At 39.9% G+C, this 487,587-nt stretch overlaps 11 protein-coding genes across 13 annotated transcripts in view; 7 read left to right on the forward strand and 4 right to left on the reverse strand.

Annotated features, from left to right (window-relative positions):
• SLC30A5 (solute carrier family 30 member 5) overlaps nucleotides 1-5,107 on the forward strand; it is a 20,552-nt gene extending 15,445 nt beyond the window's left edge. The window contains exons 15-17 of one of the 2 annotated variants that reach the window (XM_036403253.2): nucleotides 1,762-1,890; nucleotides 2,479-2,632; nucleotides 4,631-5,107. In XM_036403253.2, coding sequence (XP_036259146.1) covers nucleotides 1,762-1,890; nucleotides 2,479-2,632; nucleotides 4,631-4,896 — 549 coding nt within the window. In that variant the 3' untranslated portion in view covers nucleotides 4,897-5,107. Of the gene's footprint in view, nucleotides 1-1,761; nucleotides 1,891-2,478; nucleotides 3,912-4,630 lie in introns of those variants that run through there. The other variant, XM_036403254.2, reaches the window with a different exon arrangement.
• An 11,970-nt stretch (nucleotides 5,108-17,077) lies between these two features.
• On the forward strand, nucleotides 17,078-24,283 carry CENPH (centromere protein H). The gene is made up of 9 exons (XM_036403339.2): nucleotides 17,078-17,513; nucleotides 17,606-17,661; nucleotides 18,876-18,924; nucleotides 19,298-19,372; nucleotides 20,056-20,112; nucleotides 21,004-21,067; nucleotides 21,350-21,401; nucleotides 22,560-22,720; nucleotides 23,448-24,283. Exons 1-9 carry the CDS (start codon nucleotides 17,086-17,088, stop codon nucleotides 23,538-23,540), a joined length of 1,035 nt encoding a protein of 344 aa, XP_036259232.2. The 5' UTR covers nucleotides 17,078-17,085; the 3' UTR covers nucleotides 23,541-24,283.
• A 129-nt stretch (nucleotides 24,284-24,412) lies between these two features.
• On the forward strand, nucleotides 24,413-31,737 carry MRPS36 (mitochondrial ribosomal protein S36). The gene is made up of 4 exons (XM_036403799.2): nucleotides 24,413-24,494; nucleotides 25,531-25,594; nucleotides 30,038-30,240; nucleotides 31,467-31,737. Exons 1-4 carry the CDS (start codon nucleotides 24,456-24,458, stop codon nucleotides 31,482-31,484), a joined length of 324 nt encoding a protein of 107 aa, XP_036259692.1. The 5' UTR covers nucleotides 24,413-24,455; the 3' UTR covers nucleotides 31,485-31,737.
• A 90-nt stretch (nucleotides 31,738-31,827) lies between these two features.
• On the forward strand, nucleotides 31,828-56,415 carry CDK7 (cyclin dependent kinase 7). Its single transcript, XM_036403484.2, has 12 exons — nucleotides 31,828-33,877; nucleotides 34,084-34,143; nucleotides 37,206-37,239; nucleotides 39,029-39,096; nucleotides 40,903-40,971; nucleotides 42,291-42,401; nucleotides 43,563-43,681; nucleotides 44,698-44,797; nucleotides 46,548-46,634; nucleotides 48,365-48,514; nucleotides 50,073-50,220; nucleotides 52,928-56,415. Exons 1-12 carry the CDS (start codon nucleotides 33,521-33,523, stop codon nucleotides 52,951-52,953), a joined length of 1,329 nt encoding a protein of 442 aa, XP_036259377.2. The 5' UTR covers nucleotides 31,828-33,520; the 3' UTR covers nucleotides 52,954-56,415.
• Nucleotides 56,416-63,827: 7,412 nt separating this feature from the next.
• Nucleotides 63,828-104,611, forward strand: SERINC5 (serine incorporator 5). Its single transcript, XM_036403112.1, has 12 exons — nucleotides 63,828-63,956; nucleotides 76,775-76,942; nucleotides 83,145-83,323; nucleotides 83,649-83,731; nucleotides 86,611-86,704; nucleotides 88,291-88,502; nucleotides 89,261-89,356; nucleotides 91,977-92,103; nucleotides 93,689-93,755; nucleotides 96,850-96,889; nucleotides 97,593-97,740; nucleotides 98,009-104,611. The coding sequence occupies exons 1-12, from the start codon at nucleotides 63,903-63,905 to the stop codon at nucleotides 98,154-98,156; spliced, it is 1,416 nt and encodes a 471-aa protein (XP_036259005.1). The 5' UTR covers nucleotides 63,828-63,902; the 3' UTR covers nucleotides 98,157-104,611.
• Nucleotides 104,612-107,679: 3,068 nt separating this feature from the next.
• THBS4 (thrombospondin 4) lies at nucleotides 107,680-146,316 on the reverse strand. Its single transcript, XM_036403882.1, has 22 exons — nucleotides 146,229-146,316; nucleotides 141,972-142,175; nucleotides 137,846-138,093; nucleotides 136,657-136,762; nucleotides 131,144-131,226; nucleotides 130,503-130,554; nucleotides 129,590-129,762; nucleotides 126,317-126,454; nucleotides 125,643-125,720; nucleotides 122,235-122,387; nucleotides 120,795-120,899; nucleotides 120,468-120,575; nucleotides 118,848-119,007; nucleotides 118,031-118,149; nucleotides 117,146-117,198; nucleotides 114,925-115,118; nucleotides 114,448-114,626; nucleotides 112,986-113,034; nucleotides 112,692-112,888; nucleotides 111,999-112,171; nucleotides 109,759-109,898; nucleotides 107,680-107,908 (listed from the first exon to the last, which is right to left on the reverse strand). The coding sequence occupies exons 1-22, from the start codon at nucleotides 146,314-146,316 to the stop codon at nucleotides 107,847-107,849; spliced, it is 2,862 nt and encodes a 953-aa protein (XP_036259775.1). The 3' UTR covers nucleotides 107,680-107,846.
• Nucleotides 146,317-153,040: 6,724 nt separating this feature from the next.
• MTX3 (metaxin 3) lies at nucleotides 153,041-162,946 on the forward strand. Of its 2 annotated transcripts, none has more exons than XM_036403521.2 (9): nucleotides 153,041-153,133; nucleotides 153,574-153,643; nucleotides 155,092-155,168; nucleotides 156,681-156,773; nucleotides 157,802-157,984; nucleotides 158,123-158,199; nucleotides 159,082-159,239; nucleotides 159,635-159,723; nucleotides 161,048-162,946. In XM_036403521.2, exons 1-9 carry the CDS (start codon nucleotides 153,053-153,055, stop codon nucleotides 161,165-161,167), a joined length of 948 nt encoding a protein of 315 aa, XP_036259414.1. In that variant the 5' UTR covers nucleotides 153,041-153,052; the 3' UTR covers nucleotides 161,168-162,946. The 2 variants fall into 2 exon arrangements, with proteins under 2 accessions (XP_036259414.1, XP_036259415.1); XM_036403522.2 differs by having other exon boundaries at nucleotides 153,047-153,133; nucleotides 161,074-162,946.
• A 56,146-nt stretch (nucleotides 162,947-219,092) lies between these two features.
• Nucleotides 219,093-264,941, reverse strand: CMYA5 (cardiomyopathy associated 5). Its single transcript, XM_036403208.2, has 13 exons — nucleotides 264,725-264,941; nucleotides 246,811-257,047; nucleotides 244,042-244,137; nucleotides 243,161-243,394; nucleotides 241,394-241,416; nucleotides 239,342-239,463; nucleotides 235,223-235,372; nucleotides 234,154-234,300; nucleotides 230,634-230,778; nucleotides 222,509-222,642; nucleotides 221,654-221,747; nucleotides 220,524-220,700; nucleotides 219,093-219,679 (listed from the first exon to the last, which is right to left on the reverse strand). Exons 1-13 carry the CDS (start codon nucleotides 264,880-264,882, stop codon nucleotides 219,427-219,429), a joined length of 11,970 nt encoding a protein of 3,989 aa, XP_036259101.1. The 5' UTR covers nucleotides 264,883-264,941; the 3' UTR covers nucleotides 219,093-219,426.
• A 626-nt stretch (nucleotides 264,942-265,567) lies between these two features.
• On the reverse strand, nucleotides 265,568-310,340 carry TENT2 (terminal nucleotidyltransferase 2). The gene is made up of 15 exons (XM_036403238.1): nucleotides 310,245-310,340; nucleotides 308,501-308,692; nucleotides 307,756-307,881; nucleotides 306,249-306,504; nucleotides 305,176-305,290; nucleotides 304,963-305,054; nucleotides 304,119-304,185; nucleotides 298,945-299,014; nucleotides 296,327-296,403; nucleotides 293,064-293,192; nucleotides 290,855-290,898; nucleotides 284,924-285,060; nucleotides 276,898-276,989; nucleotides 271,573-271,652; nucleotides 265,568-269,731 (listed from the first exon to the last, which is right to left on the reverse strand). Exons 2-15 carry the CDS (start codon nucleotides 308,653-308,655, stop codon nucleotides 269,657-269,659), a joined length of 1,515 nt encoding a protein of 504 aa, XP_036259131.1. The 5' UTR covers nucleotides 308,656-308,692; nucleotides 310,245-310,340; the 3' UTR covers nucleotides 265,568-269,656.
• A 12,660-nt stretch (nucleotides 310,341-323,000) lies between these two features.
• On the forward strand, nucleotides 323,001-414,661 carry HOMER1 (homer scaffold protein 1). Its single transcript, XM_036404034.2, has 9 exons — nucleotides 323,001-324,140; nucleotides 347,403-347,559; nucleotides 353,815-353,946; nucleotides 358,399-358,491; nucleotides 364,571-364,713; nucleotides 388,321-388,477; nucleotides 401,307-401,417; nucleotides 403,093-403,173; nucleotides 408,816-414,661. The coding sequence occupies exons 1-9, from the start codon at nucleotides 324,136-324,138 to the stop codon at nucleotides 409,002-409,004; spliced, it is 1,068 nt and encodes a 355-aa protein (XP_036259927.1). The 5' UTR covers nucleotides 323,001-324,135; the 3' UTR covers nucleotides 409,005-414,661.
• Nucleotides 414,662-420,399: 5,738 nt separating this feature from the next.
• JMY (junction mediating and regulatory protein, p53 cofactor) lies at nucleotides 420,400-487,286 on the reverse strand. Its single transcript, XM_036404033.1, has 11 exons — nucleotides 486,206-487,286; nucleotides 469,369-469,542; nucleotides 454,121-454,271; nucleotides 452,139-452,308; nucleotides 446,583-446,748; nucleotides 443,086-443,273; nucleotides 435,264-435,350; nucleotides 432,671-432,766; nucleotides 430,897-431,437; nucleotides 428,987-429,297; nucleotides 420,400-425,751 (listed from the first exon to the last, which is right to left on the reverse strand). Exons 1-10 carry the CDS (start codon nucleotides 487,043-487,045, stop codon nucleotides 428,990-428,992), a joined length of 2,721 nt encoding a protein of 906 aa, XP_036259926.1. The 5' UTR covers nucleotides 487,046-487,286; the 3' UTR covers nucleotides 420,400-425,751; nucleotides 428,987-428,989.
• Between the last annotated feature and the right edge of the window lie 301 nt (nucleotides 487,287-487,587).

Raw genomic sequence — 487,587 nt, forward strand, 5'->3', positions numbered from 1 at the left:
TTCATGTCTCAAGTTGTTTAAAATCTATTTTTCAGAGAAGTGACAGGATGACTAGTTCTAACTATAAAAGTTGGTTTGCAGCTAAAAAGACTTCCACTGTTTTTTGGTTTTATGGATAGCCGATAATTTCAGACAAGCATGGTAACAGTTTGGTAAATGTACCACACTGTACTACTGAGAAAGTAATATACAGTTCCTAAACCTGCATCCTTTTCAAACTTGTTGCAAACATTCAGGGTACAGGATTATATCACAAGCTTGTAATTTCAAGTTTTCTGATTTATCCATATCATGAAGGATATACTGGTTCACAGTAGGTGGGATTGCAAAACTTAAGCTGTTTTTTCTAATTATTTTCTCATTCTAGACTGTTCTCTTCCTGTCTGGTGTAGTATGGCATCTCCTTTGAGGCTGTACCTAGTCTTTGCTGTTGCCTCATTTTAAGTTCCTGCCCAGAATAGTAATGTGAACCTCAGTGTGGAGAATTCCTCTCTTTAAAAGAATGAGTTAAAAGTTCTTCGAAGATACCATCAACTAGAGGCTTCAAGGAGGACTATCCTTATGGTGTCCCATCAGTTACTAGATAGGAAAATGTGTTCTTGTCTGCATGAGAAAAAGAAAAAAGAAAAGAACAAATGGGAATTGTCTGGGAGAGATTCATGTAGTGAAAGGACAGTGACATGAAAAGTGTGGTTTCACTTTTTGATGAGGGAGGACAGTAATTCTGAGAGACTGGGAAAAAATAAAGTACTTCTTGATCAATCAAAGACCAGTTTCTTAAAAGATAATAGGAAAAGCATTTTAAAAATTACATCACAGTAAAACAGTGTGTTTGCTGTAGGTTGACCCTGTCCAGCAGCCAGGCATCCATACAGCCACTTGCTCACTCCCGTCCTTTACCAACACCACCACCAGTGGGATGGGAGCATAAGCAAAAAACCCTGGGAGCAATATAACAGGTGAAGGAAGAGCAGTGGAAAAAAGAAAAAAAAAGCAGTCCCCAAACAACAGCCACCTTGGAAGCCATAATCCTTCCTTCATCCTCTAACCCAGTTTTTACTGCTGAGCAAGGTGTTACATGGTGTGCAGTAACCCACCGTGGACAGCTTGGGTCAGCTGCCCTGGCTGTGTCACCTCCCTGCTTCTTGCCCATCCCCAGCCTATCCGCCAGGGCAAGGGCAAAGTGGGAAAAATAGAAAGCCTTGAAACTGCCTGATGGAAAAGAAATAGCCTGAACAGTTCAGCAATAGCCAAATCACTGGTGTGTTACCAAAATGGTTTTAAGCAGGAATCCAAAATACAGCACCCTATCAGCTGCTCTGAAAAACCATCACAGCCAACCCAGAACAAAGATCAATTTGAAAAAATTAATGTATTATGGAAAAGAAGTTATGTCTCTGAATAAAGTTCAGCTGTGATAACTAAATATAGCTGCTAAACAGTGAGGTAACCAGTGCCCTAGTAGATGCTGACCAGTATTCTGATTAGTCTATCCATTTGTGTTCCTGTGATCTGTTCCTAAATCAAGGGATTTTTTTCCTCATCCTCTTTAGCATTGCTCTTCTGGAGTTTTGATTTGACTTTTACCTTCTAGAATTTTACAGTAGTAGCAAAGTAACCTTTCAATACAAGATATTTCTGAATATAGCTTAGTTGGAAAGCTGCTGTGCTACAGTTTTGTTTCCTTGTGAAATATTATCCACCAATAGCCATGTACAAGTTTAAAATTACTTAATTTTTGCTAATGAAATTTCTTCGCAGATTCAAAAAATAGAGGGAGTTATATCCTACAGAGATCCTCATTTTTGGTGTCACTCTGCAACTGTTGTGGCAGGCACAATACATGTGCAAGTGGTATCAGATGTGATGGAACAGAGAATTGTACAGCAGGTACAGTGCAAGGTTTTTAGACTCTTAATTCCTTAACTTCCTACTCGGCATCTCCCTTTTGGTCACAGACTGAAGTTTCAATCTGACACGTAGATTTTCTTGTAGCTCTCCTTTATTGTCTCAGAGCTGGTCTCTAATGCTGTACTGCCCCTTTCCTGCTAGCTTGAAATTAGTCGTGTAAAGAGTTATTTGCTAGAACATCTGCCAAAACACTGACTGACAGTGGCACTGCATCTGCTCTGAGAAAAGAAGGGGAAGTGTTAAAACAGGCCTGCCAAACAGGGAATAAACAGTAGAGATACCTGGATGCTAATCACATGTCTAAAACTGGATACCACTACATATCTGCCTGGGTTTTTCTTTTCCTTAAAAAGATATATATTTCCTATGCACAACACTGAGAGTCTCCCAGTGTGCAGAACTTGCAAAGCCATACCTTCTAAAGCTAGTCTTTGCTTTCCAGAGAATTGAATTCTTCACAATGATATATGGGGGTTTATTTTCTGCATTGCAGAGCTAGTATACTGCGAGTTACTGTGAGATACACGTGAAGTGTGATACTAATGTTAACTGTACTATTCTGTTCAGGTCACAGCAATTCTGAAAGATGCTGGCGTAAACAACTTAACTGTCCAAGTGGAGAAAGAAGCTTATTTTCAACACATGTCTGGACTCAGTACAGGATTTCAGGATGTCCTTGCAATGACTCAGCAGCTAGAATCCATGAAATACTACAAAGATGGTACTTACATCATGTGATAGAAATTTGTATTTGCCAAAGGAGATGTAAATGGTCAAGCTAATTGAGTCCATATTTGTATTTTTGCAGGGAGATCTTGCACATACATGTACAGAAACAAATGTACTATATATTTGAATTTTTGTAAGTGTACTATCTTTGTTAATTGGATTGAGATGCTTTTATAAAGGAAATAAGAAGGACTTGAGTACTTGCTGTGAATGTGAAAATAGTTGAAATCTTATATACTATACTTGGTGTTTATTAAACAGAAGTCTTGAAACTTGCAGATGAGCACAGATATATTCCATACTTTCTCCTAAGTGTGGAACATCGGTATTTTAATTTCTTGTTAGCAGTGGGAAATAGAAGTAGTTTATATTGGAATGCAAACAATCAACAGGGCACTACTTTTCTTTCTTTCAAAGATAGCTTGAAGACTCTTGGAATGAAAAAACGCTTTATTATGGGGATTAAAAACATCAACTTCTGTGTTTTGCATATTTTGTTAGATAATAGAAATATACAGTTTTTATATTATGTCTCAGCATACAAATATGATTTCTATACTTAATGCACCAGAGCAAATATATGTTACCATTTTACATTTGTATGGAACTATTTTTTTTAGAAGAAATCCACAGATTTAACAACGAGAAATAGGGAAGAAAAATGAAAACATCTTCTCCTGAGAAGACTCAAAATCACAACTCAAACCACTTAAAATAAAACTTTTTGTACTTTTTATATGAATAACTGCAAATGCAATATTTGAAGTCTAGAAGTAATAAATCAGTGAGCATCCTAGCACTCTGCTAAACTTCATCTTTTCAAGATATGTTATCCTGTACTTTACTCAATTTTTTTTAATAATACCATTACAGCTGCAGGTGTACTGTAGCCAACTGTACCTCCATGTATTACCTAGGGAAGAAGTTCAGGTTTAGAATGCTAAACTATGAAAGTAGTCTTGGACTTGACAAGTTGCTGAAATGAACAGTAAATTGAGACTTCTTGACTGGAAAGTGAAAGAGAGTGCCTTTAAGAAAGAATTATGGATGTTGAGGACTTAAACACTGCAAAGAAAACAAATCCATGTGTTTAATGAAAACGTGTCAATGGGATAATAAAATACATCTTCAGAGGTAGTTGTGCTTACATCTGTTCACAGGCTTCTTGTGCCCCCCTCTTCTTGTCTGTAGCACATTAATATTTTCCTTGAAATTTAAGAAAATAATTCCGTGGTTAACAAGAACAAATACATCTTTCACCATCCCATGTATCATGGCAGTATTGTTTTGTTGTACTGTTTTCTTGTTTCTAGTATTCAGTGGTTCTTGAATACTATAATAATAAGAATAGACTTGATGTTAGTGAGTTGAAGGACAGAACAGAGTGATAAAGGAATGATATAACTGGGAGAGATTTACCAGGACTGCAGTTGGGGATATCCTTGAGCCGTTCTGCTTGTCTTGTTATCAGATTGTTATACAACTTCTGTGGTTTGGTTTGTTACTCTTGAAGGAGTTCCTCCTGACCTAAAACAGTCTGCAGTACAAGACTGACTTGGAAAACTGTGGTCAGAAAACTTCTAGAAGTTGCATCGCATTTGTGTAGAGTGATGAAGATAAAGTGCATAAATTGCAGTCCCTCATATCTTGGGACAGCACTGGAGAGTTAGCCACCTCCTCAAAGCTGGATCCTGTTTTCTGCCCATTTAACAGTGTTTTTCTTACTTTGTCTCCTCCAGAAGGCTTATCAGTTGATGAGCTACAGTTATGCTCAGTCTAGAACTAGGGTGATGTTTTGCTTTAGAAACCAATCTCAAAGTTTCACTTAATGTTTACATATGCCACTCCTGTTTTGAGATGGTTGTACGAGATTTGATAATATTTTAGTAAACCCTATTGTGACATGAAATGAAGATGATGAAAAGGAGTGTGAATATGTCTTTTAAATAATTATCTTAGCATAATTGTAAAGCTTTTGTGCTTGTCACAGCTTCTTCTGAGCAAATGGCCATTTCCTACTTCAGTAGCGGCAGAACACAACAAATCAAGGTGGCTGCCCCTGTGATCGTGGCAGTGAAGATGAGCCCGTACCTGTATACTTCACAGGCAAGTGCAGACCTGCATGTTGGCTTGCATTTGGCAGGGTTTAGTAAGTTACCCAGCATGCAGGCACAGTGTTCTTCCTGGCTGTCCTGGCAGGAAGATGATGGCCACAAGCATTGTCTATCTTACACTGTCCATCTTAAATTTGTTTAGTCTGGCAATAATCCACAAAGGAAGGGTTCAGGATTCCCCATAAGATCTATTGGAATTGCGCTGTGTGGGCAGGTTTTGAAACCACAGGTGGAGGCCAGTTGGTTAATATCTTAGTACTAGGAAGGCATGGGGAGGTTCAATCGAGTCAGCTGATCTGTATGCAGAGAGTTGCAACAAAACACTTTGAAAGATTAAACAGGTTTAAAAGGAACTCCGAGCGAGCAGTACGTGTGTGTATAAAGAGGAAAACGTTCGTGTTTTCCAGTAAGGCTTTATTCCCTGGTGCAGAAGCCACGCGGCCGTCAGCAGGGCGCGAGTTGCGGAGGCGCGGCGGGCGATGGGCGGGCGCCTGGGCGCTTGAAATGAGCGGTGCCGGCAGCGCGGCCCGTGCCGCTGCGCTCTCCTGCCCGGCGGGCTCACCTCGGTACGTGCGTGGAGGGGCCGGCTCGGCTCGGCGCGGGCGGGGGAGCGGAGCGAGAGTGGGCTGTTGCCGTGGCTCTTGGGGAGGCACCTGCGCCGCCCTTCGTGTCCTGCTCGTTCCTTCCCTTCCCCTCCCTTCAGCCTGGCAGGCAGTGCGGGGGTACAGCCCGGGGGCGGCCTGATCTGTGCTTGGCCAGGAGGGCGGTGGGTGTTTCTCTTTCTTTCTCTGGGACAGCCCGTTCGTTCCCTCACTCTGCTCTCCTTCAGCCCTCTAGTGCGAAGGGAAGCAGCCGCGAAGCCCCGCAGCTTTGCATCTACGTCCCTTCGGCTCCGAAGCCGTGCAGAGCTCTTGCCCCGGCTCCGTTCCTCCAGCCCGCCGGCGCTGCCCGCAGCGCTGCCCCGACTGCCCCGTTCCCGCGGCCCGGGGTTGCGGCGGTGCAGCGCACACCCCTCCCCGCGCCGTTCCGCTGACCGCCCTTCTCTCTGCAGTCCCGCTCCGCTGCCGATCCCTCGAAAGAGAAGAGCGCGCCGCCGGTGCCCAAGAATGGAACGGCGACCGCCCCTACGATGGGGTGGCAATCAGCACTGCATGGCTAAGCCGAAAGTGCGCCCAGCCGCCAAGTTGAAGGGAACCACGGGCAGCCGAGTGTCAAGTAGGTCGCCACCCCGGGGCGGATGGTTACCAGGAGGCTTTCGCCACGGAAAACGTGCCATGCCAACCCCGGAGTCCCAGCCTAAGTCCCAGTCCCACCGCCAATACCAGTCCCGGCCTCTCTGTAATGTGTGCCCCATCCCCAGCCCAGTGCTTGGCTACCGCTGCCGCAGAGCTGTGCCTTCCCTCTGGTGCCCTGAAAGAGGAGTCATGAACCCCTGCAGTGCTCCATGCTGCAGGATTGCACTGGGCTGTAGAGGGAAGTGCTGTCAGCAGTGATTTTCTGAATGTCCTTATAGTCAGAGCATCAGTCTCCAAACCCCATGGAAATACATGAATGTCATCCAGCAGAAGACACATACCATGTCAGGCTTTTTCTAATGTCTTGCTTGAGTCTGAAGACCCAGACATGGATGATAGTAATGACCCAAACCTGTGTAGCAACTATGTGAAGGACATCTACAACTATCTGAGACACCTGGAGATTGGTAGGCAGCTAAGGACATTTGCAGTAAACTGTCCTTGTAGGTGTGGCTTGCCTTAGAGTTGCGATTCACTTTCACTGATGATTTCTCCGGAGGCATTAGTAAGCCTCCTTCAACTTTGAAATACAGGATTGAACTCAGCTGACAATATGAAGAGATGCTGGTTGTTAGACCAATCAACTACTACTAGTACTGTGCTCTTTCTAGTCCATGTCTTGTGAGCAAGGAAACCTTGCAGCCTGTGGTCTACACCCATGGGTTATGTCTGTACCAAACTTCTGAATAAGGACAGGAGAAGAGGAAATGGCCACAAGTTGTGCCAGGGGAGGTTCAGGTTGGACATGAAGAATTTCTTTACTGAAAGGGTGGTCAGATACTGGAATGGGCTGCTCAGGGAAGTGGGAAAGTCACTCTCCAGAAGTGTTCAAGAAGTGACTGATGTGTCAGTTGACAAAGGGCTTTCACCCTAGGCAAAAGCATGAATGCTGGTCAGTGACGCCTACATGGTTGGGTGTCAATACCCTTAACAATACAGATGACCAACAAAGGACATTCAATTCTCAATTGTATGTACCACAAAAAGCTCTTGGCTATGAACAGTGAGTTGATGTATCAAAACTGCTTATTCCTCTCCCTGATTTGAACTCAAAGCCTTTTAACACCCCTGCACGTGCCAATAGAGGTAACAGAAGATGTGTAGTTATTCTGTGCAAGTGGGTGTGGTAAATAGGTATGATTTGTGCTGACAAAATTGAAACAGTAATCAATATAGATACAGTAATTAATATTTGGAAATAATAAAACCGTTAAAAGGTGTAATGCCAAGAAAGAAAGGGAGAGGAGGGGTTCCATCCCCCTTTTCCTGTAGATGTTCAAGGCAGAAAAAAGCAAGAGATAACAGTCACTAAAAATTAACAGAAAGAAAGGAAAATCTGGTTGGGTCCCAGGAAAATGCTAATTATATGAGATTTATGGCTTTGATACCTAAATATAATATTATGTTAGGTTTGGCTTACATTATACTAGCTTGCTGCGCATGCATAACCCAAAGGTGAATTAAAGGACATTGAGGAAGAGGAGAGACCTTCATCAGTGACGACCCCCAAAGAGTGGTGAAACCACATAAAAGAGTGGTGGAGCATGTGCAGTAAAGATGGTGATGATGGCAGAGGTAGAAGTGTGATGAATCAAAAATGGGAGGAGATGGCATTGACATATGGCATAAAAGGGGGAATTTTCACTTGACAAGCTTGTACATGAGGTGGCAGGGGTCCAAGGACCCTGCACTCCGTACCCCGCGCGGTTATTTTTTGCTTATGCGCTATTATTGGAACCAAATTATCCCTTATTTTAACCAAATTATATCGTCAATATTTTAAGTGTATCCGATTTTATATATTCTTAGCTATTCAATTAAAATTACTGCTACCTTTAATATTGTTTGGTTTTTTTGATGATGGGATAACTGGGCAAATATAACATGGGTATGAATATCCTGCCATATAACAAACCTTACACTGACTAACTTGAAAACCTGTGTTCTGAACAAAGTAATTTATATAAATCTTTACTGCTTCTTTCTACAGAACAATGCTGTTTCCAAGATGAAGTTGCTGCTGGTTGGTGTCATAGCTATGTACATTGCCACCAAATATGAAGAGATTCTTCACCCATATATTGGAGACTTTAGCTATGCAGCTGACCACACACTTGCTCAAAGGTCCATGTCCACCACATGGAGATGAAGATCCTGAAAGCCCTGGACTTCTCTCTGGGTTGCCCTCTCAGCACTGCCCAAGAAGAGCGTCAAAGATTGCAGAAGTGTTGAGAAGAGGTGTTACTGTAAATTGAATCTGGAAAAGGCAATACTTAACTGTGGCAACTTGTTAAAATGGCTCAACATTTTTGAGTACTGCAATTGAGCCTGGCTGAGACCTGTCTTCCATATAGAAATTAGTTTTATTTATCTGTTCCTGTGACATGAGCCTAACTTACCAAAATTCCGTGCTAAAATGCATACCTGATTGTGAGGAGCCAATTTAGTTTTGATTTCCCTCAACAATGGCTGTCAAAGGCATGTGGAGGAGGGGTGCACATAGGCAACGTGTAGGAGGCAACTAGAAGAAGCCTTGTCTCTGAAGGACTTCACCTGGCAACATCTCCCATGGGATAGGTAGTAGGAGACACTGAACTCCCCAGAGGGACTTCTCCAACCAGATGGTGAAAGGTTGGACTGGGCCAATGGTCTCCTGCCAAGCAGACAGGCTTTGGGAGAAGCCAGGGGCATAAAAAGTAACTGTGCCACAATTGCTCCAGGGTTTTTGAAACTTGCTCTTTAAGTATGGGTTTTGGGCTTGGGGCTTTTTTGAGACTCTGGTTTTGTATTTGAGGCTTGGTAATTAGAGGGGCTTTTTGAATCTTGTATTTGTCCTTTGGCTCCAGCCTGCGGAGGTCTGTTTCTTCCCTGGCCCTAGCCTGTTTTTGCCCTTCTTTTTTTTTTTTTTTTTTTTTTTTTTTTTTTTACTGAGTGAACTAGGTTGGAAAAGACCTTAGAGATCAATTAGTCTAACCTATGACCCAACCTAGCACCTCCTCATCAACTAAACCATGGCACTGAGTCTACATCCAGTCTTTTTTTAAACATGTCCAGGGACAGTGACTCTACCACCTCCCTGGGCAGCCAATTTCAGTGCTCAATCACTCTTCCAGTAAAGAATTTTTTTCTGTCATCTAATCTAAACTTTCCCTGGCACAGTTTAAGGCTATGTCCTCTAGTTCTGTCAATGCTTGCCTGGAGAAGAGACTGACTCCCACCTGGCTGCAACTAGGTAGTTGTAGAGAGTGATAAGGTTTCCCCTAAGCTTCCTTTTCCCAGGCTAAACAACCCCAGCTGCCTCAGCTGTTCTTCATAGGGCTTGTGTTCCAAGCCCATCATAGCCTTCTTGCCCTTCTCTGGACGTGTTCAAGTGTCCCAAAATCCTTCCTAAATTGAGGGGCCCAGAAAGGGACCTGGGGGTACCCAAGGTGCAGATGTTCAGTTGGCTGTTAACCAGTACCCCCAAGTATCTTTCTGCCTGGCCCCTGTCCAGCCACTCTGTCCCCAGCCTGTAGGACTGTAGGGGATTGCTGTGGCCAAAATGTAAGACTCAGCACTTGGTCTTGATAAACTTCATGGTTTTGGACTTGGCTCATTGATCCAGCCTGTCCAGGTCCCTTTGCAGAGCTCTCCTACCTTCCAACAGATTGACACATGCTCTCAGCTTCTGTCACCTGTAGATTTACTGCTGGTGGACTCAATCCCCTCATCCAGATCATCAATAAAGATATTGAACAGGACTGGCCCCAGCCCAGACCCCTGAGGGACACCCAGCTGGATGAGCACCATTCACCACCACCCTCTGGGCCCGGCCATCCAGCCAGTTCCTAACCCAGCACAGAGTGCTCCTGTCCAAGCCGTGGGCTGCAGCTTTTCCAGGAGTGTGCTGTGGGAGACAGTGCCAAGGCCTTGCTGAAGTCCAGGTACAGCCTTTCCTGCATCCACCAGGCAGATCACCTGGTCATAAAAGGAGACCAGGTTGGTTAAGCACAACCTGCCCCTCCTAAACCTGTATTGTGAACAGCACTCAAGATGATCTGTTCCATAATCTTGCCAGACACTGAGGTCAGGCTGACTGGCCTGGAGTTACCTAGATCCTCCTTCCCACCCTTTTTATGGGAAGGGGCACCACACTGGCCAGCTTCTGGTAAATGATGGAGAGTGCCTTCTCAAGCTCATCTGCCAGCCCCCTCATCACCCTGGGATGGATCCCATCTAGTCCCATGGATTTGTGAGCACCTAGGTGGCTCAGCAGGTCTGCTTCCTTCTGGATTACACAGGGGCTGTTCTGTTCCCTGACAGCATCTCCCAGCCCAGGAGGACAGTTGTCCTGAGGACAACCTGTCTTTCAGTTGAAAACTGAGGCAAAGAAGCTGCTAAGCACCTCTGCCTTTTCTTCATCTCTAGTTACTAAATTCACTCCCTCATCTAATAGAGAATGGAGGTTGTCCTCGCTCTCCTTTTGCCATTAATGTATTTATAAAAATAATTTTATTGTCCTTTACAGAAGTGGCCAGATTGAGTTCTAACTGGGCTTTTGCCTCTATAATTTTTTTTTCCTACATGACTTTGCAACTCCCTTAACCATTTCTTGAGATACCTGACCCTCCTTCCAAGAGTGATACACCCTCATTTTTTTCTTTTTTTTTCAAAAAAAGAAAAGCTCCCTCAAAAGCTCCTTGCCCATCCAGGCCAGTCATTTTCCTCATCGGCTCATCTTTTGGCACATAGGGACATCCTGCTCCTATGCCTTCAAGATTTCTGTTTTGAAGCACACCCATCCTTCCTGGACTCCTTTGTTTTTAAGGGCTGCTTCCAAGGTACTATTTGAATAAGTCTCTTGAATAGGCCAAAGTCTGCCCTCCAGAAGTCCAACATGGAAGTTTTATTGATGCCCCTCCTTGTTTCAGCAAATATTGAAAACTCTACAATTTCATGATCACTGTGCCCCAGATGGACTCCTACCACCACATCTCCCACCTGCCCTTCTCTGTTTGCAAACTGCAGATCTAGCATTGTCCCTCCCCTGGTGGGCTCACTCACCAGCTGTGACAAGAAGTTGTCCTCCATGCACTCTAAGAACCTCCTAGACTTCCTCTTCTCCACTATGTTGAGTTCCCAGCAGAAGTCTGGCAGGTTAAAGTCACCTACAAGAACAAGGCCTGCTGATCCTGAAACATCCTCCAGCTGCTTGTAGAATAAGTTATCTACCTCTTCATCCTGGTTGGGTGCTCTATAACAGACTCCCACCAGCCTGGTTGTCATCCTTGATGTCAGCCTTGTTGGCCATCCCCTGATTCTTTGCCCTGGCCCCAGCCTGCCTTTTGGCTCTCATTTCCTCACTGGCTCTTGTCACCTTTGTGTCTTTTCTGCCTCCCTGTGTCCCTGTGATAGTGGAGCCCTGGAAAATGTTAAAAATAGTCTTTGAAAATATTGGGCTTTGTGTTTTCTCAGATCACTGCACCTGCGAAAGCAGTATGATAAAAGATATAATTGTTAGATGTGATGATTGTTTAGTAATGAAATATAATTATTATATAACCATAAGAAGAATAGTGAGAAACTATGTTGGAAATTTAAAGGGGGCTATGTTTAGCTGAAATCTGTGTCTACAGTAGAACAATATAAGTTTAATAATTAACATGAAAGTTATGTAATGATAGAGTATAAAACACGTTCACCTCGAATGTATGGTCAGAATCAGATTTGGGTGGAAACTACCCCGATTCCCAGAGCTCTTAAATAAAAAGCACCGCACATAATCACTTATGTGATTATGTGTTTTTGAACGCTAACACCTGCCTAAGCCAGCTGCATCCAACCCTGCTGGCCTCTGAGCCAGCCCACTGCTGTGATCCTCACTGCGACCCTGTCCAGGCTTCTGAGCCCGTGCCCCCTCACCTCGTGCCCAGTCGCCCATGAAGCAGCGTGCACACCCCCCACCTCGTGGATGCACTCCCCGACCTCCAGTGGCAACTCACTCACTCACTCACTCACTCACTCACTCACTCACTCACTCACTGACTCTTCCCCACCTCCCATTTCTTTCCCATTTTTCTTTCTCTTGCTCTGTCTTGTCTGACCCTCTTTAGTAGAGTAACTCCCTTTCATTTTGTTTTTCATTAGGAATAAGCAGTTCTTAGATGCAATGTTTGTCTCGTTTGACTTAACTTTGTTCCTGACCATTTAATTTTAAAATAACTCCTTGCAGTTTCCCACAGTGAAACATGACACTGATATTGCAGGTGACTGCTAGACTGCCATTGAAAGGGGCGGTCCTAGACTATGAGCAGCCAAAAATAACACAGAAGTGTTCTGTGATTAAGGCACTTGAATTTCAACCCTGTACTCTCTAAGGAAGTATTTCTTCCTATTTAACTGAACCAAGATGACAGGATGCTCATGCTCTGGAGATAGCCAATATTCAACTCTGACTTACTGCAGATAAACTGAACATTCTGGCCAAGTACCTGATGGAGCTGTGCATTGTGAATTATGACATGGTTCACATCCCTCCATCCATGATTCCAGCAGCTGCCTTCTGTTTGTCTCTGAAACTCTTTGATAGATGCATGTTTGTAAGTTGTGCTTGTCAGGCCACCTCCTACTTTGTGACTCAGTATGCCTGTGCAGCAGCTTAAAAGCCACTCTTACAAGGCGCACACTTCCTCCATTCCTCATGGTATTTCACCATGTTCTTGTCTCTCTGTGGACCACTAAAAGGAGACAGCAGTAGGGCAGTAGCTTTTAAAACCTCCCACTGTGAGACAAGAGACCATAACTGTCCAAGCAAAACTGAAGACAAAGAACCCAGTGTACTTGGATTATTCTAATAGGCTTATCTAATGGATTCCCTTCCTTTCAGTTACCACTTCTGCAATGCTACACATCTTACACTGCGAGTGACATTCTCTCAGTTATACGGCATATGTCAAAGAATGTAATCAATGTGAATAAGTGTGCTGCCAAGCAAAAGGTAAGAATCTTAGGGTGCAGGGGTGTGGGGGGAATATGTGTGGTTATGTGTCGATACATGGCACACAGAGGCTGGTTCAGTTGAGTCACTGCAGACAGACTTAAATAAGATCTGCTCGCTTCTGAGCTGAAGATCTTTATCTTGCTTAGGTGGCATGGACCATCCATGAACAGGGTTTGTGTACTAGGATGGGCCTGGCTTGATCACTGAGCATTAAGTGAGCTGAAATACTGAACAGGGTAAACATAATCAACCCTATTTCTCTGTAGACAGTTACAAAGAAATATGCCACTGATGCCAGAATGATTTTTGCTGTTACACTTCCTTCACATATATTCATAGCTCTGTAGATTATTGTTGTACATAGTTCCTTTGCTGTTATACTCCTTTCATATTGTGTTGGTTTGACAGGAAATGTGTTTTTTGGGATGCTGTGGTTTTGGCCAATGGATATTCAGACTTTAATATTGGCATTTAACCTGGCCATTGGGACATGGACGCGCCTCTGAGAACACGGGGTTAAAAGCAGAGCTCTCCCCTGGGAGCCTCCTCTTGGGTTTCCGGCGGGAAAGAGTTCGGGTCTCTCCCCCGGCCCAGCTGCTGGCTGGGCAATGGGAGGGGAAAAGCCATGTGGCCGGGAGAGGTAGGCCTGAGCTCCGGGGTGGAAGGGTGGAAGAGAGAAAGAGAGAGAGAGAGACCAGGAGCCATCGGGCAGCCCCCCCTGAGAGACACAGAGAGAGAGAGAGAGAGAGAGAGAGAGAGAGAGAGAGAGAGAGAGAGACGCTGCCTGGGACTGTAACCTTGAGACTTGATAAACACGGGCCTGCGCCGGCAGCACGGCTGGGACGGAGAAGAGGGGGGGGTTCAGCCGGCCGCTTGTAGGAGCTTTTAACCCCTTTTTGGAAAATGAGAACTTTACAGAACATTGACCTTTCCTAGAAGATAGAGTGGAAGATGAGGAAGGAAATGGGCCAGTGTGAGAGAGGTCTGGGCGAGTGAGAGATAGTAGAAGAATAGAGAAGAATCCTAGTGGGAAGAGATGATGGAGTAGCTTTTGCTGGACTCTTTTTGTACAGCCATGGACAGAACCATGTTCCTTGTGACACAGAGACTGCATTCTAGGGGGAGGCAATGGCCTCAGAACCAAGAGGGTTCAGTGTTGATGCCCCTCGGCCCCAGGGGGTGAAAAAATATGGGGGGGACAGGTGTCCCAAAGGAGAGATTGTGGGGACAGGCGTCCCAAAAGAGAGATGGACAGACCCATGTTCCTTGTGATACAGAGACTGCTCAGTGTTGATGCCCCTCGGCCCCAGGGGGTGAAAAAATATGGGGGGGACAGGTGTCCCAAAGGAGAGATTGTGGGGACAGGTGTCCCAAAGGAGAGACTGTGCCTTTTTTGGATCGGGACAGAGCATCCTTAAAAGACAACCCTAGAAGCAGCTCTGGTCTGTGTTCAGTGGTGAGAGCACTGGACATGAAAAGGAAGAGGTCACAATGGCAGATGTACTCCGGGCAGTGCCACGAGTGACACAGAAACACACGAGGCTTCAGCTGTGTTTCCAGGGGAAGCCCATGGTACAAGAAGGACTCCTCTCCTCTTGATGAACTGAGGATTGATTGTCTAAAAGGTGGTGCTGGACCGAGAGTTGGTGATTTGAGGAACCAAATGTATTGTGTTGGAAATTTGGTGGGGGGAGGAGGAAATGCACTTGTGAAGTTTTCATTTTCCCTGTGTGTGTGTTCCTTTTTATCTGTAGTTGTAGAGTAGTTAATAAAGTTCTGGTTCTTTTTCCCTAAGTAGGAGCCTGCTTTGCTTATTCCTGGTCACATCTCACAGCAGAAACCAGGGTGAAGGTATCTTCATGGGGGCACTGGCATTGTGCCAGTGTCAAACCATGACACATATATATTCATAGCTCTGTAGATTATTGTTGTACATAGTTCCTAGCTAGCCCCCATACTTCCCCTCAGCTTTTCCCTACCCTGATAGGCAGAAAGATAAAACACATTCCAGAGGCTCCAAACCCCAGGGGTTCAAGGCCCCTATCCTATCTTGGTTCTTCCTGGGAGCCAAGATTGAAAGCAGCTCTTTGAGACACATTTTCAAAAGCAAAGTTTAGCTCCTATTCTTAGATAGCAGGGGGTGAGAGAGGATTCAGAGATGGTTGAACAGGTGAATGATGAATTACTTCATCACTTGTGCATCTAATTGACAATTCTTGGCAGCTATGTTAATTTGCTAAACTTATAAAACTGTATTCACCCGATGTGGGAGGAGGGGCATTTTTCCAGATCTTCCCCTAGAGGCCTCCAATAAAGACCAGCCTTTATATTATCTCCCACACTAATATTGGCTCAAAAGTGTGTTGTTTCATTTCTAGGCCTTTAAGGTATCACCAGCACTGCCAACACCAAGATAAGCACCATTGAACAGTTGTAGTCCCCCATTATATGGGATCTGGCTAAAAATTTTAAACTTCTATATGAATTTAAGCAGAATGCTGCTCACTGTATATACAAAGTACCTTATTTGTATTAAACTTATTAAAGCTGTTATAATTTTTGTTTGGTTGGGTTTTGCCGGTGGGGAGGGCAGCACAGTTACCTTCCTCCTGCAGCTGAGGCATCTCCCTGGAGCCTGTGAGCAGTGCTGAGAGCTTGGCTGAGCTCGGGCCAGCTCAGGTGCCGTGGCTGGTCACACAGGGTGGTGCATGGACAGCAGCACTGCCATGAGCTCTGCTATTTGGTGGGGGAGTGTTTGCCACATTAGACTTGGGGGCAGCAGAGAAAATAGCTGCATGAGGTGGTGATCTGCTCAGCCTGGTGGCAGAGCTCAAAGAGGAAGGAGAAATTGTTGAGGACTCTTGGAGACTGGCTGGTGGAGCTGTAATGTACCCTTCCTTAAACAATTACAGAGGCTGTCCAAGGTAGTCAGACATTGGAACAAGGTGCCCAGAGCTGTACAGGAGTCAGCATCCCTAGGTGTGAAAAATGCGTATTTTATGATTGGCTTTTCACAAATATTAAAATGAATATTTTATGTGTTGTGTTAGACAGTAATGCTGTATCAATTCTCTTAACAAAGTGTGTTAAATATAGTTTTAGGTTATAAAAAATGTTAAAATAGAAACTATGCTATGTAGGATACCTTTTTTTAAAAGAAATTACTTGCAGCGAGATAGCAGCCACAGGACACCTGAATCTTTCAGAGAAAAAGAATTTATGGCCCTCTTATCAGAAGAAACTTTTTCCCGCCTCGAAGGAAAGGATTCAGAGGAAGAAACTGACGATGATCAGACATAATCCTGTGTTTAAATGGAATTTATGCATCATGTATGAGGTGTATGAATATGCAACAGGCTATTGTTTTTAAGGGTTAATCCTTTGTTAACATGTGTCCTTTTTCGGGCTTGTACTGCACTGAAAAAGGTACCCGGACGTCCGTAACTCTTTGGTTCTATTGTCTCATATTGTCCTAATTCAAATTGTCCAAATTATTATTACTCTTAATTGTATTACTATTTTTATAACCATTTTATTACTATTAAACTTTTAAAATTTTAAAAACAAGTGACTGACGTTTTTCACACTGGGCATGTTCAATAATGTGTGAATATGATACATTTCACATTTCAGGTCATGGTTTAACGGTGAACAGGATCATTGTGCGGGGTTGACAGCTGTACTTGCTCTTAAACCCAATTAAGTCTGGTTCTATGCAGCAGCTCTCTTCACTTAGTGCTTATTTTTTGCAGTCAATTTTTTACTTCTTTTAGTAGCTTGCACCTATTGCTTCTATCTCCATGTGAGAACTAGGTCAGAGGGAAGAACTATTGCGCTTTACCTAGTGCGCTGCCAATGTTATTTTCTTGTTTCCCTTGCGCGTAGGGGACCAGGCCACTGAGGGCAGCACCGCCCCGCCGCTACTCTGCGCAGGCGCAGGGCGCGCGGGGCGCGCGGGCCGCCGGGAGCCGCGCGTTTTGAAGGTGTTGTCGTGGCGGCGCCGAGTCGGGACTCGGACTCGGACTCGGACTCGGACTCGGACTCGGACTCGGCCCCGATGCCGGCCCCGGCCCCGATGCCGGCCCCGATGCCGGCCCCGATGCCGGCTCCATCCCTGGCCCCGGCCCCGGCCCCAACCCTGGCCCCGGCCCCGGCCCCAACCCTGGCCCCGGCCCCAACCCTGGCCCCGGCCCCGGCCCCAACCCTGGCCCCGGCCCCGGCCCCGGCCCCAACCCTGGCCCCGGCCCCAACCCTGGCCCCGGCCCCAACCCTGGCCCCGGCCCCAACCCCGGCCCCGGCTCCAACCCCGGCCCCGGCTCCAACCCGAGAGCTGGAGCCGACTCCGGCCCCGACCCCGGCCCCGGCTCCAACCCCGGCCCCGGCTCCAACCCGAGAGCTGGAGCCGACTCCGGCCCCGGCGTTGTCCCAGGGCAGCGGCAGAGGCTACGGCGACGTGGATGTCGGACCACTAACCACTCTGGTCCGGTTAGTGCCGGCGGGACGGGACGGGGAGCAGCCCCGGGGTGGGATGAAGGGATGCGCAGGCTCTGACCGTTGTCGCTTTACTCCCGCCGCAGCCTGAGGGACCGAATGAAGGGGCAGCTCATGGAGTGCAACACGGCTATCCTTGCCGGTAAGTATATCCCTCCTCACAGTGGGATGTTGCACTAACAAAGAATGGGATGTGGCATTTATATTTATATTTTAATATATAAAGATATATTTACATAGTTTGTTAATATTTTCTTTAATTATTTATTAAAAGTGTTCCTTATGATAATGATGGGGTTTTTTTTCCTGGCTGTACATTTTAACACATTTTCTAGGCAGCTTTTGAGACATATTTAAATGTTTGCAAAGATGCCATATAGCTGCTGCCCACTGCCCTCTCCTTCCTTTTCTGGGTTTGAACTTTAGGCTCCTCTGATATGTAGTGATGGTTTTCAGAAATTTGGTCACTGGGGCTGAAGTCTTGCCAAAAGTTTGCCAAAGTGTTTGGCAGCAATACTGATTTAAGGTGTTTCCATAACCTGTAGAGTCACGAGATGATTTGGGTTGGAAGGGACATTAAACACATCTGGTTCCTAACCCCCCACCATGCACAGCCACTTCCACATCTTACTCAGAGCCCTATTCAACCTGACAACCTGATCTTGAACACTCCCAGAGATGAGGCATCCACAGCTTCTCTGGGCAATCTCTCTACCAGTGCCTCATCACCCCACAGTACATCTAATTTAAACCTACCATCTTTCAAATACAAACTACATACCTTAGTAAAAAGTTCTTCTCCATCTCTCTTGTAAGCTCCATTCAGGGACTGTAAGGACTCAGCAAAGTCCCTGTGCTCCTTCTCCAAGCTGAACAACCACTCTCTCACCCTTTTCCTCACAGGAGAGGTGCTCCAGCCCTCTGATCATTGCCCTCCTCTGGATCTTCTCTAAGAGATCCATGTCCTTCTTATGCTGGGAATCCCAGGGCTGGATGCAGCACACCAATCTGCCAAGAGTTGAGTAGAGGGGCAGAGTCACCTCTCTTGACCAGCTGGACACATTTCTGATACAGCCCAGGGTGCAGTTGGGTACATGCTCTTCCACTGAACGATCCAGTGGCATACATAGAGCAATGGCAAGAACCAGCTCTAGCTTATCTAAAAAATGCTAAATTAATTATTTCTCTGATACAGCTCGTTGATAGCATAGCCTCATTAACAGTAAAATATAATAAAGCTTTGAGGTAGAAGTAAGAAATAACTTGTTCACACAAAAAAATGCTAATCCTTTATGCTCTATAGATTGTATTTAAAAGTCTCTGTTGTACTTGTTTTAGCAGCATTGTCTTTTGCAGGTCAGGAAAATTTCCTTAATCATGAAATTGAAGAAAACTTTAGCCAGAGGTATGTCACTGGATAACTTCAAAATTCTCTTCTAGTTATTCCTTCTTAGTGAATTGCTGGATTTACAATCAGTACATCAGAAAAGAATGGTGAAAATAATGGAAACTAAGAGGAATTGTGGGGAAGAAATGCTGTATTCATCCTCCCAATGTACTTCTGTATCTGATGTGGGTTTTAAATTTGCAGTCCTTTACATGATGGCTAGAATTCACTAATATAGTTCCACATGCTAAATTACTCCTGGCCCTAATGATTTGTAGCTCACATGAAAAATTCTTACATTAGATATGTAGAAAGCAAGTTAAAATGTGACTCTATTTTTAAACTCTGTTATCTTCACACTCAGATTGTCTAATTGCTTTTTGTCTTTCAGTGCCACACAAGATTTGGAAAGAGATGTAGAGGATGTAAAAGTCTCTTTTCAGAACAAGACCCTGGCCTTGCACAGGTAGAATTTCCTTCACCCTTTATTTGGAGCTTTTCTCTGTGTGTGTGCATACATAGATGCATAGATGCACATAGGTACAGGATATTAAAGTGATGTGGGAGACTGGGGAGATTTTAAGTACCATTGAACAATAGGAATGCAGATGGATATGCTGTAGAAAACAAAGCAAAAAAAAGCCCACCAAAACATAAAACTTAAAGGTTGAAATGTGTACACCCATAAGCTCCTTTACAGTTGGGAAAGAGTGACTGTACAGATCAGTAAGCATATTTCTTGGCAGTATTTTCCAAATGCCTATGAGAAGATGGAAGTTAATAATGTTAGGCATGTGTTTCATGGCTGTTTATTTGAATTCACACTTTTGCCCAGCTTCCTTTCTGCAGACTCTGGGATTAATGGTGTCCAAATATGTTGGTCAAGAGAAAAAGGAGTTGTCATTCTCACAAATAATCATTGATGTATCTTTCCTGTCCTGAGAGTTAAGCCCCATTATTTAAGAAGTGTGGTATTTAAAAGGTACTGAGTATTTTGTTTATATAATTCCAATGTGAAAGTGGATGAAAGTGGAATCCTGGAAATTATGTTCTTATATTAGTTATTTAAATCTGCTTCTCTCTGTTTCCTGCTTTTCTCAGTTTCTTATGAGTTCTCATCAGTCATATGCTATTTCTTGCAATATGCAGGACCCAAATTATGGATGCCCTGAAAAACAAATTGAAACGAGATGATGAGGACTCACGGTAAGGTCTTCTTAGGAGTCAGGCAGCTAGAAAGCAATGGACTTTGCACAGTTTATTGTGTCACATTTCTAGATTATTTCATTTTACCTCTTGTGAAAGCAAGCTTCCTTTTTCTAGATTTGACAGAATGATATAGTGTCTACCTTCTCGCTAGAATCAGCATGATCAAACTTCATACACCCATGGTAGATTTGCAGTTGGGCTTTGAATTTACCCACCTTTGATTACAGAGATCATAACTCTTGATTCACTAGTAAGAACTGCTCATAGCCAAGAGAGCTTTTTGTCTTTAGTTCCTAAATTACCTGCATTTATGATAGCCGAGCACATTACAGGCTTGTAACAGGGCCTTGCTTCTGCTTTGCTGCCTTTATTAATTAACTATGTAGGAGCAAAATGTCTTTGAAATAGAACTGAAAGCTTGAACATTTTTCAAAGTAGCTTTTTGTTGCCTGCCCATTATTATCAGGTGGATGCATATGAAGTGTAATATGAGAAATTTAATTTCTGTCAGAAATACCAGTAAGAGATTGCAAGATTGCATCTCCTTGAATTAGGAGCTTTAATTCATAGCCATTTCCAGATGGCTAGGCTTTCTTGATGCCATCCAAACTCTGTGATGTAAAATGTTGGGCAGACTTAAATGAAATCTTAAGAGAAATTGAGAGGGAAGTAACGGAACTCTTTGGCCTGTACAGTGACACTGAATATATTAACTGTAAAAAGAAGGGATATTGTAAGTGTAAGTGCAAAAAGAAGTGACACTTATTACTAATTTGCTATTAGGAGAAATCAGAAATTCTTTACTTAAACTAAATAAAGTTGATTTAAACATTTATGATACTGACTTATATTAGTGGTCTTAAGCTATGCAATTGTTTCCTTCCTTAGTCTGATCCTGGAAACAATGAAACACATAGTATTGCTCAGCCGGACAATAATTGACTATCAGCAGGTGAGTGGCAGTTGTAGCTTCTGTTACTGTTGTGCAGGTAAACCAACCTCAGTATGGGCAGGAGTGCACTTTGAAAGCAGCATGACTGCGCAAGTCATTCAAAGCTAAATATGTGGCAACATGGGTGCAGTTCCTACTGCTGTCAAAATTAAGGATTACTTCAAGTGATCATGTAAGTAAGTCTGGTTTAGAGTTATCCTTACCTGTTTTTGGGGATTGAGTTAGCATCTTTCAGTATTTTTGAAGACAAGAGTCTGGAAAATACTTTTTTTTTTCTTTCAGCAAGTACATCAGAAGGAACAGCAGCTGATTGACATTAAAAGGGAAAGACTCTGTAAGTGTGTTACCTGTATTGGCTTTGGTTTGTATTTTAATGTAGAGTTCATATAGTTCATATTTTAAAGTTATTCTTGTAGCAATATTAATTTACATGGGAAGCGGCAAAACTCAACACAGTTCTAAAACTTGTTAAAAGAATAGAAAGTACTGTAGAAATGAGCTGGTGTGTTCCCTACTTGTGAGACTGACACATTAGTGTGAGAGATGCAAGACAATACTCAAAAACAACGTGGCAGCATTTTATTATTTCAGGTAAGCTCCTCAGAAGGTTACACATTGTTTAGTCATTTAAATCAGCCCTACAGCACCTAAAAGATACTTTTTTGTCCTACGGCACATTTATGAGGTATTTGCAGAATAGAGAGGGAATTTGCTTAGAAAGAAGTATATATATATTGGTTTTCAGTAGTCTTGTTAGAGTGGGTCAAATTTAGACGTGACATCAATATTCAGAACTTCATATGGTAAATGTGTTCTTTGAATGTTCTTTCTTTCGTGACCAGGTTTGCCACCAATTCTAACAGCTATTGTTTGATTCACATGCAGGGAGTTGTGTATATGTAGACAGTAATGAACAAAAACTGTTCACATGGGGAAAATGAACATACTGATATCTCTGCAGATAAAGGAAGGAATGCCCTGCCAGCATTCTTTCAACACATGAACTGCCCCTAAGCACTTTTAATCAGTCTAGTTTTTAACCTGGTTTCCTATAAAAATAGTAATATTTGCTGGTCATGTACATATTCTCCTTGTATGACTTTGGAATTTGGTTTCAGTGAAATCTGAAAAAGGAGGAAGGGTCTTCAAAAAGTATAAAAAAGACCTATAAAAGTTGTGGCACTCAAAAACAGGGTATAGGACAGAGATGCAAATTACTCCCTGTGTGAGGGAAATGCAGGCAGCATACAATGTACTTTCTGTTTTGCAGTTGGCCAGGGAACCAATTGATGTAGTTTGATAACCAAGTAGCCACAGCATGTGTTGCTTCTTTCATAAAAGAAATATATGGAGGAATATATGAGGAAAGGAGTGGAGTGTGAAATAAGGATTATGCACTGGAAGTGCTTTAGGTGGCTCTGAGGAAAAGAGTATCTTCAATTCTACTGTACACGTAACTACTTAATGCTTAATTTTCCTAATAATGTAACAGCACTGAAAAAATATGGAGGAGAGAAACTACAGCAAATTAATACCATGATGAAAAGGCAAAAGGAGAAACAAGCCCATGTGAATGTATCTGAAACAGAGAAGATGCTTCATAAATTAGAAAAAGAAAGACAGATGACTGCAATAATTCAAAATGTGTTCCAGGTAATGTTGTGTGGCTTTTAGAACCAAGTTTACAATTTTTGATTACACTCAAGATAATATACTGTATGGCAAATATAACTTAGAAAACAATTTTGTGTTGTTAAAACCTTTAAGTTTAACAGTGGAAGAACTGTGTATAGAAGGAAGACTTCTGCTTTAAAGGCTAAGAGAATGAAATTGTCACAAGCATCTTTGCATTATTTTTTTGCAGAGTTTAGAGACAGTCTTACATCTCAAATTCAGAACGAGAAATTTAACATTGTACTGGCATTTAGATTAGAGTCTAAAACTATCTCTTGGCTTTGTATTCCTGTGAAATTTTCTCAGCCCTAAGTAGAGCAAATCCTCTTTGGTTAAATTTAAATTCTCCTTTTCAATCCAGAGTGGCAGGGTGAGAATGTTAACTGTTATTTTTGTTGAGGCAAACTTTATTTCATATTGTTAAAAATGTTCTCTAGGTTTCTGTGTTTAACATAGAGGTGGTAAGCAAGGACCTCTAGAAAATAAAAAAGCATGGATTTGGGGTTTTTTTGCCTGTGTATCAACAACAGGATCTAAAGTAATACTTCCCTTTCTCCTTTTCCCCTCCATCCTGCCTACTTCAAACACTTGTGAAATTCAAGGGCTTTCAAATTAAAATTATAAAGCCGACTTTCTTTAAGATATTTTACTAGGAATTGTCCTTTTCAAGGGTTTGTTTTAACCTGTAAATCTTCCTCATTTACAGAACGTCATAATTGGAAGCAGAGTTAACTGGGCAGAAGATCCATCTTTAAAGGAAGTTGTTCTACGGCTTGAAAAAAATGTGCATTTTCAGTGAGTCAGGAGATGTGGTGCTTATTTTATACATTGTGTGCATTTTAACTAAACTTGATAAATTTTATGTATCTTAAATTTTAAAATTTGACCTTTCTGGAAGATGTTGTTCTCTCCAGAGAAATAGAATGTGTCAAAGCGGGTAGTAGAGCGGATGAAATGAAACTAGCTGAAGACTCATTTCTCAAGCTGTCCTGTCTCAAGCACTTATTTTCCTCTGAGAGGCAGCAAGAACACAAGAAAAGTTTCAAGGTTTCATGTAGAAGTGGACTTAAACTGAGGATTTGCTGTACCCCGTCCCTGGGGACCAGCAGCCATAGAGCTCAAGCAGGGTGCACAGTCCTGCTCAATCCCAGTCAAAAGCTCAGTCAGGAAAATTTATTAGCAAGTCTGGAGTAGGGATTATTTTTGGTTTTAAGGCAAATGTATAATTTTAAACACCAGAAATTTTTGCTCCTGTTAGCACTGACTCTTGTCTGCAGAGGTGACTTCATACATGTCGACTGTGCAGCTAAGCAATGTTTTAATTGTATGTCTTCACTAGCATTTGCGCTTTTTTTACTTGGTCTTTGTTTGATGTTTGAAGGAAATTGACTCCTGGGGTTTAGCGCAGTTTCGGAACGTGTAGTGTCCCTTGTTATCTTGGTGTGTAGCTTCACTTTTAACTTGGTGAGTGATCACCAGCTGTTTTTTGTAGGTGGATGCCTTGATCTAATAATAAAAATAAAACGTTGATTTTCCTGAAAATGTTTTGCTTGGTTTGGAGTTTTTTTTAACTCACGGTAAAGCGGCTGCTTTGGCATGCCTGGCCTCTGCCGCGGCCCCGCCCACAGGCAGGCCCCGCCCATAGACAGGCCCCGCCCATGCTGGCGTTGGTGGCTGTGGGCGGGGCCCCGAGCTGCCCCTCAGGCTCCTCACCATGGGCAGCAAGATGGCGGCCGCTACCAGGGCGGTGCAGGTAAGGGCGGCCCCGGGACGGCGTGTCTGAGACAGCCGGAGCCCTGGCTCGGGCGGCGGGGCTCGGTTCTGCTGCCGCCGCCGAGCAGCAGGTCCAGGCGGCCGCAGCTTGAGGAGACGCCGCCGGGGCGGCCGATGTCCTTGGGGAGAGCTGTGCAGCCGCGCGCACACGGTGTCGCAGGTGCCGGACGCTGTGATAGCAGCGGGTGCGGAGCTGGCTGGCAGCTCCTTCCTAAGATGGGCCTCCGCAAGGTGAAAGTGCTTTGTACAGGCAGAGCACAGCTCGCAAATCCGTGTGCTAAAGCACTGTGGAACCACGGCATGGTTTGGATCGGAAGGGACCTTAAAGGTCACCTAGTTACAGCACCCCCCCGCCGTGGGCAGGGACACCTTTATTAGACCAGGTTGCTCAGCGATCCGTCCAACCTGGTCTTAGGCACTTCCAGGGATGGGACAGCCACAGATGCTGTGGGTATCTTGTGCCAGTGCTTCAGCACCCTCAAAATAAAGAATTTCTTCCTAATCTTCCTAATCTTTTTAATCCAAACCTGCCCTTTGGGTTGTAAGGTCTCCCCAGTGCATTCTTCAGGCTGAACAACCCCAGCTCTCAGCCTGTCCTCACAGGAGAGGTGCTTCAGCCCTCTGAAGATCTTAACGGCCCTGCTCTGGACTCACTCCAGACCATGGTTTTTTGTTTTATTTTTTGCTTTGGGGACCCCAGAGCTGGACACAGCACTCTGGATGGGTTCTCACCAGAGGAGATTGCATTGTGATTGCATTTATGCAATAGCAGTAGCTGTTTCTGCACACACAGACTGATAAGAAAAGGAAGACAAAGCCTGTACCTGCTCTGGACCTCAGGGTGCAGGACTACTTTTTAAAGTAGACTTCTTCCTGGGGTAAACTTAGGACTTCAAGAAGCAGTAAGTGTATCAGAGTAGTGGTGCAGAGAGCCGCTGTTTAGAGTGGTTGGTTGATACATTTTATTATTCACGGTAACCTGTGTCTGTTTCTCCCACTACCTGGTCTCTTTCTAGGTAGTCAAGCCACACACTCCATTAATAAAGTTCCCAGACAGAAAAAGTGGTCCCAGACCTAAAAGTAAGTATTTTGGGTATGGATACAGCTTGCGCCACGTTTCTTTACATGGACTGTTCTATTTAAGAACCAGGACCCAATTTCTCTCTTTCAGCTATACAGCTGAACTGAGTTGGAGTGAGGTTTTTGAAACATGCTTGGTTTAGTTTGAAGGCAACTCTTGAACTTTCTCCACAACTTCTTTTCTGTGCAGCTGTGTGTAGACACATAATGCATGCCGATCTATATTTTTTTTGTCAAGAAAGATTCACAAGGATTCCCAGTGTTTGTGTTCTACTTTATATAAAGTCACATTTTCCCAAATATTAATATTTACTGAAGTTACTGTGCCCAAGTCAGTTTGAAGCAGCTTTAGTTATTCAGTGATATTTGCATAAATGATGGTGCATTTTCCTCATTTTTTCTTAGTTGAAGTGTGTGATGTATTTCTGCTGTTTTTTCAAAACATGATTATAGCTGAGAGATCCAGCCCTCTGTACATTTTAAGAAGTATTTTCTTGTGTTACTAACTAATGCTAAGGGAAAAAAATATTTCATTGCAATCTTTGACATTAACTTTTTTACCTGTGTTGATATTTATGGTATTCCTAATACTATTATATTTAAACAACAAATTTAGATAAGCAATATGTTGATTTAGAAGTCCTTTTGGGTCAAAAAGCATCTGAAAGAAAAGTAGAAGTTGTCTTTAAAAGCTCTGTTACATTATTCTCACTTCTTTTGATATTATACTATGCCTAGTTATTTCTCACAGGATTATCAAGCCCACAGTTTAGCTTTAAGTTTAGTTTAACATTTGAAAGCCTCCACAGTGCATATAAATGCCTCTTCTGACTTGTCTGTGAACTCTTCAGGAACTATTTTCTACAATAACTTTCTGTAAAAATTCTGCACATTTTGCACAGTTCAGCCAAATGCACCACCTCTCATGCCAGTGAACTACTTTCTCAAAAGCTTGAAAATGTGTTTCTGACCTCTTGTTTATCTCTGTGTCAGAAGATTCTTGTGACTGTATCTTTTAAGTATGTTAGACTTTTCTACCTTCATCAGGATCTGTCATCTTGTTAGTAAACTGCAACCTACTTTGTCTTGCTTGAATGCTGTAGCAAAATCTGCATTTAATTGTACCAGATTGTTGCTCCTACATCGCTTAATGGCTCCTCAGAGCAACTAGGGATGTGAAAGGCCAGCCAAATTCCAGTGGGCCTATTAATGCTGCAACATTATGGTCTCAAACAGGGAAGGGAGAGATGTAGTAGACACTGTAATAGAAATAAAGTAGTTCTATTACAGTAAAATTTCTGATTACTGCAGTTCTCATGTTTTTAATTCACTAATGAGTCTACTCCAACTACACTTCAGACTGAAACATTCAGTAGAGGAAAATCCTTGACAAATCTCTAGACTTTTGTGGTCAGTGAAACAAACTTGGAGAAACTGCTTTTTTTTTTCCTTTTTTTCTTGCCTTTTTCCCCCCTTTTCTTTCTCTCTTTTTTTTTTTTTTTTTTGTATGTAAGGTGTATTATTTTTTGAAACAAAAATACTTTGCCCCCTGTTCACAATAAATACGCTGTTCCTGATGGGCTCACTTCTGCCTCGCTCTATTTGGGATCCTCCGTTATTTCTGACACCTTGGGACTTTCAGACCCAGTCTTATGACTGAGAGCTTCTTAATGCCTCTCAATGGTAGTTTCATCACAGTGCTGCAGGTGTTTGATTGTTTGTCCCAATCCTGCAACTGCATCAGTGCTGCAGGTGTTTGATTGTTTGTCCCAATCCTGCAACTGCATCAGTGCTGCAGGTGTTTGATTGTTTGTCCCAATCCTGCAACTGCAGCAGACTCATTAAGGCTAAAACTGGCTCTCTCTCCTTTGTGGTCATTGGTCTTGCTGGAGCCAGGAAGGGCAAAGGCAGTGAAAACTGTGCTGTTGTAGCTGCTCATATGCTTTTGTACATGCCGTTTTCATGCTGCTTATTTTATAGTTATATAGAGCTTCTGTCCAGCTGTTAGATGTTGCACTTGTCTTGCTCAATTTTCTGGAGCATTGGGAAGGACTTTTGTGGAAGCATTCAGCTTTGTCAGGTCTCGTATCACAGAATGACTAGAAGGTTGGAAGAGAACTCCAAGATCATCGAGTCCAACCCATGCCCTGACACCTCAGCTAAATGATGGCAGCGAGTGCCAACTCCAGTCTTTTCTTCAACACATCCAGGGATGGTGACTGCACCACCTCCCCAGGCAGACCACTCCAGTACTTTATCACTCCTTAAGTGAAAAACTTTTTCCTGATATCCAACCTGTATTTCTCTTGATGCAGCTTAAGACTGTGTCCTCTGATTCTGTCAGATTTTGCCTGGACAAAGAGACTAACCTCCACCTGACTACAGCCACCTTTCAGGGAGTTGCAGAGAGTGATAAGGTCACCCCTGAGTCTCCTTTTCTCCAGGCTAAACACCCTCAGCTCCCTCAGTCGTTCCTCACAGGATTTGTGTTCCAAGCCCCTCACCAGCCTTGTTGCCTCCTCTGGACCTGCTCAGGTGTCTCAAGGTCCTTCCCAAACTGAGGGGCCAGAACTGGACACAGCACTCAGGGTGCTGCCTCACCAGTGCCAAGTACAGGGAAGGGTGACCTCCCTGCTCCTGCTGGCCACACTGTTCCTGACACAGGCCAGGATGCCACTGGCCTGTATGGCCACCAGGGCACACTGCTGGCTCATGTTCAGCCGGCTGTTGAGCAGTACCCCCAGGTCCCTTTCTGCCTGGGCACTGTCCAGCCACACCATCCCCAGCCTGTAACGTTACTGGGGGTTATTGTGGCCAAAATGCAGGACTTGACAAGTGGACTTGTTAAACCTCATCCTGTTGGACTCTGCCCACCCATTCAATCATTCCAGGTCTCTCTGCAGAGCCCTCCAACCTTCCAATAGATCAACACATGATCCCACCTCAGTGTCATCTGCAAATTCACTAATGAAAGCCTCAATCCCCTCATCCATGTCATCAATAAAGATATTGAAGAGGAATGGCCCCAGCCCAGACCCCTGAGGGACACCCCAGTGAGCAGCCCCCAGCTGGATGTGGCACCATTCACCTCCACCCTCTGGGCCCGGCCATCCAGCCAGTTCCTAACCCAGCACAGAGTGCTCCTGTCCAAGCCGTGGGCTGCAGCTTTTCCAGGAGTGTGCTGTGGGAGACAGTGCCAAGGCCTTGCTGAAGTCCAGGTACGCAACATCCACAGCCTTTCCTGCATCCACCAGGCAGTCACCTGGTCATAAAAGGAGTTCAGGTTGGTCAAACACAACCTACCCTTCCTAAACCCATGCTGGCTGGGTCTGACACTCTGGCCATCCTGTGAGTGCTGTGTGCTGACACTCAGTATAAACTGTTCCATAACCTTACCTGGTACAATCTGGCTAACTGGCCTATAATTGCCAGGATCCTCCTTCCTCATTCACCCTTTTTATGAATGGGCATCACACCGGCCAGCTTCCAGTCCTCTGGAACCTCACCAGTGAGCCAGGACTACTGGTAAATGATCGAGAGCAGCTTTGCAAGCTCATCTGCCAGTTCCCTCATCACCTGGGATGGATCCTATCCCATATATAGGACTGAGTCCTGAAATGAACATATTGCTATGATCTCTGTCCTGCCTAGTGGGGCAATTGCATATTTCCATTGTAAAATCAGCTATGGTGGGACAGACCTAAGGTTTGGAACACTGACTGTGACGTTGCCCTTTTGTCATCTCTTCTATCTGCACAATCAAGGCAACTTTTCTGATATGAATTCCTGAAGCTTAGCTCCTGATCCTCACCTGTGAAGAACTTCATGCACTCCTCAGTCTTTACATTTCATTAACATTGATTGCTGATGCCTGATACTTGGTGGTCATTCTGCACATCATTAACAAAATGTGATAGGATGCCATTTTGTAATATTAAAAATGGGTGCAGCACTGCATTGCATGTTGCGGCCTGTTGTGGCTGTGAGCTTTATCTTTCTGTAAGCCTCTAGATCTTTTTCACTTATCTGTCTTTTCAGTTGCAGTAAACAAAAAGCATCATCTCAATTATCTTCTACATAATTGCCCACACACAAACATTTACATAACTTTATGCTTTTTTTCCAAGTACAGCTTCCCAGTGAAAAGCCATTGTTAGGGTGTATGTTGATAAATCTTTCATTTCTTTCAAATAAATCTTTCATTTCTTTCAAATCTTTCCACATCAGCCTTTCTGCCATTCATACTACTGTCAGCATTTTTAGAGTCTGCACTTGATACATTTAACAACAATAAAAACAGGTTGTGAGAAGTAGAGTGATAAATTCTTTTAGGTGTTTGTTGTAGTGAATAAGATTTTCAGGCAATGGTACATTTTATTGGCTGCTTATTAATTTTACAGTCTAGTAATATTTCTGTAAATTGTTTTGAAATCTGGGTTTCAGTACAGGAGTCTCTACAAGCAAGTATGCCATCTCTCCTTGCTTCAAAAGCACAGGAATCTGTAGGAGGCACATCATCGGCCTTTCAAAATATTTCACCTGTTAGTAGAGTACAAGGCACACCAGACACTTCTGAATTAACAAGAAGTTTACCTCAGAAATACAGAAGGAAACAAATGTCAGATGAAGAGATTGAGTATATTCAAGTAAGTTTTCTTCTTTAATTTCTACATCTTCTGGTATGATATTATATAGTAATTCTTTATAAGAGTGTGCCCTGGGCTTCCATGGTTTTCATATGCAGTACCCAACGTACCAATTCTTAATACAGAAGGTACCAAATCTCACTGCATAGTAGCTTGTGGTACCGCTGAGTAGAGAGATTTGGACTTAGAACAGATATGCAGGTAAGCTGGTGATAGTCATAGCCTGCATTAATTGGCACCACTACCTATTTTATAACAGCTGTTTAATGTGTAATTTGACTTTGCTGAGCAGGATCACAGAAGTTCTTAGACCCTAAAAGGCTATTACCAGGTGATCAAAGTACAAAATATTTCTCAAATTAGTTTTATAAGTTATTTATTAGTAAATTAACTCTTGTATTTCTAGTAGTGGAAACATTTTATTAAACTTGATACAAGTATTTTCTGCAATACTTGTAAATATGGCATTGTACATAAAAGGCAAGAAAAACCTGCTTCTATTCTGCAACAATTCTCAGTTGTAAAAACTGATGGTTGAAAAGGGAGAATGCACAAAATTTGAAGAATTTGTGAGGTGATGGTGAGTTTGAAATTAAAAGATGCTTGCAAAGTTTTGTTAAACGGTAAGGACATAAATAGCATAGCCATGTTAGTAGAGGAAATCTAGAAATCTTCATGTATGCAAGTAGGCTGCATCTATACAGTAGAAGTAAAATCAGTTATTTCCCACAGTAATACACTTTTTGACTTTTTGCATGTTTGTTTAGCAGTGAGGTAAGTTGTAAAATAATTTTGTTGGGAAAATAATTAACTGAATGCCTTTCTGATTTCTCATTAAGATTGTAATGACTCTGCTTGGCTTTGTTTTTACTTTGCACTTCGGAATGTAGGCAGTGAAAGTTATTTTAAAACTTGTGTCTGTTAGCATTGTGTTTGTCAGACCTTTTGCAGCTTAAGAGTCAGGTTTCTTCAGAGAAAGAGCCATGGAAGCAGCTGTAACTGTAGGTAGCATGTGTTGATTTTTTTGTACTTTCCCTTGAAAAAAATGTAGCCATGACTGGTGGATGCTGATATCCACGCTATCTGTTCTTATACAGGTCAATATTTAAATCAGAAATTAAAACTAGAACTGTGTCTCTTAGTCTATCACAGTGTAAAAGATAATTTGATCTCAGTTTTAAGTTCTATTAGTGGAATATATTTAACTGTATGCTTTTCTTTTACAGCGTGGAGGTCCAGAATAAATGTAAAGATAGTTTCTTGGCTACTGTTGAAGAATGAGGTATTATATTCACAATAAAGGCGTTAAATTAAAATGCCTTAATAATAAAAATTATTGTATACTAATAGCTTTAATAAAATCCCATATGATGGGTGAGAAGATTGACACAACACACAAGATACTGATTTGTTTGTGACTGAGAAGGATTTTATGTTGATGGCTAATAGCAATTGAATATATATGATGTCTGCACCATTAAAATATTTTTCTAATTAGCCATTTGAAAAGTCAACAATCTAACAGAGTCATTTTATTTTTCCACTGGTTGAGATCACAAAGTCACAGAATGGATCAGGTTGGAAGGAACCGCAGTGGGTCATTTTTATTGACCTTCCTGCTTAAGCAGGGTCATCCCAGAGCACATGGCACAGGATTGTGTCCAGAAGGTGCTTGAATATTTCCAGTGAGGGAGAGACTCCACACCCTCTCTGAGCAATCTGTTCCAGTGCATGGTCATCTGCACAGTAAAGTTCTTCCTCATGTCCAGGCAGAACTTCCAATTTCTGCCCATTGCCTCTTGCTCTACTGCTTGGCACCACTAGGAAGAGCCTGGTCCATCTTGGCAATTTCCCTTCAAGTACTAATAAACATTGATGAGGTCTCCTCTCAGTTCTATTTCCTTGAGGCTGAACAGCCTCAGCTCTCCCTGTCTTTCCTCACAAGAAAGATGCTCCAGCCCCCTAATAAAATTTTTTGCCCTTTGCTGGACCCACTCCAGGAGCTCCGTGTCTCTGTTGTCCTGAGGAGCCCAGAACTGGACACAGCACTCAGGTGAGGCCTCACCAGGGCTGAGTACCAGGGGCAGGATCACCTCCCTCCACCTGCTGGCAATGCTCTTCCCAATGCCCCCAGGATACCATTGCCATTCTTGGCCACCAGGACACACTCTGGCTCATGGAAGCTTTTTGTCCACCAGGACCCCCAGGTCCTTCTCCACAGAGCTGCTCCCCAGCAGGGCAGCCCCAGCCTGTGCTGGTGCCTGGGGCTGTTCCTCCCCAGGTGCAGGACCCTGCACTTGCCCTTGCTGAATTTCAGATGGTTCTTTGTCCACCTTTCCAACCTGCTGATGTCCTTTGGAAGGGCTGCACAGCACTCCGGGGTATGAGCCACTCTGCCCAGCTTTGTGTCCTTCGTGAATTTGCTGAGGAGGCATCTGCCCCTTCATCCAAGTCATGGATGAATAAATTGAACAGTACAGCATTGAACATCACTAGGGGTGACACTAGAGGGACACCACTAGGGACAGGCCTCCAACTAGACCCTGTGACACTGATTGTAACCCTCTGAATCTGTTGTTCAGCCAGTCCTTGATCCACCTCACTGCCCACTCATCCAGCCCACATTCCTGAGTTTGTCTATGAGGATGTTAATAGACAGCATTGAAATCCCTACTGACATGAAGTAGTCAATATCCACAGCCCTCCCCTTACCCATGCAGGTAGTTATTTCCTTGTAGAAGGCAATCAGGTTGGTCAAGATTTACTTCTAGTGAAGCCGTGTTGGTATTCCTGATCACCTTCTTGTCATCCACATAGGGAGAGATGGCCTCCAGGATGAGGGACACCACCACTTTTCCAGGGATTGAGGTTAAGACTGTTTCACCTGGATGTGTCACTGAGAATGATTTTACAGGCAGGAAAAAAGACGCTGAAGTGCTCTCTGACATGTTGGCTATTCTTCATAGTTACACAACTCTGTTGGTCTTACAGACTAATCTAGTAAACAATAGCAAAGCTTGGGCATGTAGGGAAATTAATTTTCAAGTGAGAATTTCTCCTGTATGAGAAATACTGTACTACTCTTACAGTAGTAGTATTGATGGTATTGACGGTAGTTTTAAGTACTATATTGTAGGTAATTATTCATAATGAAGAAACTACAGAAGTACAATTAAGAATTTCCACTAGAACCTAACAAAGTGCCTGAGAGCACCCTTTCTATAGAATAATAATTTTTTTTAATTAAAAAACTATCTCTCTAAGCACAGAAATTACAGAAATGTCCCTGAATGTCAGACGTGAGATCAGGATGAAAACAGAAGCAGCCTCTGGGACGAACTGCTGCCCGCTGCAGAACACAGCCTCAGCGCGGACTCCGCCGCGCACCCGAGCCGGGGCCGATCCGTCAGGGAACGGCGCCTGCGCCTCGCCGAGGGCCGCTGCGCGCGCAGGGGCCGGGCCGGGCCGGGGCGGAAGCGGCGGGGCCGCGGGGTTAAAGCGCCGAGCAGCGCCGCCGCCGCTCCGGGCATCCCTGCCGCCGCTCCCGCCGCACATCCCGCCGCACAGCGCGCCGGCCATGGATGCGCGGGCCCGCGCCAAGCGCTACGAGAAGCTCGACTTCCTTGGGGAAGGGCAGGTGAGCGACCGCGGCGGGGGCCGCCCTCGGCCCTGAGGCTGCGGCAGCCCAGTTGGGCCCGGCCTGTGTCGCTGCCCGCCCGCGGCGGGAGGGAGACGCGGGGGGCACGGGGCGGTGCCCACCCCGGGCACGAGGAGGGCTCGGCGGCCTCTCCCTCGCGCAGTCTGTCAGGCCCTGCTCACGGCAGCATCTCTCTCTGTCCCCAGTTCGCCACCGTTTTTAAAGCCAAGGACAAGACGAACAACCGAATCGTTGCTATTAAGAAGGTAAGTGTCAGAATGTCTTCTCAGCGTGTCACAAAGTGTCTGGTTACTCTTGACCTACCTAACGACTTTTGGTTTTTTAACCAACTTGATGGGAAATGGCATGATACGCATTTTTATTTATAGAGAAGTTTGTTTAAATGATCTGGTTAACCTGTCTGTAATGCCCACCCACCCCAGAAGAGGGAGTGTCTTTGCTGTGTTTCTGAGTTTCTGAAGGGTTGCATGGTCTGTGAATTGAATTTCTAGTTATTTGTTAGGTTCATTCAACAAACAAACAAACCAACACACACATTACTAAACTGCAGACTTTACTGTACCTTGATAGTTTTTTGTTTTATTTTAAATCGTTTCTGTGGCAGTGTCCAATTTCCTTCATTCCAGAATGTTATCCTTTATAAAGTTCCTTAAAATTTATAGAATCATAGAACTTGCTGAGTTGGAAGGGACCCATCAACATCATCAAGTCCAGCTCTCATCGCTGTGCGGGACAATGCAAGAATCACGCCATGTGCCTGAGGCAGTTGTCGAAACACCACTTGGTGCCATGGCTGCTTCCCTGGGAGGCTTGTTCCAGTGCCGAGCCCCTCTGGATGAGGAATCTTATCCTAGTATCCATCCTAAACTCCCCTGAATCAGCTTTGCGCTGTTACCTCAAGTCTTGTCATTTTTAGACAAATGTTTCCTGAATAATTGAATTAGCAGAGCCTTGTTTCTTGCAGCTTTGTCCGTTGAGGTTGGCCATCATCACATGTTGATTCCCTTTCTCATAATAAGTGTGAAGCAGCCTCTCTATATTCTTTCCATGTCACCTGACCCTGCTTCCATTGAGCATATGCCTTCCTTCTTTACCTTATATTCAAGAGGACATCCCTGTTCAGCCAAGTTGTCCTTCTGCCTCATCTGCTTGACTTGTGACATTTGGGAATTACATGCTCCAGTGCCCTTAGGAGGTGATGCTTAAAAAGTAGCCAGCACTGATGGACCCAGCACCTGCAAAAATGTTTTTCCAGGGGACTTTACTTACCAATTCCCTGAGTAGCCTGAAGTCTGCTCTCCTCATGTCCAGGGTTGAAGTTTTGCTGGCACTTTCCTACTGTTAACAGAGATTTTAAACTCAATGGCTTCATGATTGCTGTGGCCAGGATGGCCTCAGTTTCCACTTTGCTCATGAGATTCTCTCTGTTGACAAGCAGCAGATCCAAGAAGGCATCTTTTTGAGTTGGCTCCCGTAGGACCTTTTCCACAAAGTTGTCCAGGTTTTCAGGAATCTTCTGTCCCAGGCTGTATCTGTTGTGTGATGCTTCCAGTTGCTTTCTGGCAAGTTGAAGTCCCCCATAAGAGCAAGGGCAGTTGATTTGGAAGCATCCCTTAGTTCCTCAAAGCATAATCCATCAACTTCATCATCCTGGCTGGGAGGTGTGTAGCAAACTCCCACAATGACATCCACGTTATTTGTCCCTTGTTTCCTACCCAGAGCCTCCCAACTGCACCATTGCCAGCTGTAAGCTTGGTACATTCCAGCCCTTCCATTACATATGATGCCACCCCTCTGCCTCTTTTGTCCTGTATGCATCTCCTGAGGAGCCTGCAGCTGCCCAACAGGGCACTCCAGTCTCAGGACTGATCCCACCAGGTTTCATTTAAGTCAATGATATCAAATCTGTGGGACTGAATCAAAGCTTTGAGCTCCTCTTGTTTGCTCCTCATGTATTGATAGAGAAACATTTCAGGTGTTGTACTTTGTAGCCAACACCTCATGAAGCAGATCGAGGTAGCCCATTAGTGTTCATTTCCTCAAGTTTTGACACACTGTCCCACTGATTATCACTGGTGAGCCGGGTGTTTTCCTTTTCTCCCTTCCAAGCCAGTGTAAAGCTCTGCCAATGAGCCCTGCTAGCTTCTGTGCCAGAGCTCTTTTTCCACTCTGAGAAAGGTGGAACCCATCAAGTGTCAGTAGAACAGGAGTTCAAAAGTTCAACTGTCAAAGAACCCAAAGTTTTTCTTGTGACACCAACCTCAGAGCCACATGGCAACCTGATGGATCTTCCTATTCCTATCAGTATTATTTCTTGATACCAGAAGGATCACTATTTGTGCTCCATATCCTTTTATTAATTGTCCTGGGGCCCTCAAGTCTCTTTTGAGTACCCTCAGTCCTTTATTTTTTACTGTGTTGCTGCCAACTTCAACAAACAATAATGAATAGTAGTCAGAGGGCCTTACTAGACTTCAGAGTTTTCCAGTTATGTCCCTTATCCAGTATGATTGTTTTTTGATTAAATATGACAAAAATGATCTTGGCTCTCCAACATGCTTGTTTTCATACCAATGATGAAAATGCTTACATTGTCATAAAGTGTTTCACTTGTTACTATCTGAAGGAATTGCAGGAAGTTTTTATATTAAAAATGGGTCTTCAGCTGTTCTTTGTAAGGGATGAAAAATGCATGTTACAGTGGTTTCTTTATTTGAAGACTCAACAGCTTGAATTGTGTCAATAGTAAGCAATCTTGTTTAATGCACTAATTCCTTTAGCATTTCAATATTTGTCTTATATGGTTGCTGCTGGTAGAGGCTGTGGTGGAGAGCACTCTTTGTTTTATCAGAATATTTTCTTAACTTTTATCATCTGGAAATATCAATGGTAGGACTCTGGACTTAAAATTTCAAGTCATTAGATGATTGAGACAAAAGGACCTAGAGTCTGCCTGAGTTTACAGCCTATGCTAATTTTACTAGAATCACTCTAAGATAACTGTCAATTACTTAGCTCTCATTTCTCCCTAAGGAGAAGCTCATTTAGTGATGCAATAAATCTTTGTGGCTACAAAGTAGTTTATACTTGCATTATGTCTCTTTTTAGTGCCCTCATTGCTATTTTTTGTAAAAACAAATGCTGTAGAGATAGTTATTTTTTAAAGGGGAAATAACCTCCAGTTAAAACTAACCCAGCTGTAAAGTGCTTCGTTACTCTAAAACTAATTCTGTCTTAGAGGAGCAACATTAAAAAAATGTATTCCCCACCATCTTAATCTTGCTTAACATGAAATATTTATTTTCAGATTAAACTGGGGCATAGATCAGAAGCTAAAGATGGTGAGTTTTAAAACCAATTCATACTGTAGAAGCTGTGCTTTGTTTGCTTTGTTTTTCTGAATTGATACATTCATTTCCCATACCATTGGCTGAGAACATTGAGCTCAGTAAGGCTTAGTAGAGGTTTGCTTCACAAGCTGCAGGGACAACCAAAACCAGCCTAGATACCTGCATGCATGGTATATGTTTACATATGAGTATATAACTTCTCAATTTTAATGGAATTCAAACATGAATATAGCATAGAATATTAGTAATAATAACAACAGCACTGAGTTTAAAATACCTTTTTGTATCAATACATCTCTGTTCCTTAAGTATTTAAGATGAGTGAGAGTTTTTGTGTGTTTTCAGATGTTTCCTTTGTTCTATTTTTGTGATATGTTCAGAGGCAAAAGTGGATAAAAACAAGATCAAAACTCTTGTCTCTGTGTCCTGTTTTTTTCATGTTCAGCCCTATGGAGCATGTGCTCTGACCAGCCCTGTGCCTGTAGGTGTGGATATGGCAAATTGAAACTAAGTAATCTTGGTCTTATTGCCTGCCAGGTGCAGAATTTTATTTGTGTGCAGGCTGCTGTCCTTCAGGACTCTTTCATCCGGTTACCAGCTTTCCAGTGAAGAGTCTTTGCTATCAAATCTCCAGTTCTTTTCTTTTAAAGAGAAACTGATCACTCATCCCAGAGTCTCACAATTTGGCCAGCTACCTGAGAGTTGTGATCCACTTGGCCCTCAGTGGCCTCATGGCCCTTAGGGACAGTCATTACTTTTGGCCTCTACAGTGTCTAGCTGTAGATGAAAGATGTTATTCAAAATAATGATCATATCTGCTTTCCCTGTGTTATCTGATAACATGGCATGCTTTTTTGTTTTCATCTAAGACTGTGCCTACCCAAAGGCAGCCTTTGTTAATTTGATTCCAAAACATGTAATTAAAACAGGCAAAGCAGGAATGTAAAGTAATCCATGTAGCTTGACCCAAAACTTTGCTAGTCTTACCATTGAATCATATGACAGGTTTTAGAAGAGCACTGGTTTTCAGCTCATGTGCAGCTGCAAGTTCCTGCATGATACACCACAGGAGTATTTGCTTGCGAGTTTTCATACAAGCCACACATTCTCGCATTTTTGAAGGAGGAATTGGTACCCTGCAGGAACCATGGTTTGATACAGTGCCATCAGTGTGACTGCTGAAGGGCACCATTTGCTCCCTGTTGGACCCTGATTTTAACTCGATCAAATCTGCTTATGAGAAGATTCAAGCAAGAGTAAGCAGGTTTTGGTCACTCTCTCTTTTATGCCTTATATATGCTACAGCATGAATGTAGAAAAATGTGTGCCTTGCATAATTAGATAATGATATGTCAAAAAGAAAAGAGGTTTATTAATGAGTGTTGACAGTATGCCTCCCTCTGGAAGCGAGACGTGTTGAGGGACTGATTGCAAAATGAAACTTTTCTTTAGAATTAAAGGAAGTCTTCCAATACCCTGAAAAAGGTGATTTTTTTTTTCCTACAACTTTCCCTTTTTGCCAAAATGTAGATGTGTTGCTTCATAATCTAAGCCTGATTACTATGGTGTGAAATGGAAGAAAGTGTATGCCCATTTTTATTTTGCAGCAATTTAGTTAGTTATGGCAATGTCCGTGTTACTTAGCAAATTGACTAGTGTTAAGAATGTAATTTGTAGTAGTAAATAGTCTGTGAGTAGCAGAACAACAGGTTTATTTGGAGCTTAATCCAGAGTTTTTATTTTGTTCTTTCATCTTCTTTTCTTCTTTCCATCAATGTAGGAATCAACAGGACTGCCCTCAGGGAGATAAAACTGTTACAGGAGCTAAGCCATCCAAATATTATTGGTGTAAGTAAAATAAATGCTAGTTCTAGAATCAGTCTACAAATACTTTCAGTAATTCAACAATTATTATGTCAATTATTTTGTGCCTATTTCAGTAACAAAGGCAAAGGTGTTTTTTTTTTAAATCCTTTCAGTTTTTTGCCTGGGCCTACATAGATGCTAATGGTGGAACAATTGTGAAAATGTAGATTGCTTGGTTTTGCAGCTCTGATAGAATTACTAATGAACACAGCGCTGAATTTACTTGATTGATTGCTTCATATGGAACTGGTGACAGTCAAAAAGCAGGCTTTTTAAAGCAATGGTAATGGGGAAGTCATGTGGCTTATTAGCGTGTATAAAATAGCAGGCTTATTTCAGCACATAGATATGATGTTTAAAATCTCTTTTGGAAGGAGTGAGACTGGTATCTTTTTAGTTTCAGTTACATTTTGGTATACTTACACCTACAGATACCCAACTGGAGGTAAAGACACTATAAAGTTAGATCATAGTGATAATTAGAAAGTGTCAATATGATCAAGTACATGAAATATGAATTTTCCATATACTTTTCAAACCATATTTCAAAAGTGGAAATATGGTTCTCCTCTGGATTGTGACCCTACTTTCAAAGTGGTGGCTTTAGCTATCAAGGTTAGAGAATATGCCGGGGGTGACAACTAAAATGGCAGAGGGATGGAGCATATTCTTTATGAAAAAATGAGGAATTCATCACTTTGGAGAGGGAAAAGCTGGTAATGGGGAGATCTGCAAAACCAAGGTGATAGGTGCTGTCCATGCAGGAATTATATTTCCAAACACCATTGTCCTAGAAATAAGAGATGTATTTAAAACCTATTGGAGCAGGAGTGGAGATGGTACCACTTCACTCAGTGTGTAATGAACTCATAGGATGTGTTGCCATGGGCCGTGTAGAAGCAAACTGCATCAACAGTTCAAAAAAGAGTTAGACAAATTTATGTTCAGGAGTTCCAGAAGCAGGTTCTAAAAACAAGAGATGGTGTTGTGCCCCTCTTAGTAGTCCCTACAAAACTTTTGCGGGTTTTAGGAGTGTAAGGGGCACAGTCACTGCTATTCTGAACTATTCAAACAAATACCGTGCAATTTGCCAATTTGTGTGGTTACCACACTGAGACTGAGGAATGAGCTGCACCAGTTGCACACATACCTTCCTCATCTTGAAGGAAGAACACCAGGCTAAATGATCTCTTGCTTTTGCTCAGTATCATGCTTGTGTTATCTCAAATTAGAAATTGATCGTATCATTACACAGCTTCATCCTAAGAAAGGGCTGTTTGGATGTCCTGAAAAGAGTTTTAGTTACCTCGGAAAGCTAGCTACAAAAATGAATACACATGTAAAAATGTCTGAAGTTTCTAAGCCTAACACTTAAAATTTCTAAATACTGTATGCTTACAGGAAGGAGATACACAAAGCTGAATCCATGGGCAAACTTAGTCTTGTCTCAATAAAGGGTAGTTAGAACAGGAAAGTTTGGAAGACAAGGTTTGCATTACATTATCTGTTGTAGTTAACATGAAAAAGTTAATTCTTGCTCTTTTTTCCTATCTTCAGGAAGGAAGGGCAATCATGTGAAACGTTATTGCCATATTTAATGGGATTTTTTTTCTAGTTTGGAAACTGAGTTAAGAAGCTAAACTGAGTAAGAATTTTTGTGTTACAAGTCAAAGAACTTAAGCAAATTCTCAATAAGCTGAAAATCCACGTGCAGACTACAGTGGTGATGAATTTCAGAAAACTGGAAGAATCAGAGCCTGCTTAATCATAATGTATTTTGTTTTGCAGCTTATTGATGCTTTTGGACACAAGTCGAATATTAGTCTGGTGTTTGATTTTATGGAAACAGATTTAGAGGTAAGATTTTTAAAGACTTTATTTCAGTATCTTAAGATGGTTTATGAAAGTGCTGCTTTAACAGGTTTATATTTGCCCATATTTGAAAGGTGACTTTTATTATGTCAGTTGATTAAGATCACGTCTTAAAAGTAGCTTCAGTAATTTCAGTTTTTATGAGTTCTCATTTGATTAATTCCTTCTAAATACTTGTCTGCATGATCTTAAAGGAAGAAATTGTGTTTACTGTGTTAGTTTTCTGGAACTCCAGTCAGACCTCTGGATCATGGCTTCTGGAATGCAGTTGATAAGCATAACACCAAACATGTTCACATAAGTGTGACACCAAAATATAGTAAGAGACAAGTTGGTAGTAAAATCACATGCACTTTAAACATGTTTTCAAATGAAACAATGCTAGGTAATTGCAAATTGGTGCCTTCTAGAGATAGGCTTGCTGAAATTTAGGTGAATGCAAGTCTTGAAAAGGTTAGATCAGATTTTTGCTAATAGAGGTTAGTAATGAGTAGGCTTTTAGAGGATTCATTCTGTTTACATAGTAGTTATGCAAAGTTTAGAGATGGAGATTGGTGTACAAAGAAAAATTAAGTACTCTTGAACTGCGTGATGTACATGTGTGCAGTCTTTAAATTGTACTGTGGTATCACTCAGGCTGCCACTGAGACTGCTGCATGTTGTGATTAAGCATATGCTGCATATATGAAATTTGTGCAGTCTTAGCTCTTCTGTAACTCAGCTTATGGAAGGCTATTACTGAGCAGGACGGTAGTATTAACAAACAAGCTTTGGGGTCTTTGCATAGAATTTTAATGTTAAAAATCAAAGAATGTAGAAAACTGAAGTAGATTTTTTTTTTTTTAAATACAATCAAGTGGCCACACCCTCTGGTCTTTTTGGAAATAGAAGACGAAGAGGAAACCACTGTATTTACAAAGATTAGTTACTTAGATTTCAAAGAGAAAGAAGGAATAAGTGGAAACATAATTTCTAGTATACTGTCACTTTTATAATTTGTATGTGTACATCTTTGTCCTGAAGTTTGGGTATCAACATGGAACTGAGATTAAATGCTGAACTTCTGTTTCCCACACATTTTTTCATTGTTGGGTTATGCAAAGTTCACATAAGCTATCTGGACTCCCCATTTCAATTCTGATCTCCAGAACTGACCTATTTTTCTGGAAAAGGGCTGAAATGGTAGAGAATATATGACTGCCAATCTGAAGCCTGTCTTAAAGGTGGAAATAACTTTTGAGCTCAAGAATGGAGATAAGGTTGTCTTGTGTGCTGAGCTTTACCATGACTTCAACACTTTGCAGGTTATTATAAAGGATACAAGTATTGTGTTGACACAGTCTCACATCAAGGCATATATGCTGATGACACTTCAAGGATTAGAATATTTGCATCAGCATTGGATTCTACACAGGGTAAGCATGTACTAAATTGACAGCCTTCATCCTGCAACAGAAATCACATTGGGTGAATTTAGAGTCTAAAGCCTAATGAAGGTAGTTTTGGAATTTAGACAGTCTCATTCCATAAGCATTCATATTTGCTGTTTTGGAGAGATAATAGCAGCACCAGAAATGTTAAGATTTACTGATGTGGGTTATGACTTTGATACCTTTACAAAAGGTTCACCAGTTAGATGTGACTTTAATTATCAGTGTGAACTGGGTCTGCCTGGGATGGATTGGACTTTTTTCACAGCAGCTGAACTCTTGAGGCTTTCTCCTTTCTATCAGGCAGTGTCAAGGCTTTCTCTTTTTCTCACTCTGCCCTTGCCCTGATAAGTAGGCTTGGGGCAAGAAGTAAGGAGGAGACGCAGCTGGGGCAGCTGACGCAAGTTGTCCGTAGAGATGCTGCATGGCATATAATGTCTTGGTCAGTGGTAAAAACTGGGGTAGAGGAAAAAGGAGGAATTTTGGTTTCCAAGCTGGCTGCTGTTTGGAGACTATGTATCACTCTCCTTTTGGCGGGTGGTGAAGGATTTCCATGACCTTGCTTGTTTGCTTTGATTTTTAGTTCTTTCCTATTAAACAGCCTTTATACTGCTCCTAGAGTTTTCCTGCTTTTGATCTTCTCTCCTCTGTGCTGCTGAGGGTGGTGGGTGGGATGAGAATAAAAAGAGCAAATGGCTGTGTGGATACTTTTGGGTTGGGTACTGTTGGATTTACCTCTCTTGGCCTGAGGTCGGCCCACAGTATACTGTATTGAACGATGTGATTTCTGCGATTTCTGCCGTTATTTGAAGCATTGGCCAAGTCTTTTTATTATTCATTTGGCAGCTGTGCAGATAACAAAACTGCTGTACTTGCAGAAAATGTAAAACCTATCAGGAGGCTTTTTTAAACTCTGCAAGTTAAATGTGTTAATATTAAATTGGCCTGTCTCACTATGGTTTTCATATATGATGAAATACTTATATCCTGGGGGGGTTTAAATTTTTTTGCTCACAAGGTAGGTTTTAGGATAGAATCATATCTTTCATTTTACAACACTGTTATGACATGTCTGCCAGGAGATTCATTATATGTCTGTTTTTATCAATATTGGCAAATCTCATTATTTGTTTTCTATACTGACAGGATCTTAAACCAAATAACTTGTTGCTAGATGAAAATGGTGTTTTAAAATTGGCTGACTTTGGCTTGGCAAAATCTTTTGGAAGCCCAAACAGAGTTTATACACACCAGGTAGTCACAAGGTAAGACACTCTATTTTGTTTCTTACACAGAGATTGTTTAGTTACTTTATAGGTGTTTCTTGAAATATGTCAAATCAACATATTCAGAGTGGCATCTGCTCACGTGATGTGGCAAGAGCTGCATAAAAATACCACAAGGAAGCATTGTTTAACAAAGTCTCCATAAGAGCTGCTTGAGTATGCATCTGTGGGGGTGGTTCTTGTTATCTGTCAAAATTATACTCTTTTAAAATGTCTGGAAATAGTACATATCTGCTTAGAAGCCTGGATTTTGGAGCAAGACAGCTGCTACTTTCTGCTAATCACAAGAACCTAAAACCATTTTTGGAGCTATTCACATTACCTATTTTGAGACAAACACTTGAACCAATTTAAATATTTATAAGTGGTTTTTCTGGCATGCTTATTTAAGGTATGCTATAAAAAGTGGGGCTGCAAAATACGCAACATTTTGCTTTCTGACTGCTAGCGTGCTAAAACTATTCAGGCAAAGCTGGTTTAACACCTTTATTCAAAAGACAGAAATTCTACAATGTCAAATGCAGTGTCATTTCATTGAACTTGATTGTTCTTAGGCAGTGTGAATAGTTTTTTCAAAACAACAAGGCTCATTTTACATAAAAGTAGTCTCTGTACTTAGGTCTGTTGATACAGAAATTCTTTGGAGATGGGAGGAATTCTGTCTTGCTGTGATTCATTCAACATAAAATTTTAAAAAAATTTCAATTTACCTGCATGTTAAGAATTTTCTTCCTTGTGTGTCTGCTGTTCAATACTTGTAATCACGTCAGTTGAAACTGCAATTAATCTGTGGTTGTACAAGACCCTAGGGTGCCATGTGCACAAATTTATTCTTTTTTTTTTAAACAAAACAGTTTGTAGAATACAGCTCTTCAATGTCTGAAAAGTATATAGGTAGAAGTTAAATCGTTTTTTTAGCTTTTGCATTGCTACAGTATGTAGCATTTGACATGAGCAAAGCCAGGTTATTCTTCCAAAATGTGTTTTCTTTTCAGGTGGTACCGAGCCCCAGAACTATTGTTTGGGGCTAGAATGTATGGTGTTGGTGTTGATATGTGGGCTGTTGGTTGTATTTTAGCTGAATTGCTCCTCAGAGTAAGTATTCAAATGTAAGCATTTTGTATTTGTCCTTCTGTTCGCTATGGCTCTCTATGGGTTTTTTCTTCCCTGCTAAAATCAGGTGAACACAGGCCAGAAGAGATTTTCCAAAATCTTATTAACTGTAATGAAAGTGGCTTTTGGGATTGACTGAGGCTTCATAAACATCACAAGCACTGGAAGTCTTTAAACATCTGGGTTAAAAAGTTGCAACAAACTGTCCCAGTTTTGCTTTGGGAGAGGTCAAGTAGGTAACTTGCAGTCCACAAACATCTATTTCAGTTCACTACTGTTCTAGGAATGTAACATCACATGCATATACGTGCTTGGGCTGTCCCTTATACACTGTTCCTCAGTTATAATCACCAGTACCTTAATTGTGGTTTTATTGAAAATGAGTGGAGGAATAATGTTCTTCTAAAATGCAGTTAGTTTACAATACTGGAATGAAGCTGAGAAGGTTAACATCGGGATAATCCTATGGCAGTCCTCAGTGTGGTACACAAATGTAATGGTCCTTGAATATTTTCCACTGAAGTGGAATGTTTATTTTACAGCTCTTTGGAGAAGACATTAAAGTGTGAGGGGAGCAGTGGAGGGCTGGGCTACACAGCTGAAGGCATGAAGTAGCCTGCAGTACAATTTATCTTCCATGACTAAGTGACTTCTGTTTGGTTTCTGCACCTTTGAATGCTTTTGTGACCATATCATAAAGAGACTTGTGTGTGAAAACACTTTGAAAGAAACCTTTTGCTTTGATTGGTCACACCAAATAGGTGTGCTGGTTGAATTTGACTGGCAGGTCAAATATGGAAATGTACAGTGGCTCTTCAAGCAGCACTGGTGATGGATACATAAATATGCATTAGACCTGCTAAATCTGAATGCATTTAAGCAAAGTTAGTAAGCCAATAATTTTTGAATTCAGTTGATTCTTTGTTTTGTCACAAAACACAAAGTGTATTATGGTTCAGTTTTTATCACTGTGATATTTTGAAATGTATGTGTCCTTTTTCAGAACAATGCAACTTCTGAGAGCTTTTTATGAAAGCAGTTTATATTCCAAGGGGCTTTAATGATGCCACAATATAGTATGCTGTCTACTAGGGATATCCATTATGGTTTTTCTGTCCTAATTAATTAAACACGGCCCCTAATTCTTCATACATTTGCTTTGGTCACCAAATTTCTTTTTCCTTACATTGTGTGCCTGATATATGAGCTAGAAGTTGGACTGGGCAGATAGCCCCTTTTCAGTTTTTTGCTTTATTTAAATGACATGGGACACTGATCAGAGACAGTTTTCCATCCTAGTGGGTCTCTACTCTCCCTCATGTTTTCATTTAATTTCATAAGGCAAACTTGTGATTCACTTTAAATATATATAAAAGCTACCTTCTGAGAACAAGTGGTGAAAAGATCACCATGACCAACTGACTTTAGGCTGACAACTGAGATATAAAATCTTTTCTGTGTTTAGTAAATTTTACATTCATATGGTTGTGATTAAACATAGTCTTATGTTTAAGCTGTCTGCTGTCAAGTCAAGGATACCAAGCCTAGGTTCAGGAAACTTTCAGAATCTATTTGAGCATAAATAGAATGCCTCAAATATCGAGTGTACCTCTTTGTGGGGAGGTGGTATACAGGGGACTTTTGCCTTGCAATTATGCAGTATCACTCAAAGCTTCTTTCTAAAATTGAAGTTCAGAAGCTAATTCAATCAAATGCCATGTACTTTTTCCAGGTTCCTTTTTTGCCTGGAGACTCTGATCTTGACCAGCTGACAAGGATATTTGAAACACTGGGCACTCCAACAGAAGAACAATGGCCTGTGAGTCATTTTGTTTAACAGACCGATACTGGTTTTACTTGATACTCTCTATTTTAGCTCTTGAAATTAAATGATTATACCAGAATACTTGAGTAGATTTTTCAGAAGGTAGCTAGCTGCTTCATCTCATGAAGCAGCTGAGATTTGTTGTTTCTCTCAGACCAAACCTCTGGTTAACAGTAACAGTATCAACGCTTCTTGATTCCCTTTCTATATGCGCCGTTTCAGATGGCTACTAGTGTGAGATTATTGTTGCTGCTTAACGTTTTTGAGGTGCTTGTTTAATTAGCATGCTTTAACCTGGAAGGCTTTAATCACTTTCAGAAGTAGGAACCATTTGCAGGGACCTAAGTTGGCCTTGGTAAATTATAGTTTGGGGATAGTACAAAACACAGACCAACAGCTTTAAGGATAAACAATTTGCCTCAATAATGATCCTGAAACAAATACAACCAGTACAATTTTCTCTGAGATGACAGCAAGTTAAGTAACACCAGGCCAAACTTACTGTCACATCACACAATGACCTACCTAACCATGATTATTAAACAGAGTGACAGGAAGCAGGACATAATGTCTGATGAGCTACTTGTACCAGTTCTGGACACAGGGAGTCCAGAATTCCCTGATCAGGATGTTGTCTTTTGTTACTGAGTTGTGGAAGTGGTCACTGGACTTGTTCACCTCTGCCTTCTCTCCATGCAGCTTTTCTTTATTGTAAGTGGTGCTGGAATGCTTTGGTATGTGATCATGAAATTGAGCCGTAGCCAAATGGAGAACTGCCCTGTGAGGCACTGCTAGGCCCCCACAATTCTGATATTTCTCGAGGGTTCTAAATGGAATGCATGAAGGTTTTTGCAATGACATTTCTGCTTCCTGTGGAGAGGAAAATTTAAGATACTAGTGGGGAAAAGAGGGAATAGGAGATTGGTTAACGCAACAAAGATGACATAATTCCCAAGTTCATTTCCAAATGTGTACATTTTAATAATTGCAGCCTTTACTATCAAGATTATAACTGATTGAACACATATTTGACTTTGTTTTAATATTTTACTTTACTTGGACAAACTTGAAGTGTGACAGCTAAGGCTTTAAATACTTAAGACACTATAAAATCATTATGTTTGTGTAATTGTCTGTTACAATTGTCTGTGTAATTTTTATGCTAGAATGTGAACACAATGGGGTTGATTTCATACCTAGAGGACAAAAAAGTATGCAGTTAATTTTTTGTCTAACTGCTTGGTGCATATTTTCCTTCCCTCCTCCCATTGTCCATATAAAGTTTCAATTGTGCTTTTAAAATCAAAATGCACACGATGTTCAGATAATGTTTATTAATGTAGATAAGGTGAAGACTGACTCTTTTGTAAATATTTTCCCTCTTGCCATGTCAGCTCACTAAAGGAGGTTTTATTTCATTTGTCTGACCCAGTCCAAAATTCTTTCCTACTTCCTTTAGCAGTTTTTCCTTTTGGACTGGTCACAACTAAGGCAAGGGAAGGACAGATCATGTGGGATAGCTGTTTCACACTGTAACAATTACTTAAAAAAGAGCTTTTATGACCTTCTATACCTCTAGTTATTTTATTTCAGTGACCAAGTATTAGCAATGTGTTTTGAAAGATAAGTTGCTTCTGGTGAAAAAGCCATATGCAGTTCACTTTCTGTGAAAAGCTGAACTCTTTCTAGGGGAAAAACATATATTCCATTTTTGGTCTTTGTAGGGGATGACAAGTCTTCCAGATTATGTCACATTTAAGCCATTCCCTGGAATGCCACTTCAGCATATCTTCAGTGCAGCTGGTGATGATCTGCTCAGTCTTCTTCAAGGCTTATTCACATTTAATCCTTCCACTAGAGTAACAGCTACTCAGGTATAGTACACTTGGGTTATCTCCTAATGTTCATTAAACCACTGTTAATATCAGGTAAATGTTTTTTTAAGCCAGTTAGCCATGTTTGAAATGAAGCATGATATGAATTACAAGAAACATAATCCCAGTGTTTTATAGAAAGAACTGTGAAAGGCATGGATAGTACTAAGTGGTCATCTCCATTCCCAGTGTGGAGTCAAGGTAGAGAACTAAAATGTGTATGAGCCATGACCTTCCAACAGTCATATTTGACATGCTGAATTCAGTCACCTAAAACTTAACCTTTAAGTCTTAACATAGCATATCTTATTCCCTGGGTTTGGAAGATTTTTCTCCTCACTTCATCCTGTCTCTTCTGCAATGTATTTTAAACTTTTATGGTACTTCTTAAACATAAAATTCTGTGGTGATCAAACCATCATTCTTATCTAATTATCCTTTTGTGTGTAACTTTAAATTTTACTACTTCGTGATAGGGAGAAATGGAGGACTTGGAAGAAAAATCTTGCAGAATGTTCTAGTTTGCAATACTAATTTCTGTGATGAGGCGCATACACCAGTTGGCAGTTAAAAGTGTATCTCTATCACTTTACACTGATAGGGAAGCATGCAAGAAACCACTTTCCCCTTTGAGCCAGGACTCCCTCACTGCTGCTTAGATTTGAATCCATGAGATCAGCGCATGTGTTATGTATCTTTTTACTAGAAGACTTTTCCAGAGCACATTCAGGCTGTTTTGGCCACCATTTTAAGAACATTCACTGTAAGTTTCCAGATAATTAGTTCTGCTATGCTTGAGACATTTCTGTGATAGTTCAAAAGTATGTAGTCATTTTTCAGGTCATATTATAAGATAGTGACTTGAATATGTTACTTTTCTAGTCTAAACTTTATAGCTGACATTGAATATCAGGTAACTGGCACAAGAAATGATTACCTAAGAGACAGCTACTTTTTTTTAATCACACTTCATGGTTCCAAAAATTTAAAGTAAGGTATGTAATTCTGCTACATGAACCCAATCTTGCTAACTAGTGTTTGTCTTCTGCTCTAATACAAGTGATTTCTTTCTCACAATTTACAGGGTAGAAACAGCACAGTTAGAGAAGTATGGGGGAAAGACCCATCTTAAAAACTAACAAAACAGCTAGTGTCTAGATTGTGAATCTAATGAAGACTTCAAAAATGTTCCCTTAATTTTTCATTATTCCTACTTAGTTTTATATTGTCATCTTATCTGATCTGTCTATTCAGAATGTAAGCTCTTCAGAGCTAGAAGCCACTTATACAAGACTTCTTACAAAATAATCTAGTTTTGTCAGGATGTCTGAATACTGGTTAAAAATAGGAGTGTACAATTATCTCTTGCTTTACAGATCCATGTGGGGTGGATAGTAATTGCAAACAAAACCTTTATTTGCCCTGAGGCCACTCTGTAGTATAAAAGTGTTCAAGTAGTTTTTAAGGCCCAATTAAAAGTGCTTGGTTTCACTATAACCTCTTTATAAATTACACTTCATACTAATTACTTGTTTATTTTTCTTCGATTATCATTAAGGCATTGAAACAGAAGTATTTCAGTAACCGACCAGGACCCACTCCAGGAAATCAGCTTCCAAGACCCAACTGTCCTGCTGAAGCGGCAAAGGAGCCACAAAATGCACTTTTAAATTTAAAAAGGAAAAGAACAGATGGAATAGATCAAGGTAACTTTGTAATATGTCACCAATTTTAAATAGGAGCTACATGTTCAGAGAGAATGGGATGCTTCCAGTGTTTTAGAAAAAAAACTCTCTAAATGAACTAATTCCCTGAGCACTGGCTGAAGCCCTTTAATGATATATGGTTTGAGGTCAGAATTACTTAGCCCTGTGTTCTAACAGAATTAGCACAAAAAAGGCTCTTCAATAATGCTTAGGAATCTATTAGAAGAAATAACCCTATTCCATTAATTCTGAAATGGAGAGTGGTACTCCCCAGTAAATTATAGGCTATTATGATGAACCTTTTTTTTTTCCCTGAGACCTCTTACTCAGGTGGAAGTAATTTAACTTCACACCACTTAAGAAAAGAGAGAGAGTCTGAAACATAGCATGATATTCTGTGAAATGACAGGCTGGAGAGGGTAGATCGATTCAGAGGAGAGATTTTTGCTCACTCTGTTTTAAGGTAAGGAGGTTAACTTTTAAGACCACTCTGGGTCAGGAACATTAAGCTCACCTTCAGTCTTCTCCGGACAGTAGGATGTATTTAATACCTTTGTGGCAACACAAGTTCTCAGGACTCAAGACTGTATCTGACACTAAATTACTCAGGCCTTCTATTAGGGAGGCAAATACTATTTTTAAACTTGAGTTGGTCTTCTTAGCATCTGGAATATGCTAGATAGCAGCTGTCAGGTTATCATCAGCTTTTTGTTATTGCCAGTATGAGACTCAGTTTTAATATGAGTGATTTTTTTTTTGAATGGAGCTACTTTGATAAAAGTGTATTTCCTCTTGAGTTCAGAGAGAAATCTCCCTTATTAGGGTTCAGCTTGCTTTTTAGGCACTTTGAATTGTTGTTTCTATGTCTTCATCAAATTAGAAGTAAAATACATTAGGTTCACTACTTTGAGTTTTCAATCTCAAAAAAAAAGTTATCAGCTGACTACTTGCACATTGTTTGCAAAACCATGGATGTTCTGGCATGTGGGGACTTGTCAAGTTACAATAGCATAGACAATTAATTCAAGCATTTTAGGTCATTTTCCAAAGATCATGTGAGGGTTTGTGATAAGTGTTTGGGGGTATACACCCTAAAATACACCTGTTAACTAAAGGACAGGAAAAAGAGAGAAATGCTTGCTTGATTTCTGTGACTTAATGATTTGAATTTGTGCATTTGACAATGAGCAGAGTTTCCAGAGCTCTATCAAGCTAGAACAATTGTTGCTTTAACATGTTTCCATGCTTCTGTGTAAATGCTAGGAGTTTTGAGATTGGCTAGAAATGAGACGGTAAAGAAGTTAGCATTACTTATTGAGACCTTTGAGTATTGGTATAAAAAGCAATTATAATTTCTACCAACTGGAAATGGAGACATGATGTATTTTCTAATGTGGATTTTCATTCATGTTACTGCCTTAGATGGGCTGACAGATCCAGAAGGTTTCAAAAGTAGTTCCTCTAGTGCCAACAAATCTTAAAGGAGACAGCCAATGATAGAGCTAGCAAATCTGCTGCCCTGGATTCCATTTGCTCTTCCTACATAGCATTACCATCTAAATTTAAAATCTGAATAGTAATTTGGAAGAATAATCCTCCAGTCTTGGTTTAAATAAAAATTTGAAGGACAACATTGCTGTCAGGGGTGGAAATGTGCAAATGTAATTTCCAAGAAAAATAAGTTGCATTCCATGAAATTCTTAGAATGGCCTTGCATCCTACAGAGCACATTTCTTTCCCCTAGCCCTGTTGAGTTAGTACTCCAGAACATGGCAGAATAAACGGAGTGCTTGCTGATCGGTATCCTCTTTGAAATTACTGGCACTAGGAGCTGACTCTTGGGATAAAGATTCATGCCATTGCCATATGTGCTGCTTTTCCACAAGAACAAACCCCTGTAGCCTGTGGGGTGTGTTCACCAAATCTAAATACTTCTCAGAAAACAGCCTCTATTCTCAGAGGAAAACTACCACTAGATGGATGACTGCCTGAGAAAAGTGTGAAACATACGTGCTTTGTATCTGCTGCTATCACTTACTTCTGATCAGTGAGGTTTTGGGAGACACTGATTCTATGATGACATAACTGCCCATCTCCTCTCTGTCACTTAACCAGAAGCAGCACTGCTTCCCCAGAACACCTATTTCTAGTCCTATTAATATGCAATACTACAGAGCTGTAGCTACACAAAACAGGGATTATAAAGGATGATGCACTGAAGTTTTTCTATGTAGATTAAGCATAAGGAATCTGATATCAAAGCTATTGGTTTTGAAAAAAAAACAAAAACACTCCATATATAAGATTAAGAATTTGTCCTAGATTTGACAGCACATAAGAAAAATCCTTTAGAGTATGTGTGTGGTGGGACAAGTTTAAGCCTTAGAACAGCTTGCTTTTCTTGGGTTTCAAAGTAGAATTAAGTGGTTAGCTTTGAATATCAACAGTTAGATTTTTATATGAACAAAGAGAAATATTTACATGTATCCTAAATGCAATTAAAACTTATTTACAGAATTTATGACTTTTGGAATATACATACTGCTTCAAGTGAACTTTGATTCTGGCACTCTCTCATGGATTTGTTAGAAAATGTCATCATGTCATCACTGTCATAAGCAGCATTCAACAGTTAAGAGTAGGAGGGGGACTTGAGGAGGAGGCTGGACCGCTATACTTTGTTAACAATGTGATTTACACTTTTCAGGATTACCAAAAAAACTGATTTTTTGATTGCTGTGGATGATGAGTTGAAAATGCCCTGAGTCCCAGCCATTGATAAAACACTGTAATCGTCGCTGGATGGTTATTTTTCAGTATTTTAATATATAAAATATGAACTTATTATTTCCTTATGGACAGAGAACTTTTATTAACCCTTCATTTTACAATAAAATCATTATTGAGAAAAAAAAGATTATCTGGTTTGCTGTCTTGTCCTTCTAGAGTCATGCTCTGAGACAATAACTGTCAAAACTGCTTGCAGGCTCCAGGTGTACAAAGAGTAATTTTGCAGAACCTCTGTGCTGAATCACGTGCTGTTCTGCACACATATGTATCCTAAGGGGGAAAACTACAAATAACATTTTCTTCTCACATGCAGCTTAGATGAACATATGACTGTCTTCTAGACCTATAATAAAAGTGTATCCCTGTGAGGAAAGGGTAGGATATGTTTTTGTTTCAGTTAGTAGGCTCAAGTATTAACAAATGAGTTTGCATACGCTCTCTCAGCAGTCACGCATTCAGACTTCTGCAAAGACACATCCACTGACTTGAAAACAGTGTGAAGTGCAGATTTAATGTGAATTGTTTGGAGGGTTTTTTTTTTCCTATTCCATTGTTGCAGGAGAAGTTATGTGAGGAAAATATACAAATACTGTTTCCTTCAAAGCATTGAAGATTGCAGTGAGAGACAGAGGAGGGAGATCCAGCTGGGGAAATTGCACTACACTAGTTCTCGTGTCAGCCTGTGTCTGTAGGACAATCTGTAGTGCAGACACTGGACTCAGCTTTGCCTGAATTCAAGAGGTAGCAAAGTTTCTATTAGGTAACTAGACTTCTGCAGTGGAGAGAACCAAGCTTACACACGCTGGTGCTGCATCTTAACTGTGTTCCCGCCTGCTGTTGTACAGTGGATCTCAGGGATACCTGCTGAGCCATTGTCATCTTTCTGCCTTGGAACCACATTCAGCATTCTCTTTTCTAATTTTGTGGTGAGTATACTAGTGCAAGACTTTGAGGCTTGTAGAGGAACAGCAACCATCATCTTGCTTATGTGTTCCTTCATTTTGCTGCTACTTGAGCTGCTAATGTAAAGTATTAGGCCTTGTAAGGAAGAAGAGTTGGTATTTTCCGTAGCCTACTGTGTTCTCTATTGGTTGTTGGCAGTTGAAAAGTAAACAGATTTCCTAGGATGGGTAATTGAGAGTGTAGAGAAAAGCTTATCCATTAACATTAGTTGTATAAGTTTTTATTGCCCGTTTAATCAAACATCATCCTCTTCATTGCAGGCTAGAGGATTAAGATAACTACAGTCCTACTTCTCACTGGCACAGGTTCAAAAATATGTTAATCAGAATAGGGAAGAGGGATTTAGGAGTACTGTAAACTTCTTGCATTAACTTATCTAGCATATCTTTTAACTGGTCTTAAAAGCTTGGACACCTTCAGCCCCTAGAACAGATAGTCACTGAAAAATGCAGTATCCCTTCTAACAGATAAGGTTTGCCTGACAGTGACAATCTTAAGTATTCTGTCAGTTTTGCTTTGGGAAAGAAAGACCGATTCCTTCTTGTGAAAAAGCTGTATCTGTCTAGACAATACCCTTCCCTGAAGGAAACCTTTTCCACTAGAACAAGTACCAAATCTCTAAGCTCCTACTGGCAAGAGTTGTAGAGTAGGTACCAAATTATATAGGCAGTTTGTATATTAATGTACAGAGCATGGTTACTATACTCTGTAAGAGTGGGCTGGAAGTGTGAGGTGCTAAGGGCTGAGCAGCAGCCCTCAGCCAGAGCTGACTTAGGGCATGAATCCTGGGCATTATGTGACTAACAGTATTGTTTAGCTAAAAACAAATGACTGAGATGCTAGCTGTTTATTGCCAAACTGGCTGCTTTAGAATCTTTCGCATCTTGTGCAACTATCTGCAAGAATTGTATCGTTTTAAGGAACTTTCCCACTGGCATTAATAGAGGCTTGTTTGTAGGGTGTTTTAGGGAAAATACTCCCAGCCAAGACCTGGCCCCAGGCCATGCCCTGCCCCCAACTGGGAGGGAAGTATGCCATCAGATACAGGTGCTTCTGCTCTAAAAATATAATCAAGTCACTTTGACTTGCTGATTTGGACCTATAAAAGCTGGATCCTCTTTCAGGGTGAATTTAGAGACCTCATCTACGAGTGGATGCACCAATTGCCAGGATTCTCCCAACTTCCAGGAAGGGTTCTCCAGGTCATCACTGTAAAATGGGGCTCCCCAGCAATTTCTTATTCTGGATGATGGTAAAGTATTTAGGCAGTTGGTGATATGTCTTTCTAAATCACTGTCCTTTCTCTTGTGTAGTAATGATGAGGTGCATTACCTTGCTTATTTTTGCATGTTGCTAACACTGAGCATGTAGTAAGCTTATTAATACTTAATTAATACTCATAGTAAAATAAGATCTTTCTTTCCACTGATGTCTGTGTTCTTTAAATTGCCCCCATCAATTGGCAAAACAAAGTAGAATGATATTTTGTGGCCAAGATTATTGTCTTGTATGCATGTATGCCACAGCAGATGATCACAAAGTGCTGTTTTTTATATAATACAAGTTCAGGAGCTGTTTCCCTCCAGATCCCACGCAGCAATTTGGACTGTGCTCTGTGTGTACAGTTGAGCCCTGTTCTATACCATGGGTGTGTGCAGTAAGTCTTGTTTCCAGTTGAGTTCAGCTGAATTGTTTCAGCTGAGTGGAGCTGAGTGAAGCTACCTGTGTCAGGGACTAAAACTGCCTTGCTCTTAGTGACGGTGTGCACAGATAAAATGTAAGTGCATCACAAAGTAATATAAGATGAGAGAAAGGATCAGCACAACATTTTTTCCTTAATCTCAGGCTTTTGGATGGTTTGATTTAATTTTTGTGACAGGTCAGAACTCTAGAAGAAATATTTGGGACTTGTGGTAAATATAATATGCAGTCACACAATTAGTCATCTATATACTGTTTAATTTGTGACTTGATTAGTTTGTAAGCTTTATATCATGGTAATCACGCTTCAGCATTGACAGTCTGTCTCTAATCACACCAACTGACTGAATATGCAGCTGCTGCAATCTATTTAGCTTCTGTTCAGAACCACAACAATCAAGCAGGGTTTGTCTGGAACATGCAATGTGTTTGCATGTGCAAAACTCTCTGTTGTACACCTGAGCAAACAGGAATGTAATGTAAATGCCTTGCAATGTGTCTTCTGCTTTTACCATCTTTTTATCATGAGTTACTGCTGTTTCTTCCTAAAAGGTTAATTCTCCTTTTTGCAAACGTGACAGCTTTTACCTCGAGACTTGATGGAATTTGAGTGTCTTCTATGCATTGTACTGATATTGTTTGTAATTGAGCAAGAATGTTGTAATTATAATTGAACTAGAATGTTTTCTTCTTCTACTTTGTTGCCACAATAAATGTAGCAAAACACATTGTATGACCACACCATACAGAAAGATGCTCTCCTTTTTAAACAAAACTGATTTCCTTTTCTTGTAGATGCCAGGATTGCTTGTGGTGGCATGGAGAACAAGGACTGCTAGCTATCACATCCTCCTCTGTTTCTATGGTTCTTGATAAATGACAATGCTGGTCCCAGAAGCCTTTATGTTTTGGCAAAGAAGGTTCAGAGTTGAGTTGTTACACAGAATTACTGTTTTGCATTTTTGGTATTTTTCTATACACAGTGTGGCCTTGATGTGCTCCAGGCAGCACTGCCAATTCTTTGTTTTTACCAGTCATTCTTGGCTTTTGTTACTGTTCTTGTTCTCTTGAATTACTGCATGTGCACTGCTCACTTAGCCGTTTCTTCTGCTGCACAAATGTTTATGCCCCATGTGCTCCGGTGTAATGATTCTTTTACAGAGCAGGTTTCACCTGTGGCCTTTTAATACTGCAAGAGAAGGGGTCATTACAAAAGAGGCTATAATTTGGTCTGGTTTTCTTTTAATCCCTCTTCTCCCCCTTGCATTTTATACTCAGATACGTCAACTTTGTCTCTGAGTTGAGCTATTCTCCACAAGCCTGTAATAAAATTACAGGATAAACCACAGATAGATCTGCATATGGTTTATCAAGTTGAGACAGAAAAACTTCTCAGAGAACTAAACTGAGTGCTTTGAACACTTTTGGCAGGCTGTATTTTGACATACACCTTGCTGGTATCCAGTAGTGTGAGTGGCTCTGCAAAAGACATGCATGGCTGCAGTCTCTTTTGGCTCCAAAACAGCACTGCCTAGGAAAACCTTTGTTGATCCAAATCTTCCACAAGACCTTCTGGGAATTAGACTGACTCCTCCTGTAGCTCAACACTACCAGGAAGATTCCTGAAGCAGCTCTGGTCTTGCTAGTGAGTGAACTCTATTTGGCCAAACTTTTTCCATCACATAATGCAAACTTCTCATTTTCAGGTTTTCCTAAATAGAATTTTGATGATACATGAACTAGACTCATATCATCTCTGTGTTCCGTTCTGGTGTTTCCAATATTTTTTCCTTTTTGTTGGCAATTTATTCAGAAAATTTCTAATTATTTCTTTTTAAAAACTAATTTCAAATAAAAGGACAGGGTGAGGGAGAGAGTTCTGTCTTTTCCTTCCAAAGTATCAAATCCATGGGCTATAGATCATGCACAACGATTTTTTTGAGAGTCTTTCTGTGTCGATAGCACAGAGACTATTAGCATTGTAACTGTTTCTTCTTGTTCTGCCCGCCCAGATTGTGCCCAGAAAGCTTCATAGTAACAGTACTCATTACTGTGATAGAGCAGGATGATCTGCAGAGACGGAAGGAGGAGATGAGGCACTTTACTCTTAATTAGAAGACATTACTGCTGTGTAGTTTATTGCCCACCACGTAAGATTTGTACCTTTGGCACTGATAGTTATGCTGAGCTCATTTACACAACAGGTATGTATCAAAGCTATGTGCTTTGACTCGGGGAAATCTCCACTTTGGGCCAAGGCGGTAGGCAGGCGCACTCAAAGAATATTTATGCTGTCCTGCATGGACTTGTCATCTGTGATTTTTTTTTTTTTAAGGAAAACATTCACTGTCAAAATTAACATATAATTAATGGTTATTGCAATCTGCCAGTCCTGAAGAAGTCTGCTACAGAGCTGACAATATAAAACTGTCCTTTTCTTGCTACTCTAAATTTACCTGTAGGTTCAGGAAGTTCCTCTGGTGTTGCCACATCAGCATCCTGAAGGAGTCAGCAGTCCAGAAAATGCCACCATGTTTTTCAGCTTTATACTTCATGGTAGAAACTGATTTTAGTCTATTAGACTTAACTGCAGGAGTTGAATTTCTGATTTACAACCTGCTCAGTTTTTCCTGCTGCTTTAATAAGACCCTTTATATTGACCTTATCTGGTGACCCAGGGATATCAGTCTTCTCTTCTTCCATCTATCAGGAAGTCCAGTAAGACTCAGTGCCCCCCAGTCAGCACCAGACTCCCTGTGGGTTACCTGAGTGTCTGAAATGTGAAATATGCTGGGGTACACTGCAATCTCCTTTTCTCCCAGCAACACTGTTTCCCCAGCATCACCTAAGTTAAATGTCCATGTCACTTGTTTCTGAGGTAAAGGTTGTGATTAAAAATCTGAGACGTCATGTAATGAAATGCTGAGTAGGAAGGAAATGTTGTACTGCGTCCAAGTGGCAGGGGGCTTAGAAAGAATAACATTTGTAAGTGGCATTTCATGGCATTGTGCTAAAAAGGGGCAATGAAGAGCATGCAAATGCAACACTGGGGAGTTCAGTGCAAACCTTGTAATGCCCCACTTCTGTGCTTCCCTTACAAACATTAAGTTCCTCAGAAAGGGGTAATTTATGCATTTCCTTAATAGAAAATGCAGATCTTAATCCATTCTAAACTAACACTGGAGTGGAAAAACAGCTAACCAACCAGTTCATTAAACTATCATTCTCAAAAAAACAAGGTTCTTTAAGCAATTTTGCCTGGAAATACCAGCTTTGTTGGTTTTTAAAACTAAATTCTTCAAATGCTATGCAATACTTTCTTTCAAGTCCAGCAAGTTTCATTTGACCAGAATCTAACCAAATTTGAATACTTAAATGCATGTATAATTTTTTTAGAAATCAATAACTGCTACCAGCCAGAATATATTTTTTGGGTGAATTACAAAACACTAATAAAGACACAGAGGAAGATACCACCATTTAGCATTATGACCAACTCATTGTTCTGAAAGGGGAAGTTACATTTGTGTGTCAGGCTCCACGTACACTGATAGTGTCTGTGATCACTCCCCCTCAGGGATTTATAGTTGCAGGCTGCTCTTACCTTGTGCTGGCAGATCTTTGGGTTACTGTGGTGGTTGCTCACTCTGCCTCCCCAGCCTCCACACACAGTCATAAGGGTGATCATCCAGCCACAGAAGTAACAAGTACTGGGATAATCCAACTTTCTTTTTCTCAGGCCCACAGCTTGGACATACTGTGCTGTTCCAGCTGCTCCTGGCATGATTCCTGGTGTGAAAAACACCATTCACTTTTGTTAAAATTTTAGAACCTTAATAGTAATGAATATAGTAATGAAAATAGTAATAAAAATTAGGACAATAAGAGACAATAAAAAGCAAAGAATTATGGATGTCTGGGTGCCTGGCACTCCACCAAAAAGCACCCCTTGCTATCAAAAGATAACCCTTAAAAGCAATAGCCTATTGCATATTCATGTGTCTCATACATGATTCAAACATTCCTTTCAAACTAGGGTGTTTCTGCTTAATTTCAGCTTCCCCCCACCATCTTGTAAATCAACCTTCTTGGTTCCTCGGAGTCTGAGCTTTCCTGATAAGGAGACAATAATTCTTCTCTTGGGATCTCGGTGTCTGTTGCTGTTATCTTTACCCAGATAGAATAATCCAAAGAATTTCTTGATTATCTTTTCCATTCCTTGAGCTAGTTACAAAAAGTATTTTACATCACATAGTTTATATTTTAATATTATGCTATAGCCTAAAAACTATATTTACCACACTCCTTAAAATAGATTAACACAGCACTCCTTAAAATAGATTAACACAGCATAACTTTCCAACATAACACATATAGTGTTCATTTTAATATTTGCGAAGAGCCAATCACATAATATGCATTTTTCACACTAGGGTATGCTGGTTTTTGGAAGGTGTCCAAAGGACAGGGCTTCTGGAAACCTTTGGCTACCTACAAGAATGTGAGGAGATGTGATCCATAATTCAGATACTGGTGCACACTTAGGAACAAATGGAGAAAGATGTGACTTTATTATGGTATTTAGCCACCTAGACTGCATGACACAAACAGTCTTGCAATGACACACAAGTAAAACTACAGGTGATAAGTAAGTTATTTCTGCTGTCTAATCACACCTGTGGAGTGCTTCCCCACACTAGAATCTCTTTTCCACAGGAAACAACTGTAGCAAACAGTGAGGCTGTTGTTCGCGTCAGAATTCCCACTGGTAATCTGTTGTGGTTCCCAGAACATGTGTGTGCACATGTGTAGACATTTCTTTTCCTTCCCATACCATGTTTTTGTCTGGTTTCTTAACTACCAGGCTCAAGCAAAATACACACTTTCTTAAAAAGCAATTTCAAGCCTTTTTTGTTTTAACAGGCATAGAAATTCTAAATTTACAGAAGTGACCACCACAACATGTAAGAATGTGGTTTTGTTTTCCTTCTGCTTGCATACACATTTGGAAGAAAATTGCCATATTTAATTTCACCTGAAAAACAGCCAAGTGGTGTATTTCTCCTTCTTATTGGATGCAGACATTTTGTGCTCTTCATTTTGCCAATTGACACAACCCAAAACTGTTTAATTACTGAGAAAAATTGAAATTACATAATACTGAAAACATCATTCTGAGTTGTAGCTTTATTTCAGAAGATGAGAACAATGCAATTCCTAATATTCTTATCCTAAAATACACGGAGCTGGTTCATACTGAGGAAGCAGAGAGTCTTTGAGCATTCCTGGTAAGTTATGATTTCCCTGTGCTATGCCAAAAAGCTTTCTGCTTCACCGTAAACATCTTCTGAGTTCTCTGCAGAGGCAATGCATTCCACTCACAGTGAAGGAGGATGATGAGTACCTGTGCTTCTGCAACAATAGTGCATGTAGCAATGAGTGGGGCAAGAGTAAAGCAGATATGTGTAGAGGTGCAACACCTGTAGGTGAAACTGTGGTTGGCCTCTGAGGGCAATAAGGCCTCTCCCAGTGACCTGAGCAAAGCTGATGTGCCAGAGGTGACCAGTATGTCTAAAAATGGGTTGGCTATATTGTGGGCTGCCTAAAAGTGACATCTTCAAGGGCTTCAGGTGCTGCTGCTCCACTGTGCACGTTCTGGTGAGGAGAATGGTTTGCTCCCAGGGCACAACTGGCTTCTAACCAGGGGTTTTCCTGAGAATTGCCCCATGGTTACAGCTTCTAACCCAGTGCTTTCCTTCCTTCTTTGCTCCCTGGCACCTGAATGGAGATCAGAGTTTTAAGTCAGTTCTTGGGTACTCCTTGGCTGTCTTTTGTCCTGTGGGGACACTCCATGCCTCCTTTCTTTCTGACTTACTAGAACTCTGTAAGTCTGTGTGCATAAAATTCCCCATACAAAGCTAGACCAAGGCATCTTGCATTTCCCCAGTGATGCAGTGAATTTCCTGCCACTTGAAAGCCCTAAATCAGAATTAGCATCTCCTCAAAGAGACCCCCTGCCCAAAGGAAGATTTTGAGGCAGGAATTACTACTGGTTGAAGATTTCTGCCCAGTAAATCAGATCACCCTTCTCTGATTTTAGAATGTGTATTTGATGGATAAACCTTATTCTAAATGCACTGATAGTTTGAGAATGACAGTTCTTTCCATGTAATAACATCTGCACACTGCTTTGCTATTAGTCGGCGAAATGTTTGCCAGCAACACAGCAGGGAAGTCCAAGCCTTTCTGGTGATGAATTTTTACTGAAAAAGCCAAGGCACACATCCCAGAGCTCTAGGGTGCTCTAACTGATTGGAAAGCCATTACAGAGCTCTGCTGTTTTCTCCAGTGCAGAGGCTGGATTTGTTCATAACAGCACTGTCTGACATTAACAGATCTGCACAGAGCAGTGAATTAATGGTGCTCCCCATGCAGTGAATGCTTGTTGCTATTGCAGACATGCTGATGTGTGGTACAGCCCCTCAAAGTCTTCCACCATGCCCATACATCACCTTCACCAGTCTCTCTTTGTAAGACAGCTTCATTTTTAAATTAAACCTCAGATTCTCCTTCATGTTTTGAGTTGATTTTGCAGATGTGGAAATTTAACAAAGCCTGACCAGACAGCTTCTTGCAATTGTATAAGAAGTCTGGAACAGAAATAGAAGATGATTGCAGTTTTGCAGTTTTTCACTAGTCTGTGATCCTTGTGTTCCCATGTCTTAACCACATTCTTTGGGAAGCTGACTGTGTTTCAAAGTTAAACACACCAGTGGTTTTCCACTGCCTGTTGGCCGGTCATGCTGCTTTCCTGATCGTCATTCAATTCTTGAGTCTATCTCTGCAGCTTCTGGGGAAAGGAGCTACAAATCAAAGAAGGTGTACTGAGTCCCCAGCTCCAGGAGTCCTCACCTGAGGCTGGGACTTTTGCTGCTGCTACAAAGCACAAGCATCAGCTACATCAAACAAACTGTATAGGTGCTGAGGTCCTCTCAGATGCCCACTGATGTCCTTTGCAGTTTAACAACCATCTGGTTGACAGAATTAATCTTGTAAGACTGGTAAATACCTTGTCTCTGGCTGAGTATATGCAGTTTTTGGAGCACCACTAAAAACAAAGTACATATCTGGTTTTTATTAACTGTACCGCTATGGTAACGGGTCTCCTCAGTCCGTAGTATAACACCAAATTATGTAATGCTGATTCATCATGTGATCCACTTCCTGAAGCATAAACTCTGTTTGTTTGCATACATGAGGAAAGAGGAAGGGGTTTTACATCCTGCAATCCATCCCAGTTTCCTTGCTAAGTGTTGCTACATTATCTACACGTACATACTCCTATTCAGGATAATAGCTTTTAGTTGCACTGAATTCCTAAAATAAGAGCAGTTAGGACTAGAAATAGAGTTTAAAATAGTTATATTAAATATTACAGCACGCACACACAGTTACACACAGAGCAGTCAAGACCAGGGTCTTTCCAGAGAGTCCTTAATTTCTACTTTTTATAGCATTACAGTAGTAATTCCTATCTGTGTGTAAAATTCCTGTCACTACAGTTTAGTGTCCACAAAGGAGACAGAGGAGTCCTGTGGAAGTACAGACTTTCCCATATCCATCTACAACACATCTCCTTAATATGTAGCCCTCCTTTAGAACATACATGATCATTAAAATTAGTTTTAAGTCTGCCCTGGGCAGAGAAGGTAATATTCATACCTCTATCAAGTCTTTGTTCTTCACAAAGTTCAGGAGCTTAGCGTAACCTTGGCTGAGCAGCTGTCTGCATCAATTAGTAAAGCTTTCTAAAATTAATGGGTTTTCTCGTTACTTCCTTATCTACCTTATCTCTGGCCTTCTCTACAAGCAGTGTGTTTGTAAAGACACATTAATTTGATACGATGACGCCTGTCATATCTGAATTTGGCTTTGCAAGTTCCTGTCATCACATGGGAAGCTGAGAAATCCTTGACTACTGCCTAGTACTGCCCATGATTCTTAGGTGGAGACTGAAGGAAGTATTTTGGAAACATCGGGGAAAGGTCTCAGCTCCTGTTAGGAAAGCACGGCCTCACAGCTGTCCTTGGAACAAACATGGCTTTTCCACGTAGAAACGGGCGTGTGTGCCGGCCGTGCGACGCGCCAAAGCGGCTTGCACCGGGGCTGGTGCACTACAGCGTTATACCTCAATTCCCTGCCCGGCCTCGTAAGACCCGCACGTCTAAATGCCCTACTCACTGAATTTATTGGATCCCAGCTACTCAAAACCAGGTGTTTTAGTAAGTATATTAGCAGGCAAGCGGTCTCAGCAGTGTCCTTGCGAGCAGGACAGCCTGCCGAGGCTGGCCCCGCTCGTAGCGCAGCACGGCGGCTGCGGCGGGCCCCGGCAGCGCGGCGGCGGAGCTCACAGGCGGCTGACGACAGCGGAAGCCGGGTGGCGGGGCCGGGCCGGCAGCGGGGCAGAGGCGGTGCCGGGCTGCCCTGCCCATCCCAGGACATCCCAGCCCTGCCCAGCGCAGGACACCCAAGCCCTGCGCGCTCCTGCGTGCGGCAGCGGCGGGGGAGCCGCGTTGGCCCGCTCTGCCAGCATGTCTGCCCGCTGCTGCGCCGGCCAGGTAGGCTCGGGGCGCGGGGAGCGGGGCAGGTGTGGGGCGGGCGGGCGTTCCCGGGCATTCCCGCGGCCGCGGCGGGGAGCGAGGTCCCGCGGAGCCAGGCGGTGGGCGCTCCCCGCGGCAGCGGGGCCGGGGTGGGCAGGGGCCGTCCCTGCGCTGCCCTGCTAACCTGCGGCCGCGGCTCGGCGGGCGCCGGGTCGGGCTGCGCGCCGGGCTCCCCGGGCCGCCGGCGTGGTAGAGGAAAAGCAGCCCTGCAGCGAGCCGAGGTGCCTGTCCAGGCTCTCCGAGTGCCCACGGGGGTGTTTCTGCCAGTTTCCTGGGCGGGCTCCGCTCGTCTTTCGGGAGGGAGCTGTCCTGAGGGCGCGGGTTGTGCCGAGGTGCGTGCGGACGGGCGGGAGCCGGGAGCGGGCAGCGGCATGCGGGTGGAGGCGCTGACAGGGAGAGAGGCATTCCTAAAGCCCTGCGCCGCAAAGAGCAATTCCCAAAGGGCTACGGATCCTTTGAGCTGCTGCGGGAGGCGGTTGGGTGGTAGCCACTGGCTGCAGGTGGTGCGGAGTTCTTAAACCACATGGTATAACAAGTGGAATGCACTTAACTAATCTCATAGCCCCTGAATGCCTATCAGTGCTCAGATCCTTCCACAAACTCCTTTAAATTCGGCTTGTGGAAGGTTTCAGCATATTCAGGTGCTGGCAGAGGAAGTGAGAGATGAGAGCAAGTGGTGATGTAGGGCGGTGCAGGACCTACACTGTTCTCCTCGTCTTACCATGGTACACCTGTTTTCCCATTTAAATCAATTCCATAGATGAGGGATCATGACTTGGAGGAGATAGGCAGTAGTGAGGCCCTTTCCAGATCTCCTTCTTGGTTGCACTGAAGGGAAGGACTCCGTTCCTAATGGTTGTCTCTCTGGTATGATGTTAGACATCTTCCCCAGGCACTTTATTTTGTGGTTAATTTTCATAAATCTCTGTTTCTGCAGTAGAAACCCATTACTACTTCTGTCTGCAGCAGACTAGCCAGCGAGCTTATTCCTATTGTTTTACATATTTAAGTACCTTATGGTCCTAATTCTATTGATATTTCTTTTCCTTTGCTCACCCTGCTCACCCTTAGATTCTGATTATTCTCTTGCTCCTTTATGAGCCACCTGGGAAAAATGTGTATTTTCTGTAGTTTGAAATCCTGGTGTAGATTTGTTCTTTTGTCTGTGGTTCTTTCAGTCTTCAGCGGGACAGGAGGATTGCTGAGCATGCATCCACTTGCTTACCCTCTGGGAGCTGCTCTGAGCCTCTCCACACAGTCCTGTGGACCTGCAGGACAGCACTAACCACATTTGCTAATACTCTTCTTAATGCAGGGGCCTCCCTGACTGCTGCTTCATAACCATTCTGGCAGGGTGTGAAACAAGTTGTGGAGCAGCTCGACAGAGTGAAGTTAGTAGGTGCTGCTACTACAGTGGCTCGTGGCTTTTTGCATTTTCATTGTGCATTTTCTTTTTTTTTGCGTGTAGCTCCCGGAGAAATAACTTAAATTACCAAGAGGATGAAACTGTTGAGATGCTCAGTGGTGAATGGCATGGCTTTAGCATGACCAACCTACCCTGTTTAGTAATCCCTGATAGTAATGTGTTTCCCTGTCAGGTAATCCCTGATAGTAATGTGTTTCATTGACACTGAAATGTCACTTTGGAGTCTGTAAAAAAACTGAACTCCTTAGTGTTGTTGAAGATAAAGCAAAAACCCTTAGGTGGATGTAGTCATAGTGCCAGAAATCTCTGGGGACATTTATTCTGCTGGCTCAAGCACTACTTTTGATGTAAGAATTATCTATGCTAAATAGGACGTATTGCTGGAGTTACACCAGCAAACAGCGTGGATAACTTTTTTACAGGCTATGGTAATAAACAGAATAAACCACGTTTCATTAGCATGCAGTGTCACATTTTTAAAATGAAAAATGGTCCTTGCCTTTTTTACTTGATGTATTCCAACCTTGATGAGGGCATGTTTGTATAACATGATTAATGCACAAAAAAACCCAAATGGGATAGAAGTTCTTCATTCTGTCTCATCCAAGCATCCTCAGCCGTTTTGTGGGTACTGTTAATCAAGCTGGAAAATCAAGAAGGAATTTGGCCTCTCCTTCAATGTTTCCCTGAAGATGAAGTTAACCCTGTGTCCAGAAAGAGAGATTAAGTGCTTGAGGAAAGATGAAACTTTTGTAAAAGTTATACAAAACAACTCTCATGTTAGGTCCCCTCATTTTTTCCTAAAATACAGTAGTTTAATGTGCTTGATGTCCTCTAGTGTGAGGAGTTTTTTGTGGTATTTTTGCCTTGTTGATATCTTATGCATGCCTCTGTCTTTGGATCTGCTTTCCTAGAGCTGAATGAGAACTTTAGTATTGTCTTTCTGAGCTATTTAAGTGCAGTTGTCATTTGTGTGTAATTGCCATTTGTCTGTTGCTGATATGAAAATTTTATTGTAAGTTAACATGACAATTAATTTTCACTCAAAAAAATTTCCCTGGTGCGAAGTGGATGATGTGTGATTGGTACTTTCTTAAGTCAGACCATGCTAAATGTCTGGTTGATGGTTCCTGTCAGAATGAATGCATCCAGGTTTTGCAGCCCAGATTCCTGTTGTTACAGGATATAGCAGAGAGCTGACAGACTGCAGTGTGCATCGGTTATGCTGATTTTGCATTTGCAAAATTGTTTAAAATTATCTTACCGGACCTTACTCTGTGACTTGCATCCTTGCCAGGCAGACCCTGGAAACTTACTTTGAAGGAATTTGGCCATTTATAAACTTTTATTTCTGCAGTTGTTTTTTACTGAGCAGTGTACAACCTTGCTTTGAAGATAATTGTGATATTTAGATTTCTGAGCTGTAATAAGCTTAAATGTTTCTTCTTTTGCTTGTGTCTCATTGATAGACCTATTTTTAGAATGCAGTGAGAATACAGTTTGGCTAGGGCCTTCACAATGCTTTTGATTACATAAAAACTCCGCTTAAATTGACAGGAAACTGGATTTTCTATTTGGCTTTTCTTCACTAGTGATTCTCAAGAGAATAAAGTTGAGATCATGGTTAAAGAAAGCAGCTGTTGCAGAAAGTCTTTATTACAACGAATATGTTTTTTCCAGAGTTAAATAAATGTAATTTAGATCGTTAACATTCATTTTGGGTGGATGGTATCTTGTAGCTGGGTTGTTCAAGTAGATGAATTTTCCAGTTAGAACTGATAGCTATTCAAGTTTAGGTAGCTCTTTTTGTAGGTCTGTTAAATCTTGAGAGATGTCCTTAATAGTGTTCTGCACTTAGAAATCATATCAGGTAGTAAATAAAAGATGTGCCAAAAGTAAGAATATCAAGTTTTCATTTTCTACCCAGAATTCTAATTATGATGTTTTTTTTTAAAAAAAAAGGGGGGGTAAAAACAGTGCTGCTATATTTTTAAGGTTGACATTGGCCCATCTTTTGACTTCTGTGACTCATAGCTTCTGGGGAAAGGAGGGATATGCCTGTGCGCTCCAGGACTGCCTGCCTCTCTGGTGCTGCCTGTTTGCATCTGCAGGTTGAGAACGGGGCTTGCACTCCTGTCCCCCATGGTCTCCCCTTTTCATTACATGGTGGAAAGGGTGGTTCTGTCACCATCATCCAGATTTGTGTCCTCTGAGGTCACAGGAGCATTGCAGGACGTATGTGTAGTGTGGTGTACCACAGTGCTGAGGGATGGTGCCGTGCTGTTCCTGGCTTCACTCCACATGGTGCTCCCAAAAATGCTATCTCTTGTTCTGCAAATGGTCTTCCTAGGTGCCAGGGGTTTGTTTAGTGTGTTTGACCTGAACTTTTAGCTGCAGGTTTCCACACCTCTGCCACTGCTGTTATTAATTGTGATAGAAGGTGAAACTAGCTGTCTGAGGTCAGATGTAGGGTATTGCAGTGTACTCCAATAAGTTAGGAAAAAAAGCCTGGTGAAGGACTATTTTCCCTGTTTGCAGAAACATGGAGTTGTTGCTTTAAATAAATGGTTTCCTGAATAATTGAATTAGCAAAGCCTGATTTCCTGCAGCTTTGTCCATTGAGGTTGGTCTCTCAGGCTGATTCCCTTTCTAATAATTATAAAGTTGCGTTACAACTTTTTCCTTGGTTAGGGTTGAGAGATCATTTTTTCCTCTACTAAAATTTTAGCCTCTTTTCCAGGAAACTTTAAAAACTTATCTTGGAGGTTTCATCTGTCTGCCATAGCAGGATAAAATTTACTGCTGGATTCAAAAGTGATCAAAATGGGAAGGAAAAGTGACCAAAAGATGGGGAGATCCTGTTAGTGTTGTATAATTTGACATTGCATTTCTAGGTTGGAATCCTTTCCCTGTCACTGCATAAGAGGGAAAAGACGGTCTGTCTCATTTCTGCCTGATTTCCAATGGCTTCCTATTTTATTAGACTTTATCTCTTGCATCCCATGAGTTGTTGTATTGTGGGCTTAAAGAAATGCCTTAAATACCCATAGCTCTAGAGCTGTGGAGTGAAGGCAGTATAAGAGCAGGGCCTTCACTTTTAAGGGCAAGGGGGTATTTTTTCTATTTTTCTGCCAAAGGATCTAAACACTACTGCCAGTTTTATTTTAGTTTTTGCAAGTGTGGTTGTTCCAGGATATGTTTTTCCTGTTACTGGAGCTTTCATTGCAATGGAAGCACTTGCAGTTTTAGGTACAAGACCTAGTTAATTCAGGGATGAAAGGCTGAGCTGTGACTACGGTGGAAGCTGTAGGTCTCGTTGGAGCTAGTGGCTGCTCTCATCCCAGACACATGCTGAGGTTGCATGGTGTTCTCAAGTTAGCCATGTGAAGATGCTTGGACCTTAGGTTGCTTCCTGTGTCCTTCTCAAGGACCTCAGTCAGTGGTGCTTCCATTTCTTTCTCCACCATTAGGGTGCAGGCCCTAATAGGTCTTAGCATGTTGAATGCCTGCCCTCCAAGATGTTTAGTCTGCAGCTGACCATTCTGTTGATGGGATTTGACCTGCTGCCTTGTTAAGTTATCCAGGAAATAAGCTTCAGCATCAGCGTGTTACAGCATGAGGGAGTGAGGCACTGGGCCAGCCAGAGCTGGGGGGGACTGTAGGGTGTGCCTGTGATGGAATGTGGGGGAGGTGGCTCTGTACCCATTTTGAAGGGAGACCTACACACCAGCCATCTCATCATCATTTTAATTAGTGGTAGCTACGCAGGAACTAGTCTTTGCAGTTTAGTAATTGGATAATCCAGCAATTAAAGATGGTGTGTGCTCAAGTACTTAAGCATATAAATGTTAACAGTCTGAGCGAATAAAATTTTACTCTTCTTTCTGCCCAGTAGCACTGATCTAAAATACATCAACCTGAGTTTTAACAGGAACTGTTCTTCATGTTTTCTGGAAAGACCTGTCTCAAGGGTTTTTCTCTTGGCTTATTACCGTCACTGGCAAAACAGTGGTTCAGGAATACTTCCTATATCAGGAAGATGTAGGCATTATATTTAAAAATGCTCATCAAGAAGCAATGTCAGGATGTGAGCAGGCTCCACTTTGAATCTGCCGCTCAGGAATAGTGTGTATTGATGTAAACTGAAACACCTTTAGCAATGCTTTGAACAAGTAGGATTTTTTTTTAATATGAAGGGATGAGCAAGAGTTAGGGCTTTTCACCAGTTTATTGGCTTTTGTCTCTTTGTACAAAGTGTTAATGTCTTTTTTGTCTTTTTTTACTCCCCAAAGTCCTCTTGGACTCAGTACTGAAACCATCTTTTAAAGACTCAGCATGTTTGTGAAACATCTCAAAGCTGTCTGTTCATTCAAAAGCAAAGCAGCTGTTCCAGCTATGTGCTTTTAAGCCAACGCATATGAAAATTTCATTTTTAACTGCTTCTTCACTCCAGTGGTACATGGACTTGGGCAGATACTGCCCTGCATTTTGTTCTCTGTACCTGGTGATGTGGCATGTTATACCATGTGCCATCCTACCTCTAGAGTTTGGGTCTAAAACGTCAGAGCTAACCTGGAGAAAATCTGCTCTCTGTATGAAGTGATGGCCCCAGCTGTGAGGCATTGCCACTGCTCACTTCTCTTTCATCTTTCAGTTGCTCAGTTACTATCTCCTCTGCTGTGAAAGTCTGAGAAGTGGCGGCAGCATGAGCTTAAACTACCCGCAGATGAGAAAACTGTGAAATGTGTAATTATAGGAAAGGACAGCTGAACCTGTCACCCAACAGAGGTTGCTCTCAGTGAAAAATGTCCAGGGATCAATGCAAAGGAAATTCAGGATCAGGTCTAACTTGAGAGGATCTTTAAAATTGCTCCCAGAAACAATGGGCGGATAAAAGGACTGGTGAAGCTGAGACTGCTATTGAAGTAGATGTAACCTGAATGGCAAAAATACAGCTTTTTAAGTGCAGCCATGTAGCTGGTTGCCCACCTTGTTTGTGGAGTGCTGCAAGGCTGGATCCCACCCCTTTGTGGCTGTATGCTGGAGAGAGGAGTCAGGTGACTTGATGGACTCTTTGCTGCTGGACAGCCATGGTTTTGTAGGAGAGACTGGGTAAAATTGAAATTTTTGGGGAGGAAAAAGACTCTGCAAAACTTAGCTGCTGGGAGGAGAAGTCTTAAAGTCTTCAAATGAGACTGAGGGTAAATGTTTTGGTTTCCTTCTCTGATGAGCCTGGAGAAAAGACCAGGAAATTAAAAGGTTGTCTAAGCTAGTAAAGAAAGCCTCACCAGGAGCCAGTGCTTGGGAAACTGTAGCAGACAAATTAGAAGGTAGGGTTTTTTTCACTTTGCAGTGTCAGATTTAAGTAACCACAGGGATGGACAGTTTTCCTCATACTGCTCTCAAATCCAGATGGTCTGTGCTAATGGAAAATAGCTCAGTGGAGGAGATGGGTGATACGATACCCTGTGAGACTTAGATCAGACTAAACAATCGACTTGATTTTTCCAAAATCATCAGGACAAGAGCAGTTGAGCAGACTTGAATTTGGGCATTTTGCAGTGATGTTATTTTCTAATGCTGAGCTGAGTCACCACTCAGGAATGTTTGTGCAGAGCGACAGAAGCGAATCATCCTCAGCCCAGTGTAGCTTTCTTGCCTAGGTTTAGAGCTGCTTGTTGCTGCACGGCAGTTCTGCCCCGTCCGTGGTGGCTGAGGGCAGGAAAGCCTCACCAGAAAGCACGTCTCAGGCAGCGTCTGGGCTGGCGTGGCTTTTCTCTGAAATCTGTTTCAATTTTGCACAGTTCGCAGTGTGACATGCGCTCCTCAAAATAGGTCGTCAGTTGATTAACTGGTGTGTTGGTTCACAAAGCCTCTTGGCTTAAGTCACATGGTGAGTCTGAATATTAAATAACAAGCAGTGGAAAGCCAGTTATGTCAGACAAAAGACAAAATAAGGCCTCCTTTTTGGTGAATTTAGTTACTTCAGAGGGACAAACAGCTGCGTAATCATGTGACCCATTGAAGAAGCTTTTGGAAAATGCATATCAGCAGTCGATTTTCAGTAATAGTCTGAGACCAGCTCCTAACACTCAGGACACCTGGCATCAGACCTCTTGTTTTCATGAACCACTAATGCACTAATGAAATATTTGCGTGTAGATGCTCTTTCCTGAAACCAAGAGTCCAAGCAAAGGTGGATGTGTGGTCACTTCAGGATCTTTTTCATGCAGGGCTGGCTGCTTTGCCTGCCCAGCCTGTTTGGATGTTGCCTGCAGCTGAGAGAGTAGATGTTTGGGTGTTTTCGATAGACACTGCTGTTAACAGCTTGGTGACTGCATTATCTGCAAATCTTATGGCCCAGATAATGCTGGTAGTCAAGTAACCGGGCAATGCATGAAAAACTAAGCTGCTGTAGGCTCCCATGAAAAGAAGCTTCGGCAAGGCACATTCCTGTGCTCCATGGACAGGCTGGAAGGCACGCATTTTCCCGTCTCCCCCGTTGCTCTCGCCAGGCTGTCAGTTAGGAAGGAAGAAATGAAAAGCTGCTAAGTCTTCATTTCATTAAAGAATGCAGTTTTTTTCCCCATTGTGGTCTTATCCCCTTTGATTTTTACCATTTCTGCTGAAGTCTCCCAAAAGGAAATTCTTTGTTGTGATAAGCTTGATACTTGCCTAATGGTTTGTATAATTTTGAAATACCATAGGCTATTTTGGGCAGTGATCCTGAAACTCTTCACTTTAATAACTACACAAAGTATTTTCTAAAGCCTTTGAAATATTTTTGGAAACGTATGTGGAAAATACAGTCTTAAAATCTCACTGTCTCTATAAAAGCAGCAGGCAAGATAGGTTCTCTTACTTTCAGTCTTGTATGTAAACAGTTACATGTGCTTAACATTACTCTCATAGCCCATTCCACTGATTTATCAGATCGCATCACAACTTGGAAAAATCAAGACTTGAGTGTGTGGCAGATGTTAAGTGTGTGTTGGCAGAGTACTTACTGTAGGGAACCGATAGCTGGCTCGCAAGGTGGTAAGCCTGCTTTTACCCTGTTTTATTAACCTGTCTAACTCTTGTTAACCACAGGTGCTCCCCAGGCACCTTACCTGGGGTTCTTACGTGTCTGCTTACTTCTGCTCTTTACTGGGTGAATGTCAAAATTATTGTTCCTTGCATTGGCAGGTACCTACAGCACTCAAATTGAATGAGTGCTGTAGGAAAGCGCCCCTGGAAACATCTGCTCAGAGAAGGGAGAAGGTGTGTAGGACAGCTGCAAAGCATTCACCTCTGCTTTCCCCTCCGCCTGTGCACTGTGCCCTCACATGAAGTGGTAGAACTGTTGCTGCTGATGTGTAGTAAATCAGCAGCTCAGAAGGGTTGATATGTGACTTCCACAACTTGCCACTAGGTTGCTTGATTTGGTCACCCGCAGCAGAAGAAAGAACTGTCAGGGCTCATGAGTGCTGGAGCAGGGGTAAGAGTGGGCGAGCGGCTGGCAGAGGAGTCACACATCAGTGTCAGTTGGAAGGGACCCACCAGGATCATTGAGTCCAGCTCTTACGTGAATGGCCTATGTGGGGATCATACCCACAGCTCTGGTGTCATTGGAACAACGGCTGGTTGAGCCTGGGGTTGTTAAGCCAGCCTGGCTACCAGAAGAAAAGGCTGTGAAACTGTTTGAATATATTTTAACAGAAATATTTCCCACACAGCTTTCCACAGCTGCTGTTGTGAAACCAGTCAAGTCAGCCATCATCCAGGCAGTTCAAATCTGTTTTCAAGTATGTTAGGCTTTCAGATTCTGGGGTCTCACGCAAGTTGGCACTGTACTCTCTGCGTTCTGAATGAGTAGCATGGAGCAAAGCAGGCAGCTAGTCCACGCTGTTGTGTCCTGGTGGGTTAGTGTGAGCGAGCTGGCTGATGGTAACTGTTTGTGGAAAGCATAAATATTTGCCCACTGTTTGTAATTATTGTCGGACTGCGGTGTTCACCCTGGTGAGGAGATGTAAAGCTAGAGCGAGATGAGCTGGGCTGGCTGTGCTTGCTGCCTAACTTGTGGGAGCCTTTGGATAGAGAGGGACTTGAAACCAGGATAACAAACTCCTGGTGGAGCAGCCTGGCTTTCAGGTGCTGTTGTGCTGGGCTTTTGGAGAACCTGGGCTTGGGGTGCTGGTGAGACTCTGAGGGAGTACATACATACAGACCTGTGCATACAAGGCCTGCCTGCTGGTAGTGTTCACAGACCATCATTGTTGGGTTGTCTCTGTCCTAAAAACTGCACAGCATCTTCCTCCTGCAGAGCCCCATTCTTTGGAGCAGCTTTTATTTATAAGTGTAATCTGTAAAAGATTTTTGACGTTACTTTCTTTTTTTCCCAGTCTGTTTTTTATAACATGACAAAAATTTGTTGCTGGCTTGCAGTGAGTTTTGAGCCCTTGTGCAGACCATTGCTGCAGTCAAAAGGCAAAGGAGAAGTGAGATGGGCCATGCCTGCAGTAAAGGATGTGGCATCAGTGTGTCTGTGCAGCTTAGCTCCAAATTGACCAAAACCTTAACAGAGAACTCTTTGTATATGTGGGCTTTGAAGTCTTGTCACTCAAAGATAATATCTTTGAAACCTCTTGGGTCAGTAGGTTGTGGTCAGCATCTTAATCTTTAGAACAGAGACTGTTCTCATTTATTTTTGGATAACACCTATTTCATTGTGGCCTACTCTGGAATGTTAGAGGTACAGTTTAAAAAAGAAAAAAAAAAAAAAAAACCCTCACAAAAAAACCCCAAACCACCAAATTTGAGGCTGTGGCTGAATAGTCTAACCAACTTTCTATGGTTTCCATGGCTTTTCAGAGTGCTTGAAGAGGTGCATGTGGAACAAGATGGAAATCGTGCTATTTTTCACAAATATTTCCTATTTTTAGGGTACGTGCTCAGTAATAGAAACTATCATTAAGGTCTAAGTAATGTGGAAAAGTACATAAATGACTTACATATTCTGTTTAAGCATTTGTTGCTTTAAGTAGCAGCTGCAGTGACCCAGGAGTAGAGTAGTAGACATTGCTGGATGTAGATGAGGTTTTACTGGCAGAGCTCTCTAGCACCTGGTGTAGGAAAATGTTTTTCTCCTTACAAATGCCTAAGCTGCATACCTTTTTACTTCCATACTGTAGTTGTTATGCTAAGGCAAGCAGTTCAGGTTCCTTGTGGATACTTTGGATTGGGCTGATACCAAATCCTTTCATGTTAAAAGGTCCTTTTTTTAAAAAAAATACTACTTTTTTGTTGTTGCCGTTAAAATTCTGAAGTGGGTAAATTACACATTTCTGGTATGCATTTGTTTTGAAATGTTACCGCATTTGTTTGCTGAGTCAGTAACTTGCTGTAGCTTCCCTATATCCTGGACTTATATTCCTTATATCCTGGACCTGTGTTGATGCTCTAAAAGGCAATGTAATTTCACTACCTATAAAAAATAGAATTGCCATTCAGCCATTAGAGCCTTCTATTTTGAAAGCATACTTGCATGATGTGGTTTTGCACATAGTATTTTTAATTTCCAGCTTAGGTGCCAACATGAGCCCATTCTATTTATTCCCCATATCTGGAGCTCTGTGTTTTGGGCAGGATTTCTGTTCTGCAGTAGCAGCAGTTTTAGCAGCTGCATGCTTTGGGGCCCCATCTTCTCTGGCATGAGATCCAGTGGTGAAGTGAGAGAAGAGCAGCATGGGGGCTGGGTTGGACTGTGCCCATTTTATGTCTTCTGCAGCTCAAGAGCTGCTCTTGAGAAAGGGGAGGGCCTGTCTGCCACCCCCTTCCAGGGGGCTGGAGGCAGGTAGTACGACCTTGAATGTTGCAGAGATAGTCATAGCAAGGAAGTGATAAACTGGGAGTCTTTTCAAGAGACTTCTTCAGAATGATTTGAGGCTCTTTGAACAGCCAATCTGGTTGTGATATTCTGTGGAGTTAGATATAGTTGTCTGCCAATACACATGAAACCCCCTCCCCTTTATCAGACAAGTCCTTGATGCTGGAAGAGGAAGTGTCCTGGGAGGAAAACAGTGCATGATGCTTGGGTGCCTGAAGACACATACAACCAATGAAGTTTGCCTGGACTACTCAAATGTGGCACCTTGTGGATTTTCAGTCTTTGGCAAGCATCTACCTTATACAACTGCTTGCAGAAAGTAGAAGGTTCTCTGAGTGTTCCCGTGAGCCCTTCAAAAACGAGGAAGCACCAGTAAGAAGCAGCCTTGGTGTGCTGGAGTGCCATGCTCTGGCAGCTCACCATACCTAGCCTCAGGGAGTGCCTGGAAAATGGTAGTGTAGCAGGGTGAGGTTACTCTGGGTTGGCAGCAATGAGACCTGGGAGGGCGGCTCCCTGCTCCTGGCTGCCTGCTGATGTCCAAAAATCCCTCCTGTGGTCATGGTTGGTGGGTTAAGCACACACAGGAACCATATGGAGCAGCTGCCTGTTGCAAGGAAGGGCCTAGCCATGGACAGTGCTGCCTTATGTATATAAGTAAGGCTTACCTTTGTGTTTTATATATGGCTTTTCTAAAAGTAGAAGGCAGGGAAGGTGAATCCAGGTTCTTTGAAAGTCAATGATACTGCTGACAGCAAGAAAATAATGAACCTCAATCTAGATCCCTTTCAGGATTTATTCAGTACCTTTATCCTCGTTGAATAAAATAATTACATGGGTTTGCTATATTTTGTGGATTTTATCTTGGTGGACCCTCAGTTGCTGGTAGAAAACTAAAATACACAGGGAAATCTGTCTCTCATCTTTAGCAAATCTGGGAAAGCTGGACACTGATATGCTTCAAACTAGTGAGTTTTGATAATCAAGACAGACTGCTTCCACTTAAATGCTGCTCAGCTGGGAGGAGAGGACTTGAGAAATTCTGGAGTTTTTCAGGAAGTCTCCCAGCTGTCTAACTTTTGCAATAGAAACCTTAAGATGGAGGGTTTGGGTGGATTTTTGACTTGTGTTTTTTGCCTTACATTTCAGCTGGCCTGCTGCTGCGGTACTGCTGCTTGTTCCTTGTGCTGCAAATGCTGCCCCAAGATAAAGCAGTCAACCAGCACCCGCTTCATGTACGCGCTTTACTTCATCCTGGTGACCATCATCTGCTGTGTCATGATGTCCACAACAGTAGCTAACGAAATGAAAACTCACGTAAGTAGCAGAGATGGGGTGACTGCTGCCCCTGGAAGAAAACGGGACTCCTTCCACAGCTCTTTGTGTACAGGGGTGCTCCCTCAGAAGAGGTGGTCAACTTCCTCCACCCATCCACTTCAGAACACCGATGGGATGATTTTCCATGCTCAATCTCTTGATTTTTCCATGCTCACATCTTCCTGTCACCCACTGAGCATGTTTCACATCAGGAAGAGCCAAGGCCTAGCATCCTTCCTCTCAGGTGCAGAAATCTGCTGCAGTCAACCCACCCCAGGTTTGCTATGCAGGCACTGTCACAGGAGGGAAAAGTATTGGGGAACTTGTTTAAATAGAAAAGATCAGTTCAGTCTGACCTTGATTTTTGTCTCTGGCAACTTGTTTAGCAGCAGAAGCAGCAAATTAGAAAATAATTCTTCAAGTGTTGCAATTTTAATTCTGCCTTCCTGGTGTGACAGACTGCTGCAAAGCACAATGCTGCAGAGCCTCTACAAGGGGCTTTCTTCAGTGTGTGTTGTTGAGTCATTGTGTTCACATGACCTCTAACCACAGCAAATATTGTTCATCTCTAATTGTCTTTTTAATTAGAGAGCTTCAAAAGCATGAAAGGAGTTGTGGCTGAAGCTAGACTTTAAAACTCAGGTTTCTTTCAGAGTCTTAATATAACTTTCCTAAGCTAAATGCTCACCAGCCTGCTTGTGCTCACACACTGGTCCTGTTGTACCACATATTTGGTTTGGCTTCATAAGCCACCCAAGTAGCACAAATCCTCTCCCTCACCCACTACTAACTACAATAAAAAAACTCTGCTTTTAACTAGAGGGAACAAGGGCTGCATTGCTTAATTCTTAAAAATGAAGATGCATCAAATGCATCATTGGGCCTGCTCTGGCAGTTGTGTATGTGCTTGTCCTGGAGGCTCAGAAGGCTTCCATCAGTGGGAGCATCTTGTTGTTTGGTGCCCTTTTCCTAAGAGAGTGAGGTTGCACAGCGAGACCTCTTTCCTCATTGAGCCAGTTGCTGAACAAGCTGATGCCCTGGTTACGTTCTGCACTTGACTTCTGGTTGTCTCTGAAACAACCAGAGCATCCCAGATGAAGGAGCTGGTGGCAGCACCCCCTTCCTGCCACACAGATGAACCAGTGGGTTTATAACAGGCTAACTGGGGGCTTCTCTGCTCTGCTGCCTGTGACCTTTCTGTCTTCTGATTGTACCTTCTCTGTATGTTCTGTCCTAATTTTCTTTCATTTAATAGCACTTTGCATGAGTTATCCTAGTGCCCCATTTTACCCCAGGCCACCAGAAGCTGATGACCACCCTGTAGGAGCACCCGGGACAGATGTGATGCTTGCCTGTAAGCTGTGACTTAAAAACTGTTCAACATGTGCGTGCTGAAATTGCTTGCCAGGAATTGCTTTGACTTACTAGATGCTTAACTTGGCAATAAAGTGAATAACCCAAGGAACTTAAGTGTGTGGGAGACAAATTATGTGCTTATATCCAAATTTCATAAAGTTCTTTTCCATCAGTAGTGTGGTTTTAATGCAGCTTGTATCCCTAACAAAAAATACTCTTTATCCAACAGAGAAGTGATTCAAGAAGCCTTCAACAACATGCTTTTCAGTATTGCCAAATTTCTTTTCCAGTTTATAGTCCTGAAGCTCAGTGTGGGAAGAAATGGCACAAAGAGTAGCTGTTAGTTTGAAGTGGAAGGATAATCACTGTCTTAGTTTAGAGCATTTGATGTCTTTGAATGGGAAATGGACCATCTGAAAGTAGGCTTTCTTTATGTGCTTTCTAATTTAATAATTATGTTCAGGGCTGTTAAGAGTTCAAAGAACCCTGAAGCTAATTCAGCACAGTTTTGATAGAGTGCACCTTGAAAATACTTACTCATACTAACCAGTCTCAGCTTCTCAGTGATGAGCTGTGTTTTGGAAGTGCTGTGCACTTACTGATTCCTTTGCTTTTGGCCGGGTCATGGAACACTCCCAGCTCCTGAAGCCAGACTGTAAGCAAATGCTTTGCATGATACTTTTGGGACCTCACCCTCTCCTTTTTTTTTTTTTTTTTTTTTTTTTTTTTTTTTGAGAAAACAGATTTTGATTAATTTTAATCAAGATTTTTTTTTAATTGTATTTAGGTAAAGAATGTCAAATCTCAAATTGTAGTGCAGTCCTTTTTGGAGCTGTAATCTTGGCTAGGAACATGTGTCTCCTTTACCAGTTCAAATACTCATGCTGATCTTACATGGAAGGAATCTCTCGTTTGTCAGTGAGAGGTGTTTTTTTCTCTTTGGTTGGTTTGCTGTAAGTTCCCAAGTATACAGTAGTAGACCTCTGGGGAAAGAAGCAAGAGGCAGTGGAGGAACAGGGAAGAAGTTGATGGTTATTTGCAGAAAAATTTCAGATAGTAAAATGTGAAATATATTTTGCAAGAGCAATGTGGCATATCAAGGCAAAAGACTTGGTATTCATCAGTCAAGACATGTGAGCTCAGTGACAGGGACAGAAGTACAGAAAGGACCAATATGAAGTTACACTGCATATTGTGCTTGTATACCTTGATCCATATATTTTTTCTTTTTTCCAGTTATGCTGTTTTTTTAAAAAACCAGATACAGCTTTACTCACATGTGTTCTCTTGAAGCAAAAAATGGCATCTTACAGGCTTGGAAAGGATAATTTAGAGAAGAAAAGGGAAAAAATTGTTTTGGTCTCTCAAAACAATGTTTAGATTTTTTTTTAATTTAAATTTTTAATGTTAAAGCTCTTTCAAAACTAGTGGTTTCAGTCTGAAAACATCCATGTCCTACTTAATTAATGAAAAGAAAAATAAGAAATACATTTTGAGGAAAATGAACACCAGTAAAACTCAGTTTAGTTGTGTGAAAGCATTTCAGTACAAGGTGGTCACATGTCCCAGCAAAACTTACTTTCAGGCTTATTTCCCCTGCTAGGTTTATATCTTGGCCCTTAGCTGCATTATTGCATGTTAAACACCAAGTATGCTACCAAAAATAAGGGCTCTGAGTGCAGATGCCCATTGCATATTTCTGATAAAAATTTAGCCAAAGATTCATGATGGTGTGTTCCGATCTGATTGTTTCTCGGTTTATTTAATTTCTTAGCTGCACAAGACAGGTGATTTTACATGGGGATTTTTGCCCTTGCTTTCGCACCTACATAGATTTTCACTCATGCATCCTTAACAAAGTTTGCCTGCCATATTCTCCCTCCTTGGATGAGGACATCCAGATGGAAGCAGGTCCTCCAGGGCTGTTTCTGCACACTTCTCCCTTCCTGTTCCCCTGGGATGTGCTTTGCCACACTCCTGCACTCACACATTCGGGTGCTGACAGACCCCACCTGGGGCTGGCCAGGCACCACGATGGTTCTGTGTGCTTGCAGCTTGCACTGAGAGGAGAGCAAGTTCAGGACATCGTGTTTCTGTAGATGCTGCTCCGATGTTGATCATCTCTGAGGGCTGCAGTGCGTGCTGGAAGATGGCCAGCTTTGCTGTGATAACATCATTGCTTGCACAGCAGCTGAGGCATTCGTGTTATTGGAGCAGATACTGAGTTTCTGCAACAAGAATGCTTTGTCCTCTGCTTCGAGGCCAAAGAGTTTAACTACTGCTGCTTTTAAAGGTACAAAAGTAACTATTTCACTGTATCTTGGCAAATAACAAATATGTGACTTAATGGCTATTGAAAGTACCCAGCATGGTAAAGCACATAGGGTGGGCAGCCTTCTCAGCAGCTGAACATGTTTCAGAGATATAGATTGAAAAAACATTAGTCTTTTTTGTCTATCAATGAAGTCACGTAAGCCTTGATACATCGTTCCCAGCAGTAGACCATCCTTTTACAAAAACATAGTGTTTTTATTACACCAGTCCTGTTGTACCCAGCACTGTGCTTGTGTGTTGTACCTGTTAAGGTCTCCAAGAGTTTGGTTTTATTCTTGTTTTGTTCCTTCAGGACCGTAGATCTCCTAAAAGACCATTCAGTCTCATGGGACTGTTTCTGTGGCCATCACTTTTTACTGCTTAGTGTGATGAATACTACATGGTGGCTAAACTCTTTGTTGCTTATGTAGGGCAAACTGAGCTATTGTTCTTGTGAATCCATCCATTTTCTCTCAGCCAGACCTGTAATGAAGTTAATACTTACAGGAGGAAAGAATGTATAGGTTCAAAAATCCCATCAAGATTTCTATAGAAACCTATGCAATTAAAGAAGGTGCCTATTTATAGCTACCCATAGATCTGTTTCTAATTAGCTAGTCAGTTAATCAAGTTCTGAATATTTTTCTTTTGTTGTGTTTTGTTCTGAATGTCTTGTAAGTAAAGTGAACAGATCTTGTAAAAATCTGTCTCCTTGGTAAGTACTATCATCAATGTCAAACAAATAAGTAATTTTCCCAGAAATATTTTTAGTTCAATATTATGCCATTTTCTAACCTTTCCTGATTGATGGTTATTATAAGCAAAGAACAGGAAAGCATTAATTGATAGCCCAGTTGCTTTCCCTGGCATTGTTGTGGCCCCTTGGCTTGCCCTGGCATCACCGTAGCTTTGAGAGTTCTCATAATTATTCCATTCAATCCATTTGCTTGTTTTGAATGCTGGCATGTTTTCCCAGTCTGACATTTCATTGCTTTCCAAGACCTGGGAAAAGTGTTGCTGATGCTCCAGACAATTTCTCAGGAGCTTTCCAAAAACTCTTGGATGCAGGTTAGCCACAGCTACTTTAATGTCCAGCTTCTTTATGCAGTGGCTACTAATCTCTGAGTTACTGCTGAAGGAGCAGCTTGGAGTGGCCCAGCTTGAGTCCCTTCTTGTAACACCACAGAGCTGTGCTGTTGGTGATGAAACAGCAGATGAAACAGCAGTTTTCATCTCCTCAGTGGGTTCTAGCCCACTAAAAATCAGCTCCAGATTGTAGTTAGGTTTGCTACCCTCAGCTCAGCCACACAAGTGCTGCAGTGAGCTCCTCTTTTTGAGAAACTGCCAGGAGGGTCGTTGAGCCCCTGACTGGTTTGGAGTCCTGGAACATGGATTGGAGTTGCATACCCTGCTGAAAGAGGTAGGCTTTCAGAGCCTGGTGGCTGGAAGCTGGTAGTTTACTTGTTTATCACTTGTTTCCTGAATCTCAAGGACTTTCTACCTGGCTGGGAATGCTGTCTGATGGCTAGCATGCAGACCTTGTTATTCTTTCATTGTTATGGCTTTGTGTACTGACCTGCTTGCTGAATAAAGGGGTTTCTTTTGCCATAGCTGTTGATTTGTTCCTTCTGCACGTTGGCTTCTCTATCCTCCAGTCACCTGCACAGATAGCAGCAGTCAACTCCAGAGCGTTTAATAATGCTGTTCAACTGGTCTTACCAGCCTTAGCTGAAAGCTGTAAGCATACAGAGAGGCCCTTTTTTCTTTGAAATGGATAGTGGTTTTCTAATTAAATTCCTGTGTTTCTGTGCAGCTGAATGGTTCTCTGGCTGTGAGGAGCCGATGTCTACACAGAGGTGCCTCACAGCAGCGGGTCCTGGCCACACAGACCTGTTTCTCTGAGCACCCAGCATCATATTCATGTGGTGCAACTGAAGCCAGAATGTGCAGCTGTTTGTTTTCCCCTTTGCGGGGAAAGGCCTCAAAGGCAAATATTTAATGAGTCAAGAGAGGCAGGAATATTCCATCTTTCTGTTAATTTAAAACAAAATCAGGTCATCTGGCACAACTCCCTGTCAGAAGCTGTGATGGAGAGGAGGGTGGCTGCTGCCCCTGCGACACTTGGGTGTGTTTCAGTCTGCCTTTCCAGGGCAGCACAAGCCCCTGGTGTGTCTCATGTAAGCTGAATTACTGAAGCAATCAGAGTCTCTTGCTGTACAGCGTGGGAAGAAGGGAGAAGGTCCCTAGGGTGAGGGAATAAGCAGTAATGGCATGAACCAGGAGAGCTGAGGAAAGTGGACTTGTACTCCAAGGGATCTGTAAAGAATTGAGAGAAGGCTCTGGAAGAGTTCAGTCCCTTGTGTTTTAGATTTTATTATATCCCCTGAACCCTGAAATCCAGGCTGAAGGGGTATCAAAAGTCAAAGGTATTAAATGAAGCCAGTGAAAAGTCAGTGCTGCACAGACACAGACGTGCTTATGTGTGCTTTGTGTCCTTTCTAACAGTTTATATATAATGTGTTCTGCTTTTCAGATTCCCTTCTACAAGCAGATGTGCAAGGGTATTCAGGCGGGTGAGATGTGTGAGAAGTTGGTGGGATACTCTGCAGTGTACAAAGTCTGTTTTGGAATGGCCTGTTTCTTCTTTTTATTCTTCTTGTTCACCATCAAAATTAACAACAGCAAAAGTTGCCGAGCATACATTCATAATGGGTGAGTTTTTTATTTGATTGCCTAATTTTAACATCTAACATTTTAACATCTCCACTCTAATTTTAACATCTCTTCACAAATTTGTGCCACGAACTTTCTACTTAGGTGTAGTACTAGGCAGAAAAACCCCCAAAACTCAAAAATCTTCACTTTGCTCTTATTTTTAGAAATAATGTGGTCAAGTGAAAACTAAGTAAAGTGGTAATCAGTCATCAAAGGACAGGTTTTTTTTCCTCGTTACTCTTTAAATAAAGATTTCTTGAGGTACTAAAGCTGAACATGTCTAATTCCTATTACAACCAGATGGTTTCTTTCTCTCATACAGATTCTGGCTTATTAAACTTATAGTTCTGGCAGCAATGTGCTCAGGAGCCTTCTTCATTCCTGATCAGGACACTTTCCTCAATGGTATGTCCTCTTATTTTTGTTAGTCTGCTTCATTCTCTACTATCTTGTGACTGGTTAGAAATCTGAGAAGTCTGATCAACATGAATATTGCCTTGTTTCTTCAAGTAAAGCCTTACAGGCCAGATGCAAAACCAGTGTTTGGGGGGAACACTGTGTGTGCAAACTACATGGTCTTCATGTGAATGTGCAGGGAACAGCATTTTTTTTCTGACCAAGAGCAGGCCAAAGTAGTAGGTAACGATACCACTGCAGCAGTTCTTCAGGAATTCTTGCCAGTTCTTTAAGAAATATGGAACTATAATGGTGCAGAAGGAGCTGTTCACTCAAGAACACAGAGCTGCTTATTAGTTTGGCTTGTGCAGAGTAGCTGTGGCATAGTGCAGCAGTCAGGCTGCACAGTGCAGAAGTGCCAGTGCTCCAGGAGGCACAGTAACTTGCTGGGCACTGCTGGGCACTGGAAACTTGCAGTGCCCTAAAAGAATTTGGGATATTGTTAGTTTTCAGGTTGGGGGTGTACATGCAGTAAAGTAAAATTAGAGTTCTTGAGCCCTGGTACATGTGCTCTGCTGAGGATGCCATATCAGAAGCATTTCCAGTTTTGGAAGGAATGCTGGCACAGCACAGGCATGCTGGTGCTAGCCCAGTACTGAAGTGCCAGCTGGGAGGGGAGTTTATCACAGAAATCTTGTGGGCTAGGAGCAAAAATCCGGGTGATACCAAGATGAGTTTGTTCTCCTACATTTGCAGTAAGTACATCTTGCAGGTCCTTGTAAGCCCTTAAGCTGTTGGGTCTGAACAGGTGATGGGGAATGGGATGGGATCAGTAGAGCAAAGGAGCAGTTGTGTATGCTGCCTGCTTCCACAAAGACTTGCTTGGTTACCTTGTTCTCAACGCCCATCTGCTCTAGCCAGGATGTTTAAAAGGGCAGGAGGGAGGAGTAACATGGGGAAGAGAATAGAGTGGGCAGGCAGACTAAGAGCACAGTACTCTGGGAAACTAAAGTAAAAAACCACTACAAGTAAACCACTGACAGGTATAATTCAGCTTCTTGCTTTTGCTGTTTGGCCCTGGCTCAGTTTGAGGCTCTCTTCCATGTCCTCTCTGAAGCTGTGGCGTGGCTGTATGTGTTTGTCCTTAGGACCCATTCTGTTTGGATTAGAAGTAGATGCAGTACAATGCCTTGTACTCGTGAGCAGGTGAGACTGCCTGTCATCTTTGCAAATGACCCTTGTCATGGTGAAACGTCTTGAGGAACTGATGTGTTTGCAGAAAAGGAGAAACAGAATTTTTCTGTGCTGATTCTCAACAGCAGTCTAATGTAGTCTGGAGATACAGCATAACAAGCTTTCTTTCCCAAACTAGCTTTTGGACTTTTTGGACTTTTCACTCCATAGCTGTATTCTGCAACTCCTGCTAAACCAACCTCTAGTCTGCCCCTGAATTTGAAATTTACAGATGGTTTGGGTATGATATGTTTGTGGGATTTTCTCCCCCCTTTCAAGAAACTAACACTGTCTTTTGGTTGCTTGGTTTTGTTGTGGGTTATTTTTAGAGGGAGAGGGTCATTCTCCCAATTGCTTTTTTTCTTCTTGAAAAATAAAATCTCTTGCCATATTTCCCAAGGAGTTTGTTAATCATGGAGGAGGAAGATTATGTGCAAGCAGTAGGTTTTTGTGGGTTGTAGTGTTAAATCCACCCTGGCTATGCTGATCTTAATTTTGATTGATCCATAAATGTCTGCAGTTTACTGTGGCAGAGGGAGATCAGGAGAGTCTGTTTAATTATTCACTCCATTGGTGATCTGACCTTTCCTACTCTCCCTTTCCCAAATACACATGCCACTTTGTGCCCTGCCTGTTTGTATGTACTTTTTTACAGAATAACTTCATCTGTTTTTTTGTTTTGTATGTTTGAAGAAGCTTGTCAAGTGTATACAATATGTTTAGCAAACCAGACAATGACATTTTTGCTTGCTTTTAAATAATGAGCTTATGATGGAGTAAGAAAAAAAAATCTCTACATCTGCTGCTAATGGAAATGAGCCCTGACTCTTCCATTCTTCCACTTAACTTACACAGGCTTTTTTTCAAAAGGAAAGCACAATGGAAGGAAATGGCTGAATTTTGCTGATGCACTTCCTTGGTCTTTTCTTCACTGCAATCAGTTGCACACCTGGAGTAATTTGTAGGCTGTGTACTGCAGAGCAGCACAAGCTGTATATACAGCTAAAAATTAAAATAGGTATCTGTATTTCCTCAGACACTTCTGATGTTGCATGTAAGAAATCTGTTGTCTAAAACATCCAAGCAGCTACCCAAATGCAGTATATGTAGGTCAACAGTTAAGTACCCAAATAACCTGTCCTAAAACCAGTCAGTGAATATTAAGTGTTTCTTGGGAGTGGCTTGGAACAGCATTTTTGAATAGATAAACCCCACCTTTGTTTTTCTGTGGTACTGGAATCTAGTGGAGAAGAAATTGCCCGTTTTAGTAATGACTGGGTTCCAGTACCTTCAATTTCAGGGTTTAGATTCCTGTGGAAAGCCTTCACACCACCTCCTTTCTGTCAGTCACAAATAAAGGTTTCAGTATTTTCTGTCTTAACATAGCAACTCATAGGTTCCACAAAAATTTTCTAGGTTAGGGAAACCCAGTAGCTGTCCTGACATGATTATATTGAAAATGTAGCAGGTTGCAAGCTGAATTCTTAAGGGAGCTAATCTTGAGTTAACTGAGCTGGCCTTTCATCTGAAATCTCCTGCTATATTTGTGAGCTTGAGATTTTCAACCACATTAACAGCTTCACTGCATAGACAATAAATCCATTTTATCTCAAGGGAAAGGCGTTTGACCTATTTTCTGCCTCTCTGCCTTGCAGCCTGGCGCTATGTAGGAGCAACAGGAGGGTTCCTTTTCATTGCCATTCAGCTCATCCTGCTGGTTGAGTTCGCACACAAGTGGAATAAAAATTGGTATGTGTTGGGAAAGTAGTTATTTCATTAAAATTCTGGACTCCTGACCAATATTTTTCTTGTAACAAAGAATGTAGACGTGTCTTGGATGTAATTTTTGAAAGAAGACACTTGAATCAGAGCTGTTCATATTTGATTCATCTACCTTCTCCTTCTCCAACAGAAATGTTTCCTCATTGCTCACTTCTACTCTGCTGATTTATTCTTACCTGAACTGCTTGGCTTCCACTAAGTAGTAGTGTCTTGGGATGCAAAAATTTCTTACTTTTAAGTTATTATATGCTTTATATGAAAATGCATCTGCTAAGTGGAGTGGTGCAAGAGAATAAAACTGGAGTTGCAGAATGTAATAGTGAAACCGTGTGCAAAGTTGTGAACTGATAAATCCTGCTTTGTCTATGTCAGCTTAATGCACGTCAATTTTCTTTCTCAAATGAAGACTGCTAATTTGTGTTCAGCTTCTTTCTTGTCATATAAATAGGCAAGATTCCTTTATCAACCTGGATATACAATATTTAGGCATTGACTTCGTACATTTTTGGTTCAAGTATATTTTCTATTACTGTCCTAGCCCTTCGCCTCTCATCAAATTAAAATATTTAAATTTTGCTCTCACAGGTATTCTCCTGCCTCCACCTCCACCCTTTCTGTCTAACATTTCCTCCTCTACAAACTCTTGCAGCTCTTTCTTGTTCTAATTAAAATACCCATTTAGAAAGAGTTTTAGCAATCCTTCGGCTTTGATAAATTCCTGTTTCAGGGAGGAAGAGGTGAGAACTCCTTATACCACAGATATTTTTAGTGCTAATTACTGTAGCTGGTTTTTTGTGGATGAAAATATTCCAGCACCAGCATTTAACTTTAGCTCTCTTTACATTAGATATTCTTTTAAAATAAGTCCTGTTTCCACAAAACCACAGGAAAAAAACCCCACTGAAAAGACTTTCCACCTACAAAACAGCCCATTCTTTCAAAACAGCTGTTTTAGTTGCTCCTTTTAAACCCTGGTGGGCTTTGCAAGAGATGTTTGGAAGGTGAAGAAAGGAAAACAACACTTTAGCTGAGGTAGTCCAGTGGTTAGACTCAAATGGAGAGGAGGCTTTTTGAGTGAAAGAGTAGTAAAACTTTCAAGGTAGTACAATGAGCAGAAGAGGGGCTATGCCATGAGCAATAAACCTCTGGTTTCATTGTGTGGAGAGCACCACTCGCTAGCCCAGCCTGGAGTACTTGGAGCTGCTGCTGAGGAAGTATTGAGCTGAGATATGCTGATGGGCTGATCCCAGAGAACTCCTGGGAGTTCTGGGAGTCAGCACTGGGCTATAATTATTATAATTACTGGGCTAAAATTATAATCAGAAGGAACTGATTGAGATAGTACAGAAGATAAACACTGATGCTGAGGAATGTTTCCCTCTGTTTCATGCGTAGGAACCTCGCAAGAGTCTGTGCTGGTGTAGTGACGCACGCGTGCTTCGGGAAAGGAAACACTGTCTTTTGTCTTTGAGGATATGAACTCTTCAGCTGTTAGAATTTTATGTTCTGGGCAAGGGAAGACAAAGATAGGATGCTTGTCTCTCTCTCCGCAGGACTGCAGGTGCAAACCACAAGCAGGTGTGGAATGGCCTGCTTGCCCTGGTGACTCTCACGCTGTACTCCATTGCCGTGGCAGCCCTGGTGCTCATGGCTCTGTTCTACACGCGCCCGGAGGGCTGCCTGCACAACAAGGTGCTGATCGGGGTGAACGGCGGCCTGTGCCTCCTGGTGTCCCTGGTGGCCATTTCGCCCTGCGTCCAGAACCGTGAGTCCCCGCGCCTGCTCTCCTCCTGGGCTTTGGTGCTGCCCCGGTTGTGTGCCCGGAGGCATCAGCCATGTCTGGGCACAAAGTCTTATGATAGTTCAGAGCTGGTGCTGCTCTTGACTTTTTATCTACCTTGTGAAGTGCTGTCGCTCATTGTCAGCCTGACTGCTGAAACTACAGAGGTGTGCGACGTTCTGGGTGTGCCATCAGGCACATAGTGTAGAGAACACCCACCTGCTGATAGCTGCCACTGTGTTGCGAAATTTACCTAGGTCTGGCTGTGGTAGCTCCCAAACTCACTACTGTTTTACTATTTACTTTCAACTTCTTGGGATTTATTGTTTGTAAAGTGTGGGCCTGGTGGAGTCAACAGCAGTATTTTATACTTTGTGTACTCTTAGTATCTTGCATACATTGGGCCTGAAAATAGTAGAGTGACTCCAACAGATATTTTACAGGCAAATAAAATTATTGTGGCAGCTTTTGAAAAGCAGCTGTGTTTGGCAAAAGCACAGAGGTGATTCTTTACTTACACAGGAATCACTAATGCTTTCCTAAAACAGCCTGTAGAACTAAAGGATAGACTTTTCTCTTTATTGGACGGTGGAACTGTATCTAAACTGCCTCAAACACTTACTAACTGCCTTAAGTGAAAAAAAAAAAAGATACTGGTGTGCTGTTCCTTAAAGGATATAAATTTCTTTTTCACTTTGCTAAAGTGTCTACAAAAATAACTAATTTTCCTCACTCTTGTAAAGGCCAGCCCCATTCTGGCTTGCTGCAGTCAGGAGTCATCAGCTGCTATGTCATGTACCTCACTTTCTCAGCACTATCCAGCAAACCACCAGAAACAAGTAAGTTATCTAATGCTTTATGTATGTAAAAATGCCAGTTACTTGTTTTTAAAATTTTAAAAGTTTAGTGGTAATAAAATGGTTATAAAAATAGTAATAAAATTAGAGTAATAAAAATGTGGACAATTAGGATTAGGACAATATGAGACAATAAAAGCAAAGAGTTATGGACAGTCTGGGTATCTTTTTCTGGGCAGCACAAGCCCGAAAAAGGGCACACGTTAACAGATGATTAACCCTTAAAAACAATAATCTGTTGCATATTCATACATCTCATACATGATGCATAAATTCCATTCAAACAAAGGATTCTGTCTGGTCAGTGTCAACTTCTTCCTCTTAATCCTGACTCTTCAGGGCTGAATGAGGCAGGAAGAGGTTAGTTTCCTTCTGATAAGGAAGCAGTAAATTCTTTTTCTCTGAAAGATTTAGGTGTCATGTGGCCGCTATTTCAGTCAGAGTATCTCATTCCTCTCTTTAAAAAAAGTATCTTACATAGCATAGTTTCTATTTTAACATTATGTTATAGCTTAAGAAAATTAATACAGCATAACTTTCTAACATAACACATATAATATTAGTTTTAATAATTGCAAAAAGCCAATCATAAAATACACATTTTTCACAATGTAAATGCTTTTAAACATGTTGTGTATTAAAAGCAAGAATTTAGCAAACCTGGATTAATAGACTCAGGGATATTGAAGTGCTGGGTTTGGTCTTCACGGAAAAAATTGCAAACAGTACCAATAAATCTGTGCAGCCAAGAGACTGTGCAATTGGCACTCTCCCTGGATGTTGAATACTTTGGTCTAGGGGCACTTTACTTACCTTGGGTGAGTTGCATCTGTTGGACCATTTCCTGTGAACAAATTTCCCAAAGTCTTGTAGTCTATTCCTCCTGTGACAAGTACACGTTGTCTTAATACTGAATATGACAAAACACATAATGTGTTAGGTCACATGATAGAAGAGGGTTGGAACAAGTGGCTCTTGGATTCCTCTGGAAGAAGCTGGGTGATCAGCTCCAAAAGTTTACAAGGTCCAGTTAGCATGTGCTGGCCATCAAAGTGGATATTAATATCCACACTTTTTCCTCCTAGAATTAGTCTGCTGGGTAGGCAGCAGACTAATGAAGCAAAAACTTGAGTACCACTTGTGCTTAGTTTTGAGAGGAAATATTCAAAGAAAGGACTTGGAGTTGTGTCTCAGAGTTATGTTGCAGCTGAGATGATGCTGTTCTTCAGCAGAGCTCTTGAACTCCACTTGCCTTTCAGCCACTAGTATTGCAGTTCAGGAGTATGGAACTCACTAGAGTTTGAAGTTCTTGACACAGCAAAACCATATAGCAAGACATTACAGCTCAATTCAAACTTTCCTTTACCCAAATAAATGTCAGATTCCTATGTTAGCATTGGAAGCATTATTTTCACTTAGAGAAGATTTTTCTGGTTTGAGTTAGTACACTCATTCTTTATTATTGCCCAACTTTTAAGTGTTCAATAGCTGAAACAACAATAGCTAGAGGAAAATAAGTCCAATGACAGGAAGGAAAAGTTTATACAGAGACCTCTCAAGAAGAAAGGGGAGAGGTGGGGGAAAAAGTCTGTAATACTTGTGTAGGTACAGATATGCACGTGAGAGTATTCTAGAGTTAGGAAGTAAACCAGACAGTATTTAGGTGTAAAATTTACTTAGGGAACTTTAGCTGTGTTTTGAATTAATATAAAGTCTAATTTAGAAGACATCAAAAGTCTGTCCACAGTGTAAAAAGAAGAAGGTGAAGAAAGTAATTTGTGGAATTAAATCATATGCCTTGTGTTGCTTCATATAACTTGCCACAGACAAAGTCTTCAGCAGTTAAGTGAATGTTCTAATTCTTCTTGTATATATTGCAAGTGTGGTTATTGCATTTGTTAGAGTATGCATCAAGCACACTCTCAGACCTCCTTGTCTTCCCATGCCTGAGAATTTTCACAGTTGTCATCTGCTCTCAGAGGTGCTCCTTCTTTGCCTGTGTGTGTGATAAGGACTCCAGGTTTGCTTATCAGCTTTCACAGTGGCATGTGCCAGAGAATGTGTGAGGGGCTGGTACTTACGGTGGGGTCCCAGCCCTGTTACTCAGGTTTGCCATGAACTTACCTAACATTGATTTGACTGAGAACAGGGCAACTACAAACCACCTTTTTTTACTGTGTATGGATTTCATAGTTGTCCTCAAGGCACCCTTGCTGTCAAAGAGATTTTTGGTCTGAGGTCTGTACTGTCTTGGTCTTATATAGTTTTGTAGCCTTGGGTGAAGTGTTGGCAGACTTCCAACTTCCTATTTCTTAGGTCACAAAACAGTTGTTTTTTCCCTTGTTTGTCTGTTCTGGTCAGACAGGAAATTTTAGTACCCTACTAAGCTGCATTTTTTGTTTTGTCTGAAACACAGAGTCTGCTAGGCCAGATTTACCCATTTTTCCTTCGTGATCTTTCTAAGAACTAGACAGAAACAGCTGAAGTTTATCTACCTACTGTCAGATAATAAAAATTCAGTTAAAGCCTTCAGTCTGAAGACTGCTTTAAAATGGAATGAAATGAGCTCTGCAAACTAGTTTTATTTTGTTTGTTTGTGAAGTCCTGGACGAAAACAACCGGAATATCACAATCTGTGTACCTGAATTCAGTCAAGGCCTGCACAGAGATGAAAACCTGGTTACTGGCTTGGGTACTACGATTCTGTTTGGCTGCATTTTATATTCTTGGTAAGTCTGGGAGTTTGCAGTTACCTTTCTGTAAATTCAATGTTGTGGTCCAAAGAGTGAAGGCTTATAGCATGCCTTATAGCATGAAAAGTCACAGAGAAGTGTGGAATAAAGCTGAGCTGGAAGGTTTGTATTTTCCTCAGCTTCAGAATTTTAGGTGTTTTAGCTAAAAATCTTCAACAAGATAATACAACTTTTGAAATAAATATATTTCATTAAAATCAAATAGGGCAATTTATCTAGAGGCAAAGAAATTCCACCTGTCTGTGATCCCAAGTAATCTCATTGTTAAACTCTAAAACTCTATACAGTTACATTCACCTGAAAAATCTATCTGAAATTTTCGTAGCCTCCTGACAGAGGCTATGACTGTCCTTGAAGGTCTTTAAAACAAATAAACTGTTGGGAGGGTTTAAGGCGTCCTTTGAAAAAATGATGACCACAGTATTGCCATCAGGATTTGCCATTGATCTGCTCTAAAAAACCCCTGTGCTGCTCACCTTTGATGCTCATCTTATATTATTGCAGCTCAGTTCAATAAATTAAGTTATGCTCTGGGACAGGGAGTTGCTGGTAATTGAAAGGTGGTGTGTCGTTTATTTTGGCTGTGCAGCCTGCCAGGAGACAGCACCGCCTGTCTGCTGCAGATTTTTGAGCAGGTTCTGCTACTGAATCAGTCCACTTCAAAATTCACATTCAGAAACCCCTTCATATTTTTGTGAAGTGAAAACAAGAGACTTATTCTTCTCTTTATCAAATACACGTGTTCCATTTTGTTCTGATACAAAATAGATAAATATGGATATCATGGATCTAGTTCACATTAGAAGGGCACTTACAGTGCATCAGGGAGGTGTTTTAGCACACAGACAATATTAATGTAGCCTGCCACTGAACTGTACCATGTAGCTGGGGAGGTAAGAATACCTTCAAGGGGGGGTGTTTTGAAGCATTGCTTGCCAAGGCTCAGTGTGTACACCAAGGCCTTCCTGTGGGTAACAGGAAGTTTGCATTTCACATCCTAAAAGAGCAGGACAGGGGAGGAAGTGTTTTCTATCAGAAGAAATTAGAAAGGATTCCCCCACAGATAATAGCAGTCATGCAAGAAAGTAATTTCTAGGAACTGGTACACTGACAACAGTGGCTGGTAATTTACTTTTGAAAATTGACTGCCAGAGACCTGTGAGTTTGCTGGCAAAGCCTTTACAGAAATGTTGAGCCAAAGTGATGGCTGTGAACTGAGTATAAATGCACTGGTTGTGCACAGCAGGGGAGATCTGTTCTGGCTTGCAAACTGGAGCACTTAGATTTTGCTGCTGTCAGATGGTGAATTCATCACCTTTCTGGAGTGACCTACTTTTAAGTTCATGATTCAGTCTGAGCTGGCCAGTGGCCATCTGCTAGGTTGGTTTCTACCTAGTGCAGGACAAACTTCTCACACACTTAGTGCTTGATGATAGCATCCAGGCAAATGCTTGGCTGAGACATGGGAGTTGACTATTTATGTTTGCTGTGATGTTCAAGAGTTCCCCTGTTGGGGCTATAGTTATGCCCAGGGCTTTGACACTGTCTTCTTTCCTCCTAGTTTGACCTCAACAACACGTGCAAGCTCAGAGGCACTGAGAGGAATATATGCAACAGCTGAAACTGAAGTGAGTTCTTGCTTCTTCACACAGGCTTTTTGTGTAGACTTGTCCCCATGCTTTTATTGCTGTTGTTTTTGTGGCCAGTAATCTGAAAAGAGAAGCTGTTCTTGGTAGCATGTATGCTATGTGCCTCTGGGTATGGACTCATCAAAACATTTATCCACATTGGCCTTTCTGTAGGTCTCGTTGGTCATGGAGGTGCCTTTATGCACTGAAACTATTTTCTACTCTTGAAGTTTATTCAGCATCCTGCAGACTTCCTGTACGTCTTGTGTTCGACATGAGCTCATGTCCTCTCATTTAAGGGAAAAGTGTGCTGGAAAGCTACCAGAAGAAAAAGTGGAGGAGTTCTTGAACGTTTTCAGTCCTGTTTGCCTTTGTTCTCATAGCAACTAAGATCCCAAGTTCTTATCTCTTATTTTTATTTCCATATATAGGTAGTTCCTTTCTTTTTGCCTATAATTTAATCTCTGATTGTATTTCTTGTCCCTGTTTCAGCTCTACAAGTTTCTTTGTTCCACCTACCTGTTACTTTGACTTCCTTGTCCTGGGTACACTGAGAAAACTCTGGGAAATCAGTGGGGTTTTGCTAAGTAACAGTTTCCCCTTGCTTAGGCTTGCTAGTGATGCTCTTCAAATATATGTGTGTGTTTGGAAGATAAGTCTCCACCCCTAGCTCTCTCTGCACTGGTGTTACTTGCATCTGCAGTTTTAGCTTCTATTTCACAAGTCTTTAATCAGAGTGTGAGAGTTCAAAAACGCAGAGGTATCTGCTGAGGCCTTTGGTGTTTGCAGTAGCTGGGCATGGGGAATCACAAGGCATTCCAGTGTGGGAGTGCCAGGGTGCCGGGGCACTGCCCTGTGGCAGGATGCTGTGGCTGGACAGGGCTCCAGTGCCAGCCCAGCCCTTGCTGCCCACTGGGCATGGAGCACAGACCTGGCATGGCCTGCCTTAGGCGGGTCCTGGCAGGGCCTCTGCCTTCCCACCCCGTGCTGAGGGACAGGACAGGGAGCACTGCAGAGAAAACAGCCACCCTTTGTGCCCCTGCACCTCCTCTGCCAGCTGTAGGAGGCTCTGCCAGAGGTGTGGCTCTGTGCCCTGTTGAGTAGCAGTGGGAAGGCTGGGACCTGTGGCATGGATTTGGGATGTGGCCCCTCACTGGGAAGGTCCATCTCGTCAGCCAGAGTACTTGCCCACTGGATTAGTTCTGGATTTTTGGGTTTTAAATAGTGTAGAAGAGCCACTAAATGTAAATACAAAGAAAGGACTGCTGAAGAGCAAAGAGCTGCACTCTGATTGCCTCCAGCCCAGAGAGGGTTTGTCAACTCTGCTGGAGGCAGCTGTGTTAGGGGTTAGAGTGGGTGTGCCAGCATTGCTAATTCCAGTCTATACCAGGACTACATTACAACTGGCTAAAATGTTGAAGGGAACCCCCGTGCTTGCTTCAGAATGTGAGTACAGCCCCAGCATAAGGCAGGCTGGCACTGCAGGTGAGACCTGGCACAACAAGAGTAGAAAGAGGTAGAGAATAAGGAGTTTACATAAAGTCTCAGGCAGTCTTTTGAGAAAGAATAAACTTTTTGGCTTTTCCTGAGTTTGTGAACCCACTGAGTACAGGTAATCAGGGATATGTGGAGCAAACCTCGCAGTGAACCTCCCACTTGATGTTTCTGCTGGATATTTTACTTTAAAAACCTGTTGTCTGGGAAAGCACACAACCAGTCCCTGCAACAGGGAGTAAACTAAAACATAAAGTTTAGAAGTGCAAAGCATAAATATTTATTCAATGTGGTTTTATACAAGGGTCTTCTACCCTTCAGGCATTCAGGGGCAGCATGATTTGACTAATCAGTGGCACCCACAGCATCATTACTAATCCTGATAAAACTTTGCAAAGCAGCTATATTTCTGCAGCAGTCTTGCTGCTCGTCTGTTGATCCAGACATCCTTTAAGTCAGTCTTGAGACAGCTACTTATCTGTGATGCTGCTATGGTTTCAAAGGTGTTTTAGAGGCCCTAGGATGCTGGCCTTACCTTGGCTGTCCAGGGCCATGTTTTATCCTTCATGGACAGCTCTAAGTTTCCAAGAAGCAATGTCCTTATTTCCAGGGCTGGGCAGTCCTTTAGTTTGTTTTACTTAAGCATGAACAATACCAAAGTCTCCAGTAAAATTCCAGTGCCTCATTACATTGTACAGTATGCTGTGAACTAATACAAGTAAACAAGGTTAATACACTTTCATAGTATAAAGACTGATTAATGTAATAGGAAAGTGAATTTTCCTAACAGGGTTCATTGTCTTAATCAGACCACAAGCAAAAGAAATCCCAAAGAAGTATACTGTGAGTACAAATAATACTTGTAATGCACTACAGGAAGTGCTGACTTTTACCATAGTCTGGTGCAGGAAATACTCTTATATTTGTTTATTTCATGGTCAGTGCCTTTTCTCCATTTACATTACCATTCAACACAGTGTAAATTTCAGCTTTTCTTTCTCCATCAGGTTAAAAAAAAAGGAGATCTTCATTTAAATAAAATAGTAAAACCAGGTTTCTGCTTTTATTAATTCTTCTTGTGCTCATTCTGGCTCTATTTCAGCAAAATCTTGCAAAGAGAAGTAGGTACATTTCACACTGTGTGAATAATAAGTTGTAATTTCCAACTTATGTATAATGAACTTTAAAAGTTCATTATACTTTCATCTTAGTACAGAAATGTCCTAAAAAGCACTTGTATACACATCTAAATAGATAAGTCCTCTAAATATGAATGTGCTTTATTGTAGCTGTTCCACCATTTTGTCATAATTATTTGAATCTGTGTTGGACCTAGAGCTATGTAAAATGGGTAGAGTAATTTTTAAAGACTGGCTTGTTTCTTCAAATTTACTGAGCAGGTTTTTCTTTGGAATTGCTTGGCAATTGCTGTTCTGAGCTACTGAGCAAATCCTAATTTAAGTTTTGTCCCGGCTGGAAATACAAACCAGACTTTTCTAAATTAGTGTCTGTAGTTTAGACATAACAGACCTTCCTTCCCCAGCTGTTCTGCTTTGCTGTAGCACAGGTTCTTACCCCCTTCCTGTTGTCTGTTCCACAGGTAGCTCGTTGCTGCTTTTGCTGTGTACCTGACGGAGACGGTAATTATGTTTTCTCTGCACAATTTACCATATTTGTGGCTTGTGGACCAAAGCCACAAAGAGAGTAAGGACACAGCTGTGGATGGAGAGCTGCTCGTACCCTCATTCAATAGAGTACTGAATGCAAACTGAAGCAGATGAAGTGCTCCAAGTTAGGCTACAGAGAGAAAGAAGCAAGAGATGTCACAACACCATTTCAAAAATACTCGGACTACTAGGCTAGTTAATAATTCTTTAAAGTACTTTTCATTCCTGCAACATACAAAGAGTAATCTCTGTTTTTGGCATGCCTGTGAGTGTAACTGGCTGCTGGACTTCTGGCTCAGCAGCTCTGCAGGGACTGCAGTTGAAGAGTGAGATAGGAAGGGAGTGTCCTATTTGCAGACCTGGTACAATCAGGTTTATCAGCTTGGACTTGCCAGAAAAATATTGCACAGGTAGAGCAATTTAACTGCTCTCAATGGTCAAAATCTACTCAGTAAACCAGGAAGCTGTTACAAGGCAGAATTTCAGTTTTAGTCCAGTTTTTCACTCAGGGTTTAGGCCCATGCCCTGTGGATGAGAAAATGTTCAAGTGTTACTCTGTGTCAGTCACACTTTCCCAAATCACACTGTTGATGTTTTGCTGTGTTCTCTGTGAAGCCAGCGGCTGTTTTCAGTTCTCATTAAATTTGCAAAACTTTCTTGTTCCCGTCTCTTACAGCTGACGCTGAAGAGCATGTTGAGAAAAGGGGAGGCCAGACTGTGGTTTATGATGAGAAGAAGGGCACAGTGTACAGTTATGCCTACTTCCACTTTGTTTTCTTCCTGGCTTCTCTCTATGTGATGATGACAGTAACTCATTGGTTCCAGTAAGTGTATTTCTTTAATGTGTTTCTTTAATGCCAACAAATTAACATCTCTCTGTGCTGAGAGGGAAGATGTGAAGGGGAAGTTCTGCTGTGTGGGTGTGTGGGTGTTTCCAATCCTTGTGGTAGAAGTTTGAAGAGACATTACAAGTCTTTCTTGGGAATTCTCGAGCAAGATCTTGCTCTATAAAGGGCTGCTCTCCCTTGCTTCATCCATGGTTTAACTAGTTAAAGTCTTTTGTGTCATTATGTATTTTTTTTCCCTTAACAGTTATGAAAGTGCTCAGATTGAAAAATTCTTCACTGGAACCTGGTCTATCTTCTGGATTAAGATGGTCTCCTGTTGGGTTTGTGTCTGTCTGTACTTATGGACTCTTATTGCTCCACTCTGTTGCCCAACCAGAGAGTTCTCAGTGTGAACAGTCTAAAGGTCATTTAAAGTTTTTCTCTTTTTGGTTTTTTTTCTCTTTTTTTTTGGAATGAGGAAACACCAATTACCCACTTATCATAATGTAACAGTTATTACCTTTTTAGTCAGACTAAACAAATGATTGAAGACTTTTTTACCATTTTTTATTATCATGAACAAGCATTGCCTAAGGGAACAAATCTGTTTTGAAACTTTACAATGCTTATGTGTGGTGTGTAGAATACACAGTTATTGCATAAACTGGAATAAGTGAAGTACTCTTCAAATAACTGGCAATCTTTCTCTGGCTTCATTGACAAGAAAAGAAATACTCATGGTGCAGATGGTATCTTCTTACTTCCCAGGAATGTTTGGTATCTTCCAGCAAATATGCATTAATTCCTTTTTATACTCTTTCATTAACTATTTCTTTTACAGTTTGCAGTGATGATTTGGACTGCTGTTTTGTACAGCATATAATTCTTGTAAGTAGTATCCAGATATTTTTTTTTCCAAAACCATATCTAAAAACTTGTGTAGAAATAAGAGAATATATAAAATTTGACTGCCAAAGCATCTACTAAAAGTTGTTTATCTAAGTATTAAATATATTAAGTTATTTTATACCTAGATTGAGAAAGGAATGTACCAATGATAGTAAAGTATTTATTCTATTATTACTTTAAAGGCACTTCGATGCAATTCAGATTTAGCCCAATTAATAACTGAAGGGGAGTTCTACACACAAATTCTCAAACTGAATTTTGTCCAATTTTGCTTTGCCAGGTCACTCAAAAGTTGAGTGTACTGCATGGGGATGTAAGATAAGGTACATTCTTTATTTACATCGTTTGCTGTTGAGAAAATGATAGTTAGGGAGCACTGCCTGTTGCTGTTAAATTTAAAAGTGGGGTGCTCATTTACTTCTCTGCCCTGCTGTTTCCAACTTGTCTCTAAAGGTCTCCCAAGTCTTCAGTTATGTTTTCATGACTAGTTTTATAATATTTTAGATGCATTGATGGTCAGAAAAGGACTATAGTGTGTCATCATCTTTTCTGCTTGTGTGTTTGTTGGAAAGTATTTCTTCTAACTGCTATATTTTTATACTCCTCTGTTGGTACTGCTTTTGCTGTTGGTATGGGAGCCAGCCAATGTATTAATGGAGACAGAAATACTCTTGTAGATCTTCTATTCCAAACACTGGAGTAAGCAGTCAGAAAAGCAAAACCAGAAGACACAAATGCAACAAGCAGCTGCCTTAACACAAATGACTTGACAATATTAAACACTACCTTGTCACCTTTTTTTAAATTAATTTAAGCAGATGATTTGGTGGTAAAACAACAGCTCAAATGCCTTGAATGCTGAAAAAGGTTGAACCCCCATATTTATCTGCATTCTGGTGGGATGAATTTATGACTTGAGCTAGTCCTGGTGGTTTTTGTCTTCTCTCACCCAACATGAATATTCACACACATGTACAGTGTAAAATATCAACCAATTAGCAGCTCTCCTTTTTAAAAAAAATATGATTGAGCCTTAAATCTTCATCCACTGCTTTCTGCAAGTCAAAGAAAAGCACAACCTGGATGCCAATGGGTTGGCTGAAAGATTTGCATGCCTTAGTTGTTCTGTTGTAATAATTAATGGCTAATGCCCACCTGGTGAGTAATCTTAACATATTGGTTCTTGATTCTCGTCTTGTTTTCATTGCCATTTTTAGCTGCCTTGTTGTTATGGTATCCCAGGGCTTCTGTCATGTTTGGAGCTTCTAGGGATGTGATCTTCCCCACCCTGTGCACTCTTACCTGAAACAAAATCTTCAGGCCTGCAGTCCTGTCTACTTATGCCACCTATCCCAGTGATTAGAGCCTCAAAATACATGTCCTGAGATCTGAGGGAAGGAGGAGCCTGTCCAGCAGTGACTGCCTTGGTGTTCTTATTTGCACCAAGAATTAAAAATAGCAATTGAAGCTGGGCTTTGACACTGAGTTAGAAGAGCAACAAATAGCTCTGGACAGGGAGGCAGGTTTTCCTCTTTCCCTTTGCTTCTGTGGGGAGGTTCTGATCCTGCCAAGAGCACTGCTAGCAAGAACATTTCTGCCTGCATTTAGAGTCTTGCTACACAGATACTTCTGCAGCTGAAGTAGGCCTTTATTAATGCTTTTTCAATCCAGAAGCATTTATTTGTCCAATCTCTAAAAATGAGAGCTTGTAGGCTGTGCAGTGATGACTGATAGTTGTCCCAGCTAACTCACAGCAGCAATTCTGACAAACAGTTTGATCCAGTGCTGTAGTTGTGTGCTACAACTGAAATAGTCCAGGCTCATGCCTTGCCTGATCCTAAGAGACATGCAAGATTTGCCTTCTAGTGCCACAGATGTTGTACTATGAGAAACCAAGCTTGGTTGGGGTTTGTTTTTTTGCTTGTTTGTTTGTTTGGGGGTTTTGTTTAGAATTTTTTTTAATAAATTAGTCATGGTTTTTGTAACAGAACAATCAGGGAAAGGAACTTTATGGAGGGAGGCACACATTATGCCAAGTTACAGGCTGCAAAACCTTTCTGTTGTCTGGCTCTCGGGCATCCCAGTCACAACTGTGGATGATCTTAATACTGATCTTGGTCCTTGGATGCTCTTGTTTACGGAAACACTTATTTTATCTAGTATTTGCATCAGGGCTTTCTGCACCTCCTTATGCTGGTGTTTAGGGAAATAGCACAGAAGAAGCAAGGCTGTAAAAAGAAAGTCCACAGTGAGGCATGGGTCCATTCTTCTTACACAGCACTCACCTCACTGAGCTGCTCCTTCATCCTTCCCTACTACTAACTATTGACCTTAAATGTGTAGATCTGCAGGTGTACACAGAGTGGGAATAGGGCAGTGCCTGTTTACACAGTTTTGCCTACTTTGAGCAAATGCTTGGGGGGGAACCCCCAAAAATAAATAACTTTGAGGGCCTGTGTGTCCATGGTGCCCCAGATCCAGCTCTGGACTTCAGGCCTTTCTAAGGAATCAGTAACTAGTAGCACTTGGGTGTGCAAAGACTCTAGTTCCTCATCAACACAAGGCTTCCTGCTGGCCAGGCAAATGTTACAGCCTTAATGTTTGCTGTAAAATCTGTACTGTGAACTTCCATGTGCAACTACATAATAAAATCCTCGGCTCAGGTCAAGGAATCAGATTCCCAGCCCATAGATTCCAAACAGTTAATGCAAATGGGCTTAAAAAAAAAAAAAAGTTGTTAAGAAGTGCCTTCATACCTACTGCTGTGATAACTATTAATTCAGGTGGCACTAGAACTGGAAAACCTGGACTGAGCCTGTGACTGGGTGGTGCTGCCTTGTAGCTCACGCCAGTGTGTACAAGGCACAATCAGACCTGGAGTGCACATGGAAGACCAAACAATCTGTGCTTGACAAACCTTTGGGGATAAGACTGCTTCAGGTGTTACTGTGCAGTGGAAAATTAAATCGGAAAACTCACAAGTAGCCTGATGCTTTTGTAAATAAATATTTTTTTTACATTTAAGCTGTAAACAGTTAACTTTCTCTCCCCATACCTGAAAGTGCAGGTAACTGTCTGCTGAGGCAGTTCACGGCACAGTGTCTATCCTGCCTTGTATCATGTTTGTTCATTGAATTTGTTCCCAGACGTAAGCAGTGCAGCACTTCCAGCTCCTAGTGGATTTGGGCTGTGAGAAAGCTTACAAAGACAGCAAGACCAGAGAACATGTCCTGTACTAAATTTCCTCTATTTAAATTTGAACTAATGCTATCGTTAATAGACTTTTGAGGAACAGACAGTGTTGACAGAAGTCCTGCTGGGAAGGTGAAACAATTTTATTGGCTTTTTTCTGCTTTGTCAAATTTGCCATCATAAAGTCTACATGGGACTTCACTGCTGCACTATCATCTGAGACTGGAACAATTTTACTTTTCTTTGTGAAGGCAACCAAGAGCCGCAGTCATGACCAGTTCTTGTTTGGGGTAAAATAAGTGGGACAGACTCGGAGAGCAAGTGTCTGAATCCAAGTAACTGGACTCACAAATGAGATGGTAAAACTTTACTAGGCATGTGCGGAAAGCAGATGGGTATGCTCATTTGCTGTTGGCCACATAGTTCATCAAAGTGTACGGACAGCCCTTGCAGCTGAGCTCCACTGCAGTCGCACATTAAAGGTATTGCATGTTTGTGATACTCTCAGCTTTCTCCTTCCAGCATTTCCATGAGGTTCAAACAGCTTCTACATGCCCAGTTAATGTGGTAAATCCTGCCTGGGTTGGGCTGCTTTCCTCTGAAATGCAGAATTCAGTGTTGCTTCTATATGTGTAGTCCAGAGAGAGGGATTATCCCCTCACAGAATCATAAACACTGCATGTCTATTTATTTATTTATTTTGTGTTTTAGCACCTTTTTACAAGTCTATAAGTGCTTTGAGATTATAAATTACGCATGTGTAATAGCTTTGTCAGCTACTGCTGCAGCCATTTCTGGGCTAGAACATTGCTGTTAATGAAGCAACCATTGCACTTGTGAAAAAGCTGGTTTTTAACAGTTCTTTGGCTTTGAATGATGGCGTGAGTAAAATTTGGATACTTAAGATAGTGCTGCTTGAACTTTGGCTAGCAGCCCACAGTATCCTATGGGCATCTCTGAACAGATCAGCGACAGAGTAATCCATTGACTGTTTTTAAACTGCACTGTAAAGATTTTATAAACTACTAGGCTTTTCTCCTAAGTTGATGAAGCAAAATACCACAATACCATACCCTTGTGGCTAGATGAGTTGAGATTATCTACAGGTAAAATTCTGCTCTCATTTTCCTTCTGGGCTTTAGAAGCAATGTCTTTCACTTGGAGGCTATATCTCCTTGTTTTACTTGACTTTTTCTTCTTGGATATGTTTTTTAAAGGCACTGTTAACCTCCTTCATTCCCAGACAACCTGCTGCCTATCAAATGGGATGTCTTTGGTGCTAGAAACTAGCAAAGACCTCTTTGCCAAGTCTTACTGATCCTTTCCTTTTTCATAGCAGGACAGCCTGCAGCATTGAAGCAGAGTCAAGGATCATAGTTTATTACATGGATCAGTTTTTCTCTGTGACAACTGCTTCTTTGTTTTCTGAAGTGGCCTATGAGTTCTTGTGGGAGGGAAACACATAATGAGCACCCTGACATTTTACTTGTGTTTTCAGTTTTGTAAACAGTAGTTAAAATTCAGTGTTTCACATGACTGTACAAGTGAATGCCAGGGGTCAAGTGCTTAGAAAGCTTTAGCTTTTTTACTCAGAATGGGGATACATAGCTTGGGAACTGGTGTTTCTCTGCATTTTCTACATCCTCATGGCAGAGTGCCCAAGTGCCTAGGATGGGGATGTAGACATGCTGTACAGAGTTTGAAGCAGCAACTTTGAGAGACTGGCATGATGACTGCTTTCTAATGCCCAAGGAAATTCTGTAGGTTTCAAGTAGCCCTTAAATCCCATTTGTTCAGGGGTTTTTATCAAATCTGGATTTGATTCTTTCCTCACCTGTTCAATAATGTTGTTTTTAAAAAGTTAGAATTTATATCAGATATAAGCCATGTTGGCTTCCCCACTGCCTGCCAGTCCCTGATAGTTCCCAGTGTGTAGCATACAGACATTTTCACAGACTTGTTCAGAGCCACATTCGTCAGTTTTGAAACCACTCCAGCAGCCCAAAGCTTCCAGGGCTTTTGCTCACCAGAGCTGCAGGGTGCAGCACTGCAGCCATGCTTTTGCCAAAGAAGCCTCAGCATGAAGCCAAGAAGAAAGTGCAAAGCCAAGAATTTTGCAAAACTAAGGGGAAGTAATGGATCACTGGACATACCATAGCTTTAGTTTTCATCTTGCCGATACAAGTCCAGGTGCTTAGATGTCCTTTGGACATCCATGCAAACTTAAAGTGCGGAGAATTAACTTCCAGATGAAATCATTCTACTTGTAATATACAAGCTGGGAAAAGATTTACTGGGAACATATGGGTTCAGTGTCTGCTTTTTGTTCACCACTGATGCGTGGTGTTCAGTCTCATATATGCCGTGTTCAAAAACTGGATGCAAAATAGTTGTCAAAATATAAACACATTTTCTTAATGGTGAGGGGATTTTAATTAGTCTTTTTCAAGGTTCTTAATATCTCAAGGGAACTTTTTGGTGTGTACGTGTGGTTTTATTTTATTAAGCTGTAGCCCAGTGAAGTGGAATTTTGCTAGTTTATTTAACTTTTTTGCAAGTGTTGTGATCTTTAGTAACTGTAACAGTTTGACTTTTAAGGATTGGTAAAGATTCCAGAATTGTAAGATCTTGCTTGTAAAATAGTCAACAGCTTTGCCTTTTTAGCATGTTAATGGTTTTTATGGACACTTCCTTTTGTATACTGAGTGAATGTATTGTTTTAGATTTAATGTTTAATGGACCAATAAAATTTTTCTTACATTTGAAATGAATTGTTGTGATACATTAAATTTTCAAAGTCAGTTCATTCTAGAAGAAACTTATAAAATAATCTAAATAAAAAGTTATGCAGTTACTGAGCCAGTAAAAGTAAATTGGTTGATCTTTTATTTTCACTAAATTTCAGTGTTGTTTAACCAAAAACATGCTGCTCTGTGGAATATTAGAGGCCTTCAATGTCCATGTTGTTTCTGTATTTCTCTGATGTGTGATACTGGATGATGGCAGATTGCACAGATCTGTCTGTGGCATCTGTTCTGTACAATCCAGCTCCCTGAGATGTGTAAGATACCTTTGCAATGCAAACAAAAGATCTTCAAGGCTGTTGTATCACTGAAGCACTGTGCAGCTTTTTGAGATGCAGATCTCTGGAGCTCTGGTGCATGGAGCTGGGAGGGTGTGTGTTTGGGCCAAGGAGGAAGGCAGAGACAGGTTTCAAGGACTGGCACAGTCAAGTGCCTGTGCTCCATAGCCTCCTGCCAGCCTGCCCACCACTGCCCTCACCCAGCATCCTGGCAGGATGTTCCTTCCACACGATTCCAGCCAGAGGGTCTTCAGGAAACAGAAGCACTTGAAATGTATTTGCCATGGTGTTTGGAGCACACAGGAAAGAGTTAACCTTTGTTGAGAGGGTTGATCCTGGTGCAGAAGCTGCAGGATTCTGAACTCCAAAGTAATTACAGCTGCTGCTCCAGCTGAGTGCAGCCCTGCTGTGCAGGCGGTGGGGTCAAGAGTGAGCTACATGTTCAATTTTAAAGATGTGGGATTGCAGCATCTTCACCTACCAGAGACCACACATGGAGATATGTCTGCATTGCACAACAGTCCAGAAAGGAGTTGTGGTGCTAGAGAAGCTTGTTTAAACACTTCTAAATAGGGACTGCACAATCTCTGATGAGAATGTTAGAGGCAGAAGGTTTCCCAAGCCCAGACTGTGATCTTGGGACAAATGTTTGCTACAGCTGGCTTCACTCTTGAGCTTATAGGCTGCCCAGCATTTGGTGTATCCATGTAGCAGACACAGTAAGCTCCAGCATCCCATTGTAAGGTCCCAACAGCACCTTCTGAAATGAAAGTTCTGGCTGTCTGACTTGTGACTTTTATCTGTGGCTGCCAGCACTGCAAGCCCGAAGGTTTTCTGTCAGGGATGGTTAGAGGCTCACAGCTTCACACAGTTACCTTTGGCAACAGCTTGAGAGCCAGAGCCTGTATCTCCTTCCAGCCTCCAGTGCCCATGGACTGGAAGAGAGCCCTGAAACAGGCAAGCTCCATGGTGGTAAGCCAGCTGATAAGGCAAAGGGCCAGCCTTTGCAGCAGGAAAAGACAGGGGCTGAGCAGAGCTTTGAGCCTGGCAAGGGTTTGAAGGCCAAGTGCAGTCATGTTTTCTGATGGAGCTGCTGCCCGTGCTGCAGACACGTCAGGGTGGGCCAGGCCTGTTGCCTCCACTGCGAGGAGACCACTTGTGCAAAATGTGAGCACTGCAGGCCCCCCGTGTTCTGCAGTGGTGGCATGGGTGAGCGTAGTGACTGCCTTCTGCCCAGGCTGTGCCCACACCATTCAGAGAAGATTTCTGCCTGGAGAAGGGGCTGTTTTTGGTGAAATGCAAATGTTTTATAAGGAAGATGTAAATTTGTTTTACAGTGTGTGTTCTCCTTCATAAATGAACAATACTGCCGTTACAGCCCATGCTCAGCTAGAAAAACACATTTTTTGTCATCTATTGAGCATCATTTGACAATGCCCTCTGTGTTGCTCCAGAGTAAAGACCCTTTCAGTCCTCAGGCATCTGGTGAGTGGTTGGGTTTAGTGATGCCAAGGGGAAAGGAGGACTGAAGCTGGAGGACCTTTCATCATGAAGCACTGAACCAAATTAATGCTTTGGCATTGTGCTTTTTGTAGTGGGACTCTGGGATCCTCATGGGACAGTTCCTAGGGCCACCCTGCTTCCAGAAACTTTGGCAATGTTGAAGGAGCTCATGGCAAAGCCTCTGAAAGCTTGTAATATCCTTAAGGGTATTTTTATTGTACTGAGAACAAGAAATGTGTTTTTGTTGTTTGGTGCTCTCACCTGATAATTTAACTCAGCATTCCCCCTGTATCCTAGTGCTGGGAAAGAGCTAGGACTGTTCATTTTCCCAGGGTTACTTCAGATTTTAAAACTCTCACTATATTCCTTCCCCCTCCCTCCAGACTGAAATGCCATTTCCAACTGTCCTTTTTAAAGTCATTATCCTACAGTTATTTTAAAAGTATATAGTTATTTTTAAAGTAATTATCCTATCTATTCAACAGTCCTTGGAGCTTGTCCTCTCTCCCTTCCTAGCCCCATTTTGAAAGGCAATATAGTAAAAATGCACATTGTATTAACACCTTTCTTTCAAATTAGAGAGTGCATTGTGATACAGTTTCATTTGGCTGTTTTCAGTCCTTTCCTAATGGTTACTAGTGCTTAATGTGATGTTTTGGTGTTTTAGTTTGGTGACTTCTTTGCATAATATTGCACTACCTCCCTAGAGAGCTTGGTTCTGGTGACAGGTCAGGCTTTGTGTATGTGAAAGTTAGGATTGTTTTATCTAGGTGATTCTGTATTTATTATCTCTGTAGTCCTTTTGTTTGTTTTGGTCACATGCAGTCATAAGATGTGACTGCAGTGCTCTGCTGTCAGCTTTTTTGCTTTTCCACGATGTAGTGTGACTCACAATTTTTGGGAGTGGGAGGTCCAATACATTGCTTAATAGGAAGTCTGCCAAAGGTAACAGTCTCCCAAGGCCTTAAAATGTCCTAAAGGAGATATAACCTATTCCTAGGAGGACTGGAAAGGTACTACATGTCTCGGCCGAACAGCTCCGAACCACTTCATTACCAGATGCAACCTGTTGTTTATAACACATTCAAGGTGGAGAAAATTCCACTTTCTTCCCTACCCTGTTTAACAATACTGAATCCAAAAAAGCAATAGATACGAACTTTTCTTGAGTGTATTTTAAGCAATTTGTTACTCCATTTACATGCTGCTCTTTAGATTTTAGGGAAATTTGAAAAGACATGAGGCCCAAGTATATTTTGTCTCCTTTTTATTTTCACTTTTTTACAAAAAAAAGTCTGACATAGTCACATCAATGAGAACAAAGCTGCGGTGTGCATTCTGACAACAAAAATCATATAAGGATTTAAAATATATTGTTTTACTGTTTGCAATAGCAATGTTAGTTTGCTTTTACTTTTTAAATATCCCCAACACCAAATTGCTGCGCTTGAAATTCTTGAAAGTCCTCTGGGATGGTGTCTGAAAACAGGAAAATATGCAAAAGTTTAGTCTCTTCTGACAAAATTAAGGAGCACTTAAATTACCCACCTAGTCTCTTTTTAGGTAACATGCTTCTCTTTTGTTTCCACATTAATAATGAATAGGGAATATTTTCAATTTTATCTGTATACCACTGAGAAAGAGGCTAACAAGACAGTGAGTGCTACAGTCCACAAAAGAGTACTGTCAATCTTCAAATTACATATCTCTGAAGACTTTGTGGCTAGCACTCTTAAATTTTTATCAATAAACACTGACCAGAAAGGCAGGAGATGTGCTTGTCTTGCTCTGCATGCCAGACACATTTGTAGCATCAGCATCTCTATTTCTCATGTATCCTAATTCAACTTGGATGTGATGGTTTCCCAGGCCACAAGAAGGGACAAAAAGCATTAACCCCAGGACCAACAGCAACTGGCATAAAGACTTGAGACTTGGACAAGGGAGCTGGAGATGGATCAATGTCATAAGAGCAGCTACAGATCTATTTGAAGCATTATTTGCAGTCTGCCTTTGCCAGATCCCAAAACATTTTATCTGGAGAGCAACAGAGCAACCAGCAATGGAGCCACAGCAACAAAGCTCAATTGCATGACCTCAACTTCACTCTGATTATTTCCACCCTGATGCAGGAGAGGTAGCTCTAAACTCAAAAAAAGAACATGTATATAAACACATGTATATAAACACACTTGAAAGGAATTTCAAGCCTTTTCTGCATAATGTAGGAACTTCTCTGATATGAGAACAGAGATACTGTGGGACTTCAGAGTTCTTTTGAGTGGGTTTCATTGTATGTAGCTCTTGCAGCAATGCCACATGCCTGCTCACTGCCATGTAAGCGTGACACAGTGGCAGCTTTGATACATGCTTTCTGGGAAACTACAATACAGTTGAAAATACCAAGAAATTTTTATTTGTACGCACTACTGTCTAGAAGTTCCTTGTTTAACTGTGACCTCCAAGAGCCAGCCTAAGTGTGCTAAGTGTCCAAGTACCAGAGTCCATCAGCATAACATGCCACAGAGTGGCCATGTCCCCTGCAGTCCTGGACTGGGCTTCTCAGGTCCACAGAAAGAAGACAAGGAAACTATTCCAACTTGGCTGGTAGATTATTTTCCAAAGACGGGGTATGGATGATGAGAGGAAGAGGGGCAGCCCTTTCAGCCCTAGTTCAAGTTACCTGAACTGCTGCTGGGACAGAAATACTCTGAAATGATCAGACTCTATGTGAGTGATGAAAGTTTGAGTTATTTTGTATAGTGGATGATCAGGACTAAGCTAAAAGGCTCTTGCCCCGAGAGAACTGAGCCAGCACACTCCCACAAAAGCAAGAGCATTCCTACATGGGAGGAGAGGCATCTCATGACCTTGTCCCCCCCTCCCCCCACAGGACCAGCCAGCAAGTACACAAGTGACAGTGATGCCTGATGCCTGAGCTCACTTACTCTCCAGGTGTATTTCACCTTGTATTCAAAGCTCAAGGCATCTTCATACATTATGGCATCACTGTGTTTATTGTGTGTGTACAGCTCTCAGTCGGTTGGTTTTATGTAACATTCCTAATTCTCTGATGACAGCTGTGCCCCTCAGATGGCACATTCTCTGTAGCAGAGTGACTGCTCTGGGAGGAGCAGCTGTGAGGTGTTAGGTCCTGTCTGGCTGGGCTGCAGTGTGCTGCTGGTGTCAGGGGAGGCATTTCACAGCTGTGAATAACTTGTAAAAGGGCAAAGGAAAGAATGCTAAATGGCTTAATGCAACAGCCTTGCTACTGGTTCTTCATTGTCACTTGCTAGTTGTTAGCTAAAATGGCCTAAGAGCAACATTACCATTGCAGCGATATTTCAGGTTGGACCAAATAATGTTTTCCTGAGAGAAGCAGAAAACTCCAAGCCGTCCTCCACGCATCGTGGTGTCTATAGTTACACCAGAGTCTGCCACTAGCTCAGAGCCTTCATAAAATCTTGCCCTTAATGAAAGCAAACAGAAGCTCTATTAGGTCATTTCTAAGGCTGCAACATTCCTGAAAGTAATGTCGTTATCCTTGGAGACTCTATTGTTGGACATGCTATCCCTCCCATCCAGCCCAGGGGGAAGAAAGAGTTAAGGTAGCTCTTGTGTAGAGTGGGAACTGGAGCAATGCTGCATGCTGGCAAGAGCCAGACAAGGGAGGGTTTTTTGAGGGGTTTCTACATTACCTAAAAAAACTTTGGAATGTTTTTTTTTCCTGTAGTCAGTCCAGCTGAGCGCTTTAGCTCTTGAAATTTTCCACAGTCAATAGTGATAGGGGAACCAGACTAGACAGTTGAAGAAGGCTAGATGGATATTGTCTTGCATAGTTTGAAGTTGGAAGCTGAACTTTTTTTTTTTGTAATAGGAAAAGTTTCAAACAAACCATTGGGATCTTAAACTTGTCTGTGAGATTTCTTTAAAAATGTGGATATGATTAACTCCAGGAACTGTTTTGCTGATCTAGCACCTTCTTGTTAGGAAACGCATCAGCAAATTCCCAAACAGCCCTGTGAAAGCTGCCCCCACCAGTTTCCCAGTGTGCTCTGTACTGAGGGCTCGAGCAGGACCACAGTGGAGCCAGCTGGGCTTTAGTTGCAGCACTGCCCACATCAAGTCCTCAGCCTATGGGATACAGGGTAAATGACCTAGAAGACGATGAGCCTGGAGGGCCCTGTTCTGGATGAGGATACTGCTGATACATTTCTGCATACAAGAAAAGAGCAAACAGTGAAAGGAATGAAAGTTCCTGTGACTTTTCATAAAATAAGGAAAAAAGCCCAAATCCTGGTATGTTTCTGATTTTATTTACTCATTTGCTGAGTCAGTCCAAAAGTATCTGTACAATGAATAGAATTTGTAGTCTTGCAGATTTCCATGGGAGAGGCTGGCTCAAGTGACTTCTTTGAAGCCTCGGAAGACCTTTGCTAGAGACACAGTGGTTTGTGGCATCTGCCCTAACCAGAGCACAGCACGAGGAGACAGAGAGCTGACAGAGGCTCGCTTCAGGCCTGGCTGCCTTTAGTTTTAAAGGATTCTGTGACACAGACTGTGCTACCTTTCCCAGGTACAGGGAGCATTACTTAGGCTGGCCGGAGAGACTGCAGCCATAGGAGATGTTTCTTCATGCAGCAGCTTCACTCACGTCTTGGTCTAAATGTAAGTTGCCACTTGAGATGAATTCGCTACTGCCCTGTGGCTGGGGCACAATAATTGATGGTACAAATGTTCCTAATCCATTTTAGTGTAAAAGTCAATCATGCTCACTGCAATTGCCACTGAAGATGATGTTCTGCACTAGAAAAGTGGAATAATTACACCATCAAGTTACTGCATCTCAACTGCAGGGTGGTGATTTTCCTGAAGAAAAGCTGACTTGCCCATATTTCTGTTCTATTTTAGGGTTGAAAGACCTGAGCCCATCATGCCAGGGCAGTTAGTTTTTTGCATTTTAACATCAGCCTTGATGTAGAAATATAATTCCTGCTGATTTCTCTGCTGGATGTTGCAGAAAAAAATCACCTGAATGGTGATTTTTTAATATTATTAACTAAAAACCCCCAAAATAAGAATATAAAACACGCATTACAAAGCTTTTACAAACTTTCTGAGTAATGTCAAATCTATCACATGAGGATAATGACTTGTTAGTTAGAATCACAGCTTCTAAGTGGACAACTTTTATTCTGTTATCCTAGAATACATAAATGAACTATCCCAATTCCAACAAAAAAATTCTAATATATCAAAATTAAGAAAATTTGAAATATATTGCTTTTCAGATCAGTGGCCAGCAGTAGCTTGGAAAACAAGGTATTAAAGCCAAAAAGAGCTCATCAGGATAAGGCACAGTTAAAAGAGACAGGTGGTCCATACAAAGAGGTTTAACTTGGAATTGTCTAGGAAAAGAGCTGCAGGCTGAATTCCAGAAGTCTAATTTGTTATTAGGCTTCATCAGTAAAAAGCCCAGACATAATACAAATTCTCAGGTTATCATCTGAGTCGGGTGTTGAGAAATTACAGTATCTGTACTCACCTTATCTATCCTTTCCTCTCTTACCTGATATAACCAATCTGAGGTCTGTGCTGCAAGAACCAGCGATAGGAGACTTTGTCTTTCCACCCTACATTTCGGGGGTCCTTCCACAGCAGCCTGACCTGATCGTTGGTGTCCCCTGTGTGCCACAGCGAGTTGCGGAGGTGCTCGCCTGGACCTGTCTTGGATTTCACAGCCTGCAAAAATACAATTTTCCAACACTGACCACAGAGAAAAGTCACTTTCAGGAGCCAAGTTTTTTGTTTTTTTTTTTAGTGAGGAGCAGGTCTGTAGAAGCATTCTCTCTACTACTAACAGGCCCCTAACTTCTGTTCCACAGCCACAGCCACTGCCTACATGGACAAAGCAACCAGCTGGGTACCTGGACCAAAGGAAAACGAGGCAATCTGACCAGTCAGGATCAGAGCACAATCACTGCAGAGACTAAATGGTCCAGCTGATCAGAAAGGCAAGATTAAGTTCCTTAAAAACCAGTGCTCTTAAAAGGGCTGCGTGAGAGCTGCCTGACTTAGCTATTTGGACAGCAGTTGCCAACAACAGAGAACAGCAGTCAGGCAGCAGAGCTGATGTGCAGTGCAGTGCAGTGGCTTGGCTTATGCATGGCATGATGACCTAGCCCGTGGCCCGCACATGGCAGGATGGCACAGCCAGGCTGCAGCGAGCACTGTGTCCTTAGCCAGGAGCCACCACCAGTACCTTTAGCTGAATGCCGGGCTCTGCAACAGCTCGGAAGGGAGTCGCTTGCCAGTACGTTTGTTCCGTCTGTTTCCACATTACCACGTAAAAGCTAGAGCTGTCTTGATAACCAAAAATAAAGCCAGCATAGTCGTCATCTGTCACTGTGTTCACGTGAAAAGTGCCCTCAAAGTCAACGCCGTTAAAAGCTGTGTAACCTGAGAGTACACACAAGTTAAAAACAATTCTGCAGAACACATCTTCATATTCAGCATTTTCTGCTGGAAAACTTGAATCTCAGAAGAGGCTACATACCAACAGCAAGACCAGGATCGCTGTTCATAGTCTGCACAATTTCCATCCCCTGTAAGGGTAAATTCAGGGTGGTTAGCATGTGTGGTAAGCTGGATTGGCTAAGCCTTTTCTGGTCTCCCTCTAGCACCTCCTTCATCCCTCTCTTTTGTTTGCTCACAACATATCTGTGACACTTGTAGCTCTGAACTAAAATCAGTGAGAACTATAATCAAATAGTAATGTCTCAGCTGCTTGCACAGCCTGAGTCAGGAATGATTTGTTAGCTTTTCTAGTGCTGGTATTTTGATACTTTACATACTGGTATTTTGATACTTTCTTTCCCTATCACAGTCTTCTGGAAATCTGAATCTGGCCAAAACTGGGGTGCAGGGGAAGAGGGTTGTGAGAGGAAAGAGTGCTTTTCCTAGGCTTAGCTCATACAGTTGGATCACAGAGTTCAGGATTAAACTGACTGCCAGGACTGTGTTAAAGAAGATGTGTACATCCCAGCTGGCTTGGCAGAGAGTTTTGCATTGGGAAAAAAATGCATGTTCCCTGTGACTCATAACACATTAGCCTCCTGAAGGCTAAAATTTGTTAGTGTAAATAAATTACTGGACTCCATCTAGGAGTACTGGAGTGCTCCGGGGTCCAGCACAGGGACATGGACCTGTTGGAGCAAGTCCAGAGGGAGCCACAAAGATGATCAGGATGGAGCACCTATCTCCTATGAAGACAGGCTAAGAGAATTGGGGTTTTTCAGCCTGGAAAAGAGAAGGCTTTGGGGTGACTGAATTGTGGCCTTCCAGTACTTGAAGGGAGCCTACCAGAAAGATGGAGAAAGATCTTATTTTACCAAGAGCATGCAGTGAAAGGACAAGGGACAATGGATTCAAAGTAAGTGCAAGTAGGTTTAGATTAAGTATGAGAGAAAACATTTTTACTCTGAGGGTTGTGAGGCACTGGAACACATTGCCCAGAGATGCTCCAAACCTGTAAGTGTTCAAGGCTGGCTGGAGCTCTCAGAAACCTGGTTAAGTGATGTGTTTCCCTGCTCATGGCAGGTTGGGGTTGGGATGAGATGAGCTCTGAGGTCTCTTCCAACCCAAACCATTCTATCATTCTATGAAATGCTCTGTTATTTAGCACATCAGACTTTTAAATTATGGAAGGATTAATGAAACTTGTTTGTTACAGAAATTCTTTAACAGGGTAACACATGTCTGCCTTCTGGCAGCAGTGAAATCCACCCAGAATAAGCTGGCCAGCATGTAGCTGTTTTAGAGTATTAGGAGCATCAATTTTGATAGCTTGAAGGCTATCAAAAGGAAAATTCCTTTGTTATTACTCCTGAAAATATTCCACTAACCAACACCTTCTACTTTTCATGTCTGCCAGAGGTCCAGCAACTACAGAGCTAATTGTGTTGTGGTTTTCGAATGATCTTTCTCAGACACGTAACAAAGACCAAGTGTATTTTTACCTGGTTGAGAACCACCCAGTTGGGATCAATCTGTGCATCTCCCTCTGGGTCCAACACCACTGTCTGATAGGCCCTGAAGTCTGTCAAGGTGATCTCTGCATTCTCAGGGCACACATCAATCCGATCAATCACTGTATCCTGGTCAAAATCAGACTCACAGACATCACCAACTCCATCACCTGAATGCATCAGAGAGGCAAAAGGAGATTTGTGGTGCAGCAAGCAGCAAGTAGTCACATCTGCCCCAGCCACAGGATTAGGGTGTCCAAGAAGCAGGCAGAGCGTCAGCCCTGCTGGCTGTAGTGCCTGAGAGAGTGCCTCTGTTTTGGCTATAGGGCCAAATCAGCAGCCTGAGTGCTGCTGTTGTTCCTGGGATGAGTGTATGCATTGGTAATGACAATGTTGCATGCTGGTGCACATATCTGGAGATGAATGCAGTGCCTGAGAATCAAAGTTGCTCCTTAAGGCCCATCTTACCATTATCATCTTCCTGCCCCGGGTTGGGGACCAGCCTGCAGTTGTCAGGGCCCGGGGGCAAGAGATCAGGAATGCCATCATTATCATCATCCTCATCACACTCATCACCCAGCCCGTCCTTATCTGTGTCGAGCTGGGAGCTGTTGATAACAGTAGGGCAGTTGTCTGTGCTGTCCTGGTGTCCATCACCGTCGCTGCAAGCACAGAAACAAAAAAGAAATGGTATGCCAGCATCAGCTCCTGCCTCTGCAAAGGGAACAGCACGGACACCTGAGGGGGAAACACACCAGTGGCAGCTCTGGAGCTGGAAGCAGACCAATGGGCAACACAACCTGTTGTTGCTCAGGTGGCTGAACTGGAAGGAGAACAGGAACAAAGAGACTCAGATAAGATAAGATGGCAGGAAAGCAAAGGAGCCAGGAACTAAAAAAGATTCCAAGCCAGGACCTACAAAAATACTCAGGGAAAATAAAAATAAGCCTTACACGGTGTGGGAAACAGACTGGAGCCCAAGACCCCAATCAACATCCACTCCTGAAGGGTGTGTAAGGCGCATCCAACAAGTGCAGAGTCACCAATCAAGAGGCACTCAGGAGACAGCACGAGCTGGACACCTTGTGTCTCTTGTCTTATGTGGACATGTGCCTTGGTGCTCATGAATGTAAGTGTGAATGAAGCTTTATGAGAGACTACATGAGCACCTGAAATCAGACTTATTTAAATACAAGCACTGTTCTCACCCTCCTCCACAGCAAGTTTTTTGTGGTGGACTTGTCATCTCGTGGACTTGTCATGTGGTGGACTAACTGCCATGTTAGTGCTTGGACTCAATGGTCTTGAAGGTGTTTTCCAAACTAAATGATTGTATCCTGCAGGGGGGACATACAGTAAGAAACAGAGGAAAAGGTCTGTAGCTCCTTCCAGGCCATGGCTGCATCATCTGGTTACAGGGAAGGCACAGGGACATAGACTACAGAAGAGGGTTCAAGAAGTTATGGGGTGGCTACATAACTTTTCCATCCTAACTGTTAAATGCATCCCTGAAAAAAAAACTGCTTGAAGTATGTTGTATTTTGTATGCACACCAAAACCAAACTGCTTTCTAGCAATTAGCAGGCATGCTTTCCCTCAGTAGCTTCTTATTAGCACAGGTGGAGCAGAAATTACCTGCAGCCAAATTAAAATCATGCTATGGCTTATAGGTAGGAATATTCCCAAATGCCTCTCCCTGCTTAAGAAATGTGCTTTAGTTTTAGGTCAGAGTAATCAATGTTTGCACAATATTGAGATAAAATGCAATAAGCACCATACATGTGTCTGCAAGGTTAAGCATGTTTCACACAGGAAATGCTTCACACACATTAGTGAAGTTTATGGGGGCGGTAAAGTCCTTTTTTAAAACAGGAAAAAGAACAAAGACATATCAACTTAAGAGTAAAACGCTGATGGCCTTGGCAGCTACTGGCCCAAGACTGGGAATGATCCCTGCACAGGGATCCCTGCAGGTCCCTTCACAGAGAGCAGCACCCCCCAATGGCCCTGGGGTGAAACCCTGCAGCTGTCTGTGGCTGATGAAATGCTGTGACAGCACAGGATTTATCATTTTCCTTGCCTCTTGCTGTAAGTGAGGTGCACATGGGAGAACATGCCATCCCTTAAGGTGGTTATGCTGCTTCCAGAGAAGTGATGCAATTTTTCATGGGATGTGCTCCTGTGAATGCCCAAGGCATATGAAAGCCATAGACAGAGGATCCTTGCCAGTCTTGCTGTGCTAAAGCAAAGGGGCTGCTCTGCGAGTGTTTTACACTTGATAACAGAATTTTGTTTCTGCAACACTACGTTCTTAAGGAAATACATAGAGCCCTTAACTGTGAAATTTCTGCTAAGGAAGCAGAGAAATAAAAGAGGAATGAAAAACAAAGCAAAAAAGGAGAGACATTTTCTCACTAAGAAGCTCTGAGCAGTGCTCTGGGTTTTACAGCCAGAAAACTGCTTGAACATCACTTCCACAGGAACTCAGATAAAGCCTGTGAATGGCTATAAGGGTGACAGCTCTCTAAGGGTACTACCACAGGCGAGTGAACAAACAAGGCTAATAAATCCTAACACTGTTCTTGAAATAACATCCCTCGGAATTAAATCCAGGCTAGCCTGAGGGATTACAGCTCTCCAGGAATCAGCAGCATGCTTCAGCTCAGGACTAGCCTCCCTCACAGCATACCTGTCCTGATTGGTATCACAGGAATCTCCAACCAGGTCATTGTCGATGTCTGACTGCAAAAGGGAACAGAGAAAGTGCCAGTATCAGCTGTCAAAAGCATCTATTTGCACAATTAAATCAAAACACAACCAAACCAAATACAACTAAAATAAATGCATGAAAAGACATGCATTTTCTCTCTTGCATCATCCAGAATATATTTTCTCTCTTGCATCATCCATCTAACCAAAAATTCAGTTTTATTAAAGAAAAAAGACAATGAATAAACACAGATAAACTTAATTGAAGAGCTCAAGCAAGATTCCTCTGCTACTGAGAAGAAGTAATTCTCATTTCTAGCCAAGGTTTATATCTTAACCATCTTTAAAAATCTACTATGTTTCTCTGTAGTTTCCAACATTTTTCATTAGTCACAGGGGGTGAAATCAGAATTCCTACACATGAAAAGTTACAATGACTTCTCACCTAAGAGCACTAGGAGAAAGTTTTGATAAATAAGGACACCAGGATTTTTGTCCTGATTAAAGAAATATCAAGGGTAACTAAATCACAACCCTGTGTGGAGTCTGGCACTGAGCACTGTGAGACTGGAGCACATTTCAGAGCATTAGAGTAGAAGATAAATGCTGGACAGAGGTCCTAACAACATCCCAAACAGTGAGAGTACAACTGGTGGCTCCCTCTTTTCATCAGGAGAGTCAGCAGGTCTGTAAAACTCTCCTGAATACCTAAATATATACTATATATTATATTATCCAGGAAATACACTTTATTATTAAAATACAAACACTATGGTTGCATGGGTTGCTTCATTCTCTTGCACCTTTTTAGGCCTCAGCAGTCCCTGTCCCTAAACAAGAATAGCTTTTCCTTCTGTCTGCTAACCTGGTTTGGGTTGCTGATTGTAGGGCAGCTGTCACAGGCATCACCAACACCATCATTATCTGTGTCCACCTGGTCTTCGTTGGGGATCCTCTGACAATTATCCAAGAGGTTCTTAACACCTAGAGTAAAGTGGATTGTGTGTTAAAGACAATTTCCATATTTGCCCACACTGGACAATATAAACATTAAAACAGTACAGATACTATTCCTTTTGAGCAACGACTTAATGAAATGCAATTTTTAAAAAATATATAATTCCTGCAATGAAATTATAAGTCTGCACATAAATTAATCTTCCTTATGTGTGCATCACTCATTTAATAGTAGTTAGGAACATCTCACTAAAGCACAGCTGTCCACCCCATCACACCCTTTAATTACACACAATTAATTCTTATCCTGTTCCTGTATCACAACTTGCAGGACGGGACATTCCACTTTTTAAATTATATTTGAAGAGGTGTGAGTTTTTCACTTCTTTCAAGCCTCCTACAGCAATGAAAATACTATGTTATGCAGCTCTGGGTACCAGTGACTGGCAGGAGCTGGATGCCCTGGAACGTGTGTACTTTTAATGAAATGCTGAATGATCAACAACCTTAACTTCTACATGAAACATGGCTTGGCTTCTCTGTTACAGTGTACAGTGCTTCCAATGCAGGCTAAGATATGTATTAACTAAATTAAAAGGATTAAAGCCAAAAGTTTCATGAAGAAAGACTGTGTTACAGCTGGTGACATGAAATCTCCTAATGTGCAGAACACTCTGGGAAAATCTGAATGATATCAGAGAAGCTGAAAGTAAAAAATCACAAACCATCTCCATCCATGTCATCATCACATGCATCTCCTTTCCCATCACCATCTGTGTCCCTCTGGTCATTATTCAGGACATTACGGCAGTTGTCACAAGCATCTCCGAAGATATCTTGGTCACTGTTTCTCTGGTTAACATTAGGAACCAAGACACAGTTATCCTGCAAGAGACACAGAATAAGACATCAGTCCAGCCATAAATCTTTAATTTCTACTTCAGTTGATTAATAAAAAAACTCTTGTATTTATTTCTACTTCAAAAAAAAAATTGTGAGCAGTTTTGACATTTTATGTCAATATTAGCTCTGGATCAGATTTCACTTGCTCCCTCAAAGCTCTGCTTTGAACCACACTATGGGAACCCTAATGACAAACACCCAGCACCATAACGCTTTACTTATAACTTGATTTCTGATTCTCATTTTGCATGGGTACATGGTGAGGATCCTGAGTTTTGGTACCCGAGTTTTCTCACGCGGTCCTTCTCAAAAGCTGCAGTTCAGAGACTCTGACAAGCTTTGCAGATGCTCTAGTGAAAGGCCGTTGCCCCCTTCTGGTACAGACTAGCTGGAAAATGGGGAAAGAACTTCTTAATGCAAAAAGGCATCAGTTTTTGTTTGGTTTTGGTGGGTTTGTTTCAAGCAAGCTGCTATTAACTTTTAAAGTCCACCAGGAGGTATATGGAGAAAACTTTATTTCAAAGTGGTATAAAATTTCTACACCTATCCAGCACAATCATGACCTCATCCCCATTGCCCATAGAGAAGAACAATAGAAACAATATAAGAGTTACTTTATTATGAAGGTGCTGAACCTGCAAATAGACTTACGGTCATAGGAGGATTTAACTTTTTCATTTTAAAACATTAATAAAACTAGTTGATTTAAGCTAGCAGAATTTAACATGGAACTCTGTGGCAAAACAGCCTGAGAAAGACCCTCTGTGACGGCTAGTCTGTCCCAGACCCTCTATGACTGCTAGTGTGCCCTAGCTCCAGGTGGACATTTGTATTCTGGATAACACATTCTTGTTGGCTTGGGAGCACATTAAGCAGTATCAGTCAATGATCTCAATATAGAATAACAGTTGGCTTGTAAGAATACAGGGTGAAAACAAAACAGCTTTTCCAATCTGATGTATCCTCTATTATATTCTGCTGCGTGCACCCACATGGAAACCTCTTCTGCTTTGCGGACGTGATCCAAAGCTTTTCAAGTTATTGGCAAGGCACACATTCATTTATGTGAGTTTTGGATCCCTGATGAAATGTGTTGTCAGGTCAACCTGCTCTTTAAATAGAAAGATGTTAATGCAAGAATGTTCCTGAAGTCATGTTGTGGGAGAGTGTGGCAGAAGGACACAAGCTCTATACAAAAAGCTCTAGAATTAAATGACAAAAGGTAGTAACAGAGGATAAAAATGTGGGATTTAAGGCAGTGTGGTTTAAATCTTATAAGAATGAGCATTATATAAAAGAATTTAAGGGGCCACTGACAGTGACAGGTATGTAACAATCTCTGGCAAACAGTAGTGAGTCAGATTTCAGAATCACTTCCCATTGCAGCAGTAGGAAATCCTTCTGTTGGCACAGACCCCTGCATCCTGATCTATACACAGCACCTGCTCATTGGGAATGCCGTCTCCATCTGCATCGTCATCACAGGCATCTCCAATCCCATCACCGTCAGCATCTTCTTGTCCAGAGTTTGGGACAAATCTGCAATTGTCCTAGACAGAAAAGGAGACAATTCTGATGTTCTACAGGTAAACTGGATGCCTTCATAATTTGAATTTTTTCTATTTTTAATTATTAAAAATTAATCACCAAATTAAATAGAATTCAATCATCTGAATAAAAGATGAATACATTGAGTCATATTTCTTACAGTCTTCCTCTTTGTCCTTTCATGCTCTGAATTATTACAGAATTAAGAAAGCATTTCTTACCTTTCTGCAGTTTTCAGCAGAGCATGAGAGTTCTTCATTAGGGTAGCCATCAATGTCAACATCTTTTCCACAAATATAACCATCACCAGCCCAGCCAATGCCACACTATCAATAAAACATCATAGCAGTACTATCAAAAGGTTAATGAGAAACTGTAGAAATATTCAAGAAGGAAAACTCACACCAGTCTTGAAAACAGCAGTATATCGAAGTCATGGCCAGATACTGAAGTACAATGAGATACAGAAACCTTTGAACCAAAGGTTTTATTTCCACATTGAGAGATGCTACAATGTATCCAGACATAGCTAGAAAGAGCTACAACTTGATGTTAACTGGAATGTGTGCCTGTCACACCTAATGTTTTCAGTGGGAGCTGTAGATTTCTTATCGACACTGGCCAGGAACTAATTTTGGCTCCTCGCTGGTGGGTTGAGTAAAAGAGAAGAGCAACTAGGTAGAGTAAGCACCTAGTATCTGGGTATGGGACACATGGTTAGATGGGATGACTGTTTTGTTCATTATCTCAAGAACACATCTGCAACTAGAGGAAGTTTTAAGAGAAAACTCTATTGGCAATTACTAAGTTTGCATCTGCAAAACAAATGCATCTGCACACAACTTTCTCCTAGCCAATTTTAAATTATTTCTGTTTCAAACCAACACATCATTTGTGTCGAAGATGTATGCTAAGAATTGCATGTCAAAATCTGACCTTCCCTTAAAACCAGACTTGCCTACTACAAGTATCTAGGCATCTTCCCATTACAGCATGGACTTAAAATATCCTATTATTTATCTTTGAAACAGATGTACTTAAAAATGAGACCAAAGCAAGTGCCAGCAAAAGCATGCTCTGTACCCAAATTTAGGACACAGGATTAGTCTCTTGCTTTACGCTGCAAGATGGAAAAACTAAGTAATATACTTGAGTATACTCTTACAGTGGAAGTTCATAAGCTACTTGTGCTCCTCTGCCCCCTTAGCTGGTCAGCCTCATACAGCCTCCCTGTGCCTGGAGTCTGTCATCTCACTTTAAAAAACATCATCTCTACCAGCCAGCAAATACAGACACATTGGCTCTGCAGAGAAGATCCTTACTCACAGCTATGTAGCTGAGCACCAGGAGAGGAATTTGCCCTTGTGATGTCTTCTCTAGATGACACTTGACAGTCATTTCTGAGGGGACAGAAAGTCTACAAAAGTGATTCCTAAAGATCTAATTACACAGGCACAGTGAATATGATACATTAATATGGCTGCTTTACAGACATGTGGCAAGAACAAAACAATTGCAAGCCAGTTTTCACAGCTGGTCTTGGCCAGTGTGCCATAATTAGTAAAACATCCAACTGTATAAAATGACCACAAAGCCGTTCTCATTTCCAGCCTAAAAATGGTTGGATTTCACTGTAAAAATGCATGAATTAATGAACTCACAATACATGTCACCTCTCCTCTCCTCTCCTCAATACAACGGGCATGGATGCTGCATGGATTGAGGGCTCGATTCCTACAGCTCCGTTCAGCCTGGCATCCCCTGGTTTGGTCCCCTGTATATCCTGGTTTGCACTGGCCACAGTGGTAAGACCCCTGTAAGAACAAGAAGTCATTAGCCAGCCTTTTAATTGTACTTTTTTCCTTTTTAAAGCAAGCACAAGAGCAAGATTCAAGTCATACTGTTTATGCTGTGCAAGTGTAGTTTTTCATCCATTGAGGCCTCTTGTGAACAAACTTAATTTTCTACAGGAAAATGATATTTGGCTCCCAGAGTGCAAGCTGAAAAACATTCTCAACTCTTGCCTGTTTAGATCAGTGTTTTGTTAAGCCAGAGAGAACTCATGTAGCAGCAAAAGCTTCTTCATGATGCCTTGTCCTTGCCAGCATCACCCTGCGCTGCTTCCAAGTGGCTGAAACTTTGTGCAAAACTTGAAGCGTCAGCTGATTAATCATCAGGGCCGGATGATCTTATTTCACTGTAAAGCACACCTATCAGTCTATCAACTGGGCCCAAATTTTAATCAAAGAGTGATAAGAAAGTTCATCATGTCTTTGTCCTGTTTATTTTTAAGCTAAAATGTTTTTAAGCCAATTTGATCCAAATCTTCTTCTTCAGAAAATAATTCTGTATCTGAAGACGTAGCCATCCTCATTTACACTGCAATAAGAACATCCATGTAAGTTTTTGCTATGGTTTACCATGACACATGTATATGTATTTCATATGTATTACATATGTATTACACAAAGGAGCTAAGCCAAGGAATCTCACTATGTGCTGACTTAATCCCCATATGAGATATAAGCAGATAAATGCAGATAAGGTGAGATCTTCTTTAGGTATCCAAACCATTCCTGTCTCACATTCCTATAGACCTGTAACTTAAGACATAAAAGTTAATTGAGCACAATCTTTTTATCTTGTGGAGAATTATTATTTTTTGACATGTCAAGGGACAGAAATGGGTGGATCTCAGACAAACATGTGCGTCCAATCATTGGTGAAACTGAGCTGCTTCATACAACTTCACTCTTCGTGTACAAAGTCTGTTGGAAGAACTGTCAGGACTGTCGTAGTCCACCATTACAGAGAATCTACTTACTGCTCAGATGGGCATTTTTTATCCCCATTCTTAATTTTGTTACAAATTTAACTCTGTTCTGTCTGCATACTTTCAGGATGAAGATGAAAATAAACAGATGACTGAAGAGTAAAATAATCCTTGGGTGATGCAAATGGTATGGCTTATTTAAAACACACCAGCCTGTGCACTTTATCCTAATGGACGCCAGGGTAGTATATTCTGGAGTCTGCTGAATTTGCTTTGTATATTCTGTCCTATATCAAGCTCTGATATGCATTAAAATAGCCTCTTAGGTGGCATTTCCAGACCAGACTGTTTCTGAAGGGATACAGGATTAGGAACCACACATTGCTCTGTTTGGACAGATGGCAGGACACTTGGTGCCTGCCCTCTGCAGACAGGGCCCCATGGCTTCCCCAAGAAGCTCCATGTCTAGTCATGCAGCAAGATACAAAATGTGACAGTAAATGTTCTAGATATTAAAAAAAGATACAAACACACTGAACAGTGGAAGCAGCCCTAAGAAAACAAGCTTATTCTCAAGGAAAAATAACACTGAACACAAATGGCAGCCTCAACAATGCCTTGCTGCAGAAAGGACCACCCCTACACCTGAAGGATACTTTTAACCTTTCTCCTGCTATGAAGAAACCCTGTGGCATATCCAGGACAACCAGGGAATCAGGCCAAGCCAGCACAGATTTATGAAAGTTGGGTCCTGCTTGTTCTGTAACAGGGTGACCGGCTCAGTGGATGGGCCTCTGACACCATTTCCCACAGCAATCCCCCAGGGCAGCAGCTGATGGTTTGGGCAGGTGTACTATTCATGAGGTGAAAAATGTCTGGATGGCCAGGCCCAGAGAGTGGTGGTGAGCAGAGTTACATCCAGCTGTTCAGTCCAGTTTTCAGTCCAGTTCAGTGCTCATCCAGGTGTTCAGTCACCACTGCTGTTCCACAAGGCAGCTCCGCAGGCTGGGGCAGAGTGGCTGGAAAGCTGCCCACAGGAAAAGGACCTGGGAGTTCCAGTGACAGCAGCTGAACATGAGCCAGGCTGTGCCCAGGTGGCCAAGAAGGCCAATGGCATCCTGCCCTGGATCAGCAATGCTGTGGCCAGCAGGGCCAGGGCAGGAATTGGCCCCTATACTGGGCAATGGTGAGGCCATACCTAGAGGGCTGTGTTTAGTTTTGGGCTCTTCACTACAAGAAAGGCACTGAGGTGCTAGAATGAGTCCAGAGAAGGGCAATGGAGCTGGTGAAGGGTCTGGAGGACAAGTCCTCTGAGGAGAGGCTGAGGGAGCTGGGGGTATTTAGCCTGAGAAAAGGAGCCTCAGGGGGACCTTCCCACTCTACAAGTACCAGAAAGGACTCTAGAAATGGGTGAGTAGTGTTCAGGTTTTTTCTCCCAGGTAAGAAGTGATAGGACAAGAAGAATAATGGCCTCAGATCTTCAGGCCCTCTCAGGTCAGCGGAGATTAAGATTGAATAGTAGCAAGAATTTGTTTGCACAAAGAATTATCAAGCATTGAAACAGGTTGCCCAGCAAAGTGGTGGACTCACTATTCTTGAAAGTGTTCAAAATAGGTGCGGATGTAACACTTGTAGTGGCGGGATTATCAGTGCTGTGTTACAAGTTGGACTTGGCCTTAAGGGTCTTTTCTATCATAAATAATTATATGATCATGTAATTCTATGTCCAGCTTGCTTCATATCATTAAAGTGGTCGTATGTCCTTCTTATTGGATCCTAACATCTTTCAAACCATTTTTACTTCTCCTATACTTGCTCTCCTGGGTTGAATATATATGGGCATTAACCTTGTACCAATTGCAGCTCTCTTTGTTTCCATTTATTTAGAGGGATAGCTGTTATTCTACACGTAACTCCTATAAAGAGAGCACCCAGGGGAACAGCTTGTTGCCACAGTTCTCAGGAGGCAGGAGATAAGGGAAGCAAAGGTTTAATCTTTCAGAGGAGGTTTTTTGCAACAACATACCCACAACACACATCACTGGATGGTATGGAGGGAAGAGCTCCTGCTCTTCAGGGAAAGTGATAAGGATACAATTTAGATGAATGTGTTCATGACAAATCAAATATTGATTTTTTTATTATTAGCTTGGAAAACAGAAAAGGCGTCTTTGATTTATAAGAAAAAAAAATGCATTATTAATTCATCTTTCATCAGACCCATAAATCCAATCCTAGCCTCATGGTATTTTAAAGCAATTGATTTTTTTAAAGGCAAAAATGAAAAGACACTTACCAAAGTGTTTATGCAATGGGAATTCGGAACACAGAGTCCATGTCCTCCATTCTGACATTCATCAATATCTAAGCAGACCTAGCAATAAGCCAAATCCAGAAATAATAAAATTAAGTAAATTTATTGACATCAAAGACTGAAGAAATAACACCAAAGTTTAAGACTAAAAAAGAGATGTAGCCTCTGCTGAAACTGCTCTCAGAATGTCACAGACATTATCCATAGGCTAACTTTCTAAACCCTAAAGAAGTAGAAAATTTCAACTTTAGAATGTACTCTGGTTCATGCAGAAGAGTTTACACAAAAACTGTGTTCCCATTCTAGGGTGCTTACAGAAATACAAAAAAATATTACAGTAAAATAGGCCTTTTTAATAATTTTCTTTCTAGTTCAAAGCCAGTTTACAGAACCCCCTGAAGGTGATCAGAGATACTTACAAAGATTACGACATTTTTTCTTGTCTCTATGCCAGTCAAGAGTATTAGATTGTTAATACTCCCATTACAGCTATGCAAACACAATTCAGATCTCTAACTGAAACACTCTGAGCTCTGCCTAACAGCATAAGGCAATTGTGGAACAACTGAAACATAAATACCATTCAATACAGATGCACTTCTAATATAAAACCAGCACCTTGCAATGGAGGTTGTCATGGAGGTGCTACCACTCACCTGCTTATTGCTCTTGGCATAGCTGAGTCCTATCCCTTGCACAGTTTGTCCCGTGTATCCTGGAGGACAGGTCTCACACCGGAAACCTGGAGCAGTGTTCACACATCGCACACCAGGGAAGCAAGGGTTGTAACGACACTGCAAAGAAAAAATGAACCAAGCACATATTTGTGCTTCAGTAACATCCAAACTCTGACTGCGAGTACAGACCTCAAGGCAAAGGCAATGCTACATTCAACACCTGTATGTCCTCTGTTCAGAGAGGGCTTAGACAGGAAACCGTCTCTGCAGGTATCTCTGATCTCAGTAAGTCTTCAGCTATCTCTGTAATTTAAATATCATTTGCAACCTTCCATTACAGCCTATAGTTGATGTTCTAAACTCTCACCCTGAATCTTTCCTTTAACTAGGAAGATTCAGATCCCTTGGAGGCTGAAGACCACAATATTAGGAAAGCCACATAACTCCAAGCCTCCAAACACCCCTTCTAATGTGTTTTGTACACACAGAAGTGGCAGCAGCATTTTCCTTCATTTATATTTGGACAAATCTCATAGCCAAGGAAGGAATCCAAACATAAGCCAGATAAGCAGGAATGTGTCAGTGGCATCCACACATTTCTAGACTGGAGGCCCACAGACAATCCTTGGAACTTATCCCAAAATATCACATGTCCACAAAATCACCCTTGGCCTGAAGGCACCGTTCACTTCATTGCTTTATGCAGTTTTTCAAAACAGCTGTGACCGATTTCACTGGTCTTGTGGGTGCCAACGTGGGAAACAGATCCCACACTGCTGCCTTTCCAACATCAACAACTAGCTGCTAGGTAATGTTTATGAAAGTACCAAAACCATCAACATGCCATCCTGCTGCACAGGGCTCAAAGACAACAATGAATAAGTAACATGACAAAGGAATACTAGAAAGTTTTTAAAAATGCCTTTTTTTACTCCTTCCATCACTAACAGAAAAACTTATGCAAGATGGAGGGCGAGCAAACCAGACAATGCACACCTACAAGAGACCTGCAACTTGTAACCAAACACACACACACACACGGAAGCAAGAAAAGACATGTTTAATATCGCACTGTGTTTGACAGACAGATTTGTTAATAGTACATCAGTCAGTAATACGAGGAAAACGGCAAACCGAGGACAGACATTTTGTGCCTCCTTATTTTGTTGTGGATTCTTTGTTGTAGGCAGCAGAGGGCACCCAAATTACACAGCACAGAAAGCAGAGCTGCAGCTCCCAAGATAATGGGCACCAGAATACCAAAGTAATGTCTTCAAAATGGTAATGAATTAGGGAGGGTACTACACAGAAATTGACACCGACAGGGAAGATGATGGCAGCTCTTAGGGATCTTCCATATTTGTCTTTGCCAGAATTTGTACACTTTCTTTTTAAATGCCTATTATCAGGAAGTACGGAAATAGCTCGTTCATAAAAGGCTTTAAATAAATTTATAAAAACAAAACAAAACCAACCAACCAAACAAAAAAACTTTCCTGTGTATCAGGAAAACTTTCCTGCATATCAGGGAAACTTTCCTGTATATCAGCTAACTCAGGAAAACAGTACCATGACACATCCCTCTCATTAGACAATTCAAAATGATTGCTATTTATTGCTTCTTTATTTCTCCCTGTGCAACTCAGTAAAAATCCAGCTGATTAAGTAGGTATTTCCTGGTGAACAAAACTGCTCTTGACAAGGTGGCATTTTAATGGCAGTGTCCAAATAAAGATCTCATAATAAGCAAGACTTTATGATACAATTTTGACAAAAATTCCTTGCTGTTTCTAATGTGAAAGCAGGTCATCTTTCATGTGGAATGGTGGCAGGAAGATGAAGCTACATGAATCTCCAGTGATTAGAGCCTGACTACTAACAGACAACCACTATAATATCAAGCCATCATAAACCAGTCTCTGTTTCTTTTTCCACCACTGCTGTAATGGGTAGAGTTGCTCCTGAAAATGGCAGGGAGGAGATTATTGCCATGCTTTGCCTTAGTCTGAAAATAGCTCAGGAGGCAAAACCCATCCATACTGGCAGGCTCCACCTAGACTGGCTTGAGCCTCACACCATGGCTGTCTGTAGCATGAAATATGTACCACAGCTGTCTTGGATCCATCACTTGCATTCACATTTCAGAGCTTCACCTCCATTTTCTGTGCCTTCTGTTGCAGCAGACACAGTTCATGCCATGTAAGGCAAAACAAGAGACATTGCCAATGCCTCAGGAAACTGCCACCCTTAACTCACTTTCTCTCCCCAGTGCTTTTTGCAGACAGGTGTAAGGTACATCAAATCCTCTCCTGGTGGTCTACAGGAGGAAGTAAATCAAAAGAGCAGTCAAAGCACATTTCCTGTTGGCTAGGAAGGAGAAATAGGGAATTGCTTTTGCTGTTTTACATTATTAAACAGGTACACTGGTAGAACCGTGTTATCCACAGTTATGACCTAATTCTGCTGGTTCCTTGGTCTACTACATCCAGGTACTTTTTCACAGAAAAGACTAAAGAGTAATGGTGAAAATCATCCCACAGAAAAAATGCAGTGAACTTGTAAGTGGTTTTGTTGTTTCTGTTCTGAGTGTCACATTCCAATTAACACAGGTTTTCTTTGTTTAAGATAATGTAGATTTATTAATTCAGTCCTCAATACAAACAAGCTATGAATTTCTAACATATAGCACAAGAAAAAAGTAGATTTGAATCAACATGATCAGATTTCAACAAATACAAAGCAAAAGGAACAATGACAATGATTGTTTATCTTCTTTCACAGACTTCTAAGGTACGGATGCAAACGTGACTCCAGTCTGGGTTGAAGAGAAGAATTTGGTCTCCAAGGCTCCTTCAGGAGCACAAAAATTTAAAGAAACAAAGCCCATATTAAAAAAAAAAGTGCTTCCGCAGCCTATAACAGAAGCTATAGCATCTTCTTGTGAAACACACCTGACAATGTCAAAAGTGTGTTTTGGCTGGGTTTAGATTCTGGGTTTTTTTCCAAACATTACGCTTCTTTAAGTGACTTCTCAACTCACCAGAGTGGTTCAAGTTTTCACACACATAACCTCCATAAAGTTGAAGAAACAGCAAAACAGGGATATAAAATCAAATCAGAATGAATTAATATTCACTGTGCAAGCAGTCAGTAAATGCTGAAGACAGAAAGTATTAGCAACCCATTGATATGTATGAAACAGTTGCTTTTTAGCTTTTTTTTTGCAACATTCAGTGAAAGTAGCTATTTTACCTCATCAATATCTGAGCATGTAACTCCATTTCCTGTGAGTCCTTCAGGGCAGGGCCCACACTGAAATCCCTCTGCTGTCTCCATGCACCTCACTCCCCTGAAGCAGGAATTAACTTCACATTTCGGTTTAGTGCGCCTAGGAAGCTGAGTTGGAAAACTCACAGTGCCTAAACCTTTAATGCAGAGAGAACAAGAGTTTCAGTGGTTGAAAGAAATGCTCATCATGGCCCTCAGCTGGCAAGCATTCTGAAGAAATTCCCAAGACACTTCATGTCCCTGCACTGTGCTGCTGCTGCTGCCACCAGCTGTGCTGTGGCTGAAAGGCTCCATCCCAGGAATAGCTCAGGAACTTACTGTGTCCCCAGCAAAGGGAAATTGAGGCTATTCTTCTAGGTTCATGTGCTTCTCCTGGCTACATATGGGAGTCTTCCTTCTAGGTCTGTCCTAAAACAGACCTGGTCTGTCCTAAAACAGACCTGCTGCTGGCCAAGGCAGGGAACTCAGAAAGCAAAGGATCTTCCTCAGACTCATAATGCCAGCCAGAGCAGAATACGACTTCTCCCTTGTCCTTCTACTAAGATTGTGCATGAGATAGCTGGGAGACAATGCCTCCCTCCACTGGAACATGTGGCACAGCTTTGTGTCAGAGTGAGAACTGACAGTACAGCCTGAGTGGCACTGCTTGGTTTAGTGGCATTTTATCGCCCAATAGGTGGTGGTTGGGTCTGTGGAAGCTTTTCCTCTAATGAAAATCTATTTTAAGTTTGTGTCCAGATACAAATACACCCACAATTTTGGACACAGTATTTTTAAAAAGTACTTTTTAGAAACCACATAAAGCTAATGTGATCAATACTAGTTTTAAAACAACTCTAATATCTTCTAGATTATCAGCAATAACAGGAATACTCACCACATGCTTGGCACTCAGCTATGGTATTTCTCAGAAAAGTTGTTTCTTTGACCTTGAGAATTTAGAAAATCAATGTTATTTAGGTACAGATAGTTCCAGTTTGCACCTGGCTGAGAGAGGAACTATTAGTCCCCAAACCATGCAACATGCCACTCAAACCATGCAACACAGGTAATTGGTCTTAAATGAGATGCTCTTTGTACTCCATAAAATTAAGGATATGGATAATGGATGTACTTCAGTTCAGCCTTCAAGGTCCAAAGCTCCTTATTTGACCAAAGGAATGTGCCACCAGCAATTTCAGTTCTGTCACCCACCAGCAAGTGAAACAAATGCAATTTCACTCCATGCAACAGACTCACAATATCTAATAGTGGGCTAGGATGTCTACTCTACTTCCTCACCAGACACTAAATTTTCTGGATCTGAATAAGCAAGCCGCATACACTCCCACATTCAATGATTCTCCCTTGCAAGCAGAGGGTACCAGGACCTATATGGTTATTTCTTCTTGATTGTGTCATGCCTTCAGGGCAATAACTCTACACAGGAGTTTACTGCTTACCCTGCCCTGAAGTCTGTGCTGATTCTATCAAAGGAGCAAAACTGGGATATTTCACACCAAAGCCTCTAAACATTACCTGTTGTCTAAGAAGGTCTTTTACATCTCCCAGTAATTGGTTCATCTGCATCATTTGACCCATCAGCTGCCTATTAAAATCACCTGCAGGGAAACAGCAATGGAAAAGATCGCACAGCATAACTTTTCTTCATTTGTCATGGTAATTTCTGAGATATAAGATAGAAATGCCATGAAGAGCCATAGAGGGCAGACACTACTGTTATGCAAACCCTATAGAAATCATCACGGCAAACACAGTATTTACCTCAAATTTTATTGTCTGATTTTCATTAACTCAAGGCTTTTCTGGACTGAACTCCTCATATACCACAGAAATGGGCAAAGCAGAAAGCTCTCCACAGAGAGAAAAATAAGATCACAATTCTTCTACCATTACTTCAGTGTTAAGGCTCTCCTGGGCAACTAAGGCCACCAGTGCTAGTGGTTCCTCCCAAGGCCTGAGACCAGCAGCCCTGAGTAAAAACCTCAGGATTTCAGAACTGGATATTTGTGATAACCTATTTGGGGCAGGAGGGCAAGGTGAGGCCATGAAGCATGTGTGCATGCAATGGGAAGATACCCTGCGTAAATGTATTCCCTGTCATAGAATCAGAGTCATAGAATCATCAGTGTTGGAAGAGACCTTTAAGATCACACAGTCTAACCATCCACCCAACACTACCGCTGTGACCCCTAAACCACTAAACCATCAGCTTAGCACCAGATACAGCATACACCAGATACAACCATCCAAATTACCTCCAGGTAATTCCACCACCTCCCCGGGCAACTTATTCCAATGCCTGACCACCCTAATAATGAAAAAATATTTCTAATATCTAAGCTGAATCTCCCCTGCCTCAGTTTAAGGCCATTTCCTGATGTCCTCCTACTACAGGCATGGCAGAAGAGACCAGCACCCACCTGGCTGTACCCTCCTCTCAGGTGGTTGTAGAAAGCAATGAAGTCCCCCTGAGCCTCCTCCTGTTGAGACTGAACAAACCCAGCTGCCTCAGCTGTTTCTCATATGACACATTTTCTGGTCCTTTCACCAGTCCTGTTGCCCTTCACTGGACACACTCCAGCACCTCAATCTCATATTTAAAGTGAGGAGCCCAAAAGTGAACACAGGATTTGAGGCACAGCCTCACCAATTCTGAGTACAGGGGGTTGATAACTTCCCTAGTCCTGATGGCATAGCACAGTTGTAACCACTACTGATTCATACATATTTTTCAAAGTGAAGTTACCCAGCTTTCTGAGCAAGCTCACTGTGAAGCTCTGAGAACACATCAACAGTGCCTGGTCTGACAAAACAGTGTTTTTAGTAACTGCAATAGTCACTTTGCTTCTCTTCTCAAAGGCAGCTCATCACACTGCACAAATTTCATGGCTGCATTTGCTTCGGAGAGGTGCAGAATTTGTATGGACTCACAAAACATCTACTCAACACAGTGTGAACTCACACCAGAAGTCAGTCTTCAACACCAAGTAACCAATTAAAGACCTCTAAAACAAGACCAAAAGTTACATCTGTAATGAGCTATAGGGAAGGACCAGATCAAACCCAAGATCTTCACAGGAGATTTTAATATTTTAAATGAAACACTGGCTTTGAGACAGTGACAGAGAAGAAGCAGAAAGCGTGTTTAGCACAGTAGCTTGTAGTTGCTTCTCTTTGCAGCTTACTTATGAATTTGTACCTCTCAAGAAGAAGATATTTGTTTACTTCTCTAAGTCTCTATCTAAAAACAAACTTCAAAAATATATGCTCTTCCACAGTCTAGGCAGGCAGGATATTTTGATATTATGCCTGATAGCTTCAGGGAGGTTTATTCATATGTTATTTTTGTGAGTACTGAAAGCTTATATGAAAAATGCATCTCTTAATGTTTACCTCATTGTTTTGTACTTCAAAGCATGTCTAACTGTTTCCAAACATTCTAATGGGAACCATCCAAATCCTCACATACTGGGTTTTCTTCACTTTGTATTTTCTCATTCAAACACTGAACAAGTTTGAAGTCAGGAATCACCTGTTCCAGAGCCTGCTTCTGTTCCAGTCCTAACCTTGCCATATTTTTATTTGGGTGACAACAGCAGGACATAATATCATGGGTATTTCAGAATCCCATAGTGGAACCTGGCACAGGCTGTCAGGCCAGATGCTGGGGTCTGTTCTTATTTTATTTTTAAAACAAAGGCTAATTCAGGCATTACTGGTTGAAACCTGCAAAAAATTCTCAAGACTTCAGATGGTGTCTTTTGGTTAGCATCTAAATCAAAACCAGACCTATTCCGTAGTTAAGTTTTGCAGACTGCTGAACATTAAGGTGGACTAAACGGGTTAAACTGCCATGAACTACATGCCCTGTGTGCAAATTTAGACAGAGCAGAAACAGCTGAATACACCTGGTTTTGGTTTTTTTCTTCCATTAAAAGTAATTCCAACAGCAGGCCCCACTTGCAGCAGAATAACCAATGTTTAGGGATAAGTACTCAGAGAGGATTTTAAGGAAGCTGTCAGTCCACAATATTGTGGATCCAGGAGAAAGCAGGTAAGCAAAAGGTACCAGCATGAAGCTATACAGTTATCTAGCCCTTCCACGTAGCCTCTTTCATCCATACCCCTAATATCTTGTAAGGCAACTCCACAGTTCAGCTACTCCATAGCTCTATATTCTTGAATCATCAACAGTATGATTAACAGAGTAGCTTTCACAGTAATAACTAAGTTCAGAGACTGCTCTGAAGTATTACTGACCAACCGGGAACTGAAGTCCCCATCTTTCTCTTGCCAGGATATCCAGCTTCGTTCCACAGCCAACTGGCCCAGATGTGCACAAACAATAGCCACCGTAAAACACCTCATAGCTATTGCTTCTACCTCTCTTAGGAACAACAGCTCTCTGGCTCAAGCAACACATTTGCTCCTGTCTGTGTCATTCAAATCCTGAATCGTCATTCTAAGAGAATGACACCCATAGAATCATGGAACAGCCTGAGTTGGGAGGGACTTACCAGGATTATCAGGTCAAATCCTGGCCCCACATGGGACAATCCCAAGAATCACACCGTGTGTGTGAGAACATTGTCCAACTTCTTGAACTCTGGAAGATTGTGGTTTCTTGACCAGAGAGCGAACCAGGACTATAGTACAGATGATGACTAACAATAAGAAACGTTTCTGAACAGCCTATAATCTTTCACCAAAGAAGCTGTATGAACAAGTTTTATGTGGAATTAAGAAGAGGCAGGTTCCAAGTATACAGAAGGAAATATTCCTCAGATATGTGATAGATTTCTTGACCATGCATTTAAAACTGACTGGACAGATTCATGCACAAAAACATATATTGAATACAAAGCACAAAGACATCACGACTGAGTCAAGAGCTCTGAATACCATGAACTGGAGAACAGTGAAGCATTCAGAGAAAGCCACACTCTCCCTTCCATTAGTCTCTTGCCCGTGGGTCTATATTGACATACTGTCTCTAACAGCAACTTGTTTAAAGAACCTTTGGTCCAGTGCAATATAGCTTTTTTATTTTTAATACTTTGTCAGGTTCAGGTACCCTACATGAACTATACAACCTCCTAAGATCCCTTGGGACTAGAATGATCTTGTGATGATGATCACATGCAGCGTACTAATCTCAGCTACCAAACCCAGTGCACCTCGCATTCTAATTTCCTACCCAAACACAAAAACCCAAATATACATCTTCAGCCTGTGTCTGATCATCATAATCTCATCCCACTGCTTAGGTGTCTCAGCCTCACAGACTGAACATGGAGGTAATGCTTCTGTGAAAGCAATGAGCAAAAACCAGGCACACAGTCAAAGCCACGTACAGTTATTCAGGTCCAAAGCACTCCCCAGGATTTTCCAATTAATATGAAAGCACAGATTTTTACCAAGACATTAGGGCTTACCCCCCTATACAGCTGAACAGTTGCATTCCAGCTTTTCATGGAAGTAGGCACAATTGACATTATCTGATATACCACTGCCATAGAAGGGCATCATGATGCATACACAAAGTTCAAGGCAGAAAAGTTAAAATTGCCGTTGGAACACCCACCTTTTCTTTTGGTGGATTAGACTATGTAGACTTTGGATGTATTTATGTGAGTAGTTGGGTTATTATTATTATTATTATTGACACTAATTCCACTTGAAAGTTAAAAGCACTGAATTTGAGAGTCTAAGACACAGAAAGATAGTCTGCCTGTATATTACGATTTGCATTATTGATTAATGAGAAAAAGATAAAAATGAAAAAGCTGCAAAAGCTGCAAGTTTGTAATTTGGAAACTTGCCGTGGGAGAACTGACAGTTTTTGCAGAAGAAAACACTGAATTACCCTTCTGTTTCAAGTTTGAATACCTGTTGGTTTAGTGAAAAAGAGAGAGCGTGAAGAATAAAATTAATTTTTTATCTAAGTGTATATAAGTTAAGAAGCAAGGAAATAGAAGTATCTGGTACGAAGGATTTACATAGATAAAAGGCAGACCAGATTTTGTTAGCACTGCAATGGTGCCTACATTCATGTGGCATACCCAGGATGCCCTCATAAAATTTCTGCATCTTGCCTCTGTTCTTATCAAAATTATCAATGCTGCAGGGTTGGGGTTGGCAGGGGGACAGGAAAGGTTACAAGAGAAAACATATCATTAATCCTGTTTCAAACCTTGAACTGAATTTCCTTCCTATGGTTGTCATATATTAACATATTCCATGCACAGTGTGAACCCCTTCTTCTCCCTCACAGCAGAAAGGCAGATGAACGAACTAGAACGACTACAGATGGGATAGTCTAGCACAGGTTTTCTGTGTCCAGAGGTCAGGAAGCACCCTCACCTAACACAGGGGATTGCATGAAGCCTCTGAGGCCCTTCAGCAGGTGACAAAAGCCTTGGCTAAATTGTGGCAGGACTAGCGGCTACTGTGCAATGGTTTTTCCCACATAGACATACAGGCTCTCTAGCCATGGCACAAATGTTTTCTTTAGTCTCCTGCAAGCTTCTTTACACATTGCTCCTCCCCTCTGGATGACAGTCCAGTGCTCAACAAGAGATTGACACTGTGAGTGTGGGTAAGTACGTGGGTAGGTCTTGCTACTCCAGTGATCTTCCTTTCACACAACCTGTAGCAACGTACCCCATTTAGCGCTACTTTCCATCTGCAACTGTTTGCAATTTGAGTACTTAAAATATTATTAAGCTGACACAAGTAGATCATCATCACAAAAACTTGTCTTCCAAATTAGGCTAAAAAACCTCTTTTAATCATTACAGACTTGTCTTTCACTAAAACAACAGATCATTGTTTTATCACCAGCAACTGTTTTATCTCCAAAGAGAGCTATTTCTAAAACATTTACAGGAAATTTTCATAGCTATAATTTAATCAAATAATTGTTATTACTTGACTATAGGCTTTTTCACATTTTCAGTATTCATCACATTAATTTCCTTACACTGGTATCATTAAGAATAATTTTAACTCCCAGTTGCAGGCCTTACCAGTGTACTGAGGTACAGGCTCAATTTGTTGAAGAAAACAATCCTGCAGGTTTCCCACTTCAGCAAGGGTTCCTCCAGTTACCAGCTTCAGTTCATCTAGTGTATCCTGGGCTCACAAGAAAAACAGAGCTCACAATTCTGGTACAACAATGGGAAGAATATGAAATATCAGACAAAGTAAATTAATTTTTTAAAGAGCGGGAGTCCATTTCATATGCATGCAGGGGTCCTACACCATTCCCTTCAGGACCACCCATTACCATTTGAACTATATAAAATCTCTAGTCTTTGCCTTGCAGATTTTGACATTGGTGTGGTTTTATTTCAAACTCTTTTTTTTTACTGTTCTAATTAATAAAATCGCACATACTAGAAGTTCCCATATTTCTGTGGCATATGATTTTGTTTTAAGTGCATCCAAAGCTGTGGTTTTTTCCTCTCCTCTCAAACAGGTACATATATTCATGTCAGGAATATGGACACATCAGTCATTCTCTATAAAAATAGGCTCACTTTCAAGCCTGTAATGAAACAAAGTAAGTGGGAAACCTTGGGGGGCAGAATGCCTTTGTACCTTCTAATAAGTATTTTTGATTAATGATGATGGAAGATGCTCTGGAAGACACTGTTTATCTCAGACTGCTGATAGGGACATGACAGGAAGCTTTATCAACTCCTGCTTGGCAGACAGAGGAAGAAAAGCTATTGCAATCAAACAGATGAGGGTTTCACTCTGGCACCAAAAGAGTCCTCCTTTCTTTTGTCTTTTTTAGGCTTTTGGCATATCAAGAAGAGGAAAGCCACATACACAGACAAGCATTGCTCATACAGGATAGCTGGAAGAAGCCAGTGAAAAGCTGCTCTTACTGCACTAGCTGAGTCCTTACAAAAAGTCCACTCCCCAAAAAACAACTAGATTGAAGTGAAGGAGGTAGTAGGTTTTTAAGATTTTATTTAAAAAGCTAAAAATTATGTCTAAAACAAATAGCATAAATATTATAGGGTTCATGTGAGCTAAGATTTCACCTGCTCCATAGGAGCTTCTATTTACATTTATTTCACAACTTAATATTAAAGTATTACTGTAGAGAGCTTGGCTGCTGTGAGGACTGAGGTTTGAATTCAGTGATCCAGAGGTTCAGTGGTGATCCCTCTAAGTCCTCAGCCTGTTCCCAGTTTCTATGCTCACCTGTGGCTTCTCTTGGAGAATGCGCAACTCAGCTGCCACCACCTTCTGAGACAGTGCTGAAAATGGTTTTGGCAAGTCCTCAATTGCACCTACTTGCAGGCAGTCCAGATACAACTCTATAGTGCTCACTCCCTGCTGCAGACCACTCAGCCACAAGATGACAGCATGGGGTTTCCCATCAGCCAGCTGGATGTTGCTAAAGATCACGGAATTCAGCCTTCCATCACTCTTCAGATAGCGCAGAACCGCTAGGACAAAACACACAGAAGGACTATCAGAGGGTAGCAGACAGCCCACGGCTGATCAAGGAACATCCTGTGGAAATCTGCAATTGCTCTGGTATTTTTCCACATGTCTGCCTCTGTAAATGCATCCCATATGCAGACACAATGGTAATAATAAACGGGACATTGACTCTCGAAGCAGCACTAGCAGGATGCTTGCATGACATTTGTGAAGCTCTGTTGCCTGAGTTTTCCTCTGCTTTGTCCAGGCCTCCCTAAATGTCTTAACCAAAGTCACTTTACAGGCCATAATGTGCTAAAACGCAAGTGGTAAAGTTACAGGGCGTAGCAGGCAGCCTCCAGTCAGCACTTTGGTATGTACATATCTGACAGACCCAGAAATACTCTGCAGAAGTGTACAACTAGAAAATCAATTTTAGTGATGCGTACTGCATACAGTGGAGCTGTCTAAGAGTGCATCCAAATGCATAATTAAAAACCAAAGGAAGCATGTTTCCAAAGCAATAACCTGCACTTCTCTGTAACAAACACTCAGTAAAACCAAAATATAATGCAGAAAAGACATAGTCCACTCCTAGGGATGACTAAACCTTTTCTCACCTCTTTTTAAAAGCCTTAGTGACTGACCTACCTGACAAAAATTCTCATTTCATTAAGTAAAATGCACCATCAAAAAAAGCCCACAGCAGTCAAATACTCTTACAATAAATGCCTGCTGAGTAATATTGAAAAGAAAGTCTCTTTCCTAAGGAAATTGGATCAGTAAGCTAGAATCTGTGAGCCAGATCTCTAGGATCAGCTAGCTAGTTCTCTCCACAAAGTCTCTCCCTGGCTCTCCAACTGCATTATCTGCAGAAGCAATGAGCTGAATGCATCTGGACAGTGCATAACTACCCTGCAATATCAGACAGACCTTCAAAGATCCCACTGATCACCAGCTGACAGCCTCTTATTTCCTGATCATAATAGTTATGAGCATGAGGAACCAAGCTGCAGAGACATCAGGCATCTAAATATTTACGTGCTGGCTCTTGCTAAAGTCTGAAATTCACAGATGGCTGGTACAGCTGTGTCAAGTGAGACCTCACAAATGATCTGACACTAAGTCAACCAAAAATTGTGGATATAGTGGAGGTAAAAGCTCATACTAGCTTTGGACCTAATAACAGCTACTTACTGAAACCATCCAATTTCTATTCATTTAACAAACTACCTTGCCATCTTTCCACTACTAATAAAATTGCTAGGATACCTGTTTGTTGCTGACCTCCCAACTTACTGTGCACATGCTCCCTAAAATTTTTTTAATTCCTCAGTCTAATGATAAAAAACCCCCAGATTTATACCAGCATGAATGGGGCAGGGTATGTCTCCATCTTTGAAGTCTACACCAGTGCTAGAGCCTCAGCAGCTGTGATCAATACCAGGAATGTTTTCACTACTGTCTATGTTAAAACACTGCCAGAGCTGATATTTCTGCAAAGGTGCATGAGGTCACCAGTAACTCGCTAAAAGGTAGCATTTCTTGACAAACTCAAAGATATGGCAAGAGAGAGTACATTGCAGGCATTTTATTTATGTGAATATTATGCACGCCTGGCCATATAAAATTGGATCTGGGCCCTGCACTCAGAGTGACCAAACACAACAGTAGCCTAGAGAAAGAAAGAGGAGATGGAGACAGGGCCCAGAACAGACTCTGCCAGAATAGTTTCAGGACAAGGAGCAATCAGACTTGGAAAGAAGATCAAGTATTCTTTCCTCAGCCAAAGCCAAATATTCATCTGGTAAACTAGAGTAGGCTTTTGAAGAGAGATTTTCTTGGATCACAGCCTCCACCTCCAAGATTTAACTCATACAAGCCCCTGCAGTATGTTTGCTGATTGAATATTTTACAGAAAATCATAAGAGTGTCACGTAAACTGCTTAAGAAACAAATTTTCAATTAAAATAGGAGCTGCTTCACAGAATTGTTTAACTGCAACACTTCTATGCACTAACTGCTGTTTGCTCCATAAAAGAATAATTAAAAAAGGATAAGAAATCCATGGACGCTATCTATCCCTGAAAGACATAATTGTCTACAGTAAGTTTAGCTGTTAACTCCCTAAATCAGATTTGGGTGCTAACTAGAAGGAACATGCAGAGAAATACCACAGATATGAAGACCCTGCATTTTGCTGAGATGCCAGCATTGGTTCATCGCTTAAGCAATGCTGTTCCATCTTGAGAGGATCATACACAACTCACACACTCCATACTTGCAGCTGACATGACAATCTTGTGGATGCAGTTTAACTTATTGTATGAAGTAGCCATATGGGATCCCTAACACTTCAGAGAAATCACGTGTGAAAACACTGCCTACCACTTGCTCACTGCCATATGCCTTAACTAAGGTGCTCTAAAGTAGTAAGGAGACAAAGAAATCCAATGAACTGTCTTGCTGCAAAAAGCCTCTCTCTCTTAAGCCAATCTTTTACATCAACCTGATGGTCAATCCTTTAAATCAAACAGGTTACAGATGTCCTCCATCTACTCAACACTGGTCACTGACAGGACAAGTTGCTCCATGCTGCCTATGCATATGCCATTATTGCGTTTGTCCTGTCACAAAGATGTAACTCAAACACCAACCCACTGAGGACAAAACCAAAAGAAACCATGTAACCTTCCACCAGAAACACTCTAACAGGCTTAAAGGACTGTCATGCAGTCACACAGACAGTTTGGAAAATCAGTTCGATATGTTCAAACTTGTATGTAAATCGACACATTTGTGCATATACATGTGTTCCTATATATATGTACAACATTTGCACACATAGATGTGCATGTGCGAGAGGGAGAGGGACTATGTGTAATTTATCATTTATTTAGCAATTAAGTAAGTCCGTGTTGGGAATTGTATGGCACTTTTGATAAGGCTGTGTGACCATGTATTACCCATTCCCTACACACACACACAGTTCTTATTCCCTTACCTCAGAAGGATTTTGGCAGACCTGATAAAACTACCAATGTTTTATTGAACTCATTCCCCAACCATGTTTAACGAAAAGATATGCTTTTCTTCTTTTGCAACATATTGAATAATTTCCCTATGTAGAAACTGAAATTCCTCAGTAGAATTTCACAGTATATGCGATTTAGCTAATTACTCGGTAGCAAATTACTATAGCAGTGGTGAAGTCAATGCAGCAACAATAATGTACATAAATCAACAATCAACAATAAATCAATAAATCAACGATCTTTCACTGAACCTTAAAACTGTAGTATATCCCAGACCTGGTTTACAGATCAATCAGATCAATGAAACTATTATTATTATTTCTAAAAGTACGGCAGTTCCTACTTTGACTCCTGACTAACGCTTTATTTCACCCAACAGATCTAGTAAGTGCTGGGAATATTTGTCTTGCGTAGTCACATCTAACCTCCAGGGTCATTGGAACAAGAACCTGCCTTTCATATGCATGAGGCAGCATGTGCGTGTGTCCCTCGCATTCCTGAGTAATAAGAACCAGTGATTATCCCTAGGGAAAAAAGGAAAAAAAAAAAAAGACCAAACCACATTGTCTCCTTGCTCCATATTCCATGGTTTTTTCCTCCTTTCTCAGCATTGCTCAGAGTAAGCACTGCAGCCAAGTGAAGGTACCAGCTGATTGTCAGGTCAGTTTTCCCTGGCCAGGAGAGAGCAGCATCAAGGAGACGAAGGAAAGAGATGAAGGGGTGAGAGGGGATGTGAAAAGTGACAGTATGCAACAGGAATGACTCAAGCACAAAGGTTAATCACACAGTTGTCAACATTCATCTGTTACACACCAGTGACTATGGATCCAACACCAGTTATACCATACACATTCCAAGCAACTCACCTTTACTCATCCGTCCCATTACCGTAAATTCAAAATACTTGCTGTTGTCAGCTGATGAATATAGGCCAAAAACAGTGGCTGTGCTCTTTGGCTGTAATTTGAATGTTGAGAGCAAGTACACTTCATTCAGCATAGGATCCCCAAATGCTTGTTGCAAGAAGTTCAGTACCACTCGCTTGTTTGAATAAGGAAGAAGATCAAAAACTGAGGGGAAAAAAAAGCATATTTCAAAAGAAAATTAAATATAATAATGACCAAAGAAGAATGATATTTGAAGCCACATATTGGAGATTGTATACTCTTCCTACCAAGAAAAAAAAAGTTATTAATATGATGATCGTCTGTAAATATCATGAAGTTCAAATCCCTGGCACTGGAAGGGATATCTTAAGCAATCTGGTCTGGTGAAACATGTCCCCATAGATGCAGGCAGTTTGGACTAGATGGCGCCTGCCAGCTACAGCTATGATATTCTATCATTCTATCAAAATATCTATAATTTGTTGCAACTATTTTAACTATTTTTATTTTTCAAAGGAATTATTGATAAGTTACTAACATAGAAATAACTAGTTTTCAAATTGAGGTATGCAAATATTTTTAGGTAGATCTCAAAGGTGCTTCTCTTCTGAGGATTCACCTCAACAGAAAGCTTTTTAACCTACTTCTGCTTTCATAAATTCAGATGTTTGTGTTCACATTTCAATTACATAAGGATTCAGCATTAAAATTTTCAGACAGATTTCCAGAGTGCTCATCCTTTGATAGCTTTTGCAAAACACCAATTAAAATGCCAAAAAGCCAGGTAAGCAATATGATGTTCACAACCTTCTCACTTCACTGAGTTTTCAGAATATATATTATACAAATAAGACTCATCTTTCCTTTCTGGCAAACAAAACAAAGAAATACAGGCCTGACAAAAAACAAAACAAAACCCACAAACCCTGAAGGCATAGTGAAAGCTCTTTCAAATTTTTATTTTAGTTTTTCCATAATGCATAAGCAAAGAGTCTATGATTTTACATATATATAAGTCAGCTATGTCCTTTATGGCACTGAAACAATGAACTGGGGTTTTCCTCAATGTTCCTAAATCCACGACATCTCCTAACTCAATAAACGCTTCTATTAGGTTTTTTGATTATCTCCTATTCCAACCCACTGCAATTAAAGCAGTATATATATTATACCCTGTCAGTAAAGTCTGATAAATATTTTGCACAACTGTTTAAATATAAGAGCACACTGAGCCATTGTATACCACTGACACTCCATAGGCCTACTATAGCTGGGCCATCATTTTCTCCCACTCTGGAACACTACTGTAGAGCTCTCACTAGAGAAGAGTTGTAACACCGGGCAGATGGCAAAGGCACGTGACAGCACATTGTGCCTTAGCTTGATTCAAGCCCGTGGTTGTACTAATAAGTTTCTTTTCCCAGGCTGAAAAAACATTGGTGGACCTTATCAGATGATCCTCATCTGTGTAGCACAACCCCGAAGCTGTTGTTGTCTATAAGGTGATGAGCTCATCCTACAATTCCAGTGTTTCCGTAAGTTACGCACAGGAAAAAACTGAAGAGCACTCAAAGAACAACCACATGGGCACGCAGACCTTCCCACAGATATGCGGGAAACCCCGTTCCCTTATACTAGAGTGTGGGTTAATGCTGCTCCCATCACTCATTCTGAAGCATCCATTCATTTAGACACTAATGTTATTTCCAAAAAAGAGAAAAAATGAAGACCGTTTTCCCTTCATTTCATGAAGTCATTGAAATAATCTCTGAAGTCTACACTTACATTGGGTCTAAGGATCTCATGACTCTACAGAGAATTTGCAGGACACACTACAAAAAATATCAGGCCCTTGACTTGCATGCACTAGTAGTACTGCTGTCAAACAACTAAGACATATATATGTAAGGTGGACTTGGTCAAAAGACTTCATTAAGTTCAGATTTACAGCATACCAGGACAACCACTGCTCCCACTGAAAGCAGGGACTTGGAAAGCAGAAGCAAAAGGCTGGGTGCCTCATCACACTTAGTGCAGAGAGAGTAGAGCAACTGCCCACATAAGAGACTGAAATGCAACTCACTACTGTGTACAACAGCATTTTACAAGGAACAGACATTCATAAAATACAGCTGTGTTTCCTCAGCCGGAGCAATGCAATACAATACCAAAGACTTTGACAGCATGAAATATAGTACAAAATATATACATTTTGTTCAGTTCTAGGTCTATTGGCTGAATTTCTATCAATTTCTGTGATACTCATTAACCTATGCTAGAATCACTTAAAAATATTACAAAAGTAATGACTAAACACTGTGAAACATCTGTCTAATGTTACAGAAAACATTTTTTGAATTTTTTGTTATTTGCATCTTTAAATTAATACTCAAATTGGTTTGTCAGTTGTGTTCCACAAAGCACAGTGCCTCAGCCAGATCCTTTAGCACCATGTTATCAAACTCTTTCCTGGAATATCTTCACTGACTAGTATGTGGATGCATTACATGATCAGATCCATCCTTCAGCACAATGCTACACACATGCTAGCAAATGCAGCTAGCAGAAGAATGAGGAGGCTATGAAAATTCATTTTACATCCTTAGTAGAGTTGGCAGAGACAGACAGCTCTTGGCCATTATAGAGACAAGTATTTGTTTGGGAGAAACAGGGAAAAAAAGATCACAAAGATTTCACATCTCATTTTTTGAAGAACCCTGTCTCTTTGTTCCTCTCAGTGGAAAGGCAGACTTGAAAGCAAATGTACAGAATATGACTGACAAAGCTGAAAAGCACAAGCAGCTGGTTCTAATCCATGTAATGGATTGAAAACTCCAACATGCCTTCATGCCTTCAAGCACGAGTGTGCATACCCACTGGGCTAAACTGAGCCTGCTCATGAGACAGACCAGGAATTCTCTCCTGCACCTACCTTCTGTGGTTTTAAAAATAGAGCTGCCTACCCTCCTAGCCAAATGCTAACAAGGGATGAGCTACATGGTGAGACAGTGGCAAACCACACTTTGGAAATCTGCCCAAACCCATCAAGGGTAGCTTTTCAGATGAGAGCTAGAAGGCGGATGGAAAGTGCTAGGATGAGGAAGCATGGAGGAGTGAAATTAGTGACACAGGAGAGCATGGAACTTAAAGTACCCCTTCTTTTCTCTAACTCTGTTGCCATATCACACCAGCTTTTTGATACCTTCCAAGGCTGTTTTCTGGTCACACCTAATCATAGCTGTAGATGTAAACACTGCTCCACTACTGTTCAGCACTTTTCGAGGTAATTATTAATGGCTTAGACACTTGGAGTGAAATCCTAACCCCTACCACAACAATTTCCCACTGACCACAAGAAGCTGAAAGCATCCCTTGTTGAGGGTGAAGTTTTTCATTGGCCACTGCCCCTGACAAGTTAGAAAGCTGGCTTTTTTCTAATCCGGTAATAGGCAACTTGTCATTACAAAAATTCTCTGAAATGTCTTCACATCATAAAGATCTACAACAAAGGCTTCTGAAAATGCAGCTATATTGTGATCAGCTGTCTTTTAGATCTTCTTAAGTAATAACTGATTGACGTGTTAAAAATAATTCTGCAAGGCAGTGGCGGGGGTTAAAAATGTAGCGAAAACCACAAGCAGCCTTAAGGTTCTTGGAGTAGCACGAAGTTGCACTAACTGCTGCACTCGGCAGCCGAGCTGGCTGCAGTCACAAGCTGCTACCGCAGAGCAATACCACCCACTTCGCTCAAACTCTAAAATATAGCAGCTCCTGACTTACTACGCGCATAATATTGCCACGGCAATGCTGGGTTTAAAAGTACGAGTTTTCCTATGGACTCTACTATGTAGTAGAGTTTTCCCGGCTTAGAAATTCACTTCTCATTTAGGAAAACTTGCAGCTGGAAAAGGCTATTCAGATGCTCTACGCACTCACCAGCACACCTACAGAAACACTTTTTGCAGGCTGCATGAGAGGGGCTGTCACTGCCATCTCCTCCGGTCCCCACCGCTAGTCCGGGCGGCTCCGCGGGCGCGCTCTGCGCCCCGACGGGCAGCGGCGGCTCCTGCTGCCCGCCACGGCTCCGGCTCCCCTAGCACCTGCAGAGGCGCTGCCTCTCGCTGCCAGGCAGCACTCCCGGCGGAGGGCAGGGGTCGGGACACTGGCAAGCCCAGAGCCTTCCCAACGGAAGAGGGACAAGGAGAGCGCGCTCCATCGGGGGCGCGGGGCCCTTACCTCGGGGGGCGGGCGCGGCGGAGCGGCCCGGGCACAGCTGCAGGGCGAGCGGCAGCAGCAGCAGCGCGGCGCCGCGCTCGCACCCCATGGCGGCCGCGGGCCGGGCAGGGCGGCGAGGGACGGCCGCCGCTCCGCACCGGGCCCCGCTGTTTAACGGGGGCGGCCCCGGGGCCGGGCACGGCCGGCGGCAGGCGGCGGGCCATTGGCCGGGGCTCCCCACGGGAGGCGGGCGGGGGGCGCGGAGGGGACGGCCGAGCCCTGTGGGGGACCAGGAGGGAGCGCGCCGTCGGAACCCCAGCCGAGAACTGGCACTGATGGAGGTGGCTCGGACAGAACTGGAGATCCTGGCGATGCCCCCCAAAATCAACACCTGTGAGGATCCTGTCTGAGGATCCAGGGCTCCTCCTTTGAGGAGCCCTGGAAATTGCAATGTATTTAATGGCTTTAAATTCATAGTATCACAGAATTAGCGAGGTAGGAAAGGACCTTTAAGATCATGGAGTTCAGTGGTTAATAAGCGACTATGCTTACTACCAGTCACAAGAAGATGGCCCCAAAAGTGAATTGGGTGTGCTTTAAGAGCTGAATAAGAGTTCTCTAAGTTCAGGAGGGACAGCAAGTCCAGCGCTGTTGCAAGCAGCCCTTCAGAGAGCCACCTGCCTGGTGAAGGATGTAGAAGAGTGTCAGAAACATGAAGATAATCCAGCCTTTTCACCCAGTCCTGCTGACTGCAGGATGCTTAACTTTGAGGTTGGCACAATTTTAGTTTAAAACCTGTCCTGCCTCCCTTTCTATGTTTAGCAAGTGGTGACCATATATTTCTTTGTGTCTTCTGACAACAATACAGCTGTCACCTTTGCAAAGCCCTCTCACAGGTTTCTCTGCCTGCTCTGCACTCAGGTGTTTAGTGTCAACTGTTAAGGTTTAACATATATTAGAACAGATTCTCATGCATATCTTAAGTCAAAACAAACGGGGATGCTCTGGTGTGCAGACATAGTCTTGGTAGAAATTTAAATACTCCACTTTTCCTAACTGAAGAGTGTCACTAAAAGGGGTCATGCAGATTCCAGACTGGGGCAAATTGGGTTTCTAGAAGACTCTGACTGGTAAACTGAGGAATGTATCATCTGCTCCTTTGTTTCATTTAAAGAGTTCAGAAGCATTGGGAGTGCTCAAACTGACCAGATGGAGACTATGGAAAAAGGTTGTTTGTCTTAGCAAACTCCCAAATTCAATAACTTAGCCAAAGTAAATTTAAAAAAAAAACCTTCTTCTTTCAACTACAACAATTTTCAGCACTCTGTGTTCCCTTAGGATATCATTATCCCATTGTTTGTCCTCTACTTCAGAAAATTCTAGTCTCTGCACTGCTGATGTTAAGAAAGTACAGGAAAAAGGGAGCCAGTGAGAAACACAAACACATCATGAGCTTCCTATCCTGCTGCACAGCTCTCTTTGTCCTGTACATCTCTGTATGTATCAGCTCTGCTGATGAACCCCTGTTACGTCAGAAATCCAGGAAGCCCTGCTTGGCCCCTTCGCAGCTTGCTATCCACACTCAGTTGGAAAAGTTAGAGCTGTCTGATATTATTTACATCATAAAAAGTAGGGCAACAATAGAAGGGAAAGTTTATGTTAAAGTGAGCAAAGTAGTGTTGATTAATGTTCAGTCTCATCAGGCTTGGTACATACATCTAAGGAGCACCACAGAGAAGTCCTGGAGGGGCTCATTGTGTGGGAGGCAAAACACAGCATACTGCAGGGTGGGGGCTGTGAGCGCTGCAAAGGGGCTGCCCCAGCAGCTCTACACCACAGAGAGCTGTGGGCTGCTCTCCAACACAGCCCCAGTGAGATTTTCAGATACCTTCAGCTGGCCTATATTCACATGTCCTCTAATTGCCCTCCCTACATGGCTTATATTCCATAACACAGCCCTACTTCTTAGCTTATTCTTGTTAGCAGTGTTGACCCGCTCCTGAAGTTGCCCATTTCTTCCTCTGCCCGTTGCCAGGCAGAAGGGTGCTCTGCCATAGCCCCTGTGTGACAGCATGGTGCTGTTCCTCCTCCTCACCCTACTGCTCTTCTGTATACGTCTCCACACAAGAAGAAACACCTCAGCTTCACTCCCACATCCTTGCCCCTGCAGTGCAAGTGACAGGATAACATGATAGTGTCAATGAGCTGGCCAAGAGCTGCACAGGGGAGTGAGAAAAACAGATCATCAGGTGCAGTGTGCTGTGGAGCAGGGAAAAAAGGGAGGTTAAAAGGGGTAAGCAAGAGGCAAGAAGATGGAAAAAGAAAAGGAGGAACTTTGAATGTCAATACTCCTTAAAGAGAAGTGTTAGTTCAGAATTTGTCCCCAGCCTAAAGCATGGGGAGACAGTACAAGTGCTGCAAGGCTAATACGTTGATCTAGAGCAGTACTGATGATGTTCAACTGTTTATTAAGGAAAAGCCTTGATTCAACAAAGAGCGTTTTTTGCAAACATATACTTAAGTGCATGACAGAAGAACACTATGAAGGTCTGCAAAATCATTACAGTTCTGGACAAAAAACAAACAAAAAAACCACCAAAAACAAAAAAAAAAAACCAAACAAACAAAAAAAAAAGAGAAAAGTATAGTAAGGGTTTGCTTTCACCTAAGGGGAGCACCGTCAATAACTTGTAGCTATTTATTATGCACTTTGAGTTTACTGAATTTGAGATTATTAAAGCATAGGAAATGTTTTCTTGAAAGATTTCCTTACCTGACAGAAATATTAAGTAATTCTAACTTACCATTCCTTACTTCTGATTTAAATACAAAGGAGTGTCTCATACTGGTGCTGACCAGTGCTCCAGGAGGAGGATTTTGTTTGCAGTATTATATCTTCATTAGTATTAGATTTGTGAGGACCATATTCTGTTCTTGCTCTGTATCTGCTTATTCTTTGTGCTTACTCACAAAGAATGCGCATGGAAGCAATGTTTGGCAAACAGCCCACAAGACATAATCCAGTATGACAGAAGGGGACTGGTTCACAATGTACATAAACAGAAGCTTAAGTCCATGTTTAGATGAACTTAGCACATTTAAAGGTCACTGTAATTTCTTCAGTTTTCATTTCTATTCTGAGTTTTATGTTGGAATATGTTACAGATTAAAGGGGATTTGGTGCTCAAGCACAACCTTCTTTAAGGGATTTCACAAAGTGGAAAGTTTATCTGCTGTCTGGAAGGGACTATTTGACCTTTTGATCAACATTTTCAATAAAAACAATGGCATACTAGCAATTCCCTTTTCACTCTTCTGTATTCTCTGAAATACTAACTCCAGCTTTAATTACTGGAGGTTAAATAAGAAGCAAGAATAAAAACATGATTAATCAATTGTGTTTCCAAGAAACTTTCATAATGTCGGTCACCTTTTGTCAGGAAGTCATAAGTATGTGACTGTAATTTTTAAATAGCATCTGCAAGAAAACCTCAATCACTCTAATGTTTGACCTGATTATGTAATTTGTAAGATTTTAAGCATACAGAATACAGAGAAGCTGCAAACATTACAGATTTTGCTTTACAGAAGTGTCTGTTACTTGTTCAAATTCCAAATAATGGGGTAAGGGAAACAGAAAAAAACCCTGCTGCTTAACTCACTTTACATGTTTTGTTCCTAATATGCATCAGGAGACTCACTGTTTTCATGGAACTATATGGATTATTAAAAATCAGGATTCATGGGCAATTAAGATATAGAAATCTTAAGGCAAGTGAAGTATCAGCTCTAAAACACATCCTTTCCTATTTATATCAACACTTCTGGTTTTGATCCTGCTTCATTTAAAAAAAAAATGTTGGTTTCAAAGGTTTCAAATTTCAAAGACAGGTTTCAAAAGAATTTTTGCTTTCCTAAAACACAAATTGAAGCTCCACTATTTCAAGTCAAGTCATATATCCATCTTCAATGCACCTATTTACTTTTCATTTACACTGATAGGAATTCCACTTAGGCAACCAAGAGGAAAAAGTTCCTGATGTGGGGGAGGGAAGGTACAGATTGCCTCTTTTTTTTATCTTTGCTCCAGACTCCACAACAACACAGAGATAAACTGGGCCTGAAGGCAATGCAAAGTTTATTTCCCTATTTACCTCCTAAGCCTTCTTGCAGCCTGCCTCAAGAACAGCCATATGACAGAAAAGCTCATAGAATAGTTAGGTTTTTCTTAAAATCACACCTCTAAGTTCATCAAATCTAAACATCAACCCAGCACCACCACCATATCCACCACTAAAACGTGTCCTCAGCATTTCCAGGAATGTTGAGGAAACTTTCCTGGGCAGCTTGCTTCAATGCTTGACAACCCTTTCAGTGAAGAAATTTTTCATAATATCTAATACAAACCTTCCCCAGTGCAATGCAACTTGAGGCCATTTTCTCTTATTCCAACATTTCTTACTTGGGAGAAAAAACTGAACCCCACCGATCTACAGTATCCTTCCAAGTACTTGTAGAGTGATAAGGTCCTCCCTGAGGACCTGAATCCTTTTCTCCAGGCTAAACACCCCCAGCTCCCTTGCTCACTCCTCACAGGATTTGTCCTACAGGCCCTTCACCAGCTCCATTGCCTTTCTCTGAACTCACTCCAACACCAGAATGACCTTCCTGTAGTGAAGGGCCAAAACTAAACACAGCATTCAAGATGTGGCCTCACCAGTGCCCAGCACAGGGGGGCAATCCCTGCCCTGGCCCTGCTGGCCACAGCATTGCTGATCCAGGCCAGGATGCCATTGGCCTTCTTGGCCACCTGGGCACAGCCTGGCTCATGTTCAGCCGCTGTCACCAGCACCCCCAGGTCCTTTCCAGCCACTCTGCCCCAGCCTGTGGCACTGCCTGGGGTTGTTGTGACCCCAGGGCAGGACCCAGCACTGGGCCTTGTTGAACCTCACACCATTGGCCTCAGCCATGATCCAGCCTGTCCAGATCCCTCTGCAGAGCCTTCCTGCCCTCCAGCAGATCAGCACTCCCACCCAGCTTGGTGTCACCTGCAAACTGATTGAGAGTGCACTTGATCCCCTTGTCCAGGTCATCAAAATCAACAAAGATACTTTAAAGGGCTGATATAAGTATTGAGCCCTTTGTAAAATACCCTTTATAGAAACAGATCTTTGGGATCACAGCTGCCAGCCTCCACAATTCCCTCTCAGAGCTTTGCATCTCAGTTCACATGGTGAAAGGACCAAAGCAAAGTACTTGGACAGACTGGGAAGTTAGCTGGTGCCTGTAGGGAGGAAAAGACATTAAAAATATCCTTAGAATATATATCTTAAATAAGTCTTTAGAAGGAAAAATGTAACATAGCAATTAAAAAAATTGCTTCTGTTAATATTTCCAGTGGTATAGTTTTATGAGGGAAAAAGTGGGTATGTATTTTTTCTTCCATGTTCCTCATAAATGGAGCAGAATGATCTCAGATCTGTGGCATAAATTTTCGTCACACTTTCTTCGACAAATTTCAAGCAAATCTGAAATTGTGGATCTGGGAAGGTGAAAGGAAAAATGAAGCTTTTTCCTTACTCTCCTTATGCATAGAAGACCTAAATAAGGGTGGTCAGTGCAGGGGTTTTTTTTAGTCAGCATGTGGTATTTTTTCATTTTGTGGGAAGGATGGAAACTTGACTTAGCATTTAGAGATGTGCTGTGGCACATCTTCACAGCTCTGGAATAAACAGCTGACAACTTGAAGCCTTTAAAGCTCTGTAGTTAAAACCACACTGAATGGTTATCATTATAACCTGGTCAAAACTGGTAACATATGATCAGAGCTCCTTGTTTCTAGTGCCAAGCTGCTCATGGCGGCTCATCACCGTTGATTGAGAATCACAATATTTTCTTTTGCTCCTATGAAAAGTCACAACTCTGTGTGCAGTGTCAGGGTTGGAGGGTGAGGGTTCAGCCAGACAGTACCAAAAGCATTTCAAGAGGACTACGGCTGCAGCATTTCCCCACAGGATCACAGGTACTGGCCACCCATGTCCCTTCCCAAGAGACTGACCCCCACCTGGATACAACCTGAAACGGCCTTGTTCCCTGGGAGGGGTTGGCCTCTTCTCCCAGGCTAGTGACAGGACAAGAGGACACAGTTCTCAATTCAAGGACATTGAGGTGCTGGAGCGAGTCCAGAGCAGCGCAACAGAGCTGTGAACGGCTCTGGAGCACAAGTCCTGTGGGGAGGGGCTGAGAGAGCTGAGTTTGTTTAGCCCGGTGGAAAGGAGGCTCCTCGGGGAAGACATTTACCGCCTTTTTCATTACCTCCTTTCCTCCAGGCAGGGGTTGTCCTTCTGGGAAGGGACGTGGGTAGTATGAGGACATAGTCTTAAGTTCTGTGCCAGGGGAGCTTTGGGCTGGACATTAGGAAGAATTTCCTCACAGAAGGGGTGATTAGACACTAGAATGGGCTGCCCAGGGAGGTGGTGGAGTCACCATCCCTAGAGGTGTTCAAGGAAAACCCGGATGTGCCACTTGGTGCCATGGTCTGGTTGACACGGTGTTCGGCCAAAAGTTGGTCGCGATCACCTCAGAGGCCTTCTCCAACCCAGTTGATTCGGTGACTCGCCGCCCCGAGCGCGGGCGGCGGATCCCGGGAGCAGGAGCCCCTGCAGCGGCGGATCCCGGGCGCAAGAGCCCGTGCGGCGGCGGATCCCGGGGCAGGAGCCCGTGCGGTCGCGTCCCTCCGGGCGGCGCTCTCAGCCCTCTGCGGGCCCCGCGCGCGGCCGCGGGCGCTCCGGCGCCGCCATGCGGGGGGAGCAGCGCCGCGCTGCCCTGTCGGCGCGGCGGACAAGATGGCGGCTCCCATGGAGCTGAGCTGCTGGGGAGGAGACTGGGGGCTGCCGTCCCTGCACCCGGAGTCTCTCACCGTCATGGTAACGGGCGGCGGCCACCGTCCGGCCCGGGAGGGAGGGAGGGAGCGCCGGCGCCCCGGGGCTTGCCCGCTGCTCGCACGGACGTCCGCGGAGCTCCTTCTTGCCTCGGGAGAGGCCGGGGGTGGGAGGCGGGATGTTGGGCCCGCGGTGCGCGCCTGGCTCGTTCCCCGCGGGAGGCACGAGCAACGCTGCCGCCCTTCCCGGGAGCACCGAGCCCTTCCCGGCGGCGCTGCCGCTCTTCCCGGGGGTAGCGGGGCCTCTGCCCAGCATTCCCTGGAGCCTCCTCAGGGCAATGAAGCCCAGCCGAAACCCGTCGCGCACCTGCTGGTGGTTGGTCCTCAGTGCACGAAGGTGTTTAACACAGTTTCTGAAGCCTTGTTTTATGCTTTTCTTACACATTGTGACACGTTTTCTTCCCTGCCCTCCAATCTTTATTGCAGGCTTACGCCAAATTTTCTGGTGCTCCCCTGACAGTGAATACTATAAATAAGTCCTGGAGAACTCCGAAAGGTACCATCTTTGCAGCCTTTATTGCTCTAATCACAGCCATGTTACAAGTGTAGGTTCCAGTTTCTGTGTTTGCATTGGGTTTGTGTTCATGAATGCAGTGTGCCCCAATTGAATGACTTCACAGGATCAAGTGTGATGAATTTGAGAGAATGAAATAATGGAAGTCATAAATAAAGTGCTCTAGAGGACAGTTTATTAATAATGTGTATGGGTGAGGCAACAGACAGTTAACAAAGCAGTAATGCCAAGTACATAACCGTTTCATTCAGTTGATGGTGTAGTGAAAGCAAATTTGTAAGCTTTTTGCACTTTGCATATTTATGAAGGTAGTAACTAGACATGTGTATGGAAGAGCTGTTTAATTACCCATAGCTTAATTAGTTGGTACAGGTGGAAGTGGAATGTGAACCTCAGCACAGTTACACTAGCTGGGATGTTTGGTATTGTGTTGAATTAGAGGGTTTGACTGAGAAAAGGTGAAGGTAAGCTGTCAGAGAGGACTTTGTTTTGGATGCTTCTATTCATTGCTTATTTGTTCACTCAGCAGTTATTGTCTTGGTGTATTTAAGAGAGGTAAAATCACTGCAGGGTTAATGTCACTTAGACTTAACCACATTAATCAGTTCAGGTAGTACTGTATTCATGCAGAAGTGGAGCCTTTGGTTCTTGGTTTTCAGTGTGTTATTTCCTGTTAGGGGAAAATACCAAGAACTAGCTGGGTGGACTTGTAGAAATTTGGGGGATATCTTCATAAGGAAAATACATAAAATCAGTTAAGAAAGCAGTTTAAATAGTAATTGTTGGTGATAATTGATAATTTAATAGTATTTAGCACTGTCCCATTGGGCTCATTCTGGCAGTTCTGTTGTGAATGTGCCATAAGGTAGACCCTGTCACAGCGACTTTGCACTCTGTAGGCTTTGATCCTGCAGTCTTATGACTAAAGGCTGTCCAGTCAACTTCTTGCAAAAGGGAAGTACTTAGTTCTTTTAGTAATTCGTGTTTATGTAGTGGTAGCTTAGGCATTGTTTCTAGCAAGGCTAGAGAACAAAAGATGGTTAAAATAGATTTGGAGGGGAAGGACAGAGGAAAAATTGGAAAGAGGCTCAGAGGTGGATGAATTGAGAGGGCAGTTGGACTGAGCTAGAATTTCTGTCTTAAGATGAACATCTGAAATCCAGACAAGTAGCCTGGTTTTCAAAGTATTGGATACCTAGCAAAAAACACTGGCTTCAGTCTGATTTGATATTACCCTTTTTAATGTTTTTTATTAGTAAAGTATTTGTTACCTTTTTGGAACTCTCCTGCTGTGTAAAATTTTAAGTTTATGTTTACATGTTAGAAAAATGAGAGCATGGTATTGAGAAAAGGAAAGTACATAACGTGACTGATTGCTTTCTAGTTAAAAGTCATCTGTACAAATTAACTGTATTATTTATGCCTTCTAGGAGATCTACCAGTCCTGGTATCAGAAGACATTGTTATTTCTCAGCCAGCAAAAATACTAAACTTTTTAAGAAAGCAGGTAGTTCTCTTTCAAAAAGATCTGTTTTCCCCGACTCACAGTGACTCTTGCATGTCTCCTTTGTATACACTGATACAGGCTTCCAAAAACCTGGAGTTTAGTTCAGACTCAGTGCTTTTCTTTTTCTCATGCTGGCATGAGAATTGCAAAATGGTGGACAAGAATTTGCTGTTTAAAAGTTTTATCATTAGTTGTGTAAAAGATTTAAAAATAAGAATGAAAAAAAAAATTGAAAAGGACAACAAACTGTCCCTAACTGAGCAGTTTCATACTGATCACCCTGCTTGTAATTATAACATTTTCAATGTCATTATGACTTTGCAGACCTAGGATATCATAGTTTAGTTAATAGTTTAAATGCGTCATTTCCCAGTGCTCTTTTTTTTTTGAAAGTTAATATATACAGACAGCATTGTTTTTAATCTATGTATTTTTTCTATAGCTTGTAACATAAAAAGGTCTGCAGGCATTTCTTGATGCACACCAGCTTATGGACTCTTGCTTGCCTTTTGTAGGACTCCTAATGTTTTGTACACAAAGAAAAAAGCTGTACAGTTTCTTCTTTTCACAAAGCATAAAGATACCTAATAAACCATGGCATCATCTTTTTATTCCCAAGATGGTCCTCTAGCCCACTATTCTGCTTTTACATTAGAAATGCAGTTCCTGTGTGGCCATATGATCTGATGAGTGCCATGTTAGTGAAACTTCAAATCTTTGTGGGGAGAAAAACAGAAATGAGAACTGCAGTTGAGATGGAATTTTAGACAGTTCTTTTGAAATTCTGAAGTTTCAGATTCATTTGGATTGAATTTGGTATTCATGTGAATACCAAAGGCTCCATAGTGTTGGGGGGGGAAAGCCCTTGTTTGTGTTAAAGTATAACAATTGTATGCTTTCTTTTCAGATGTTCAAGTGTCAGCACTGGCCCTTTGTTTATAAATTAATGAAGCAATCTACTCACTCTCCCCCCTCCCCCAGTTTTTCAATCCTTATAATGTATCTTAGAAGAATCCACTGTTAGAATTAAAAGTTCAGTCAGTAACTGCGTTAATTTTGCTGTATATTTCTGTATATTTGCTCCCTTACATTGTTACCATCCAATTTCTTAACTTCTAGAATGTTCATTAAAAGCAAAATATGGGAATGCATGCTTGTTTTTTTATGCTTACACCTTCTGAAGTGTCAGATGCTTCTTGAAAAATAACAGTGGAGATTTACTAGAGGTTTGCTACATCCCTCAGTATTGAAAAATTGCCTGTGTATCACTGGACATTTGCTTGGAAACCAATAGAAAGCAGACACAAGAATTATTTTGGAAATAGGAGGGCCCAAAGCTCTAGGAATGGGAAGGTAGAAAAGCTAGAGGAAAATTCTGTTGAGTGCATGCTTTCTGTTCCAAATATTGTATATATATTTACTGCCTTGATAGGTGTTAAGTTTGAAGTAACTTTCCAGTGATAATGTTTTTGAAAGTTCGTCGTAAGTCTATTTTTTTTTTTTAATTCATAGAAATACAATGCTGATTATGATTTGTCTGCAAAACAAGGAGCTGATACACTGGCATATATTGCACTACTTGAAGAGAAATTGCTTCCTGCTCTGGTAAATATTAATAAATACTTTGTAATGGTCCAAATACTTGGAATTGAATACAGAGGTGCCCAATGTGAGAGCCACAGCACTGGCTGGAACATAGTTGTTTTGTTAGTCTGTTTTTTTGGAATTACTGCCTACCAACTTTTTAAAAGGAAATAAGTGTGTGTTTGTGAAGTGTCAAGTAATAACAGTAGATTTATGAAAGACATTTAAAAGGACACTTACTTAGGGTTTTTTTTTTTTCTGTTGGTGTTTGGGGAACAGTATCCTGAAAACACCTTATTGTGGCCATTTTTGGTTCATTTGATTTCCTGAAAAACTTTTAATTAAGATGTGTCTGATGTGACACACAACTGAAAGCCTTTTGAACTGTTGAGTTAAAACTTCTAATAAATTAAAATGCCCATAACTAGTTTAATTTTTCGGTTCTGAATACAGGGTATAAATACATGGCCATTTGCCCTCACCATTTCAGTGTAATTACATTAGAGCTGTAAGACTCACAGATACTGATTCTCTTGGGTGACTTTGGCTTCAGTTTGTACAGTGAAAAGTACTCTGACCAGATGGTATCATGAGCTAGCCTTTTCAGCTGACCTTGGTTTCAAATTCATAATTCTGTAGTATCTTGTATTTTAAGATTTATACAAAATTTCAAAGCAAAATTCCAGGAACTTCAAACCTGTTGCTTTATGTCTCTGTATGCAACTCTTTTGCAATATAATTTCAATATACTCTGTGTGTGTGTGTGTGTACGTATCTGTACATATAATGTGTATGTAATTTTATACAGATGCATATAGATCTCGGTAATATCTTTGGTGTTTTTCTTTATTTGGAAGATAATTATTTCCTTACTCGTGTAATCCTGCACTCAGAGGATTAGTATATTCCTCTACAGAGCTTGATAGCCTTAAATTACAGTAATTCCTGGTTCTTTTGCTTTTCTGAGAGAGATCTTGCATATCAGATGTCATGAGATGTCTACTCATGACATTGAAATTTCAGTTACATTTTTCCTCGTGTTGATACAGCTGCACACTTTCTGGATTGAGGCTGAAAATTACTGCAGTGTTACAAAGCCATGGTTTGCCTCAAGGATTGCCTTCCCACTGAGTTTGTATCTGCCTGGAAAGATGTCCAGGGAAGCGCTGAACAGGATTTTGCTGACCAAGGGAGGCCCTCCACTCTACAGTCTCACTGAAGTGGAAGCACAGGTATGGGTTATGCAGTAAGGAGTTCTGTAAGTTGGTTCTGTCAAAGACAAGAACTTAAACAATTTAGCACACTGTTAAACGATGAATGGTTCTGTGCATACCAGCATGGCTACACCTAGGGCTCTTGTGTCTCATCAGATATACAGAGATGCCAAGGAGTGCCTGAATCTCCTGTCGAAGAGATTGGGAACATCTCAGTTTTTCTTTGGAGATACGTGAGTGTGATTTTTTTAAAAATGATTTTGGTAAATGAGTAATGAAAAAAGTACCACACCACTCTATGAACACTTGAACTTTCTGTTTTGTTTTTAACCTCCCAGAATGTTAAAAGTGCTTGCCAGTAGTTTTATGTCTCACGGTCTGCTTTTCAGATAAAGCTGAATAAGCAAACAGGGCACAAATGAGGTGGTCAGACTGAGTCAAGGTGGTGTCTCTCTTACCCTACTTTGTTCCACAGAGAGAGAAATGCTTCCTGCAGCTGCTAAGAAAATGTGAGGTGCACTGGAGAACCCTTTTCTAGCTACTGAATGTCTCCTCCTGGCTTTGTATGTAAGAAAAAATGCTTTAGGCTGAGGTGCTACTACTGCCCTCATGGGAGGAGGGCATAGGTCCAGGAACACTTTTCCTGTGTATGTGTGCAGAGCAGGGAGCAGATAGGGCTAGCAACACAGAGCCAACAGGTCCTGAAAAGCATGATCTCTTCTTTAGCAATTGAAGTTTAGCAGTTGATCCTCAATGAGGGAGGATCCTGGTCCCCTGGTGCCCTGCACGAATTTTATGGTGCCAGAAAGGTGTTTTAGAGGGGCTTGCTTATCAGTGTATGGGATAGCATGACTGTGTTGTGATGCTGACATTAGGATAGCATGACAGTGTTGTGATGCTGACATTACTGTTTCAGCTTGTCAGCATGTCTCTAGTTAAGAGATGCTGAAAGGAGTAGATAGTTGGTACAAAGCATTTACCAGGTCGATAGGCAAAGGTGGAATGACAGAAGCACTGACTGTATTCTCTCCTGAATGGTATTTGACATACACGGAAAACTAGGTTGTAAAAGTCTTATCTCAAGTCACTTCAGTGTTTTCCTGTCACTCTTTTAGGCCTACCACCTTGGATGCCTTCGTGTTTGGTTTCCTTGCACCAATTTATAAAGTGTGCTTCCCGAGGGTACATTTGCAAGAGCACTTGAAACAGCTTCCCAATCTGTGCCGATTTTGTGATGATATTTTAACTTCCTACTTCAGGTTAACTGTCTCAGGTAAGTTGTGTTTCTTTTCTCCTTTTTGTCATTTGTACCCATATTGGGATTAGTGCTCCAGGATTCCACCTGTGAACCAAGGCAGATTAGATTTCATGTAGTTTATGCTAGACTTTCTGTGGGGAAATGAAGAAACTTCTAAAGTTGGGCAGAAAGGATTCAAAATTAAAAGCAAGTGTTAATACTCAGTTTTAGATTCTGTCAAGCATTGGCAAAATCTTACAGCTCATGCTTTGTAGTTCTTATTTTCTCACATGGAATGGCTTTTACACTTAAATTCTTCTTTGCGTTAAAATACTGCATGAATTCTCTTCAATGTGACTTTATTTTTTTAAGAATTTAAAAGCTTCTGTAAATACTTTTTCACTCTTCATCTTTCTGCCTTCACTCTCCAGGCCATTCTCCAGCTGGACACGATACAGCAGATGCTAATCTGCAGAAACTCACACAGCTTGTAAATAAGGAATCCAACTTGATTGAAAAGGTTACTTTTGCTTCAGTATCTTTAATTTTACTGCTTTGTTGTGGTTACTTGTTCACAGATATCCTTGCGTGGCAATTGCAACTGTACAGTGGACTTTATTTTAATTACTTCTTTTCTAGTGAGTGTGTAGAGAGGCGGGAAGGATATTACATCATTTGGAAGGAGGAATTAATGAAGCCTTGCACTAAAAAGTATTTTTAATACAACCAAAAGAACATTGTCTTGCAGGTGTGCACACCAACAGAGTGGTATCTTTCTGCAAGTGTACATTCAGCTAAGAAGGAGGAAAATGTATTGGTCAAAACTCAGAAATGGTCCTGCAAATTAAGACTGATCGCCAGCTTTCCTTGCTCCCAGCTGCATGCTGTAGTAACTACCCAGCAGTCACTCTTCTCCTCCTTGTTCTGCATCTAGCTGTTTTTTCTCATGTTCTCTGTTTCTAAGGCTGTCACTCAGCGCCTATCAAAAGCTATACAACTTAACTGAAAAATACTTGTGAAGAATTAGCCTTTTCATGTAGATAGAACACTCTGACTGAAAGGGTAGAAGGCATTTATTCTGAGAAAGATCAGTGTGTGAAATAGATTGTTAACTATGCTCAGCTTTTGTAGCATTAGGTATTGATGCTTTTTCTGTCATTGAAGTGTGGCTGTGGAAATTTTAAACAATGACATTTGTCAGGCATGACTAAGGAAAATCTGATCTTGACTTGAAGAAATGGAGTAGACTAGACAGCCTCTGCAGATCTCCCCTGTGCTTTTATTCTGTACCAACTAAACCTTTTCAGACTACATTGCACATAGGGCATTAGAGTGATTTCCTAGGACAATGTAAATTGTTTATATCCAGAGATTAATTTTAACCTGTCTTTGAAAAGGTCTTATCACAAGTGCTTTATTACGTACTTTTTGAAATGTGTGACTAATACAAATTCATTCAGCATCTCCAGAACATTTCTGATTTCAAAAGATTTTATTCTTGCATGCTGCTGAATATACAGAAGCATCCATTGTTAGCAGTTTGACTCTTGATCTGCCTTCTCAGCATTTGGTTATTGTACAATATTTGACCTCTTAGAATTGGTGTTGCTTCCTTCAGTAATCTTGACCAGATAACTTGAGCAGAAGAACATCCAGGTGCCCTGGGTTTGATGCATTATATGTAAGGGAATGATTAGCAGCTCTAACACAAACGTATATTTGGGAGTGGAAAGAAACCAAAGCAGCAGTTGTTGCTGGTCCTGACAGTAAACATACACCAACCAACCCAGTATTAATGATGACAAATAAGACTAATTGTACAATCTATATTCTGCTGTTGCCAGATCCGGCTCTCATTGTTTCTCTGCAGATGGACGACAACCTTCGCAAGAGTCCTCAGCATCCCCCTCGTAAGCTCACAACGCTCAAGCTTGCTGCAGGAGGAGAAGAAAGCAGTCCAATGAGTCGTTTATCACCTTGACATCTCCTGTTGCCCATAAATGTGTGTTTTGTAACTCAACTGAGTGCCACAGTAGATCTTTTTTACACATGAATGTTTTGCAAGGGAAGAATCTGCTAATGGGTACAAGTAGAGAAGAACTGCAGCTTTACAATCTTCTATCTACTTGTTCTTTTAAGAAATTGCATAGATCAGGCTGGCCACACACTACGCTGAAGCTAAGCTAAGCTAAACAAAGCTTATTACTGCAGATGTTAATATGATTTTGTACAGCATATTTTTGCCTTTAGCCTTGCAGAAATGTTTACCTAAAGTTAAGAATCTGCTTATGGAATGTTCACTATTATTTTATTTTGTGGGTTTTGATTTTACTGTAATCATGTTACTGTATGTGAGTGGGTATGCTCTTTGTCTGAAAAGGACAAAGTCCAGTTGCAAAGTCTGAAAAGACAAAATGTTGCCATTCATGGCAGCTGAGACATGAAATCAATGACAGGAAGGTAAATATTTTTATTGTGCTTTAATGAATTTGGGATTTGTGTTTTATGGTTGTTTGTATCTTTGAAAATGTGTCATGTACTTCGAAGGGGATTATTGAAAAGCATGTGCGCTATGGGGATTAAAATGATGCACAGTGCTAACATTTCACAGTACCTCGAATTAGTCCTTTGTGTGAAACAGGCTTAACCTGTGCACAGAGTAATAACCACATGCTGCAAAACTGTTAAGTCAAAATCACAGAAAACTTGTAGTGAGTGGAAATGTTTGATTAGTTGCTATCAGGACAAGACTTAACTAGCAAATGTACTGCATCTATGGATTGAAAGGAATAGGTTAGGGCTGTATAAGAAAGCTGATGTAGGCTTTTAAATGTCACAAATGCCTCTTAATTAGTTTCATCTTATTTTTTAATAAGCACTACAGTTGATCCAAAAATTAACTAACTGTCAAAATTTTTGTTATATGATGGGCTATTTAGTTAAGAGCTCTTTTCTCTTTGCAAACTGTGGTATATTGCAGGGCATATTTATTCTGTTCAGTTACATTTTGTCTTTAACAGAAGCCTTCCCAGTTCTAGAGACCCAAGCAATTCTGTTACAAGAGAGATGCTGTAATTTTTTACTGGCAAAGTACTGGCAGATGCTTCATGAGTAGGTGTAAAGAGAATTAGACAAGGAGATTGGCCAAAGTGGCAGTGCTTCAGATACAGAATTCTGATAGCAGTGTGTGTGGGATAACTGTTCTGGGGGGGATATTTTGTTGTTTTTCTGGCCAAATCAAGAGAGTCTTTCAGCTTCACTTTGGCTACTAGTCATGTTTGAGATACACAGATAAATTACTTCCTATTTGTAAAGACAAGATGGTAGATTGTGTACATATTGTACCTTTGGACTTGATATGTAAGGAATGTAATATCTTTAACATTTCTTAATTGAAATGGATTTCTAATGAGCACTTTAAAATACTGTTAAGGCTTCATGCTCTTACTAGAGTATTTGTTGCAGTGATTTGAAATTAATTTAGCTCATACTCATAACTGTATAAACTGACAGTCCATTACATGCAAAAGTAATTTAAATGTTTAAAATTCATACTGCCTGTACCTTGACAAGATTTATGTGAGATCATGTCACATAGCTTTCCAGAGCTTTTCTTTTACAAACACGGCTATGGAGAATATGCCTTAGTTTGTCGCTTTTGTGAATGCATACACTCAGCCTATAAAATCTCTTTGTAAAAAGGATTGTTATTCCAAGATTAAAATTCTGCATTTTTAGTGGAATTTTGGTAGAGTATTTGTGGTATATACATTGAATTTTTTCAGTGTTTTGCTTATTTCCTTGTAGAAAAGTTTTATCTTGTCTATTAAAAAAAAACCCAACAAAAAATGCTGCTGACTGCTAGGACAAGAAATGGAAGCATCTTAGCATATTCATGAGATCAGATTTTAAATTTTTATCACACCTCTTCAGTACCATTGCTTTCTTTCAAAACAACTGCTTTTGGGAAATGGAATGAGGAGGCACACATTTGCTGATCTTACTAAATGTGAGCTTTGGGCCATGTGATTGGGCTGACTGAAATTTTGGTAAACCAATGTTTATGGAACTTCATTCACTTGATAGCAGAGGACAACAGGGCTGGAGGTCACAGCAAACATTGCCTGCAGTCTTGCACACCATCCCAGGCAAACAGTGATGTTGCAAAGCCATACACTTTCTATCCAAGGTGAATTCAAGGTGAATTTATATGGGCAGTGTCATCCCCAGTCTGGTAACTCAGGCTTGCCCATTAGTTTACCCTGGCATATTTTGTGTGCCTGAGTTCTGAAGCTGGGAGGTGAATGCTTTCCAGGGTGGGGTCAATTTGAGTAACTCTCTTCATCTGAAATAATCAAAGCTGTTTCTCTGGCTAGGGGAGAAAGATGGGATTGAGGTGTGATTTGTCTCCTTAGAGCAGATACCTAACGATTGAGTCCTGGACATGTGCTGTTCTGCTGTGTGCAAAGGAAGCCCTGGCTGCCTAACTCTACCATAAGATGAAAACCTGCTGTGGTGGTTGGCTTTTCCTCCACTGCTGAGCTGGTGGGTGGTCTGAAACAAGGAGTCAGGCAGCCTTCTGCCTGGGCAGCAGTGGTGTGGCCTTGGAACCACTGTTTGCAGCCTGCCTTGTGTGCAGAGCACTGGCTGCTGTAGCTTCTGCAGCTCTGCAATCTCTAAGTACTTGGGGTTCACATGTTCCCTTCTGGCTTCTGGTGCACACACCTACGATGTGCAAGTGTGGGATATACCACTGGGTTTCCAGGGCCATGCTGCTACCATGGCAGCTGATGAGCCTCATCCTCCTTGCCCTCCCCCTGGAAAGGTGGTGGCTAGGAACAGATCTTACCTTGAAAGCAACTTATCCAGCTGCCAGTTATAAGTGGAGTGGACCACTTTGGCAGATTGCAAATTTAATGCCCCTGCTCCCAGGCAATTTTCTGGTGAAAGCTGCATGTAGATATCCTTAGGGCTATTTTGTGTTTTTCTGTGTCACCTAATTGTAGGTATATATATATTCCAGAAGAAATGAGATTAAAAAGGTTACAAATTAATAGCTACAAATATGTTCTATATAACACTTCCAAGACTGCTTCAAAAATGTCTGCTGCTCCCTTCCCCTTTTCCTCTCCCCCTCCCCCACCCCCATTCGGAAAATACTGTTATATTAGGCTTTTCACTTACATCGCTTACACATTCATGATGTCCCATTACTTTTGCTAATGTAGCATAACACTCCATTAAGAAAAAAACCCACCCTATTTGATTCCTGGTTAAAATGGTTTGCAGACTCCCTTGAGCAGGTTTCTTTCCCTTGGTATAATTCTTGGCATTGCAGCAGGAACCATTTATAGTGCACTTTCTTTTTCCCCCCCCATGCAGAAAGGCAGACCAGCTTTATATGTTAGCTTGACAAACTATACTGTAGCTCAAAAATCTGGATGGTCTGTGCAGTTGGCAACAAGATGTCCTAAGTAGTTGATCATAGGCATGTTTATTGGTGAGAAGCTATTCCCCACTTACCAGGCTAAGGGTATGTGATATCTGGCCTGGAGGCCTTCAGCAACTCTGCTGTCCTGCACCTGTGTGAGACCCAGCCATGCCAGGGTAATGGTGATGTGGGGCTTAATCCTCCTGTAGTGCCTTGTGTCCTGGTCTGGACAGCAGGGCAGAGGCCAAGCACCACTCTATGGTCCCCTCCTCACCCAATGGAGACCTGCCCAGCAGACATAAGGGTCAGGGGCAGTTCTGGAGCTGAGTTCTCTATCAGAGGTAGCTGCCAGGATGGCAAGTGAGTTTTTTGCAGTGTCTGAGGGATGTGTTAAAGCAAAGAAGGGAAAAACTAAGTCCAGGTTCCCTGTGCCATGCTGGTTTGCTGTTTGTGCCTGGAGGAAAGGTCCCAGGAATAGAATCCCAGCTCCCTAAATTTATCAGATCAGATTGGACAGAGAACCTAGGAAGGAGAAGGAAAGAAAAGGTGATAAAGGGAGAGGCATCAGGGCCATGTTTTCACTCTCAATGACTTCTTGTCAGAGTTTTATGAATGTCATGGTATTTGGGACTGAAAGGCTGCTTCATGAGTTACAATATGCTGCTCTTGTGGGCAAAACATGGGGGGAATCCAGTGACTTGCTGCAAGTTTGGTAAAAAAATATTTGTAATGTGCTAGGCCAGTCTGCCTCAGTGCAGGACCAAGTGAGCACAGTTTACTGTATTTCACTAAAAGTTAAGCTGAGACCAGGAATCACTGTACTTCCTGAGCAAGCAAGATCTTGCAGTATACCAGCCCATGGCACAAGGATGTTCTTCAGTGCTGTTCACCTCCCTTTTGCTCATTTATCTTTAAAATCACATGGGTTTTATTCATCATGAATGTCAATGTTCCAATCTTGTATATGTTCAAGTGTTACGTGTGGTTTCTGTTGGTGATTTACTGTTTTCAAAATTCAGAATGTGGCCAGTCATTTAAGCCCTCAGTGCACAGAAATTATATGCCCTGAGTATCAAGCAGCTCATTAAGTAGAAGCAATCCTTGTGTAAACATTCAGTACTCAGGTCAAATTTACCAAGCCATTTTGACAAGGGCAGCTAGGCAGCCTGCCAACTCACACAGACACCTCACAGTTTTTGTTTGTCAGGAGCAGAGAGGTGAGAGAGGGAGAGCACAAACAAAAAAGTGGAAGTCCCTGCAAAGCTCTGACTTACCCAAAGCAACCTCCAAGTGATGGAAGTGGAGTTCATTTTGCTTGCGTTGTCATTTGCTGTGGTGAAAAGAAACATACACTGAACATATACTGGGCTATGTTCAGGCCAGGATTTCACAGTGAGTTTTGCTCTGAGTTGGCCACTAGTGAAAGACATCTCTGAAAATCCCTTCAGCAGTATGTTACAACTTGTCATGGTTTGACATGGTTGAAAGACCAAGCATCTACAAAAACTGTTAATTCATTCTCCTCTGCTATAGTTGAGCAGAGGAGGGGAAAAAACCCAAAGGGTTCATGGGTTGAGATAAGGATCAGGGAAAAAACACAAGGGCAAAATAGGGTCATATTTAAAAGGTATAAAGAAAATTTCATTATTAAGAGATTTAAAAGAGGGTAATAAGAACTAAAATAAACTTTTAGAACACTTTTTCTTCCCAGCCCCTCCCTCTTTCCCATTTACAGCGCAGGGAGACAAAACATGGGGGTTTTAGTCAGTTCATTACTTTGAATTTTCTTCTGTTCGTTCAGGGAAAAAAAGTCTTCTGTTGTACTGCGAGATCCCCCCCCATGGGAGACAGTTCTCTATGAACTTCTCCAACTTGGTTCTCTTCTCATGAGCAGCAGCCCCACCCAGTCTTCTGCAAACATGAGTCCTCCTCATGGGCAAAACAGGCTTCCCAAAACTGTTGCCTGTGAGTTACTCGTCCACCCGAGTGCAGTTTTTTGTAGTATAGTGCAGTTTTTTGGCATCCTTTTGGATCTCTGCATGTATCTTGGGGACCTGATGAGCTGCAGAGGGGACAGCTTACTTAACTATAGTCTTTTAGCACAGTTTGCAGAAGAAAATTTCAGCTTTGACACTTGGAGCACTTCTTCTCCCTCTTTCTTTACTGACCTCAGTGCCACCATGTTGGTTCTCCTCACGTGACTTTACCTCTTCCTATTCTCTGGCTTGGAAGAAAATTGTTGTCCATAGGTACTATTCTCAAGTTCTGTCAATTGAAAGGTCGTTATAGGGTTTCACAGTGCTGAAAGGTCGATCTCATCTGGATCCATGCTGAGGAGTCACTTGCCATGTTCCTGCCACAGGCCATGTGGCCCCGCCAGCCACAGCGCTGGCGCCATTCTACATCTCTCCCCATGCAGGGTGCAGAAAAGAGAGAAGCTGCTGCTGCTGCCCCTGTCCTTCTGCCCACAGCACATCTGGCTGAGGGTGGCACGACAGGCAAGGCTTGTTGGCCACACAGTCACACTGGCCACATGGACACTCGCAGTGCCAGGATGGCCCCGGCCGCCGCGCTTCCCCACCCCTCGGAAGAACTGCGCACGGTTTTGAGTTCCTTCTTAAATATGTCATTACAGAGGCATTACCAGCTTCTATAATTGGCTTAGCAGCATGTCTGTTCTCAGAGCCAGCCAAGGACAGGCTTTGCCAGGCACGGAGGAAGCTTCCAGAAACTTCTCACAGAAGATCACTTCCCACCAAAAACCAAGACATGTAAAACCAACACACAACTGCTCAGCAGCAGCCATGGTAAGGGGAAGAGCTACAGCACCTCCATGGCCAGTGAGACATGTCCTGCTGAAACTGCTGATGGAAAAAGGTAATTATTTACACCTACATGTTCTGCAAAAAAATGTAGTGATTTGGACAGGAAGGATTGCTCATACCCAGATAAAAATTTGGAGAGGAGAGAAGGGAACTGATGGATACAGAGCAAGCACAAATTCTCCTGGAATAGCTGATAACTCTGTGATTACGTGGGAAAGGGATTTCAGCTCTCTGCTCTCAATTAAGGAAAGTGATAACTCATTTTGGCTGCTCCACAGCTCTTGGCAAGTGTCTGAGCCAATGGATTAGTAGCTTCTCTGCAGTGGGCAGAAGTACCTTATTTTTTGCAAAAATCCCTGAAAGGTCCTGTTTCCTTGGTGCAGGATATGAAAATCTCAGAAATCCCCTTGGCTTCCATGGGGTAAGAAAGCAGTTTCCCACTTGTTCCATTTGCTTTCTTAGCTTGCACACAAGGATTATTCTGTTTAGCTGGTGTCCTTATTTTAGCTGAGCTAGGTAGCTGTGTTTACAGAGGGAAGACGAAGTGTTGAAATGGTGTTGGCAATCAGTGGCACCCAGTGCAGAGAAGATAGCAATGGAGTGATATGCTTAAAAGGACTTAAGGAGGCAGACTACTTTTTTTTTTCCCCTGAAGAATATTTTGTGGGAGGCACCCTATCAGCTAGATACTGCCTCCAGCAATGGGCAGTCATGACAGAAATCCCCAAGGGCTCTGTGCTGCTTGTAGCCCTGATCAGTGGACATCAATTTCCACCAGAGACTCCAAAGAGAACTCGGACAATTGAAATGACAGTCCCCCAGTGAAAGACAGTGGTCACTACCCACATTTCTCCTCAAATTACCAGCTCATCTTTCTCTTGGGTCAGCCTCAGGTCACACTAGGTCATGCTTATGTTGGTTTGGTGTAGAAGGCTCCTGAATTACGTTGGTGTATCTTGACACTGGAGTTGTTCCAGTCTTCTCTCCTCTGGTCCCACCAGATGGAGGAAGACTGAACCTGAAGCTGCCAGCTGTCCGTATAATTGCTCAGCGTGTTTAGTTTGGGAAGTTCCAATACATGTTAAGATGTTACCATTCCTGTTTTTACAGCTTTTGTCCTGGGATTTAATAACTGGTTGGTACTAAGGCAAATAAATATGGATGCCCTGTCTTGGGACATCAGAAATTAACCCAAAGCTGTGACAAGGATTGACTCAGAAACAAGCCTGATGCACAATTTAAATGAAGGAAGCTGTGATATTAGTGATAGAAAAGTGGGGGCAGATGTCTCTTTTACTATCCTGTATAGTTCATTAAGGCAAACACTTGAAGAGAAGCCCATTGCAATTTTAGGGCCTTTTGTTCAATGTTCAGGGTAGACTTTGTCCAGAGTGTTTGCTCACTGTGCTTTCCCTTTTATCAAGAAAATGTCAGTTCTCTGTGCTTCTTTTCTGGGTTTCTGAGTGGGCCAGATTCCTGGAATGAAGCTCCTGGATGCTGTCTGACTCATCCTGTTGCAGGAGAGGTGGGTGTTCCTGAGAAATACAAGGGGCTGGTTTTCAGAGCTGGTTAAAGTACTCACCAAGTTCCTAAAGTGGTTTGTAGTCTGGAAAATCTTTGCAGAGCATGAGGTTGCTGTTTTATCTGGCAGAGTAAAGGAAGACTTCCTTACCTCCTTCTCAGTAAGGGCACATGTTGGTAGAAGAGTCCTGCCCTCATCTGCATAACACTGCATTTTCCACTCTCAAGTCTTTATTTCACGTTTCTGGTGCACAGAATTCTTGTATTCTGTTCTTTGCTTGTGTCTGGCAAAGTCTGACATTAAAAAAAGTCAGTTTTGAGAGGTTCTTTGTTCACCATTAAGAAAATTGTTCACTGTCATACAGGAAATATCTTAGTTCCTGAATCACAAATTGTATTCTTGGAGTAAGAAACAGTAAGTGCCAGAATGACATCTGCTCCCTGAATTGTCAGGCTATTTGAAGGGTTTTCAACAGCCTTAGAACCTGCATAGCTTCACTGCATCTGCTGATCTGTTAGAGCTATTATTGAAATAGCATATTGCCGTAAATGGGCCAGTACAGAACAAAACCAGACCACTTTTCTTCCAAAGGCCATTTGAACAAAATGTATGTAAACCATCTAATTTTCATTAAGCAATTAGCTGCTAGTTCTGAATAATAATGATATCTGAATAATAATGATATCTTTTCATTATTTTTCAGTCAGTTTAGTGTGGCCTGAGGTCTTAATAACTGTTCTGTGTGTTTTCAGCTTTAGTAACACTTCCTTTAGTTGTAGATATCTCCCTAAAATTTTATTTGAGATAATCGCTACAAAAAAAGTTAGGAAATTCTTCATATGAAGCTGACACACCCCGGAGAGGACTGATACACAATCATTTAAAGTTGATATAGGTGAGTTTAGATTGCCTACTTACTTCTTCTGACTACATTTGATGGCAGATTTATTAACCTACTCCCACTTTTCCCTCTGCCACATTTTTACAAAATCAGTTTATTCTGATGCATTTTGCAGAAGCTTCCAATACTTTTACAGGTCAAACACCAGCACTGAACAGATGAGATAGCTTGATGTGACACAAGCATGTGTATTGCTTGTGCTCCTCTGCTTTTCATAGTTTTTCAGGACCTTCCCAATTATTTGCTAGCTGAATTCTGCAAGAAATTTCTTGGTAACTTCAGGTACATCCACAGTGCTTGGTGTGGATGTTGGAATGATGTTGCTTTTCGGAAGGAAAGCAGAATGTGTTCCTAGAATGTCCTGTGCCATATGAATGAGGAGATAGTGAACTAAATATTTCAGCAAAGACATGTATGCATTTCTCTTGTTTAACTCACAGAAAAAAGTTACTGATCAGGGGCAAATCTTTAGGAAAGCTTTTGTAAAAGGATTCTTTTTAAAGGATTATTAGATATTATTTTATTATTAAATATTATTTTTGGGGCCCTGAAGCTTGAAATACTGTTCTTTAAAAACCAGTATGCATGTAGGACTTAGGATACCTTAATTGTTTCTTACTGTGTTTTAATATCTCCTCACTCATGCACTTGTACACTTAAGCAAGACAAAGAGTCTTTCGTGGTCAGATGTATCCCAGCCTGATGTGCAGCTGTATCACCTCTTGAGACTGAGCCCCAAGGTGCCCTTGGAGACCCCAGGTGCTGATGGGATCACTTTATCCATCTATCAAAAGTGAAAGCAAAGGAGTTTTTACAGCTCACGGTATTACTCCTCATAAGTCACAAACAAGAGCTGAAGAAAGGTGCTGTACTAGGAGCTGAAGCCAAAGAAAGACTTGCAGCAGCAAGCAACATATCCAGGAATATAAAGAAAGGATCCTGCATGGGAACCTGTTTGTGTGTTCATCACTTAGAGCGGTCTGTAATCCCCTTGCCTGATTTTCCCAAGGTGTTCTATAGCAGCTCATGCTAAAAGTGCATTCTTTTACAAGTACTTCAGTACAAGACAAAAGTATTCAGAGTACCAGAAAGGATAGTGAAATTTTGGTTTCTTCCTCAAAAGAGCAAGCAGGTTGACATTCTAAATTATATGTTCTCTTTTTGTTGAGAACTAGTAATTTTTTTGACCCAGAATATTTAAGAGTGAGAATATTCTGGGGCTTTTGACAAAATGATACAGTAAAAAAAACAAAAATTCTTGATTATTTCTTGATAGAAGCTTTTTATTTTGTTCCTTCCTAATGATTCAATACTCACCCTTTGAATTTCTTTGTACAACATCAGCTGGGTTAAGGCATGAGTGAATTTTGTTTTCCTTCCTTCCCAAATTTCTTTCTTCACTGAAAATGATCTTCCTGAGGAGTCAAATATATGAGGCAGAGCTGTGGGCTTTCCCAAAAGGTATTTTAAAGTCTTTAGGTCTCTGGAAAAAAGAACAGAACTTTAGTTGCTGTGGAAGTGCCAAACTTGATGATGCCTTGTCACCACAATTAGTCTCAATTCTCAGCAGACCTTGAACAGAGTGATTGCAGATTCTTCCAGGAAATGAAATGCTGGCTGTCACAGTACAAGCAGCAAATGCACTTCAATTCTCTTCAGATTCCAGAAGTCAAGTTCTTTGTCGTATTAAAATTCAATACATATTAAACTAAGATAATATTACATGTAAGTGCAGCCAGCTGATCAAGTCCTGGGTTTTGTGTCCTAAAAGTAAAACAGAGCATCACTTTGTTTCGGTACTGACTCTGAAAAAATACTTTTTTATTCTTGAATCAGTAACCCTATAGATAACCAGAGGACATTTTATAGCTACTAATACCTGTGGCTCAGTTTAAAAATGCAGTGTAAAGGTTGTGTAACAAAGCCTGTTTGCAACATAGAGCGCATTACATTACTTGTTTTCAAATCCCAATTTTAAAACTTCATTTATAGCATGGATTCTCTTTGCTAATAGCATTTATTTGACATGAAATCTTTTCCTCCAAGCCACTATTCCTACAGACTAATGGAACAAAAACTATTCCTTGTACTTCATGAGTTGTACTGCTTTCTGAACAGATCTGTTTGAGCTATTAAATGAGTCATTATGCTGATTGTAACAGCTTTTCATTTTTTCAGATATCAAGAGGAAGCTATGGAAATATTTCACCTGCAAGAAAGAGTATGCTGCACTCATTAGAGTTTTCACTTTAAATAAGCAAGAAAGAAAACTATTAGACTGCATATTCTGTTGATTGCTGATGTCTGCTGAAACACAGCTCTTGATGAACTTAAAAAATACAGCTAGAAATCAAACATACATAGAAATCATAAAACAAAGACACACCTTCTGGTTGATTTGCACTTCAGATGTAGTTATAGAAGATGAGGTTTTAATTTTCTGTATCAATTTGAGCTTTGAGACTCTTGACCAGAATCTCTCTCACACTGTTTTGCTCAAAGAAAGAAAGAGCAGTAATGTTTAACTCTTGTTGGACAAAAGGAAGACCACCAAAGATACTTTTTGAATTGCCCAAAGACCATTAAGCAAGTAAAACCTTCCCATTACTTTTGCCTCTGTGTTAAGGGATCAACATCAACAAAAAAATGCACTCCAGATAGCATACTTCTCACCAAAAACCAAAATTTTGAGAGCTTTTCACACCTTCAAGGTAAAATGAAACCAAAGGTTTATTTTGCTAGCCACTGGTACTGATGAATAACCTAACATGAATAGTAAAGTCTCTGCTCTAAACATGGAACTCTCATCTGTGTCAGCTCTTTAGCTGTAATCTTAAACACTGTGCAACACAATGTAGTATGTTCATAAAACTGTATTGCCTTAGGCTTTTCTCCCTGTACTTACTGCTAACTTAGTTGACGCAGTTTGCTGTGGCTAGCAGGAGCTGATTATGCTATAAATGTTTGCAGCATGCAGGGTGCCTAGTCCTCTTTGAACTGCTTGTAATATTTGAATAGTAAACCATCTGCTCCTGGTGTTTTCCCAGGGTGCAAATGGGATCCAGGAATACAGAATGTACTGCTAACTGTAAGTCAGATATCACAATGGTGGTTAGACTCCAGTTCCCTCTAATAGCTTGAAAGTCTTTAAATTTGAATCACTTAAACACATGATGCCAGTAACATACATGCAGAAAGTAATAAAGCTGAAAAATGACATGGTTCATTACACCAATGCTTCTGTCCATGAGCACCAGTTACACAGCTCTGCTTTTTGTGTAGTAATTATTGTATTCTTTCAAGAAAGGACATTATAGAAGTTTCTCAGAAAATGGAATTTTTTTTGAGACCTCATCAGTTAAAATGAAAGGCACAATCTGAGCATGAACGTGGTTCATTGTGGCACCACTTGCAGCCCCTTGCCGCTCAAAGTATCCTGGGTCTGCCTGTTATACAGCTCTTTCATAAGGCAGAAAAGGAGTCCTCTGCTCCAGTGTGTGTCTGGCTTGGCATAAGCAATGCCATGACCTCTCCCTCATTCCCTGCTGGGGAACTTTATTTTTCAAAGAGTACCCAAGGCCTGGGTATGGCCTGCAGCTACAGCAATAACATTGTGGTACCACTCTGCCTGGTCTGGACATTCTGGATCACTGTCTTTATCCCAGGCTTGAGATCATGGTCTGCAGCATCTCAGACTCTGGCACACAGCATCCCCACAGTATCTTCAAAAGATCAGGTCTTCAAAAGAGTAGGCTTTTCCCAGAATGTTTTTGGGGTTTGATATGCAGAGCAGAGAAGAGAGGGTGAGATGAGGATTTTATTTCCGTTGGTAACACCAGACTTGGAAACCCTACATAACAAAATTCTGGTTTAAGTTATACACAATTAGAGCACTGATAAATCTTCACAATGCTGGGAGAACCTGAGAGGTATACATATGGTACATTATTCATCAAAACAGCTTATTTGAGTGTGTAACATATGCTAAGCAAGATGACATCAGATCCCAAGAATCTACATTGCACATTGCTGAGCTGATAATCCTGAGGGCTGTGAAAAGTGGGAGGAAAAGGATAAATGCAGTTTTCAGCAGAGGGTGACAAAACAATTTCAACAACTGGAATATAAGAGAAGAAAAAAGTTTACTTGGGAAATGAGGGAACTTGACTAGCTGAGAAAGAGTCAATCCTGTTGGGGTGACAGTAAGACTGCAGGCATCCAGGATGGAGTTTGGCCACTGTTGCAGAGACTGAGCTTGTTTTCGGTGAAGAGAGATATAATTTTCTAGGGTTAACATAAGCACAAATAACCATTTCAAGAACTAAACACTTAGTATGCTGTTGGAGTTACTATAGATTTCTGTCATGAGCTGCTGGTATATTGAGTAGGGTACTCTAAGCCCCACAGTAGGTTTTACAATGAAATATTCTCCAGTTTTGCTGGTTTGCTCCCTTCAGCATGGATTTATTCATCATTGCAACCCTAGTAGTGATGGTAATATCTTCCACTGAAGTGGGTCCAAGTATATGCTACTTAACATCCTTCCACCCACCACTGAGTGTGAAATATAGGAATTGTTCAAGTGTATGAAGTAACTATTAAAGTCAGATTTGAACATGAAATGAAAAATCGTTCTGTAGCCAACTGAAACAGCATGGAAAATTTGCAGAGATAGATGGTAACTGTCTGAATTGGAATCCATCCAGCAAATCCAAGCTAGCATCCTGATGCAAAAGACTTACTAGACACTCACTCCTACACAAAGGCACTCCTGAAATGGGAATAGCAGTAAGCAATAAGGACTTATCTTTAATGCCTCATGTCAAAACCAGCACTGCTTGTAGCACACTCCAGCTATGTTCTTTTAAAGCAGACTTTGTTTAGTCAGCCAGTGCCATCACAAGTTGCAGCATGTACGTCACCCTTGGAGGACTGTCATCCAAATACTGTCCTGCTTCATTTACAAGTGATGGGGTGTTTGCCACTGATGTAAGTTTTACTACCTTGCACACGTACAGACCAGCTGCAACAGTTTGAAGCTTCAGCAGCTCCTGGTCTGGACAGAGGCTAGGTGTAAGCACTACTTTGGGGCAGCACTGTTGGGGATGTTTGTGTGTGACAGCCATGGCTGAACACACATGTAACATGATGTCCAAAAGGCAGCACAGAGCTCCTTAGGCAGCTGTGCTCTGACACTTACTAAACACCGAACTTTTCCTTCTCCTGGAGCAATTCTTGCAGATGGGAGGGAATCCATCACACAATCGTTTCAAAGTTAACTCTAATTCAAATTCTCATCACATTGAGCATCCTTTGGCATAACACTCATCACTTTACAACCTGGGAACCACAAAGACCAAAATGCACCTGGGCTTTCCTCACACTGAAATGCTGAATGTAGGCTCAGATACTATCTTCATGACATCAGGGGAACACCACATGGTGAAACTTCTGGGTCAGCATGTCCACGTCCAGCCTGCTAACCCTCTGAGATGGTGCTGAGTATACAGATAAGTTCCTTCCTGTTGCAGGGATTTTTTGAGATACTATCTCAGCTTCATCTCACCTCTGTTCAAATGTTCATCTCCAATTGACAGTGGAGACATCTAGATGATGCCCATGGAAGCTTGCACAACCAGAGTTCACAGCTCTGGAAGCCCCATCCCAGCCTCTCAGTGGGGCTGAAAGCCATGAGATGCACCCATGTAGAGTAGGAATCTGAGGTATGGTTAAGTGACTGGCAGGTAGAGGATGACCAAGGCTCACTTTTTGACCATAGAGTGGGGCTGTGTACACAGCTACATCCCAGGCTGTGACACGCTGGAGTCCTTCCTGCTGCACTTCCAGGCTATCCAGCCAATGCACACCAGTGCACCTCCAAGAGACCAAGCCTCTTGTTTGCCCAACTGTTCCTCCAGAGATATGACCAGCCCTCCCTGACTCTCAGCATTTCAAAACCAGTATGACAAACTCTGTCATTCTGGGGTTTTTTTCTGAAACTGCTGGCTAAAATTCACTAGTTTCAGATATTTTGACACAGTAGAATTCCTCCTGAGAGATAAAAAATTGTAACACCTGTCTCCATTGTGATCCATTGTCTTCCCAGCTTCCTTCCTGTAATGTTCAACCAAGGCAAATGGAAGACAAGCCACCTCCTAGATAGCACAGGGATAATAAACAGACCAAGGCAAGTTTCATATTGCATTTGAGAATCCACTGTCTTCCCTGTGTCTGCTGCTGAGGTCCCCGGGGCCTCTGAGAGGGCATAGAAAGCACTGCAGCATGTGACAGCTCCTTAGGGACAGCATGTCTTCCTGACTGAGAATCAGATTAATCTTTTTCTGAGCTGTTTCCAGAAAAGCTCCAGTTCACCCAAGTACTGATCTAACTCTCTACTGAATTTACTGGCTGTGCCCAGAATGTTCATGGCTCATAGAAGGGCTCTGCCTCACCATCTGGACTGCCCAGCGGTATCAGGGAGGCTTGGGTCACACTTCTGACTTGAAGGAGGATGTATTTCATGGTTGTCAGGTTGGGAATTTAGGCACATTTTATTTCACTTGATTCTCTTCAGCAATTGCTGTTCTGAGTGACTGAGCAGGAATCTCTCTCTTCCCATACTGGACCTCTTCTGAGAGATCAAACAAGACCCCAGTCACCCTTTTCCACACAGAGAAACATGATCTGGTGTCAAATGAGCATTTGACATTAATTGTGAGCTCAGTGATGCTCTTTTTTGGTGGGGACTTTTGGACCACAGTATCAGTAAGCAGTCACTTGGCAGATGCTCCTGGCAGCCCCGGCTGAAACTCACTTCAGGCTGTGATCTGATGTGAAGTGAAAAGATCTCTTGCATGATCCCATGGACTAGAAAAGAGAGGAAAAAGAAACTGTTGAGGAAAGAAATAGAGGAAGATTCTGTCATCAACAAGGAAAACAACTTGAGGAATACAGATACTGTATTCGTACTACAATCTCTGAAAACCAGAGATATTTCAAAGCAATTAGAAGGTTACACTTGTTATTTAAATAGCAGTAGTGCTTTTCTTACATTCAAGTTTCAGGCAAGAAAAAAAAAAGCCCTGAGACTACACCTGAAGCTGACAATACCTGGCTTTTCAGGGGCTTTTGGCAAATATTTTGAATTCCATGTTGTCTACATGGTCTCTTCTTCATGGGACAAATTGATTATTTCAGACAGCCTTTTGCCTCCAGGTGGAGACAGTGACTAACTTAGTTGTGTTTTTGTTTGCTTTGGTTTTTTTTCTTTTTATTTTCTAGTGATTCTGGGAACAAAATATTGCTTTTACAATGGCATTTCTGCCAGTGTCTGAAAAAACAGATGTGTCATCTGAGCAGGCCTGACTGTTGTATAAACATGCAGTATATTCTGACAAACCTTTCTTCCTTCTGAATAAAAGCGTTTAGCTGTGTCCCTGCCAGAAAAACACCAAATTTCTCAAACATCATCAGTTTTTTAAATTTTGGAAGATTAACACTAGCTGAAAATGCAATCTAAGTGTTTTCATAAGGTGATCTTAAGTATATGCCTTTGCATAAAACCTTATAGTTTCTCTGACAGAATTATGGGCCAGTATTCATTAGGATAAACTTGTCTTTCTGATTAATTTAATGGGACATTCAACTAAGGAAAGAAAAATATTCTTCTTTTTGAGGTCAGGATTACTTTGGGTATAACTGCAGGGAATTTATAAATGGTGATGATAGTGAGTGCTTCAGCAGCAGTGGTGGTGGCAGATCTCCTGCTGGTGTCCTGCCCTGCCCCTATACCCCACAGCAGCCTTTTCCCTGCACATCTTCCCCAACCCAGGGCTTCCCATCTGCTCCTGTCTTCATTGCCAGACAACACTCTGGAAGCTTTGGGGTTTGTCCTGCTGTTGGTGCCCTACAGGGATACAGTGGGATCTGGGGATCAGTGCTAGGGCAATTTCACTGCCTCCACCTGTAAAGCTACCCAGGGGTCTAAATGTCTTGTATTGTACATAGCAGAGATTAAAACCAATTGCAAATTCACTGTGCTAGGCTTGACCAACTGTGGATTCAAAATATAAGCAGATGGAGAAAACCTCTGTATTTACTTCTAATTACTTCTCAAGTTGTTAAAACCCTCCATTGAAAGATAAATTAGAAGAGATGGTGACAAAAATGAGATTTTAGATTTAGAGTCTCCCCAGTCACCAGGACAAGCTTTCCTACCTATCTCAGCATTTAAGCATTATCACCTCCTGAGGCAGCTGGCTGCTCCATGACACCACAGTTAAGAAATTGTGACTGTAAGAAGACACACACCTCTAAAATGTTGCCTGCACTGGGCAGTGTGCTGCCCTGTTGTACTAGGATTTCTCACCGGCTCTATGTGCTCTACTTCATTTGACAGCTCTCTGTCTCTAGAGTTTCCTCAGAATTAAATAGGCCAAAAAATAGTGTGAGAGAGTTGTTGTGTACTCAAGATGCCTCAAAAAAGGAAGTTCATGCCCTTTCTTCTGGAATTTCCACTTGGCATTTCTTCTTGACTAGATGAAACACCAAGTAAGCCACTTGGACAAAGTCAACAGCAGTTCAACATTTTCTCCCATCTTGTCAAAATACCTTTCTATTTAATCTGCTGTGCAGAAGTCCAGAATTTACACAGCCTGCAGTAGCTTGAACTTCTTCTTGGAGGCAATACAAGGATATAAGTTTTACCCTGGTAGAGTGAAACCAGGTGTGAGCAGTCTGGTAGGATCCCAGCATTTCACAAAGCATGAGAAGCTGGTGATAAGCCCCTGTTCTAACAGTATCAATACACCACTGAAGTAGCAGTTAATAAATATTGAGAACAGCTGAATGTGGAGGCCCCAGCCTCTTCCAAATCAACCACCTCCAAGCTCTGTAATGGAGAGGAGTCTCAAACCTGGCAGCTGTTGATAGTTAGTGCTCATAGCTTGGTCTTAATACACATCCACTCCAGGCTTGGCTGTTCAAAACAGTCTGGCCTCAGAGATCCACATCTCCACTGTGATAGTTGTACATAGGGTGAGCTGATCTGCCTTTTGCTTTTCCTCATCTAGACCTATTTCCTGGCTCTGCATAAGGGTGGATATGACTACACTGATGCTACAATACATGGCAGGACTGATTTCCAGACCACTGAAGGCTTAAGCCCAGACCAAGAAACTTTCAGCCTCATCACTCAGACAGAACTGGGGACTGAGGACACTTGTTTCTTTTGGAAGGCACAGGCAGATGATAACACAGGAGGCAATTTAATTATAATATTCCTCACTTCTACCAGCTCCACAGGGGTCCAACAATAGCTATGGAAGATAATATTTTTTCTTAGAATTAATCCATCTGTAAACTAAGTGACACAGAGGCTTCTGGTCACCACCAGGTGTTTTCAAAGTATCTAAATAGCAGTGTGCCTCTGCTCTCTTAAAATCTAGTTTGCATTCATAAGAAATGGGAAAGCAGGGAATCATTTGACCAGTGTTGGATTTGTGTGATAGAAATGATAGATAAAAAATTTTGTTTGTAAATCCCCCTATCCAGAGAACTGGTCCTTAAGACCCATGTCTTCTCAGTAGTTTGGGTTTTGTTTTGTTTTGTTTTGTTTGTTTGTCTGTTTTAACCTTAGAAAAATGTGACATGCCAGGTTTGAATCTTTGCTGATGGAACACCTCCTCACAGGCTTATGGTCAATGCAAAAGTACTGGTAGTGGTTTAAAGTCATGTTCAGACACCTACTGCTTCTTCTCCTGCCCTTCAGCTGGTTGTTTTATCTTAGCATGACCACTGATCTCATTATTTCTCATGGAATCTGCCTACCTTAGTGAGATCACATCTCAGGCAATGCTTTCCTACCTGAGTTTTGTATTACAAAGGACATGCAAGGGTTGACATGGGAAGGTATGCTTCAGCTCCTCCTTGCACAAAAAATAAAAGTCTCCCTTGAGTGCAACAGGGTTGAGCCATCAGTCCCCAAGGATTAGAGTTTGCTACAGCTTTTTGTAATGTTGTGAAAGGACCACAGCCGTGCAGATACTCAAGACCTTAATGCAATGAATAACATTGCGGTAGGGGCATCAGTTTCTGATTAAGTGACACACAGCCCAAAATATGTGAGGGCCAGTAGTAGTATGAGGGTCATTACATGGCAAAGAGTATCCCTCCAACAGCTACTGCTAAGCAGCTCAACCTGCCTCAAGATACATCTTTCAGCACCCCCTCCCTTGCCTTCCAGCCAGGGGATGGGGATGGTCTGTGCTAATTACAGGAGTTCCTCTTAGCGTTAGGAGCAATGGAATTGTCTTTGCATTGTGCCCTTGGCTTACTGAGATCATAAATGAAAAAGCTGTCCCATTATCTTGCTTTGGAAGAAGCTTGTTCTTGTTCTCCACTCATTAACTGCTGTCAATATACCCAATGTTAAAGCCTTGTGGTTTAACACAGCTATTTTAATATCGATTCAACAAATGTCAGCTGGGACTGGATCTCTATCTAATTCATCTATTTGCCTGTCTTACCCATCTGTCTATAAATCTTGTTTGCCATGCAGACATTTCATTCCAACAGGGTCTTAATGCACACTATGGGAACAGCCTTTGCTGATTCAAGCAGAGAATAGCACTTGTGATTTCAAAAGGGGTTCCAGTTAAGAAGGCATATTGTAGACAACAATAAAAGATAACAGAGGAACCAATACCAAAACACAAGAAAAATTAAAAAACACTGTTTTAAAATCTTGACAGACATGTAGCTGTGCATTATTCTAGGTTTGCCTGTGAAAATAGCTTTGCATGTATTTCCTTCCAAATTCTTGCAATTTTTAATATGTTATGAATGTAGTAACAACAATAAAAAATGAGAATAGGTCATACAGTGACATGGTCTTGATTAGATTTCTCCATTGTTTTGTTTGCTTAATAGCCCATTGCACAAACTGAAAAGCAAATTTTTCAAAGCCATAGATTTAGTTAGCAAATCACTATAGATTCAAAAGGCAGATATAGAAAAAATTCCTAATCATCGTTCTTCAAATATTATGACAAAATGTTTTAATTAAAAAAATTTTATCAGGAGCTGGCCAAAAAATACTTGAAAGAGTTAATAAGCCAAATTATAACATTAACTTATTTAATATTAACTTTCATATAACAGTGAAGCTATTTTAAAAGATGAGAATGTTATATATTCCTCCTTTCTGGGATTAAAATTATTAGGTTATTATTGAAACATCAAAATAAAAAAGAACATTTAAAATTAGTTCTGCAATAAACAGTGTCAGCTCAGATACATTCCTTTTATTGTATATAAAGCTGTCATAGTTTAACCACAAAATATACCATACATCTTTGCACATACAGCATCTCCAGCATTCATAGATAGAAAAAGGAGCAAAGTGTGCTGTTAGTCTACAGGCTTTAATTAGCTCAGATGAACAGTACATCCATAAGATCATTTTAAACAAACAGGAACAGTAGGTCTCTGAAAGGAGGAAACCAAGGATGACATTTGGATGAAGTCTGATGAGAACTCTCTGGGAGCTGAATAGACTCAAGAAAGTTCATATAGCTTTTTTTGCTTCCTGCAGTGCTTACACTCATGCTGATACTAATTAATTCCCTTTGGTATCAAAAGGCAAATGAGGTTGAAATGAAATGAAAAGATTCTGAGGTATACTTTACAAACTCTAATTCTGGAAGGTGTTCTTAAAAAGTACCTTAAAAAGTTAAGCATTACTGAATCCAGAGTGGCCTTTGAGTACCCAGCACACAGCAGAGGCCATGCCAGTTGCAGAGGTGGGCTTGGATGCCACTGGCACAGCAGTCATGACAGCTGGGGCTCAAGGAAGGGGCTGGCTCAGCTGGCTGTGGTCAGGCCCCACGGCTGGCTGCTGGCATAACCGGATAGCCAGTTTAGAGCTTGTTCCCATGCCTGCCCGAAGTGTGAACGTATCAGCTGTGTAAGGTGGTCATCTCTGTGTGCATGCCCTGCCTCCCATGGACTGCGTGGGAGCGAGCAATGAGGGAGGCTCTCCAGCAGATTCCACATTCACTGTTAACCAAAGCACCCCTTCTCCATCTGCCTAACTATGCACTGTCCTCTTTTGTGACAGTCCTTATGCTCAGCCAAAATGGCAGCAGCTACAAGAGAGAGAAAAGGGAAGGAGGATGCTGAAGAGTAATCACCCTTCCTGCTGTTCCTGGACTGAAAAACTAATATTTTTTTTATTTTCTATCACACTGCCTGTTAGCAGCACAGATGGTAAAAAATACCCCTGAATGCTAAGGAATGCAAAATAAAGACATAACCATGTGGAACCTAGACAGGCTGATTGTGTGGGGTAAGCAAACAGAGTACATTTGAATACAGCTAAATGGCAAATCATCCATTGAAGACGACAAAGCATCGTGAATGCTTGCAGAATAAGGGAACTCTCTCAGCAGTTTGAAGGAGGACAAGGGTTCAGGGCAGATAGTTAGCAAATTTTGAGCTCTCCATGGGACATGGGGAGGACAACAGCTAAGGGATGCTGTGAAAATGGGCCTGCATCCAGTTGCAAGGGAGTCGCCACGTCTGTCTCTGACATGAGTGCAAATTCCAAAGTGCTCAGATGGTTTCTAATGCCCGCAGTTCAAAAAGGGTGCTGGTGAATTAGAGGCAGAGCATAACTAGAAATTATTAACAGATCAGAAAATGCCTTCTAGTAAAGAACTGCAAGAATTCTGCCTCCATGGAAACTTTAGAATGGAAAGGGCTGCTTTTCCAACTGGTCTGCTCCAACATAAGCTTAAACGAATTCAGGATGCATTTCTGACCTCAGTTTTAGAAAAGCTTGTACTGGATGGTCACAGCATCTCTTCTGGGTTCTGAGCCCTGAGACATTTGATTCCTCCCTGGCCCATTTGTCATGGAACTGCACTTCATCTGCATGCACCAGGCCTACGTTTCAGCCATGTGATTGGGGCTTGGTCTTGGAAGTAGATAGCTCAAAGGATCTGTGCTGCAAATATGGGAAGAATCAAAAGGTTTCTACAGATAATGGCTATTATCTGTAGAAACATGGAACTTGTTTGCTAATAAGCTCATTATTCAATAGCTCTCTGAAGATATTGCCTTTGAAGTTAGATAAAAGCTTTTCTCTGAGGAGTCTTTCTCTTCCCTTACTTGGCTGCTTTTCTTCTCCAGGAGCAAAGAAGCAGGCAGTGCAGGAATTTGGCATTTCTTGAATAGGGCAGCCAAGGTATTCCTTAGACATTCAGGGGTGGTAGCAAGGGATAATTTCTGAAGATAGCCTCTGAAAGATTTTGTTTAGAGGCATTGGCTGCTGAACCTGTTATGTATCTAGAGGGGAGCTTGAATTGCCTCTGTAAGATGGCACTCATGCCCTTGATCCTAACTGGACACTTGGGGAGATCACAGGGTGGTGTCATGGGGCCCTGGGAACAGGTGGCACAAGAATAAAGGCATGTAAAAGCTCTACCATTCATCTCTTCTGCATCTAGCTTTTAAGAAGAATCCATATTAATGTTTCCACATCTTTCATCAGGATTCATTTCTTCATGTCGCCAGTTCATGCTGCTGCCTTTTCATTGTGTGTTTTTTGAGGATCTCTGGAGGCCAGGGAAAGGCATATTAGCTGGGGTTCACTCATGGGAGTGAGACTACAGTCTGTACAGGGACAGGGCAGAGCTGCCAAAGTCTGTATACTGAGAGACAAAGCCCTAACCCATGGTTAACAGGCAAGCCTGGAATGATAGTTTCACTACTCCCCAACAACTGAAGGGGATGTTTCTGGAACTGGATTTGAGATGTGGGAAGGAAAACATTTGCAGTGTTTTGATGGGGAAGATCAGTGAAGATCTGATCTTTACATTGGGCTACAGGTGGGACTGGGAGGCAGTGAGGAGAGAAAACCTCAATTATTTTTATGCATTAAAGGTGGAAAGTACATATTCTCTGTCACTGTTACACACCCATCTTACGTATACCATTGTTTCCCAGGTTCTTGACATATGGGAAAAACATTATTTCTCCTTTTATAAAAACATGAAGGCTGCTGGTCACCACAGCTCAATTTAGTCAGTTCACTATTTGGAATATACACAGACTTGGTAAAATATATTCCTCTTATGAAGTGGCTAATCTTTTGAAACTTAAGTTTCCCGAGTTTCCTGTATCATCTTCAAAGAAAAGCAGTTGATGCTTCCAGCTCCTGTCTTAACAATCATGCTCTGGAAGTCAAATAACTCAGAAAACAGGAAATTAAATGAATTACTAAAAAATCCTGCAGATGATTCTAATTTTGCTTTTACGGCTAATAAAGATAATATCTTTTTATACAAAACTACTGAGTAAGTACATTGCTAGAAAATTTTTACATGTAATTTATTTGTTTGCACACTACTCAGTGTTAGAGCCATTTTCTGTAACCTTTATTCATAGCAAAAGAAAATGGTTATCTTTCGTGTAAGCTCTTTGGAATGTATGTCTCACAAGGACTTCACCATGACAATTTTTGGAAGCTCAGCAGCTTATCAATGAGATCCTTTGAGCCCAGTGTTTAAGAAATACACTTCTTCAGCAGAAACAGGAGTTTTTAAATAAAGACAGGACCAGTTATGATTCCCAAAATATTAAGGCAAGAAACAAAAAAGGATGGATTTTCTTAAAGAATGAGGAAAGCTTTGCTAACAGACTGAAATTATTACCACTCCCTGTTCCATGCCAACATTTCTGCTTGCTGAAAATGACCAGCATGCCTCTGCTGTGCTGGAAACAGCAGATGGCACAGTGCGCCTTCCCTCAAGGGGCTGCTGGGCCATGCATGTGGAATGTGCTTTGATGCTCTCATCCCATGCAGGTCTCACTTCAAAGGCAGTCAAAGGCTTCGTACTCTGAAGGCTGAAGCTTCAGCAGTGAAGCCAGCTTTGTGTGGACACAGCAAATAAATCGACCTGAAGTGTGGCTTCCTACTAGTACACTCCTCCAAATTATTTTTAGGTTGTTTTTCTTTGAAGATACCATCCTCCTCCAGGCCTAATGCCTCCATAAGTATTAGGAATGTATGGCTTCTTAAAGAATGTAAAATGCTACTCAGTATTTTGTGAAAACAAGTACCGGTGAGATGCAGAGAGTGGGGTTGTATTGGCATTAGTGAGTGACATGGGACCACGTTTAGTGAGAAAACCTGCCATATGGTATCCTTTGAAAATCTCCACCCCCAAGCTAGCCGAATATCTTCTGGCAGGTGCAGAGATTTGTAACAGAAGTATGACAATTCTAATATAAAGTGGAAATACGCATGTGGAAGCAGGGGAGGAAGGGAAAAAGGGCAAGGTTTAGAAGAATGGCTTGTGCTTATAGGACTTGAGTAGAAGCAATGAAACTGATCAACACAGAGGAAGATAATGTTTACAAAAAAGGTCAGACAGCCTGTGACGAAGCCACGCTGTGGCGCAAGGAGGGTGGTAACAGAAGTACAGCCTGGTGCCTGTGGTTGTGCTTCTTCCAGCTCTCCCAACAGGACAACACACTACAGTGGCACAAATGCCCAAAACTGGGAAAGAAAACAGTGAGGAAATTTGACTTTATGTCTTCCTGCTTTGGAATATGTGCTTGTGAGAATGTCAGTGGGTAGAAACAACTTACACAGAGATTTGCAAAATAAAATCCCACTCTCCTTTCACACGGTCTTTTGCTTCGTCTTCCTACACTAATTTCCTACACAGACAGTAAATAACACTTTAATTTACAACTGGGAACTTCACCTAAGAGAGCCCACTCCTGAAGCTTTATTGAGATGTACTTGCCTTTGTCAACATTAGATCTCAAAAAGAAATAACTGACAACCAATAATACCCAGAGGCCATAGGAGCTAGTTTCACCTCCAAGACATTTTGATTGTCTGTTTCTAGAGAAGGATGACAGAAGGTGGGCATAAAAAAATGCACATTTGCACTTTCAAAATGTCATTAGTCAAATGGCTGTAACTTCAAACATGTAAACCAATGCCCATTTGGGAGCTCAGAGAACACACTCCTTCTTTTTCACCTTGTAGGAAATTATCAGAAGCAATCAGAAGGAAACTCCCTGCCGTTCCCAACCTGGAAAGAATGCTGAGGCTGAAGTGCTATTGCCAAAGGTTCCAACACAAATAGCCAGACAGAAAAGTTAACACCAGCATGGTGGGGTGGGAGAGAGAACATAAAGAGAGTGGGATAGGTTGCTGCAACAGCAAAGAAAAAATCAACACTACAGAGTTGTGTTTCACTGGTTAATGGAAATGGCTTCTGAATGAAGTGAGAATAAATAAAATGCCAGAAATCAAAATTTCTGCTTTATATGCCTTATTCTGAGCTAGAAGGTAAAAAAACACAGAGGAAACTTTTATAAAGAAATAGCAACAGTGCTCATACTTCAGAAAAATAAACAGAAATGTCTTTACTTATATGATGCAGGTAGTCCGAAGTAAGCAAATAGCAGTAAGGGTGGTAGGGAGCTCCCCCTGGGATCTGACTCTCCCAGTTCTGAAATAAATGCAGAGCAGGTACTCTGAATGTAGGAGCAGAAGAGACACAGCTGTGGTAAGAGTCTGCAAAAGATGAGGTCTATCAGATCGCCAAAAAACAGCACTAACCCCACTGGAAGACAGAATAGATCAAAGTAGAGGAAATAGGTCCCAAGCAAAGGTGATCAGTGTGTTATTTCTGAGCTCATTACTGAATTTCAGAACTCCTCAAGAGAGGTGGCATCTATACTTGGTGTCGGCAACACCTTTTCATGTAAAACACAAAGCTTCTGTCCACTGTGTTGTACCAGAAACTTCCCCAAAGACGAATATCAGCCCATGACTGGAATGGCTCAAAGTCACTTTCCTCAGTATCTGGAGGGGCACATATGTCACCTAAGATGATTCAAAACTGTTGACAAGCTGCAAAGTCAAGACACATGCTAGGTCTGTATGAAGTCTGTACAAATTTAACAAGGACTAGTGAAACAGAACAAAGATACCGTATCACCGCTTTGGCATGAATCCTACTTGTGTACAATATCAAAGTGTCACAGGGGCTTCAGAAACTCTAAAAAAGAGTGTGATTCTCTAACACCAAGAAGCCACTGGATTGCTGTACATATGACGTTTAGGTAAGGGAAAAAGTCACACCTATGATAATTCTAGTACAGCTTAACACGCAGCTAAGATGTACTAGAATTATGTGAAAAATGCACATCATCCAGAAAAGTCAGCTACTATTCTTAGCACCTATGACTGATATATGAAGGAAAGGGCACATCCAAAAAGGGTCAAACCTGAAATATCATAGCTGAAAGTGTATAAGGACAGATGCATTCCTCCATTCAATACACTTATGGAGGAATATCATGTCTAACTTGATCTCACACAGCTCCTTAAAGGAAGACTTAAAAACACCTGATCATGTACTGCAAGCTGTATTTTATGTAATTTCCAAGCCCACTGACACTGCTGCAGACATCAGCAGTTTTTGTGTTGGTACATGCAATACAAGCTATGCAGATGTGAATGGAAACCTGCAGTGAATTGCTCAGTTGGTTATCAGACACCAAAGCTTAGGTAAATAACATTTAAAAAACAATCAACATCTTCATTGGCTCAATAGGCCACAAACCACCTTGCATCCTCAACAGACAGGATGCTATGCTTCTCTCATAGTATTTTCTTCTGATCTACAAGCAAATGAGCTGTCAGAGAGAGCAATATATGCCAATATTAAAAGAAAAAAACAACAATTCAGAAACCCCATCCTGTTTACTAGAACAATTCCTCTATACCAGAGAGCATTACAAGGCCAGGTCAGTATCCACATGTTGAAAGTATCAGGCTGAGGTACTGCACAGTCTCAGGGGTAAGTCTCATCCTGCCATTGGTAGCTCTCTTTAAAGCATGTGGGGCTGAAAGACACCCAATCTACAAAGATTTAGTCAAGGTAACTTTTAACTATCAGACAGCAGATTATGATCTTAAGCAAATTCTGATGAAAAACTGGATCATCATAAAGTACAGGCAGCAGTGATTAAGAGCAAGCTCTAAGGAATATACCTAGGTGAAACACTGAGAATGCAATGTGAGAGATGAGGAGGAATTTACTGAAAAAATACTTTCTCTAAAACCAGCCCCCTTCAAGTATCATCTTGAAATTCCTATGTAAAAACCCAGAGTAGCCCTTATGGTCTGAGTTTTTACATAGGAATTCAAAGATGGTAATTCAGCTGCCTTTTTTAGCAACATCATTGAGTAGTAAGTACTAACAGGAAGGAAGGTCTGGAGCTCATCTGGTCCATCTTGCCCTGCTGAGAACTCTGAGAACACTAACAGTTCTCTTCTCGGAACTTACTAATTATCTTAATGGTGTTCAGATTTCTGTCAATAATTAAGTATCAGAGTCCAAGCAACTGGAATTTTAGAGACATAGCTGGACTCAGTAATTTGTGGGTGGATAAGACAATCAATTTTTCGTGTCAGAAGATCATAGTCTCACCTCTGTTTGGAAGAGCATTTTCACTGAAATATGCAGAAAAATCTGTAGGATTAAAATCTCCAGTGTCTTTCAAAAAGTACAGGGTCTAATATGAACAGAGTGAATCTTCACATGGTTCTAAACACAATTGAATATAACTCATTAACAGCATTATGACCTTACTGCAGGGAGGATACTGAGCAGGCTTTCAGAGTCTGTAATGAGACACCTTCAGAATGTCATAGATAAAAGAAAAAAAAGTGGTGAAAATCCTTCTGTGTGCCACATAATTAAATCTCAGGGACGGGTGAAGCTGGTGACTTGTGGGCACTGTAACAGTATTTTAAACTAGCAGATCCTATTAAAGACTGTACACTGTCTTCACAAGTCTCAGCAAGTGACCAGGTGAAGAAGGTGGCTTTACTGCTAGGTCACAGGGCACTCCCTAGCCATGGAGCAGGGCTCTGTTTGGGGCAGATCTTGTACAGGTGCACGCAGATGCCAGTCTCCAGCCTCTGTACCCTCACCCCTGCAACAGTGTTCTGCAACCCACAGACACCAATATCTCATCTGACCAAGACCCTTTCTCTGCAGCAGAACCTTTAAGATTTCTTCTCTCTTAAGGCCACAGGCTGTGTCCATTTCTACAGCCTCTATCAAGGTTCATGTTCTGCTGAATGCGATGTCTGTTGAGAGGTAATTGCTGACTCAAGGGAACTCACAGAATGGTGTTCAGATAACCTGTCCAGGAACTATGTTGCTTAAGAGACAGGGTACCTATACTACGTGTCCAAAAATCATCATTATCTTTGTTTGGGTTGTTATGAGTCAGCTCTCATCTTTGTGATGGAGAAACAGCATTCAGGTTAAAATTGTTTAAAGATAAAAATATTTATGTGCTATGACAGGAACTGGATTTCTAGTGGTGGTTTTTAAAGGTAACAGATATTCTAACATCCCCAAAGTGAAGACTCATGACAACTGGAAAAAAAGCAAAGCAGAATTAACTGCACCCACGGATTGCAATAAAATCTCATTGTGGATATCAGACATCTGCAATCATTGTCAAAAAGTAGGACATACTATGGCTAAACTCCTCAGGAAATTCCAAAGCACAGTCTTGGTAACCTCTCAGTTGTTCCACTACTTGCCAATCAAAAAAGCCTAGGGATCTGAGAGGATATCCAGATATGAAATTTCAAATTCTATTGCTTTAAGTGATAGAAAGGTGATACATGTTTGTCTAGCAACTTGTAGTATCTGGAATTCTCACTGGTGATCTTTCTTGCAGAGCCTTGTGTGGTATGTGCTTTATTTGCTGCAATATTGCCAAAGTAAACTTTCAGCTATATAAATGTGATCATGGTGGAACCTGATCTTCTGATGAATTTCTGAATCTCTTTTATTAGAGAATCTCTAGATTCTAGACCATTGTCTAGTACAAAACTTGTTTAAAGAATGCAATAAATGCAAAACATTCCTTCCTGCTTATTTTTCTGATGATATCACAAAATGGGTACTATTGGAAGGGACTAGAGTGGGTCTTGTGGTTCAAACTCCCTGCTCCAGCAGGGTCATTCCAGAGCACATTTCACAGGACTGTGTCCAGACAGTTCTCCCTCACAGTGAGGGAGACTGCACATGTTTCTGGACCACCAGTTCCTCATGCTCGGGTAGAACTTCCTCTGCATCAATATCTGCCCATTGCCTCTTGTCCTGTTGCTCAGCACCACTGAGAAGAGCCTGGATCCATCCTCTTAGTATTTTTCCTTCAGGTACTTGTACACATTGATGAGATCCCCTCTCAGTTGTTTCTTCTCAAGGCCGAACAGCCCCAGCTCTCCCTGCCATTTCTCATAGGAGAGATGTTCCAGACCCCTCACTGTCTTTGTAGCCTCCACGCGACCCAGTCCAGCAGCTCCATGTCTCTGCTGTCCTGAGGAGCCCAGAACTGGACACAGCACTCGGGTGAGGCCTCACCAGGGCTGAGTACAGGGGCAGGATCACCTCCCTCCACCTGCTGGCAATGCTCTTCCCAATGCCCCCAGGATACCATTGCCATTCTTGGCCACCAGGACACACTCTGGCTCATGGAAGCTTCTTGTCCACCAGGACCCCCAGGTCCTTCTCCACAGAGCTGCTCCCCAGCAGGGCAGCTCCAGCCTGTGCTGGTGCCTGGGGCTGTTCCTCCCCAGGTGCAGGACCCTGCACTTGCCCTTGCTGAATTTCAGATGGTTCTTTGTCCATTTCTCCAACCTGCTGAGGTCCTTCTGAAGGACTGCACAGCAGAACACATGGAGTGTTGGCCATTCCTCCCAGCTCTGTGTTCTCAGTGAATTTGCTGAGCAGGCATCTGCTCCTTCATCCAAGGCACGGATGAAGAAGTTAAACAGTACAGCACTGAACCTTTGGGGACACCACCACTGACAGGCCTCCAAATAGACACTGTGCCACTATTTATGACCCTCCAGGATCTGCCATTCAACTACTTCTCAATTCACCTAATTTTCTGCTCATTCGGTCCGCTCCTTCTGAGTTTGCCTATGAGGGTGTTGTGAAACACAGTATCAAAAGCCTTGCTGAAGTTGAGGTGGACGCTATCCAATGTTCTCCCCTCAACCATCCAGGAAGAATCTCTGCAGATCTAACATATATCAATTGTCAGAAATGCCCTGTTTCTCTGTCCTTACATTTATCCTTAACAATAAGTTCAAATTATGTAAAAGAAAAATTTGCTATTGAAGACAAAATCCATTTATCTTTTAGGCCTAAGGTAACTCCATCCTACTCTATTTGCCCCAACATATATTTTTTCTAATACTTTCTCACCTTCTCTTTCTGATGGCTTAGAAGGGTCATTGATTTCTCCCATGTTTACACCTCCTGTATGGTAGCACAGCTAGCACACCACTGCAATACATTTTTAAGGTGCATGATCAGATGGGATCTAATATGGTAAGAAGTGAGGGGCAAAGGCAGGAAATCCAATCGGCAACTGGTTGCTGATTTAGGGAAGGGAATACTCCCACAAGGACCAAACTAAGAGATGGCACAGGGCTTGAGTTTGTTGTAGCATTCCTAAAGAGAAAGGCTGGGTCAAAATGCTCTTAAAAAGTGAGAACATTTTCAACTAAAAAAGGTTGAAATCTAGGCACCAAATAGATCTATGTCTATTCTAGATGCAAAAGAAACACAAAATTCTAGAATACTACTACTAGAATATCCTCAACTCTAATACAAATACTAGACCTGTAGTATTCGCAACTAGATAAAGTTAGTCTTGCTTGGTGCCCTTTCTGTGGTACAGCAGTTAGGAGGAACTTCGGGTTTTTAGGCTCAAGTTTTCCTTAACTGTGCCCAGGAAACAGCTTTCCAGAAGACACAGAGATATAAGAGGCAATGAGGTGAGAAGGTGGTCAAAATTGTACATATCTGCCTCCATTTGTCTGGTGTCAGTAGCAAAGGCAATGCTAGATTGAGGTTTATTTCTGGTTTTGGAAAGGGAACCCAAAATTCTCCCTTCCTATTCACTGCAAATTATGGCCAGAGTATCTTCTTTTCATGGATGGTGAAACAGAGTTTAAAATCACAAAATAAATGGATAATAGCTAGAAAATTACTCAGCAGAGAAAGTCCACATGATCCCAATTCTCTCTTCCTGCTTTTCCCTGGTTTAGGTGAATGTGACAGAGTAAGGGCATATAGCAGGATCCAAGGTAGAAGGGGGTTTGCAGCAGGAGATCATCTTTCTTGGCCAAGAAAGAAAGAAAAGATCCCCATGAAGGGGATGGTTTTTTTGTGTACATAGGAAAAAACAAGTGAGGAAGCACCCTCCACTTCCTAAGTGCAAGAGAGGCTCATAGTCACAGGAGACCTGTGGCTCATGCTTTGTCAGATGATAGGAGCAAGAAGATGAGCAGTCACAGGTTTTAGCAGGGATTGTGGGAGAGTCTAATCCAATATAACAGCAATACGAGGAGTTAGATAAAGCAGAGTACTCACAAGCTGATCAGACTAACCATTTTGGGCTAAGCATGTTTTCTGCGACACTCCCGCTTCCTCACTAATCCTTCATCAGGCAGTTTCTCCTTCTTTGTTCCCTGCAGAGTCTTCTCTGATGACCACACTTAGAGGAACCTTTGTTCCTCCAACCTTGCTCAGCTACTCACTGCTTGGCAGGTGAAACAGAAACATTGATACCTGCACATTGGTTTCCAAAAGCAAGAGCTAGCCACACACTCTGCTGCCATGCACACACAAACAGTTATCCAGTCATGTAGTTTATTTAAATCATCCAGTATAGTTTAACGATCTTCTTTAGACTTTGTAGACAGCTCTGCTGGGAAGGGGATATTCCATGGTTTCTCAAACTAGTTATTCAAATATTTTCATATAAATGCTTTTCATATGAATGTTACAAACCCAGCAACTATAATCAGGTAGATGTTTCAGGCTGATACATCCCCATGCTGCTACAAAGGATCGACCTTCACTTCCCAGCATGAATTCCTAGCGTGAAGTCCTAGCTCACCTGTGCTATGTATTATGAAGGTCATTTAACAGTATGTAGGAAGAAAAACCACTTTGTCATTTTCTGCAAGCCCTGGACTATGAACATCAGATTTCTCCACTAATACACAGACCTCTAGACTGATGGGTCATAGGATCCTTAGCTGTTCCTGTTGAAATTACTGGCTTCCAAGAAAAAAATAAAGAGTTCTTTTCTGCAATGTCTCGGTAATGAAGAGCACAAGAAAATACACAGTAAACATATTATTCATGTGGAGAATCAGCTCTTTTGCAGTTCTGGGAAAAGAAATTCTTCTAATTTTTATGTTGGAGTCTGCAGACAATCACTCCAACATAGTTCCTTTTATCATTGTAATAATATGTTTTTCTTTCCTAGTGCTTATTTTCTTCCCTGGTAGATATGACGCATTATGCTCTTCTTTAAGACCTCCTTTTTTTCTCTCTCAGTGGTGGTTTTTAAAACCATTTTTATCTAGTCCTCACTTCATTGCTTAAGCATTTGTTATGTTCTAGCATTCCAATTATTTTAATTGAAAGCTTAGCCAATTCAATAAAGTCTGTTTGCTTCCTGTTTAAACTGATGATGTGGCAGGATTAGACTCTGATCCAGGCTGCTATGGGGTAGCTGGCTTATCTTGGCGGGAGAGCTGGAACTCAGTGTTAAATCTCTGCAAGAAGAAACTGTTTTAAATCCATGCAGATTCCTCACAGTGCTTTCTGCTCCAAACATCCTCCTTCCCACTGGAAAGGAAAACAGCACAGAAAGATGGTGGTGCTCGTAACCATTGTAACTAGAGCAGGATCTTCTCAGAGAGCAGCTTCTGACTTCACTGACTGGGCATAAAAATAAAACTGTGAGTATGCCCTGGCTGATACAGGATGAGGACTTTCTCCCATAATCATATGTAACAGGTATAAAATATCCAGATTTTAGTGCCTCTTCACTCTTAGCCAGTGCTTAATGCACAAGAGAGGAACTCTTCTGCATGTCTTGGGCTAGAGGAAAGCTGGAAAGTTGGCATCTAAGGGAGCAGAGCCTCCAGGACCCTGCAGCAGCATCAGAAATCCAAGTTAAACCAATGCCATAAGCTGCTGTTGTTCCCATTGAGGACTGTCCCATTAAGCAATATCCTTTTCTAGAAATAGCGCCAATTTTAAGCCCCTTCCTTTGGGAAGTACTTCAGTTAGAAGTTTCAATTTTCCCAATTCAGTGAGGAAAACAGGCCACTAAAAAGTGTCCAGTCTGTGCAACACTGAAGTAAAAAAGATGTGATGTTGGTGTGACTGAAGATGGAGAAAAACAAGTAAAGAAATAGTACACTAGAGAGTTAACTGTTTTTATTCAAGAAACAAAACAGCCACCCCAAAAAAACCCAAAAACCAAAACCAACAACAACAACAAGAAGAAAGCCACCAAAACAAAAAACCAAACAACCCCAAACAAAACCCCAACCAACCAAAAGAAGAAGCCCACAAATTGTTTCTCCCGTACAGGAGTGTTGTGAAAGAGACTTATTAATAAAGGGCCTGCTGTATATTGCACCAGCTCAAAGGGAGGAATAGTTTGGTCTTTCACTGTGCTACCATTTCAGTCAGTGTCCTGTTGGAATTTACAGTAATTTATATGAGATTATTCATTAAGTTCTCCAACAGTTTGGAGAAAACTCAGCATTTGGAAAAGTAAGGTTATTCAAAAGATAATGCACTCCAGCTCCAGATGCAATCCTGTCTGAGGTTGCTGTTAGGAGGCAACCAAGGCAGAGAAGCTGTACTGAGATTTTTCAAATACCATGATGCTCAAGCCTGGATCTGATCCCCAGAGCACCCACTGTTATCACTTGAAGGCTTAGCTCAGTTCTGTGGTTTTGTTATGCTGCTCTTCTGAACTGCCTGATAACCTAAGACTTGAACTGAGTGAATAAAGTGAAGGAAAATATTTTTCCTTCAAGTATTCTCATGAAACTCTAGCTGACTTCTAAACTCTGGTGTGGTATTGGATAGCTGAAGTACCTGGTACCCAGCCTAAGCTATCCAGCATACTGATGCAGTCTGTAGTAGGAGTATCTGAGTTTGAGAAGCGTTTGACAACATTCTCAGGCACAGGGTGTGATTCTTGTAGTGTCCTGCATGGGGCCAGGACTTGCACTTGATGATCCTGTTAGGTCCTTTTCCAACTCAGCATATGCTATGATCCTCTGATCTCTCTCTTTTCTCCAGCTGATCAAACTGGAGATGTTTTTCCAGATGATCAAACATTTTTCCAGATGATCAAACATCCTCCACATAGTGGATTCAAATTCTTAGAAGCCAACCCTCTGTTTTTGAGAGGATATGAAACATTAACTTAGGTCATAAGACACACTCCCTGCATAAGGTAATTCATCCCACAGAACACAGTTAAAACATATCCCAAGCCAGATATTTGTGGACAAAAGGTTTGCACTTGGTCTCTTTCAGATGAAGGCTGCTAATAGACAAGAGATTATCTCAATACATTACCTTTTTTACTTGATTGTGCCTTAGTTTCCTATGTAATTTTAAACTTTTTTTTTCCTTGAAGATTGGGGTTTTTTCCTCAGTCTTTTGGAGGTCTCCACTTGCTTTTATCTTGATGTGCTTCCTTCTCTGTTAGCTGTACTCTCCCAACTCTCTGATCTCCATCATCAAAATGGAGATGTTCCATTTTGAATAAAAAATTAATGCTTTCAGCAAATATTTTTTTTTTTCTTTCTGGGCAGAATGTAAAAAAATCTAAATATCATCATTCCAGGGTTGGTTCTATTTTTGCTGGGTTTTTTTGTTGTTGTTGTTTTGTTTTGTTTTGTGGGGTTTTTGTTGGGTTTTTTTGTTGTTGTTGTTTTGTTTTTTTTTTTTTTTCCCAAAAGACAACCATCATAAGATTCCAGATCCACATCTGTTAAGTATATACACACAGAATGAACAGTGAGCTGTTGAAAAACTTGCTATCAAAATTTTCTTAGTACATTGAGGTATTAGCTGATATAAAAAGCTTTTCACCTAACCTGGACACACTTGATTACACCATCAGTAAAAACAAATATAATTTTTCCAGTCAAACATAATGAGGTAAGGCAAGTCCATTCATTTCTGCTTAATAAGGATCAAAAATTGTTTTGCAAGTATACTGTTTTAGGTTTTTTTTCTTAAATCCTATCAGTGCAAATAAGCAGAAACCAATTAGGAGTTTATTAGTGTGTTAAGGTGTTATTAATTCTTATTATAATCTTATTCTTATATAATGAATCAATGTTTCTGCATTAGCCTTTGGTCCCTGATTAATCAACACACTTATATACAGACTTAACTTTAATTATGGGAACAGTCTTCTGAAGTTAGTCATGTGTTCAAGTGTGTAAATTATAAAATGCATATTATGTTTACAGTGTAACAGCTACAATACCAAAGACTCTCTGAAGCAAGGAACAATCCAAGCTGACATGTCTCCTACTGTTGGAACTTTTCAGAATATGAAGATACTTCCATTTCCTTTCCTGTCCCCCCGGCTGTGTTGGTAGGTAATAGTAGATAAATCCAGAACAACCTTGTGGGAAGAGCAGCAAATAAAACTGTGGCAGGCCCTAAAGCAGGGTGTCGGGAAGCAAAGACAAGTACACCATGCAATGGTGAGGGAGGAGGAGTGCCCATGGCTCACATCTGCTTGGAGCTCCTTGCACCACTGTGTGGCTCTGAGCCATCCACGTGTCAGAGTGAGCTGAGCAAGGAATGCCTTGAGCCTGTAGCACAGCAATGCATGGAGACAGCACTTGACAAAGAGCTCTGTCTGAACTGGAGGTAAGCAGATGTTTTTCACTGAGGTCTCCAGCCTGCAGCCCGTGAGGAGGACAAGCAAGGCTGAGTAGTGCCCATTGACCGACTCAGGTCAATGCCAGGCTGAGCCAGCTGCTCTCCAGCTGGCCCCGTGGAGCCCAGGGTCTGTAGCCTGGCTAGTCCTGACACAGGCAGCATGACTGTTCACAGGTTTTCTGTTCTGACACACTAGCACAGCCTGCTGCAGCCATCACATGGTAATTTTTCCCAGTCAGCAGTCAGAATAGTCAGATAGCAGTCAGACACAGATAGGCCTCTCTTTGGAGGCCTATCAGTGCCTCAGAGATATAATAACTACCTCAATTTCATGGAGATATGAACTTCTCTGGAGCTGGTCTGAGACTGGGGAAGTTGCTCTTCAGTCATGCCAGGAGCCAGGGAGCATGTCAAAACTCAATGGTATTTGCTCGGTGTGAAGAGTGCTTTCTAGAGTTTTTCCTTCTCTATGTGAATACACAACAAACTAAAGAAAATCAAACTTCTCTCAACAACTTCAAGAGCTTACCAGATCATGAAGCACAATCATACAAGTCTCTCTCTTTGGCAGAAGAGTGTGGCATATGAACAATATACCAGAACTGTTAATTTTATTTTTCATCTGTTCTGGTAACTGGGTGTCAGAGCAGAACACAGCAACGTTAAGTCTATCTCAGCTCCCTAGAGGAATGAGGTGGGATTAATTGTCATACAAACATTCCCATCACAGTTACATGGGGCTTGTTTCTGCATATAAAGAATCAATATGCTCTTGTAGCAACTTCTACAGCCTCACTTGATCACCTAACTTAGTGTCTGAATTGGACATCCCTTTCTATCTTTAATTAACTGTCTGAACTGATAATGCTGGCCATCCAGTGCTCTGTAGGGGCTGAGTTGGCTGAATCATCATCTCAGGTGCCATCTCTCTCTGCTCACACCACACCTTTTACTGGGCAAACACACTCCTAACTAAGGCATCTCACTCAAGTGTGCCTTGCATCATCCCTATAGTTCTGTATGGAGCAGTGCTAATGTACCCAGGGACATGCCTTAAAGTGTTTGTCCTCAAACTTTGGGATTAATACCAGTAATTTGTGCCTAAATCTTAACCATTACTGTGCTTTAATTTGCCAGATACAAGGCAATATTGTATCTTTCTAACAATCTTCTGTCTTGTTGATAAGCCTTCCCTATGGCCTCCTTAAACTAGCTCAGGTTAAATATATATACACTATTTTAAAATAAGAAGCTTTAAGAAGAAGGAGATCAGAGTCTATATTACTGTGGCATAACGTATATTCAGCAGTGCCAAATGTAAGCAGGGAGCTTATTGCTGTGGGATGCACAGCACCATGGCAGCAGCTTGCCTTTTATGTGAGCCAAGTGCAGTGTCCCTCTCCTGCACAAGACACTCTCCAGTGTGACAAGTCTCTGTCCTGAGCCCAAGCAGGCTGCAGCACTGACCTTCAGATTTAAGAGAACTGCAGTATGAGGACTGAGGAGGCTTAGAGAACTTTTTGAAGTGTTAGAGCAATCAAAGGCTGTAGAAAGGTCTCACAGGTTGATTCAGAGCATCCAGTGCAGCTTCACCCTCTTCACTTAATTGACAACAGACTCAGAGGGAAAAGCTTGACTTTAATCAGGATCAGTGTGCTTCCCAATATACTCATATATCTCTGAAGTGTCCATTTCTCATATGAATCTTATTATTTTTCCATCTCATGCTCTTTCATCTATAAAGAATAGAAAGTCCTTGACTGTAGGGTCAATCTTCTTCTATTTCCTCCCCATGGATGCGTATGGCATGACATTTATAGTTGCACACTCTTATGTGCTTACTTACATGGATGGGAAATCAGTGCCTAGGCTGAGACATACCTGGAAGTGTGTTCCTACTTCAAGTCCATTTCCTGCCTACACCCATCTTCTTTTTTGGCTATTTCTGATGATTTCATTCCAATACTATTTTTTGTTTCTAATGTCTTTTCACCGCTTCCATCCATTCCAGTACCTATTTCTTCTCTAGGCTTCCTGATCATCTTCATTTCCCACACAGAGGTGGCAGCATAGGGGTTACTTGTAGTTTTTTTTTCTTTTTTCTTTCTTTTTTTCTTTTTTTTCTCTTTTTCTTTTTTCCCCTGTCTCCACTATGTGTTTTTCTTCTTTTAGTTATCCCTTCTGAATCACTTTTCTGTTTTGGACTTTTCAGAACCATTATCCTCTGAATTGTCTTTGCTCTTGACTATTCAACACCCTCTGGGCTGACTCAGCCCAGGCTGTGTGGGAATTGATTGGGAATGAATCAGCAGCTCAGTGCTCAGAAGGGAATTAACAATCTATTTACTCTCAGATGATTCCTGTCTCTCCACCTCCATCTCCAGTGACCATTTTCCAAATAAAACTATTTATAATCTTCAGATATATGAACAGGCAGAGCTCTAGAGAGGGGCTGTAAAAGTTACGTTAAGGCAGTAGGTGGCTGAAACCATTAAAAGTTTCAAGTGGCAATAGCTAAAATTAGTCCAAGTGGAGAGAAGATTATTAGCTAGGAGACTTATGGGTCCTACGCAGCAGGTGGTCTGTTTCCAGAAATCAAAATGTTCTAAAACCCAGCAAATATCTTTCACATTCAAGTGTTATTTTTACCCAACTCCAATTACAAAAATGGTCTTTCCTCATGCTGAAGTATCAGAAAGCAGTAAGAGCAACAAGTACATATACAGGGTGGGAACTTTTATGTCATACAAAAACTTTTTGTGATAGTACTTCATTTGAGTTCTTAATTTCAAGCACAAAGACCCTTTACAGACACATACTTGGAGCAGCCAAAGGATGAAAACTGCAGAATATGCAGAAACTGTTCTTCAGCAAAGTTCTTCCTCTGCCTCTGGGGAAACACTCTTGTTAGTCGGATGCTTCTTAATTTTTTTCCATTGATTAAATTTAGTGTATGGTCAGTGTTGCTGTCCCCACAACAGTGGATGCATGAACACGAGGGAATATATCCTCCACTGTTGGCAAGGGGAATAAAACAGAAGCTAGTCTAGTAAAGTCTTACAATGGCATAAAGGTGATACAAGCACATTGATTCTGCAGAGGAGAAAAGAGGAGAAGATTCTCCATGTTTATTTCTGTAAGAGCTGTAGTCTGAATTTGCCTGATGCCCCTCTAGTGAGGTCTTACCCTTTTTTGTGATGTGATTGGAATGAATTTGTTCTGTTTTGTTCCCCTTTAAAATTACTGATTGCAGTAATTTTAAAGGAGAACAGAAGCAATTAGAAAAAAAAGAGCCTTGTCATTTCCCTGAGTATTTAGACTTAAAGAACAAGATGTTCATCCTTGAAAAATGCTTCTTGAAAATTCAACTAGACTCTTCTGCTTCACTCACTGTTCTTTGCCTCAGATGAACACTTGTCCATGACTGGCCTGTTATTACAGTCCTGCCAAATTAAACAAATTGAAGGAAGGGTACAAAACATAACAACAAAGCTGGAATATAAAGCATTTGATTTGAGGAAGCATCCTTTGATTTGCGAGGTGAAGGCTCCAAATGCTTGTTTACCTCAAAATACTCTCCTTTTGGCACCTGGCAAACAATAAGTTTTTAACTGGTCTAATTTGAAACGGACCTTTACTGTTAGTTTTAGAAGAGTAACCTCTTTTTAAACATGGCGTCACAGGCCTGCTACAGAAGAATGTGGGAGACCAAGCCAGCATAAATGGCTAATAACTCAATTGTTTTAAATAAAAATATACCACAGGAGAACCACTTGCTTGACTTCCACTTTTAAAATTATTTCCATGTGAATAGAAAGCAGCTTAAGAGAGCTGTGACTACAGAAGGAAAAGAAGACAAGATGGTGTGGATTTGTGACAGATTTTGTGATGGCCACCAAGTTAAGTAATGCACTGACTTAAGAAAAGTTTAGCTGGTCCTTCAGCTACCAGTTGTTCATCATTAGATGTCAGTAAAGAGAAATACTAGGGTTTTTGAAGCAAAAAAATAATTTCTTACAGGTAAAATCTGTTTCAGTAGGGTTTACATTTTGGGGGCAGTGGTTTCAGTTAATAACAACTGAGCTTTTCTGAGCAATCTCTGGAGAAGAAAAATTCAGCTTCTTAGACACATACTGACCTACTAAGCAAATGTCTTGATGGCTGGAAATAGAGTGTATTTTAGGATAAAGAAAATAAGATGTCTTACTATTTGCTTCTTCATCTTCACAACAACAATTCCTTTTCAAACATCATTATAGCAAGATTGTCTAGCTCTTGCACATATAGATTAGTAATGAAAATGCGTCCTGAGACAATCGGCTAAGGCTTCCCACTGACAGCGCATTTCAGCATCACATAATCTGATTCTCTTGTACACTGGTTACTGAGAAACAAAATTAAACGAAACAGCTATGAATTAAAAAACCCTAGAGCTGTTTTTTCTGCACACAGGATAGACATTTCCATTCTACAGAACAATCAATTGCATTAGCCTTTTGCTTGGTCATAGTCCTGGTGCAGTGGGAGACTCATTCTAGTCTCCTTTCTTCTGCCTGAACTGGTTTTGGGGTTTGTTTGTTTGGTTGGTTTTTGGTTTTGTTTCTCTGGGGGGTTTTGTTTGTTTGTTTTTTGGGTTTGGGGGGGTTTATTTGTTTGTTTGGGGTTTTTTTTAAGTGGATCATCTGTTCTTCATATCAAATTCATAAGAGAAAAATGTTTTCAGTCTTGGAATTTTAAATCACTTTATCTCCCTCTTCTGTTTCCTTAGTATTCTTGTTAGTTCTAACTTTGGAGATAGATTTGGTATTAAGACAGAGAGTATGTTGAAGTAAGGAGTTATGTGGCCAGTTAGGGAGACTGGATACACTTAGTGCTTAAGGATACACCTTTGGAGCTGAATCCTTTGGTGCTCATTTGGCTTTGGTTTTCTGCAGCCACAGCAGGGCAGTGTGATGGGAAGCTTTGCAAAATCTCACACAGAGGTCTCCTGAGGCCCACTGTCTCAGACCCTGGTGGGAGGCAGGGACCCGTGTGTGGCCATAGTAAAAGCCAAATAAGATGAAGCAACTATTTTCCATAATATGTTACTGGGGCTAAAGTTCCAGACTAGGCTGCACAAATATGAATCCATCTTCTCTTAATAAGGGCTCAACTTCTGTCAGCACAGAGCCTGGCCTGGATTTTCTGAAGCATTTGATGAAAAGTGGCATAAAAGAAGACTCAAATGGAGAAGTAAATCAGAGCTCCACTGGTGGTGATTATCATGCTTGGGAAGGAAGAGGGGCAGAAAACAAAAATAGGCCTTAGCTGTGCAGAGGGGAAAGGAAATTTAGCACCATGGAGTCTAAAATATCTTTTTCTGTACCTGAAGCATTGGGGCATAAAAGAGCTGTCTGTCACATGGCCCATTCTGAGCCTCAGGAAGTTGCGCTGTGCTTCACACCAAGTTCTCCAGTTCTGAGGAATGACAGAGTAATTGGGAGGTCATGCCTCTCTCATGCTATTTTTCAAAATAGGAGTGAATTTTTTTTTCCCAAATTGATGATCAAGACTGACTCAGACTGCCTGGCATTTCAATGATATTGGGAAGCTGGCCGCTGTAGAAGCTAACAACTTTACTCATTAGTAGAGTAAAGATATTTTTGCCACTGTTCCTGGAACACATTCAGAAACATTACCATACACCAAAATACTTAAATAGTACAATGTACTCAGAATATCTTTTAGATAACAGCAGCTGGAACCAACCAAAACCTATTAGAGACTTGCTTAACAGATGGAAGTCCTGGACCCCAGTCCATAATTACTGTCCTCAGCTCAGTGGATCTGGTCACAGATTTACCCCTCAGATCTTTCAGTCTATGACTAACAGAAAAGAGGATGAGACTACCAGGATCTCCTGTGCATATTTTTCCTTCTGGAAGTATGACACAGTGTCTCTTCTTGCATATCCTATTATACTTGTTTTTCAGGACAGGTAATGATCACTGTTGTTATCTGTCAAAGAATGATATAAACTGCTGGTGCAAGTGCCCATCACTGACACACAGAGAACCTCACTACCACTTTTGCTCCACCAAAAATATTCAGTCATGACTAGCACAGGCAGACACCCTGGGTGCCACGTACTGAAGAGTGGCCTCATTGGCAGTGTTGTCTGTGGCACAGACGAAGGAAATAGGATTCGTCTGGAACACATAATTTTTGGCTAATCCCAGCTATTAGGCATCAGTGGCTTCCGTCCATAAGGCTTTTTTAATTTTATGTGAAGGATCAGGCTGGTTTAGGAATAGCAAAGTCATATATGAGCTGGAAAATTATCTTTCCCTCTCCCCCTTCTATATGGGGCACTGCTGTGAAAGCATAAAGGTGGGTGAACTGCCAGTGAACTGACATAGATTTCCCTTTCAATACCACTGACAGGATATTCCTCTTGTAATCTCACCCACTTCTGGCAAAACTATTTTTCCAAAATTGTATAGCTTCAGCTAAATGATGTATGTTTACTAGCCTGTTCTTCATACAACATATCAAAAAGGAAAACAAAAGTTGCCATTTTCTCTTACAAATAACTTTTTCTTTCTCTAAAGACAAATGCAGCACAACTGTCCCAACTGAAGGCCATAAGTGAGTAAAATAAAATGAGCTTCTCAAGAACTCTGAGATAACACCAACATCAATAACACCATGGGCTGAGATCCTTCAAATCCCTTCCCCCATGAAGAATAGCAGAGAAAACTGGGTGGCAAAAGTGCACCCAGTCTTGGGTCCTGACAAAAACTTTCTGTGCAGTTCAATTCTTCTTGTCACATATTGCCCTGGTATAGAAAATAGGTGACCAGAAACTAAGTTTATTCTTGAAAAAAATCTATTCTTTACAAATGTTTTAATTGGAAAATACACATCTCTCATCTCCAAAATATCCAGATGAAAGAAGGAACTGTGACTCCACTGCTATTTCAGAATAATTTCAGTGATTTGTATGCTGTTCCAGGAACCTATAGCAGAGCCCTGGGACAGTCACGGCGGTGCAAGAGTGTTGGAAGACAGAAGCAGAGCCCAGAATAACCCTGCCCTACCTGAAGAAAAAGAGAAAAACCCCTTAGGTAAGAATATATAGTTACACATGCATAGGATGGGAACAGTAATGCATGGCAGCAGTAGTTCAGGAATGGGTCTGTTGGTTTCACTGTTTCATAATCTGTATTATACAAAAGGGAGTACATTTTATAGGAGTACATAAACATAAGTAAGAATTCTGGGCAAATGCTCTTCTTGACTCAGTACTAGTAGGTCTCTATTTCTTGTATTAGTCAGTAGATGTCAGGAAAAAACCAAACTACAAAAAGAGTACAGCAGCTGGGAAGCATACAGAAAATGAAAAGTTGCTGTTCAGAGGTGTGGAAAGATAACTTGTGAGAAAACAGATTACAAATCAGATTTATGCAAAGATGATATTGTACAGAGACACAACGATGTAAATAAGTATCTACAAAAGGGAAGGAAATAGATCTTTCTGCACGTCACTTGCTTATAGCATAGCAAGAAGATTTACATTTGGCACAAGGAAAAAATCTGGAGCCACAAGGAACATCAAGTACCAGATTGCTTTTCAGAAAGCTTATAGAATTTAAAATTTTATTGGACAAGAGAACTTTCCTGAGCAAAATTATTGTGAAGTCTGCACACCATCCTTAAAGACAGTGGCCCTAAAAATAGCCCCAAAATATTGCCACAGATCATGTAAGATGATGGTTAAGACTGCCTTAATATTTTTAGAAGGAATTCCAAGGCAACCTCTTAATATTTACAGAAACAACTGTAAGAAGATGCAGAGCAATGTAAATCCACATGAGAATGGAGTCATTAAAGGAGAATTAAAATGACAGAAAAAATGAGAAGCATAAGATAAGTTAGTGAAGGTGCTATCAGAGATTTAGAATCAGCTTTTAGCAACGCATGAAGGCATGAGGTTAGAGGTTAGAGGCAACACATGAAACACAGCATTTTTTTTTTCCATTTTGTCTCCTCTTTGTATACAGTGTGTTTTTCCCATGGCTGGGAAAGCTAAAATAACAGAGAGAGGGAAAGATGACATGTTTTCCATCCTCCAGAAAAGGTTCAGGGTACCAACAGGAGTCCAGCTTTAGGCAGTGTAAATAAACCAGGATAAGCATCTCTTTGCCAGTGGTCTGCAGCTGCAGCATAATCTGAATGGGCTGTGTCAGACAGGACTGTGACAGACATCTCTGCATGTGCCCATCACTCACTAGAAAATAACTGTTACTCCTGGACTGGCTCAGCAATTTCTCCTTTGCTTCATCTGTCCCTTTGCTAAGACACTTTTAGAGCTCTGAAAAATCAGCAGACACAGCACCCTTTGGAACAGGTGTCCCATGGTAATTTTGTAGGTGAAGGGACAGATCCTCATGGTGGCAAGCAAGTACTGAGCCTCAGCTGGCCCCAGCTCCCTGCTAGGTTCATAGCCAGTGTTCCTCAAGGCTAGGCTAATGCCACCTGAGCTGAGGAAATTAATAAATTTTGGACAGACTTTCAGAACAGTCTAGGTTCTGACAGCAGGAGTCCAGTTGCAGACCTCTAAGCAAAGATTTTCATAAGGAAAGAAGTGAGTGTTCCTTATGTCCTCAGAGCACCTGGGAAGTCTGCAAAGCAGTGGTTGGCTCTGAGCTGCACTTGTTCAGATAGCAACACAGATAATGGGGTGAGGTACAAAGCCATTGGTATCTTTTTGGAGATGAATGAGCCCTGAGCCACTCACTTTACAGTTTCAGCTCTCCTCCTCCTTCCTGGATGGAAGTCAGAGCAACCAGCTCCCAGGCTGCAACGGATTTGCTTTCTCCTAAAGAAGCTCTTGGTTGCTAAGCAGTATCTATGTGGGCATCAGACCTCCAGAAAATCTTGGGGATCTGCCTCACCAGAATGTCATGGTGAAGCTCAAACATCCCACTGAGATGTGATTACATGCAAAGTTTCCATTATATAGTGCTAATTTTACTGCGGCAGCTTAAAATAATTTTTGAAGGGGTTACAAAGGATACTTTTGTTACAAGCATGGGCAGGTGGATTCAGCATGGTGATCAATGGTATAAGGTCTAGTTGGAAGCCAGTAAAACTTGGTCATTCCAGGAATTCAATACTGGGTCCAACATTGTTCAACATCTTTATTAATGAATAGGATGAGAGGTAGAGTATACTTTCAACAAGTGTGCCAATGACACACAACTGGAGGATATGCTAGAAGTAAGGCTGCTGGCCAGAGGGACCTTGACAATCTGGAGAACTGTGGTGAAAGAAACATCAACTTCAGTGAGGGGAATTGCAAAATCCTGCCCTGAGGGAGGAACAAGCACCAGTGTATGCAGGGAACTGGCTGACTGGAAAGCAGCTACACAGTAAGGGACCTGTGGGTCCTGATGATCTCTCAGGACTGCAGACCTCCACTGGAAACACCACCTCTGTGCCAAGCCTTGGCTGGCTAAGGCCACTGGAGTGGGTGCCACTGGAGACATCCAGCCTTCCTCTGCCTTCCCTGGATGCCTCCTTCAGTATCCTTTGCTTGCTTAAGTTGTGGTGCTTTTGGGCAAGGAACAGAGCAGGTAGGGGTCTTGAATTGTGAACGAGCTGAGAAAGATAGGGAGGGGGGTGGGCAGTGCTTGGGGCTGGCTGTCCCACAGGCTGCTTCTGTGGCCACTTTTCATCCTTCAAAGAAATTATTTGTGAATCTTTTGACTCTCTTCTCCCACCTTTTTCTGGGTCGTTCTTTGCTTTTCTATTTGTAGTGCCAAGAAATCTCTAAACATCCCTCTTGGCAGGACATGGTTTTGGGTGCTGAGAACAGCCAGGAGCTGAGCAGCCCTGCCGCAGCAGCCACCACCAGGCAGCTGCAGTGGGCAGGGCTCACTGCAGTGGAGCTCCAGCTGCCTGAGCCACATCAGAAGTGCAGCCCTTGTTGCTGAGGGATGCTTCTGCACCTTCTGCCTGCACTGCCCCCCACAGTGATGTGCTGTGACAGCTGTGACAGCCTGCAGGCAGCCTTTCAGCCACGTCCTGCACTCTGCAAGGGCAGTCAGCAGCTTCATGGAGCCCGCCATCAACCTGGCCTCCTGCTGGAAAAAGGCTGTGGCCAGGGAGCAGGTGGGAGTAGAACCCTGCAGCAGCACTACACCCTGTGCCAAAGGCCCCAGCCCCTGCAGGGAACCCACCACTGGGAGAAGGGGCTTTCAGGGAGGCGCCAAGCGGCTCCACGGTGTCCCAGTGCCTCTGTCCAGCAGACCACAGGGTAGAGTGCAGCCAGGCCAGCAGATGAACCTGACAGCTGCTATGACCTGCAGTGGTGAGAGGAATTTGAATAAAGATGCAGAAGCTTTTGGATAGCATTTGCTTCAAAACCAAAGCACAAGCTACTGCAGGGAATGCTTTCCAGTTTCTCCCCTCTCTCTCTCAGCCACCAGGCCAGAACTGTCTAAGTATCTCCAGCATCTGCTGTGCCACCTGTCCTGAAGACCTGTGAAGCAGGGTCCCCTGGACAGAGTCCATGCTGACAGCCTTCTCCTTGCTGGACCCTCTTTGCAAACAAATAGCTCTTTTCATCCTCCAGTCACAGCTCTCCAAGCCTTTTCCAGACACTTTTCTAAAACAGAAGCCTGGCTATTGCAGCTCCAAACATTGTGTGAGGCCTTCACAGGGCTAGGAGGCAGGAAACATCAGAAAAATTTTTGTTACTTTGAGGGTGACAGAATAATGGTACATGTTACTCAGAGAGCTGGTATGGTCACCATCCTTGGAGATCTTCAACAGCCACCTGGACATCATCCTGGGCAGCCAGTAACAGTGCCCCTGATTGTCAGAGAGGCTGGACAAGATGACCTACAGAGGTTCCTTACAACCTCAATAACCAATTTGTGATTCTATGATACAGGTGATGGACCGTGTACATTGGTAGATCTTTGGGATTCAATAGGATATGGCCCTCTATTCCAAAGCAGAATATATAATGAAAGATATAGACCCATCTTTTTTGAGCTACTGAGTAACTCAGAATTATATGGCTTAGCAACATTACCCTGTCTTCTCTGGTTGCCCTGAAAGTTCCACTCAGCCTTTTTTTTTAATTAAATGCTCTTCCCCTTTCCTCAATCTTAGTTACAAGAACTAATGAGCTGGCATAAAATTGTCCAAATATTCATCATTTGCACCAGGGTCATTCCAAGAATGCAATCAGAGGAAAGTGTTTTAAGCATTTGTCAGTCCTTGTGAAGCCATACTTGCATGATATACTCCCACACATGCATGCTTTGACTGCAGATTAGAAAAGGAGAAAGTGAGAGTGCTTCTCACATTGCTGCAGTCACTGAATTAGATACTTGCAGAAACAGAAATCAGCGCTGTCACTACAGCTGAAGGAGAAATATGAGAGAAAATCTAAGACTTGCTATGGCTACTAGTTTCCTTACTTGTAGATGTTGTATCTGCTGGCTGTAGATAGAGTCACAGAATTATTAGAATCATTAATATTGAAAAGGATCAAGTTCAAACATCAACCCAGAACCACCATCATGTTCACCACTAAACCATTTCCCCAAGTGGCACATCCACATATTTTTAAACACTTCCAGGGATAGCTACTTCACCATTTTCCTTAGCAGCTTGTTCCAGTGTTTTACCATGCTTTCCATGATTTTTTTTTCCCCTAATACCTTATCTAAACTTCTCCTGGCACAACTTACGGCCATTTTCTCTTGTCCTACCACTGGTTACTTGGGAGAAGAGACCAACCCCCACCTGTCTATAGCCTCCTTTTGCAGAGTCGTAGAGAGCAATGAGTTTTCCCCGAGCCTCCTTTTCCCATGCTAACACCTCCATCTCCCTCAGCTGCTCCTCATCAGATTCACACCACTGGCCTCAGCCCATGATCCAGCCTGTCCAGATCCCTCTGCAGAGCCTTCCTGCCCTCCAGCAGATCAGCACTCCCACCCAGTTGGTGCCACCTGCAAACTGATTGAGGGTGCACTCGATCCCTTGTCCAGGTCACTGATAAAGATATTAAACAGGACTGGCCCCAGTACTGAGCCTGGAGAACACCAGGTCACCGAAGCAGCCCTGGTAGTTACCAGCTGGATGTATCTCCACTCACCACCACTCCAGGCCCAGCCATCCAGGAGGTTTTTAAATGATGAACAGAGCACCTGCCCAAGCAATCAGCTCTCAGTTTCTCAAGGATAATGCTGTGGGAGACAGTGTCAAAGGCTTTAGTAATGTCCATGCAGACTACATGCACAGGCCCTCCCTAATCTGTGGAGCAGGTCACCCTGTCACAGAAGGAGATCAGGCTGGTCAGTCAGGACTTGCCTTTCACAAACCCCTGCTGGCTGGGGCTGAGCCCTCGCTGCTCTGCACACACCATGCCATGGCACTCAGGATGAGCTGCTCTGTGACTTTCCCCAGTAGTGAGGTCTGGCTCTGGTCTGATGCTCTCCCAAACCTCCAAGTGGGTGTCACATTTGCCAACCTCTGGTCACCTGGGACCTCCCTGGCTAACTAGAATTCCTGGTAAATAAATGATAGGAGCTAGCTTGGTTAAGCTCTTCCACTAACTGCCTTGTGTGGATCCCATCTGGCCCCATGGATTTATGCAGGTCTTAGTATGCAAGTCTTAGTGGCATAACTGTCACTGATGGTTCCCTCCTGGATTATGTGGATTCATTCTGCTCCCTGTCTCTGTCCTCCAGATTCAGAGATCTGGGTACCTTAAGGACAACCAGTCTTGTAATTAAAGACTGAGGCAAAGAAGGCAATAAGTACCTCATCCTTCTCCTTATCCTTTCTCACTGTTTCCCCCACAAACAACTAAGGATGGAGATTTTCCTTAGGTCTCCTTCTTTTGTTGCTGATGCATTTCTCAGTTGCCCAGAGAACTTGTGGATGCCCCACCTCTGGAAGTGTTCAGGGCCAGGTTTGATGGGGGACTCATCTCATGAATAGCATTCCATTCCAGGGTTGTTGGAAAGAGATGATCTTTAAGATCCCTTTCAAACCTTTCTGTGGTTCTATGACTCATTATCTGCCAGCTTCTTGTTGTGACTTTGCAGCTGCCCACTTGGAAAACCAGTAGCAGGTAATAATCAGTGGGCTGTACCGGGCTGGGGAGTTTTTTGGTGATGTGGCCCCAGGGAGGCAGCACACTTCCCTATGTGTTGGGTTCAGTAAGCACAAAAGACCCTCTGTTCCCCTCAGAAGGGAGACACCAGTGACTACCCCTTTTTTTTTCCTTCTTTTTTTTTCCCCTTAATTAAGGTGATCATGGTGGAGGGGATTGGTTGCCCTGCCCTAGGAAATCCCTCCAACCTGGATGGACATTCATACACACATTGTGTTTTCCCTAGTCCTTGAATTCCAGAGTCCCACACCTATTGTATAGGGCACCTGGTGAAGTGAGATAGGTCAGGAGAGGATTTGCCTTCCATCCCAAGCAGAACCTCATTTCAATTCCCCACTGTCTCTGATGCCCACTCCTTCTGCCTGGTGGTGAGAGGATAGAGGATCCATTGCTTCTTGTAATGTGGATGGCAGATGCGTTTGTCCAAGGGGTGGTGTCCAGTTCTACCAGACAATCTCCTTCTCAGAGGCCCCAGCACTTCCCAGCCTTTCTCCTTTTCATTCCAGCTCTGCCACCAGGCTGAACAGACTGTCCACATGATCACTTCTCACACATGTGTTTTCTCTGCTGCCCTCTAAGAGCAGTGTCATGCTCTGGCCCTTCCTGCAGCTTGTGACCTGGACAGCTCCATGCTTCTGTGGGAGCTCCATCTGGGCCACCCCATCCTTTTGGTGCACAAAGAGGGTGGTCTTTTGGCTGAGTGGAAACCAAGCTTCTTCAGTGAGAATGATGACCACCAGCTAAGCTAAGTGTTTGAGCTGACAGTCCTCAGCACCTACCCTGTACACCTTTCCTTGTGAGCTGCTGCACCATGCTCTGGTTGCTTGCACTCCCTGGGGGTGGCTTTTGTACGTGTGGGGGCCACTGTCACTCTTACTGCCACCTACTCTGAGTCAGAGCTGCCTGTGACTCAGGGCTCCACTGCTTCCTCCATTGCTCAGGGCAGAGGGGGCTGGTGTGCCTCTCTCTGCTCTGGTTTGGAGGTCTTGCCAGTTTAAGAAAGCTCCTCTTGCTCGTTTGGCCAAATCCTTGCCTCCAGAGCACATCTGTCCATGCAGTTTGCCTTGGAGTCTTCCAAGATATTAATATTGGTGGGAGCAAGGACATTTTAAGCAGAGTATAAACATTCAAAAGCTAAAAGCAGGCATGTATGGTTGAATCCATGAAAGGTAGAAGGGATTGAACAAGTTATTGATTGATTTACCACACCACCAAACCAACCAACCAGTCTTTGATAGTCACAAGCAGGCACAATTCAGTGGGGAGGATGTACCATATACTCTGGTACCATACCAGAGCTGTCCTGGATTCATAGTACAAGCACCTTCCCCACCTGGGGGAGAACAGAGAAGCTTATAGAAGGGATTATAGAAGGCTAGTTGCACACCACAAGTCAAGAATGTCCTTAAAAGTCTTTTTTTTTAATTAAAAAAAGCCTGCTTGTCACAGCTGAACTGTGCAAATTTCAGTAAGACATGAAAAACAATAATTGCACTCTCATAGAATTACAGCAAGAGACATGTTGCTGTGAAATTGCTGTAAGCCAAGTACACATCACAGGCAGTTGCCATTTTCAGCTGTGTTCAGGAGCTGTTGCTTGGTGGGGACTAGCTGTTCCACGTGCCAGCACATTCTGCAGTCTTTCTGCTACCTGATTTGGAACTTGGCATTCTGACATTCCCAGTTTTCTTTTACCCTAAGTATAGGATACAAGGGCTGAGAGGCGTGATTTCACAGCCTACCCTGCTGCACCTCTGCAGGGCTAAGGAGGTGGAACTGCACTCCAGCATCACTGTCATTTTCAGTGGCTCCTTTGGTGGCAGTCCCAAGGAAGCAGCAGGATCCAGAATGGCTGTTATACAGTTCTCAGCTGGAGTGGGGTATCCAAGGAACCAGACTATGTAAAGCCATAGTGTGGGAACAGTTGCTCTGGATTAATTTCTGTGCCAAAAGTCTGACAAAATGTTTGCTTTTCCAATGCACACACATATGATCCATAGGTTTCCAATTAATAGATCTAATTAACTGCACATTGAAAAGAAGAGTTCATAGAATCATTTAGGTTGGGAAAGATCTCTAATATTACCAAGTCCAACCTTTGATCATCACCTTGTCAACTCGACCATGGCACTGAGTGCCACCTCCAGTCATTAATGTGCTCTTACATGTCTGTTACAAGTTGACAAAAATAAGACCTGGTCCAAACATCAAGCATATCTCTCTTATTCACTCCTTTCTTTGTGCAATAAAAGTCAGCATTCACATCTTCCTTGGTAACATCTGTAATACTCAGTAATATCTCCATGCTTTTGCTTCCCTGTGGAATATTTAAATGTTTACACATGTGTGGCGCCAGTCATTGATTTTATTTATTTTGGCTTCCTCTTGATTGTTGCAGCCTTTAACCCATTACTTCATAATCTTTAATGTCTTCCATAACCACTGCACTACTGATAACAGAGCTGCCTAGCAGCTACTATATGAACAGAGCATGTGTACCACCTTAAAACACAGAAACTAAACTGTAAAAGGCAGATAACTATTTTAAGCTTTGAAAGCTAAAGCTAGTCTGCTTAATTCAAGATCAAAATTATACTAGTTAAGGGAAGAGTTTCAATAATGTGAAGATCTTAAATTATTTCTAGTCTTGTTTGAACAACAGTGTAAAAATTATGCCAAAGACAGAGCTCTGTATAAATTCTTGGGATTTCTTGTAACTCATTTTGCTGTTAGCAGAGATCTTGCTTTTTTTAAAGATGAGAAATGCACTACAAAGTGGTTGAAAAGACAGCATTTGGTAACAGAACACCAAATGTTTCCTTACAGTGGGCCACAACCATGAAGTACTTGTTAGAGTAGCTGGGGAAGATGACCTTTCTAATGGTTTGGTGTTTTTCCCTGGTAAATTCAGTGTGACTTACCCACCTATGTCCTTCTAACTGAACTGTTAACTTTGGGCATGATCTAAAATGCAAAGTAAACTTCTCCAGCTTGAATGTCTTCTGAATGCAGCAGGAATATTGTTCCGATGGATACTAACTGCTATGCTCCTTCTAAACGGTTTCCAGGGTCCAGCATCTGTGGGAGAACAACTGGAAGTAAAGCTGGTGGCATTTTTACACCATGCAGGTGTCCTAGAAATCTCACACTTTGAGCAATTGTTTGATTTATTGCTCTTTACTTGCCCAAATGAGCCACATATGATCAGCACACCCAGTCTATTCAGATTCCACTGAAGTTACTGAATGTGTGCAAAAATAACTGCAGTGCCAGGCAGCAAGGCTGAGTCTTCTGCATTGAAATCACAGAACACACCACCAATTTGTGCCAGAGAAGCATATTATAGATGTATATGGCCCTGAGTTAAAATGTAAATTTTTCAGTTGGGGCTTAGGGACACTATTTATTATTTGCATTTATTTGTTTGTTTGTTTGTTTGTTTGTAACACCCAAGAAATGCCCCGGTTTAATCTGCTTTTATAATCTAGAAAGTAATGCTTCTTCTGTACCTGGGTAGGCTGTGTTTCTGTGTAGCTCTGCTGTGGTCAAAGCACAGAAAGTTCTTTACTTATCACAACACACATTCTTTGGTTTAAAGGAAGCCCTCACTTGATACGGGAAATAGTGACACATTATTTCCTAAGCACTAGCAGTCATTTATTAGTTATTTACACTGCTAGTTGTACATCTTGTTCAAAATATTTTTATTAATATTTGTTTCAGAATAAAACCCTTCATGGGAAATGAGAATGATACTGGTAGCCAGTGTGGGACAAGTAGATGCTGTTGGAATAGATGCAAAGCACCCTTCTCTTGTTATAAAGTATTCAGAGAAAATTTCACCAAGCTTTTTTTTTTTTTTTTCCTTTTTTTCCTTTTTTCTTTGTTTTGTTTTATTTTGGTTGTTGTTTTGGTTTTTTGATCCAAAGGCTGCTGTAAGTATAATTTTTCATTTTTACTTTTTTTTAAGTGGGAAGATAGATAAGAAGATTAAGATAAGATAAGATAAGATAAGATAAGATAAGATAAGATAAGATAAGATAAGATAGTGGGGACCACATGTACATATTAAAACATGGTACAGAATTAGGTAAAATAATCTCTGTTGATTTTACTTCAAAATGTAGTTCTCCTCTCCACGGTGAAAATGAAAATAAGAATTATGGGTCTACATATGCACTGTGCCTTCTGAGCAGGGCTCATGAAAGGACATGAGGCAGACTTTTACATCCTCAGAAGGCTGGGCTGTGTGAAGTCATGCTCAGACAAAGGTCTCCTTTTGCCGGTCCCAGTACTCAAAGCTGCTCTGGCCTGTTGCCTGCTCAGCAGAAAGCAGCTCTCTCCTGAGCCTGCTGTGGCCCAGCTCTCCATCCCTCCCTCCTCAGTGGTGTGGCCACAGCCTGGCAGGAGGGAGTTCTGCTCAGCTCCTACCCACTAACCACTAGCTAACCACTGCACTGACAGTGCTCTAAGTGACTCCTCTGCTTGCACCACTGCTTCCCCAGGGTTCAGAAGACTGAACCCTGAGAAATAGTGTGCTTGTAAAACAAGTCCTGAAAAGGACAGTATTGTTCCTGCAGAGGTGATTCCAGAGGGGATTCCAGAGTGGAAATTCACTTGAAAATTTGCTGCTAACGTCAAGCTATGAAGTCTGTTCCACTCCTGGGAGGAAGGGGATGCCAGCCAGAAGAATTTGGGCAGGCTTGACAGCTAGGCCTGTGTGAAACTCATTAAGTTCAACAAAGCCAAGTGCAAGGCCCTGCACCTGGGTCAGCATAATCTCAAATGCAAGCGAGGCTGGGTGGAGGATGGATAGAGAACAGCCCTGAAAAGAAGGACTTGGGGACATTTGTAGACAAGAAGCTCAGCATGGCCTGACAATGAGCACTTGCAGCTGAAAAAGCAGCTACATCCTGAGCTGCATCAGAAGCAGCATGGCCAGCAGCACACCAGGGAGGTGATTCTGCTCCACCACTCTCATGAGGCTATAAGTACTCTCCCTGGAGTGCTGTGCCCATCTCTGGGGGCCATTCTAATGAACAGCTAGAGCAAGTTCAGAAGAGGGCCACAGGGATGATCAGAGGAATGGAGCACCTCTGCTGCAAGGACAGGATGAGAGAGTTGAGATTGTTTAGCCTAGAGAAGAGAAGGCTCTGGGGAGACCTTATAACACCTTCCAGTACCTGAAGGGAGTCTACCAGAGAGCTGGTAGCAGGACTTTCAAATGGGGTAGGCAGTGACAGGACAAGGGGGAGTGGTTTTAAACTGAAGAAAGGCAGGTTTAGATTAGATATTAGGAAGAAATTCTTTATGTGAGGGTGTAGCACTGGAATAGGTTGCCTAGAGAAGTAGTGGATGTCGTGTCCCTGCAAGTGCTCCAGACCAGGCAGAATGGGACTCTGAGCAACGTGGTCTAGTGAAAGATGTCCCTGCCCATGGCAGAGCAGTTGGAACTAGATGATCTTCAATGTACAGGGTAGAAATCTGTTCCATTCCCTTCCAACCTGTGTCCTGCAGGAACTGTCCTGCAGAGTAATCTCTGGTCAACAAATAATACTTTTCATTATGCCATAAGACTGGACAAATTTGCCATGAAAAATAACAAAAACTTTACTAGCTCAGTATCTCTTCCACAGCACAAGGCTGGCAGTGGAAGAGTTGCTCTCTCTTCCTTGGTGGTTCTGTGACTGTCTGAGCATATTGGGATTCTCTATAGCTAATAAATCCACCCAAAATGACAGTAATGCAATTGTGATTGTGATTTTTCAAATTAAACTTAAAACTTCAATATGCTATAGGTCCTACTTGTTAGTCTGAAGTAAGAATGGTTTGAAAGATCCTAATTTCACATTACTCTTAAATCCGTTTTACATACCTATTAAAAACCCCTGGAATGCTAATAGAAATAATATGTCACATGTATATCACAGGCAATATCACAGGACTGTGGATTTAGCAACAACTTATTAAGTATTTGTCATATATCAGATTTAGTGATGACAATGTGCACACAGTTTTCAACAACGATGGTCTGGAGGGGGTTAATGCACCTGCTTGTAATACAAGGCATTACTTCACCATTTCCAGTACCAATCATCTGAAAGAAGATCTAGTTCAAGAGCAGAGGTGTTCTGCAAGTGCAGGAACAGCGCACATGCTGTGGTTTGCAGACGCATTGCCAACGTCTGCCTGACATCGCATGGAAGCATGAAATTCTCTCTGGGGCAGACTGACCTAAGCGAGGTTTGTGGATCAATACCACTGATACTAGTAATATTTCTGTTCAGCCCTATTTTGACAGTAGAAATAAATTATTCTGTCTTTACAGTCAAGCCTATATTCTCATCTTAGTGCACAGGCATTTACAAGCCTAATCTAAAATCTGCTGAAGTGAGAGGAAATTGTTCCTTTTAATGAAATGTGTTTCAGGTCAGTCCAATTATTTATTAACAATGCTTACATTGTTAGGCATCAGCTTTTGTACTTCAGAATGAAAATAAACCCCAAATTACTGGTGAACTCTTTTAAAGATGTTTGTGTAACTCCTAAAATGTTGCTCTAAGCATGGAATTATGACTAGACTGTGTACAGATGCGACACAACCCTCTCAATATTTTCATGAAGTCTTAAGTGATTATCAGCCAAGTTAAATGACATTATTTGCTGGGTCTGAGGTATTTTTAAATGTTAAATTCATAAAGCACAACAAAAACATGTTGACTGGGAGGTTTCTGCCTTTTTCTTCTAATATACAAGTTACAATGGTGAGGAAAAAGAGAGCAACAAACGTCAAAGTCTCACTGTGCTGTACATTGAAGTGTTAAAGGGCAGTCACCTTCTGGGAAGTAAGTTTCTGAACTTAATGCCCATCAGGCAAGTAAAATATCAGAGCAGATGTACCTCTAAGCTTTCCAAGGGCAGCAGAGTTTGCACCCTATACTGTAAGTCCTAGCAGTTTAGCTGTGGCTTTTAGGGTCTGCTTTCTTCACTAATATGAGTGTTTTCTTTATACAGAATCTTAACTCGTATATAGTTTCCTGTTTAGTGCGTACTTTGTTCCATTTTTCTGAACAAGACTTCTTCATCTGGCATAGCTTAAAGCAGACCAGATTTAGACATTCAAATGAGTACTGTTTAAGCTCTTTGAGTGACACTTTCTTTTTAAAATAACTTACCCAGCTTTCACATAAACAGTAAATACATTTTTTGGACACTGCTCAAAATAAAAGGTGGACCTTATATAAAATTCATCAATAACACCAGCCATTTTTTGAAATTAACCAAATATGTCTAAGAATGAGATGTCTCCAATAAAAACATTTTGCCAAGCTCAGGTGCTGTAATAGTACCTAAGTGATAATGTCTGGCAATAGACAAAGCTTTCATTTTTTGTTTTAAAATCACTAATTACTACTAATACATAGTTGCTTTTGACAAGGCAATTGCTTCTTGTCTTCATTGAAAAAAAATCCAGATAATTTCCTGTCATTTTGTTCTCCTTTTATCACTGTCTCTCCCCTTGTCAACATATCATATTGGTGTCCATGAAGTAATCCCACCTTTGGAATGGCAGTGATCAGGGTGAGGAGGGCATAGGTAAGATCAGCCCAGTACTGGGATATTTCAGGCTTACTTCTAAGAGCCACATTAAGATCTGGAGGTAGTCAAACCTTTGGTGAGCTCACTGGCTGCAGGAGCCTAAGGAACACACCCTGCTGACACTACTGACCTGCGTCTTAGTTTATCACCATCTGCTTTGTGAGTTTCCAGCCTACCTTCTGTCGCCTCCTCCACTTCAGCCGTCAGAGTAATGCTACCCCCAATACCCTTTCTGTCTTTCTTTCCTAATTAATCCTGGACCTTTTCTCACCATCCTCCACACCTCTACAAAATGCTCACTTGAGCCAACATGACACAATCCTTCTGTTTTATTCCACTCTCTCCTTGAGAGGGACTCAGAACTGGCACCGTTTTATTGAAATGCCAGAAAGAGCTCCAGCTTAAAATGAGTGGTCACAGGATCCTCTCTGTGTTACCTTAACCAAGCTCAGGCTTGCCTGAGCTTGCTATGACAGTCTGGATTGTGGCTCTCCTGGGACAACAAGCACATAGCAGACTGGAGCAGAAAACACATGCCTTGGTGGTGTTAAAACATAAATAAACCAACAGCAGGCACCTTCTCTGAGCATAAAAAGCAGAAGCTTCATGGTAATTCATTTAACTCCTCTTTTCCACTGCAAACTCTATTACACTCCTGAAACCTGTCTTAATTCAGAAGTACTGCTCTCCAGCTGAGCTCAAAAATGAGTCTGGCAACAGAGTCCCCTGAGGCAGAAATCTCCAGAGCAGGCACAACATGGAAACATTGCCTGCCTGCTTTAAGATTAATTTCTCCCAGCACTCACTGGAGTTCAGCACCACTGGCATTTGGGCCTTCAGCCTGAGACAGGCAGGAAGACAGCCATAGCACCAGTGTATGAAGTGCTTGGAAAATGGTTTGAAAAAGCCAAGTAGAAAAATCAGCATCATACTCCTGTGCTGACATAAACCATTTTTAGCCTGCTTGTTTTGGGGGCCCTGAAACACTGCACCTCACTGTCATGCTGGTCCTAGTGTGGATAACAGTAAAGAGCAGGGCAGATGCAGGAAAATGTACACAAACCTGAAATTAGGAGCATCAAATTTCTAAGACCAAAGGTAAAAAGCAGTGACAGAAAAGTGGTGATCCACAGGGTCTGGCATAGCAATCTTCCTTTCACTATCAAAATCACTGACCTGACATACTGAGGATGAAAAACACAAGGGAAGAATTTTACCACTACTATCAAGTTTCCTTATACTAGTGTTTTGTGAGTAGCTACTCACAAGCACAGCATTTACTGACACAGTCAGGTAGCTGCTAGTCTGCTGTGAGCAGGGTAGGTAGGTGTAGCATACTCAGACTGGACATGGCTGATACAAACGCCTAGCTTGGGACTCCCCTCCCATTTTGCAAACATGAGGATCTCTACATGATCAACTTTGCTTAATTTGTGCATTAAAGATTTGGCAAACAATGGCACAGGATTATCAATCTGTAGCATATTTCAGTTGAAATTTTTATACATTTTCCATGCACATCACCTTGGATTCAGGCTCTGACTCTCCTGGCAAGTGATAAAACAATGACTTTCATGTATTGCAGTGAGAAATGCATTTATTTCATACATGGGTTCATAATTAACTTTAAAAAGACAGCTAGCACTATCATATCTAACAAAACTTCTTTATCCCCTTAGAAGTACTGCTCTGTGTATTACTAAGTGCATGCTCCATCTGAAGGAGTTGATTTTCTTCCAGGCTCAGGGTGATTATCTATCTGAGCAGAAACTACAATTGCTGATGATGTGAAGGAGAGCTGTGCACGTAGCATTCATCAGTGAAGACTACCTATCCCTACCGGGCAGACCTCTTCCTCTCTCTATCCCCTGATGCTGTATTCATCAGTTTTCTGGAAACTGTGAAACAGGAGATTAGCTCTGCTTCACGAACTCCGGTAGCTCCATTCCTGTGCACAGGGTAAGCACTCCTGCCTTCTCCAGGGCAAAGGCTGGGTGAGCAGCATCAGTGAATTTGTGCCTGATGGCAAACAGCACCAGTCCTCTCTCTGCATTGAAGAACAACAGCCTTCCACTACTATAATCCAACAGGATGCCAATCCTGGCCAGGTGCTCCGTCACATGGACATCACTCATCACACCAGTGTGAAGAAATCTGTAAAGAAAGCTGCGGGAAAATGGAAACCAGAATACAATGAGCCTCCCCGTAGCAATTTACCAGAAATAACCTGCAGCTCAATTCCAATCTATTAACAGGTGGCTGCATACAGCAGCCTATCACGTGGCTGCAGCATTTTGCTCAGTACGTAGGCAAAGCAAATGTGGCATCACTTCAAGCCCTGCCTGGCATCCTGACAAGCCTTTTCACTTGGTATCTTTGGACTCGTAGAAAAAAAAGCCTCTTGGATGTTTCATTTAGCTAGTAATGTTCATACATCTGTATGATTTCACACTGAAAAAAGCACACTTGTTTAGATCAAGAGCACCTTTATAAAGTAGCAGGCTGGTGCCTTAAAAATCTCCAAGCAGCCTGGCACTGGCCTGCTACCACAGACTACCCCAGCACCCTGCAGTCCTGTCACATTGGCAGGGGAGGTCTATCACTGTGAAGGACAAGGCTGGAGAAAATATTCCCTATCAAGTCTTGACATCTCCTACAAATGGAATTGGTTCTAAAATGGCTTAATTTATTGAAATAAATACCATTGCTGGTGTTTAGTGAAGCAAATCAGGATAACAGCAGCAACAAACTAGTTCTTTAAGTTTTATTCCTTGTCTGGATAAAGGGTGCTAAAATAATCTATTTTGAGTTTAATTTTATTTTTTAAGGTGCTTTATACTTTTTAAACTAAGAGGAGGTCTAAAGATCTTACGGAGATAGCCTTTTCTTATTATTCAAATTTACATAAAGGAAGCTGAAGAATCCTTTCTGCTTTCACGATTCTTGTGTCTGGCCAGTTTTATTTTCATGAAAGACAACTTCCCAAGCCACCATACTGAATCCTCTTTACCTGGTTTGTGTAGGACAGCACCTCATGCACCAGGAGGTATCACTCAACCCCAGAACACTGTTCTGTGTTATTGCCTCATAGCAAATCCCAATCCTGTAGCTTCTGCAGGCAGAGACAACAATTTCCCAGTAATGACATCCTTGAGCAGGCAGCAGTTCACCCAGGACGGAAGGAAACCTGTTTGTGGAAGAGGCAATACAGTAAAGAAAGTGTGGTGGTAGACAAGCCATATTGTGATATTTCTTTCAGTCAAATCATGAAGCATCACAAAAAATTACTAAAGAATTGCACTCTGTTGTTCTAACTGCAGAGTTTTATGAAAGTTTTAACTGAGAGTCTTTTCATCTTTGCACTGAGACAGACTTATCTAAAAGACCTCAAATTTAGAAGGCTTGTTCAAACTAGAAAGTCTGGTGTTTCATACAGACATAGTCACAAACATCTTCTGTACATTCAGTGGTAACAGCAACAAGAAGTGCTTAAACCAGTAAATCCTCGTCACCTTTTAAGAAGCCATATCAGTGTGGCACAAGTTATACAAGGGGACTTGTGCTTGTCCTAAGACTGATATCAATATGTCCACCCCCCTGCAATGTTCTCAATGGATAGAGCTAGCCTGGTACAATCATGTTAACATATCCCAGGAGCACTTCCTAGTTCTCCAAAGCCACAAATACTTTGGAAAACACTACCGATAATAGCCTCAGCAGAGAAGCAAACTATGGAAGATGGATTACTTCTATCCACAATGTATTAAAAACTAAGCCCACAAAGCTGACCTTCTCAGTGCAGCAAAAAATTGCTTTGAGACTCTGATGGATTAAGCGGTGACTATGGGCTGAAACAAGCCGAGCAGTCAAAGGTACCACTACCTTTGACCTCCTGGCCGTTCCTAAGTGTGACACCCAACTCCTCCTTCTACATCAATCCCACCACTGACTTAGTACTGAGATTTTGCAGTGTTTGAAAGGGAGGTTCAATTGCATGAAGTCCAGAGGCTGCATGACCAAAATGATTCAGTTCTACAAAATTAGTGTTGTGTGAAAGATGCCTATTGGCAAAAAAAAATTAAAGTGAGGGATCCATCCTGAACCCCACAAGATGGTTTTGCTTATCATACTGCTACTCACCCAGTGAGTTTGGCTTTTTCAGGAAGGTGGATTGCATTAGAAGAGATTTGCAATGCAGGATGTGCTGTGTCACTCAGCAGGTGAAATCGAGTTCCTGGTACAATTCATGACAAAGAAACACCAGATCTGAGAGGTTAGCTACATTAACATGAGAGGAATCATAAAATGTTAAGCAACAATGACGGCCATCTTAGCTGGACAGGGTTGTATCTGCTGGCAGGTAGGAGTGACAGAAAATTGGATGCAAATGCAAGGAGTCTTCCAAACTGAGACAGAAGTTTAATATTCAGAAATGCAGATAGGTGATAAAGAGGCCTTTTAGAGTATGTAAGAAATTTGAATAATTTTCAATCAATTGCTTTTTTCAAAATAGCAAAATTCAATTTTCAGGCTGATTTGGAAGAACCATACATAACACTATTTATCTGGAAATCTTATAGTTTTAAAACTGCTTTGCATGCTTCCTCATCACTCAAAATTCATTAGGTTTTAATTGTGAGAGGTTTTCTTTAGAGTCATGACAACTTTTATCTGATTGTGCTCTGTCAGATTCAAGCAAACTGAGATCCCTGAAGAATACTTAATCACTTCATCTCTTTGACGGAATTCAACATTTTTGCTTGAGGTCACACTAGTTTTACACAGGACATAAATATACAAGCTTCAAGTGAAGTCCTGATTATGCTAATTTTAAGCAGAAAAAAAAGGGATATAAATTTGAGTTAACAAGATAAAAATTTCAGTAACTTGGTCACAACCATACTGGGAAACTTCAGGTATAATTTCCAAAGAAAAATGTTTGGCTACTTTGCCCTTTCCACCCCATTGTTTTGACATCAGGAAATTATGATCTACCTTTAGTTGAGATGAGAGCTGCTTCACTTTGTTCACTTGTCCCAAATGGGTTGACAGCCCTCAGGTAGAAGAAATAGTTCACATTGGGCTCCAGGGATACTTTCAATTCGGGTTTCTTTATACCAGCGAAAGACCTGCAAATGTTGAAGATAAATTAAAATGTATGCAGATATGCAAACTAGGGAAGACTGTTTTATGCCAACAGTTAAGTTCCCTAACTGTATTGTTTACAACTGAAATAACAAACACCATACAGAAACTCCAAATGAGAAAGACAAACACTGTTTTCACAAACAACTGGGTTATGTAGGAGCTTCAGCATTTCACTTGAGGGATTGTCTTCACTTTATCTTACTTATGACCTAGTGCATTCATTTGGTGTAATGATCACTTTATGTTGGTTTTGTGGCATAATTGATCACATAAAATTAAAGCAGCACAGAGTCAAATCCTCATCTGCCTCCTGTGAAAAGTCTGGTTTTTCTTTACAAAATAAGCAAGTTTCTGAAGGAAAAAACCCACTTTTAATTAATTAGTTACATGACACTGAATACACTTGTGCTTTACCATCTAGGAACATGCTACAAGTCCAAAAGAATTGATACCATTATCTGAGCCAGCACAGAAATCATGCTCTTCATCATGAAATCATCATAGAATGGTGATTAACTTCTTATTAGGAAGTCCTCACTGACAAATCTTTCAACAGCCAAGCCTGGGCTCTGTCTTTGCTGTGGCACCATACACTCTAACAGGGCAGTTTTGCAGGAGGCAGAGCAGAAGAGCTGCCTTCACACAGTTCCCTGCTTTGACTATGCTCCCCAGTGCAGTGCCTCAAAAACTCCAGCCCTCACATCCTCTACCCCTGGTGTCTTCACACACTGCTAGAAAGCAGGAGTCAGCACCCACTCAATCTGCTTCACAGGTGCTTTAAAGTATCAGTGAAAGTATTTTGGATGGCTAGAAAGATGCCATTTTATTTTCAACATTGACAGCAGTATGAAAGATTGGCTTAACAAATTCTTTTGCGCTAGATCTTGATTTTCCTCTTTTTTTGCCTCTTATGATAACAGATAAGCCAGACAAAATACATGCTCTGCATAGTATGCCTGTACGTAAAGATTGTTTATCTGTATAAATTAGGTAATTTCCTCCAAGAAATGCTTTTAGGAATCTACAAGGAGAATATTTAAATTCCAGAATGGGAGACCTGCCTTTGGAGAGTGAGCAAGACACTTTCCCTTCTACCTCAGGTTTGAGAGTGGAGCCCACAATGGTCTCTCTCCACAATGGCAAGCAATGCCCCTGTGAAAAGCTAGACTAAATAAATTACTTTTTGAAGACAAATTGCTGTGACCCCAGAGGAGGTAAGGCAAGCAAGTCAGCAGTCAGATCAGATTGTTCTATTCATTAGGGGTTACTGTTTTTACACACATATCCCACCAGAGAGCAGTACAAACTGATGAATAATCAGTGCTCATCCGGGATTTTTCACATGCCTGCTTCTGCTGCATTTATCACATCAAGGTAAAATCTCACCACTCTCAATATAGCAGATTCCTGCTTACACCACACACATCTCTTTCTAGGAGGATGGCATCTTCAGAAAAGACGGGTGTGTCATTCTTATTAGTCTGTGACAGGTATTTTGCACTGACAGTTGTCATTAAGGGCGATTAAGAGCATCAAGAAAATGCACTGGGTGCTTCTGTGATGTGTTCCTTCAATTTAAAAGAATTTCAAAGAGTCTGGGGCTCTGGCATGATCAGCACAAGACTATGCTACTTTCAGGGAATGTGTTACATTAATGCTGGAACTGATGTAGTAAAGAGAAATGGCAGAAATTGCATGGTTTGCTTCACCCTCATGACTCACCAAGGCCCTGACCGCAAGACCACTTCAGCAAGGCACTGACAGCACAGCAGGCTGAAAGGTTTAGGGAAGAGGTGCAACCTGATGAATTGACTAATGAGAACACAAGCTCTTTAGACTTGAGTATAGGAGACGAGAGAAAAAAAAAATTATGAATCGAAGAAAACTAAAAGATGGGAACTGAGAAAGGAGGCAAATATGAAAGGAGAGAAAGGAAAAACAGGACAGAAGCAGAGGCAGGGGAAAAGAGGTAGGCACCTAAGCTTTGAAGAAATTTGCCCAAGCTTCCTAGGCAAGACTTACCCAACCTGTTCCTTAAAAGCAGCACACTGACATCTTTGATGTGAATCTGAAGCACTGAAGCACAGACCACCAGAGAGGAATTTTAAGCAAAGAGTTACAAGTGACATGAAAAGAGGATATGCTAAGCTATTCCTTGAAAGCTGTCTGTGGCACTATGTAGATCAGCATGCCTTAAGCACAGTGATGCCCTGTACATGGCTCCTTCTTCTGTCTTCTGGAAAATGTCATGTAGGTCAGTATCCTTCCAGAGAAATTAGGAGATCTTTTTCACTATGTACTATTCATCAGATGATTAAATAATAAAATACAAAATCACTTCTAAATTCAATTAGATAGTTACATTGTGGTATAATAAGTAGACATGGGGTATTCATAATCTGAAGTGTAGATCCCAGACATGTCTCATAGGTATTTAGAAAACAGGTTGGGTCCAGTCACTTGCAGAATAGGGTCAGTGACCGAAGTTCAGACTTTGGTCTCTTACAAATACGAAATTCTCCAAATCAGAATTTGGATGCAAATTTAAATCGGAGGTCAATAGCATGCTGCTTTTCAGTCATAATAGTGAGACAGAAAAATCTTGACTTTAATCTGATCTGGGCTGTAAAACGGTGATCAGATTTTTGAAAGCATTATCTGCTTGGTAATCTATTTCAGCCAGCTTTAAGCTGCCTGAGAATAAGAGCCCATCAATTTTAGCTATGATTAAGGCTTAAAAACAGTCCTGCTGCTGCCAACTAATGAAGCAGAATATGCTGACAAGAAGGAATTTCATTTGCTACATTCTGAGCCAGATCCATGAGCAAAAGAAGCTGCATGCAAAGAAAAAATAGGTCTTGCTATCTGTTGCCTCTCCTGTCTAGAGGGTAGGGTAAAAGGGGAGAGTGAATACTGAGGGGTCCCCAGCAATCACAGTAGTTTATCATGCTTTAGACTGACTTCACGAAAGCAAGTATGAGGAGAAGGTATGATTAGTGCTTAGCAGCTTACAGCATACAGGTTATGTGTAGGAGAAGGCGAGGGAAAATGCATCCTGACTGTGTTGGTGGAAGGCTGTTTCATTTCTGATTTCTTGTAACAAGCACTGCAGATGGATCTTCCTCAAGCTCACCTTAAGTAGTGAACTGTAATTTTGAAAGAAAAAGAAATCCACCTACAACATTTCTAATGTCAGATAGTTTCTACTTTATATACACCTGCCCACTTCAGAGATTATTTGAGATGTAATAATGTTGTTACCAAAGTGTGAGGCATCCTGGTCTTTAGATTAAATGTTATCTTACTTGCACTGTCCTCTCAATTTCTTGGTATTGTTGATACAAAAATTAGTGCACAGAAAGTCAAGAAGCATTCGAAGTTAACTATTTTAAGTATCTCCTCTCAATCCTTTCATTGTAAGATGAATCTGTAAGGCTGAAAATCCACTCTTCAAATATCAGGTATGTGCTATTTAAAGCAGAACAAAAAGGACTTGCATGTTCCTTCACCTTTAACTTGCCAATGAATATTATAGTAGCAGTTTTATGCTAAATCTGTGATTTCTTTGGTTTTAGGGACATCTGATCCTGTGTTTTCATGTTCATTTCTCTCATCAGCATCCCCATTTATTTAAAGGAAACAACATCTAGGGGATACTTTTTAAATATCGCCTGAACCCAGCAAATGAGATGCCTTGCAGTGATTCACAACACCCTCTGTGCTATAATTGTCATTTCCACCCCCAAGATCCCACTGAAACAGTACCTCCAGAGCTGTGCTATCACTGACATGGAGTTAGGGTGAAAGCATGCAAGCTTCTCAAGATACATGTGGAAGCGTACAGAAAGGGTGCACCATGAGTGGAAAAAAGCTCTTTAAGCTAAAAATAAAGAGCAAATAGCTCCGAGTTTGCTCCCAGCTGTGCCACATGCCTCCTTTCCTCTCCTCTCCTCTGTCCCAGCTCAGGCTGTTTTGGGATTAGGTCACCAAAACACCCCCTGCTTGCTGCTATCTGCAATTGGCAGAGTTAGAGGGAAGGAAGGTTCTGTGTTTCCAACACCCTGTTTCCTGAGCTACCATGACTATCATGTGGGCAATGAAAGAGGAGGGAAACTTGCTCCTTTTGTTCCAGCATTAGACTTGCTTCATCAGTAACCCAAAAATTTCATTCCCTAGAAGTGCTGGTCTTGCACTGTCAGAGAGGATGACATACAGTAACTTCCACTTTCACAAGCTCACTGCATACTGCACTTATTTCTGCCTCCCTGAGTCTTACAGATTTCTCATGATGTGACACAGGCTTTCCATCTGAACAGCCTACATACCTAATCCCTGGACTACATTTCTCACAGCTTTCCATCTTCCACCCACAACTCCATTGACTTCTCAACACAAAGAGGCTGAACAGTAAGAAAATAGCAGAGCTCTTGAAACTGAAAGAAACATTTCAAAGAGTCACTCAAAAAGATTCTGGAAAAATATTCAACCTGGGAAAGAGCTTTAAAACCACTGCAGCAGGCCAGGGACTCATTTTTGCTGAAAATTTAAGGTGATTTTATATGAAATTATGTCCCTCAGGTGGCAAGCTGGCAAGAAGACAGAAAGGAGAAGGGAGAATGTAGATTTGGGTGGAGTTTTTTTGGTTGGTTGGTTTTTTGTATGTTTTGGTTGGTTGAGTGTTGGATAATACGTTTTTCTTAACTTAGATATGGGGCAACTGAGAGGCATTTAAAAAACTTTGATTCCATTTTCAGTCTCATGAGAATGGTGAGACAATACAGATAATTCACACCATCACAATCAGAAGCCAATAATTTCCTAATTCCAATACATTCTAAGCGTTTCTTGGCCTATCAGCTTTTTGCCACACCATACTGTGTGCCTTAAAACCAACCATCTAAAACTACTCCTTGTGGGTCCTACCCCAATGCATCATTCATTGTTCTATTTCTCCAAAGTATCTAGTCTTATTTGCAAGGTCATCATTTGAAACTTTTTTCTAGCTCCATTTCTCTCAACAATATCTGTCCTATTCCATGGCATTTCTAAGTCAGCATTTCTTATCTCAAAATTTGCATACGGATGCATTCTGTGTGGGCCTTCTACAAATCCATTTCCCGCGACTGGGGTTTTGTGGTTTTTTTGTTTGGTTGGTTTGTTTTGTTCTGTTTTTTGACAGTATTTGAAAGGAAACTTTAGTGTGGTTTCATTTCCAGATATGCTTCATGCTCTCTCCCTGGGGAGCTGGGATTGCTCCAAGGATGTTCTTGGAGTTATTCAAAAGCATCTTGGGCAACTGGCTCTAGGGGGCCCTGTTTGATCAGGGGTGTTACTCTAGATGATCTCCAAAGGTCCCTTCCAGCCTCAACCACACTGTGATTCTGTGGCATGCTGAAGTCTACATGTCGCTGACTCAGACCAGTCCCTAGCTGTTCAATGAGGGCATTTCTCCCTGTTTGCTCCCTTGGGAGTGTCCTTTCCCTTGGGTGAGCTTCCAGAATGACATCCGTAGAAGTAGCCTTATGGGGATGGGACCATGCTGCCTTCTCCTGAACTTTTCTTGAATGTTCTTTCCTGACCTCTGCTTTCACACTGTGCTCGCAGCAGCAAGCACTGAGTGAACCTTCTAGGGTTGCTGAGAAATGTGTCTGAACTCCCACCCAGGGACTGGGAGATTGCTTAGCTCCAGGGCTGCTGCACGCACAAAAGGCACAGGCTGTCTATGAGAGGGCTCCACATTCAGCTGATCCCCAAGATGCACGTTGCTCAGGAAACCTGCAAAGGACAATCCCCAAGCTTTCCAAGGAAAAAAAAAAACAAAAACAACCAACCAAACATCTACAAGATTTGAAATCAAAATTCTGGGTGTGCATAGAGTCAGAGTTTTATTCTACCTTATATAGGTACTTGGCTTCTAGTCAAGTTGATTGACTTCGAGTCAAGTTGATTTCTAATTCTAAATTGCACCTTTGGGGGCCTTGGATATGATGAGTGATACAGGCAATTCTCCATCTAGCAGTAGGCTTTTCCCCCCCTCAACTTTATCTAAAATCTTAAATAGAAATCTTTAAAAAAATTTCTCCATCACTATAACAACTTGCGACAATACAGAAGATTTCCAGGTTATTCTCAAGGGGTTAATTAGGGAAAAAAAAAGAGGGAAATACTTTTCAGGGAAAGTAAGGGGTAAAACATTGTCTTTGACACACAAAAAGAGGTCAAAGCTCTTCTACAAATAGAGAATTTTAAGCTATAGCAATTCTGAGAAAATTCATTTTTTTGTCCTGTGGAAAGTTTTCACACTTGTCACAGTTAAAGGCTAGCTTCTGCTAACAGGGAGGCCAAAAAGTCAAATGTGACTCAGTATAATTATAAACACATTAGATTTTACACAAAGTCACTTGAGAAAGCAAAGGGGTCTGTTCTGGAAGCTTTTTTGCCACATTTATCACGACACAAGAAAACACTTATGTTACCAACACCTTGCTCACGGATTACAGAAATCAGCACAGCTTCTGGTTTAGAAGTAAAAAGTCAGTTTCAGATAACAGCACGGAAACTTGAGGGCAAACAACCAGCATGTATTTCAGCTTCATTATCTTTGACCAAGAGTGACTTTGGCAGGTTGACAGGGATGTGATGGCCTCCTGAAATAGGTACGAAACACAGCAAGCCCCTCCGAGAAGCAGGAGCACTGGGCGAGACCTCTCCTTGATTGCAGTAATGCAGCACACTGGTACTGCATGATAAAAAGTCTCCCACCCACACAGAAATTTTTAGTTTCAGTTTTCAGCCTACTTTTGTAAGGAGCAAGGCATTCACAATTTCAGTTGTACTTCTGTCCTACAAAGCTAAGAACACTTCAGTCCACTTAACTAATTTTGACTGCAAGCCCTTCCCTCCTCTTCAAGCAGCTCGTCCCTCTCTACCCCATCTTCATGATGTCCATGTGAACTAGCCCATAGTTGAAGACCCTAATCCAGCTTCTCAGGAAGTGAAAAAGACAACCTCAGCTGCGCTGAGGCTCTTTTACAGGGTTCTGTATGGCAAGTTACCACTCTCCACAAAACTCCTCAGACCCGTGCAGCTGCATTTTGCTAGAATATTGTCACTGTTTTTATAAGGCAAACAAACAAAGACCCCCAAGCCCTAAGGACATGCAGACCACCATGTAGTTCCCTGCCTACAGCTGAGGGGTTAGAACTAGATGATCTTTAAGATCTCTTCCAATCAAGGCTATTCTAAGATTTGATGATTCTGCAACAATTTTCTGGGCATTTCAGCAGAGTGCAGAGTTACCCGGCTCAGAGGTGCCAACATCCCTCCTTGTCCACTCCTCTATGCAGCACAGGCTTAGCATAGGGGAAACCAGAGAGGGTCTGGCATAAACAGCCACTACCCTGAATTTCAAAGCTACTTTTGAAGCCCTGTGGCATGCCTGCACAGCCAGGCAGCACCGAGCTCAGCTGTGTGTTGTGAGGTCTCTGCAAGCACGTCTAGACAGCACAGATGGGTTACTAGTATTACTGAAACACCCATATCACCCTTACTATGCCCAGAGACGACTTCCATCTTGTTCTCCACAAAGGAAAGAGCAAACTCGGCCACGTTCCTCCATCACTCGCCTTCCCGTGGAGCTGCCCTGCTCTGCCTTGCCCTGGGGCAGCGCCAGCTCCGCGGCCGCCATGGCTTCCCCGCCCAGCACAGCCCCGAACTTGTGCTTGATTGCACGCAGCACAACATCTCCGCGGTTTTGGCCCCAAATGAAAGGGATTGTCCAGTTAAGCAGAATGAAAAGGAAGTATTTTTATGTCTCAGCCTAATCTCACGGATTAGTGCCGGCCCCTTAAATTCCTCAACACACAGAAGCAGATTTCCTCCTTGCGTGGCTGCAGGCGGAATAATCTCTTGCGTAACGAGCGGCGCTCCGCAGGCCGGGCCCAGCGGCTGCCGGTGTGACCGAGGCACTGACCTGAGGCCTTCTCCTTCCGGAGAGTGCTGCCGGCAGTACTCCAGGATAAAGGACTCGGCGGACACGGATGCGGCGCGCCAGCGGACAGTGGCTGTGTCCCAGCACACGGTGCAGTCCTCGGCCCTGATGGTGGGCACAGCGGGCGCTGGGGACACAAGGACATGTTAGCTGTGCTGTGAGGAGGGTGCCCGAGGGGCGTCTTTGGAAGGGAAGGAACAGTCACCTCCGTGAAAACCCACGCGATAGATCTTTGCTTATCCAGCAGTGATCTTTTGCTTGTTTGTATTTGAATGGCAGAGGGCTACGTTACAGGGAAAACAAACAATAAAAACATGCTGGGAAAGTCATTGTGAATAGTTGTGCATTTGTCACATTTACTTTAGAAAGGTTAATTTTTATGCCTTTCCTCAAGCAATGTTTCCTCATTTCTGCCAGTCTGCAAGGAGCAGAGCACCGAAGCAGCACTTCCTACAGGTCTCTGCATCACCTCAATCCTGTCCTCAGCAGCCCCTGCATGAACTGCATCAGAACAAATGTGCTGCTGCAAAAATGACAGGGAGATGCTGACTTTCTGTTTAATTATGTCTTCATTATTTTTGCAATGCTAAAATTCGGTCCCGTAATTTCTCCTTTTTAGAGATTCTGCTTAAGAGCTACAGGCCCAACTGCAATACAGAAAACTGAATATAAAATAATGCACTAGCTGCAAGTAATCAAAAGCTATTGTGTGAAACTGCATATTCAACACTGTAGGCTGAAAATGGATCAGTTGTATTCTCTTCTTTTTCCCCATTCTGGGAAATGGCAACAGAAAACACCTTACCTGTTGTGAAACTCACATAAACAATCCTAATGCTAATTCTAAAAGAAATGGTACTAATTAAAAAAAAAGTAAGAAAAATTAATTTTTCTTTTGGGCTTCCAAATAGGAAGCCTAAGACAAAAGTAGGGATTAGATTATTTTATGACAAGGTAATCAAATAGAATTACAGGAAACATTCCAGATGCATTCTGTTTTTTAAGAAAATGGTTTGTTTTTACTAGAAAAGAAAAAAAATACAAATATTTAACAGTTTCCTGGTTTAGTGAAAATAAGGAGGTTAGCCATTCAGGTTAAGATTTACTTTATGTTTTACTACAGAAAGAGCTAATGTATGTATTTAGCAGAACAATGCACTTGTGAGATAGACCATCATCTGGTAATACCTCTTTGTAGCTTCCTTAGTTCTTTAATTATTTCCTGGTAAATTTGATTATTGTCTGTTTCTAAATGCATCCCTGCTAAAGAATGAAAAATTAATAGCCGAATCCTCAAATACCTGCAGTCAGCAGCTTTCACACATACCTACAGGTATGTATGTGTAAACAGCATGTCACAAGACATTAAAATTTTTACTGTAATTTGAAAATAGCTGTCTAAAGAGTAGCTGAAGTGAGCATACTAGAAAAAGCTGTTACTGTGCTTCTGAGATTTTTTTAACAAATTAACTGCAGCTAGAATACAAAATCTAATTTTAGTGTAATATTCTGGAACTCATGCAAGTGATTGTGTAAGAGGCAAAGAGCCAACAGGGTGAAAATCATGCAGGTTTTGAGCAACAGCAGATGTGTCTACTTCGGTGTCTTTAGGACTGCAAGGAGAGAGAAGATCAGTTAGGGGGGAGGGCTCTGGGGGATAGAGGGATACTTCTTGCCTTCAGCATCATCCCCTCACAGAAAATATTGTTTGGAAACAGAATGTTCCTCAGTGGAGGGAGGGCAAGCTGTGAGTCTGGGAGGTGGAGGAGCAAGAGTTGGGGGGCTCTGGGGGGATGCTACAGCAGCATTTACTTGCATTCCCCACAACTCTCCAGGCTACACTGACACTTCCATGGGTGCAATGCCAACAGAGAAGTTTTGTGAGCATTCCCAACAACTGGAAGAGACTCAGCTTTGTTCAGCTATTAAGGTGTGTATTCCTATAAATGCATATATAAGCAAATTATTTTCTTGTATGTGTGAACTTTCAATCTGAATTACTAAAAAAACCTCTACATTCTCGCTTCTGACTCTATTGGGATACTTGAAGAATTGAAATTTGTATCAAAGCAGCTGGACTCCCCCTGAAGAATTGGCTTCCATTACTGGTGCTTATCTTTCTGCCTTCGGTGTTGAAAAGATGCAGCAATTTTGCATCAGCCAGTCCTCAGCAGTGTCCCCAAAAAGTCCATCTGGGGCTCATGCACTCCAGAGGGAGCTCAGCTGAGTTTCAGGGAAGGTGTTTAATAAGCCCACATTTTACCCAGTTTATTTGTTTTCTTAAAGAAACAGGCTGAAGGAAGCCATTAAAGACTCATATAAATTATCTTTTCTTAGAAGGATTCAATTTTTAGGAAAAAACATGTAGTGAGCTTGACACCAAAAGACAAAGAGATTTCTTAAAAATAGTCGTTTTAGAAAGGTGAAACCTCATTTTAAAATGATGATTTATTAGGTAGCAATAACTCATAATTATTTGTGCATTTGGCAGAAAGTCTCCACTATGTTCACAGTTGCATTGCTGAAGCCAAAAATTTGAATTTCCCCTTTGAGTTCTCTGGAAAATAACCTTTGTTAAAATATAAATCGCAAATTAAGTATTGGGGAGAATTATCAACATATGTGAAGTCTAGTAGGTTAAGCAAAAGGCTTGAAGCTCTGGCTGCTGCCAAGTAATTTTGACAAGAAACTCAGTGTGGAACTGAATGGAACATAGAATATTTTGCTATGAAATTGTTAGAAATCCTTGCCTGTATTTGTGACTTCAGGAATGCAGTAATTGTTTTTATCCTGCAGCACTGAAAAAATTGTCTGACAGGAGGGCCTCAAACACAAGGATGCTTCTCCTTGCTCGCAATTCAAGAAGCAATAGTTTTGTCAATACAAATTATTAAAGAAATTAATGATGAGAAAACTTAATCAGTCAAATGAAGCTCATAAGCAATACTCATCTAGTTACTCATCTCAATTTATACTACTTAAACAACAGCAGAGCCTCTCAGCCACACCTGAGATTTGTGTCCCACTCAGCAAGACACAGCATGCAACCTCAGTAAAGCAGTCCTTCCCTTGAAAAATTAATGGCTTAAATCAATGCAACATAGATGTAGTCAGGTGAATGGGATAGAGGCAAAACATGCAGCCATCTCCTCCACTGTGGGCAGGAGAGGGAGCAGCAGTAGGGAGCAGCCAGGTGGCTTTCCCAGAGCTTCCATGGAGCAGTGCAACACACTCAGAAGATAAATACATAATGTGCCACCCTGATGCTGCAGCCATGTGGCCCAATACTGGAAACATCTTCAAATCTGAATGCCTTCAAGTTTCCTCTCAGGAGCAATTATGTCACTATCTCTGAGCAAACAAGGGAATGACCATGAACTGCCTGCTATCTGCCAGATGGGCAAAATGGAGCAGTTTCTTCTGTGTCAGTAACACTGTGGACTGAATTAGTCTAAGGACCTGAAACTTGTAATAATAATCAAATTACCAAAAATGTACATACCTGTTTTAAAAACGGCTTTTTCACTGGGTAGACTGCAGCCTGTGCCATTCACAGCCATGACCCACACACTGTAGCAGCGATCTGGCTCCAGGTCCTCCAGAATGCAGTGGCTCTCTTTCACTGTCACTCTGTACTCTTCCACTAAAGCTAGGAGAACACACACATGCACAGGACCTCACACTGCTGCACTGGGAGGGCTTACAACTAAAACTCTCAAATAACACATTAAAAACAGTCAATTGGAAAAGATCTAGAAATTATTACTAGCTAAGATCTCCATATTTCACTCTGACTGACAAAGCTTTAGACATGCCCTTGAGTTGAGAGTACAAATGCCATTCATGGGAAGTGGAGATTATTGCTCTCAGTCCTACTGGACTGCAAGTTTGGGACATGCAAGCAGCAGTTACCAACCCTGGTGTCACCACTATATAGCAACAATTCCTCATAATGAACTATATAGCACTTAGGTATAAATAGCATATTACAAAAAGCCCTTAACATCCTTTAGCCTAGATGTATATGCATACATGGATTTATGCAGAGCCTTCTCTGCTTTGAGCTTTTTAACAAATGAGCATTTCAATCCCCTTTACTAAATTTAAATTTTTAATGTTTGAAATATTTTGAAAAAAAAAATCTTTGTCTACATGTGGAAATACTTCCTAATGCTTTTTCAATGAGGACATTTCTGAAGCACATGAAGGGTCCCAAAAACATAATGGGAGCTCTCCCCTTGGAAGCTCTGTCTGAAGTCCCCATGAGTAACAATGGGGCAGCATAGACACATCCTCTCTGATGGTCAGGCCTCTTCATGAAAAGGCACTTCAACAGGTGAAAACAACTGCCCTTGACTTTACAGAGCATGATATTATCTTGCATTTGTGGAGACAAAGGGGAGGAGAAGACGCAGCAGCTTCCTCACAATCTCCCCCACCATTGCCTGTCTTTAGTTTTATACATTATGTCTTCACAGCCTTTCCTCTTCCCATGTCATGGCCACTCCCCTGCAGCTCATCCTCCCACCTGCTTACCCCAAGCCAGGGCAGAAAGGGCAGATCTTACGCACCCCCTGCATCTTTGCTGGCTTGCAGCTCCTCCATACAGTAGACCTGGAAGCAGTCGATGGTGTCCCCATCATTCACAGCCCAGTAGACAGCTATGGAGGTGCTGGTGGCTGAGTTTGGCTCCTGAGGTATGACAGTCGGTGTCTGTGGGACTGAGAGGAAAGTTTCCCATTGTTATACGTGCTCCTGTGTTGTCAGCCGAATTACCTACAAATTCATGAGTCAACCCAATTGCTTATTTTCACTCAGGTTGCATATTTCCAGAGAGCAAGTGCAGCAGGAAATACAGAATACTGGTGCAGTCTTAGAGCAACAGATCCTCATAAACTAGGAACAGAAAAAAGTATCTGCTCAGCATTGGAAGCCCCCCATTTCCCTCACAAGTCTGGACAAAATAAGATGCAGTCTGAGTACTGGGACCAGTCAAACCCAGCACAAAGCATGTGCTTGTACCCTCCTCCACAGAGAAATGTGTGTACTGATCCCAGAAACGTGGGCAGCGGAAAGGACCTGCCACAGCAGGAAGGGATTCATGCAGTGTGTCAGTGCCAGTGACAGCAGCAGGGATGTGCTTCAGGCAAGGAAGGCTCTAACTGCGCTCTTAGAGAAGGCTCTAACTGCACTCTGCCCTGGGGTGGGCTCCTACTGCCCATGCACAGCTTGGCACTCCTTCCTGCCATGGTCATTTCCCCACAGACCAAGCGGACTGAGAATCCTTGGTTTGCAGGTGAAGCTGAACTCTGCCAAGGCACCTGAACCCTGGGGCTACCAGAATCATTCCTCACAAGTGCTTCAAAGATTTCCAAGGTTCCCCAGCTTTCACACCAACTTTTGTCTCCTGATTGACACAGATCCAGCCCCAGATGAGATATTGTTTACCTCTGTGATTATGTCATAGAAGAGAGGGAGGGCAAAGAAAGAAACAAAAAGCCCCAAAAGATGATAATTGTTAAAATGATTGCAGGGAACGAAAATACATGGTTCTATTTCTTCACCCAGTAAATTTCCATATTTCATGAATTCTCTTAGAATCTCAGCAGAAAGCTTCAGTTCTCTTTTCAGTTATCTCCACAGTAATGATGATAATCCCCTGTGGCATGAACAAGGCAAATGCAGATGCTGGCTGTTTCCTTATGATTTATACAGAGAGCCACCAGTACAGTAGCATTACATCTGCTACCCATTGAAAAAAAATTATCCTTCTTATTGCTAAAAACAATCCTCATTTTGTCTTTTGACTGCATCTAGAGTTGGCAATTAGGAAATTTATCATCTTTCGGAAAATACTTCCTTTCAGTGGACATGATGGGGAAACCATTTTTTCCCCATGAAGTTGCCTAGAAACCACTATTTTTGATCGCAGAAACCCCAGAGTTGCAAGATCTATTATTACACCAAATCTGAACAGAAGCTAGTTTACTGAATGAAACTTCTGGAAAAAAAAATCATAGATCAAAATTCAGTTCAGCAATATTGAGAAACATTTGATTTCTAATTTCCTTTTGCATAATATGAAACTATTTATTAGGAAGCAATTTCAAAACAGGAAGCTGAACTATTCTCTTCAGAAACAGAACATTTATGCATTATCCTCTTTTAAATGGTCCCTTTTAAGTGAATTTTAATCAAAAATGAGGTATTTGCAATATGAGGTTGACTAACTGATATTTTTCAACAGAAGAGTGGCATATGTTCTCATCAGTTCAGTTTTCATTGAAGTCCTGTATTGTAAGGAAGTTTTCTGTCATGCTGTGTAATCTCCACAGCATTCCATGTGTTTTCCGGTGTAATGAGAGACAATATTTCCTTATTTCCTTGGCATTGTGTACTTGAAGAAGGAGAGCAGACACATTCCTCTGTGACTCTATTTGAAACTTTTTTACAATCAGCAAAGGTCCTTGCCTTCCAGTATAAAAGGCCAGGACCTGCAGTGGGCTTTGGAAATAATAATTTTTAATTTTTTAATTATTCCCTCTTTTCTATTCCCAGGCAGAACCTGGGTTCCATTATGTTCATCAGCATTCTGCAAGGGGTTTTTATGCTAATGCATTTATGAATGGAAATGGATTACATGAAAGGATGAAGAACTTGAGGGAAAAGGTCTTTTCATTAGTGGATATGGAAAATTTGGAAATGGAGGGCATTTTGAAGGAAAATATTTCTGAAGTGGTGAAAATAATGTTCTATGAAATTGTTCAGTAAAACACAATTCTTTCTGAAGGAAAATACACAGATTGAAGAAATCTGGCACATTCACATTTATTTCATCATATGGCTTCAGTCAAATAAAATTCCAAGTGTCTGAAAATGGTCCCCAGTATGTGATAAATTCATAGCCATTCAATTCCATTCAACTCCAAATCAAGTTTCATATATACACGTAACTATTTTTCTTCAGGAAGGTTGTAACCTTGAAAAAACAAACTATCAAACAAATGACAAAAAACACACCAAATTTTTTGTCTGTTGCTTACCAAAGTAAAAATCATGGTAGCAGTTGAAATACTTTGCAGTAAAAATGAAGACAGAAAATTAGGTATTTTAGATATTAAGTCGGCATAAAGGATAAGGCACTTTAAATATCTCTTCTAGTGGACAATTATTCATTTGCAGTTTGTCAAAGCAAACTGGTCTGGAGCCAGCAAACCCAGTAGCTAATGCAAACTAACCCGGAAAGCAGACTTCAGCAGTTTAGGAAAATAAATGCTGGAGAGGCTTGTGGGAAAAAGAACTACGTGGCTCCATTCTCCTGTATGACCTTGCCAGTAGGCAGGAGCCTAGGAGGAATGAATGACTGCACCCATGGGACTGCAAGAGGAGGTTTAGGAACTAAGCCAAGAAACACAACACATTTACAACAGCAAGTTAACTGGCAGAGTGAGTTACAAAAATGGTCTTTTTATCTGACTTCCTAAAAAAATGACACTGAGATAATGCTGCATACACAAATGCCTGTCCAACTTCACTGGAGAAGCTTCAAATGCCACAGGCAAATTCATACACATCTGACAAGGACATTAACATCTCAGATATATTTGAGTTCCTCCAAGTCTAATAAAAGCAGTGGTGTGGAGGAGAGATATAATCTCCCCATACTGACACTGCTACGAAGTGCACTCAGCCCTTATTAGACACCAAAGAGTCAGCACAAGGTGGGCACTTCTCCAGGGTCCCATTAGTCTTGAAAATCCAGCCATGAACAAATCAACTTAGGGAATCTAATGCTCTAGTTTCAGTGCTCATGAACCGAACACATGACAAAGGGGCTTCCCTTCAAAACCCAGGGAATGACTATGATGGCAGTGGCGCATGTGCTGATGCATGGGAGGGCACAAAGCATGACAGTGAGATGTGAGATCCCTAAACCACTGTTCTCTTGAAAAAGAAACCCTGGAGTGGGGTCCCATTATGAAGAAAATGAATCCACAAAATGGTGCTGATAAGATCTCTGTTGACAGCTGTCCGGATCAAGATAATACACCTATGTATATAGGCAGAGCAGAAAACCCAGTCAGGCTTTTTAAAGGACATGAAATATCAGACAGAGATAAGTAAACCCCTTTCTCATGGGTAATTTTTAGTGCTACCCTCCCAGGCAGAGGCTGTTTCTAGCTATAGTTAACCACTTTCCCTTTCACATCCCTTGGGAATTTCAGGTGCCTCCATTCACTTGTGACAAGTCCAGGGACCGCAGCCTGACCTCATCAATCAGCCCCCTGCTCTCATTCCCACACCAAGCATTCTGGGACTGCCACCCTCAGAAGAAGAGAGCTCAGGAGACCCTTTAATTGCTTCTTCTATCTCTGTATGCAAGGAAAAGCAACTTCTTTAGCCCTGGGAGATTTAGAGATCAAGACTTTCTGCTTGTCTCAGGTACAGATGTCTAAAATGATGCAAGAATCCCCCAATTTAGCACTTCTCCCTCTTGCTCATCTTACTGTACCTACTATAAGCCAAACACTTGTGCACAATTAAACCTCGTTTTACATTCAACTGTGATTGCTAATTACATGGTTTGCAAATCTACACTTCTCATATAGATTCTGTTATTAGCTTCCTGAAGTTTCCAAAGTATTGCCAAAATGTTAGCTTTTGTGAAGACAATATCTGGAATTTCTTACCAGCCACGTGTTGTAAGGAGTGTTGATTGCTTTGTCCTGGACTGTCTGCATAGTGCTCAAACAGTGAAAAAGCACTGGGCACCTTCTCTAAAGAGAGGGTGGTATCCATTGCAGAAAGTAACCTATTTGGAAGAAAACACATATCTGTCTGTGTAAATTCTTTGCAGCATAGCATAGTTTTCCAAAGGCCAGAAGCAAAGACCACATGACATGTGCTGCTTTGAATATTTCATGGGAACTTAAGGACAGCATACAAGGAGAAGCTGTCTCCCTGATTTTGAACATTTACACCATACTGCAGTTTTGAATCAGGAGTACAGTGAGAGTGCTCATGGGTCTGTTTACACTTAACCCATGAGAATGTGAAGGTGTGGAAGTACTCTGCAAGACTCTCAAGAACACAGGGGTTTGGGCTTGCTAATGCAAGCCTTTAAAGGTTACAAACCTTAGAGCTAACTACAGCAGCTGACTCCAGAGATGTAGTGTAAAGCAGCTGCTTGTGGCAAGCTAAAAAACATGAGAGGGAAGATAGATTCCACTTAATTGTCCTGTATTTACTGGGTTCATTGTATAAAAAAACCCCAAACATTTTTAACCCTAGGACAGAAGCAAACTCAAGAAAATGGAAGGTTTTTTTTCAAGGCATCTGAATTTTATATTTCTCCCCTTCATTTTATTTCAGTCACCGAAGTAGTTAATTATGCATAATCTTAACAAAGTACAACAAATATTAAATACACTTTCTTAAGAAAAACATGCATTGTTAAATAGACTTGTTCTTAACCTATTTTATGTAGACCGGTATTATCAAACTAAAGTAATAACCAAGCCCATGCACCAAGCAGAATAAACTTGATTGTGTAAGTAAAAATGTAAAGATCAAGTGGACAGAAAGCCTTGCCTGCTCTAATCTTATGCAATAAACTAAATGCAGATACATGGCCAGACAGTTTGACTTGCAACAGGTGAGTCCAGATTTATAGTTCTAATTCTGGAAATTTATAGAAACCTTGAAGGGGTCTTTGGCACATTCTCTTCAGATCGCTCTCCCGGGGTTGTAATTTGACTGCAAACTGAAACCACGGTGTCAGTGTTATACCCCAGTTGGTGTCAGCACACATATCCCTGTGATGGCTGAGGCAGCACCAACAGGGGAATGTTTGATACTCACTGCACAGTGCCCAAGCCCTCTGGGGAGAGTCAGGGGTGGTGGGCTGGGCAGTGCAGTTTTGGGGGTTTGCACGGGAGAAGCCTGCAGCCAACTGCTCTGAATGTTTTCCCTTTACCATAGAGAATTTTTTTGGGGAATATGGGCTTATGGTTGAACACGTCTCTCATAAAGGATGGGACTCACCAAAATAACTCCCTTGAGAAAATCCCCCATGGCAGAGAACTGTTGGTGATTGTATGCATTTACTGGTGTGTACAGGCAGATGCAGTTATGATGTGGCACCAGCCCTGTGACACACCCTGAATCAGGCAGTGCTTGTGGAAAGCCATAGGAAAACATCAGCTCGTAGTCTCCTAGCCAGGTTTTGAAATCTACTTTGTCTCATTTTTCTGGACTTGTGTTCAGAAACATAGTCAAACTACCTGTGTTGCTTTGTGTTTTAACCTTTCAGAGACCAAGTGTTGCAGAACCAGATCAGTGAAAAAGGAAACGTGATACCATCTGACTGATAAGACATACCGTCAGTGGTATGTCTAAAAGTGGAAGCATGGTCACAATGGTTGTTGTATATGTATATATAGCAAAAACTACAAGGAGCATCCTTTTAAAAATGTCTGTGTAGAGATTTAAAATTGAGCTGATGTTTTTACATGCTATTTGTTTAATTAATGTACTACAGAACATGTGCAAAACACTTCAAAACCAGTCAGTTACAGCAACAAGTCTAAAGCTGCTTTTCTAAATTTCATTATTTGCAAGGTTTATAAAGGTAGCTCTGATTACTAGCAGTGTGTTTTCAAAAGCTCACAAATACTAAATGAAGCATCCAGCATGCTAGGCCTAGTACTCACTACAGTGCACTTAACCCATACTTCATGTACCTTTTATTCAATTCTTTAGATGACTAGAGAAGGGAAAAGAAATGTGTTAACAGTTTTCAAAACCCTCGAAGTGTTGAAAAGCCAGTCATGGTCATCTAACAGTCTTTTTACTCTCCACAGACACAAACCATACAGCTTTAGTGACTTGAGGTTGTGTGGAATGCTACTCATTCACACCAGAAGAGAATTTACTTCCTTAGAAATATTTCATTTCAAAGCTCTGGCTCAGGAGGGTATTAGAGTATAAATCTCATTTTAAGTGCTTGAGGAGTCAGTATTCAACATCTTGATTTAAAGATGGAGCATAATCAAGTACTTTCTAAAACCAGGACTTTTAGAGAAAGAAATCACTTAAGAATCACTTAAGAATGCACATTAAGAATAGTTAAATCCAAATTCTGTCTAAAATGTACTTCATAACTTCTTATTACTAGAAGCCATGTGAGATTTTTACTTGTGTAATGAGAGTTTGTCCCATGCCCCAGGAATTTTCAGATAATGTTTCCTGGCATGTGAACAAAAAAATTCCTGTCCTTTATCACTAACAGAAGGGAGCAGGGAAATCCAGTAATTTTTACACTCCCACAAAAGAATTTCAGATAACAAAATCATATTTGCCAAAACACTGATCCTCACAAAATCAGGAAAATGATCTAATCCAAAATAGCAAATCTACCACAACATTCACTTGGTTACAGGATACTACAACATTGTGTGGCACGGAGCAGGGAAGAAAGCCAAATAATGGAATAATTTCAGTAGCTGCTGGGGTCTATGTGGGCTGGACACTTGTATTCTGAAAGCTGGCTTATTTTGCATGAGTGATCAGTCTTTAGACAGTAATTTGACCTTTCTATTTCTGGCATTCCAAGATAGTTTATCTGCAACTTCCAGGCCACATGCTAATTCCATAATGGGGGAAGATTATTATCCCAGAAGCTCCATCCTCTTTGAGACTGGTAATATACTTGTGGAGAGAAGAAAGTGCTGTCACTCATTTAAGGACGAGTCTTGCAGCAGAAGAGCAGTATTGGAGGACCCAGGACCAGCAACATCCTCTGAGCAAAGTTTAAGACTAATGACTGTATGAGTTAGTAGGTCCAGTCCTGCAGATCACTGGAGGTGTTTTTCACATCCAGGAAGGACCATTAGAGCCACACACATCACATGCACAGCCCTCAGCCTATTTCATTGTCACGGTTTCACCCCAGTCAGCAACCAACATGGCCCCTCACTGTTTTTCAACAGTAATTGTTTATCATAGCCTCAGTAATTTGGATAAGTACTGTCCATCTGCTCATTAAAAATACCCCAAAAACAACAACAATACACAACAAAAAACCCTACAGCCCAGAAACAATTTTACTTTTCTATTACATGTTCTTGTTTCAAAGATCACTTCCTTGTTGTTTATTATTCTACATAATATGTATTTTATTTTTCATATGGTAAAATACCTAAATACTCTAACATCTCTTACTTCTCAGTTATTAATTCTAGATGTATTATCAAACTGTCTTTTCAATTTTAAAAATGAACAGGACCATTTTACTAGCATGTCACATTTTTGTCCTGTGCATTCTCTCTACAGTTCTCTCTGAGAATTCCCACATCAAAACCAAATGATCCAGCAGTTTCAGAGTGGAATAGCTGAGCTAGCAAGATTGAGCTATCTTAAAAAAAAAAAATTAATTGAGACCCTAGATACATAAGTATTTTCCTAACTAGTATCATAAAAGCTACAGCATGAAAGCCAATTCCACTTACATTTAGGAAAACAAATCCATCCACTTCATCTGTTTCTTTTACTGTTGTCTCCAAAGTTTCCTTTGCTGAATCAACAGTTTGCTGGAAATTTACCATCTGCTCATACAGATATTCCATTTTCATCTTCTTCACTTCCTCAAAGTTTTCTGATTTCTCATCATATTGTGCTACCACTTTCTTAAGCATCTCTTCATTCTGTTTTTCCAATAAGTCTGCATTTTTCTTACAGTTTTCCTGCAGAATAAAATGATAACATTTAATGAATACAGAGAAATTCTCAATTACTCATAGACGAGCCGTCCACCGTATTGATTCTGGCACATTGACAGTAAGACAATTTTATTTCTGCAGGTAAACTCCTCTGTGAGAAATATCTCTAGAGAAATACATCAATAACAACAACAGCTTTTTATTTTTTTTAACTGTTTAAAATTAAACTTTAATATTTCATCACTGAGATAGGAAGTCTGACCAAAAAATAGCTAAAAATGCGTAGTTACAACGGGAGTTAATACAGTTCTCAAGGCTTAAGAACTTGGGCAATCAGAATTTAAGATACTGTCCAACTAATTTAAATGCTTTGCATGGGATTCTAAATAAAACACCATGTGAGCTTTTTATAGGCATAAACAAAATTAAGGGAACTTTTTCCTTCAGTGTTTGACAGTTACATATTCCACTTTGCAGTAATGTGCAAAAAGGCAATCTTTTTCTTCCTCCAAAGTTAACACCTTCCAGTGAACTTCCAGAGAAGTCAATTTGAGGACTGGAGCAGCAGCCCATTTTAGTGGAAGCAATAATGCTGCACAAATAGGCAAGCATATTTTAGAAGTAATCCTGCAGAGGAAAAGAAAACTAGTGTGATAAAACACTGGACTTACCTCAACTGAATTAAATCTCAATTCAATATCACTCACAAACTCTTCAATCTTCATTGACTTTTCTTCCAGTGCTGTTAGCAATTTACTTAACTGATCCTGAAATTTAAAATGTTTCAGTAACTTAGGCAGGTTATTTTATAAACTTTTTACACAGAATTTATTTTAGGTGAATATTTTTCTTTTGCCATGAGCCACCATTGGAACAATTTTTAAGTAAGTTCAAGTATCACCCTGGCTGCAAAGACAAGCACAGAAATAGCAACTGGAACAGTGACAGAACTGTTTCCAAACCAAAACAAGTGAGCTCAGTTCGATAAGGCACTCTGTCCATACAAGCTGTTGAACGTTAAGAATTCCAATGCAGCTTTGCCAGAGAGTGAGGGTACTCAGAGCCTCATGAGTGTCCTTGAGAGATCGTAGGAACAAGCCCATAAAAAGGAAGATAACAAAGGTAGTTGTGAGGGTCATAGATTATACTGTGTCATGGCTTTTAAAATTAGAATTTGAAAGATAGATATCTGTCTCTATATAGGTCAATGTATAGATAAATAGATACACGTTTATGTATGTGTAGTATATATATATATATATATATAAAATTCCTGGAAACAAGAAGTCATCAAAATCACTGGTTGAATTATGTGGAAACAAAAGCAGTCCAAGGCACACAGATCAAAGACAACTCAGAACTTTTTCTTAGTGCTTCTTGACCTTTTATGAAAATAAGTTGCTCAATTGCTCTGGCACTATTCATAATTTATAAAAATGCTTAGTTTTAATTTGATGGCATAAATCTAAAAGGAAGGTTATTTTCCTTTGTAATGGCTTCTTATTATGGCAAAATTTTACAGCTAGATAAAAAGCACAAGACTTTACATTAATTACAAGTGTGCCATTGGAGAATACAATTGAAAGCGCCCTTTAAAAATATTTAGGGAAATCATCAAGATTTGGAAACAAATTTCTGTTTGTCGGGATGAACTGTAAAATCTTACAAATGCCATCCCTAGCTCATTTAATTCACTGTGAAGCTCTGTTCTCACAGTTTTCATGCAACAATAATTTAGAAAAAATTTGAGATTAAAAATCATGCAACAGGCATTTTAATATATTAATGTTTTCTCAGTAATTTATACAGAAGTAACAAGAGACATACAAATGCAGTCTCAAAGTAACCTGAGCCCTGAGTGTTAGAAATCATGTGAAACCAGGCCTGTGTTGCAGCCAAATTTAATACTGGCTTCATATCCCTGCTCCACAGCCAGGGAGTGATGTCATGGGATGTTTATTTGCAGCTTGACTCACTGTAATGTGGGTACATTTGAGGGGTGGCTGGGATCTGTGACTTTATTGCTGACTTACTTATGCCTTGTTATCACTGCTAAGTCAAACCCAAATGGCCATGTATAAAAAACAACTCTACATCTGAGATGGTTTGCAAGTACTGATAACTGAAACTGTTACATTGACTCCTACTTTTGATTTCTCTCTTCTACATATGAGATAATATAATTTAAATACCACCAATACAAGCCCTTCTGGAATTTCACTAAAATGACATGAAATCTATATTCCTTTCAAATGAACATGTGACAAAAAAGAGATCTCATCTTTCATTTACTGGGGTGAGAGTAAATAGCTGGTAATCAAGAAAGAAACATCTGTATGATATGTTCACTTGTACATGAGCAGATCTGATATTGGAGAAGTGACGTATCACATACATGTTGTTTTCACAAGCAGAACTCTAATTTAATGAACAATAGCTTCCACAGAAAAAGCATTTTCACCAGTATTTATAGCAATGGACTAGCTTACTGAAATGGAGGGCATTTTATCTAGTGGGGGGAACAGCTTGGATATAGTGGCAAGTAGGACTTTATAAACTCTTACCTGTGCTGACACCACAATGCTATTGGCACAGAATGGTTTGGGTTGGAAGGGACCTTAAAGGCCATTTAGTTCCTATTTCCTTGCCATGGGCAGGGACATCTTCCATTAGACCAGGTTGCTCAGAGCCCCATCCAGCCCGGCCTTGAACACTTCCAGGGCTGGGTCATCCACAACTTCTCTGGGCAACCTGTTCCACTGCCACATCACCCTCACTATGAAGAATTTTTTCCTTATTTCTAATATAAACCTTCCCCCTTCAGTTTAAAGACATTGCCCCTCATCCTGTCACTAGATGCCCTTGTAAAACCTCCCTCTCCAGTTTAAGGCCATTTTGCAGATGAAAGTGAATGGAACAGAAAATAAGTTGGTACTTCAACAAAACTGTGTATGGTGATTTGTCTAACATCTCCAAGCAACCAGCGCATGTAAGTGGGACAGGGAACACTTTATGATGATACCAATCTCCACATATGGAGGTTTCTGTACCTTGTCAAGTGAAGTGAGCTGCTGTTACTGAAGTTTTATTTTCATAGAAACAACATTCTTCCCATTTCTCCCCCTACATATCAAAACCAGAACAAACTCATACAGATAAGACTGAAAGATGGAAAGTCTGCTAACAACTACATATAAAAAAGGCCATTCAAATTTATGAATAAATAAAAATACCAGCTTAGCAAGTCTAGGACTCCAGAGAATACCTTAATAAAATGGTCTCCCATCAAGATCTACAGCAGGTGTGTAGGAATAGTTTTTATTTAATAGATACTGCATCTTAGCTTCTGGACTGCTCTTGGAAGCCTCTCCTCTTGATAATGCAAGAGAACTGGAGAAATTAGCCTTAGTATCTTCTTTTTTTGCCCAAATTATACTTACCTTCATCTTGATTGCAGCATCATCTAGTGTTGTGACTTCATGGTCTTTATGCTCTCCAAAAAGCTTATCAATAGCAGATATTGGGCATTTGCAGTGGTAACAATAAGTGTCTACTTGTGCTTTCTTCAGTTCTCTCTGTGGGCTCTCAACTTGAGGAATGTTTGTTGCTGATTTTTCAGGATACATCACCACAAAGCCCGAATCTTCAAGCTCAACAGGAGTTCTTTGTTCTGGCTCATTAACAAATTCATAACTATCAGCAGCATGATCAAAGGAATCCCTGTCTTCAAATAATAGCTCCTCGTGTGTAAATTGAGATGATATTTCATCTTGCAAAAGCTCTTCTTGTGTAATCACATCATAGTCCATTGACTCAGCAAAATCTTCATAAACATCACCGCGCTGCTCCTCTCTTTGCAAGTCTGGATTCTCTGTTTGCTGAATGGTAGGAACACAGGACAGATGTTCCTGAGTAAACTGCTCATCTACACTGTCTTCAGTGGGAGCCCTGACATATGGAACATACTTTTCCATCTGAGGAAATGCTGTTATATCTTGCCGTTCTTCCTGCTCAGTACTAGCTTCTTGATATGCAGCTCCCTGATAATCCACTTGATGACTGTATCTTTGTTGACTTGGCTGCTCTGGCAACTCTTCAGTTCTTTCTACTGGTACATTTTCTTCTTCTCTTTGTTCAGTGATATCAGTTCCTGCACCTGAAAGAACTGTTTTGCTTCCAAAAGGAATGGCATGCGTTGGCTTGCAAATTGTTGCTTGAATGTTGCTGTCAGCCTGGAATTTGTCTCTCTCCGTAACAACTCTTTCTGACAGAACCTCAGTTTTGACATACTGAACGTCACCAGATCCCTCCTCCTGGTTATTCTCTGAACTCCAAACCAAAATTCCTCCACTAAAGGACTCATCTTCTGGTATCTGATGTTTCTGAGGCCCAATGGCTTTACTTGGAATTTCATCTTTGAGAATGTATTTTTCAAAATAAATTCCAGTTCCATCATCTGTGTCTGAATTTCTGCTAGGGAAAGAAGCATTAGAATTACCACTTTCTTCATCGGAGGGAGTCTCATCCTTTGTCTTTTCTCCTACTGCTTCTGCATATAGGTCCTTGTATAAAAATGATAGAGCAGGTGGCTCCTCTAAAAGCTCTGGGTTAACTGCAGCAACAGTGGTAGGGAACAAGAGAGATCGTTCTAGCACTCCTTCTTCTGAATCGAAGAGCGGGGTCCCTGGTGACTTGCATTCATCTTCTACATTTGTAATGCTTTTACTGCTAGAATCAATTGATTTCTGCAGTGGTAAAGGTTTTGAGGCATCTGCGTAGGATTGCATTTTGCCTTCTCCTTTTATGGTACCATAAAAGACTTCATCCAGGTCCTCAAGTAAGGAAAACTCTTCTAAAGTATCTGCCTCAGTATTCTCTTTAAAAGGTTCGGCTTCTTCCATACATTCATTAGGGTCTTCTGTCACAGGAGACAATGAAACACGTCTTTCAAATTGTGGCTTAATCGGAGATTTGTCATCAATCAATGTATATTTTTCAAAATAATCCATATCAGCAGTACCATTATTAGGATCCAACTTTGCACAATTATTGTTTTCTGGCAACAGGAGATTTTCTTCTTGAGTTTCTACAGTTTGCTCATCATCATCCGTTTTGACCAATTCTATTAGTTCATGGCTTGCAGTCTTTCCCAATACAGAGCTTTCTGAAATTTCTGTGGTTCTACCAAAAGTTAGGGCTCTCTGGCCATCCTCAACTGATTTTCTTCTAAATGAAGGATTTGTTTCCAAGTATTCTAATTTATCAGGCATGTGTTTACTTTCTTCTTGATCAACAGAAGAAATATCTGTAGGTGCATGAATATTGAGTATTTCATAACCTTCTGAAATTATATTAAATAGATCTTTTTGTTCAGTAGTCTCCAGAGCATGCTGGCTGTCTTCTACAACACTTGCATGTACCATTTCTTCCTCTTCTCCTCTCAGGTAATGTTCAGGCACCTCAGAGATTTTGCCTACCTCCAGATGTTGCATTGCTTCAATTTTTGTAGGGTTTAAAGTACTAGTTTCATGCTCCAGAAGTTTTTGTGGACCTTGATTATCTCCTACCACAGATGGTAAATCATACCTCTGTGTTTTGGGACTAGTGTCTGAGGACTTCCTGTGAGAAAATTTATTTGACACTGATTCAGAAACTCTAAATGTATGTCCCTTAGTCTCTGTAGTCCCATGAACTGTGAATTCTGTGCAACTTCCAGCTGGGAATTGCTTTGATCCAAAATCGGAAGCTTCATTTGGAGTAAGCTGAATTCCTTGTGTGTCTACTTCTGTAGCCCCTATTGGACTAATTGAGCAAGTTTTCACCTCTTCTGCCAGCCAGCTAGCCAGCCCAAAAGATGGAATATCTGGGTTCTGCTTTTCTTCAGAACTTGAGCTAAGGGGCTTAATCTCTGCTGAGGAGAGGCTACCCAATTCACCAGAATAATGCTGTGTTTTATGTGTCACAGTTTCATGAGCAAGGTCGGATGAAACAACTCCCAGATGCTCCAAGGTTGTATGCTTTTGGTCTTCAAAACCTTGTTGCATTTCATGTTTATGCTCTCCTTCAGTATAAATGCCTGAAAATTTGTTAGATTGCTTTCCAAGCATGTCTGCTACATCAGATAAAGATGATGGAATATTTTGTTTCTCTTCATCATCAGTGAGAGCCACTGATACTGGCTTTTCAAGTTCTGACTTCCCAGGTAATTTATGAAAAGCTATAAATGACTCTGATGACACTGCTTGCTGGTCTGCTACACCAGTCACCTTTGACTCTGTGGTCACTGACCTTGGTACCGTCTGTACCTCAGGTTGCATTTCTTGCTCATATTGCTCAGTAGTGAATTTGGGGGAACTTCTGAGCTGGTCTGGAGACAAATATATTGTATCCAACAAAGAAGATTCTGGCTTCTCTTGGTCTTGCACTTGAGACATACTCTCCAAGTGTGCTGTCTTAAAGGTTGCTGTTTCAGGTGAACTGAGTTGAATTTTTTGCAACTGTTCATTGTGTGGTGGAATTACATGTTCACACTCTGATTGTATGGGCTCGGTAATAAATGGCTGCATTTTTTTATTTTCTTGTTTGGCAAGAGACTGTGTGGGAATCATATATTCAGAGACTGGTTTTGAGTAAGGTGGAACTTCTTGCTGGCATGTTTCATCAGCTGAATAAAATGGAATTGAAGGTTCAGACTGCAGTTTTGAAGGTACAGTCAGGTAATCCTGGCTTTCTAGACTTCCTGTTTTATCTGTAGAATATGATACATTTAGTTGTTCAGATTCTAATTGTATAGCTGTGTGAAAGTAATGTGGAGTCTGCTCTCTCTCAACTTCAGGTAAAATTTCATATTCAGCCTCTGACTTCTCAGCTACAGGCAAATGTAGAAGACTTTCTGTATTCTCTTCTTCTTTTCTTGCAAAAGAGGACGCTGGCTCAGGCAGAGCAGTTTCTGAGTGTTCTGTTTTACAGCTGGAATAAGATATTTCTAAATGTTTGGGGGGTGAGCCTCCAGTTACAGGTGAAGACTTTGGACTTCCTTCAGGGCTTGCTTCAGAGACAGCGTGTGAAGCACCCAAAGGTACAGGCACGGTTTGTTCAGTAAGAGATGAATATGGTTGAATTTTGTGGCTGTCTGCTTCCTCAGTGGAAAATGATAAATTTTGTTGTTCAGTTTCCAGCTGAGCACTTTGAGATGAAGGAGCATCAGTGTCTTGCTTCTGTGAATATCCTGCTCTCAGTGGGGCCATTTCATGCTTTTCTGCTTTGTAAGTAAGACTTAATAAATCTGATTGTTTGAAATCTTGTTGCACAGTTCCCTGCTCCTCGGTCCTGACAAAGGTATGTGCTACAGAAGGTGTTTCTGGCTGCTCTGTTTCAACATTAGAGGACTGCAAACTAACATGTGGCTGTTCTGGTTGGACCTCATCCCTCCACTTTGTTTCGCCAGTGAAATATGGTTTCTCTGGATGCTCCAGCTGGGCAGTCTGTGGTTGATCTGCTTTGCCACAGGAATATGATAAATCTAGTGGCTTTATTACACAAGTCTCTGCTTTGCCAAGAGAGTGTGACAAATCTGGATGTTTTGAATTCAGTTTTTCTGGTTGCAACTGCTCTGATTTTCCTGTGGAATATGAAATATCAGAAGGAGTGAACCCTGCTTGTGCAGCATCCTGCTTTTCTGTTTTGCCAGAGGAATACAAGAAGTCTGGGAACTCCCCTTCCACTGTGGATGTATTTGGTTGCTCTTCCATGCCATGAGGACTTGAAAACACTGGTTGTTCCAATTTTAGTTGCACTATTTCCTCTGGGTGTAATGTATAGCTTCTCCTCTCCTGTTTGACCTCCAGCTGTGCACTTCGTTTTTCTTCACTAACAGAAGAGGACAAATCTGTGTGCAGTACTTTGCCTGTGGCATCCATGACATGTGCATGTTCAGACTCAGGTAGAGCAGCCCATGATGGCTCTGTTTTGACAGATGAATGCAACAAACTCTGTTCTTTCAGCTCTGGATGAGTTGTTTTATGAGGTTCTGCTGTGCCAACAGAGAATGACAAATCTGCATATTCTGAGTTTGCTTGGGAATTTTGCAGTCCTTCTGTATTCTCCATAGAGCACTGTAGCTCAGGGTGTTCTGCTTGCATTCCTGAATCTTTCCATTCCTCTGCTTTTTTGAGAGATGATGAAAACTCATTTGTCTTTTCTTGCTCTGGTTGAATCTTTTCTTGCTGTACTGTGCCAGTGGAATGAAATAAATCCAGGCACTGCAAATCCTCATCAGCAATTTGAGTTTGCTGTGTTTCACCAACTGAACATGATAAATTCATTATTTCTGCCTCTGGCTGAATGATTTCATGGTGTTCTAATGTGCCAGCAGATAAATCTGAATGGTGTGATTTTGCGTTTAAAGTTTCTTGTTCTGCCTCACTGAGAGAATGACATAAGTCTAAATGTCCCAATTCTGTCCACGCTTTCTTGCCTTGTGCCTCTTTTTCGAAAGAATGCAAGAAGCCTTGCTTCTCCTCTCCAGCAGTTTGCCCTTGCTCTGTTGTGCCAGATGACAGATCTGGTTTTTCTAACACTGCTTGTGTAGTTCTTTGTGGCTTTCCTTTATCAATGGAATGCAGTGAATCAGGATGCTTTGGCTCTGCTGTTAACATTTCTCCTTGCTCCATTTTTCCACTTGGGGATGGTGCATCTGGAACTCTCTGTTTCTCCTTTGCAGCTTGTGAATGCTCTGCTCTGCTGACAGACTGTTCCACTTTAGAGCATTCCACAGCTGTGTGCTCTGTCCCTCGTTGCCCCACTTCCCTGGCCAGGGGTGCCAAGCTTGCATGGCCTGGCTCCAGCTGTGCAGGTGGGATTTGCTCCATTTTGTCATGACCACCTGGCTTCTCCAATCCCAGCTGGATTGTTTCCTGCACTTTGTGGAGGGAATGTTCTAGCCCAGGGTGTTCAGGTTTCAGCTGTGATGTTTGCAGCCCTCCTACTTTGAAAACAGAGTAAGGCAAATCAGAATGTCCCTGCCCTGGTTCTGCCATTTCTGTTTCCTCTGCTGTACCCACAGAACGTGACAAATGTGAAATTTCCACTTCTGGCTGAGCTGTTTTCTGTTCCATTTGTCCGAAGGGATAAGTTTGCTCTGTTTCTTGTACTCTTTGTTGTACCTCTGTGATGTCCAGAGGAGATATCACATCAGTATGCTCCACCTCTGGTGGTATCCTTTCATCATCTGGCCTGTCAATGGAAAATGATAAATTTGGTTCTTCCAAGAACTCCTGGGCATGTTCTGAAGTGTCCCTTTTATTGGGAGAATGTATTAACTTTTCTTGCTCTAACTCCTGCTCTGTGGCTTTCTGCTGCTTTTCTCTGCCAAAAGAAAGTTTTCTGTGTTTTTGATCCAATGGTGCTACTTCTTCCTGGCTTGTCTCACCAGTGGAATGTGACAAATCAGGATGCTTCATTTCGCATGGTGCAATTTCTGTGTGTTTTGACTCTATTTGTGCAGTTGCTGGAGAAGCTCTTTTTTTACCTACTTTAGGCAATTCTTGGTGTTTAGACTTAAACTTTTGAGTTGATTGTTCTTTGCCTTTATCAAAGGAAAAGGATGAATCTGAATATTTTGAATCCAGTTGAGAGCATGACTGATTTGGGTATTGAGATTCTATTTCCATACTTTCATCTTGTGCTGCTTCACTCAGGCTTCCCTGTGAATCCAAATGTTCTGATTTTTGCTGAGTTTCTCCCATGGTGTATGAGAGCTCTGGATGTCCTGACTCCTGCTCCACAATATCAACTTGCTTTGATTCACCACTGTCCCATGAAACATCTGGATGTTCCAACATTACTGGTTCAGTTTCTTGTTGCTTCAAATGGAATGGTAAGGTTGGGTTTTTTACTAATTTTTCTTCCTCATGAGAGGAATATGGCAAATCTGAAGTTATATGATATTCTGAAGTTATTTCCATTTCCAGTGGAGCTTCTTTTTCACTGGAAGGAGGCAAAAATGTTTGCTCCAGCTTTGGATGTACTATTTCTTGTTGCTCTGATTTGTGCTGCACAATTTCCTTCTCTGTTTCTGTACTTACATAAAATGTTTTTTCTGGATATGCTGGTTCTGTTTGTATTTCTTCTTGCATTTGTTTACTGAATGAATATGGCAAAGATGGATGCACTAATCCGGGTTGGGCTATTTCTTGCTGTGCTAAATTATTTTGGTCTGTGACCTGTGGCTCTTCTTTACCCAGGCTTTCTGAAATACCTGAATACTCTGTTTCCATTTGCACCGCTTCTTGTTGGTCTGTTTCCTGCTGTTTCACCTCTCTTTGTACTGTATCTTGTTCCATCCTGCCAAAGGACCGTGAAACATCTGGCTGGGGCACATTCAGTGGTGGTGTTTCCTGTTGCTGAGTACCAGCAGTGGAACAGGAAGGAAAAGACTGCTCCTGCTCCATTTGTGATGTTTCCCAGGGCTTTGCTCTGTCAGTCAGTTGTGACCACAAAGTTCCGGACTCGACTCCTTCTTGTGTCGCTTCTTCAGTGATAAATGAGAAATCCCTCTTTTCTGAAACTACTTGAACATTTTCATGCTGCTCTGCTTCACTAATGAAATATGATGGCTCTGGACCTTCTAAGTTTCTCTGTACAGCTTCTTGTACCATCTCTCCCTGGGAATACAGTGGATCAGTTTGTTCCAGCTTTGGTTGCCATTTTTGATGTTCTGTTTTGCCAGCAGAATATGTTGTCTCTGGCTGTTTCACCTTCAGCTGTGAAGTTTTATTTTCCTGTTCTTTTCTGGTAGAATGTGGCCAAACTGGAAGCTCTGACTGCAGTTGAGTAGTTTCTCCTTGCATTGCCATGGCAGAGGAATCCAGCTTACCTTCAGACTGTGAATCCTGCTGTACAGGCTGTGGCTGTTTTCCTTTGTCAGTTTGTGACAGTTCTTTCTCCTTTGTTTTATTAATGGGATGCGATAAATCTGAAAATGCTGTTTCCAGATACCCAGTCTGTTGTATCTCAGCCCTTCCAGTGGAATCAAATCTATCTGGATGTACCAACTGGAGTTCTGCAGCGTTTTCTTTCTCTGCTTCCTCCATCAAACATGGTAAATTTGAATGTACCTGTGCAAGCTCTTCTTTTTCTTCTTGTTTTTCTTTTTCAGGGGAATAAGACGGTTCCTGTTCAAGAGGACTGAATGCTTGGTTTTCTGTTTCTTCCCTGAAAAGCAAAACTTGATGTTCATTTTCCAGCCGTGCACTTTGCATTTCCTTGACTACTTCCTGGGTTAAAGAAGAGTCTGTATGACCCATCTCCAGCTGTGCACTCTCTGATTCCACCATTTTTTCTCTGGAATATGATAGATCCTCAGATCTATCATAGCTGGAGACCTCTACCTCCAGCTGTGTGTTGTCTGATTCTTCCATTTCTTCCCTGGAAAAAGAAAAGTCTGGATGCTCCATCTCCAGCTGTGCACTCTCTGGTTCTATTGTTTCTTCCTTGGAAGAAAATTCTGGTTGTTCTGTCTCCAGTTGGGATCTCCCTGATTTTTCTCTTTCTTTTGTGGAAAAAAGAAGTTCTGGGTAGTCTGTATCTGGTATTGCACTCTCTGATCCCTCTGTTTCTTCCTTAGAATGTGAGAAATCTGGAAGTTCTGTCTCTAGCTGTGCACTTCCTGGTTCCTCTATTTCTTCCCTGGAAAAAGAGAAGTCTGGATGCTCCATCTCCATCTGTTCACCCTTCAATTTCTCTGTTTCTTCCTTGGGAGAAAAGAAATCCAGATGCTCTGTCTCCATCTGTGTTGTCGCTGATTCTCCAGTTTCTTTGGTGGAATATGAGAGGTCTGGATGCTCCATCTCCTTATGCCCACCTTCAGCTTGTTTGTTTATTTCAGTGGAAAAATCAGAGGGATCAAAAGCTACTGCTTTATTTGTAGCTGAAGTTTTCTGTGTTTCTTCTGTTTCTGTATGAACAGGATATGAAATGCCAAAATATTTAGAATCTATATTTTCAGGAATTGGTGGTTTTAATTTAATTCCTTGCTTCTTTGTTTTCTGAAGTGAAAAGTCTTGTTCAGTCTTTGTTTGGTTCTCCAAATGAACATTTTGAATTCCTGAAGATGGGGTCTTTTGACCCTCTTCTCTTTCAGCTGAATACATTACACCTGAAGTTGCTGACTCTGACAGTGCAGTTGATGATGGGCACTCAGTTTCTTGCTTTTCTGTTTCATTTCCAGAATGTGGTAAAAGCACGTGTTCAGACTCAGACTGTGCAGCTTCTGATGACTGAGGAATAATATCTTCCTGTCTTATTTCAGTTGAAGTGGGATATTTGGATTTAGCTGATGGAACATCAGGTAAGTAAGACTTCTCTGTTTCCCTCTCAGGATGTTCTGACATAGATTCTGTAGGCAAAATATGCTGGGAACTTGGTCTATCTAATTCACTAACAAAATCTGCTGAAACAGACTGTGGTGCAGAATTAGGCTGAATTTCCTGCTTCTTCACTTCATCCAGATGATCTGATGCTGGCAGCAGGGATTGGTCTGGCTTCTTGTTTGCATTTTCGGCTGAGGGAAGCAGCACTTGTTTCTTGTCAGACTTGAATGGTGTGGAGGTTGTTGACTCTGTTATTGATGTTCTGGCTGTGGCTGAATGACTTAGCTGCTCCCTGGATGCTTCTTCATTCTTCAGTAAATGTCCTGAAACCTGATTTGGAGTCTCTAAAAGAGGTTGCCTCTCTTTTCCTTCTTCATGTTGAAGAGTTGATTCTTTCATTTTATAAGGTTCAATATTTTCAGATGAAACATCATTTTTCTTAGAAAGCTGTTTTTCAAGAGGTGATGTTGGTGAAGAAAAGCTTTGATTTGCTTGTTCTGTGAGTTGCTCTCTTTGCTTCCTTCTTCTCTCTGAAGGCGTTTCAAGAATTTTACTTCTTGCTCCCTGGAAATGTTTTGGATATGTGGAGAGTGAACCAAACTTCTGCAATCTTTCTTTTACTGATGTTTCAAGGAACTTTTCAGAATCTCCTGAAGCTGAGCTACTTCTCCGGATTCTGTTTTTCTCCAATGTTTCAGGGGCTGGCCCAGTCCCTCCAAAAATTGAGTTGAACAGTTGGATTCTAGCTTGTACTGGTCCTCCAAGAATTGGACCAACTTTTCTCAGTCTGCTCTCCCTAAATATTGATCTTATTGGAGCACGTTTTACGGGCTCTTCTGCGATATTCTCTTGATCCTGTTTGTTGTCCAACATTTCCTCATCTGTGTCTTGTGTTTCCACCTGTTCTACATTCAATGTGGAGGCTTGCACATCTCCTAGAACAGTTCTTGGTTCTTGCCTTTGCATTCCAGAAGAGTCACGTTTTTTATTGCACTGGCCTCCTTTTGGTCTTGTAGCCATTGGCACCCTATTTGAAGATTTGCGTGTCCTTTTCCGAATGATCTTGCCTTCATCCATAATAAAGATAACTTTTCCTGGAGGAGAACCTACTGGTGAACTTTCCATACTGTAAAGATCAGAAGTTGTACTAGTTTCTGAGGTCCAGGGAGTAGAACATCTGCTCGAGCTGGTTTCCCAGGTTATTCCACTGTCTTCACTTTGGCATGTTACCATAGAAAAGGAAGGGTTAGTCATGATGTACTGCAGCTTGGGTTTCACATCTTCACTTTGGATAAGATCTTTTAAACTACAAACAAAAAAAGAAATAACAAAAGAAAGCTGTAAAAACACACAACAAATTAAATTATGGAGGAAAAAGCTGAATTTATTCATTAAAATAAAAATGGCTTTCAAAGTTGTAAAAATACTGCATAAGCATAGATTTTGAAGTACAAGCATAAGAAAAGTCATATTTCATCTCACAGCTATATTTTAGATTAATTTAGATGTAAAACTGCATGTTGCAAGGTTAATTCAATGAAGGGGAGGTGTTTAAAAGATCTTGACAATGCAGGAAGAACAGTCTTTGATCTGACCTTGTTTTGCCAGTGTGAGGTTGAGCTGATTCTGGGGCTATTCTCCAGCATGTGTTTATCTCACAGTATAAATTAAACCTTTCATTAAACACTTCAAAGATACTGTCAGTGTTTTAATAGCACCCACACTTGCGTGGCGCGAGTGTGAATGATTATACAATGCTCAAAGCAGTAGTCTATCCACTGGTTTGTTACTCTCTTCTCATGTATTCTATCCTCTAAACACTCTAGATACTTAACAAAGTAATTTAGAATACATTCAACAATTAAAATATACTGACACCTCCCCAAATGAAACTGCAATGTTTCATAAAGGTAGTTTTAAACCTTATGATGTGTAATCAATACACTATCATATGCTGTAATCAAATCTCTCAGCTAAAATAGTAAAAAGGATGGAGAAAGGCTTTTTTGAGAAGCTTTAGGAAAGAAAACTTCAAATTCTTCAAGTTCTTAAAATTAAGAGTGTAAAGATTAGCATAGGCAATTAAAAGACACAATGTGTGGAGGGTTTAGTATTTTTGCAATATTTACTTAAAACAAAAAAAAGGGCTCAGAAAAGTTAATCAAAGCTCAACCCTAATATTTCTTGAGTAGACAGTAGTTCATTTATGGAAATCACATTTGTAGCTGATGGAAAGAAAGGGAGAGTATCTGCTGGATAAGATGTAGCCTTCAGTAGAGCAGAAACAGTGAATTTTGGGTGGGACACTTCCTTTACACAGTCACATAATCACTCTGTTACTCCCATGGAAGAATGTACATTTATGACCACACAACTGAACAGAGTGAAGGGTCACTTTTTGACTGACTAGGGAAAAGCGTTTCAGCTAAAGTGAAGAAAGCTAGCTACCGATCAGGGATCAGAAAAGCAGAATCCGTCTGACCAACTGCCAGGGGCTGTGGCCCTGCACCACGTGGGTGCCAGAGATACCTGCAGTTTGCAGAGGCAGGCGGACACCCCTAAGGAGAAGGTGGCACCATGCCAGAGGGTGCTGAGTCCCAGTCAGAGGGCAGAAGTCTTTGAAGGAAGAAAATAAATCCTGTAGAAAGTCGTTAAGTACTTAATTAAGAAACTCTTGGGACTACAAATTTTTTGTAAAGGGCACTCAGTGAAAATGCTCAGTACCTAATGAAAACAGAAATGAAATCCTGCCACTGATGGTGCTACCCTTACCTTTCCATGAATTTACTTTCCAGAGCCCAAAACCAGAAGGGCTGCCCTGGGCTAGTCCATGCTCAGGTCTGTGCAGACCGAGGCACAGATCATCTCTGATGTCAGTGCTAACTGAAGGCTGAAGTCACCCTGTGGGACAGTAGCCTGACCAGCCCATGGTGGGACCTCGCAGTATCAGACTCCACTGATGGAGCTTAAATCCAGTTGTGGTGACAGGGCTGGCCTGGAGATGGTGGCTGACAGGACAACTGGAAGGCCCACAATTCAAAGCATGTCTGAGAGTGCAGTACTAAATAATTTCATGTTAGCCAATTGCCTCCTGCCCCTCAAACCCAGCCCTCAGATTTAAGCCCCAGCATGTACTGCTGATTATCTGCCTTGGTGTAGTACTCTCGAGAAAGACTAGCTCCATAGGTAAAAACTTACAGGCTGGAGAAAGAGGTACAGCAGAACACATTCATACCGATTTTTCTCTTAGTTTTTCCTTTTCCAGTTCCATGGCTTAGCATTGACTTGGACATAGCAAAATATGATTAAATTAAAAAAAAAAAAAAAAAGAAAAGAAAAATCAATAGCAATACTACCAAGGAAGTTTTCAGTTGTTTGAGTCTACAATAATAGATGAATAATTTTTTTTTAACATTTTTCAACTTCTAAATCATTCTTATATTTTAAACCTATTTTCTGCACTACTTGGTGCAATTAAATAGACCTTCATACAGAACAGAGCAGCACTCCCACTCAAGCTGATATTAATAAATAATATAGATTGCCCTGACCCTGCCTATGCAAAAAGCTTAAATAACATACATAATTATCTCATTTTCATGGTCACAAACTAGTTACAGTTCATATTTCTCGACAGTGTGAGGAGATAGTGCTTTACACTTTTAAGACCAGATTGAGAGACGTGGAACTTAAACATTTACTTCCAAAGCACTTCAAATGCTGCCCTTTTATGAACTGTTTACAATCTGCACAGTAGTAGCTGAAAGACCCCTCTCTAGTCAGAGGAAGTGTTTGCCACTGGAAAAAGATGTTTGCAATGTTTGAGCTCGTAAATGTAGATATGAAGCCACTGACATCCAGGGCAAAAGATAGTGCTGTCTTTTTTCCATGTAGACATTTCACGCCCAATACTGTTGGCATTTATATCATCAGCATGTTATTTCACTTCTAGGACATTGACTTAAACCTTTTCTTAGTCTTGGAGACACTGACAACCAGTTTTATTGCCATAATAGCTCAAATCCAGATTTTTCTTCCTGCCTCCTCCTGCTTCTCACAGCTCCCTGCTTCTCATGACTTCTGTGCTATGTCCACGAGGATTTCAGGTTTCTAGTCCAGCCTGGCAGGCTGCACAAATGTTCCTTTATGAATCATATGAGGGAAGAGTTTTCACCTCCCCAGTTGCTGTTGTGTTTACACAGTGAGTGGGGTCTACCCACCTGTGCACACCAGTACTATGAGATATACATGTAGCCAGCTATCAGCTTTCTAAAATTCTCCCTAGCCTCTCTTTATCCTCTTCGTATTAGACCTTGCCACTGCTGATATAATAAAAATTGTAGCTGTTTGCTGCATAATTTCTCACAAGATGAAAACAATACAGATTAAATGACCAAGGTGTCAACCTATGTCTGTAATCTGCACAGACAAGATCTCATTTTCTGAAAGCTCCTACTTCAGGCACAGTGGTGGAAATTGGTATTGCCAGCTTGTCTTCCCAATTGAAGGAAGCACTTCTCCGTGCTTGTGTTTCTATTCTGTACATGTCTGTAGTTTCTGCCTTTACCAGGGTGCCCCTTTCCCCCTACAGCAATCAGTATGCTCAGCAAGGTCTCTGCCTATTGTTCTGTGTTTCCCAGGGCTACAGCTCATCCATCTTCTTCAGGCTAAGTGAACTAGGAGCTACAGAAAGACATAATTTCAAACCCAGCCTTCCACCTTTGACTTCTTTCAATTAATGATGCTTTGTCTGGCAACGAAGTGGTTCATGCATCTGTTGAAATTCAAAGGAACCATCTGAAAACAGTAAAACAGCTGCTTGCCCAGCTACAAAGCTGGGATTTATATGAGTAGCTGGGAGCCAGGACCTGGGCTTGTCTCACACGTTTTGTTCCACCTCTTATGAAGGAACACCGCCTGCTGTAGTCCTAGTTGGTTTTCCAGACACCATGTCCTAGTGTCATTGTCATCTGCAGGATCAGATGCTGCTTGAGAGACCCACAGCACCTCCATGCCCACAGGTCTGCCATCCTCCTGCATTCTGGATTCTCCACCATGTTGTAGAGGGAGCACAGGTACCAAACACTTCATTCTGGGTGGGACACTTCCTTTACACAGGTACATAATCACTCTGTTGAGACCCAATGGGGAACTTCTTGAGTCTGAGAGCCCTACGCAACACAGGCCTTTATTAAGGACTCAGTTTTAATCAAAAAGCTAAAGAGAAACAAAACATGGAATGCCCAGCTTTGGGAGCAAGTGGGGACTGGCTGCACCCTCCCCTCTTCAATGCCCCCACCTCAGCATTCTGCCCCAGTCAGCTGCTCAGTTACGTTTTGCTCAAGCCTTTGCTGTGATGTGCTTGAAATGGCCCGCACAACTCTGCTTCCTATCTCTCTCGCGTTCCCTGCTGCAGGTGGCAAAAGAACAGCTCTGCCAGCCTCTTCCACCCTGGCCCATGCCAGGCACTGCCTTATCTAGAGGCATCTAAAATTACACACGCTTTCCCCATGTCTTTCTCTGCTTTGGGTAGGGTATGGTAATTGTTAATTTTGGAAGACAAATCCACAGTACTCCCCACCCCTTCCTTCTCACCATCCATTTGCTATCATTCCAGTCTTTTGCTCTCCTAGATGCTGCAGCATCCCCCACATGGCAGGAAGACGCCTTCTCCACTGTGCTTCCCTTTATATTCATTTTCATCAATCATTATAAATGACACCTCTGATCTTGTGGAAGGACTGCTTGCTTCATTAATAAAACAAAAGAACTCGACCCCTTCCAGAACTTAAGGACTTTCTCCCTATGTTTCTCCCCTTCTACTGGTTATAGGTAAACACTAAACAAGCAGATGAAATGCTATTTACCTATTCCAGGCAAACAAGCTGCCTGGTCACACTTAAGTTGGCTGCAGAGCCATTTTTATGTAAACCCCACACACAGACACATCCAGAGACCTTCCCACTGTAGAAGGAAATCAGCTGAGAATGGTCTGAAAGACAGAACTGTGTCAGAACAGCTCACCCATCACATGTTTGTTAGAGACACAGATATTCCAGTGGGTATGTCAACCAGTTAAACAGTAAACAATTTTACTTTAGTTAGACTTAATTTTCACCATCACCAATATGAAAATTAAAACCTGTTAACTTCCTACTCATGCTTGCCTTAACAAACACAGTATTTAAAATATTTTCCCTGTTTAGGTGTTTAATTGGATACATGGAGCTAGAAACAGAAGTCATCTACCATGATCATCTATCCTAGACAGTAAAATGCCCAAAGGCAAGAAACTATTGTACGGGTGCTATACAGATCATTGGCGGTTTTGTGCCGACAAGGTTATGAAACCCTTATCCCATCTTTTTAATAGGTTCTGATGCTGCATGTTAGTCTCATTACTTATATAAAAAAGTGCGCTAGGAAACCAAATTATTTAAACATTACATTAATAAGGATAATAAAGACATGAAACTCAAACTCTTCTGCCTTTCACATGCATGCCTTGTAATTTTGAAACAAGTAATCCTTTCTGCTGCACCTTTTGGGGTTTTATTTGCTGCAGCTGCTGCACAGTGTGGAAGCAGAGTGGTTTGATCAGAGCTCAGGGCCTGGTGCCTCAGAGGAACACCAGGGCTCTTCTACTTGTTTCACAGAGGTGCTTCCTGACCTTGGGGCACTCATCTTGCTGCATGATTCTCATATAAATTAGGTATGAGACTATTTAACATGCTTGAAAGGCAGAAAAAGGAGTCAGCAGGAAAGCTGACTTGCACTGTTCAACTGCATTCAAAGGAGGAAAGCAGCAGCAACAGAGAACTTGGTGTTGTTAAATATAAATTGATGGCAGCAGGGTCGGGGACAAACTGCCTTCAGCCAAGTTTGCATATTAGTTACATCTCCTCTAAGCTATGTTTTCAAAGCCCATGCACTCAAAACACTCTGTTCTGCAATGGGGGCTTGAAAACCTGTTTGTCAACAAATAATTAGCTCACGGCTCGAGTAAGTATGCCCCAGGGGCTCAACCTGTCTTATCTTGCCAGGAGCTCCGCCCAGGCACTGATCACAGGAGGAGGCCTGAAGCTCAACAACCCTGCTGACATTTGTGACAACATCTAAGCAATTAAAAAGTCAGTTATTTAACTTTTCCAAGCTATTGCTAAGCGCTTGTTGCAGTCACCATATTTGTGCTGAACCCAAAATTTTACATGTCCTTTAACCTAATTAAACTAACCAATTTATATTTGCTCAGTTACCACTTAGCATAGCTGTTAAAAACCTCTCTGGTAGACTATGACCTGTTTATTAGTAAGACAGTTAAGGACAGAGAAAAACTCTGCTGTGTTTAATATAACTGGGAGCTAAAGGGAATGTTTGCTGTGATTTAAGTAAGTGCTGAGATGCAATGCCCAAGTTTGCATTGCAGAGGTTGCCTGCCAGAAGCAAGACCCATCTGTGAGGAGCTGCTAAAAGGCACCCATGGTAAAGTCATCCTCTCAGCACAAGCAGTAAATAACTGTGAGGCTACAGATTTCACTCCCTTTTTAGTTATTCCTACTTGTGTTTTACAATTTCAGTTTTATTATTAGCTATTTAATTCCAGATTCTATTCAAAATTATTTATCTAAATCACAGTTTAGCTGTGTGCAGTGAGAAGCTCCACTCCATGGACTTCAGCTGGTTTTCTTGCAGGGATACAGCCATGTGCAAACTGTTTTATTGGCATGCAATCCCTCTCTCTGCCAGTACAGGACTGAAAAGCTAACATCTCCCTTGACAATAAAGCAGCATTACACACCAGGTGTCCCCTCATTGTGGGAAACTGGCTCTTTATTTCCAGAAGGGTTTTCCTAGAGTTCTAGGATACATTTCCCCATTTGGCTTTTGTTCTTGCAGCACTTTGGGTAGGTTAAGCTGCAGAGAGCTCCCCACTGCATCTTTTTTCTCCAGTGACCATCAGCAATGTCAGAAAGCCCTTTGAACTGTGATTCACATGGAGTGATGGTAAATGCAGATGGTTTCACAGCACAGAGGTATTAGGAACTGTATGACATGTTTCTTAAAAAATGGGTTTCTGGAAAAAACTCAAGCTACCAATATTAACATCTTAGGTTCTTCTACAGTATCCACTTAAAACTGCTGGGGTCTACTCAAGACAAGGAAGAAATCTTGAGACTTGGTATGGGCTGGGGGACTCTCAGGCCTTGTGGTCTCTTTATGAAACCAATGGTGCTGGCACAGCCAGAGTCTGTCTGACTGGACGGGGTTGCAGACACCTCTGCATCCTGCGCAAGACCATTGGGCAGGGCACTGGGCCACAGCCTTGCTCATTACATTCCTAACGGGAGGAGAGCAATCACAGGACAATAAACTGTTTCTGTGGAAGACTTAGGAAAACAAAAATACTAAGAGAAAAAAAATCAAGATCAAAGGGATAGAATATTTCCCATTCCACCACAAAAATCAGCCTTACAAATCATGACCAGCAATATAAGACATGTACAACAAATTTTTCCTTTTCAAGGAAAGAAGAAACTGAAGAGGGAGGGACAAGTGGGAAGGAATAAAGGGCCATAAAAAGGAACCAATTTTAATGCACCATTATAATCTTTGAGCATTTTCTCCCTGACAAGCAAATCTGCAAAGCATTTAAGATCCATATGTGACAAAGAGTCAGCCAGAGAGGGAGGAGTGGAAGGAGATGCCACTTGAGCTGGCACATCAGAGGATCTTTAAATAGAAAAGCTTTCAGGGAACTCGGGGTAGGCGCTTACCACACAAAATTTAATTACAGCCATACTCATCTGAAAAAAATATTACAGCCCTCTACTCCCTCCTTTTTTATCTACAGCAATTGGGTAAGGGAAGGGGGAAAAGTCAATAAACCAGCATGGGACTCCAATCCTGGCATCTCCTGGGGGATGATGCTTGGGGTAGAGCTGCCAGCTCCCTCTGGGGCTATAAATCCTTTGGGGGAACATACCTATTAGCCAGCTCCTCTGCTTCCTCTGGGTCCATGGCCTCCTCCTCCTCCTCCTCCTCCTCCTCCTCCTCTTCCTCTTCTTCCTCTTCTTCTTCATCTCCTATGAAGGACGAAGTCTCGGATGCCCTGTCACACTCAGAGCCGCGGGAGCCCTCCATTCCCTTCCCTGCTCAGGCCCTTGCCGGTGATGTTTACCCCCAGCCCTGTCCTCCCCAGGGCTGCCTGAAGCAACTGTCATCCCCAGTAGCACTCACTTCTCCTGACTCAGGGCAGTCTTTAAATAGAAGGCAGCAAAGTTACAGCGCAGAGTCGCTGCTGTTCCTACCCTGTCTCCTAGCACCAACCCAGTGCCAGGACACGTGGCCCCGTGGCCATCTCTCCAGCTGCTCTCCCCCTTCGCCTGCGCTGCTGCCATGGAGTTGTTTCTACAGCAGACAGGGCAGTCAGGCAGCAGCAGGGAGGAAGGGGGCCAAGCAGACCTTCCCCAGTCACCTCTAGCAAATTTGGGGTGGATGGTACAGATGAAGCAGAAGGAGGGTTTATCTGTGGCCTCGGAGAAGGTACATTTCAAAAGTTCTGCCCTGGAGAACACCCAGAGTGCCTCAAGCTCAAACTGGAAAGGTCAAATACAGTAACTAGTGAATGAGCCTCTGACAAACACATTTAATTACTAATACCGTACTGTAAGATCTATCAGATGCACTGTAGTATTTAACCATGAAAAAGGAATGTATTTAAACCCTCGATTTATCAATGTGTTAAATCACAGGACATTTAAAACTTCCTATTTGAGTGGACTTGAACCAATTACAAAGCAAAGACATACTATACTACCATGCAGAGTTTAGGTTAAGCCACATTTATACTTTATTATTCTGCATTTTACAAAAAATGCAGTGCTTTTCACACACAAAACAGAAATATTTCCCATCGTATTAGTCAACATAATGACTTTATTTAAAAAAAAAAATTTAGAAGAGGAGGAAAAGCATTAAACCCCTGATTCTAAGTAAAGAACTTCCAAGATATCTCAAGTATAAACAACTGTTTGCACAGTGTAACTCCAATGCCCCCAGCTTTTTTTTTTCATTGTTCTTCAAATAAATATCTGGTAATAAATCAATCAGCAAACTCTTCCTTAAGAGTGCTGTAAATATAGAAACACCCAGCCATGTACTTCTGACTACAAGCTATCTCTGCACACAAAATAAAAATTCTCCTGACATTCCTAAACAGTTTGTACAGGTCTTTCTGCTCTCTTGACCTACACAGTGACATATGCAATTTACAAGGTGACAATGTAATTTTTTGAAAAGTGTATTTTTGAACAGATATTAAACTAAATTGAACTCTACATTTCATCATGAGCATAGACAGTGTACACAGCAAAATGTAAAGACTATGAAGTACTTTTCCTTAAATTTCATGTGGAAGGCGAGAGCTTTACAAGTCTTCCAGAAATGCTTATAGATGAAACATACATACATTGCACAAGTTTTGATTCAGTCTTCAGCACAGCAAGAGAAAGGCAATTACTCTTTTACCAGAAACCCTTCAATTATTTTCATCTGTACTTCTCACAAGTGAATTTGACCTGTAAATGGACCAAAATCACACATTCTTTCATGCTCTTCAGACAAGCATCACACTCAGTAAAATCAATGGAAATATTTATATCTGAAAACACAAGGATTACAGAGAACAAGGCAAAAAAACCCCACAAACCACAAAACACAGGACAACCTGTAGCAGTACAGTACAATAAATCAAGAGTGACATTCTGTGATGGACTTAAATTTAACATCAAATATACTGTGACTCAAGTCCAGTAACACAAGTTCAAGTAAAGCACTAGTTCCAAATAAATGTTTGGGATTCACAAATATAATGTGCTCACAAATGCTAACTTCAGGTTTTATAAAAATCATCTTACATCCTTTTATCATCACTCCCCGTTTCTCCCAAATGACCATGTCATCCTGCAGTGTGAGTCTTAAAATTTATTTATATTGATTTCTGAGGGATTTTTAAAAAGTAACACCTTATACTGTCAACTCACCTAAAGGTACTGAGAGTTCACTTACATATTCGCATTTCAGGACAAGTGAGAGCAAGAGCTAGAAGAGAAACTTTAAGTTTCACAGTGCACAGCCAGTTCTGCATCACTGTCACCAAATATGAAGCTCTTGCCAACGTTTGGTCCTACTGTGCACCTTTGAGCCTGTTAATTTAGAAGACATTAGTGGTTTCTGACACATGAGGTGAGAACAGACAAGAAAACCCAATGCCAAAATGAGTAGTCAAGAATAATAATTTAAAAAAATTAAATAAATAGAAGCGCTGAACTAAACCAGTTTTATTTCAAAGCAATAACAAATTCCAAAGAAGACAGCATCTTGCACACACACTGACACCTTGGTCAGTTGCGAAAAATACCTTTTACCAAAGAGCTCTTAGAAAAAACTATTCCTGCCAGGATGTATGGCAAGGGATAAGAAGGTAAAAGTTTTTATTTTTAAGCTGAGGAAAGTTGAAAATTTTACCCTAACACTAAAATTTATGGTAGCCATTAGTGAATTTTTTACTCTGAATACTTGCCCAGAGATGAAAACACAGATCATTAAACCTCAAAAAACTTGAGACTATACAGAACTGAATCCAAAGTTCAAGTCCAGCTCCTACCCACTCTCCCCAAGCAATTTACTTTGTGGTATTACATCTGAAGTTTTCTGACAAAAGTTGCAGCCCACTATTTAACAAATATGCTATCACGAGGTCTGTTCAAAAAAACTGGGGAAAACTACCATCTAGATTTTCTGGTTACAGACATGGTTTATCAGAAGGACATAAACTTCAGAAAAAAATTCAAAAGGATTCTTTTGAAAGACACAGACTGTTGTAGTTACAGACCTTACCTTGTATTAAAAATACCACTTAATTGGTAGGGCATTTTTATAGAGTAGCTCAAAAATACCACAATGTTTAAACTAACCTTTTAAAAACAGCTAGGAATTAAATTAAACATGAAGCATTAATTTAAGGTGTAAGAAATGTTGACATATTAGGTGATGCAATACAAACTCATAAGAAAGTTTTATGCCTGTTATAAAGTTTTGTTTCTCATATTCAGCTCGCTTAAAATACATTTAAACCAACTTTAAACATTTATGTCCCTTCTTATTTATTCTAGGTTGGGAAAGTTTTAAATTTTCTAGACAAAGATATAGCCAACATGTTTTTTAAGAAGATACAGCCAACATTCTCTTTTCCCAGAATCTACATAGAGCTTGTAGAGCATCTTTGAATCCAGACATCATCCTGTTCTAAAATCTTGTGCTTCAGTTTTACATAAAGTGAATCAAAGTGAATGTTTCACTGACACTCAAGTCTACCATCCTATAGAAAAAGGGCAGTGAGGGTGAACATATGCAAGGAGGAAGAACATTTCAGTGGACTGCTGGAGTCATTTTAAAACTGAAAGACAATTAAAATTAAGAAGAAAAGTCAATTGCAGAAAAAAGATAAAATTCTACATACAGTAGACCATGACAAAGTGTTTAGGAAGTAATCTCACATCAGGCATATAGTTTACAGTACTTCGAACTTCTAAATAAACTAGAACTTAATAGTTTGCACAAGAAGACATAATACTTGTTATTCAACGGTTAGAAGAGTTTTCACAATGTTATTAGAGAAAGAAATAAACCAAACTTTTGCCTATTAAAGATGTACAGCAGAATAGCCATAACAAATCTTGATGAATTGCAACATGGGCCTTAGCTCATGGGGCATTTCCTATTCTACTTAATTATAGGAAATACTTTAAATATGCAGTACAAAATAACATAAATTGGAAAAATAACCCGTATCTTCCATATATAAACTTTATTTCACTGGACACCATATAAAATATTAAACTTAAAAAAATGGAAGTACAAATTCAACTTCAGTGGTAAATACAACCTTAAAAATTAATCGGTCTTCAATAACAAATACATGAGAGACACAAATTGTGCTATAGGAGGTCTAAGAGAAGGTTTGCAATTTTTTTGGAAGAACTATAATTTTCAATATTACTTACTTAGATTCAATTTACAGTGGCTGATCAATTCACAAACATTTACACAAAATCAAATGAGAAGCCCAGCTTATTTCAGCACTGATGTGAGGTGTTTTGATTTTGATTTGGTCTTTTTCTCCAAAAGAGGCACCCCTATTACTTCAAATACGTAAAAGGAAGCACAAAAAATTTTCCTTTCTACTCCATGTGAATGTGAAGCATTTATGTGCATTGAATTGAGCTTTTTTACTTCAACTTCTTCATAGTACAACTGTTGCTTGAAAATTTTGGTTTAGATTATAGTTCTTGATATTCAGAGTACTACCAACCATAATCTAGCTTCATTTTCATAAACAGTTGCTTGTTATTCCAAGTAAAAGTGAAATAAAACTGGAAAGTGCAAAGTTGAGCAGAAGTGCTTACTGCAATTCAGCAGATGTAAAGCACAGACTCTGTTCATCAAGAAGTTGGTAGTGCACAGTGCCTCAAGAATGTAGTCAGATTTGCACATGGTTTAACTTTGAATGTCTATCTTTCATGATTAAATCTGTCTGAAATAACGGTTACACAAATCATGCAGGAAACAAGTCAGTATATCCCCATACTTCTTCCCTTAAAATAGATGTATTCTTCTTGTTTGCTGTGAGTTTCTTCTAGAAGTCAACAATGCAAGCATTTTCAGAAAGCATATCTTGAAGAGCTGTATTAACAAATACTGATAATAAAATATGCCACATCCTTATAAACATTTCCTTAACAAAAGTTTACAGAGAAGAACAGGTCATAAAAACCATGGGGTGAGTGCCTCTTGATTTTGACACTGTTCTTTATTTCAGTAGGATACCAAAAAAAGGGAAAATGAAAGAAGCCAGTTATCTTTTCTGTTTGACTGCTTTTAAAGGCAATATACAGTTCAGGTCTTTCTTCTCTCGTAATAACTGCCAAGCCTGAGGAAAAAACACACAAGGTTTTTTAAAAAAGACTATATAATCTTTGCTTTAAAACTTAAATACCATTATAAACAGTAAGCATCACAGTGCCACAAAATTAAGCCTGATTTTTTTCCCCTTCTTGAAAAGAAAATTTGTGGGTTGAGGTATTTTTTGTTTATTTGTTTTTGGGATTTTTAAAGGGAAGCAAAATCCAAAAATACACAAAACGCAATGAACTAATGAGGAAGGTAACAGACTGGACTTTTGGAGACAGAAATGTTAACAATATTTAAGCATTACACTGGTACTCTAACTGCAAAATAATTGTCTCAAATTCACACATGTCAAAGTCCCCAATAAATGATGTTATGCAAGGTCATTTCCAGAACTCAGATGTGTCTCTAAAATAGGTTATTTCAACTTTCTTCTGCGTTCCAGTGTGAGTTTCAGGACATCTGCTATGCCATGAGCTTGCAAACAACTGCAATGACCCTCCTGTTTTTATACAGAAGTCATTTACACTCCAATGTGTAAAGAAAACCACAAGAAGAACAATCCTCTCAAGGACAAAACAGATTGCTTAAGCTTTTTTAAAAATAGTGCAGGATATTAAAAAGTACTTGCACTTTTAGAGCAATTGTCATTCTTATGGTATCTGGTAAAAAGGACATTTTTCAGGGCTGTTTCACTCTGGTATATTGCTTCTAGACAGCTAGGATCAAACATCTACTTACATTTTTCAGAAAACCACAGAGGTTTGAAATAAATTTTGTTAACTGAAAACTCTGCAAAGAGAAGTTCACTCTGATTTCAGAGTACCGTGAGAGCCCAAACCACTTTGTGAATGTGACTTAAGCAGATTCACAAAATCAACTATTTTATGTACCAGTATATGAATGATTCAGTATTTTGTATGCTAACATGGTTAAATAAAAGAAAAACTTATTAAAATTTCTGAATAGAATTACAAGGAAAATGACTAAGGTGTCTCTTTTAGCGTTTGCTCTGTTACAAGTATCTGGCATTGAATTATGTTTTGCTGGAGAAGCCTTCAAGGTACTTGAAGACACGAATAACTGGAGTAAACAAGAACCTCCGAGGACAGCTTAACAGGGGAGTCTTAACCGGTTAACTTAAGTTGGAAGCCAGTTCTACGCACTAATCCCTAGTCATAGCTACATAAAAAATAGTCAGAGATCTCAGAAACCTAGAATTTGAGTAGCAATACCTAAGCAATGCCTATGATAGGAGAGAAGCATAAAAGAGTTGATACAAAAAATTTTCAGAAAAACGCTTAACCAAAGTCTAAATTTTCCCTTGTTTCAAAGTGTCCTTTCCTCCCCTGACTAGGACAGTGAAAGTTCATGTTTGAACTACTCATGTTCTAAAATTATGAGTGTGATCTCCCTAAAGAAAAGTACCCACCTAAGTAAGATATTAAAAATAGGAAAACCCCCATTATTTTGGTGGTGATATTTATTAAAAAAAGGGATTGTAAGAATAATAAAATATTATCTATTACCACTCAAATTCATGTAAAAATAAATAATGAATGAAAAAAAAGTTTAAAGGTCTTAACCACTGTTAGAATTTTACACACACAAGAAAATCTAAGAGAGAGGGTTTTTACTAGTTGGAGTACCCATTTCAGTGTAAACCTGAAGTTTAATGGTAGACATTAAAGAATACTCTTAAATTATTTTTCCACATATTTTTAAAAACATGCATTTTTACTACTTATTGTACAAACTATAAAACATCAGAAACAGGCAGGTTTAATGACTAGCATTTTCAAGATAGTAAAACTACCTTGAAAAACAAAGTGACCAGAAAAATTACATGAGATTACTTTTTACCTGTGCAAGTTCACCTCTGATCATATCAAACTTCTGTTTCTCATGTACAGCTCTAGCAGTATTTGTCCCATCAAAGGGCTCTGGAGGATCAAAATCAAACATGAAAACTGTTAAAGAAATCTAGAGTTGGTTGTCTAACAAAGTAGGGTCAAGCTGCTTTCTAAAAGTACTTTAAATACTCAATTCCTCTTTGGTTCTCAAGCTTTCTTTCTACATAACACTTATCCAAAAAACCCCAAACCAAAACTAAACTAAATGAACCAATAACACAAAATAACTGCCCCACCACAAGAACAAGAAAACCCAAGACAAAACAAACAAACCAATAAAAAGGAGGAGGGAATTAACAAAAACAACAAAAAAAAACCCCAACCACCAAAAAACCCCAAAACCCAAAAAAACTCCCAAAAACCAAAACACCCCAACACTGAATTCTCTGAATGCTCTGAATGGAAAACATTGTCAGAGAGACAAAGCTGAGCAGTGCAGTTGACACTATAGGACAGGATGCCATCCAGAGGCACATGGACAAATTTGTGCAGTGGGCCCATGCAAATCTCATCAAAGTTCAAAAACTGCAAGTGCAAAGTGCTGCATCTGGGTCGGGACAATCCCAGACATGATTACAGACTGGGAGAAGTCACTCAGAGCAGCCCTGCCCAGAAGGAATTGGGGGTGCTGGTGGCTGAGAGGCTGGACATGACCCAGCCATGGGCACTCCCAGCCCAGAGAGCCACACGTGTCCTGGGCTGCATCCAGAGCAGGGTGGGCAGCAGGGCCAGGGAGGGGATTCTGCCCCTCTGCCCTGCCCTGCTGAGACCCCACCTGCAGGGCTGCATCAGCTCTGGGCTCCCAGCACAGGAAGGACAGGGACCTGCTGGAGGGAGTCCAGAGGAGGCCACAGAGATGGTCAGAGGCTTGGAGCACCTCTTCTGAAAGGACAGAGAGAGCTGGGGTTGATCCACCTAGAGAGAAGGCTCTGGGATGGACCTCATAGCACCTTCCAGTATGTAAATGGGGCCTACAAGAGAGCTGGAGAGGGACTTTTCTCAACAGCATGTCGTGATAGGACCAGATGGAATAGGTTTAAACCAAAAAGGGCAAGCTTAAGACTAGCTATTAGGAAGAAATTCTTTACTGTGAATGTGATGAGGCACTGGAAGAGGTTGCTTTGAGAAGCTATGGATGCCCCATCCCTGGAAGTGCTCAAGGCCTGGTTGGATAAGGCTCTGAGAAAAATGGTTTAGTGAAAGATGTTGCTGTCCATGGCAGGGGAGTTGGAAAGAGATGATACTTAAAAGTCTCTTCCAACCTAAACCATTCTATGATTCAATGAATGCTTTAATGATATGTAATTTCTAATAAATTCAGCTTATTATGTGTTGAAGCATACTATGATTGTACTATGCAGTAGTAATTATCTGCTACAGCTCAATAGTCTGTGATAACATATCAGACTATGATTTTGCATATTAAAATATTTTGAAACTTATTACATATGAGACATGAGATTCTTGGAACTATTCACTTTAGATTAATCTCATTCAACAGTTTCTCAGTGAAATACTGAGAATATAGTAAAATATTTAGTATAATTTTAATATAAGACATACCAACTGCTCATATCTTTATCACACCATACCTATTCTGCAATATTTGTTCATAAGTTAACCATTTGGGGGTTCTACTTTCTAACTGATGATTAATCAATGTGATGTTCCCCCCTCCCTTTTTATCCTAAATTAATTAATAGTTTGGAACTTTTTTAATTGCAAGATTAAAAAAGTAGTTCTTGCTACTGATACGGTTGCCAACATTAAAGCAATTGATACTAAAAAAATATGCATTACAGTGTGCTACAAAACAGATTTTATAGTCTTTTTTTTCCTTAATAGAGAACTATTTAGGTAATATTGTGTATTTCACACTGGTAGAATGTATGGAAGTCCTCAAGGACCACAGAAACACAGAAGTATTTGTCAGATCAGGTAGATTTTTTTTTTGGTTTGAGTTGGTTATGAATTACTTTCATTCAGACAGTGATGTATAGCAAAATAAAGCATTACACAGACACCAGAAGGGCTTGTACCTTCATGGAGACTGGAATTTCAAATTTGGTACATGCTCCATGGCTTTTTTATTTCTGCTAGCTATTTAAATTCACTAAGAAATTTTTTCATGCAATAAATGTTGTATTTAGCAATCTTCTAAAAGGATTCTCTTCAAACTACCTAGTTTTCAGTGGACAGTTACAGGCAAACTTCTCTTATTTCAGAATGCATCATACTTCTAGTTTAGAACAAAAACTGAAAACCAAATAAAACATACACAGTCATCTAATATCAGTCTCATTATTTGAGAGAGTGATCTAGTATAATTAAGAACTCCATGTTCACATATACTATGTGAACAAATACAGCATTTTATTTGTGTATCATAAATGTGATGGTAACTGCTTTTTTAATGCTAGGACCTTTATGTTGAGTCAAGTCATATTTATATTTTAAAGCCACAAGGGCTGAACTGTACAATCTTCTCAAACCATCTGTGGAAAAAAGGCATTCCGGGCACAAGAGCTAACTCACATCTTCCCTTTAATATTCCTGCCTATTTACTGTTTGTCAAAAGACAAACTGGTTCTCTGAAGCACAGCAAGAATAATTTTACAATCAGCTACTCTTTACACCACTATATTTTCTAACCATCAAGACAGTAAGAGTTTGTTTAAAGTTATTTTCTTCAAACACAGAGATGAGAATATTAAAACAAAAAAGTAACACAGCTTTAACACTGATGCTTGAGGGAAAGACTAAAGGGAATAATTTTTCCAAACAAAAATACATGGTATCACAGAGCTCCAGAACTGCTGCTAACCAAGCCCGAGGAATTATTTTTTTAAATTATTTTTAGCATGTGGATCTGAAAGACTTGAAACTACAAATATGAATCAGGTACAGCTTAGGTGGCTTCTGATTTGATTTCCCTAAATTATTATCAATGTAATTATCTCATAAAATTGCCACATTTCTAGCTTTTCCTATTCTCCAACAGGACAGTAGTTGATATTACTCGATACAGACAAGATTTAAACTGAAACTGGAATAGTTAATAGCCATTTAGAGCTTCTGACAAGGATTGTTAAAAATATTATCCAAAAGCAGGGTTCTCTGTATCACTGTATCCCCATCATAGTAAAAGCCTATCATATTTTAAAGTGTCTGGAAAGAGCATCTCTACTATATTTGTTTCTCTAACAGCAGAAGTACATATGAGAATCAGCCTTAAGGCCCATAACATTTAAAACACAATACAGTTTTTCTTGAGCTAATCTAAATACAGTACTATATGCAGAATTGTGGAAACTTGCAGGCACAGACTTGTGTAATTTATCAACAAGTACATTTTAGATATTTAAAAATAAATGCAATAGTACCAATTACTGTAATATTAATCTGTGAACAGGAAAATTTGACAAAGACTTGGAAAACAGAATATATTGGCATGTTTACCTAACTTTTGCAATCTTCTTCTCAAGTACACAGTAATTTATGTACATACTTTGTTAACCTAGTTCAGTTTAACAGCTGTTATAAACATGAAGTCTACTTTGAGCAAAAGTAGATTTTATTTTTCCCTCCCAAATCAGAAGTAAAAAAGTTGGTTTGTGAGGCTAAACCCACTAGGTCTTGAACCAAGGAAGGAATCAGATATATCACCTATAGATAATTTTGACTTTTTTAATAGTTCAAAAGCAAAAGCATTAAGGAAAAGTTCTATGAAATCAATCTATGTTGATGTATATTCTATTTTCCAGCCTGGTAGAAAGAGAACCTAATTATTCAACCACTTTGTAATGTCATAAAATACTTGAGAGCTTCAAACACACAGCCCCCTGCAACACAGTGGATCAGCATCACGTGACAGCAGCAAACATAGCAGCCCAGCATTCCCACCTCCCACATTCAGACCTGAGCCTTGGCAGTGCCTCACTACGCTATTCTGAATCATTTCAGCTGTGCAGATACTCTGATTCTCACATTTCTCAACTCTAAGACCACAGAGTCCAATGCAACTATATTTCAGTGTGTTCTTCTTCACCTATAACTGTTGACTTTTTCCCAAAGGATCAAATAAAGAACAGGAATCCCATCATGTGGCTTTACACTGACATTCATATGACTATGGCCAAGTCCGTGAGCTCTGGACCACAGAATAACCAAGTTCACAAGCAGGGGAAGTTGATTGAAGGCGATTCTCTGCACAGAGCAGCACAAATGCAGGAGAGTATATACATACCCCAACCCTAAACCTTATCAATCTTGAAGAATGTCTGTTCATCCACAGATGAACAGACTTATTCTCCTCCTCCCCCAGCAAAATCTTCTCAGTGTCTAACAACCTTCCCCATACCATTTGTCTCCTGTTCAAGTTATATTCCTATTTCATCCTGTGACGTCAAACAGCCTTCATTAATTTGCAGCCAGGGCTCAGGCCAGCTCTCCCTTTGTGACAACTGTTTCCAGTTACCCAGCAACTCTCAGCCCCTTCAGTCTGTCCTCATTCTCCTAACATCTCAATCCTTCTCTTGGCTTATCATCTTCTCTTTCCTTACTGCAAGCTTCATCTCCTATGTATGCTTCCCTGCTCATCTTCTCCATGTACATTCCCCACAGCAGCTGAAAGGTGTCACTAGCACATGAATCTGGTTGTCTGTACAGTGCTCCTACTCAGTTCTGCACTGAGACAGCTGAGACCTGCAACTCCAACAGGTAGCCTGGGTTTACCCTCCAGTTCTGGAAGGCATCACGTAGTCTCTGCACAAAGCCTATGTTCACTAGCCAGCCAAAAATAGTACCCACAAGGAGATCAACGTATACATAACCTAGTCAGTGCAATGCCAGAACATTGCAAGAACAAAGCATATTCTTCAAGAATAATCTGAGTATGTGCCTGCTGTGTTTTTTCAGAAGTTCAAACTCGGCAAAACTGACAACTATTTTTGTGGAGCAGAAAAACACACACTAGTGGCATAAAGGCTATTCCTTATCAAAATCCTAAACCCTGGTCCAAAAGTAACAGGGCAATGAGTGCTCTTGAAGAAAAGGTCAGGAGTACTATTTTTAAACAGTTTAGACCTTAAGCTTCCTTCTCAAATGTTTTTGACGGGATTGTTTACAAACTATTTACATTGGTTATACTTCCTTCTCTACATAATGCACACATGCAATATATTTCTCAAAACACAACCAAGGTAAAGTTTAATTTATAGATTTATGTATTTAATGCCTTAACACTTAAAAACTATAATGCAGCTTCACGTATTACCTTCTACACAAATAAATTTGTTTCTCCATTCAATACCATCAGGTCTTGCAATAGCCTTGGCCTCACGAACTGATATCATTTGATGGCTCCAACTAAAGAAAAGGAAAACAATTTGTAAAAAATTTTAACTCTTAGTTATCTTCAAATTATCAGTTTACACTAAAAAAATTGTCAGATTGCAATGTTATAAGTCTGGATATCACAGTATTTTGTAATAATGAGTAATTTAGTTTAACATCATGAGTAGGAAACAAGAAAACTTTTCTACTAACAGAACTTCAAGTACAAAAAGCATCTCCAAAACAGAGCATCACAGCTATCCATGAGTAACATATATTCACAATGGAATTTTTCTACTAACAATGTCAAACTTTGTGACAATTTACATTGTGACCTACATTTATTTCCAAGTTCAAAATAAATTACAGAGTCAAATTTTTCAGAATTTTCTGTAGGAAGAAAAGATATATAAGGAATAACTGTAGACAAGTAACATACTGCATTCCATAAACAACACTCAATAGTATAAAGATATGTAGAAATAATTTGCTCATAGGCCTTCCTTGTGAAAGGAACCTTTCCTTGTGAAAGGAAACTTTCTATTACTAGAAAGTTTCAATACTTTATATATGATGAATTTTAGATCTGCAAGTACAACAACTCTCTACTACTTTCTGCAGGCAGCTTTACAACAAAACATGGAAATTACCACATTTAAACAGGAACAGCAGGCAGATTATAGGGCCTTTTGAGGTGCCACCATCTTTATAACACTTGGCACAACAATATCCCAAACATAAGGGAAGCCAAAAAAAACCCCACTTCCAGTTTTATGTTCTCATCTACCCAGCCACCTTTCAGCTGCTTTTAACTAAAGAGGGCAGCTCATCCTGCATGCCATCACGTCCCATATCCAAGACAGTCATGGGACTGAGCCCAGCCAGCAGGGGTTTATGAAAGGCAGATCCTGACCGACCAACCTGATCTCCTTCTGTGGCAAGGAGGTCAGGTTGGTCAGTGGATATGGGAAGGCTGTGATGTAGTCTGCATGGACTTTAGCAAAGCCTTTGACACCATTTCCCAACTTCCCACAGCAATATCCTTGAGAAACTGGCAGCTGGTGGCTTGGGCAGGTGCACTGTTCACTGAATGAGTAAGTACCTGGATGGCCAGGCCCAGACAGTGGTGGTGAGTGGAGTTACATCCAGCTGGTGTTCAGTCACCAGTGCTGTTCCCCAGGGCTCAGTACTGGGGCCAGTCCTGTTTAATACCTTCACCAATGATCTCATGGAGGGCACCCTCAATCAGTTTGCAGGTGACACCAAGCTGGGTGGGAGTGCTGATCTGCTGGAGGGCAGGAAGGCTCTGCAGAGGGATCTGGACAGGCTGGATCATGGCTGAGGCCAATGGTGTGAGGTTCAACAAGGCCCAGTGCTGGATCCTGCCCTGGGGTCACAACAACCCCAGGCAGCTCCACAGGCTGGGGCAGAGTGGCTGGAAAGGACCTGGGGGTGCTGGTGACAGCAGCTGAACATGAGCCAGGCTGTGCCCAGGTGGCCAAGAAGGCCAATGGCATCCTGGCCTGGATCAGCAATGCTGTGGCCAGCAGGGCCAGGGCAGGGATTGGCCCCCTGTGCTGGGCACTGCTGAGGCCACACCTTGAATGCTGTGTTCAGTTTTTTGCCCTTTATTACAAGAAACACACTGAGGTCTGATGTTTGTTGAAAGAAGAGCTGGGAAAGAGTCTAGAAAACATGTCCTATGAGGAGCAGATGGAAAGGGCATTTTTTATTCTTGAGAAATGGAAGCTCAAGGAGGAATTCAACTCTCTCTACAACTACAAGAATGTTGTAGCCACGTAGGGGTCAATCTCTTCTGCCATGTGTCAAGGAAAAGAAGAAATGGCCTTAAATTGTACTAGTAGAGGTTGAGATTATGTATTAGAAAACAATTTTTCACTGCAAGAGTAAACTGGCATTGGAATAAGTTGTCTAGGGAAATGATGGAATCACCATCAAGAGATGTCTGGATGTGGCACTTGGGAATATGTTGTAGGGGTGATTACAGTGGTGCTGCATTGGAAGTTGGATTAGATGGTCTAAAAGGTCTCTACCAATCTTGATGATTTTGCAAACCCAGGAGCCACCACATCAGTGAACAGTTGGATCACCAATACATCACCATATGTCCTGACTAAATGGGTAGAAATAGCTGGGCAGTATGCTTCCAGTTGTACTAGTCTTATCTGTCTTACCTGACAGAGGAGCTAGGCTGGGTATGTCAACCACCAGCAGTAAATCTGTAGATATCAACTGTAAATTAAAATACTGTCATCCGTTCATTCATCAGTTAAATCTGAAAGAATTCTGTCCTCCCTAGACCACAGATCTGCTGTTGTAACTCCATTAAGTCAACAATGTCATTAAGTCATCAAGTCAGCTAAAAATCCTGACTGTAATTTTACAAGTTATCTTGAATACAACTCAAAATTAAAGCCTCCTATAGAGCTCAGTTGTTTCAATAACTGTAATTTCACAGAACACAAATATTTAACACTATGAATAGGGCCTATTTTTAAAAAAGGCAGGACACAGCACATGAAGAGATCTAGGATACCTCAGTGTGTATGTTCAGCATTCTCTTAATATATCCTTTAGAAAATTAGTAATGATGATGATCTTTTCTAGAATTCAATGTACACTAAAGCCTCCATTCTAACCCATAATCCTTCCTCTCCTTAATTCCCACAGTAGACTACTTTTGTGATAAATAGGGAGCATAAATACTTTCCTATCATGTCTTTTAATAATCAACCATCAATATAGGCTTAAATCAGATGAATTGCTCAAAAACCCCAAGCGCACACACACAAAAAGACAAAAGACAAACCCCCTGTGCTTAGAGCATCAAACAAGCTTAAACTGCTGCTCAAGAACACATGTTGCGAGCAGAAGCTTACAGTTTGCTTTTTTTAAAGCCTTATTTAAAAATGAGAGATCCAGGCCAGTGGAGGAAGAGAGAAAGAGAGAGAGAAAGAGAGAGAGAAAGAGAGAGAGAAAGAGAGAGAGAAAGAGAGAAAGAGAGAGAAAGAGAGAGAGAGAGAAAGAGAGAGAAAGTCATGCAAAGAAGTAGTTGATGTGTATTTGGTTTAACAAGGCAGTACTGTTTCACTTGAAACAGCAATTCTTCTCTTGAATTATTTTCTTCCTAGGCTATACTTGATCCCTCAGCAAAAATATAAATGCATTTATAATACACTGGTTAAGCAAAAAGCAACAAAAAATTGGCACTTCTTGCTGTTTAAAAAGCCTTTTATTTAAATTTGAAACTTAAAAGCCTTTTATTTAAAATTGAAATTTAAATTTGAAAACAACTCTTTTATCTGACAGTCATACAGAACTGTCTTGGTACCAAGATCATACTGAATTAGAAATTAATTATGAATAGCAAATTATTTGTGTGTCAATTTTAGCTACTTTGGCTTGCATATAATAACTTAATTGTTGCCAACATAAAGCAGATACTCTCCCTGCACACATTTTCTATCTGTGAGTTAACACTGCCATTTAAACAGCTACTTCAATTATCAATTATTTCTGTATTCACTGAATGCATTAGATATGTCATTTTCATGGCAAAGGCAAGTATTTGAAAGGAGGAGACTAGTAGGTATTTTCAGGTGTTTGTATGACTACAGTACAAACAGGAAAAAAAACTTTTCTTTTCCAGAGCATTCTTACAAATCAAAGCCACTTGTATACACACAGTATGATGGGTACAAGTTACAAATATATTTAATTCAACATAGTATTAAAAATGATCCCTTTATTACCTAACTCATTCTATTGTGAAAAGAGCTGCAAGCAACTTCTTGCTGAAATTTTATATTTGGTCATTAAAATGTAAGCAAGCTTTTACCATGTGCACCATAAACAAATCAGTGAATGATCCTAAACAACTACTACTTAACCTGCCATGGTAAATTTAAGGGAAGTAATCACAAAGAATAAATTCAGGTGAGCAATGCCTTGCTTCAAGGTCTCACTTTGTAAGGAGACAGCCAAGTGAAAACCTGCTGCCTTCACTCACAGCTGCAGAATTGAAATCAGACACCTCCTTCAGAGGGGCTGGTAAACACGTTTCCAAATACTTGCTTCGGGGAACATCTACACTTTTTTCTTGATTACATTCACTACTTAATCACTGGACAATTTTAAATAGGTAAAGTTAAAATGAAGTCACTACCATAGCCAGCTGTATCATAAGAAGCATTACAGACTTGAACTCTAATGGCAAGATAAATATACAACCATAAAGACAAAACGGGCTTTGCCACATAGGGTGTGCTATTCCAATACATGCTGCAATTTCCAAACCACATTTCTTTGGGGACAGGGATAAAGAGGTACAAAAATTACTTCTTATGGACACACTGAAAACCCTAGAGTAAGACTGTGGAAAAACAATTTTCTGAAACACCTTATAGTCTAAATACACAAAACAGTTTAAAAGCATAAGGGAAAATAAATACAGCACAAGGACTTATGCATGACTGCACAGGATGCAAAGCTCCTATTTCTTCCTTTGCTATACTCTTTAAGCCCATCTTGTCCTATATCAAGTAAAAAAAAAATCACTGATTTTAATTGAAATACCTAATGGCCTTTGCTAGAGTGAGGGAGAAATTTAAAACAATATATCTCCATCTTCTCTTAACTTCCTGATGATTACATGTAAAATGGATCAGTAGTTAAAACATTCTAGACAGGTGGCTTCAATGATTTATTCCATTCAAAATTATGATCTTTACACATGATCTGATCATTCTTGATTGCATGCTGTTCATTCAGAAAAACAGTTCCTGTGTATCAAATCTGGTAGTGCATCCTACTCCACAGATAGGAGCTTACAAAAATTGAAGTCACAATCTCTGAAGCAATCTTTTCATCAAACACATGACAGTCCAACAGGGAAAGTTCAGTGGCCCAGTACAGATCATAAAAATATAGCCTCATTTAACAGTCACACTGTCTGAAATACAATCTCAGAATTTTGGTGCATATAGACACTAGTAAATGTTTCACAGGGAAAACAAACAGCGAAAAAACTACTTATTACAGCAAAGAAAAGGAACACTCACACTCTAACTCTAGTTCTTCCATGAAAGACAGAACTATGAGAGCCCTGTGTTGGCTGTATTTGCAAGTTGAACATGAACCAGCAGTGCCCTGGCAGCCAGGAGGGCCATCCATGTCCTGAGGTCATCAGGGACAGCATCACCAGCTGGGCAAGGAAGGGATTGTCCTGCTCTGCTCTGCACTGGGGTGGCCTCACCTCCCTCACCTCGAGTGCTAGGAACAGTTCTGGGTGTCACAGTATAGGAAAGACATAAAGCTATTGGAGAGTGTTCAAAGCATGACCACAAGGATCATGAAGGGCCTTGAGGAGAAGCTGTATGAGGAGTGGCTATGGTCACTTGGTCTGTTCTGCCTGGAGAAAAGGAGACAGAGGAGACCTCATTGCAGTCTGCAACTTCCTCATGAGGGGAAGAGGAGGAGCTGACCCCAATCTCTTCACTCTCATGACAGGACTTAAGGCAACAGCATGAAACTGAGTCAGGGGAGGTTTAATTTGGATATTAGGAAAGTATTTTTCACCCAGAGGGTGGCTGGGCACTGGAACAGGCTCCCCAGGGAAGCAGTCACAGCACCAGTCTGACAGAGTTCAAGAAGTGTTTGGACAATGCTCTCAGGCACAGGGTCTTAGGGAATGAATCTTAGGGATGATCACATGCAGTTCCAGGAGCTGGATTTCAATTATCCTGAGGGAGTCCCTTCCAATTGAGTATATTCTATTACTCTATGATTCTATATATTTCATTCTTACCCTCATTCTCATTTGTACTGTTGTTCCCATCAGCAACTTCAAAGGAAAGATGAAAGGTCCTGTGGCTAGCATGAGACTACTTTTACTTTCACTGGCTGGCTATCACACACACAAAACTTTTTAAGCACCATGTTCATGTTCCTCCCTACGGTGCACTTATTTGTCTTCTCCAGTCAATGAAAGTAACATGGAATTTTACTATCAATCCTATTCCTTTCAAAGAGGATTTATAGTTGAAAGGGATACACAGATAAACTGTACACTTGACTAAATTTTATTTCCATTGCAGAAAGAGTTAAAAATAATAAAGGCTGCTGCATTAAGTGCATAATTTCCTCAAATGACTTCTCAGCTATGTAGCAGCATTTTCAACACAGGAATTCTAATGGCTGTTTTTACTGGTATTTTTTTTCTTTTTTTTAACAGAATATCACAAGTGAAATGATTAAATACTTAACAAATACTGAACACCAGAAGAACACATCAGGTATTCTTTTTATTCAGCTGCTTTTTGAAACAGTTTCTTCTGTTGACATCAGCAACTATCCTATCTTCACTATCTACTTTTTCAAGCTTTCTTTTATGCAGAAGCTCCTCTGTGTGTCTATGAATAAATCTAAGCAGTATTTTTTCCTGATTTATAATCATCAGAAAAATAGTATTTAGGGATTGCAATCAGCTCAAACACTGATATTGCAGAATTTTTGGTCTGCATATGTCTTAGCATATCCTTTCTAATAGCAGACAAAAATGAAGTCATTCTGGACCAGCCACCAACTTAGGCAGAAATCTGGTCTTGACTATGTTAACAAGCACCCAAACACAAAAAAGTCAAACTAGGTATTTTTCCTGTAATTAGACCAGATCATCTCTGGTACTTTGCATAGGCAAACCAGAAAATTCCTTAACGGATAAGATATTTACTTTCATATATAAGAAGATTAACAGCTTGTACAGTCAAGTAGTAAAAGATTCATGTAGTATCCCACACAAATTAAGAATCTAAGGTTATCCCCCAGCACTGTCTTCTCATTTGCTTCTTTAGTAAACGTCACCTTGTCAGCTAAAAAGACAAGTAGTCAGGAGAAACATTTCAGACAAAAGACCATTCTCTTATCTGCAGAGATTATTGAAAGAAAATTTCTTACATGAAAATCTTTCAGTCAGGCTTAAGCATGCACAAAACGCAGTTGGTTCATGCATTACTACAGGCCATAGGGATTTAGCTTACATATTTTACATGTGATGCACACCCCAGAAATGCTTTAATGATTTTATAGTCTTTCACTTCTTATATTAAAGTAAATTATGAACACTTCCAAAATTATGCGTATCCAATTGTCTGTTTTGTTCTCCTTCCAAGAAATGGAGATGATGCACATACGCAGGACAGCAACATGCATGAAACAACTGCCTCAGATGTTATTTAGAAGATCTTCAAGCTGATTGAGATACAACCATTTGATATTTTATAAGAACAAGCATTTTTTCTAAGAAATTCAGAAGTACATGGGTAACAATTTGGCAAAACAGTTGTAATTTAAGGCTTTTTCAGATGTCCTCACAACTTAAGCTTCTCCTTTTATATAAGGAAGTCCAGATGCCAAAACTGAACTCAGACTCTAGTAAACCAATAATGTGAGTGAAATAACTATACATGAGAGAATTCTTCACTAGGTGAAGCCTGTACAGATTTATATTCTGATCAAAGTAAGGAGCCACCTGGCCAGTTACCTCCATTGACTCAAGTATGACAAAAGACAAGCACAGCCCTCAAGGTCCAAATAATTCATATCACAGCTGATGCCGTAAATGACAACTAAGAACAGATCTCACATATGAATAAGCAGTTATAGAATAGTGTAACAGTATAAAAAACCCCAGCAATTTTAAAAGGACAAAGCTCTCTAACCTTTGGGAACTATTTTACAAGAAAGAATAGCTAAGTAGAAGATATCAGACAATTTACTGGCATTCCTACTGTCATTTAGCCTTTCCACTCATAGCCTTCCTCTCTCTCAGTCACCCCTCCTGCATTGCTGCTTTTCTTTCTTTCAAGGGTTATAAAGTGTTGCTATATTGAATAGAAGGAATCAAAATTTCATATCTTCTAAACCACTAAAATGATCTTATTACTTACTCAAATTCTGTGGCATAATATTTGAAGAAGCCTATTAGCAAATCTCCAAGGCTTGATCCATTTTTTGAGACGTAAGGAGGAATGGTACGTGGTGCTTGATGAACAAAATGCAACTGCATAGTAGGATCAAAACATTCCTGTCAAAATAAAATCAGAGTGTGTATATATACATATATATATATATATACACAGAGATAGCTTTAACCCCAATACATGTATTTTCCACAATAAGAAAGCTGCCTATTATTTGCTTATTTTAAGTTCAAGGACAAGCCAAGGACTATTTCTCTTCTGCCTCACTGAATACTAGTTACTCCCTCTGAACTCAGGTAGAATTATCTTGCACAGGAGCATACAAGATAAAGAATTTTAACATGGGAGAATCTTTGAACTAGACTTGCATTTAAAACTACAAGAGCAAAAGCTGAGCCTGCACTGAGCTGACTGCAGTTCAGCTGAGAAATACATAGATGAAGTTAATGCACCTACTGTCAATTTCCCACAGCTTAACTGAAGTACAGAAATAATCCAGAGGAAGGCCTATCATTGCTACCAAGCACCAAGTTAAAAACTGCATACGAATGAACCTACATCCACCCACAAAATAAGCATAAAGACTGCAGGTATGACTTCCTCTAGCCAAGAATTAAAAAAAAACAAACACAAAAAAACTCCAAAAAACCCCCAAAAACCCAACAACCAACAAAAAAACCCCAACCACCAATGAAGTTATATAAAACACGCGAATACACAGAATGCTGCATTTCAGCTGAAGCATGCTTTTCTGTAGGGGAAGAGGGTTAGTATGATGGGGTAAGAAAAAATCAGGTTTGCTATGAAAAGAAGGCACCATTGCCAGCTTAAAAAGGACTACATACAAGACTAAATACACATGGTTTTAGAACTGCCCTGCTGTCTCAGTGTCCATTGCATCCTTTAGGTTCTTGTGATAGACTGGGGTACATAGAAGTAAACATATCTCCTCTTGCTACAGGAACAATTTTTATAACTTGCTGATACCTGGTTTTAACACCATTTTACAGCAGTGTTGTGTGTTTTACTGAAAATGAACTCAAGGTACACAGAAGCAAATATTACAATCAGATAAAGACACACATTTATTTAAATTTAGGAACCTGTTCACTCATTACTGTATCTTCTTTCCCCTCCCCACTCATTCATTTTTTTATTTTTAAGAGTAGTATCAGGCGTGATTCAAATTTTTTAGTACTAGAATAGCACTAGAAGCACTACATAGTGTAGTATTATTTCCATATCCACAGCTGGCACTACTTCCTCTGAGAAAAGTACTGTTAAGTGACAAAACCAGTAGGACTGGAAAGCCTGAGACTCCCATTTTCTTTCTGTCAGCTCCAGCAAAACTTCCTGGAACCTTGTGCCACACCTTTTGGGGGGAAAAAAGCCACTCTTCTAGAGATACAAAAATTTCAATGGTTGATCTCATATGATAAAATGTTATATGTAAAACATTATTTTAGTTCACAAAGCTCAGAATTTAACAGTTTATAGTTCATCAGAAGACACCAAAACAATGGAAACACAGACATAAAAAGCAGATATGCAGTATACAAAGATCTAGAAAGGAACAGTTGTTCCAATGCCATATAATAAACACAGTTTTAACCCGAAAGTTAATCAGGAAGATACTACAGTGGAAGTCATTCCTTGTCCATCCCCACAGAAAACTCAGGAAGAGTCAGAAAAATTGAATTTAGAATTAACAGTACACCAGCTGATGAAGAAACATAAAAGGGAGGAGGGGAAAGGAAGAAGAAAATGGGCCACTGACCTAAGAAAATACAAAACAGAAGTGCAACGAAATTACAACAGATGTCTACTATGACTAGTAAGTGTTTGGAGGCAGTAGAAAAGGAAGACAAGATTAATTTTTTTAAACTTTGAATATTTAATTGCCTGAGAACCTCTCAATTGCAAGAGAATTCTGCCATCACAGTGAGGTTGATAGCCTCGACAGCTAAAAAGTTAGGCTTTATTTTATTATTTTTTTCATAAAAATAAGCTATTTTTTTACTGGTAGACAATAAGATATCAGACAAATCAAAGATTTTCTCACTCAGAAAGGCTTTTGCTTTCAAGCAAATACACACATTATTCTAGACACGTACATTAGTACAAACACAGGCTACAGGCTATAGCAGCTAACTATTAAAACCCTCAACGACCTAGTTTAAGAGATGCATATAAGTAATTCTCATTTCCACTTGATTTAGTGGGTATGTCACTATAAAAATTGCTCTTAAAAAGACAACTGAGTATTGCAAACTAGAAGGCATAACTGATAGGACTTTTCTGGAAGAAAATAAGACTTATTAAGGGAAACAAAAGCAATGTATTAATCACATGTTTGTGATACTGTTAGTAGGTTTATTTTTTGCTCACTGTGGGTTGCTGATTACCCCACTGAGAAGGCAAAACCAAGTGTTTCACCTTTCTGAAATACAGAAAATTTGTTATTTAAGTTGCTATTACCATATTAGAAAGTTCTACACGTAAAACCAAATTAATTGCTACTTAAAATTGGCAAGATTTAGTGACAGCTTCTGTCAAGATATACCATTATTCAGTAATTCAATTACCAACAATGTAATTTAAGGTCATTTCTTAACAAAGGAATCACTCTGTGTCTAGTGAACAAGAGGTCAGACCAGCTAAGGGATACCTAGATATTTTTTTTCTGCTTTGCCACAGACAACCCATGATAATCCCCTAGCTTCAACTCATCTCTGTCCACCTGCTGTAAAACAAGGATAACAGTATTTTCCTTCCCACTAGAGGGACTCAGGGAATAACTAGACAAACAAAACAAGGTACAGCTTACAGATTCTGCACATAGGTGATGTTGCTAAAAAAATGTAATTACAAAGCACCTTTGGAAGTACATTTTCTTTCCTTAACTTGCTCTAGAAGGCAAAAAATTCAGCTTCTATTAAAAACTAGTCCCTATTTTGCTTACTGTCTCTTTGCCTCAAGTTGTCTTAAGAGAGAGAAATTAGATTCAGGATCTGATTGAGCAACAAATATAAATGAGCTCTCCATTATTTTAAGATACCACAGAAGAGAGACGTGAAAGTTTTTTGCCTTTTTTGCTGGATCTCTAATTTTTACTTTGATTGGCTGATTTCTCAAGAAATACCAGTATTCAGCAACATGCTTCATGTTCAGGCTACATAATGCTTTTAAGTATACTCATTCCACCTTACACACTGGAAAGAAACAAAAGTGTACATCTAAATAAGATTTATATTTGAGTATTTTGATGTATAGTGAGTTTAACTCTGAATGTACAAGATTCTTTGTTCAAAAAAATTTAGTAGTTACATCAGCATAATGTCTTAACATAATTAAAATATTCTTTTCCCCAGTCCTATAAACGAGTACTTAACTCATATTTAAATATTTTAAAAGTGCAACTCAGTGTGAAGCAAACTGCATCTTTCTGAGGGCTGACTCTCATGTTAAGGACCATCCCACCTTCTGCCCCACCCTTTGCAAGACATGACATGAAGCTGAGGTAGCAGAAACAAAAATGTGCTCATGCTAGAGTCCTTGAAGTTCACCATCCAGAGCATTCATGGAAACCCAATTTCATCTCGACTTCAGTTAAAACATCAGACTTCTTGAAACAGTGGTGAGTCAGGCACAAGTTTCCTTGTGAGTGCCAGTGAAAGCCATGTTCACTGGCCACAACGGTTTAATCCACCACAGGTTCTCTAGAGATTATTCATGAAGTACTGACATGGAAGCACATACTATATAGACTTCAAAACTGATGAATGCACTTGGTCGGCTACTGTCATCTACCTTACCTGGCTAGGGGGCATGGGAAGCCCCAGAATACAACCCTGCATTTGATGTGGTCTGATACTCCCTTTAAACTAGTGGCTGCTAAAACACATCAGCTCGGTGCCAGCTGGAAACTACCTGACGACAATAGAATGCAAAAGTGGGCAAATCTGGTGGCTTTCCACGACTTCTCACCCTTCACATTTGTAGCAGGGATTCACTGAGGCACAGAATCTGTCTTTTGTTTCCTCCTCTATGTAAGCATGTCTCTCCTATATGGTACCAACAATTTAAGATAAGCAGTTTCCTCCATATCACGGAAGTATTTTCAGGCTGCAGATTTGATTTTGAAAAACTGTGGGTAGATGTACATAGGGAAGATGCAGTATGTTTGTTTAGTTTTTGTATAGAGACACAACTCTGACCAGCTACAATCATAAGAAAAATATATGGTTTCTTTTGATACTGAAATTTGCCCGTGCTTTTTAATTATTACTGCAAGCCACGAGAGCCAAAATTGTTTTGCTGTATTTTTCACTTTAAATTCCTCTGAAATATCAGTAATCAGAAATTTCAAGTTTCATAATTTTTAAACATTTAATTATATTCCTAATGGAGACAGTAGATCAAAAACGTACTTGCAATTTGGTTTGCAGTAAGCAAGCATAAAATATTCTTCTAATCTTGTTAGCAATTCTAGAATATTTCATCAATTCTCCAAATATAAGAAAGAACAACAAAATCAAGGATAATCTACATCAAAACAGGGCAAAAATGCAGTTCTTACAGCAGTGCTCACCTGCAAGTCATTTACCATTTTCACACAACACAAGATAAAACTTTGCATTTACATTAATTAGATTTTTTAGCTTAAGTAGTGTATACATTTGCTTTAATGACTGAAGGCATTAATATTTCTATAGTATTCTGAAGGTCTCCACAAAGTTCGAACACAACAAATATAAATATCTGCATTATAAATACAGAAGAGTCAAAAGTTGTCAGTTCTAAACACTTTTCTCTAAATAACATGCTACACAAAACTTAGAACACTACAGCACATAAACTTTAAGGAAATATAACTAGCAAATCTAGCAATTCAAAAACCTATCAGATAAAGCTAAGGATACAAGAAATGAAAGATAGTTTCAAAAACTCTTCAGCACTCCCAGTGAAGAAACTAGAAGGTATAGAGTACCATACAAAAAATGACAGGAAAAGATAAAGACCATAAAAATATAGCACAGGATCCCTTAAGCAGATTTACAATGCATAAATAAAACTGCAGTGAATTATTGCTCAATGCTTTCTTTTGCATCTCAATTATCTCAATTACCCAAAATGGCCGACACACAGTATTTTCTCTCTGATGTTCAGCACCACTAAATATTCCCATTTGAGCATTTTTTGTTAATAAATTACAGCATAGAATGATTCAGCAATAGCACTTCTGTGCACAGGTAAATATTGAGGAGGGCAGTTTTTACTTCTAGATAATTTTTCTTAGATTAAATCTCACTATTACACTCCTAACTCTGGAGGGACCAAAGTATACTGATTCACTGACCTCTCCAGAAATGAACAGAGTATGATCTGATTACAATAGCAAAGTTCCAAGAAAGTGCTTTCTTTTTGGACTGAAGTCAAATGTTGTGATGTCTCAAGTTTCCTTAGTAAACCATGTATTGCTCACTTTCTGCACATGGAAATACCAGGCAACTCAAGAGCTGTAGGAAGGTAAGGAATTCTGAAGCAACAGAGCTGAATGAAAAAGCACTACTTAACACATGAAGATACAGGAACCAGAAAGTTATAGCTGACACAGGAATATTTCTAGGTCAGCATAAAGAGAACTAGGTCAGTGGTTTTCATTAGCACTTTCTTCTAACTGTGTGTCAGATCTTCCCATACATAACAATTTTCATTAAAGAAATTACCAAAAGCAGCAAATAATCTTTTTCACACCTAGGTCTGGCATATCAATGACCTGATCTACTGGAACTGTTAATTCAACTTAATCCAGTTAGAGATAGTTAAGAATTCATATATTTAGAGAAGCAGGGTCACACACATATATGATGTAGTAAATCCATAAGAAACACTTACTGGGTAATTTTTTTGGAGGGATGGAAGGATGGGTTCAGGTAAGGCTATAAAAAAAAAGGTGAAAGTTGCTGTGATTCAGGTAATTCACATGGAAGCAATATCATATCAACTACACCAAAGAGTTGCATTGAAATTCTATCTTAAAAACATTTATCAATAACTTCACTTTCATGCATTTTGTAAAATAAGTTATTTGGGAAACATTTATATTACTGTATTTAGTACTGTACAGTACAATAGGACTTTTATTCAGCTAATGGAAGGTCTTACCAAGATACTACTATATATAAAAGGCATGAAAAATTCTATAGCAGCTGGGTATAGCTTTATTTCTGAAGTTCATATTCAGAATTCATAGCTATAGGAAAATCATCTAGATTCCCTAAATGAAAAATTAGAGCTTCACTCATCTTTTTTTCCTTACATCTAATACAATTCTATGAACGAGTCTACAGTTACTGCAGAAGAGCGTGTTTTTCAGCTGCCAAGTATTACGTAATGAGTCTCCAACCTATTAAAAAATGCTCAACACACTTAGCAGGCATTGCTAGCAAAATTCCCACAAAATACACAAATACAGTTTAATAGTATTAGCTGGTCTGCTAAATGGCAGATATGTTATGAAGATCATGCAGTCATTAACAATACTAATAAACACAAAATTATCTAAATATTGGTCACTTTTATGAAAACCATGGATTGGGAGTGCATCTATTGAACTATATAAATTAGACATATTAAAAAAAAATCACTGTGATTAGGTGGTCCTGTAGATGAATCAAAATCCCAAAGTAATTACATCCTACTCAAGCAGCTCTAGAACTGTCAGAGCACTCCTCAAACTAAGGCTTTAACATCATGTCTTCAGCATGGTTTAAGAAATTGGTCTACAATATTCACTATGGAAAATAAACTCAGTACACAGGTCTTGGACTTGGGACTTAGTTCACTCTTTTATAAGGTCTTACAGGTGAAGAGATGTCACAGAATCCCTTTTCCATAGGGTCTAAGAATCAGAACAGCAAAATTCTTAGAATGTGCTTGGAGTATCTTCAAAGAGTAGAATATACTATCAGGACTGCTAAGAAAATTACCACAGCTGCTTCAATAACATTTTTGTTTGTGGGTGTTCATGTTTCTGCAACATCTTGGATACTTTCCAGTTCTCTACCACACTAAATTAAAAGGCAACAAAATCTGAGCAAACAATCAAGGTCTTGTATATCTAGGTGTGTATGCTTTAGTAAGCTTTACTAAGAGGATGGATGGGAGGGGAAAAATTAACACCACTAGCATTTGCCCTATGAGTTTCCTTTTCTTACTGTTCAAGTTAATTAGACATATTATGCGGGAGAAAGTTCATGTACAAGATACTGATGTATCTATAAAATAAACTCAAGCCATACTAAACTTGGGTCCAAAGACATCTACATTAGTATAAGAATATAATAAGTATATTATTATAAGTATAATAATAGGGAAATAAGTATAGAAAATAAATTTGCCTAGCAAAGGCAGGAACACTAGTGCAAAAGAAAGGTATTCTTTTTTTTCTCTCCACAGTATCAACAAAAATACTATTAGAAATTCTAGGACACACTATTAGAAATTCTAGGCTATTTTCAGGAACATCACATGCATATAGCAGGAGAAAAAAGCTTAAAATCTGCATGAATAAAATATCAGAACCTAAAAACCTGATGCTTAGATGCATGTACAGGGTACAGGGCCACACCTCAGGGTCTTTTTTTTCATGCTTTTTTTTCCCCCACAGAAAAGGCTGAGGAAGCACAGGTAGAAGGCTCCTCTTTGGTTTCTGGACTGCTGATATTCCCAAGACAGCTGACTGATCACAGTTTTGCATGAAAAGGATTATTTGAACCCTTTTTTCCTCTTTCCTAGACAGCTGTGGGCAGCTGCCAGGGATGACTACAGATGACTACTTATGCATTTTTGTGAAGTAGTACTTGAGTTTATTTTATAGCTGCACAGTGTCCTCCAGGTACATTTTTTTTCCAAACCTCTTTAAAGGTGGTAACTCTGTCTCCAAAGAGCAGGTCCACTTGTTCAAGACAAATGCAACACTAAAGAAATGGAGTAAAATTCACTTTAAAGTATTTCTGTGTAGGAGATACTTGTTTCATTAAAGAGGAAAACTACACAAATATGAACTTAAAAGGGACAGTTTAAACATGTAAAAAATACTTACTCTGTAAATAGTGCAAAACCATCAACACAAGACTATAGCTGCTTAAAGTACCACGACTGGCATCATTTATGTCATGGAAACTTGCCCACTTCTTAATAACAAGTACTAATGGACGAACTCGATTCTCAACTGCAAGTAAAATAAACACATCTCAAAAAAGTACATTTAACTAGAGAGCAATTAATCAACATTTGCTCTTACTTGATCAACATGATAGTTTTCTATTCTAAGGTTACATTCTACAGGCATTTTATAGAATTTACTTACAGAATTCTCCAATTACTATCCATCCTATAAAAATCAAAATATAGTACTTGCATTTGCAAACAGCCTTTTGAGTAGTAAAATCCACAGACACACCACAAGAGGTATACTAGGAAATTTGCAAAGCGTCTTTCTACTTCTAAGGTCTCTCCAGTTCATTGTACCAATTTTCCCTGAAAAAACTTGCTGCCAGGAAAGACCCTATGTTATTTTTCAATTTAGGCTATAAAAACTTGGAAGGCAGGGAAAAGAATTATTGTGGCTGGAGGACACAGCTGATTCTAAAGTTTACATCAGGATACATGACAGCATTAATCCCTGCATACCAACATAAATTATAAATTTGCCCTGTCTTCAATAGCTTTTTATGCAGATGACATGTTAGATACAATATGTCTTTAAATTTATATTTATACATTTCATGAGGAAAAACATAAATACAGCCATAAGCCATGTATGATCTTTTGAATTTCTGCTGAATATAGATAACCTTCTAATTGAAGTATTAATCTATGTAAGTAAACACCACCCACCACAAACTCCTGGGACTCTGCAGAATAGTTTATTATTTGCAGGTATGCAGAAGCAGATCATCAAAAAAAGCTTATACGTTCTGGAGCACTTTTTCTAACCTGACATCATCATACAAAGATTTTGTAGTCTGCTTATCAGGACACTAGGACAAAAGACACCCTACAACTGCATCAGCTGGGGCGCTCTCTGTTATTCTGTAAAACTATCAAGCATGATTTTCTCACAACATATTTAGAGTGGTTCAGCACACATGCCCATGGAACTGGTACTCTTCTCGGAATTTATGTCCTACTACATCTGGAACACCTTCTGGAAACAACCAAACTCCTTATTGCTCACCAGTGGTTAAACTAAAAAATGTAACTTAGTACACCAATTATGAAATGCCAAAAAGTACTGTACAGATACTACATGAAGATGCATTAATTGGAATAGAATTTTTCCATGAGAGAAAAATGCAAATAGGTTCCAGTTTCAAACATAGCTATTTTGTGTCACAGCAGAAAAGATCTTTTTTTAGTTGACCTCATTTTGAGATATTAAATTCTGTCTGCTGGTGCATGTAACTAGCATATAACAAAGTAAGTGTGCAATAGGGCAGTAAACTTTGTCTGATACTTCAATACAAGCTACCTCTCAAGAAAATGCTCAGTAACATTATTTGCACAAAGCTAAAAAGTCTAGCCTCCACTAACTGAAAAATATCTAGCAAAAACTGGTGATTAATCACAGACATGCCCCCTTCAACAAACTGCTGGTAACATAACAGCACAGACTTTGCCTTCTAGCTCTGCCTAATCTACCTACATTTTCTGCGGACGTTTTGTGTCAGCTTGCCTTATCATCCTCGATTTTTCCAGAGCACTCATGCACCAACACCAAAGAGTTAACTTCAAAACAGACAGAAGAGCATCCACAGAAATTTTTGAGTTTTAGCTTTTTTATCATGTTCACTAAGACGGTCCCTTGTTTGCTTGAGCATCTAATTTGTTCCAATGGAAAACAGACCAATACATCTTCCACATTAAAGGTAATTTGATAATTTTTTCCCCTATTCAGGTTGAAGACCTTAAACTACACATGGACCTTCAACTACACATTTAAGTGAGCAGGATAATACATATAAGGCTATCCATCCTTGCTCATATGACTTATAAAAAGTATGGAGTTCTGTGTGTGCTATGTCACCTGAGTTTTCTGATCTAAGGAAGACAAGACAGACAAGGTATATGCTGCATGATATTTAGGAAGGTCCAGAACATTGAGAAGACAATGTTTTCAATCACAGGTCTCCCTTTGCTATTAACTCACTCCTTGACCTCAAGAAATATTATTTGCCTTCACCAGGAAACATGAAGTTAACTTTGCTGGCCTTATAAAAGTGAGCACCACAGCAGAACAGAAGAGAAGGTGGGATACTAGGACTGTTTCTACTGCTCTTTTCACATCTGGACTTGTCTGCCCTGCAGTGATTTTCTGACAAAAAACAATCTGTGACAGAAGCTACAAACAAGTACATCAACATTAGACTTTGTGAAGTGACTGCTCAATGATTACTTCCTAATATTTTTAGTACTTGGAAGCAAATCCTTTCCTTTCCTTTCAAGAAAGTCATACACTTTCTTGAACATATGAAGAAATTACAGTTAACCAACTGATCCGGGACAAGTTGTAGACTCTCCTAGTAACATGAATATGAAACACAAACTAGTTTGACTGAAATATTAGTAAAAACTAGTGAAGGCAGCTTCTATTGGTAACTGCCTACCCTAAATAGAAAGAAATTCCTTTATGCAAGAACTGAAGAAGAGGGTAAAAGGAATAAATGCAAATGTCCTAGAAGAAAAAGGCTGAGGCACACTCCTTTATGTACTTATCTGACAAATGACATTGCAATGCTAAGAAAGAAACTCTTAGTTTACCACTAAGAGTGCTGTTGTTATTACCTTCCTTTCACAAGGCTGTTTCACAATCTCTCCCTAAAATGCAAACTCCTGAGCAGACACAAACCAATTCTGATTCGGGATTAGTATAAATACTGAAGCAGTATTTTGGATTTTCCAAGCAAAGACTCTGCAACAGCAAATAGACATAGCTGGCTATCAGCCATCCATACTGTCATTGGCTGTAAGGAAATAAAAGAAGCTGGAGATTATACCACTAGATAACCATTACTATCATGATCTTATTATCTGCAGAATACCTGAAGTAGCCCTTGTAGTAGATATATGGACCTGAATATGAAAAATCTTTTTTATCTTCTGAATAGTATAATATTTAGTTAAAAACATACAGCTGTTTTCCTCATGTATTTAGAATGAGCAAGAAGAATTTAAAGACACTTAATGTAGCTAAATAGGTAATTTTATATATAGTAATTATTAAATTTTCATAGAATATCAATACTAAAATACAAACTCTAAAAGCAAAGGTTAAAGAAATAAGAAAATACAATAAAAACTTACTGAATGCATAGCTTCTCAGAAGGAATGTATTTCTTATCCCTATCACATTGTTTACATTCAAGTCGAAATCCACATTGCTATTAGGGAGACAAAAAAAATGAAGCATCATGGTATTTAATTTCTGCATGTTTACTACCTACTTTATGGCAGATGTAGAGAAAAGTAATTTTAATATAAAACTCTAGAAACTTTCTTCAGAGTTTTAAATGCCGTGATTTAGTTTTGTTTATAGCACCTGAGCCACTTAAAGACTTGAACTCCTTTGTTATAAAAATGTTCTTGTTGTTTTAAATGAAGAATACATGTAGATACAAATTTAGACTTTAGGACAACTTAGGATATCTTTCTTAATTTTTGCCAAATCTTTCTCCAACTACACTTGCAATACATTATTTATTACAGACAACTTTTGATACCAGGAAGGATTCTCTGGGGTATTAGTTTAGGATGAACTGAGAAAGAGAACTGGAAGAGGTCGGATGGTAAGATCAAAGGCTTGTCAGGAAGCAGAACCAGCCTTAGAATAATTTCCTGGGAAAGACTACCAAAAAAATATGGTAAGTTTTTAAGTGCAGTTGATCTTCTCTTATTTTTACAGCACTATAAACCCCCAAGTTTAAAGGTTATAAAAGAGAACAAATACAAACTGAATGCTTTCTCATTCACTGAATCAAAGTAAGGGGAAACAGCCATTTTCACTTATATACAATATATATATATATATTTCAGTTATTGGTAACACATTAGAATGTTCATCTCCAGATACAGAGATAACACCCATCAAATTCAACCACCTTCCCCCAGCATCTGAAAAAAACTCCCAACAAAAAATCAGCTCTCACAGGAAGCTTGTAATGTTTAGTTTCAATTTTTGCAAAGACAGGCCTAGTGCCCTAGGTACAGGATATCCAATCAATTTTTTAAGACCTCTGTGAAAAAATGCATGCATATGCATTTTTTGTACATCTTAGCCTACAAAGACAAGAGACCGCTAAAAGACTAGAAAGAGACAAATGCTTAAATAAATAGACAAAACATGGTGGTGACAGGTTATGTAAGAGTAAGATAACTGTAAAGACAGAAAACAAAACAAAAATTAACTACAACCAAAAAAATCCCAACCCAAAACGATGACATTCACCGCCACTCCTCTTCCACAAAAGCAATGTGGAAGATGGAAAATCAGATGGCGAACAATACTGCTGTTTACTCTGCAAAAATATAATGTGCTGCTTCTAGTCTGAGAAGATCACACTTTGATTTAGTGGGAAATAAAGAGTTCTTTAAATCCTATCTGTAAGGTATACAATTATCATGACTTATTTTTTGAAATCACTGCTTACAAAAAGACTTCAGTCTTCTCACACAATCACTTCTATCTGTTCCACACTAAAGGTCTCTTTTTAAAAAAGTTTATTTTCTTAATTTAAATTGGGGAAAAAATATTCTTGCTATAATCCCATAACTCATTCAATATTTGGACCAGGAATGTATAATTTCATTTATATACGAAGACTAGCATTCCTATATGTAGGCAATCCAAATAACCCAAATTTTAGCTTGACAAGTACCATACTTCCAGGAAGCATGAAAGAAACAACCTTCTGTACTGTTAGAAGAGAAAGTAAAAAACATTCAAATTTTTAAAAGAAGGTAGGCAATTATACTCAAGTAAATATGGGACTGGTTGTAAATGAAGAAAAAAGTGTAAAGTGAAAACTCCAACAAGTGTGTATAATCTCAGATGAAACAAAAAGCTTAAACTGGTGATATAGTTTAGTTCAAATTATAAACATGAAAGATTTAGTTTTATCAGGGCAGGAACCTAGCCATGATAAAGTTATACCATGATAAAAACATGTTGTGATATGCTTTCATAGGGAGAGGCCAGAGAAGTATGCTTATTTGTTTTTAAAAGACAGAGACAGGGTTACAAAATTTTAGAACTGTACAGACAGGTTAAGAGAGCTACATTAAAGTTTTTCAAAGTCCAATTTACAAAGAAGGATCAAACTATGTTACTACAGGAAACTGATAAATATCAGTGTTACAAAACTAAGCCAATGAACATTACTCAGACTATCAACATATTTCAGTGTTTGCATGACTTTTTCCTGTCAGATACTTTTATCACACACAATAAGAAAGACATCATTATCTGTCCTAGTGCAATGCACTAAATTATTCTCATGTCTTCATAATGAATATACAATGAATACAACAAAATATCACCACAAACTAGTTTGTTTCAGTGTTGTTTGTATAGCTCAATAGTTATGTCTGCACAGCAAGCAAAATTATATTTCACAACAGTTTTCTTCCTACCACTGTTTTTTTGTCAAACCATTTGTTAACTTGGAGTCCACTATGTACAAATAACCCACCAGAAATAATTCACATCACAGGAACTAAATAGTATCTCAACCATAAGAGGTGATTCAGACCATCAAGGCAATAAGCTGACTGCCACTGCATGCTAGCTCTACAAACTTGTGATAACAACTACAGCACCACACAAATAAACATACAAAATGGTGGGACTCCTTGTAAGGGCAGTACACATATAGAATGCTTTCCCATATCAAAGTCTAAAAGATTAGGCTGAACAGAATACTTGCCTGACTTTATCCCTGAATTTCACTATTGGTACTTTTGCTCTGATCAGCTGAGGTCGCTCAATGTAGCTTGCTGAAAGGGAGGAAAATATGCAATTAAGTTTCATGCAAAATGCAGATCTTAATGAAAGATCCTGTAATAGAATCTAATTGACTGATTTATAGCAAATAGCAGCTTATTAAATTTAGCAGGGTTGTACAAAACTAACTAACCTTTAGCAACTGTAGCAAAAAAACAACCTATGAAAGCAGGTGGAACACCCCCCACACTAAACATTAGAGAAGAAGTAGAACATTAAAGACTGAGGGAAATATATTCCAGAAATTTTAACATAAGGAATGCAGAACTACAATGTTTTCATGGAACAGTACTTGTAATACAAATCCTGAATTGCTATAATTAAGGTACAAAAATAAAGGAGGAGAAATATATCCAACCAGATATATGGGTTGGATGGATGGGCTAATGATAGGCTCAAAATTTGTTTTGAAAACTGTTCATTTGAATTATAAACTACATACCAGGAAGTGCTACTGAAAACATGATAATGCTTTCTATCAAAGATGGGGTAAGCTTTATCTGCCTTATGTTTTAATAGTGATAGGACATGCAATAAATCCACACTGATGATGATTATCAGATGATTACCTACACAGTATGCTACCAAATGCACCCTCCACACGCAGCTCCCCAAAGCTGTTGCATCAGCCATACTGTTGTGAATTCCCTAGATTTCATTATACTTCAGCCTATATTCAGTAGTTTCCCATAATCCTGAATGAATACTGTGACCAAGAAAGCAACAAAGAAGAAAGAAAGGTAGGAGCCTGTAGGTTGTATGGTATTAATTTGGTCAAAAGGTGTGATTTTAGTAGTTACTTCTGTTGCCAATTTGTCCATATCCAACATCATATATTTTCCCATTGTTTTTATAAATTAACCTCAGATTAGCATAAATAAGCATGCACAGTACAAGTAATACAGACTAAAAATAATCTTTAATAAAATGAATTTTTCTTTCCCTCCAGAAAAAGCAACGAGGTACTTCTATCAGCTGAACACCCAGCATAATCTTCCTTGCTTTTGGATGATAAATTCAGATTTGGTGGAACAAAATCTGTGCAATACTCAATTAAAACAAACCTTTTTTTGAGACTTTCTGAAATTGTTTTGTGGATATGCATGTTCAGACAGATTTGACCTGAGGCAATCTTTTATTTGGATTTTAATGCATCAGACAAGCCTATGCAACACACAGACTCGCACTCAGAATAAAAGACAATCTTACTAATTTACTGATGTTAAAGAGAGAATCTTAAATGAACAAATTCAATTCATGCTCGCTGTCTGCTAAATTAACACAAGCATCCCCTCTTTCTAGCTGCACCTTCCGACACATCCAGGCATCTGTCCTCCAGCAGAATATTTTTAAAGCGAGAGTCTAAAGCATGCAGAGCTCTCTGCCTCCTCTCTTTTCACTAACAAATTTATGACAAAGATTCCCAATGCACTAACACATGGTCTATCTGTATACCACAGCAATTCAACTTTCCTCACTTTGACCCTTCCCAATGCTCTTCAGAGGTTAACTGAACTCATTCAAGGGACAATCCACGTCCAAACAGATCCTTGTCTGCAAATGCCTCCCTATACTTGATGGATGCTTGTGTCAAATTAGCTGGCTAAAAAAAAAAAAGATACATCCCAAAACATAATCCCAATCTCTTTCACAGGGTGGTAGAAAGCAAGGAAGAAGACAGAAGAGGTAAGAAGAAGCTAGAAGCAGCAACTTCCTGCTGGTATCCTCTTTCTTGGCTCAGACCAATGATGCTGTCAGCAGAATCTATATTGTACCTTACACATATATACAGGGGAAGTAACAGTCACAAATACAGGGTGTGGAATTCTTGAGGGTGGAGTAAGAGCCTTAGTAAACTGACTATGTGATCATGAAAGCTGTGACCAGAGACGCTACACTAAAATACATGAAAAGAAATCTGTACAGCTGCTCCACAGTTTTAGGCATGTCTATGGAAAGGTCATGAACACCACTTCAGCTCAGCAAAAAAGAATCTAAGTGGCTTCAAAGAAGACTAAGCACTGCTTCATATACAAGTTATTCATGCAGAATTTCAGACTGAAGAGCTTAATTCCCTCTCTTCTTTCACATAATGAAAGATTAAGCAATTGTACAGAATATTAATCCCAAACATGGCATATGCCAAAAAGATCTTTGACATCCTGTGCACAAAGCCTGCTCTTAGTGATTTGGTTATACTACAGAAGGAGAAACACAGAAGTCTGAATCCACATTCATGAAGAATCTAGGAAGGTACAACCCACCACAGGATGAAGCAACTGCTGATTTTTTGGAATTCACTCAATGATCTGCACAGTCCTTCAAAGTCATTCAACTGAGTTCAAACTCCTTTGCTTGCCCCAGCTGTTACACATTTCCCACTAGACCACCATTAGGCAGATTCTACTCTGATACCCTAGTCTCAATGCTACTGTACCTCTTTGTAAATCTAAGGGAAAATGAGCTCTTGGCTATTTATGCAGATAGTAAATACTTGTCAACCTAATACTATTATGGTGTTCTTCAAATGAATCCCACATAGATGAATCTGAAGTGGGGAATCAGTCTGACATCAACTCTCAGTGGTTTAGATATACACAAAAACAATGAATAAAATATCAGAAGCTTTTTCCCACTTTTCTCTGTTATTAGACTATTCAAAAACAGAAGACATTTTATTTCAGTTGGTATTCTAGACGCAGAATGACAACACAGAAAAGCTCTGCTATAAGACTTAGAATCTGATGGACTAAAACTCCTTGCTCAGGAGTTTTAGTCCATCAGATGTCCTCAGACTTGTTACCTTTTACAAATCTCAGACTTGTTACCTTTTACAAACCTGCAACAAGTTAGAGTTTATACAAATTTTGAATCCACTTCCCAAATCTCCTAATCTAATAATCACATTCAACTCCATATGAAGGATAAAAGACATGACACTCAAAGTTTTGAAAACAAAACAAACTGTGAAAGGGACTGATCTAATTTACACTTGGAATGCTTCTTCATTTATCCATCATAGAATTAAGATGAAATAACCACAGAATCACACTTTTACTGTCCTTATATTGGAATGCACAGGAACACTGCAGACAGCAAGAACAAAGAAGGAAATGTTGTAAGAGGCACAGATAGAAAAAACTTCTCCCAAGTTTCTGAACCAAAGTGATTTGGAAAAAGGTTAAAGAAGATCTAAAACTTTACCTATGCCAGCCTCCTTATTTCTTTTTGTCCTTTAACTCTTCCAAAAAAACAGAGCAAGAACTTATTCTAAATAGCACCTTATACCTTCTCCCTGTTGTTGTTTCTCTTACATCTTGGCATACACTTTTCTAGCTTTCATGTTTGGCCCACACTATGTTTATTTCCATTCTCTCCTGTGAAGCAATAGTAAGTTTTATGAGTGCTCACACACTTGTTTAAGAACATGCTGCAGTCTCTCTTCTACAGAAGAAAGAAAGAAGTACTTAACTAATATTGCCAGAGAGGTATTATCTTAAAATTATAGGATAGTATCATGCATGCTAACAGGGCAGCAAAAATTTGAAAATAATTACCAGAAGCAGCTTCATACATTTTAGGTAGACAGGCTCTCCTTGATCTATAGTAAGCACTACTGAGAACAACTAAAACTTCAGTGTGTTACCAACATTATTCTCATATTAAATCCAAACCACAGCACTGCATCAGATACTAAGAAGAAATTAACTATCTCACCTGAAACCAGGACACCTCCTGTTCCAGAACTACTTAACCTTGGCATAACTCAGCTATAGCTTGTAAATTAGGTAAATCTAGGTGTAAAGACCCATGTGCCAAAGCCTTTTGGTTTTGAACATTTTTAACCAACCTTTGTCTGTTAGTTCTATTCACATAACATCCACACACAGACACAGGACAGACTGCTACAAATAGGAATTAATGCCACAGTGATGTTAAGATTCTGAAGAGATGATGTAAGAGGACTACATACCACAACTAAGGGACCCTGACAGGAGTGGTAATCTCAGCAGTGCTTTGTCCTGTCTTACCTTCCATAGAATATTTTGATTAAATCAGGCTGACCAAATGCACTTGCAAGGTATCAGAAAATTACAAAATCAAAAATGGGCAAAAGCACAAATCACTTGGGGATCACTTGCACATGGCTATCATACCTTTCCAATACAGGTAAACATACCTGATTTTGTCTAAGCCTCTGTTACAGAACAAGAGCTCTTGAGAAAGACTGCTCATTTAGAAGCTTCTTGAACCCTGAAAACACACCTACATTATCACTGTGCTATCAGAAAGCACTCCACCACAGACAGAGAGAGCTGCACCACAGACAAACCCAGATTAATTTTCAGACTTACGCAAATGTCAATAATCAGTAGTAATAAGCATTAAATATCAGATGCCTACTCAGCAGTAGATGTATCAAGTCTTTCTTCCATGTGAGCTGTTAAAATCTGCGCATGCATGCTTGCCAATGAAGAAATTTTGAAGTCTGCATTTAAACTTATGGTTTGTTCATTTTAGCACTGCAGGACTGTTCAAAACATCACTATAAGGACTAGCATCAAAGAATATACCACAAGTCTGGGAAGCAGGGTGATAAAGTCATTGATACCAGTAAATGTAAGAGTATTTTATAATTCAAAGGAAGATATAAAAGCCTCTTTGAAGTAGAAGGCTTTCACATTTAAGTCAAGATCTACCCATGTGAATTCTTAATCTGAAGAGAGTCTAAACAATAAGCTAAAGAAACTATGAATTGATATGTTTTATCTGTATGTACTGGTACTGTCAACATTTATTACTTTCTTCATTAGGCACATAAGTTAATTACTTCTCTAAAGAAAAAAATCAATTTTACACAGTCTACTGTGAGTGACATCTTATTTTACAAATTCTTAAGAGTGTTTTTCCCAGGAAGACACTGCAATCTAAGATATTACTAAGAGTTCACTAAGAGAGGTTTCCCAAAAAGAACCTAGATTAGAACCTAGACAAGATGCAATTACATACATTAACAAGATGCAATTACAACTGAGCATCAACACTACTTCCAGAACTGCCAATAATCTTACTACCTCGCTTTAGATGGTAACTTACAAAGTTTAGTACAGAAGAGTTTTTGGACTAAGCTGAGTATACGTCTTGCTTCAGTCTTCTGATTCACCTGAAAGTGGTATTAAAATTAATGAAAAATTTTGGTATCTCTCATTTAAATATTCAAAGTAAGCATGCTTTGGTTTTAAAATTAAATTTGTTCTCAGAATAATACATGAACAAGTACACCAACACATTCTACAGCCTACAGACACATTTATCACAGTAAATGCCAGACAGAACAATCCATACTCAATATGCAAAGTGATTAACAGACATTCAAAAATCACAGACCTAGATGAAAACCTAGCCCCATTTACACAAAAATGCCCTCTTCTTCCCTTTAAATTATGCTTAAATTCTTTCAAGATTATGGTCTATTGAAATTTCTTTCAGATATCCTTTCTGTTTACCTAATTTCTACTCATAACATTTTTTCTCACTAAAAATGTTTAAGATACTAAATACATTTTTATGCCTGATCACTAAAATTGGTACCTATGACTCTAAATAATAAGAAACTTTACTTATTAGAAGTTGTTTCTGCACCTAAAAGAGTTCTCTAAACAGTTTTCTTCATCATTCTAGGCATCTGCTTCCCTTTTGCTGTATTTTTGCACTTATGAATTGAAGGTAAAGCTTTAAAAAATAAGTTTTGTTAGGTTGATAGGGTTTAATTCTTATCTGCACATTAATGGGCTCAAAGTTTGTGGCTATTATGAGTGCAAAACTATGTTACTAAATCAAAAAAGATTTTACCATTTTTTTATGATTTCGAGATCCAGCCTTTTAACAGCACATACATAAAACCAGACTTTGTTTTAACTACGTATTTTAAATTACTTACTGGCTCTTCTTTAATCACCAGGCACAAATCACCATCACTAGTACGAGTGCCAAATCCATTCAGTGAGGACCCAACCAAAAAAAGTCTGCTCTCTGTAATAGAAGAGTAACAAAAAATAAACATGATGTGACATATTACAGTTTGAGAGGAAGGAAGAATCACAAACTTGAAGAACATGCAAACTGATATAAAGTAATTAGATTCAAAACATACGTGGAAAAATTAGCTGAATTTCTCTCTGGAGTTCTGCTCTGCAAAGCTCTTTTCTGTCCAAATCAATGGCCTGTTGTTGACATGCTTGAAACAACTCCAAAACCTGTTTACTTAACTGGACACACACATACAAAAAGTAAAGACACAGCAAAGTGAACATTCTTTCTTGTCACAGATGCAATTACATGAAACACAAAGGGATGGGTTTTTTTAATGCAAAACCCAGCACCATTTCACATGACCAACTCCACTGTCTAGAGTTTTACTGCACTTAAATTCATAATTAATAGTTCCTTTTAAAATTTTCTGCTAAGTTTTTAAATTTAAATTTGTTCCATTTGTTATAAAATGGCAAATCAGAGAAAATAATTTTTGCATCATCAGTACATGCAGTATTTCAGGGAATAAGTAGTGAATGACCAGAGACATCTTCTGCTGACTTTAATGTGAACAGTTTGCCTACCAGTAATAGGGAGAAAAATATCATTAAAAAACCTGATTTAAATTAGCTTTCTTTTTTATCCCATATAAACTAATTAAGAAGTCAGATCTTTGTTGGAAGGAGGTACTGACTGTTTTCCTTTCCTGCACTGTTACATTCTATAATCAACAGGCATATTTACACTAAAAAACCCAAAACCCTTCTGTCATATGTGTGCAGAACAAGAAACAGTTCCCAATTCCATTCCATTCTCTTCTATATTCCAGAACAGCTATGACAGTAACTTTTATGCTTTCTTGAAAAGAGGGAGCGAACATCTTTACAGGCCAAATACTGCATCTATTCAGAATGGGCTTCTCTCATATTACTACAGTGGGGTTTTACAAGGAAACAATACCCTGACTTCCCCTGCCACCACAAAAATGCTTCAAACCCAAGCAAAGACAAGGAGGTGATACAGAACAACAGTGGCAGCTACACTTATTGACACTCCTTCTAATGGCAGCTTACCAATAGATAGCCCATGATACTGTCAAAAACACTGGTAGAAATGTTTGTGGTCTCCTACAGTACCTCTAGATTCTGCATACTCAAAAGACAGAAGTAAAGCACAGGCACAGAAAGCCATTACCTCGTCCTTGGCAACAGGGAGCCTGGTTTCTGTAGGATCTGGAAACAAAGTATCTTGCAAAGGAGGGACCCATCCAATTAAGGCTGGTGAGCCACTCGCATGCACCCCTGGAGACTGAACTGAAACTGATGCTGGGAAGGAGCGTCTACGTTCTTTTGGCAAAGGCACTGCTTGGTTAACTACAGCTGTATCAGAATCATGTGAATGAATCCGCTGCCGTTTGGCGTCATCTGGAACACTCTGTTGACTTTGTCTCCTAGAGAGAGACACTGTGTAATTCCTCTAGTTCACAAGCTCCAACTTATAATTAAAAGACAGTTTCTACAAAGTTCAAATACTAACACTTAATGACATAACTACTTCACTAAGTATGCTACAGAGCAGGTGTGCCCATCCTAGGTATTATGTGAAACAAACCTGGAATGGAAAAAGAGAACATAAAATTGCAGAAATAAAGCTACCCGAGAACTGGATTGATGCAATTCTTTAAGGCAAGTGTCTGCATTTAACCAACTGAAACCCAAATGACAAGTTTGTTTAAGCTGACTACAAATCTCCCAACATAGCATAGCTTGTCATAGAATAGACTGCTCAAGAGGAAAAAATGCATGGAGCATAAAACCAGGAGCTTCCTTAGTCCATGAGATAATTACATAGTCAGCTATAACTTAACAGCTTATATTTGACTGTGCTTATTTTTTCATGTTAGATTTGGTAGCGAAATAGCATTCAGGAGATAGTACTGAAGACACACTACAGAGAACCTCCTTCCAATCAGCTGATTCCCACAATTACTAGAAACATGTATCGACCAGTATATCTGAACTAATAAAGAGAACTGACTTTTTCTAAAGCATTAAAAGATAATTAAACCCTACATTTATATAAAATTTCCCTTTCTGTGGTAACTAAAATAACAAATGTAAATTCAAGTAATGTAATGTAAATTCAAGTTAATTAAAAAAAAAACCTACAAAAACTAGTTTTCCATAAAATCCTCTTTAAAAAAAAAGAATTTACACATGTTTGAATTTTATACCTTGTATTTGAAAAATAATATATCATGTAGTTAAGAAAATTAGGAAAAACATGTAATGCGTTATCAGGAAAACACGACAATTCCCATAAAACATTGAGGGTGCACTCTTATTTTTAACTTGACAAATTAACAATAAAAGAACATTCGTTGACACAAACCAGCTTAAAGTCAAACCCACACAGACCCCAATTCACTGCAGTATTACAATAAATCACTTAAATCACCTCTGCAAGGCTACAGATACTGGAAGAGAAAACTAGGTATAGGAAGTCACTTCTGAGTACTAAGATTCTCAAAAAGGTACTATGCTTTAAAGAGCCAATACATGGCCTGTTTACATCAAAAAGAAAAAAGTACTCAGTATTGCAATTTCTAACATAACTCAAACTGCCTAAGAAATTGATATCAGACGAGCTTCACAATGAGTACATTACAACCAATATTGGTCACATACGTAAAAGAACTTACTTTCTTCCTTGAAACGACGTCAGGGCATCTGGCGTAGACACTGGACTGACACTTCTGTAAGTCACTGGTTGCAGTGTAACAGCTGGAGTAGTTTCAACATTCCCACTCAAAAGAGCTCTAGAAAGACTACAGTCCAAAACAGTCATTCATAGATAACCAAGATACTTTTTATGGATTGGTAGTTTTTGTTAACTGAATATTAAATTTTACAAGTCCTATCACTTGGGCATTTTTAGAAGGAATATATCTTTCTTTTCTATTCAACACGAAGATATATTTCAGTTTATAACATGTATTTCATTAAAAACAGAAAATGTTCATTCTTGACAGCATATGTGTAAGAAGGGGTTAGCAAACAAATTCACTTAAGGAACTTTTAAGTTCAAAAGCCTAAACAGCACTACAGTGTCTTCAAATATAAACCCAAGAATAAACATTTCCTCCCCTTCTCATCTCCTCCCTGCTCTCCTTAATAAACAAATACGATCGAACATCTTTAAAACTGAGCTGTGGATTAGCAACTCTAATCAGCGCCATTACATCTCATGCATTATGCATCGCAGGCAAGCATATAGATTTGCAGGTCCATAAGAGAAATTATACAGCTCTTTTTTATATGCATGACATCTTAAAAGTTTTGTGAAGTTCAGGGCAGTTCAATGTTATAAACAGTGAACACTATCCTCCATAAGGAGAAATATTTCTTTCAGACCCAACCCCTGCTACCAAACCTTACTGTACTTACACTGCACTGTGAAGATGAAATGGAGGAACAACAATTTGCTGGTGAGAAAGAAGAGTAGGAGGCATATTTAAAGGAAGTTTAGTGAAGAAAGTACTCTGTTGTTGATATTTTGGAGGAAAGGGTGGACGACCCAAGTTGGAAGAATTTGGGAACATGCTCCTTTCTACTTGAAGTGAACATGTATCCTTTTATCTAAAAAAAAAAAAAAAAAAAAGAAGAAAAGAAATTGAAATCAAGCAAAAAAGCAAAAAGAAATACCTGTTACCTTTTAAGCTCTTGGTTTAAAAATTCAAGTAAGCTAGAATATACTTCCAGGAACTGCTGAAGAGAATGGTGATCACAGGATTTCTGTCATTATAAGACACTAAACAAAAATGCTGCACACTCTCAAGTTTCATAATTATTGCTTACTTTATTTATGTTTAAAAGTGAATTTTTATATGACCCCCTCAATTTTTAGTTTAATTAAAAAAAAATAAAATTACACGTCACAAGATGTAACAGTTTTCATCTCAGGGAAAAGTACCATGCAACTGTGGAATTTGTTTCATATTTGAAACAGGTTCATAATATATGGAAAGAAATCCTTGAGTACATTATAAGAGCATGAAGATTCAGCTAATCATGAACTACAAGTTATGTCATGAAGTTTAGTACTTTTTCACAACACGACAAGTAAAAAAGCAGACAAATGATAACATCAATTGCAACTAATCTAACCATGCTTTATCATACATATGTAGTACTATTTTACTGAACAGACTCTGTCATAGAAAAAGATAAGTTTACTATCTTTTCAACTCAAAATTGATTCTGGCACAACTTCCCAGACAATTCTGACTGCCACTGTGGACAGCATCAGGACAAAGCATAAGAAAATTAATAATGAGGAGTTTATATGGTTGTGTTTGGCTTTGCTCCTTATTTCCTGCGATAATCCACACTAGTGAATAGTAAAAACCTGCACTAGCTCTAAGAGAAAGCTATTAGAGTTGTTCCTTTTTTTTTTTCCCCATTTGATGGGGCGGGTGAAGGGAAGCAGTATGCATTATGGAAGTTACTATTTGGATGTTCACTTTCAGTTCTGCCGAAGAAATGACATCATGTTGCATAACAAGTAAGTCACTTGGCATTTAGTCTGGATGAGTATCTGCTGTCCAAACCTTTTTATTTCTAGCAGACAGAACAATTATTAACATGCCCCATTCCCCTCTAAGCAGACCAGGCACTCTCCACAGCACACCATAGAAATAAGCAGTTTAGGTATACAATTAGCTAGTAACAGAACGATGAACGAGAATTCAAGAGTTAGGCGCAGAAGAAACACATGTTCAGTTTCGCCTTTGAAGCTGTAAACACCAAGAAGACAAGCAATGGAGGAGTTACCTTCCCCAACCCAAAACAATGCAGCAACACCGCTTTCTCACAACAGCGGCAACGACCTTTACCGTGACCGTCAGCACGGGTTACCTCGCCAGGAATTGCCAGGCTCTCCTGAACAAGCTTCATAACTTGCAGTCCAGGTACCTTTGTCCCTTTGGGCAGTGTTTCCAAACAAGCAGGTATTTCCCACAGAGCCACAGGAGTGAACCGTGCAGGTAAGTCCGTGCGCACGGAAACCCGCCAGCCCCCAGCCCCCATGCCGGGAGAGGCGTCCGGGCCCGCCGCCACCCCTGGGGCCAGAGCCCGGCACCCCGACGCCGCTCCCTGCCGCGTCCCCGCGAGACCCCCACGGGACACTCACGTAGGGCCTGAGCGGAGGCAGGCGGGGCTGCGGGTATCACTGCGCGGGGCGAGCAGCGGAGACCAGCTCCCACAGCTGAGCACTGTCCTGTCCCCCGGATGCAGAGACACCGCAGGAAGGGGCCGGCACGCGGCAGGAAGAGCCGGGATGCGGCAGGAAGCGCTGGGATGCGGCAGGAAGCGCTCGCTCCGTCAGTTCCTGCGCCACTTCGCGGCCTCCTCCCGGCGTGCACGCCCCCTTGCGGCGCGGCGGGAGGCATGCGCGGGGCGGCTCCGTGAGGGATCGGTGGGAGGCGGCGGCGGGAGTTGGAGCGCTTCGCCGGCACCCGGTCCGGCCGGGCCTGAGAGAGACACCACGGTGCAGCTGGTTTGCTTTCTACAATTACTGGCGGACTGTTACTGAGCTACTGTTCAGAAGCGTGTCCAAACTATTATATTTGGCTAAATACTAGGATTTGGGCAACATGGATTATAGGCATGCTAGGATTAATCTGGAGTCACAAACATATTGAAATGCTTGCTCCCTGAAGAATGTCAGAAGCAAAATGATAGAATCATAGAAACATCAATGTTGGAAGAGACTTTTAAGATACATGCAGTCCATCAACATGCAGTCCATCAACCGTCCATCCAGCACTACCAACTAATCCCTAAACTACTAAACTATCACCCAACACCAGATCCAAACACCTCAAGGACATCTCAAGGTGACTCAATTACATCCTTAGGCAATCTATTCCAATGCTTAACCACCCTAGTAATACAGAAAAAATAATTAATACATAATCTGAATGTTCCCTGGTTCAATTTAAGGCCATCTCCTGTAGTCCTGCAGGCACCGTAGGAGAGACCAGCTCCCACCTGGCACCTTCCTTTCAGGGAGCTGTAAGAGCAAAAAGGTGCCCCCTGAACCTGCTCTTCTTAAGACTAAACAAACCCAGCTCCCTCAGCTGTTCCTCATATGACACATTTTCTAGTCCTTTCACCAGCCTTGTTGCCCTTCACTGGACACTCCAGCACCTCAATGTCCTCTTTAAGGTGATTCCTTCTTGAGGAGTACACTTACCATAAGTGAGCTCATGGCTGAGCAGGTACTGAAACAGTGAGTTTATGCATCCATAGACACACTGTTGAAGCTCCTGTGTTTGAGAGGAAAGGGGTAAGTTGAAAGCTTGCTCAGCTTCAAAATTCTTACCTGAGGGCTTGCTCAGATGAGAGCAGGCCACAGCTGGAGTTGTTATGGTTAAAGGTTCTGGCTACTCAGAGATAGACTTAACAGATAAGAAAGCAACAAAACACAGGGGTCTAGTGAAGTGCAGATGGACAGGCAAGGGAAAGTTTGGGCTGTGAGACGACTTTATTTTCTTGGCTATGACATGGGATCTTCATATTAGGATCTGTTTGTGATTAGCATTGCATTTATGAGAGACAAATCTACTGGCATACTTTGAATGAAGATGTAAAGCAAAGCTCATCCACAAAGAAATTTCCTGTAAGAAATTTTTATTCTGGTCAGCGGACTAGGGCTGCTTGGGAGGATGGGATGAAACACAGCTGGACAGTGACCCAAAATGACCAAAGGGATATTCCAGAGCATGTGACATCATGCCCAGTATATGAACTGGGAGGAACAAGGAAGAAGAGGGGGCATTTGGAATTATACTGTTTGTCTTCCGGAGTAACCATGACTTGTGATGGAGTCCAGCTGTCCTGGCTGAACACCTACCTGTCCATGGGAAGCAGCGAATAAATTCCTTATTTTGCTATGCTTGCATGCAGAGCTTTTCTTTTTCTATTAAACTGTCTGTATCTCAAGCCATGTTTTCTAACTTTCACCCTTCTGATTCTGTCACAGATCCTGCTAGTGGAGAAGTGAGGAAGTGGCTGTGTAGTGCTGGTTGTGAGATGGGATTAAGCAATGACAATCTTTCTGTGCTGTTTGTTTGGAATCAAGACTTAACTTTCTACTTCCTGCTCAAGACAGAAATGTTGTGTCTTAACTGCTAGAGGTCTGTGATACAACTCCTTATAGCTGCAGTTCTCCACCTGCCGCATTCAAATGGTGTTCTCCAGATCATTTGACTGCTTTTCTCATCATAATCTATCCATTAACCAAAACATGTCGTGCTCCTAGGTTTGTCACATTTGTCATGGGGTCTATGATAAATCTAACCTAACTTAATCAATATACTCGGCAGCAGTGTTTAGACCAGGATGTTAAAAATCAACATCTTTTTATACAGCAAAAATGAAAAAGAGAAAGGAAAGAAAATAAGAAAAAATATTTAGGAATGCCTTTACTGATTGAAGTAACTTGTGTTGCTGTGTATTTTCCTGGTTTCCTTTCCTCTGCTCCTTGGCATAAGGCACCCTGATTTTGGGTTTGCATTAATTGAGATACTAAATAACTTTTTTTTTTTTTTGGCACAGACTGTTAACTCAAGGATTTTTCCCCATGTCTTGCCTGCATTCACTTGTCAACCTAGCTGCACATTTCAGTGAGGCACCTGAAATAACCTGACATTTTACAAATTGCCAACAGCCTTCTGAGACAAATCTCTGTGCTTTGATGTGCTGAGAGCTGTTCTATTTTTTCAATGTGTGCTGTCTTTCTTCCTGACCCTGACTGTGATCTCAGACAGTTTACAGATATTCTTCTGTTAGAAAAGACATATAAAGCCTTACTTCTAGTTTTAGGCAGGAATTGGACTGCTGGTCTACAGATACTCAACTGAACAACTATACAGTAAAGAACTGGGGAACTTGCACTAGTGATTCCAACAGATTCCCCCAAACAGAATGGCGTTAGGACTAGTCTTGTGTTTCTGCCTCAAAAGATGCTTGCATTAGAATTAAAATGGTATATTTATTGTAAAAGTTTGTAAAACTAATTTATTTGAACGACAGCCACAAAACTGAGTGATCAATGAAGGAAATTTGTGATCTGTAATAGAAGCAGAGTCTAAAGTCAGCCTCTATAAACTACAAACTATACTTAGCTCTGATATGAGGAAAGAGAGTGGTTTCCAGAAGTAGTTGACAAAGAAATCTCTAATGAGCCATCTGCAATTTCTCTCACAGAATGAAAACCATTATGCAACATAAAAATCCTTATTTAGTGCTTTTTGCAATTTTCTGAAGCTTTTGGAGCTGAAGTGCTTCATCTACTTAGTCTCTGAAGGTAAATAGTGATGGAAAGTTTGATCAAAGCATCTCAATTGTCAGTAGCTCAAGAGGGAATAAATGAAGAATAAAAGTCAATTCCTTTATGGAAACCTTTGTTTAATCTTTGAAAAGTCTACAGACTTTTCTTTGCCTCTTGGTACCTCAGAAGGCCTATGGGAGTTCGGACAGGTGTGTGGTTAGAATGTGCTTTACCATAGCAAACAGCCTTATTAAAGGGCACCTATACTACTTCACTCATTAACAGTGATGAAAAACATGTATTTGTATGCTCTGCCCCTACTTACTTATTTAACTTACTTGAAACTTTTTTTTTTTTTAGTTTCAAAACCACCTGTATTATGTGATCATTTATGATGCTGTTAGTGTCTGGGACTAGGTCTGAAATAATGAAACTTGTGTCAACACAGAGCTTCATTCTAAGTATCCTTTTTTCATATTTGGTACTGAGACCAAACATAGCACATAGATTAAAACAAAAAATGTAGCTACAATGAAATAAATGGTATAACAGGGATTAATACGGTGCAGGATCCACTGTGAAGATTGAAGCTTCTTAGTCATGATACCCACATGCAATGCTTTAAATTTCATTTAGAAATCAGGATATTCTGGGATTGAAGCCAAACCAGACAGTGAGGTTTAAAACAAATTTTATGTACCAGGGAAAAAGCAGCTTTCCCCAGGAAAACAATACAAGATTTTAATAATAATACAAAGAACATAAATTAGATGTCCATTAGAAAACAATATTAAAAAGGTATAAAGGCATATAAAGTAAGATTTGAAATTTTAGCAAGTAAATACTGAATGAAAAATTAATAATTAGTGACACAAATGCAGTATTTTTCCCCACTGTGCAACATTCTTGTTCTGATGTTCAACCTTCAGTGCTTTCAAAGTATTTATTACATACAGTGTGCTAATTTTATATGCATATAGGTATCACAGAATATACAGTACAGGATTTATTAAATGTAGTTAATATCATAGGCCTCACATGAAATACCTCACATGAAAATGTGAGGTAAATTTGCAAACAGGTCAGTTAAATGTGTGAATTCCAACTTTGAATTGTAAAATCCAGATAAAATACAGATTTGATAAATCTATAATAATGATTTATAGCAAAATATGTACTTACAGTGATCTTCATTTGGTGTGTCTACGTATGAATTATCCCTGTATCTTCTTCAGATGAGTATTTTGTAGTGCACCGTTTAGATTACCATTTAAAATGTACTATATGCATTTGATGAGAGTTAAAGTGTTGTGATACATGGTTAATGCTCTGCTCTGGTTAGATTAATGAGTAATTGCTAGTATTTTTATTACTTCAGTCTTTGTTTCTGTAAATTTTGTAATTACACTCCTTTAAATATAAGTGTTTTAAAGGAAGGTCTAGGTTTTCCTAAATTTTAATCTTTCCTCTCTTTCATGAAGAGAGACATGTCTTAAAACACAGGGTCATGAATTTCAAATGAAAACAGTGGATAAAGCAAATTTATTCTGCACAACTCTAGAAAACTGGGGTTTATTCCAGTTTTGTATTCGCCCATTGTACCCTTAGGAGGATATTCATGTTCCTCATGCCCTAAACTAGTCAGTTAAGTTTTTGAAGGACATGCCTGATATGTCAGTTTCTGAGGGTTAAGATTTTAGTAACATTTTATTGTAGATAAATAGTAGACAATCAGCTGTTGCCCAGTTTTTATAAGTAGTTGAGAGAAATTGATTTAAGATTAATGAATCCGGAGGCAATATCCATAAACTTATCTTCATGCATATAGTAACATCTCCAAACTGCCAGACAGACAGATACAAACTTTTTTCTCTACTGAATTAAACATTTAATAAAGTCAGTATTATCTCTATTTTATATTTGTTTAAAAATTGATAAATTTAAGCATGCACTTAGAATTTATGAGTTTTCAATTAGCATACTGGGACTTGAAAAAATTGTGAAGGTTCTGCTGTGGATTAGTAAATAAAATATAACTTCCTACATGTGTTCTGTTTTCCTAACATCTTCTGAATGTAATGCTGGAGGCTGAGGAGGGTGAAAGAGCTAACTGTTGGTGGCCAACATAAATTCTCTTGTATTATATTTCTTTACTGTGTCTTTCAGGTTTTTACCTCTGGTTTTGGTTGCTTACTTGTTTGTGGAAAATGCACCTGAATGCCCAGTTTTATTTGATTCATGAGCTTGTTCATGTTTAAGAACTAAATTTCATCATTTGGCTGTAAATGATGGCAGCATTTTATAGAAAAAAACCCCCTTATATAATGGTTTTGTTGTCAAAGATATGTACCTATCAACTAAGAAATTCCTTAATTTTAATCTTACCCCCATGGAGCAGATTGTTAATGTTATTAATATTCTGAGTATTACATGTCTACTTGCACAAAAACTATTCTACAATTTGCCAAATTTCAAATACATTTGGCAGCAACACAGATTGGGTCAGATTGGGAGGAACTACAGTGGGTCATGTGGACCAACCTCCCTGCTCCAGCAGGGTTGTCCCAGGACACATTTCACAGGATTGTATCTGGACAGTTCTTAAAAATTTCCAGTGAGGCAGATGCCACACCCTCTCTGGGCAATCTGTTCCAGTGCATGGTTACCTGCACAGTTAAGAAGTTCTTCCTCATGTCCAGGTGGAATTTCCTGTGCATCAGTGTCTGCCCACTGCCTCTTGTTTTATTGCTTAGCACCACTGAGAAAAGCCTGAATCAATTGTCTTGACATCCTTCAGATACTTAGAGACATAGATAAATGAGTAACGTTTTCCTGTACCATCAAAGCTTTGAAATAAAATGTACGAGTGCTTAGGAGTTTTACTCAAGAAATCAGAACATTTTTGTTAACAAGAACAAGGATTGCCTTAAACTTTGCAATATGATGCAAATAGATGTTTCCTTCAAAACTTTTCTATGCAGCCCTATAATAGGAATAACTGAAGACACAGTTTTTAATAACCATTTGAGTGAAACGTCCTATAAAGAGCTGGTCCTATGTGCTTTGTCTCTGAAAATGAAGTCCCTATCTCTCAAGCCAATAGCATTTGTGTTACTAGGAAGCCATAAAAGTTGACACTCATCTTAAAATGCAGGTAGCCAAGAGATGGACACATATATCTGTGCCATACACACTTCCTGAAACAAGTTACAGAAGTCTAAGCAAAAGTTAGAAGTTCAAAATCGGAACAATTTTAAACAGTAATCCACAGTGTTGCTTAGATTCACTATCACCACCACCAATTTTCCAGGTGTACTTGATAATGCTTTTTCATGAGTTATAATTAAAATAAAATATTTTGTAATTTTTTATTTGCAGGCATATTCCTTCTCATCTTCAGCTTTTATATGGTGTTCTTCAGGCCAGATAGTTCTTCAACCAGTGTCACAGAGGCAATGAAACAGAGATCCAAAGGGAAGCTGCCATCACCTTATCTATGAAGAGACTACCACATATCCATAATACATTACACCAGCTTAAGGCAAGTTCAGCCTTTGTTGTGCACTATGTATTAGTGCAGTTTCTTCTGAATAATTTATAGTTGTTTCTGTGCAAACTGGGTGAGTATTAGGAGTCCTAGAAATGTCAGGTTTCAGAATAACCTTTCTATTGGTGAAAATATTCAGTGTGAAATACTATATTAAAGGAAGAGTGAAGCTGAGCTTTTGAAATCACTAAAGGCAGGAAATGCAGAGTTAAGGTTGCCATGGAAGCCTTAACTCTACACCTTTAGGTAAGTTGTGTACTATGGTTTTAATTACTTCCCTTTTATCCAACTCTATATAAGTGGCTTTTTAAATGTGAATTCTAATTATATTGAGTGCTACTTACAATGCATATTAATGGTACTGGCTACTCAGCAAACATCAGAAATCAGATGTTAACTGTGGCTGACTCTATCTGTCACTCTCATATTAAAGTGACTGTATGATGTGTATCTAGAAAATAATATTATGGCTAACTTTTGGCCAAGGAATTAAAATGCACACCTTCTGAGTTAGAATTGCACAGTATGGCCATCACATTTCAAAATAATATCACATGAAAAGCAAAATCTTAGAACACACAAGTAATCTACAAGAGGAAAGCAGTAACTTCAGTATAGTTCAATTTAACCAGTATATTGGTACACTTCTTCAACAAGGTGTGAAAATAAAAGAAAAACGTTTGTGATTTGCAAATGTGTCTTCTTCCCTGCAGCAGCTCACATTCTACTTCACAGGACAGAGCTCTTGCTCCTTCTCCTCCAGTTTCCTCCCCAGCAACTTGGTGAGCAGTTTCAAGCCTCTGCAAAGCTTGAGTTTGGCTACAAGCCTGCATATTCTCTTGCCCAATTCAGAATTCCTGCATCTGGCAGATAAAGGGGCAGATTTGTGAAGTGAAGTGGTGTCTTCTTTTAATTGGCTATTCTCAAATGATATGCAAGGAATGCACAGATGTTGAACATTAGGAACCTCGAGGCTTAAAAATGCTTTCCCCCACTCCTCCCTCCTTCTCATACATACTCTCTCAGTACTCACATGTAAAAACCACAGTGATTATTTTACAATATTCTAAAAATCTTCAGCTGAAACTGCAAAAAAAACCCCAAACTTAGTGATGTCTCTAGGTAAACTTGGTGTAAAAAGACAGAAATTACAAGTTGACCTAATCAGTCTAGTGGCATAAACTGTGCTTTCTGTATGGTCAGAAAAATCACTGGAGGAAAAGCAGCCACTGATAAACCTAAGTAAGAAATAAAAGCATTAGTCAGGGATCAGTATCTTTTAAAAATTCCAGTAGGGGTGTACTGCCACAGAGCTGTGTAGGAGATGTGCAATACATTTCTGGTGGCAAGACAATGAAATGTTGGAAGTGGGTGCTGGAAAATTAGCATTCACTGGCAACAGCACAGAGTTAGAAATATTGGACCATAAGGCATCTCAGGGAATTATGTCATACAGTTGCTTTCAAAATCAAATCTAGTCTTAGTTTGAGAGTACCACGTTTACTTGAATATAAGGCAACACTTATGTTTCTTCATCTATTCCAGGAGAAAATACAGTGGCTGTAAAATTGGTCCAGAATCCCCCCAGGCCCACCTGATGTAACAGTGAAGTTTATTCTAGACTGATAAAAATACAGACAAAAACCTTGGGCTCAGGGAAAAGGATGACATTTACTCTCCTCCCCTCTTTTCTCCACTTATATATTAAATGCAGATCCTGCAAGGAAAAATGATGGAGAAGTGATCCCACTCACTGAAAGAATCATGTGTGTGGGGAGGGAAATTGTTATTAGACAGGAGAAAAGAAGGCAAGAACAAGATTTAAATGAGTAGGAGAAGGAAGGAGACACTAAATAGCAGCAATGCATGAGAAGGCAGGCAAGTGTGAGGTCCTGGCTCCCTCACCTTCAATGGGCATAAGCATCCTTGGTTTCCTTAGGAATTGCATAATTTAAACTCACCTAGTATTGAACAAACAGTGCAAACAAACAGAACAAAATAGCTGATGTAAGGGGGTGGTAGTACCCCAGACCTGACCCATGGAGGAAGTAGTACCTACAGGCTGTGAGCTGCTGTAGCAAAGATGTCTGTATCCCTAGTTACCTCTATCTTTTCCCAGATGGGGTCAGAGATGGCTGCCATCTGTGATTACTTTTCAGTCATTGCTTCTTTTGTACCCAATCCCTGTTTAGGAAGGCTACTCCTGAAGGTATGCGCTTCTTGAAGAGCAAGAACCTTTGGAGTAGCAGAAAAAAAAACATTTATGGAAGGCTTACACTTGTTAATTCTTTTGCCATTTAATAGCTCTTTTTGCTCCCTTGCTTGTATTAACCTCACCCAAATTATTTGGAGAACGTAAAAATGTCATATTGAATTTTACTTTCATGAACCAAACAAGCCAAGTTTTAGGTTTCTATTCTCACATAATTGCTCTGAGGTTCCCTAAACAACCCTTTAACAGTTTCTGGGTTTGCTGCAACTAGAATTTTTTTGTTTTGAGTGTGTCAACTAGACCTGAGCAAACAATTGCAGTTCAAATATTTTCACTGTGTAATATCATTTAATGGGATTACCCTGTCTTTTCCATAGGAGTGGTAGCTCATAGCCAGTGTGCAATCAAGTGGTACAGATCTGGTTTTGCATGGAAAAAAACAGGTACCATGCAAAGTTAGGCAAAATACAGACCTTTGTAGTGCTTCTTGATGTTCCATCTCTGTACGTCTGCTGTTCCAGGACTTGGAGCAGTGGCCATGTTGATACACAGCAGGCTTGAGATTCAGACAGCACAGCCATCTGGGTTTTTTTCCCCATCTACAGGTTTCCCACTGAGATACTCAAAGTAGCATTCGTTTCAGAGATACCAGTAACTGCTGCCAAGTTTACAGGTGTTGCCCCAGCTGGTTGGCCATCCTGGGCAAGGGTGTCAGAACAGGGTCTGGCAGCTCAATAGCTGGCTATGAATATACACGCCAGGACTATGCTACTCCAACTCTGCAACATAACACTCTTTCTCCTGTACCACCCCGTGCTTTGCCTTGCCTGAAGCCATCCTTCTTTTATTTGATTGTGGCATTACTTGGTTTTTTTTTGAAGGAACAGCCACTAAGCTGCTGATGATTTCCAGGTATGCTCAAGACTGCCTCCATCAAAGTGCTCTAGACAGAGAAGTGTTCTAAAATACTAGGGGAAAAACCCCAAAGCAATTAATTTAGAGCTAAAAGTCTTGTCATCACTGTTAAAATTCTCCATTTTATATCACTTCAGTCTTCAAGATGAGGTGATTGTGTATTTCTTCTGTTAATATCTATGATTAATCATCTGGCTTGCTTACTTTGTATCTGTACATACAGTTCTGCCTTAGCTGACATAGATCACCATGTTTTTGTATCATATATTAAATTGGGGAATGGCAAGACAGAAAAGGGATTTCAGTAAGGTTGGCAAGTATAAACAGAGGCTTTTTCCACAAGTTAACATTCCACAATGTGAACTTGACAAAATCAACCTGGAAACTAATCAAGATTGTAAAAGGGTGTAATTGAGACAAAGTTTAAATCTTAGAGAAACCTGTCAGAACTGGAAGCAATGTAACAATAAATATGGAAGAGAAGTAATTAATTAGGGGGACTTTCTGCACTTAAATATAATAATAAATAAAAATTGTTTAAATGAAGAATTAAGAATGAAAAATAAATCAGATTTACTTGAAGTAAAGCTTTCTTTGTCCCTACAGTTCTGTTCCCCTACCCAGGATCTTATCCATACCAGTACTCATATTTTATTATTTATAGAAGGGCATGAAATACACAGCTCATTTATTTCACAAGTCAATAAAGACATTATTGATATTCCAGGTTTCTTTGTGCATGATTCTGTTCACACCTCTGATTCTCAAGTGAACACACTATTCTTCACCCCAGGGTTCAGTGTGTATTTGTCTATTTTTATATTTTTCTCTTTTATCTTCATTCTTGGGGATTTCTGAGTTTGTACCCATGCTGTAGAAAAGTATACTTAATGCAAGACAAATATATGAACAAGTTGAAAGGCAGAGACAGATGGAATCATCTTTGTGATATCTAAACAAAATACTGTGAGCATAATGAAATACTGAAGCATTTGCATTAGTGTGTGAGCTTGAGCTGAAAGAACAAAACTGATGCAACAGTTACTCATATATGAAACTAAAGCCTTAATTTCCTTGCTGTTGACCTGCCATTACTGCAGGTCATGCAGAGTATCATTTCAGACTTTTAGAAGCTAATGAATGTAGACTCCCAGCTACTTGACATCAGTGAATACATACATATAAACTACTCGTTGTTTATGCTTGCCTAGTTGGCATTAATTTTGCTCTTTTTCACTCTAATCATATAGAAGAAGGAATAGTTGTGGATCTCCATCTTCTCCCCCACCCCAATACCAGAGAGTACCTCCATTTTATGATAGAAGCCTGCACATATAGTTTGATTTTTAGTGGAAAATACATAGGACTTCCTATTTCAGAGCTAGCAGGTGAAGCCCAACCACAGCAATTGCAGTCCTGTGAAGTAATGCAGCCTCATCATAACTATGCAGGTTCTCAGCACTGCACACAACAAACCTTAGACTGTTGTCACTCAGACTAAAGTTTTTTTAGCTCAGTGCCTTTACTGTAGCTCATGAGGTGGTGTGTGGGAAATGAGAAATGGGCAACTGAGGAAGCTGTTCTTTTCTGCCGCATGAGGCAGTATGCCTTGCTGCTACTCCCATAGTAATGATTCATACTGGGTTTCCTATGATTGTTTGTGATTGGGGGAGGTTTGCCTTGATATTTAATTTATCATCCTTGCTTTTCCCATAGCTGATTACTTTTAGAGGTCAAAATGTTGAAACAAGAGTCTGTAAAACATGCCCCTGTAAATTAAAATAAGCTTTGGAAACGTGCATCCTGACTCTAGGAAGATCAGATTGTTATATGAATGCTTTAGCTGTCTTTTATTCCAGCCTCTTCATGGGATACACTTGGTCACAAGTAATAGAGGTTCTATGAGAGGACAAGCAACCCTTTGTTAAAGCAACAGTTCTAACATGGTTGGTTTTATCATGCTTTACAATTGTGTAACACACACTGTTAATATTCTGGGCTTCTTCAATTTTTATGTGGAGATTGGTATCTACTATAGTATCAATATCTTCCTCTTCTGCTCATTGTAGTTTAACATACCTCTGCTAGCTACAACTTCACTTAAGCAGAAAATACCATGAATATACTGAAAGACATCCTAGCAAGGAGCATGTTCCACCTGGGGCATCCCAATGCCACTGGCAGTGTACTGGAGTAGTTAAACCTAATGTTTACAAATTGAGGGAATCTCAGGGAGTTAATGGAAGTATTTGCAGAACTTGAGATGAGGTATGTCCCTGCAAGATAGTACATGATGCTGGAGCTTCGGCAACTGTGATGGATTAGAAGCTTGCTGTTTGCATGGCACAACTGAAGAACTCAGCCTAATATTGCAGGTCCTATCCAGCCTACAGTGCTGGCTCTTTCTTTTCGATAGTATACTAGCGTGGATGTGCGGGAATGCAGGTTTTTGGGGGGACAATTTTAGAACGGCTGCCGTGTTTCTTCCCCGTTTTTCCGGTAACGCTGTCTGTGTTAAGTGTCTGCAGAATGTCTGCAGAGCATGGGGACGCGGGCCTGTGTTTTGGCAAGGCGGAGGGCTGGGAAGTTGCAGTAGCCACGTTCCGGAGAGGGCTCCGCACCGCCTTCGCCCGTGACTCCGCGACACCGGCTCTCCCCGCCGAGCCGCCGGGCGCGGCGTTGCCGTGGAGACGGCGCCGCAGGGGCCGGGGGCGGGAGGAGGCGGCCCGGGCGCCGCCAGCACCCCGAGCCCTCCCCGCTCCGCTCTCCCCCCGCCGCCGTTCCCTATTATAGAAGAGCTTCCGGCGGCGTGGACTACTCTGACATCATCCTCCGCACCCCGGTGACGTCAGCGCCGGGAGCGGGGCGTGACGTCGGTGCGTAGGGGAGCGCGGTGACGTGTTCTATTTAAAGCTCCCCGGGCGGAGGATGGAGGCAGAGCGGGCAGGTGCCGCCGCGGGCAGGAGCACGGTGGCCGCGTGTGGCGCGGGGCTGTAGGGCAGGGCGCGGCTCCTCTCCGCTCTTCTCGCCCCTTCCCTTCCCTTCCCTCCCCTTCCCTCCCCTCCGCGTTCCCCGGGAAGGAGGAGCGGGACGGAGGTGCGGGCTCCGCGCGGCGGCTGCGCCAGCCCGCCGCGAGGGGACGAGCGGGCGGTGGCGGAGGTGTGAGGCGGAGGCGGGGGATGCGAGCAGGCACAGGCAGCGGCTCGGTGGCGCCGGAGCAGCCGGGCACCGCCTGAGGCGGCCATCGCTCCCTCCCTCCGTTCCACCGGCGGGGCTGAGCCCACGGCTCCGCCGCAGAACAGCGCGGGCTCGACGGCGGCAGCCCCTCCCGCCGCCCGCTGTCAGTGACCGATCCGCCGCGCCCCAGGACGATGCCCGCCCGCTCGCTGCAGAAGAAGGCGTGACGGCGAGGAGCGGGCCCGCCGCCGCGGGAAGGAGGAGCGGTGCCCCGCATCTCCGCAGCCGGGGGTGGGCGGGCGGGCAGATCGGGGGAACGCGGCACCCCGGTGCCCGCGGGCGACGCGCGGCCGCAGCTCGTCGGTAGCGGCCTCTCGCCGGGAGTCCGATGCCAGCGCCGGTGCCACGGCTCGCTCTGCCTTCTCGGGAAAATGCATCCGTGCCCGCCACGCTGCTGGTGGCGGTGCTAGGGGGAGCGTCGGCGTGGAGCTCTGTGCGCACCGCCTGCCCCATCCCGCTCCGCCTCTGAGGCACACGGAGCCCTCCGCGGCCGCGCACGTCCCGGCGAGAAGCGCCGCAGCCGCCGCCAGTCCCTCGCGAAGAAGGCGAGCGCCTCCCCGTTCGCCTGCAGGAGGGGACTCGTCCGTCCCCGAAGCCACCGCTGCCGCCCGCCCGGGGGCCGGAGCCGCTGCCTGCGGGCGCCCGGCGGGGCCGGTGGCCATGGGAGCCTGGCCCGCGGGGGGCGCTCCCTAGGGCGCGGGCGGCCCCCCTCGGCCCCCGGCGGTTGCGGCGAGCCCAGAGCAGCGGCCCCGCCGCCACGGGGCTGCGGAGCTGCCGGCGCGGCGAGGAGCGCCCCGGGGACGCGGCACCACCGGTGCCAGGCGCTGCCGGCCGCCATGGGGTAAGGATGTCGCGGGGGCCGCCGGGCTGGTGCCGGGGCTGGGGGTGGGAGCGGCCGCCCGCGGAGCTGTGGGCGCTGCTGGATGCGCACGGAGTCGAGGGGTCTCACTGGCGGGGTGCGCCAGCAGCAGGAATCCTGCTGCAGTCGGTGCCATGCATCAGCCCCGTGAGGGGAGAGCCGTGCGATCCGTGAGGGGCGCACCACGATCTGCAGAGGTTTGTCTCCGCCGTAGCCACATCGGAATTCTGGAAGAGCCGTCTCGGCTCCCAGTTCCTCACTGTGGGGACCTCTCCCGGGTTGTTAGGCGATGTTCAGTCCTGAAAACGAGTGCTTTAAACTCAGTGCGCTAGGGTGAAATTCCAGAACAGGGAAGGCTCGCTTCCACTCTTCTGGAGTCTTCAGAGAATATCGAACTACGTGGGAATTTCTCAGTAAATTGAAGGCTCTGAGGAATTCGGCTTCACAGCAGGTTCCCTGGTAAACTGGGGAATCCACTTGAGAGCTTAAGGAAATTAGAAGGAATAAAATCTATAAAATTAATCAGATCTTATACAAATTAGTAGATAAAAATGTGACATAGATACCTATGAAAACTTTCCACAGTCATATCCTTAGGAATTTGTATAGTGATTTGAAAAAATAATCCATGCTACCGGGCTTGTCTGATAGTGGAATGGAAACTCATCCATGTTCCAAAGCAACAGAAACCTGGTATGATCTGGCAAACTGCAAGGTGGAGGCGATCTACAAAAGTTACAAATCATGTCCTTTGTATTTTGGTCACTTAGAAATTCAGATGTGAAATTTGCATATTACTATGGGAGTTACAGATGTCTCCTCAAGCTGTTTAGGACATTTGAATTCTTCCATTTATTAACTTCCTTGCATGTGTGGTGATAACAGCTGCATCCTTGTCTCTGTGCTATCACTGGGGGTCACAGGTCAAGATGTAGGAAGGAATGACTCCTTGCTCCTTAAGCCTGTTTTTATTTTTCTGTTGTCTTCCCTTCCATTAAAAAAATTTGAACAGAATAAACCCAAAAAACCCAAATAAACCCAAAACCCTTGCAGCTATCCACATATCCAAGAAAGTGATGTTTCTGCCAAAAGTCTAAATGATACAATTAATTTTTTGGGATATATACTTAAAATTGCTAATCACACACAGGATTATGTAAAATTAAAATAATGGAAACCTTCTCATTGATTTAAAATCAATACTATATTTGTAGATATTTGGGTTAAGCATAATCATATTACAAATCCACTGAACTGTTGAAGAGGAGCAAACATTTTGTCTCCAGAACTCCAGCTCTCCTAGTGTTTTACTGTCATAGCTTCTTAATAAACACTACAAATCCGTATTTGTCGAGAGCTGAAATAATCTTAAAAAACACAATTGTTGGTGCGATGACTTGAGTGGTATCTTTGCACATTAAGGTCAAGAACACTAAATTTGCTAGCAAGTATTTTAAACACATTTTAGACAGTACGCTTTGGGGTATTGCAATATAGAATTCCTTTGCAGACCATCTTCTAACAAGAAGGGCAAACCTGAAATGTAGGAATGTATTACTGGTAAGCCCGCAACTCTCTAAATCTGAGTGAGCACACCCAGGCCAGGGCCAGCACCTACTTAGTGCAACTATGGTTAAGTATCAGACATCTGTTACTGTTCAGAGCAGAGGTCTTGATTTGGTAGCTGTTTTGAATTAATTTCTAAATGCAAGTACCCATGGATTTCAGAGTATTTCTACACCAGGATGCACTAGGCTTTTAATTCAACAGTTGCTACTCTATACTCTGCACTCTACCAAGGTCTAAAAATTGAGCATTCTAGAAGCAAGTTGCAAGATCATTGGTAATTCAATGTACCTGGGTCACATGATGGTCTGTGTATTATATTCAGTATTTAATGGGTACTGGTATGCTGTGTGAGCTTGTAGACTGCTCTTGTAGTACCTGACTGGTGGAGATCTCACCTATTTCAATGGTTAGAACACAGAAAACTTGGCAGGGGGGAAATTGGCTTGCCAAACCAGCAGGAGCTTTCTTAGACTGATTACATATAATGAAGAATTCATTGTTCTGCTGTGCAATGTTTGGCACATGCAATACCATCAGGCAAGCCAGGTAATTATGCATTGGTGTGTGGTGGAAACCAACTGGTGAGTAACTTTGGGCCAGTGCTACTATTAAACTTTTTTTGGGGAAACTTGAAACTAGAGAAATGTAGAGTAGTTCAGGACACTTCCTTATTGCTGTATCCTATATGTCTGTGTGTGTCTTTCATCTCACAGAAGGTAAGTGTATCAAACCCTGTGGATCATATAGGCCAGACACACAGAATGTCCTTTCTTGTTTCTCTATCTGCCAGTCTGTCTCACTTCTCCCAGTTCCTCATTCCTGTTGCATAAAAACAAGTTCTTATCAATAGTTACTGTTGAGTGATACAACCATTGTGGAAAGCCTTTTGTTGGATTGACCACATACAATATAGTATTCTTTAATAGAAAAACATGGATTTTGTGTTCTGTCCTAGTTGATAACATATATTCATGTGTTCATTGCTAGTATTGCACCATCCGTCTTCTTTAATGCAATCAAAAGTCTGATTGCATTAAAAATCCTCAAATAACAGCTCTAAAGCATACCCAGGATTTGTATTGGCAGCCTAGGGTGTCGTATGCATTGACCAGGTAAGTACTGTGTTTCAAGTTGGAACTGTTGCTGTATTTTTCTTGTTATTGGTACAGCTTCTACTTCGATCTGTGAGCAGGGAAAGTAGAGACAGGGATGCATTTGTTGTTTAGGCTGGAATGAATACACTTCTTTACAGACACAATGGGGAAGCTGCACAGCTGGGAATTCTGGAGAGATGCAGAAATTGATGTCCTATTAAACATAATATCTAGTATTAATTGCTGATTTATTGATGCGTAGTCTTTCCATAACTACTTCACATGATGGCCTTTACATGACAGCTGTGGACAAATATCTAAATTTGCTACTTGCTTTTCCCATTGTTCATGCTGAATTATAAGGAATTACAAGGTAAAAGGTTCTGGAAGGTGTGCTCATTTCTGTCATGTCGTGTTAGTCAAGGTGTCTTTATAAAGACTTCATCTTCAGTTTTGTTCGCCTATGTTTAGTATGTTATCCTCATAAAGGTAGTTATGATATGTGTCAGTTTGAGATGGCAGAATTAGAATACTAGGGTTCTTAAGTTGGCTGGAGAATATTGAGAAAGATTAGTATTTTAGGGTATACTTGTTAGTGCTGCACTTGCCTAGAAATAAGTATTTTAATTTTTGGTAGTCTGCAACTGGCTGATCCACTCCTAGATCTTACTCTATTTGAAGGATGTGCAGTTAGTCAAACATATTTCTTTAAACAGGACAAACTACAGTCTTGTCCTGAAATGTTTCAGTTTGCTTTCTCTATCTGGGTAACAACACATGAAAGCTGTTGGGACCCAGAAGTATTATTGTTCATTGAATTTGTCCAGACTCAAATTCTTTAACCTGTTTTCCTCCCACAAGACTTAATGGTAGCTTTCCCCAGACTTTGTTTTAGTAACACTTCTATCAGCTGTGCTCCACAGAACGCTTGAGGTAGTAGAGCGGAAGACGTAGCTTCTTGGTAATAGTTCAATGTTACTGCAATTCCTGACCATCTTGCTGTCTCAGCGGTAAAACGAGGTGCTTATTATGTGAGAGCAGTGGCAGCAAAGTAGTTTATGCTGTCTTCTGTAGCAGAATGGAGAGTATAACAACTTCTACAGATGACAAAACTTGGTAATCTGTAAAGAATTAGTAATGTATAAATACCAAAACAGACTGCATGTAAGGCAGCCTGAAATTGTTAATAAACTACTTTTCAGAGAACAATATATTTAGTCTTCTACCATGCTTAAATTATATTCTGTCACAGTCACTTTGAGTTCAAAACAAGCATAAGAAATCTGAACCAGGCCTGGTAAAACATAAATTAGTGGCCTGAGCATCATGAGAGGATGATTGCTGATCTAGTGAAGGTATTTGTAATGAATTAAGGTTGCAATTGATCTGTTTTGGTATTTCCATGCATTATCAAGAATTTATAGGCCAACCCTTTTGGAAAAATCCTACTTCTGCTGAAAATAAACATTTAAGTCCTTCTGATTCATTATGTTGGGATTATTTTTATTGTCAGTATTATTCTCATTTTTATTTTCAGTATTTATTCTCATTATTTTTACTCTCAAGGCAAGTATCAGATGTGTGTGTGTGTTATGTGTGTTCTTGTGGTTTCTTTTTCCAAAACAGTGTTTGCTCTACCTCAGTTACCATTATCTTTGCAGGACTCAACTAGATGTTGAGCCATTATCTAAGGAAGTACACAATCTTGGAGCCACAGAAATTGCAATGGCTTATAATTCTGTAACAAGTCAGCACTTCTAATCAGGGAAGGCAATGACATTTAACTAGAGCTGAGCAGAGTATTTCTTCCTGCTAGTTAGTAAAAGTTTTAAGTTGAATTTAGATATCACATTTATGGGAATTTTTGTTGCAAAACATTTAATGTTTATGATTGTATCATAAAACTGTAATTTGATTAAAGGCTCTTAGCTAATCACTTTAATTCATTGCCTTTCAAATCTGTGTCTATGCACTAGTGTACTCCAGTGAAGAGCATTATCATATGATGTAACACTAATTTACTGGTAGGTTCTCATTAGTATAGGTGCCTTGGACATTGTTTTAGTTGAAGCTATGGTTTTCTAAGGTATTCCAAACCATATAAACAATGCAGATACTTCAGCCAGTCTAGAACCTAGTTCTTCATCTCCTTTCGATTCTATAATTTGGAAGCTGTTGAGGCCTAAAATAATTACCAAGGACCAAGGTCTCTGCTAGTCCAGAGGTTAAAAGTTAAGAGGTGCTTAGCCAGGAAACCAGTGTGGTGTGTTCATACCCAGGCAGGCTGCGACTAGGCCTCAAATGGATATTGAATGAGTATATATATACACGTGGCTGTCTTTTACCAGTGCGCGCTTCCTATCTGAGACAGTTTTGCACTGGAGGAGACTCTCAGGCTTCCCCATGTGTGTGGTTATAGTGTTAGTAACAGTTAACTGTGACAGTGAACAAAGAAACTAAGTATTCTGTATTATTTAAAGTGGAAAAAAAACCCCAGACTCCACCTCTTCTATTTTTTTTCTTCTTATTTAAAGATACCATGAAACATGTATTTAAATGCCCTATTTAAAAGCCCCACTTAGGGGAAAGCTTTCTGTAAAAAAAAAATTTTCAAAGAGCATGCTTTCTAGTTCAGGGTTTTGTGCTGTTCTTCCTGCAAGGCTTTTTCAGATATATTCAGTCTTAAGGTGTAATGGGTAATGAAAGCATTGCATTATGAAAAACCTTTTTCATAATCTGCTATATCCAGTTTTGATAGTAGACTTCTTTTACCATTCTGTTTCAAGTTTTTATATTTCCCAAGGCTCAGCCATGTGAGATCCCCAAAATTAGTATTGTGTTCAGGACAGAAATACTAGAGGAGAGAAGAGGCTAGAGGGAGCTGTGGGTTTATTCTACCTGGTCCTCGCACTATGCAGTGTTGAGCTCTGTTTTATCTACACAGAGTCCTGGTAGTGGCATTACTCCATTTGGTGAAGTAATGGAACTGTGTTTCAATATTATATTGATTTTCTGGAACTGCATCACAATCATGCTTCTGGCAACAGACTGCACTCTGATACACTTTTTTGGTGGCAAGTAGTGATGAATCCCAGTCATCATTAAAAAATTTGTCCAGGAAAATACTGTTTAAACATGCAATAGATGATGTTGGATTGCCAGATACAAGCCTATATTGACATTTCCAGTAACCAGTCATGATTTCTGGTTTTTAAGTAATGATTATCAAGTTAGGTAAATTAAGCAGACTGCATTGCTCATTTTCTGTAATGAACAACCTGTCTCTCAGGTTGTTCTTCTTCCTCCACGTACATGCAGATGATTCACAGGCACTGTTTTGTTGATGTTTGTGGTTGTTCTCTTTGCAGACATCCTGATTATTTAATTTTCACAGATCTTGCCACCAAAAGGTGGGAACCACAGAAGGCAAGCACTGCTTCCTCCATTTGTCTACTACAGCACCAATGTTTGTGCAGTGAGCTATGTCAGTACTGTGACCTAGCTGACTGCAAATACAGGGGTGTGCACAAGGGAAGGGCGACTACAGGTGGGAGAGACCTACTTTTTACTACAGCGGTGTCTGTTTACTCTGGTGGGAAATGTTTAAAAAGGTCTTAATTCAGACCTACTCCTGTTGAACTTTGCTCCTCAGTTTTGAAACTCAGGTCTGGAAAGGTTTTTTGTGACTGTCCACTAGGTTGAATCTCAGCTTATTGAGAAATGGTATTATTTTTCCCCTTTGAATAGTGTATTTTGTAGTAAAACAAAACAACACCACAGCCAAACCCAAACAAAAAACTCACTAAACCCAAACAATAATAGGTTATATTGCTGGGTATAGAATTTGGGTTTTTAAAGTGCTTTTAAATTACTTATTGTGTAAATAGTATGCTGTATGGATCCATAGTTAATCTTGAATCTCTTCTTGTAATAGGACATATGATGAGATCTTCCCAGAGTTTTGAAAACGGAAGAATTTGCTTTAAATGGTCAACACTTTACAGTGAAATGTTGATGAAATAAATAATCTTTGACATGTATTCTCACAATTCTTAGGCCTACTTCTTAGCCTGTTCATTTCCAACAGACTGCTAGTCCTGGCTTGTCTGTACAAAATTCTGAAAGAATGTACTGTGTGATAGAGGAAAAAAGCCTGTTTTCTCCACTGTGACTTACTGTGGAGTACACAGCCATGGCAGGTATCTTACGTTACTTCTCATGCTAACAAAAATAAGCATATGCAATAATATGTGCTGTGTATATCTTGTCAAATGGCTGTATGCAGTAAATTGGGGTCCTAAGCACATATTCAGATAATTTGCTTTAACCCTCGCTTTTGCACTACTTGGGGGTTTTGCACTGACTCTGTGTGACTAAAAGAGTTAACCTGCAATTAGACAGGAACACTTCTGTTGGATTTAACTTAATTTCAGCTTCTGGATACTGATTTCCAAGTGCTTTTTCAACGTTTGAGTGTAAGTCCCTTTTCTACATCTAGACATGTGGAGGAGCTGATTTTTACTAGGAAACAATTAGCAGTGCTTGGGAATAGATGGTGTCCTGTTGATTGGAGTCACAGGTACTCATGATTCTCAGAAGTACTGCAGAGCTCAGATAGTATGTCTGCCTACATATGATAGTAAAACTCAAAGGATCTTTGAGAAGTTTTCATAAAAAAAACATTGGTGCTGAAGTACATGATTAAGGAATGGTCCATTTTGGCTGAATTTTGTGAAAAGAGCCCTGAAAACTAGATTCCCTAAGATAATCTCATATGTGAATGTAAATGCTGCCCATGTCTCTTACAATGGATCTTAATAGGCCACTTAAGATCTGAAGTAGTTTTTACTGAGGCTTATGCATTTGGTGAGCTAAAATGTGACATAGAAATTAAAAACAACAACAACAAAGCTTCCTCTTTTGTCCACATTAATTACAGTTTTTAAAATCAGACTGCAAAAAAAGCTAGAGTAGTTCTATTACTGGGATGGAATGATGAGTATTATAGGGTCCTTTTCAATATGCCACTTCTATTGTAAGCAGAACTGGAGAATTAATATTATTCTGGGGTGAAGTTCTTAGACAAAGAAAGACAATCTGCATCTTCTATAATTGTTCTTATAAAGAACAATTTTACTTGGCATTAAAATATATTTAAAGAGTCCTTTTCTTCTCCTTAGAAACAACGGCAAATCCAACATTTAAAGAATACTGCTGGTCTTGAGTACTCAGAGATGGACATGGTCCTCCTCAAATCACTTGTGCTGTCAGCCTTTACAGATAGAATTCACATCTAAATCTTGCAAAGGTTACCTTCTGCTTCGCCATCATGTTTGTCTTTTTGTCTTTGTACTTCTGCCACTGGCTAATGTTTTTGTAAAACCCAAGAATTTGCTTATTCAGGAAACCCTAGATTATTTTTTCTTATATCTGTACTGTTTGTCTTCCTGAAGAACTGTTACTCTTTATTTGCTTGTAACATTGGAAAAAAATTTTGCAATTAACTATGGTATGAGTACTTCCTGCTCACGGCATTCTATTTAGTATATTAACCAGTCTGTTTGTAAACATAAAACCTGTTAAGGAGTGGGAAATAGCAGTTTCTGCTATATCGACCAGTATTTGATGCTTCAGTTAAGCCTCTTTTGGACATAACCATGGCAGCACCTAAGTGCTTCAGTTTGGGAAGACTATACCATGTTTAGCATACAGCTATAAAATGTTTTTAAATGCAGCCTTCTTTAAAACTGACTTTGCAATGCAAGCATTCTGTAAATAGCTAATGAACCTGCTAGGTCTTGGCCACTGTTTATTTAATGGATACAGAAACACTGGGGCTTGCTCTGATAAATTTAATATCTGTTCTGATATTTATGCACAGGCAGGGGTGAGGGAGGCTTTTCTAGTTCTTGTTTCACAGGTTTTGAAGGCATGGAACCCTACCAGTTCATTCAGGTACTATGTAATGAAAATTGTTAATTAAAAAAAAATTCATGCTAAGATAACTAGCACTTAAAAACACTGGTTCTTGCTCATTGTTTAGATGCTTCTTAACTGTAGTAGCATGCATTTATTACTGAATATTTTTATTGAGCTGGTAAGTTTAGGCCTCTAAAGTAGGCAACTGGAGCCAAAACTTCTGCACCAACTGTATGATGTCCTCTTTTTTTTTGCTCAGTTTGTCAAAATGGTAAGCAGTGTTCTGAGACCTAATTTTTTAAAAATTATTTTCATCTGAGTGAAGCCCTGACGCCCACCTGCTATCTTGGGGTTGGAGCTAAGGTCATCATAAGTGCCTTTCAGAAGCATAAGCTAAATTTTGAAGTGCTGTTTCCAAAGTGGTTGCTAATCTAATTCCAGTACAACACATAACACTTTGTCTTTACGAGCCTCCACCAGCACAATCAAAGGAAGTGCATGACCTGTCAGTGAGAAAATGTTTCTTTACATTATTTCAGTAGCAATACCTGTGGCTAGTGCTGATGTCGTTGTGTATTTCCAGAACTGTCATCTTCACAGAATCACAGAATGGGTAAAATAGGAAGGGCCTACTGTGGGTTATGTTGTCCAACCTCTCTGCTCAAGCAGTGTCATCCCAGAGCACACGGCACACGATTGTGTCCGGACAGCTCTTGAGTATCCCCAGTGAGGGAGACTCCACACCCTCTCTTGGCAATCTGTTCCAGTGCTCAGTTACTGCATAGTAAAGAAGTTCTTCCTCATGTCCAGGTGGAACTTCCTGTGCATCAGTGTCTGCCCATTGCCTCTTGTCAAATTGCTTGGCACCTCTGAGAAGATGGTCCACCACTGGTCCATTCTCTTTACCCTTCCTTCCAATACTTATATACACTGATGAGATGCCCTCTCAGTTGTTTCTTCTTGATGTTGAACAGCCCCAGCTCCCTCAGCCTTTCATCATAAGAAAGATGCTCCAGACCCTTCATCATCTCTGTGGCCTCTGCTGAACTCACCCCTGGAGCTCCATGTTTCTGTTGCCATGAAGAGATCAGAACTGGACACAGCACTCTAGGTGAGGCCTCACCAGGGCCGAGTACAAGGGCAGGATCACCTTCCATAACCCGTTCTTCCATTGCATGGTAATGCTCTTCCTAATGCCCCCCATTTTGGCTACCCAGACACGCTGCTGGCTCATGGACAGCTTGTTGTCCACTGGAACACCCAGGTCCTTCTCCACAGAGCTGCTCCCCAGTGGGTCAGGCCCAGCCTGTGCTGATGCCTGGGGTTGTTCCTCCCCAAGTGCTGGACCTTGCATTTGCCCTTGGTGAATTTCAGATTGTTCTTCTCTACCTGTCTTTCCATCCTGTCAAGGTCCTTCTGAAGGGTTGCACAGAACTTGGAGGTGTCAGTCATTCCTCCCAGCATAGTATCATAACTGAATTTGCTGAGGAGAAATCTTCCCCCTTTTACAGGTCAAGGATGAACAAGTTAAACATTCAACCTTAGGGGGACACCCCTAGGGACAGGCCTCCAACTTTGCCACTGATTTTGACCCCCTGAGATCTGCTATTCAGCCACTTCTCAATCAACCTCACTGTCTACTCATTCAGTCCACACTTCTTGAATTTGTGAATGAGGATGTGAGTGGTGATGTCAAAAGCCTTGCTCAAGTCAAGTAGACAGTATTGACTGCTCTCTCCTCATGAGTTGCTTCTCAGTGGAATGAACAGCTTAGTCCAGGTTTGACTGTCCTTCTCTGCCTGTTGAGGTTCATCCCTATGGCATAGTACTTCATATAAGTGCTTCCTTGACTGATGCTTACTATGCAAACCTGTCTAACTTTTCCCTTGTCAGCCACTATAGTGGACTATGCAGAGCACTCTTTGCTCCATGCTTGGTGTGTATTCATACTAGTATGTTTAAAAATGGATTTTGCCCCTTACCATTATTTTGCATCTCACTACAGAGGGAGGTTGCCTGACAGTGCAAAGCATATTGTTGGGAGAGACAGGATTTGGAGCCATCTTATGAATACCTTCAGTGATCCAGTGAGGAAGCTGCAGGAATGTCAGGAATGATATTTGGGTGTCTCAGAGTGTTTGGTGTAAGTGTGCTGTGAACAATCAGGGAAACAGACCTGGGATCCCCCATTACAGGTCAATATAGTTTCAACCACTGCATCCAAAATTCAATAGTGTTTACCTGGCTGTAAGTTATCAGAAGGGAGAAACTTGCTGGCATAATAATAATATGCTGAAAGTGAATTAGAGTCTTTATAGTTCCTGTAGTGCTTAATGGGTGATTCAAATTGATTTGTTATTTATGAATATAAAATTAATTTCTTTACCTTCCTAGGAGTCTTATTCAGTTCCTTGATACAAATAAAATATCCAGTTCTCATCTTTTGATGTGGAACAGTGATTAGTTTTTCCTTTGAAACTTAACATGCAGCGGTAGCACTCTGGTTGGGATTGCAAATTGTTTGAAAATAAGTCCTGGTGAAATGCATGTCTATTCAGCCCCTTCTTATGTCAGTTCTGATACTTCCACTGGTTCTGGTGGAAGCATGAGTTCAGCTTTGAGGTATCTGCAGTTAACATGTAGTAGTGCTAGTGGTTTGTTTCAGGGTGTTTATTTTTGAGGGTTAAGTGAAAAGCTCTTGAAACTGACTGTTAACTGATGAATTCTTAATGTCAAATATGTTTTTTGTGGGTTTTAAACTGGAAATTAAAGGTGTGAGAAGTGCCAGGACCACTTAAAGAAAAAGCTTTTTCACATGGAGAAAGCATGTTAAAATTAATAATCTGGAGATGTGGAAAATGATGGAGTGGATGTGGTTGATTGGGTGAGAAGTAGTGAGGAGGCGTGATTGTTTCTGTAAGAAGGTCTACAGGGAAGCAAAATGGAAGTTTAGAGCCAATAAGGAGATGAATTAAAGCTATTAAAAAGCAAAGAGAAGTTGGTCAAGACTGTGGTGCCAAATGAGGAAACCTCATTTTAGTACAGACATATCTTTGAGACTAATACCAAATGTGGAGTAATAAACGAGGATATGTATTCCTTGGGTTTTCTGCTGTTAGCAAATTGCCAAGACATCTAATATTAATAATAACAAAATTATGACTAGTATTATTTTAGCATTGTCTCTCAAAGTCAAAGATGATTAGAAAAACAGCAGTTAGACTAATTTTTAAATAGTATCACTGGTTACCATATAATTGCCATTTATCTCAATGGAAACACATGATGACTTGATTCTATGATTTTGTATTTCTTCTATTATTTTCTAGGTTCCAGAATTCTCATCAGTCTATTGTCAAAAGCCCCAGCTTTGCCACTTTGCTCCATAGCTGTGAAATACAGCCATCAGAACAGAAATTCTTGTCTAGGCAATGATGAGACTTGATGGAGCATGCAAAATCACACTGAATGTCAAATCAGAAAATACTGTGTTTACATTGTTTATTGAACTCTGCTGTATTTTATGGAATCTAAGATGATGTAGGATTGCCACTGATATTATTTCAATGATTTACATAGCTTCATGTCCTAGTGCCATCCCTCTATTCTCACTTCCTTCATACTGTACTACCTATGGATGATGACACTTGTCAGTGCCGTTGAAGGATTTTATTACAGTCACTAAATTGATCTAACCAAACTTTAGAACAGAAGGTGTTGATTTACAGACAGTCTTATGCTTTCATGTCAGGACAAAGCGAGGAGTTTCAGTCTGTCAGTTTTCTGAATCTACTGCTCTGGGTGGCATTTCTACCAGTGTTGTTGTATGACCCTTAAATCCCACTGACCACTATGATTAACATCAAAGAACATGCAAGGTGCTGTTTCTACCTATCTCTGCCTCAGAAAGAGCGCCTAAGTGGCCCCATGCAATTTGGCTTAATTCTTACCTTGTTTAGTCAGCATCAATTGGTCTAATTAGTTACTTTTGAGTGGCATAAACAGCCCTTATCACAAGCTGAAAATTGTTTTGCAAAAGAAACTACTGAATTTCAGATCTTCAAGAATCCATAAATTAATTCGAGGGTGTTTGTAAAATGTGAAAAGGAGAACATGCAGGTCATGAATTGCAGAGATTGAAAATTATGTCCCATCTGGAGCCTTCCTCCTCATTTTCCTCATCCATCTCCATGTCCCTGGAAAGGAGACTGCTGCTGTGCCCACTTGTAAAGCAGTACACGAACTCCTGCCTCACTAGCAGTGTCTCTGGATCCCAAAGCAACTTTGTGCTCTGGCTCCCTCTGCTTCTATTGTTTGGAGAGCTGTGCTTGTGCTCCTGGTCTAAGGGGCTTCTTTATCCCCCCCCCCCCCTTTTAAATTGTAGCTCTTGTAATGGTTCTGAAGACTATAGATATTGTTCCTGAGGACCGAGGATCATGTATAGAAAATATCCATTTATTTAAACTCAAGAAAACTGGTGGTGCAGGAAGACAGTAAACTATAATTGTTGCATGACTTTGTAAATAAAGTACTCTGTTAAATAACAGTAGAAATTCAAGCTAAGCAGTTAAACTACTTAATATTCTCCCTTAAAATATTTACATGGGTTCTCTAAGAGTAGTGTGACTGTCAGAACTCCATTGCAGGGAGATTTTAGATAAAGATTGCAAAGGAAAAATTGTACAGAGAGTATCAAGGAACTAGGTTGTGGATTACTTTTGGGCCTTTCTAAACTTATTTTCCTAACAAGCATAAATAACGTTATTTCTTCCTTTCTGCTTTCTTCTCTTTTCTGCTTGTGTTGCAAGTGTGGCTAAGTTGGATTTCCTTGGTGTAGAATGGAGAGAAACAAATGTTTTTAGACTGTTCATTGCCTGCTTATTTCTTATTCCAGATGCAGCATAGCTTAGCTTACTGCATGTAAGGGCTGTTGTAGGAATGTTAATATCTAGACTTCTTTCAGAAACATCTCATTACACTGTTATTTCAGGATTCTTTGTTCATAGACTAGAACCTGACATTAAATTGGGGATTTTTTGTTTACTTCTGATAAATACTTTTAGTGACTAGATGTGGAAAATAGCCGTACATCTTAAAATTAATTGTCTAGTTCTAGAGAAAGAAGAAATCCTCTCTTGGATTCCTGACAGGAATTTTTGCACAGAGCAAAATTCAAGAAGAAATTATAGTTTTTTAGTGTCATGATTTCTTAGTATTTTCACTATAGATAAATTTATAATATGTTGTAAAATTCAACCTAACGTAGTTTAGCTGCTCTTAAGCCATTAAAAGCTAATGGTTAGTTCTATCCAATTTTGTAATTTAAACAAACTTAAGGTAAACATTTATTCAGAGATACCTTTGTCCACTTACTTGCACAATTGAGAGGAATAATCACTTAGGTACCTAGAAAAATTCTGAAGATACCTATACCTATATTCTTGGAATAAGTTACTAAACTGAAGTAAGAGCTTTAGGAAGATAAAGCAGAGTACTTGATAATATGCTTTTCGTTACCTCATTTGATTCCCAGAACTCTCCCTGGATTCCTGCTATGAAAATGAGCTTTTCAAGGTCGTGTGAAAGGACAAAAAAAGGAATACCTTAGAGAGATGGACCATCATTCAGCTGTGGGAGTAACTTTCACAGTCAGTGATAAATTATTGCTGTGAATGCAACACTTCAGCTGGTTGCCTACTTGCTGAACTTGAGCAGCATACAATAACAGCAGCATACAATAATATGGGGGCACTGGAGAACAGGCATTTAAAAGAAACCCAGAGAATTGCAGAAGTGAAAGCAAATCCAGTATTTTTTTTCCTTCTTTTTTTTTTAAAAAATGAGTTTAACTTCCCTATACATAACCTACAAGTAGCTTTATTAATCTTTAGTGTAAAGAGCTCCATGTTCACTATCATGATACCAAAAATTTAAGAGTTTTGTTGGTATTTTTCTTTGTTGTACTATATAAGCCTTAATTTTAAGTAGTGGGCACTGATTTGTCCTCAACTTTGCAACTCTGCCACCTTCCATGCTGTTGATGTTACTAAATTTGTGAGACTGTAATGTCTGTGCTGTCCTATAGCTCAATGTAAATCTGTGCTGTGGAAAAAGCTCTTTACTCTTCTAAAGTTTTCTAAGATGCTTCATAAGTCCCTCACGAATTGTAAGCTCAGACAGAAGAGGAATGAGGTTAGGTAAACTTTCTCTTTTGTCTTCATGTTTATTCAGTAGCAAGAGCTATATTTCCCAGGATATGGTAATCCTAACTCTTGGGATTTTATGTGATGGCAACACACATTCATTTTAAATGCTGTCCGTGTTTGTCTTGTACTGCCTGTTTGTGTGAAACTCTCCTACCTCTTTTCTTTCCCTTCCTTCTCTGGAAGGTACTGTGTGTGGGCTTCCTGAGCATTTGGTTGAGATTGGTACATACAGAGTCATCCATTTGTTCCCCGAACAGACTATTTTATAGGATTGCATACCTGTGAATTGTAGAATTGTTGAGGTTGGAAAAGACCTGTAAGATCACCAAGTCCAACAATCAGCCTAGAACCTGCCCTATGGTCACCACCAGAACATGTCCTCAAGTGCCATATCCACTTCCAGGAATGATGACTCCACCACTTCCCTGGGCACCCTGCTTAATAACCCTTACCATAAATAATTTTTTTTCTTAATACATACTCTAAACCTCCCCTGGTGCAAATTGAGGCTATTTCCTCTCATCCCATCACTTTTTACCTAAGAGAAGAGACTGACCCCCACCTGGCTACAACCTCCTTTGAGATAGTGGTAGACAGTGACAAGGTCTCCCCTCAGTCTCTTTTTTTCTTCAGGCTATATCCCCCCAGCTGCCTCAGCTGCTCCTCATATGACTTCTGCTCCAGTCCCTTCACCAGCTCTGTTACCCTTCTGAAGATGCCATCCACCTTAGTGGATGTGCCAAAATGATTTCAGAAATATTTGCAGTTATGTGCTTTCCTGACTTGTCTGCTGTGTAATATAGAACTTCTATTAATTGATGCAATAATCCAAGTGAACAGTTCTTCTGCTAATGGAAGTCCGTAGTTGCTGACTTTAAGTAGAGTTCTGTCTGCTCATAGGCATCAAATTTAATGTGGTTTGTATAAAACTATGTTCTTTGCATTTAGCTGTATACATACATATTTTGTATATACTTCTTAGCCCACAGTAAAATGTTGCAAGGTTGTTGTTTACATTTTTTAATGTTTTTTTTTTCCCTTTTCAAAAGTGTGGGGTGTTAGGGTATGCAAATAGAGTGCAACTTTTCCCTCTGTTGTCCAAATAGCTTACAGATTTTCACTAGTCTTTATAGAGGCACTAACATTTCAAAGATAATAGATTTCTGCTAATCACTAAATTATTTTCTACTGACTTCCTTTACCTTATTTCTCTTTAAGTACTGTGCAATATTCTACTTCAAGCTGAAACAAATTGGTTAAAACTTCAGGTCCTTGCAAACGTAATAGACAGTATATAATTATTTTTCTGGCTAAGGTAAATGTATTTTTTACTTAACCTAACAGGTTTAGTGAAAGTCTCTAGAAAATTTTGCTCCCTTCAAATCCTGAAAAATGGCAATTATTTCTTGTGATGCTGTGCTAACTCCTAAGTGCTTAAAAATCTACTACTAAAAGCTGATTCGTAAATGGAAATAAAACAGCTTAGAAAGTGCTTGAAGGCACTGCCTGTGCAGTGTTACATAGCTACAGAGCACAGTCTGTAAAGCTTATAGTTTGAACTTTATACGTAAATAGGCAGTTTCACATATTAACTGGTAACTATATAGAAAACAAGCTTTTTTGTAGCAACTTTGTAAACATTTGCTTACTTCAAATAAACCAAAACATAACAGCAAGAACAGGTCTAAGAATGTAGGTGTAAAACTAGATAAACCATTGGTGGGGTGGGAGAGATTTTGATTTGGTTACATGATTGTAACTTCCACTTTTTTACTATCTCAAAGCTTGTTTTGAGATATGAAAGTTGTTATTGTATATATACATTGTACCTGAAAGTTGTGCGTAAGACAGAAAGAAAAATCTGAAGTCATAGTCATTACACAAGTGCACTGAATGTGTTTGTTCAACTTCATAATTTTATCTTCAATATGGTATTGTCAGTTATTTCCCATCCAGAAAAGGATTACATTTCAGAACAGTTTCCATACATTGGAAGCCAATGTTGTGCAATACTTTTCCCCAAATGTATACAATTTTTATCAGATCTCGGAGCATTTTTATGAACATGGAAAATTCTGTGGTTTTCTGTTGCTTTGAACTGTTTAGTTGTTGACTTATACTCCTTAAGCAACACTGACTGTGTTTGGATGCTGTAGTTTATTAAGTGGCTTTGACTATAGCTGCACTTTTAATCACTCTCCTCATTTCTTTTCAGGAATCTCTTCTCAAGCTGCTTAGAGTAACAAAAGCTTGCTACAGCTTCAGAAACAAGCTAGGGGAGAATAGCTAGCAGGACACTGGGAAAAAGCTCTGGGATTAGTATGCTGACATTTGGAAAAAGCAAAAAGGTCTTTGTCCTCTCCTAAATCAGCAAATGCCTGAAATACCATGTGCAGTGTTCATGTTGTCTGACCTGGGGAGAAGTTTCCTTGGATGACAGCTATTAGAGAGGCTTGGAATTCAGTGTATGCAAAATGACCACCTGCAAAACATGCCTACTGTGGGGGTTTGCAGTCCTCAACTGCCAGAGACAGTGCTGAGCATGCCGTCTGTCATGTGGCAGGGTCTGCTGTGTCCAGGGCTCTAATGGCATGAGAACAGTACACTTTCTGTCCAGTCTCCACCACTCCAGTCAGCTTGGAGTGTGGCTGCACTCCCATTTTGAGCACAGGGATATTGTCCTGTTTTTGCCTGCATGTGGCATTATCTTCCTCTGAAACTCTTTTTATGAATCCTGATGGATGAAATCTTGCACTTTTTGCAACAAGAAAAAATTACCAAGGCACATTTTGTTTGACTTATTTTGAAAGCAGTCTTGTATGTGGATTCCATGTGCATCAAAGCCAGGAAGTCTGGAGAATGCACTGGAGTTTGTGGAGAAATAGACATGGACATGAATCTCATGGTATTTTCACTATCAGAACTGAGCTGAGTAAGAACACCGCATCACACAGGTTTATTCATTACCTTTTTGTCTTACTGTTTGGGGAAAATAACTCTGCTGAGAAATTTAAAACTTCCAGGTAGCAGGCATTGCTGATGGTAGTTCCTTTTTTTAAAAAACTCAGGTCCGCATAAGCCACAGTCACTCAGTGTTTCCCTATTTTGGTGTCTGCTGTCTGCTTCTGCCTGGGCAGCTCTTCACTCCAGCTCTTGCTTAAGAGTCATCGCCCGTGTCTCTTTTGTCTTCATCTGCACTCCTGGCCTGGTCTTGTGTCCATACAGGGAAGTTCATTACCTCATCCTACGTAGTGCAGCAACTTCTCTGCCAAAGCACTGTCAATTTAGCCCAGTATGGAGGAGGAAGGGAGGGTTGTATCTAATTTTTAATATGTTTTTTAGCATCATTAACACTCCATAAGAGGAGGCAAGTAGGACCTCAAGTAATGTTGTAGAGGTTTCAGTGGCCTTATGGTTTTGAGAGTAAGTAAGATAATGGAATCCCAGTCTTGAGTAATTATAGGTTTTATAGCATTCAAGGTAATTTTAGAATCATGGTAAGCAATAGTGTGAGGGAAGAAATAAGCAAAAAGAGGTCTTCACCACTAGTGCTGTAGAAGTACCAGACGTTAAAGAATAGATTTTTTTCTTAAAAATGAAGCGTATATTAATTATGAGTTAGCAAGGAAAGTACTTTCTAACCTTCTATACCAACTTAAGCTTCTTTTATGCAATCTTTGATTAGTGTAACACTTCCTATATTGAGCAGTCTGCATTTTTTTTGTAAAGACTGTGTAAAGATGTCAAAAGGGAAAGAGTGGTTGGAAACTGTTCATTCAACTGTTAGTAAACAGGTGTATCGCCTAAGTTTAGCTTAGGATTGATCAACAAATATCAATGAATAAATTTCTGTATTGATTATGGAAAAGCCTGTTATGATTCTGCCTGCTAAAGTGATACTTATTATGCTTTCTTACTCATCACATTGCTCCTTGGGTCCAGGAGGATTTGGCACTTATTTCTTGTTAGTCTTTGTCTCACCACCCTAATGTTGCAGCCTAAGGCAATTAAGAACATCAGGATATGAGCCTTAATGTTTTTACCATGCCTGAGCGGACATTTCTAATAGTCAAACTGTGTTACTATGGCATTCTTGTTAGTTTTTTTCTTTTTGTTCAGCATCAGTATATTTCTGGAAAAATGAATTACTTTGCTTTGTAATTAGTGTGGAGTTCTCCTCTTAGTTCCTATTAATGTCTTTAATGAGTACCGAATACCTTCTGATAACAAAAGAAAAAGAAGAGAAAGCTGAAAGGGGAAGAGAAGAGAGGGAAGAGTAAGAAGCTGGTAGGGTGGTTTGGTTTTTTTACAGGATAGATTTTTCTTCTTTAAAGATGTTCTTCCTTTCTCAACTTCATATGGAGGGGATGGTGCTATGCAGGGCAACAGTTGGACTCAATGATCCTTGAGGATCCCTTCCAACTCAGCTTATTCTGTGATCCTGTGAAAAATAGACAACTTTTTTTTTATATATAGAAATATATATTATAATTTAAAAAAAACCCATATTAATTGTTTGACCACCTAGGAAGGCAAAGAGGAAGCTATCTTCCTATCTGATATTCCTAAAATTAATATTATTTCAGCTGAATTGATTGAAACTTCCAGACTGGGAGGGCATCATGTCCTTATGTGGATAATGGAAGAGCAAAACTTCTATGTGAAGATGTATTGGCCACAGTTACAAATATTTTTATATGTTTTATACATTATGTATTGCATATTCACAGGTGTTTTAGGAAATCTAAAATTTAAGTAGCTCTATATAATACGTTGCTACAGAAAAGTGCAGGTGATGTAATTGTATAGCAGCTTTGAAGGACTTCAGTTGTGCATCAGTGACTGGTTCTATAACACAATTAATCCTGTAGATGTATAGTGCATAACTTCCATTGGCTTGCAGAAATAATCTTTATAAATGTTCATTGTCAAGTGTCAAAACAATGGTCTAATTCTAGAGTCATCTGAAATTTAGTGTCTTTGTCAGAAAAAAATCTTAATTACTTTAGTAATCTGGCAAAATCATGATTTATCCAACTCATTTAACAAAGGGTGCTATGCTTTTTCCACAGAGCAAAGACAGCTTGCCATTCAGTAAAGCTGTACTTTAAGCATGGAAAGAAAAGACTGTAACTCTGGTTTTATCAGAAGTGATTGAAGAAGTGTAGGTTAGCTTGATTTTTACTGTTCCATACCTAACTATACCATCTATGCCAGACCTACACTCTGCCCTGCAAAGTGCTCTGCTTTGTCTTGAGCATCACTGCTGAGCAATCAACAGGAACATGCAGGCCACCTCATTAAACAAATTGAGGATATTTTGGTGGAGCTATGGAAGATTTTTATGATGACAGTGCTGGAGAGCGGCATCCCAAGGCTGAACAGTTGACTTTCACTGACACTCACTTCAGCCATATAGTACTCACCTACCTTTTGCCTATTAAAATCCTAACCTGTGGTGTGTTGAAAGTCCCAGTTGTGTGATATACTGTACTGGGAGTGAACTGAGCATCAGTGCTGGTCAAATGCATATTCATTAACCACACATCATGTTCATTAACCACATACATCTACGTCCTGGATTCAGTTCTTCTTTGATCTTTCATTAACATGGTCAGAACCTTTATAGTTTCCTTTCAATGTCAATATTCATCAAAACAATTGGCAGGCTTCTAAGATTGTTTCCTATTCTTTAATTTTCCAGGGTTAAAGAGCTAGTGCATTATGTTAATATGTGTCCCTTGATATTGGCATATGCTTAACTGGGAGGTAAAATATAAAATAGATCTAATATTGAAGACAACTGAAGTTTAAGTATGATTGAAGAAGTAATTTTAGATATTCAAGAGAGCAAAAAGAATTAGTTTGTTCTGTTAAACAAAAAGCCTATGAATGCCAGTCACCTTTGCATAACATTTTTGTGCAAGAGATTTGGATCAGGGAAACAGCTATGCAACCTCCTATAGTGGTTGATTTACGAGGAAATCAACCTTGGTCATTTACAAGGAAAAGATGAATTGGAGCTGAGGGTACATTTCTGTGGAGAACTAGCATGTGCACTGATCCCATTGGCCTCCCTTCTTCATCTTCCACTGAAATTCTGTTTTGCTGTCTCTGATCTATTCTGCATACTTTTGTCATTTCATCCAACACCCAACATAGGAGAACACCATGTCTGTCATCTAGTGAACTTCAAGGAATCTTGACTCCCAGCTGAGTAATGCAATTCTACTACTGAAAGCTGCTCTTCCTGCTGAGCAATAGAGATATTTCATTGAGTTCACATGTACCCCTCTGTAGTGAGGTCAAATTAAACTCTTTTGACTACAAGTGCCTAAAATTCTGTGGGAATTTATCTTGGGGAAAAAAAGTATTAAAAACATACCTCTGAAAATCAAATGAGGGCAGGTCGAAGGGGATGTTTTTTCATGCCCTGAAATTGAGAGTCAAAATACCTAAAAAGTTAAATTCAACCTAAAGTCCTGGTACTTAGTATCTTTGGAATTTGATGGCAGCATTCCTTAAAAAATATAGCAATCAGTTTGTCATTAAAATGTAGCTAAACTTAAACTGACAACTACAGTATCATAGAATAGTTTGAATTGGAAGGGACATTAAAGATAACCAATTCCAACCTGCCTGCATGGGCAGGGACATCTTCCACTAGATCAGGTTGCTCAGTGCCCAATCCAGCCTGGCCCTGAACACTTCCAGGGATGGAACAGCCACATCTTCTCTGGAAAACCTGTTCCAGTGTCTCACCAGCCTCATGGTAGAGAATTTCCTCCTAATGTCTTATCTAAACTTGCCCTCTTTCAGTCTGAAGCCATCACCCCTTGTCCTCTCACTGCATGCCCTGGTAAAAAAAGTCCCTCTACCGCCGCTCTTGTAGCCCCACAATAGGTACTGAGAGATTGCTGTAAGGTCCCCCAAAGTCTCCTCCAGGCTGAACAACTCCAACTTTTTCAGCCTTCCTGGATAAGAGAGGTTTCTATCTCTCTAAGCATCTTTGTGACCTCTGGACTCCCTCCAGCAGGTCCCTGTCCTTCCTGTGCTGGGAGCCCAGAGCTGATGCAGCCCTGCAGGTGGGGTCTCAGCAGAGCAGGGCAGAGGGGCAGAATCCCCTCCCTGGCCCTGCTGCCCACCCTGCTCTGGATGCAGCCCAGGACACGTGTGGCTCTCTGGGCTGGGAGTGTGCATGGCTGGGTCATGTCCAGCCTCAGCCACCAGCACCCCCAAGCCCTTCTGGGCATCCATCCCCAGCCTGTGCTGGTACCAGGGCTGCTCTGACCCAGGTGCAGCAACTTGCACATGACCTTGTTAAACCTCATGAGATTCCCATGGGTCCTCTCCGAGAGCTTGTCCAGGTTTCTCTGGATGGCATGCCGTCCCTCAGGTGCATCAGCTGTGCCACTCAGCTTGGGGTCAGGTGTAAACTTGTGGAGGGTGCAATTGGTTCCATTCTCTGTCATTGAACATATCAAAACTGATGTCCATTGGGACTCTGAGCCATTAGTCACTGCCCTCTAGATGTGACAGCCCAACCAGTTCCCTATCCACCGAACTGTCCATTCATTGAATCCACCTCTTCCAATGCAGAGAGAAGTATGTTGTAGGGCATGTGTCAAAGGCTTTACATAAGTGCAGATAACTGACATCCATAGCCCTCCTCTTCTCTACTGATACAGTCACTCTTTTGTAGAAGGCCATCTTATCGCCATCTTCGTGATATTAAAATGTATTTAGATTTCTGTGCAAATGCAATGTTGTGCGTCCTGGTAGTGGTCATGGGGAAAAATGCTGTAAATTCTAAATTATAATAAGGGGGTTTTTGCCTCATTAATTTTATTTGCTAAGTAAATTTAATACAATTTAAAAAGTATTTCATACATTATTTAATGTTAGTAAATACCTTTACACCTTCAGGCATAAATCTCCAAAGAATGAGGGATTCACAACACATGTTCCTGGCCTTAATTAATGTTAGTTTTAGAGTAATTGCATTGGATCAACCAGTTCAGATCCATATTGTGGTATAAAATTGATGAGAATAATCAGAGTATTAGAAGATTTTGGAGAAGAAGTGGACTTGAAGTTATGCACATTCTGCAGTGTGCAGTGTAATGAGAGAAGTTACACATGCATTAATGCCATTTAGTTTTGAGGGACAGGTGGGCAGTAAAGAGCTGGGGAGATGATGGGATGGTGCTGAATCTGTGTTAGAGATGTCTGTGTTTGTCTGACTCCACAACTGAATGTTGATTTTTGCCTTAGAAGACTTGAGTTTTGCTTGCAAATATATATAAACAAACTTACCTGCAGTATGCAGTAGCACATACAGAAGTCATCAGGCAAGGTTTATTGTGCAGAGTAACTTGTGTACATCCAAATGTAAAGAGCTTGTGTGCAATGATAGTATGTGCAGATTAAATTCACTTCTTCTCTCTCTCCTTCAGGGAACAACCCATCTTCAGCACCCGAGCTCATGTCTTCCAGATTGACCCAAACACTAAGAAGAACTGGGTTCCCACCAGCAAGCATGCTGTTACTGTGTCCTACTTCTATGACAGCACAAGAAATGTCTACAGGATAATCAGTTTGGATGGCTCAAAGGTAAATTATATTTCAGAAAACCTAGTTGTCTGAAGCATTTTTGCTGCAACTTTCTAGTTTGATGTTCTTCATGTTTCTTCCCAGATGTTTGTATCATTATCTGACCAACAGATTACAGACATTTTAAAATGGTAACATTGCCTCATCATGTGTTTTAAGTGTTTATTTGTAAATTCTATTTTCCATGTAGTTGTGTTGACTTCAATAACTATTGCTGAATTGAAGTAGTGACCTGTGCCTTGGATAATGCTATGAGACGGATAAAAAGACAAAAAATTGTACAAAAAGTATTCATAGGGTTACAATAACTTGTTTTCATTTCTGTACTCAGTCATTTATCAATGTAATTAGCTTCAGCTTTATGAAGGACATCTGTTCAGTGGCCATAATCACTTAGTAAATCCTTTGTTATATAATCTTCCGATTTTTGCTGTAGAGAATGCAAGGATTGCCTCCTAATAAAGCCTACCTAATAAATGGTAAGCTTTTATCTAGACTCAGTTGGTTTGGTTTTAGCAGGAGATTTTTGTGGGTGGTTTTTTTGGTTAGGTTTGGTTTGGGTTTTTTCTCTATTTTAACTAGAAAGGATATTACACTGAGCTGCTCCTCTTGTAAAACGTGTCTAAGAAATTAATTTGATGTGCAGAAAATCCTTGACTGTTTCTACCCACATAACTATAATAACAGTAACTTTACAAGCAGTGTAGCAGAAAACTCTACACTTAGGGCATTAAAGATATACAGTCTGTAATCAAAAGTTGTGATCCTTTCCAGAGACTTTCATTTGAAGCTTTTGGAAGTGCATCAGTTCACAATGATTGGAAATGAAGTACTCTGTTAAAAGCATGGCAATATTCACAGAGATTTTATGCCTACTTATTGAAAGCTGAAAATTATTACTCTGCATTTTTTAAAATATACAGAATATTGCTATTTTAAATGTAAAAGGAGATTTTTCTATCAGAAAAAGTATATAGAAATTGATCTCATAGTCAAAAATCTCTGCTTGAAGTGGCTGAGACTGGCATCAGAGCCTGCGAGATTTTTTTCAGTTTTAAGTCTTTGGTTTTTTTCTTCTCAGCCTTCCTTCAAAAGATTCAATTAGTTCTGTCAAATAATTAAAATAACTTTTGAGTCAGTATTAATGAATAAAGACACTGGGATTGGAACTAGATGATGTGTGAAATCAAGAGTAGTTGATTTAGTGCTTTAACTGATCTGGAGAATATACAAAATCCTTATTCTGCCATCCACTGGGGTTCCTCTGCCTTCATCCTAATGCTGCAACTCCTGCTGAATGCCGGCTGAATTAAATTGTTGAGTAGTTGTTCACCTATTTAGTTGTTCTTTTGTCTACTGCAGCATTCTCTCTACATCCAGTACTAATGGCAAGGTACATTGATAATTCAGTTCATCACTTTTATTTACTCTGTGAGTGCTGCTATCCTAATAATGTTTTCATCCAAGTCTTAGGTGAAGATCTAGAATCCCAGTCATGGTAAGAGAGTCCATTCTTTCAGGCATTTACCACGTTGCTCTGAAACATACACAGGTGAATAGTGGAGGGACACATGGAAGAATTTTAAGTGGGTTTCCAGCATAATTCCCAGACAGTTAGTTTATTTTTACTTAAAACCCCATCCTTTTTTTTTTAGCATGTCTGTTTATATACAATATTGTATGTGCAAAGAGTTAAATGTAAATATAAAGCATTTTTAAGTTTGAGTGCACCAGAGAGAGTCTTTGCTGTATGGTATATAGCTGGGTGTCAGTAACACCGCTGATAATGCACATGTTGCCAGTGGCCAAAACCACTTGTCAAACCCTACTGGTTTTGAAGCTGTCACACTCCTCCCTCAGTGGGAACAGATCCAGCCAGGTTTTATTGCACACCTGGGTGCTGGTGGGGTTTACAGCATCCTTTGGGTTTTTAGGGCGAAGAGAATGATGTGCTCAGTTCTCAGGCACTGAGCAGTAAGTCAGTGAGTAAAGGCAGCTCACATGTATATTTCTGCAGTAGGAATGCTGGAGAGAAGTATACTAGAGATTTGAGAGGTAATCCTATTTCTGTCCCACACCCTTCTCTCTCTAGGTTGGTGCATTTCAGAAGTATTCCTGGATGTAATTTAAGTTCTCTACTGATTATCTAAGAGTCATTAAATCTTTCTTCTTGAAAACAATAGGACATTTAAAAACATGATCTTCACTCCCCTATTGTGCATTGCAGTTTCCAACCTGAATTTGCTTATGGGGTCTTTGGTTAATTTTGAAAGAGGGGGTTTTTTTTCCTTATTTGAGCTTGATTTAGCCAAGACAGTTCCTACAGACACAACTTCTGCTTACTTTTAATGCATTTTGTGTAATATTTTCCAAAGCTACAGTCTCCTCTTGAGATATCTTGCACGAGATATCATGTATGTCCCTCTATCTTGACTACAAAAAGTATTCTAGGACCATAAGGTGTTCAGTGTCCAAGCTATATATTTTATAGTCATGCACAATATTTGGAGACCTGTTGCCCATTACCAAGAAAACTTGATGCAAGTAATCTGATTGAACTTGAATCTGGTTCCTCTGACCTCTTGAGTAAATATCTTTCATGTGACTTTTTTCTCCTACCAGTCCCAGAATCAAAAGAAAGCCTGAAAAATAAGATTTCTTATGTAGTATGGCGTGACAACGTTGAGCAGTTGTTGCTAAGGCTCTCATTTCTTATTAATTATATACTCATTTCAGAGTTCCTTGGAAAAATGTATTATAGTACTTCTTTCTCTTGGGTGATTGAACAAAGCTTCCTTTGTTTCTCCAGTACAGGCAGATGTCAGGATTATTCTGAGTCCCACTGTCTTTTGCATTTTGTCTCTTGCCATCTCTGAGAAAAGGAACAGACCAAGTATAGTGTGGGTCTTGCTTTACTAGTTAACTCTCTGATAATTTTTTTCTCACCTACAAAGCAGGGAAATAAACTTAAATTTCATATTAATCTAGAACCTGAGAAGACTCTGGAAAAGAGTGGTTTCCCAGTCTGCAGGTCCCATGAACCTTGCATATATTATTACTCAGTCAAGTCTCCCAGCAGTGTTACTGCCAATGATCTTGTTATTTTAATCACCATCTCACTTTAAAATGACAATTTTTTAAATGCTCAATAAACGTTTAAAGTAAGACCTGTACACACAAGTGTTCAGTGATTTTCCTTTGAAGAAGTTAGAAAGTTCTGTATCTTAAATTATTATTGCCATTAGTTTAAGCACAAGATAAAATTGTATTTGACCACCTCTATATATCTTGCAGCCATCGGGTTTGCAGCTCATAAAATGAACAGCTCAGACACATGCCCTATTTTCTCATTGCTAAAGTAATATGAAAGGGAAACATGAAAGCTATTTTATAATTCCAAAAAAGCCTGAAGATAACTAAATCAGTTTTCTTCAAAACTAAATGTCTTCCTGTCAGATTGACTCTGTTCTGTTTTTAAGATCTTCTTGTTCATTTATGGAAACAACATTCTTAAAAGTTGATGAAATATTTGACACTTGTTATACGGATAACTATGCAGTGAAATCTGGATTGGAGGAGAGCAGTTAAAGCAGTACCCATTTGAATGGACAAGACAGGCTTAATTATAAATTTTGATTTAAAAAATAAATGGTTTTTTAAGCTAAATATACAAAGTCCTGGTATCTAGTTTTTTTCCAGAGGTAGCTGACACTGGAGTGTATTTGTAGGGTGCTCTAGCATTACACTTTTAAAAGCATAGTTTTGGATGTGAGAAACCTAGCATACCAAGGCTTTTAATTTAGAGAAGATGGAAAACCCTGATTTCCTTTTTTCTTTTTTTTTTTTTTTTAAATCACTGGCATCTGAATGTAGTCTTCCCAGTCTTCGGGCTAGTGGTATCTACTGACATGAAGCCTCTTTACTTTTCTTTCTTGGAAGATAAAGGAAGGAATCACAGCCGACTCTCTCTCAACACAATTATTTTTGAAGCTTTCTTCCTGCCTTTCTCTCTTGGAAGAAAGCAATTTGACAGTCAATGTAACCCAGCCTAAATGCAGACTGCTGTCAAAAAAGCTGTCCCATTCTGGACCAGGCACCCTGTTCAGGTTCTCCATGGTGGAACCTGTCATGTGGTCAGCAGAAGCATTTCTCCATTTTGACTGGGTTAAGCTGCAGCCAGCTATACTGCTGTCACTGCAGGAAATGGCAGCTGTGGAGGCTTTAAACCTGTGTTTTGCTTGGAGGTCTTAGCTCTCTGGCATTGGAGTCCTCTTCTGAATTGAGGAAGTTATGTCCATGACATAATACTCACTCTCTAAAATATGTGATGTAAGTTTCAATTAATCAAGCAATGGATGGGCCTGGGCTTAAGCAGACTAGACAACATAGCTAGAGCTTGATTTGGGGGGAAGAATCTGTCCTGCACAGTCCCTAGGATATTTAATTTCAAGGATAGTACTGTTGACAACTTCCACAGGAAGTGAGATTGAGCATTATATGAGATTGCACAGCTCTGTTCTGGGCTTCCACCTGGTTATTTCAAATGTGGGCTTCCAACCACTAATAGTGAAAAAGAAGATAAGCATACAAGTAAAAAAGAGTTCCAGAGCACCTCTTTTCTGAGAAGTCCTGTCTCACATTCTCTCTTTTGTCCTATATGCTATAGACAGCAGTTTTCTAGGTGGTCACTTGGAGGTGACAGTGCCAGTAGGAGTCTGATGGCTTTATGTGAGCTCCGAACCTTATGCCTGAAGAAAGGAGAATAATGTTTAGTGTACCAGTGACTTCACTAGGCAGCTTCTGTATGAACATCTGAGGGATGTCTTTCAGACAATGCTGGAGATAGTTCTCCATTTTCTGGTCATGCAGCAAACCCTGTCTTTGATCTGATGAGGCTTCCTGGCTCAAATGTAAGCTTTCAGGCATTCCAGAATTTTCAAGGAGTTGTTCACAGTGGTAGGCAAAATTTGTATTTAGGGACAAAAATTATCAGAAAGAATGGGCTATGTTCAGATTTGCTTATCTTCATTAATGGTGAGTATAGCGAAAGTCACCAAGAAAGAGTTTTGTTAAATTTATCTGTGCTGCAGTATCTTTGCTTGTCTTTCTATATGTCGCAATGAAATGTATGCTTTTGAACTTTCTTGCAATACTCATCTCCACTACTTCATCTGAGAATCACCGTATGAACATGGGTGCTGTTTGTAAGCTTGGCTGGCCCCTCAGCTGTAATTTTTTCAGGCTTGCCCTGTAAAATTCATAGAAAATTTTAATCTGGTGGTAGCTGTGCTCCAGTGGTACTCAAATCTCTCAGCAAAAACAAAGAGTGCAAAGTAAACTCCTTTAAATAACTACTTATTTCAATATCCATCTAGAAGTCTATATAACTCAAGTAGTATAGACTGATTTTGACTTTAGAGGATTTTGGTCTTAGGAGAGCAGTACTTGGTCTCTGTGATGTTAAAGTTTCTCAGTCACCATTCTGAGAAAACAGTCTTACAGTCTTCCCATCTCTACAGTTTGCACTTCACATATGTACTCTTTAATGTGATGGAAATACTGTTGAAATCCACAGTGAAACTTAAGTTGCTTTTAGTAGAACCAGCATATCACCTAGAAATTTCATTTTGTGTTTATATTATCAGAACTTACATGCTGGAGGATGATATTTTTTGCATCCTGTAGATACAAGAACAAGAACTAGAGAAGAAAAATTAAAACAAGAGTAGCTCCACTTATGTAGCTGGTGTATGACCCTGCCATTGTTAGCTTTGCTTGTATGTGTATAAAGGAAACAGACTCTTGTAGAACTGAGATTTAAAAAGAAAATGTGCTCCTTTGTATTATTGAGTGTTTTTCAGTGAGAATCTCATCTGCAACAGGGGTGAGGGAAGAGCAGCAGTGGAGTTGACAGGCAACTTGAGAGGCACTGCCTTAAGGGACAAAGAAATACAAGTGCAAGACAAAAAAGGACTTTGATAGTCCTTATATGTAGAAACTTTAAAGGACTGCTTGCAATTGTGAATTGATGCCTACTCCCCCTCCTCAGCTATTTCCTCCTTACAATGTATGCAAAAATATGCCTTTGCAATTCTATCTGGCATTGAATTAGAAAACTGTTTCCTAGTTCCCAGCGTGTGTCTCATTCAGCATATTCAGATAATTGTCTACAATATTGACATTTTCAATTATGAGTTGTCTTTAGAAAAAAATAAAAACCATGAAGCCCATTTTTACAGTTATTACCTTTTTCAGGCAATAATAAACAGCACCATCACCCCCAACATGACATTTACTAAAACATCCCAGAAGTTTGGCCAGTGGGCAGACAGCAGGGCGAATACAGTCTATGGCTTGGGATTTTCATCTGAACATCACCTTTCAAAAGTAAGTATGACCAGTGGTAACTCTTCAGCTAGTGAAGCTACTTAAGTGTATTTTATTCCTGCTCACTATGTCTTGACTCAGTACTCACTACTGTTGTTATTTAAAAATAATTTACAAAAAATTGTTCTGTATCAATCCTTATAATGTAAAAAGCACAGGAGTAAGTGTGATCTGCAAATTTTCTTCAAGCTGATGAAGAAAAGGAGAGAGATTGAAGCCTATTACACTTTATGTTGCTACTGCTTTCTAATTACTGATTTGTTAGGTTTTTCTTCTTAAATAATTGTTCTTCCATTACAGTTTTTCCATGATAGAATTTAAAGAAGTAAACAATTTGGTGTTTCTTGTGTATTTGGATCTCCTACAAAAAAACTGTTTGTAGTCTTCAGATGCATTGTTGTCTTTTAGGTTACATTCACTTTCACTTTTCTACTATGTAGTGCATCAAATTACTGTTATTTCAAAGTTTGCAGCCTTAAAGTAAAGCTAGTGGGAAATATATTCAGTGTAAAAGAAAAATACATTTTCTGCTGGAATGCAGAAGTGGAAATGTTTGCTGAAGCAGTATGTGCCATACATGAGTTTCTTTTCTAGTCTACTTCTGCAAAAAGGAAATAGACCTCATTCCAAGGAAAGAAGAAATCCCTATTTCTCAAATTGATGGCATAGGTCCTCTGAGCATCCTTACTACAGTACTTGTTTTTGCTACTGCCCTAGTAGATGAGTCCAAGAACCTACAAGTGTGGTTTTTCTTCAGATGGGGAATTTCAGTGCAGTTTAAGAGCTTGTGTTTATATTAAGCAGAAAATTTCATATTTGAAATAAAGAAAAGATTTGGACACCTAAGTGCAATAAGATAAATACATATTCAGGAAGGAATAATGGTGGCTAGCTGTTTGAAGGAAGAGTAATCATAGCAGCCCTTTTGAGAAAGTATTTGTCACTGTCCAAGGATAGGCACAGCCTGCCAGAAAACCATTAAAATGAGACCCAGTATAGCTACTTTATTTGGGCAAGCATCAAACTTGTAAGGTTTCTTCCTTTCATAATTACTTGGTTTTCCTTTCCACAAAGCAACACAACCACAGGACTTTCCGAGTGATTCTGGTATTGCATGTGCATTTGTGCACCTATCATTGCTTCAGTGAACTTGAAAACCTCATCAGTTAATTTGGTGTGTATGTCCTAGAAGCACTTGCTTACCAACATGGTAATAACTTCTCTTAATATTTCAATGGCTTTAGCAAAAATGCTAATCTAGTTTACTACTCTTTTAGACTAGCTTGTTTTTATTATTCACAGATGATTCTTTGAAGGCAAAGCATCCTGCTGAAGTCGTGTACACTCTGTTTGCCTGACTTCAAGCTCTAGGTTATCCTTGCCAGTGGAAATACGTTGGGTTTTTTTAATCTTCATCCTCAGCTCTTCTTTTGCCCTCCATCACCTTCTTAATTACAGTTCTCTCAATCCCATTCTTTTCGCTGCCATCAAACAGATGTCTAGGACTTTTAAATACTCCTTTGACATAAAGCTCTATATTGCTGTTGAAAATTTAATCTGAAAGGCTACGGTAGACATTTTTTCTTAATTTCTTTTTTTCAGAGTGGATTTTTGTTTAACTCAGATTGCTGTTTTATGGACAATAAACAAATTTATTAAGAAAAATCCTGAATCACAGACCTTTTCTGAAGATAATGGTGAATCTATGAGCCCTTTTCAGCATACTGTTCCTGTTGTATTATATCTTAATTATTTAACTGATATTCATGTGGATTACAATTGCCAATTGTTGCTACTACTAAAATTCCTAAAGATTTAACTTTTTGTGTTATTTAAAAATTATAAACATACTGATGGAGAAAGAAAACTTTTCTTTAGATTAGAAGCTGTTCAGCCACTGGAGCTGGTAGGTATGTTTGATTGGGAATCAGAAGACCCAAATTAAATCTGCCCTGTAACTTTAGAGAAATCGTGTCTATATTCTCTTTCTTGTTTTGTCTTTCCCTCAGATTACTTACCCCCACTTCTGTGCATCATAGCCAGGTTTACCAGAGCACTCTGATACAGCTAGCACTTTACGGATTGTAAGTGTTTTAAGTTCCAGAGAGCAAAAGGCAGCCTGCAACCACAAAAGAAGTTGTTCTAGTCTGTGACCAATTTCCACAGTTTAATGATGCAAATAATCCCAGCAGATAAAGTAAACTATTTAGTCTCACATAATTTTCTGCATGTCTTACAGTACACGTTTGACTTCTGTACTATTTGTTTCTCTTTCACATGCCCCTGTCCTTCTGAACTGATTGCTAGGGTTGGTGCAACAATAGCAACCTCTTTTCTGTACAATTATTCTGAATAGAAATTAGTGAAGTGAGACTGTCTGATGGAAAAGTAATGGCACTCTAATCAACTTCACATACAAACAGTATAGAGGAAATCAGTTAAATAGTTCACTAGGCCTTTTATCAATGTTAGACCACAAATTCATCTCAAGACTGCTCCATCAGATGTCGGTGATACTTGAAAGGTACCTGTGTTGAAGGATATTCACAGGACCACAATTTGTTAGCAGAGTCCCTCTTGCTGCTGCAGTAGGAGAAACACAATGTCCTCTCACTTTCAGGAAAAATTGAGACTACTTTCTCATTCAGAATATGTCTATGCTTTTGATAGTATCCTGATGTATAAGAAATATCCTTTTAGGGTACGCTGTCTTAGCTTCTTGAGTTAGCTGACCTGATTTATTCCATACAGCTTAAAGAATATGCTAAATGGAAAGTGCCACCATGGATACTGGCAGCAGCCTTATGTAGTCTCCATGCACAATTTTTCATCCTTTCCTTAAAAATGTGATCTTCCAGAAAACTTCTTTCATACCATGAGACTCATCTTTGTTATTCAGGAATTTTATCAAGAGATAGCTATTATTCATCACCTGACTGTGTCAAAGAATTCTAGAAAATTTGTGAAAATCTCCACCAAATGGGGCTTTTTGGCTATTTCTTAGAATGCTGTCTATTGATCTATGATTTTTTTTTAAAAACGTTTCTGTGGCTGTCGTAATTACTGCCTTTGTCTTCAGCCATTTATTTCAAACCTCAGAATCATATTTACCATTTAATAATTCTCTGGTCTTAAGATTGATTTAAATAATAGGTTACCCATGAGATTTGAGGTTTAGGCGCAAGTCTTAAAAAAGTAGTATCTGGTTCTGGTGACCTGTTTCATCATCTGTTGCCAATTTCATCATCTGTTTTTTTTGATGCTGGGTTAAACTTTCAGGAAAAATAAGCTTTCAAATAATGTAACAAATGAAATACAGGATACAAGTAGAGAGAAATTAAAGTCCTCAGATACTAGTAGCCTGCCAGAAAAAGGTTTAAAGACGCTAAGGTTTTTAGGTCTTGTGTAGTAAGTGAAATTCTGATTGAAAATAATTGGTGAGGTTGTGCCACGCAAAAGGTCGCCTTTGTACTTTGCATATACACTGAGTGCAAAACAATTTCTTCATATGCTGCTGCCAAAGAGATTTAGAAGCTGCTGAAGAACCTTCTGATATTTTTGCAGAATCATTTCACTCTTAAGCTGATCATATTAAGATAATGGTCTGCATAAAAGAAGTAGGACACAAAAACAAATTTGTGGCCACTCTAGCAATTAGTGTAGTGGCAAGGTGAGAACTGTGAAGCCAATTTTTTTTCCAGCCAGAGAAACCAGGCCCTATTCTTAACAAATTAATTTAATCTTTCAGGTTTAAGAGGGCATATATTTCTAAATTGCTGCTTTAGCTATTTTCTGGAAGAGGTGCATGTAGCATAGGAATAAAGCCTACTATGGCAGTTCCATATGCAATTTCATGATTTAGTGTTCAGTATAGGCAGTTCTAATTCAGTGAATTTGTTCTTTAACTTGATTGATGTCAATGAACGCTCTAGAGATGAACACAGTATTTCCACTGTTTCTTCTCTGATTAGCTCTTGAAATTATAAATGCAGTTAACATTTGGGAAGAAGGCAGTATTATTTCAGTCATGAAAGAACAAAGTACATTGAAAGCTTTCCTAGCTCATGGTGACCACATTAGGCTTCAGAAGAAGATTATTTATTGTTTTAGGAGGGTAAAACCTGAATCTGAAAGCAGCTATGCAAGGCAGTTTGTCCCTATTATTAGCCATCTCTGAGGTGAGTTTCTTAAAACTACCAGCAGCAGATCATGCTTCATTGCATTGTCATTTTCCTGACATATAAAGAGTGTGTATTAAGTGCCTGAAAGGTATGTCACTGTGTAACTCATTTAAATGAGTATCTAATAAGGAGAAAAATTTTTTAAATTACTGACAGAATTTGACATTGTGAAATGCACAGTACAGCATTCTGTTCAGCATGCAATGTATTATTTCACGCCTACCCTTTCTCTCTTTTCTTTTTTTTATTCTTTAAACATATGTACCTTCAGTTTGCTGAAAAATTTCAGGAGTTCAAAGAAGCTGCGCGAATAGCAAAGGAAAAATCCCACGAAAAGATGGAGCTAACAAGTACACCCTCTCAAGTGAGTCTTATTGCCTGATTCAAGCATCATACTTCTTGCCTGTGCTACTTACTGTTATTGTTCTTTACATACATATGCATTAAAAATTAAGGGGCAATTTCTCAGTTATTGTGAATCCTCTCATTGGTCAGCAAGAGTGTCAAGAAGTCTTAAAAATACATTTAACATATACTGCAAGGAAATCAAGGGGACTTGTTCACAAAATTGTGTGTGTTTTTTATTCCTTTTCCTTTATTTCAGTTTTCCCAAGAAAATGAATAAACATGTTTATGTAAATGAACTATACTAAACACTTTTTGCACTATTTCCTATTGTATCCACAAAACTTCAGGTGATGCACTGTAAATAACTTTTATAGAACAATCATTGCACCAAAAATAAAGGTTGAAACAGCAAACCATTTTTTACTTACTTCCTACGGTGTAGTTTTCTCTCGTGAGATGCATTGAAGGAAGATGATAGATTCACAGGCTGGTTCTGGAGTTTTGTTACAGTTAGCTGTGATGTATAGTAAGAGTTTATAAAAACACTAACTGAGTTAATCTAGGCACAGAGGGTCAGTTACTATATTCACATTTACATTAGTTATTGCTATAATTAATTATGAATACATAGAATTTGCTTTGAAAAAAGAAACTTCTTGAGGCTTTTATGCCCCATCTCTCTTGTAATCCCCCTGCCCAAGATTTTTGACTCAGTTAGCTATTTGCTTTGTTTTAAGAAGTAGTGAAGACAAATACAATTCCTTCTCTTGGAGAATGCAACAACTTTAAAACTACAGCAGGGATTCCTGAGTTGAGTAGATGGAACCTTTTTTCTGGGGAGTCTTTTCATTGAATCAGTCTATCTTCAGTGCTTTTTATTTTAATAGTCTCCTGCTCTTTGATGGCGTAAGGATGGCAGGCAGTTTGCAGTGTGCTGCAGAAATAGTTTTATTGCTAGTAGAAAGCTACATCTGGTGTCCTACTAAGAGAAGTCAGTGGAAATCAGAACATACACAATGAACAAGCATCATGTTGTTTTCCCTGTAAGCATTTTGCCCAAATGCTAGGCTGGCTTTTGCTGTTAATGGGAAACTTCTTACTCCAATGAAATGGAAGAAAAATAAGGCAGGGATTTCTGTAAGTTTACTTTACTGTCTCTAAATTTTTGATAAATTCCACAGAGACAATGGAAGTATGTATTTCAATATTATACACTTATCAAAAATACACATTTGACTTTAGAAACAGTGAAGTGCTTCACCCAGGCCTCTAGTTACTTGATGTTATAGGCAAAAAAATTATTATGCTTCTCTTTTGACACATTGATTAATATTTTGGACTCAGAAGTTAAATCTGACACTGTCACGTGGAGTGACTTATTACATGGTTTGGTCGTAAATTTGAGCTATTCGCTCAGAGATAAGATGCTTTCTTCTTGCAACTCATCAGGGTTAAAGCTTTCTCTTAAACTGAGTGAGCTATTAATTTTGTTCATTTTCCTGAACAGATTTCTTTTTACAGTTGAAACCTAACATTTTATGCTGTAGGCAGTTACAGAAATGTTACTCAGAGTGATTCTATAATGCCTATTGTGGGCTGCAATTTCATTATGGCACACTTAAGCATAATTTCCTATTCAGGCCTTACTTTTCTTCTCTTTGCTTTTCACTGTGTTGATAAGCTAGTGTATTATTCTGAGTTATTCAGTTAGTGCAAGTGCTGACACATGAGCATAGTAGTTTTCACATGCTAGTTCCGTAGAGAGAAGGGAATCAAATCAAGAACTTCAGAGTTTAGAACAGATAAGAAGCAATGGCATCATGACAAACTCCAGCAGTTCTGTGGTACTGGGCTCATTCAGTCAGATTTATAACTGGGAGGAGGATGGGTGCTTGGTAGTAGGGAGGAAAGTTGGGACCATAGAGACATTTGAAAGAGCACCTGGTCTCATTTTCATCATCTGCTAAAAGGTGGATGCAAGGCAAACAATTGAATTGCTGTCTTTCTGAATCATGTTCTAGCTGTTCTTCCCCTTTTGCATAGTGATCCATTGCAGAGGGTGAGAGTGTAAGAGGAAGGAGATATTTTTAATGGTCAGTAAATGTCTTGCAGGAACCTGGCTTTTTCAGGGGAGCTTTGGTGGCATTGGCAGGAATGACATTGGGAGGTTTATGAGCTCTGTAATGATAACTCAGGTATCTAAAAGGATCAGTCCCTCTGCAGTCTTGGACATGCAGATATCTTAAATTAGTGTGTTAAATTAGTAATAAGTAGGAAAATACTGCATATCAAAACTGGAAAATATAAACATCAGACTTAAATAGAATGTTTTATTTCTCTTGGTACAGCTTTAAAAAATGTCCTTTTTATTTATCAGTTACTGCAAGTACTGGATGTGGTGCAAGTACTGAATATGGTACATTTCCCACCCTCTCTACTACAGAATTCTAAAAGAGTAAAAGTACACTTTTCTACCTCAGTATGCCCTTACAGATTGAATCTTTATGAAATATCTCTACAACTAATGTAACAAGACACTGCACAAGACATTTGCTGTTCACTATTGTTTGATGCAAGCCTGAAAATATCTCTGCTACGTGTGAGTTTCAATTCTGAATGCTGTGCAAAAACTTGGGAAACTGCAGAGAAATAGAAATCAAGAGATAGCAGCAAAAATATCTCAGAAATTTGGTATGTATTTGTAGTTCAAATATTTAGCAGACTCTAGCCATGTTAAAATTTCAGAGCAATTTTGCCTTAAGTCCACTGAAATTAAGTTGATTCTGTCAGGTGTTATGTGCTTTAGCAAAGTATTGCTCCTATAAAGGGCCTCAATGGCCAGGAAGTAGAAGTTCCATGTGTTTTTTTGATATTTTGTTTCATTTGATGGAATATGTTCTTCAGATTTTTTTTAGTGCATGGGAAACACATGGTAGAAAGAAAAGCATACATAGCCTAATTCGCAGTTACTTTATAGCAGGAGTGCCTTGTCCCCTAAGCAATGCTGGTGCTAATTTTAAACTCTTCATTCTCCTTGTTTCTTTGATACCCCCTTTCTCTGCCTGCCTACCAGCAGGCTTTACTTTAATTTTCCAGAATATCAGATAATAGATAAAATCACCATTTACCTTAACTATAAAGAGAACTTTACTTGTTCAGAGAAAGACAGTGGCCTGGACCACCAAATTAGAAGAGAGGTGCTGCTTTTTTAAATATAAGTCCCATTGAGTACCCTGGGCTTTCTCGAGATGAAGAGTAGCATATTATTTCTGTGTCAGAGAACCTGTACTTTAAAGCCATCTGTATGAAAACAGATTCATATAATAGTACACAATTTAGCTATATCTGGTATGTCTGGAGGCTTTGGTCTAGAAAGACGTTGTCTATTTCGGGACTTCTAAGACCACCTATACACATAGCTATACCATCTGTCCATTTAACTGAGCCTTAGGTAATAAAAAGTTGCAGTCCTCTTACTATGTTTACATAAAACTGAATTACTGGGTCCCCTGCTTTGCCACCTCCTATTTCCCAGATCTATCTTGTAATACAGGAAATCATTTTGCTTTTGTCATAAAACTCATGGATCTCGCAGTGGCAAACCACCCATTTCTCAGTTACTAGCTTCCCCATGCACTTACATTTAGATCTGGAGTTCACTGAGCTGCATGAAGCAATAGCCTTACAATTGTGTCTACCTACCTGCACCCCTTTCTTTTAACTTAAAGTAACCTTAATTAGATGTAAGTGCAGAACAAAATAGAGCAGTTTATAGAGTTTGCAGTTGCACCCTATCAGTCTTGAGAGGTTTCACCCCAATCAGTTGGCATCTGAACCTCAGTCCTTTTCTTCTAAGGATGACTGTGCTCTGATAGTTTTTTTTGACCCTAGTCATTTTAGATTAAGTCCTTTTTCGGTTTCTGAAATTATGGGGTGGGTAAATTATTTAAAATCACAGTCTTGTCCGTGATTCTAATAATATCCATTATTATTATGTCTTTTTTTTCTGTAGAAATACAAAATTCAGTTAGAGCTTGGTGAAAAAGATCTGGGATATTATATGAATTTTTGCAACAAATACTGCAACAAATGTTTCATACATGTCTGGGTGGCAGTAGCTGGTAGACTTATGCCACTGCCAGCCAGCGCAGAGAAGCACTACGAAGAATAGCTGAGCCAAGAAGGTGTATGGAATCCTTACTGAGATAACAGTACAATACTCAATATCTAAACATGCTGGATTTGGGGGTTTTTTGTTCATTATTTTAGAACCAATAACTTCTATTTTTTCTGTCCCTTATTGTTATCACTAAAAGGTGGTTTGATTTGTGCTGTAATGTCTACTTGTTTTACTTTAAGGACTCTTCTGTAAGTGCAGAAAAGATACAACCCTCACTTCTGTGGGTTTTTTAAAAGATGTTGAAATATAAGATGTCTTTTGATGGATACCCCACTATTATGTTTAAATTAAATACTAAATATCACAATGTCATGTCCAATTTTGTAAAATCTGGAGTGGATATGTGAAGTTATAATGGTATACAGTAAAAACTTAATTACAGATGCACATGTCACAAAATGTTTCTAAAATACTTTTACTCCTCTAATTAATATAAAATGGGAAAATATTATTTGTAAACATTTGTGAAAAATCTTTTCAATGAAAGTGGCTTTTTCTATTATATTTGGTGCTTTGTTCATAGTCAGCTCCATTAGAGTTGTCTGCAAAAAAATTGCTTATCAGGCAGGGGTGGTTGTGAATGTGTGGAAGCACTGATTAACCTGTAGTTTTTGTGGAGGAGAAACACATTAAAAACTGATGTTTCTTTTGTTCCTGAATTTGCAGGCCTAAATGAACCTTTAGCTATTACATAGACTGGGATGTTTTTCTGCCTTAATTTTTGTTACTTGCATTTCATTCATATTAGAAGTCTATGGAAGTACTTTAATGAAAAAAAAGCCTAGATGGAAATTGTAATTTTTTTTCCTTCTATTGAAATAATTTTTTTGCACTCACATTTAAAACATTTTAATAAGTACATTCTGATTTTATGTATCTAGTAGTAGTGTTGCAGTAATTTTATCTTGAAGATACTTATTTATCTTAAAGCTATTCAGATATTTTAAACTGTGGTATGTAAATTTTTATAATACATAATGAGAAACTACATTATGAGAAAAAGAAAAAAATAGAAGAAAAACGTTTAGATCCAAAAAGTCTTTCATTTATTGCCAATGGAAACTGTTCTATCCTATTGGATGATGATAATAATAACAATAATAATAGTAGTAGGAGACAAAACCATGCCATTTGTGTAGAATAATTTTTTTGCCTCTTTATATTATCAATTCTCTTCTTTTCAATACTTAAATGTACACACAAATGTACATGCTGGTGTGATGAGAGGTAATGAAAACCACAGCAGTGCCTTCTGCTGGGAGGCAACCATTAAGTTCTCCAGGTGTTCAATTGCATAGCCATAGCTATGTGTACATCTGGCTGTAGCTGGAGTATTCTACTTTGCAGATAATAGCATGATCAGCAAGAGCCAGGCCAGGCTAACATGCCCATGAAAATTTTTGCTTGTACTTTGGTGAACAAGTGTTCTTTACAGATGGCTTATAGATGAAACTGGGAACACACTACAAATGGCCCTCCCACTGTTCACTTTGGTTAATAAGCAGCACAAAAGCTAGATTTTGAAACAAATACCAGAATTTGTTTCACTGCATTAGAATGTAAAGTATGAGACAAGAATTCCAAGTGTCAAGAGTCACCCACTATGTATCAAAATGAGGGTGGAATGTAATTCCAGGTAAGAGAGAGGTCTGTAGTAAGTGAAAGATTGGACCTTGCAAAGAATTCATATGCCACTTGTGTTTTGTGTAAGATAATGTGAATCTTTTGGTAATATACTTCTGTATTAAATACACGTGATGAAATGGGACCATGAGGGATGCTGGAAATCTGTACACCATATTAATACTAACTAAAGTTTGTGTATTGTTTAAGAATGAATGTTAGCGCATTTATGTACATAACCTTTCTGGGCAGGTTAGTTTGTAATTTCAGTATGTTGTTTTTTTCACTTAAGGAATCAGCTGGAGGGGATATTCAGTCTCCTTTAACTCCGGAGAGCATTAACGGGACAGATGACGAGCGAGCGATGCCAGAAGTGACGCAGAACTCAGAACCAAGGGCTGAACCAACACAGAACGCATTGCCATTTACCCATAGGTACAGATTCCATTCCCACATCCTGATTAAGTGATACCTATCTCCTTCCTTTTAAAGGGACCTTCTCCCATGTTGTTTGGAGAAACAAAGCAAACCCACCTCTCACCCCAAAAGCGGACTCACTTTTGGATTTGTAATATTTTTTCTAATTTAAAAAAAAATATGAGAAAATCTCTTGGAATAAAATTTGGGGGAACATTATAGTTTAATCAGCCCTTGAACACTGGTTAGTGTAGGTGTCCCTTTAACAGGAATCAATATGTCAATGTCTGAGCTCTTAGTAAAATTACCTGCTTCATAGAATATTCCAATTAAATTATTTTTGTACACATTCTTTGAGTGGCTGATGGGACTCAATGTCAACCTTTCATTGACAAGTTCTTGGAAGAAAAGGGACTCTTACAGCATTTTTGGATTATCATGTTTAAAGCAGGCTTTAATTGCACGGTTCTCTGACAGTTGTAAAATTTTTCAACTTTTTTTCGAAATACAAGAGAAGTGTAGCTCTGCTTTAGACTGAATTCTTGTTTTTTGCACTAGGAATACCGTGCTCTGTTCTTTGAGAAAGGTAGGACTTTTTATTTAATTATGCAAGTGACGAATTACAATGGATACATCTTGCCTATTAGAAGTAATTGTAAACGAGTTGCTCTCAATAAAACACATAATTTATTGGGACCATGGAGAGTAAGTGAAATACTTAATAAAGTTAGAACATATCTAGAAATACTACATTTATTTTTTAAGCGTTGTGTAATTCAGCCTAAGTAGAGTTTAAGAGCTCTTGATCAAATTTTGGGGAATATTAATATTTCAGATATGTTATGCAATTCAAAGTGAGCACAAGTGAAACCAAAATTGTGCAGAACATCTCAGTTTTTGTAAGAGAATAATACTGTTAAGGATCTGGGGAAAAAAATTGCATTTTTCAAATGAGAAAAACCCTCTTACACTATTTTTTTATTTTTATACTGTCACCAGTGCATGTATTATTTTTATACTGTCACCAGTGCATGTATTATACGTTTCAGAAGAAATGGTGCATTGTGGGAATGTTATGTGCATGGTGAAGGAGTATTACAAATGTTGCAGATCTATCAGTGCTCTGTAACAAGTTTGTTTAAACTGTTTGAGTATCAAAATTTTCTATCAATATTTTTGTGAAAAGGCATTGTGATAAAGCCCGCACATGAAAAGTGTGGTTTCTTCTTTTAAAAAAATGGTAGTTTGATGATGTCCCCTCTGGTTCTGCATATGTAAATATGTTTTCTGGTATGCCAATGTAGTAACTAAGTTTGGTCTCCGTTGAGCATTACTGAAGACACTTTTGAAATCCTGTTGTCATTTTTAATTATATAGAGTAGAGTTTACAAAACTTTTACATGCATTGCATTTTTCTATCTACTTAATGTATGCAGTGTGAGTGCGTAGTTTTAGGTTTTTGTCCTGTTAGATATCAGTAGCTAGAATTAATCTTCCAACAATAACTCTGCATTTTGAGATTTACTTCTTGTTCATTCTCAAAAGACCAGTGATTTGTCCTGCTAATGGTAGCTTCAAGTTTGTTAATGAAATATTACTGAAGAAAACCCAAGTTTATATACCTCTTTGAAATAAATTAAATTTTTGGAATAGGTAAGAATTTTGTTATAAATTTATTATTATTTTTATTTATTTATTATAAATAAATAAATAAATAAATAAATAAATAAATAAATTTGCATGAAACAATGCACAAAGGAGATGGAAAGTGAAGCCTCCAGGATTGTGTTAATCCTGGTTAAATGGGCATGTTTTTGTAGAGGGTTTTCATAATAATAACTTAGCAACTAGGTAGATACACCTAGCTGCTTGTGCTGTCTAGAACAGTGCTCTCTGCAGGCAGTCTGCTTGCCCTGACTTACAAGGAAAAAAAAATTAAAACCTTATGTCCCAATTATTGGAGACTCCCTGGGCTTCTCATGTGTCAGGAAAGAACTGTGCTTTTGCTTGTTGCCTGCCTTTCTGATGATGTGGTGTGTATGTGGCATTCCGTGTGTGATGGAGAAGATGGCTGAACTGAGCCCTTTCCTTGTCCACCCTGGTAACTTCTGCTGATCCTGGGCCTTTTCCTTCTGCATTCTACATTTCAGCAAAGGTAAAGTTTAGTCAGCACTTCTGGGTGAGGAAGGTAATGCTGCAAGGGTGTTTGAGTGTTGTCTTGTTTGTGGAATTTCTTTTCACTGATTTGCCTTTAGTCCAGAAACTGCTGATTAATCTCTAGGTGCTTTTCACAAGAAAAGGCATTGTGGATTTCCCTGCAGTGAGTTTAGCTGTAGGGCATGTGAGAGTCACCCAGGCTGGTTTACACTGCTCTGAAATAACACTACCATAGCAAGTTCATTTATTCAATAAATGGGAAAGCTCCATTATGCTCTGGCATTAACACTATATACTTACTGTGTGAAGAATGAAAAAATGTGGTCCTCAGTGTGTGTTGGAGCACACGGAAGCAGGTGTGGGGAGGCACAGAAGGAGCCCATGCAGTCATGGGGCAAGTGCTGTAGCTTCGTGGGCAGCTAAGATGATGTGAGCAGCTCTGTGTGGCAGTGGTGGCTGGCCAGGTGGGAGCTGTGGCTGCCAAGAAGGTTGTCAAGCACAGCAGAGCCAGGTGTGTCTGTGACAGAGGAGGGGAGGAGTAAAGGTTTGAAGGGGGCCACTGTCAAAACAGTGATTCAAGTAAGGGGTTTCAGGTCCTTATATGAATTGGAGGTCTGATAGGAGTGGAAAAGGTCAACAATTACAGGTGTGAAGGTCATGCTTTAGTTTTTATCCTCCTGCTTGTCATTTTCAATCTGCACACCTGAAAAATGTTGAGTTGGATTTTGTTATAGCATGTCTTTTTTGGCCATATGTGTTTTCTCCTGTCTTGTAGATCTTAGCATAAGTAGCTGAGATCTTTTATTTCAGCTGCATGAGTATGGACTACTTTTGTATTTATAGTTATTTTCTGACCCCCAAAATCAGCATTACTCGAGTCACCAGAGTTTTACTAGAACTCAAATGTCTTATTATTTCAGTAAATAGTTGTAAGAATTGAAAATGACATTCTCCAGAATATGTCTAAAATTCCATTAATTCCCCTTGAGCATTGCAGTACTGAAGTCTAGTTGCTTCAATTTAATTCTAATCTGGAAAGCCCTAATGCTCTTCACAAGCAGTGTAATTCAGATCAACTGCTTGAGAGATAAGTGTACTAAACAGTTACAAGTCGTGCACCAAAGATAAACTCTTGTAATTAAATACCTTGCGTTTTTAAGCTATGTATGTTGGTTAATGTTGAACAATGAAGTAATATTACTGTGAACTCCCACATCCTATAATATTCTACACATTGAGCACTGCTGTCATGGGTAAATGTTGCCAGAACAAATGAGGTAAAATGTAGCTTAAGGAATGGCATCAGAATTTTTAAAAGTCTTGTCCATGACATTTATCAGTCCTTTTCTGAACAATAGCTAGTCCAAGAAGACTTTTTTTCTAGCAAAATCTAGGTAATCAAATCTAACATTTAAATCAAGACTAAAAAATATACATATTTTTGTTCTATATACATATTTCTATTTTTGTTCTATATATATATTTCTTAAGTAAAATTTAGTTTCCTCAGATATATTTCCTGTTTAAAAATATTTTCCACATTCTTCAAGTTGTGATTTTTTGGTCTTTTTCTCCAGCTGAAAACTGTTGATTATAAATTGGGGTTTGGAGAAAAAAAAAGTTGCTAAGTTGCTAAAAAATTTTGACCACTACAGATGTGACTGACTTTTAAAGCTTTCACATGACCAGCAATTGTCTACTATGCACCATGAGGATTAAACTTTTATTAAAACTATTCAGTTTTAATATCTGAATTATATTTTAAGGCTGAATAGTGTATTTGGTGAACTTTGCAAGTGCTGCTTTTTGATAACTTGAATTTGCTCTTTCACTCTTGAAGGGAATACATTTGCTTATAACAAGCTTTATTCCATTTTTGACACCTTAAGAAGCTGATAAAACACATTTTCAGAAAGGAAATGTAAGAGGATTCTTCTGGGACAAACTTCGAAACTTTTCAATTTCCTGTTGACCATGACTTGTACCTGTTACCTCATTTTATTTTGTAACACGTAAACTTGGAATTTCTATTGCATAATGTTTTAATCAGATAATATATAATGTGTGTGTTTGTTGCTTGTTCGTTAAAACTCATATTTTTGTATTCAAGTTTTTAATAGGGAATTTTGACTCATTGCCTTAGTGAAAATGGACTTAATTCAAATGATGCTTATATCTTAGATATGTTATTGTCTAGATAGGTTACCATTTAATAATGCTGCATGTAAATCCAATGCTGTACAACAAAGAACCAAAAAGTCTTGCTGCTAGGTCATGCTCTTTCTCTGAGTTTTCATTAAAAGTTGTACCTAGAAATCTCTTCAGTAGATTTTTTCACTGTGTGTATTGAAAGTATTCACTTCTACAAGCTTAAATATTGTAGTTGTGTTATAGTACAGGTACTTTGTGAATCAGGCAGAACTGCTAACTTGTCTTTAAGGAAAATCTTTGAGTTAATAATTATTGGGGTATTTTGTAATTTGAATTTAAACTCAAATCCTAGAGTTTAGATGTTTATTATAGAGTTATGCTTCCTTATCAGGTAGTCCAGGGGCGCATATTGCTTTTTTAAAAATACTTGGGTTTGAATGCGATTTAACCTGATCAGAGGATTATTTATTGTTGTGAGGATGCTCACAAGCTCTCTAATCAAAGCTCCTGCGTAAAGAACAGCTATGAGATGAAATCAAGCTGCTCTAAACTTCATGCACCTGGGTTTTGAAAGCTTTCTGGAATGGAAAAGGGTAAATCAGGCATTTTTGAAAGGTTTCTGTATAACATAAAAGGCAGCAACTTCTTCACATTGCACAGTACTATAGTGAACTGTAACATTTTAGGGCACACTAGAGGAATTCTGCAAAATTCAATTGCTCTGTTGAACAAGATTATTTCTTGTGTCACATTCAGAGAAGAAACTAAGAGGTGATATGTTCCAGCTGAGAGTGTAAGCAAAGAACTGGTTAATATAGAAACTTAGACTAGATCTGACTTGCCCTCAACTAGCATTTTCTGATATTGTGAAGGCCAGCTGTACTGTTCTTCCAGCCTCTTGTGCTTCACTGGCATGAGCCTGGTGCTATCCCCTCCTTTCCTGACCCAATTCCTGCTGCTTCCCAAACTCCTGCACTTCTGCCTAAGCTGCTGGAATCTAGCTCATATAGAGTCTCCTTCAAAATAAAAGTTCCTTCTAAGAAATTAGTAGTTTGAAAGGAAGGTCTCACATTGTGTTTGTGTAATTATTCTTTTTATGTCTGACTTCCCTAATTATGTCAGTTTCTGGTGATTCTTTAAGATATCTTTGAAATACATAGCAAACCATTTAAATAAGATATTTCTAGTAATGGAAGGAGAGGTAGAGAGGAAGAATGTCCATGTTGTATGTGTGGCTTAAGTCTTCAAAAGTAAGAAACTCTGGAACTAAAAGAGCTAATTTTAATAGCTTGGGAAATGGGTGAAAGCAAAAATAATCTAACGCTTAGGAGAGTAATTTCACATCTCCCTTGTGCATATAGGCATGTTCTTATTTAGGGTACGTGAATTGCTTACTTCCTGAGGTTTATTTAGTAAGAACTCCTAGAGAATGATGTAAATTATATGAGCTGGGTGTCTGAAATTAGATTATATAAATACCATCTTCAGGGACAACAAAGCACTCTTGAAACATACCTGTCAAGTACATTCTTAGAGGAGGAATATAATTCTTATGCAATTTGTATTTAAAAAAAAACAAGACAACAAAACAAGCCAAAACCATACTACTTTTGCTGTGTGATTTTCCTTCCTTTAATCACATACATAAGAAAAAAAAAACCCAAAAAACAGTAAAAACCAAAAGAAAATGAACTTGCTTAAGGAATGAAATTCTATTTTTGAAGTAAATGCATTGGGTTCAACCAATTCAAAGTATGGATGACATTTAAGATTGTTAATACTTCAGCAACTGTAAACACTGGCTTTGTGAATTGGGATATGTGATGCTTAATGCTAAGTCTGATTCGGTAGGGCGAGTAGCTCGGGTTGGGTTTCTGTGTTGCACCCATTATTTAACAATCATTACTTTTGTTAATATTCTCACAAATACAATTTTTGAACTGCAGGAATTCATTTTAGGAGTCTACTCTTAAGCATGAAATCACCTGTTTTTGTCATTTTTAGGCAGTAGTAGAGGAGATAGTTCTTTATTCTAGATTTTCCAAGTAACTTACTTGAATAACAAACTTTTTCTATTGTGCATTTTGATACCAGAGTGAATACTTGTTTAAATTTGTAAGCAGTGTCTGTGAGGTTTGTACATAGTATAATTTGTACATATAATTTTTAAAATTGGATGGATTTTGAGTTGTAAGCTTAAGCATGCCACCATCTTTTCAAAAAACATTAAAACTGTAGTTTTAGAAGATCTTATGTAGACAGTTGATACCTCATGTCTTTACTCCTCCTTCCATCACTGTTTTTGATATTGTTTCATGTCATTATGGGAAACCTTTCAATCAGTAAGAAGGGATTAGGTGTATAAGGATTAGGATTAAGGGGACTGGAGCACCTTCTCTATGAAGACATACTGAGAAAGTTGCGGCTGTTGAACCTGGAGAAGAGAAGGTTGTGTGGAGACCTCAAAACAACCTTTCAGTATCTGAAGGAGCCTGCAGGGAAGTCAGAGAGGGGCTCTTCATCAGGATTTGTAGTGCTAGGACAAGGAGTAATTGGTACAAATTGAAAGACATGAAATTAAGTTAGATATTAGAAAAAAATTATTTCCTTTGAATCTGGTGAGGTACTGGAGCTCAGGTTGCCCAAGGAGATTGATGTCCCAACCTTGGCTGTGTTCAGAGCCAGGTTGGACAAGGCCTTAAGCAACCTGGTCTAATGGGATGTATCCCTGCCCATGGCGTGGGGGTTTGCAACTAAATGATCTTTAAGGTTCCCTCCAACTCTTAGCATTCTGTCATTTTATAATTTTATAAACTACAAATTGAACTTCCCTGAGGCACCATGAAGTAGACCAAAGTCCTGTCCATAATATATTAGAGATTTCTTTTGGATGTCTTTTAAAATTTTTTTTCAAGACTGAAAATTGTTGTTAATATAAAAGAGAACAGATGCACCAAAAAAATGCTGCAGGTCTCAACACACTATTCCCCAAGAAAACAAACGAACAAAAAGCTTTGAGAGGAAACAGTCATTTTGTAGAATTGCTTTTCATTTGAAACTCATCTGTGGAAAGACTTAGCACTTTGAAACAAATGTCATGCTTTCTTTGCATTGGAAAGTTCACTGTATACTTAGAATTTTTCAGCCTCCCATTAAAGGAACAAAACCAGAAAGCCAATAATACCTGAAGTTGCCAGGGAAGAAAAAACCATAACAACCACGTGGTTGTTGATCACTTGGGTCTCAATGGGTTTTCCAAAAGTCTTGATCTTGAAATCAGAAGCCCTTTTAAAAAGAAAGACAGAGGGGATGTTTTGCAGGACAAACACGTTTTTCACCAGGTCTGATCACTCAAACATCACAGTCTCCTCTTCATTGGCTAGGAAAGGAGTTACATGGAAGTATTTCAAGACCAATGTAACATGAACCACCCATGCCTGTAAATTCAGCCTAGAATTAATTATTGATAAGAAAGCTGGGGGCTTTCTTTAGAACCTGAAATTTGGACTATTTGTAATGAGATTTTTCTATGGCAGTTGGTTCTGCAGGTAAGAGTATCACACAGTTTACACCCGTCTGCACACACACATGCTTTGCCTCAGCAAAGAGACCTCTTCAGTACCCTGTCTCATGCCCCAGAAGTCATTCAGAAGTCTATGTTAGAAAATGAAGACTCCTAGTAGCTGTTGTGTAGCTGCTTTGTTTCAAGTCCCCTTACCTGTGCCAACACAAAATACAACACTTATGCAACCATCTATGTGGGTAGGCAAATGCTAAAGAAACATTTCCAGACTTGTTAATTTACTGTTTTCTGTCTCTAAATTGACTCTGTCATTATGACGTGTTTCTGTGAAGTGCAAGAATAATCTGGTCTTGGGTTTCAGGGTACATATTTCCATCCACATAGAATTTATTGAAAAGGTTATACAGTTTTAGAGAAAAAAACATTGAAGAGAATTGAAGATTTGTGCAGAACAATATCCATCGCTATTGCATTTCAATTCTTGTGTGTTTTACTCATCCCAAGGTTCACTTCATGTTAACTTTGATTTTTTTAGTAAAATCAGATGCACTTGTGCAACTTACAGTCAGTAGTCATGGAAGAATGCCCCTGTCATACCCCTTAGCGAAGGAAATTCAAGTGTTGCTAAATAGTTTTGAGTTCAAATTCCACGAGCTCAAATCATGTTTAAAAAAACTTCAGCAAGAGAAAACTTGGCTTTTTGTCAGTTTTTTATATTAAAATATGTTCCAACTCGTAGCAACAACCTAGTTTCAAAATACAGCTTTAAAGCTTACTCCTTTAAAGTCTATATAAACCTGCTTCCCTTAGGCCATACTTTCTTGAATATTTATGTTTTAATGAGGAAACATCTCCAGCTGTTCATTTTATATCCATCTTCACCCAGATGTTTTAGAATGAGGGTGGTGCCACACTGGAACAGGCTGTCTGGAGAAGTCATGGATGTCCCATCCCTGAAAGTGTTCAAGGACAGGTTGGACGGGGGTCTGAGCAACCTAGTCTAGTGGAAGATGACCCTGCTTATGGCAGACAGGTTGTAGATAGGTGGTCAATAAGGTCTCTTCTAAACCAAACCATACCATTTTGTGATTCTATGATAAAACAAATAAAACAACCCTGAATCTTTCAGTTAGAAGCTCTTTTCACCTGTAGGGTGTTTACATTTCCAAGTCACTTGGCCCTTCTACCCTGCACCAGGTATTATGTCTGTTTGACCTGCTCCCATGTTCTTTTGAAACTTCCCTGTGTTGCTGTTCCTTATCTGCCTGGTTTATTCTGAGAGAGGATGTATGTTACACTTTTTGGGCACTGGGGCCAAACCCAGTAGAATACTTGAAGAAGGCTTTTTTTAAAAGAGAGAGGGGATAAGATGAAAGCCTGTAGCTGAATACACTTTTTAACAAAAGTGAAGCTCCATTGGATGGATATATCAGTTTGGATATTTTTTACTGATATCAACAAGTTACTCTGCCTCCTGTGTTATTTGAGGTGTAGTGGGGGATCATGAGGTATGTGCACATCTCCTATGAGAAGCTGCATATATAAATAGATATCTGTTCCTGAAGTTATGTGTACTGTGCTTTTATTGTTTCACTGCCATCCAGTAGACATTATGATAAACAAACAACTATAATGACAATATTAAGGAAAGACTAATTAATTCCTATTCTTGAAAAAGTGTAGAACTCATTTTTCTCAAACTTCCAATCAGAAAATAAATAAATGGAACTTCATCCTTTAATACCTTATGTTAAAGATGAAGTGACCGATTTAGTCTATGGATTTTTATATTCTTTTAAAAATTTGCTGTATTACTCCCTTCCTATCTACCTTCTCTCCTTGCACAAGAGATATATTCTGAAAACAGAAAAGGGATGACTAGCACCATCTTCTGCAAGTATTTAAGCTTAAGAGCCAGTCTTTAATTTTATTTGTGATGTCATTGATGGGGATAGTATTAAATATATGCTAAATGATAGGGGATGTATTAGATATATGAGAGGGCAATTTACACTGCATCTGAATGTAAAGTGTAAACTGCACCAGAGTTACAAGATGCCAAACATCTTCAGTCATGAAACATTTCCACTTTGAGTCTTGGTGAAATGTCAGCTGTGGATTCCCCTGAAACACATGACATGGATTCTTTCATCCATGGGCTTTGCCATTTATAAAGTGCTTAGATGGTGTTAATGAAACCCATATGGACTTCCAATGAGGTAAAGCAATGAGAGCTGGCTTCAGTTATGATTTTATTCTACTGGAAAATGTGAGGTAGAAGTGCTGCTATATCAAATTCCGCTTGGCTTAAGAGTAGGCAGAAATAGTGTGTGAATTCAGGAGATGTGAATGCAGCTCCTGTTCCTTTGCTACCTTTCTGATGCCAGAGTAAATCTTCAGAATTGACAACTGTACCTTGAGCTCGTACAGGCTTCTCCAGCAGTTACACAAAACAGGGAGGATAGGATGGAGTTATAAGAGCACTTCTGTCCCTGGAATATTTTTCATTCTCAGGCACACATGTGCCTTTGTTGTGCCTTTTAACTTCACCAGTTCAGAGCCAATATACAGTTGTCTGTGTGGTGCAAAGAGATCATGTTGATGAAGCCACTTGCTGGTTTTAGACATTTATTGATAGGATTCAATCAAATGGATTACCTCTGTCCACTTTTTGAAAGAATGCATATATAAAAGCTAAAGTTTAACACAAAAGAGAATAGCAGTTTAGAAAACTCTCTATGTTAAAAGAATACTAACATAATGTATTTTTAAAGGAATATTTCATGTTTAAATTAATAACTTAGACAAAAAATAGCTTTCAACCAAGTTATTTTTTCTAGAATTTATCTGGAATTCATAAGATCTATTTGTGTGTGTGTATGTATGTATGCATGCATGTAAGATATATATATTCTTTGAGGGATCATTTTACATCCCTGCAAGACCAATGAACCAAGGACGAGAAGCTTTTAATTTTTACGTGAAGTTAAAAACTTAGTTTCAAGTCCAAGGCAAAAGATCCATGCTGTTTTACTTATATGATACTTTATAAGTGTCTTGGTTTTGTCAAATGAATTAAGATTGCTAAAGATTTTTCCCTTCTTTAGTGATAGGTAGTAATTAATTAATTAATTAATAGGTAGTAATTAAGGTAGCAATTCTCTTGGAGGATGTTGTGGCCTGGGTTCTCTGGTTGAGCAAATTCTCCCACATCCATGTGACAATGAGGTCAAAAAATAACACCTGAAGGGTTTCAGTAGTGCCTGATGCTTTTCTTCCTAGAGAAGCACCTGAAATTGGGTGGATGAAGTGCCATGTTGGGATACTTAACCTCACTTAGCTTTTAAACATCTAAACCTGCTGAAGGCAGGTCTAATTCACTAAACCCTCTTTCCCAGATACAGCCTTTATTTGTACCTCCTGGCAGTGTTACAATCCACACTTTTGCTTTCTGTATTCTGTGGAGGCAACATAGCGTGATGTTCCCTGGGATTGCGGTCACCCTGCCGTGGCTCCCTGATGGACTGTTTCAATTACTCTCCCTACCCTTCAGGTCAAGAATCCTGTCCAGATAGTGTAAGCCTCAAGAAGAACAGAGTAAAATCTGATTGATCAAGTAAACAGCCAAAGCTGCTTCCCTCTAAGCCATTTCAGGATGTCTCTAAATGTGCAAACAGCATTCAGTCTGCACCTGAACAAGTCATTTGATTAAACATAATTGTGTCATGTTGATTTTCTGTCACATTGTAGCAGGCAGACCCCTGGAAATGGGAAATCAATAGTGTCAGCCTTGTTCTGGCAAACATGGGTAGAGGTTAGGGGGAGGCACACATAAACACAACTATTTTGTCTGTCAAAAATGTGTACTTAATGTGTTATCTTTTTGAGTTTAAGAGTATTTCACAGTAACACCAAACAACCATCAAGTTTTGTCTATAATGAATTGAGTTGGCACAAATCAGCAATGAACTAGAATATAAGAATTTTTTAATCAGCTCTTAAGCCATTTGGCAAATGAAGCTAGAGCTGTGTGAACATGTTGAAATAAAATATCTAGAATGTTCAGAACTCTGGTTTCTCAAGTACACAATAATAAAGCATTATGAGTGGTCCATATCTCCTGATCAGCAACAACCAACAGTTGTTGCCTTTGCTGATTTTACTCCATGGCACTGTGATGTAATGATGTTCTGTCTTTCTGATATGAAATGCAGAGAGTTTGGTTTCTAAATTAAAGTTAGAGTAGTGGAAACCATTCTTCTGGGAGACTGCAATCCCACAGGTAATTAAGAAGTAATTTTCTTCAAATAACATGGTTCACACAAAAAACCAAAACCAAACCAAACCCTGAAAGTGAATTGACTGAATTCTACTCATTATTCAGCTCTAGTAGTTTGCCAAAGGAATTTTTCTTTTCACTGTAATGCGAACAGAAAAATGTGGTTTTGTTGTCTGAAGCCAAGTGCATGTAAGTAATAGATTCAGATTAATTTGGCCCCATTTTAAGAAAATAGCCAAAATAATTTCCTATGTGTGTGAAGTGTGTTCTAACTGATCACTGTGTATGACAGCAAGTTACCTGCACTTTATTTAGGAAATACTTTGGAAGGTAAAACTAATGTAATTACATGACAACACCTATCGTGCAGTACCTTCCTTCTATACTCTCCAGAGGTTTTAGTATTTTGGTTTAATTATTCTTTGGCACTTTAGGAATTATTTGTGCTGGCTTATGATCAGCATAGTGGGAGGCTGAAGAAAGCTGGCTTTTAAACATCTTCACATCATTGTGTTTGCCCTATCCTTTTTCTTGTCTAGAGGCCTTATCAGGGAAAGTGAACTAGAGCTTGCAATACTAGAAAACAAACATGATGACATGTGGCACATAGGCACAGCCTTGTGAATGGATGAAAGTTCAGTCTCTGCTCTGCTGTCTGTGAGCTCACAAATAGAAAAACTCATGTGCAACTCATTCTTTCCCTGTTGGATTGCAATGAGTTAAGTAAGATGAGATGAGGAGATAAGAGGGGAGCCAAGCTTTATATTCTTCTTGGAAACTGTTACATCAATTAAGTGTTGAATTGGAAAGAATGGATCTATAAATTATTATATTTTACCTTTCAGCTGAATTCTTGAGCCAAATCATCTTCATTATTCCAAAAAGAAGATGAAGGAAATCTAAAATTACTTAGTCTAGACTAAGTAAATAAGAACTGTTAACTATCAGTTTGTTAAGAAAGGAGCCATGTTAGTTTTTTCTTTAAAAATGGGATATTTTACAATTAGGGAGAGAAACTTACATAGGGACTGCTTCCTACCATTAAGCTGTAGTTAATGGGGAAAGTATCAGTATCAGAGGCTTCCCATGTATTAACTTTAATCTCTTGATTAATCAATTTAACTAGATTTTAGTAAATTTGGCTTTAGGATCAACATAGTGCAAGTAATACAGTCTCTTCTTGGATTCAGATTTGGTTTAAACAAGGCAAATGTAATACTTCCATTCTCTTAAGGAAGTGGAATGGAAAAAAATACGGCTTGCAGTATCCGCATGTGTTACAACTCACTTGTGATTTGTTTTGATCAAACATATACAGTCAATAAATATTTTACTGTCATCATATCATGCTACTTACTGCTTGTTCTTCAAAGTACTTCTGAGAGTTCCATAGATGCTTTAGGTTGGACTTTATATTTAGGCTATTGACTCTTAAGTAAGTGCATGGCTACCATAGGAGATAAATGAAACTTAATTAAATTTTCAATGTTTCCATGTAGCTTCAGTTCCCTTAATGGAATAAGCTTATTTTGTTGTCAGCATGCAAACGAGAGTCCATCTCTGGCACTACCTGTGTGATTAATGCATGTCCTTGTATTTACTGAGATAAGCAAACTGCCAATTGTAATGCAAAAATGAATTGCACCAGTAGTTGCTATCTGATATCATAAGACAACCTAAGGTCCTAAGGTACCTGGGTGGAGGCCCAGTAGTCATAAATCAGAATCTTTATGCAAACGATATAGAACCATTTCTGTAGGTCATTCCAAAAAAATGCCTTTTTATTGCTGGTAGTGAAATTGTGAGGCCCTGAAGCTGTATTGAGTCTTCTGCTGAGGTCAGTGTTTGCTATAAAAATAAGATGGGAGCCAGCATTAAGGGATCTTATAGGCTAAGCCATCCTGTTGTATCAATAACAGAAGGTTCAGCTAGGAACTAAACCAGGCATTTGTAAATCTTTCACATTGAACCACTTGTAACAGCTGCTCCATCTTCAGCAGAGGCACAACACGCTCCAGTTACAGCTGTGACAGCACCTATAAATTCAGGCAGAGGCTTGTGCTGAGGATCTCCACTACTTGTGTAAGGCTTATGTCAGGCTTACAGGATTGAAGTCTCTTCAGCCAGCTCACTGCTCTGCATGTGGCTGTGGTTGCCCAGAGAGTAGCTTTTACTGTCTTCACTGTGTTGTTGCAGAGCTGAAAACCTGAGCTGAGTCCTGTAGAATCGACCTGCAGCTTCCAAAGCCTTCTGAGCCTCATCTAGACCACTAAATAAAACGTGCCTTGGCACTGAGGTCTGTGGGCTGAATTGTTTCCTCATGTTTCCTCTTCTGTGCCTATTCAGTGTCCTTCTGGCTGTAGGGCACAGTTACTGTGTTTTGTATGGCATTTTTTTCCACTCCAGCATACCTGCAGTGATCAGAGGGCTTCACTGCCACCCACTTGAATGGTATTCTCCTTGCACAAAACCACAAATCAACACTGCGTGCCCAGGAGTGTTTCAGATGGGAATGGAAGGGTTACAGATCCCATAAGGTCTTAGAAGATTGTGAAGATGGAAGGGTGCTAAACGTGACCACGGGCAAACTGTATTTAGAATCTCCATTGCCAGGTGTCACTGGGCAGGGCAGTTTACAAAGAGTGCAAACTCCCCAGTCCATACAATCTTTGGAAGCTCAGGGCTTTTGGCCCTATTTTACTAAGAGGAGAAAGTGGTCACTGTGAAAGAAGTTGTTTCTTGTCCTCGCCACCACAGTATTTTTATAACAAAAAAACTCACCGAAGGTATAATTGAGAGGGCAGTTCAGTGAAACTGTTAAAATCTGAATAGCACTCAATAAAAGACAGCCCAAGTAAGAGGTGCGTAGGGAAGTCAAATACTCTATTCTGCTACATTGTTGATAGAGTGCAAATTGATTCAGTGCGCACACAAATTATTATTATTAGCAGATTTTTGAAAGAAATTTGGGATTTTGCCTAGCCACGGGCCTAACAGAATTAATCCATACTAATTCAGTGAATTTGAGTTAAACTGTTTTAAATTCTTGTGTGTACAGATGAGTTCCACAATGAAGATCATTTTTAGTGTCAGGGTTACCATGTCCTAGTATCTGACTTGCTGATAGCCACATCATCTAAGTGATTTCTTAAAGTGATTAAGTGCCATAAATGCCAGAGTCAATTTTACTTTCTTTGCAGTCAAATACCTACTCATTTCAGAAAATAGGATGTAAGTTCCTAAAAAACTTCGGTTGATTTTAAAAATGTAATTTTGTTGGAATATTTGAAGTATTCAGCACCATAGCAACAGCAAGGAATTATGCCTAATGTTCAGTGCACTAAAAAAACTTGCTGGGTATCAGTTACACACTGCAGATCTGAGAGTAAACTACTTCCAACAACACCAATATGCTATTTCAATAAGGGGACAAGGACAATTTCTTCTTTCACTTTTTTAGAATATGTGATAATTGTTAGGTGAGTAAGGTTTTAATGATTACTGCAAAAAACCTAGAAATTAACTAGCCATGTCTGTGCTTTCAAAGGGCTTAAAATTATAAGAAAGAGTTACTGTGCTTTCTTTATACTCTGTGGCCTTCATAAAGAGATAACAAATTCTGTTTACTTTATTAAATTTAATTACTAATAAAAATAAGGTCTTTTTGAAAGTATAAAATCAGAAGTTCAGCCTCTTCAGAGAGATCAGGGACTTTGTTCAGGTTAAGTAAAGGGTTTTTGCTTTGTGATACAGTGTACAAAATCATGCTTGGTTCTGTGCTTAACAGCATAATTTAAATAAGAATCAGAGTTTAAATGTTACCTGTGTAAACACATCCAGGGTGCAATAACATGCAGTATAGGAAACTTAGTAGTGTCATTGTTTTGTCTTTGCTTTGTTCCTTCCTTTAACATGGATCAGGACTGGGACCCAAGTCCTGCATGACTAGAGATTGTTGCTGAAGCATTAACTTTGTCTTAATATCCCGTGAAGTGTCTTTCAAGAGCTCCTCTTTTCTATTAACTCTTAGTGTTTCCATGAGCAGTGAACACATACTTTGCCATTTTTAACTCTGGCTTTGTTGCCTTTTGCAGGCATACGATGCTGGGTTCCTGGATGTGGTATTTATGTTAAAAATTTGAGTTTCATATCCAGTCTATTCATCCATGATAAAGCAGTCTGTGTTGTGGTGGTTTCTATAGCCGTGTGATTAATAAAGGCTGCATAACAAAATACAGAGCATGACTTTAAGCGGTGGAGCTAAATAGGATATGGGCACCCATTTCCATTGCATAGTGGTCTGCTTTATAATGGAAAGAGTCTGTATCATTATTCAACTTCTTTTGTCACTTTCACCCGATAAGTCTACAAAACTATTGATCCTTCCTCAGTGAGCTGATAAGGCATAGTACAGAAGCTGCCTAAGAGCACTACTGCCTGTGACAGAACAGGAAAGGCAAGTCTTCTGTCCATGGGCTGCGTGGGTACTCTGGGTGGTTGAGAATCCAGTCAAAAGGCTGGCCAAGCTGATGGGGTAACAAAGGTGAAAGCTTTGTGAAACACCTTGAGGAAGAAATCTGTTCTATCTCCATATATTGTAGCTGCCCAAGTTTGCAGAAAAAGCTTCTGTGTTTGCCTTCTACATTGGTATAGAAATTGGGAATTCAAGCATATTGAAGTTCCAGATTGAACAAAGGTGTGTGCAAAACAAAGTAACATGTCCTGGAGGGGGATGAACCTTCAATATTTGTACAGAATGAGAGACTCCCAGACACATAATTCTCTCATCTGCTGATTCCTCATTTCATTCACTCAGCTGCCTTTTTTGCTTTCCTGCGGGATGGCTTTGATATTAGGCACCTCACTTAAAGTACAGTGTGCTTCAAGGGCCTCCTTCGTCTCTTTTGCTATGAGCTGATTCACAACCATGTTTCTCTGGTTTTGTGCTGATGTAACTCCAATGAGATCATGTAGATATTCCTTATCCCAAAAGGAAGAACAGATCTTTCATGCTCTGTTAATATTCTTCCTTCTCTCCCCAGGGGACCTATCCTCCTTTGCTAAAAATTGAGTACTCTAATTAAGGATAAGGATCTCTTTGAATATTAATTAGTTTTTCATTGGCCGCACTCAAAATATTTAACTCAAAGTGATTTCCTGGTAATTATCTCTGGATTATAACTTTGAGAAGATTTTTTTTTAAATAAATTCCAGTTTATCAAGTAAGACTTCCTCTTGCATGTCTACGGTTAATCACAGCTGCATGTAAGACAGTGAGCAGTGGCTATGAAGAGGCAATTGTTCTGTGTCTTACGTTTTCCTCTTACAAAATCTCATGTTCTTAGTGTAGATTTCCCTCTTTTGCTGTTTTTAAAATTATTTAACTCTGTAACTCTGTCCCACATGTACATAAATTCAGAGTTAGATGCCTCAAGCAGACAGCTCTGTAGGAAGACAAAAATGGCAGACCAATTCACACCCTTTCTTTCTTGCCTCTTCCTGGAGTGGAGAGATAGAACCTGGTATATTCCATGGCTCTTTCTTCAACTTCTGGCTCATTATAGAGCTCCTCCTCCTCCTCCATAATTTAATAGAAGATAAAATTCCCTTCTCTTCCCTATTGCTTTGAATATTCAAGAGAGAGGGAGAGATTTCCATATCATTATTGAAGGCTTATGGTGCTTTGGAATAGCAAGGGCACAAACTCCCAAAACCCATCAGGTTTAAATCCTTTCCATTACAAAGTTGTTTTAGACATTTAATAGAGGGCCACAGAAAATGCTTATTGAAATCTCCAAAAAGGGATGTAATTTGGGAATTAAATTAAATGCTTGTTTAAAACTACTTCTACATCAGGATGTGAGCTGAGGTGCTTGAGTCTCATTTTCAGCATGAATGAAAGGAGGTTTCTTGTGAGCTTTTAGGAATGCCTTGAGAGATGCTGCAACGTCTTGCTGTACCAGCAGAGTCAACATCTCCATCAAATCAAGCAGTCACCTCATTTCAGTGTAGGCAATAGCAAGCATAGTTTGTTGAAGAGATCTTGCCCTTACAGCCTTCTGCATTAGCTGGAGCTTATTTGACATGGGGGCTTTCATAAGGACCTTTTGCAGATGTACCAGGGAATTTTACATACTTTCCAAATGTACCAGGGAATTTTACATAAACGCAAACACTTGCCTTACACTTCCAAGGAGAAGAAATGATGCTTTGTGTTCACTGGATCTCTCAGATGCTACTGCAACAGAACCAAATGGTTGACAATGCCCCTGTGCTTTGTTGAGCATGAAGAGCTGCTCTGTAAGGCTTTACCAGCCCAGCTGTCAGAAGGGGTCACTCCCTGCTGCCAGCACAGTTAATGCATTGTTACCAGCTGGTTGACATACCATTCCCTCTGCTTGATAATACTCACTCCACCAGACTCTTGGGCTGCTTCCAATGCATGCCACTATTTATGATCTAGGCAGCTGCTACCAGAACTGTGCTCTGTTCATATTTGTAAAGTCTCATGGATTTCATTATTATACCAGAATCCACATTTTTTGTTGAAAGTACTCCATTCTTACTTGGCTAAATTCCTCTTCACATCTGCTGTCCCAAGACAGGATTGCTCACCCCACACAGGCAGAGCAGATTGCAGTGGCACCTGAAGAAAATATTTTACCTGCTCTTGAATAACAGTAGTTTCTTGAAACCATGACTATGCTATAGAATAAATTTTAAACTAATCAATTTTATGCAATGAATGCAACATTAAGACCCTAAATATTAATAAAGTAGATGTTTTTTTCACATTTTATTGATAAAAATCTGAAATAAACCTTAAACAATGTTTCACAGTGTTGGTGCTCCATTCAACTAAGCAAACAGCAAATAAGCAATAATGATTCAAAAAGGAGAAACATAATTTGAAGTGCTTTTGTTTCTTTGTTTCATGAAAGCGTTTCTCAAAATAACTCCATTCTGAATGGAGCTCATCAATGTGTGCTTATCCCCCCTTCCCTTCGCCAGCCTTCTCCAACTGGCTAAATGTGGTGACTGGAGCTTTTCGGATTAATTTTCCTTAAGTGACCTACTTTGCAGAGAAAGATAATCATGCATTTATAGCCTCTGGCACACTATTCAGGTCACAGATGGACAGATACCAAAGCAATTCCTCAGTGACTTACTGGGCTTGTAACTAATCCCTAGTGAGAAAGGAGATTGGCCTGATGTTAATTGGCCAGAATGCCTAAATGTATAGAAGGATCATTGACTCCTACTTCAATTTTCAGAGGGTATCACAGTTAGGTGGAGTGGTACCAGCCAGCCATTTTTCTAGGAGTGTTTTATGAAAGTGATTGAATTACACGATGTCACAGATGTTAAAAATCTCATTTTGAATCATTTGCCTTGACAGTGGGGCACCCTGTGATGTTCTGACTGTGGTCACATCTAATGTTACACATATACCAGATACTGTGGCCAAAACACCAAGGACAGGAGATTCAGGAGAGTTTTGGCCTTTTGCTCACTTAAGGGCACTTGAAATCCCATGAAGAGTTGTCATTGTGAGATCCAATCCTCTGCTATGAAAGCTTCTTCTTTTCTTTTTTTTTTTTTTAATTAGCATGATAGTTGAGCAAATAAAACTCATGGTTTGCTATTATTCTTTAGAGGATTCCTTTCTCTCTCTTGTATTTGGCACCAATGGAATGCATGCAAAACAGCTTGTCCTTTCGTTTTCAGATGTTCTGAAGTTTCACAAGGGAAATGACCAGACTTTATTCTCTGTTAGGGTATTTTTAAAACTTTTGTGTAGTTTTTCATGCTGAAAAACAGGCAACAAGCCAGAGTGTTAAGAATATTTCTTTTTTTGAAGGACTGTCTTGAAACTTTGGGCTTGTCAGGCAGTCAGTGATGTTAATTCTGACAGGTTTTAAGAAATACCTCTTAAAATTGTGACACTGCCAGCAAAGGGATGGATGGCTTTCAGAAGAAGGCAAGCATGTATGCAGGTTGAATTCATGCCCCCCAAGACTGCAAGTGGGTATGACTGTGTGTCCCTCAGCATCTATGTACAGCTTTCTGCAACAGTGCAGAGCTGGAGAGTGCTCTGGTAGATATTACTGTTTGGATCAGTGTGATCATTGAGTAAGTGTACATATTTTAAGTGCTTTGTAGATTACATAGTCTCAAAGCACATGAGGGATGATTCACATTAGGTTTAGGTATTTACAACTGTTAAGACAACTTGTGTGTATTTTCTATGACAGAATCTAATGCAGTGAGGGCAAAATCAATACCTTTTAGCAGCAAGCCTTTCAGACAGTAATTAAGTAAAAAGTAGAGAGAAAGTATGTGCAGCTCTCCTGTACCTATCTCAAGGGACTGTAGTGCACCTGTTCCACCATCAAAATTCCAGCTACATGCTTGAGCAGTTTCTGGGACCCCTTTGGACTTTCCATGTGTCCATCATCTTCTTGATCTCTGTGTTCACTTTCACAGGGGCTAGTCTCAGCATCTCCTCCTCCAAGGGACAATTTCATTGTGTCTGAATCATATGTTTCCCAGTGTTTTCTCAGGAAGGGTTGGTAAATTTGAACCAGTAATAGCTCTACAGATACAAGCTTCAGTTAGGCAGAAGCAGATATTCTCAGCCTAACCTAAGAACAGCCTGCTGTAAGTGTGCTTTTATCTGGTTCTAAAGTAATTAATATAAATCCAGTTTTAACTAAGCTAATCCATGGAACATAATTTCATTATCTTCTTTGTTGTTTTTATTTTCCCTTTTCTCTTTTTTTTTTTTTTTTTTTTTAATTCTCAAGAAAGTATTTGAGGAAAGAAGGTCAAAACTGCCAGGACTGGTTAAGGGCTATTTTAATCAAATTATTATTTTGTGAAACAAAAAAATCCACCCCCTTGGGACTGTGTTTCCCAGTATGATATCCATTAAGAAGAAAGGATAAATCTAAAGAGTTAGGAAGTCTTTGTATGTTACCAAATACAGAACTAGACTGATTTAACTAAAGTGTTTCCATTTTATGCCACTGTAGCAGAATCTGTAGAAGATACAGTAACAATTATTCGTAGCAAAAAAAACCCAGTATATGCAACAAGCAAGTCAAACCTGTATTACTGCAGGAATGTTCCTGCCAACTATGTGGGTCTCTTAAGGAAAAAGAGTACAGTTGAGAAATAATACCTATTGAGAATAAGCAATTGAAGAATAACCAGATCCAAAGAAACCTTACAGCTTTTGAACTAGAGTAACCGTAGCAGTAATAGAAAATACATGCTTCATATTTCATACTGACATTCCATTATACAAGGAATAACTTAAAAGCTTCCGGCTATTTTCTTGGGAGACACTGTAGTAGGGGCACCAGGCAAAGGTGAAAGTGATACACACCACAAATCACCCTCACATTATTGCTCATCTCTACCTGAGAGTCTGACTTCTGGGTTCTTCATGGATTAGTGGGTATCATTGTAGATATATGCATTAATAGATTAAAAAAAAATCCTTTCGGTTCTTTGGATAACGAATGATCAGACAGTTCTCAGCCTTTGCCTGAGATACAGCTGTGTTACATCAGTTTGTGTGCATGTATCTTCTGAGGGCAAAGATGAGTAGTAAGGCACATTTCGTAAGAGAGTATCAGTCTCATGTGTAAACAATTTCCTAGAAGCTAGTAGTAACCAATAGTCCTGCAGGACTGCTAAATGGAACTCCCTCGCATGAAACTACTGGATTGGCTATTGTCAGATCAGAACATCAGGAGAGGAGTATGAATATACTAATGAACTAGACATTTTGAGCATTCTTTTAATACAGTTTGCTTATCTTCTGGGCTACTATAAGTGAAACTTTAATCTGATTAGAGGAACAGAAGAGTGAACATGGTTACAGAAATTCATGCTTATCTTGTTGAATATGTGAGTCTGTGTCCCCTGAGGAAGTAGGATCACAACTATTTTAGTTTAGTCCTTTAAGATCTAAAATTTCCAGTGGTGAACTTGTAATTAGTTGTATCATTAAATGCTAGAGCATATTCCTCTTCTGGAGAAACTTGTATTCCTGTTCAAGGAGACAAAGTACTATTTGGAAGGAAATGCTGTACCATGGAAGAATCAGATCTAATATTTTAATGAAATATGGTCTGAATAGGTAATGAATGTTCCCCAGTATCTAATTAATTTTGAACACCTAAGGAGCATTTATAGGAGTCATAATGTTTTTGAAATATGCTTTGATGGGATGGACTTTGCATATGCAGGAAGTGGAAGAAAGAAACCAAGTGGACAGAATAATGGCAAAATATTTCATTATACGTGTGTACAAAGTTCAAATAAATCTGTAAACTTACATTCAAAATAGTAATTAATTTCATAATATTAAGAGATATATTTAAAATATGTAATTATATAATAATTCTTCATAGAATTTTTTTTTGTCAGAGTTACAGATTTTTGGTTTTCACTGATGCCTCAGGCAGTGAGCTAATGAAAAAAAAAATTATTTTCTGCATGTACTGTCCATGTAGGTGTGCAACTCACATGCTGTTAGCATTATACAAGTACATGTTAATAAGCTATTTGCATATAATGCATATAATGCATTCACCTGATATGTCTGAGATACTTTTCTCTTGCATACTGAGTGTAAAAATATGGTCTGCAGGTGATGGCAAACTAACTACCTGTGAAAATTAAACCCTGTATTTTCCAAGAGAGCAACTAAATTGTAAGCAGGAATTTTCCTCCATAGACTGCTTCAGTAAACCTCAACATCAGCTTCCACTTTGAAGTAAAGCAGTAATATATCCATCCTATTTGATCTCTACTCTCTTTGCTCATATTAGTGAGGAAAAATTATTAACAGTATTATGAAATTCAAGGTCTTTGAGTTTGCAAGAACAAATTAAATATGGTGTTTAATAGAGTATATTTCAGAAATGGAAGACTTACATTAAGACATCAAAGGTGCACTTCCAAAGCACGTGATTAACTCTCTTTAATCAAGTTGATAACAAATATTTTCCTACAATACATTTAATAAAGTAGTGGATTAAAAAAGCACTTCCATTCAATGTGCATATATTAAAAGAGTGACTAATCATATGAATATTCTCCAATTTCATGCTGTTGCTTTTGTGAAACTTATGTGGGTTTCATGATCTTTAACATGTTATTATAAATATACCCTGTTGAACGGGAAAGGTAGATTTTTTTTTCCAATAATGGTGTTACCTATACTTTCTTAATTTATAGTTTTGATGATTTGAGCAGTTGGATTCTCATTTAGTTGTTTTATTTGGTATATAATTATATACTTGTTTTATTTGGTATATAATTATATACCAAATAAAACAACTAAATGAGAATCCAGTTAGTTATATAATTCTCTAGTTAGTTATATAATTCTTTGTGTAATTCTCTTTTTGCTGGATATTAAAAGAAAATTTATAAGACATTTAAGAAGCATAAAGGAAGAGATTTGAGAGTTCTGACCATTCTCATTCTGTCTGTGCAGTTCGACAATCAGCAAGCATTGGGAGGCAGAACTGGCCACGCTCAAGGGTAATAATGCTAAGCTCACAGCAGCCCTGCTGGAGTCCACTGCCAACGTGAAACAATGGAAACAGCAACTTGCTGCATATCAGGAGGAAGCAGAGCGTCTTCATAAGCGGGTAAGTCAAAGCAAATGGCCAGGATCCTTGAGGTGGAACTGGTGACTGTATTCACTCATTTTCAAGTAAAACAAGTTTACTGTTGCAGCTTCAGGTTTAATCTTCGAGACAGAAATGAATGATTTTCTTAAGAGCATTTCCTCCAGGTTTCTTAAAAGCATTTCCTCCAGTTGGAATTATTTGCTTTGTAGGAGTTCTTTTTCCGCAAAGGTTATTGTTGCAAGTTATCAAACCTTATGACTTATTTGGCAGCTTTAACTCTTTATTTGATGCCATCACATCTGTTTCATTACATTCTCCATAGCACTGAAGTCCAGTCCTTTCTGCATTTAAGCCCTCAGAAGCTTGACATCGAATTTTTAAGTTCAAGAAACCTTATTGTAATGCCCTCATATAACAAAGATGAAGAGCTTGCCCTCCTCCTTGCACAGGAAGGACTCTGAACAACTCAAACACAAGGTCACTATATGCAAGTAGAGATCTGCACCTGTTTTCATACAGAAGGGTCTGGGTCCTGTTGCCTGCATTACAAATTTTGCAGAGATCATTTGGTAAACCAGAAGTTAGTTCACAATGGGAGAAGGAAGGACAATGTTTGAGGAAGGAATATAACATGCAAGGTTGAAGTCTAAGTTATGAAAACAAGTATTCAATATCTAATTTTGCTTCTCTTTTCACATATGACTCTCTCTATTGTATAGTCTATCAACCTTTATCCATATGAATTTGTCATAGCTTAGGGCATATTCCTCTCCAAAGTGAAGGCATGAGTAACATGTGTGAAGGAAAGATGTCTTTGATGAAGCTTTATCACTTTTGTTAATAAAGGTTAGCTTAGAAAAAATTATGGAGGTGTACTTAACACTGGAGTGGTACTGTTTACAAGGGCATGTGCTATAGGACAAGGGGAAGTGGCTTCAAACTGAAAGGTGGTAGATTTAGATTAGACATTAGAAAGGTGTTCTTTACCCTGAGCATGGCAAGGCACAGATTGCTCTGAGAAGTTGTGAATGCCCCATCTCTGCAAGTGTCCAAGGCCAGGGGTGATGGGGCTTTGAACAACCTGGTCTAGTGGAAGGTGTCTCTGCCCATGGCAGGGGAGGTTGAAATGAGATAATCTTTAAGGTCCGTCCCAATCCAGGCCACTCTATGATTCTGTGACACTTATTTAAGGAAAAAATGCAAAAAACCCAAACTAAACCATTGTAATTTTATGCATGAAAACAGGTGTCATGAATATGTTGAAAAAGAAGGGTGAATATTGCAGACCTCTCAGTTTTGAATGCTGTAGTCACCTATAGAAAATAAGATATGGCAATTACAGCTAGCCAAGTCCTGCAAAATCCATCTTTCAGACCCATGCTGGACTTGTCTAACTGGAGGCTGTTCATGTAGTCCCAAGAATAATCCTGTATTCATCCAGTGGGTACGCCTAACCTGTGTGAAAGACAAACAGGAATACCCCGCAGTTTAAGAAACTTAGGGAAATGGCAGGTTGTTGGGATGTCCTACACTTAGACAGACTTGCAGACAACACTCCTGAAGTCCCAGGCAAAGGATTTGATAGGAAAACCAACAACTTCCAACAGACTGTAACTCTGTGTGCCATAGCTGACTGGACAAAACACATGAAATGTAAATAAGACTGGTGATTTTTGCAAAGTGCTTTCAGTTCAAGAAATGAGCAGTTGCTGACAAAACTTTGCTTCAGAAGTGTTCCAGTCAAGCAGAAGCTTGTAATGTGTGTTTGTACAGAGGGAGACTGCCTCTTTGTCTGTCATCTCATTGAAGCTTCTCATTTGGAAAAGTGGGAGTTGTAGCCTGTGCTCCAGGTTTGTGAATAGATGATAACAGTCACAGTTGATAAAATTATTTAAATTACAGCCTTCTATTAAAGTTACTACAGTGCAAATGTTCAGGTGAATTTGAACACTAGATAGGCTTTATAGTGAATAACTCATTGCTAAATGTGGACATAATAAGGTAGCATTCTTCCTAAAAAAAATGTATTGTCTCAGCTTTGCAACACAAAGCTGACACAGTAAAATCCTTACCTAAGAAAGAAAAGTAATGCACAACAACAGCTGTGTCTGCCTTGGGACACTCAGCCAGACAAGACAGGCAAAGATCACTTTATTTTTTTTATGTTACTCCCACTCTCAGTCAAGTCTTATTTAAAATCTGTTATTGAAAAATTAAATTAATGAAAATAAAATTATTGAATATTGGAGTTTTTAGCATTTAATTTTGTTTTTATTTGATACTACATTTAACGGTATTAATCAAGTCTTTGAGGTTATATTCATTAATAGCTGATGATTTTTCTTAACTTTTTCTGAGCAAATTTCCTGCAGTTATTTGTATTTCTGAGGAAGCATAAAATCCATAACAGGGTACTATCTATGGTGTGCCCTTTTGATCATTGCTTACATGCCTTTATTAGGTGATTCTGTAACCTGTGACCTCAGGACTTGTTGATATTTCACAAAGAATATGGAAACACTCTGTTCCTAACTCTCTCTGGGAATGCCAGTTTATTACAATAGGGGAGTTCATTGGGAGTACTGCCCTCTGTTGGAATTGCTTATAGAAAAATATAGACTTGGCTAACCCAATGAATTAAACTCTCTAAGCAAAAAAATTTATGTAGTGTTAAAAAAAAAAATTCAATCTCCATCTGTTACCATACAGTGCAGTGCAATACAAAAACTCTTCTAAACTGCATGCTGGAGACTGATCTTTCAAACTGAATTAGTGCCTCACTTCAAAAAAAAAAACCAAACTACAAGTCAGATGCTTCTTTCTTATAAACTTAAAAAATGTGCTGTTTAAATGGCAGATCTGGAGACTTTTGGTTACAGCTCATGTGGCAACAAGCAGTGTTCAGTCCCTGTCTTGTGCTGTCTTTCTGTGCAGTTTATCTGTTCTGTGTAAGCCTGTAGCTGCAGTTGATCCAAAAAATATTCCCCAAACTGGAATCAATCTCACCTGAGATTATGTATAAATTATATATCAAGTCTATATTACATCCTGCTCTAGAAGACAAGGGTAACCCATGTTCTTGTTAATAAATCTCTTGGGGCAGATTAGAGTGAAATGACACTGAATAGTCAGTATCTGTAAACGTATGTGTGTATATATATACACACAGTTTCTTTTAAAACAATTTGGTTGGAAAGACAAACAGCCAATTGTAGCCATTTTAGTTCTTATTATCTGCAGCAAAATAGCAATATAAGAGTATAAAAATAGCGCTTAAAAATGTGTGAGGAAAAGAAAGAGAAAAAAGGGCAAATAAGGAAAGATTTATAGTCAACCCCCCTTGTTAGCTCCAGAAATGAGACTTGGTATAATTTTGATGTCTGTTGCTTGAATTGAAGATGTTGGTCCATCGGGGGTGGGGAAAGTCCACAAAACTCAAAAGATTTCATGAGTTTTATATGCTCAGGTGCACTGTTGTTACATCTGGCCTATTGTACCAGTGCAGTTTAGCTCAATGGCCATCAGCAGAGATGAGCCTCCTTCAGGCTCATGTGAGTGTCCCTGATACTGCCCTGGCAGCTCTCTGCACTTGGGTGGATACTTTGCACATCAGCAGATTGCCCCCTGAATGTTTGAGACTTTAGCATTCCAGTCTCTCTTCCAGTATTACTTGTGGATGCATTCTTCTCCCCAGACCTGGAATGGTTGGACAATAGCACCCCCTTTATCTTAAATTCCAGTCACAATCCAAATTCCAGTTAGTAGGTGTATTTGGGGAGGGGTGGTCTTTGGTGGTCAGATGATGAACAGCTGCTTCTTTGCAGTTTGCTATAGTGGGCAAAAGGCCTCCTGTGATTTTGCCAGTGCTGACCCATTAACAATTTCAGTCTCCCACAAGTCTCAGATAGTTGTCCTTTTTTCTAGTAATTCTTGTAGAGACAAAAGCATGGAGAGTAAGAGTTCCACTCTTAAGGAAACTGTCTAAGGTTGGTTCTCTTTCTTTGATTTTGGTTGCACTTTTAAAATAATTCCACTTTTCTTTTTTGGCCAACTCTGAGTAAGTATAAGGTTTACTCATCTATGAGTTCAGTTTTTTGTGTTAACCTACATTTGTTTGCTTTCCCTGAGGCCTTTATCTTCCTTCTTCCATTTGTTCTCTGCCTTAATAATGCCTAGAGCTGAGATAAAGCATAATACAGATTCAGTGTGGCTGAGTGAAACATTCTCAATAAATTAAAGTGTTGTGCTTTCTCCTGATACATTCTAGGCTTAATTCAGAAACACTGTATTTGATATTTTATCAGACAGTTTATTTTTCAGAAGTTTGCTAAATGGGTGTATGGATTTTTACCTCTCAAATACAAAGAAATAATTCTAGGAAAATGTGATGCCCAGTCACAAGCTTAACTTGGAGCTCTCAGCCTTCTCTAATCTGCTCAGAAACAACAAAAAATTTCCCTTAAATGGGGCTGATGAGCACTCCTACACACCTTGCATAGCTTTTTGACATCAAAAGGGATTCATGAGTTTAGAACAGCTCAGTAACAGAAAGAAAAAACCCTGAAGTAAGCTGCTCCAGACAAATAGAATAGCATGGGCCCTAACATTAATCCTGGTACTACAAAGAGGAAAGGATTGAATGATGATATAAATTACGGAAAGTAACCCAAAGTTCTGTCTTTGTCATGTTAAAAAAGAAAATGATTAATTTTTTTTCATGCACGCTATCTGCTAAGTAAATCATCCTATGACACTGGGCAATAGCACAAAGTAATAACACCAGTGCATAATAATAAGAGCTGCAGTCCTTGAATATCATTCATCTTCAGGAAAAGAAGCCTAAGATAAAAAGAAATGAAGGGAAGTGATCAAGCTCCTGGGTACTCATGAAAAAATAGAGAGGTAAACTCTTGAATTCTAGCTTGTTATTTTTCAAGAATTTCCCATAAAATAAGATAAAAATTAGGCTATTGTGTTCTTTCATTCAATGAATGAAATAAATGTGAGAAATCTTATGTAGTTATTAAAATCACCTGACAAATAATGGACCGTGATTTTCCTACTGTTAAAACAATTTTTAAAATGGATATTAAAAAATTGCCTGAGCATACCAAAATAAAAACATGGTCATTTTATTGAACTGTTTCCATGTCACTTAAAGAGAACAACAGTCTGTAAAAGGATTGTGAAAGTTCAAAAGAAGTATGGAGTGCTGTATAAATCATCTGTTCAGATTATCTGTAGAAAATCTTTGCAGACCCTTTAGAAGTCACCTCCACATTTCCATCAGCTACATTGATACTTGAATAGCCAAAACTAACTTTTGAACATGCAATTGCAATGTGATGAATTTATCTGCTGGGTTGGAGCCCATGCCATGGACTTCATATTTGCTGACAAGTCTTGTTAGCAGCCCTGTGACGACTGTAGAAAACTGTTTGGTTTTATATGCCCAAGGAAGAACTTTATCTAAGAGCGGAAATATGAAGGAATGTGACAGAAAACATACTAACAAGAAATTTATGAATGGAGTTCTGATCCAAAAAATTACTGGTAATTCACCTTTTTCATTTGATGTATATCTCTTGTCATTCTCTCTTTAAGACTGTGTCCCTCCTACTGAACAATTCAAATTTAGCTTTGAATAAATTAGGTTTGACTGATTAAGAAAAAAAAAGTTAACCAAGTAAAATCTTCTCCTTAAGATACTGTAATTTTCATGTGGTTAGATAGCAGCTTTGTACTTCTTTACAATGAAAATAGTTGACCACTTTTTTGCATGGCATTAGGGATACCAATGGAAAAAAATACAAGCATTTTATTTCAGACAATATGTTGGGAATTCTTTTTCAGATGTACATTTTAGTCCCTAGAATATCCATTTCAGCCATCATAAGTGCTTTCTTATTTTTGAAATAGTATGTGTTGTCAGCCTTAGGCTATCAGAGCATTTCTTAGAAGAAGAATTGTGAAACCCAGCACATATTTTAATCTCTCTTTGTGTCCATGATCCCTAATACAGATAATCCACCTAGCACTTATGAAGATTCAACCCTTGGCTGATAATTACACTTTACAAGAACAATGTTCTTTTCAGACAGAGCAGCTGTATCAGGTTATGTTCCTGGAATCAAAATGTGAATTTGCCTTTTTTTTTTTTTTTTGAGAAGATTTGCATTTAGGACCCAAGACTGTTTTGCTAGGGTTTTTTTTGTTTTTTTGGTTTTTTTTCTGGGAATTCACTTTCTCTGAATGTGTCATTTACAAGATAATAATTTGGAAAAAAAACCCCAACAAACCAACAACTAGGCTACTCTGACTCTGGCTAATAAAATAATTTTTCACAGAAATGCTCTCTCATCACCATCTTATTTCTAGAAAATCCTAAGAAAAGTGTATCTACAAATTGTAAAACACATACTTTGTGGAGGCATGTGACAAGATGTTTACATAGTTAAAGCTTGCATAATTAAATACATACTATAATTCCAAAGCTCTGCAGGAGAATAAGAAAATGACTGGATTTAGATCCTCAGGACTGAAGGATGATATCTGTACAGTGTTTGCATTGCATGTGTTTCATGAACTGGCCAGGTGACTGGAAAAAGTATTTGCTAATTAGACTGTAGGGAAAGGGAGATGCTTTGAATTTAGTATTACCTTATCAATTGCAAATAATAATGCATGGCTGAAGGTCAAATCATCAATTCTGGTAGACTTATTATATTTTCAAAGATTCCTACTAGAGTTTCATTGCTTTCTTCACAAAAATCAAGCAGATGATAGGTTATTCCTATTTCATCTACTGTGGAAAACATTTTGGTATTTCCATCGCTTAAGGTATCAACTGCTCAAAGACAGAAATGTGTCCTTTTTCAGCAAAATCTTCTGTTTTTTCTGTTGAAAAAAGTAATAAATTGCTGGTAGTGCACAACACTCACCCCCAGGTTATTGCTTTATATATGGGTAAATCTTGGAAAACTACAGTAATTAATTTCCTGTCAGAAGTGATTTATATGAATAATACCATTGTGTGCTTTTTGTTCCTTCAGAATCACCCTTAAAAATCAATTTTTCTTGTTTTCTGCATTTTCACATTTCTTAACACCAAAAGTCTTTCCAGAATTTTTTATTCTTAAAAGCTATGCTGGAATAATTTTTATTATTAGCTTGTTGCATGCTGTTGTGCTTCATAGTACTGTCTACCATTAAGAACTGAGACATTTTCTCTGCATAAATTATGTGAAACTTTTTGCAGTTAACCACAGTTTTGCTGACCCATGAAACAGCATTTCTCTTCTCCTCATGGAAAGCAAAGGGCTCTTTTTTCATTTGTGGGAAGTTCATCTACAATTATTGATGGAACAATACTGTCACAGTCATAGTTACGATCCTTTTAGGGATGTAACTTAATCAGTTAAAATAGGTAATTAATACTTCAATTCAGTCTAGCATGAGCACTCTGTGTGACTTCAGAACACGCTATGTGTTCTGCACTGTAGCTTGGGCTAGTAAATCTTGGATATTGCATCTACAGTAAATAAAAGGGAGAAAAATACAATATAGAAACAGCAAGTTAGTTGTGTCAGGTAAAGAAAAAAGGCTACAGCCACCCTGAATATATGCATATGCTGCTAATATGGGTTAAAAAGTGTTTGAATGGCCAGGCCCAGAGAGTGGTGGTGAGTGGAGTTACATCCAGCTGGTGTTCAGTCACCAGTTGCTGTTCCCCAGGGCTCAGTACTGGGGCCAGTCCTGTTTAATACCTTCACCAATGATCTCATGGAGGGCACCCTCAATCAGTTTGCAGGTGACACCAAGCTGGGTGGGAGTGCTGATCTGCTGGAGGGCAGGAAGGCTCTGCAGAGGGATCTGGACAGGCTGGATCATGGCTGAGGCCAATGGTGTGAGGTTCAACAAGGCCCAGTGCTGGATCCTGCCCTGGGGTCACAACAAGCCCAGGCAGCTCCACAGGCTGGGGCAGAGTGGCTGGAAAGGACCTGGGGGTGCTGGTGACAGCAGCTGAACATGAGCCAGGCTGTGCCCAGGTGGCCAAGAAGGCCAATGGCATCCTGGCCTGGATCAGCAATGCTGTGGCCAGCAGGGCCAGGGCAGGGATTGGCCCCCTGTGCTGGGCACTGGTGAGGCCACACCTTGAATGCTGAGCCCCTCAGGTCAGGAGGGTCATTTTGGTGCTGGAATGAGTCCAAAGAAAGGCAGTGGAGTTGGTGAAGGGTCTGGAGCACAAGTCCTGTGAGGAGCAACTGAGGAAGTTGTGGGTGTTTAGCCTGGAGAAAAGGAGACTCAGAGGGGCCTTAATCATTCTCTACAACTGCCTGAAAGGAGGCTGTAGGTGGGGGTTGGTCTCTTCACCCAAGTAACAAGCAAGAGGACCAGAGGAAATGTCCTTGAGTTATGCCAGTTTAGTTAGTAGGAAAAAATTCTTCACAGAAAGGGCTGTCAAGCATTGGAACAGGATGTCCAGGGAAGTGGTGTAGTCACTATCCTTGGAGGTATTTGAGAGACATGTAAATGTGGTACTTGGAGATGTGGCTTAGTAGTAGACTTGGCAGTGCTGGGTTAACTGTTGGACACAATGATCTTAAGGGTCTTCTCCAACCTGAATTATTCTACAGTTGTGTGACAAATTCTGTATTCTAGATGGATTCTGTGTCTAATGTGTCTTGATTTGCCTTTCTGTAGAAGTTGGAATAATTTCTGTATGTAGGAGAGAAGGAATTGCATGATCTGTTGGTACTGAACTGTATAATTCATCTCAAGAAAGTGGTTTGAAAAACTTAATCCAGCTGGAGCAAACACAGCACAGAATCATTTAGTCAATAATTGCCTGGGGCAGGTCACCACTCAAAATATTTGTGCCATTCCACTTCTTTTCTTCTGTCTCCCTGAAGTCTTCACTTGCAAAGTAACTTTCTGTGGTCAGGATTTGCTTGATAGTCTTTCCAGTTTTCTGAAGCTTTAGGCAGTCACTGTCTTAAGTTCACACCAAGGCTGTTACTCCTTGTTGTATTATGTGCCTGAAGCCTCACTCCTCCAGTCTTCCCAGCAGCCCAGTGTGCTTGCCCTCTGCTGCAATGAAAATCTCTTCCTGGAATCCTCCTGCATTTATTGGTTGTTGAACCTAGACTAAAATGTCCAGAAAACTCTACAATGGCCACTGCTAGGAGGGTCTAGGGTCTACCAGAAGAAGTTGCTTTGCTGTCCTACTTTGGCTGATGTATTCCACACTGAAGTAGGCAGTTGAGTATAACACCATCCACATCCTAGAAGAGTTTGCACACTAAATAGTCGCTAAAAAGCCTTTTCAGAATATTTTCCTTACACGTAATCCTTACCTAGATAATAAATGTAAAATAAAGAAACAGAGGCTAGGAACAGTAACTTTTTTCTTTTTTAGTCTCAAATACAAAGCCAGAGTTATTGACGTTTTCAGATATGCAAGTCAGTGCAGTCTTAGGGTAGCACAATAGCAGGACTTTGTTTAGCCAGTTACTGTTCAAAGATTGTTCTTTCAGTCTGAATTCTGTACTCAAAATGAGGTGTAATCACGGGTACATTGCTTGATACTGCTGTGCAAAGGTTTGAAAGACTGATTGAGCTTTGCTTTTAAACCTGAAACACTGAATGAGGAGTGTCCCTGATAATGGCTTTTGGGAGGGTCAGGCTAAAGCACTTTAACTTCCTTTTATGCCCCCTTCTGTGCATAATGCATTAACAGTTAATTGTAATGATTTTTGGACCACTGATCATGAGAAAATTAAGTGCAATTTGAGACAATAAACAGGACAAGTATATGCTATGCAGATTTTTTGCCTAGAGCTTTATCTTTTGTTACTTCTGTTTTCAATTGCATATTCTTTATATCACATCCTTTTCCAGCCCATCTTACTATACAGATCTTTTTGAAAGGGTCACAGTATGTTTTTCATCTTTATAAGTGCATTCAAGAAGATAAAAACCTGAAAATATTTGACATCTTTTCAGATCTCTGTAGAAATGGGCATTTAAATAAGACTGATTAAAATAACCCAGTTTTTTAATTGAGTTTGTTCTTTTTCTTTCCAACTTACTGAGTTTTCAATCAACAGTAAACAAAACAGTTGAACATTATTTTCTTGCATAATCGGTAAGAGATGGATGTTTGCCCAGAGAAAAGCTGGGCTAGAGTAAGACATCACAGCCCTTTTAGTGCTGGCAATTAATTATCCCTCTGAGAGCAGTTGCTTCTGTTGGCAAGAAGGTTTGTGGGAGCACGGCCTGCTCTGCTTAAGAATAATCATCTGTGTTTGCTTAAGCAATTTCAATAAATGTGTTGAGTTAACGTGGACCAGAGTGTACTTCGGAGTATTCACATGAGCTGTGCACCTGGCAGGGCTGCTGCAGGAGGTGTGTTTAACTAGCAATAATAGATGCAAGTTAGAACATAACATTTCATCCAACACTTCGATTCATCACCCCTTGGATTCCCAGCTTGCACCAATACATACATCCTCTCTACGTGTACCAGCCAAGAGGAAGCCATATGGAGAACAGGGGGAGTCCAGGTGCTTCCTTAGTCCTGGGACGAGAGACCTCTGCAGGCATGCTTCAAGGCATGAGGTTCTAGGGCAGAGGTGGTTTGGGGATTGGGCTTACTTTCATCTCTCCAGATGAGGTTTTGTGTAAGTGAGCATTCTGTGCTGGTGCTTGCTGAGGGCCAGTGGGTCTTGCTGAGTGCAACAGCTTTTGAAGAGAGATTGTCTTCTTGGAAGTTACTATTCAACATCTCAGCAGGAAAGCTTGGAAGTGTTTGAAAAGTTAAACATGAGAAGAGCTGAAGGTGAAAGGGGTGAATGAGTTTGACAGTTCTAGCAAAACTTAGGAAGGAGCTAGAGCTCTTCATAAACCTGCAATGTCAGAACTGTCGCAGTTCTGCTTGAATAGTGGAGGATTCTTGACTGGGCAAGACCCTGAGCAAGCAAATGTGACCTCAAAATTTGCCCTGTTTTGACCAGGAGGCCTTGACCAGATGTCCACCAGTCCCTTTCCAGTCTAAATTGCTCTGTGCCTTTCTGATTCTTGCTCCCTCTAGATGTTAGGTCAGACACTGTACAGACATAGGTTTGTCCTCATTGATGTGTTCCAGTTCTTGTTTGTGTAATTGCAGTGGTGAACACTGTAACAGTATTATAAGAATCTAAATACAGATAGATATGTGTAATTGAGAAAATCATCTAAGACTTCAGTTGTAATGCTCAGTGGCATGTAATAAAATGAAGCAAATAAGTCTTTTTTTAATTTTTTTTTTGTCTTGTCATGAGCCTGGTATTCCTTTTGGGACAATACCAGCAAATAAGAAAGTTCTTTAGAGTGGAAGGGAATGTTGCCTTACCAAGCTATATCCTACTCCCTCATTCCCTTTACCCCCTGCCAAGAATTTGTTCCAATCTCAGTTCTCTCCATTACAAACCTCATGTGCAGAAATGTCTAACCAATAGCTTTCCAGCAGAAGAGCCTAGATTCATCATGGCTATTGCAGAGGAGAGGTTTGTGGTCTGTGATTCAGACAGGAGAAGTTGTTTAAATTTCCTTGTGTTTCATCTTGGCTTCCCTCGGACTTGATTCAGTAATCTACCTTTTGAGCCTACAAATAGTTCAGAGTTTGAAATTGCTGGTATCACAGTGGCTTTATTAGCTAGGGGACATTGGTGCTGGAAAGGAGCAACCTTGATTCCCTGAGATACTATTTTACCTAAGAAATTAAATTGTCTTGGAAAATATCTGCCCTCAGCCTTATGGCTGCCTCTCTAAGAATGTTAAATTGAGTGTTAAAGGTTTTTGTTGCAGAATTAACTAGCATTTTGTTCAAAGGAGTTTCATGGCCAGATTTGTAGGCGTGCCATGCAGCTCTGTTGAAAACTTTATATTAGGATTGACAGGCTTATAACTTATGGAGAGAAATTCATTATTAGGTTTTAGTTATTAAACAAAAATGTTTTAGTGCACACATGCAGGCAGACATGTGGTGTGAAAGTTCTCTAATATTCTGACCTGAAATGTGAGAGGTACATAAACAGAGATTTTTCTGCATAGGCTCTAGCTGCATGGATTTTGTTTCTTTGATGCAGCAGCTGTTTTTTAAAACTTTATCTGTGAGTGGCAGAACATTAGCATCGTTTTGATTATGAAATAAAACAAAAGTGCATACCACTGCCAGGTATCTTAACATAATCAAGGGCAGATGGAACATGCTTGCTGTCTGCTAATAAAAGGGGAACTGAGCAGATCCAAATTGTGACATTAGCTGTTGCCTTTGTGACTGAGAGATGAGCTCCATTAGTAGGGAAAGTTAGAAGCTGGCAGCTGTACTTTGCTGGCTGAGTGTCTGCTATTGCACTGTTGATGCCGAGTGATGCTGTGAAATGTTAATTGGCTTTCTAGGAAGTGTGTGAACATTGTGACTTAGTAGGGTGGTAGAAGATTAAGTGTCAGATGGAGAGGTTAGTTAGACAGACAGATCTGTGTTTAGTCATCAAGGCATTACTGTGTTTGAAGTGGTAATTCAGAACTTTGTTAAAACTTTTGATAATTAGTATAAGTTTTAATTAGCGTTCTTCTCAGCATATAACAAATGAATTTGTTTCCAGGAATTCATAGCAACAACTTACATAATGATATATAATGGAACATTATGCCAACTTTATAAGAACACCTTCACCATTTTAATCAACAGAAGTCATCCAGAAGTTAGGGTGTATTTCAAAGGCAGCTTTGGTGCAAAGAAATAATAGTACCTTGAATATATTGAAATTAATTCTGTATGTGTTTCTTCTACTTATTTCAACAGGTGACTGAGCTGGAGTGTGTGAGCAGTCAAGCCAATGCAGTCCACACTCATAAGACAGAATTAAACCAGACAATACAGGAATTAGAGTCTACACTGAAGAAAAAAGAAGAGGTATCTGCTAACATTTGTTTTTGGCTTTTCTATTACATAATTTCTAAAACCTTTCAATATTAAGCTTGTGATGGCTAGATACTGAATTATTTGCTATTGATGTTACAAAGTAAATTATTTTTCAACTTTTTGGAATTGTTAGTATTTTTTGTTTATATAATTACATTAGCCCAATATAGAGCTGGGTATCTGGATAGCAACAAAAAAACTATCATGTTTTCCTGTTTGCTTTTGCCAAACATTTCTGTTTGCAAAAGTAAGTCATAAGTGGTTTCCACAGAGCAATAATCACAGTGATGCAGTCCAGATTCACTAAGAAAGGAAGCTCTTGTAGGCATGCTTTCTGTTTTTCTGGAGAATAGGGTTTGAGACAAGTAATAGGTCAATGCCTTTGTCCAGCCAGTCTCTTTTTCAGGCTGTGTTAATAGAGCTGACCTTTATGGTCCATAAAATCAGTTCCATAAGATCAATTTCCTTAAAAACATGCCAAACCCCCAGCATGAAACTTGGTACTTACTGTGCCATGTGCCTTGGCCTGGATCAGCAGCAAGTAAATAAAAGGAATTGGAGTAACACCTGCATTGGCATATGTCCTAGAGGAAAGCATATCTGTGCCACAGAAGGATCAAGAATCACCCCTTTATGGATGGAAAAAGGAGATGGAAGCAGCTGCACAGGAAGAATTATTTGCCCCGTGTAAGAGACTGTGGGCACTGGCGTGTGTACTTGGAGGGGCAGTGTGTCTTGCCAAGCCTTCCCTCAGTGCTGTGAGGTGTTTCCAAGGAGGATGCAGGAGAGGCACAGTCATTAGAGAATATACTCTCAAAATGGAATGAAGCCTTTTCCAAACTCCTTCCCATTTAATAGATTAGGCTCAGCTTGGTAATGTTTCCCATTTTGTTGCCCATTTCTTTTGATTATGCTGTGTTGTTGGCTGCAAAAAAATCCTGCCAAAAGGAGTTCTGGGAGGTGAATATGCCTATCTGGACAAGAGTACTTACTAGTTTTAAGTTTGATACCTTTTAGTTTTGTTCACTGTTTCTATTCTTGTCTCTGGAAGTAAACTAAGAACAGGTTTCTCTTCTGTTCATTATTTCATCTATGTTTTTTTTATACCTTATTGTTTTCTAATTGCTAAATTAAAGATGCCATTTCTTTTAGATTCTCTTTTTACAGAAGTCAATCAAAACACGCAGTTTTTTGATGTTCAGCCCTGCTGCTGGTGACATAATAAGCAGTTTACATTTGAAAATTGGATTTTTTTTTCTTGAAAAAATGGGGAAGAGTAGATTCTGATAGAATTTAAAGTATTAATTTGTTTTTTAATTACATTTTTAAAATTAATTAATTAATTAATTTAAAAATTTGTTTTCTTAATTTTTTGGGCAAAAATTATTTCGTGTCTCTTCAGGGGGAAAAGAAAACTTGGACTTTTACAAATGAAAATGCTTTTGTCTATTGTTGTTCATTGACACTGGAGCTGCTGTTTTGGGGCTGTGATTTGGAAGTATTGGAAGCAGGGCTTACACGTCATGTTCTCTGATGGGCAGTAGCCAACTGGCAGTTTTGGTATTGTTGCAATGACTTTCTCGGAAGAAGAAGCAGGAGCCAGATTACCAGCACTGAGGCCAAGCCAGGTAACACATTGCTAGCAGGGTTGTTTCTTCTCCCTTAGGAAATAGAAGGATTGAAACAAGAAATTGAAAATGCCAGAGAGCTCCAGGCGCAGAGGGATTCTCTGACCCAGAAGTTACAGGTGAGCTGTAGTGCATCATCTTAATTTAGAGAAAGTGCATCATCTTAATTTATCAGCAAATGAGCAGTTCACATGTGCAACTTGTGCTATATTTACTGAATGTGCCAGATGAATGTGTAGGTTAGACTGCCCTGAAAGTGCTGGGTTGGGATGACCCTTAAGGATTTGTATCAAAATTTCTACCTGCTCTAAATTGCTATTTTTATCTGAGGAAACACATCCACATTGTTTTTACATGTCCACGGTACTCACAGGTTAGCAAACTTCCTTCCCTGATACATGTCCTGGACAGTTCTGGTCCATTTTCATAGCACTGTCTTCCCATAGTTTTTGCATGCCACTGAAATGGTCTGTCTGTGTATCATCAGCCTGGGAGGAGTTTGTGTTCAGTTTTTTAATATGTCCTGAGAAGGTAAGGGTTAAAATGCTCTTGTGTAGTACAGGCTTTAAAACCACACTTTCTACATTTTCTTGGAATTATTTAGAAACATTATGTTTTTATTGTTTCTTAGCAGTTGTTTCTTACTGTGTGTAATGCCAGATAGCTGAGGCTGCTGGAATTCATGTTCTCTCATTATATCCTCCCGTGCTCCATCTGAGCTCTTTCCAGTCTGTTGCTGCACTGACCAGCCTGCATAGCCACATTCCTTGTCACACCTGCCTCTGGAATGACCAAAAGCTTATGTGGATTACACTCTGGGTTCAGCTTTCTGAGTTTTGAAAGAACTGGAAACTCAGGCATTAAATAACTCCAACCCTAAAGTGCTGAAAGGGAATTCTCTTGGTTCTATGGCTTAGCATGCTGAAAGCAAGCCCCATCAAGTCACAGCCATAGCTTAGAAATCATTAGGCAGCTATTCTTTGAAATGTGTGACATGAATTGGAACCTCCATGAATCAAATTTTAACCTGCAGAATAAAACACTAAAGATCAAAATGAGCTCATTCATTTTCCCCATTCTTACATCAACTTGTTTGTACAAAGTATGTTATTACTTTGAACAGTGTTTAAAGAGTGTTTTGACTACACTGACCTTCCCTGTTCCAAAAACTGTTGCTGGTTTTAGGCTAAATCTACAAGTTTTCATCTGAAAAGGCATTTATGTGAGACTAAAAAGAGACATTGTAATATAACATTGTAATTGTAAAGAGAGTTGGAAATTGTTCTAGCAATAGCAAATGCAGTAGTTTCATTGTAAGATCACATGAAAAGTAATAGTGAGCCAGAATTATCCTTAGCAAGCAGAATTATGAGACTAGTAAGAGATGAAAGATTAGAAAATGGTAAATTTTTATTAAAATTTTACCTTATAAAGTCAGTAGTTCCATTTTGGTATATTTATGTATAAGTGATTGAGGGCAGCCCTGCCCAGAAGGACTTGGGGGTGATGGTAGATGAAAAATTCAACACTAACCAGCAGTGTGTGCTCACAGCCCAGAGAGCCACACATGTCCTGGGCTGCATCCAGAGCAGGGTGGGCAGCAGGGCCAGGGAGGGGATTCTGCCCCTCTGCCCTGCCCTGCTGAGACCCCACCTGCAGCTCTGGGCTCCCAGCACAGATGGACCTGCTGGAGTGAGTACAGAGGAGGCCACGATAAGGCCTGATAAGAGGACTGGAGCACCTCCCCCATGAAGAGAGGCTGAGAAAATTTGGGCTGTTCAGCCTGGAGAAGAGAAGGTTGCATGGAGAGGTTACTGTCAGCAACTTTAGAGTATCTGACAGTGACCTACAGGGAGCCAGGGAGGGACTCTTCATCAGGAACTGCAATGATAGGACAAGGAGTAATGTCTTCAAACTGAAAGACTGTGGGTTCAGATTAGATGCTAGGAAGAAATTCTAGTTGTGATGGTGGTGAAGCACTGCTTCAGGTTACCCGAAAAAGTTACGGATGCCCCATCCCTGGAAATGTCCAAGGCTTGGTTGGATGGCACTTTGAGCAACCTTATCTAGAGGAGAGGGTTCCTGCCCATGACAAAGGTTTGAAACCCTTTGTTGTGTTGTTTTAAGGGTCCTTCTAACCTAATCCATTTTATGATTCTGTGATTGTTTAATCACCAAATGGATATATTTTGTATATATGTCCATGTGACACATTGTAAGTGATGTGTTTCTGGAAATGGCTCTGTATGGTTTTATTCAAGTAAATTTAAAGGATCACTTAGGATCTGAGTTAAAAGGTGCCTTTATTAAGCTTAAACTTAATTACTGTCCTGATCCTGCCCAGGAAAAAGATCTTGAGTCTGTGCTTTGCAGTAATTGTCCTGCTTTGATTATACTGGTGTTTTCTGAGCCACTTCATCCTACATCTGTCACATTCTATGCTGTAGCTTCACACTGTCTCATGTATGTTCACTTACCTGACTCATCATTTATTTTCAGACTGATTCTCTCCAGGGTTTGTATCTGTTTCTCTCACTCTTTGTTCTTGTGCTTTTTTTTCCCCTCTTGTGCTTTGCAAGTGGATTATGTAACTTTAAAAAATTTTGGTAAAAATCCTCTATGAAAAATGCTATACAAAGAAATTAGTATTTCAAGGTGTACTGCATTTCTGACAGATGCACATCAGGAATTGATTAGATATCAATCATTGGAAAACTCTAATGAAGAACAATATGTTATCATGAAGGTTAAGTATCGGGGTCCTAATTCCATTTGTAATGTAGAGAAGTCATATGAATGAGTCATGATGAGCATGACTCTCACAGTAGGTCAGAATATCTTTATTAATATGGCTGATTCCTAAATGTTGCTGTTGTGTATCGTTTGAATATTTTATTTCAATCCTTGCACTGAATTCTGCAAAAGATTGTTACAGTGTGAACAATAAACATAACTAGTAATGATTTAATTTTTCTGTAAGACAAAACAGTATGAGAAATTATTACATCTGATGAAAGAAGAGCTTATAAAACCAAAGGTAAAAAATCCAAGTGCAAAATACATTCTAAAAAGGGCCTGAATGTATCAAAGAGTAAATTTGTTGTTGGATGAGATCAGCTGCCAGTAAAGGGAAATGGCACAGTTAGGGGAATAGATTACATTACATGTAATCCTCTTCTTCCAATCAAGAAGCAAGTTTTGTGGTTGACTGATTTGAAACAGGAAACTGCACATGAGCTGGACATGAACTTACAATGCAATAACATTGCAGAAAGCATTAATACTAATTTAGGGTAAATATGCATAAGGGTCAAATGTAAATTTAAGAAGTACCATTTTCCAGAAATTAAAAGCAATATCTTCTGGCATATTTTATTAAAAATGTGTGAGAAGGGCCTGAAGGGTGTTCTTCAGTGCTAGATACAGGCCAACAGAATGCTCTAGTCAAGCCCAGATATTACAATGTAAAGCCATATAAGTATCTATAGATTTGTCCCAAAGTGATCTATTTCATCACTGGCTTGCCTGCTTGCAGGATTTAATTATCATTGAGGTTAGAGCCGTGGCAAGAAGACTTCCTAGAGCACACAGATTTGGTGACTAGGAGAGGAGCAATGACAGGATGGGCAAATACTGAAAAACAGCAATCAGTTTTCTGTGAGCTAAAGAAAGGGCTGTGTCACTCTGGCAAAGCTGAGAGGACCTTGGATTTCACTTTTATGCCCTATACTGTAATCACTTGGCCCTCAGAGGGTATTGAACATGTGCAATCACTACACCAGGTAGTACTTGTAAGTGCTTGGCCTGGAAGGCAGGAGTAGACCAAATGAAGAAGAGTCTTTACATGGTATTACTGGGTTATAACCAGTTGTCTTCATTTGTAGCTGCAGTGGAGTAGCCATTCAATATATAAGCATGTATGCATTTTATTTGTATAATTTCTACAAGTGCACTATCCAGTTAGCTTCTTTTAGTGCTTTGGCAACTAAATTGTTCAGTGCTACACAAATTAATTCTTCTCTTAAGCCTGGCAGTAAGGGGTAATTCCTGTTCTCAGGTGTGCTGGCTGTTCAAGACTGGTGCCCAAAACTCCATAGTTTTTTACTTGCTCATTTGCAAACAAGAAGTAGGGGAGGCCTTCAGCTTGGCTGGGAGGTAACCCTTGGCTCTGCAAGCAGCCACAGCTATGAGGCAGTGAATGTCCTGCAGCACTGCTGGGGGGCCAGAACTCTGGGCTGCTGCAGAGGCTGGGAGCTGAAACTGAGCATTGGCCATGTCACCCCATCCCCCCTTTGGCCAGGGATGCAGCACCCAATCAATATTGCTGCCAGACCCCTTGCAAGTGGGTACCTTTCTCAGGCTTTGATACAGGGCTGGCATTACATACCTGTTACTCTTGAATGACCCAATATATTTTCTGTATAGGTCAGGTTGTTTTCTGTGGGTAGCTGAGATCTGTCCAATGTAAACATGAATATATTTCTTAGCCTTGAGGGAGACAGAAGAATCACACCAAAACCAGTGAGAGAGTTGGAGGGCTGAAAGAGGAGTTGCTCATGCTGTGATCATTGTCTGCTGCCAGATCTCCCTTCCTATTTGTAAAAGTAGTTGTAGTAAAATCTCAGAGGAGGCCTGTTAAAGCTTTGTGGCACAAAACCACTGTAAAGGGAGGAGGTGTTGAAAAACATATTACCATACATACTATGAATTCACTATGCACTTTTCCAGAGATGCTCTACAGGGTGTATGGTATACTAAACACACTGCCTCTGTGCTGCCTTTGAAAATGATTTTTGTAACTGAAATTACAAAACTTAGCATAAATTTATTAGGTGGGCAATGAATCGAACAAAGAACAATATGCTATTCCAGACCTAGGTGACTGTTTCATTTGTGATTTGATTGAAGAGAGGGCACCTGTCTTGCACAGGGCAGAGCAGTTGGCACTGTCTCCCAACAGGTGCAAGCTGGAGCTGTGAGGAGTCCCAGGGGTGGATGCCAAGGGCTTCTCCTTGTGAGTGAGAGCTGAGCTTGCTCAGGGTCAGACCCCTTGGGCTGTGTCCCACATGCTGCTGCTCCATCTTTCCCGCACTGCATGGGAAGGGCAGATCTGTGCAGCAGTGGTGGCTCTCCCAGTGTCCCTGCTCCACAGGTGGGTGCTGTGCAGCAAGGCACCATGTGGTGCCTTGCACCAGCTTGCACCTCCTGGTTTACATTTGTCACAGTCACCTTGACCTCTGCTTGGGCCCAGCCATGTTCCTGTCTTAATTTTCAGAGTGCAAAGCCCATATACAGGATGGAAATAAAGTGGTGCTCCTCTGTCTCTAAAGCAGCGTTCTGGATGGGTTTTTGCATGAGAACTTTTGATGGAGAACCGTGTCCTTGACCAAATAATGTAGTCTAAATCAGGGCATACTTGAATGTAAGTAAACTCTGAGAAGGTGTTTTCATTAGGCAGTACATTTCTGAATGATAGAAGTGATAACACACTTGAATAAGTGTATCATTTGTTCACTGGTTGAGTTTGTTCCTCTCCAAAAGTTTCAGTCCTTCAGATAATTATGGAGAAATGGAGGAAGTGGCAATACATATGCAATCTTAGTAACAATTCAGGTTCTGGTTTTGACATACTGAAAACTGGAAAGGTTTACATACTATTTTAAAAAGCAGTTGACAAAAATAGTACATGAGCACCAAGAGGACATTAGACTGCTTTGTGTTTGCAGACAACGCATTAACATGTTGTGTATTTTCTCTGAAGGAAGTAGAAATTCGAAACAAAGACCTGGAAGGACAGCTGTCTGATCTAGAGCAACGTCTGGAGAAAAGTCAGAATGAGCAAGAAGCTTTTCGCAATAACTTGAAGACACTTTTAGAAATTCTTGATGGAAAAATATTTGAACTAACAGAATTACGAGATAACTTGGCCAAGCTAATAGAGTGCAGTTAAAGAAAATGGGATTTCAGTGCCAATCAGCTTAAAGATGCACTGTCTCTCTTCATAGGACTGTGTTGGGCTCTGCATCAAAGTTGCACAAAATTAGAAAATGCTCCTCTGAGAGGGATTGTTTTAAATTTGACTTGTAATTCAATGTAAAATTTAGAACTTAGCTTGTAGCCAGTTTAAGAAAAAAATAACTAACAAAAAAAAACTTGAATTACAAATTACCTCCTTTTACATTATTGGCCACAGATATTTTGAAAAACATTTACAATAATTGAATGCAATCCTTTTCTAATTATCAGTGATGGAAGAATTAGCAGTGTCCCAGGACACACCCCATTTTGTGACAGATACAATATAGGTTATTGGCTGTTTTATTTAAGATATTTAAATACTGTGTTTTGTGCAAGAACTTAGTGATGACAGCCCTGTATTTTGTTCTTAATAATTTCTCAGGATATGTTGCACTGTGGAGAAGCAGTGCCAGAACAAATTTATTCTTGCCAGGAATGAGAGAGAGTTGCATCTTTAATTGAAAGAAATTTACTATAATTGCTTGTATAAACTTCTTCTTTTTTGTTTTTTTTGGGGTTGGTTGGCTGGTTGGTTTTTTGGTTTTTTTTGGAGCTATACATATATACTGGAAGATACCGTATTTCTTTATGGAGCTTACTTTGGTGTTCTACAATATTGTCCAATGTACGGTTTAGTTTTTCATATGAATTCCATGTACTTACAGTGAGATAGTATCTTCCACTTAACTAAATTTTGAAGCCAACCAGTGATAGAAGGTGAGTCCCAAGGGAAAAATAAAAAGCCCAAACTGCCCTGAGAATTTTAAATGTAAACTTAACATTTTAAATTTGACCTGCACACATAACAAGGAATGGCCGGTTTTTTGTTTCTGGCCTTGATACTTATATTGAATGTTCAATTTGCTGTTAATCTGTTCTGCAAGAGACTTTTTCAGAATGTGACATGAAGTAGAGGTTCTGTGAGTAATGGCTTATGGGGAGCACTGTTCTGTTACAGATTCATTAAGAGCACAGAGGTACCGCAAGGGATTGTTTGTACACTGAACGTGTCTGGCCAAAAAGGCTAGAAGTTTTTTCTTGAAGTTTTGTTGTCATAGCAAATTGAACTGAAGACATGTTTACTCTTTTATGGGTCTTCATATCACATCTTTATCCAAACTACACCAGGCAATATTCTGAACTGTTAACTAAGTGTTTAAAAACAAGACATTGAATTGAATTATCCTTAGTGAGCAGGTTTTAAAGTTGTTTTGATGTAATTTTAACAGACTTTTGGCAAACACATATTTCTTTATATAATAGATTTATTTAAAAAACCCAACTCCTTGAAAGGTAAGCCAATTGTCATGTGTCTTGCATCACAGTGCATTCTTGCCATAAATTGCTTGTAATGCTGAAGAGGGCTTTTTTAAAATGTATGAATGAATGTCAAACCTCAGAGTTGAAAGATGCACGAACCTTTGTTTGCTCCCCAAATTAATTTGAATGTTAAACATGAAATCTAGCTGCTTATTCAATTTGTAGAACACAGTTTTCTTCACTTAGATTCTGATATTCAAAACTAGAAAAGATAAGTTTGTTTTCATGTATGTACTGTGTGTATGTACCATATAATACACGCAGGTTGTCATTTATATTGGAAAGACATGCTTTACTTCTAAAATAACTTTTTCTTTTCCCTTAACTGGTAATTTATCAGGTCTCCCCTGACTAGTCAGGGAAGTGGCTTAGGTTAAATGTTGAAACTGTCATGTATTATATGGTATGTAATATACACAATGTTTACGCTTTCTCCATATTTTTTAGGGTATTTTCTCACATTTATTAAAGGGGTGGGGGGAGCTTGTTTCATTGTGCTACTGGTTGAAAATTTTGTGGTGAGCTACATGTTAATCATTCAGGGGATTTTAGACAGTAGTGTGTATATCTTCATCAGGTCCATATGAGCAGATACAGCCAGTTTTTAATTTTCCTGGGGATATTTGGGCCTGATTCTCCTGTCACTTGTGCTGCTGTAAACCAGATGTGTCCTTGATGTGATGTCAGCAACATTCCGTTGGCATAACATCCGTGGAAGTGCAAGGAGAATTCGGCCTGTTAATGCTCAGTGGACATAATAAGGATGAAGAAAGAATAAAAAAAACATAATGATGGAATAAATGTAATATTATTTTTAATGATATTATTATTGACATTTTTAAAGATATGATGTCATATGTGTGGGAAAAATAGTGGACAAAATATTTCCACTTAAATTTTGTGAATATGTGTGGTACATGAGCATTTATATGTATAAGTACACACACATATGTATATACAGAACATGGAAAAATTTAGATGTGCACATTTTTAATATTTTCCTATTGAAATTAAATTTAAAATTGGAAATTGATATTTGAGAATTTCTTTTTCTCATAGAATAGATAAGCTTCATTTCTTTTTTTTTTAAACAATACAATTACTGAGGGCTGCACCTTTGAATTCCCAAATAGTTGCCAAACATAAATATGGGATGAGGTGGACATACGTGCACATATAAATAAAATCCTATGTCTAAGACTATTTTTAATGCTTATGTACAGTAGGCAGGTGTTTAGAAATTGTGATCTAAAGTTCATACTTAGGTGGCTCTACCTACTGTAGCCTCTTCTGTTTTAACATAAAGGTTTTGCCATTTGAAACATTACTGTCCCAGAGACAAGTACTGTACATTGTATCTATCTTTAATGAAACTATGGGAATATGTATACAAGAAAACAGTGTTCAGTACTATAGCCTGAAAACATGACCGTGAACTTGCACTGGAGGGGAGAGCAGTTACTTTGTGTATAAATTTACGTGGCAACTACAGTCTTGGGAAAAAAAAAAAAAAGAAACAAGAAAAACAAAAAAAATAAAAGAATTACCATAAGCCTCACAGAAATACAGAAATAGAACAAAAAAAAAAAAAAAAGAAAGGAGAAAAAAGAAATTAAACCCACAGTTCTTTATTTTGAAATACACTTGCTATTCTCTGGAGAATGTATTACTCTTTTTTTTTTTTCCTTTAATCTTCTTCAAGTTTGTGCAAGTGATAGCAGCAGCTACCTTAATCTTTCAGGTGCTACTGGATTTTGCATTAGTGTGTTATGTTGTGAAATCCTGACTTTGACATAAAAAATTTTTGTAAGTATATCCCCGTCTGGATAGCTAGTTTTTGGAGTGTATTGTTCATAATCCATATGCCTCAATGATCCAGAAATTGCATTTTTCTATGTGGACAAAGTAAAACATGTGAATTAAACTGTCCATTATAGATGACTGGAAGTTCCTTTTCCTGGCCAATATATCCAGGAAAGAGGAGAAAAAAATGAACTGATAATGCAGAAATGCGGTTATAACATCTCTAAGAAAATACATTTTCAGGTAAAATACAAATAAATAAATAAATAAATAAAGGGCTAAACCAGTTGTTACTCAAATAAGTATCATTTAATGCTATCGATGGCATTCCCAAGATAATTCCTTTAAAGAAAACCTTAGAATTAATAATGCATCAATTAAAGATTAATGTTTTGGGATATGTCTTTTCAGTTGTCAAATGTGAAAGGTTTCTGATTTCTGCTCATTTTTCTACCAGTTGGGGATTAACTTCAGGTTTGCCTTCAATAAGAGGCTAAACCTCATTTCATTCTGTCATCTCATATATTCTGTACTGAAGTGGCTGCTGAACAGCACTCTGTGAGCACTGCATTCAAAAGTCAAAATCAAAGCCATTTTTCAGAAATACTGCATGGAGAGAGGAATGGAAAACTGTTGCAGACCTTAATTCTTTGCAGAGCTGTATTTTTATCAGTAAAAGCACTTAACTTGGTTAGTTGCAAAAACCTTAAGGCCAAAGACAGATCTAATTAGAGATTAGATCTGGATGTCAGAAGACAATTAAAAAATACCATCAAGAAACTCCATCCCAATGTGTGTAGTTCAGTTTCAGTAACTGAACATGCCAGTTAAGTGCACACCTATACACTGGGGTTTCTTTTTCAGAAAATGGACCTGACTCTGCTAAGCAATGTTCAAACTGTCTTGTTTACATTTTCTTAGTAATGCTGCATTTGTGCACTACCTCTGAACAGTGCTAAGCAGAGACCATATCATGGGATGATATAAAATTATATACACATTATTTGAAATCTGTGGTTTTGCTTAGCAGCCTTAGTTCCTCATTTTACTCCACTTACTTCAGACAAGATGGATGAATTTTCCCTGTTTTGTTAAACATTTTGAAATTTGAAATTTTGTTAAACATTTTGGAGTTTTGCGTTAGATCCCAGATCAGTTCAGCTCGTGTCCACTCTTCTGGCCATGCCTAGCCAGAAAGCAGGTGTGAGTCTAAATGTCACAATACCTCTAGATACTATAGACATAAGGGGGTTTTCACACCATAAGGGGTCTCATAGCTTGCCCGCCACAACCTCTCAGGGACCTGCAGTGGCCAGTTCTGCTTCTGCACTGCTGGCAGCTCATCATAGGACCAAAGAAACACAATATACCTACTTTCCCCCTTATTGCTGGGTCTTGCATAAGCAGAGCTCAGATGAAACGATATATCTGGCATTCCTTAGTATTTTCAGATAAAGCCATTGAAGGAAAGTAACAAAGGTGTTGTAAATTTGGGGTGGGTGAGGGAAGCACAGATTTCAAAAAGATTCCCTAGTGTGGAACCCTTGTGTAGTTGTAAAATAGGTGAGAATGATTTGCATAGGGAATGACAAACCACCTGAAAGGATCTCACTTTCCTTAGGTGCTCACATCATGCTGACATTGAGCACACCTGGCTTGGCCCAAAAGTCCACTCTTGATTGCTAGAGGCTTCCCAAGGTCAGCACTGGGGGTGTGTTTCATGAAGACAGCTGAAGTCCTGACAGTCTGCAAACCCCATGTCCTTTCTGTCTTTTACCTTCACCACTCTAGAGGTTTGATACCAGTATTAGCCATCAGTGCTCCCTGTTTTCTGCTGCCATCCGATCCTATGATGTTCCTATGATGGTAATGGAATTCTGAGCTGAGTTTGGGGTTTTTTCTTTCTTTTAACTTGGAAGTAGTTTCCAACCTTGTTCCCTGCTTTGGGAATTCTCATCTGCTCTCATTCAAGCCTCATCTCGCTGCATGGATCCAGCAGTGTGTCAGGTGCTTTTGCTTCCATTAGGTTGAGAATAGCAACATAGACATTTTCTTGGAAGAGAACTTGCATTTCTGTGACTGTGGTAATTCTTGAAGAAGAAGGATTTTTTTCTCAGTAGATCAAGAAGGAGGGCACAACTAAGGACCTTCACAAACAATACCATGCATCCAGGTGCTAAGGGGAGAGGAAGAGCTACACTTGACAAGGTATGTGTAAATATAATCTGTGTGTATGGATTTCCTCCTGTTGAATTAAATATGGTCATGCAGATACTTGCAGAGAGGGAACAAGGCCTTTGAAATTCTCTGAGTCTGGCTTATATTTTATTAAATGTTCAGTGGAATTGTCTCTAAACAAAACAAAAGAAATTGGAAGCAAAATGACCTTGTACTTGCCTGCAGGAGAAAGATCATAGCCCTTACTTATGGATGGAAATTTTAACATTAAATCTACTTATTTCTTCACATCTGAATATATATGGTTATTTTTATAATTCCAGCAGTTTTGTTTCTCAGGAATCTGCAGCAATGAGAACCAGAAATCCATCAGTGTAAGGTACAGCTCTCTTTGACTTAGTGAGAAAGTATGGGGTAAAAGTATGTAGCTGAGTGCCTCAAGTAGTATTTCATGCGAGCATCCTGCATCTAGTCCCTGCTGCACAGCCTCACTGCTACACCCTGCCAACTGCACTTGCTGTCTGTCCAGAAGCAACCCAGGAGGGCTTGCTGTCCTTTGTTCAGAAGCTGCTGCTTCAAAACTGTAGCTCTGTCATTACCAGTCTGGAGCCCTTTTGCTCCAGAGCATTTTGCACAGTCAGAGTTTTGCTTGCAGGGGGAGAAAGGGGGAAATTTCATTCTGTGTATCTTAAAGAAGCAGAGTAATATGTAGATTTGCTATAAGCTGCTTTTCCCCACCTCTTTAAAAAGAAATTATGAAAGCTTTATTTGAGGTGGTTATTGTTACCATTTGAACCTACCAGCCAAAACTTTCATTATCGTCTATTTCTTGCATTTTTTCTTTTGTTCTGTGTTCTTTTCTCTTGCATAACATGGAACAACTAAACATGTTTATAGTCAATATAAGTCCTAAACTGCTTATGGAATGAGAAACATAAATATTCAGTGTCCAGCTTACTCAGCAGGGACATCAGTAACCCAAAAAACCCAAAACCCACCCACAAAAGAGATACTTGTGGGAATGAGGTGCTGACTGTTGTGCATGAACATTTCAGCCTCAGTGAGGAAGCATTGGGGATCTTCTAAACAAGCATTACTGAGGCATGCTACTAGAAAGTACCTTGAATCAGAGCTGTCATAGAGACAGCAATGCAAATATTTTCAGAAGACATGAGTTTTCATGCTCTTCACCGATGATGGTAACTGTATTGCACAAATAGAAAATACCTATAAGGCACATGTAACTCAAGTTAAAATGCAAAAATGTGTTAGGATTGATAGCAAAAGTTCCCATCAAGCTAGAAGATTTCTGTCATCAGCTAGAATAGGCGACAGGTCTTTTGCAAATGAATTATAGCTACGTTGGAAATCTCCATGAGAGAACAAGTACAAAGACAAGAACAGTTCTCTGTACCTGAGTCAGGCTGGGAAATCCATCTATGGGACTTAGTCTTGAGTAACAGGTTGGGTAGCTGGCAAACAGTACTGTCGTTTCAGAGGGGTTTAAAGGAATTTTGACACTTGGGCCACACTGCAGTGATCAAACTGGGACAAGGACACAGATATCTAAAATCCAGAAGGGAATAAGGCCTCACAGAGCACAGCACTGGTCAGCTCTGTGACTGAGCAAGCAACTGCACTGGAACTGCTGGTGTGTCCAAATATGGAATCGTCTCTCTGAATCTGGCAATGAGGATGGTTCACTTATGGGATAAGAACAAGCAAGTTCACCAGCCTTGAGGCTGGTTTTACAGCTCAGCAATAGCTGTTAGGTGGCTGTGGAATTTGCCATAACACTTCAAGTCTCACTTTTGAGGGGCTGCACCAGAAGAGGGGGCCACTACTAGAGGCAGTTGTAAGGTGACCTCCACGGCTCCCACAAGCACAGTGCTGGGTCTTACATGGCATAAATGCTGGCATGCAGCTACTTGGAAAATAGTTAGCTGGTGACAGTGGCATGTCAAAGGATCAGGCCTTCATCACCTGGAAGGTCTTAATGGATTTAAGTGAAGAAATTCTAACTCACAGTATTTCAGGGTAAGTTTTTCTTTTTTAACTGAAACTTCACAGCTTGCTATTGCAATGACACATTGATGGGTTAATAGAAGACACTGTCCTGTTGGGAAACAGCTAGGCTCCTTCCACTGGGAAGGGAGCAGAAGCAAAGTTTGCATTCAATTAACCAAGCTGGTATTAGTACCAAGCACTTCCTTATCCAGAAGCATCCCTGCAACCTTGAGCATCCACCAAGGACTGCAGCAAACTCATTCATCTGGGCCTCAAAAGGCAGGGATTCTGTAGTTATCTCAGGCAGCTAATGGCTGGGAGCAGAACCCAGGTTTATCCCAGATGGCTGACAGCGCAGTCTCAACAAATGCTGTCTGGAACACAAAGTTTCTGTTCGAAGTTTCTTACTGTAAACAGAGATTAAAAGTTGAGTACTTGAAGGGTTGGCATTTTCTGCAAAATGGGACATAGCACTAACTTGGAAATGTAACTGCTTTTGAGTATTTAAATATAATGCATATTATTTTGTACACCAATTAAGCAAAGCATGCCCTGGTAGGCATTGTGTGGCTCATGTTTTCCCTGAATACATAGCCCAAGTAGACTTTATTAAAGATGACAAACCTGATCTCCTAAACAGAGATTTGCTTTAACTAATAGAACCTTTGACTGAGGACAATTTCTGCACTCCTCTAATCTTTTCCCAGAATGGCTGAATAAGAGTAGGTGCCCTCCAAGTATTACTTGGGGTGTTTTGACCATCTCCTGGCCACAAGCACTGACGGAATGGCCCATGAATGGTCAGACTTTGCAAAAACCAATAGCCTGACTCACTGAGCACAGTTTGACTTAGAGCTGAGTGACAGAGCAAGGTATGGGTGTGTCAGGGGACACATAAAAACACTGTTGTAAAGTGGGGGAAAGAAATTTCCTCCTGCAGATCTCCCAAGGTGCTGGGCAGGAGAACGAACCTTATGTTTCAACTTACTCTGCTATTAAGAGAAGACTTTTCAGCAGCAGAAATCTTTAGGAAACCATGACAAAAATATATGTATGCCATCGACAGAAATATAGGATATGTGCTTTCTCTTTCTTTTTTGATACTATAAATATTACTTTATAATGCCAATTTAAGACTTTTTTTTAACATGTCATTAGAAACCAAGAGCAGTGTGCAGTGGTTTTTCTGTCAAATTGTTTTCACAGGATTTTATCCACTCCAACAGTCATTTTACTCACAGCCAAGTGCATGTGGGGGGGAAAATGGCCATCCTTTTATGGTGCTTCAAAAGAAGTTGATTCATAAATGTCTGTTACTGGTGTTTAAATTGTGCTTTTAACATGCATGGCAGTTTGAGCATGCACTGATGATTTTGTATGCTAACAACTCAGTTACACTCTTACTGAAATTGAATGGGATTAAAATAAAGTACTGAGGAAGAAAAAGTATAGTTAATATAAGTCCTTTGTATGAATTGCATGATTCTTCAATCTTCCTTATTCCTGACTTTTAAACAGTAATGTACAGAGGGAATGTGATGCTAATTAGAAAAGTTGTCATGATGCAAGAATGAAGTAAACAGTGACTTATGTTTGAAAGTCTGTGAATGTGCTTAGTCTTATGTAAGCAATGTGGGGTATAGTGAGATGTCTCAGAGAAGTCAAGAAGGCTGCTGCATTCCATGGTGAGGAATGAGTGACAAGAAAGCAATACAACAAACATCCCAGAAACAGCACAAAACTACAACAGGAAAAAGGGGTAAGACAGCAGATACAGTGTGAATGTGAATATAACTTTTGTTTTGGTTTAGGTTCTTTTATTCCCAAAGTTTTGGTTGATTAATGATGAGTAAACCCCAGCAACGACAGAGGCAGCAGCTTTAACAGCACAGAGTAATCTGTGCCTGTTTTTATCCACCAGCCCTTCCTGTGGAGGCAACAGTTCAAGGGAGATGTGCTGTTTTTGAGCTGATGAAAATCTGGGCAGTGAGCATGACTGTGGTGAAGATTTGTATAAAGTTTAGAGAAAGTAATTAGAGACTGAGAATCTTACTGCAAAGGGGGAAAGGCAGAAATGCTTCTCTCTGGGATCAGTTCTGCAGGATGGAGATTTGGACAGATACTTGCAGCACTTCTGTGAGCAAGGTACATTACACAGTGATGATACTGTAGCTTCTTGGGAACACCTCTGGGATGGTTTTCTGCTGAAGGGCAGTTTGTGCAAGCAAAGTGATACCTGTAACAGTTAAATGGCTGACATGGTACATATCTAAAGTTTAAGACCACATTTTATCCATTTTTATGGACATTATAACCTTCCTTTATAAATGGTAAAAAACACAGTAGCACACACAGTGTGCACAACTCTGTAATGGTAGATTTAGACCTTTGCCTTGAGCATAAAGCTCCAGCTGCAGTGGTGGCAGTGACATGCTTATGGCTTGCTGATCCCAAGATTCAGAGATACTGTAGCAGTCCAGGATTCCTCTAAGCTCCCTCCAATTGCAGGAAGAATGAAGCCTATAAAATGGGCTTCTCCCTATGATGGGAAACAGCAGTAAGAACTGCTGAGAAAAGCAACAGTTCATAAGTTTGGAAAAAAAATCTGCAAAATACACCTTCCATTTTTACTTCTTTCCCTTGTACCTACTGCCTCTGTTGAGCATTAAGAGGTGGAACAGAGACAAACCCTGCACGTACCAGTAGTTCCCCTATTTCAGAGGCATTGTGGCCCACTGAGTATTTATTTACAATGTACCTTTGATTTACATCTGACATGTTACAAGCAGGAAAAAAAAAATGGTTCTTTCATCTTCTGTGTTGTACCAAAAAGAGGCCTTATTTTGCATGGCATACCACTGCCTTTTAATTTTGCCTACAGATTACATTGACTCATCTGCAATCCTGATGCATACACTAAATTCACTTCCAACCTGTACTGACACTGTAGAGAGTTATAAAAATAACAATCAACTTAGCTACTGAAGCCAGTGCCAAACAGAACCATGTGATGGAGCATCAGTTTGTCCTGCAGAGCAAAACCTGTGCAGGCACCCACATCAAGATCACACACTGCCAGAGCTTTAGGAACAGACCTCAGACACAAATGTAACTCTCTTCTCTCTTAAGTCAGCAACAATCAAAGAACTGATTATTTCAAAGCACATTTTCTACTTGTTCTACATGTTCTTCCATAACCCAGAATTAAGAGTCATTATTACCTGGCATGAAAAACACCATTAGGAAACCAATGTCAGACAGCTTTGAATTTTGTACAAGACATGTTGCAATGTAGATTTGCACTGCAAATACAAAGTTGGTTTCATGTTACTCTTTGAAACATCCTTTTTCTTGTTTTCTCAGGATTGTAATGGCACTAAAATGTTCCTGTTTCAGAAATACACTGGTTTTTCGTTTCCTCATGTTAAGGAACCAGCTAGAAATAGAACTACTGCACTGCACCAAAAACACAGAAGCAAAAGGGAAAAGAGATACAATATAAAGACACCTTTTTTTGCAAGACACAGGTCTACATAAACAATAACACAAAATGGCTAGAGCAATAAAAGGAAGAACTTACTCACAAACACCTAGGAACTCTAGTGAGGGACATGGTAGGTGTAAATAAGGGTGCCAAGCTCTTAACATTTCAGTATTTAAACTTTCACCCTTTTTGATAGAGTGTTTCTGTCTTTTGATCAAGAGATGGAAAGTGGGTGTGCTTTGTAATTATGCACAACTACCCAGCATCATTCAGGAGCAAGGTTCTTCTGTAATACTTATATTGTTCATGTGGATTCATTTACAAAGATGTTACCTAGCTACAAATATTCCATGCTGCAACATAGCTTAGAAGCAACCACCTACCATTAAACCATGACAGAGAATTTGAGGAATTGTAAGAATACCAATGGGAACTGAAATGAATTAGATCTGAAATTGTTTTTTGTGGGAACCAAACTGTACCAAAAGTATTTTTAAATGCTAGTATATAATCAAAGTTAAAACCAAGACAGTGATCAAATAAATATCCTTTAATAAAGAAAAGAGGAATAATTTTAAAGCACCAAAACTGTGAGTATGATGTTACATTGCATGTACAATAAGGTGAATGCAGTACTTTGCGTACAGGTTTAAATTTCTGAACCATGATAATAAAACCCCATGAAATACACAGCAATAAACTTGCACTGCAGAAAAGCTGCACTAAAGAAAAAAGACCAAGAAGCAGACGATTAAAACTTCTTTTAGTTTCTAGGTATTGCTAGAAATCTTTGTTTAGTTACTAAACTTTTTTTAAACGTACTTGTGCTTAATACTTAGTAACTTTGAGCATTTTCAGGCATAGTAAATTTGCAGAGTTTTTACAATAAAATATGCATTTAATATGTCCTTTTGAATATAATGGAATTAAAGAACTTTCTTAAAGCCAAGCACAATGTGCTAGTAGTGTCTTAGTCTAATGATAATATTGCACAAAGCTAGTAAATGGAAAATTTGTTTTCATTATTTCTTATTTATTCTACACGCTTAACAAAGGAGTTAGTTTCATTAAGCTTCACTGGCTTCATTAATGTAAGACAACTTGCAGCCATCTGTATTTTTTTAGCTTTCCTTTCATGATGATGCATTTCTATACACGTAAAATGAAATTCAAAACATGTAACAACAGCAACAACACGCTGGAAGATGTTAAGTGAATATCCCCAATGCCAACACCTATTAACTAATTCGGAAGTCAAAACTATGTTTATACTCTGAAAATCAAGCCAGTTTATGGCAAACAAATTCCTGGATAGGCGACAGACTCTGGAATAAAGTCTCTGCAGAGTTTGGACTATACACACCAAAATGGTGCGTATCATCCTTTCTACTTGTTTTCAATGGACACACTACTGGTTAATGAGCATTAGATAATGCTCTACACATTAATATTAAAAACTTAGCAGAATAAAATTAATTGCTTGGTCATTTTCCATATTAGAGGTACAGAGCATTCACATTTGAGAATGGAAAGATGACCTTTTCTGTCAAATTCTGAAGCTCTGAGCAACAGAATATAGAAGACCTGAATCACAATAAAAATACATAAATGTCAGGTTGCAGATTCACCAAAGCCAGAGCTGTGAGTTTTGGATTAACAGTCAAACTGAAAGGGAAGTACAAAGACCCATATATGCAACAGCCCCTCCCACAAATATATTGGCATGCCCGCCCTCCCTCGACCCTCCTAAAAATTCTAAGTATTTATGTATTAGGCAGCAATTAAATATAAATTCACTTTGTAGGAAAACTTAAATTACAGTATATTTATAGGTTAAAAATAGCCATTGTGTTGATAGCATTGATAGCAGAATGTTGATGTGCTTATTACACCAAAGAGCAATTTGCAGTCAAGTTTAGGATGACCTATTGTCTGTCAGCTCCAAGAGGACTGAAATCATGCAACATGCTCTCCCAGTAAGGTGCTTCTGTTACTCCTTTTCTTTGCAAGAAGCTTTGCTTGTTCTTAACATTAATTCTGTAGTGCGAAACATCAACAACATATTGTCCATGCTTATGAAATCATTACCAGAAATACATCCAGGTAATTTAATTACATAAGCATTACAATGAAAATAAAATCTGATTACACGCATGAGCAAACTTGATTTACAAATTACACTCCTGAAATTCAGTGCAACAAATGGAATAAGGATAACATTAACCAATAATGTTTCTGCCTCCTCTTCTCAATAAGTTGCATCTTCAATAATGCATCTATCATTACTGTATTATTAAACAGTACAGAATATAGTGCTTATACTCAAAATGATTCTTTACAAATAACGTAGTGAAGTATGTTGAGTTCTATCCCCAATTCAGTCACAAAAGTACACAATATATAATCATACTAATTTATTTTACAAGTGTCTGGTATAGAATGCAGACTGTCAGATTAAAAAAAAAGAAAAAACAAACAAAACCAGGCAAAACTTAGAAGTGATGTTTGAAAAGAATAAAAAAAAAGCCTTCATCTACCCTACACAGATAACTAACATGAAAATACAGTAAAATGAGTAAGACTATTGATCATTTGTAAAGGATCTGGAAACCTCCACGAATGAGAACATGAAATTCTTGTTGATATAAATTCAATTTCTGAACAAGACTATTGCTGTTTACCTTACATTTTGGTTATTTTAGCAGAAACCGAGTATTTAGTTTCTTGTTCCCATTTATAAAAGGTTTTCCAGTCCTTACATAAGCATTTGTACAATAGACATTATGCATCCCAAATCTTTACTTCACTGGATGTTATAGCATAGTAAAACTTCTAATTTCAAAAAAGAAGTAAGTTTCTAAAAATAGAAAAAAGCCAAAAAGCTGACAAACTACTTAAGATAAATAACTAGCAACAGAACAATGCAGCCACAACAATAAAATGAAAAATATCAATAGGCAGGTCTTTTTATGGAGGCTCTTTTTCCTTGCGCATGTTTACGTGTTTTTCCTTAGTGATGCTTGCCAAGATTTCTCACAATTATTACAGCATTTCTCAGCTGTGGAGGAACTGACCTCAACGCAGGACTGTCATGATTTCCCTAAGTTACTTATAAATATACTAAACTTTCCCCTTCTTCTCCAGTAGCCATCCCACTGGAAAATTTCATATGGCAGAAGATGGTACCTTTTATGAATTAGCCTGTGTACACTACATATGCACAATTTTTATATCAAAGTGAAAATTACATGAAATTGTGACATCTAGTGACTCATGGAGATTTAAATTCAGGATTTTTTTTGAGTAGGATGAGGAAAAAAATTCATTCATTTTCCACATAGAAGATGGCAGTTTTGAACTGATACATACTGCTATGCTGAGCGTAACAACTAGTTTTTGTGTGCCATAGAATACATGCTCATATGAGAACTCCATTTCTATTGAGACTAAGCTACTACAGAAATCTAAGATTTCAGCTAAATATGAAACAGATTAAGAAGAGTAATTTTCATCAGTCATGCACACATTTTTCAAGGCAAAGATGACAGATCACATGGCAAACATATCTGAAAACTGTAGTAGAGTACAGCATGGAGCTATTTAGATAACAACACAGTGGTAAACTGCAGACAAACGTGTTGTGCAAGGGAACCACTGCACAAATACTTTAAAATTACACTATTTTTCCTCGGCTTGAAATTTTGCTAGTGTTCTGTATGCATACTCTAAGGAATAAAACCGCAGGCTGGAAAATAGGAAAAAATGAACATAAAAGTTCCTTGTTTAATTTAGCACTAAGTTTCAGACGAAATGTATAATGTGCATTACCATTTCACATCAAAGTTCTGTTTTGTGCTACAGCCAAAAATTTATTTGATTACCTTGGTTTTAATGTGTGGTGTGACTGAAAGTACAAACAAATGTAGAACTAAACAGCTGATGGTCTAGGCAGTGTCGAATGATTATGATGAACCTTGAAAGTGCTGCTATTGCTGCACGAACACAGCATCAGACAGCTCGCAACCATACCACGTAGCACAGAATTCAGAGAATAAGTTTAAGAAAAAAGCATCATGAAGTTTTAGGCCTGTGGAAAGCCAGTATCAGGTGTTTCACACAGCTGAAAAATAGAGACCTAGCAACTAACACAGCAAAATCTATACAATTCTACAGTAACGCTGCTCGCAGGTGCTTTGAAAATCAATGTTCACTAACTTTATAAGTAAGGCAACATGGTTAAGAAAATCCTCCCGAGATGTTTGACAGAGCTTTAATTTTTGGATAGCCACAGCAAAACATCTTCAATAGACTGAAGGGTCCCAGAGCTGAGGTTCCTTTAGATTACACAGCCTATTGCTAAGGTAAGGTCTCCTGCTCCTCTCTCTGTAAGTAAACGGCAAGACGTGAAATCCCCTGTTATAAATGTTAACACAGTACGTGTTCCATTACACGACAGCAGCAATGAGTAACTCCACTTAAAAGAACCCAGATCCCCATAAAGTAGTTTATCTGTCAAAAGAGGAACAGTGAATGGACCACACAACACAAAGGACAGGGACTGTGTATTTCTCAAACACAGTGTATGTTACACTAGTAAAAACAAAATGCTAGTGGAAATTCAGCTTTCCTAGAAGTGTAATGGGCTGATTTTTAATACCACATGAGGTTTTTAGGTGGTACAAGGCTACTTGTATCTCTGTATTGACATACCTCTTGGTACTGTGGTATCGTAAGAGTAGCTGCCTGCAGCCATTAGTCATGAGGTTTAGGACTACTCCTAAGTATTCACTGCAGAGGAAGTTGTAACTCTCCTTTAAAAATAAAACAGTCAGAATTAAAAGAAACTTTTTTCAGCCAGTAGGCTTTTGGGTATGAAATACAAACATTTTTGCAGCCACTAAAGGGAATAATGAAAACCAGCAAGAATAGCATGATTTTCACAACTCAATTATCAGAATGCTTAAGTGCTTTGATCTTTTTTTAAAGAAGGCTGCTTAGACTAATCAAAAGCCATTTTAAACCAAAAGAGAAAAATATTTTTAAGTATGAAATTACAAAATATTGCTTCTTATAACAAATGATAAAAGTATAACTAACTTGGTTCAGCATAGCTAAATATTTTTAAAAAGCATGAAAATGTCTACTTTAAAAAGATGTCAGACTAAACATGACCTTCTAAAAAGGTGCTGCAGTATGTCTTACTAAATATATCATGATGGAAACAAACACATTCTTGAATATGTACTGAACTCAACTCTTAATTCTCATTGTGCTGTGGTCACTTGTTGCTTTTCATACTGATAATATGCTTCTTCAAGCTAAGAAGAAAAAAGTCTTAGTTGCATGTTACTGAATTTCAGCTACTGTAGTGCAACTAGGAATTCTCTTTCTGGAATATCAGACTGCTACACAGCAAGCTTCTCTGCAGGGAGCCATTTTGTTGAATTTTCAAGCACATGAGATATTCAGTGCAGTGAAGGGGCCATTTTACAGCTGGTTTAGAACCCCCAAGTTACTCCAACAGCAAGTAGTCTCCCAGCTCAAAATGGCCCCCTCACTTAACTGGCCATACATTACTAACGCAAATATAAAAAGTGCTTAAGAATTGGGCATTCTTGATAGTATAAAATGCACGTCTTAACAACTTAGTTTTGTGCCCCAACCAGAATTTGTTTGAACAAATAAAGAAAAAAGTGACCTGAAATTAACATTTCAGGCCATTTTTTTCCAATACTGAGTTATTTGCCAAAGAAAGACTATTTCTTTGCCAAAGAAAGCCTTCTGTGGAATTGATGGTCATAACTGCTGGCTCTGAATTCTCAGAAATGCAGAAGAAAAGTAAATCTTCAACTGGGGTTCTTTTCGCACATTGGTGGCTGTCAAGCACCTGTTTGGAAAGAAAGAAAAAGGAACATCTGAAAACTAAACTGCTGTACAAATATTCTCAGATATTCTCAACATATTAGGCAATTCTAACATGCAATATAGTGAGCAGTGCAATATACTGAGCAAAGGTTCTCTTTGCTCCCAGGATAATGACACAGTGACTCTGAAGCCAGAACACACATATGACCAGGACTTTTTTTTTTGCCTTCTGGTATTACTGGCAGTTAACACAGATTAGATTTTGAAGAGGCCCAAAATACTGGATGAGAGAACAAAAGCTCCCTTGTTATCTGTTACTTTTGTCCACCACTGAGAGGAACTCAGGTTCTGCATTAGTTACAGTACTCTTAGTGTACTATGGTGCACTGTTATGTACTCATATGCAGATATTCTCAGGATACATTTGATAACCAGTAATCTCTCAGATTTTTCATACAGAAGCTACTACATATTTATACTGCTTGCTCAGCTACTTCAATATACAGAATGCCTCAGTATCTTTTTACATGTTTCAGAGTGTCTGTCTGGAAAGAACTGCTCTTTAAAAGGTTAGCCATAACTTTATGTAGAAGTTAACTCACAGAACAGGAAATACAAGAAATTACTAGGTCTCCTGCAAGAATTAGTTACTGTTAGTTTTGTCTTCAAACTTCAATAATTAATGAAACCACTTCAGTGAGCACTACTAACACTCCCTCTTTCACATGTATCAAGGAACTTTCTGGTACTTAATAAATATATATCACTGTATCAGATTTAGCCTTTCTTTTGTAAGGCAAATATGTGCATTACACTTAGCCTATACAGACATATTTATAATTACGCATAATTCATAAAAAATATGTGCCAACACACTTCTGTAAACATGTTTTCAACCTAAAATCTCTATGCTACTGTTTTGGCATGTGTAGCACAAGTTAAAAACCAGTCGATCAATCTTAAAGCATGATATTAAGTGGATAACCTTACAGTAAAAAATACTAGCCTGCTATTTCTACAGCAGACTTTCATTACTTTACTCTTGTATCATGAATGCTAGTAAACCAGTCTGTATCTTCAAGCAAGTATGCTCATCTATATGGAAAGCATTTTTTCAGTTGAGTTTTTCAAGGGCTTTGTCTCAATCTCTGCTGTTTCTGAGCTATTTTTTGATGAAGTGAATATCCCCAAATTTTCTGAGCTATTCTTTACATCCATTTTTCAATCTAAACTATTATGTGTTAAATAATCTCACCTAAAAACAACCCTAACAGGGTTGTTTTTGTCATAAAATACAACATTGGTAAGAGAAAGCAAGTCTTAGATATGTAAAGAACAAGGAGCACATACTGCTGACACTGAACTGACACTGAATACTGCTTTTAGGTCTAAATGATTTCACAGGACTTCAGCAGGATGTAGACAGGTAAAAAGGAGGCAACAACCAGGGACCACCTGGCAGTGATTTTCAGGCTGCATTCTGAACTCCTTTTATGGGGCTGCAAATAGCAGAGAAAAACATATATTTACATTGTGTGGCAATGACCACAGAATATTTCTAAGACACACTTCCAATGTAAAATGCTTAGGAGGTCAACCAATTTAATTTAAAAAAAATTAAGTCAGTCTTGGAAAATTTCTTTGTATTTTGCCAAAAAAATGCAAAAAAATCCTAAACAGTCAAACAGATTTACTAAAATCAAAGTCAAATCACAAAGTTTAAATTTGATCTGTTATCTTGGAAATGAGATTGCAGTCTAATTGCAATTGTACTAAGAAAGCCAAGTTATTCCAAGACATGTCTTTTCTTATAGCTGTCACTTGATTTCTGAAGAGCTGTGGTAGTGGGAGTTTTCAATACACAAGGACAGAAAGAAGTTACATGAAAGAAAAATAATTTTTACTTGGAGTTTCAGCAGAAGTTAAGCACATCTCCATGCCTGGAGTTTCAACTCCAAAACTAGCAGTACATTTGGTATGGAATAGAACGAGCAAGCCATAATTAAACAGTGTGAAATCATTAGGGTGGCCAATGGCTAGTTTGTGAGGAATTGAACGCAGCATTTATTTACCTTTTCAAAAAATTAAAATATTATAATTTGAAAATAGCCCACCAATGCAACAGATTGAGACAGTACTTCATAATCACAAGAACATTCAGCAGATGATGTGCCAAGTCAGAATCAGTTTTTAAACAGCTGTAGCACTTTACCAACAGTCACTCTCCAGCTATGTTAACAACTAACCAGGGTAGAAATGCTGGATTGTGAACATTCAAAAAGATAATATTCTTTCTACTGCTAACTGTGTTGCAAGGATTACAAATATTTGTCTTCCATTCTGTTTAAATAGCTTTTCTAAACAGATTTTCAATTTCTTTTCAGATTGTCATGCCTCTGGTTTCTCAGATTTTAGGTTTAGTGGGAACTTTCACTGATACTTAAGTTCATTCATGTGTAACATGAGAGAGCCACCACAGAGAAGTGCCCTATGCTGCTGCTGTGGTCACAAATATCTTTGTGCTACTGATGCAGCAATTATTTTGGAAATTGATCTCCTGCCAATTTTTGGTTTGTTCTGAAATCATTAATTTCATCTGCTGAAGTCTAATATCTGTACTTTCAGGCACTATAGCTTAGTATTAATGCAAGTTCATGGAATTCATATAACCAGCAGAGGTATAAATTGTGTATTTACTGTTTACAGCCTGGAAATTCAATTAAGTCAGATTTTAGAGACTGAAACCAGGCCATAAGAAGTCAGCCACTCAGGGTAACCCATGAGATTTCAATGTGTTCAGCATTCAAACCTAACTGTCCTTCACTTAGAAGTTACTCAGTCTGAAATAAGACATACCCAATTTTTACAAGGCTAGAAATAATCAGAAAGTAAGTATAAGGTGTGTCCCAGAGTGATTGTGCTGCTTTTTAAACTTTTTAGGTAAACTGGGAACTGTCCCTTCAAACTGACTAAATAAAATAGAGTTTTTTTATGCAGTCATCTGTCAATATTCAACAGAAGTACTGGAACAGTAAAAGGCTAACATACTGTCTAAAAAGAGGTTTTCCTTATTATAAACCTTAAATTCTTTGAAAAGTCAGTGATACTCAATTCATATGTGCATTTCTATCACACTGGATGTCAGACAGTTTAGTCACATTCCTACTAAGTCTCCCAGAATGCACAACCTGAGGCTTAACTGCTACTGTTATAAGAAACTGTTGTAGAAATATTATCTTTAAACGTAGCTTAATTACAGGTTAGTTTTCCCAGTCTGTGCAAGGCAAACTCTCCTCTTCATCCTCTGACTCAGGTGATGCTTCCTTAATCCTTCGCAATGCTTCATGGATGCTCCTTGTCAGAGGGTCAGTATCAGGCAGAATTGTAAAGGATTCTCTCAAAACATCTTTCTGTACTTTCTTCAGTTTCACCCCTTTCCTGATCTGTGCCAAGATGTTATTGCTATCATCTTCATCAGGAAAAGGAGGGAGACTTCTCTGCTCAACTTTTCTTAAATGAAAGCTGCCACGTTTCAAGGAAGCCAGCACTTCATCCATTGGGGAACTCACTGCAGCAAATCAAAAGACCTTCAGTATTATTTTCACAAAATTTTATCAGTTTTAATTTTTATTTCCTCAAGACCAAAAAGTGCCTGCATACTATTAATATGATAGTCCCATATGACAAGTATAATGGTAGCTCCAATACTGTTTTAGCTTCTAAATAATCTTCCTTATTACCACAGCAAAGCTGGTTTATACAGACAGTTGTAATTTTTGTAACCACTTAACCTCCTATCAGAAAGAAAAACTTTCTGAACAATGTGGCTTTTCTGTTTGCAGTCAGGAAAGTCAAATAAACTGCAAGGATTTCAACATAATGAGAGTGTTTACTGCATCACCTTTTTTTACTTTAGAACTTAGGTAATGAGTACATGTCTTACGTACTGGACTGTGGGATCCATTCTTATCACTTGCATTTTTAGGCTAATTTCACCTATTGCATGACTATTTCCACAAGCTAGCAAGGGAAGCAGCAATATAGTCAATTGCAAGAGCATGCATTTTGTCACTTCTCTGGGTTCACGTATTTGCTGGCATCTAGTCCCAGCACAGTTATAAAAATTGTCTTCCTTTATAATTAATGAAAACAAAGAAGTCAGAGACAGTTCTTTATGGCAAATCCTTCCTTTATCCCTAATTTGGAAACTAGTCTTCTGCAAAAATAAAAATCAGGCTTTTGCTCTTGTAAGAGCCACAGGTGGGAAAGATCTTCACCTCAGAGAATGCATTATAATAAAGTATAATAAAGTTTAAACACTTTGCATACACTAGCATGTAATTTGTGCAGCACCTCTCTATCAATACATATGTATCTCCAGGTTCTTTTTTGTATATTGTACAATATGCTTTTTAAAACCTGTTTTGCATTTAGGAACAAGCTTTGTCCGTCCTACTAAAGGCCTAGATAGAAAAGACACAATGAAAAGAGAAATATAAAAGAATACAGTATTGCACATTTGAAGGAGGAAGGACAGACTGTAATGTCCCTATCTGTCATAGAGAGACAAATTTCTGAAGCCACTTAGAAACTTGGAACATGTCAGTGTAAAGTTGAGTGCTGCTGCAGACATGAACAATATTCTAGAGAGGGATAATTGATTTGAATTTATATTTGTCATATTATGATGCATATAAAACTGCACACACAATAGGTGCATTATAAAAAATTGCAAGATAAAACGCGAGTCAGTAAAATAAACAATAGGACCACATAAAAATTATTGTTATTCTGTTATTAAATAGAACACTGCATCTTCAGGTGAAACATAGAATATTTCCAGGGTTACCAGTATGTAGATACATAAATATTCTTTTCAACAGCATTTAAGTCCATTTTCTATCTAGTCTAACACGGGATAATGTAGACTCAATTTCACAAGTGTTTTCCCACTGAACAAGTATGCCATGCTGTCATAAAAGCCCTAGTGTTACAGTTGCCAGCATCTCTCAGCTAAAAAGGATTTAATAACTTTCCCATTGATAATAAATTAATCACAGCATACATTTTCCTACAGAATAATTCAAAAAATGAACTGATGTGCACTGCAATGTTTAAATTAATAACAACAAATTTCAAATTAAATATGCAGAAATTAAAACATTACCTCTTCTCCTCTGTAAACCCTCTAGATCACCAGTCTTCTTAAGTTTCTTCTTGGCACTGACTAGCTGACTGCTATCAAACAGATGTGCTGGTGGGACACCAGAAGAGTGCTGGACTCCCTTCTCCACACTCTGACGTTTAACAAAGCTGTCACTTTTTTCTAAGGATTTGGTGGCATCTTCCTTGGAGGGCAAAGGTGGAGGTGGAGGTGGAGGAGGCAAAGGGGGTGGAACCTGTACTCCACTAGCAGTCTCTGGCTGAAGCTGGTCATTGGTGAGTGGAGAAGTGCTATCACGGGGCAGTTCAGAGGTAACACCATTAGGAGGCAAGGAGACATCTTGAAGTTGTTTTAGGCTTGTGGATTCCTGCACCTGCAAAGGCTGAACTGCTTTTTCCAATTCCACCTCCTCACTCTTCTCTTGGATTTGTATGGTTGCTGGCAAAGATTGAGGCTGCTCGACACAGGGCACTGAGCTGGCTTTTCTTCTTGCATGAGCCAGCCGCAGTCTGGTTGATTTAAGTATTACTTGCCCAGGGTACCGCTAAAGTGAATAAGGTATTGACAATTACGTAAGCACTTGCAATCGACAATTTTAGATTTTACATACCTGTCCTTTCTGACTAACAATATTCATTTTGCTCTCTATGTAAAAACAAAGCAAATATATCCCCAGCTTTATGCAAAAAATTATTTATAGTTTTTATTCTTATTTAAGCCACGATTTGATTAGTCTATTCAGTGAAATACATAGTTTAGAATTACGATTTTACTAAGAATCAGATTACACATTCAAAACTGTTTTTTTACTGGAAACTAAAATTCAAAATTCCCTCTTGCTTTCCTCTTCTAAACTTGGTCAATGGCTCCCTCTGCAAGTGCAGACCAGTCCTGACTTAATACACTGGCCTTATATGTGAATCAACTGTTTTAAAAGGTTTATCTTGAGAACATCAAAGATTTTTAGCCTTAATTTACTTCTTATATTTGCTGCCTCATTATCAGTCTTTTCATATTAGTTTCATCCATAGCCTTTTTAAAGCAAAAAATTAAGCTGCTTCCAAAAGACAGGTGTAATATTTTTTGCACAACTGTGGAAGGCCTAGAGCAATAGCCTAAAGCCTTAGTATGTTAATAAAAAAAGTCAGCTCGTGAACAGTTGCTGGTTAAAATAAGGAAATTGGCTTCATTTTACAGAAGTTACAGAATTCAAGAGCCTTGCAAACAATAAGGACATGAATATATTTCTGAAATACCACTGAAGAAGACAACTTCCCAGCAAAGAAACTTCTCATACCTTTATTTTTTTAATGTATACAACCAAAAGTCTTCACCAATTAATACAGTCTCTGTTTTCTTTCACTTTCAGCCCTTTCCTTATTCCTTCTCCTTCATTCCACCTTCTATGCACTTTCTGATGCTTCCATTGTAATAAGAAGGGACAGGTATTCTAGCAATCAGCAGCAGGGGGCCATGTCAGATGACAATGCTCTTTGTGGGAAGTACTGTTTAGATTATACTTCTCAGGAATATTTGCCAAGTATCTTGTCACAAGGTATAGGTGTAAGAGTAAATAGAACCTTATTATGGCACGGGGAATGCAACAGCTAGAGGAATCTGTTACCACCAATGCCATATTTTGTTGTGAATTTTCCAAAGACTAGTTAATTATACAGTGAAAGAGAATCACTAATAAGAAAGTGAATGCCATTACTGGAATGAGTGAGAAGTTCTTTGGGAAAGAAAACAGCCAGAAAAGAAAAACTTCTTCTGTTACCTGCTTAAATGTACGAAGTCTGTCCAGGGTTTTCTGTCGTTCCTGACTAACCCAGGAGCTCTTTCTTTCCTCTTCATCTTGCAATTGATCTCGTTTCTGAGAAAATATATGGAAGACATGTAAATATTACATCCAGTGCTTTATTTGGCTTCACTAGAAAAAAACCTCTTCTTCTTAATGTGAAGAGTTACTTTAAAAGATACTTCTCAAATGAACATAACCTCAAAATTTGGCCTCTGACTTCCCCTTAAAAAATAGTATACATTTCCTGGTTTGTTTTGTCAAAGAAATCCAAAACAGAAAAAAATGTTTCAATCTCAAACAGGAACACTTGGCAGACTTGTTACTTTGAGACATGAGAAATAACAAGTGACAAAATGCTATACTTAGAGAGGTCCTACTGAATTAAAATTATATAAATTAGCCAGAGAGCAAAGCAATATCATTTTCCCCTCATTCCAAAAACAAAATTACTGTCCAAATCGCAAGGCTGCCCATTTAAACAAGCTGTATTAGTATTCTCAAAGTACAAGAATTCACAGAACTCAGCATCACAAAGTTTTGAACCCAACAGCGAGCAATTTAAGTAAATGTTTTTATCCTTACATTTACAACAGTAAATATAAGTTTGTATTTACTCCAGCTTTTGTTACTTAATCTAGCTTGATTTTATGTAATTGCACTTAAGTAAAGGTCTGAAGCACTTCCTCACACCTGGTACAGTTGTTTTTACTTGTGCAGAGATTTTACCTCATGGAAAACATACCTTTGGGTACATCTCCTTTAACTAATAATTCTTTTTTACAGAATTTCAGCAAGAGTTACTACACCTTTGAAACAAACATTCACTCCTCAGTCAAATTTACTGGAAATGGAAGCTAATTACCAGAAGGCGAAATTCACTGCATGCAAGCTCAGAAGCTATCAGGAAAAGTGATGTAACAGATGACCACAAAGCAAAAACCCTGAGCAAAAACAGCAGCTTTAATTCTTAAGATGACTCACAGCATTTAATATTACTTTTGAAAGCGTATCTTCATAATCAAAAGTTCTGATCACTTTTGTGAACCTTTTACTCTCATTCAGTCACCACAAAAGCAGTGTCTGCCTGCCATTTTCATAAGTCAGCTAGTGGCCTGGTGTCCTTCACAAAAAGCCAACTCCTGTGATTTGGAAAGAAGGAAGTATAGATGCATTAGGGAGAGAAAGATGAGAACATGTCTGAAAAATAGTAAGGACAGAAAACAGAAAGAGGTGAAGAGAAGGAAAAGCATGTGGTAAAAGAAAATAAGAACAATGGCCAAAGAAGTTAGAACAGAAACATAAAGAAAGGAAGAAAAGTAGTTCTATCACTGTACCTAAATGTTATATATGCATTCAGATCAAACTTTTCCTGAAGGCATCTCAAAATCAAGGGGTTTGTTTTCTTGTTTTGGCTGACTTGTGTATTTGGTTTTGTTTCACTTTTAAGGAAAATAGTAAAATTGCAATTCTTATTTGGTTTCAAATTTGGACTCCCTCTTTTCAAAATTCTTAATGAAATCCAGTAATTTAAAACCTATTTTATCGTAATGCTAGAATTTTTCAGTCACATTTTTACTAGAAAAACCCCACACAAACATAAAAAAATTAGGTAAGGTTATATCATTCAAGCGGGCAATACCATAATATAAAGCTCTGCAGTACTTGAGAGGCAATGAAGTCCTTTGGCTTTGTCAAGTCTTATTTGTAAGACTGATAAATGGCCTACAGTCCACACAGTAACTTCCTCTGCCTTACTGTAAGAACTGATGAAAAAAAAATTTTTTTTCAATTCCTGAAAGAATATTCCAATACATACTGCCTTTGACAAGTAGCCTTTCCACAAAATAAATTATGCAGCTAACTTCCTGGACAAAAATATCAATGTTAAAAATGTATAAGGATGAAATAGAATCACTTTCACTAATCTAATTGAAGCCTGAATTAAAGTGACTTGGATTTCAATGCATCTTTGTCAGTGATCTTTATCAAATATTGATACTATATCAGCTCCCAAGACCTAGTCCAAAATTTGAATATTCTTTAAGATAAGCCTATTAGGTACAGCATAAGAGTCCAGCTGGTCTATTCTCTGCAACAAGACTATGAAAAAAATAATGGAGCATCCATCTGGAACTACTTGGAACTACAAGTTTATACAACATAATTCCAGTAATTGCTTCAGTAGAAGGAAGAAAAGTAGTAACCAAGCTTATTAAGATTCAAGAATAAATATGTGTGATTTCCTTACTCCTATCAGCATAGCGAACACAGTATTCAGAGATGCTCAGAATCATTTATGTGCACATGATGATAAACATAACAAAACACTCAGAATGTCAATCTAGCATAAAGAATTGTTCTACTTGCTTGGTTCCCATGTCTTCCTAACACAACTATATCCTCCCCCTTGCCAGCATAATAGGACACAGAAATCCATGGTGCAAAGGCCAGGGATACACAGCATCTTTTGAAAGAGCTATCACTCTGAATGCTCCCCTAATTAATGTATAATGAGGAATGCAAGCTATTAACGACAGGCTAAGCTCGACAGCAGAAAGCTCAAACATACCAGCTGAACAGTATGGTGCATTTTGTAGTCCTTCTCGCTCTGGTGACGCTGCTGGATCTTCTCATTATGCTTTGCAATACAGATCTCCTGCAGGGACACAAACCACAACCTATAAACCATGCAATTTAAATACAGATTTACATTATGTCATATTTAGCAAATGGCAGGTAGAAAAATAGACCCTGCAGAGCCGATTTCATACAGGCTCATTTAACTTACAATGAACTGTAACTAAAAAAAAAAAAACAACAAGCGCCACAAGACCACCCCAAATCTATTATTTTTAACTATCAAAAGAGTAGATCCAAGTGACAGTTGCTTGGAAAGTCTGTTCTACAGGACCAATATAAGAGCAGCAAAAATCACCAATCTGTCAACACTACATAAAGCCCTTGTTTAACCCCATGTATTTGCATCCATGGAAAATAACTAACTCTTGAATGTACCACATATTTCTGTTTATGCAAATAGACAGTTTCCCATTTACAGATGTCAGTTCATCTTTTCCATGTACTCTCTGCAAGCACAGGCTAGAATCAAGTTGTTACAATTCAGCGTGTTCATTTATTCCACTAAGTTCACATCTCTAACATCTGGTATAAAACAAGAATTTGTTGCGCTGTCTGCAAATAAGAATACATTAAAAACAAACAAGCAAAAAACTAGGCCATGTTACAATAGCTGACAAAGAGGATAACAGCCAAACTTCAAGTAGGCAGACAACTTCACTGGACGATACCGAGGGCCAGGAAATTGGACAGTATGAGCAATGGAATTAGGCCTGGTACAAGCACCACGCAGAACTAGAACAAAGTCAGACGTGCAGTCATAAACAAATCTCACAGTTGTGCAAGAAGGTGCAATGTTAGCAGTTTGGAGTGTGACTCCAGATAGAGCATGGAGCTGATGGGGTTCTCAAGTATCATTTAGTATGACTTTCTGGGTAGGTTCAGAAAAGAGCTTTGCCATTGAAAGCATTGCTTGAGGGAGCTGATGAAGCACAAAAATAAGGAGGGAAAGGATTAAAGAAACCTCACTATTTTGGATGCTTAAAAATGCAGAAAAAGCTGTTCTGCAAATTGTCTATGGACATGCTTTGATCACATGAAAAAAGGAACCAGTGCTCCTGTATAGGATAGCAAACCCATCAATATTGCTGTCGTATGTAGGTAACCGACTAAAGCAAAGATTTCTGTGCAAATACTGGCCCACCTTCATCAGAGGTATATCACAGAATGGCTTAGGTGGAAAGACATGTTGAAGCTCATCTAGTGCCAACCTCCCTGTCACAGACAGGGAACTTCCACTAAACCAGGCTACTCAGGGCCCCATCCAACCTGGCCTTGAACATTTCCAGGGATGGGGCATCCACAGCTTCTTGGGGCAACCTGTGTCAGTAGCTCACCACCCCCAGAGTAAAGAAATTTCTAACAGCTATTCAAATCTCTCCTTGTTTAAAACTGTTCCCTCTTGTCCATATAAAATATCTGTCTATGTCAAAAGGCACTCTCCCTCTTTTTTATAAGCTCCTTCTATGTTCTGAAAGGCTGTACTGAGGTCTCCCCAGAGCCTCATCTTCTCCAGGCTGAACAACCCCAGCCTGTCATTACAGGAGAGGTGCTCCAACCCTCTGATCATCTTTGTGGACCTACTCTGGACTTGCTTGAACAGGTCCACACATATATACAGCTAAACATTGCTGGGTTTTGTATTTCTTTCTGGAGGTTTTTTCCATCTGGTGAAAAGAGTTAATCCTGTAACAGTCAATCAATTTAATTTGTAGCTGAAAAAGTACAAAATACTTCATCTCTGTGTTTCAAAGACACAGCAAGCTACATAATACTAACAGAAAATCTGAACAACTTTCTATAATACTCCTAACTAGTTTACAGTTTATTCTTCATTTAGGTTTTAAATATTATAAAATAATGAGAAAATGTAAATTAAGCATGGTTTGGGTTTTTTGACATGTCTCAGATACTCAGGGGGCACAATTTTATGTAATGTATTCACTTTAGCATCAGTACTTAAACATTTCTGATTAAATGCAATAATGAAAGATATTTTAAATATGTAAAGAGGACAAACGTGACCAAAACGTATTTAGTGCTGAGTTTGTTTTTAATAAACAACCTACTTCAATGTAATTAGATCTCTTTGACATGAAATAATAAAAACTATTAGGAGGGGCTGAAAATGTGTTGCAGGACAGGATTAGAAATCTGAATCATTTTAACTAATTACAGAAATGGTCTAAGAAAAAAAGGAAAGGTTGCAATTTCTGAGGGACAAATGCAGGGTTCTACTTGTAGACAAGATTAAGTGACCACAAATAAAGGATGAAATTAAAAACACCCAAACGGCAGCCGTAAGAAAACCAGCTGGATGATTACAGCAGATGACAAGTTCAATATATACCAATTAACTCTGGCAAAAAACCACCAAAACAACAAAACCAAACATAATAATTGGGTGTATAAGCAGGTCTATTGCACATGCAAGGTAGTCCTTACTTCTAAGCACTGGGAAGCAGACACATCATAGAATCATCAAGTTTGGAAAAGACCTTTAAGATCATTCAGTCCAACTGTCCACCCAGCACTGCCATTGTTACCACTAATCCATCATCCAGCACCAAATCCAAACTCTTCTCAAACACCTTCAGGGATCATTTTACCACCTCCTTGTGAAAATATGTCGAGTGAGAGCAACACCTCAAGAAATATGTTGATCAACTGTATGGAACTGGGAAAGCAACAAGAAGTAATACCCATTCTTTCTTTAATCAACTGACTGATTTCACAGTATCAAGTAGTACTTCTATTAAAGAGACAAAAAGGGAGAGCTGAGGAACCATTTCAGCCTTTGTCACTGCATGAACTACAATGTGTAAGACTAGTAACATGGAATATATGTAAAAGAGATCTGCATTAGTATTATATCTAACTAGTTCCAGTTAGTCAGTTTTAACATCCCAATTAAAGGGCTAGCTTTTCATATGTAGAAACCATATTTTACTATAAGCATTCAGTGTAGTTACAGTCTTATGCTGCTGTTGCCGTAATAGAAGTTAATAACAGAATACCAATAAGCCTATCCCACCTGTCACTGCATCTTCGGAACACCTATTCTGGCACAGGCTGTGCTTTAAAATGTGGCTTTCTAAAAACGTCCTATTAAATGAACACAAAAGCATTTGAGGAAGCTTCCTAGATGAAAGCACACATTATAAACACGCCCCAAACAGCTTCACCAACCAGTTGCTTCTCCCACTCTGTTTGTGATAAGGAATACTCTTTCCGGGTGCAAAGTAATTGATTTCATCACAACTTTGTTTTTCAGAGTTTTTGAGATACCTTCTATACCATTTTTTTCACCTTGACTCCTTGCTATAAATCTAGCTCCCTAATAAATCAGCTGCTTGTTCCATATGATAATCTAATTAATGCTAATGTGTAGCCAGCAGGGGGTAGACTGGCATAACAATAGCAATTTCCTGCATGAAAAATCTACAGCAAGCTCTCTAGAAGTAAGGAAAAAAAAAAGATTAAACTGCTATTAAAAATTTATTTTTTAATAAATCACTGTCATCAACACAAAGGAACATCAGGAAATGATTGTTTAACAAATGCAAAGAGATTTGTATTAAAAAAAAAGAGAATGAAGAGTTTATATTCATGGTAGTACAGTGGAAAAACATCGAATTCTGTAAAATCATAAATTTTTAAAATGCCAGTTCAGTTATTCAAGAGTCATGACTGAATTATGTTTGTAATAAGCCTTTAACGAAAGTTTCTAAATAAAAGCTTGGTACAATTATTTGACAACAGCACTAAAAAACTAATACATCATCTGCAAAATTAGGGAAGGAATATCTGAAAAACAAAATAGAGACTATAGTCACTGAAGCTAATATTTAAATTACAAATCATCTTACTCTACAAAGAGTAATTTATTTCCTTTCACTGCGTTATCTCCTCAATAGAAAAATTTTCAAATACCTGGATGATGAAATTACCTTCTTCCAAAAAATAAAACTGATGACAGAGAAAAATTTCCTATTGTTTCCTTAATCCTGATATCTGCTGCTAGAAAGGAGATATTCTCCTAAGGGCATTTTCAGTTGCCAAAATCTTGATAATGAGAAAAGACTGTAATTTCTAAACATATCGCAAGACTGTCCTGTACACCACTTAATCCATAGCTTACTTTTTGTTTTCATCTACAGAACTGACAAGCTTAAAAAAAAAAAAAAAACCACAACAAAAGAGAAGGAAAAACCCCACCAATCCGTCACCAAAATCTCACCAACCCAATCAAAAACAGAATACCAGTTTAAAAGCCTGCTTTAAGACACTGTGCTGAAACACGCGAAGTCAGGAACACAATCTGAAAAGCATTAAGTACACTTTCATCTCAGTTCAACAATAAATGTTTCTTAATTGAGACAGACACAGAGATTTACCACACAGTATGTACTTTCCATATTCACCCTCAAAAAGTCACTTTTCTTCACAAGGCATTCAGTCATCACTGCCCTCATTCTCACCATCTACAGTGTGCTTTTGTATCCCATCTGTATCTCAGTTCTGCATACTTAACCTCCAAACACTTCAGAGCAAGAATACTTTTTTTCCCCAAGTACTCACATCAGGCACCTTAAGTAACATTCATGAATGTTTTACAGCATCACTAGAAAGGCCATCGAAAATGCAAAGATTGCTTAAAGAAATGAGACGAATCTATGAGCTTTGATTCTCAGGTAATTGCCAGAAAGCTTAGTAGGACTCTGTGTTATCCAGCAGTAAGAAGAGAAGCTAAAAAATGGTCATATTCCTTTCTGCCCAACAAGTGCTACACAATGTCATACAACAGATTCTGCCCTTTCTTTTTGCTCAAATAAAGATAATTTATGTTCTCCTGTAAGTTTAAACACACATTGTTCTGCTCTGTGATTTTTCTTAGAGGCCAAGTATCTCTCTGCAGCACTCAACTGCAGAGAATGCTATGCTGGGCAACAACATAAGTATGAAAGCTGGAACTAGTTCTGAGAGCAATGTGATGCCCAAGTTCCACACGGAGACATTACTGCAGGTCCTGAAAGCAGTATAGCCACAGCTATCCCAGCACAATGTTGACAAGATGTAAGTGTACCACTCCTGCATCCAGATGCAGAAAAGCAACACTACCACACACAGCTCTGCATCTTGTCACACTGCACAACCAGGCATGCTGATACTCCTGCTACAGCCAAAATCAACTCCTTCAGCTTAAAAAGGTATTCTATCATAGCACAACACTGCAACAGATGAGCCACTGAAAGTGACTAGTTCATTATACAGATATATGGGCATGCTAAAAAAATCTCTACTCCTGCTTCAGGGTTTCTTCTTGACCTGTGAACTCCAGTAAGTTAAGCAAAGAACAACAAACAGGCTATCACTTTTAAACAGGTTTGTCTACTTCGTAAGGTGCCAGCAATGTCTTCTCATATCCAGGAGAAAATATCATATACTATAGCCTGTGTAAATTAGCATAACACGACAGGTAAATTCTCTTAAAATACTAACAAGGTACCTTTTGTCTTTACAAACTTACGTAAAACAAACACAATGACAAAGCAAGCTACTTCACATAATCGGCTAACAAGAGACCTCTCTGCTGTAATACTTCATTTGCAGTTTTCTCCATATTGGGTTAACTAGAAACCAGGCAGTGGTTGACAAAATACAAAAAATAAAATACATAAAATATATCAACAGCTTTTCGTTTGCTCTGTTATGCTTCAGATTTAGATACATGTCATGGTTTGAGAGGAAGTGAGTTTTTTGGGATGCTGTGGTCAAACCAATAGGTGCTCAGATTTGAATACTGGCACCTGGTGTGGCCACTGGGGACATGGATACGCCTCTGAGAACACAGAGGTTAAAAGCAGAGAACTCCCAGGAAAACCTCTCTTGGGTTCTGGTGAGTGAAGAGTTCAGACCTCCTCCTGCCCGGCTGCAGCTGGGCGGGGCAGGGGAAGCCAGGCGGCCGGGTGAGGTGAGCCTGGGCCCTGAGGATGGATGGAGGAGCACCAAGAGGCATCGGGCAGCCACCCCCCCACCACCCAGGAGAGAGAGAGCCGGTGTCTGTGCCTGTGCCACCTTGAAATTTGATAGCAGGGCCAGCGAGAAGGAGAAGGGGGGGGGTGCGGCATGCCATGCAGTGTGGGAGTTCTGGACAGGCAGAGCCTGAGATTTTTAACCCTTTTCTTGCATGATGGAAACCTTACAAATGCTGATCCACCTGCAGTTGAATGAGGAGAGATAGGGATGAATAGCAGGAAATGGGCAAGTGTGATGAAAGTCCGTGCAAATTAAAGATGTCCGAGAGAAGTTGAGAAGAATTCTAGGTGGCAAGAGATGATGGAGTGGCCTTTGGCTGGACTTTTCTTGTATAGCCAGGGACAGAGCCATGTTTCCTGTGACACAGAGACTGCATCCCGGGGGAGGCAATGGCTCAGAGCCAAGAGAGTTCAGTGTTGAGATCCCTTGGCCCCAGGGGGTGAAATTTGGGGGGGACAGGTGTCCCAAAGGTGAGACTCTGCTCTTTTTGGAACGGACAAAGCACCCCTAAAAGGCAAACCCTAGAAGCAGCTCTGGTCCATGTGCAGTGGTGAGAGCACTGGACATGGAAGGAAGAGGTCACGATGGCAGACGTTCTCCGGGTGGTGCCACGAGTGACATGGGAACACAGAGGTTTCAACTGTGTTTCCAGGGGAAGCCTATGGCACAAGAAGGACCCCTCTCCTCTTGATGAACTGAGAATTGATTATCTGAAGGGTGGTGATGGACTGAGAGTTGGTGATGTGGGGGGTGGCAACTGAATTGAGAGTCCAAGGTTTTGTCTTACTGTGATGCATTGGGAACTTGGATGGGGGGAGGAGGAATGTTTGGAAGGTTTTCATCCTGAGTTTTGTGTGTTTCTTTTATATATTGTAGGTTAATAAAGTTTTTTTTTCCTTCTATTCCTAAGCTGGAGCCTGCTTTGCTCGATTCCTGGTCCCATCTCACAGCAGACACCAGGGAGAAGGTATTTTCATGGGGGCACTGGCATTGTGCCAGTGTCAAACCATGACAATACAGAAATAGATATATTCGTTAACAAGGGAAGGCAAAACCTGAAGGGTTTACTGTCAATCTGCTAGAACTCTTTTATGAAGAGGTCATTTTCACATAAAGGGCATGACTGCAAACACACAACCAAAACCGACCAATCACTCTAATCCAGAATGAGGCCAACTGACATTTCTGCATAGTTTTACAGCACATAGTATGGGGTGGAACTGATTTTCTAACAATTATTTTGGGAGACCATTTGGGAGACCATTTGGGAGACCATTTTCTAACAATGGTCTCCCAAAACTTTGACCTAAATAGCACACTCAGAATCACAAATTAAGAATACAGACTGTATTTCATATAGATCTGCCAAACACAGAGTATCAACAACACATGACACAAGTTTAAAAGGATGGTAAGAGAATGAAAATAGAACTTACTAGTGAGAAACATACTTGAAAGTTTAATAGAAATAAGTTTATTTGTTAACTTCAAAGTAATTGAAGGTTCCTTTACAGCTACAAGAAAGGTAAACAGAATCTTAAATGTATCAATATAATAATACATGCTATTTTATTTGTATTCTGTAAAACAACTTTTAGCAAACAATGAACGTAATCCACAAGAATTCTGGAAAATTTCTATCTGCAAGGAAACCTTTTGAAGTTTTACTGAATTTGCTAATTATGTCAAAAAAAAAAAAGGCAATTAAACAGTACCTTTTTATTTCTGAGGTAGGCTTTCTTGGCTGAAATACGTCCACGCCTTGCTTCCAGCTGGCGGATTTTTTGTTGCAACTTTTGCAGCTCCTCTTTTTGCAAGTGTACAGATGTTGCCATATCCTCTTTTTCAAGCATGGCTTCCATACTTTCGTAAGTGTCATAATACACCACTTCATCTCTCTTCTCTGTTTTAAAGATGTCAGCAATAAAAAAAAAAAAATCAACTCAATGGTTTGCATTTGATTAACATTTTGTTTTCCTCAACAACCCTCCCACTGACTTGCAAGATAGGATGCAGAAGAATGCCACAGCCCTTTCAGAGGACTACTACCAAAAATCAATAGGTCAGAGGAAAAGCATTACACAGCAAGGCACTGTGCAGCTTTAAGGTCTTTATGAGGAACAGAAATTAATACCAGTGAAGCTCAGCCTGCTATTCAGGCAAGCTTGGAGTATTAAAACACAAATGCAATTTTAAACGTACAGCTATAATGTGTAGCCTAATTTGAACACAATGCCCATGCAAGTCTTTGGGTTTCACAAGGGACCCAAGGTGTGTAGCAATTTTCTCTGGTCTTCACCATGAAGTTCAGGATAGACAAGACAATCTGAAGTTCTTGGTATGAGATTCTTCTGTTACAACCAACTCGTAATTTCATGTAAGGAACTCAGATAACAGGACACCAAAAATCCTCTCACAGGTTTTTGATGTCCCAGTCACTGCTCCTGGGACGGAGGGCAACTTCAAGGCAATCCTTCAAAGCACTATAGGCCTGAAAAGGAGGTAATTACTAATCGTTTTATCAACACTCATGATTTTTAGCTTCCTGAGTGCAGCATTTGGAGTAACACTGAGCTCATCTTTAAATGCTGCCTTCTCATCTCTTGCCAAGAAGGAATGTGTGGTGATTATAAATCCTTCAAGATGTTGGGATGAAGAAGCAGTGAAGACCTCTTGTTCTTATTCCACTGGCATACAAAGTAGGATATATTTGTCATACAGCAAGAAGAAAATGCATTACTGCTGTCTGAAACAGGCAGATGCAGCTGGCATGTCTGTCAAGTGTCTATTCCACAGCAACATCAAACTTTCTTTTTTCAACTTTTTCAACTACTTTCAGAAGGACTGTAATTTCTCCTACTTCAGCTACTTGATTATTTGGGGATAGGAACAGGATTTTCCTCAGTATATACTCCATTTTAAAAGCTGTTGTCATGAAGTTGTCACTTCATGTAATTTGTGTGTACAGTCTCTGCTGCAACGAGAATTCCGACTGCCATGCTGATTTCAGCTCAGCAGAAGCCATGGCAGGACCAGACAATAAAGCACAGCAAGATATTCACCTTAAAAGAAATGCTAATAAAATACACTAAACAGTCCCTTTACTTCAGCACTCAGTTTAAAAAATAAAAACCCTGTAAAGCTTCACCAATATGTAACTGTCAAGTCACTGGAACTCCCTTTGAGATACCACTGAGTAAGAAGACGACTCATGGCTGGCAATTATATTTCACCACGCAGTTATAAAATGGGAGAATTTACACCTGAATTTTGCTTTACAAGACATTAATGCAAAGTTAAAACCAGAAATACAGAAGTTCACTCATCGTAAAACCATTTTGACAAGAATGTACTCACACTTCATACGAATAAGATAAATTGTAAATTCCACCTAATAAAGTCATGCTTTTTCAATTTCAATGCAGGTATTTGCTTAATGACTAGTGCTGCTCATAATATGACAACCTATTATCATTCAATCCTTTCAGATCCTTTGCTGAATTTGCAAAAATGTTCTTCTAGGTCACAGCCAACTGCAGTCAATTCAAACCATGCTCTCAAAACATTAGTTGAAAATTCTCTGAATTATCTCTGCAGAACCACTACAGTCAGAGACTAGAGAGAAGCAACAGCATCTCCTCGGCTTACACACATGAATTTCAAATCATACAGATGTGCAAAATCAAAGTCTCGTACTTTACTATCAGCACACTTCAAAAAAAGAAAGTTTTAACAGACCGTGCTTTTCTTTTGACATCATAGGAAACAACACATATTAAAAGACCACTAAATGTTTTAGATGCTTGAATTCAGATTTGGTATTGAATAGTCTGAAACATATGTAGTCACTTGCACATCACATTATTTTTCACATTAATTGTTCTATCCACCCAAGGAAAGCCTGAGAAGGTAATTTCATGTGTTGAACAATTCCCAGACATTTAGGAACTGTATTTTCATCTTCTGTCCTATGGGATAGTTTTGGATTTATTATTAAACAACATCTTACAAATTTAAAATAGCAAAGGAAGCCAGAATGGTGAACTGTTTTGTTGCCATGAGGGAAGGAAAAGGGTGATGGTTTAGGTGTCTGAGGGTTGTATTTTGGATTAGGTGGTGGGTTGAGGTCTTTTCTGAGATTTCTGGAGAAAACATGAATGACAAATTATATTGCCCTGTGACATTTTTACAGCTTAGTCTCTGACAGCCCAGACGTTTTACTATCACTACACCAAAGACAAAGGATTTTGATACACGTCTTCTCTATTTCCTGTTCACGGGATTTCTTTCAGTTCAGAAGTGAGCAGACATCTTCAGTACCAAAACTACATGTCTGATTTCCCAGTCCAAAATCTATCTACCTCAAAAGCACTAACTAATTCTCTACCCAGTCAAAGCTGCCACATTTCTGTAACTCATTTACAAAGTTTCCAAGCCTTATGTTCCAAGCATACAGTTATAGTTGTTTCCATCAGAAGCCATAAAGGTGGAGATTAATGTTACAGTGAGACAAATCTGTGATACCTTTGTTTTCTCCTTTTCCAGTGGCAACTCAAAATACAATCCAGCTTCAAACTTCTCTTAGAAGAATTTTCTATCCATAGCAAAATTTTTTATTCAACCCCTACACTCTAAAAACAAAGCTTGCTTAAATACAAACATTAAAGATAAAAAGGTCTAAAGGACAGAACTGGATTGAAAAATGCTGTATTATTTACATGTACTGTTTCCACAGTTTCTAAGTACATGAGATGTAGTAGGATAGTTCTGGAATCATAAGGTTTTCATTGCTGCTCTGAATCTGAGATAACAATATGAACTTCAAGTGTAGAAAAAGGAATCCCATTTGCAGATATAGCTTTTGATAACCAATCACTTTCAAGAAATGAGCAATATCAATGCGTATTGCATATTTTCAGACAAGTCCAGTAATTAAGGCATCTCCTCCTCCCTGATCTTAGTTCTTCAAAACATACATAATTTGCATATCTTTTATGCAAATTTCCAAATATAGGCAATGAGAACCATACCAGAACTTCTTTATGTGTCTGTATATGTCTTATAAACAGGTGTAAATTTTAATTTAACAGTACTTTTGCAGCTCTTCACATGGCAAAGAATCTGTTCTCATTTCATTCCCACAGGCTTCCCTGGATTCCTAGGAAGAAAATTATCTTTCATAGATTTGTATTAATTGAAATAAATGAAGCACCTGACATCAATCTTCTGATGCTTTCAAGCTGTGCTGTCAGTAGCAGCTCTTCACATTTCAAGATCTCGAACTGCACTTCATATAACTGAAGCTGTAGATCATAGTAATCAGCTTCTAAGTGGTCCAAATGGGCTAATGCTTCCGTACCACCTTTCAGGCTCTGCATCTAAATAAAAAGAGAAAACAACAAACAAACAAAAACCATACAACTCCAGGATAATTATGAGAACAAAACCACAGATTTTATTATTACATCTGGATACTGTCCAGTACAGTATATGCAACATGTTAAAATTGAACACATCAAGTCCCTAAGATATGTCCTGATCAGACACACACTTTAAGATGCCTTTAATAACTGACTTTTTTTCTACATGGCAATGAAATAAATCCATTGAATTACATTTTGCAACTGCAATTTGCAAATTTTCAATTTGCATTGAATTACACTTTGTAACTGTCAAGTCATACAGTGCATAGTGTGAAACATTCCTCACACTTTTTTACTCTACCACTTGATTCTCTGAAGGTACATAATTAATTTAGAATTCTCCTATCTTGAATCCCAAGTCTAGAAGTAGACATCTAGAAAGCTACAGTTTAAACCTATAAAAGGAGAAATGTGAAAGGAGGAAACCTGTAAAAGGAGGAAAAAATGTGAAAGGATGTGCAAACAGGGATAAATACATGCACTGATCATCCTGTAATGACAATTTAGTTGTTCTGTTCTTTCTGGAGTCCTTCACAGAATAACTACACAGATTAAAATATTTACATATATTTCAGTTCTCATTTGTATTATATGTTTGAATAGAAAAGTAACACACAACCAAAGTGAACTGCAACCATTCTCTTTCATTCAGTCAAACAAGATTTATCTGCTCAATACAGTCAGCTATTCAGATCTTATTTAAACAAATACCAGCATGTAAGGGAATCTTATGAGCTGAGGCTGGAGGGAATTCACACACTTCTACAACCTGCAAGCAGAAGAGTTAGGGCCACATCCAAATTTTTTACCTGCTCAAATAATGTATATATGATAGTTTCTCTCAGATACTGTATGAAAGTAATGGTAAATTTTAATAGAGATTTGTGATCTGTCTACCTCATTATTCAGAAGAAATGTCCAGTTTCATATTATAGACAGTCAGTCATTAAAAACGGATGTCTACCAAGCAAAAATACCCAACCTATTTAGCGATACATTTAATAAAATATTTGCTAGCATGTTCTGTACATTATGGTGTTATCTTAAAGTTGTAAAACTGAGTCTGTAACAAACAGCTACAAATGGGCTCCTTGAGTATTTAAATATGACTGTAGTAAACTAGAAAGGTATCTGTACTGAATTAAACCAATAGCCCATTTTAGTCAATATCCTGTTTTGGGAAAATGTTGCAAAAATCCAGGACAGTGAAACAAAACAGGCAGTGCAGTGATATCTTCCCAAAAGGATTCACCAGCCTCCAGCATAACCTGTAGCACAACTTAAACCACACTGCTGCCTCTTATATGAAACAGACTTACTAGACTTAATTAATACATTTGTCCTATCCCTTTTGTTTTTTTTTTAGCATGTAAGCTTTTAGCACCTGCACCATTATCCATTGACAGGGATTTCACAGCTCAAATTAACACAAATAGTTCTGTGTACTACACTTAATTCCATATAAGACTGCTAGACAGAAGATCAGCTAATCAATTCTTGCAACTTCTAATTTAAGTTTCTTCTGCTACGTTTTGTACTTCTGTATGCATTTTTGTATATGAACTATTAGTCTGAAAATTCCAGTAAGTCCTTAAGTGAACACAGAAACCTTACAATCATTAATGTATCATGCATATGCTAGAGTCCTCTGCTACACAAAAATATCTTGTTATGCCATTTTATTACTTTGCATCCATATTAGGTTACTAATTTGACCAGAACAGTAAATGATATAGTGATTGCATAATTGGAGTGAACTACAGGGTACTTTTCAAGACAAAAGGACTGATTCTCTTGAACTCTCCAGTTTTCCATATAAGATGGATAATGTTTATTGTTCAGGCATGATATTAGCATTTTTCAAGGAATTTGACATTTTTCAAGGATTTCCTCACTGTAAAAAGGCAAAAATTTGGTGGGTTTGGGGGTAAGGAAAGTCATTGTGGGAAATGTCTGTTTCTTTTTAAATTAAGGTAGTGTCAAATGTGGCCACACCTAAGAACTTCCCTTTTTCCATGAACTGTGAAAATTACTCAAACCTTCATAATTTTTTTCTTAAAAACAGATGTTCCAAAATTTAAATACTCCATGCATATAAAAACTGAATAAAGACATCAAGACACACACAGATCATCTCCAAAAGTATCAGCTCACCAAGTTATAGCAGCTGAGTACTTCATTCAGTTGCACTAGTGTCTGCCTGATAAAGGACCTTAGCATCTGACAACTGTACCTTTGCCCTACAAAGAGCATACACTACAGATGCTGTTAGTTACCTGCTCTGTTTTAGGGGTACCCCGCCACTTTATTCAGCTTTCAGGTGCAAAAGAAATGGGAAATTAGTACTGCTGTACGATTCATGGGCAGATATCCTAGCTACATAACAGCTCCCCATGTAAAACTAAAACAAAGACCTTGAATTTCAACAATTTATGTAAAATTTCATGTAGGATACTCATGATGTGTGATAATTCAAAACAGTATAATCACTTTTGGACATATTTCAGTATATGCTGTTAAAAATTTCTCTTCTTAATTGAGAGCAATTCTTATGAGTTTTTACCTAATCTGTACTACTAATTTTCTGCATCCTTGGTAGCTCTCAGGCTGAACAACATTGTGAAAGAAACACAAAGAAATTTAACATGGGAACAGTAGGGGAAGCATTCTGCAGTTGTGCTGGTTTTGGCTGGACTAGAGATAATTTTCTTCTCAGTGTCTGTTTTAGTGCTGTGTTTTGGGTTTGTGCTGAACACAGGGTTGATAATACAGAGATGTTTTTGTTATTGCTGAGTAGGGCTTGCTCAGAGCCAAGGCCTTATATGCTTTTTGTATGGTCACTCTAGCAGGAAAGATGGAAGTGCATTGGAGGTTGGGAAGAGACACAACCAGAACAGGTGACCCCAGCTGACCAAAGGGATATTCCAGACCATGTGACATCACGCTCAGTATATAAAGTAGGGGGAAGAAAGAGGAAGGGAGGAAAATTTGGAGTTAGTGGAGTTTCATATTTCCAAGTCAGTTACCTGTGATGGGGCCCTGAACTCCTGGAGGTGGCTGAACACTTTTCTGCCCATGGGAAGACATGAATCCTCATTTTGCTTTGCTCTGCTCATATATTTGGCTTTGGCTTTCCCTATTAAACTGTATTTATCTCAATGAGTTTTCTAGCTTTCAAGCCTTCTGATCCCACTTGTGAGGGAGCAAGTGAGCAGCCACATGGCTCTTGGTTGCTGGCTGGGGTTAAAACACCACAGTGGTGGAACAAAAAACTTAAACTGGGGAGATCCAAGTTCAATTTCCTGTAATGTCACAACTTTCTGCACTAATGAAATAAAATAATTTAATCTCTACAGTATTTGTTGTTGCCTTTATACCAATCAGAGAGTGGTTGCATTCACTGAATCATAGAGCAGCTTGGGTTGAAAGGAATTTCAAATTTCATCAAGTTCTAATCCCTCTACCACAGCCAGGGACACCTTTTACTAGACCAGGTTGCTCAGAGCTCCATCCAACCTGGCCTTGAACACTTCTCAGGATGTTGATCCTCAATGTCTCTGGTCAACTTGTTCCAGTCTTGCTCCTTCAAAGTTCAAAGAATTTCTTCCAAAAATATTTCATCCACCTTCAGTTTAAAGCTATTTCCCCTTCTCTTACTGCAATATGCCCTTGCAAAAAATTTATTTTCCAAGACTGTATGTTCAAAAATCCATAGACATCCTGTTGAACACAAACACTTTCCTCAAGTGAAGTCATATCATGTCTTTGTTCTGAATTGTCATTTTTCTCAGCTAAAATCCAGATGTATTAATTTCTTGAGCATTTTAGTCTCTTCAAACAAATATTCTGTTTTTATCTTCTAGAATATAGTAGTTAAATGATTTGCCAGGAGGTATTTCAGTTGTACAAACATTATCTTTATAAGACTGCCACCATTCTTTGCAAAGATGGGATTCCCAGTCAAGTTTCTCACATTCAACTCTTTATACTTAAACCTTTTACATTCTCAGAACACATGATGTGTATCCGAGCAGAATCTGGTTAGTGCTATCTCCCTTTCACTATACTCAGACCCAGAGCTCTCTATACCTTGTAATACACCATCCCAAAGCACCATGGCCATTAAATACTCCTTATTTCTCTGTCCCCAAAAGCCCCAAACTCATAGCTCACTTTCATCCTGATGTATACTACAAGGAATCCTTCCTTTTCCTGTGCAGCCCCTAACACTTGCGCATATCAAACCAAACACTCACTCATTTACCAGACTGAGATCTCATTCAACAAAAATGCACAAGTCTCAACAGGGAAAAAAATAAAATGTGCCACAAAAAGAAGATGCACGGTTACTCTAAGTGAAAATATTCAATATATTTCCAATTAGTTGTGCTGGATTGTCTCATCAACTCTTGACTAAGGATGACAACAGCTTGATAAACTCAGGTTTTCAGACAACTCTTGGATTTCCAAATCTAAAGAGCACTAAATGCAGCAAACCTATTTTTGTGTTCTGGGTCTTGCATGTACTCTCTCTTCCCTGCAGATCAAGCTGTCTTCTACAGAAGCTCCCTAAATAGACACATAGTCTATCAGCCTTACAAACCTACCAGCCTTTGCAGTGCTAAAGTTGTGAGCTCTCTGGATAACCTTTTCATAACAGCACCATCAGTTTAGTCAAATTTTGCTGAAACATTGAAAAGTTTGAAAAGTTCTCCTAAAACAATCATCTAATTGCTAGAACACACATTAACATTAGTATGACAGAAAGTTCTTTACATCAAACATCCATATGCTAGCAAAGTTTAAAAGAGAATTTGAAACACTGTTACTTTTGAGATGTCATAAAGTCCAATAAATGTGGATTTTTTTCCTGCTAAGGCATTTAAGCACAGTTTCATGCATGAACTCTTTCCTCAGGAAAACCGTGACTAGCACAGCCCCCTCTGGAAGATTACCTGGTAATTAAGGTAAGCAGAGGAAGAGTGCAACACAACCATCCAGCTACCCATATATTTACTAGTGGTCAGACACCTTCCATCTGGAATGTCAGAGCTATTCTGAAAAAGTGGTCATGCCTCAGAGCTAAACTGCAGAGATTACACAGCAGCCAATTTCTGTCCTATCCTTTATCTTCACTTTACTCATCCCAGTTGATGGCTGTAAACATTAACAGCAAAAACTGTCTTTCTGGTTGACTAACCAGGAAAAGGTGAGCAGAAAACATATGTAAGTGGCACAAAACTCACCACACCTACATTGTCTAACATTGTCTAACCTACATAATTTGGCTAACATTGCTTCTTTCTGTGCGCTTTAATTTTCTACTTGCTGGCATGAAAACTTACCTCCTCTTTCAGCGCATGCTTCTTCTGCTCCAAACAGATTTCTTTAGCACGCATCAACTGCAAAGTCTCCTTAGAAACCGCATACTGAAGCTTTTCCATACGTTCCACTGCTGCTGCCCATGCTGCCTTACCAAATTTTTTCTGGTCTGCTCGCATTCGATCATACACAGCTACAGAAAGGAAAAAAAGAGGCAGGCATCTTACTAGTCTACTCTTCAAACACTAGTGATCCTGCTGCAAAGAAAATGCACACATTTGTACTTAATAAAAATCTCATTAATACAACTATTTGGTCTTGAACTGGATCCCAAATTTTCCCCACTTCTGTAACCACCAATTATTGACTACTAAAGTCTCCAGCTTACCTTAATAAGATTTATAGTATAGTCATAAATTAAAGTAAATCTGAAGAGTGAAAAAAATACTACTTAAAACAAAGATTTCAGCTTAACTTCAAGTGCAATTCTGTAAGAACACTGCATGACATTAAAACAACATCTATCTTTTAACTCAAAATGCAGAAGTCCCTTGCCTGATCCAGATTTACTATTCTTGGGCCCCAGATAACATCTAGGCGGACACATACAAGATTTTCACCACTGTTAATATACAGATCATGTGACACTGTACTTAGCATTGCAAAGCAAAAGCCACAAAAGTAAGGGAATCAAAGGGGTGGCATTAAGTCACCACATGCTATTACATGCTGTTCTTAGGTAATAAGAAGCACCTTTATGTTTTCATGTGTTTTTCCTCTGCCGTCTGTTAACATTTGGGTATGTAAGACTACTCTGCAATCAGCACGAGACCAAGAAAAACCCCAAACACAAAAACCATGTAAGTAACCTGTATCTTAAAGATCTACACTGTAATCAGCCTTCAGGCATGTCATTTTCCACTGGTTTTGCCCCAAATCCTGACTGCTGTACATAAAAAATCATGTGAACAAAACCAACAAGTAAATATTTACAAATATGCATTATCAACTAGTAGTGTATCTTATTGGCTGCCTATGTCATACTAGAAAAGGAGCAAAACTGATTAGTACATTTAGAATTTCCTCTAATTAAATTTATTCCAACATGCTTTAACCTATTAAGTCATCCAGTCAGAGTAAGGTGAAATTTCACATTAACTTGGGTGGTCACTGAACAGAGTAAATTTGCAGTGCCTGCATCTCTTGAGTCAGATGTAACAGTCATGTACAGAGATGACAAGAGACCTACCAGTCAAAAAAGGATTTCTCCTGTGGAACTTGCACAATCACTATCACCAAGGCAAAGAAAGAAACAGGGACCTGCAGTTAGGCAGGGGAGGACACCAGGACAAACTTTGTCAGTGAACTAGAAAAAGGTCTGTTTGCCCTATTAAACTGGTTATTTAAGTTAAAATGGTACAAGGATGAGAGCACGGGTGTACGTATCAAGTCATCTGACCTCGCTCTACTGTACCACTTTTTAGTGAAACCATCACATTCTTCAAACACAAAAAAGCCAAGGCTATATCCATGAAGGCTTCTGAACAACAGAGCAGCTTTCATTGAGTAGTTAAAGTGAGGTTAATGCTTAGTTATGAAAAAAATTACTGAAAGGCAAGGAAGACTAGAAAAGGAAATCAACTGAAAGACAATTAGCATTTACTATGAGGGTCTGCCATATCCAATACAGAAAACAGAATCCACCAGGGACTCTATGCTCCTAAATCCTTTGCAAATACAGAATACCACTAATACAATTACATTGAGAAAGTGGCTGTAAAGCTTCTACCTAAAATTTCTATTCTGTTCACTGCTGCTGATGTTCTGAAAAGGTTTACAAGTGAAAGATTCAAATAGACACAGAAGAAAAAACAAATAGGAATGATTACTGCATTTTTCTCATGAAGAATTGATGAAAAAAATAACTCACGGTACAAGGTAGACATAGTAAACATTAAATAATTTAACTTTTTATGTGATGGATAGGATGACAGGAAATAATTACCTTTTTGTGTTTTAGCTGTTATTTCAAAATATTTAACTGTAAGATCTTGAATAGAAAGCACAGCCATGTGAGCTTTTTTCTGCCAATCAGCATCTTCTTTTTGCAGACTCTCAATTCTTCTGGGGCCCAGGTAGTCATTCTCTATTGAGATCTGAAAATAAATCAGTCCATAATTAAAAATACAATTAATTGCAGCTATTCTGCCAACAGCAAACAGTTTCAGGGCTACAAAAAGAAAGAAAATGCAACCAAACGGAGATAAAACCACCACCCACAGTTTCTAGTCAACAGTAAAAAACTCTTTGGAAGCACTCCCTCCTCTTGAAAAAGTACATCCATCTTTCATAATTATTGTTCTTATTGGGCACATAAAACCCACATATATAAGCTTGATTTGTCAGCATCTTTTTATTATGTATCTTATTACCTGCAGATTACATGCTTCATGCTTCATCCAGGCTTTCTTCCAGCCTGGACTATTTCATTCTGAACTAAATAAATGCTCTTTGATCAGAATGAAGCTGGCAACCATGGCTGTCCTGGGGTAGTGCTAAGTAAGGATCAACATTTTAGAAGTTTTCTTTGTTATAGATGACTTAAAGTATATTTTCCTAGCGCCTGGGAGCTCAAACATCCTTTCATTGCCAAGATGGAAGGCAATTTTATTCTGAGGTTCCAGCTATCTGAAGCCAATAAAAGACCTGGAGTTTGTGTTACAATTAATAAATACATAGCTTTCTCTCCCAAACCTGAGAATTTCTACACACCACTCACACTACAACAACAGACTACATATCTTGTATCTTAATTAAAAATTTAAGCCTGCTCATGCAATACCAAAGTATTAATTATTAATATTTTTCATATCTATCAGTCAAGAAGACAGCTTAATAGTACAGGCAAAACTGAACAAAAGCAAAAGTGCTCATAACTTTGTATATCCCTGAATATTTCAGCCTGAAGTTCTAGTGCCTCAAGTATCAATCTTGATTTCACAGAGCTTCAATTTGGTCTAAATAGCCATTCCACTCAAATTGCAAGTGAAAGGTTTTTAAGTGACTGTTCAGGACCTACTTCTGCATACCCACTTGTCTCTGTCTCTCAGACGGATGATTTTCACAAGTAAAACAAAATAGATTCCTTCTAAATACTTGTTCATTTCTTGAAAAACACTTAGACATTAATAAGGTATTTGAATCTACTTCTTTTTTTTTCCCAAACTCTTAGAAAGGTAACAGATGAAGCATAATGTGGACAAGTGGTAAGTGAGTAACACTTACTAGATACATGATAACATGTCATTCTATGGAGCAGGTATGCATCATGTTACAGGTTTCCAAATAAATATTGAATCGTAACATACATACATACATATATATATATATATATATATATATATATATATATATATATACACACACATATATATATACACATATATATATAAACACACACATATATCAGTGAATTACTCACTGGTGAAATTAATGCTTTCTATTTACACAGAACTCTGAAACAGCTAATTCATTTGTGAAGCTGGATAAAAAGCAACACAGTTAAAAGTCATCCCTTCCTGCTCCTTGGTAGAGATGAGGTAACTTGACACTGAATAGACAAAGGATCACTGATAATGTGAGTAATGCTCTTATTAGGCAGGAGTTCTAGGAGAATAAGCCTCAAAGTAACATTTTTTCATAAAGTTTTGTCTGCCAAATATTATTCACACATGGTGCAAGCTAAAGAGTTTTATGATTGCATAATATAATTGTATCTTTGTTCCCTATAGCAAGTATTTACAAATAACAAAAAAGGGAAGCATCTTTTCATTATCCACAATCCCAAGTATGTCATCCATATATCATAATTGGCATTAAAGGTACTCATAAAGCAACACAGAGAAAACCCAAGAAGTCGTAGCTGCATGAAGAAGAACTGATCAACAACTTGCCTTTAGGTTGCAGGAACAGTGTCATGCTTAAGAGAAGTGTGAAAGGAGCCCCAGAAAGATAAAATGGATAGAAACTTAACTAATGTTACTTGATCTGCCTTCATGCTTGCCCACACCTACACATCTAGCCAGACAGTCAAACTCTTAGAACATGGTTCTTAAATATCTTGCAGTAGAATCAAAAAAAAACCAAAGGTATAGCCAATGTTCATGTTTGGACTTTGCATTCTGCAGCTTGGATAAGGGACACACAGACAGAGTGTTAACTTTCTGGCTCTGATGACACGAAATAATGGAGGATGGATGTACTGGTTTTGGCTAGATTAATATTCTTCGTATTAGCTAGTATGGGCTCTGTTTTGGAATTGTGCTGCAAACAGTCTTAGTTATACAGGGATATTTTAGCTATTGCTAGCAGTGCTGACACAGAGCCAAAGCCTTTTCTGCTTTTCATCCCCACTCCACTAGTGAGGAGACTGGGAGTTCCTCCCAGTAGGAAAGGGAAACAGGTGGGAAACCTGACCCCAGCTGACCAACAGAGACATTCTATACAATAGAGTACTGTGCACAGCAATAAAGCTGAGGGAAGTAGGTCATGTTCAGAGGGATGGGTGTTTGTCTTTCTAAGTCACTGTTTGTTACCCTGCACTCTTGGAGATAGCTGAACATTTGCCTGCCCATAAGAATCAGTGAATGAATTCCCTGTTTTGCTTTTTTCACGTGCATAGTTTTTGCTTTGCATATTGAACTGTCTTTATCTCAACTCATGAGTCTTCTCAGTTCTACTCTTCCTATTCTCTTCCCACCACCACTGAGCTAGAGTGAACTCCTCCAGCCGTGTGGGGTTTAGTTGATGGTCACAGTTCAACTATGACAAAGAATGAGGCTCTCACTATTACAAAGGCAGCATTCAATCTAAAGGTGAAGACAGAATCTAAGTACGAGTGGAGAACTGTCTTTGACAGGTGAAATATCCCACATGCCTTCTTAATAAAGTTGAATGGCTAGAAGCTGAGGATGAACCTTAAACTGAAAAGCTTGTTCCCTTCACTTCTGAAGCTGTTGGACCAGACTACCACAGCCACAACCTCTCCACAGCTATGACAGCCTGAGAGAACTGAGTTCAAGGTGACAAATTCCAAATGAGAAAGTTCAAGAACAAGCTGCCAGGCTGGAGTAACAATTCTCAGTCACAAAGATCTTTGTTACTCTTCAGATACATGAAAGACAGGATCTAATTTTGGGAAAAGTAGACTTGTCAAAAGGTGACTCCAGAACAGTATACAAATAATAGAGTCTGCACTGCCTCCTTGAAGACAGCTCCCACCTGTGTTTCTATTAGGTCAATGACTTTCTGAGTGGCAGCAAACTTCAGGAGTCCCTTTGGTGCCTCAGATCTAGCTGGCTACTGCTCCCTGCTTCTCACTTCAGGCTTGTGATGTTCCTGCCCAAGCTTGCTTTGCTGGGTTTGCCTGACACACACGCCCAGTGGCCTTCTGAGAGCCACTCCATTGACCTGAAGGTGATCCAATGCTCCCTGTGGGAAAACCAATCTCTTCCCATCCAGCCACTTCATTCCACCTGATTCAATTTTGCCATCAAAAAGTAAAAATGAAAATCAGTTATTAAAAAGAAACAATAAAAAAAAAAAAGCCCGCAGTATAAAAGAAAATACTGATTGCAACCTTTCCAAAGGTAATTACAGTCATTCCTTATAATCAAAACCAAATAACTATAACAAACTAGAAAATAGAGGGCATACAAAAAGACACTTTTAGCCATGGACCTGGCACACTTTGGGAAAACATATTAAAAAAAGATAGCCATATTATGAGTGCATAACCTGACAGCACCAACAACTTAGAAGAATTACCAGTTCTCAAGTGCAACCTAGCTAGAGAATTACTGTAATCTACTGGCCATTAATTAAACTTATGCTTGTCATCCTGGGCAGGACACAGAATCTCCAGAGAAAAACAGAGATGAAGAACTGAGACATGGGGGTGAAAAATATATGATCCCCCTTGCCAAACAGGGGTCTGGGCATTATATCTCAGTCCAACAAAATGTCACTAGAGAAAAATCTATACAAATATATACTACATCATAATATTCAATTTAAAAAATATAACTTTGGTACATTTATATACAAGATAGAAATTACCCATAGCATATGTTATCACAGGAAATAGAAAGAAAGCCCATGGGGGGAAAGAGATAGCTTAAATGAAGACTACAGCTGTAATAGGGGGAAAAGTTGAGAAGTAAAGATAAGGAACATGCCTCTGGAGTTTGAAGCTTATGAAATGGCAAGTTTTCTACCCACCTGCAAACACCTCCAGGACAGAAGTGACCACTCCCTCATTTTGTCCTAGCTAAGACTTTAAAAAGGAAAAGGGAGTAGCCATGGACTATTAAACATCAACATGAACAGGCTTGTGAATTTGAAGACTTTGTTTTCTATATTCTCTTCAATAATTAATCACCTTGATGTAAGACAACTCTCATTATGGAATTATAGGAAGCTCTAACATGCTTCTGCATTCCATTATTGTTTGCAATATATGCATAACCTGTTTATGCTTTATTTTGCTCACCTTTATGATGCAAGCATCTTCAGTTTTTATAGCTCATAAAAGAGCATATGTCATTTTAGTGACTAAACAAATAATTTTTAAATTACTATTATCCATGTTAAATATGACTAAAAGAAGGCAAAGAATAACTCAAAAGTGCTGTCACCTAATGACATTTCTTGTAAATTTGTGTATCTACTTCTGATTTAATTATATTTTCAGTTAAAAATTAAGAAAGTCTAATGTAGTTGAAGTTTCTTCCTAACCTAAAAGGCTTTGCAGTTACCTAACATTTTTTCAAAGTGAGCTTTTGGCCTGGAATTGCTCATTTCGACTCAAAAGTTTTGGAGAAAGCCTGGTCTACAGAAAAATCACTAATCTCACAACTAGATGAGAAGCCAAATCTACAGTTTCTCTTCTACTCATCACTTTACCAATAAAACAATCCAGCTATTCTTCCTTTAAAAATCCTATATTCTCCTTGAGAGGAATCCAAGCTTCAGAGTAAAATTTGCTATGATTTTTTTCCCCGATGCTGAAGCTTGCTTTTGTAGACTTTCATGTTTTACAAGTTTTACTTCAAATGATGCTTTGAAGCTAAGAAAATTATGATAGCTTTCACAAAAGTAGTTGTCACAAAAGACAGAAGAAGGGATAGAAACAGCAGAAGCCATTAACTTCAACACATCGCACAAACACCTATTTTCATCAGCTATTGCTTCAGACTAATGGAACATAAAAGAATGCATCTCAACACTGTATTGGTATGTTTCGGAAGGAGAACAAATGAATTCTTCAGAGAAAACAAACTGAAAGGAGGCTCCTAAACTAGCCCATAAGCAAATGAGGATGGATCAACAGAGGCAATGCTGTACTGGAAATATCCTTCTCTAGAACAGTTGGAAAATTACGGTGAAGTTATGAAGAGACCAAAGTAAGCTTATTCAAAGAAAATATAAGCAACAGGCCTGAAACGGTGGGATACACATATAATATACATCTACTAAGTGAAGGTCTTTAATACTTTTTATGTTTTTTTCTGGACAATGGACAAGATTGACAGAAGTAAGACTTGGCCCAGGCCATGTAATAACTTAGGCAGGTATATGTCACATCTCTCCAGCTCCCTTTCTTATTCTTCTCCTGGATGGACTTGTAAGAGGCAGAAAAGGAGAAAAATGTGACATGTAACAGCAGGTCAGTTAGTCATAAGAACAAAAAAAAAGTAAGCTGAGTGAGTAGTGCAGATGACAGTGGCAAAACACAAAATGGAAATGGCTTTATACATGAAAGCATGTTTCAGATCAAAGGCTCAGCTATCTGCCTTCTCCAAGAGGTCAAACAAGTAAGTCCAACCACTGCCTGCTAGACATAGCAGCCAGAAAACATGCATTTCAGCATCTAGTCAGAGACTTCTCAAAGTTAGTCCTACTAACTTTTGTTGTTGTTGTTGTTTTTAATTTAACTGTGCTCCCAGCTGTTAACACAAACCCAACACTATTTCCCCAAATAAGTTATAATTCTGTACATACAGCTCTAAATATATTAGGTGAAAACATTCTGCTTTGAAAAGGGCTTCACAGTTTTACCCTAAGGAATATGGACATGGACTTCAGTATTAATACATAAAAACCCATTTAGTTTGCATGGTCTAGATTCCTCAAAATATCTGGCACCTGGGACTAAAATACAAACTGCACGAGTTTTGATTATCTTAAAACACAGGAGAACAACATATACAATTCAGTCAAGACTGTAAAGGAAGCAACAAACCAAAAGGTTACAAGATGTTAGGACATACAGAAAGAAGACTGAATAGTAATGTCATACTACTGTGAAGTGCAGTGGTGAATGTTTTTTCCAGAATGATGGAGAATGCTGAAAAACTAAAAAGTAGTCAGAAGAGAAAAATCATAGAAGATGTAGGTTAGGGCAAGCATAAGAGGAAAGACTGGGTTTATTTAACTGGTATTTTTTCCCAAGACACACAAGCATTTATGTTAAGAGGTACAGTGTTAAAAACACTAAGCTACAGTATTTTATACTGGAAATTGACAGAATTAAAGCTAAACAGTGTACCCAGCATTACACCTTCCTTACTCATTCATCTGTATAGCATAAAACCTTTCCACATACGTTTCAGCTTCACTGACTGAGACCTAGACTAAAAGAGAGTTCACCTTCAAAAAGAAGGATTTTTCAGAAAATCTACTTTTAAGAAGACATATTCTTCTAGTTATTTGAAAATGCTATTTAAGCCAAGTTAATTCAAAGGCAAGTGGGCTTGAATGTTTCCAGACAGTTTTCAGTTTCTGTTTGTGCATGAAAATAACTGGATGGATTTTTAAATCTTCAGTTAAAAAAAAATTAATATATGCAATAGAAGAAATGTTAAGTGCATATATACATATGTCAAGAGTTTATAAAAATATGGTTGACAATTTTTATATACAGATATACTGAAAAAAGAGAAAGAGCGAGAAAAGTATTAGCCAGAAAAAATCAGATTAAAGACATATAAATAGCCATGAACATAGATACTGAAAATAACTGTAACAACTAGCAAATAAAGTCTTTTAAGTTTCAGTATGAGGTTAGAAAATATGATGAAAGCTTTTTACAGAAAGGGTTTTTTTTAAGTACTGAAAAAGCACTACTGAAAAGAAGTACTAAAAAGTACTAGATTTCAAATAATTAAGATATTTAGGTAAAAAATCTTTTTGTAAACTCTCAGCAAATTTTTCAACCTCTGAAGGCCTTTGGTCCCTCTCCTTGACCTCCACAGTTTGAATAACATTGCATCAAAGTCTCCTCCTTTTCCCTCTTTCCCTATCTCCAACACTGAAAAAAAACCCAAAAAACAACAACACACATTTCTAGGGTTCACCCTCCTTGACTCTAATCCTCAGGGACACATAATTTAGAATTTTCTGCATGTTCACCAGCCTTTCCAAGTTCCATCAAGATGCCTTTTTGAACGGATACACTGATTCTGCATTTTTCTGCACTATTCCCTCCATTATTAACACCTGAGAAAAAAAAATTAAGACAAGGTACAGATACATTGCTAACTCCCAAATTCTTTTACAAGCCTGCTAAACTGATGGTTAATCTGAATCATTAATAGCCACTAATGATTCTCCTTTTGAACACACATATATTTGGTGTCCACAGTTCAACTGTGGAAATGATTGCCACAGAGCAATAATTTTCTTAGTAAGATGTACTAAGAATGTGTTTCTGCCTTATTTGTAGGTTGTTTTAAAGCACCACAGGTTCATTGAGGTACCCCTATTTTCTATACTTTCTACCCCTTAACACTCACGATTTATATATCTTTCTGATCTTTGATAAATCACATGCCTTCCAAACTAAGGCAATCCAAATCCAATCTGGTCTAGCCCTGAGGATGCTTAATAGGAAAACACCATTACGCTCCATACTGTCATTATTCTGATACTGTGGTGTGTTTTTGAGAGGAAGAAACTAAAACTCTGGCATTCAAGATGCAAATATACCATGAATGTACACCAAAGTATGATGTTTTCTACTTGGTGCTTGGCACAAGCACCATTTTGCTGCATTTGGCAGCAAACTCAAGATAAATCTTATACATTTTTCCTCAAGAGTAGTAGTTAGTTAATTAGGTGTACATAAACACACATATCTGCATTTGGAGGTTGTCATCAACCTTCTGCACATGCATTAATTTTTAAAAGTTAATGCACATGCATTAATTTTTACTTATTGAAATTTCACCTACCATTTTATTATCCAAACCAGCTTTTTGTACTGCGACTTTTAAAAAAACTAAACAATAAACCTTTCAGCATTCTAACATAATCAAATTTTTCTACAAGTCTTATTAACCACTTTTATAGCTGAATACCTAGAGCAGTCTTGTACTCTACTCATTTTGCAGACAAGCAGATTTAACCAATCAGACACCCACCACAGTTTTGTAGTCAGCTACCTCTTACCAGGACCTAAGTTTCATTAAATGATTTAGGGTACCAGCCTGCTTTCTATCAGATTGCCTCTTTGGAACAGGTTTCTTTTTGAGACAGTCCATAAGGTCCTGACTTTAAATCAGCAAAATATTCTGTTCTGAGTTCATATAATAGTCTAGAGGATTTATAGTCCAGACTGTAAACAGAGACTGACATACAATCCTCTTGAATCAAACTATAAAGACAATTAGCATAATTCACCGTATTGCAGCATATTCTCAAACAAGCAAGCAGTAATTTCCCTGACGTTTCTGACCATTTTGCATAAACTTAGATTTCTTCTCCAGTCTACAGGTTTTTCAAAAGCTATGTTTATTTAAGTATTATTCCTAATAATGCGAGGACATGCATTCAGCTGCAAATAGATTTTTTAAAAAGTTAAAAATCCTTTGATGTTTTACAGTTTCTCCAAAATATCTTTATGTGATTAGAGACTTTTAAAACAAAATATTCTGTAAGTACTTTTAAAAGTAATTCCCTCAGTTTTGCCAGCTGTTCTCATCTCTAAATTTCTTTTCCCTTGAACTTGTTTCATACTTCATTAAACTATTTTTAAACCAAAATTTTACATATTCAATACAATGTAATTTATTTCTAAGTACTTAATTTTGCATAAATCAAAGTTAAATTAGTTATAAAGTTCACTACTGCAATTCACCACAATATATTAAACAAGGAATTCAAACATAGTTTGAGCTAGAGTTGTATTTTTAATATACCAGAATCTGCATAAGTGAGCTTGAGAGGGAAGCAAACTTTCAGACAGACTAATAAAACATTTCAAAATTTTTAAAAGCAGGATGTTATGAATCATCAACATATATGCAGCTCTTATCTCAAGCCTCCAGTGAGAGACTTCAATATTAATGTATCTGAAGTCATTAAAATCTCTTCACATTCATGTGAACTAACATGCAAGTAAAAATCATTAACACATAAGCAATGAAGCTACGAGTATGTTTAATATATTTAACATACAGTAAGTTTTCAATGTGCTCATTTCCTGGAGATGAGCTGAGATGTAATGGTGGCTCTAAGCTTTCACCCATAATGAGATATTATCAGTTTCCAGTTAAGCAAAACCAGCTCAACTCAGACCTTCAATAACGCATGTTTTGAAGTTTTGCTGGCATCTACATGTAGGTTGTGAAGCAATTTGTTACATTTTATCTTTAGTCCAATATCAAGGACATACAAAAAACCCTCAAGCATGAAAAGAGAAGGCCTCCCACTGATTTCACTTGGCGCTTGAACAAACCCAGTGCCTATTCATCACTACTGAAATACTGTCCACAACTACAAGGCCATAAAAATTCTAAGTAGCAAGGTAGTTTCTTTGACTGCATGAAGACTGGTGAACACAGACACACAGACAAAAAAGCCTTCGAGGTTTAGCCCATGAAGTAATTTTTTAAAATAAATTTTTTGTCTTTTCTAATTTACCAGATTTGGTATCCTGTATCAAAGAAACCTTCATGTCTTAGTCTTACGGGACTTAAAGCTTGATTACAGTAACCTGGCTAGTAGTTCTACAGCCAACTATTAACCACAAGCTCATCGCTCCCTTACATACTTTCTGAAGAACACAGTGCTATATATGGAGGATCTCACAAAGTTTAGATTTAACTTTCTGAAATCAAAGGCACCAGAACAGAGGTACCTACTCTGATTTTTCCAAATTTCAGAAACACTTAGCATTTTTATTTCCAGATATTGATGACTACTTGTGGTGGTTTGACAGGAAATGTGTTTTTTGGGATGCTGTGTTTTGGGCCAATGGATATTCTTTAATATTGGCATTTAACCTGGCCATTGGGACATGGACACGCCTCTGAGAACACGGGGTTAAAAGCAGAGCTCTCCCCTGGGAGGGTTCTTTTGGGTTTCCAGCGGAAAGAGTTCAGGTCTCTCCCCCGGCCCAGCTGCTGGCTGGGCAGGGGGAGGGGAAAAGCCATGTGGCCGGGAGAGGTAGGCCTGAGCCCCGGGGTGGAAGGGTGGAAGAGAGGAAGAGAGAGAGAGACCGGGAGCCATCAGGCAGCCCCCCCTGAGAGACACAGAGAGAGAGAGAGAGAGAGAGAGAGAGAGAGAGAGAGAGAGAGAGAGAGAGAGAGAGAGAGAGAGAGAGATAGAGAGAGAGAGAGACGCTGCCTGGGACTGTAACCTTGAGACTTGATAAACAAGGGCCTGCGCCGGCAGCACGGCTGGGACGGAGAAGAGGGGGGGGGTTCAGCCGGCCGCTTGTAGGAGCTTTTAACCCCTTTTTGGAAAATGAGAACTTTACAGAACATTGACCTTTCCTAGAAGATAGAGTGGAAGATGAGGAAAGAAATGGGCCAGTGTGAGAGAGGTCTGGGCGAGTGAGAGATAGTAGAAGAATAGAGAAGAATCCTAGTGGGAAGAGATGATGGAGTAGCTTTTGCTGGACTCTTTTTGTATAGCCATGGACAGAACCATGTTCCTTGTGATACAGAGACTGCATCTAGGGGGAGGCAATGGCCACAGAACCAAGAGGGTTCAGTGTTGGTGCCCCTCGGCCCCAGGGGGTGAAAATATGGGGGGGACAGGTGTCCCAAAGGAGAGATTGTGGGGACAGGTGTCCCAAAGGAGAGATGGACAGACCCATGTTCCTTGTGATACAGAGACTGCTCAGTGTTGATGCCCCTCGGCCCCAGGGGGTGAAAAAATATGGGGGGGACAGGTGTCCCAAAGGAGAGATTGTGGGGACAGGTGTCCCAAAGGAGAGACTGTGCCTTTTTTGGATCGGGACAGAGCATCCTTAAAAGACAACCCTAGAAGCAGCTCTGGTCCGTGTTCAGTGGTGAGAGCACTGGACATGAAAAGGAAGAAGTCACAATGGCAGATGTACTCCGGGCAGTGCCACGAGTGACACAGAAACACACGAGGCTTCGACTGTGTTTCCAGGGGAAGCCCATGGCACAAGAAGGACTCCTCTCCTCTTGATGAACTGAGGATTGATTGTCTAAAAGGTGGTGCTGGACCGAGAGTTGGTGATTTGAAGAATAAATGTATTGTGTTGGAAATTTGGTGGGGGGAGGAGGAAATGTATTTGTGAGGTTTTCATTTTCCCTGTGTGTGTGTTCCTTTTTATCTGTAGTTGTAGAGTAGTTAATAAAGTTCTGGTTCTTTTTCCCTAAGTAGGAGCCTGCTTTGCTTATTCCTGGTCACATCTCACAGCAGAAACCAGGGAGAAGGTATCTTCATGGGGGCACTGGCATTGTGCCAGTGTCAAACCATGACACTACTACCTCCAACGTTTCTGCTATGGCAATGTGTGTTCTGCACACACAAAAAATAAGCATTTTTTCACAGGGAAATTATTTATTTTGATTAAGGAAAAATTTGTGGGCATAAATGTGAAACATTTTTAGAATCAAAAATTTAACACCCTTTCTTAGTTGCCAAGTAGTCTGATTGTTAGCAAAAAGAGTATCTTAAATTCCATTTAAAATTCAATATCAATGTTAGATTAATCTATGAACATTGTTTATCCTGTGGTTTTATGTTCACAGTTGCCTAACCAGTTCTTGGAAGAATATACAGAGAGCCCAAAACATGTAAAACAGCATTTGAGTATCAAGCTTCACTTGCCTGGTGCCTATATAATACACAACGAAATCAGAAAGAAAAGGTGAAATCAGAAGGGCCAGTAATGCATAAAGTGAAATTACCATGCTAGAACTCACTGCTTGAATGTCTTTACCTATTATTACAACTAAACCAGCAACAGTCTGTAATTAAATCAGAAAATGCCTATACAAATCCAGCCCAGCTTTTATGCATATAAAAAAATATAATACTGTCTTCAATTCCTTTATTATGCCTTCTCCAGCATTCAGTGAGCATATGGACTGTTCGGTTGGCTTATAAATACAACTTTTCACATTTACCTTACAAAATACAGTCATACGAAACACTGAGTATGTCTAGTAAGTGAATCTTTATTTTAATCTTGAAATGAGTTCAGACTTGCCTCTTTGATAGGCATTTCTCAATTTGATAATACCATTCATTACAAGTTGGCTTTTATTTCTGTGTCCCTCATAAAGGCCTTGGGGCAAGCAAGGTCGTTCCCATATCATACATACAAAGATTTAAGTCCAAAACACAGCTGTGCTTGTAATGCTCAGCTCTTGCAAGAATGCATGGTATCTGGTAAGCATCTTGACATGCGTGGAGGGAAGTCCCCATGGATTTGAGCAGCGCTTACATATAAAGAGCATTTGTATAAACAAAACCAGGTTTCTGATGCTGGAAGCCCAAAAAAAGACAAGCATATCACTTACTGAACACATTGTTCTAGGGTCCAATGACTAGCCCGTAATTAAGCAGAAATGCCATTAGAAGTTACTTTTCCACAGTGACATTTCATCTCATAATAACCCAGCTTTTTTTCCTTTCATGATCTTATACCTTTTTCATCCTGCTTTTCAAATCCAGAAAGATTTAATTACTTCACAGCTTTGACTCTTCACACACCTACATGTTCCATCCTTTACACTAAATGAAGCAAAATACACCTGAAAAATGAGTGTACGATCAAAATATAAAATGAAACAAGATTCTATCATGTCTATAATGGGCAGCAGTAATCTACATTTCCAAGCTTCCACATGGTTTCTAACCTTGTTATGAACTTTTATTCTGAGTTGGTTTTGTTTGTTGTTTGGTTTGGTTTGTTGTTTGGTGGGCTTTTTCCTCAAAGAAGGAATCTGGGTACAATACAGATGTCCCTCTCTAGTAAGCTTCCACTGAAGACAGAACTTTGTTTTTGTTTTTCCCTTGCCTCCTATAGGCTTGTCTCTTCCTTAAAATTTCACAGGAACAGCAGAAATTTAACACCGTATGACATATATTCCAATTTTTATGTCCTGCTCCAAAATCAGAAAACACTCTTCCCAAAGATTACAGGTGATGTAATTAACTTCCTTCTAAATTCACTGCGAAAACTGACAAAATTAAGCTGATTAAAAAACTTAAAACCTTCCAAATTCTTAAAAAACCAAACCAAACAAAAACAACTTCCTACAAATCAGAAACAGATACCTAATACAGAAGAGGTCTGAAACATTAAAGCCTGCCAGAAAAACATATGCAGCCAGTTAATACAAACCATTTCATGCACAAGTTCTATTTATAAAACATTTCTTCAACCCTAGCTACTCAGTATAATATATGTTTTGTCATCATAGATACAAGTACTGCTTTCTCTCAGACGATGAAAGGAAAAACAAGACATGGCATCTCTCTCTACTGCATGATACAGACAACCAAGTTTTTTAACTCAAAAATTGCCAAGTTAGGAAGAGAAAACAATGTACCTTAGAAGAAATTATGTATTGACTAAAATAATCAACCACAGAACACACCTCTGAAGTTTATCAACATTAATCTTTCAGGAAGAATATTAAATAATGCATTTTAAAACCGGAATTCAAGAGATTACTGAGGTTTAAAAAAACCAAAACAGAGCAAAACACAACATAACTCTTAATATGTATATCTACTCATTGTAATATTTACTTTTCTTATTTGACAAAAGAACAAACAAATAATCTTTTTCTCTACTATAAATTCCAATAAAATGGGAATTATTTCACCATGCTTTGAAGAAAGCATATTAATAAATGAAGTGTTTATAGGCTTCAACTGTATCATACGTCTGAAAAAAATACTCATGCCAATTCTCTGTGCAGTAACATCATTCAAGAGAAGAAAAAGCACTTTTAGTTAAAACACCATCATGTTATAAAATGAGTTCTTTTAAGATTGCTGATTTTTCTGAGAAATTATTTTAGGCTCACAACAATATGTCAAAATAAAACTAGTACATCATAAATCCTTTTGCCTCCCTCATTCTTTCTCAAAACCAGAGAGGAACACTATTTTTAAGCTGAAAACAATAAAAAATTGACTGAACAAGGTAAAAAAAAAAAACTGAACAAGGTATCAAGCTGAGATAAAATTACATTTACAATACAGATAAAATGAAATAAAATTTTAGCTTAGAATCAGAAGGCAGTAGTCTTAATAATCTGCATAGGAACTAATAGTTTTACCAAAAGTACATCCAAGATGCAATAAAGATAACATTTGTTAGTTCTGGCTAAGCATTCAAGATTAGAATTACTTTCAAATATAACAAACATACTCATTCCAGAACAAATTTACCAAAACGCAGTATTCTTCAGATGGCTTTTTTAGCTCTTAGGAAAATATACTTTCAAGTGTTACAACAAATTATGTATTTTAATTTATGTTCCATGAGTTTAAGTCTTTTGCAACATCAGAAAAAAAGCTACTGACTTTTCACAGTTCACCAGATTACACAGAAAATTACTTTTCATTTTAGTTTCCTGAAATAATCTTCTAGAATATACAATAGCATAAATACTGCACATCTCTTTGTATTTTATATATTACTCAATATTCCCAACCATAAAATTTTAAGTTTGACCTATTTAATTCAGCCATGCATTTGAAGGGTAAGACAGCAAGATAAACAGGTGGTGTTTAGCTACATATGTCAGACGTTCGCACTCATCAAAAACACTCATCTTAGTGAAGAGCCCAGAAAAACAGGGTCAGCATCGAGTGGGAAAATATCACTCCATAAACTGCATAACAGAACTAGTAAACAGGAACTAAAAAGCAGAACTTCCCAAATAATAAGTATCTCAGTTGCTTTTACCCTACCTTTATCTGCTGTCTTCTAAGCATCGCAAGTTCCCTCATATCTCGGAATGGTTGCAGTAAGTACTGGTAGAGCTCTGTGGTGGCTTCTGCAAGATTACTGTAGGCTTCATCTTCCATTTGGTACAGTTCAAGGAGCTCTACCATACTTTCTGTATTCTTATGTTTTTCCAGAAGCTGCAGAAAAAGTACAAGTTTTAATGAAAATATCAGAACATTGCTGATAAAAGTGAAAGCAATTAAAAAAACTTTTTTTAGCCTATCCTTTTGTATCATCTTCCCCTTCCCACAAAATCACCAGACAAATAAACAAAACAATCTTAGTCCCCAAAACACATCTTCAATTCAGCCAATTAAGTATGAGCACATCTCTAATAACCTTAACTGCGCAACACTCAGACTGATTTTTTAATTTCCAAAGATTTCTGGAAGGTAATGAATATGACCACAAAGAAAACAGAAAAAGCAACTTAGCATAACAATTTATAATGTAGTGTTCAGGTATGCTACTTCAGACACTTCCCACTTCTGGGTAACAGAGCAGGGGAAACTGAGTGATAGACAAGGAGATAGAAAGAGAAGTTGCATTTTCAACTTTCTAAATTTTTGAGAATTTTTGGTGTTTGGGTTTTGCGGTTTTTTGTCAGTCTGTTCTTTGGATACACACAGCCCCCGTTTCATCAGTGTGGCCTCAGACAGAGAGCAACCCATATGAAACAAAACTTCCTAGAAAGTTCAATCACAAAACTTCAAATGTATGAACCTTTCATTCATTTTATTTTTACAACGGGAATTACCTAAGCATTCTAACCTTTAAAAAATACTTAGATGCTAATATAAAACGACTTTAATTCATATAAGAAAATACAACATCAAAGTCTGTCTGTTCTATCTTTTTGTTCTTATGAAGCAGAAAATTCACTTGTACAAACTAGCTATGATGTATGATTTTTTTTATTGTATATGCTCATTTTGCATCTATTTTGAGCATTTGCCTGAGCAGACTTCACATAGTGCTGGAAACCTTTCACCATGTCTAATAAAAAATGTTTACTTGTTTAATAAAAACTAATCTCATACAGACATGTGGAGTAGTTAATGTATTTACAAAGACAAGATTATCTGAAATTAATTTCCCTCTTATATAATTTTCTAAGTCAAAGTCTCTTGCCCTTTATATTATCATCTCAAAAGCATATATTCACAGTCCAAGTTTATTTAAACTTAGAGATTAGTAACACTGTGGTGTAAATACATCCTATTTTCTATCTGTTCATTGAAGTTGGCTGCGAAGCCATCCATGAAATCTCTCTCTATAGTGAACTGCGTTTCAGTTACCAGAATGGGTATGAAAAATGTCTTTCTTTGTAATGGAAAGTTTGTTTTAGAACATCTCTGTAGCTCTACCTTTGAAGCACTAAAGAAGGTTGGAGAGAGGGTGCAGAGCAGAATGCAGAGATGCTTGTAGCGGCTCTATTTATACGTTCACCATTAAAGTAACAGATTCCACAAGAAGACAGGAAAAGCTTTCACTTATTAAGGTTTAGCAGAGAAGAAAGGTCTGGGAAAGAGGATATAAAACACATGTGAGAATCCTCACAAAGAGGAAACTTCAGCACAAGGCAAACTGCTTTGTTACCTAAACCATTTCACACAGACAATTGCTCCTATCACAAAGTCATTGCCTATGCTCTTCTGCTCTTCCAGTAGCACACAGCAGTTTGTAGCATTTGAGTTCTCACTGAGAACAAGCCTTTGGGCTTGCAGTCTGTAAGACTAACACTTTATTAACTTTCAGTTTTAGACACACATAACATAACCTGAAACTATAGAAACCCAGATACTCTTGGATTCATGCCTTAAGTCCCTATGAAATAGTCTTACACTATTCCAAATCACTATTTGTTTCAACCATCTAGCCTAAGAATGCACCATCTTCCTCAGCTCCACTTCACACCACTAGGGCCTAAAAGCAGAGTTGCCATATACCAGCTTTCTCCTACTTTCCCCGAGCACAACCAGAAACCCCTCTCTCAGTCCCAAAGCTATAATTAGACTTCCATCAAGCTACTAAATCTTTCTTCTCAAGCCATCCATTGCACAAAGGAGAAACTCTACCAGTACATGACAGTTTCCTTTTAGTTGCTTAGGCTATTAGTATCTTACTATTAAATAAATTTACACGTCTGTTTCATTGTGAAACACTACTACTCCACTAGGATACAAATTCTAGAGGGCAACAAAAAATGACAATTCAAGAAAATAAGCTTCCATTCTTCATCCCTAAGGCAACGATGCAAGCAGAATCCTATTACTAATGAGGGCTTTCTGAATGAAAATGGTAACAAAATTTTGTCTATTCAGCAGTTCCAAAAAAACATGTAAGAAAAATTACTTAGAAACCAAAGAGTATAATCTTATTTGGTTTAATGCAAAGATCAATGAGCTATTCAATAGGGGTATTCTTCAATTCTTCAAAACAAATAGAAAAGTTATCAGCCTGAGAGTACTTGTTACATACAGTCTTATTACACCCATCCATCTATTCACGCCCTATTTTCATGAGAAACACTAAGCTTGGACATAAAGCTTGAATACTGTGTTCAGCTTTGGAACCGTCATTACAAGAAAAGCACTAAGGTGCCTTTCATGGAACTGGTGAATTGTCTAGAGAATAAGTTTTACAAGATTAGCCTAAATAAATCAAAATATCGGACTCCTAATTAAAAATAGCTGCTCGTCCTATCAGCGACCAAGGAACCAGGAAGCAGAAAAACTATAGTGCCCTATTGCAATGTGTCCTTCCCCAAGAGAAGAGAGAGGGAGGGAAAGACCTACAAAAACCTAAATGGGATTTCTAGATACAGCACTTCTCAAAATGGTACAGTATCTTACTTAAAACCCACTTGAAGAGGTGTATTTAAGCAAATATCCAATCTTCCCCAAGAAGAGTAGATCAGCCTCTACTGAAGCTTCTACTATAGTTAGTTCATACAGTTCAGGAAAGTCACCTGAACTGTATGAACTAACTATAAAAGACAACTCTAAGTTTATTAAAAAAAGAGAAAAAAGACGGTGTAGCTATACAGCACTTGGAAATACCATTGCCAACCCTCTTCCCTCATCTTGCCTAATGCAAATGTAGAGCTTGTCTTACTGGTGACTGTTTTTTTTTAAATGATTTTTTTTTTTTTTTAGCTGTGTGGGGATCCATCTCTTCTTCCGTGCAACAAGTGACAGGACAAGAGGAAACAACCTCAAATTGTGCCAGGTTTAGATCGGATAGTAGAAGAATTTTTTCACAGAAAGAACTGTCAAGCACTGAAGCAGGCTATGCAGGGAAGTGGCTCAGTCATCAGCCCTGGGGGTATTTAAAGGATGCACAGATGTAGCTCTTAGGGGCATGGTTTAGTGGTGGGCTTGGCAGCTCTACATTAATGGTTGGACCTGATGATTTTAAAGGTCTTCTCTGACCTAAATGATTCTGTATAAGTGGTTTAAAGGAATACAGAACTATTCTCTCTCACATTTTGGAACTGGAGTGCGTACCAACCACCAAGGCTTCAACAGTCCGGGCTGGTATGAACAGAAGACCAATTAGCTTTGATTCTACTTTCATATGGAGGCTTTTAACCCCAAGGAGTCCAGGTGCTTCACTGCCACCAGTATGGAAGGGGCACTGACACAGGAAACAGATGGTGTAAAACTGGCTGCACAGAGCACCTCCCATTATAACGCAGTCTGATGGAGCTTTCCTGCTCCAGATCAAAGCAAGCTAAAGCCTTTTTTTTTAGCTGGCTGCTATCCAGATAGTATTCAGACAACTAGATACCTGGGATGCTGGGACTAGCACAGAATTAATGTCATAATGAAAACCACACCCTCCATAGACCCACAGACAGTTTGATTCTGTATGCTGACATTTTCACACAGGCAGTACTAAATGAGTACCTAGCCAAGTGTCTAGACCAACCCAGAATATTAAAGCCAGGCAGTTTTCAAGGTGTTGGCATAAAACACACTGACAATTTTTGTGGCATGTTTTATGCCCCAGTGAAGACTAGTTCTCAGCACAGACATTCAGTGTTACTGCTCATTTACTTCAACAGTCTCAGTATGAATTTTTGGCTTTCACAGTTTTTTTAATTACATTATTTAAAGAAGTGGGTGGAGGAGAGTAGAGTAACATCCTGTACAGGCCTGACTAGCTCTATACCCATTGAATGCTGCATTTATTTTAAGAATCATGTTTCACAGATGTTACATTGTTCACAACTAAATGAATCCATATATTTTAGGCAACTATTATGCAGATACACTCTAACCAGCAGAAAACACTTTTTTTTTTTTAATTTAACAGTACATATATTTGAACTATATAACAAAGATTTTTTCTGTATTTTTTTATTTTGTTCAAAAAGCTTTAAAAGCATTACAACAGACAGTGTAATTATGTGCAGGTTAACCTCAACTGGGTGCATAATCCAAAGTTTAATTTGATCATAGAAGAGTCAAGTCTTACATTTCCTTTGCTAATACTCCCAAAACTTTCCTCCCTGTTACTTCTATTTTTTGGTGTATTTTATAAAAACATTGCAATATGACACATAAGCATTTTTAGATGAAATCAGTCATAAAGATATTTTTTCAGTATCTTCTTAAATTCCTTCATACTTCAGAAGTAACTACAGAACACCCTATTTTTCTATTAATTTAGGCTGTCAGAAGCCAGACAGTATTACCTGCCATTTCCAAGAAGAGTTCTAAAGATTCAAATTGAAGCATATTCAGTTTCACAGGCAGAACCATAGATAGCTGGTGTCAGAGAGGTACAGTACTGAAGATAAGAGTCATTTTAGATACTCCATCCTTTGTCCAGAGAACAGCATTCCTAGGAGTAAAATACTCAAGCCTCCTGATGATGCACTGGCAATAGTCCGCAACGACGTTCAGACAATGAGTTATAAAGAAGTAAAGCTAGAGAATACATAAAATCTGTATGCAAAATTCTAGCAACTGGACTTAGAAGGCAACTTTTTTTTTTTGCCTAGCACATGTTTAGAACTGTTTCTCTTTAATCAAACAAAAGAAATTGTTGTTAAAAGCAAATATACTCCTATGTGTCCTGACAATAAGCAGAAGACTCAATTACATGAAATCTTTACTACAGGCAAACTACTTTTCTCACTCTTACAAACACGTGGTCCTGTACTTAAATGTCACCCATCACAGTTAAGAGATTAAGACTTGCCAGGATATCCAGCTGTTTGCATGATTGCATTGCCATCAATAATCCTTACCTTTGTGGTAAAAAAAATCAGCTGCATTACTATAGCAGTAACAGACCAAAGCCAGACTCTCCCACACAGATCTAAAGTACATTTTACTGCTAGGGCAGAAATCATCTAAGAGAACACAAAATCTAGATAGAGAGGGAGGATGTCATAAATAAATTAGTTAATACTGACTAGCATGGGAAGTGCTGGATTCAGCACTACATCTGTCTAGCCTTCTAAGATTTAAAAAAGATAAAAACAAGTGAATTCTATAGTAACTTATTTGGAAACAACACAGCAACTGACCACCTACTGAGTGCACAAAAATTGTCCATTTTTTTTTTCAAAAAGGCTTCTGAAGACAGAGAATTGAAGTGTATGCTAATGCACTGCCAAGGTTATTGCCTGGATTTGGGTAGTTTTTAAAATGGCTGTTTAAAGAAGAGCTGAGCTAATTCAACTAATTAAACTAAAAGCACAGATAAAACATACATAGCAAACAAGTTCAAAGTCCACATGTGTTCAAAAAACAGAACAGCAAACAAGAAAACCCAACAAAGATATTGGAAAGCAAAACACGGGGTGTTTAAAGCACAAGAAATAAGGAATACTTGCCTAAGATGTGTCATCTAGGCCTGTTAAGAGCTACTAATACAAAACAAACCACATCATTACCACATCATCACTTAAAACAGTCCTTTATCTGTACACAGTAAGCCTAGGACCCCAGTACATGTGTGTAGAGGTGTTCCAGGTGGATGGAAAAGGTTTTGTACTGGGAGACTACAGAAGTGGCATCTGTGAGAAGATGCCAGAAGCATCCCCCATGTCCAACAGAGCTAAAGCCAGTGAGCTGCAAGATGGACCCATCAATGGCCAAGGCCAAATCCATCAGCAACCACACTAGCACCATAGTAGGGATTATGCATTTAAGATGAGGAAAGAGTGCTGGCACAACAACTGCAGCACAAGAGAGGAGCAAGAACACGTGAGAGGAATAACTTTGCACATATTAAGGTCAGTGAAGAAGAATCTGGGGGAGGTTCTCCAAGCACCTGTGTAGAGATATCCTTGCAGCCTGTGGAAGACCCCTCCACTGGAACAGATGGACAGCCCCTGAAGTAATTTCACAGAGAGCCCACGCTGGAGCAGGCTCCTGACAACCTGTGGCCCCATGGACAAGGGAGCCCACGCTGGAGAAGTTTTATGATAGGACTCCTATGATCTCATGGAGGACACTGGAGCACTTGGTTCCCCCCAAGGACTTCACCCAATGAGATGCACTTACACTGCCAGAAATCCATGGAGGTCTGTCTCCTGTGGGTGAGTCCCTATGTTAGAGCAGGGGAAAAACATGAAGAGGAAGGAGTGGTAAAGAAAACACATCATGAACTGACTACAACCCTCCTTCCCTATCCTCCTATGGTATCCAGGGAGAGGAGGTAGAGAAATCAGTAGGGAAGTTAAGCCCAAGGTGAAGGGAGGGGTGGTGTAAAGATGCTTTATGACTTGGTTTTATTTTTCACTATCAAAATTTGATCTATCAGCAATAGATTAAATTAATTTCCCCAAGCTGATTCTGTTTTGCCTGTGACAGTAATTGGTGAGTGATTTCTTCTTATCCTTATCTCAACCCATGAGCCACATCATATTCTCACCCTACCCAGCGGAGGAGGGGAGTCATAGAGTGGCTCTGGTGGCCACCTGATGTACAACAGCGACCCAGTGCAAGAGCACACCCCAGGAGTTTATGACCAGCACAGATTGCTTGGCCACTTTTCACTCCTATCAGTGACTCTCCCTTATACACAGGTTACAGCTCCTGCACAGTAACAATTACCTTTGTCTAGCTCTTTTACACTGCCTACCAAAACGCACCTCATTTCAACATACTACCCGTAATACAACTCCACACATAAAGAAAAGAGCTGAACTGAGTAAGAAAAACTGAAGCAGTATTTTAATGCAGCCAAGTGAGCCAAAACATTACTTCCATGTATGCATCATTACTGAACAATGCAACTTCTCTCCTCCCACATGGAATTCTAAATAGAAATCTCAGCAGAACTGTATGTACATATATATAACTTGTTGGAAAATCACAAGGCTCAGGCATAAAACTCTCAGCTCTGACAACAATGTATGGCAAACGAGATCTCTTCTGAAAGCTCAAAAGGGAAATGTCAACAACTAAAAACTATGCATCTTCTCTGTAAACAAGACAAACATGTAATACCACATGGGATGCTTTTTTAAGCTGGTACTAGTCTGCTCACCTTACCTTACTGTGTGATGTGGCTGTACAACTCCTTAGTCAGACTGCCATGTCAAATGAGTGTCTATAACTACGAGGTATTAGTTTGAATTCAGTATATTACTTGGACAGCCATAGATGAGCTACAGAAATCATAGCAAAGAAGGGCTAGCTGCATGGGAGCAGTCATGGTACAGGAGTGGTAGGTTTTCCTTTTCCTGTTAGTAACACCAAAATAGGTATTTACATTGTAACACAATTTCATGAATGAAATAGATCTGTTTAGATCTGTATTTCAGAGTTATTATGGTATTTTGGGACTCCTTTCCTTTGAAAAGGGGCAAAATAATTAAAAGATAAAGTCACTAATGAATCACTGGTTGGTTGGAACATGGTAACTCTGAACAAAAAGACTTCTAGGCAACACCTCACCCTGAAGGCTTGGCAAAGAACTTACTTTACACATATCCTAATGAGTTCTAAGTAATTTTTTTTTTATGCAGGTCAGAAGACTGAGAACAGACATTACATAAGTGTTCAGGCTGTGCCATAAAATACTTTAACTTTTGGTCCACAGACTGTCTTCTTCTATCCTTCTGAACTATGCTGTTAGTCAGGACAATATACTCAAGAGCATCAAAACTGACAGTTATCTAAACAAACTAATTTTACATGAAACAAACACATTTAGTTAGCAGGTATTATAGTGCTAGTCTTAAAACCTTTCACATAACATTTGCCATGTCAGGACACAGGCCTAGTCAAATACTCACCTGCCATAAAGAGCAAATGTTCTTTTATGAAAATAAAGAAGAACATTTGATGGGAAGAAAAAAAAGAGGTACAATTAATTTCACAGTGAAGTCAGCTCATGGGAATTAGATCAGCAGCACTGAATTAGTAGTATTAGCAGTTTTACAGTGCATTTGGCATGGTAGCGAATAATTCTCAAATGTCTGATAAGTCTACTGTTAGACTTATATAGACTGTTCTAAAAATCTATTTCAAAGCAGGAAAAGATTTACGACAATACCAGATTCTAAGTACTTGTGAGGGTGAATTTATTTTTTAAAGCTGACCCAATAGCTTGCACCCATTGAGAGAAGATTCCTCTTCCCATCTCCTCTTGCCTCTCTTCTTCCCAGTCTACTCCAGTTCCATGTTCCTTCTGCTCTCAGGTGCTCGCTTCTCCACTTCACTGTCTTTAGTATTTCTCAGATCCTGCAACAAACTAACTCAGCGTCTGGCAAAAAACTACTTTGTGGTCTCTCTAGGAGTAATTTACTGAGGTTTATTGAGTTGAATCAGCATACTGAAAGGACAGAGAAGAAAAACAGGAAGGAACACAAAGCTGACATGGGGGAGGACAGAAAGCGATAGCACCCCCCCCTGTCAACACTAGCAAGATGATGATCCAGTTCTTCAGCTCCCTTCAACAACACAGATGATGAACCACCTTTAAGCCTGGGTGACAGCTGAGAAGTAACTCAAACAGCCCTCTGTGAATTCTTTCAATGCTGGTAGAGCTCAGCCTCTATGGCACCTTATACTACAGTGCAATCATGGAAAGGCAGGCCTAAGGAAACAGCATTTTGCATCACTAAATGCAATTTTTAAAGCTTCCAAGCTGAAATAATAGGGATTTTACTTAAAAATTGAACACATCCAAAAAAAAGCCCAGTAGAAACAACATATTTACAGTCCACTATTAAGAACAAAAGGCTAAATAAGATATGAAGAAAATCCTTAGATCCCATATCATGCATATTTTTCCTCCTACCTTAACAGCAAATACAGTAAATTACAAGCTACTAAATCACTTTCATACCAGAACAGTATTTCAGGCAAAAGCAACTTCTATTAGCACCAGGGGAACACAGACTTGTATTCTGTGGTGCTAATTGTTTGAATTGGTTTTATTCCTGTTCTTAGGGGGAAATGAATGGGAGAGGATACTCAGTTTAAATGTTTAAGGGAAATAAAATCCATGTGTGATAAAGCAGCATGATAAAACACATTTGAAATTATACATACCATTTACCTACTCATTCAACTCCTCCAGAAGACCTCCAATATTGCAAGTAGTTTGTGATTTTTTAACCTCCTCCCATATATGAATTATATTACTCTGAAGTGACAAAATGCTACAATTTAAAATTTTGACATTTGATAATGAACAAGTAACACATTACTGAAGGCTAAAGAATTTGGAACCTGAAGTCACAGGGCTATTTACACTGTAGAACAATTACAAACTTAGAAACTTCTAGAACTAATCTACAGATTTTCCCCCCCAAAACTTTCACAACTTAATTAATACATTCAGATCTTTATCATTTCTTCTTTTTCTTCTTCATTTTCTTAATATTTCGTTTCAAGAGATATAAAACACAGTGCTTTTTAAAGTTCAGGTTTCCTTTAAAAAAAAAGCAAGCCCTAATCAAAATTAGTTGTATTTTAAGCATAGGGTCGAACTAGAAAACACAGTAAGGTTCCTCCTAACATAATAATCTATGATTCTAAATTATTGAAAATTTTTTACAACAACCTTTCCCTAAAGTAGGTCAAACAAATCATGATGCAATACTGTTATGTGAAAAGTTGTGCTACTATTAATTTTAGATGACCCACATAAATCATCTAAAAGTCACCACAAACAAATGCTAATTGATTATTTAAATAACATTTTTCAGAGAAAAAAAAAAACCCAAACCCATCCAGTTCCCTCACACTAATATCACAGCATTATTCCAAAAAGTCAGAACCAATTGCCACTAATACATTTTGGAAAGTATTGTAACAGTATATAAATACATAAAACTATCCAAATTTTTAATTAAGAAATCAGAAGTACTCAAGGTCCTTTAAAAAAAATTTCAATGTCTGCTGAATGACTGGAAGTGTTTTCTAAGACCTTTCCAGAAGCAAATCCTTAACAAAAAAAAGTCCACCAAGTGTTCAAATTTCTCTGAATGGGTAATGTTTGTCATTAGTAATCAAAAAGACTCACAGACATACATCTGATATTCCTACAAAAATACCACACCCGGAAAAGAATAGATAGAAAAGAAACTCAGACATAGGGTCTTACCACTGAAAGGTTTTGAATTGAAAGCAGTATCTACCCAAGGTTTTGTAACTGGTGAGTGGTGTCATGAGGATATATCACTCATGTTCTATTTACATCTACAATGAATGGCTGCAGATGATCATGTCCAAAGCCTGGCTTGCCAGGGAAGCTGTCTTCTCATATATACATATATATATTGACTAACTCACTGATGCTCTGTATCCCTAGAATATCATTTTCCATCTCTTCCTGTCCTAGCTTCCCTCTCTCTCTCCCATATTTCTAATGACTAGGTTTTCATCTCTTGCAAAAATAGTTTGGCAGATATATCTTTAGCTGGACTGAGCCCTAAATTCTGCAGAAGTCCTCTCCAGTAACAGCAATATCCTGGTGCATTGCAATGCTATGTTTCTAATAATATTAAAAAATAAATGTAAAAGCACAGCCTCAAAACCAAAAAATGCAGTAATTTCCAAAAATCTCTGCTTCACAAAGCCTTCTTTAGGTTTGTGGTAGCAATATTTACATATATAAAGCACAACCGTCCCTGACTATTTGTAAACAGTGCCTTGTCATGTTACAGAAACATAAAAAGATTAAACTATGACGGTGAATCTGCTTTCAAATTCAACACCTGCCTGGGTAAAAATACTAGGCCAGCCAGAAAAGGAGAGAAAAAAAATGTTGCTGGTTTAAGAAAGCAGTTTTAAACAGCATTTACTTGAAGGGAGGGCATTCAATTGAAGATGAAGAAAATAATGGTAGGAAAAAATGAGAAAAAATACACAAGACAAAGGTAAGCACGAAGAAAGTACAACCCAATATAATCTCTAAAGGCTAAGAAATGAAGGAAGTTGTGAATACTGAGTAGCACAGTGGAGTACAGAACATATATTACACAGGTTGTTTGCACCTTTTCAAAATATTCTGTCATATGAAAATGCTTCAAATAGGTACCAACAATTTTAAACAAAAAACAGAGGAAAATTTATATCTAGGGAAACCATGGGAATATCAAATTAAATGGTCTCAGCATCAGAGTACTCCCCCAAGTAATAGACATAAATGGTTCCCCAATCCCACTTTAGGCAGTTAAGAAGACCACACACTGCATTTCTTTTTTTTTTTTTTTCCTCTTCCAGGTATTTGGATAAGGAAATTGATTACTAGATTTGCAAGCTGCTGTCTTCAGGTCTAAAAATAAGGACCAGGGTTACTAATACCGCTATATTGTACAGAATGCACCTCTACTTTTCATCTAGGATTTAAATTCTGTCAAGAATGATCTAATTTTTTAAGTCAAAGCCCTTTTCTTTGTGTACATATAAGTTTCCCATGTTTTGAAGAAAAGTACATTGTTTCAACCACTCTGACTTTCAGGTACAGCTGCAGTACTCATTGTCAACTTGCTCTAGCAAGCGCCCAAGACCAGACGGAGTATTAATACCGTGTAGGTGTCTCCAAAGGGCTTGGAGGCTACCTGCCTGTTCTACAGTTTACCCTACAGCTGCTGACATATTTTGGTCAGTACTAACTTACAGTACTAGTTCAGCACTTAAACAGCTTATTTACAATGGATTTATAATCCAAACAGTGTTAGTGGAAACAAACGTTAACTCTACAAATAATAAACACAGAAAAAAGCATTCCAGCAAAACTAGCTTGGACTTCCCAAATGCCCAGCATTAGCCTTAACTGTGCTTTCCTCATATCAATAGGAAAAAAAATCCCCAGTATCTTATTTTAATCTTCTGTGCTCCCAATGTTAAATTCAAGCTGGTGTTCTGTTCCCTCCTGAAACACCTTATGTGTCTTCTAAACCTAACTACTGCAGTTCATATACAATATTAAGTTATTCTTTCTTCTTGCATAGAAAGATGTTACATTGGTTTTGATGGAAACACTATTGTTGCTAACATTTTTTCCACGTTACTGGAACATGGAATACTTTTTTGTCATGTTTTATATTTACTTTTGCATTACCTTTGATTCTGATGTTGAAACTCTCTTTAAATCTTATTGTTTCTAGATGCAGATCACTGAACAGCAACCAGTCACCTCACTTTTGGAAAACTTCCACTTTTGTTATAGTGCCCCACTACCTACCATATAAACATTTATTTTAGAACTGAATGCATACAGCTAAAAACAATGAAATGAAATTCTTCTAGTTACTGAGTCTAGTAGACTACTGAATATTATTGATTACTAAAATATTAGAACAGCTTCAACAAAACAAAATGTTATTGGACAATATATACCTTTTTTGATATAAACAGAAATGAGTGACAATATGGAAGAAGTACATGTTGATAAGTCACAAATGTAAAATTCCATGATATATATCTGAACCAATTCCTTCTCACTTTGCCTAATTTCACAAGCATATTTCATTCATTCAGAACAAAAAAACTTGCCTACTAAACACACAAAAGTAATTTAAAAAAAAATCTGATTATGAAGGAAATAAAGTGACCATATAACTTTCCATCAAAAAATGCTACATTTTCCTCTCATATGAGTTGTTACTGTAACAAAATAGATTTATTTTTCCTTAGCCTTTCTAGTTCTTTGAATCAAAAGAAAATTAAACCAAGCAGAATTCTTCTCATGCTTAGCAAATATATCACTATACAGGAGATGGAGATTATAAATAGCAGAAGGTCCTCACTTTCATGGCAGTCTAAAGTCAGCCACTGAAGAGAAGATGCTTTCAGAATTACTTCAGAATTTAATCAGGCACTTACAAGTGTTTGAACTTTCATATTAAAAAAAAAACTTAAAAGAAGACATACAGTGTGGGGATACAAAAGAGTCTTTGTCTACCTGCAAGCACTGGAATTCATAGATTTTATAAAGCAAAAAGAAAACCAAAGCAAGGTTCTGACTAGTTTTATACCTGGCACTCAAGATCCTGTAGGCTATCATCCAATAAATTTCACGCAACCATGGCTGTAGACCAAATTTTGAGCTGTATGGAACAGGAACATTCCCAGAAGCTGATATTTCAAAGATGCTGAAGTAGACATGTAACATACAGATAGATTTCCCAAATAGTCAACCTGTTATGCAAGAGCACACAATGAAATATGTTTGGGGCATGACTAAGCCACCCATCCCTCCTAATCACAGTTTACACTAACATCATTTTTTATTCAGAAAAACATGACTACCTTCAGCCTTTTGAAAACACAGAATGGACAAAGAGATACAGCACCATTACCAATATTACTAAACTCACAGAAATTTACAAATATCTACACTTAATCTAGAAAAACTCTTCTCTGTGTAGGAAGAACATAAACAGGCAACTGGCAGGACCAAGAGTACAGTGACAAACTTTTTCTGCCTTTCTGACACAAAGTATAGTATTTTGGAAATACTGTCCAGGAAGCTGGAATCCCAAAAAAGGATTCAATGGTATACTCTCTGTTGAAATAATATCTTTTTATCTTTTAACTGAGTACCTGAAGGTTTTTTTCAACAGGTATAAACTTAATGAACAAGTTTTTACTTTAAAAAAATTCCTTAACTATTTCAAAATTATTAAGTTTTATTTGAAAAAAAATAAAAGATGTGTTATTTCAAAAGTACAAATCAGGCAGAAGAAATTAATCCCAGGTCACATAGTTCCTCTACAACTATTGTACTTACTCATCTTGGATCTGCTTCTACTTGTAACATTCTTATGGTTTATTAAAGGCCTAAAATTTGAACTGAGATAAAAATTACTATTACAAAAAGCAGTGATTACTAACTGCTGTGAAAATAAACTGACTTGTGTGTTATTTATGGAAAGCAATGACTGTCCAAGCAGGAGATGCTAAAACAATGAACATGAGGTTTGCTTGCTCACTTAAGAATACAAATAAAGAGAAACTGCAAGCATTTCTCAAGCATTTCTCAAGTCTAACTGCACAGAGGAATTTGTCCTAGAAAATATAAGAGATATATTAAATAACTATAAACTACAGAGGCACATTTTACAATGCTAAGTCAAGGTCTTGGGAGTTGCACAATTTTACATTAATGAAGACCCTTCACATTTCCTCCTAGATACCATTCTGGTTACCAATGCTTCTCAATCACTTCCTCTTTTCCCAAAAAATTCTTGTAAGAATTTGAAAAATTGTTTAAAATTCCTTGGATCCAACATTCCTGCTATCAGCAGACAGAATTCCAGCACAGATGGAAAGGTAAAATGTGAGATAACCTACTGAATGCGTGTTTTTTCTTTAAAGTACATAAATCTTTACTTCAAAAATACCAAGCAGTGCCCATCATCCACTGCTTCATTTGCTTAGAATTGCAATGACAAGGAGCATCAGTATTTGCTTAAAAAAAGACATTTCCTGTAGACCAAGTAAACCCCTAACAGGTAAAGAAAAGAGAAACCTGAGAGCCAAGAGGGTAAGAGCAGGTCATTCCACTGGTTTCTTTTCTTAAACATGAACTACCCTTAATTAAAGAAGGATCGACTTACACAACTGACAGAAGTACAGCTGTATTGACTTTAGGTACACTACCAGACTGATTATCATGGGAAAGGAGGGTTGTACAGTAGTCAAATACATACACAGGCTCTGCCATTTTACCTGCACCAAGTTCAGAACATTAACACAGAATAAAATTATGTAGCTTAGAGAACCAATTTATTTTTGCCAGTAGTACTGGCAAAATAGAAATTGAGATTCCCCAAGAAACAAGTAGCTCTTGCTCAGTAATTCTTAACTAGTATTTCCTCAAAAACACCACATCCCTCGAGTTAGGTATCCAGCTCCCAAATTCCACGTGTTTAACACGAACTTCTCTATCCTGCACAGCTCCTTGTAAAAACTGCTGAATTGAAGACTAAATCCAATTTAAGCATACACTCCCAAGCAATCACACAGTTTAAAAAAACCACTGAAAGACAATATGTTTTCATAGTCTGTGAACTAAAACTACTGCTGAATTTTATCAAACTGATTTTTCTATGCTGAATTTTACCCAAAAAATTACCAATTGTAGACCATATAGCAAGATTTAATTCAGTCCTTTAAACAGACATAAAAAAAATCAAAATTATATACCCTAACACAACAGTTTGGAACTAAACTACCTGGCAATGCTATACTTGGATGTTCTTACTGTGATTACATCATGGATACTACAATTTTCTCATACTCTGTAACTCCCGTCACAAAGGAAAAGCTTGGCATGAATTCTATAGACTCAAAACTATGCCATCAGAGAGCAAGAGGATATACTCACACTCCATCAAGGAAAAAAAAATCACCACCACACATTTTGCAAAAGAATATTGGCAGGATATACGTGGGTAGCTGAAGCAGCCAAACTTGACCTATATCCACAACAGAATGAAGATGATGTTTGTAAAAATAAAGCACAGTGTAACCTGACTCATACTCATAATCACACCTTGATAGATCCGGGTATATTCTGGACCAAGGCCACAAAACACACAAAAACGAGTGTAAAAGTCTCATTTTATACCTGTGAAATCTGGGTCCTCATACAACATAGTCCATGAAGACCGATAAAGTAAAAATTCTCATACCCTGATGCTAGAAGTTAGTTAGACGGGCATCCTCAACTACTCTGTCTAGAACAGTATATAGTTTAAGAAAGACACGAAGTGTCCTGAAACACCCAAGTCTTGACAGACAATACCAATGGCAACACAGCAAATACCCACTAGGACCAGACAGTTTGCTTTTTTCTTTAAATTCCAACTCTAGGAACTTCTCACCTGAACAAAAGTTGTACTTACTCCTTACTCCACTGGAGAACATAATCTTGCTATATAAATACCAGATTCAGCACCACTGGATGAACCTGGAATTTTCTGGTCTTAAATGCCTAAACTGTAGTATCAAAATAAACACCACATGTTGCTGCTCTCATTTAACAGAAAAAAATTCAGCCCCCGACACATCCTGGTGCAAGGCAACGCAAAAACAAAAATATGGGAGCAAGACCTTGCCGAATCCATCGGATATTTATTTACAAACATCCACATCTGACTGCACGGAAAAAAGTACTGAGCCACACACACTCCGATGAGTAGGGAAATCTGCACCTCCTTAAATCCTGACCCTAGGGACGTTGGAAAGGTTAAGCCCCATTTTTCTCACTAAGGAACAAGACAACAAGAACAAAAACGACTAAAAAATATGGCACAGATGAAACTAAATGCGAGACTAAAGTGGGAGCATCTGGACCACGCAGTAGCCTCACCTCTTGAATACGCCTGCGGGCCCTCTGGAGCACCTCCTCGTACCCCTTCTGTCGCAGCTCACTCAGACTCTCGTAATACTCTTCGGGGTCGTCGGTCTCGGTGAAGAGCACCTGCGAAAGGATCTTCCAGCCACAGGTATCTAAGCTGTGAATCAAGTAAACTTGCAGCTTGTAGCAGAGAGCGTCCATCTCCTGCTCGGATAGTTCCGGTGCTCCAAAAAGCACCGTCCACATGCCCGAGGGCTCCTCGGGGAAGGCAGGCAGGTAGGGCTCCAGCTCCGAGTTCACCGAGCACAGCTGCTGGTGCACGGCCCGCAAGTCTTGGAAGGAGAACAGGCCGGCCCAGCTGCACTCCTCCCCCGCCGGCTCCGCGTCGGGAGCGCTCAACTCGCTCGCCCGAGGCGGCGAGGGCGGCAGCGACAGCGCGGCGGCCACGTCCTCCTTCCCCAGCTCCAGCACTTCGATCTCCTCGGCGGCACCTGCCGCCTCCGGGCCGCGCTGCGGCCTCCGCGCCGGGCTGCCCTTGGGGCGCAGCGGGCTCTTGGGTAGTGCCTCGGCCCGGGCATGGGCGCAGCCCCGGGGCGGCCCCGGGTCCCTGCGCACCGCGGGGCCGGCAGCCTTGGGGACGGCTCCGGTCTCGGGGCCGCCGCGGCGCAGCTCACGGGAGCCGCTGCGCTGGCGCTGCGCCGTGCGGTTGTGGCAGGTGATGGCGAACTTGCCCTCGATCTCGTTCCAGGCCACGATGAAGGCGAACTTGTGCTTCTCCCGCTCCTGGAAGGCGTGCGGCCTGACGGCCACCCAGTCGGCCTCCAGCGTCTCCTCCAAGGCGAAGGCGGACATGGCGCTGCGCGACTCCGCACACGGGCACACACCGCCCACCCTCCGCGCTCCCGTCCCGTCAGCTGCTCCGCAGCCCCGCACCGCCTTACCGCCCACCACCAGCCATCTTAGCGGCCGGGGTACAAGGGGGAGGGTGCGCTGCTTCCCCACCGGAGCGACGAGGGAGGAAGGGCGGACGGGAATCGCCTCCTCCGCTCCCCGCGCGGGTCCCGCCGGTCACCAACGCGGACAATGCGCGGCGCCCCCGCGCAAGCACCGCGCGCGCGTCACGTGGGGCGGGATCTGTTTACAAGCGGCGGCGCTGCGGCAACTCCGCGCTGGCCCCGCCCCCCGCGCGGCCTGCGGCAGCCCCGCCCTCCACAACGCCTTCCCCCATTGGCGGAGAGGGGCGGGCGGAGCCTCGCGCCCCGGCCGCGCCGCGGAGCCGCCACGCTCGCTCTACCTCGGTGGGCGTGGTAGGGCGACGCTCCGCCCCTTCGCTCGGAGCCCCAACGCGGCTGCTCGGTCGCCCTCGCGCTGCGCCGTGCGGAGGGGCCGCTAGG

The sequence above is a fragment of the Molothrus ater genome, chromosome Z (genome assembly GCF_012460135.2).
Source record: "Molothrus ater isolate BHLD 08-10-18 breed brown headed cowbird chromosome Z, BPBGC_Mater_1.1, whole genome shotgun sequence".
NCBI classification, from domain to species: domain Eukaryota; kingdom Metazoa; phylum Chordata; class Aves; order Passeriformes; family Icteridae; genus Molothrus; species Molothrus ater.

Bases quoted from the DNA above. Each gene is read 5' to 3' on its own strand.
- CENPH (XM_036403339.2), top strand. From the start codon at position 17,086: ATGCCGGCCCCGGCCCCGATGCCGGCCCCGATGCCGGCCCCGATGCCG. The intron at 20,113-21,003 runs GTAAGGTCTTCT...TTCCTTCCTTAG, and splicing joins CGAGATGATGAGGACTCACG to TCTGATCCTGGAAACAATGA. The intron at 22,721-23,447 runs GTAATGTTGTGT...CCTCATTTACAG, and splicing joins TAATTCAAAATGTGTTCCAG to AACGTCATAATTGGAAGCAG.
- MRPS36 (XM_036403799.2), top strand. From the start codon at position 24,456: ATGGGCAGCAAGATGGCGGCCGCTACCAGGGCGGTGCAG. The intron at 24,495-25,530 runs GTAAGGGCGGCC...GTCTCTTTCTAG, and splicing joins CCGCTACCAGGGCGGTGCAG to GTAGTCAAGCCACACACTCC. The intron at 25,595-30,037 runs GTAAGTATTTTG...TCTGGGTTTCAG, and splicing joins AAGTGGTCCCAGACCTAAAA to TACAGGAGTCTCTACAAGCA.
- CDK7 (XM_036403484.2), top strand. From the start codon at position 33,521: ATGTCCCTGAATGTCAGACGTGAGATCAGGATGAAAACAGAAGCAGCC. The intron at 33,878-34,083 runs GTGAGCGACCGC...CTCTGTCCCCAG, and splicing joins ACTTCCTTGGGGAAGGGCAG to TTCGCCACCGTTTTTAAAGC. The intron at 44,798-46,547 runs GTAAGTATTCAA...TACTTTTTCCAG, and splicing joins TAGCTGAATTGCTCCTCAGA to GTTCCTTTTTTGCCTGGAGA.
- SERINC5 (XM_036403112.1), top strand. From the start codon at position 63,903: ATGCCCTACTCACTGAATTTATTGGATCCCAGCTACTCAAAACCAGGT. The intron at 89,357-91,976 runs GTAAGTTATCTA...TTGTTTGTGAAG, and splicing joins CAGCAAACCACCAGAAACAA to TCCTGGACGAAAACAACCGG. The intron at 97,741-98,008 runs GTAAGTGTATTT...TTCCCTTAACAG, and splicing joins ACAGTAACTCATTGGTTCCA to TTATGAAAGTGCTCAGATTG.
- THBS4 (XM_036403882.1), bottom strand. From the start codon at position 146,316: ATGGGGTGCGAGCGCGGCGCCGCGCTGCTGCTGCTGCCGCTCGCCCTG. The intron at 118,150-118,847 runs GTTTGTGATTTT...ACTTTACTCTAG, and splicing joins TGATGACATGGATGGAGATG to GTGTTAAGAACCTCTTGGAT. The intron at 112,172-112,691 runs GTACTGGTGGTG...GTATTTTTGCAG, and splicing joins AGCCCGGCATTCAGCTAAAG to GCTGTGAAATCCAAGACAGG.
- MTX3 (XM_036403521.2), top strand. From the start codon at position 153,053: ATGGCGGCTCCCATGGAGCTGAGCTGCTGGGGAGGAGACTGGGGGCTG. The intron at 157,985-158,122 runs GTATGGGTTATG...GTGTCTCATCAG, and splicing joins TCACTGAAGTGGAAGCACAG to ATATACAGAGATGCCAAGGA. The intron at 158,200-159,081 runs GTGAGTGTGATT...TCACTCTTTTAG, and splicing joins CAGTTTTTCTTTGGAGATAC to GCCTACCACCTTGGATGCCT.
- CMYA5 (XM_036403208.2), bottom strand. From the start codon at position 264,882: ATGGAGGGCTCCCGCGGCTCTGAGTGTGACAGGGCATCCGAGACTTCG. The intron at 234,301-235,222 runs GTGCGTAAGATC...GTGTTCTCCTAG, and splicing joins AGCCAGCAAAGATGCAGGGG to CTTTAGTGGAAGAGTACAGA. The intron at 221,748-222,508 runs GTAGATCATAAT...GAATTGTACCAG, and splicing joins AGCTCTCATCTCAACTAAAG to GAACTCGATTTCACCTGCTG.
- TENT2 (XM_036403238.1), bottom strand. From the start codon at position 308,655: ATGTTCCCAAATTCTTCCAACTTGGGTCGTCCACCCTTTCCTCCAAAA. The intron at 307,882-308,500 runs GTAAGTACAGTA...TTTGGACTGTAG, and splicing joins TTTCATCTTCACAGTGCAGT to TCTTTCTAGAGCTCTTTTGA. The intron at 299,015-304,118 runs GTAAGTTACCAT...CCTCCCTTTCAG, and splicing joins ACTCTTCTGTACTAAACTTT to CAAGCTACATTGAGCGACCT.
- HOMER1 (XM_036404034.2), top strand. The intron at 347,560-353,814 runs GTAAATTATATT...TACCTTTTTCAG, and splicing joins TCAGTTTGGATGGCTCAAAG to GCAATAATAAACAGCACCAT. The intron at 388,478-401,306 runs GTAAGTCAAAGC...TTATTTCAACAG, and splicing joins CAGAGCGTCTTCATAAGCGG to GTGACTGAGCTGGAGTGTGT.
- JMY (XM_036404033.1), bottom strand. From the start codon at position 487,045: ATGTCCGCCTTCGCCTTGGAGGAGACGCTGGAGGCCGACTGGGTGGCC. The intron at 469,543-486,205 runs GTGAGGCTACTG...CTTTTTCTGCAG, and splicing joins CCCGCAGGCGTATTCAAGAG to CTTCTGGAAAAACATAAGAA. The intron at 431,438-432,670 runs GTAACAGAAGAA...TATTCACTTTAG, and splicing joins GACTTCGTACATTTAAGCAG to CGGTACCCTGGGCAAGTAAT.